At 41.5% G+C, this 576,716-nt stretch overlaps 2 protein-coding genes across 5 annotated transcripts; one reads left to right on the top strand and one right to left on the bottom strand.

Annotated features, from left to right (window-relative positions):
* Nucleotides 1-285,517: 285,517 nt before the first annotated feature.
* On the bottom strand, nt 285,518-428,212 carry mettl15 (methyltransferase 15, mitochondrial 12S rRNA N4-cytidine). 2 transcript variants are annotated; one of them, XM_072592720.1, is made up of 6 exons: nt 427,054-427,201; nt 424,268-424,432; nt 360,820-360,956; nt 314,356-314,547; nt 311,461-311,639; nt 285,518-287,103 (listed from the first exon to the last, which is right to left on the bottom strand). In XM_072592720.1, exons 2-6 carry the CDS (start codon nt 424,376-424,378, stop codon nt 286,667-286,669), a joined length of 1,056 nt encoding a protein of 351 aa, XP_072448821.1. In that variant the 5' UTR covers nt 424,379-424,432; nt 427,054-427,201; the 3' UTR covers nt 285,518-286,666. The 2 variants fall into 2 exon arrangements, with proteins under 2 accessions (XP_072448821.1, XP_072448820.1); XM_072592719.1 differs by lacking the exon at nt 424,268-424,432 and having other exon boundaries at nt 427,054-428,212.
* kif18a (kinesin family member 18A) lies at nt 428,117-531,165 on the top strand. 3 transcript variants are annotated; one of them, XM_072592715.1, is made up of 18 exons: nt 428,117-428,235; nt 435,394-435,765; nt 437,840-437,997; nt 445,353-445,457; nt 448,179-448,289; nt 453,906-454,103; nt 466,726-466,902; nt 469,571-469,645; nt 469,892-470,004; nt 480,494-480,656; nt 484,972-485,136; nt 498,743-498,864; nt 503,206-503,447; nt 505,160-505,249; nt 515,508-516,000; nt 520,697-520,795; nt 525,516-525,622; nt 530,423-531,165. In XM_072592715.1, the coding sequence occupies exons 2-18, from the start codon at nt 435,405-435,407 to the stop codon at nt 530,542-530,544; spliced, it is 2,901 nt and encodes a 966-aa protein (XP_072448816.1). In that variant the 5' UTR covers nt 428,117-428,235; nt 435,394-435,404; the 3' UTR covers nt 530,545-531,165. The 3 variants fall into 3 exon arrangements, with proteins under 3 accessions (XP_072448816.1, XP_072448817.1, XP_072448818.1); XM_072592716.1 differs by lacking the exon at nt 428,117-428,235 and adding an exon at nt 428,308-428,896; XM_072592717.1 differs by lacking the exon at nt 428,117-428,235 and adding an exon at nt 432,418-432,563.
* The last annotated feature ends 45,551 nt before the right edge of the window (nt 531,166-576,716 follow it).

The raw sequence follows: 576,716 nt of genomic DNA, 5'->3' as shown, positions 1-576,716 counted from the left end.
GAGAGCAGGAGATTGAGGAGAGGGTCTGTGAATGCAGGAGATTAAGGAGCGAGACTGTGAGCGCAGTTGAGTGAGGAGGGAGTGTGTGAGAACAGGCGAGTGAGGAATGTGTCTGTGAGAGCAGGCGAGTGAGGAGAGAGTCTATGAGAGCAGGAGAGTGAGGAGGGAATCTGTGAGAGCAGGAGACTGAGAAGAGAATTTATGTGAGCAGGAGAGTGAGGAGGGAGTCTGTGAGAGCAGGAGAGTAAGGAGAGAGTCTGTGAGAGCAGCAGAGTGAGGAGGGAGTCTGTGAAAGCAGGAGAGTGAGGAGAGAGTCTGTGAGAAAAGGAGAGTGAGGAGGGGGTCTGTGAGAGCAGGAGAGTGAGGAGGAAATCTGTGAGAGCAGGACAGTGAGGAAAGTGTCTGTGAGAACAGGAGAGTGAGGAGGGAGTCTGTGAGAACAGGAGAGTGAGGAGGTAGCATGTGAGAGCAGGAGAGTGAGGAGGGGGTCTGTGAGTGCAGAAGAGTGAGGAGGGATTCTGTGAGAGCAGTAGAATGAGGAGAGAGTCTGTGAGAGCAGGAGAGTAAGGAGCGAGACTGTGAGAGCAGGTGAGTGAGGAGAGAGTATGTGAGAGCAGGAGAGTGAGGAGGAAGTCTTTGAAAGCAGGAGAGTGAGGAAAGAGTCTGTGAGAACAGGAGAGTGAGGAGAGAGTCTGTAAGAACAGGAGAATGAGGAGGGAGTCTGTGAGATCAGGAAAGTGAGGAGGGGGTCTGTGAGAGCAGGAGAGTTAGGAGGGAGTCTTTGAAAGCAGGAGAGTGAGGAAAGAGTCTGTGAGAACAGGAGAGTGTGGAGGGAGTCTGTAAGAACAGGAGAATGAGGAGGGAGTCTGTGAGATCAGGAAAGTGAGGAGGGGGTCTGTGAGAGCAGGAGAGTTAGGAGAGAGTCTGTGAGATCAGGAAAGTGAGGAGGGGGTCTGTGAGAGCAGGAGAGTTAGGAGAGAGTCTGTGAGATCAGGAGAGTGAGGAGGAGGTTTGTGAGAACTGGAGAGTGAGGAGAGAGTCTGTGAAAGCAGGAGAGTATGGATGGAGTCTGTGAGAGCAGGAGAGTGAGGACAGAGCCTGTGAGAGCAGGTGAGTGAGGAGCAAGTCTACGACAGCAGGAGAATGGGGAGAGAATTTATGTGAGCAGGAGAGTGAGGAGGGAGTCTGTGAGAGCAGGAGAGATAAGGAGAGAGTCTGTGAGAGCAGGAGAGTGAGGAGAGGGTCTGTGAGAGCAGGAGAGTAAGGAGAGAGTTTGTGAGAGCAGGAGAGTGAGGAGAGGGTCTGTGAGAGCAGGAGAGTGAGGAAAGAGTCTGTGAGAACAGGAGAGTGAGGAGAGAGTCTGTAAGAACAGGAGAATGAGGAGGGAGTCTGTGAGATCAGGAAAGTGAGGAGGGGGTCTGTGAGAGCAGGAGAGTTAGGAGGGAGTCTTTGAAAGCAGGAGAGTGAGGAAAGAGTCTGTGAGAACAGGAGAGTGTGGAGGGAGTCTGTAAGAACAGGAGAATGAGGAGGGAGTCTGTGAGATCAGGAAAGTGAGGAGGGGGTCTGTGAGAGCAGGAGAGTTAGGAGAGAGTCTGTGAGATCAGGAAAGTGAGGAGGGGGTCTGTGAGAGCAGGAGAGTTAGGAGAGAGTCTGTGAGATCAGGAGAGTGAGGAGGAGGTTTGTGAGAACTGGAGAGTGAGGAGAGAGTCTGTGAAAGCAGGAGAGTATGGATGGAGTCTGTGAGAGCAGGAGAGTGAGGACAGAGCCTGTGAGAGCAGGTGAGTGAGGAGCAAGTCTACGACAGCAGGAGAATGGGGAGAGAATTTATGTGAGCAGGAGAGTGAGGAGGGAGTCTGTGAGAGCAGGAGAGATAAGGAGAGAGTCTGTGAGAGCAGGAGAGTGAGGAGAGGGTCTGTGAGAGCAGGAGAGTAAGGAGAGAGTTTGTGAGAGCAGGAGAGTGAGGAGAGGGTCTGTGAGAGCAGGAGAGTAAGGAGAGAGTTTGTGAGAGCAGGAGAGTGAGGAGACGGTCTGTGAGAGCAGGTGAGTGAGGAGAGAGTATGTGAGAGCAGGAGAGTGAGGAGGGACTCTGTGAGAACAGGAGAGTGAGAAGGGATTCTGTGAAAGCAGGAGAGTTCGGAGAGAGTCTGTGAGATGAGAAGAGGCTCTGTGAGAGCAGGACAGTGAGAAGGGAGTCTGTGAGAGCAGGAGAGTGAGGAGAGTGTCTGTAAGATCAGGAGAGTGAGGAGAGTGTCTGTGAGAGCAGGAGAGTTCGGAGAGAGTCTGTGAGAACAGGAGAGTTCGGAGAGAGTCTGTGAGATGAGAAGAGGCTCTGTGAGAGCAGGACAGTGAGAAGGGAGTCTGTGAGAGCAGGAGAGTGAGGAGAGTGTCTGTAAGATCAGGAGAGTGAGGAGAGTGTCTGTGAGAGCAGGAGAGTTCGGAGAGAGTCTGTGAGAACAGGAGAGTGAGGAGGTAGCATGTGAGAGCAGGAGAGTGAGGAGGGAGTCCGTGAGAGCAGAAGAGTGAGGAGGGATTCTGGGAGAGCAGAAGAGTGAGGAGGGAGTCTATGAGAGCAGCAGAGTGAGGAGGGAGTCTATGAGAGCAGCAGAGTGAGGAGGGAGTCTATGAGAGCAGGAGAGTGAGGAGGGAGTCTATGAGAGCAGGAGAGTGAGGAGGGAGTCTATGACAGGAGGAGAGTGGGGAGAGAGTCTGTGAGAGCAGGAGAATGATGAGTGAGTTTATGTGAGGAGAGTGAGGAGGGGGTCTGTGAGAACAGGAGAGTATGGATGGAGTCTGTGAGAGCAGGAGAGTGAGGAGGGAGTCTGAGAGAACAGTGGAGTGAGGAGAGAGTCTGTGAGATCAGGTGAGTGAGGAGAGTGTCTGTGAGAGCAGGAGAGTTTGGACAGAGTCTGTGAGAACAGGAGAGTGAGGAGGTAGCATGTGAGAGCAGGAGAGTGAGGAGGGAATCCGTGAGAACAGGAGAGTGAGGAGAGAGTCTTTAAGAACAGGAGAGTGAGGAGGGAGTTTGAGAGTTCAGGTGAGTGAGGAGAGTGTCTGTTAGAGCAGGAGAGTTCGGAGACAGTCTGTGAGAGCAGGAGAGTGAGGAGAGAGTCTGTTAGAGCAGGAGAGTGAGGAGAGAGTCTGTTAGAGCAGGAGAGTGAGGAGGGAGTCTGTGAGAAAAGGAGAGTGAGGAGGGAGTCTGTGAGAACAGGAGAGTGAGGATTGAATCTGTGAGAGCAGGACTGTGAGGAGTGAGTTTGTGAGTGCAGGAGAATGAGGAGGGAGTCAGTGAGAACAAGAGAGTGAGGAGAGAGTCTGTGAGAGCAGGAGAGTTCGAGAGAGTCTGTGAGTTCAGGAGAGTGAGTAGGGGGTCTGTGAGAACACGAGAGTATGGATGGAGTCTGTGAGAGCAGGAGAGTGAGGACAGTGTCTGTGAGAGCAGGAGAGTTCGGAGAGAGTCTGTGAGATAAGGAGAGTGAGGAGGGGGTCTGTGAGAGCAGGAGAGTGAGGAGGGAGTCGGTGAGCTCAGGTGAGTGAGTAGAGAGTCTGTGAGATCAGGAGAGTAAGGAGAGAGTCTGTGAGAGCTGGAGAGTGAGGAGAGGGTATGGAAAAGCAGGAGAATGAGGAGAGGATCTGTGAGAGCAGGAGAGTGAGGAGTGGGTCGGTAAGACCAGGAGAGTGAGGAGGGAGTCTGTGAGAGCAGGAGAGTGAGGAGGGAGTCTGTGAGAACAGGAGAGTGAGGAGGGAGTCTGTGAGATAAGGAGAGTGAGGAGGGGGTGTGTGAGAGCAGCAGAGTGAGGGGGGGTGCTGTGAGTTCAGGTGAGTGAGGAGGGAGTCTGTGAGATCAGGAGAGTAAGGAGAGAGTCTGTGAGAGCTGGAGAGTGAGGAGAGAATCTGTGAGAGCAGCAGAGTGAGGGGGGGGCTGTGAAACCAGGTGAGTGAGGAGGGAGTCTGTGAGGTCAGGAGAGTGAGGAGGGGTTCTGTGAGAGCAGGAGAGTGAGGAGGGAGTCTGTGAGAGCAGGAGAGTGAGGAGGGAGTCTGTGAGAGCAGGTGAGTGAGGAGGGACTCTGTGTGAGCAGGAGATTGAGGAGGGAGTCTGTGTGAGGAGGGAATTGAGGAGGGAGTCTGTGAAAGCAGAGAGTGAGGAGGGAGTCTGTGAGAGCAGGTGAGTGAGGAGGGACTCTGTGTGAGCAGGAGATTGAGGAGGGAGTCTGTGTGAGGAGGGAATTGAGGAGGGAGTCTGTGAAAGCAGAGAGTGAGGAGGGAGTCTGTGAGAGCAGGAGAGTGAGGAGGGAGTCTGTGCAAGCAGTAGAGTTGGGAGGGAGTCTGTTAGAGCGGGAGACTGAGGAGGGGGTCTGTGAGAGCAGGAGAGTGAGGACAGGGTCTGTAAGAGCAGGAGAGTGAGGAGTCGGTCGGTAAGACCAGGAGAGTGAGGAGGGAGTCTGTGAGAGCAGGAGATTGGGGAGGGAGTCTGTGAGAGCAGGAGTGTGAGGAGGGAGTCTGTGAGAACAGGAGAGTGAGGAGGGAGTCTGTGAGAGCAGGAGATTGGGGAGGGAGTCTGTGAGAGCAGGAGTGTGAGGAGGGAGTCTGTGAGAGCAGGTGAGTGAGGAGGGGGTCTGTGAGAACAGGAGAGTGAGGAGTGGGTCGGTAAGACCAGGAGAGTGAGGAGGGAGTCTGTGAGAGCAGGAGAGTGAGGAGGGAAACTGTGAAAGCAGGAGATTGGGGAGGGAGTCTGTGAGAGCAGGAGTGTGAGGAGGGAGTCTGTGAGAGCAGGAGAGTGAGGAGGGGGTCTGTGAGAACAGGAGAGTGAGGAGTGGGTCGGTAAGACCAGGAGAGTGAGGAGGGAGTCTGTGAGAACAGGAGAGTGAGGAGGGAGTCTGTGAGAGCAGGAGAGTGAGGAGGGAGTCTGTGAGATTAGGAGAGTGAGGAGGGGGTCTGTGAGAACAGGAGAGTGAGGAGGGGGTCTGTGAAAGCAGGAGATTGGGGAGGGAGTCTGTGAGAGCAGGAGTGTGTGGAGAGAGTCTGTGAGAGCAGGAGATTGGGGAGTGAGTCTGTGAGAGCAGGAGAGTGAGGAGGGAGTCTGTGAGAGCAGGAGAGTGAGGAGGGAGTCTGTGAGAACAGGAGAGGAGGGTGTCTGTGAATGCTGGAGATTAAGGAGTGAGTTTGGGAGAGCAGGAGAGTGAGGAGGGGTCTGTGAGAGCAGTAGAGTGAGGAGGGAGTCTGTGAGTGCAGGCGAGTGAGGAGGCTGTCTGTGAGAGGATGGGAGTGTGAGGAGAGTGTCAGTGAGAGGAGAGTGAGGAAGGAGTCTGTGACAGCAGGTGAGCGAGGAGGGAGTCTGTGAGAGCAGGAGAGTGAGGAGGGAGTCTTTGAGAGCAGGAGGGAGTCTGTGAGAACAGGAGAGTGAGGAGGGAGCTTGTCAGATAAGGAGAGTGAGGAGGGGGTCTATGAGAGAAGGAGAGTGAGGAGGGAGTCTGTGAGATCAAGAGAGTGAGGAGAGATTCTGTGAGAGCAGGAGAGTGAGGAGGGGGTCTGTGAGATCAGGAGAATAAGGAGGGAGTCTGTGAGAGCAGGAGAGTGAGGAGAGAGTTTATGAGAACAGGAGAGTGAGAAGGGCGTCTGTGAAAGCAGGAGAGTGAGGACAGAGCCTGTGAGATCAGGAGAGTGAGGAGGGGGTCTGTGAGATAAGGAGAGTGAGGAGAATGTCTGTGAGAGCAGGAGAGTTCGGAGAGAGTCTGTGAGAGAAGTAGAGTGAGGAGGGGGTCTGTGAGAGAAGGAGAGTGAGGAGGGAGTCTGTGAGAACAGGAGAGTGAGGAGAGAGTCTGTGAGAGCAGGAGAGTTCGGAGAGAGTCTGTGTGAACAGGAGACTGAGGAGGTAGGATGTGAGAGCAGGAGAGTGAGGAGGGAGTCTGTGAAAGCAGGTGAGTGAGGAGCGAGTCTGTGAGAGCAGGAGAGAGAGGAGAGAGTCCGTGAGATAAGCAGAGTGAGCGGGGAGTCTGTGAGTGCAGGAGAGTAATGAGCAAGTATGTGAGAGCAGGAGAGTGAGGAGGGATTCTGTGAGAGCAGCAGAATGGGGAGTAAGTCTGTGAGATCAGGAGAATGAGGAGGGAGTCTGTGAGAGCAGGAGAGTGGGGAGAGAGTCTGTGAGAGAAGGAGAGTGAGGAGGGAGTCTGTGAGAGCAGGAGAGTGGGGAGAGAGTCTGTGAGAGCAGGAGAGTGAGGAGGGAGTCTGTGAGAGCAGGAGATTGGAGACGGAGTCTGTGAGAGCAGGAGAGTGAGCAGCGTGTCTGTAAGAGCAGGAGAGTGAGGAGGGAGTCTGTGAGGACAGAATACTGAGGAGGGAGTCTGTGAGAGCAGGAGAGTGAAGAGGGAGTTTGTGAGAGCAAGAGAGTGAGGAGAGTCTGTTAGAGCAGGAGGGTGAGGAGAGAGTCTGTGAGAACAGGAGTGTGACAATAGAGTTTATGAGAACAGGAGAGTGAGGCGGGATTCTGTGTGAGCAGGAGTGTGAGTAGGGGGTTTGTGAGAGCAGGAGAGTGAAGAGGGAGTCTGAGAGAACAGGAGAGTGAGGAGGGATTCTATGACAGCAGGAGAGTGAGGAGGGAGTCTGTGAGAACAGGAGAGTGAGGAGAGGGTCTGTGAGAACAGGAGAGTGAGAAGAGCGTCTGTGAGATCAGGTGAGTGAGGAGAGAGTCTGAGAGAGCAGGAGAGCTCGGAGAGAGTCTGTGAGATCAGGAGAGTGAGGAGGGAATCCGTGCGAACAGGAGAATAAGGAGGGAGTCTGTGAGAGCAGGAGAGTGAGGAGGGATTCTGTGAGAGCAGGAGATTGGAGACGGAGTCTGTGAGAGCAGGAGATTGAGCAGCGTGTCTGTAAGAGCAGGAGAGTGAGGAGGGAGTCTGTGAGGGCAGGAGAGTGGGGAGAGAGTCTGTGAGAGCAGGACAGTGAGGAGAGAGAATATTAGAGCTGTAGTGTGAGGAGGGAGTCTGTGACAGCCAGAAAGTGAGGAGGGAGTTTGTGAGAGCAAGAGAGTGAGGAGAGTCTGTTAGAGCAGGAGAGTTCGGAGAGAATCCGTGAGACCGGGAGAGTGAGGAGGGAGTCTGAGAGAACATGAGTGTGACAAGAGAGTTTATGAGAACAGGAGAGTGAGGCGGGATTCTGTGAGACCGGGAGAGTGAGGAGGGAGTCTGTGAGAGCAGGAGAGTGAGGACAGAGTCTGTGAGAGCAGGAGAGTGAGGAGAGGGTCGGTAAGACCAGGAGAGTGAGGAGGGAGTCTGTGAGAGCTGCAGAGTGAGGAGGGAGTCTGTGAAAGCAGGAGAGTATGGATGGAGTCTGTGAGAGCAGGACAGTGAGAAGGGAATCTGTGAATTCAGGTGAGTGAGGAGAGTGTCTGTGAGAGCAGGAGAGTTCGGAGAGAGTCGGTGAGATAAGGAGAGTGAGGAGGGGGTCTGTGAGAGCAGGAGAGTGAGGAGGGAGTCTGTGAGAGCAGGAGAGTGAGGAGGAGGGCTGTGAAAGCAGGAGAGTATGGATGGAGTCTGTGAGAGCAGGACAGTGAGGAGGGAGTCTGTAAGTTCAGGTGAGTGAGGAGATGTCTGTGAGAGCAGGAGAGTTCGGAGAGAGTCTGTGAGATAAGGAGAGTGAGGAGGGAGTCTGTGAGAGGAGGACAGTGAGGAGGGAGTTTGTGAGTGCAGGAGAATGAGGAGGGAGTCAGTGAGAGCAGGAGAGTTCGAAGAGAGTCTGTGTGATGAGGAGAGTGAGGAGGGGGTCTGTGAGATCAGGACAGTGAGGAGGGAGTCTGTGAGATCAGGAGAGTGAAGAGAATGTCTGTGGGAGCAGGAGAGTTAGGAGGGAGTCTGTGAGAGAAGGGGAGTGAGGAGGGAGTCTGTGAGAACAGTGGAGTGAGGAGGGAGTCTGTGAGTTCAGGAGAGTAAGGAGAGAGTCTGTGAGAGCTGGAGAGTGAGGAGAGGGTCTGGAAAAGCAGGAGAATGAGGAGAGGGTCTGTGAGAGCAGGAGAGTGAGGAGAGGGTCGGTAAGACCAGGAGAGTGAGGAGGGAGTCTGTGAGATAAGGAGAGTGAGGAGGGGGTCTGTGAGAGCAGCAGAGTGAGGGGGGAGGGCTGTGAAAGCAGGTGAGTGAGGAGGGAGTCTGTGAGGTCAGGACAGTGAGGAGGGAGTCTGTAAGTTCAGGTGAGTAAGGAAAGAGTCTGTGAGATCAGGAGAGTAAGGGGAGAGTCTGTGAGAGCTGGAGAGTGAGGAGAGGGTCTGTGAGAGCAGCAGAGTGAGGGGGGGGCTGTGAAGGCAGGTGAGTGAGGAGGGAGTCTGTGAGGTCAGGAGAGTGAGGAAGGGTTCTGTGAGAGCAGGAGATTGGGGAGGGAGTCTGTGAGAGCAGGAGATTGGGGAGTGAGTCTGTGAGAGCAGGAGAGTGAGGAGAGAGTCCTTCAGAGCAGAGAATGAGGAGGGGGTCTCTGAGAAAAGGCGACTGAGGAGGGTGTCTGTGAGAGCAGTAGAGTGAGGAGGGAGTCTGTGTGAGGAGGGAATTGAGGAGGTAGTCTGTGAAAGCAGAGAGTGAGAGGGAGTCTGTGAGAGCAGGAGAGTGAGGAGGGAGTCTGTGAGAGCAGGAGAATGAGGACAGGGTCTGTGAGAACAGGAGAGTGAGGAGTGGGTCGGTAAGACCAGGAGAATGAGGAGGGAGTCTGTGAGAACAGGAGAGTGAGGAGGGAGTCTGTGAGAACAGGAGAGTGAGGAGGGAGTCTGTGAGAATAGGAGAGGAGGGTGTCTGTGAATGCTGGAGATTGAGGAGTGAGTTTGTGAATCCAGGCGAGTGAGGAGGGTGTCTGTGAGAATGGAGGACTGAGGAGAGAGTCTGTGCAAGCAGGAGAGTTGGGAGGGAGTCTGTAAGAGCAGTAGAGTGAGGAGGGAGTTTGTGAGTGCAGGCGAGTGAGGAGGGAGTCTGTGAGAGGATGGGAGTGTGAGGAGAGTGTCAGTGAGAGGAGAGTGAGGAAGGAGTCTGTGACAGCAGGTGAGCGAGGTGGGAGTCTGTGAGAGCAGGAGAGTGAGGAGAGAGTCTGTGAGAGCAGGAGAGTGAAGAGGGAGTCTGTGAGAGCAGGAGAGTTAGGAGGGAGTCTGTGAGAGCAGGAGATTGGGGAGGGAGTCTTTGAGAGGAGGAGACAATAGACAATAGATAATAGGTGCAGGAGTAGGCCATTCTGCCCTTCGAGCCTGCATCACCATTCATTATGATCATGGCTGATCATCCTCAATCAGTATTCTGTTCCTGTTTTATTTCCATAACCCTTGATTCCATTATCCTTGAGAGCTCTATCAAACGCTTTCTTAAATGAATCCAGAGACTGGGCCTCCACTGCCCTCTGGGGAAGAGCATTCCACACAGCCACCACTCTCTGGGTGAAGAAGTTTCTCCTCATCTCTGTCCTAAATGGTCTACCCCCTATTTTTTAAGCTGTGTCCTCTGGTTCAGCACTCACCCATCAGTAGAAACATGTTTCCTGCCTCCAGAGTGTCCAATCCTTTAATAATCTTATACGTCTCAATCACATCCCCTCTCAGTCTTCGAAACTCAAGGGTATACAAGCTCAGTCGTTCCAATCTTTCAGCGTAAGGTAGTCCCGCCATTCCAGGAATTGACCTCGTGAACCTACGCTGCACTCCCTCAATAGCCAGAATGTCTTTCCTCAAATTTGGAGACCAGAACTGCACACAATACTCCAGGTGTGGTCTCACCAGGGCCCTGTACAGCTGCTGAAGAACCTCTTCGCTTCTATGGTCAATCCCTCTTGTTATGAAGGCCAGCATGCTATTAGCTTTCTTCACTACCTGCTGTACCTGCATGCTTACCTTCATTGACTGGTGTACAAGAACATCCAGATCTCTTTGTACTGCCTCTTTACCTAACTTGACTCCATTTAGGTAGTAATCTGCCTTCCTGTTCTTGCCACCAAATTGGATAACCATACATTTATCCACATTAAACTGCATCTGCCATGCATCTGTCCACTCACCTAACCTGTCCAGGTCACCCTGTAATCTCCTAACATCCTCCTCATATTTCATCCTGCCACCCAGCTTTGTATCATCAGCAAATTTGCTAATGTTATTACTAATACCATCTTCTATATCATTAACATATATTGTAAAAAGCTGCGGTCCCAGCACTGAACCCTGCAGTACCCCACTGGTCACCGCCTGCCATTCCGAAAGGGAGCTGTTTATCACTACGCTTTGTTTCCTGTCAGCCAACCAATTTTCTATCCAAGTCAGTACTTTGCCCCCAAAACCATGCGCCCTAATTTTGCTCACTAATCTCCTATGTGGGACTTTATCAAAGGCTTTCTGAAAGTCCAGGTACACTACATCCACTGGATCTCCCTTGTCCATCTTCAGAGTTACATCCTCAAAAACTTCCAGAAGATTTGTCAAGCATAAATCCATGCTGACTCTGACCTATCCTGTTACTGCTATCCAGATGTGGCGTAATTTCATCCTTTATAATTGACTCCAGCATCTTTCCCACCACTGAGGTCAGACTAACTGGTCTATAATTTCCTGCTTTCTCTCTCGCTCCTTTCTTAAAACGTGATACAACATTAGCCACCCTCCAATCCACAGGAACTGATCCTGAATCTATCGAACTCTGGAAGATAATCACCAATGCGTCCACAATTTCTCGAGCCACCTCCTTCAGTACCCTGGGATGTAGACCATCAGGCCCCGGGGACTTATCAACCTTCAGACCTAACAGTCCCTCCAACACCAATTCCTGGCAAATATAAATTCCCTTCAATTCAGGTCCTTCAGCCGCTGTTACCTCAGGGAGATTGCTTGTGTCTTCCCCAGTGAACACAGATCTGAAGTACCAATTCAATTCTTCTGCCATTTCTTTGTTCCCCGTAATATATTCCCCTGTTTCTGTCTTTAAGGGCCCAATTTTAGTCTTAACCATTTTTTTCCCTTTCACATACCTAAAAAAGCTTTTACTATCCTCCTTTATATTTTTGGCCAGTTTACCTTCGTACCTCATTTTTTCTCTGCATATTTCCTGCTTAGTAATCCTCTGTTGTTCTTTAAAAGCTTCCCAGTCCTCCATTTTCCCACTTATCTTTGCTATGTTATACATTTTCTCTTTTGACTTTATATGTTTCTTAACTTCCCTCGTCAGCCACGTCACACATGCCTCTTCCTAGGATCTTTCTTCCTTTTAGGAATGAACTGATCCTGCATCTTCTGCATTTTACCCAGAAATATCTGCCATTTTTCCTCCACTGTCATCCCTGCTAAGGTATTGCACCATTGAACTTTGGCCAGCTCCTCCCTCATAGCTCCATAGTTCCCTTTATTCAACTGAAATATTGTCATGACTGATTGTACCCTCTCCCTTTCAAATTGCAGATTGAAGCTTATTGTGTTGAGAGTAGGGAGGGAGTCTGTGAGAGCAGGAGAGTAGGGATGGACTCTCTCAGACCAACCTTCAAAGAATTACATACCTGAACCCATGGTCTCTCTGTTGCGCATCACTGCTCAGGGCCCTATCATCAATTTTATAAGTCCTACAGATGAAGGTGAAAAGTTACTGAAGCTTCAGCCTTCGAGATTTATAAATTCAGTGGTGGGCAGATTGAATATAATAAGCTTGGTTGAACACACACTTTCCCCATGCAAAGTCACAAATTCATCTGCAGTATCTATTTTTAAATGCATCCTCAGAATAGTACACAGCAGAAAGAGCTTTGATTAATTTCATTCATTCATGGGATGTGGGCATCCTGGCATTTATTGCCCATCACTAATTGCCCTGTAGGCATTTAAGAATCAGTTACATTGCGATGGGTCTGGAGTCACATGTAGGCCAGACCGGCTGAAGACAGCAACTTTGTTCCTGAAAGGACTTTAGTGAACCAGATTGCCTTTCTTTGCCAACCAACAATGGCTTCACAATCATCATCAGGCTGTGAACTCCAGATTCTTTCATGGAATCAAGCTTCACCATCTGCTCTCCACAACATTAGCGCGGGCTTCTGGATTAATGGTCTTGCAATGATACCACTCGATCATCACCTCATTTTATTTAATATTTGAGTATTTCACATTTCATCTCAAATGTTACCCATCGAGTGTGCCCTAAGACGTTGGGGCATGTCCTTCAAGGTATGGTACAGAGGAGCAAGTTACAAGCTGGAGTCACCAGGTACCTGCTCTGAATCTCATGTCAGGAATCTAGTTTCTATCTGGGGGAATGGGAAACGGTATCTCAGTAAGGTGAGATTCAGCAATCAGACATGCAATTGGTGCTTCACCACTCACTAGTGAGATTCCTATCTTTATCCTCTCAGTATCGAGAATCTCAGTAGGCTGCTCTCACCCCACTGCAGTGCAAATAGAGGCCATTTGGCCCATCGGGTCTGCACCGAGCCTCTGAGAGTTATCCTGCATCCCCACACCATCCCCCCCCCCCTCCCCCGCCCCACCCCTCACTCCATCCCCATAATCCAGCATTGAGCATGGGCAACCATCTGACCTGTGTGTATTTGGACTGTGGGAGGAAACCGGAGCACCTGGAGGAAACCCACAGAATCACTGGGAAGAATGTGCAAACAGATAGTCAACCAACTCTGGCACTGTGAGGAAGCAGTACTAAACACCCTGACTCCCCAATGCCAATGTCATTGTTTTAATTTGTGGTAGGTTAATCATGGCCAATATCTCATACTGAGGGGGATGGAGGTGGTGGTGGTGGGTGGGTCTGGGTGAAATATTCTTTGGAAAGTCAGTTCAGATTCAATTGGGCCAAACAGCCTCTTCCTGCACTGTAGGATTTCTATCACTCAATATTAGGAAAACAGTTTGGGAAGGTCAGGGATACAGACTGATTTGTGATGGTACACAGGAATTTAAGATGTGGACACACATAAGCAGACCCATGAGGTGAATGACAAAGATGGCACCCACCAAAGCTATGGTAATGGTTCTCTTTATAACTCGATGTTTAAGCCTGCTTTAGGAGGGATTCCTCAAGGTTTGAATGGTCAAATTATACAGTGACCTTTACTGTATATTTCATTTTCCATAATAAATATGAATTAAACGTCTGGCTTGTAGATTCTCAAAAAACGTAGACTACTATTGAATGAAAAATAGCCAGAGTATGAAACATAGCCAAATAAAAAGGCAAGTTACAGGCAGTAACTCTAACTGCTGCCTACCAAACATGGGCTGGACACGTATGTGTGACTGTTCCTTAATGGTAAGAAATTTCTGACAGTATTCAAATAATAATCATGAAAACACTAGACTAGCTGTGTGGCCCTGATGGCTTCCTCCATACTGTTTAACAATGAGATTTATGAAGTGTTCCATCTGTTCAACAGACAGCCTGAATAGTTTCAAAATCTGACTTCAAACAGGACCAGGTGAAAGCTCCTTTCTGGAATATTCTGAAAGATATATGGTATTCTTTAAAGGATGTGTTTTGGAATTAATTTAAGGTCTGAGCCCTGACCCACAATGCTGCTTTTGCAACAAATGGTATGTACAGATGGATTAGGAGTTGAAGTACCTCCCATCCTACCCTCGAGACTACTCCACCTTTTAATAATATCACTGCTGATCTCATTGCCACCTCGACTTTCATGTCTAGCCCTTGTAACCTTCGACTTCCATGTCAGTCAAGAATCTACTCAACTCAACCCTAAATATTCTCCCAGACTCTGGCTTCACTCATCTCCAGGGGGAGAGAAATTCCAGAGACTGATGTCTGACTGACAGAGCAACTTCCCCTTCATCTCCCTCTTAAATGGGGGAGGTCCCTTATTTTTAAACAAGTTTTATTTTTTACTTGCTCATCTGCACAAGCAGATCATAAGAGCTCATCAATAAAATGGCATGGCTGTTGTTTTCTGCTCAAACAGTTGATTGGATTACTGAGAGTACCTGCATCTTTAATAACTGGTCTTCATGAGATAGAAACCTTACTCAGTCTGAAGGATTGCTGTGACATGTTGAGCTGCTTCAGTTTCATCTAAGTGTATCTCATTGCTATGATCAGATTAGATTGCCTATAGTGTGGAAACAGGCCATTTGGCTCCACCAAACCTTCCAAAGATTAACCCACCCAAACCCATTTCCCTCTGACTAAAACACCTGATGCGATGGGCAATTTAGCACGGCCAATCCACCTGACCTGCACATCATTGAATTGTGGGAGGAAACCAGAGCACCCAGAGGAAACCCACATAGACACAGGGAGAATGTGCAAAGTCCACACAGACAGTCACCCGAGGCTGGAATTGAACCTGGGATCCTGGCTAGTACTGCCACTGAGCCACCGTAAGTGCACTGTGTAACGCCTTTGCTAATTAGCATGGATAACAAAGTGACTATAATCAGCTATGACTGATAACAGTTCCAGTTTATCCAGCAATTTTCCTTTAACGTAGTGGCTCATTGTAACTCATCCTTATATTCAAATGCAATTTTATCATTACTCACAGGGCAGAACTTAAATGGCCAAAGGGGTATAGGTTCACATACAGGTGGGTTGGTTGTGGTAGTAGGAGAGGATTAAAGTTAGACTTTTTCTTTATTCATTTGTGGGATGTGGGTATCTCTGGCTGGCCAACACTATTGTTTGTCCCTAGTTGCCCTTAAGAAAGTGAGTGAGCTGCTTTCTTGAACTGCTGAGCACTACGTGCTGTGGATTGACCCACAATGCCAATAGGGAGGCAATTCCAGGATTTTGACCCAGCGACAGTGAAAGAACGCCAATATATTTCCAAGTCAGGATGGTGAGTGGCTTGGAGGGGAACTTGAAGATGGTGTCCCCATGTATCTGCTGCCCTTCTCCTTCTCAATGGAATTGGGCGTGGGTTTTTGTCTGATGATGCTCCGACTGAGTGTCAGTGGTAGAGGGAGTGGATATGGGGCCAATCAAGCATTAGCTGTGTCCTGGATGATGTCAAGCTTCTTGAGTATTGTTGGAGCTGCACCCATCCAGGCAAGTGAGGAGTATGCCACACACTCCTGACTCGTGCCTTGAGGATGGTGGTGGACAGGCTTTGGGGAGTCAGAGAAGTGGGTTACTCGCTGCAGTATTCCCAGACTGACTGAAGTTGTAAAAAGTGAATTTGGCCATTCACCTTTTAAAAGAGGTTTCAGGGAAATGGAGAATTGGGGAAATGGCAGTCACTACTGCCCCACTGTCAGACTGTCTGGTAAATAAAGTTAACATTGATGAGGCAATTAACTCCTCACTCTGGTTTTCGGAGCCAGCACATATGTTTACTGAGCTCTTGTGGAACGCAACAGAGTCAACCAGATGACAATAAGGCAGGAAGTGCTTCTTCAGTGAAACAGTCAGGTTGGAAAGCCTTCAAATGGTGAAACTGACTTGCTGCAGCCACACCCAGAGGTGAGGCATGCCCTCCCCCCACCCCCCACCCCCCCCAGCTGTGTGCTGTCATTGCTGAATACGTGGTTTCCACCTAATGGGGAGTCAGTCCACCTCTATCAGACCCCACTCACCGTCAGGCCCCAGCTCCCCGCTGTCAGCCTGCACTGCAGCTTTGGGGGTGGCTACTGCACCTCCCCCTTACCCCTCTGATGGGGAACAAGAAGAACATCAACACTAAGCATACCATGGGCAGCAGGAGCACCACCAGCCTTCTCGCACGGTGGCTCAGTGGTTAGCACTGCTGCCTCACAGCGACAGTGACCTGGGTTCAATTCTAGCCTCAGGTGACTGGATGTGTGAAATTTGCACATTCTCCTCATGTCTGTGTGGATTTCCTCTGGGTGCTCCAGTTTCCTCCCACAATCCAAAGATGTTCAATCCAAACCAAAGATGGTGAATCAGCCATGCTAAATTGCCCATAATGTTCAAGGTTGTGTAGGCTAGGTGCATTAGTCAGGGGTAAATGTGAAGTAATAGGGGAATGGGTCTGGGTGGGATACCTTTTGGAGGGTCAGCGTGGACTTGTTGGGCTGAAGGGCCTGTTTCCTTCTGTAGGGAATCTAATTCTAATTCACAGACCACTAGGAGCCAGCACACAGATGCAGCAGGCAATCAGGAAGGCTAATGGACTGTTGGCCCTTATTTCAAGGGGGTTGGTGTATGAGAGCACAGAGGTCTTACTGCAACTGTACAAGGTGCTGGTGAGACCTCATCTGGAGCACTGTGAGCAGTTTTGGTCCATTTATTTAAGGAAAGATATTGTTTCATTGGACACAGTTCGGAGAAGGTTCACGAGGATGGTCCCCAGTATGAAGGGATGGAATTTTAAATAAAGGCTAAACAGATTGGGAATCTACTCACTGGAGTTTAGAAGAATGAAAGGTGATCTCATTGAAACATACAAGATTAAGGAGCTTGACAGGGTCAATGCTGAGAGGGTGTTTCATCTTATGGAAGCAATAGGACAAACGGGCATCGCCTCAGAATAAAGGAGGTGACAATTTAAGACTGAGATAGAGTCTTGGAGTCATGGAGTTATACAGTACTGAAACAGACCTTGGGCCAACTCACCCATGCTGACCAGATACCCCAAACTGATCCAGTCCCATTTGCCTGCATTTAGCCCATATCATTCTAAACCCTTCCTATTCATATACCCATCCTGATGCCTTTTAAATGTTGTAATTGAACCCACCTCCACCACCTCCTCTGGCAGCTCGTTCCATACACATACACAATCTCTGCATGAAAAGGTTACTCCTCAGGTCCCTTTTAAATCTTTCTTCTCTCACTTTAAACCTGTGCCCTTCTAGTTTTGGACACCCCCATCCTCCAAAAAAAGACCTTGGTTATTCACCCTATCCATTGCCCTTGTGACTTTATAAACCTCTGTAAGATCATCCCTCAGCCTGTGACCCTCCAGGGAAAACAGCCCCAGCCTATTCAGCCTCTCCCTCTAGCTCAAACCCTCTAATCCTGGTAACATCCGATAGAATAGCAGAGCAGACTCAAGGGGCAGAATGGCAAAGTCCTGTGCTTATTTCCAATGGTTCTATGGTCTTAATGGATGTCTGAACTCTCAGCCAAGGATACATACAATACAGACAACCATGACTTAATCAGTAATAGAAAGAATCAATTTATAATTCCCAACAAAAAGTAGGGAAGAGGTTAATGATCTTTGCTAGCAGAAAAAAGTCACGCCTATCATCCTCATAACTTAGTCTCTTAATGACTGTAAAAACTTTAGATGTTCTTTCTGATGTAGGAATTTCCTTCAGCTATATTTTGAGAAGATCAAGAGACAATGCCTTCAGCATCCACCATGAACTCAGTTCCCCTGGGGAATATGTCTGAACCTGAACCAGAATATTCACATTAAATATAGTGCCAGACAGCGTGGTGGAAATTCGTGCAGTTGAGGCACTCAAGAGGAAATTGGATTATTACCTAAAAGGGATGAATGTGCAGAGCTATGGGATGAAGATGTGGATGAGACTTTCGGTGAATTGCACTGACAGGGAAGCTGCATGGGGCTGAATGGCCTCATTCTGTGCTGTAATCTGAAAGTCCACCCCAAAGCCACTGCCATCCTGATTTGGATTGTTGTTCCTTCAGCATCACTGGGTCAAACTCTGCAAATCCCTCCCTGACAGGATTGTGGATGTATACAACACCAAATGGATTGCAGCCATTCAAGAAGGCAGCTACCATCATCTTCTCAACAGCAACTAGGGGTGGGCCCAGCCAGCAGCAAACACAATTCATAGTTCTACAATTCTGTGAGAAGCTTGGTGTCCTATTTAACACAAACATTAGCTTCCTAACTCAGATCCATGCCAACAAGAAGCCTATTTTCACCTCTGTAATATACTTCAGTTCTATGATGGAAAGTCTTTGTTAGCAGTCTCCCACAGACTACTTTCTGCAAACCTGAGGTCACTTAAAGCTCTCGGATAAATTCACCCATCATTCCTACCCTCACCCACACTGACTTATGTTAAACAACTGCTCAATTTTAAAATTCTCATCACTTGTTTGCAAACCATTCTGCTATCTCCTCTCTCTCTCTATTCTGTAGCATTCTCTAACCATATTACCCTCAGAGAGAAACCCTAATTGGTGGGCATTGTCAACATAGAATCATAGAATCCCTACAGTGTGGGGGCAGGCCATTCAGCCCATTGGGTCCACATCGATCCTCCAAAGAGCATCCCACCAACACCCAAACCCCTCCCCTATCCCAGTGACCCTGCATTTCCTATGGCTAACCCACCTAGCCTGGGCACTGTGGGAAACTTAGCATGGCCAATCCACTTAACTGCATGTCTTTGGACTGTGAGAGGAAACTGGAGCATCTGAAGGAAACCCACAGAGACACGGGGAGAATATGTGAACTCCACACAGTCACCGAAGACTGGAATCAAACCCAGGTGTTGTGAGGCAACAGTGCTAGCCACTGAGCCACTGTGTCCCCCATTGTTAACCATGCTTCTCTAAATCTCTCCACATCTCTGCCACCTGTAAGAATCTCCTTTAAAAAACTACTTTTTTACTGAAACTTTAGGTCATTTGCACTATTTCTCTTTTGAGGCACTGTGTCAAAATTGGTTTGATAACACTGTTGTGAAGAAACACCTTAAGATGTTTGACTTGGTCCTTTCACAGAATGCCTATAGCTTGGAAGCAGGCTATTCGGCCCATTGAGTCCACACTGGCCCTCCAAAGTGCATCCCATCCAGACCCATCCCCTTGCCTGATCCCTGTAACCCTGCATTCCCCGTGGCTAATCCACCTAACCTGGACATCTTTAGACTATGGGTGGAAACCAGAGCACACCCACACAGACATGAGGAGAATGTGTAAATGCCACTCAGACAGTCGCCCGAGGTTGGAATCGAACCCAGATCCCTGGCACTGTGAGGCAGCAGTGCTAACCACGGAGCCACCGTGCTGCCCCTTCATTAATGCGTTTCAAATCCATCACCTCTGGCATCTAGAAGGTCAAAAGATACATGGGAATACCTCCATCTGCATGTTCCCCTCTAAGTCACTCACCATCCTAACTTGGAAACATATTACCGTTACTTCAGTGTTACTGGAAACCCCTTCCTAATGCACCATATTCTCAAAGATGGACAAGAAATGCTGGTCTTGGCACTTATGCCCATAACCCATGAAAATAAGCAATAAAAAAGGTGCCTTATAACTACAAGTTATTGTTGCACACCGTCCTCTGGAACTGAGCTCAGAATTAATCTGTACAATGATCGCATGGCTTGTAATTCATTGTATCGCAGATCCACCCCAACACCTTATTTCCTTCATTAGGAACGTACAATCAATAATCCCCTGTTTTTAGCATTTATCAATAAACAATTTTGTTTTGTACATATATTTATCATTAACTTGTTTTTCATTACCCATTATCCCACATCCACCTATATTTACTCACATTAAAGTTAATTTGCCATATCTCGCTCCATCTGCTTAACTGAATTAAATCTCTTCAAAGATGGTTAATCTCATTTCTTGTTGTTACTTGGCCACAGGGCTTTGTGTCATCAACAAATTTAATCATATTACAAGGGAGATGGGAGCTGAACATTTCCAGTCACATGCTCAAAAGGGACATGTGTAGATACAGGAAGAATGCTAAGGCAAACTTTAATCTCTAGCATCACAAGTCCTTCTTGGATCAGTCTCTTTTTATCAAGTTCAAGTCTACACCCAGAAGGTGAAGGGAAGCCACCATTGGCGAGCAGATACAGTCATAGAATCCCTACAGTGTAGAACCAGGCCATTTATCCCAACAACTCTCCAAAGAACATCCCACCCAGACTCAATCCCCCCTCCCATCCCATTACCCTGCGTTAAGAACATAATGCTAATCCAACTAACCTACACATACTGGGATATTATGGGCAATTTAATATGGCCAATCCACCTAACCTGCACATCCTTGGATCATGAGAGGAAACCCACACAGACACAGGGAGAATGTGCAAACTCCAAACAGTCACCTGAGGTTGGAATCGAACCTGAGTCCCTCGCACTATGAGGCAGCAGTGCTGACTGCTGAGCCACCATGCTGCCCCAGCCCTGCAGGTTTGTTTTTTTGAATTCTTGCACTGGATGTGGGACTTGTTGCCCATCATGAGTTGCCCTTGGGCTGAATGGTTTTCTACAGCATTTTGGAGGGCTGTGGGTCAGCCAGAATGGGTAAGAATCACAGATTTCATTAGCAAACTAGATGGATTTTAAAGACAATGATCAGTGGTTACAAGATCACCATGAGATTAACTTTTAATTCCAGCTCTCATTCTTCTATTAGTTAATCAACTAGTTATTCACACTAACATGCTACCATCAATGCTTTATTTTATGAAATAGTTGATTATCAAATGCTGTTTGGGAAATTTATCTATATTACATCTATTGGTTCTCCTCTATCTATCTTGCTTGTTATCTTCTCAAAGAACTCTAATAAATTTGTCAGGCATGATTTACCCTTCACAAAGTCATGATGACTCCTAAGAGACTTGTAAATTGAACTGAAATTTCACAATTTGCCAATTAACCCACATTCTCAGAATCTTAGCCTGGGTCTCTGGATTACTAACCCAGTGAAATTACCATAAAGTCACAGTCTCCCCTTAAATGTAAAGAAGTACTGATGCTTAATGGGCCAGGAATGGTTAGTTGTCATTTTGGAAGTCAGTGAATGTAGTTATATAAGGCTGGGAGTTTGACAGAGATTTTGGCGAGGACAGAGGTACGCAATAATTTACACCCAATATTTTCCCCTAACACTGAATCCATCCTAAATCCCAAGGCTAGAGTTACTTAATGTTCAACCTGATGACCATAAGAACTCCAAGGACCACCCTGTATACAGAAGGTCTACCTTCTAGGATTCTCAGGAAGGCCTGGAAATCTATTCTTCTTTGTGTAAGAAATGGCATTATATCAGGGAGCTCACTAGATTCCCATGTCTGCAATCTATAAACCCATTACCCTTTGTAAATCCTCAGAAAGTTTATAATTGTTACATCCAGTTGTACAGAGCAAGGACAGGTGGGCATAACATTAATCAGGTATTTATTTCTTATTCCGTACAGTTTCAACACTGTACATTTTTTTTAGCCAGGTCTTGAGCAGAATGAGCAGTCAGCAGATCGGGGCAATGATAATCCTCATGATAAAGTGACAATGAAGGAGCTCATTTAGAGCATTTCAATACAGACAGTGTTCAATTACATGTTTCATAGGTGGTGATTGTTCTATGCTGGAGCTTCGAGCCTTAGTACAGACGGACCTGGACAGGAAATGTCTTGTCCATAATTAAGCCAGCCCAAACAACTTACCAAATAGTCCTCTTCGTAAATTCCCTGGATGCCAAAAATAAAAACAAAAATCCACATCAGTCTTCAAATCTGAACCCTCAAGGTTGGACTATTCTCACAGTTTTAACTTATCTCAATCCAACACAGTTTCTCGGTAATCCTTAAGTGTTGCTTAGGCTTTTGTGAATGCACGTGCAGGAACCGATATTGGTGGCTTTCATTTCACTGTTCCTTCTGACTGCACACAGAATTATCTCAAACAAGCAGGAGGCTGGCAGAACACAGTAATCCAGGCAGCATCAGGAGGTGGAGTAGTCAACGTTTCAGGTGCAACCCTTCTTCAGGACTGGGGTTTGGTGTGGGGGAGCTGCAGATAAAGGGTTTGACAAGGGTCAGGGTGGTTGAGGGTTGAGGGTACGACCTGGTTGGTCGATGGAGGGAATGAATCCGGTTTGTGGCTGGAAGGAAGAGTCAATGAGAGGAACGGAAGGGAGGGGGAGGGGCTGGGAAGGGAGTCGGGGATGGGAAGGGAGGTTATTTCAAATGGGAGAACTCAATGTTGAGTTCTCTGGGCTGTAGGCTGCCCAGGCGGAAGATGAGGTGTTTTTCCTCCAATTTGCAGTTTGATCCGTTGTAGCAATGGAGGAGGCCAAGAATGGTCAGGTCAGAAAGGGAATGGGAAGGGGCATTAAATTGGGAGGTGACTGGGAGGTCAGGTCAGCACTTACGGGCCCAGATGAGATGCTCGGCAAATCAATCCCTTAGCTTGTGTTTGGTCTACCCAATGTAGTGAAGAACATATCGGGAGCACCAGATACAGTAAACCAGGTTGGAGGAGAGGCAGGACTGTCTCACCTGGAAGGACTGTTTGAGGCTCTGGATGGAGGTGAGGTGGGTGGTGTACTGGTCGGTTTTGCATCTTTTCCGGTTACTGGGGAAGGTACCTGGGAGTTCAGGGGGGTCGGTGGGGAGAGTGGCGCAAACCATGGACTGTCGAAGGGAACAGTTCTTGTGGAAGGCAGAGAGGGGTGGGGAGGGGAAGATGTTCTTGCTGGTGTTGGCAGAGGTATTGTGATGACATGTTGGATGCAGGGATTGGTGGGGGGGTGGGTCGGTGAGGACAAGGGGGACTCTGTCTTTCTTGCATTTGTGGGGGCGGTTTAGAGCAGTGATATAGGGAATGGAGGTGGTGCAGTGGAGGGCTGTTTGGATGACGGGGTAGGGGAAAAGCATGTTGTTCAAAATAGACGGACATCTGGGATGCTTGGGAGTGGAATATCTCCCCAACCGAGCGGATGGGGTGGAGGCGGAGAAATTGGGAGAAAGGAATGGAGTTCTTACAGGATACTGGTTGGGAGGAGGTGTAGTCCAGGTGAGAGTCTGTGGGTTTGTAGTAAACATCAGTCTGGAGACAGTCATCGGAGATGAAAATGGAGAGATGAAGAGAGGGGAGGGAGGTGTCTGAGATGGACCAAGTGAATTTGAGGGCGAGGTGAAAGTTGTGGGCAAAGTCGATGAACTGTTCCAGTTCAACCTGGGTGCAGGATGCTGCACTGATAGAGTCATTGATGTAACGGTGAAAGAGTTGGGGCACAGTGCCTGTGCAGGTACTGAAGAGAGACTGCTCAACATAGCTGACAAAGAGGCAGGTGTAGCTGGGGCCCATCCGAGTGCCCATGGCCACCCCCTGGGTTTGGAGGAAATGGGAGAAGTTAAAGGAAAAGTTATTAAGGGCTAGTTCAGTGAGGCAGAAGAATGTATTGGTGGAGGGGGACTGGATGTGTCCCCATCTCACCACACTGTCCCCCACTCCCTTTATCTGCAGCTCCCTTTACATGCACCCCCAGTCCTGAAGAAGGGTTAAACCCAAAACATTGACTTCTCCACCTCCTGATGCTGCCTGGATTGCTGTGTTCTTCCAACCTCCTGCTTGTCAATCTTGGATTCCAGCATCTGCAATTTTTTTGCCTCAAACAGTGACTTGGCCACCTCAAACCTTGTTGCATCTTCTCTGAGAGTGTGCTTTTTAAACAGATGGACTTTATGTTCCCATTTATGCCAAAAAAAAATTCAAAACACTTCTCAGAAAGGGAGACGGTGCTCAATAGAATTGGTGCACAGCTTAATTTCGTCATGGAATTGGGATGTGTGCTATCCCTTGAAATAACCATTGCTTGTGTCATCTGAGTGCAGACATCAAGCGTTAAGCTGCTGCCAGGGATCCTGAGGCTGTGGAATGAATATGCTAAACAGAGTAAGGGAAAAATAGGAGCATGTTTATGATGAGACTGTAAGGATACCTAGCATTTGGTGATTTAACAAAAAAAATTAATGGAGTAAAGCAAGTGAGGAAAATTTATTCTAGGAAGTAGATAAACCAACTAGGGTTAACCAGGGAGGTTAAGGATGGCATCAAGTTGAAAGAAAAAAGTCATACAACATGGCAGAGATTAGAGGTAAACCAAAAATTGGAAACATTTTCAAAAACCAACAAAAGATGACCAAAAAATTATAAAGAGGGAGAAACTAAACTTTAAGGACAATCTTCCAAGTAATATCAAAATGGACATCAAGAGCTTCCTTAAAATATATAAAAAGAGAAATATCAAGTGAACATAGGCTTTTTAAAGAATGAAAGTAGAGAAAGAATAATTAGTAATGACGAACTGACAGAGAAACTGAACAGAGACATTGCATCAGTGGAAGACACAGACAGCATTCCAAAAATACTGAATATTCAAGGGGCAAATGTGGAGGAGGAAATAATTATATTAACTATCACTAGAGAAAAAAATACTTGTAAAACTTATGAAGCTAACAGAATGCATCATAGGATATTAAAGGCAGTAGCTATAGAGATAGCACTGTCGTAGTCTTCCAAAGGTTCTTAAATACTGTAAAAGTCACAGATGATCAGAAAACTGTCAATTTAACACCTTTATTCAAAAAGGGAAGTAGATTAAAGGATTGATTAACCAGTAGAAAACAGAGAGTTCAGTTAAGTGAGGTATTTTCAGGATGGAGGAGTAACACAGTGAATAATTCTGGGGCCACAATTATTTCCAATAAGTATTACTAATTTGGATGAGAAAGAGAATGTACTAGAATGAAATGTATGGGTGACACACACACATATAGGAAGGCTAGTGGTGAGGATAACACAAAGATCCTCCAGAGGGATACAGATAATTTAAGTAATTGGGAAAAATATAGTAGATGAAATATTAATTTGTGAAAACCAATGTAGGTCCCTTAGTCAGAAATGGGGGCATGCATAATGGGGAACAACAAAATGGTTGAAGAACTAAAGTCATACTTTGCTTCTGTCTTCACAAAAAAAACGCTGGCAATGTATCAGAAATTATGGGACACAGAGTTTAGTGAAAGGGAGGAACTGAGGCATATCTGTATTCGTGGAGAAATTATATTGGAGAAACTAACGTGTTTTAAGACTGATAAATTCTTAGGACCTGATAAATCTAAATCCTAGAGTACGTAAGGAAATGACCCTAGGGACAGTGGATGCATTGATGGACATATTTGCAGATTCCTCAGACTCTATAACAGATCCTCCAGATTGGAGGGAGAACTCACGTAACCACAGTATTTAAAAAGGACAGTAGAGAGAAAACAGGGAAGGATAGACGAGCAGTGTGTAAGGGGCGAGCATCCCTTGTCAAGGATTTTATAGCACAGCAGTTAGAAAACAGTGGTGGAATCAGACACAGTCAACATGGATTTAAAAAAAAGGTAATAATGTTTGACAACACTACTGGAATTCTTTGAGGATGTAACTAGTAGGGTTAATCAGGTGAGCCAGTGGATGTGATTTTATTTGTACTTTCAGAAGACTTTTTAAAAAGTGCCACATAATGTGTAAAAGTAAAGTACTTGGGATTGGGAGGGAGGAGGGGGTGTATTGAGGCAGTTTGAAAATTGGTTAGCAGACAGGAATCAATGAGTAAGTATAAATGGGTCTTTTTCTGAATGGCATGCTACACTAGTGGGGGTACTATAGGAATTTGTTCTAGCAGCCTAACTATTCACAATATATGTAAATGATTAGACAAGGGACCTAATGCAAACCCTTCTATTTAAAAGAGAGTCATAGAGCCATAGAGATGTATAGCACGGCAACAGATTCCTTTGGTCCAACCCGTCCATGCCCACCCAGATATCCCAACCCAATCTAGTCCCATTTGCTAGCACCCAGCCCATATCCCTCCAAACCCTTCCTATTCATTTACCCATCCAAATGCTTTTTAAATATTGCAATTGTACTAGCCTCTACCACTTCCTCTGACAGCTCATTCCATTCACATACCACCCTCTGTGTGAAAATGTTGACCTTAAGGTCCCTTTTATATCATTCCCCTCTCATCCTAAACTTATGCCCTCTCATTCTGGACTCCCCCACCCCAGGGAAAATACTTTTGTCTATTCATCCTATCCATTCCCCTCATGATTTTATAAACTTCTATAACGTCATCCCTCAGCAATCAATGCTCCAGGGAAAACAGCCCCAGCCTATTCAACCTCTCCCCATAGCTCAAATCCTCCAACCCTGGCAAAATCCTTGTAAATCTTTTCTGAACCCTTTCAAGTTTCACAACATATTTCCGATAGGAAGGAGACCAGAACTGCACGCAATATTCCAAAAGTGGCCTAACCAATGTCCTGTACAGCTGCAACATGACCTCCTAACTCTTATACTCAATGCTCTGACCAATAAAAGAAAGCATACTAAACACCTTCTTCACTATCCTATCTACCTCCAACTCTACTTTCAAGGAGCTATCAACCTACACTCCAAGGTCTCTTTGTTCAGCAACACTCCCTAGGACCTGACCATTAAGTGTATAAGTCCTGCTCTGATTTGTTTTTCCAAAATGCAGCACCTTGAATTTATCTACATTAAACTCCATCTACCACTCCTCAGCACATTAGTCCATCTGATCAACATCCCTTTATACTCTGAGGTAACCCCTACTTCACTGTCCACTACACCTCCAATTTTGACATCATCTGCAAACGTACTACCTATGTTCAGAATTTAGAATTTATTGTCATATGTATTTTTACAAGAAAAATACAATGAGAAGAGTTATACGTTGCCCTACCATGGTGCCTATGTCAATGACAGAAGTCATAAATAAAATCATAAATTAAAACGTAAATTTAAGACAAAGTTCATCAAAGTCCATTGAAAGGCTCCTGGTCTTGAAGAAAGCCCATCAAGAGGCAATATGCACAGTGGGAATGAGAACAATATACATGGCAAAAACAACATGCTGGGATGGAAACCAAAATGCTGAGATGCCATTCCACTTGGCAAAAGCCTTCAAAGGAAACCACCACCAAGATTGCCACTTAAAGCACCAGGCCATCGGATTGCTAGGCCGGGGCAAGACTGCCACCCATGGATGAAACCAAATGTGTAGATGCCACAAAGCTGGGTGATAAGAGTGACCTGTGAGGAAAATGCAGAGAAGCCTCAGTGTGATTTGGACAATGCTGAGTGAATGGCAAAATGCAATATAATGTGGATAACTGGAGATTATCCACTTCGGTAGCAGAAAATGAAGGCAGTTTATTACTTGAATGGCTGTAAGTTGAGAGCGGCGAATGTTCAAAGAGACCTGGATGTTCTTGTAAGCCAGTCACTGGGAGTAAGCATGCAGGTGCAGCAGGCAGTGAAGAAGGTGAACAGTCTGTTGGCCTTCAAAAGTGAGAGGATTCAAGTAAAAGAACAAGGATGGCTTGTTGCAGTTACATGGGGCATTGGTGTGGCCACACTTGGAATATTATGTGCAGTTCTGGTCTCCTTACCTGAGGAACGATGTTCTTGTTATTGAGAGAGTGTAGTGACTGCTTACCAAATTGACTCCTAGGATGGCAGGGCTGACTTAAGAGGGGCCATTGAAGTCAATTAAGATTGTACTCACTGGAATTTAAAAGAATGAGGGGGTTTCTTACCGAAACCCATAAGATTCCAATGGGACTGGATGTTCCCGATGATGGGAAGTCCAGAACCAGGGGTCACTGTTTAAGGAAAAAGAGTAAAATGTTTAGGATTGAGAATGGGGAGAAATTTATTCACCCAGAGTTGTGAGTTTGTGGAATTCACTACCAAAGAAAGTATTGAAGCCAAAACATTATGTGTTTTCAAGAAGGCTGTTGATATAGTTTGTGTGCTAAAGGATAAAGGGATACAGGGTGGGGATTGGGATTAGGGCACTGAGTTCAATGGCGGAACCAGCTCAAGGAATCAAATGGCCTACTCCTGTCTTCTCGAATATAACGTGGGAAAAATAGAGGAGCTGACTAGTACTTATAAATGGAAAAAGACTGCAGAAAGCTAAAGCATGCAGGGATTTGTGTGTCTTCATGCATAAATCAAAAGAGCTCCCATACACGTTCAGCAGGTAATAGGGAAGGAAAATGGAATGATAGCCTTCACCACAAAGGGAATGGAGTATAAAACTGGGGAAGGCTTGCTAAACCCACGCAAGCCACTAGTGGGACCACAGCTGGAATACTGTGAACAATTTTGGTCCCCTTCTCTAAGGGAAGACATAGTTACATTGGATTAGTGGTGCTGGAAGAGCACAGCAGTTCAGGCAGCATCCAACGAGCAGCGATTTCGCTGCTCGTTGGATGCTGCCTGAACTGCTGTGCTCTTCCAGCACCACTAATCCAGTATTTGCTTTCCAGCATCTGCAGTCATTGTTTTTACCTCATAGTTACATTGGAGGCAGCCCAGAAAGGTTTCACAAAGCTGATCCTGTGTATAGAAATATTTTCTAATGAGGTGAGGTTGAGTAAGTTGGGCTTGTGCTCATTGGAGTCTAGAAGATTGACAGAGACCTTGTTAATACGGGGCTTGAAGGGTAGATGCAAACATGTTGCTTCCACGTTGGAGAGTTTAGGATCAGATGGCATACACTCAGAATAAGGGGTCACCCATTTAAACACTGACAAGGAGGCATTTTTTTCACCAAGAGGGTAATGAATCTGTGAAGGTATTTACTGCAGAGGGCTGTCAAGGCTGGGTAATCAAGCCTATTCAAGGATAAGATAAACAGATTTTTACTCAGTAAGGGGGTCAAGGTTGTAGTGAAAAGACAGAAAAGTGGAGTTGAAGGTTATCAGGTCAGCCATGGATTTCATTAATGAGGGTGATGAACCAATGGACCAAATGCCCTACTTCTGCTCCTACATCTTATAACCTGAGTTTTTGAAATGTGATGTGTTACGTGCCAAAGAAAAGATTTTTTTTCTTTCATGCAGCGTGAGTATAGCTGATAAGGCCAGCATTTATTGCTTATCCATAATTGCCCTAAATCTCAGTGGTATCAGAGTAAATCACATTCCCATAGGTCTGGAGTCACATGTATGCTAGACCAGATAAGGACAGCAGATTTCCGTCCCTGAAGGACATCAGTGAACCAGATGGGATTTTAACAATGATGACTATTAATGAGAATAACTTTTGAAAATGTTCAGTGGTGATGGGATTTGAATGCGGGTGTCTATAGTATTAGCGAAGGCCTTTGGATTACTAATCCAGTGATATTTCCACTGTACCAACATTTCTGAAACAAGTCAAAAGTACTACTTACCTCTAGTAAGGTCAATAAAACAGTTCATGTCTCCCAAACCAGGGATTGAGATTCCGCGAGTTGACATTGTCTGCTGCTGGAGAATGTGTCTGGCAATCCTCCAATCACTGTTGGGAACAGGAATTCCAGCCTCTCCATCAACACTTCCAAGAACTCCTTTTATCTTCAGTGCTGAGCACCTAAGAACCTGAGCAAACCCCAGGGACTTCAACTTCCCTTGCAGAGAAGCATTCCCATTTTAAGTAGGTCACAGGATGACCTGTCAATAACTGAGGCTAAGAGGGGGATGGCTTCCCTTTCAGTCAGTCAGTGAAATGGGAACCTGCTAGTTGGATCATCTTGGGCTGCAGTGGGTGAGATTGAGGAGGCAGTGATCTTGTAATAATATCACTCGACTAGAACACAGACTCAAAAACTGTGGTGCTGGAAAAGCACAGCCGGTCAGGCTACATCTAAGGAGCAGGAGAGTCGATGTTTCGGGGCTTATGCTCGAAACACTGACTCTCCTGCTCCTTGGATGCTGCCTACCCTGCTGTGCTTTTCCAGCGCCACATGTTTTGACTCTAACCTTCAGCATCTGCAGTCCTCACTTGCTCTTAGAACACAGACTAAAGGCCTAGAAAACATGGCTTCAAATCCTACCAAGGCACATCAAGAAACCTGAATTCAATAAATTGTGTGGAACTATAAAAAGCTAGCCCAAAAGTGCTCATGTAATCACTATCAATTGCCACTTCTTTTTAAAAAAAAGCATCTGGATCATTCATGTCCTTTAGGGAATAAAATCTGCCATCCTTGCCTAGTCTACATGTAACTCCAGACCCACACCAATATAATTGACTCTTGACTGCCCTCCGGGCAATAGATGCAGAAATGGCAAGTGACGGCTATGCGCAATTGAATTGAAAAAAATCCTTGAGTGAAATAAAATCTCATATCTTAAATAACATTGATCTTGCTTTATGCACCTCCTGTGCAGCCATAACCTCACATGCCTCAGCACCCCATGATCTGTACGTCCTTGTATGTTATGATCTGTCCGCAAAACAAAACTTTTCACTGTGCTTAGGTACATGTGACTGCAATAAATCAAATCAACATGGTTAAAAACAGACCCCTGGCTAAAGTTGGAGTCATGCTTTCAGTTTTTACTTTTGATTTCACGAGAGAAAGAAATGCACAGCTTTTAGGGAGTCGATACACGTTTTATCCATAGACGATTAAATGAAGATCGAGTTGTGTCTGTTTCTCACGGCAGATTGCACGGTCTGCATGGGGTTATCTCATCTGTTGACTGACTCAGTATTCATCGCCTCATATAGCTGTACATCCTCCTGAATTCTTTGTGTCAATCTTATCGGGTGTCTTCTACACTGATGAAGATTCCATCACCTTTCCAAGGTTGGTGTAGTTTTAACACGCTAAAAACTCTCACTGAGGTGGATTAAAAGTGATGTTCAGACAGAGGGTTCAAAATACATTTGAAAGCAGCCTGTGAGCTTAATCTTCAGCCAGTTAAAGATTCTGCAACTTAATAACCTTCATCGCAATTAGAATTTACAGGTTGAATAACCAAAGCCATTGCATTGAGCTCCCATGACTCTCTTTAGAATGGTTGCGAAGCGATAATGTAATCCCCAAAAGGGAAGGCAGTTAAGCAGCCATCAGTTGTGACACTCCTGGAATGACTAAGAAAAACAGTTCATAAATCTGAATTTTAGAAAATCTTTTACAGTGCCTTTTACATGTATTTCTGTCTTATTTAGAGCCTCTGGGTGGTTTTATAGAGGTGGGATTGGCATGCAATGTACAAAGGGGAGCTATTATATCCCAGCATTATTAACACCTCATTTAAACAACTACACAGCCAACTCAAGTGATGCTGGAAGATCGACAAACACGTTTACATCCGGCATTTCCAGATAGAGGTGAGAACTGTTTCTCACAAATCTGTAGAGTTTTTTTTTCCCCAGAAAGCACTGGAAGTCAGATCATTGAGACTTCTAAGGCAGAGGTAGATTAATTCTTCAACAACAAAGAAGTCAAAAGGGTATTGGAGCTCAAGTAGAACATATATATTGAATACACAACCCAATCAGTCATGATATTATTGAATTGCAGAGTGGTTTGGAGCCTAAATGGCCTACTCCTGCTCCAAATGCATTTGCTTCCTTTTTTAAAATTAATTCATGGATTGTGGCCATTGCTGGCTGAGTCCTAACTGTCAATGTGAAGGTGAGCTGCCTTCTTGAACCAGTCCATGTGTTGTAGGTTAATCCACAATGCCCTTAGGGAGGGAATTCCGAGATTTTGACACAGTGACAGTGAAGGAACGGTGATATATTTCCAAGTCAGGATGGTGTGCAACTTGGAGGGGAACTTGCAGCTGGTGGTCATCACAGAGGGTGTTTTGAATTGTGCTGTTGTATCACTGATACTTACGAGGAAAAAGGGAGACAAGAAATGAAACAGATCTTTGTATGGATTATGCTTTCCCATGAAATATTAAGAGAAAAATGTTCTGTGCAGAGAGCAGGTCAGATTTTAATCTCAGGATGGGAATTGATGGTAGAGGCTGAGGTGGATGATAAACCATCCTGACTTTGTGGCATGACACCACCGTAATTTGGATTCCAGGATTTATCTGCAAATCACCTTCCAAAACGGGACGGCAGGTAAGAACGGAATGGTGAGACGCACCATCGGGGGCAATGCTGTGTTCCCCGGCAGGCAGGTACATTTTGTGGAGACAATTCTAGTAAGGTCTCATGATTGATGGGGGTGGGATGATGCTCAGACATGGAAAATGTTGACCTGAATTTTCCTGGTGGAGCCTACAGGAGCGAACTTAGAAAGAGAAGAGGGATCAAAACAGCATTGCCAACATTTGCTATGATCAAAATCACACAAATTTACAATGCAACACAGAACAGGAATGGCCTTCTGCCCACAAAACCTGCGCCAACTCCAAATCTTTATCTAAACAAATCAGACGATCAAAAATTATTATATTGCCTGTCCTTAGAAAATAGCCTTTAATTTTCAGATCAATGATCTTGTTTTGAATTTGTGACCACTCGCTGTCTTGACTAGAAATGTCAGGTGATGTGTATAAGACTCAAGAGGCAAATGTGACTGCTCAGTTATATATCCTAAAAAGTTCATAAATATTTGAAATGAGAGTCCCTGATTACAAATCTCAGATTGATTTATACTGCAGCTGGACAAATTACTGTACTGTGTTCCTTTTACACTGCGCAGAGAGCAAATCGTTTATTATATTCTCACATTCAACTCAAGTTAAATGCCTGAGGAGCAGAGACTTTCTCCTCCAAGTATGCACTTTTGTAACAGTTGGGACAGAACCTGTGTGCTTATGTGTCCTGACCCTTCCAATCAGGACAATTAAAGTTCCAGCCAGGAACAAACTAACCAATATTAGGAGCCTTCAGCTGGTCTGAGACTCAAAGCTTAAATGAAAACTTATTTTTTCCTTTCTTGCAAATATTCCAAATAATCTCTAATTTGCTGTAGATTGTCTGGCACAATGCCTTAACCATGAGGACAGGGAGACGATTGGCTCCCAGTACAAATCTTCAGCTGGTTATTAGCAAATATAAGCGAGTGAGATTTATTTCTGTGTCTAAAATTGCAATGTTTCTTTTTCTAATGGCTGTCTAGAGGAATTATAAAGCTAAAAGAAATTAACTCTACCTCAAGGCTTCTATGCATTCATTGACAGCTTTTAAAAAATACATCATTCTGACATTGACTGAAAAATGAAATGTTTTTGTAAGCACAAGTTTAAGCGCATTTGTCACATTCTGATCAAAGTATATTTGAAACAGATGCAATTCAGTTATAACTAAAGGTTTACAAACTCGTGAAGTGAAAGTCATCGTAGTCCCAAAGGATCATAAAAGCTGCTCTTTCATTAGAGAGAGGTAACCGGTGTTGAGTTTAACCTGAGGATCAGGGAAGGTTGGGAAGACAGGTCCTTCATGGTGACCTCAGTCAGCACAGGATTTGAACTTGTACTGTTGGTAGCATTCTGCATCACAAAGCAGGTGTCCACCCCACTGAGCTAACTGACATCAGCCTTCCCTTCAGCAACACAGAATATATAAATCATCACTGTTTACCAGGGAATATTCCAGAGACTAGTTAGCATAACACCAAGGCAGCATCTGCAAAATTACAACTTCTGATAAATGATTAGAATGTAGTTTATGAAGCTTATTGAAAATTTAGTGAATGGTAGGTGGTTTAATTTCATAATTTTGAATATTTAGGCAATGGATGTTACATAACTTACAGAGCGTTTACAGCATAGAAACAAAGCATTTGCCCTAAAGGGTTGATATGGGTGTTTACACTCTCCAGTGTAACATCATCCCAGCTTTCTGTCTGTCAGTACATCCTTTCATTCCTTTTTCCCTCATTCAATTATTCAGAATCTCTTTCAATACAACTGCAGCAGTTGTTCACTGGAATGCACTGCCTGGGAGGGTAGTTATGCAGGAAACCTCACAACCTTTAGAAAGTACTTGGATGAGCACTTGAAATGGCATAATATTCAATGCTACGGCCCAAGTGCAGGAAAGTGGGACAAATGCAAATGTCGAGTAGTTCAGTCAGTGCTTAATCGATGGGCCAAATGGCTTCTTCTGTACTGAAAGATTCTATTCCTTCAATCACTCTTGTACAATCACAAGTTCCACATTCCCTTCATTCCCTGATCTTCATTCAGAAATAAGATAGCCCCCTAATGAACCAATAACTGTTACATGCATATTTAATAACTTTGTAGATCAGAAGTTAAAATAAAGAGGCACAAAGTTGAAGTTTTTCACAAAGTACAAAGTATTGGTTTTGACTTCATGATGTTTTTAATTCATATTTACCCTTTTTTAACCCTTAGTTTCAGAGTCCATCACGAGTGGGCACACCTTCTCTGCACCTATCCTATTGAACCCTTCTGTAATTTTGAATCCTTAATCAATTTGCTCTTTACAGTGCTCCTGCCTGCCATATCCCATGTAACCTCTTGATTACAAATTAAAATGAGCCACAGATTCTGAAAAACGTCAACAGTAAAACTTAGGACTGTACCGAATGAAGTCAGTTCCTTCCAAACGTAGTTTTCTTGCTAATGCCAATAGGCAAAGATGAATTTATAAATCCCCATTACAGATCATAAGTTAAAATAACACTGGTTGAAATAAATAGATAAATACTATCTTACCTCCTGTGGAACAATACTGCAGCTTTCTTTCGAGAGTTTTCAACTGAGGTTTCGGACTTGGACGCCTTCAATCAAAAGGAACACAGACCCTCTGAAAACACAACATTAGGATAATCAGGGCCTGGTCATCTCCTAAGGTGATGCATCAGACATCATTTAGTGATATTTTTAAACCGCCTGTAAGAACACAAATCTGAGGCATTTGGGACTTGAATCCAGACATGCTGGCCTAGAGGTGGGAACACTACCACTGTGCAACAAGAGCCCACCCAAATAGCATTTATATTCTGTGTTCATATGGATAAAACAAAGAAAGTTAAATGCAAAACAAATATTTGGAAAAGACATATTCATTAAAGACGTGCAATGCCGTTTTTTGTGAACTAGGCGAGATATTAACATTGTGATATTCATTCTAAAGTACCTATATTGCATTAATTTGCAGCATCTATTTACAATCGTTGGATGCAGCACTCTGACAATATTTCAATTTATTTCTCTTTGACTCTAGCCATCAGTCCTTTGTTTTCGAATTAAACTTTCAGGAAATACATCTGAAGCTGTCTCAAGCAGCCTGTCACTCAAATTTATATAATGCACACTCCGGGAACAGCGTGAGAGATCCTTTAAATAAAACATAATCATGCTGCAGTGGAGTATATTGAGACGGATGTGAAAGGTGTCGCTGGGATTACCAATGACGTGCTAATGGTTGTCTTTGCCTCTCCTTTTCTGACTCACCGGCTCCCTTTGGGGGCTTCGCCCACGTCATTGAGGGACTGCGGGTCATTCACAGAACATCGACTGCATTCAACATTAACCCTGCCTCCCTCTGGCCGAATCAAAAAGCCTTCCTTTGGTCATTGAAAAAAAACAGCCTTTGAAGATCTGAGAAATCGGACCACTCACTAAAACTAACTCCTTTCCTTTTCTGGGTAATACTGCAAATTATTTTTGTTCCTGTCGCAGCTCTTATTCAGTATTATTTTGGATACATTTTCTCAGTAACCAAGTAATGTAACAACTGTCTTTATAAACGAAAACTTCAGAGCTGGTGTTTATCAAAACAGGAAGATATATTTGAAAATGCATTCTGTGACTTTTATGTTTTTCTTTGAGTCACGGTAACCAAGTAATTTATCAATTGTCTCTTTAAAAAAACGAAAACTTCAGAGCTGGTGTTTAAAACACCATGAAGATGTAGTTGAAAACTGCAGTTACATTTAGTGCTTTTTAATATGTTTTTCCCCTAGTGTCAGTAACCAAGTTTTTTTTTTAAATGACTTTTGACTTTAAAAAACAATAATTTCGGATCAAAGCACCAGGAAGATATATTTGAAAACTGCAGTTACATTTTGTACATTTCCATTTATTCTCCAAGTCTCAGTAACCAAGTTTGTTTTTAAAAAAACGAAATATTCACAATTGGTGTTTAAAACACCAGGAAGATATATTTGAAAACTGCAGACACATTTTGTACCTTTTTCATTTTTTTATCCTAGCCTCAGTAACCAAGTATTTTTTTTAAAAAAACTAAAATTTATAATTGGTGTTTAAAACACCAGGAAGATATATTTGAAAACTGCAGATACATTTTACGTGTCTTTCACTACTTTGCGAAGTACCTGTCTATAAATAATCCTGACTTGATCTATCCGTGTTGATATCTAAACTATTCTGGTTAACCAGTTAGCATACAGCATACTTCATTTCTGCAATGCAACAGTCCGGAATTATCTTACATTTTATTTTGAGTAGTTTGTTTACAGCGATCTGTTATCTAGCAATGGTTCAGCTGAAAGGGTCACATCCGCTGACTCTATTACCAGCTCGCGCTTTTTCTACACGGAATTCAATTGCATTTTGATTGATCCTCTATAAATTGAATCTCGCCAGCACTAGACCGCACTGCCTCTTCAAACCGCTTTGTGCGTCAGATTTGAACTGCAGATTAACATATGCGCTGCAGTAAACCAACCTCGGAACAGATGGCAAACAATGAGGCAAAATGAAATACCCCTTCCCAGCAGCCTGATTCCAATCAATGCACTTTCATTGCTCTCCTGTGGTATTGGCGTCGGAGGATTCACACTACCTACAAAGTCATCCAAAAACGTTTGTAAAATTTGGAATTTGATTAGAGCAAATGAGATTTTCAAATACTCCCAACACTAGTCAATTTAGCCACTGTTCTTACAATTTCCCTCGGATTATCTTCAGTCGGAGATATTTTTTCAACAGTCGGCAGTTGCTAAAGGCAAAACAAAAAAAAATGCGCATCATTTAACAACAATTTGTATTTATTTAGCACCTGGAATCCCGGCATCCCCTGAACGCTGTATGTAACACAAGGATTGTTGCTGCTTAAGAACCCAGCTCATTACCATATTTGGAAAGGTCATTAGGAATGGGCACAAATATAGTTTTGCCCTTTCCAGCCCAACTCAGACCTCATGAACTAACATTTTTTTCAAAAAAACTGGAGCAAGCAACGAGAAAGGCAAACTGTACAGATGCCAATTCAATTCACTTCATGTTACCAAGAAACGGTTGGAGGCACTAAGTACTTATGCCTGAAACATCGACTCTCCTGCTCCTGGGATGCTGCCTGACCTGCTGTGCTTTTCCAGTGCCACACTTTTTGACTCTGATCTCCAGCATCTGCAGTCCTCACTTTCTCTTGACAACATTCCTGCAATACTAGTAAAGACTTGTGCTTCCAGAACTTGCCAAGCTGGTCGAGTCCGGCTACAACATTGGCATTTCCCCAACAATGTGGAAAATTGCCATTGATCAGAATCTAAATTGGACTCATCATACACATACACGGTGTCTATCAGAACAGGTCAGAGGCTGTGAAGAGTAACTCACTTCCTGACTCCCTAAAGCCTGTCCACCATCCTCAATGCACAAGTCAGGAGTGTGATGGAATGCTCCCCACTTGCCCTGGATGGGTGCAGCTCCAACCACCCTCAAGAAGCTTGACACCATCCAGAACAAGGCAGCCCACTTGATTGGCACCACATCCACAAGCATCCACTTCCTCCTCTACTGATGTTCAGTAGCCACAGTGTGTAGTAGCTACAAGGTGTACTGCAGAAATTCACTAAAGATCCTTAGACAGCACCTTCAAAACACATGACCACTTCCACCCTGAAGGACAAGAGCACCACATACGTGGGAACACCACCACCTGCAAGTTCCACTCCAAGTCACTCACTTTTCTGACTTGGAACTATATCGAAGTTTCTTCACTGTTGCTGGGTCAAAGTCCTAGTATTCCCTTCCAAAGGGTATCGTGGATCCAACTGCAGCACATGGGCTGCAGTGGCACAAGAAGGCAGCTCACCACCACCTTATCAAGGGCAAGCAGAATGGGAAATAAATGCCAACCAGTCTGCGCTGCGCACATGCCACAAGTGAATGAACAAAGTATAATTTTCTTGATTTGTTTCACTGTTGAAATATGTGGTGCTGGAAAAGCACAGCCAGTCAGGCAGCATCCGAGGAGCAGGAGGTTTGACATTTCGAGCATAAGCTCTTCATCAGGACAGATTCCCAATGAAGAACTTATACTCAAAAAGTCAATTCTCCTGTTCTTCAGATGCTGCCTGACTGGCTATGCTTTTCCAGCACCACACTTTTGGACTCTGATCTCCAGCATCTGCAGTCTCCACTTTCTCTTAGTTGAGTTGTTTCAATGTCCTACTTCTTATGGACATAGAAAGTGGGATTGAGGATTATCAGATCAGATGTGATCTCACTGAATGGTAAAGCAGGGAAGATGATGGCCTTGTGGTGTTATTGCAAGACTATTAATCCCGCTCTTGAGTAATGTTCCAGGGATTCTGGCATGAACTCTGGCCTGGCAGGAAAATATTATCTGAAATTAAGAGTCTAATGACACCCATGAAACCATGGCCAATTGTTGGGAGGAAAGCCTACCTAGTTCACCAATGTCCTTTAGGAAAGGAAACTGTTGTGATTACCTGATTTAGCCTGTATGTGACTCCAGACCCACAGCAATGTGTTTGAGTCTTAACTACTCCACCAGCTATGCCTACCGCCCTATGAATGTTAATAAAACTTGATGGGCTGAATGGCCTAGATCTACACCTATGCCTTTTAGTCTTATCTAGTGGATATAAGCATTGTTTCAAAATTTAAAGTGGAATTTTCATCCTACAGCTATCATCAGGTAAACAGAGAGTGACCACTTCTAGTTAAATGGAGACATTATTAAATATGTTCTTATATAGGGATCCGTTGCTAACTTTAATGACCCACACCCTATGATATCATAATTATTACTATGATGTAATAATCCAACATTGATTCTGATCATAAATATTCTTAAGCATTTATTAAAAAGTAGTAGCCTCTCATTCAATTCCTTAAGGCCACAAAAATAACTCTAAAACGCTTAAGTTCCATCTGCTGATCTGAGTGACAGTAAACATACTCCATTCTGAGATTATTTTGCGAGTTTGAAAACTTGCTAGAGGGAGAACATCCCTTTATAGGGCTACATCTGTTCTAGCAATGCTGTTTAATATTCTTTCCTAATCTAAAATTTCTCCCAGATGAGGCTTTAGCCTAACAATAAGTTCAACTAGATAGACTCACCTTGCCTGACAGAGTAGAGGGAAGCAGAGCGATGGGGAAAACAGGGTAAAGATATTAGAACTATTAAAAGTCCTCTTGTCAATTCAACTGTGATTAGCACCAGACCGCATTTGTCCCAAGATGGTTGACAAGAGGCATGTAAAATCCAGTAGCCCTGAGGTAAACAGAAACTCATTGCCATTGGCTTTCCCAGAGATGTGAATAGAATTTCCTGTGTCCCTCATCATTTGTGGAAGAATGGGGAGCCATTTGTGTTAATGGCTGAGACTATTAAAAAGTTAATTACCTCAACCAAAGGACAATGGATGAGACTATGCTACGAACCTGGGTGAAGTGAATTCTTAATGTAGAAGTTTGAAATAGCAGCCATTTTGAGTTTTGAACTGTGTAAAGTCCTGCCATTTTGCACAGAGATCTCAGGGGAAACCGTAAAAGCAGCTCCAACCACTGTTTTCAGCTGAAGTAACACTGACCCACATCAAAGAGTTGGGTCTTCTGTCAAACACCAGGATTTAAAGAGGAATTAACATTCCCAGAAACCTTCTTTGGTTTGCTGAAAAAGACAACCATGAGTTTTTAGAACAAGAATCCCTACAGTGTGGAAATAGGCCCTTTAGCCCAACAAGTCCACACCAACCCTCTGAAGAATATCCCACCCAAACCCATTCCCCTACCACATTACTCTAGATTTATCCCTGACTAACGCACCTAAGCTACACATCTCTGAACACCATGGCCAATTTAGCATGGCCAATTCACCTAACATGCACATCTTTGGACTGTGGGAGGAAACCAGAATACCCCAAAGAACCACACAGACACAGGGAGAATATGCAAACTTCACACACACAGTTAACCGAGGCTGGAATCAAACCCGGGTCCCCAGTTGCTGCGAGGCAGCAGTGCTAACCACCGAGCCACTATGCCACCCTGTTTTGAAGCGCCACATTGGCAGATCCAGTGATGAAAAGGGAACTTCACTTGCTCCCAACAGCTGCTTACAGAGTCCATCGCAAAAGCAAAGAGCAATCATGTGACTACAGACACCATTGCAGCTGAAGCAAACAACTCTTCACTTCAGATAACCAACTAATTTTGGTTCTTTTCAAAATGAATCACAAATTAAAGGGAGCTACAGATAACACACACAGCCCATGTACACAAACTCACGCACACATTTACATATGCAAAACATTTTGAGGAGAAGACATTGCCAGACTGATTCCCAGATTGACAGAACTGATGTGTGAAGAGAGACTGGATCGATTAGGACTATATTCACAGTCGTTTAGAAGAATGAGAGAGTCTCAAAGGAACCTGTAAAATTCTAATTGGACCAGACATGGTAAACACAGAAAGGATGACCCTGATCACCAGAGAGGGAAGATCAAGGGGCTCACAGTTCAAGGATCGGGGGAGGCCATTTCGGACTGAGATGAGGGAAAGCTTCTTCACCTAGAGAGTAGCGAGCCTCTGAAACACTCTTGAACAGAAAGAGGTTGAGGCCAAAACATTGAATGTTTTCAAGAAAAGGTTAGATACTGTTCTAAAGGTTAAATGGATCAAAGGGTATGGGGAGAAAACAGGAAAAGGGTACTGAGTTGTATGATCATGGCTGATCTTCCTGAATGGTAGAGCAGGCTCGAAGGGCCAAATGATCTACTCTTGTTCCTACTTTCTATGGAAATGCTTTGCCTGTCACTGGGCTGGTGTCATCTGGTCCATCCAGTTTTATTCTTATTGTTCCTTGTTACTACCCAAAACAACTCTATGGCTTATTAGTCCATTTCAGAGAGTATTTTAGAATCAACTAAATTGCAGTGGATCTGCAGTCCCATGTAGGCCAGGTTAGGTAAGGATGGCAGATTATAAGACACTAGTTATCTAATTGAGTTTTTACAACATCCCAGAGATTTTATGATTGTCATTATAGAAACTGACTATTAGTTCTGGATTTTAGAAATGAAACTGATTTGTAAATTCTCTAGCTATAGCACTGGGATTTAAAGTCACACTGTCTGGGTCATTAGTCGAGAAAGGTAACTGCTGATGTGCCTTGATAGTCAATAACAGCGGGACACTGAGGTATGGGGTCTTGGGAAGTTGAGACTGTAATTACCGATGTAACTCTTTCATAAACAGCCCTGCCCTCCAGGGGCTATCCAGATGCCTTGCAAATTTCAGCAAGTCCAGGCTTCCTCCCTGCTTTATTCACTGAGTTGAATGGATTGAGCAAAGCTGGACTGAGTTGGTCAGTTCACTGGGCCAGGTGCGCAGGATATACAGAGAGAGAGAGCAGTCCTATTGCTCTTTGTTAGGGAGGGATGTCTGTCCAACTCAAAAATCACCACTTAACCATTAAGGACAGGGACAGTTTTAGTGAACCGAAATGAGAAAATGATTTCTGCTGAATGATTGTAACTTCACAATTTGATCAAAAGAACTTAAGTGTCTCTCTTTGGTTCAATGGCCGGTTCTTTCTGCCTGACCTCACTGCTCTCTGCCCTATATTGTCCTTGACCATGAATGGTTTTGCCACTCCTTATCTCTCTAATTCTATCTGTCCATGAACTTTGCATTCATCCAGTTCTGGCATCCCTGATTTCCTTCATTCAATCAAGTTTGGGTCATTCCTTCAGCTGCCCCATCCTTAAATGCTGTGATTTTTCACCCTCCACCTCTCAATCTTGCTATGTCTCTTTAAGATTCCCTTTAAAGCCTTCCTGTAGCTTTGTCCAAGATTTTAATCTCCTGATCCTAGGAATCCTGCTGTCAGCTTTTGGGAGAAAAGCTCCTGTGAAGCCTCTTGGGATACGTTACTGTACCTTGGAGGCATTATATAAATGAAAGTCATTTTTGTTGATAGCCTGTTGATAGCCTTCACCTTCAATCTTAGGTGTGGCAGCAGGAAGCATCTTTGAAGACATGGAATATGCATCTGAACTTGATTTGGAGATGCCGGTGTTGGACTGGGGTGTACAAAGTTAAAAATCACACAACACCAGGTTATAGTCCAACAGGTTAATTGGAAGCACTAGCTTTCGGAGTGCTGCTCCTTCATCAGGGGGTTGTGGAGGACACAATTGTAAGACACAGAATTTATAGCAAAATTTTACAGTGTGATGTAGCTGAAGTTATACATTGAAAAATATCTTGATTGTCTGTTGAGTCTTTCATCTGTTTGAATACCATGATAGTTTCACTTCTTTCATGTGTAAATCACAAAACTTTTTTTAAAAAATTGCATTCTCAGGTTAACTGTAACACCGTCCGACAACTCATCCACTTTATCCTCGATGACAACGTCTTCACCTTTGACAACCAGCTCTTCATCCAGACACATAGAACAGCCATGGGGACCAAATTTTCACCCCAATATGCCAACATCTTCATGCACAGGTTCGAACAAGACTTCTTCTCTATGCAGGATCTCCAACCAACATTGTACACCAGGTACATTGACGACATTTCCTTCCTCTGGACCCATGGCGAGGAGTCACTGATAAAACTACACAGTGATATCAACAAGTTTCATCCCGCCATCAACCTCACCATGGACTACTCTCGACTATCTGTCTCATTCTTGGACACATGCATCTCCATCAAGGATGGACACTTTAGCACCTCACTGTACCGCAAATCCACAGACAAACTCACAATGCTACACTGCTCCAGTTTCCACCCAAAACATATTAAAACAGCTATCCCCTATGGACAAGCCCAATGTGTACACCAGATCTGCTCAGATGAGTAGGAACGGGACAGGCACCTGGACGTACTCAGGGATGCCCTCACAAGAATGGGGTACAATGCTCAACTCATCGACTGCCAGTTCCGACGTGCCACAGCAAGGAACCGTAATGACCTCCTCAGGAGACAGATATGTGGTGCAACCGACAGGGTACCCTTCATTGTTCAGTACTTATCAGGAGCTAAAAAACTACGCCATTTTCTTTGTGACCTGCAACACATCATCAATGAGGATGAGCACCTCGCCAAGATCTTCCCTACACCTCGACCTCTTGCCTTTAAACAACTGCCAAACGTCAAACAGATCATCGTTTGTAGCAAGCTGCCCGGCTTTCAGGACAACTCCATACAACCCTGTCACAGTAGACGCTGCAAGACGTGTCAGAGTGTGGACGTAGATACCACTATTACGTGTGGGGACACCTCCCACCTTGTACATGGCAGGTACTCATGTGACTCAGCCAATGTTGTCTATCTTATACGTTGCAGGCAAGGATGCCCTGAGGCATGGTACATTGGGGAAACCGAGCAAAGGCTATGACAACAGATGAATGGGCACCGCACAACAATCAACAGACAGGAGGGTTCCCTCCCAGTTGGAGAATACTTCAGCAGAACACTTCAGCAGCCCAGGACATTCGACCTCGGACCTTCGGGTGACCATCCTCCAAGGTGGACTTCGGGACAGGCAGCAGAGAAAAGTGGCCGAGCAGAGGCTGATAGCTAAGTTTGATACCCATAGGGAAGGCCTCAAACGGGACCTTGGGTTCATGTCACATTACAGGTGACCACACACACACTCCTATAAACACACATACACACGGACACACACACAGACACAGACACAGACATAGACACAGACACAGACACAGACACAGACACAGACACAGACACAGACACAGACACAGACACTCACTCACACCCTTACAAACACACATACTCCCACACTCACACATGCATCCTCTCAGAGACTTAGACCACTTTATACTCACATACACACACTCACTCTCACACTCACAACCCCCCAACCCAGACAGATAGACAGACAGACACACACACACACACACACACACAAAAAGACGCACATGCACACATACGTTTGTGGGGTGAATTTGTACTGGCAGAGTTACATAGTACTTTGCTCAAAAACTGTATGAATTTATGTAAAACTCTGTTATCTCACTTTTTAGATTAGAATCAATCTAAACATTATGGCACAGACAGAGAACACAGGGGGCTAATACCTTCAACATCTTATCTGGCTAACACCAATTGTTACAGTTAACCTGAGAATGCAACTTTTATAAAAAAGTTTTGTGATTTATACATGAAAGAAGTGAAAGTGTCATGGTATTCAAACAGATGAAAGACTCAACAGACAATCAAGATATTTTTCAATGTATAATTTCAGTTACATCACACTGTAAACTTGTGCTATAAATTCTGTGCCTTACAATTGTGTCCTCCACAACCACCTGATGAAGGAGCATCGCTCCGAAAGCTAGTGCTTCCAATTAACCTGTTGGACTATAACCTGGTGTTGTGTGATTTTTAACTTTCTAAACTTGTTACAGTCTGCAAAGTATCTTTCTCAGCCTGGCAAATGCAGCAAGCACACACTCCTATCAATTTGAACATTGAACCTAGGAAAAGACATACTGATCTTGTAAGGAGCACCATGCAGATTCACCAGAATGTGGGTATGGAAGGTTAGATTATATTGAGAGGCTGAAAATCTAGACTTAATTGAGTTTAAATGGTTGATGAGTAATTTGTCATGTTGCTTTCCTGATATGCTGCATAGAAAGAACATAGGAACATGGGGAAGATTGATTAAACATTATCTTCGGCTCCTGCCCTAAACTCTGTTCCCTGGTCACCAACACTATCTCTGTCCCTGGCAAAAGTCTGAGGCTGAATCAAACTACTCATATCCCCAGCAACCTACCTAACCCCAAGCTTCTGAACTCCTGATCTTTCTGACACTAAGATTGTCTACTTCCAAGTGCACAACATCATCTGGCCTTTTCTGTTTCATTCAATCCACAACAATGTCTCTAAACTGGAATAAACCTGGTCAGTGTCCGAGCTATCATAGAGTCATAAACAGACCAGTCAGTCCAGTCAGTCCATGCTGATCATAATCCCAAACTAAACTAGTCCCATTTGCCTGGGCTTGATCCAAATCCCTCCAATCCTTTCTTATTCATGAAGTTATCTGAATGTCTTTTAAACACTGCACCTGCATCCATCACTTTCTACACATAAACTACTCTCTATTTCCCTTCATGTCTTTTGACATTTTTTCTCCACTCACCTTAAAAGTATGCCCCCATGCCTTGAAATTCCCCTAGCGAGGGAAAGGACACCTGCCAGTCACCTTATCTATGCCCCTTATGATTTTATAAACCTCTGTACGGTCACCTCTCAACCTCCTACGCTCCAGTGAATAAAGTCCCAGCCTCTCCTTATAACTCAAACCTGCCATTCCCGGCAACATCCTGGTAAATCTCTTATGTCTACATCCTAATCGGCACCAAGTACTGAATATTCACATTGAGATTGGCTTCCTGACCAGCATTCTCATCCTTGTGCACATATCTCCAAATGGGGAGAATCCCTGTAACTTTGTTCAGCCCTTCTGAAATACTTGTACACTTGTGGGCAGCACGGTGGCACAGTGGCACAGTGGTTAGCACTACTGCCTCACAGCACCAGAGATCCGGGTTCAATTCCCGCCTCAGGTGACTAACTGTGTGGAGTTTGCACGTTCTCCCTGTGTCTGCGTGGGTTTCCTCCGGGTGCTCCGGTTTCCTCCCACAGTCCAAAGATGTGCAGGTCAGGTGAATTGGCCATGCTAAATTGCCCGTAGTGTTAGGTAAGCGGTAAATGTAGGGGTATGGGTGGGTTGCGCTTCGGCGGGGCGGTGTGGACTTGTTGGGCCGAAGGGCCTGTTTCCACACTGTAAGTAATCTAAACTTCCGATTCTGGCTTCTTGCCTATCCTGGATTTCTTTCACTTCACCTTTTGGTCATTATTGCCACAAGTTCTTAAATTCCAACTCTAAACCATTAACGCCTCTCTTTCTCTCTGCTTGCCTTTCTCTCTCCCTCAACTTTTCCCTCACTCACTTTTCTTCTTTTTTTCTACCTATAAGTTGCTCCTCAAAACCTACATCTTTGGCCCAAGGTTTTGGTTATCATCTCAATGCCTCTTGTTTTGATAATGAATGCTGTTGCCACTGGGTCAAAATCCTGTAACTGTCTCCTTAAGGGCATTGTGGGTCGACCTACAGCACACAGACGGCAGTGGTTCAAGAGGCAGCTCACCACCACCTTCTCCACGCTAACCCAGTCAGCAACATCCACATTCCGTGACTGAATTAAAAACGCTCAGAAACTGCTTCCTCTACTGGAGGATTGGTAGTTTGAGGAGGCATGATCTTAAATTAGAGTTGGGCCAGTCAGAGGAGATCAGGAAACACCTTTTCAAAACGCCACGGGGAAATTAAGACGATGTTTTATGCCTCAGCGACAAAATGTAGGGCTCAAGCCTCATCCCAAGACCCACATCCGAGGCCAAGGAAGGTGACATTTGTAACATCGCCAAACAGTCAACTTGTAAATATTTACAAACACATCAATGGCAGGCAATAAGGGTGGGAGAAATACAATGGAAAGTCTCTTGGAATCCTGATCATCCCTATCCAAAGGTTCACACTGCAATATGCATGTTTCCATAGCAACTGAAACCTTCTGAGTGAACTGTACCACATCAACACGACTGGGTCAATTAAAATATCTGTAAATAAGATACATCGATTTTTGTTTGGTCAGAATATAAAAAAGATATGGAGCAGAGGGAGATACGTGGGGTTTAGTGTACAAACAGGCTTATCAATTTGAATCATGGAATTGGCACAAAAGGCTAATAGTTCATGCCTGTTCCCAAATCAGGAATTGATTGCATAACCATAATACACTTCGAGCAAACCCTCCGGAAAGCAGCAATTGCTCATCTTGTCACAAAATAAGTATTCATAGAATCATAAAGTACAGCCCATCCAGTCTGCACTGCCAAAATATACTATCATCCACATGAGTCCCACTTTCCCACACCAAGCCCACAACCCTCAATATTATGATGTGACAATTGCTCATCCAAGTTTGTTTTAAAGATTGTGAGGTTTCCCATTTCATTTACCCTGCCAAGCAGCACATTCCAGAACTCCACCACCCTCTGGGTAAAAGGAATTTCCTCAAATTCTTTCTGAACCTATCGCCTTTCACTTTAAAATTCTGCTGCCCTTTGTATTGAACCTCTGACTGAGTGGAATAGCTATGATGAAGAAACTCCAGGGGAACTGGCAAACTAATTTGAGCTGTAATTGTTGGAAAAGCTCAGCAGGTCTGGCACCATCTGTGGAGAGAAATCAGTGTTAACATTTCGTGTCGAGTGACCCTTCCTCAGAATTCTGAGGCAGAGTTCTGAGCAAGACTCACTGGACCCGAAACGTTAACTCTGATTTCTCTCCACGTTTGCTGCCAGATCTGCTGAACTTTTCCAGCAATTTCTGTTTTTGTTTCTGACTTACAGCATCCGCAGTTCTGTCATTTTTTACAAGGGGCTGCAATTAGTTAGGCTTATAAATATAAACCCACATAGACTCCAGGTGAGAATTCCACAATCAATGATATCCCTTCAGGTATGTTGACTCAGTGTCAATTTTACAAATCTACAAACCAGGAGTGAGAGAATAAATTATTTGTACTTCACCTCGGCTTATTTCTCCTTGGAAAATATTTGCCATGGCATGAAGAAATGTAATTATATTACCCAGTTAAGCCATTACATCCTGGATCAACCAACTGAAAAGCAGACAAATTACATCTGAAGTCTTACAAAAGAAGAGGCAAGGATTGCAAATGTTACATAATCCCTTTCTGCACAATGAGGATTAATGTACCACCATTATGCTGAAAAATAACTTCTTTCATCTGCCAGATTGATTTCACAATTTTGTTTTATTTTAATTGGCGAGTTCTAACGAGGCCACTGTGCTTTTTATGATAAAGGAGAGAGATGGGGAATTCCATTTAATTCTGATTTAACACTTAGAAAATCCAATCTGGGTATGTATTGAATGCTGGATAGGGGTAAGAAACTCAACATTTGTATCCAGACTAATTTATCACAGATTTAAACGCTTAACTGTTGAAGAGCAATTCCTCAAAATCAGCAAATTTCCCTGCTGGAACCTTGGGATCATTTCTGGGAAATCCAGAACTGATTTGCAGTCTTACCTCAAGCAAACCACTTAGCAATTCTCTTGAGCATCTCTGGTCAGTTTGGGGTGATGCATCAAACGTGACCGTGAATTCTCGTGATTTAAATAGACCAACAGGATTCAGAAGGTAACCGACAATCCTGTTTAGAAATAAAGGGTCTGAGATGGAACTGAAGAGGGATTTGCTGTGAGTCTGAGGGATTATCTTGCCCTGAGAGTAGTGCAGGCGAGGTCATTACATATTTTTTAGTGCAGAGGTAGATTCCTAATTAACAAGACAGTCAATGGGTGACAGAGGTAGAGAGAAAGATTTGAGACCTCAATCATATCAGCCACCGAAAAGTGAGATAGGCTTGAGGAGTCAAATGACCAACTTTTGCTCCTAATTTGGATGTTTGTGTGCAAATCTGCAATCAGTTTGCAAAAGAAGATAGCAGAGAAATATTAAAAAATTAATTAACTCAGAAGTTTATATAAACTAAAAAAGTAACGAAATAGAGATGGCTGGTCAGGTGATGTGCTGTCGCTGTATGATGTGGGAGCTGGCTGATCCCATTGAGAACGGCAGTGACCACATCTACAGCAAGTGTTGATTGTGGGAGGACCTCCAGTTCAGAATCGATGATCTGGAGTCTGAGCTTCAAACACTGCGGCATATCCAGGAGGGGGAGAAGTAACTGGAAGTTTTGTTTCAGGCGGTGGTCACACCTGGTAGATTAAGTAATTCAAATTCAGTCAGTGATCATGGACAGCAGGGTGTGACTGCATGTGAGGCAGGTAGGGGGATTCTGAGTTCAGGAACAGAGGACCCTCAGCCCTTGTGCAACAGGTACGAGGTACTTGCTCCCTGTGAGGATGAGGAAAAGGGCTGCAAGGGAAGATAAACCAGCTGGCCATGGCACCATGGGTGCAGGAGGCCATTCAAGAGGAGGCAGCAAAATGACAAGTGATAGTTATAGTGGTCCTATAATTAGGGGGATAGACAGTATCCTTTGGAAGCCAGATCGGGAGTCTGGCATGGTGTGTTGCCTGCCTGGTGCCAGGGTGCAGGACATCTCTGACTGGCTTGGAAGGATATTGGAGAGGGAGGAAGAAGAACCAGCTGTGGTGGCCCACATTGGGATAAGCAGCATAGGTAAGGGTAGGATGGAGGACCTTTCTGGGGATTATCAAGCACTAGGAGTGAAATTAAGGAACAGGTCCACAAGGGTCACATTCTCCGGATTACTGCCTGAGCTACGTGAAAATTGGCTTAGGGATAAGAAAGTTAAGGAAGCAAACATGTGGCTAAGGGAGTGATGTGGGAAAGAGGGATTCCATTTCATGGGCATCAGTTTTGGAACAGGAGGAATCTGTGCCAATGGGACGGTCTCCACCTGAACCGCTCTGCAACCAGTGTTTGAGCAAAAAGGATAAATAGAGTGGTCACTAGGACTTTAAATGAGTGAGTTGGTAGGGGGAAGGGAAGGGGAAAATAACAGGAAGTGTGGTGGTAACCAGAAAGGAAAGCAAAAGGTTAGCATGTGTGCAGGAGGGTTTAACTACATAATAGACTATGAAAAAAGTGAAAAGGAAGGATAACACAGGAGATATTATTATTGGAGATGTTGGAAGTCACAAAGAGGGTACAAAAACTAGCATAAGGGCACTTTACCTGAATGCTGGTAGCATTCATAGCAAGGTAGATGAGTCACAGCAAGGCACAAATCATCATGAATGAATATGATTTAGTAACCATTACGGAGACGTGGTTACAGGATGGTCATGACTGGGAGTTAAATATCCAGGGATATCAGACTAGTCGGAAGGACAGACAGGAAGTTAAGGGAGGTGGTGTAGCTCTGATACTTAAGGATGACATCAGGGCGGTGCTGAGATGATATAGGTTCTATGGAGAATAAGGTTGAATCCATTTGGGAGAAATTCTAAGAAGAAAAAGTCACTGATAGCATAGTCAAGAGACCACCACATAAGAATACCACATTGGGGCAGGCAATAAACAAAGAAATAACTAATGCCTGTAAAAATGATACAGCAATTATCATGGGGGATTTTAATCTGCATGGCGATTGGTCGAACCAGGTCAGTCAGGGTAGCCTTGAGGAGGAGTTCAATGAATGTATCCACGATAGTTTTCTTGAGCAGTATATAACAGGACCCTGACGAGGAACAAGCTATCCTACATCTGGTCATGTGTAATGAGACAGGAATAATTAATGATGTCATAGTTAGGGATCCTCTTGGAAGGAGTGATCACAGTATGGTTGATTTGAGAATGCAGATGGAGAGTGTGAAGATAAAACCCAATACCAGGGTTCTGTGCTTAAATAAGGAAGACTACAATAGGATGAGGGAGGAGTTGGCTAAAGTAGACTGGAAGCAAAGACTTTGTGGTAGGATAGATGACAAACAGTGGATGACTTACAAAGCAATTTTTCAAAGTGATCAGCAAAAGTATATTCCAGTAAAAAGAAAGGACTGCAGTAAAAGGGGTTATCTGCCACAGATGTCTAAGGAAATAAGGGAGGCTATCTAACTGAAACAGAAGGCATACAAAGTGGCCAAGATCAGTGGGAAACTAAAAGATTGGGAAAGCTTTAAAGATCAACAGAAAGCCACAAAAAGAACGATAAAGGAAGTAAGATAGAACCTGAGAAAAAACTAGCTCAGAATATAAAGACAGATAGCAAAACATTCAGCTAAAGTAAACATTGGTCCTTTAGAGGATAAGAAGGAGGATTTAGTCATGGGATATGATGAAATGGCCGAGGCATTAAACAGGTATTTTGTGTTGGTTTTCACAGTGGAGGACATGACTATCATGCCAGTAATTGACAAAGAGACGAAGGTGGGTGAGGACCTGGAAACAATCATTATCACAAAAGAGGTAGAGTTAGGCAAGCTAATGGAGCTAAGGATAGACAAGTCTCCTGTCCCTGATGGAATGCATCCCAGGATAATAAAAGAGATAGTGGTCCACTTGTGGTAATTTTCCAAAATTCCAAAATTCACTGGACTCTGGGGCAGTTCCAAAAGATTGGAAAACAGCAAATGTGATGCCACTGTTTAAAAAGGGAGGTAGACAAAAGGTGGGGAATTATAGACCAGTTAGCTTAACCCTCTGTAGTAGGGAACATGCTTTAGTCTATTATCAAGGAAGAAATAGCAAGGCATCTCAATAGAAATTGTCCCATTGAGCAGACACAGCATGGGTTCATGAAGGGCAGGTTATGCTTAACTCATCTTTTGGAATTCTATGAAGACATTTCGAACACAGTGGATAACAGGGACCCAGTAGCTGTGGTGTACCTAGATTTCCAAAAGGCCCTTGACAAGGTGCAGCTGCATAAGATAAAGTTGCCTGGCATTACAGGTAAAATATTAGCATGGATGGAGGATTGGTTGACTAACAGGAAGCAAAGAGTGGGGATAAATGAGTGCTATTCTGGATGGCGATCAGTGCCTCATGGATCAGGGTTGGGACCGCAATTATTCACAATTTATAGAGATGATTTGGAGTTGGGGACCACGTGTAGTGTGTCAAAGTTTGCAGATGTCACTAAGATGAGTAGCAGAACAAAGTGTGCAGAGGGCTGTGAAATTTTGCAAAGTGACATAGATAGTTTGAGTGAGTGGGTAAAGGTCTGGCAGATGGGATACAATGTTCATAAGTGTGAAGTCATCCATTTCGGTAGGAGAAACAGCAAAACGGACTATTACTTGAATGGTAAGAGATTGCAACATGCTGCTATGTAGAGGGACCTGGGTGTCTTTGTGCATGAATCACAGAAGATTGGTCTGTAGGTGCAACAAGTAATTAGGAAGGCAAATGGAATGTTGTCCTTCATTGCTAAAGAGGTTAGGTTTAAAAGCAGGGAGGTTATGTTGCAGCTGTATAGGGTGCTGGTGAGGCCACACCTGGAGTACTGCATCCTACTTGAGAAAGGATGTACTGGCACTAGAGGAGGTTCACCAGTTTGATTCGGAGTTGAGGGGGTTGGCTTATGAGGAGAGACTGAGTAGACTGTGATTATAATCATTGGAATTTCGAAGAGTGGTGGGGGGATCTTATAGAAACATATAAAATTATGGATAAGATGGAGGAGAGAGGATGTTTCCCTGGCAACTGAAACTAGGACAAGAGGGCATAGTCTCAAAATGAGGGGAAGCAGATTTAGGACTGAATTGAGAAGGAACTTCTTCACCCAGAGGGTTGCGAATCTATGGAATTCCCTGCCCAATGAACTAGTTGAAGCTTCCTCAATAAATGTTTTTAAAACTAAGATGGATCACTTTTAAAACAGTAAAGAAATTAGGGGTTATGGTGAGAGAGCGGGTAACTGGAGATGAGTCCATGAAATGGTCAGCCATGATCTTAATGAATGGTGGAGCAGGCTCAAAAGGGCCAGGCGGCCTACTCCTGCTCCTCGTTCTTATGTTATGTTCTAAAGGTAACTTGGACAACCCTTGACTTTCTAAATGTCTGCAGCACCAGTGGAGCTGGAAAACCCCACGTCCTCCGAAACGTCCCATAGTTTGTAAAATCAGGCTCCATTTCAGTGACAGGTCAATGGAGGCGTTACTCAGTTCCGGGATTTGGAGCAGGAAGCCCTCCCATCAGATCCAAATGGCTGAGCCCAAGGTCTCAGCACAGGACAAGAGCTGCATTAGTAAAGATGAATGCAGTGAAGGAAAAGGTTGGATGCCCTTCTATGTTTTGCAAGGGTATCGTGGCACTGTCTACTCACTGCACACTAATGCTTGTAGGGATAATACTGAGTCTAGCTGTATCACTGTGCAATAGGGTGATCACCTAAAAGCCTCAGTATGATGGGAACCGAAGGGCTCACATTTACCTTCTCTCAATGTTCTTACTCTTCCTGGGCCTTGCACCCTACATTCACTCACTGGGGAGGACTCAGGACCTGGCAATGGCTATGAATGGCCATTATCCACTAATGTACCCAAGGCCATCACACTCAATCTCTCTTTGCAGGATATGATGGCCCACCACAAACAGGACGGAGATGGTGTGAGCTGGTGGAGGAGGTACTACCCTCTCAATGAAGAAGAGCTGGCAGGAGAAGGCTGTGACTATTCAGGCATTAATTGGAGGTGGGGGGGTGCAGGTAGAGGCTAGATGTAGTGGAATGACAAATAAAACGGAAGATATTTTGATGGCTCATGGGTGGCACTAATGTTTAATGATATCTATAGTCTCTATTTCTGTAATTGTATAATCATAATTTAGAGGAGTCTAGCAGTATTATTGCTGCAATGTTATTTCAGAGACCCAGGTAGTTATCCGAGGACCTGGGTTCAAATCCCACTATGGCAGATTCAATAAAGATCTGGAAATAAGGGTCTAATGATGATCATGAAGCCATTGTTGGAAAATTCCACCTGGGTCGCGATGTCCTTTGAGGAAGGAAACTGCCATCTTTACTTGGTCGAGACTACCCAAGACATCAATTTTCCTGCTCCTCGGATGCTGCCTGACCTGCTGTGCTTTTCCAGCACCACTGTAATCTTGACTCTAACCTCCAGCATCTGCAGTCCTCACTTTTGTCTATGGAGATCCCAGACAGGGGAAGCAACCTTACTTTCCTACACCCTGTTCAGCCTGGCCACACTTCATCAATATTTATATTAACGGACTGTGTAGGGCTTGCAATGCCTCTATCTCATGCCCAGTTTCCTCACTTTGACCTCATTGGACGAGTCGAAGGTGTGGTGCTGGAAAAGCACAGCAGGTCAGACAGCACCCGAGGAGCAGGAGAATCAGGAAAATGATGCCTGAAACATTGGAAAACATTAAGATTGATAGGTCCCCAGGGCCAGACCAGATTTATCCTCGGCTGCTCCAGGAAGCGAGAAAGGAGGTTGCTAAGCCGCTGGCGAGGATATTCGCCTCCTCAGTCTCCACGGGAGTCGTACCAGAGGATTGGAGGGAGGCGAATGTTGTTCCTCTTTTCAAGAAGGGTAATAGGGAAATCGCTGGCAATTACAGACCAGTCAGTCTTACATCTGTGGTCAGCAAAGTTTTGGAAAGAATTCTGAGGAATAGGATTTATGACTATTTGGCAAAGCATGGTGTGATTAAAGGCAGTCAGCATGGCTTTGTGAGGGGCAGGTCATGCCTCACAAATCTTATTGAGTTCTTTGGGAAGGTGTCAAGACAGGTCGATGATGGTCGAGCAGTGGATGTTGTGTATGTGGACTACAGCAAGGCATTTGATAGGGTTCCCCATGGTAGGCTCATTCATGAAGTCAGGAAGTACGGGATACAGGGAGATTTGGCTATCTGGATTCAGAATTGGCTGGTTGACAGAAGGCAGAGAGTGGTTGTAGATGGAAAGTATTCTGCCTGGAGGTCAGTGGTGAGTGGAGTCCCGCAGGGCTCTGTTCTTGGGCCTCTGCTCTTTGTAGTTTTTATAAATGACTTGAATGAGGCGGTTGAGGGGCGGGTTAGTAAATTTGCAGATGACACAAAGGTTGGAGGTGTCGTCGACAGTATAGAGGGCTACTACAGGCTACAGCGTGACATAGACAGAATGCAGAGCTGGGCTGAGAAATGGCAGATGGAATTCAACCCGGATAAATGTGAAGTGATGCATTTTGGAAGGTGGAACTCGAATGCTGAAAATCAGATTAAAGACAGGATTCTTGGCAGTGTGGAGGAACAGAGAGATCTGGGTGTGCAAGTACATAGGTCCCTTCAAGTTGCCACCCAAGTGGATAGAGTTGTTAAGAAAGCATATGGTGTTTTGGCTTTCATTAACAGGGGGATAAAGTTTAAGAGCCATGAGGTTTTGCTGCAGCTCTACAAGACCCTGGTGAGACCACACTTGGAATATTGTGTCCAGTTCTGGTCGCCCTACTATGGGAAAGATACAGAGGCTTTGGAGAGGGTGCAAAGAAGGTTTACCAGGATGTTGCCTGGACTGGAGGGTTTGCCTTATGAAGAAAGGTTGAATAAGCTCGGCCTTTTCTCTCTGAAGAGGAGGAAGAGAGGAGACCTGATCGAAGTGAACAAGATAATGAGAGGAATAGATAGAGTCAATAACCAGAGACTTTTCCCCAGGGCAGGATTGACTGGTACGAGAAGTCATAGTTTGAAGACATTAGGAGGAAGGTATAAAGGAGACCTCAGAGGTAGGTTTTTTTACGCAGAGAGTTGTGAATGCATGGAATGCGTTGCCAGCGGTGGTGGTGGTGGAAGCAGAGTCATTGGGGCCATTTAAGCGACTGCAGGACATGCACATGAATAGCGGTGAGTTGAGGGGTACGTAGGTTGTTACCATATTTTATATTAGGATTAAATCTCTGCACAACATCGTGGGCCAAAGGACCTGTTCTGTGCTGTACTTTTCTATGTTCTATGTTCTGATCTCCAGTATCTGCGGTCCTCACTTTTTCCGCCTGTGATATTTACTAGTATGTGGTACTGGGTAAGCCATGATGTGGAGGTGGACTATAACCCCATGTGATTTTTGACTTCGTACTGGGTAAGGGCTGTTTATTGTACTATGCTGCCACTAATGCATTTTACCCTTGTTTTTCTATGGTCTATCTATTGACTAATGATGCAGTATCATGGAGTATCAACAGAAAAGATACTGTTCTTGACAACAAGATGGTTAATTGCCTGACAGCAATAAATGAAACTCTATTTGGTCAGGTGTAATTACAAAGAACTCAGGGAGCTCTGTTCCCGAGAGTGGGACTCCCTGTCTCTGCCCATAGGCTGTGAATGGCATCAGTGGAATGGGTAGAGCCAAGGTAACACAAATATTAACCCTTTTCAAAACAACTACCTTTTCCAACAGACTGTTCTAAGTTCTCTATCTTTATTCCCAATTTTAGAAAGGTAGTTCAGCTACATCAGATTGATATTAATTCATTGATAGCAGACACCAAACTACATTGAAGTTCCAGTTGATATTAAAATAAAAATGATCAGAAAATCCAGGTCTTTTACTCCAAGCCATGTTCCTCCATTCATTCAGCTGTGATCTCCAATACAACAGAAAGCCTCTCCAGTACTGGACAACAAGAGGAGTGACAGCCACTATCATTAAAATCTTGAGAGAAACATTGCAGCAATTTAGCATGATATCCACAAACTCATCTTGAAGCACTCATCCTGTGTATCTTTTCTTTCTTTGTTCTTTCATGGGTGTGAATGTTGCTTGTGAGATCAGACACTGAGGGGCTTATTAGATCAGTTCACAGAATAGTTAAGAGTCAATCACATTGTCCTGGGACTGGAGTCAGATCTAGGACAGACCAAGTAAGGACGGCAGATTTTCTTCACTAAAAGACTTTAGAATCACAGAGTCCCTACAGTGTGGAAGCAGGCAATTCAGTCCATCAAGTCCACATCGACCCTCTGAAGAGCATTGCACCCAGACTCACCCCCTACCCTATACCTCTAACCCTGCATTTCCCATGGCTAACCCACCTAGCCTGCACATCCCTGAACACTATGGGCAGTTTAGCATGGCCAATCCATCTGCACATGTTTGGACTATGTGACCTAACCGGAGGTAACCCACAGACCCACAGGGAGAATGTGCAAACTCAACAAAGACAGTCTCCCATCGCTGCATTCATACCCTGGGTTCCTGGCACTGGTGCTAACCATTGAGCCACCATGTTGATCGATAAGAAACTTAGATTGTACTGCCACAGGGAGCTTCAGTTGGGGGTATCAGGATTAGCACAGGTTCCTGCATATTTATGAAACATCAGTTACATAATTTATATTTCATACTCACCAGAATGGTTTTCTGCACTACTCCTAGTCTTCATCGTGATATCTGCCATCGCAGTGTTATCCCCACTGAGCTTACCATAATGTCTGTTGTCCTGAATCCCTGTGTATTTCCAAAGAGCAATTCTTTGCTCATCATTCATCATGGTCTCCTAACATTCAGTTGTGCAGTACACAGACCCTATTTGCAGGAAGTGACTTCAACCAGGAGGTGATTGATTCTTAATAAAAAGGATCACAACTGCCTATCACTGAGAGGAATACCTTTCTTGCCAACAGCTAGGTGCACACATCTAGGCATTTAATTGTGCTCAGGTGAAATCATACACAAACAAGACCTAACCACATCATTTTTAATGCATGTTTACCTTAAAACAACTTTGAAAATTAAGTTTGTCTTTTTGTGACTCAATCCAAATGCTTCAATGTATTTTTAATGGAGGCTTGGAGGTCTTTGCTCCGACTCATTCATTGAACCATAATTCCAGCGTTTGATTTCCCTGAAGTGTCCAGCGAAAGATACTGCTGAGGCTTTAATATCACGGTGACATTTTCACTCGCCTCCATTCCTTGATATAACTAATGCTGTGGCGTCATATAACGCACAATGCTAACAAAGCTAAAATAAAAGCAGAACGTTCTAGAAACACACGGCATCTCTAGAGAACGAGGAAGGAAATTTGTGCTTTTTTCATCAGGACCGAGTGAAGTTGGAGATGTAACAACAGGGTCAGGGAGAGAGGTTAAGAGGCAAATGCAAAAAGGCAGGGATTGAATGGGATGGGGGAAAGGTAGGAGAGATTGGGTGACAAGGAAATGATGATGCAAGGCAATGGTGGATGATGATGGGATGAGGGAAGAAAGAGAAGCTGATCTCGGGGAGGGATAGGTCAAAAAAGCAGAATCACCATCAACAACAGCATTCCGAAATAAAGTGGGACCAAATTTAACATCTGATTCTGTTGAATTCAGTATTATATCTGTAAGCTTATAAAATGCCTAATGAAAAGGTAATCAAATCTGCGGTCTACAGTCTTTCTACATTCAGCTGTGCATGGTGGTGGGCAGTGAAACAACTTTTGATGAATGGATGAGTTGGGGGAATGGGGGAGTTGGGGGAATGGGGGAGTTGGGGGAATGGGGGAGCTGGGAGCTATGTCAACCCTAAACGATGGGGGAGTCCAGCACAACAGTGCAAACATTATGGTTAAAGCATTCACATCCATTTTCAATCAAAAGCCCTGAGTGCTGATCCACTGTGACTCTAATTTCCCCATCTCTTGCATTCCTCAAACCTTTCACCACAGCATTGGCAGACAGACTCTCATATGGTACATATGTCAGCTTTGGAATGCACTATCTAACCTCTCCTATTTGAGACTACATCTGAAACAAATACTCTGCTAAACCTCATTATTTCCTTCTTTCCTGGATATAGCTGGACTGTCCAATGTCTCTACATCTCCATTTTCCACTGGTACGGACTGAGGTATCTCCACTTCTTTCCTGGACAATTGGTGCTGATCCACCAGCACTATTACCTTTAGGGTGTAGGTTTGCTCGCTGAGCTGTAGGTTTGATATCCAGACGTTTCGTTACCTGGCTAGGTAACATCATCAGTGGCTAAAAGACACAAAAAAACACGACCCTCTCTCCCTCGTAGCCCTACACACGGATGAAAAAAGCCACCATTTCAACTGGGACAATACATCTATCCTGGGACAGACTAAGCAAAGGCATGCCAGAGAATTCCTAGATGCCTGGCACTCCAACCACAATGCCATAATCAAACACATTGATCTAGATGCCATCTATCAACCCCTCAGAAAACGAACAGGAAATGACATCACCACAAACCCCAGGAACCCCATCCAGGAGAAAGATATAAATAGAAAGCAGGAGACAACAGCTTCGCTTCACTTGGAGGTCGCCACTGATGATGTTACCTAGCCAGGTAATGAAACGTCTGGATATCAAACCTACAGCTCTGCGAGCAAACCTACACCCTAAACCTCAACCTGAGCTACAAACCTTCACAAACCTTGCACTATTATCTTTTCCAACAGACTGTTCTAAGTTCTCTATCTTTATTCCCAATTTTAGAAAGGTAGTTCAGCTACATCGGATTGATATTAATTCATCGATAGCAGACACCAAACTACATTAAAGTTCCAGTTGATATTAAAATAAAAATGATCAGAAAATCCAGGTCTTTTACTCCAAGCCATGTTCCTCCATTCATTCAGCTGTGAGCTCCAATACAACAGAAAGCCTCTCCAGTACTGGACAACAAGAGGAGTGACAGCCACTATCATTAAAACCTTGAGAGAAACATTGCAGCAGTTTAGCATGATATCCACAAACTCATCTTGAAGTACTCATCCTGTGAATCTTTTCTTTCTTTAGCCTGCACATCCCTGAACACTATGGGCAGTTTAGCATGGCCAATCCATCTGCACATTTTGGGACTATGTGACATAACTGGGGGAAACCCACAGAGCCACAGGAAGAATGTGCAAACTCAACACAGACAGTCTCCCATGGCTGCATTCATACCCTGGGTCCCTGGCATTGGGAGGCAATGGTGCTAACCACTGAGCCACCATGTTGCCTCAATAAGAAACTTAGATTGTACTGCTACTGGGGATTCAACACCAGTCGAAACACAAGGTGGTATTATGGATACCCGCATGGGTTTTAGCCATTGCTGTGAAGTGTGTGGAACATTCCTTACTCTGGTCCACTTCAGGGCTGGTCCTCATCTCTTTATCCTGTACATTGATGGCTGTCTCTCTACGGCTCTCATCCTGAACTGGAAAGTTTCATCCATCTTGATTTCAATTGTCACCCCTTTCCCAAATTCACCAGGTCCACATCGGATCCTTTCTTTCCCTTCCTTGAATTCTTTGCTTCCATTTATGTGGCTAAGCAGTCAACTAATATTCCCCACGAGAACATAGACTTCCACAGCTACTGTTACTAAACTTCCTCACGTGCTGCTTTTCATCAGGACTCAATTCAGTCTCTCTGGCTTCTTTGTATCTGCTCTCTCTCTGCCCCCTCTCTCTCTGCCCCCTCTCTCTCTGTCAAGGTTGCCATATTTCAACCTTGCACTGTGAAATTATGTCCTTATCCTCTTGACTGAGAATTCCTGGTCACTCTCTCATCAGCACAGTTTCCATCATTGCACACACTTATAGTGTTAAAGTTAAAGTTAGGGTTAAATGTTGATTAAGTTAAAATAAGATAAAGTGAAGTTAAATGAAGTGATAAAAGCTGAAGTTAAGCTAGATGAAGTGGGATGCAAATGTTGCAATGAATTGTGTTTTATATTAGGTATTGGTACTTAAGGATTACATAAAGAAGGGCTTGATTAATTAAGTCTGACTCGGTTCCCTGACTTTTGTCTGTCACATAAGGGAAGAATACCTGGGTAAAAAGTTCGAGTACTTCTTTTTCAACAATAATCCCAAACTCCTTTTGCTACCCTTGGCCTGCCAAGTGTTCCAATGAAACCCAATATAAGCTCACGAATCAGTAAACCATCTTTCAATTTGACACTGTATGTTTTCTTGAACTTGATACCGAATTCAACAATTTTAGCATGCAGGCTCTGCGTCTGTCTTATTTCACATTTGTGTCTACTCATGTGTTTTCTTTTCCCCTGTTTATTTCCTTATTCATGGCCTCATGATGGGGAATCATGCCTGACAAATTTATCAAAATACTTTGAGAAAGTAACAATAGATAGAGGGGAAGCAGTCACTGTAATATATTTGGACTTTCAGAAGGCATTTGATGAGCTACAATACATTTGTCTGCTTAACACGATAAAAGTGTTGGAGGTAGTGTATTAGCTTGGATAGGGATTGGCTAACTATTGGAAGACAGATCTGTCTCAGGCAGTTCAGAGGAAGGGCTACCAGACCTGAAACGATAACTTTGATTCGGCTTCACAGATGCTGTTAGATCTGCTGAGCTGATCCAGCAGTTCTTGCTTTTGTTTCTGATTTACAGCAACTGCAGTTCTTTTGGTTTTTATTGGAAGACAGAGAGTTGGAAGAGATGGGGCATTTTCTGCATGGTGATCTGTAGCTCATGAAGTGCCACAGGGATCAGTGCTGGGGTCACAACTATTTACTATATACATTAATAACTTGGATGAGGAAAATGGTTGTCCTGTAGCCAGGGTTTGCAGATGACTTATAAATAGGTGGGAAGGCAGTTGGTGAGGATGGCAAAAAGAGACCACAGGGGTATATGATCAGGTTCAGCAAGTGGGCAAGAAATTGCCAGATGGAATATAATGTGGCAAAATGTGAGGTTATGCACTTTGGCAGGAAAATTAGAGGAATTGAATATTATCCAAATGAAGAACAATTCCAGTAAGCTACAGAATAGAGGGATTTAGGAGTGTTCATCAGATGGGCCAATGGGCTGAGAAGTGGCAGATGAAGTTTAATTTAGATAAATGCGAGGTGCTGCATTTTGGGAAAGCAAATCTTAGCAGGACTTGTACACTTAGTGGTAAGGTCCTTGGGAGTGATGCTGAACAAAGAGACCTTTGAGTGCAGGTTCATAGTTCCTTGAAAGTAGATTTGCAGGCAGTTAGGATAGTGAAGAAGGCGTTTGGTATGCTTTCCTTTATTGGTCAGGGTATTGAGTACAGGAGTTGGGATGTCATGTTGCGGCTATACAGGACATTGGTTAGGCCACTGTTGGAATAATGCATGCAATTCTGGTCTCCTTCCTATCGGAAAAATGTTGTGAAACTTGAAACAGTTCAGAAAAGGTTTACAAGGATGTTGCCAGAGTTGGAAAATTTGAACTATAGGGAGAGGCTGAATAGGCCAGGACTGTTTTTTTCCTGGAATGTTGGAGACTGAGGGATGACCCCATAGAGGTTTATAAAATCACAAGGGGCATCGATAGGATAAATAGACAAAGTCTTTTCCCTGGGGTGGGGGAGTCCAGAGCTAGACGGCATAGGTTTAGGATGAGGGGGGAAAGATATAAAAGAGACCTAAGGGTCAGCTTTTTCATGCAGAGGGGATATGTGCATAGAATGAGCTGCCAGAGGAAGTGGTGGAGGCTGGTACAATTGCAACATTTAAAAGGCATCTGAATAAGAAGGGTTTGGAGGAATGGGCCTGGTGCTGGCAGGTGAGACTAGATTGGGCTGGGATGTCTGGTCAGCATGGATGAGTTGGACTGAAGGGTCTGTTTCTGTGCTGTACATCCCCCTTGACACTTTGACTCTATCTATGAATCAGAAAAAGCTAGCATCCAAAATCAGCAGCTAGTAGGGATGTCAAATGGAAAGGTGCCCTTTATTTCAAAGTGAATGGACAGTAAAATAGGAAGGATTTTTTTCAAACTCTGCAAAGTATTAGTCAGACCACAGTTGGAATACTGTGACCAATTAGTGGCTCCTTATTTGCAGAAAGGTATACCACCATTGGCACAGTCCAGAGAAGGCTCACTACCAGTGGGTACCAGGAATGGAGCATTGTCTACTGAGGAGGGGGTGAGTTGATTGAGCTGTACTTATTGGAATTTAGAGGAATGAGAGGTGACCTTATTAAAAACATACAAGATCCCAAGAGAATTGACAGTCTAATACCAGAGACCATGAACTCAGAATAAGGGTCGTACATTTAAGACAGGATGAGAAGGATGAGAATAGTAAATCTGTGGAATTGGTAACCACACAAAGCTGTCGAGGTTGGATCCTGAAGTATATTCAAGGCTGAGGTAGATGGATTTTTACTCAAAAAGGGAATCAGGAGTTATAGGAAAAGGGGTTAGACTCCAAAGATGTGCAAGTCGGATGGATTGGTCATGCTAAGTTACCCATAGCTTTCAGGGATGTGTAGGTTAGGTGAATTAGCCTTGAGAAATGGAGGGTGATAGAGTCAGAGGATGCGTCTGGGTGGGGTGTTCTTTGGAGGGTTGGTATAGATTTGTTGGGTCAAATAGCCTGTTTCCACACTAGGGGATTCTGTGCTATGGAATTCAATGGGCAGGAAGGTGGGGTTGAGGATTATCAAGACTAGCCACAATGTCATTGAGTGGTAGAGTAGACCCAGTGGCATAAATGCTCCTGTATCTTCAGCTCCATTCTTTACTTTATGTTTAGGATGCTCTTACCCTGCCATTCTGAACATTTCTCTGTTCTTCTTACTACACTCAGCCCCATTCCCTCTCGTATTTTGACCATGAAATCTTAATAGTGGTTCAATCATGCTGCCCTCCAGTGTATTGCAGGCTTCCCCTCTCATTCTTCCCCCCCATTCCCTCCTTCACACTCAATCCAGACTTATTACACTTCTCGCAATCCTGCGTACCAATGAAGGATCATCAATTTGAGAGGTTGGGTAGAGTCCTCTACCCCTGGAGGTGGGGGCTTGGAGGAGGAAGGCCATTTATTATGCCATGTTGTTGGTCCACCTTCCCTCCTCCACTGGAATTCTATTTAGAAAGAGACAATCTGTGATCACCCTTTCCCACGCCAAGCCTATTGAAGCCCTGGATTAACTCAGCTTCAAGCAGTCCTGTTGCCAGACAGCAGGGACCTGTCTGGGAAGCTTATCTGTTGTTTTCAGGGGTTTTGGTTTGAGCTTCCCTCAATCAGAGGCAATCGGTGTTTGGTCAAGACATTGGACACTGGGCAGAGGGAACTGTCTGCTGCATATACCCTTATCCCTGAGTCTAGCTGCCATTGCTTCCAAACTCCCTTCTCCGCTCTCTTCACAATCCCCAATACCTGAAAACACTCATTCACTCATTCATCCCACATCCCACCAATGACTTATGGTATAACTCCATTGGTGCTGCTTCCCTCTCATGGGAGAATCTATAACGAGGGGTTATTCTTTAAAAATAATGGTTCCTTGTATAAAGCAAAGCTGAGAAATGTGTTTTATTCCGCTGAGAGGGCTGTGAGTCTTTGGAATTCCTTTCCTCAAAATGGAAGTGGGTGCAGAATCTTTCAACATTTTGAAGGCAGAGGTAGATACATTCTTGATTCCCGAGGTGAATGTAAGATTATGGGGGGGACACAGGAAGGTAGAGTTGAGGTCAAAATCAAATCAGCCATTATCTTTTTGAATGGTAGAGCTGAGTAGCCTAATCCTGTTCCTTGTTTGTATGCCAACCAGAGCCTCTTCTTTGGTGTTCCCACATGGTAGAGCTGCCAGGCTCGCTCTGGCCAGCAGCTGTCATTGGGTGGGAATTCTACCCCGGGGTCCTCTTTCCAGGGTAAGGTATCATTGGTGGCCTTATCAATGCCTGATTGGTATTCGACCCGGAGGGCCTTGCCTTGAAGAGCCGGTATGGGATCATTGCCGACTGTGCAAAAGATTAATGAGACCTACATCAACAAGATTCCACCCACAATCAGTCATTCACCACAGATGTTGAATAAAAACAGCATTCTGGTCTTTGGGTCAAATTTGGCTGCTTACAGTCCTGCAGGTTAAAGCTGCTATATAATGGCTAAGCTCTTTTCTGAAATAACTGTTTTGTTTAAGAATGATCCACAGGCGATCATAGGCCCATTTCCCTCAGTGATCCCATCTCTGTGCTGATGATAAACATTCCTCACTGGTGCTTTTATCCTTTCACCTCATCAAGGAATTTCCACCTCCCTCCCTCCCCCCCCCCCCCCCCCCCCACCCCCAGCCCCCAATCATTACTGTTAATAGAACCCTTGACCACATCATCCATTTTTCCTGCATTCCAAGTCTCACCCCTTCCATTTCCTCCAAGCACCAAAATAGGATCCTCTTCATCCTGGTGATCATTCCTAACAATCCACAATCTAGATTAGATTATATTAGATTACTTACAGTGTGGAAACAGGCCCTTCAGCCCAACAAGTCCACACTGACCCTCCAAAGAGCAACCCACCCAGACCCATTCCCCTACAGTTACCCTTTCACCAAACACTACAGGCAATTTAGCATGGCCAACTCACCTGACCCGCACATCTTTGGACAGTGGGAGGAAACCGGAGCACCCGGAGGAAACCCAAGCAGATACAGGGAGAATGTGCTGGTCTCCCTGTTTGGGATTTCTGTCAGCAGGAAACAAAGTTTGAAATAAAAAGCAATAGCGGAATTCTGCTGTGTCGGGTTCGGCAAAGCCTTCACCTCCTGGGCTTGTACAGATTCCCTTGACAAACCAATGACCCCTGCTCCCACTCAGTAGCTGTCAGAACCATGGCCTTTATTTCAAAACAAAATTGCTACATTGCATGATATTTTGAGCAGTGAGGCAAAGTAGATTTTTCCCAGAAGGTTAAAGCCATTGAGAATGATCCCAGAGCAAAGTTTGTTTTTGGAATTGATTGAGTGCGACATGAAATTTCTGTCGAACCATTTACCGAGCTATTTCACTCAACAGGGCATTGTGGATGAGCTAAGGCAAATCACAGAATACTTCTTCTGATTCTGAAATCCTATTTCCTGGATTGAGAGGTGCTCACGAAACTGATCAAAGTGGGCTTTTTGAGAAAGTCTGCTATCATTATAATATCATTTGACAGTAATAACACAAATGACTGTAGTCATGAGCTGATGTTGACAATTAATAGCTACTAATTCTGCCATTGTGGTTCACTGGGCTAACAAGACCTCATTGTTCCAAAACAGCTGCTTTTTTCAATGTCATTTTGGAAGCAATCCACAGTGTCAGTGGAGATACATAATTATTTCCACTATTTCATGCTTTAAAAATCATAATGTGCTTTATTGGCTTGAAATTAGCTGTGATAAAATGTCAAATGGCTCTACACTTAATCTATTTTACCATTGTTACAGTATCAGTTGCCATCTAAATGTTTTTCAATAGTTCAAATTATAATTGTAGTGATAAAACTATGAAATCATGTAACATAATTAATTCCTTCACGTTTAATTATATGTTTTAATTAATAATGGATCACTGGGCATTCATTGTTAAAGTGGAGCTGTAGTCTGGTGCTTAACTAATGTGTATGACAGAAAAATTACCAACTGGGAAATCGGGATACTGGAATCATCAAGTTACAAAATCGGAATTTAACATAAAGACAGAATGACATTAAGTGTTGTTTAAAACATTGTATTGCTGCTGTTTCAATCATCCTTTTCGACTGACCTACTATAAAGATTAGATTGTTTTTGACAAATATATAAATTGATCCTTCAAAACAACACTTTCTGAATTAACAGTAAGTACTCAAAATAGCCTTGCATGAATATAGTCTCAATAAATGTGCTCTAATAATATGATTACATTTTAACGCATCCCTAAACTAGGGACACTCCCGCCAAGAAAACTCCTTCTTTTTCTGTTTTACTGCAGTTACTGAATGCGTTCACACTTCATAAAAACTAACAGCTGATCTCTAACTCTTCCACTCTCGGACACCTCATATAGTGATGTGGAGGTGCTGGTGTTGAACAGGGTGGACAATGTTAGAAGGTAAAAACAATGACTGCAGATGCTGGGAACCAGATTCTGGATTAGTGGTGCTGGAAGACCACAGCAGTTCAGGCAGCATCCAAGGAGCTTCGAAATCGACGTTTCGGGCAAAAGCCCTTCATCAGGAATAAAACCGAATGGACAATGTTAGAAGTCAGACAACATAGTGGAGCATTTCACCTGACAAAGGGGCAACACTCTGAAAGCTTGTGATTTCAAATAAACCTATTGGACTATAACCTGGTGTTGTCTGACTTCTAACATCTTCACACGGTGGCCCTTCTCACCCACTGCCTCCCAACTTACTCATTCTCCCACTGACCCTCCTGAACCACTGACCCTCCCCACCAACTGACTCCCCTCACTCACTGCCCCTCACTCACTGACCCTGCCACTCATTTACCCTTCACTCACTGATCCCCCCTCACTCACTGACCTTCCCACTCACTGCGTCCCCATTGGATGGAGTCATAGAAATGCAGCAACATGGAAAATAAGTGCAGAAGTAGGCTGTTCAGCACTATAAGCCTGCTCCACCATTTATTATGATTGTGACTGATCATCCAGCTCAATGATCTGTTCCCAGTTTTCCTCCTATCTTTGATTCCTTTCACCCCAAGTGCGATGTCCAACTTCTTTGTGAAATCATACATGTCTTGGCCTTCACTGCTTTCTGTGGTAGTACGTACCGCAGGCTCAATAGTCTATGAATGAAAAGGTTTCTGCTCAGCTCAGTCCAAAATGGTTTGCCCTGTGTCCTCGCTGTAACCACTGGTTTTGGACTCCCGGGGCATTGGGGACCTCCTCCCTACATTGAACATGTCAAGTCCTGTTAGAGTTTTATAGGAAATCACCCATCATTCTTCTGAACTCGAGGGAATATATTAAGGACAAAAGGGTAACTAAGGAGAGAATAGGGTCCTCACCTTCATTCCCCTACGGTCCCGGATTAACGAGTTCAACACGCGGCATGACATCGAACAATTCTTCCGCTGCCTTCACCTCCGCGCCTACTTCTCCAACCAGGACTCTTGCCCACCCTCTGACGACCCCTTCTCCCACCTTCAACACACCCCATCCACCTGGACACCCCATGCTGGCCTCTTACCTGCCCTCGATCTCTTCATAGCCAACTGCCGCCATGACATTAACCGCCTCAACCTCTCCACCCCTCTCACCCACTCCAACCTCTCACCCTCGGAACGTGCAGCCCTCCACTCCCTCTGTTCCAACCCCAACCTCACTATCAAACCAGCATACAAGGATGGCGCGGTAGTAGTTTGGCGCACCGACCTTTACACCGCTGAGGCTAAACGCCAGCTCGCGGACACCTCCTCCTACTGCCCCCTTGACCATGACCCCACCTCCCACCACCAAACCATCATCTCCCAAACCATCCATAACCTCATCACCTCAGGGGATCTCCCATCCACCGCCTCCAACCTCATAGTCCCACAACCCCGCACCGCCCGTTTCTACCTCCTGCCCAAAATCCACAAACCTGCCTGCCCCAGCCGCCCCTTGTCTCAGCCTGCTCCTGCCCAATGAACTCATCTCTGCATACCTCGACACGGTCCTGTCCCCCTTAGTCCAAGAACTCCCCACCTACATTTGGGACACCACCCACGCCCTCCACCTCCTCCATGATTTTCGCTTCCCTGGTCCCCAACGCCTTTATCTTCACTATGGACATCCAGTCCCTGTACACCTCCACCCCCCATCATGAAGGACTCAAAGCTCTCTGCTTCTTCCTTTCCCGCCGTACCAACCAGTACCCTTCCACTGACACCCTCCTTTGACTGACTGAACTGGTCCTCACCCTGAACAACTTCTCTCTCCAATCCTCCCACTTCCTCCAAACCAAAGGAGTAGCCATGGGCACCTGCTTGGGCCCCAGCTATGCCTGCCTCTTCGTAGGATATGTGGAACAGTCCATCTTCCGCAGCTACACTGGCACCACCCTCCACCTTTTCCTCCGCTACATCAATGACTGTATCGGCGCTGCCTCGTGCTCCCACGAGGAGGTTGAACAGTTCATCCACTTTACCAACACCTTCCACCCCAACCTCAAATTTACCTGGACCGTCTCAGACTCCTCCCTCCCCTTCCTAGACCTTTCCATTTCTATCTCGGGCAACCGAATCAACACAGACATTTACTATAAATCGACCGACTCCCATAGCTACCTTGACTACACCTCCTCCCACCCTGCCCCCTGTAAAAATGCCATCCCATATTCCCAATTCCTTCGTCTCCGCCACATCTGCTCCCAGGAGGACCAGTTCCAAAACCGTACCATCCAGATGGCCTCCTTCAAGGACTGCAATTACCCCCAGACGTGGTCGACGATGCCCTCCAATGCATCTCTTCCACTTCCCACTCCTCCGCCCTTGAGCCCCGCCCCTCCAACTGCCACCAGGACAGAACCCCACTGGTCCTCACCTACCATCCCACCAACCTCCATATGCAGCGTATCATCCGCCGTTATTTCCGCCACCTCCAAACGGACCCCACCACCAGGGATATATTTCCCTCCCATCCCCTCCCCTTTCAGCGTTCCAAAAAGACCACTCCCTCAATGACTCCCTCGTCTGGTCCACACCCCCCACCAACCCAACCTCCACTCCCGGCACCTTCCCCTGTAACCGCAAGAAATGCAAAACTTGCACCCACACCTCCCCCCTTACTTCCCTCCAAGGCCCCAAAGGATCCTTCCATATCCGCCACAAATTCACCTGCACCTCCACACACATCATTTACTGCATCCGCTGCACCCGATGTGGCCTCCTCTATATTGGGGAGACAGGCTGCCTACTTGCGGAACGTTTCGGAGAACATCTCTGGGACACCCGGACCAATCAACCCAACCCAACCAGCCCATGGCTCAACACTTCAACTCCCCCTCCCACTCCACCAAGGACATGCAGGTCCTTGGACTCCTCCATCGCCAGACCATAGCAACACGACGATTGGAGGAAGAATGCCTCATCTTCCACCTCGGAACCCTCCAACCACAAGGGATGAACTCAGATTTCTCCAGTTTCCTCATTTCCCCTCCCCCCACCTTGTCTCAGTTAAATCCCTCAAACTCAGCACCGCCTTCCTAACCTGCAATCTTCTTCCTGACCTCTCCGCCCCCACCCCCACTCCAGCCTATCACCCTCACCTTGACCTCCTTCCACCTATCGCATTTCCAACGCCCCTCCCCCAAGTCCCTCCTCCCTACCTTTTATCTTAGCCTGCTGGACACACTTTCCTCATTCCTGAAGAAGGGCTCATGCCCGAAACGTCGATTCTCCTGTTCCTTGGATGCTGCCTGACCTGCTGCGCTTTTCCAGCAACACATTTTCAGCTCCCTCAAAGATCAGCAAGGCAGCATTTGTGTGGATCCACAGAAAATGGGGGAAGTACTAAATGAATATTTTGCATTAGTATTTACTGTAGAAAAGGATATGGAAGATATAGACTGTAGGAAAATAGATGGTGACATCTTGCAAAATGTCCAGATTACAGTGAAGGAAGTGCTGGATGTCTTGAAACGGTTAAAGGTGGATAAATCCCCAGGGCCTGATCAGGTGTACCCTAGAACTCTGTGGGAAGCTAGAGAAGTGATTGCTGGGCCTCTTGCTGAGATATTTGTATCATCGATAGTCACAGGTAAGGTGCCGGAAGACTGGAGGATGGCAAACGTAGTGCTACTGTTTAAGAAGGGCGGTAAGGACAAGCCAGGGAACTATAGACCAATGAGCCTGAACTCTGTGATGGGCAAGTTGTTGGAGGGAATCCTGAGGGACAGGATGTACATGTATTTGGAAAGGCAAGGACTGATTCGGAATAGTCAACATGGCTTTGTGTGTGGGAAATCATGTCTCCCAAACTTGGTTGAGTTTTTTGAAGAAGTAACAAAGAAGATTGATGAGGGCAGAGTAGTAGATGTGATCTATATGGACTTCAGTAAGGCATTCAACAAGGTTCCCCTTGGAGACTGATTAGCAAGGTTGGATCTCATGGAATACAGGGAGAACTAACCATTTGGATACAGAACTGGCTCAAAGGTAGAAGACAGAGGGTGGCGGTGGAGGGTTGTTTTTCAGACTGGAGGCCTGTGACCAGTGGAGTGCCACAAGGATCAGTGCTGGGCCCTCTATGTTTTGTCATTTATGTAAATGATTTGGATGCGAGCAAAGGAGGTACAGTTAATAAGTTTGCAGATGACACCAAAATTGGAGGTGTAGTGGACAGCAAAGAGGGTTACCTCAGATTACAACAGGATCTGGACCAGATGGGCCAATGGGATGAGAAGTGGCAGATGGAGTTTAATTCAGATAAATGTGAGCTGCTGCATTTTATGAAAGCAAATCTTAGCAGGACTTATACACTTAATGGTAAGGTCCTCGGGAGTATTGCTGTACAAAGAGACCTTGGAGTGCAGGTTCATAACTCCTTGAAAGTGGATTCGCAGGAAGATAGAATAGTGAAGAAGGCATTTGGTATGCTTTCCTTTATTGGTCAGAGTATTGAGTCCAGGAGTTGGGAGGTCATGTTGTAGCTGTACAGGACGTTGGTTAGGCCACTGTTGGAATATTGCGTGCAATTCTGGTCTCCTTCCTATCGTAAAGATGTTGTGAAACTTGAAAGGGTTCATCAAAGATTTACAAGGATGTTGCCAGGGTTGGAGGATCTGAGCTACAGGGAGAGGCTGAACAGGCTGGGGCTGTTTTCCCTGGAGCGTCGGAGTCTGAGGGGTGACCTTATAGAGGTTGCCAAAATTGTGAGGGCATGGAGAGGGTAAATAGACAAAGTCTTTTCCCTGGGGTTGGGGAGTCCAGGCATAGGTTTAGGGTGAGAGGGGAATGATATAAAAGAGACTTAGGGCCAACTTTTTCACGCAGAGGGTGGTACATGTATGGAATGAGCTGCCAGAGGATGTGGTGGAGGCTGCTACAATTGCAACATTTAAGAGGCATTTGGATGGGTATATGAATAGGAAGGATTTGGAGGGATATGGGCCGGGTGCTGGCAGGTGGGACTAGATTGGATTGGGATATCTGGTCGGCATGGATGAGTTGGACCAAAGTGTCTCTTTCAATGCTGTACATCTCTATGACTCTCCTCATACATCAGTCCTGCATTCTCTGAAACCAGTCGGGTAAATCTTCACCGACTGCACTCCCTCTTGAGTAAGAACATCATTTCTCAGATAAGTCGACTGAAATTGCACACAATATTCCAAGTGTGATCAGTATCTGTATAATTGCAGCAAGTCATCCCTGCTGCTGTACTCACATCCTCTTACTGTGAAGGCCATTTACCTTCTTGACTACCTGCTGCACCTGAAAAAGGTTTTGCTGGAAATGCACAGCAGGTCAGGCAGCATCAAAGGAGCAGGAGAATCGACGTTTCGGGCATAAGCCCTGCACCTGCTGCACCTGCCTGCTTACCTCCAGTGACTAGTGGCATATTCCCCTCTATCAATTCACAGCCATTGAAAGAATCCATCTGATTTTGGAAACCGTATCATTTGTCTACATTGTACTATAACTGCCAATCACTTGCCCCCTCACTCAACTTGTCCAAATCACACTGAAGCAGCCTCTTCACAGCTGACCTTTCTACATAACTTTGTGTGGTCTGAAAATTTGGAGATATTAAATACACTTCCCTCATCTAAATTGCTAATGTATATTGTCAATAGCTAGGGTCCAGGTACTGATCCTGCAGTATCCACTGGTCACTGCCTACCGTTCAGAAAAGAATCGTTTATTCCAACACTTTGTCTTCTGTCTCCCAGCCAATTCTCAATTCATTTCTGTACATTACTCCACTCCCATATACTTTAATTTTGCACGCTAATTTCTTGTATGGGAGTTTTCTGAAAGCTTTCTGAAAGTCCATATAAATTAAAATATTATGAATTCAGCTGTCCTGGACCTCTTATTAATGGATTTTTTTTCTTAAAGACAAAGAGAGTACTCGTGGTGATTCAGTGCAGCCTTTACAGTGATAGAGTCATAGAGATGTACAGCGCAGAAACAGACCTTTCAGTCCACCTTGTCCATGTCGGCCAGATAACCCAACCCAATCTAGTCCCACCTGCCAGCATCCAGCCTATATCCCTCCAAACCCTTTCTGGATTCCCCCACCTCAGGGAAAGATCTTGCCTAGTTACCCTATCCATGCTCTTCACGATTTTATAAACCTCTATAAGGTCACCCCTCAGCCTCCGACACTCCAGAGAAAACAGACCCAGCCTATTCAACCTCTCCCCAGAGCTCAAATCCTCCAATCCTGGCAAAATCTTTGTAAAGCTTTTATGAACCCTTCCAAGTTTTACAACATCCTTCCAATAGGAAGGAGACCAGAATTGCATGCAATATTCCAAAAGTGGCCTAACCAACATCCTGTAGAGCTTCTAACTCCTCTACTGGTTTTGGTTGTATTTGTAACTTCAACTTTAAACTCAGGTTGATGTATGACTGTTAGGGGAAAATGAAAATTACACACTCATGCCATTGTCATTTTTTCAGCCTTTAGCACCCATGTACTTGCACTAACCAGTCGTCTTGACCAGCTTTTACTGCACATATATTGTTACCATGTGACGGTTTTTATAGTTTAGTGTGTAGAACGTAATCCACAGAGAGTCAGATTTTTTGGTTAGACAGATGCCTTGAAGTTTACATACAATACTAATTATTTACACCATTTCAATATCGCACACAAATATGCACATATTGCCTGGGTTCTGTGCTTACTGACATTACTGGACATTACATGTGCACAATTGGATGGCAACACTGAATGTACGTCACAGAGACTGAAAGTGAGTTAGTATCCTTATAGTGAAATGTCACAAGCCTTTATATCATGGAACTGTCTTAAAGCTACAGGACATTCTAGTCTGTAATTTACATCGTAGTGCAACAGAAGTAACTGACTGTCAGTGAGCAGGTCATTCTTGAGTAAGTGCTACTTGATAGCACAGTCAATAACACCTTCCATCACTTTGCTGATGATTTTGAAAGCAGATTAATGGGACGATAATTGGCTGGGTTAGTTTGTCCTGATTATTTACGTACAGGAGTTACGTGGATAGTTTTTCACATTATTGAGTAAATGCCAGTGTTGTCCCTGTGCCAGAACAGCATGGCTTGGATCACAGTGTGTTTTGGAGTGACAGTCCTTAGTAGGACAGCCAGAATGTTATCACAGCCCAAAGACTTTGTGGAACCCAGTGCCTTCAACCTTTTCTTGATTGCATGTGCAGTGGTATGAACTGGCTGAAGACTGGTATCTGTGATGCTGGGGACCACTGGATGAGGCTGAGTTGGATTATCCACTCAACACTTCTGGTTGAAGATTGCTGCTTCAGTCTTATCTGTGGCACTGATGATACTGAGCTCTTGAGTTATTGACAATGGGGATTTTAGTGGAGTCTTTTCTAATGAGTTGTTTAATTTTCCACCACCATTCACGGTTAGATGTGGCAGGACTGCAGAGCTTAGATTTGATCCTTTGGTTATGATAAAATAATTACTTCAGCATTTACAAGGGTGTTAGACCAAGTTTAACTAACATTAGGAGTTGAGATTAGATATAATGAAGGAAAACAAATCAAACTGAGAGGGGCCATGATGCATTAGATCTGTGTATTTCAAAGAATCTAGGAAAGAAATAATGAGGATATTTTTGTGTATCTTTAATTAATCATTTGAAAATGGTTTGATGCCAATGGGCTGGGAGATATCATTATACTCAGGTTTAAGATGGGTGATTAAACATGTCCAGGAACTATTGATAAATCAGTTTAACATCCATTATAGGAAAATAATTGAATCCCTATTAAATGAAAGCAAATATTTAACAATGAATAGTCAATATGGATTGCAAAAGGAATGTTGGGTGGCATGGTGGCTCAGTGGTTAGCACAACTGCCTCAAAGTGCCAGGGATCTGGCTTTGATTCCACCCTCAGGTTCTGTCTGTGTGGAGTTTGTATGCTCTCCCTGTGTCAGTGTGAGTTTCTTTTGGTGCTCCAGTTACCTCCCACAGTCCAAACATTTGCAGGTTAGGTGGCTTAGCTGTGCTAAACAGTCCAGGGTTAAATAGGTTAGCCATGGGAAAGGTCGAAGGGTGGGGTGCCCTTTGGAAGGTGGGTGTGGACTCGATGGGTGGTAGGGATTCTGTGTTTTACTTAACTCATTGGATTCTTTGTGAAGATAATAGAGATCAGTCATTGCTGGTGAAAGAGGTTTAACATTCCTAGATTTCTTAAAAAATCCCTCAATAAGGTACCACATGGATTTATGAATAAAGTCAGAATGTATAAAATCAATGGATTAAGAGCACAAAACAGGAAACAGGGATAGAACAACTACTCAGAATGGCAGGAATGCACAGGTAGTGCAGGCACCACGACTGTTTAAAATTTATATTAAATATTTGGATTTTGGAATCAAAAACACAATTTTGAAGTTTGCAAACAACACCAAATTGGAAGGGATGATCAACGCCAACAAGGAGTGAAACAAAGTACAAGAGGAAATGACTAAACTTAAAGAATTGGCACTGAATTCCAGCATCATTGAGGTTATATATTTTGGCAAACAAAAACAAATCCAAAGAGTTGAGCATGTACACTAGGCTGGCACACTCCAGTGCAGTTCTAAGGATGTGCTGCACGATTGACTGTGCCATCTTTAGGATACACTTTCAGGTGGGCATTAAAGATGGTATGGCAACGTTTGAAGACGACAAGTAAAATTTTCCAATAATTTCAGCTCGTCTTTATTCCTCAATCAACTGTATTTACCAGATTCGTTGTTTATTTTTTTATGGAACTTGCCTGTGTGTAAGTTGCCTGATTCCTCACCTACAATTCAACAAGGTCTACACCATCATTTGTGAAGTTATGACAATGCTATGGCTTTAACAGATGTTTTATCCTGAATTTGCCTTTGTTTACGAGATGTTACTATAATGGAACAGTTACTGTTTAGTAGTTGAATAATCTATTATTCTGTTAAGTTTTCCAATAGAGTGTAGTTATTCCAATGTCTTCTTTCTTTTCGCATATTTTAAATATAGTGCATGAATAAAGTGTGTTTTGCTCAACATTGAGTGGGTTTGACCAATTGAATTGTATCTGGAACGCAACCTTCAAAATAAGAAAATGCTATGGGCAAGACTACTTTCTGGATATATTTTGAGGAGGTTTGGTCTAGTCCGTAACAAAGTGCTTTGGTACTTTTTCAGGTTTTGGAACAACTTGCATAAATGTACATTCCTTCATTTTTAATTTCCACAGTTACACCCAGCTTGGTTACTCCAAAAGTATCATTCTTCTTTATATGAAAAGCAATTAATTTCAAATGTTAACAACTATTGTTACACAGTATAACTGCATTAGTCAGTTCATCACTTACTGCATTAGGAGAACAGTGTCACACACCATCACTTAATTTCCTTTCCATGAGGAATCAGCTCCAATTGAATTTCTGTGTTACACTGCACATGCACTAACTTTAATGAACACAGCATTTATGACATTTATGCTACTGTTTTGTTCACTTCCACTACAATGAATACTCACTAAATTCACATTTGTATTGAAGACTAATTGGAGAGATAAATACACAGCAGCAATTCTGTATAGAAATCATGCAATGATATTTGAAAAGAAACGTAATTTTTTAAAAATGATATCATTTTCACAACCAATCTCCTAAATGCACAATTGTTATTACAATATATTGCGTATGATGTACTTTCCATTTTTGCTAAAGTCAGAGACACTTCTAGGCCCATTTGACGCTATTTCACAACCATTTCCACCATGTCAACATAAACCCAAGCAAAAAGGTCTGGATACCCTTCAAAACTTAAAGGAAGTGCAATCATCCACAAACTGACTGCACAACAATTTCAGTATAACATACCTTAAATGTGCTGTGCCATGGAGAAAGTGAGGACTGCAAATGCTGGAGATCAGAGTCAAGAGTGTGGTGCTGGAAAAGCACAGCGGGTCAGGCAGCATCCGAGGAGCAGGAGAATCAACGTTTCAGGCATATATGCTGCCTGACCTGCTGTGCTTTTCCAGCACCACACTCTCGACTCTGAACTGTACCATGGTCTAGGAGTATTATCGCTGGACTGTTAATCCAGAGACCCATATAATATCCTGGACACTTGGGTTTGACTCCCATCACTGCACGTGGTGTAATTTGAATTTGATTTTCAAACAAAAACCGGAATGAAGTGTTTAATGAATACACAAATCTATTGTCAATTGTCAGAAGAACCCATTTGGTTCAATAATGTCCCAATCAGGAAGGAAACTGCCTCCTTACCTGGTCTGACCTACATGTGATTCCAGACCCACAGCAATGTGGTTGACTCTTAACCGTCCTCTGGGCAATTAGGGATGGGCAATAAATGCTGGCCTTGCCAGTGACGCCCTCATTCCATGAATGAATAAAAATATTAAATTTAGTTGCATTTCACGAAACAAAAACTCCAGCTTGTTCCATCATCCAAGCTTAATTGAATCCATTCACCCACCTATTCTATATGTTTCATACTCTTCCTAACAAACTATCAGTGATAGCTTTGAATATTTCAGTTGGTTCTGTACTTAGAATGGCTTTGTGTGAGTAATTTCTGGGACAGGTGGGTAGAATTTAATGCTATCTCCTGGAGTGAGTTAGAAGGTGAGGTGTTCATTTCGTTGGTGATGGGGGGGTGATACTGCTGCTAATGGGACTCAGAAAAATCACACCTCTGCATTTATCAGTATTTACTGTGGAAAAGGATATGGAAGATATAGACTGTAGGGAAATAGATGGTGACATCTTGCAAAATGTCCAGATTACAGAGGAGGAAGTGCTGGATGTCTTGAAATGGTTAAAGGTGGATAAATCCCCAGGGCCTGATCTGGTGTACCCCAGAACTCTGTGGGAAGCTAGAGAAGTGATTGCTGGGCCTCTTGATGAGATATTTGTATCATCGATAGTCACAGGTAAGGTGCTGGAAGACTGGAGGTTGGCAAACGTGGTGTCACTGTTTAAGAACGGCAGTAAAGACAAGCCAGGGAACTATAGACAGGTGAGCCTGACCTCAGTGGTGGGCAAGTTGTTGGAGGGAATCCTGAGGGACAGGATGTACATGTATTTGGAAAGGCAAGGACTGATTTGGGATAATCAACATGGCTGTGTGTGGGAAATCATGTCTCACAAACTTGGTTAGGTTTTTTGAAAAAGTAACAAAGAAGATTGATGAGGGCAGAGCAGTAGATGTGATCTATATGGACTTCAGTAAGGCGTTCAACAAGGTTCCCCATGGAAGACTGATTAGGAAGTTTAGATCTCATGGAATACAGGGAGAACTAGCCATTTGGATACAGAACTGGCTCAAAGATAGAAGACAGAGGGTGGTGGTGGAGGGTTGTTTTTCAGACTGGAGGCCTGTGACCAATGGAGTGCCACAAGGATCGGTGCTGGGTCCTATACTTTTTGTCATTTACATAAATGATTTGGATGCGAGCATAAGAGGTACAGTTAGTAAGTTTGCAGATGACACCAAAATTGGAGGTGTAGTGGACAGCGAAGAGGGTTACCTCAGATTACAACAGGATCTGGACCAGATGGGCCAATGGGCTGAGAAGTGGCAGATGGAGTTTAATTCAGATAAATGTGATGTGCTGCATTTTGGGAAAGCAAATCTTAGCAGGACCTATACACTTAATGGTAAGGTCCTAGGGAGTGTTGCTGAACAAAGAGACCTTGGAGTGCAGGTTCATAGCTTCTTGAAAGTGGAGTCGCAGGTAGATAGGATAGTGAAGAAGGCGTTTGGTTTCCTTTATTGGTCAGAGTATTGAGTACAGGAGTTGGGAGGTCATGTTGTAGCTGTACAGGATGTTGGTTAGGCCACTGTTGGAATATTGCTTGCAATTCTGGTATCCTTCCTATCAGAAAGATGTTGTGAAACTTGAAAGGGTTCATAGAAGATTTACAAGGATGTTGCCAGGGTTGGAGGATCTGAGCTACAGGGCAAGGCTGAACAGGCTGGGGCTGTTTTCCCTGGAGTGTCGGAGGCTGAAGGGTGACCTTATAGAGGTTTACAAAATTATGAGGGGCATGGATAGGATAAATAGGCAAAGTCTTTTCCCTGGGGTTGGGGAGTCCAGAGCTAGAGGTCATAGGTTTAGGGTGAGAGGGGAAAGATATAAAAGAGACTTAAGGGGCAACTTTTTCATGCAGAGGGTGGTACATGTATGGAATACTCCCGCGCTCCCTGTGGGAGTGGCAGAGTCAGAATCATTGGCGACCTTTAAGCGGCAATTGGGTAGGTGTATGGATGGGTGCTTAAGCTCGGACAAATGTTCTGCACAACATCTTGGGCCGAAGGGCCTCTTCTGTGCTGTATTGTTCTATGTTCTATGAGCTGCCAGAGGATGTGGTGGAGGCTGGTACAATTGCAACATTTAAGAGGCATCTGGATGGGTATATGAATAGGAAGTGTTTGGAGGGATATGGGCCGGGTGTTGGCAGGTGGGACTAGATTGGGTTGGGATGTCTGGTCAGCATGGACGGGTTGGACTGAAGTGTCTGTTTCCATGCTGTACATCTCTATGACTCTATAACTCTAATTCCTCGATTAGGAGGGCAGGTGGTCAATCTACATGTCATCTTCTGAGGCGATTAAGTGGACAATTCATATCAAGGCCATCATTAGGACTAACACAAAGGCATGTAAAGACTTTGTCCTTTTGGTTTTTTCAAGTGGGGACTGAAATATGTCAACTTTCAGAGTGCCAGCATTGCTGACAGTCCCCTTATTATCGATCTATCAGGGCTCCCTGATTGGACCAGATTAACAGCTCTAATCAGGGAACTCATATTCTATGAGGTCCACTGGCTGACCTCGTTACTATTACTACATCCCTCCCCTCAACAAGTTCGAGGAGATAAGCCTGTCCCTTTTCTTGGAGACCCTTCCAGAGCATTTTAGCACTGGGTTAGGTTCCTCTGACTTGGCATCTGATACATGCAGTGTGTAATACACGAAAGCTTGCCTCTTGCACCAGGAGTGCCTCAGTAGAATTTCACTCTCTTCTTCCAATGATAAAGGCGTCGATCCAGCTGCATCCATCATGTCTATCTCTGATTCTGTGGACCCATCAACACTTTATGGATCGCGTGAACCCACAGGATTCCACCAGCCTTTGACTGTTCAGAGGTTCAGGGCGCATTTTCCTCCCACACCATTTATAAAGCCATGGCTTTCATATTGTTCACATGCTTGTTCAGGACCATTGTGCCTACATCACCGAACCCGATCTTGCATCAACCATGCCTCTTACCCATGCAGGGCAATTTTTGTGATTCTTACACCAAGCTTTGTCCCCTGTATCAAACTGCCTCTCTCATTTGGTGGACTCTCGTGTTTGGCATTGGCCTTTCTAATGCCGTTTCACCCTCCTCCCTTTCCTAGGTCCAGGAAGATCAGACTTAACCTGGCATGGAGTTTTCTTCCCATTAGCAACTCTGCTAGTACTATCCCTGTACTGCATGCGGGTGGTGCTATAATCAAATAAGAACCGGAACAGCTCAGTATCTAGTGAGGCCATAGGCTGTTTCTTAAAGTCAGCCTTCAATGCTTGGACTGTTCTTTCTGCCAGGCCATTGGATGATGATGGTGTGAAGCAATATATGTTGAATCCCATTCGACCTATGAAGAAACCAGAAGATATCTGTGGAATGGGCAGCACTGGTTGTCCTGACTTTGAAGCCTGACGGGTTGTCTTGCCTTTGTGGAGATTTTAAACAAATGATAAACCGCGTTTTTCAGCCATGGGGTCAATAATCTTAGTCATTATTGTACATGCCCACTCAAAGTGGTTGAATGTGCATAGAGTCCATCCATCAAAGAGGGGGATGATGAAAAACTGGGCACATCTTTTGCAAGGACTCTTGGAAGTCCTGGGCATAGATAAGGGGCCATCATTTGCAAGCAGGGAATTTGGGTATTTCCGAAAGTTGAATGGAATTCAACATATATTGCTTCATTCCATCATCATCCAATAGCATGGTAGCAAAACCTCACGGCTCCTAAACTCTATCCCCTTGTTAATGAAAGCCAAAACACCATATGCTTTCTTAACAATCCTATCCACTTGGATGGCAACTTTGAGGGACCTATGTACTTGCACACCCAGATCCCTCTGTTCCTCCACACTGCCAAGAATCCTGTCTTTAATTCTATGTTCAGCATTTGAGTTCGACCTTCCAAAATGCATCACTTCACATTTATCCAGGTTGAACTCCATCTGCCATTTCTCAGCCCAGCTCTGCATCCTGTCTATGTTGTGCTGCAGCCTGCAGTAGCCCTCTATACTATCGACAACACCTCCAACCTTTGTGTCATCTGCAAATTTACTAACCCACCCCTCAACCTCCTCATCCAAGTCATTTATAAAAACTACAAAGAGCAGAGGCCCAAGAACAGAGCCCTGCGGGACCCCATTCAACACTGTCCTCCAGGCAGAATACTTTCCATCTACAACCACTCTCTGCTTTCTGTCAGCCAGCCAATTCTGAATCCATATAGCCAAATCTCCTGTATCCCATACTTCCTGACTTTATAAATAAGCCTACCATGGGGAACCTTATCAAATGCCTTGCTGAAGTCCATATACACCACATCGCCTGCTCGACCTGTCTTGACGCTTCCTCATAGAACTCAATACGATTTGTGAGGCATGACCTGCCCCTCACAAAGCCATGCTGACTGCCTTTAATCACACCATGCTTTGCCAAATAGTCATAAATCCTTTTCCTCAGAATTCTTTCCCAAACTTTGCCGACCACTGACGTAAGACTGACTGGTCTGTAATTGCCAGGGATTTCCCTATTCCCCTTCCTGGAAAGAGGAACAACATTCACCTCCTTCCAATCCTCCGGAATGACTCCCATGGAGAGTGAGGAGGCAAATATCCTCGCCAGCGGCTTAGCAACCTCCTTTCTCACTTCCTGGAGCAGCATAGGCCTCTAGTTGAGCTTTTTTGCTATCTCGAATCCTCATACTGGCAGCAAATACAATGGCTTGCTGCCCCAGATCCTGAAGAAAATTTTAACCATTTTGCCAAAGCTTGGTTTTGATTTGGAGCATTGCTGTGGGCTGACCTACAATCCCTCTGTTCAAGATATGTCCTGAGTGAGATTGTGCAATTACCCTGCACTCAAGTGGTGTTCCCCAAGTTCAGTTGGATTGACAATTGTGTCCACTTCCATTGCAATACTTTTCAAATCATAAGCTTCACTTGCCGCATTTTCCAATGATAATGCCTGTTCTAATGTCTGTGTGAAGTCCATATGGCCTTCAGCCAGTAGGCACTTTTGTATACTTACATCATAAACCCAAATACCAGATGGTCTCTAAGCATCTCATTAAAGGTTAAACCAAAGTCATAGGTTTCTGCCAGTCATCATAACCTAGTCAAAAGTCTGATACTGATTCCTCTGGTGTTTGAATTGCTGAGTAAAAACAATAACATCTCAAAATTAGAGGAGGCTTGGAGTCATAATGTTCCTTAACTCTGTCCATCAATTCTTGAAATGTTTTAGTATCTGGTATCTCAGGGAAAGTTAGACTCCTAATAGCAGAAAAAGCTGTGCCTCCATGGGCTGTCAGGAGACTTACTCGTTGCTTTTCATCTTTTGCCTGGAAAATATAATGCATACTTTGCCCAGAGTGGAACAAGTCAAGCTTCCCAAACAAAGGCATGATGTAGAAAATGCTTGTCCCAACTCAAATGTGACTGTTGCAAGTGAGTTTCTTTAGAATCATACTCTACTTCATCTGACCTGTAATAACTTCACAGAGGCCAGTATCCTGTCAATATGTTCCTCCCTTTATTTACACATGAATGGTTCCCTCCTCTATTACTGTCTCATTCAGAGTCAGGTCTCAGAGTGCCAGTATCTCTGACAATCTCTTTTTATCTGTTAGCCAAGGCTCCCTGATTGGATCAGATGAGCACCCTCAATCAGGGACCTCATATTCTGTTACGCCCAGCTAACTGACCTCATTTCATTCATTGTAATCATGTTTTGGACTCAAACACTTGCTGTGGTAGTGGTGAGCCACAGGCTCATATTCTCTGGGTGAAGAAATTTCTCCTCATCTAGTCCTAATACATTTATCCTTCTCCTTAAACCATGACCTCTGGTTCTGAACTTCCCCACCATCAGGAATATTCTTCCTGTACCTAACCTGTTTAGTCCCGTTAGAATTGTACAGATTTCTATGAGATTCCCCCTCATTCTTCAAATCTCCGGTGAATACAATCCTAATCAACTTGAACTTGCCTCATACCTCAGTCCTACCATCCCAGGAATCAATTTGTTAAACCTTTGCTGTGTTCTGTCTATAGAACTTCCTTCCTAGGATAAGGTGACCAAAACTGCACACATATTCCAGAAGCCCTGTATAATTGCAGCAGGACATCCTTGTTCCTGTACTCGAATCCTCTCGCTATGAAGACCAACACAGAGTTTGCCTTCTTCACCTACACACTTACATTCAGTGACTGGTGCATGAGGACACCCAGATCTCATTGAAAATCCCCCTCTCTCAATTTACAGCCATTCAAGTGATATTCAGCTTTCTGCTGACAGCTCTGCAGTCTGAGAGAGTTGTCACAAAGGGAGTGTGGCCCTACATATCAAAAGGAGGCTTGATTAGAATCTCCTTCAGACATATCTCTCTCCACTTGTAAAAACGAATGGTGGAATAACAATCCGGTGATATTGCCCCCCTCCTCAGAAAATCCGACCCTTGGCTCTGCTCTCCTTTTGTTTATACCCTTCTACACTGTATCAGAAGTTTTGTAACTTGTCCTGAAGGTATGTCCACCTGCAGTGTATATCTTTCAATTAAGTATACAACTGCATATGAATTGATTCATTTGAAATAACAACATATTAAGTTCTCGAGTTTGAGGCCATATGTTGGACTTGACTTCAAATAAATTTTTAAAAACGTGATCAAAGGTATCATGCCTTCTGGAGAATGGAATACTTGGCCAACTTTGCAAGTCAGTATCAGTGTCAAGCACTTCTTGATTCTGTTCTGATTGTCAGAAACTTGCATTCTTCATGGTCCTTAGAGGCATAGATGCACTCACATGAACTTATTCAGTTCTTGCACCACCGTTCCAGTGCTCTCTCTGAATAACATTACTCATTCAATCCAAACTTGTAAGATTTGGATCGAAACTTTCCAAACAATCCTGATGAAAGGTCCTGCTCAAAACCTCGATTTTCCTGCTCCTCTAATGCTGCCTGGCCTGCTGTGCTTTTCCAGCTCCACATTTTATCGACAGCATCTGCAGTCCTCACTACCTCCAACTTCCTAAACACAGCTTCTATCAGATCCATGCAAACCTAAGAAACTTTTCTCCTTGCTGGAGGAATCAATGAGCAGGAGGCATAGCTTTAAGTTAAAGGACAAAGAATTTCATAGAATCCCTATAGTGTGGAAACAGGCCAATCAGACCATCAAGTCCACACCAACGCTCCGAAATGCATACAATCCCATCCCTGTAATTCTGCATTTCCTATGGTCAATTCACCAAACCTGCACATCTTCAGACTGTGGGAGGAAACTGGTGCACCCTGAGGAAACCCATGCAGACATGAGGCGAATGTGCAAACTCACCCGAGTGTGGAATCGAACCTGGGGTCCCTGGTGCTGTGTGGCAACAGTGCTAACCGCTGAGCCACTGTGACACTGAGCCAATGTGAGGGAAAATCTTTTCACCCAAAGGAAAGTGGGAACCTGGAATTCACGCCTGACTAATGGTGTTTACATCCATGAAAACATTCATTTACAACATTCATTGTAAATGATATACATGCAGGTTTGAAAGGAAAAGTGTATATGATGAAACAGGGATTCAAAGAGGGAGAAGGTGCCAGAAGAACAGGGGATAAAGCAAATAATTATTTGCCCAATCTCTGGAACAAGCATTCTCACTACACACATTTTCATAAACAAATGATTTATATGCACAGTCAAAGACAATATTGCTTCAGGGGTTTCCATTTTTATTGTTTACAAAGGAAAATCAGACAGGGTTTCATTTATGCATTGTATTTTAGTGCCTCGTTACCACAAGCTAGCTCTTCCACCTCCCATAGATAGTTAACCCCTTTTATATATTATGCAGTCCTTGTAAAATAACACTGTAAAGTCTGTAATGCATGGATTAGGCTCATTTGTGTTGCCATGGATATTTCTCAAAATAAGCATTATTGTCAGCAAAAGTACAGCAACAATAGAAAGGAAACATTATAGGAATATTAGACTTAGGAGCAGGAAGTAGTAGGCTATTTGGCCCTTTCAGCCTATCCTACCATTCAGTAAGGTCACAGCTAATCATGAGTTAGGGCATTTGGGTTACCCTACATTGATATTGTGACGATGCAGCTCCTTTAACAGGGTTATGTTGTATTTGATATTTTTTCAGAGATCGTAAATGACACAGACTCTGAAAAGTCTGGCATTGAAGGGTTTAGGGCCATTTCTTTATAACTAACAGATACTGCCTCAAGCAAAAGGCTTTCAACTTTAAAAATAACACTTGTAAAATGAAAGGGGAGTAGCCAGTTCTCTAGCTCAGCTTTTCTCTGGTTTGGTTTGGTTTTTAGCAGGAGTGTTGAAAAAGGCTGCTGGACCTAAAGAAGCAGGTCCAGACTGGTACTGCCTTCTCGGACTTCTCTCCTGTAAGACCCAGAGTTTAATTTTACCTTCTGTGCCAAGGGGTGCTTATGGGAATTGTTGCAAGTATTTTGAACAGTATCATTAAGTTGAGATGATCTGTTGGGTTTTTGGATAGGGTATAAGTTATTCAGTATCCTGTTTAGTTTGTGTTTCATTCAGTAATCTTGTAAATAAAGTCCGTTTTGTTTAAAACAAAGTGGTTTGACGAGCAGCATCGGTCCTGGAATACCCACTGTACGCCTACTTAAAACAATGAACAAAGTTAGGGTCTGGGCTACCTTCTTGAAATGTTTTGAGGGAGTCTGGTCTGGTCCATAACACTATCTAAGTTATCTTTAGAATTTTAGCGTTTGAACTAGATGCCAATCTCTCAACAGTATTTGTGCCACAAACTGACTTGTGAGTGATTGGACTATTACATGTGTTGCTTGATCATGAATAGGATTATGGTGTGCTCCAGACTTGTTTTTGTGCACAGAATTTATCTACTTGCAAGCTATCACTCTCTTCAAAACCAAACTTGACCGTATGCACAAAATATCCCTTGAGGAAAGCTATAAAATATCTGTTGCCAATCATGATACAGCAAGTATATTGAACTCTTAAGATCTCTCCAACAAATGGAGGAATAATATTCTCGTGCAACATACATCTATGATTTGGAGGTGCCGGTGTAGGACTGGGATGTACAAAGCTTAAAATCATACAACACCAGGTTATAATCCAACAGGTTTATTTGGAAACACTGGCCGTCAGAGCGCTGCTCCTTTGTCAGAAAGTGCTTCCAAATAAGCCTGTTGGACTAAAACATATAACTAGGTTTAAAAATTACAAGTGTATTGATTAAAAGGTAGAAATAAACAAACAAGATCAAGCCAACAGAATTTGTTCAACTACAATGGAAAACAGGATTCTCTCGGACATATCCCCTCAATGTTCTGGGAACTTGAGTTCAAACCCTGTCCCAGGAGATGGTGGAATTTTGATTTCAGTAATAACAAAAACCTGGAATTAAGAGTCCAATGGTGACCATGAATCCATTGCCGATTGTCGGAAAAACCCATCTGGTTCACTAATGCCCTTTAGCAAAGGAAACTGCCATCCTAACCTGGTCTGGTCTGTATGTGACTGCAGCCCTACAGAATACTGAATGGACTCACACACTCTTAACATTCACCTGTACCTGTGTTTTTGTTCTTGTTGCTGTTTACCTATTATTTACTATCTATGTTATTTAACTCTGTGACTTGCCTGTATTGCGCACAAGACAAAGCTTTTCACTGTGCCTCAGTACACGTGACAATAAATTCAATTCAATTCAATTCCATTCAATTCAATGTGATTGGTACTTAACTGCCCTCTGGGCAATTAGGGATGGGCAATAAATTCTGGTCTAGAATGAATAAAAGAAGTCCTATTAACTTCTTTCAACATTGAAATTATAAACATTTTTTGGAATCATAGGATCACAGAAATTGGAACTTGTAAATACAATCCTCATCACTGAGGAGTTTATGAATTAATAAAATTCCCAAAGTAGTTCCACTAGCCCCAGTTCATTCAACCACTACAATTAGGGATTCCACCAAAAGCCTGGTCTCCTGATAGAGTGATTGTACAATGGTACAGCAGAGAAAATAGATGTCGTTAGTCTACCTTATCTGTGCCAACCCTTCGAAGGAACGATCCAATTAGAGCCACTCTCCAGCCTTTTACAATATCCCTGCAAAGCTTTCTCCTTCAAGTATTTATTCAATTCCCCTTTGAAAACAATTATTGAAACAGTTTCCAACACCTTATTAGACAGTTTATTCCTATGCTCAATATTTTAAGGCTAAAACTGAGCTGAATGGCAGGATCGCTCCCAGTTTGAAATGTAATAACTCTGATTCTTTGTCACAAGGAGCTAAGCTTAAAAAAATGTACCTGGCACCAAATCTAGGCTCAGGTTGCTGAAAAGCAAACCATACAAATCAACACAATTGGAACTGATTAACTACAAGACAAGGGATGTTGTTATGCAACATGTCAGCAGATATTTGGGCTTTTGCAGGTGCTAAGCAAATTAAAATAGATGTTATACTTAACTGCACAATGCTATAAAGAAATAATAAAACAGAGCAGCTGGATTGTGATTAGATTTTTTAACTGAGGCTGTAGCAACAGCAAGTAATGTAATTTATTGCTGTTACTGCCTGATTTATACTGAGTGTCCATCACACATTTTAAAAAATGCTCAAATGTGGCAGATGTTAAGCAAAGTGTGAATGTCCATTTAAAGGACTCAATGCTACCTTAAAAGGAAAGCAGACAGGTCAATCTTTCCTTTTTGTCACCGCCAATGACTGCTTTCACATTATCCGGCCCCAACCACTATTACCTCCACCCATTTCCCCTTCCTGCTATCCTCAAAAGTTACGTGCAATTTTGTTTCCAACTGGGAATACGTTTTTAAATAATACACAGTGCATAAGAAGTGAGAAACTAGAATAATCCAGTTTGATCCCAGAAAATATGTGGAGCGGATGTTTGTTGTCAGTAAACAATTTGAGAGAAGTGCCAACCTGCACAATTTAAACATAAATGTGTTTTGGTGAGTGCTTCCCATGTACGTTTGACTGGTCTGATCACTACCAGGTGATGGGGAGGTAGATGTGCCTGTGTTTACATTGATAGAAACATAGAACCTTAGAAAGCAGGAGGTGATCATTAGGTCCTTTGAGCCTACTCTGCCATTCTATATGACCATGGAGATCATCCTATTCAGTCCCCATTTCCACTTTTACCCTTTAATTGCTCGAACCCTAATACTTAAATCTAACTCCTTGAAAATATTCAATGTCTTGGCCTCAACCACTTTCTGAGGCAGAGAATTCCACAGGGCCCCGCTGTCTGGTGAAGAAAGTTCTCATCTCAGACTGAAACTGTCTGCCCTGTAACTTTAGATTGTGAGTCCAGGTTCCAAACTCTCCAGTCATCAGGAACAATCCTCTCCACATTTACTCTGTCTAGATCTATGAGAATTCTACAGGTTTCTGTGAGATCTCCTCTCATTCTTCAAAGCTTCATTAATTATCGTCCTAACAGATCCCATTTCTCTTCTTGTCATTCCTACTTCTCCAGGAATCAATCCAGTAAATCTTTGTTGCACTCTGCCCACAGCCATAGCATTCTCCCTCACATAGGGATACCAAAACTGTACACAATACTCCAAGTGTGATCTCACCAAGGCTCTGTATAATTGCAACAATACAGCCCAACTCCTACACTCAAGTTCTCCTTCCTATAGAGGCCAACATACCATTTGCCCTCTTCACTGCCTGCTATATCTCCATGGGTGAAAGTGAGGTCTGCAGATGCTGGAAACCAGAGCTTAGATTAGAGTGGTGCTGGAAAAGCACAGCAGGTCAGGCAGCATCTGAGGAGCAGGAAACTCGATGTTTTGGGCAAAAGCCCTTCATCAGGAATGGAGGCAGGGAATCTCCCTCGGGAGCATCGGGAGCAACGGATACAATAAATGGCATTGCTCCTGATGCAGTCTGCTCTACATTGGGTAGACTGGACGCCTCCTAGGAGAGCGCTTTAGGGAACATCTCTGGGACACACGCACCAATCAACCCCACTGCCCCATGGCCCAACATTTCAACTCCCCCTACCACTCTGCTGAGGACATGCAGACCCTGGGCCTCCTCCACCGCCGTTCCCTCACCACCCGACGCCTGGAGGAAGAATGCATCATCTTCCACCTCGGAACACCTCAACCCCAGGGCATCAACGTGGACTTCACCAGTTTCCTCATTTCCCCTTCCCCCACCTTACCCCAGTTCCAACCTTCCAGCTCAGCGCCGTCCTCATGTCCTACCTGCCAATGTCCCTTCCCAACTATCTGCTCCATCCTCTCTTCTGACCTATCACCTTCATCCCCACCCTCGTCAACCCATTGTACTCTTTGCTGCCTTCTCCCCAGCCCCACCCCTACCCCCCGCATTTACCTCTCCACCCTGGAGGCTCCCAGCCTCCATTCCTGATGAAGGGCTTTTGCCCGAAACGTCAATTTTCCTGCTCCTCGACTGCTGCCTGACCTGCTGTGCTTTTCCAGCACCATTCTAATCTAAACACTTCTATATCTCCATGTTTATCTTCAGTGACTGGTGACAGGGGAAATTAAGGTCTCATTGCACTGCTCAGTTTCCCAAACTATTGTCATGTGCCTTCCTGTATTTGCCACCACACACTTATCCACATTATACTTCATCTACCATGTATTTGCCCACTCACTTGAAGTTACAAGGAGAGGCTGAATAGGCTGGAACTTCATTCACTGTAGAGTGGGAAATTGAGAGGTGACCTTGTAGATGTTTATAAAATCATAAGGCATGTAGATAAGGTGAATGGCAGGTGTCTTTTTCCTAGGGTGGGGGATTTCAAGATGAGATGGCATATTTTGTAAGATGAGAGGAGAGAGGGTTTAAAAAGACACGAGGGATAATATTTTTACATAGAGAGTGATTCATATGTGGAATGAACTTCCTGAGGAATGTTTGTACAAATTATAATGTTTAAAAAGCATATGGATAAACACATGAATAAGAAAGGTTTGGAGGGATATGGGCCAGCCTCAGGCAGGTGGGACTAGTTTAGTTTGGGATTATGGTCAGCACGGACAGGTTGGACCAAAGGGTCTGTTTCCTTGCTGCGTGAGTATGCCTGACTCAACCTGTCAGTTTGTAAACACAGCTCACCTTCAGTTGCTGTCTAAGCTGTTTGTCTCTTTCCTAACCAGACATTGAGCTGATCTAACCAACAATATCTGATACAAAATTCTTTGCAATCCTCCAAGTTAATCTGAAAATTTACAAGAAGCAGAGAGAGGAAGTGTTAAACATTTCCACTTTTGTTGAAATTATTTTGAATAGTGGGCATGCCTATAGTATGTGATATTCCACCCATGAATAGGCACCTTACTGCTCAGAGGTCCATGCCAACAAAATTCAAATGCAGGTAAATCCATAAATCTCAATGAGGGCCATGCCAATGTAAAGCAGCCAGCACTCCCACACACTCAATGGGGGCTGTGTAACTGAGTCAAATGCAAATGGTAAAATCTTCTGATTTCTAGTGAGATTCAATTGTTGTGATTTAATGTCCTTGATTGAGCCAATTGTCTCGGAAAACTGTGATGAGTTATTTCAGTAAACATTGCCAAAGACCAAAGAAGTAGAAGAAATATAAACAACTGCTAAAATGCAATTTAGACAACAAAATGTTAACAGTGAAGCTCCACACTACTGGTTGGGCTCACATATAGAGTACATCTGAAGAATCTGATACGGAGTAACAGAAAATTCTGATTTGTATTCAAGTTATTGCCACAATGGACTGTGTTTATGGAAAAGACTGAAGTTTGCATTATTCTGTCCTCTTGGGCCCCTACGACTGCAGGGTCTGGCCTTTCTGTGTCTGTACTTCAGCCTCGAGAATGCCCTACTTATCTAGACTGTCCCTACTCTGTCTTTGCCATTTCTGAAAGTAAGTATTGCCTTTCCTCTAAACACTATTTATGTATAGAATACAACTTATTGTAGTACAGGACTTAATTTTTTTAAAAATTCATTTGTGGGACTTAGGCTTTGCTGACTGGCCAGCATCGATAGCCCATCCCTAGTTGCCCTTGAGAAGGTGGTGGGGAGCTGCCTTTTTGAATCGCTGCAGTCCACTTGCTGTGGGTTGACCCACAATGCCGGTAGGGAAGGAATGCTCGGATATTGACCCAATGACTGTGAAGGAATGGCAGTATATTTCCAAGTCCGGGTAGTGAGTGGCCTGGTTGTGATCCCAAGTACCTGCTGCCCTTGTGCTTCCAGATGGAAATGGTCGTGGGTTTGGAAAGTGTTGTCTGACGATCTTTGCTGAATGTCTGCAGTGCATTTGGTAGATAGTACACACTGCTGCTATTGAGCGCCGTCGGCGGAGGGATTGAATATTTGCAGATGTGATGCCAATCAAGTGGGTTGCTTTGTCCTGGATGGTGTCAAGCTTCTTGAGTGTTATTGGAGCTGCACCCATCCAGGCAAGTGCGGAGTATTCCCTCACACTCCTGACTTGTGCCTTGTAGGTGGTGAATAGACTTTGGGGTGTCAGGTGGCGACAGTATCCAGAGTGTCTGATCTGCTCTTGTAGCCACTGTGTTTATGTGGTGAATCCAGTTGAATTTCTGCTCAATGGTAACCCCAAGGATATTGACAGTGGAAGACTTGGTAATGGTAATATCGTTGAATATCAAGGGGCGGTGGTTAGAGTGTTTCTTATTGGCGATGGTCATTGTCTGGCATTGTGTGGCGTGAATGTTACTTGCCACTTGTCAGTCCAAGTCTGGATATTGCCCAGATCTTGTTGCATTTGAGCACAAACTGCTTCAGTATCTGAGGAGTTGCAAATGATGCTGAACACTGCAATCATTGGCGAACACCCCCACTTCTGACCTTATGACAGAGGGAAGGTCATTAATAAGGCAGCTGAAGATTGTTGGGCCTAGGACACTACCCTGAGAGACTCCTGCAGAGATGTCCTGGAGCTGAGATCACTGACCCTTTACAACCACAGCCATCTTCCTTTGTGCCAGATATGACTCTAACCAGCAGAGAGTGTTTTTTCCCTTATACCTGTTCCAGGGCTCCTTGATGCTATACTCAGTCAAATGTGGCCTTTATGTCAAGGGATGTCACTCTCCCTTCCCCTCTGGAATTCAGCTCTTTAGTCTATGTTTGAACCAAAGCTATAATGAGATCAGGAGCTGATTGACTCTGGTGAAACCCAAACTGGGTGTCACTGAGCAGGTGCTGCTTGATAGCACTGTTGATGACCCCCTTCCATCACTTTACTGATGGTGGAGAGTAGACTGATGGTAATTGGCCGGGTTAGATTCATCCTGCTTTTGTCTGCACAACATACCTGGGCAATTTTCCACATTGTCGGGTAGATGCCAGTGTTATAACTGTACTGGAATAGCTTGGCTAGGGGAGAGGCAAGTTCTGGAGCACGCATCTTCAGTACTATTGCTGGAATGTTATCAGGACCCATTGTTTTTACAGTATCCAGTGCCTCCAGCTGTTTCTTCATATCACATAGAATGAATCGAATTGGCCAAGACTGGTATCTGTGAAGCTGGGGATGACTGGAGGAGCCCAAGACGGGTCATTCACTTGGCACGTCTGACTGAAGATTGTTGCGAATGCATCAGCTTTATCTTTTGCACTGATGTGCTGAGCGCCTCCATCATTGAAGATGGGGATATTTGTGGAGCCTCCTCCTCCAGTGAGTTGGTTAATTGTTCACCACCGTTCACGACCTGATGTGGAAGGACTGCAGAGCTGAGATCTGATCCGTTGGTTGTGGGATCACTTATCTCTGTCTATCACTTGCTGTTTAGGCCGTTTGGCACACAAGTAGTCCTGCTTGATGGTTTCACCAGGTTGCTAAAAAGGAGATATAAAAGCCAAGGCTTTTTGTCCTTCCGTCATCAGGACTGGGATGCAAGAACTCAAGCTTAGAAAGGATACGTCAATTGATAGAGCAGTTGAAGAAGGTGGTGATTGGTTGGACCCTGGTTGACATGGTGATGCAGCAAAACTGTTAACTGTCAATTGAATTCAGACAAGGCAAGTAGGCACTGACTGGGCGGGGCATTGCCATCAGAATACAGTAGAGTTTAATAATCTCTATAAGTCCACTCTCAATGTAAAAGGTGCAGAATACTGGGGACAGCTCTCTTGAACAATTCTTCTAATCCCTCTGTCTTAAGCCTCTCTATAGTGCGTGCCTCTTGGTGTTGGAGTTACATAACCATGAGCATTATTCATTCCCATTATTCTGCAGATCCCTTTTTCAGAAGTCAATAAAATGTCTGTTCTTGAGGCTATCCACCTGGGTTAGAATGTCAAATGTGCGATAAATCATTATCAAACTAGCTCACTGTTTACTTTCGCTTGTATTACCTTATTTATCTGTGCTATCCTAATTTATCTATGCTATCCTAATTTATCTGTGCAAAGTTAACGTCAGTAGTATAACCATAAGCGAACATTAACATTGCTTAATGTAGCAGGAACGTAATTGTAAAATTAATTTTAAGAGAAAATAATGCCATAGTTTAGTCAACTTTTTTTTGCAATCGCATTTCTGCATTTAATGCAAAGGCTTCAAATAAAAAAGTGGAACTCAAGGGGCAATAACAAAATGTATGCAGTGCTGTCTTTGACATCCATATGAAAATCAGCCCACAGTGAGTGGGAAGATTATAATAAGAATGTTTACTGTTCATATTTCCTTTTACTGATAGGAGACCTCTAAACACGATGCGTCATGGCCAAGGCGATGAAATGTCAGTGTTGAAATGAGATATACCGCATCTCAACAACGTTTAAATAGCTAAAGAAGTTGGAGAGAATTTTAAGTTTTACATTGCTCACTGACAGTGTTCTGTTCCATTTAGTCAGGATGATCTAAAGCTCTATTATGTCCTACAGTGCCCTCATTTCCAATTGATAAAAGATGTGGAAGTGTGTACATTCTAAATAGTCTCATCCATCTATATCTCTGGTGGGAGCATTTGCTGTCACACTGTTTTCACTTTATTATGACCACACTCAAACAGTGGGTGGACATAGTGTAATCATATGCATTCATTAAATGTGTTTTGCTGGTTTCCTTACTGATTGACTTGTTAGTTACCATTCGGATTCAAAAACTACCCCGCTGTCATAAATCAGCTAATGAGGAAATCTCTGGAAACATTCAGGAGATAACAAAATTCTATAAAGATAAAACATTTGCTTAATACTGTTTCACTTCTGTTTACTACTTACAGGCAAACTCTTCTTTTGGAGAAGGATAAAAATGAACTGAATTTCCAAATGCTCTTTTGTGTTGTGCACATATTAGGACAGGTGCAAGATGTACTTTCATGCATCACAGGTAAACCTATAAAGGTGAATCCAACTGCGGCATTTTGTGTAGCCTGCTATGATAGTTTCTTTCTCATCTTGTAACTGGGAGTCTCCAGGTCACACTTCAAAAAAAGGATAATTCAGAACATTCAAATTCTCATATGTAATCTCCACTTTCCCCACGGGACCTGCTCTCAGTTTCAAAGGCTTTCAAGCAACATCAGAGAAAGACAAAAATAAAGGAGAAAGGTGAAAACATTGGGCTGAATCTTACTTTTTCGGCTACGTATCACTCGACATGTTTCACCGTGAGGCCTAGTGAATTTCCTTGCTGCATCTCACCAAACCAGCCACATTAAGCAACAGCCCTGCCCCTATGGTGCTGAAGAGGGAGGTGGCACAGGGCAGAGTGACACTAGGCACACGGACACACAAGATGGCCGCGGAGCTATCAGTTGGCCAACTTGACACACAAGATGGCCACTGGATCACAACATGGAAAAAAAACAAAGCAGAAACAGACACTGCTTGAGGCCAGCAGAATGCCAGCACAATGCACTCACAACCCAGTTGATTAGTTTAAGGTGGATGAGGGAGAGAATAAGTATGAGAAATGAACACTGCCCACTGAAGTGTCTGGGTCCAGCCAACACCTTTGATAGAAATGCTAACAGTTTGATACAGACTCAATACGAAATGCTAATAGCGAGGGCTGCAGCAATCATCCTTCTCACGAAGAGCGATTAGCGGCCACTACTATGGCAATGGACTTCCGTGCAGACATTGAAACTGACAATGTCTGCGCTGAAACTGACAATGACCATGCTGAAATTAACAAAGACTGCGCTGGAACTGACAAAGACTGTATCGAAACTATCAATGATTCTGCAATGATTACCATAAACAAACTCAGGCACTATTCCAGACAATAACCCCTGGATTGACCATGCCTCCCCACACTCTCAGGCACTGTTAGAAAGACAATAATCTCATCACTGACCTGTTGTATCACAAGATGTATAAAAGTTTCTTGACATGTGCTCTGGGTCAAGAGAAGATTCACAGCTGACCACTGCGTTGTTGGTGCCTTTCTCTCCCCAGAGCTCCAGTATTTCCTCATGGAATAACCTCTGTCATGGAACCCGATTCTGACTCAGAGACTGGTGTTTTCCCTCACAACAGTGCCCTTTTATTTAATTTTAGAATACCACTTGCCATTCTCTGATGAGTTTGCCACTCACAGGGTATCCCCCAAAAGACCAGAAATCCTTGCACCAACATCGTATACGGAAGGTTGTTGTGCACCCAGACAAGCATTGGCAGTCCAAGGCTACCCCGGTCGGAGGCAGACAGTCATTCTCAAGCTGTCAGAAAGGGGGAAGTGCTGCCCCAATTCTCCGATAGGGATCTGGTGGATGAGGTAGTCCACAGGAGGGCCACTATCTTTCTGATGGACCAGAAGGCCAAACTCCCAGATCCCACCACCCGGTCTGAGCTTGGCATCCGGTTCCTGTCTCAACAATCCACGGGAATGCCTGGCAGTGTGGGAAGGAGGTCAATGTCCTCCTCCATCCTACCAGAGGAAGAGTCACGCTCTGCCCTCTGCCAACTCATACTCACTCTGACTCTGCTACTGCACCCACTTCCCACCATGGCTCATGCTCAGCCAACTCACAATTGCCTACAACATCCCCTCCCTCACATGCTTTTGTTACCGTGCGTCCCCTCGACCTCCTAGACCACTAACTCGGCACACCCTCTGTGCTGTCTACTCACTTACCTGGGACTCCTCGCCAGCTTTTGACCACAAGGTTCAGCATCAACTTCTGGTTAACCCACTCTCTCCCCCCTTATCCCTGAGCCCTGAAGCCAAGGAGCTCTGCCTGTGAATGAAATCACGTGACCTTTCCCATCCATGCTTCTGCATATTCACCCCCTCTCAAAAACAGTTGCCCCCTTCATAATTGTTGAGCCCCTTCTCCTCTGCCTGCAGTCCCCAATCCCCATGAGTAGGTTTCTGAGTCTCCTTGTGCCCCCCACCTTGTCCCCCAAGTTCCTTTTCCTTTAGTTATTTGGCACAGTCCTGACAGACTGACCACCTCGAGACCCATTGCCTTCAGCGACTTAACTGGCTAGCCTTGGATAAGTGCCCAGACCCCTGACTGATAGCTGTACATCGCAATTGTGTTAGTCTTTACCATGAACTGGCCAGTGTGGAGCTACAGGATTTACTGTAACCCATTCCCTGGACTGCAAAGGCACCCTAACTGGCAACATCCTGACTGGATGCCTGACCCTGACCAAGTTCCAGAAATGTTATCTAATTGCTGAGTCCCTCTACCTGATGAGTCGCTGACAAAGAGTCTGCAGAAGTATAGAGTCAGACTAGGTGAGTGTGTAAAAACGTGGCAGATGGAATATAATGTGGCAAAAAAGCATGCACTTTATCAGGAAGTTAACTCAACCAGATAGAGTATTACAAAATAATCCAGGTATAGTATTAGACCCAAAATGGTGGCAAATAAAATTGCCAGAAACAGCAGCAAGCCTAAGGATTGGGAGCATTTTCGAGGACAGCAAAATCAGACAACGGAGAGATCAATTTGGGAAAATAGAATATGGGAGTAAACTTATGGGGAAGGTAGGAACTGACTGTAAAAGCTTGTATAAATACATGAAGAGAAACAGACTGGTGAAGGCAAATTTAAGTCCCTACACTCAGCAGCCAGAACATTACGATGGAGAGAAAAGAAATGGCAGAAGAATTGAACACAAATGTTAGCTTTGTCTTCACAAAAGAGGGCACATATATCCTCCCAAAAATGCTAAGAAACCAAGCATCTGTTGAGAGGGTGGGATTGAAGGAAATCAGTATTAGTTAAAAAAACTGTGCTGGGGAATTTGGTGGTTGACAAGTCATCAGGGTGTGATAATCAATATCTCAGAGTACTGAAGGAAGTGATTGATTTGGTGTTCAACTTCCAAAATTCCACCTACTCTACCTTCTGCATATAACCCTTTTAAGATGGTTTACTTGCAGCATTTGATTTGAATTATAAGGAAAGTTGATCTATCAGAGCTCCCAATTTTCATTGGGAGCTTCGATCGGAAAATCTCATGTACTTGACTTTTGTTCTTTCATCTAGTAGGAAGGTAGAAGGAGAATATTTTGCCCTGTTCGTCATATTCTGAAAATACTCTTATCATTATCACATTCACTAAAGTCACGTTTTTAATATTCTTCAGAATGTTTGTTAAAAAGAATATGTAGATATATGAGGAATTCTGGTGCAGAAACCCTGGCAGGTTATATATTCATCAGTGCATTACTGTGAAACTTGGTATCACACTGAGTTGATGCATTATTCATAACTGACATTCTCAGGTGTATAAATATTGCATTTGCCCATTAATTTGGGCAGTTCTCAGGCAGCAGTAAGTACGTAGATCGTCAGGCCAGCATTATAATCTCCAGGCCCTGTCCCACTAAAAGAGCAAATATCGCATTAACACAAACTCTGAACTAATTGTTTTTCTAGTGATTTTAGGACATAGACATGCATTTGGAAATGTACATAAAAACAGAAGAACAAGGAGCAGGAAAAGGGAATTCTGTTCCTTGAGTCTGCTCCGCTATTTAATATGATCATGGCTGAGCTTATCTCAGCTTCACCTCCACTTTGCTGCCCACTCTCCATAACTCTTTGAGCCTTTAACCCGTTAATAATTGAAAATCTGTCTATCTCCTCCTCAAATGTATGCAACATACCAACAAGGGGAAGCACGGTGGCTCAGTTTAGCACTGCTACCTCACAGTGTGGGACCTGGGTTCAATCCCATTTCGGGCGACTGTCTGTGTGGGGTTTGCACATTCTCCCGGTGTTTGTGCAGGTTTCCTCTGGGTGCTCTGATTTCCTCCCACAGTCCAAAGATGTGCAGTTAGGCAGATTAGGATTCAGTTTCGGGCAAAAGCCCTTCATCATCGATTTTCTTGCTGTTCGGATGCTGCCTGACCTGCTGTGCTTTTCCAACACCACTCTAATTTTGACTGTGATCTCCAGCATCTGCAGTCCTCACTTTCACCTAGTTAGGCAGATTGGCCATGCTAAATTGCCCCATAGTGTCTCCGGATATGTAGATTAAATGGGTTAGCTATAGGAAATGTAGGGTTACAGGGAGAGAGTGGGAGGGGGGTGGTGGGGGGTCTGGCTGGGATATTTGTGGAAGGGTAAGTGAGGACTCAATGGCCTGCCTCCACAATGTAGGGATTCCATGAATTTATGATCCCAGTATCCACCATAGTCTGGGAGAGTGAATCCCACGGATTCATGACCCTTTGAGAGAAGAAATTCCTGCTCATCTGTATTAAATCTGCCACCATGGTTGTATCCTAAGACAATATTCTCCCCCGTGCTCTGACCTGGTGGCAAAAGGAAAACACAACCTTTGTCTTGTTCCTCACCATTTGCCCTCCTCGAACACTGGATGCCAGAATGACCGAGGTGGGCAGAACACAGTTGGTCAAGGCTTTGAGACTGGGTAATCACTAAGCCATTGGAAGATTTTGCTCCATGTTTATGCTAGAATAGTTTATCCAAGGAGACAGGCCAGTGAATGTGGAGAAAGAAAAACAGAGGTAAATGCTTCAAATCCAAATGAGTCTTCTTTGGAACTGGATTCAGAATCAGAGTTCCAAAGTAGAGTCATACCAGACCTGAAATGTTGTTAAGTTGTTTCTGTCTCCACATACACTGGCAAAGCTGATGAGTTTCTCCAGTATTTCAAGTCCCCAGCAGCCTCAGTATTTTACTATAGTTACGGAATTGCTGGCCGTTGAGCATTCATCATTGGATGGCTCCTACACAAAGAATAATTTGCAGCCAATTGTCTGTGGAAGCACCTTAGACCTTTTCTTCAGAGCAAGACCTGTCCAGATTCTCTCCAAATGTTGGGATGCAAAGGCCACATAGTGCAACAATTCCAATTTCAGCTCCAAGTTCCTCTTTTTCCAATTGTTTTGTAGCCCTTCCTTGTTTCCTCTGTCTGTACATTACCCCATTTGGTTTCCTCCTTGTAAATTTGTACCTGTACACTCTGAAATGTCAGACATAAATAATCCATCAGTGCAAAGTGATACCAGGTTTCATGGCACACTGTAGTGAAACAGTGATGAGAGTACAGCTCGCCACTCTTAATGCACCATGTCTCCCCACAGGTTGTGAATTGATGTACAATGAATTTGACAGACATGTTTTGATTTGGTTTATTATTGTCGCATGTACCTAGGTAGAGTGAAACATTTTGTTTTGCATGCAGTACAGGCAGATCATACTATACAAAGTGCATTAGGGTAATAGAACAGAGTGAGGAATACAATATTATAGCTGCAGAGAAGGTGCACAATGAGTGAGATTTGAGATTAAATTTAAAACTTGAGTAGTCTATTCAGAAGTCTAATAATAGCGGGAAGACGCTATTCTTGAATCTGTTGGTATATGTGTTTAAGCTTTTGCATCTTCTGCCTGATGGAAGAGATTGGAAAGGATTATAACTGGGGTGGGAGGGGTCTTAAGTAATGTTGGCTGCCTTCTCGAGGCAACGAGATGGGTAGATGGAGTCAATGGATGGAAGGTTGGCTTGTGAGAGGGACTGGGTTATGTGCACCACTCTCTGTAGTTTCCCATGGCCCTGAGCAGAGCAGTTGCTGTACCAAGCCACAGTGCCTCCAGATCGAATGCTTTCTATGGTGCATCGATAAAAAGTGGTAAGAGTCTTTATATTCAGAAAGATGTTGATGTTCAAACTTTATGTTGAGCACAACTATTCTACAATGGCCAGCAAACACACTTGTCCAACATGTAAATTACTCCAGTGAGCATGGTATTTGGGCATATCCTGGGGCCAGACAAAAATCTTAGTCTGTCTGAGAATCCCTTCAATGCCTGGGACTCTCCAACATCCTCCCTGGTCAGAAAAACAGGGACATGAGTATGAACAAACACAACCAAAATCAAGTAGGTTATTGCTGAGAAAAGTCACTTTTTGTATTGTACTTATCAGAATATTTATCACTAACAGCATGTTATGTTGAGGTTGTACAAGACATTGGTGAGGCCTTTGCAGGAGTACTGTGTCCAGTTCTGATCTCCCTGCTATAGGAAGGACATGATTCAATTGGAGAGGGTTCAGAAAAGATTTACCAAGATGTTGCCATGAATGGAAGGTTTGAGTTATGGAGAGGCTGGATAGGCTGGGTTATTGTTCACTGGAGCGTAGGAGGTTGAGAGGTTTATAAAATACTGAGAGGAATAGATAAAGGTGAATAGCTGGTGTCTTTTCCCGAGGGTGGGGAATTTCTAGACTGTAGGGCAGCAAAGCAGAAAAAGGTGAGAGCAGAAAACTTTTTTAAAAAGACACGAGTGGCAATCTTTTTACTCAGATAGTGTTCTTGTGTGGGATGACCTTCTAGAGGAAGTAGTGGATCTGGGTACAATTACAATGTTTAAAAGACAGTAAGATAAATACGTGAATAAGAAATGTTTGGAGGGATATGGGCCAAGTGCAGCCAGGTGGGACTGAGTTTAGTTTGGGATTATGGTCAGCATGTACAAGTTGGACCAAAGGAACATGTATTTGGAAAGGCAAGGACTGATTCGGAATAGTCAATATGGCTTTGTGCATGGGAAATCATGTCTCACAAACATGATTGAGTTTTTTGAAGAAGTAACAAAGAAGATTGATGAGGGCAGAGCAGTAGATATGATCTATATGGACTTCAGTAAGGCGTCCAACAAGGTTTCCAATGGGAGACTCATTAGCAAGGTTAGATCTCATGGAATACAGGGAGAACTAGCCATTTGGATACAGAACTGGCTCAAAGTAGAAGACAGAGGGTGGTGGTGGAGGGTTGTTTTTCAGACTGGAGGCCTGTGACCAGTGGAGTGCCACAAGGATCGGTGCTGGGCCCTCTATGTTTTGTCATTTACATAAATGATTTGGATGCGAGCATAAGAAATACAGTTAGTAAGGTTGCAGATGACACCAAAATTGGAGGTGTAGTGGACAGCGAAGAGGGTTACCTCAGATTACAACAGGATCTGGACCAGATGGGCCAATGGGCTGAGAAGTGGCAGATGGAGTTTAATTCAGATAAATGCGAAGTGCTGCATTTTGGGAAAGCAAATCTTAGCAGGATTTATACACTTAATGGTAAGGTCCTCGGGAGTGTTGCTGAGCAAAGAGACCTTGGAGTGCAGGTTCATAGCTCCTTGAAAGTGGAGTCGCAGGTAGATAGGATAGTGAAGAAGGCGTTTGGTATGCTTTCCTTTATTGGTCAGAGTATTGAGTACAGGGGTTGGGAGGTCATGTTGCGGCTATCCAGGACATTGCTTAGGCCACTGTTGGAATATTGCGTGCAATTCTGGTCTCCTTCCTATCGGAAAGATGTTGCAAAACTTGAAAGAGTTCAGAAAAGATTTACAAGGATGTTGCCAGGGTTGGAGGATCTGAGCTACAGGGAGAGGCTGAACAGGCTGGGGCTGTTTTCCCTGGAGCATCGGAGGCTGAGGGGCGACCTAATGGAGGTTTACAAAATTATGAGGGGCATGAATAGGATAAATAGGCAAAGTCTTTTCTCTGGGGTCGAGGAGTCCATAACTAGAGGGCATAGGTTTAGGGTGAGTGGGGAAAGATATAAAAGAGACCTAAGGGGCAACCTTTTCACGCAGAGGGTGGTACTTGTATGGAATGAGCTGCCAAAGAATGTGGGGAAGACTGGTACAATTGCAACATTTAAGAGGCATTTGGATGGGTATATGAATAGGAAGGGTTTGGAGGGATATGGGCCGGTGCTGGCAGGTGGGACTAGATTGGGCTGGGATGTCTGGTCGGCATGGACGGGTTGGACCAAACGGTCTGTTTCCATCCTGTACATCTCTATGACTGTTTCCGTGCTCCCTCAATGGCATCAGAATATCAATTCAAGGAGAAAGATAAACATTTGTACTGCATGAAAGGAGAATGCTAATTTATTGACAAGTGAATTCTGCTTCATGGAGGTATTTCCATGGATGATGTATGAGTAAATGATAGCTGACTGTTAATGTCTAAGCTTTGTTTAAATATTAAACCAGGAAGGTTGACTCGAATTGACCAGGATATGAGGAATGATGTAGATTAGATTCCCTTCAGTGTGGAAACAGGCCCTTCAGCCCAACCAGTCCATACCAACCCTCCAAAGAGTAACCCACCTAGACCCATTTTCCTCTGACTAATGCACCTAACACTCTGTGGGCAATTTAGCATGGCCAATTTACCTGACCTGCACATCTTTGGACTGTGGGAGGAAACCAGAGCATCCAGAGAAAACCCACAAAGACACTGGGAGAATGTGCAAACTCTACACAGACAGTCACCCGTGCCTGAAATTGAACCTGGGACCCTGGCGCTGTGAGGCAGCAGTGCTAACCACTGAGCCACCATGCCGCCCAAATGGCTTTCATCTATTTTGTTCAGCTGAAATGGGTACAGTGTGTGTTTGTGTTCTTTCCATCTGCCAAGAAATAGGACCCTCGATGGCAGTATATGTAACTTCCACTACACCCTTGTACGCCTCTCTCTGTGAAAGTGGTGAGGCTTTAAACTGACATGAACTGAAGCCACAAAAGCCAAATTTGGGAAGATCACCAAGGGAAACACTCTATGGGGAAACACGCTACAAAAAAAACAATGAAAATGATAACTAGCCAAAATATAGGAAGAGTCAGTCTCAAGTCTTTACATACTAAGCTATCAAATGAAACTGAAAAAGAGAAAAAGACCTAATCTTCTTTGGTGAGATCAATGATCCTGATTGGTCATTTTAACATGCAGCTATTTAGGCATCTTATGACTTTTAAGTTGCACGTAACATTAAGTGGAACATTCTTGTCAGGCACAGCTTATAATCAAAAGCACTTCAGTTATGCAGTCCAGAAAGAACTAAATTAAACATCAAAGGCTCACTGCAAGCAATTGTCCATCATAGGGGAAACCAGATCAGAGAACTACGTATGCCATACATAATAAAGAATTCTCACTCTTGTACAGATGAGCCTGCATTGACCAGAATCTTATTCAGGAAGTCAAAGATGTTAATCTACAGATGGCCAAGAGTCACTTTTCAAATTTCTCACAAGTTTTGGAAGACTGAATGCACTACCACTTTGAGAAAAGATGCTAACCTATTGGCCTTTAGGCCTAGGAAGTCACCACAGCTGTTAATGAACCAACTAGTGAGGCAATTGGAAGAAATGACAAGAACAGGATTAATTGCCTTTGTCATGCAGCCAGGGAGATGGTGTTCTGGCATGGCGCCTCTGATAAATCCAGTGGTACAATGCATACATGTGTAGATCTAATATGACTCAGTTAGGCAGTAACAAGAAAAATCCATGCTATATCTGGTAGTACAGTTCATGAAAAGTTCACAAAACTGTCCAGGAGCAAAATATTCACAAAACTGGATGTAAATATTGGGTTGTGTTAGATCAGTAATCAAGGTTACTAATGATGTTCACAGTCCATTTGGAAGACTTTACTTCAATCATTTGCCATTCAGCATCCCATATGCTTTCACCTTGCCCACTAAGATGTTATGATGGACAGTGATCTTGTGGCACAATGGTAGTGTCACTACCTCTGAGCCCAGAGGCCTTGGTTCAAGTCCCACCTATTTCAGAGGTGCATAATAATATCTCGGAGCAGGTTGATGAGAAATATCTTGTGAGGGGCATTATCAAAAGAAAACTGAAAACCCAACTTCATATTCCACCTAAGCAATTACTTCCAAGCACACAACCAGAGTGCTATCAGTGAGTTCAACACAAAGGGAAGTTTTACAGAAAGTGAACAACTAGTAGTATCACAAAAGATATCGTACTAGGAAGTTATGAAAGTTGTGGGAAGTTAGAAAGTATGGAGGTGTGATCAAAACACAAGTGTAATTCTCCAGAATGATGAAAATGAATGAACACAACAGAGGGGACTATAAGATGAAATGAAGGGCAGCTTATTTAATAAACCAACCACTTACAGATATTTTAGACAATATGTTATGACACATGTCTGAAGGAGGTGGAACTTGAACTTGTGCCTCTAGCCAAAAGGTACAGACACTACCACTCTCTCACAAGAGACTTGACCACCCACCTCCATGTTGGTATGTACCAACATTAATATTGAGCCTGAAATCCAAGAGGAACAATAAACCTCTGACCTTCAGGGAAACCATCTAATTAAACAATCAATTTCTACAAGAGACTTCTATATTAGAGGAAGCATATGCAAATAGCTGTTATACATAGAAATTTTGGGTCCCTAGACAGCAATTTCTGAGGTGATGAGTGAGCTGGATTTGGATGAGGAGGAGGACAAGTACTCGGAGTGATGGAAAAGTGAGTCAAGGTGTGTCAGGGAGATCAGCTCATTCACAATGCTAAGAGACATTGAAGAGGGGAAAATGTGTTTACTGATGGTCTTGTATCAGATCTGGCAGAAAGGGTGGACGATCATCCATTGAATGCAAAGCTTTGCAAGATGAAAGAGAAGGAAGAGGATCTTAGTTCAATTCTGGTCTGAGAGAAGTGTCAGGGAAGAAGTACAGGAAATAAGCCAAGCTCTTTTAAATCAACTCTAGCAGAGGAAAATCCATGACTGAATTATAAAAGGACATTTAGTACTTATCAACACACAGTGTAGGAGAAAGAGTAGGCCACTTGGCCTCTTCAAATGCTCTGCTACTCAGTAAGACAAGATAATTGGCCATCCGATTGCGCCCTCAACTTTGCTTTCCTGTCCATCTCTGAAACACTTTAACTCCCCCATCAGTCAAGAATCGAGCTACCGCGGTCTTAAAATTATTCAGTTGGTTGACCTCCACTGCCCACTGAGCAGAAGTGTTAAATGACCAACTGAGGGGAAGAAAAATCTCTCCTCATCTTCATCTTAAACAGGACACCCTTCAATGTTAAGCAGTGTGCCTCATTCTAGACTCTTCCACAAACAGAAACATCCTCTTGGCATCCACCTGGTCAACTCTCCTTAGGATTTTGTACTATTGATGTGCAGGGATACAGGAGAATAGCAAGATATTGGCACTAAATAATACAGTCAGAATAGATTATAGAGCTGGAGCTGACACAATGGCTGAATGGACTCCTGTACTAATTCTGTGATTTTGATTCAATAAGATCTGACTCAAGGAAGGATAAGGCTGGGTGTTAGATATCCCTGGATATAAGTTGGTCAGGAAAGATAGAAAGGGAAGGAAAGTAGGAAAAGCAGCAGTATTGATTAAGGAATCAAGGGCTAGAGAAACAGGATATATCAGACTGTTCAAGGACAGAGTCAGTTTGACTACAGCAAAGAAACATACAATTATTCTGCTCAGTGCAGTCTGTAGACCACCAAGCAGTTGAAGGATATTAAAATGGATGATTTCAATTACACAAATATGACTGTAAGAGGCAGCCAAGGTCAAGTTTTCCTAGAATGCTTTCAAGGAAGTTTCCTCCAGCTGTGCCACAAGGAAGGATACACTATTGGTCCTGGTCTTTAGAAATGGGGTGGGCCAAGTGGATCAAGTGTCAGTTAGGGAGCGTTTAGGAGAGAGTGATCATTGTATCATAAGGTTCAGGCTGGTAGTGGGGAACAATGTGCAACAATCCAAAGTGAGAAAAATAATTGGCAGAGAGCTGACTTCAGTGGGGCCAGAGCAGAGCTGGGCAAGATTGACTGGAATGAGACATTCCTGATGAAGGGCTTATGCCAAAAATGTCACCTCTCCTGCTCCTCGGGTGCTGCCTGACCTGCTGTACTTTTCCAGTGCCACACTTTTCAACTGGAATGAGAAGTTTGCTGGAAAATCCATAACCAAACAACTGGCTTCCTTCAAAGAGGAGATGGTTCAGATGTAGTCAAGTTACATTCCCTCAAAAGTAGTCATGATTTGGACCTGTTGGACTATAACCTGGTGTTGTGTGATTTTTAACTTCCCTCAAAAGGAAATGTTGGACCAAAAAATTCGGAGTGTCCATGATGACAGAGGAGGCAGAAATTAAAATTGGGAAACTTATGACTTGTGAAAGGCAGAATACACAATTTAGTACATCAAAAGTTTGATAGAGATGAGAAAAAAGAGAAGGAGAGCAGAATTATGAAAAAACTCTAGCAGCTAATTTAAGGGGAATTCAAACTCTTCAATCACTATAGAAATAGCAAATATGTGGTTAAAGGAAGAGTAGAGCTGATTAGAGACTGAAAAGGGGAACTACACATAGAGGCAGGGGCATGGCAGAGGTGCGAAATGAATATTTTTCAACTGTCCCTATTAAAAAGAAAAATGTTGCGCAGGACATGGTGACAGAGATCATTTGCAAGGTTCAGAATTGAAAAGGAAGGTACTTAACATTGATAAGACACCAGATCCAGATGGAATGCAGCCAAAGAGTTTGAAGGAAGTGAGGGTAGAAATTGTGGAATCACTGACCATAATCTTTCAGTCTTCTCTAGACATAGACTGGAGGTGTCAGAAGACTGGAGAATAGTGAACATTCCGACTGATTCAGGAAAAATTGTAAGGATAATCCTAGAAATTATGGATCAGTCACTTTAATTTCAGTGATGGGGAAGCTTCTAGAAAGAATTATTCAGGATAGAATTGTTAGTTACTGATGAATTGATTAGGAAGAGTCAGCATGGATTCCAATGAGTGACATGGTGTTTGATTAACTTACAGAAGAATTTGGAAAGATACAGGAAGAAGTGATGAGAGGACTTTTGTTCATGTGATAGACATGGATTTCCAGATGGCCTTTGATGCAGTGCCACATAACAGATTTGTGAGGGAGGTTATAGGTCATGGTGTAATAGGGACAGCAACAATGTGGAAATAAATTGGCTGAGTAACAGGAAACAGAGTGCAATGATCAATGGATAATTTTTGGGCTGGAGGAGGGTTTGTCATGGAGTTCCCCATGGATCTCTATTGAGACTTTTGTTTTTCATGATACATATTAATAATCTGGATCTTGGTGTGCAGAGGACAATTTGAAAATTTGCAGATGACACTAAACATGGAATAATTGTAAACTATGAGAAGGACAGTGCGGAATTCTAAAAAGGACATTGACAAGTCAGTGGAATGGGCAGACCACAGGTGAATGAAGCATTGGAATACTTAAAGAGTGAAGTCAGATGAATGTTGAAAGACAATGTAAATATAAGTGAGGATTAATTGAGAGAAGAAGCCTGAAAAGAGATTGCAAAATGTGTGACAAAATCATAAGTGGCTACAGATAGTAGCGAGTAAGAAACTGTTGCTGGTTGTAAAAGAAACAATAACAAGTGGACATTGATTTAGTGATGGACAAAAGAAACAAGCGTAATATGAGAAAATACTTTGTCACTCAGCAAGTATTTAAGATATGGAATGTACTGCACAGAATGGAAATATGGTGGAGGCAGGTTCAATTGAAACGGTGTATAATTATTGGTATAGAAATGATGTGCAAGAGGGTCAGGGAAACACAAGAGATTTGCACTAGATAATGATGCTTGTTTGAAGATCTTGTGTGGGCACAATGGGCCAAATGGCCTTTTTCTTCACAGTAACAATTCTGTGATTTAGAAACAAAAATGCACAATTGACTGACGATCTGCATTTGAAGAATTAGCAAGCAGAGATCTGTTACAGACTGAAGACTATTGCTGTTAAACTTCAATGTGTCTTTATATTGAAGTTACCAATTTCTAGCATCTGCAGTATTTTAGCTTTGGTCCTTTTAACCAAGAACAATATTCTTAAAGAATAAAGTGAATGAAGTGAAGAACTGAGGCAAGGTTAATAAAGAAAAAAAGTAGTAGTTTTGCCCTGTGACATGCATAATGCAGAATGAGCAGTTCATTAAAAGAGAAGTCCAAAATGCAAGTTAACACTATTCAACATTTTTTAATTAAACCTAAATGTAGATTTACATCAAACAGCACAAACCATTAATTCAACAGATGAAAGTTAGAGCTGGATTTTTTTTTTGACTGAAGCCTTTACAAAATGATTAACATCTTTTTTAATCAACATTTTTGGTGTTCTTAATCTGACTTCAAAGAAGAAACACTGCATTGAAATTGGAACTGTTTGAATGAGCAAGTATTAATGTGTTGTTATACAGTTCACAGATGACCTATGATAGACCCAGGCTAAAACCCAGCTCTCTCATTAGTAATTAAGAGTGATTGTTGTTTTTTTTTGAATGGGCTGTATTGAAGATGTGCTATGATCACCAGTTTTCAATGGACTCCATTGAGGGAAAGCAATGGAACATTCCTTCGTCTAATTGACAGTGCCTTATGGGCAAAATCCTTTTGTAATGCTCTAATTGACACAGAACGTGTGGTATTCACGCTACTCATTTTTGTGTCTTTAAAAGGAGGTATCTGAAGGATAAGCGCTTAACCCCTGAGTTGATCCAGATGTTTGAACTTTAAAAAGTTGACATTTTGAAAATATGTATTGGCATCTTATAGTAATTTATAGTTTAAACTTAAACAGACACATTGCGCAAACGAAAGACTTAGAATTGGCAATGCACAAAAGAATGGGAACACAACATGAACTATCCCTTTGCAACTTGGGTTTATACAGGGGGACAAAAAAAGTGTCTACAACATAATTGAACTAATCATCTAGAACTTCCAGTCTCAGGAAAATTGCAGGCCAGACATTCTCTGAAAGAGCCATGTCAGAGACCAAGTGTAAGAGAGTGTGGGTCTCCAGGTGTAAGTCTCAACATTTACTGATGAGTTAGAACACACATTCCAGGTACAGGGCCCTCTGGTATAACGTGATAGTTGCATTCCTCTCCAGCATCATGCTATAGAGAATCACACTACAAGAAAATTGCTATAGAAAATCGCACTGTAGAAGATCGCTTTTGAAAATTGCTCTACACATTCAGTAGAAAGTTCGCATTGTCCAAACAGCATCAATTTGTCAAATGTGTTGTATGCAATTTGTGTTGGTGAAATGCGTGTTATACCAGAATAACCTGCACAAGTGGTGAGGACAACTTAAAAAGTCTAAAGAGGGATGTCAGCAGATTGAGCCAGTTTGCTGATGTAATATAGGGTGGAAAAATGAGAGGTTATGCACCTTGGCAGGAAGATTGAAGCTGAATGTTATTAAATAGAGAAAAACTGTGGAAAACTATAGCACAACTGGATATGTGTGTCCTCACCCGCAAATCACAAACAGCTAACATCCAGGTTCAGTAAGTAATAGGGAAGGCAAATGGAATAATAGCCTTTGTTTCAAAAGGAATGAAGTATAAAAACAAGGAAATCTTGCCAAAACTATCCAAGGGAATAATTAGACCACAGCAGGAATACTGTGAATAGTTCTGATCCTCTTATCCAGAGGACAGATATACTGGTATTTGGAGACAGTCCAGAGAAGATTCACATGGTTGATGTCATCTTTAGAGGAACTGTCTTAAGGGGAGAGCTCCAGTAGGTTGACCCTTTATACATTGACGTTTAAAAGAATGAGGTGATCCAGATTCATAGGGAATGACTTTGGAAGAAATAAGATAAGGAGGTACTCCATAAATGGCAGGACACTAGGAAATTCAGAGGAATAGAGGGATCTTGGGATGCTTGTCCACAGAGCCCTGAAGGCAGGTTAATGAGGTGGTTAAGAAGGCATACCTTCATCAGTCATGGAATAAAGTTTAAGAGCAGGGAGGTCATGTTGGAGCTGCACAGGACTTTGGTTAGGCCACAGCTGGAGTACTGTGTGCAGTCCTGGTCACTGCACTATTGAAAGGATGTGATCACACTGGAAGGGGTGCAGAGAAGATTCATCAGAATGCAGTCTGGGATGGAGCCCTTTAGCTTTGAGAGAGCCTAGGTAATCTAGGGTTGCTTGCTTTGGAGCAGAGAATGTTGTAAGAGAGCTAATAGAGGTGTATAAGATGGTGAGGACCAAAGACTGGGTTAATAGAAAGCTGCTGCTCCTCTTAATCAAAGGATTAATAACAATGGGGCTTAATTTTAAAGTGAAAGACAGGAGGTTTGGAGGGGCTCTTAAAAAACTTTTTAACCCAGAAGATGATGGGCATCTGGGATGCACTTCCCATGAGGGTAGTTGAAGCAAGAAAGCTCATAACATTTAAAACGTACCTGGATGAGCGCTTGAAGTTTCATAACATTCAAATCTATAGGCCTGGTGCTGGTAAGTGGGACTAGTGTAGATTTGGTGGTACAGATTTGATAGCACTGTACTGTATGATCCTCTGGGACTCAACAGGATAGTAGCAGAGAGGTTATTTCCCTGTATCATAGAATCTCTACAGTGTGGAAGCAGGCCATTTGGCCCATCAAGTCCACACCTACAACCACTGACACTCCCACCCAGACTCTATCCCTGTAACCCTGCATTTCTCAAAGCTAACCCACCTAGCCTGCGCATCCCTGGACACTATGGGCAATTTAACATGGCCAATCCACCTAACCTGCAAATCTTTGGACTGTGGGAGGAAACCAGAGCACCCGGAGGAAACTGATGCAGACACTGGGAGAACACGCAATTCCACCCTCAGACAGTCACTTGAAGGTGGAATTGAACCCAGATCCCTGGCACATTGAGGCAGCAGTGCCAACCACTGAACCACTGGGCTGCCCTAATGGGACAGACTAGGGCCAGAGGGTATAACTTCAGTGTAAGAGGTCACCCATTTAAGACAGAAATATGGATGAATTTCTTCTTTCACAGGATGGCAAATCTATGGAATTCTTTATCACTGAGGGGTTTTGAGGTTCAGTCATTAAATATTTCAAAGCTGAGGTAATTGGCTTCTTAATCAGGGTTATAGGGAGAGGGCAGGAGTTGAGGATTATCAAGATCATGCATGACCTCATTGAATGGCAAACCAAATGGCTTACTTCTGTTTCTACGTCTGATGGTTCCAGGGTCTGCAGAATTTACGTTTATCAAAACAAGTGCAAAAGAAATCTTACTTTATAAAATCTGCATTTTTTTTAGTCAATCCACTTTAGGACACCAGATCACACTTTTGGCTGATTATGCACATGTCTCCTTTCTGATCTTTTAACCAAACTAGTCTTTCTCTTTCACTGATTATTAAGAATTGCTGCTTATTGACCCTTACTCACCATTGGCCCTGTTTGTGATCAGAACCATTCTGAACTCTAATTGGCTTGCTAACAATACATGATAAACCATAGATTGGCAAGGTCATGTCTGCTCAAGTCTTGAACTGACAGCATCCACAGAGAGAAAGCAAACTAATGTTTGCATCTGGATGACTCTTCATCAGAGCTGAAGCACCCAATTCCTGATTGGTTTCTTTAAATGTAAAGGCATCACAGTGACATCACTTCCTTCTGTCTCCTAATTCATTCTTTGACTTGTCAATCACTTCTTTTGTAATTTTTGACGCAAAGCAGTGATATCTCATAAATACGCTAACAAATATTTACAAAAAAAAATTAACAATATAAGTTGAATGAAACAGTATATTGGGTGACAGAAATAAACAATTAAATAATGTAGATCCATTATTATGGTTTTGCAATATCAGTTTAATATTGTGCACAGTCAGCAATAATCAGTTGTGCATTGGGGTCAGCAAACAGTTCTTTTCAAAAAAATCTATCAATATCTTTCTGTTGGTCTCGCTCACTCCCGGAGTTGCGTATCCTGAAGTTCGCCTTGGAGGGCGGTGACCTGAAGATCCGAGGCTGAATGTCCCTGACCGCTTGGACAAGGGGTGCATGAGGCTGGTGATCATGGAGTTTGCCCTGAGATGTTGGTGCCTGTTGTTTAACTTGGATGTCATTGGCAGCAAGCAGCCAGCTGAATTTTAGACTACTTACACTTACACTTACAGTGTGGAAACAGGCCCTTTGGCCCAACAAGTCCACACCAACCCACCGAAGCTCAAACCACCCAGACCCATTCCCCTACATTTACCCCTTCACCTAACACTATGGGCAATTTAGCATGGCCAATTCACCGAACCTGCACATTTTTTTTGGATTGTGGGAGGAAACCAGAGCACCCGGAGGAAACCCACACCGACACGGGGAGAATGTGCAAACTCCACACAGAGGAGTGAACTGAACCTGGGTCTCTGGCGCTGTGAGGCAGCAGTGCCGACCACTGTGCCACCCTGCCACCCATGGAACCTGCTCTGGTTCCCATGTCAAGGGTTCTTGCTACTGGATTTCGTGGCAGGTTCAGTAAGATAGAAAGGGGGCACATTGGGTCATGAACAAGGCATTGAACAAGCAATAATCCCCTTTAATTTGCAACTCACTATTGCCAAATGAGAAACTCATCATGTTGTTTAACAAAAGCGATAATGATGCAGCGTGATACTCTTGATGTCAAGATTGGCCTCACTAGACTTCTTGTCTAACCCTGCCACAAAGCTCACCATGGCCCAGGGACCTATATGACTCCACCCCTTAAAACTGTAAACTTATAGCCTTTCTTTTGACCTTGGCCTTATGACTGTTTCTTACAGAAAGTATTTTACAAATAACCACAGTCAAGTAGATTATAATTTAACCGCCCACTAGCTTGATCAAGTCAAAATGATTAACTGTCAGAAAATGGGTCAATTCTATACCAGTACCCCACACGATGATCATCTCCATATGTCTCAATGTTTGGTATTAGTGACCTTCCACACTGTTGCCTATCAGGCTTCCTGCCACTTCACATCTGAGGATCTGCTAACACAGTATGGTGGAGTAAAGCTCTGAAATTCTAACCACCGTCGCAAACCAGTCACAAATCTCCGGCCACACATACGCCCTGATTTTGTCTCCAGGACCTTACATTCCTTAAGGTTAATCTTGATCAAGAGGCCAAGGGTTCACATGCAGCATTTGAGTCCACTTGTCAAAATGAGAGAATTGAACTCTTGGCCCAGATCTGTATAACACATTTTGACATCCATCCGGAATCATAATGCTAACATGAAAATAGGCAGCAGGAGGCTGAGGATCTGAGGTACTGTTGCCAGACCTTGTCAAGTGAGGTTCATCGGATGAGAAGGGAGAAGAAAGTTTGGCATTGTGGGGGCTCAAGTAAGTCCTGGAGGAGTACTGCAACAACTACTGGCTCAGAAGGAAACCTAGAAAATAAATATTTTTATCAAACGCTCGTGTCCTTGCGCCAGCTTGCCATCAACCTTTACATTTACTTGGCCTCTGAACAATCAATTAAAATTGTGAGGAGCTCTGAATGATGTAATTGGATCCTAACATTTAAATATTAAGTAGTTCTTTTTCTTAGCGATTCATGTGTGGTGAGTGTCACTGGCTCGGTCAGTGATTTCCAATTGCTCTCTGCCTGCAGTATAGTTGCCAAAGATTCACAATTAAAATGGCAGTAACCCTGCAGAAAGACCCTGGGTGCCATTTTAGCCATTGATTTGTCCGTTCCAACCCAATGGACAGGGTTAAAAGTGACGCTATGATTTTGTAAACTGATATCAATGCAGCAATGGTAGAAACAGTCTATGATATTAAACCAATGTATCTTTGAAGCCAGTTCTATTTGTCTTATTTATGTACGATACCTAATTTGTGTATTCTTGACAGTCTATGTGTTGTACACATTAGCAGGATTGTGAGAGGGAATGCTTATAGCATTCCAAGTTCAAGACTCTTAACAAGTGTACGTGCATGCATAACAATAAAATAAATCATTCCAATTGAAAGAAGTCCATCCATGTTTTCCTTTTGCACTTTGCTGTATCTGTTATACATATGGGTTATACATGAGTTAATAAACCTACAGGAAATAGGTTAAAGCAATCGCATGTTATTAACTTGCTGTTTACAAAGCACAGCAATTTGTCGTGCTTTGCTGATTAATTATCTCCGAAGTAACACTGCACGTATAAATTGTGAGCAGGTACATAATCTGGACAGTATGTAGGCTAACTATCAATGAATCTTGAGCTTGAAGCATTTCATATTAATTGCATTCTATACAGTTTGTCCTTTTGATCATTTATTAACTAATGGCAAGTTTTATTTTTCACAGAATATCTTAATGGGCTGAAAGACTACATGAGAAAACATTCATGTTTTGGGGCAAAGTGCAACTTAAAAAGATACAAAGCCGTCTACAACTGTTCATGTGTTTCTGAAATTATTTCAAATGTATAACAGGCAAGAGTAGGCAGGCCTAGCACCATCAGGCAAAAAAGGGCAAACATTTATCAGCAGTGCTACAGCTAACAGTTATAAAGATAAAAAATAGATCTTTCTTTGACAAGCATTTAGAAAGGTGCCAGAAAGATCCCTTCTATTGTTTTGAAAAGGGAAATTATACAATTGGAATCACACATGAATGTATATCCTGTCTGTTGTAATAAATATAATTAAGAAAATATACTAGACCTGAGCCCAGGTACTTGTGCCAGTGGATAAACATTTGGTGTTTTAACCTAAAGGAAGATATATCCCACTTAATACAAGGTACAGTAAAGTTACAGCAGCTTGATGTTTACAGTATAAAGTCTGTTCTGAGAGAGACAACTAGGACAGAACAATATTCCCGAAGAGGAGAATAATTGAAGGAATGAGTAGATTAGATTACTTTACAGTATGGAAACAGTCCCTTCGGCCCAACAACTCCACACCGACCCTCCGAAGAGCAAACCACCCAGACCCATTCCCCTACACCTAACACTATGGGCAATTCACCTAACCTGCACGTTTTTGGACTGTGGGAGGAAAATGGAGCACCAGAGAAAACACAGACAAGGGGAGAATGTGCAAACTCCACACAGACAGTTGCCTGATGCAGGAATTGAACCTGGGTCTCTAGCACTGTGAGGCAGCAGTCCTAACCACCGTGCCGCCCATAAAGTAAATAGTAAAGAAGTAATATTTGAGCCAATAAAGGGACTGAAAGTTGACAATTCCCTGCGACATGATGCTCTACATCCCAGAGTGCTTTCACAGGTGGCTATCTGAATGCACTGGTAAACATCTTCCAACATTCAATAGATTCTGAAATGGTCAGAATAGAAGATGGAAAATGTAGCATCACTGGTCAGGGAGAGAGAAAATTGTGATGTCGGAGCTGTTAGCCTGATGTGATTGTAGGGAGAATACAAGAATCTGTTGTAAAGGATATTCTAATGATCAACTGGGCAGAGTTTATGAAAAGGATATGTTTGACCAAGCTGCTACATTGGGTCTACAACGGGTTGTGAAGGAAACAACCAGAAGGAAAAGCATTCTTGACCTCAGCCTCACCAGTCTGCCTGTCACAGATGCACCTAACAATGAAGAGCCATCCTGGTGAAGTTGCAATGCAAGACCACCTGCGTGCCAGAGAGCATAAACAATAAGTGATAGACAAGCTAAGTGATCCCACAACCCACAGACCAGATCTAAGCTCTGCCGTCCTGCCTTATCCAGTCATGAAAGGTGATGGGCAACTAAACAACTCACTGGAGGAGGAGGCTCCACAAATCTCCCCATCCACAATGCTAGGGGAGCTCTGTACATCAGTGCAAAAAATGAGATCGTAGCGTTCGCTTTGATCTTCAGCCAGAAGTGCCGAGTGGATGATCCAACTCGGACTCTTCCAGAAATTCCCAACATCACAGATACCGGTCTTTAGCCAATTCAGTACACTCCATGTGACACCTAGAAATGATGTAGAGGTGCAAGTAGTGGACTGGGGTGAATAAAGTCAGAAATCACTCGTCAGCACATTACCACAATACAATGAAGTCAGCTTCAAACGATGAAGGAAAGCTTGTGATTTCCAACAAAGCTGTTGGACTATGGCCTGGTGTCATGTGACACTTAGAAATGGCTGAAGATTTGGATACTACTAAGGGTATGGGCCCTCACAAAATTCTGGTAACAGTACTACAGTCATGTATTCCAGAACTTGCTCTTAGTCAAGCTGTTCCTGTAATGTTACCACACTGGCATCTACGCAACAATATGGAAAATTGTGTGGGTGTGTCCATTACACAAAAGACTGGAAAAATCTAACCCTGCCAATTACTGCCCCATCAGCCTACTCTCAATCATCAATAAAATGATGGAGAGTGTCATCAACAGTGTTATCAAGCAGCACCTGCTCAGCAATAACCTGTTCAGTGACGCCAAGTTTGGGTTCCACCAGGGCTGCTCAGTTCCTGACCTCAATACAGCCTGGATGTATGTTTGCTCGCTGAGCTGGAAGGTTCATTTTCAGACGTTTTATTACTATACTAAGTAACGTCTTCAGTGAGCCTTTGGCCGAAGCACTACTGATGACTCCTGCTTTCTATTTATACATTTGGATTTCTTTGGGATGGTGATGTAATTTCCTGTGGTGACATCATTTCATATGGTGATGTCATTTCCTGTTCTTTTTCTCAGAGGTGGTAAATGAGTTCCAAGTCAATGTGTTTATTGATAGAGTTCCAGTAGATTACAACATTGTTATCCTACCTGCAGACAAAGGACGGTTGATAGTTATTTTAAATCAAAGAGACTGCATTGAAAAAGCGAACGCACTACTTGCAGATACCAACATTAACCAACAAATGGCTATAGATCCGACCCCACAATAGAGAACTGAATCAGAAAACTGGAGAAATTAATAAGAGCAACTTCCAAAAAATGAAACCAGATGGATCCAACACACCACGCTTCTATGGATTACCCAAAATTCACACACCAGGAGCTCCCCTCAGACCTATAGTCTCACTACCTGGAACACCAACTTACTGATTGGCCAAGGAGCTATACCATAGACTAAAACGCTGAGTAAAAGACTCATGCCACTCCATCCACTCCACCCAAAAATTCCTGAAGACCAGCAAAGACGCTAAGATAGAAGCGGATGAAATAATGGTCTCCTTTGAACGTAACAGCCCTGTTCATATCCATCAACATCAACCTGACCAAGGAAACACTGACTATACTATTAGAAGACCTAAAGACACATACACCAAACACCACTAACTTCATCAGGAAGGACAGTATTGTCAAGTTAGTGCACCTGTGCCTTACTATCCACTTCACCTTCAACAACAAAACCTACAGACAAACCAATGGAACACCCATGGGATCTCCGATATCAGAGTTCGTAGCAGAGATAGTAATGCAGAGACTTCAACAAACAGCTCTGACAACCATCCAAACCAAACTTTGGGTCCTCTATGTGGATGACAACTTTGTCATCACTAAATGAAATAAATAAGAGGAATGCTTCAAAACCATCAATAATCCCCTTACTGGCTTAAAATTCACTAAAGAGGAGGAAAACAAGAACAAACTGCCATTCCTATATGTCACAGTAGAGCAAACAGCCAATGGGGAACCGCGTCTACAGAAAAACAATACACATGGACCAAATATTGAACTACAGAAGAAATCACCCTAACATCCACAAATGAATTTCCATTAGAACATTATTTCAATGAACCACCACAGACTGCAGCACAGAGAAACTACGTAGAGCAGAGGAAAATCACCTATATGTTGTATTCAAAAAGACTGGGTACCCAATGAACACAGTCCGCCAATTTCTCAGCAACAAACTCAAACAAGCAGACAACACACATCAAGAAACCCTAACCACTCTCCCCTACATCAAAGACATCTCGGAAATGACTGCCAAACTACTCAGACCCCCTGGCATCATGGTAGCCCACAAACCCACCAACACACTAAAACGGCAGCCAATGAAGTTGAAAGACTCCATACAGACAACAAGCAAAACTAATGTCATTTACAAAATACCGTGCAAGAATTGTAACAAACACTACATTGGACAAACAGGCAGAAAACTAGCCACCAGGATACATGAATATCAACTAGCCACAAAACAACATGACCCTCTCTCATTAGTATCCTTACACACGGATGAGGAAGGACACCACTGCGACTGGGACAGCACATCCATCTTAGGACAAGCCAAACAGAGACATACATGAGAATTCCTGGAAGCATGGCAGTCCAACCAGAACTTTATCAACAAACACATTGACTTGTACCCCATTTACCACCCCCTGAGAAAAAGAACAAGAAATGACATCACCACAGGAAATGACATCACCGACCCAAAGAATCCAGGCATATAAATAGAAAGCAGGAATCATCAGCAAGTATGTTACCTAGTATGGTGACGAAATGTCTAAAAATGAACCTTCCAGCTCAGTGAGCAAACCTACATCCAGAACCTCAGCCTTAGCTACAAATCTTCTCAAAACCTATCAATACAGCCTTGATTCAAACATGGACAAATGAGCTGAATTCCAGAGGGAAGGTGAGAGTGACAGACCTTGATATCAACAAGGCATTCGACTGAATGAAGCATCATGGAACACTAGCAGCAGTGTGTACTATCTACAAGGTGCACTGCAGAAATTCACCAAAGTTCCTAAACAGCACCTTCCAAACCCATGGCCATTTCGATCTAGAAGGACAAGGGCAACAGATACATATGAACACCACCACCTGCAAGCTCCCATCCACACCACTCACCATTCAGATTTAGAAATACATCACTGTTCCTTCACTGTCACTGAATCAAAATCTTGGAACACCCTCCCTAACTAGACCATAAGGTATAGGAGCAGAAGTAGGGTATTCAGCTCATCAGGTTTGCTCCGCCATGGCTGATCTGAAGATCCTGAACTCTGCATTCCTGCCTTATCCCCATAACCCTTGATCCTCTAACTAATTAAAGAAAGTCTATCTTAATGTTTAATGTCCTTAACAACCCAACCTCAACAGCCCTCTGCAATAATGAATTCCTCAAATTCACTGCCCTATGAGAGAAAAGAATTCCTCCTCATCTCCATCTTAAATGGGCAACCCCTTAACCTGAGATCATGTCAGCTGATCCTTTACTCTCCCACAAATAGAAACAACCTCACTGTGTGTAACCTGTCAAGCCCCCTGTAATCTCAGTGAAGTTTCCTCTCATTCTTCTAACCTTCAATGAGTTTGGCACAACCTGTTCAACTGCTCCTCATAAGAAAATTTCTGCACACCTGGTCTCAACCTAGTGAACCTTTTCTGGACTATTTCCCATGTCAGCCTACGTGCTGAGGAATGTAGCTTGGGACCTCTGCTGCCAAGGCACGGTGGGGAAAGACCATTGTGTAAGGCCCCTTTGCCCTTCAGTAATTGGACCCCGCTGTCACCTCAGCTATAGGCCAAGAGGTTGTCAATAAATATGGTGGACATCAAAGACTTAATTTGCCATCTGAAAGTAAAAAAAGTATCGATGTGAGTGGGTTCATTAACTGACCATGTACCAAAGATTTATTTTCTATGAATAAAATATATTTTTGAAATTAAAGCAAAGAAATTCCCGTGTCAGTATATCTTTCCTTAGATAAAAGGACCAAAACTGCTTACAGTATTCCACATGTGGTCTGTCTTGAGCCTTGCATGGTTTTAGGAAGACTTCCTTATTTTTATTACATCCCCTTCCAAATAAAGGCAAACAGTCCATTACCCACTGAATACATATGTTAGCTTTTTGATAATGACACTACTTGCACCAAAGTACTGCAGCAGTTCAGGATGGGAGCTCACCTGTACCTTGTCAAGGACAGGCAATAAATGTTGGCCCAGCCAGAGATGCCCAAATCCCACAAGTGAATAAAAACAATACTGATTTTCCATTGTACAATTTTTCATTGCGCTCGATTTTCAGAACCACAGAATCACAGAACTGTGGCAATGGGGAAGGCAGAGAAGAGAGCCAAGCTACAACCAAGGGAATGGTCCCTTTGGAATACTGTAAAGAGAAAGTGTGCCTGTTGATGTCCTCAGGCTGGAGTTAGTGGAAGTCATGATTTAGAGATGCCGGTGTTGGATTGGGGTAGACAAAATTAAAAATCACACAACACCAGGTTATAGTCCATCAGGTTTATTTGGAAGCACGAGCTGTCAGAGCGCTGCTCCTTCATCAAGTTGTTACCGGACAGTGCTCCAAAAGCTAATACTTCCAAATAACCTGTTGGACAATAACCTGGTGTTAGTGGAAGTGGAAGTGGACTTATAAAAGGGTGACCCAGTGGCTCAGTGGTTAACATTATTGCCTCACAGCACCAGGGACCCGGGTTTGATTCCAACCTTAGGTTACAGCCTGTGTGAAGTTTGTATATTCTAACTGTGTCTGCGTGGGTTTCCTCTGGGTGCTCTGGTTTCATCTCGCTTTCCAAATATGTGCAGGTCAGGTGGATTGGCTATGCTAAATTGCTCTGTAGTGTCCAGCAATGTACAGGTTAGGTGGGTTAGCTTTGGGAAATGCCGGATTATAGGGATAGGGTGGGATGCTGTTTGGATGGTTGGTGAAGGACTTCTATTCGCACTGTGGGGTTCCATGTTATGGTTCAAAAGGAGGCCTTTCAGTCCATCTTGTCTGCACCAGCTCTTCAAACAAGCATCATTACCTAGGACAGATCTCTTCCTTTTCCTCCATAATTTGCACATTATTTCCATCCAAGTAGTTACCTAAAGCCCTCTTGAATTTGACTCCATCACAATTCCAAACAGTGTATCCTAGGCCCTATGACTTGCTGTCTGAAAAAAGGTTTTCCTCACTTCACTTTTGCCCCTTCCATACATCGCTTTGAAATCTTTGAAGAGTTTCACCCCAAACTTCAGATGGTTGAAACCAAAATCTGGCTTAACCCCAAATATTGACAATGTGGAGAGAAGACCTGGAGAGTTGAGTAAAATACCAGGGAAACCGTTACCAGGGTGACATAACCCTGTGAGTGAATAACACAAACATGATGCGTCAGAGAATGTCAAAGAATTAGAAACAGACATTTGGTCACCATGAATAACAGAAGTAAATCTAACATGAACAACAGGCAGGTATTGATAAACCATAAGGGTTTTAGTGTCTTACCATTCTTGTGTGTAGCCTCATTCACAATGAATGAAAGTTGATGAATTGAGGTTACTATAATGCAGTCTCCAATGCAGGTTTCCTGTGAATACAGTCTCTTATGAGAAATGAAGTATCACCCCAAGTGGACTGTGTAAGAAGGTTCTGCGTACAACTACTCGTGACCTAATGCATACTCAGAATGGAAAGCCTCATGATACATGCAAGGTGCGCTTTAATTTTAAAATGGTCAGTTCTGCTCATATGATAACGAGTGGATCAAGATGCTTTTACAAAATGCAATTCGCATGCAATAAAATTTAAGTACCTTTAATTGTTCTATTAAACAGATTGTGGAATATTTACTTTCTTCTTTGCCAGATCATGACTAATTAATGAAACATTGCTAAAATTGTGCTAAAAGCTGACTTCCTGGCAAGGATTTTATTTTGTCAAGCCGGCTGAAGTTCTTGTGCAAACAAGAAAACCTTTGATCTCCAGTGGGATCAGGCAAGCAAATGATCCCAGGTCCGTATTCCCCAAGAGCAGTGCTCCCTCTAACTCCCTTGTGTGGCAGTGATTCCTGGAACAAGATACTGATTGCCAAGAAGTCACTGTGCCCAGTCATCCAACTTCGAAGGGACCATGAGGTAACAGAGAGGGTTGGTGATGGCAATGCTTAGGATGTGATGCACCTAGACTTCCAATAGACATTCGATACAGTGCAGCACAACACATTTGGGAGCAAGTTATAGCTCATGAAATAAATGGAACAGGAGCAACATCCATGTGAATTTGGCTGAGTGACAGGAAATGGGGAGCGATGATTAATTGATTTTTTTGGGGGGTTGGAGGAAGGTGGTTTGTGCAGATGTCAATGCTGAAACCTTGGTTGTTCCTGATAGATATTAATGACCTAGATCTGACAAATAGGGCACAATTTCAAAATTTGTGGATGATACAGAATTTAGAGACATTGTGAACTTTAAGGAGGGTCTAAACATGGTTGGATTCCACTTGGTGCACTATGAGCAGATCTGGGTACCACACCTTAGGAAGGATATATTGGAGGGAGTACAATATAGGTTTATAAGAATGATTCCTAACATCCCTTGTGAATTGTCTGGCCCTACAATTTAGTCTACGTCCCCAAGTTCTAGAATCTCTGACGAGTGAAAGTAGCTTATCTTTATCTGCCCTGTTTTTGTTCCATTTAATATTTTGATGGCTTTGTTCAGAGCATCCCTGAACTTTCTAAATTCTAGAGAAAACAGATCTAATTTGGATAATTTCTCCTCATAACTTAACCTCTGAGGTTCATGTATCATTCTTATACGCCTCCCTGCAAGGCCAATTTATCATAGAACATAGAAGAGTACAGCACAGATAGGCCCTTAGGCCCACGATGTTGTGCCGAGATTTAATCCTAATGTAAAATATAGTAACTTAACCTCCGCACCCCTCAACTCACTGCTCTCCATGTGCATGTCCAGCAGTCGCTTAAATGTCCCCAATGACTCTGCTTCCACCACCACTGCTGGCAACACATTCCATGCATTCACAACTCTCTGCATAAAGAACCTACCTTTGATGTCTCCTCTATACCTTCCTCCTAATATCTTAAAACTATGACCGCTCATGCTGGTCAATCCTGCCCTGGAGAAAAGTCACTAGCTATTGACTCTATCCATTCCTGTCATTATCTTGTACACCTCGGTCAGATCTCCTCTCTTCCTTCTTCTCCCAGAGAGAAAAGTCTGAGCTTATTCAACCTTTCTTCATAAGGCAAGCCCTCCAGTCCAGGCAGCATCCTGGTAAACCTTCTTTGCACCCTCTCCAAAACCTCTGTATCTTTCCTATAGTAGGGCGACCAGAACTGGACACAATATTGGTTTGTTGCCTCCCTGGTGCCAGGGTCCAAGACGTCTCAGACCGTGTCTTCAGAATCCTTAAGGGGGAGGGTGTGCAGCCAGAAGTCGTGGTGCACATTGGCACCAACGACATAGGTAGGAAGAGGGGTGGGGAGGTCATTCAGGAATTCAGGGAGTTAGGCTGGAAGCTAAAAGCTAGGACGGACAGAGTCGTCATCTCTGGGTTGTTGCTGGTGCCACGTGACAGTGAGGCAAGGAATAGGGAGAGAATGCAGTTGAACACATGGCTGCAAGGATAGTGTAGGAGGGTGGGTTTCAGGTATTTGGACAATTGGACTGCATTGTGGGGAAGCTGGGATCTGTACAAGCAGGACGGGTTGCACCTGAACCAGAAGGGCACCAATATCCTGGGAGGTAGGTTTGCTAGCACTCTTCGGGGGGGTTTAAACTAATTTGGCAGGGGGATGGGATCCGGACTTGTAGTCCAGCAAGGAGGTTAGCTGTTTTTCAGGATGTCCAAGAATGTAGGGAGGCTGTGGAGAAGGTAACACTGACAGGGAATACTTGCGGACACAGAGATGGGTTCAAGTGTGTATACTTCAACGCAAGGAGTATCAGAAATAAGGTGAGTGAACTTAAGGCACTTGGTACTTGGGACTACGATGTTGTGGCCATCACGGAAACGTGGATAGAAGAGGGACAGGAATGGTTGTTGGAGGTTCCTGGTTACAGATGTTTCAGCAAGATTAGTGAGGGTGGTAAAAAAGGAGGGGGGGTGGCGTTGCTAATTAGAAATGGTATAACGGCTGCAGAAAGGCAGTTCGAGGGGGATCTGCCTTTAGAGGTAGTATGGGCTGAAGTCAGAAATAGGAAAGGACCAGTCACCTTGTTGGGTGTTTACTATAGATTTTGGAAAGGTGAAGAAGCCACAGTAGTCATGGGCGATTTCAACTTCCCAAATATTGATTGGAAGCTCTTTAGATCAAGTAGATTGGATGGGGCGGTGTTTGTGCAGTGTGTCCAGGAAGCTTTTCTAACTCAGTATGTAGATTGTCCGACCAGAGGGGAGGCCATATTGGATTTGGTACTTGATAACGAACTGGGACAAGTGATGGGCTTGTTAGTGGGTGAGCATTTTGGTGATGGTGACCACAATTCTGTGACTTTCACCTTGGTTATGGAGAAAGATAGGTGCGTGCGACAGAGCAGGTTTTACAATTGGGGGAAGGGTAAATACGATGCTGCAAGACAGGATCTGAGGAGCATAAATTGGGAGCATAGGCTGTCAGGGAAGGATGTGGTGGAACTTTTTCAAGGAACAAATACGACGTGTCCTTGATATGTATGTACCTGTCAGGCAGGAAAGAGATGGTCATGTGAGGGAACCTTGGTTGATGAGGGAGGTTGAATGTCTTGTAAGGAGGAAGAAGGAGGCTTACATAAGGTTGAGGAAACAAGGTTCAGACAGAGCGTTGGAGGGATACAGGATAGCCAGGAGGGAGCTGAAGAAAGGGATTAGCAGAGCTCAGAGATGGCATGAAAAATCTTTGGCGGGTAGGATCAAGGATAACCCCAAGGCCTTTTATGAGTATGTGAGAAACATGAGAATGACGAGAACGAGGGTAGGTCCGATCAAGGACAGTAGTGGGAGACTGTGTATTGAAATGGAAGAGATAGGAGAGGTCTTGAACAAGTACTTCTCTTCAGTATTTACAAATGAGAGGGACTGTATTGTTGAAGAGGAGAGTATGAAACTGACTGGTAAGCTAGAAGAGATACTTGTTAGGAAGGAAGATGTGTTGGACATTTTGAACAACTTGAGGATAGACAAGTCCCCCGGGCCTGACAGGATATATCCTAGGATTATGTGGGAAGTAAGAGAGGAAATTGCAGAACCATTAGCAATGATCTTTTCGTCTTCACTGTCAATGGGGGTGGTACCAGGGGACTGGAGAGTGGCGAATGTTGTGCCCCTGTTCAAAAAAGGGAATAGGGATAACCCCGGGAATTACAGGCCAGTTAGTCTTACTTCGGTGGTAGGCAAAGTAATGGAAAGGGTACTGAGGGATAGGATTTATGAGTATCTGGAAAGACACTGCTTGATTAGGGACAGCCAGCACGGATTTGTGAAGGGTAGGTCTTGCCTTACAAGTCTTATTGAATTCTTTGAGGAGGTGACCAAGCATGTGGATGAGGGTAGAGCAGTGGATGTAGTGTACATGGATTTTAGTAAGGCATTTGATAAGGTTCCCCATGGTAGGCTTATGCGGAAAGTCAGGAGGCATGGGATAGAGGGAAGTTTGGCCAGTTGGATAGAGAACTGGCTAACCAGTCGAAGTCAGAGAGTGGTGGTAGATGGTAAATATTCAGCCTGGAGCCAAGTTACAAGTGGAGTTCTGCAGGGATCAGTTCAGGGTCCTCTGCTGTTTGTAATTTTTATTAATGACTTGGAAGAGGGAGTCGAAGGGTGGGTCAGTAAATTTGCAGACGAAACGAAGATTGGTGGAGTTGTGGATGGTGAGGAGGGCTGTTGTCGGCTGCAAAGGGACTTAGATATGATGCAGAGCTGGGCTGAGGAGTGGCAGATGGAGTTCAACCCTGTCAAGTGTGAGGTTGTCCATTTTGGAAGGACAAATAAGAATGCGGAATACAGGGTTAACGGTAGGGTTCTTAGTAAGGTGGAGGAGCAGAGGGATCTTGGGGTCTATGTTCATAGATCTTTGAAAGTTGCCACTCAGGTGGATAGAGCTTGTAAGAAGGCCTATGGTGTATTAGCGTTCATTAGCAGAGGGATTGAATTCTAGAGTTGTGAGGTGATGTTGCAGCTGTACAGGACCTTGGTAAGGCCACATTTGGAGTGCTGTGTGCAGTTCTGGTCGCCTCATTTTAGGAAAGATGTGGAAGCTTTGGAGAGGGTGCAGAGGAGATTTACCTGGATGCTCCATGGAATGGAGAATAGGTTGTATGTTAATAGAGTTATAGGTTGAGAATGCTAGGCCTTTTCTCATTGGAACGGAGAAGGATGAGGGGTGACTTGATAGAAGTTTATAAGATGATCAGGGGAATAGAGAGAGTAGACAGTCAGAGACTTTTTCCCAGGGTACAACAGAGTGTTACAAGAGGACATAAATTTAAGGTGAAGGGTGGAAGGTATAGGGGGGATGTCAGGGGTAGGTTCTTTACCCAAAGAGTGGTGGGGTCATGGAATGCGCTGCCTGTGGGAGTGGCAAAGTCAGAATCATTGGTGACCTTTAAGTGGCAATTGGATAGGTACATGGATGGGTGCTTAATCTAGGACAAATGTTCGGCACAACATCGTGGGCTGAAGGGCCTGTTCTGTGCTATATTGTTCTATGTTCTATTCCAAGTGTGGTCTCACCAGGGACTTGTAGAGCTGTAGCAAAAACTCGCAGCTCTTAAACTCGATCCCCCTGTTGATGAAAGCCAAAACACCATATGCTTTTTTAACAACCCTATCCACTTGGGGCAACTTTGAGGGATCTATGTACTTGAAAACCAAGATCCTTCTGTTCCTCCACATTCTGCCAAGAATCCTGTCTTTAATCCTATATTCAGCATTTAAGTTTGATCTTCCAAAATGCATCACTTCACATTTATCCAGGTTGAACTCTATCTGCCATTTCTCAGCCCATCTCTGCATCCTGTCTATGTCGCACTGCAGCCTGTAGTAGCCCTCTATACTATCGACGACCCCTCCAACTTTTGTGTCATCTGCAAATTTACTAACCCACCCCTCAACCGCCTCATCCACATCATTTATAAAAACTACAAAGAGCAGAGGCCCAAGAACAGAGCCCTGCGGGACCCCACTCACCACTGACCTCCAAGCAGAATACTTTCCATCTACAACCACTCTCTGCCTTCTGTCAGCCAACCAATTCTGAATCCAGACAGCCAAATCTCCCTGTATCCCATACTTCCTGACATTATGAATGAGCCTACCATGGGGAACCTTATCAAATGCCTTGCGGCTCGACCATCGTTGATCTGTCTTGTAACCTCCTCAAAGAACTCAATAAGATTTGTGAGGCATGACCTGCCCCTCACAAAGCCATGCTGACTGCCTTTAATCACACCATGCATTTCCAAATAGTCATAAATCCTACCTCTCAGAATTCTTTCCAAACCTTTGCTGACCACAGATGTAAGACTGACTGGTCTGTAATTGCCAGGGATTTCCCTATTATCCTTCTTGAAAAGAGGAACAACATTCACCTCCTTCCAATCCTCCGGTACGACTCCCGTGGACAGTGAGGAGGCAAATGTCCTCGCCAACGGCTCAGCAACCTCCTTTCTCACTTCCCGGACCAGCCTAGGATAAATCTGGTCTGGCCCTGGGGACTTATCAATCTTAATGTTTGCCAAAATTTCCAGCACATCAACGTTATCAATCTTGATCTGGTCAAGCCTGTATCCCAGTTCCTCAATGTTCTCATTCACAACAAGGTCCCTTTCCTTAGTGAAAACCAAGCAAAAAACTCATTTAGGGCTTCCCCTATCTGCTCAGACTCCATGCACAAGTTCCCTACGCTATCCCTGACCGGCCCTACTCGTCTTCAGCTTCCAACTTAACTCTCTGTAGTCACTTTTCAGATCCTCAATCCCTTTCCTGGGTATGTCATTGGTGCCAATATGTACCATGATTTCTGGCTGCTCACCCTTCCCCTTCAGAATCTTGTAAACCCGATCGGCAACATCCCAGACCCTGGCACCAGGGAGGCAACATACCTTCCGGGAGTCCCGTGCCTGACCACAAAATCTCCTGTCAATCTGTCTAACTATTGAGTCCCCTACCACTAGCACTTTTCTATTCTCCCCCCTTCCCTTCTGAGCCACAGTGCCAGAGACCTGACAACTATGGCTTTCCCCTGATAGGCTGTCCCCACAGGCAGTATCCAAAACAGTATACATATTGCTGAGGGGAACGGCCACAGGGGATCCCTACTCTGATCATCGGTTCCCTTTCCTCCCCCTGACAGTAACCCAGCTGTCCTTATCCTGTGTCTGAGGAGTGTCCACCTCCCTGTACATCCTCACAATTTCTCCCTCAGCCTCCCAGATGATCCGTAGCTCATCCAGCTCCAGCTCCAGTTCCTTAACTCGGTTTTCGAGGAGCTGGAGTTGGGTGCACTTCCCACCAATGTAGTCGGCAGAGACACGTGAAGTGTCTCTCACCTGCCACATACTGCAGGAGGAACTCGCAACTGCCCTAACATCCATAGCCTGCTACTCTGAAGGCCCGCGCAGGACTAAACAAAGGAAGAGAAGAAAAAAAATGAGAAAACCTGAAAACTTCCTGAGTTTCCTTCTGAAAGTGGATAAATCATGAGAGAAATAATTCATGTGAATGGTTTCAAGGATGAGGAACTTCAGTTATGATAGATCAAAGAAGTTGGCACTGTTTTCCTTGGAGAAGGGCAATCTATAAAGAAAATCTAAGAAGGGATTAAAAATGATACGGGTTCTGGACAGAATAGAGAGGGAGGAGCTGTTCCCACTCAGGAAAGGAATGAAAACAAAATAATGGTAATTTTGATATGAAAGAAATGCTTTATCACTCAGCGAGTGATCACGGCCTAGAATGTACAGCCTGAGAGTAGGGAGGAGGTAGATTCAATTGAAGCATTCAGTAGGGTTATCTGAAAAGGAAGAATGTGCAGTGTTATGGGGAGAAAACAAGATAATCTATCGAGTGATTTGCTCATTCAGATTGGTCATCAGAGATGTATTGCTGAGGCTGTGTAAGGTTTGGGTCAGACCACATTTGGAATATTGTGAATAGTTTTGTGCCCTGTATCAAAGGAACAACGTGCTGCTGTTAAGGGAGTCCAGAGGTGGTTTGCAAGAATGATCTTTTGGATGAAAGCCCTTGTCCACATGAGGTTGAGGACTCTGAGTCTGTACTTGATAGGGTTTGCAAGAATGAAATTTACAGAATACTGAGAGGTCTGGTTAGGGTGGACATGGAAAAGTTATTTCCACTAGTTAGAGAGACTAGGACATTCCTGATGAAGGGCTTATGCTTGAAATGTCGATTCTCCTGCTCCTCAGATGCTGCCTGACCTGCTGTGCTTTACCAGCACCACACCTTTTCGGACTCTCACCTCTAGGCTTCAATTTCTCTTCAGGGAGACTCGAACCCGGAGCACACCTCAGAGTGCAGGGATTGAGATGAGGGAAATTTCTTCAGCCAAAGGGTGGTGAATCTGTGGAACTCATTGCCACAGAAGGCTTTGGAGGTAAAGTTATCCATCCAGACATAGATAGACTGTTGATTATTAAGGATATCAAGGGTTATGGGGAGAGGGCAGCAGAATGAGGTTGAGATGCACATCAGTCATGATGGAATGGCAGTGCAGACTTGATGGGTTAAATGGCCTGATGCTGCTCCTATATCTTATGGTCTTATGGATAGCCAGAGTATACTGGGTGAATTCTGCGCTCGAAAGATTCTGTGATTCTGTGATACAATGACAATACGTTAGAACACCACAAGGAGTCAAGAATGAGGTCTCTGATAAATGCAGAGACTCTAAAGTGGTAACAATGTCGTGATAATAAAAGCTTTAATTATCATAAGTTAGTCTAATAAAATTAAATATTCCTATCAAAATGGGAGAGGGAGCTAGGGTGGTAAGCCTTGTGTTTTGAAACACTGTCGGCATTATTTCGACTAATGTGATGCATTGCCCAGGGAAAGGGTTGCTCTTCCCAAATATAATTGTTCAGAAATTTTATGTTGATCTTCTGAGTTGATGAGAGAAGTGGAGTTGAATATTGAAATGTGTGCTATTTTCTCATGAATATGGTGTGGACAAGATAAAGTCATACATTTAAATAGAACCATGGTACCCGGATTATAATTATAACATTAATTGGCTCCCTAATGTTCTTCATTCAGACAAGTGAACTTGCCATTTCTGCCCATCTGGTACACACCTGACTCCAGACCTAAAGGTGTAGTTGATTCTTAATATCCTCTGATGAAGTGGAAGAGTGTTTATTTCTTGTTATGGTTAATTCAGAGGGCTGTGGGTCTGGAGTCTAATATAGGCCAGAGTAGATCAGTACAGTAGATGTCCTTCCTGAAAGACCAGCTGGCTAGGATCCTCAATCAACAGCCTTGAGCATGATCCGAGAATAGGTTGAAAGGCAAGTTGCAAGAGAGATGCAAACAGTTTAGAGAGAAAAACAGATTAAGTAAGTAGACAAAAAGGTGGCCAATAGAGTGTAACTTGGGAGAATGTGAAGTTATTCATTTTAGACGGAAGGCAAAAATCAGAATATTATTTAAATGGAGAAAGCTTAATAAAAATGGGACTTGGGGTTACTTTGCATAGGATCATGGAAAGCCAGTGTATGGTTTCAGCAGGTAATCAGGAAGGGTCACAGAATGTTGGCCCTTATTTCAAGGGGGTTGGAGTATAAGAGTACAGAGGTCTTACTGTAGCTGCACAAGGAGATGGCCAGACCACATGTGGAGTACTGTGAGCAGTTTCGATCCCTTCATTTAAGGAAACATATTATTTACGGGAGGCAGTTCAGAGAAAGTTGACTAGGATGATGCCTGTGTTGGAGTGATTGGCTGATGGGCAAAGGTTAAACAGAATTGGGACTCTACGTACTGGAGTATGGAAGAATGAGAAGTGATCTCATTGAAACATATCAGATTGGTAAGAGGCTTGACAGTCACATGCTGAGAAGATGTCTCCCCATATGGGGGAGTCTAGGACCAGAGGGCACCGTCTCAGAATGAAGGGGTGCCGATTTAAAATTAAAGTTAGGAGAAATATTTTTTCTTTCAGAGGGTTGTGAGTCTTTCGAACTTTGCCTTGAAGAGCTGTGGGTGCAGAGTCCTCGTGTCTACTTAAGGCTGAGATAGGTCCATTCTTGATCAGTCGTGGAATCAAAGGTTCTGGGGAAAATACAGGAAAGTAAGGAATGTCAGATCAGCCATGATCCTATCAAATGGCAGAGAAGGCTTGAGGGGTCAAACGGCCGACTCCTGTTCCTATTTCTTATAGTCCCGTGGAGGGGGTGCTGTCCGGAGAGGAATCGGTGGGCCTCGTGATATGGACAACCTTGGAGTTCTCAACATTGATTTGAAAACCTTTAGTTGTAGAACAAACAAGGAGGAAGCCACCTGCTGCTTCAGACCTATCACGTCCCCACTATAAAATTAGTCATCCTTCATGTTAAAAGCCACTGAGAGGAAATGCTAAGGCCACACATTTAAACCTTAGATTTCTGTTCTGATAAAGCAGCAGGACAAGCAGCATGCACCTCGATTAGGTTGATGTTTGTGAAATATTTTTCAATTCTTTGTGTGAAAATGAGTCACCTTCAAGACAAAAAAAAAGAAAAACCTTGATGAATTATTGTGAACACGCCGGAATAGTTTGTTGACTGACATTGTGCTACACATTCAGAACAAAATTCAAGGTCCTCAGCACTTCAATGAAAGTAAGATGCACGGAGGTTCTTGTGGAGTACAAACACTGCCATTGGAAATGTTGAGACGAATGGATTTTTTTTAAAAAATGACTCCTAACCTTCTTTGAGAAGATGGTATGAGCTGTATTCTTGAACTGCTGCAAAAAACCTGCAGCAAAATATATTCTAGGTTTGCGACATGAATGAATCGGTAGTAGCATTATTTATTGATGGTTTCTTTCCAGCACCATCAGGATAAATTGAACCTGGCCAGCAGGCTGATCAAATTCCTCCCAGTTATCAGCAAAGTGACAGAAGTTGTGTTCTATAAGACGCACTGGACAAACACACCGTGGCACCATCAGCAGCACCTTCAAAATCTGTGACTTCTCCCACACAGTAGGGCAGGGCCACAGGTCCATGGGAACAACAGAAGCCTCCATGTCACCCTGAGTTGGAATGCTCCGTTGTATTGTCAATGGTGGACAAAATCCGGAAGTCCATCCTTTGCTAGCAAATGGTAGACGTTCCAATACCACCCAGACAGCAAGAAGGCTGAGTGCAGCATTTTCCCAAAAGAAATCAGGAATGAACAAGAAACATTAGCCTTGACAGCTATGGACATTTTATTTTTATTTTCTTGTGGGCGTCGCTGGCTGACCAGTATTTAATGGCTGTCCCTAGGTGAGCTGCTACCTTGAACTGCAATGGTCTACACCTGAGGCTTGACCCACAATGCCCTTAGGGAATACATTCTAGGATTTTAACCCAGTGACAAAGGGTCAACGATATATTTCCAAGCCAGAATGGTGAGTGTCTTGGAAGGGAACTTGCAAGCAGGTAGTCTCCCCAGGTCTCTGCTGCCCTTGTCCTTTGAGATGGAATTGATCATGGAAGGTGCTGTCTCAGGATCTTTCGTGAATCTTTGTGGTGTATCTTGCAGATAGTGCACACCGCTGCTACTGAGCGAGGGTGGTGGGGGGAGTGAATGCTTGTGAATGTAATGTCAATCAAGGGTGTTCTGTTCTGAAGAACAGTCACTGGACCCAAAATGTTTAACTTTACTTTCTCTCCACAGATACTGCCTGACCTGCTGAGTTTTTCCAGCAATTGCTGATTTTGTTTCTTTTTTCCTGTTTTGTCCTGATGGAATCAGGTTTCTGAGTATTGTTGGAGCTGGACTCATTTGAGCAAGTGGGGAGTAGAACATAGAACATAGAACATAGAACAATACAGCACAGAACAGGCCCTTCGGCCCACGATGTTGTGCCGAACTTCTAACCTAGATTGAGCACCCATCCATGTACCTATCCAAATGCCGCTTAAAGGTCACCAATGATTCTGACTCTACCACTCCCATGGGCAGCGCATTCCATGCCCCCACCACTCTCTGGGTAAAGAACCCACCCCTGACATCTCCCCTATACCTTCCACCCTTCACCTTAAATTTATGTCCCCTTGTAACACTCTGTTGTACCCGGGGAAAAAGTTTCTGACTGTCTACTCTATCTATTCCTCTGATCATCTTATAAACCTCTATCAAGTCACCCCTCATCCTTCGCCGTTCCAACGAGAAAAGGCCGAGAACTCTCAACCTATCCTCGTACGACCTACTCTCCATTCCATGGAACATCCTGGTAAATCTTCTCTGCACCCTCTCCAAAGCTTCCACATCTTTCCTAAAGTGAGGCGACCAGAACTGCACACAGTACTCCAACTGTGGCCTAACCAAAGTCCTGTACAGCTGCAACATCACTTCACGACTCTTGAATTCAATCCCTCTGCTAATGAACGATAATACTCCATAGGCCTTCTTACAAGCTCTATCCACCTGAGTGGCAACCTTCAAAGTATTCCATCACACTCCTGATTTGTGCTTTGTATCAAGGAATGGGGGTTAGATTTTCTCTTACTGATGATCGTCATAGCCTGGCATTTGTGTGGCATGACTGCTACTTGCCACTTGTCAGCCCAAGCCTAGATATTGTCCAGATTTTGTTGCATTTTAACATGGACTGCTTCAGTATCTAAGGAGAAAGTAAGGTCTGCAGATGCTGGAGATCAGAGTCGAGAGAGTTTTGCTGGAAAAGCACAGCAGGTCAGGCAGCCTCTGAGGAGCAGGAGAATCGACTTTTCGGGCCAGAGCCCTTCATCAGGAATGAGGCTGGGAGCTTCGGGGATAGAGAGATAAATGGGAAGGGGGTGGGGCTGGGGAGAAGGTAGCTAAGAGTGCAATAGGCAGATGGAGGTGGGGGTAAAGGTGATAGGTCGGAGAGGAGGGTGGAACGGATAGGTGGGCAGGAAGATTGACAGGTGAGAATGGTGCTGAGCTGGAAGGGTGGAACTGGGGTAAGGTGGGGGGAGGGGAGGGGAAATGAGGAAAATGGTGAAGTACACATTGATGCCCTGGGGTTGAAGGGTCCTGAGGTGGAAGATGAGGCGTTCTTCCTCAGGCATTGGGTGGTGAGGGAGCGGCAATGGAGAAGGACCACGACCTGCATGTCCTTGGCAGAGTGGGAGGGGGAGTTGAAATGTTCAGCCACAGGGCGGTGGGGTTGATTGGTCCGGTTGTGCCAGAGATGTTCCCTAAAATGCACTGTGAGAAGGTGTCCAGTCTCCCCAATGTAGAGGAGACTGCATCAAGAGCAATGGATACAATGAATGACATGTGTGGAAGTGCAGGTGAAACTTTGATGGATGTGGAAGGCTCCTTTGGGGCCTTGGATGGAGGTGAGGGAGGAGGTGTGGGTGCAGGTTTTACAATTCCAGTGGTGGCAAGGGGAGAGTACCAGGAAGGGAGGGTGGGTTGTTGGGGTCGTGGACCTGACTAGGTAGTCACAGAGGGAACGGCCTTTGTGGAAAGCGGAAAGGGGTGGGGAGGGAAATATATCCCTGGTTGTAAGGTCCGTTTGGAGGTGGCGGAAATGTCTGCGGATGATATGGTTTATGTGGAGGCTGGTGGGGTGGAAGGTGAGGACCGGGGAGGTTCTGTCCTTGTTGCAGTTGGAGGGAAGGGGTTCGAGGGTGGGACTTGAATGAGATGCGTTGGAGGGCATCTTCAACCATGTGGGAGGGGAAATTTTGGTCTTTAAAGAAGGAGGCCATCTGGTGTGTTCTGTGGTGGAACTGGTCCTCCTGGGAGCAGATGTGGCAGAGGCGGAGGAATTGGGAATATGGGACAGCATTTTTGCAGGAGGTAGGATGGGAGAAGGTATAATCCAGGTAGCTATGGGAGTCGGTGAGTTTGTAAAAAATGTCAGTATTCAATCAGTCCTCGAGGATGGAGATGGAGAGGTCCAGGAAGAGGAAGGAGGTGTCAAAGATGGTCCAGGAGAATTTGAGATCTGGGTGGAATGTGTTTGTGAAATTGATGAACTGTTCGACCTCCTTGTGGGAGCACGAGGTGACGCTGATGCAGTCATCTATGTAGCGGAGGAAGAGGTGGGGAGTGGTGCCGGTGTAATTCCGGAAGATGGACTATTCTACATAACCGCCAAAGAGACAGGCATAGCTAGGGCCCATGTGGGTCTTTTGTCTGGAGGAAGTGGGAGGATTGGAAGAAGAAATTGTTGAGGGTGAGGACCAGTTCAGCTAAACGAATAAAAGTGTCAGTGGATGGGTACTGGTGGGGACGCAGGGAGCGGACGAAACGGAGGGCTTGGAGGCCCTGGTCATGGCGGATGGAGGTGTTTAGGGATTGGATATCTATGGTGAAATTGAGGCATTGGGGGCTGGGGAAACAGAAGTCTTGGAAGAGGTGGAGGGTGTGGGTGGTGTCCCGAACATATGTAGGGAGTTCCTGGACTAGGGGGGATAGGACCATATCAAGGTAGGTGGAGATGAGTTTGGTGGGGCAGGAGCAGGCTAAGACGATAGGTCGGCCAGGGTAGTCACGCTTGTGGATCTTGAAAAGGAGGTAGAATCAGGCAGTGCAGGGTTCCCAAAATATGAGGTTGGAAACTGTGTGTGGGAGATCCCCCGGGGTGATCACTTGAATGCAGCCCTGATTTCAAGGGTTGTCACTCTCACTCACCTGGATAGAAATATTGTTTTAAAGGATCATTCAACTCAACAGTTCTGTGGCAGAGTTTAGGCTCCCACTTCAGTCCCCGTACAATTTATTCTATCTCACCTGGCTGTTAATTTCACAGAATTACAGAATGATGATTGTGCAGAATGCTTAGCCCATTGAGTTTGTATCAGTTCTTGGAATGAGTAATTCAATTAGTGCCATTCTGCTGCCTCCTCCCTGAAACCTTGCAGGTAATTTCTTTTCCGCTGAGATGTTTGTATCATTGACAGCCACAGCTGAGGTGCCGGAAGATTGGAGGTTGACGAAGGTGGTGCCGCTATTTAAGAAAAGCCAGTGAACTTTAGACCAGTGAGCCTGACATCAGTGGTGCGCAAGTTGTTGGAGGGAATCCTGAGGGACAGGACTTTCATGAAATCTGATGAAGGACTTTTGCCCATAACGCCATTTTTCCTGCTCGTTGGATGCTGCCTGACCTGCTGTGTTTTTCCAGCACCACACTCTCGACTCTGATTAGAGATAGTCAACATGACTTTGTGCATGGGAAATTGTGTCTCACTAACTTGATTGAGGTTTTTGAAGAAGTAACAAAGAGGATTGATGAGGGCGGAGCAGTGGATGTGAACTATATGGATTTCAGGAAGATGTTCGACAAGGGTTCCTCATGGTAAACTGGTCAACAAGGTAAAATCACAATGGAATACAGGGAGAACTAGCCATTTGGCTCAAGGTAGAAGACAGAGGTGGTGATGGAATTGCTTTTCAGACTAGAGGCCTGTGACCAGTGATATACCACAAGGATTGGTGCTGGGTCCACTTCTTTTCATCATTTATATTAATTATATATAAATTTATATAAATGATGTGAACATAGGAGGTATAGTTAGAAAGTTTGCCGATGACGCCAAAATTGGAGGTGTAGTGGACAGCAAAGAAGGTTACCTCAGAGTACAACAGGATCTTGATCAGAAAGGCTAATGGGCTGAAGACTGACAGATGGAGTTCAATTTAGATAGATATGAGGTGCTGCATTTTGGAAAGGCAAATCAGTGCAGGATTTATACTCTTAATGGTAATGTCCTGGGGAGTGTTGCTAAACAAACAGACCTTGGAGTACAAATTCATAGTTTCTTGAAAGTGGAGTCATAGGTAGATAGGATCATGAAGAAGGTGTTTAGTATGCTTTGCTTCACTGGTCAATGCATTGAATATGGGAGTCGGGAGGTCATGTTGTGGCTGTACAGGACATTGGTTAGGCTATTTTTCAAATGTAAAATCAGGAAGGGCATGGGTAGTGTAAATAGACAAGGTCTTTCCCCTGAAGTTGGGGACTAAAAACTGTTGAGGGCATAGGTTTAAGTTAAGAGAGGAAAGAATTTAAAGGGATCTAGGGGTAACCTTTTCATGCAGAGGGTGGTGTGTGCATGAAATGAACTGCCAGTGGATATGGTGGAGACTGGTACAATTACAGCATTTAATAGGCATCTGAATGGATACATGAATAGGAAGGGTTTAGAGGGATATGGGCCAAATGCTGGCAAATGGGACTAGATTATTTTAGGATATCTGGTTGGCATGAACGAGTTCGACTAAAGGGTCTGTTTCTGTGCTATATATTTCTATAACTGTATGACACTACCTAATTTTTGTACAATCCTCAAATTTTGAAACTGTGTCTTGTATACCAAGGTGTAGATCATTATTGTATTTCTGAAAAAGCAAGGGTCACAACATTGGTGTCTGGGAAGCTCCAAGACAAACCTTTTTTTAACGGCTAATTCTTGGCAGTGTGGAGGAACAGAGGGATTTGGGTGTGCAAGTACATAGATCCCTCAAAGTTGCCACCCAAGTGGATAGTGTTGTTAGAAAGCATATGGTGTTTTGGCTTTCATTAACAGGGGGATCGAGTTTAAGAGCTGTGAGGTTTTGCTGCAGCTCTACAAGTCCCTGGTGAGACCACACTTGGAATATTGTGTCCAGTTCTGGTCGCCCTACTATAGGAAAGATACAGAGGCTTTGGAGAGGGTGCAAAGAAGGTTTACCAGGATGCTGCCTGGACTGGGGGGCTTGCCTTATGAAGAAAGGATGAATAAGCTTGGACTTTTCTCCCTGGAGAGAAGGAGGAAGAGAGGAGACCTGATAGAGGTATACAAAATAATGAGAGGAATAGATAGAGTCAATAGCCAGAGACATTTCCCCAGACAGGATTGACTGGTACGAGATGTCATAGTTTGAAGATAATAGGAGGAAGGTATAAAGGACGCGTCAGAGGTAGGTTTTTTCACGCAGAGAGTTGTGAATGCATGGAATGCGTTCCCAGCTATGGTGGTGGAAGCAGAGTCATTGGGGACATTTAAGCGACTGCTGGACATGCACATGGATAGCATTGATTGGGGGGTTGTTACTATATTTTACATTAAGATTAAATCTCTGCACAACATTGTGGGCCAAAGGGCCTGTTCTGTGCTGTACTTTTCTATTCTATGTTCTATGTTCTAAAATCCAATAATGCTAAGGGATGGCATGGTGACTCAGCGGTTAACACTGCTACTTCATAGTGTTGGGGACCTGTGTTCAATTCCAGTTTTGGTTGACTGCGTGGAGTTTGTACATTCTCCCTGTGTCTGTGTGGGTTTTCTCTGAGTGCTCTGGTTTCCACTCACAATCCTAAAATATACAGGTGAGGTAGATTGGCCATAGGAAATGTAGGTAATGAGTCTGGGTGGGATGGTCTTCAGATGGTTGGTGTGGACTAAATGGGTAGAATGGCCTGCTTCCACATTGTAGGAATTCTACTCTCTGATTCTATTTCCATGTTGCTACAGTCTCTTTTATTCCATGAACTATAACTTTGCTTGCAGGTCTGTTGTGTGACACTACAGCAAATGCCTTCTGGACGTCTATGCACATGACATCCACAGCATTTCCACAATTATCCCTCTCTGTTGTTTCTTCAAATGATTGTCGCATTGAGTGAAATACAATTATCCCTTAAGTAAACTAAAGCTGTTTTTCCTTAATTAATTATCATTTGATTGCCCGTGTAACTATTAATTTTGTCACAAAATAATGTTTCTAGAAAATTCCCCACCATTGCAATTAAAGTGACTGACTCATAAATGCGGTGCTTACCTTCATAATTTGTTTTGAACAATTCTCCATTACTTTATTACCACTCCTGAGTTTGAGAAAGGCTGAAAAATGATTTCCAGTGCCTCCAAAGCATCCATTTTCACTTCCCTTAGTACCTTTGGATGAACCTGATCTAATCCCAGCCTCTTACCAAATTTAAGTCCAGGTAGTCAATCTAAATCCTTCTCACCAATCCTTCTGCCCTCTGAATACCTCCTTGTTACCATGCGTACCTGTAGATATCATCTTCTTGCTCGGTAAAAACAGTTGCAAAATATTTATTTAACACATCAGTCATGCCTTCTACCTCCATATGTCAATATCCTTTCTGGTCCCTAATTGGGTCCTACTCTTCATTTGACCACCTCTTTATTATTTATCGGTTGAAAAAAGATTTGGAGCTTTCTCTTATGTTAGCCACCAGTTCTTTCTTCATATTCCTTAGAGTCATAGAGTCATAGAGATGGACAGCATGGAAACCAACCCTTTGGTCCAACCCGTCCATGCTGACCAGATATCCCAACCCAATCTAGTCTCACCTGTCAGCACCCGGCCCATATCCCTCCAAACCCTTCCTATTCATATACCCATCCAAATGCCTTTTAAATGTAGCAATTGTACAGCCTCCACTACTTCCTCTAGCAGCTCATTCCATAATCATACCACCCTCTGTGTGAAAAAGTTGCCCCTTAGGTCTCTTTTATATCTTTCCCCTCTCACCCTAAACCTATGCCCTTTAGTTCTGGACTCTCTGACCCCAGGGAAAAGACCTTGTCTATTTACCCTATCCATGCCCCTCATGATTTGTAAACCTCTATAAGGTCACCCCGCAGCCTCCGACGCTCCAGGGAAAACAGCCCCAGCCTGTTCAGCCTCTCCCTATAGCCTAAATCCTCCAACCCTGGCAACATCTTTGTAAACCTTTTCTGAATCCTTTCAAGTTTCACTACATCTTTCTGATAGGAAGGAGACCAGAATTGCACACAATATTCCAAAAGTGGCTTAACCAATGTCCTGTACAGCCGCAAGATGACCTCCCAACTCCTGTACTCAATACTCTGACCAATAAAGGAAAGCATACTAAACGCCTTCTTCACTATCCTATCTACCTGCGACTCCACTTTCAGGGAGCTATGAACCTGCACTCCAAGGTCTCTTTGTTCAGCAACAGTCCCCAGGACCTTATCATTAAGTGTATAAGTCCTGATAAGATTAGCCTTTCCAAAATGTAGCACCTCACATTTATCTGAATTATACTTCATCTGCCACATCTCAGCCCATTGGCCTATTTAGTCCAGATCCTGTTGTAATCTGAGGTAACCTTCTTCGCTCAAAAATGTGTTGCTGGAAAAGCGCAGCAGGTCAGGCAGCATCAAAGGAGCAGGAAAATCGACGTTTCGGGCATAAGCCCTTCTTCAGGAATGAGGAGGGTGTGCCAAGCAGGCTAAGATAAAAGGTAGGGAGGAGGGACTTGGGGGACGGGTTTGGGAATATACAATAGGTGGAAGAAGGTAAAAGTGAGAGTGATAGGCCGGAGAGGGGGTGGGGGCGGAGAGTTCGGGAAGAAGATTGCAGGTCCAGAAGGCGGTGCTGAGTCTGAGGGTTGGGACTGAGAAAAGGTGGGGGTGGAGGGGAAATGAGAAAGCTAGACATTCTCTGCATTCAACCCTTGTGGTTGGAGGGTTCCTAGGCGGAAGATGAGGTGCGCTTCCTCCAGGCGTCGTGTTGCCATGGTCTGGCGATGGACGAGGCCAAGGACCTGCATGTCCTTGGCGGAGTGGGAGGGGGAGTTAAAGTGTTCAGCCATGGGGTGGTTGGGTTGGTTGGTGTGGGTACACCCGCACGTTTCAGAGAACACCTCTGGGACACCTGCACGTTTCAGAGAACACCTCTGGGACACCCGCACCAACCAACCCAACCGCCCCGTGGCTGAACACTCTAACTCCCCCTCCGAGTCCGCCAAGGACATGTAGGTCCTTGGCCTCCTCCATCGCCAGACCATGGCAACATGACGCCTGGAGGAAGAGCGCCTCATCTTCCGCCTAGGAACCGTCCAACCACAAAGGATGAATGCAGATTTCTCCAGCTTTCTCATTTCCCCTCCCCCCACCTTTTCTCAGTCCCAACCCTCAGACTCAGCACCGCCTTCTTGACCTGCAATCTTCTTCCTGACCTCTCCGCACCCACCCCCTCTCCAGCTTATCACCCTCACCTTAACCTCCTTCCACCTATCGTATTCCCAACGCCCCTCCCCCAAGTCCCTCCTCCCTACTTTTTATCTTAGCCTGCTTGGCACACCCTCCTCATTCCTGAAGAAGGGCTTATGCCCAAAACATCGATTCTCCTGCTCCTTTGATGCTGCCTGACCTGCTGCGCTTTGCCAGCAACACATTTTTAAGCTCTGATCTCCAGCATCTGCAGTCCTCACTTTCTCCTAACCTTCTTTGCTGTCCACTACACCTCCAATTTTGGTGTCATCTGCAAACTTACTAACTGTACCTCTCATGCTCACGTCCAAATCATTTATGTAAATGACAAAACGTAGAGGACCCAGCACCGATCCTTGTGGCACTCCACTGGTCACAGGCCTCCAGTCTGAAAAACAACCTTCCACCACCACCTATCTACCTTTGAGCCAGTTCTGTATACAAATGGGTAGTTCTCCCGGTATTCCATGAGATCAACCTTGCTAACCAGTCTCCCATGGGGAACCTTGTCGAATGCCTTACTGAAGTCTATGTAGATCACATTTACCACGCTGTCCTCATCAATCCTCTTTGTTACTTCTTCAAAAAACTCAATCAAGTTTGTGAGACATGATTCCCCATGCACAAAGCCATGTTCGTTATCCCAAATCAGTCCCCTGCCTTTCCAAATACATGTACATCCTGTCCCTCAGGATTCCCTCCAACAATTTGCCCATCACCGACATCAGGCTCACAGGTCTATAGTTCCCTGGCTTGTCCTTACCACCCTTCTTAAACAGTGGCACCACGTTTGCCAACCTCCAGTCTTCCAGTACCTCACCTGTGACTATCGATGATACAAGAGGCCCAGCAATCACTTCTCTAGCTTCCCACAGAGTTCTAGGGTACACCTGATCAGTCCTGGGGACTTATCCACCTTTATGCATTTCTTTGCTTCTTGTTTTTTATGACCCTTCTGAAACTTCTATACTTAGCCAGGTTTTGAAATGTACCTGACAACTGTCCAAAGCACATTTGTACTTCTTTAAATTAACTGGTGTTCTTTTTGTCAACAGTGAGCACTGAGTTTAGTTCCCTGTTGTGGAAATATACCTGGCCTGTGTCTGAACTCTCTCTTCTTTGAAAACAGTCCATTGCTCAGCTACAGTTTTTGCTGCCAACACTTGACAATTTATTTGACCCTGATCCATTCTTGTTCCCTGGAAGTTGGCTTTCCTCCAATTCATTGTCCTTACTCCAGATTGCTCCTTGCCCTTTTCCACCGTCAGTGTAACCCAAACAATATTTGAATCAATTTTTTTTTGTATTTTCTATTTGTTGTTGTGAAAACTTTGCAAGTTGCCAGTGATCAGTCTATAACTGTATTTTCACATTACTTCATCAATACATTCCATTTGTTATCATGAAGATGATTCATTTTCACACAAATAAATGAAAAATCCTTCACAAACGCAACAGTTAATTTAAGTGAAAGCTGCTTGAACCCAAACTGCTGCTAAACAACCTCCTCATTATAATTTGAAAAGTTCAATGCTAAATACCAGTGCCTGAACCCAGATCAGTAAACATAGAAACATCAGATGTAGGAGCAGGAGTCAACCATTTGGCCAATCAAGCTTGCTCTACCATTGAATAAGGTCATGGTTGATTTAGATGCCACTTTCCCATCTCCATAATCCTTGAACGCCACATCTACTAAACATCTGTCTAGATCACCTTAGAGTAAATTTACAAACCCAGCCTCTGATGTGATCTTGCCTCCAGGAGGGGATTTTACTTAATGTGGCAATATTTATTAATTTCTGTCATAACATAAGAAACTAGACATGGAAATTGTGGTATTGAAGAATCCAACACATATTATAGCTAACTATTATTTATAGATGTTACTTTTCTCATCCACCAGTGCCTTCTAGGATAATATTAATTGAATAGGTTGCAACAGAGGGGCCATTTTCTTATGACCAAATTAAAATGGAGTTTGAGGTACTTGTAACCTCAGTTCACATGCTCTGATACGATCACTATATCATGTACACATCTCTTCAAGGGAATGCACATTGTCATGGAATCCCTACATGTGCAAACAGGTCATTCGGCCCATCAAGTTCCACACCAATCCTCCGAACAGCATCTCATCCTGACCCACACCCCTACCCTTTTCCTGTAACCCTGCATTTCCCACGGCTAACCCACCTTGCTGCACATCCATGAACACAATGGGACAATTTGGCAAGGCCAATCCAACCAACCTGCACAATTTCAGACTGTGGGAGGAAACCGAAGCTCCCGGAGGAAACCTGCACAAACATGGTGAGAATGTGCAAACTCCACACAGACAGTCGCCAGGAGTTGAAATGTACCCGAGTCCCTGGTGCTGTGAAACAACAGTGCTAATCACTGAACCACTGTGCCGACATATTGATCATGAGACAGAATTTTTCTTACCATTTATTTTTTCCTATCTATGCTTTCTGTTATTAATATCAGCACCTTTAGACATATCATATGTTCCTTTATGCTACCATAAAACACTAAATGCTTAATTAACAGTTAATGTAGTCTCCAGCTCCCTTTAACTATTTTAATTTAACCAGTATTGCAGAAAATGACTCCTACTTTGCAATAACCTAATGTCAGTTACTATTCTATTTGACCTCTGTGAAGAGAACTCCATACTGAAATGAACATTTGAAGCAAATAAAATCTCCTCATCGCTGCGTTTAAATGGGAGGAAGCCCTTATTGTTAAATTATACCCCCTGTATTAGATTCCCCATGAGGAAATGCCCAACTTTAAAACCAAAAGAGCTCAGACTTTGCAGAGCCCTTACCAACCCAATCATAAAGAAATGCCAGCTGAGCTGATTTTTCAACATAATAACAATTTGCATAATCAAAATACAATCAGATCATAAGCAAATCAAAAAGAAGAAAATGCAAGTGCATGAATAAAATGCCAGAAAGGTACAGCAGGTGAGCAATGTCTTTAAGATAAAAAGATAAGTTAACATTACACTTCAGTACACCTACAAACCAGAAGTAAAGCAGCTCATTTGGGTGCAGTTATCAATCTTTTGTATTTCCACATTTATCAACGTAAGGAACAGCACGAATCATTCCACAATATAACCTGTGATGATGGATGGACAGGTTTCATACAGGAAACATAAACAGTAACAATCCGACTTAGTAGCTGACTAAGGCCTCTCTTATTTTGACCCTGTCCTCCATTGTCCACCATTTTCCTTCTCCACTTTACAGGACATGCACAGATATCTGTCACTGCCATGCACCAATGGCTTAGCAGATCAAATTCATCGTGCTCGCTGTCCAGAGATAGGGAGAAAGTCACTGTGTGTCAGCATGGTTATGCATTGACAATAATAGAACAATCACATAGGGTGAGTGAAATAACTCCATGGAGGGCTGTATCCTGTCACTAAGTCACTCTTTATTGATATACGCAGAGTACTTGAACTCTGACCAGTAAGCTCAGAGCCAATCCCTAGTTAGAGCGAGGAGAATCCCTGAGATTTCTGTTTGTATCTGTCAGCCTGGGCTCCCTGATTGGCCCAGATAAACACCAATCAGGAAACTCACACTCAATGAGATCCACCTGGCCAACATCATTCCAATCACTACAGCTAGACTTTAAACTAGGCAAAAATGAGAAATGGAAAGGTCATAATGCAAAGGAGGAGTCATCTTCTGCAATACTGGTTAAATGAAAATGGTTAAGGGGAGCTGGAGGCTACATTAACTGTTAATTAAGCAGGTAGCATAAAGGAAAATATGATATGTCTAAAGCCATTGAAAAAAGCAAATTAAATGTGAGTGGTGTGGCACAGTTCAGTCAGGGAGCCTGAGTTGCCGTGGTAACATATACTTTCACATGCATGTTGTAGGGATGGGGTTGAGGCTCATATATTCTTTCCATTATGCCACTGACCAGGAATCTCTCCCACTCTTACTGCCTGCCATCAGCACGTGTCTGAAGGCTTTGTAACTACAGTTTGTTTGGTTTTATGGTGAACACCTTTTCCGTGTGCATGGAATCCTGGGTTGGGATTTGTATCTGCAGCTTGTGGTTCAGAGACAGAGACACTTTACACTGTACCACTAGAAATCCATTGTAATTTAGAAATAACTTTGTTTAAGATTGCATTTCTTCTGTTTACAGCAGAGGAATGGTGCAATTGAGAGAGCTGGACTCAGATTCTGAACACACCATGAAATGGGAAACTATAGATTCAAGCAGTTTACCTGTTGTTGTATTAAGCAATAGCATTTTAAAAGATAGGTCAACAAAATAATCTGACACCTTTACGAGCAGAATTGCTCATTACACAGTGAATTGTTTGGGTTGATTTCTCATTTTAATGCATTCTTCACAAGGTTACTGCCTTATTCATTTCCACACAGACTTCTGGTGCTAATATATCTTGTTCAGTAAGATTGAGGAATTCCTTCGCTTTTAATTACCAGAATAAATGGTAGGCCAGCGAGCAGGAAAAATTAGATCCATGAGGCCATCAGTTCAAGACCGTGACAGATATCTGTACACATACCGAGAGGCAGAGAAGGAAAATGGTGGACAATGGAAGACCGGTTCAAAATAAGAGAGGCCTTAGTCAGCCGATTGAGTCAAATTGTGGCTGCTTATGTTTCCTGTGTGAAAGCAGCTATCCATCCATCAGCATAGGTTATATTGTGGAATGGGTCTTGTTATTCCTTATATTGATAAATGAGAAAATACAAAAGACTGATAACTATATCCAAACAAGCTGCTTTACTTTTCATTGTCAGTGTATTGAAGCATAATGTTAACCTGTCTTTTCATCTTAGATATTTTGGCATGCCTGCTATACATTTCTGACATTCTTTTATTCATTTCTAAATTGAAGCAGCAGAATTTATTTCTTCTTCTGAGGAACAGAAGGAGGCCATTCAGCCTATTAATATGATTATTGCTAATTGATGCTTCCATGCCTTTTACCCCACCCACCCCCCATCCCCATTAACCTTTACATCATTGGTAATCAACTATCTATCAATTCCTACCTATTACATATTCAAAGACTGAGTTTCTATAGTCCTCTGTGTCAATAATTCTAAAGGTTCGCAACACTCTGAGTAAACAAATTCTCTTCACCTCAGACCCAATTTTTTAATGGTGCCCCCACCCCCTGGGTCTATACTCCCCAACCTCAGGGAAACATCCTCATCTTCATCCAGCATGTCTGTAGCTTTAAGTATTTTGTAGATTTCAATGATCACTTCTCATTCTTTCATACTCTGGAGAATACAATCCCAATTTGCCCAATCTGACAGTCCCCCATCTCAGGAATAAGTGTGCTGAACCTTTGTTACACTCTGTTTATTGCAGTAATATCGTTCTTTAAGATAAGGAGACCAAGACAGCACGCTGTACGCCAGGTGTGAGCTAACCTAATTCTTATGCAATTTGTGCAAGATTTCACTAGTCTGTACTCAAATCCTCTTGCAGTAAAGGTTAGCATTCCATTAACCCTCCTAACATCTTGTTCTATCTGCATGTCCAACTGCAGTGATTTGTCAACAAGTACACCTAGGTACCTTTATACAGTTACATTTTCCAAAGTCTTACCATTTTACCTAGACATCAGTTTCGCCTACTAAAGTGGGATAACCTCACATTTTGTCACACTGAATTCCATCGGCCACATTCTTGCCTATTCACTTTGCCTGTCCAAGTTCCTAAAAACTGCTTTACATCTTCCTCAAAACACATATTCACACTTAACTTGCAATCATCCACAAATTTAGAAATATTGTCAGGTCCTCACTTCCAAAGTATGGATATATGCTGAGAACCCAAAAAATCCTTCAGGTGCCCCACTAATCACAACCTATCAATGTGACAACGACCAATTTATTCCTACTCTTGTTTTCTGTCTATTTGCCAACCCATGGGAGACTAGTTAGCAAGATTCGATCTCATGGAATACAGGGAGAACTAGCCATTTGGATAGTGGCTCGAAGGTAGAAGACAGAGGGTGGTGGTGGAGGGTTGTTTTTCAGACTGGAGGCCTGTGACCAGTGGAGTGCCACAAGGATCGGTGCTGGGCCCTCTACTTTTCGTCATTTCCATAAATGATTTGGATACGAGCTTAAGAGGTATAGTTGGTAAGTTTGCAGATGACACCAAAATTGGAGGTGTAGTGGACAGCGAAGAGGGTTACCTCAGATTACAACAGGACTTTGATCAGATGGGCTAATGGGCTGAGAAGTGGCAGATGGAGTTTAATTCAGATAAATGCGAGGTGCTGCATTTTGGGAAAGCAAATCTTAGCAGGAATTATACACTTAATAGTAAGGTCCTGGGGAGTGTTGCTGAACAAAGAGACCTTGGAGTGCAGGTTCATAGCTCCTTGAAAGTGGAGTTGCAAGTAGATAAGATAGTGAAGAAGGTGTTTGGTATGCTTTATTTTATCGGTCAGATTATTGAGTACAGGAGTTGGGAGGTCAGGTTGCGGCTGTACAGGACATTGGTTGGGTCACTGTTGGAATATTGTGTGCAAGTCTGGTCTCCTTCCTATTGGAAGAATGTTGTGAATCTTGAAAGGATTCAGAAAAGATTTACAAGGATGCTGCCTGGATTGGAGGATTTAAGCTACAGGGAGAGGGAGAGGCTGAACAGGCTGGGGCTGTTTTCCCTGGAGCGTCGGAGGCTGAGGGGTGTCCTTATAGAGGTTTACAAAATTATGAGGGCATGGGTAGGATAAATAGGCAAAGTCTTTTCCCTGTGGTGGGAGAGTCCAGAACTAGAGGTTTAGGGTGAGAGATGAAAGATATAAGGGGCAACTTTTTCACACAGAGGGTGGTACGGGTATGGAATGAGCTGCCAGGGGAAGTGGTGGAGGCTGGTACAACTGCGATATTTAAGAGGCATTTGGATGGGTATATGAATAGGAAGGGTTTGGAGGGATATGGGCCGTGTGCTGCCAGGTGGGACTAGATTGTGTTGGGATATCTGGTCGGCATGGACGGGTTGGACCGACAGGTCTGTTTCCATGCTGTACATCTCTATGACTCTATGACTCTATTAATCCATGGCAATTTAATATCACTTATCCCATATACTTTTTTTGATTCTAACCTGTAAGAGGTTTCATCAAAAGCCTGATAAACACCTAAACATCACATATAAAAACCGAAAGAACTGTGAACGTTGTAAATCTGAAACAAAAACAGAAGTTGCTGGAAACACTCAGCAGGTCTGACAGCATCTGTGAAGAGAAATCCAAGTCAACCTTTTGGGTCCAGTGACCCTTTCTCTAAATATACCATGTCCATTGGCTATCCTTCATCAGTTTATTAATGACATCTTCAAACATAACGCCAATAAGTTCATCAAGCATGTTTTCCCATTTACAAATCCATGCTGACTGTGCACAATCAGGTTACTGTCATTTAAATAACTATTTATCCCATTGTTTATAAAAGACTATAACATTAATGATGTAAGACTGTAGACCCTCTCTTCTTAAATAATGGGGTGACATTTGCTTCTTTCCAATCCCCAAGAACCACTCCAGAATCCTTAGACTTTTAGAAAATAATCACAAATACATTGACTATCTTTGCAGTTAACCCCTCAACACTCTGGTTGTAGATCATCAGGTTGTAGGAGTTTACTAATTTATAGCCCCATTAATTTCCGTAATACGATCTTCTTAACTGATCCTAATTTCCTTTTGGAAAGACAAATCAGGGCAGGAGTTATACACTTAATGGCAAGGTGCTGGGAGTGTTGCTGAACAAAGAGACCTTGGAGTGCAGGTTTGTAACTCCTTGAAGGTGACATCACCTGTAGATAGGATAGTGAAGAAGGTGTTTGCTTGCCTTTATTGGTCATAGTTAAAAATCACACAACACCAAGTTATTGTCCAACAGGTTTATTTGGAATTACAAGCTTTCAGAGTGCTGCTCCTCTGTCAGGTAGCCAGTGCAGCAGGATTGTAGGACACAGAATTAATAGTAAAAAATGAAAGTTTCATACTACAGATGTGATGCTGTGAACAAACCCAGATTGCTGTTAAGTCTTAAATCACTTAGAATGGTTTGCAGATTTTGATTCATTAATATGTAATCCCAGAACTTCTTTCAAGTCACATTACCAAGATAACTTGAGGTTTTTAAAAAAAGGTGACATCTCAGCTCAGACAATGCATTAAAGGTATGAAGTGAGAGTCTGTCTGTATTCCAAGCTTGAGGCAGACTGGTCCTATTTCCAAAGTAGGAATTATTGTTCAGTGCTTGAAGTATAGGAGTTGTGAGGTGATTTTGCGGCTGTACAGGACATTGGTTGGGCCACTTTTGGAATATTGCATGCAATTCTGGTCTCCTTCCTATCGGAAGGATGTTGTGAAACTTCAAAGGGTTCAGAAAAGATTTACAAGGATATTGCCAGGGGTGGAGGGTGTGAGCTATAGGGAGAGGCTGAATAGGCTGGGGCTGTTTTCCCTGGAATGTTGGAGGCTGAGGAGTGACCTTATGGAGGTTTATAAAATCATGAGGGGCATGGATAGGGTAGGTTCAATGAAAGCAACACAAAGTGAACAATTTAGCTTCTCTGCCATTCCTCTGTTCCCCATTAGAAATTCTTCCAAGTCTTTCTGTAATAGACACACATTCATTTGAGCCAAACGTTTTCTTTTTAAGTACCTATAAAAACTTTTACAGTCCAATGAAATACTAGCACTCCACTGTTCCTCTTCCACGTTTACATGTATTTGCTGCCCTTGTCCTTTTGGATGGTAATGGCCAAGGGTCTGGAAGGTTCTGTCCAGGGAGCCTTTCTTTATCTCTTCTATTTCTTCTCTAAAGTGTTGACATGCTTCCTAAAATGTGAATTGTGCACAATTTCACCGCTAAGGCCCAGTCACAATTTTATGAAGGTTTTCTGTAGGTTCATTCACTCTGTACCTTTGTAAATAAAGCAAAGTCACCTTTCCATCGTGTCCTGCAATATGTTGTCTTGAGTGTGATGCCAAAGGATCAGAGTAGAATGGAGCATAAAGCCACAGCTGTCAAGGGCATCATTGCTGCAGTCACAAAGCGAGACATGTCGAGGATTTGTTGGTGGAGTGACCACCTAGAGACACGCTCTAATTCGTGAGATCTCACTGTTGTTGAGTATATGCTATTGTTTAGGATGTTTTAAAACTAATAAAGGGTTTCTGCACAATGTGGAAATAGTCTCCAAAGTTTAAAAATTATAGGTCACCCTTTCAGAATAAAGTTAAGGCAGAAACTTTCCTGTCAAAGGGTTAAGTGATTTTGGAATTTCTGCTCAGCAGTCTCTGGATGTGTTGTGAAGACAGTTCACCAGTGGAATTCAGTGGTTTTGGGGTTAGATGGGAATGTGGAATTTGAAACACAAACAGAACAGCCCTAATCTTATTAAATCAGGAAACAGGCTCAAGAGATCAAATGGTCTACTTCTGTTCCTATTTCATATGTTTTGTATGTTTGTTTTATGCCATTGATATCCAGAATGTGACTTGGAAGGAAGTGGGACCCACTGTTTAAGAATCTTACAAGTACAAATAGTAGGTAAAAGTTGGCCTGTCCAATGACACCAATATCCTATGAATTAATTTAAAAAGATGTTTTTGACCAAAAGTGACATTTTCCAGCATTGGATTTCATTGAAGATGTATCTGCCCATTTCTCCAGTCTTTGTGTGCCCTCCTGAAGTTTATTGCTATCCTCATCACTTACTAAGTTTTGAGTTTTGTGCCTTCTGCTAATATTAAAATTAGAGCCAAATCCAGTTTATGAGTATATATCGAAAGAAACAGTGGTCCTAATCCTGATCCCCGAGAAACACCTCCAGTCTAAAATAATGTCAGACAGTACTCTTTACATTCCTTCATTAATATTGTATCTCTGCCTAGTTCTATCCCTTTGATCCCAAAGACTTTAATTCTGAATCCAAGACTCGTCAGGAGTACTTTTTCAGATGCACAGCATCAACCCACATTAATAACCAGTGTTTCGCCATAGAACTATCATATTAATCAGACATTATTTGCCTGTAATGAATCCATTCTGACTTCCATTTAATAGCTCTAACAGAGCATTGTTTTAACTATCACCAATGGCCTGAGAAACAGAGCAGCTGTCTATGTGTGTTTCAGATGCACTACCATCCAATGTGACAGGTGACGTAGCAAGAGGACAAGCAGAAATTCCCTCCTGGGAGGGCCATCATTTATTGGCTGTCTCTAATTGCTCAGAGAAAGTGGTGGAGCCAGCTACCTGAACCATTGCAGCCTATCAGGTGCAGCTACATCCATGGTGCTGTGAGGTATTCATTTTTTAACTTCTCTGTGACACATTGAAAAATTGTGTGGATTGCTAAGCCATTATAGAGGCTACTTCAGAATCAACCATATTGCTGCAGTTCTGAAGTCAAAGGTTGGCCAAACCAGGTAAAGAAGGCAGTGATGATATCCTGGCACTGGAGGGATCATCACATTCCTGATGAAGAGCTTATGTTTGAAACATCGACTCTCCTACTCCTTTGATGCTGCCTGACCGGCTGTGCTTTTCCAGCACCAACTTTTTGGCGTTGGAGGTAGTCCAGAAATGGTCATTGGCTGTGGATACCAGAAATGGAAGGTCTGTCTTATAAGGAGAGGTTGAGTAGGTTGAGTCTGTACTTATTATAACCTAGAATAATGCAAACTGGCCTTACAGAAAGATGCAGAATCTTTAGAGGACTTGGCAAAGGAAAGGTTGTTTCCCCTTGTGGGGTGGTCTGAGTCAGTGGACATCATCTCAGAATAATAAATTGTACGTTTAAAACAGGGGTGAGGAGGAATTTCTTCTCTCAAAGGGTAATAAATCTGTAGAATTCTTTACTGCAGAGGGCTGTCAAAGCTGTATCACTCATAATATTCAAAGTTTTGATAGACATATTTTTAATCAGGAAGGGAATCGAGGGTAACAGTGAAAAGGCAGGAAAGTGGAGTTGAAGATTATCAGATCAGCCATGATCTTACTGAATGGCAGAGCAGACCTGATGACCAAATGGCACTTATTTTGCTCAGCCACCTTATTCAGGGCTGGACAGCTGGTTTGTGGTACAATGGGACATCACCAGCAAGGGTTCAATTCCTGTTCTGACTGAGGGCACCATGAAAGCTCCAGATTCTCAACCGTGCCCATTGCCTGAGGTCTAGTGGACATCACATTAAGCTCACTACTGGTCACCTCTCTCAAAAGAGAGAGGAACTTATGACGAGATTTTTTTAGATTAGATTACTTACAGTGTGGAAACAGGCCCTTTGGGCCAACAAGTCCACACCGCCCCGCCGAAGCGCAACCCACCCATACCCCTACATCTACCCCTTACCTAACACTACAGGCAATTTAGCATGGCCAATTCACCTGATCTGCACATCTTTGGACTGTGGGAGGAAACCCACGCAGACACGGGGAGAATGTGCAAACTCCACACAGTCAGTCGCCTGAGGCGGGAATTGAACCCGGGTCTCTGGCGCTGTGAGGCAGCAGTGCTAACCACTGTGCCACCGTGCCGCCCACAGTAGGCTTACATCAATTGATATTCCATGGCACTTAGGCTAACTTTCAATTTCCAATAATTAAACAATTAAGATTAAAATACACCAACTTTGAAACTGTGTCCCTAGTTGACTGGACTTCTGGATTACTAGTCCAGTGATATCATGATGACTCTTTCTCTTTAAACACTGAAATGAAATCCAGTCTTGTGATCAGTGGATGTATCATCTACAAAGTTGCTTTATTGCATTTCCTCTGGCCTCTACAGTGCTTCAATTCCTGAATGATAATTTATTACAAACATGTTTTGAGATTGCAAGCTGCAAATCTGAGTTATGTCACCCATTAGTACTTTTTTTCAAGTTGCTCACAGAAACATTTTTCACATCTTCAACTTCGATTTTGAAAATGCATTTTGCACTTATTTCTGTGACCTGGAGTTGTTACTGGTTCGATTATTTTAGAACTCTGTAAAAAAAATCAAACAGATGTCCAATGGCCTTACTAATCCCCACACATCTCGGCCACACACCGACTTCTGAATTTCCCTGTATCTGTCCCTGTTTGCTGATTTCCCTTCACCAAACTTTGGAAAATCCTCCAGGAAGTCTTGTCAGTGAAATGAAATTGTTTTAGCTTCTGAAGTCTATTTTTAACCTGACCAGGAAAACTTTTTTAATTTATTCAAAGGATAAGTAAATTGCTGGCCAGGACAGCATTTATTGCCCATTCTTAATTACCCTAAGAGGATTGTTAAGAGACAACTACATTGCTCTGGGTTTAGAGTCATATTTAGGTCTAGGCGAAAGTGAGGACTTTAGATGCTGGAATTCAGAGTCAAGATTAGAGTGGTGCTGGAAAAGTACAGCAGGTCAGGCAGCATCCGAGGAGCAGGAAAATCGACATTTTGGGCAGGAGCCCCTCACCAGAAAGGGCTTTTGCCCGAAACATCGATTTTCCTGCTCCTTGGATGCTGCCTGACCTCATATTTAGGTCTGTCCAGTTATGCAATGGCAGTTTCCTTCCCTAAAGAACATGAGTGAATTGGATGAGTTCTAACATTGCAGGATTCAAACACAGATCCTTGAAACATTGCATGGGTCTCAGAATTAATAATCTAGTGGTAGTACCACTCGGCCATTGTCTCCCCTCATATGACCTGCACTCCCTCGTTAGTAAATTGTTTAAATTTAAAAGGCATCTGAATGGATATATGCACAGGAAGGGTTTAAAGGGATATGGGCCAGATGCAGGCAAATGGGACTAATTTAGGATATCTGGTCGGCATGGACGTGTTGGACCAAAAGGTCTGTTTCTATGCCGTACAGCTCTATGACTCTATGATGTGGTGGTGATGTTTCTGCTGAACCTACACTTTACTAAAAGCATTTAAATAATACTCAAAGCTGAATTGAGCTCAGGCCTTGAGGCCATGTGAACCAGCTCATGTTTTGAGTACTACATTTCTTGCCTTGTGCTGATCAGCAGGGCCGCAAACATTTTTTTTTGGCTGAGGCATTTTCTTTCATTTGAGCTATGACTAAGCCGACAAAAGCGTGTGGAAATGGATATAAGTTTTATTAAATTTGCAAAGATAAAATCATTGCAGATAGCCCATTTGGCAGTCAGGTTTATTCTCTCCTTCACATTTTATTCATTCTTAATGGTTATTGATTGCCATAATCAACATTAAACCAACGCTGACTCCCACCTTCTCAAGGGTACGTCAGGAGAGACAATAAATACTGGCCTTGCCAGCAGTGCCCACATCTCCTGACCAGCTAAGTAAAAAACTGGGATACTGATTGTGCTCACCAACAAAAATAAGTAGAACTAGCTATTCACAACAAAGGAGAAATACACAAAGTTACAGAGTCTCGCGAAGCAGTGGTGGTGTCCCTACCTCTGAACCTGAAGTTCAAGTCCCAACCTGTCCAGAGGTGTGTCATAACATGTCTGAATAAGTTGATTACAATTACCTGGAGTGTTGCTGTCAGCAGAAGTTCATTAGCAAGTTTTAAATTGATGCATCATCAAACCAATGTCAACACATAATAGACCAGAAAGGTTTACCTTGGAAAATTAACTAATGATGAATGTGAATACACGCTTCACTGACTGCTAATAAATATCTGAAATAGATTGACAATGTTGTTACACTCGGTAAAAACAATGACTGCAAATGCTGGAAACCAGATTCTGGATTAGTGGTGCTGGAAGAGCACAGCAGTTCAGGCAACATCCAAGGAGCTTCGAAATCGACGTTCCTGATGAAGGGCTTTTGCCCGAAACATCAATTTCGAAGCTCCTTGGATGCTGCCTGAACTGCTGTGCTCTTCCAGCACCACTAATCCAGAATGTTGTTACACTGTCAAATCTTGCATTTGGATGCACAGTTTAATTAAATTCATCAACAGAAACTGAATAACAGGAACGTTAAAATGAGTTCCCTCTCTACCTCTATATTCCCTGCAGCTTGTTCCCTACTGGGACCAGGTAGGATTCTTGTTATTGGCTGCAAATTCAAGGTCCTGGCTCAATACAATTTCAAGGGAGAAGTAGACGGAGGGTGTACTTCTTTAACGGTTAGCAAATGGAATGAGATTTGCAGGGCCGTAAGCAGGAAGAGCTTGAAAAGAATAATGTGAGCCACTGTTTCCCTCAAGCTGCCTTTTCTCTGTAACCCCACACTCCCCACAGCAATGGGACCTCCTGCCTGCTGGGTCAACTTCCACATTGCTCCATGTTATACTTGCCTAGAGCCGGTGAATGGCAAAGGACACCTGCTTTGGTTATGCAGCTCACTGGCATTAGGATAATCAGGATGTTTGACCCTCACAACATACTCAGCACTGTCTGCCATTTCCAACCCTAGATTAACATCCCCCTAGCCATCATCTTCCTGTGGCTTTCAAGAAACTAGATATTATCAGAACTTGTCAGGTCAATGGTCTTGAAACTTGTGTCACCTATATCCCAGTGTTCTGCTGCCCTTGTCCCTCTAGATCGAATTGGTCATGGGTTTGGAAGCTGCTGTCTAAGAATCTTTGGTGAATTTCTGCAGTGCTTCCTGTAGATAGTATTCTCTGCTGTTACAAATCATCAGTGGTGAAGGAGAGTGGATATTTATGGACGTGGTACCAATCAAGCAGGATTTGAACATAGGAATAGCAGTCCAACTCATGGATCAAACTAGGCTGCCTCTCTGGGCTTCATTCTTGCTCTCCTAGTTCTCTACCATATTATGCCTATCCTTAAACTCACCGGATCTTTGCTATACCTTCTCTGCCTTGCCATGCTTGTTGTCAGCCAGAGCCAAAGGCCCCCAGTGATACCCTCAGTTTTGGGATGCTGTTTAGTGCAAGGCTGCTTATCACACTTGCCAGTAGGAAATTGCCTCAGGATGGATAGGGAGAATCACTTTGTTGTGGAGCACACTGAGACCTAAGTCTAATATCCACAGTATGTGGTAGCCTTGGATGCTGCCTGAACTGCTGTGCTCTTCCAGCACCACTAATCCAGAATCTGGTTTCCAGCATCTGCAGTCATTGTTTTTACCCAGTATGTGTTAGCTGCCTGCACAGCGAATGCAACTACTTTGTTTCTCAAACAGTAACATTCAACTGTTGCTTTTGATTCAAATTTTTGAGTAGGCTGTTTTGCATCACTCTTTCAAATAAAAGAATAAAGGCTAAACATTTCAATCTCATTTTCTTTGCCATCACTCTTTTTAGTTACATTTTCAAAAATTTTATCTAATTCCTGGATTTCCTGTTTCCTGAACTCCTATATTTCCTGTCTAATTCTGAGATCTAGTCACAACACAGTTAGCAAATGACCCAGGATGTGCTTTTTTGTAACATTTAATGTCTGTTGCGTCCATAGATAATTCTGTCACTTTGTAAAACCAATTTTATTGAACCTGCCAGGTCAAAATAAAGTCAATTCCCTCGAAAGGAATGAAAGCAAAATACTGACAATGCTGGAAATTGGAAATAAAAGCAGAATTGTCCAAAGGAAAGTAAAACAAAAAAAGGTGTCTCCTCTAAAGTTGCTTCTTCTAAGCTTTAAAAAAAAACCTAAGTCTGGAAATTTCTAACAGACTTTAAGCATAATGGTTCATCTTGCTACATCTTAAAACATCCTAAATATAGGTAGCACTGCCAAATTATCTGTCACAAACTGTATCAAAAAGAAATCACCATGACCACTGAAATAGTTAGAAGTTAATTACTAACAACAGATACACAGAAGCCCTGGGTGCTACTAAACTTAACTTAAAATAAATTATATAAATAAATAAATATATATTATATATAAAAACACAACTTACCTCACATAACACATTATTCTGCAATTAAATTTAGATTGTGTTCAACTTCGGAAGTAATAGCCTTATTTTTAAAGAATTTTGAGATCTTTGGGAATAATTGGGCTTTAATAAGCAATTTAGAGAAAGTGAAAAATAGCTAGATTTTTATTGTACTTACTCACATTTGTGTTTATTTAAAAAAAGGGCAGTTCTATATCTATAATATATTCCTTCTCTTATTCAATTTTCTTTTGCCCACAGGCAGGTCCAACCCATGGAGCTTCAATTCCACCACGTGAAGGGCAGGAGGCAAGTACCAAATCCATCTCAGCTAAAACAGGGAGCAGACCCTGCGCTACTTAGGCATATCTGATTCACAACAGTCGACTGAGCTAATCAGCCAACCTTGGCAACATACAATGATATCTGCATGTTGCAGTAGAGAGCTGTGGAGCATGATGTTGGAGACTCCAATTTTTTTCTTTCTGATCAGGAACCCCTCTCACATTCACTGTCTAATTGACATACCACAGAAGTAGGTTGCATTGGAAGGATTTGTAGATTGATACTCAATCTGTTTGGTCACATTATGAATGGACCTGATATATTAGATCATAACTAATTTTACTAAAAGTTACTCAGCTGTGATTCCAGACATGGGAATTTCGATGACCACACAACAAACACAAAAGTAGCCATGTACCATTTAACAATTATTAATAACGGGCTTCAAACAACATTAGCAATTAGACAGAGGGCTGTAGGAAATAATTGCAGTCACACTTTTCAGATACTTTTGTGAATTGTGCAAATGTTGGCTCTTAACTGAGCTTCTTATTGTTGCAAGAATGTTGCAATATTGATGATATCATACATAAGCAACAAAACATTGAAAGAAGATAACCTTTTACTTTGATGAAGGCATGTAATCTGCTGCAATTTCAATTTGCCCAAAAAGAATTGAAATTTTCATCTTTCAGTAATTTTGCATGACTTACAAAGTCTTCTTATTATGCGCTATTAATCTACAATTGAAAGTATGAAGCAGGCAAGCAGATGAATATTACAGAAGCTGTGCTTTATTGCCTGTAGAAGGGATCATTCATGGTAAAACCAATTTCTGTGTAATTAAAGTATAATTAAGCCTACATTTTGAGGCATCTTATAGTTATTCATCCAACTGTAGAAAGATCAGACATTACAACAATTCTGCATCAACTGGACATTTTAGTAGGGATCTGAAGCATGCAATACCACACGCAAACAGAGCTAGTGATGCTTCAAAATAATATCTATAAAATTTAATATTAGACTTGCAATCATGGTAATTCTTTGATCTTCACTTCTGAGTCACTGAAATATTACAAACTCTGCGGTTATTTTTCCTTTAAATTACGGATTTGAGTTTACTTGGTTTTGTGAAAGGAATAAATGAAGGGAAAATAATATTCTGTGTATGCATGTATGTGAAAGTTTTTGTATGTGCAGTTAAATATATGCATATCTGTATTTATGTGTGAATGTGATTTTGAGTGCATGTATGTATATAGGCATATGTGTACACCTGTGTATGTGTGTGTATGTTTATGATGACATGTGAGCATGTAAATATGTACATGTATGTGTATGTATCTGCATGTGTATTAATGTGTGTATGTAATGTGTGTATTTCCAATTCAATAGAATATTTAAGAATGATGATATTACTGACCTTATAGAGGTTTACAAAATTATGAGGGGCATGGATAGGATAAATAAACAAAGTCTTTTCCCTGGGGTCGAGGAGTTCAGACCTAGAGGGCATAGGTTTAGGGTGAGAGGAGAAACATATAAAAGAGACCTAAGGGGCAACTTTTTCATGCAGAAGGTGGTACTTGTATGGAATGAGCTGCCAGAGGATGTGGTGGAGGCTGGTACAATTGCAACATTTAAGAGGATGGGTATATGAATAGGAAGGGCTTGGAGGGATATGGGCCGGGTGCTGGCAGGTGGGACTAGATTGGGTTGGGATATCTGGTCAGCATAGACAGGATGGACCGAAGGGTCTGTTTCCATGCTGTACATCTCTATGTATCTATCATTCTCTCAATCTGCTGAATGCCTCTTGTGCAGTGTTAAATCATTTAAACATAAATATATATATACTGTGCTCTACAGATTCAATGTCATGCTGTTTATCAACTTGTTTTAAGCTTGAAGGAAACAAAAATCATCCTCTCCCATCTTCATGAATTAGGAAAGTTTGGAAACTTTTAATAAAGTAACCTTCAACTCTTTTAGTGGCCTTGTCATCAGTATTATAATCACAGGTAACTTTCAGCTTCTCTGCACCCAACTGAATGAATTTTCTTCTCTCAAAAAGAACTTCAAATCTTTAAAATGAAAAGAATCACCATTTTAATCTAATTTAGGCTCACTCCAAGAAAAAGATTTCTATGATTGTGTTTAATAACCATGGAAAATGTATATTCTTCTGCTACAAAAGTGGGTTATTTGTTCACCAGTAGCTTTATTAAATGTTATCAGCTTGAAGTTTCTTTGGATAAAATGTTTCAAAAAGCTGTGCATTGAACTTATTTGTTGCACCCAACGTCTGAGGAAGATAAAGTTTTTATCATTACAGAGATGGTGGTGTAGTGGTGTTGTCCAGAAATGCAGCCTTGTGTTTTTATGATAGGGAAGGGGAGATTCCATTTCTACCACAACAGCTGATGGAATTTAAATTAAGTTGCTTGAAATGTGTGATATTGAGGTGGTCTCACTGATGGTGATGGCAAAACTATCAACAACTATTACAAAGACCCATCGGGTTCATTAATGCCCTTCAGGGAAAAAACATCTGACATGTTTATATAGTCTGGTCAACATGTCATCATAGAATCCCGACAGTGTGGAAACAGGCTTTTCTGCCCATCAAGTCCACACCCACCTTCCGAAGAGTATTACCCCAGACCCACCCTCTTATCTTATCCCTGGAATTCTACATTTTTCATGGCTAATCCACGTAGTCTGTTTTTCCCTGGACACTATTTAGTGTGGCCAGTCCACCTAACCTGCACATCTTTGGACAGTGGGAAGAAACCGGCGCAACCGAAGGACATCCACGCAGACATGAAGACAGTCACCTGAGGGTGGAATCAAAGCTGGGTCCCTGGCGCTGTGAGGCTGCTGTGCTAACCATTGAGCCGCCATGCCACCCACAATAATGTGGTTAACTTTGAACTAGTCTCAAGGACAATTGGGGAAGAGCAACAAATGCAGAGTTTACCAGCAATGCATGTGCCTCATGGACAAATACAGTGAAGGCTGTGATTCACAAAGACAACAGCACACTTATCCACAACAAATCATGACAGAAATCTAAGAGATCCAAATGTCTTGTTTCAACTTCTCATTGGTTCCTTATGTATCTGGTTTGGATCTTGAATCCCAGTCAAAAAATAATTGACTTTTCCTGTGAAGTCCCGACAACCAAATCATGGATTGAAATGCTATAAACTTGATAAGTTGATGGTTGATTGGAATGTATCCAACTGAAACTACTGCAGAATTATAAAGCAAAGTCCTATGGCATTGGAGACCTGAAACAAAAACAGAAATTGTTGGTGAACCCCAACAATTCTGTTGAGTTCTGTTGAAGAGTCGCTGGATTAAAAACATTAACTATAGAGTGAGAGGAAATGGGTTCAAAACTGAGATGAGGAAAAACTACTTCACTCAGAGGGTTGTGAATCTGTGGAACTCACTGCCCAAGAGTGTAGTGGAGGCAGAGTCAATCAATAGATTCCAAAAAGAAATAGATATGTTTCTGGTGAAAAGCATGATAAAGGGCTATGGGGAGCAGGCAGGAAAGTAGTTGAGACCAGGATAGGATCAGCCATGATCATGTTAAATGGAGCTTGAAGGGGTGAATTGCCTACTTGTACCCTAATTCCTACATTCTTCTTCTGCCACAGTTGCTGCCCAACCTGCTGAGTTTCTCCAACAATTTCTGGATTTGTCCTACTTCAGAATTATAGCACTGTCTGTTCCAGAAAGTAACACATTGACTATGGAAGCATGTGTGCCTTTCTCTCTCTCTCTCTCTCTCTCACACACACACACACGCACGCACAAACACACAGACACACACATACTCACTCACTCACTCATTCAGATCTCCATACTCACAGATAAACACACACACTCATTATAAACTTAAATGATATTTCACAGCCATGGATTGTTAACAGAAGCAATTTTTATAAAAACATCAAACAATGCCTGCCTGAGGATGTTCTAACATTGCTCCATGCTTCAAGTGGTCATAGCATATTAGATATGTGAAAAACAAGTCCAGACTACAACAGACAAAGGGAGTTATGGGGATATGCATTTCCTTGGTCTTTCATGCCTGAATGTTTTGTGCGTAGGCTTTTGATAATGAAATTACTATGAACAGTAATTCATTTAATAGACGGTAATTAAGCCCTTAAGAAAATGACTCCATACTTAACATTTTTGTTCCATTCAAGTGAAGGAGTTGTGACTGACTGCACAAGCTACTGAACGATCAATTAGTTGATGAAATAGTGTGCCTGTGAAGTTAATATCTGGTTTTACAGAAGTTGGATAGACATATTGATACAATAGTTTACCAAACAACTGCCAAGGCAGGATAACCCCTGCCTATAATTTGTAAAAATGATAAACCCTTATCACTATACTTCTGCATGAGTATTCTTACAAGCAAATTAATTCATGAAGCACCCCAATGCACAATTAAGAATTACAATTTTGCCACTGCATAGCATGGAATAGGTATATATTCTCTAACCACATATGACCTGCTAGCTAAAAATAAATTTGTTAAAACCACATGTGCATATTAAAAGCAAATTATAATTAATGAAAGTGTCTGTTTGCTTCATCATGAAGAATAGCTCAAGTTGTTCTTTGTACATTATAGTGGCACAAGAAACTAGCCAAAGGCCTGACCTGGCTCAGTTGCATTCAAAACTACAAAATCAAAGACTAAGCTAAGATTCTTGTTTCCTTGTCACAGGCCTGTGCTGTGTTGAAGTTCACTCAAAAAGTTCAGGTTACTATAGAAGCATTCACCATTGAACACTGTAGCTATCAACAACAAGGACAGAGGCTCCAATTTTCTTTCCATCACATGACTGATCAAGAACCTTTGCCACACTTAATACTTGCCATTGACATATGTCAAAGGATCGGTAGGTTGTTGGTCAAGCTGTTTGGAAGCATTATGAACACACCTACCTTAGCCATCAGATCCTATCATGGGATTCAAGTCTAAAATGTCTGGCTTTGAGGCAGATAGTATATCCACGCCCTACTATACTTCAAGGTCAACCCATTGTCCATTTGCATCCCTATCATCTGAAACAAATATGAAATGGTAAAAAGTAACGATTATACCCTAAATCAGAAGCATAAAATATTTAGAGCCACCAAATTTTGCAAATTAAGACCATAAGCCAATTTGGTCCTTTGAGCCTGCTCTGCCATTCAATAGGATTATGGTTAAGATGACTCTCCTCCCATCCATTTTGTCTCATTTTCCCAATAATCCTTCATTCCCCTACAGACTGAGAATCAATCTCAGCCTTAAATTTACACAAAGCCTCTGTCTTCAGTGCTCTCTGGGGCAAAGAGTTCCGAAGGCTCACAACCCTCTGAAAGAAGCAATTCCTCCTCATCTCAGTCTTAAATTGGTGCCCCTTCATTCTGAGACTGTGCCCTCCACAAGACCATGGGAAATAAGAACAGGAGTAGGCTGTTCAGCCCCTCAAGCCTTCTCTGTCATTTGATAGGATCATGGATGATCTGACATTCCTCACTTTCCTGCATTTTCCTCTTAAGTATTGATTCCACAACTGATCAAGAATCAACCTATCGCACCCTTGAATAGACACAAGGACTTTGCATGTTCTGTTCTCTGTGGTAAAATTTGAAAAACTCACAACCCTCTGAGAGAAGAAATTCCTCATCATTTCAGTCTTAAGTCGGCACCTCTTTATTCTGAGAATGCACCTTTTGGTCCTAAACTGTCCTATAAGGGGAAGCATCCTCTCAGCATTTACTCAGTCAAACCCCTTAGGAATCCTACATGTTTCAAAGACATCACCTTTCATCCTTCTAAATGCCAGTGAGTAGTTTAGTTTTTGTTCATAAGACAAGCTCTCCATACTGAGGATCATCCTCGTGAACCTTCATTCAACTGCCTGCAATGATATAATATCTTTTCTTAAATAAAGGAAACAAAACTGATCACAGTACTCCAGATGTGGTCTTACCAGCACCTTATACATTGGAATAAAACTTCCCCTACTCTGACAATGCAACCTGCTTGAAATAAGGGCCAACGTCCCATTAACCTTCCTGATTAGGTGCTACACTAGTTGCTAGCTTTCTGTGTTTTTACAGGATGCGTGCCAATTGAATTATCTCGAGGCAATTAATTCTTCACCAATGTATCCTGTCACAGAGTACCAACCGTTGATGCAAGTCAACATTCGATACTTGAAGCTAAACCTGTCTTTTGCACTGACCATTGTAAATGAGCCTTTTTTCTTCCATTAGTGATTCTTGCTGTTTCTCCCCCAACATTACAGTTACAAATACAACTTCAATAATATCTTCCAAATTCTCTCTTCTTAACATAGAGTTTAATCTCATTTATAATTAATTTCTAGGTGAACTAGGATGCATTGTAATAGACAATTACAAAACCCAATTTATAGAACATAGAACAGTACAGCACAGTACAGACCTATCGGACCTTGCTGTCAAACTGGTTCCAAAAATTGGTTCATATCAATATAGTCGTTAAACTCATGCTGAAAAATACAATAGATTGTGGTTGAACTGTATAAGTAAATGTGTGTATCTGCTTTGACTTTGCAGAATATTGTCACCACTTAGAAATCCTGAATTCATTTTATTGCGAATACCATTTATTTTACACTGAGTGATACAATGCAAGTTACAATTATTGTAAAGAATGAACACATTCATCGCATTCCATTATCCATAGCCTAGTTCAAAATCTAATTTAACCATTTCAATTTTTGGGCCAGTCCTCAAATCCAAGTCCATCTTTTCCCCAATCGAATCAGTAATCGGTTTAATTCCCATCTGAAGCCTGAGTCAAGATTCACTACACTAGGTGGCAGTCTATTCCACAATTGTACAATATTAACATGAAATTAAATTTAGTACAGCGGTACATTAATATTTAATAATTTCATTGAAATTTTAAGTTAATTCTGAATATTAAACTCAGACCGTATCTTAATTATAAAACACATTGAGAAGAGCAATGCTATGAAGGAAACTTGCAATTAGATTAGATTACTTACAGTGTGAAAGCAGGCCCTTCAGTCCAACAAGTACCTCACCAACCCAGACCCATTCCCCTAACACTACAGGCAATTTAACATGGCTGATTCACCTCACCTGCACATTTTTAGACTGTGGGAGGAAACCAGAGGAAACCCATGCAGACAATGTGCAAACACCACACAGACCTGAGGTAGGAATTGAACCTGGGTCGCAAGCACTGTGAGGCAGCAGTGCAAACTGCTGTGCCACCGTGCCACCCAGAGTACCAGAGCTTTCTTCATTCATTTACAGGATAAGGGTGTCATTGGCTGGGCCAGCATTTATTACTCATCTTTAATTGTCTGGGAGAAGGTGGCAGTGAGCTTCCTACTTGAACTGAGCTTCCTACTTGAACTGCTGCACTCTTTGATGGTGTAGGATGACAAAGCGATGCTGTTTGGAAGGGAATCCTAGACTTGGCAATCATGATTTTGAAGAATCCAACAAACATTTGCTGTGACTAACAATGACGTGCAGACATTATATTCCTCAGCCACATAAATTCTTTGGACTTCTATTAATCTGCTGTGTTACAACAGAGGAGTATGCTTCTTGTAGAGTGTCATGCTTCAAGGTTAGATAGAATATGAGACTTCTATACACACAAACCACTTGCTATGAAGCAATTATAATTTCATCAACATGTCTCTTAAATGTATATTGACATAGTGACCATGGAACATTACACAACAGTTTCTTTTTCCACAATCGTATAAGGGATGTGGTGGCTTCATTAGACTATTAACCAGAGAGCCTGGTAATGTTCTGAACCCAGATTTAAATCTTGACACAGCATTTGGCAATAAGTAACTGAAATTAAGAGTCTGATGATGACCATGAAATCATTATCGATTGTCAGGAAAAACCCACCTCGTTCTCTAATATCCTTTAGGGCAGGAAACTACCATCCTTACCTGTCTGGGTGACTCCAGACCCACAGCAATGTGGTTGACTCTTAACTGCCCTCTGGGCAATAAGGGATGGAGAATACACGCTGGTCTGGTCAGTGAGACCCACATCCTGTGAATGAATAAAAATAAAATGAAACATTGTACATAGATATACTGTTAACTTGATAATTAGAAGAGTTTACAAGGCTAACATTTTGAATTTCAAAAGTTATGAATTTTACTGGAAATTGGAAAAGTGACAGTTCTGGTAATGTCCATTGTGGGTTTTTCTCTGTGAACCCTAGTGAGGTTTCTTACACTATGCTCTGCATCTTGCCTCATTAGCTATGCACCATGCCTCTTATAGTGTCCCGCTCAGATTATCTTCCCCTCATGTCTTGGGATCTCCCGGGATTCCTGGCAGTGGCTTGTGCCCCACACTTTTTTTTAAAGGCCAGCCAGGAACTGCCTTTCAAAATGGATATAATAGGATCTGAACAAAAATGATGCTTCTGAGGGCAGATAAGAAATATGCAATAATCTCTGTGTACCTGTGTGTATAAACAGCTGCTTCAATGTTCCACACTGGGCAATTAGGATTAGGATGTCAATCATGGCATTGACTTCCCATCCAGAAAGTCTTGATTATATGTTTATTGAGATCTGTCTCTTGATAACATTTTAAAAATTTAAACCATAAGGACTAAGATAACCTGCAGCACTGTTTTTAAGAGCAAAAGGCTGGTGCTATTTTCTGGGTCTGTAGATTCACTTCTCCCAGCTCACATCTACTGGAACTGGGTGTCAATGAAGATATCTCTGGTCATGTTTAGTCACTGCAGTGCTCTATCATGCTGAAGATGATAATACTCCCACTCAAAACTTTCCTTCTCAGAAGACTGCAGCTGCTCTCCCAGCTCTTCTGCATCCATCACATCCCCAATTTACCAGCTCCAGTTGGCAATGAGCAGCTAGAATTGTGCAAAATATTCTCTGAGGACTGTACTGATAGAGCCCAGACCAATCCATACATTGGAATCTTTTCTTTCGAAGATCTAGCATCCACTCTGCCACAACGCTGGTTGAAGAGCAGACTGCATTGTCTTGACACTTACCCTCAATCAGGATCGACGTATCAAATCATCAGCCATGGTTGCCAGGGTTAGACATTGTCTACCAGTAACACTCATGAAACAAGGCAGGAACATTGGACATATCAAGGATATTGACATGATGGCAACTTCCAGGGTACCTGGCACCAACTTCTAAGGTGTGGTACCAATCATCACAGAAACAAAATCTTTTTATGTTCATATATGGTCTTATGATGTGGCACCGTCAATGCTACATGTGTACGGTCTATCACAGATGGCAAAATATAACATAATTTTTAATTTCATCAATTTTCAGCACCAATCACCTTTTGAGGGAGTTAAACTTAGAATCATAGATTCCTTACAGTGCAGAAAGAGGCCATTTAGCCCATTGAATCTGCACCAACCCACTGAAGAACATCCCACCCAATCCCAGCCTCCTACCCTATCCTTGTAACCCTGCATTTCCCATGGCCAATCCTCCTAACCTGCATATCTTTGGACTAAGGGAGGAAACCGGAGTATGTGGCAGAAATGCATGCAGTTACAAGGAGAATGTGCAAACTTCATACAGGCAGTCACCCCGGGCTGGGATCATATCTCTGTATAATATGAAGTTCATATCTATAAATCATTTTATTGTTATTTTTGGTTCTCTAAGCCATTTCTGCAAATAAAGATAAATCAAACTGTTGTGGGTCAGGAGTCACGTGTAGACCAGACAAAAGACATCAAGTCTCTTTCCCTAAAGACATTAATGAACCAGATGGGTTTTTACAATGGATAATGGTTACACAGCTGCCATTAGACTAGTTTATCATTCCAAATGTTTGTTGAATTCAGATTTCACCATCCTCCATGGTGGAATTTTAACCCATGTCACCAAAACTTTAGCCTGGACCTCTAGAAAACTACCCTAGTGACATTTTCACTATACCACTAGTACACAATTGTCAAAAGAACTTTAAGTACAAGCTTCTGATGAGAATTCCTATCAAATGATGCAAAAACTAAGATATCGAGGGTCTACCATAACTGCCTATGATGTTACATTTTCAAAGATCAAATTTCCTCGTTATTAATTTGCCCTGGTGTTAGCGGTGTAATTATTTACATGGGCCGGCATGGTGGCTCAGTGATTAGCACTGCTGCCTCACAACGCCAGGGACCTGGGTTCGATTCCAGCACGGAGTGACTTTCTGTGTGGAGTCTGCACATTCTCCCTGTGTTTGTGTGGGTTTGCTCCAGTTTACTCCCACAGTCCACAGATGTGCAGGTTGGGGTGACTTGACTGTGCTAAATTGTCCATAGTTTTCAGGGATGTGTAAGTTAGGTGCATTAGTCAGGGATAAATGTAGGGTAGGGGGAATGGGTTTGGGTGGGTTACTCTTCGGAGGGTTGGTGTGCTATTGTTGGGCCGAAGGGCCTGTTTCCACACTGTATGGATTCTAGGGTTCTATGATATTTCACTTCATTAAAATCTTTTGCAGCTGCTTTCCCTCCTTTGCAATTGCTCCCCCAACTGTTCCTGGATGCATGCCATCTACTTTTGTCTCATTCAAGTTCCTAGTTTCCACAAATAGCATATCATTCTTAAACTTTACTTCTTGATAAATTAAGCACATGTCTCATATTTTCAACCAAGGGAAAGGACATCCCACCAAGTTCTCTGATGGGTCATGCTATAGAGGTTAGGTTCAATGCCACATGCTTAAATACATTATCAACTTATACTTATTGCCTATCTTAAACTTTTCTAATGCACATTGTAACCTTTCTGATACAAGGTTCTTGTCACCACTTACAACAAACTGCATAAGGCAGCCATAATTTAAAGTTAAAGCTGAGCGCTGGTTAAATAAAACACATAACATGGAACACTAAGGAACTAAATAAGGTGTTGTTGAGATGATTCTGCTGGTCATTAGTTCTCCAGGGACCCTCCATACCGCCATAAGAAATTAAGGAAATAGAGTAAATCGATCTGAGAGGATAATGTATAATGGGATAGTGACTCAGTACATGGGTTTGCAATCTGCACGTGCAAATTGTCATCTTGTTTTGCACTCTGCATGATTGAACTTGTCACGTACAATTTGTACGCACCTTGAGCAATTCAGAGGCTGATCTTTCACTTGGTGTGAGTGAATCAGGGCCTGATTTGCACTCCCACTAGCAAATTGACAGCCAGGTTCACGTTCCCCACCAATGGCTCAAGCCATGGTTTTGTACTCCGCATAGCAGAGCTGACAGTCACTGACAACTCCATGAATCACTGGCCGATTTGGAATTCCATATGTTTTTCCTTTCCATTGGCTACAATAAAGAAGAAACTCAGAATCATGGAATGCTGACAGTGCAGAAAGAGGCCATTCTGCCCAATATGACTGTTTCGGCTCAGTGTTAATCTCCTGCCTTTTCCCTGTAACTCTGCATATTGTTTCAATTTAAGATCCAATGCCCTTTGAAGGCCACAATTAGACCTGCCTCCACAAGACTTCCAGGCAGTACATTCCAGACCCTGACTACCCATTGGGTGAAAACACTGGTTGTTAATTTGCCATCACTCCTTTGTATTGTCATCTAACTTCTTCCATCCATTTGGCTTTCAATTCAGTGCCTGCATATTAATATCATGGAGATGCATATCCAAATTAGGGCAGCAATATTTAACAATAATATTGGGGCAATAGTAAAATCAATCGCCTTTTTTGAAAGCCCTATCTGATTACTGCCCCAGAGTGGAATCGAAGACTGGCTGGTGTAAAACAGCCTCTCAATTAACCATCAACCATTCTGTACTCTGCCTGAGATTAATTTCACTCTCTCAACACACACAATGCACCTTGCAAGATGAATTCTGGATGTCAGCAAAGATTCATAATTTAATATTGCAATCCTGGCACAACCTTGGTGTCTGCAACTTTCGCAGTGAAACAACGGTTGGGAACATATTAGTGGAGGAGTAATACAGGTGATACGGTGTTAGGGGAAAGCAAAGCTAGGAATGCCAGGAATTCCATAATGCAGTTTTATACTATCACCATGGCAACAAGTTACGCTCACTATATTTTCATTGTATCTTCCCTACATATCCAATGCTTAACCTACATTTTCTGTTCCATTCTCTTTGTTATTGTGGAAATTCGGCTGCAGGTCTTCACCACAGGATGGGGCAGTAAAGACCTGCAGCCCAATTTCCTGGAGAAAGGAATCCTCTTCCTGTTTCCTCAAAATGTTAATGTCAATAGACTGACACAATAGGTTTTAAATGCTCACCAAAATAAAACTGCAGATGCTGGAAATCAGAAACAAAAACAGAAATTGCTGGGAAAGCTCTGAAGAAGGGTCACTGGATGGTTTTGTGCGTGGGAAATCATGGTTCACAAACTTGGTTGAGTTTTTTGAAGAAGTAACAAAGAGGATTGATGAGGGCAGAGCAGTAGATGTGATCTATATGGACTTCAGTAAGGCGTTTGACAAGGTTCCTCACGAGAGATTGATTAGCAAGGTTAGATCTTATGGAATACAGGGAGAACTAGCCATTTGGATACAGAACTGGCTCAAAGGTAGAAGACAGAAGGTTGTGGAAGGTTATTTTTCAGACTGGAGGCCTGTGACCAGTGGAGTGCCACAAGGATCGGCGCTAGGTCCACTGCTTTTCATCATTTATATAAATGATTTGGATGTGAGCATAAGAGGTAATAGTTAGTAAGTTTGCAGATGACACCAAAACTGGAGGTGTAATAGACAGTGAAGAAGGTTACCTTAGAGCACAGCAGGATCTTGATCAGATGGACCAATGGCTGAGAAGTGGCAGATGTAGTTTAATTTAGATAAATGCAAAGTGCTGAATTTTGGGAAAGCAAATCTTAGCAGGACTTATACACTTAATGGTAAGGTCCTAGGGAGTGTTGGTGATAAAAGAGACCTTGGAGTGCAGGTTCATACCTCCTTGAAAGTAGAATCACAGATAGATAAGATTGTGAAGAAGATGTTTGGTATGCTTTCCTTTATTGGTCAGAGTATTGAGTACAAGAGTTGGGAGGTCATGTTGCGGCTGTACAGGACATCGGTTAGGCCACTTTTGGAATATTGCATACAATTCTGGTCTCCTTCCTATCAGAAGGATATTGTGAAACTTGAAAGGGTTCAGAAAAGATTTACAAGTATGTTGCCAGGGTTGGAGGATTTGAGCTATAGGGAGAGGTTGAACAGGCTGGGGCTGTTTTCCCTGGATCATCAGAGGCTGAGGGGTGACCTTATTAGAGGTTTATAAAATCATGATGGGCATGGATAGGATAAATAGACAAAGTCTTTTCCCTGGGGTGGGGGAGTCCAGAACTAGAGGGAATAGGTTTCAAGATATCAAAGAGACCTAAGGGGCAACATTTTCATGCAGAGGGTGGTACATGTATGGAATGACCTGCCAGAGGAAGTGGTGCAGGCTGGTACAGTTGCAACATTTAAAAGGAATATGAATAGGAAGGGTTTGGATGGATATGGGCCGGGTGCTGGCAGGTGGGACTAGATTGGGTTGGGATATCTAGTCAGCATGGACGAGCTGGACCGAAGGGTCTGTTTCCGTGCTGTACATCTCTATGACCCAAGACATTAACTCTGCTTTCTCTCCAATGATGATGCCAGACCTGCTGAGTTTTTCCAGGTACTGAGCATTAATGGCATGTCAGTTAAATACATAAAGTGCTTAAAAAGAGAGACTGCTGGAACAATAGGTCTTTACATAGGATTAGGTCTTATGTAATGCTGCATTCTGTGAACAAATTTATTATCAAGACAAGCATCGGCATCCAGTTTCATATTTCACATTTGACTTAGATAGGACGCGACAGTAAGAGCAGTTACAGATACCTGTGAAGACTTCTCCTGAGTGGTTTCCTCAGAGTCCTTCCTCCATCCAGTCTCGGTTGTTCGGTTCAATCATCACCTGTACAGTACTTCCTCAAAGCTCTCTGAAGGCTTTGGAGCAGATTATAATGATTTCTAAATCATAAATCTCTGGGAAAAATGCAGCAAAATTCACTGAATTGCATAGAGCCTCAAATGGCTAGAGTGCTTTCAAACAAATGTCTCATTCAATGGCTGAATGCATGGTGGTGCGGAGGTGCCGGTGTTGGACTGGGATGGACAAAGTCAGAAGTCACAGTGCAACCTGCTGAAGTGATGGTGATGGCCTAGTGGTATCATCTCTAGCCTATTAATCCAATGACCCAGGCACCTGGGTTCAAATCCTCCTGTGGCAAATAGTGGATAATGATCTGGAATTAAGAGTCTGATGATTGTTGGGGAAAAACCTATCTGCTTCACTAATGTCTCATTAGGGAAAGAAATTTGCCACCTTTACCTGACTTCAGACCCACAGCAATGGGGTTGACTCTTGACTGCCCTCTGGATAGTTAGAGTTGGGCAATGAATGATGGTCCAGCCAGTGATGCCCACATTCAATGAATTAAAAGAAGTGTCAGGTTGTAAGTTTGCTCGCTGAGCTGGTAGATGTTTGTGACAGTTTGGAGGTCGCCCTCAGGATGCTGCCTGTCTTTTACCAGGACCTGATCACTATCTGGAACATGGTTGAATCGCGTCGTGCCTACCCTCCGGCAGGATTAGCGGCTGTCGTCTGGGAGCCGTTGCTCAGGAAACCGCACCTCCATACTTGCGGGTTCAAGTGGCTGTCGGAGGGGAGGGCCATGGCGGCGAGGGTGACCAGGGTCGGGGACGTGCTGGGTGCCGGGGGCTTGGGCTGGACGCTGCCACAGGACATAGCTAGCAGGGCAGCGGTAGACGTCCGGTACGTGGCCACCGCCATCCGACGCCTTAAAACGGCGGTGCTCGGACCCGACGTAGTGCACCGGTTGGAGGACGCTCAGGTGTGCAGTGGGATCCCGTCCGCGCTCACCCCACCCCGGACGGAATTTCACATTGGCCCAAAGGTCCCGTACATCCCACAAGCCTGTGACCCACAACCTGAGCTGCCTCCAGAATTTTAGTTTTGTCCCTTTTAAGGATGTAAAAAGGCGGGCCCTGTATAGACTGCTGCTGCACACCGTCCACCTCTTCTCCCTCATCCACCGTCCGGACACGCCTTGGCGTGCCCATTTGCCACCAGGCGGTGGAGATCCCCAGTGGAGGGCTCTCTACGCGGGAGTCCTCCCCCTTTCTCTCAGGGATCTGGGGTGGAGGGTGCTGCACGCAGCGGTCCCCTGTATCCGCAGATTGTTGTGGTTCACGGACTCCCAGCCCAACTGCTTGTTCTGTGGCGCTGTGGAGTCTGTGGACCATGTATATATTGGGTGTGGGCATCTGCACTCTCTTTTTGATTTTCTTAAAAACCTCCTCCTCTGCTTTTGATTGCACTTCAGTCCTACGCTCCTGATCTTCGGGCACCCGGTACGGAGGAGGGAGGGCAGGTCTGAAGACCTCCTCGTGGGTCTGCTCCTGGGCCTGGCCATCAACAGGTCAAGGCAGCGGGCCGTGGAGGGGGTCGTTAGGGCCGACTGCTTGCCCCTATTCCACGGTTACGTTAGAGCCTGGGTGTCCTTGGAGAAGGAGCACGCGGTGTCCACCAACACCCTGGAGTTGTTCAGGGAGAGGTGGGCACCACAGGGAATGGAATGCATTATTTCCCCCTCCAACTCCACTTTGATTTAATCCCTGCCCTCCCCTTCACTGTTTGATCACACAGCGTTGCCCTTTGATGTGAAGGGCACTGCTTGTTACTGGCCACTCGGGTGTTTCTTTTCTTCCTAGTGTTGGAAATTTGAATAAAGGTTTGTGCACCTTGTGTCTTTCACTGTGTCTCACACCTGCACACACACAACATGGGTGCTGGGGATAAAAAAGCACTACCGCAGTTAGGCAGTAGTGTGAAAAAAGAACCTGTTGGACTATAACCTGGTGTCGTGTGACTTCTGACTTAATGCATCATGATTTGAGCTTGTTCTATTTGTACTTTGACTCATGGAGCTGTCATAGCAGGATAAAACACAGCAGGCCAGGCAGCATCTGAGGAGCAGGAGAGTCGATGTTTCAGGTATAAGCCCTTCATCAAGAATGTTGGGGGGGAGGAGGGGTAAGGGGGACCCTCCTATTCATCTCTCAGCCCCCGTCACCCTCCACATTCCTGATGAAAGTTTTATGCCCGAAATGTTGACTCTCCTGATGCTCGGATACTGCCTGACCTGCTGTGCTTTATCCAGGGCCAGCCTTTTCAACTCAGTTTCATAAAGGAGCCCATCAAAAAAGGCAGCAAATTGATCAGGTGCAGAAACTGGGCAGTCATTGCAATTTTGGATGTGCTACAATCCTATTCCATACTTTCCAAGCAATCCCATTGGTTCCTTTGAGGATGCAACAACATCAGCCACAAGGGGAAATAGTTCACTGAATTGTACATGAAAGAAAAGCTGAGCATATGTAACCAGCCACACTCTGCAGGTCTGCTCTGACGCATTTCGAGAATTGGGGTTTCAGCTCAGAAGCTTCTTCCTTACATTCAAAAGCCAAACTTAGTAATGCTGATCTCAATCCGAACTAAAGACATTGATGCTGGAGGCCAAAAGGGCAACATCCCCATCAGAGAAGCAAACTCCTTTCACTCCACTTGAGAGCTATTCTGAATTAATAATCAAACAACACTGCCATGCCAATAAGCTTTGTGGTAAACAACAGTGAGTGAAAAATCTCTACTTTAATTCAGCCATACATGTAGAATTACACCAGATCTGTTGGGAATTTAGCCACCATAAGGCTCTTTTCATTTCCTTCTAAAATAAAGTTTTTAATTAAAGCATCGTGATTGGCAGAAATCCCAGGAGATTACTCAATTCCTACCCCTGCCTCGATCTTCATTCACAGTGATGTGATTCTTCAGACCGGAGCATCCAGCCATTCAGAAAAAAAAAAAGCACTGCTCACTTTTAAAATCCAAGGGGGGTGTGGAGAGGACTTTGAAGATAAAAAGTTATCTTCATTGAGCTCGCCACTGGGGCAAATTGGATGCTATTGCGTTGTGAGGTCCCTGAAAATGTGGCAAATTCTTGACCATTGTAATGGGTTCTCTGGGCAGATCAATATTGGAGTTAACAAAGTTTAAAAACGAAAACAACTTCACATTTTTGGCAATATTAATGAAGCTAAAGTGACTCACAAAGATAATAAGCTCCCTGTAACCAGTGTCCTTAAACTGAATATCTTGTAAATTAATAGTTGAGCATATTGAATAGAAATTTAAAAACTCCAATTATTTTCAGTCTGTACTCATCATTTATGCATAATAAACTTTAATAGTTTTAGTTATGAATTCTAATGGAGTGAATGCATTTGCACATCCAATATTGCTAGTATGTATCTGTATAATGTCTCAATTGTCAATCAGTAAAACAAGCTCAGAGTGGGGGAAGATCTCTTAAACGTCAGTATGATCAACAAATTATATGAGAGTGAGTTTCTTACCAGTCTTTCACTGTGAAGTTCTGATGAGTAAATTAGTTATTAAAGCTATTTATTCATTTGACAGGGGAGGGCTGTATAGTACATTTGAAATAATTTGAAATCAGTGATTGCATCCTCTTCAAATGGTGTTGTAAACCGCAACAGCTCAACATTCATTCTGACAAAAGACAGAACAGCAGAGAAAATGTACTCCCAGGATCAGATACAACTGTCAACAAATTTGCCCATGCTTGTGCTCACAAAGGTAGATTATAGAGTTCAATACTGGACGTTGCTCACGTGTTATGACAAAAGTGTGACAGAAACTTTCTCCTGACTTTCATTCATTGACAGTTAAGCTAAAGAAAAGCAACTCGTCCATCGGAAGAAGTTATAACCAGTTATGCTGAACAGGGTCACAGAGAATGTAATTCTGTTTCTGTCACTCTTTCATGGGATGTGGACATCACAGGCAAGTTCAGCATTTGTCCTGTCATTTGACTTTCAGAAGCTTGTAAGGGCTTCAAGTGAATGTGCTAGCGTGTTTTGGCATGAAGCTGGTACAAATCCAACTGTCGCTTGAGTAGAGCAGAATGGTCTCCATTGTTCAGTGGGCTTTCAGTTTTGTAGGAAGACTCATTCCTCTTTGCCCACAGACTGATTTTCAGCTACAGTTGTGACTGAAAAGATGCTCAATTATAGAAAGTTGATGCACTTTGGAATCCACTCTTCAGATCATGGTGAATCTTTATACCCACCATTTTCTGAACAATTCCACATATTTTTCCTGCTCGATTTAAACCAGATATAATACCTTTGCCGTCTGAGATATTTCAAACAAAAACCAGGTTTGTAGAGCTTTAAATAGCAAGACGGACAGAATCGTTTGGGAAACATAGGCAGCAAGGATGAGTTGGATCAAAGTGTCTGTTTCCGTGCTGTATGACTCTATATTTACCTGACCTCACTAATATGTGCTCTCCCATTGACCGGGTAGGAACTGATGGATAGACCCAAGGGCACAGCCTTAGAATAAAGGGAAGACCTTTTAGAATGAAGATAAGGAGAAACTTCTTCAGTCAGAGAGTGGTGAATATATGGAATTCATTGCCACAGGAGGCCACATCATTGAGTATATTTGAGACTGAGATAGATAGGTTCTTGATTGTCAAGGGGACCAAGAGTTATGGGGAGAAAGCGGGAGAATGGGGTTGAGAAACTTATCAGCTATGATTGAATAGCAGAGCAGACTTGATGGGCTGAATGGCCTAATTTCTGCTTCGATGTCTTATGGTCTTGTGGTCTTAAACTGGTTGTCAAGTCTTCACAGGGTGGATATCTCGTGGCTGCAGCTCGCCACTTGCTTCTCCAGACCTCTATTTTGGACACCAGGTACCAACATCCCAGGGCACACTCCATGGGCACAACCATCCCATGTTCACGGACATTGGCATCTAACATGTACCACCCTCACCACATCATCATGGCACATCTCCAATCCACTTACAATACTCTTCTGCACTATAATGCCCTCATGCTGGGAGTGCATCAGCATCTTTCATTGTCATGTGCTCACAAGGACATTGCACACAGAGACAGGGACCCAGCTCACAGACTGGGCCAGGTTGCAGATCAGGGCTCCTCACTTGCTGTCTGAGAACTCACTCATTTTGTGCCTACTTTAATGGTTCATAGTAACCCTGCCTTGCCTTGGCTTACTTTGTAGCACTGACACAAATCCAGGCAGCTTGTCACGGTTGCTGGCCGTGATTAGTCAAGGGGTGGGGTAGGCATGTTGCTGTATGGCTGTGATGAAATGGGCCTTCAAGAGAGATTTGTTCTGTCCTGTTTCTCTTGAAGAGGCATGTTGGAAACCTAGTATTTTATGGTGAGAAAAACAGTAGAACAGAGTACATAGCTTCTTTTTCAATTAAATTAGACAAAAGAAGCCTGAGTGTGTGGATTCAGGCTCACACGGACACAGAGTTTTAGTTTTGCTTTCAGTTGTTGAAGTTGGGATTTTGGTTTTGAAACTGCTGGATACAGCTCTCTCTCTGCTGCTGCAGCAAAAAAGCCTGAGTTCTCTCCCTGCTCTCGATTCATTCTGTCAGTGTTGTTTCTCCTGGACTGGAGGAGATAGCAAGTGAGGGAAATCTGTTTTGCTGAAGTTGCCTTTGCCAAGGGTGTGTTTATAGGATGCTACTATACTGGAACAGTTAATGAGCAGTAGTTGAACAATGTATTGCTTTGCTAAGTGTTTCAATAAAGTTAAAGTTGTGCCAATTCTTTTTTTTTGTTCGCATTTTAACTGTGATGTAAGAATAAAGTGTGTTTTGCTTAAAGCTGAGTGGTTGGCCAATTGAGTCATATCTGAAATGCAGCGCCTTTTACTAAGATAAAAGTTAGGGTCTGAACTTTCTCACTGAAATGTTTTGAGGGGCGTTGGTCTAGTCCATAACTTAACACTGTGTTATGTCACTGTGCTAACTGCAGCCTGTGTCAGACACAGATGTAGCAAATACACTGGATGTGCTTCAAGCAAACAGTCATATCGCAGAGGAACAGAAGGAAGCCACTCAGCCCATCAAGCCTGCTCCATGATTTAATACAATCATGGCTCATCAAACACTTCAAAGCCTTTTGTCCACACTATCCAAGTTTAAGGAGAGAAGGCTTCAGTCAAATCCAGGAAGATGCCTTGAGGCAGGAGTTGAGGCAAAGGAAGCCTCCAATAACACACGGCACGATGGCACAGTGGTTAGCACTGCTGCCTCACAGCGCCAGAGACCCGGGTTCAATTCCCGCCTCAGGCGATTGACTGTGTAGAGTTTGCACATTCTCCCCGTGTCTGCGTGGGTTTCCTCCGGGTGCTCTGGTTTCCTCCCACAGTCCAAAGATGTGCAGGCCAGGTGAATTGGCCATGCTAAATTGCCCATAGTGTTAGGTAAGGGGTAGATGTAGGGGTATGGGTGGGTTGCGCTTCGGCGGGGCAGTGTGGACTTGTTGGGCCGAAGGGCCTGTTTCCACACTGTAAGTAATCTAATCTAAACAGTTCAGGGCTTCAGTGTCACTTGGGATGGGCAGGGTCAGGAGATCTGTGTGTCTACAGTCCAGTCATGCACATGGTCCAGGGTAGCCAGTCTGGGGAGTCACAGGAACACAAACAGAGAACTGTACAGATATAAATCAGGGCTCTGGGCACTGATTCTTCTGTCATCTCCAGAGTGAATTAATTTGTTTAATATCAGATAATAGGTACAACGTATCCATGATAAAGAATTGCATTGCTGAAGATAAAATTCAAAATTAAGTAGAAAAGTAGATGAAACAGGAGCAAAAGATGAAATTGGAACAAATCAATCACCAAAATCCACATTTAAAAGCCTCAAAATGGAGGCATACAGCAAGTCCACCATTAGATCCATTTTCAAGATGGCAGCAGAGTAAGGCTACTGAGCCAGGGCTCATCTGCTCCGAATGCTTTTCTGCTCTTTCCTTTCTTCATTTTTTCTCTCTTCTTGTTCTTTCTTTCTTCTTTTTTCCTTTCCTTACCTCTTGCCCTGAGCTCGGATGGCATTGGCGGTGGCAAGGGATCGCAGCGCGAACTCGAATGAACTCTTACTTAATTTTCTGGGGCAAGCAATGGGACCTAGCATCAGAATCAGCGGCTGCTACATCAGCAGGGGGTGATGTCAGCGAGGTAGTCTCAGCGGCGAAAGGTGATGCTTGAGGATTGTCGACTTCATCGTTGGTTGGTTCTGGTGCTGGCACTGGTGAAACAGTGATGGAAGGGCATCATAGCAACATTGAGGTGGGCCCAGTGGCAAGAGAGGTAACTCTGACATTGGCGGGGCTGGCGTAGGCAGTGGTAGAGAAACACCCAGAAAGACAGCACTTGAATTGTGGCAAATTGGGTGTGTCCGGTGTAGATGGCGGAAAGATGGTGGAGGAGGGATTGATGATGAGTTGGCTAAGGACTGATGGACAATCTTTAAGCTATATCTTTCTTTTTTTAATTTTTAAACTATACAAAATGGCGTCGGATCATGGTGACAGTGGAAAAGCTTTTCACTCTATTCTACTGTTTTTCTCACCATAAAATACATGCGACAATAAAATCATTCATTCATTCAAGATCAGTGTCAGCGGTTGCAACTGCAAGAAACATTAAAAGCGATTAAACCTCCTGGAGGAACGCTACGAGATTAAAGTAACATGGTGCAGCAGAGAATAATGAGTAACGTGCGCATAATAAAGTACGCAATGTGCTATCCAGATGCCCCAAGTGAAAAGCCTTCAACACAACTACAAAATCGTGCTGATACATCCTCAAATAAACTCTGCACCAGCACTTAAGAAAAACAAACTTCCCTGATTTTGTATTAACAAAATCAAAGGCAATCCCACATGTGTGACCTGCATTGCCAGAAGCCATGCATGTGAGATGCAGACCGCAACTGAGACGCAAAAATACATAAAAACACAGGGGTCAATGACCCTTAGAACATAAGAACATGGCACCTTTGAAGCAGGAATAGGCTGCACCAGTAATGGTTCTTGACTATTGCTATCATTAGTGGGTAAAACCTAGCACTTGCTCAAGGCAGAAATCCCAAGATTCTTGCCTCTACCTCTGGGTGTGTTGCCCCTTTCCACATATAAGACTCCACTCTGGTGGGGGCAGGGGTGAGGTGGACACCCATTGTTACACCCTGCCCCATTTTGAAATAAAACTTCTGGTAAATCCATGCTGAAGTCTGTCACGGCTCGATAATGCCTCCTTATCTGTGTTACACTCCCCTCACCCTCTGCTCAGGGAAGCAAAAGCTTTTCCTGGTTATTTTCAAGACTGACACTGCTGAAGTTCTGAGGCACATACCCAGAAGTAGCAAAGGGTTGAGGAATAGGATAAAGTCCAGAACTGTTAGGTCTTCTCACTAAACCGCAAGACAGGAGATTCACCTGCCACTGCACTGGCCCAGTTTAGGCAATTGCTATTTTATTTATTCACAGTTAGCTGGCTTAGGAAAGGAAGTGGGACAAGGTATGATGGGCATCAGTCACCAGTTTTCCACAGCTCTTCCTCAGTAGGTAGCCAACCACATGGACTCCCGGACTTTTGATGGGGTAACAGGGTCATTGGTCAGAAATAAATGGCAGGTTCCTAGTCCACCACCCAAATATGAAAATCCCTACCGACAAAGAAGGTGCTCACATACAGGAATGTGACTGAGAGTGGCTCAGTTAGCTCAGTTGACTGGCTGGTTGGTTTGCGATACAAGCACAAAACTCTACATAGGACAAACAAGAAGACAACTAACGATCCGTATCCATGTACGCCAACTAGCCACGAAACGACACGACCAGCTATCCTTAGTAGCCACACACTCAGTTGTCAAGCAACATGAGTTCGACTGGGACAACACTACTATTATAGGACAAGCCCAACAGAGAACAGCCAGGGAATTCCTAGAGGCATGGCACACATCCACAGATTCTATCAACAAGCACATCGACCCGGACTCAATGTACCGGCCACTGCAGCGGACAGCTGGAACTGACAACCGGAAGCAGCAGATTCAAACCACTACAAATGCCGGAGGAAAGATCACAGAAGCACTTCACAGGAGGCTCCCAAGCACTGAGGATGTCACCTAGACAGGGGACAAAACGTCTGCAACACAAATTCCCAGCTCGGCGAACAGAACTACAGCAACGAGCACCCGAGCTACAAATCCTTTCACAAACTTTGATACAAAGTAACATCAATAGCAGGCATTCAATTCCCAGACTAGCTGAGGTCACCAGGTAGATCCCACCTTTTCAATCGTCCCCCTCCACACCCCGCTATCTGAGGCATGGTGATCCTCAGGTTAAATTCACCACCAATTGTCTCTCTTTAATGAGGGTGCAGTCCAAGGTCGTCTGGCAATACATTGACTCTTAATGTGACCAGACTGGAGTAATTCCAATGATTCTATTTTACATTACACTTACCATTGGATTTTTATGTTTAAGGTTAATTTTAAGATTTAGATTTAATGCCACGTGTACTCAAATACAGAGGTACAGGAATACAGTGAAAAGTATGTCGTACATGTCTTGGGTAGAAAGATACCCAGGAGTATGAAAAATGTAGGCACAAAGTAGTAAGAAAAACAGAGTTGATTGTGGGAGGGTGTACCACATTGGTCATATCACTAGGTTAATAACGCACAGCCCCAGGATATTACACCTCTTTTCTGTTTGTTTCACATGCAGAACTGGATTAAACAATCCCTTCATTCTCCTGAAATACATCTCATGCAGAGGACTTGGCCAAACACTTGGGATGTTCCAGCAAACAGCATGGAGTCTTCATCTAGTCAATTAGTTTTAGATTTTTACTGCGTCTAGACCCAAATAGAGCATTTCCTCTACTGCCTGCCAAATGGAGCTGTAACAACGCATCACTGAACACCCTCAGACTTGGTAAAAGTCTGAGGCCTTCTACAGCAGCTTTGAGAATCAGTGCTGTAATAAGATTAAACTACTGACCCACACAACAATCGATTCCAGATGTTCCACTCACTCACCTAAAAATGTTGGTCTGTTAATCAAAAAAACACCTGGGGACAAATAAATTTTGAACTCCATCCTTAACTATATCGAAGTTCATCCCATTCATTTTGTCTGCATAAGTATTACAGATCTACAAGACCTGATTGTGTTATGTTATGAACTTTTCACTCAAATAACTTCCATGACTTGAACACCATTGATGTCGGAATGTGCCGAGTGGATATATTTTATTTGTTGAGAAGTTTTGTTAGGGATGGTTTTTATTTATTCAGCTAAACATCCATAGCTACCCTTCCTTCCTCGTTAATGAGCAGAAAGAAATCAGGAATGAACAATGCTCCACCTCGGTGGGATAATGCCCCAGAAATCAAGCCCCACAAATCCTGCAGTCACAAAAATCAAAGATTTTTTGGTGTATGTAAATTCTAAACTTACCTAATTTTCAGATTGAGGTTGACGTAAAAAAAGCACAGATTGAGTTTCAGTATATCACAATAATTACTAATTATTAAAAATAAATAGACTCTTGCTACAGGTAAACGTTTATGAATAGGACTTAAAGTAATATTTCATTACTTTGACAGACTTATGAGATTCTCAACGACTTCCCAATGTTCGTTATAACATCAACTGCAAGTTCTCCTTCAAGACACACACCGCCTTGGCTTAGAATAGATCATTTTTCATTTACTGTCACAGGGACAAATTCCTGAAAGGGACTTCCGAACAATCATGCAGACATGCCAATACCACATGGACAGTTCAAGAACATTTCTCAAGGGCAACTTGGATGAGCAATAGTTGCTGGTGCCCATATCCCATGAATGAATAATTAAAACATGAAGACTCATGAGCGCTGTTTACAGTGAACTCCGGACAAGTGGTTGTGGGCAAGGAGAGTGAATGGAAGTTGAGGGAGGTATGAGGGCTGGGTGGTGAGTGGGGAGTCTAGGCCTCATGCTCTGCTCATGAACTGGGCCCAAGGTCTCAGGGAACAGTGGCACTGCTGAAACCCAGATTGCCTTGTCATTGACCTATGTTCGCCTGAACTTTGGACCTGTTGCAGGAGGTTCAGTTCCAATCCGTCCTTCTGTCGCCAGCATCAAAATAGCACAAGCTTCAATAGCGACATTAGGAAATCCCACAATTCCTGATCCTCACTTCCTATATGAAAATCCAGCTCAATCCATCCCTTCACAAAGCCCAGAATCCTGTATGTATTTTAAAGTTTTATAAATGTGACATCCTATCTTCAAAGGCTTGGGTTTATGAAAATCCAGATTGTTTTGCTCCTGCATCAACTTCTGAAATTATTGTTTAGAATTAATACTGTGTCTCCTCATGATTCTTCCCAAAATAATTTGCTCTCTATTTCTTTGCAGTCGGGTGTCTATACAATTGCCAAGCTCATGTAAAAATCTTTCAATGACATCTTGTTTTTCTGCCGACCTTGATATTTTTAACAAACTGACAATTTCTGCTCTTCTTACTTCAAACACGATTATTAAAACATGTTGTGCACAGCAATGGCCCAGAAATGGCTTTTTGGTAACTCAGCTGGATACAACTATCCAATTAGATCTCTTGTTATTGACCACTACCCGTACTTTCTCATATAGTCAACATCATTATAAGAGCCATTACTTCACCGATGAGTCTCAAATGACTTTTAGAAGATAAGAATGTGGAACTTTTACAGCAGTGGCATTGTTATGTTAAACTTTCAACGTTTTGTATGCGTTTTTTTAAAGCACAGATTACCTTTATAAAAATCCTGGCTGTTTATTGTGGTTTGATATAGTTGAATTACTCGCTAGTCAATCAAGCTTTGAACTTTTTCCTTGTTTTATTCTTGAAGTTACTGGTCAGCAGTTCCAGGATTCTGTTTCAGATTTCATTTAATAAAACAACGAAGTTTGCTCTTTACCAGGTTATTACTTTAATTTTTGATTGGGAATGGCTTGGAGGCTTCGCCATTAACCAGGATACATACAAGTTGGAATCATTGTAATGGTTTTCTCAGGGCAACTCAATTTCAACATTAACTTCCAAAGGCCAGACAGCCAACTGTGCCAAAAGCCCCACAGCCAATTGTGTCAAAGACCTTTCCAGCTGACAATATCAAATGCTTTTCTCAGATCACCAGTTGCGGTGCAGACAAGATCTACCCTCTGTTCTTGCATTTCTCCCAGTTCCCTATGTTTGTACCACCACATGCTTAGATGCCTTTCATGGTGATTATCCTGCTATTGAGCACAAATATCACATGGATCGGACGCTGTTCAATTTGAGACAGCAGGCAAAGTTAAGATCATAGAATCCCTGCAATGTGGAAGCAGGCCATTCAGCCTACCAATTCTACACTGACCCTCTGAAGAGCATCCCACCCAGACCCAACCACCACCTTACCTCCCTAACCCCACAGTTCCCCAAGGACATAGGAACAGAAATTAAGCCATTCAGCCCATCGATTCTGCTCTGCCATTTAACCATATCGTTTACAGACACTCAACCCCAGTAAAGTATCCTCCAAATTCCATTCTTTAATTTCTTATGCAACTGAAGAGTTGATCACAATCTGTTCATTTTCAGTAACTTTCTGCATAATCACCAGCTGTGATTCTCTCTATTATTGTCTCTCCCAGTGACATGCAGATACACATTAACTCACTAATGTCTTAGAAAAACTGAGAGATATTTTCAGCCCTGTCTCCTTGGATTTCTAAAACAACTGAAGAATTCTTCCTACCTCTGATAGCCCTGAAACTACCAAAACGAAATTGCCCTTCAGCTCAGATAGGTCATTTCTCTCTGAACTTGACCTGCGTGTGACCCCTGTATATTTGTCTCTCTCTCTCTCTCTGGCTCAGTAAAACTCAATGCAGGGAATACTTCAGTCATTATTTCACCGTGCAGCTTATTGAGTCACTTCACTTATGTCACACGATATTTTAAAAACACTATTTTGACTCACAGCTTAAAAAAGACTGTAAAAAAATCAAACCAAAACATTTACCTCTATTTTTGAACCCACATTTCCAAGCGGTAATAATCAACATTGTAATGTGTGAAGAATGCCTCGCATTTATCTACTAAAGAGAAGCTTCTGTCCGGAGCTTGAATTTGGGCTGCATTCAGATAGCTGTGAAACACAGTGCTGCAAGGACACTCAGACGGCCTCACTTTAGGAGCTTTGACATCGACATTCGGTCCTGGAAGAAACTGCCCAGGATCATGACACCAGATAAAAGAGGCCTCCTTTGAAAGTCAGCCCCAAGCAGAAAAATCCCAAAGAAATTCTGACCGAGTAAATCATCCAAAAAACCTTTTGCTGAAACCTTTGAGGCATTGATCAACTTTAGCATTGGTTAGGTCACATTTGGATTAATGCGTGCAATTCTGGTCTCCCTCCTGTAGGAGGTATGTTGTGGAACTTCAAGTAGTTCAGAAAAAAAATTACAATGATGTTGTCAGCATTGGAGGGTTTGAGCTATAGGGAGAGGTTGAATAGGCTGGACGTGTTTTCCCTGGGGAGTCGGAGGTTGAGGGGTGACCTTATAGAGGTTCATGAAATCATGAAAGGCATGGATAGGGTAAATAGACAAGGTCTTTTCCTTGGAGTGGGGGAGGTCAGAACTAGAGGGTGAGACTTAGGGTGAGAGGGGAAAAATTTAAAAGGGACCTAAGAGGCAACCTTTTCATCCAGAGGGTGTTGCGTGTATGGAATGAGCTGCCAGAGGAAATGGTGGAGGCTGGTACAATTACAGCATTTAAAAGGCATATATAAATGCATATATGAGGCATATATAAAGGATATATAAATAGGAAGAGTTTAGAGGGATATGGACCAGGTGCTGGAAAATGGAACAAGATTAGATTAGGATTAGGTCAGCATGGACGGGTTGGACCAAAGGATTTGTTTCCATGTTGTACATCTCTACGACCTACATACTCACAGGGACCCAACCAAACCCTCCACCACTGACACTCAATAACAGCTCTCTGTACTACTGCAAGATGTTCTGCAGAAATTCACCAAAGATGGCACCTTCCAAACCCATGCCCACTTCCAGTTTGAAGGACAAGGACAGCAGATATTTGGGAAAACCGCCATTTGCAAGTTCCCCGTCAAGCCACTCACCATCCTTACTTGGCAAGAAGTCACTGATCCTTCAGTGTTGCTGGGTGAAAATCTGGAATTTTCTGCCTAATGGCATTGTGGGTCAACCTACAGCACTTGGACACAGTGGTTCAAGAAGGCAGCTCACCACCACTGTCTGAAGGGCAACTAAGGTCAGACAATAAATGCTAATCCAGCTAGCAACACCCACATCCCATGAGTAAATTAATGAAAACCTTTTGCCTCAAAGAATGAACAAGGCAGGACCAGAAGAAAGCAAAACGATTCCGTATTTAGGTTTCAAAGCTCAAAACAAGAATAGCTGCAGTGTTCCAAAATGTTTTTGAGACCCTCACGGTGGTTCTACTGAGTTCTGAGTGTTTCGGTCTCCTGCCTTTCATGTCTATTTTTGCTAGAAAGCAGAACTGAAACAAAAAGTGCTGAAAACACCATTAAAATACAAACCTACTTGATGGGTACTTGATGAAACCTACTGTTCCATTAAATTTCCACAAAGGTAAGGTTACATTTTCCTCAGCTTTGCCAGAATGTTTTTAGGATAGGTTTACCTGAAATCAGATTATTTCTCTCTCTCTCTTACACTTATGCAGGTCACAAACTCAACCCTGATGAGATCATAGCGGCAGGTGCAAAAATCTCCATGTTTCTGAATTTTCCAATACTGAATATTACATCAAAGATGAAATTCTTCTCATCAAAGAGTTTCTGAAAAGCAAGAAGTGCATTTTGTGTTGCATTGATTTTGTTTTTGTCCCGATTACAAAGGAATATGTGCTGTTAACGAGGCCAATCACTGCCTTATTTCTAGGCAGAAGTGGGTACTGCAGATGCTGGAGATTAGAGTCTAGATTAGAGTGGTGTTGGAAAAACACAGCAGGTCAGGCAGCATTGGAGGAGCGGGAAAATTGATGTTTTGGGCAAAATCCCTTCATCAGGAGCTGATGAGGGGCTTTTGCCCGAAACATCGATTTTCCTTCTTTTCTGATGCTGCCTGACCTGCTGTGCTTTTCCAACACCACTCTAATCTTGACTGCTTTATTTCTGTCTGGTTCCCTTCTCTACCGGCCAAATAATCACCCCATTGGGTGCATCTCCTGGGCAAGGAGGCATGTAATACAGGTTGGATGGCTAGCCCAGCACCTGCACCTACCCCCTCCCCCCCCCCCCCCCCCCCCGCCCCCCATGCTGACCCTCATAATACAGAGAATAGAATATAATTGAATCACACTGCTGCCTCACAGCGCCAGAGACCCAGGTTCGATTCTAGTCCCATAGTGTTCAGGGATGTGTGGGTTAGATACATTAGTCAGGGGAAAGGCAAAGTAATAGGGTGGGGGAATGGGTCTAGGTCGGTTACTCTTCGGAGGGTTAGTGTGGATTTGTTGGGCTGAAGGGCCTGTTTCCATACTGTAGGGCTTATTTCTATAATAAAAAGAATAGAATAGAATAGAAATTTATTGTTACTTGTATCTTTGGCAAGAGAAATACAGTGAGAAGTGCTTAAGTCACCATGTCATGCACCGATATTAATAATGGAAGACATAGATAAGAGAAAATTTTTAAAAATTAAGACAAAGTCCATCTTTGTCAATTTGTGCTTCCAGATTTGGGAAAAGACAGTACCGCTGCAAGACCTGGCATGGTGGGCGGCTGGAATACCAGGCCAGAAGATTCCGCAGAATCTACCCCAAGGACCGATCTTGTCACCGAAGCCAGGCATTCCCACCAGGTGCTGGAATCTCAGACTGCAAGATTCCACAGAATCATGAAGCCACCACAAGGACCCACCTCACCTCCCCCCAATCCCCGTTCCCAGGCCAGAAGATGCTGCAGGAGCCACCCAAAAGGAATCCCAGGTCGCTGTACGCCAGACCAAAACCACGTCATTGCTGAGGTCACTGCTGCCCTGTCTGGGCAATGATGCTGAAGACACCAAACCAGACCACCACAGGACGAAGCCACAATGGCTATCAGGAACCACCATCGCTGCTGTAGCACTTGCCTGAAACATCCCTTCTCCACTGAATCCTCTAGCAGGATCTGAGATGAATATTGATGCTAAAGCTAGTAAATATATGGAACAATAATTTTTAAAAAAGGATGCAGCAGGCCAGGAAATCAGAGGCAGATGGGCTTAGAAGACCAGACACTTATTCCCCTGTCGCCACAATCTTGTATGGGCAGGTACAGAAATTAAACTGTCCACCACATAAATAAACAACTGAAATTCAATAAGAGCTCAATAGTACCCTGCCCATGCAACAATATGGCTGGAGTGGGCAGCATCTTCATATTTTAAAAATTTTTAAATGACAGGAAGAAAACTGGAGTATTTTTATTGGAGAGTGCTTTGACCTAAGAAGGTAACTCCCCCATTCTTCATGCTTACCCATCATTACTTCAAACCCACCATGGCTCTCTCAATCCAATACATCATTACGGGATCCATTGTGCCCTCTCCACGGGCCTGCCTGCAATCCCAACAATGACCACTGCTGAGCTCTGGCGCTGTCAGGTCTCTTGAAACTACTGGGTGGCATTCTGCAGGCTGGGACATGTTCCTCAGAGAGGGGCCAAAGTCACACCAGGAGCTTGTTTAGCACCCCCTGCAGTACATAGAAGAGAGGAATTAAGAGCAGGAGTAGGCAGTACAGCCCTTCGAACCCGGTCCACCATTTAACACGGTCATGGCTGGTCTGAGCCTGGTCTTAACTCTACTTTCCTGCCCGCTCCCTTTTAATCTGCTTTTCATCAGAAACATATCTTTTTCTTTCTTGAATCTAGTGATTGATTCTGCCTCACTGTGCTCTGGGGCAGTGAGTTCCACAGATTCACAACCCTCTGGGAGAAGTAGCTTCTCCTCATCTCAGTTTTGAACCTACACCCCCCCCCCCCCCCCACCTCTCGTCACCTCTCGTTCAGGACTGTCGCACAAGGGAGAAGATCTGGTCCACATCCACCTTATCAATCCTCTTTCGTATTTGATGTACCTCAATCAGATGTTCCCCCTCATTCATGTTGTGGTTGCCGGACAAGTTACTGTCAAGGTTTGTATGTTTCGCACTGCACCCCTGGAGGAGGTTTGAGTCGGGTGACTCTGAAACACTGGCAGAGGCCTGACCAGTTCTTGAATTAGCACACCTCATGTTTCATACACCTGGTTCACCCAAGTCAGACCTCTAGGGGGACAGCTGCTGTTTGATATGGACAGCTGAACGCAGGAAATGTGCAAGTGTAAAACTCAACTAGTTGCTATGAAAATGGCAGGTTCTGTGTCTGAGATGGGATTTCCAACGCAGAGAGAAAAACGGAAACATAGAACCCCTGCAGTGTAGAAACGGGCCCAACACATCCACACCAACCCTCTGAAGAGTGGCCCATCCATACCCATTCCCCTCCCCTATTACACGAGATTTACCACTGATTAATGCACCTAATCTACACATCCCTGAATACTCTGCGCAACTTAGCATGGTCAATTCACATAACCTGCACATCTTTGAATAGTGGGAGGAAACCCACATAGACACAGAGAGAATGTGCAACCTCCACACAGACAGTCGCCCAAGGCTGGAATCGAACCCAGGTTCCTGGCGCTATGGGGCAGCAGTGTTAATCAGTGAGCCAATGAACACCTTATCATTTTGGAGCTCCATTTTGAAGTGCAGCAGATGGGTCAGATCAGTATAAGACCAGTACCTTTCGGAGCAGAAGTAGGGCATTCAGCTCATCGGGCCTGCTCTGCCATTTAGTGAGATCTAATAATCTCAAACTCACTTTCCTGCCTCTTCCTCCATAGCCATTGACTCCCTTACTGATTAAAAATCTGTCCATTGAATATACTCAATGACCCAACTTCAACAGCTCTCTGTGGTAAAGATTTTTCACAGATTCACAACCCTCTGACAGAAGAAATTCCTGCTCATCTGTGTTGTAAATGTGAAACCACTTACTCCAAGATTATTCCCTCCAGTCCTCGACTCTCCCACACATCTCTATTCTTCCTACCAAAGTACATAACCTCATACTTTCCCACATTGCATTCCAATTGCCAAGTTAGCCCATTTGCCTACACCCCTCTCTGTCTGCACACACTTTGTGACTTCCTCACCAAAGCTCAGATGCAGATTTTACTGCATTTTCCTTCAGTTAAATTTCTGCCTCCATTACTATGGTCAGAGCAAGGGAGAGTCATTGCAGAAATCCAGAACTATGTCTTACATGAGTCTGGGAAAATAAAAACTTGCGAGTTAATCCACTTAAAGAATTTTCATAGCTGAATTGAATGCTTATCCTGATGATTCACATATTGAGTTCTAGCTAGAGTTGCTTAACAGTTCCAAACATTCCACTTAGATTTGCTGCTCACACCCTGAGGATAAATGCAGTACAGTAATTCCCCATCTGGTGACTTTGACCAAATTAATGACTAAGATGGGTGAGTTATTTTGGTTTTTTAATGGAATGTGTGGGTCTGACTCCCCAGTTCAATAGTGAAAGGATTCTGGATGTAAGTGTTCTTGCTGAGCTGGAAGGTTCATTTTCAGATGTTTCGTCATCATACTAGGTAACATCTTCAGTGAGCCTCCGAATGAAGCACTGGTGGTGTAGCCCACTTTCTATTTATTTGTTTGAGTTTCCTTGGGTTGGTGATGTCATTTCATGTGGTGACATCATTTCCTGTGGTGATGTCATTTCCTGTTCTTTTTCTTTGGTAGAAAACTAGCCACCAGGATACATGAACATCAACTGGCCACAAAACAGCATGATCCACCTTCACTAGTATCCTTACATATGGATTAGGAAAGACACCACTCGACTGGGACAACACATCCATCCTAGGACAAGCCAAACAGAGACACGCATGAGAATTCCTACAAGCATGGCATTCCAACCAGAAATCTATCAACAAATGCATTAACTTGGATCCCATTTACCACCCCCCTGAGAAAAAGGACAGGAAATGACATCACCATAGGAAATGACGTCACTGCAGGAAATGACATCACCAACCCAAGGAAACTCAAACATATAAATAGAAAGTGGGCTGCACCACCAGTTCTTCATTCAAAGGCTCACTGAAGATGTTACCTAGCATAGTGATGAAAAATGAACCTTCCAGCTCAGCAAGCAAATCTACATCCAGAACCTCAACCTGAGCTACAAATCTTCTGAAAACTCGCTGGTGAAAAGATTCCTCAGATACTGGGGGACAGGACTCATTCTGAATTATTCCCGGTGAGCAGTGGCCCTTCCAATGCAGCTCAATAGATAGAAACCTGCAAGACAGACTGTCAGGTCACTGTCAGAGAGAGTGGGGTCCAGTCCGGCAGCGTCTCAGACTCTAATTCATTAATGTGGCCTTGTAGACATTTATAAAATCATGAGGGGTGTGGGTGAGGTGTCTTTTCCCTAGGCTGGGGGATTTCAAGACTAGGAAGCATATTTGTCAGAGGGAATTCTAAGAGACAGGATCTACTTGTATTGGAATGATATGACTGAATAAGGATAGTCACCACGGATTTGTGCATTCAAACAAAACCGAAAGAACTGCGGATGCTGTCACTCAGAGACAAAAAACAGAAGTTGCTGGAAAAGCTCAGCAGGTCTAGAAGCATCTGGGAAGCGAAAAGAGTGAACGTTTGGGTCTGCTGACCCTTCCTCAGAACCAGGCCCAAAATGTTAACACTGGTTACATCTCGCTAGAAAATGATCCATTTCTGACTGCTCTGTCTCCTGATCTTGAGCCTGCAGTTGTGTTCAAGTCTCTGCTGCTCAGAATTAAGTGATGGGCAACAGTTGGAGTCATGCAAGGGTGAGGGTTGCGGGGTGTGGGAGGGAGATGCCGTACCAGAAGGAATAGTTGAGAGAGATAAAAGGTTTCACCTATCATTGTGTTGACAAGAGGCAAATCTCGTCACAAACATTGAGAATGTGTTGGGCCGTCTGACTCAAGATCATTGTCAATTTTGCTGTCTTCTCTTCTCAGAAGAGGAAACAATGAACTACACTGTCTCCATCATGAACAATAATGAGCTCTATTCCAAAGATATGAATGAAAAGCCATTTCAAGATTCAGTTGCAGTGATTTATTGAAGAATTCAATCTAAAGCAACTTGCTGGTTTTGACAAGTGGCTAGCAGTTAATTAGAATACGCATACAGCATCAGTGACACCAAATTACAAGATGTCAGAACACTCAAGACTTCATTTCCCCTAGAAATACTGCAATACTGTTCAACAGTTCCAATTGACAGGCACATCAGATGATCAATGTTCATATTAGATTCCTAATAATGTAAGATCAAAGATCTTCCTGCTTTTAAAAATATGCAATATTTTGGTGAAACATTTCATTCGTTTTGGATTTTGAGTATTGAATATTAAAAAAGCAAAATTGAAATTTTAACAAAATGATGATGTTTTTAATTATTCTTTATATATGGGGAAGGGGAAATACTTCTAAAATTATTCTATTTGCAGCAGAAATTCCAGTGACTGTCAGTATATTAGAACTCCCAGCAACAGTGAAACAGTGAACATTTGTTTTATTACAAGCCAAATTAACTACTGCAGCTATGAGTGGTGCATTCAACAGTTCAAGCAGCCAACTGACACAATTAATTGTTTTAAATACCTGTCCCCATCAGGACCAAGTGGGGACACTGCCAATTAATCCCAGGGTGCAGGGTGCCTTGTAAGCTGGTGGGGCTTGGGTGTCCTTATCCATAGCGCACTGCAATAGCAAGAACCACTTCCTAATGCCAACAGCAAATGTTGTATAAGCCCCTCCATCTCTCATCATGAGGAATTCCTGTGTGACTTGGACATAGAGTGGTAGAATGTCACTTTGGAGACACGTTCCCATGATAAAGTCTAGTGGGCGGTATGTTGGGACAGTGGTTAGCACTGCTGCCTCATAGCGCCAGAGACCCGGGTTCAATTCCCGCCTCAGGCGACTCTCTGTGTGGAGTTTGCATATTCTTCCCGTGCCTGCGTGGGTTTCCTCCGGGTGCTCCGATTTCCTAAACTGCCCACAGTGTTAGGTGAAGAAGTAAATGTAGGGGAATGGGTCTGGGTGGGTTGTGCTTCGGCGGGTCTGTGTGGACTTGTTGGGCTGAAGGGCCTGTTTCCACACTGTAAGTAATCTAAAAAAAATGTTTCAGTGGACAGCGGACTGTCAAAAGGCATTTGACAGCCTAAAAACAGTGTTACCCACTGCCCCAGTATTAGCCACACCAAGTTACACAAAGTCTTTCAAGGTGACTATCAATACCACTGATGTGGGTATTGGTGTGATGCTCCTGCAGGAGGATGGCGAGGGAATAGAGAGACCCATCAGGTATTTTCCCAAGATGTTGAACAATCAGCAACTGAAACATTCAATGGTGGAGAAAGAGACTTTAAGCTTAGTGTTGGCATTACAACATTTCAGTATTTATGTTACCAGCAATGCATCTGAGACAAGTGTATACACTGATCACGACCCATTGACATTTGTGTAAAAATTTAAGGACAAAAATGTCAGACTGTTTAGATGGAGCTTGTTGTTGCAGCCATTCAATTTGACAACTGTGCATCTGGCAGGTCACAAAAACATGTTTGTCGATGCGTTATCAAAACAAGAATGAGATTCGGGGGGGGTTCAGTGGTGGGTGTGTCATGGCCTGAATTTGCATGTGGTTGTGCATTTACTTCCCAGTTTATTTCTGCGTGTCTCCCCATGTGATCGCATTAACTCCTTCAGATCATTATAAACATGTAAACATGCACATCATGATTTTCTTGTGGAAGGTAACTCGAAAATGTATCCCAATTTTTAACATCTTCCTCATTGTCCAATTTGATTTGAGGAATGTCTGATTCAGAATCATCTGAACTTGTTTCTTCCTTCTGTTCTCTAGTCATTAACACCTTCTCCTCTTGCTTTCCCTCCCTATCAAAATACCTTTTGAGCATATTCACATGACACACTCTGTGAGATTTCTTCCTGTCTGGAGTCCTTATCAAGTAGTTCACCTCACTCAATTTTTTTCTCGATTTGATAAGGTCCATTAAACCTTGCTTTTAAAGGCTCACCTGTCACTGGAAGTAACACCAGTACCTTATCCCCAATTGCAAAATTGTGAATTTGTGATTTCTTATCTGCTTCCTGTTTCATTGTATGCTGTAATACTTTTAAATGCTGTCTAGTCAACTCTCCAACTCTATTTAATCATTCTCTAAAATTTGACACAGAGACCAAATGGGTGGTCTCTGAATTCTGACTTATCAATTTCTGCATAATCAATTTTAACAGTCCTCTTACTTCATGCCTAAAAATTAATTCAAATTGACTGAGTTTGGTCAATTCATTCGGTGCATCTCTGATTGCAAAAAGTACAAACAGAACTCCCTTATCCCAATCATCTGGGTAATCCTGACCATAAAACCTCAACATGGTCTTCAGTGTTTGATACCATCTCTCTAGTGCTTCTTGCAATTCTGGATGGTACACAGTAGATTTGAATTGTTTTATTCCCAAATTATACACAACCTCCTTGAATAGTTTGGATGTGAAGTTTAATCCTTGATTTGACTGGATCTCTATTGGTATTCCATATCTAGTAAAAAATTTAAGTAATTCTTCTACAACCCTTTTAGCTGTGATATTGAGTAATGGGATTGCCTCTGGAAATCCAGTTGACACATATATTCTTGTTAATAAATACTTATTCCCACTTCTTGTTTGAGGTAGGGGACCAATGCAATCAATCAAGACTCTTGTGAAAGGTTCCTCAAATGCTGGAATAGGTATTAAAGATGCAGGTTTAAGTGCTGCCTGCAGTTTTCTGATTAGCTGATACATATGACATATCTGGCAAAATTCAACTACATCCTTGTGTAGTCCAGGCCAGTAAAAATGTCTTTGTATTTTAGCCTGTGTTTCCCTCACCCCTAAATAACCCCCAAGTGGTAGCTCATGCGCCACTCGCAGCATTTTCTTTCTATACGCTACTGGCAAAACAATTTCATGAATCTCTGCCCATTTCTCATCTGTTTGTATGTGTGATGGTCTCTATTTCCTCATTAAGACACCATTTGTTAAGTAATAACACACAAGAATGCATTCACTCTCCTTCTCTGTAAATATATAACTGCTTTAAGTTCTCATCTTTCTGCTGTAACCCGATCAGCTTAACAGAGCTAAAAATACTTGCATGTTTACTTATTTGCTCCTTCTCTCTTCCACTTATCTGATCTAAAAGGGTCTCATATAAAGCCTCCTTATCTATGCCTTTTGAACTCTCCTGCTTCAACTTGTGCCTCTATGATTTTCTGATCACACAATCAGGGAAAATTCCTAAATAAAGATACTTCATGTCTTCATTTGTCTGCATCTCCACTGGCTTAAGTAGGCGGCATGCCGACCAGTGAATCAGCAATATCATTTGCAAGGAGAAATTGTATTCCTGGATTTGAGAGTTTGCCCAGTACTCCTGCCACAAATTCTCCACACTTCTCTGGTCTCTCTAGCCTCACTTTGCTAATTGAGCGCTTTTTGTCTCACCCTGAATTCCTTTTACCAGAACATTTTCTGGCAATAGTCCCTCAAGAGTACATATCTCCTCATCCTTCAGCATTACAGACTGAGAGGATCCTGTGTCCCTTAATATTTTGTAACGTCCTTACCTACTGCTGCTGGACAGTGTGAATCAACTTTACCCCTGCAGGCATATTTTTTAAGCAGATCTGGCACTTCCTCCTTAATCAACCTCTGATCATCTTGTCCACTCTGAGGCAGTTGTCTAACTTCCCTTGTGCTTTTTGTTACTAATCCAACAAACGCTCAGGCTTGTCTGGTTTTCCGACATCTGGCTTTCTACTAGCCCACCAACTCTGTGATTTTGTGTGGCCCACTTTATTACAATGAAAACACTGGAGATTTTTAACTTCTTTGTCTCCCTCAATGGCTTTTTAGTTAACTCTATGGTAAGTAATGCTTATGATCTTCACTGAGATCTACCTTTCCATGTAAGGATTTCTCTTTGCCCCAATTTCTATCCCTCATGGACTGAAATTGATTCTGGAAGCCAAACCGTGTTTTATGGACCAGCTCAAAATCATCAGCCACTTCAGCTGCTAACCTTGCTATTTTAACTCTCTGCTTTTCCAAATGAGTTTGTATTATATGACAAGAGGTCATTGTCCTCATTGGAACCAACACCATAGGAAGGGAAAAGGTTGAGATTCTAAAGAGAGATTACAGAGAGTTAGACAGGAATTTAAAAAGGAGGTCCTCAAGAGTAGTAATATCTGGATAACTCCTAGTGCTATGAGCTAGTGAGGGCAGGAAGAGAAGGAGAGAGCAGATGAATGGCTAGCCGAGGAGCTGGTGTATGGGAGAAGGATTCACATTTTTGGATCATTGGAATCTCTTTTGGGGTAGAAGTGACCTGTACAAGAAGGACGGATTGCACCTAAATTGGAAGGTGACTAATATACTGGCAGGGAGACTCGCTAGAGCTGCTCAGGAGGATGTAAACTAGTAAGGTGGGGGGTGGAAGGGTGGGACCCAGGGAGATAGTGAGGAAAGAGATCAACCTGAGACTGGGACAGTTGAGAACAGAAGTGAGTCAAACAGTCAGGGCAGGGAGGGACAAGGTAGGACTAATAAATTAAACTGCATTTATTTCAATGCAAGGGGCCTAATAGGGAAGGCAGATGAACCCAGGGCTTGGTTAGGAACATGGGACTGAGATATCATAGCAATTACAGAAATGTGGCTTAGGGGTGAGCAGGACTGGCAACCTAATGTTCCAGGATGAAAATGCAACAGGAGGGATAGAAAGGGAGGCAAGAGAGTAGAGGGAGTGGCATTTTGGATTAGGGATAGCTTTACAGCTGTACTGAGGGAGGGTATTCCCAGAAATACATCCAGGGAATTTATTTGGGTGGAACTGAGAAATAAGAAAGGAATGATCACCTTATTAGGATTGTATTATAGATGCCCTAACAGTCAGAGGGAAATTAAGAAACAAATTTGTGAGGAGATCTCAGCTATTTGTAAGAATTATAGGGTGGTTATGGTAGGAGATTTTAACTTTTCGAACATAGATTGGGACTGCCATAGTGTTAAGGGTTTAGATGGAGATGAATTTGTTAGGAGTGTATCAGAAAATTTTCTGATTTAGTAAATGGATGTATCTACTAGAGAAGGTGGAAAACTTGACCTACTCTTGGGAAATAAGGCAGGGCAGGTGACTGAGGTGTTAGTGGGGGGAGCACTTTGGAGCCAGCGGCCATAATTCTATTAGATTTAAAATAATGATGGAAAACAAGAGACCAGATCTAAAAGTTGATGTTCTAAATTGGAGCAAGGCTAATTTGGATGGTATTAGACAAGAACTTTCAAAAGCTGATTGGGGACAGATATTCGCAGGTAAAGGGACGGCTGGAAAATGAGAAACCTTCAGAAAATGAGATAACAAGAATCCAGAGAAAGTATATTCCTGTTAGGGTGAAAGGAAGGGCTGGTGGGTATAGGGAATGTTGGATGACTAAAGAAGTTGAGGGTTTGGTTACGAGAAAGAAGGAAGCATATGTCAGATATAGACAAGATAGATCAAGACCATAAGACATAGGAGTGGAACTAAGGCCATTTAGCCCATCGAGTCCACTCCATCATTCAATCATGGCTGTTGGGCACTTCAACTCCACTTACCCTCATTCTCCCCGTAGCCCTTAATTCCCCGAGACAACAAGAATCTATCAATCTCTGCCTTGAAGACATTTAGCGTCCCGGCCTCCACTGCACTCTGCGGCAATGAATTCCACAGGCCCACCACTCTCTGGCTGAAGAAATGTCTCCGCATTTCTGTTCTGAATTTACCCCCTCTAATTCTAAGGCTGTGTCCACGGGTCCTAGTCTCCTCACCTAACGGAAACAATTTCCTCGCATCCACCCTTTCCAAGCCATGTATTATCTTGTACGTCTCTATTAAGTCTCCCCTTAATCTTCTAAACTCCAATGAATACAATCCCAGGATCCTCAGCCATTCCTCATATGTTAGACCTACCATTCCAGGGATCATCCGTGTGAATCTCCGCTGGACACATTCCAGTGCCAGTATGTCCTTCCTGAGGTGTGGGGACCAAAACTGGACACAGTACTCCAAATGGGGCCTAACCAGAGCTTTATAAAGTCTCGGTAGCACAATGGTGCTTTTATATTCCAACCCTCTTGAGATAAGTGACAACATTGCATTCGCTTTCTTAATCACAGACTCAACCTACATGTTGACCTTTAGAGAATCCTCAACTAGCACTCCCAGATCCCTTTGTACTTTGGCTTTACGAATTTTCTCACCGTTTAGAAAGTAGTCTGTGCTTTTATTCTTTTTTGCCAAAGTGCAAGACCTCGCATTTGTTTACATTGAATTCCATCAGCCATTTCCTGGACCACTCTCCCAAACTGTCTAGATCCTTCTGCAGCCTCCCCACTTCCTCAGTACCACCTGCCTGTCCACCATCAAGAGAATCCTTCGAAGAGCAGAAAGGCAATAGGAGTATACTTAACAGGGAAATCAGGACGGCAAAAAGGGGACATGAGATACCTTTGACAAATAGAATTAAGGAGAATCCAAAGGGTTTTTACAAATACATTAAGGACAAAAGGGTAACAAGGGAGAGAATACGGCCCCTCAAAGATCAGCAAGGTGGCCTTTGTGTGGAGCCGCAGAAAATGGGGGAGATACTAAATGAGTATTTTGCATCAGTATTTACTTTGGAAAAGGATATGGAAGATATAGAACATAGGGAAATAGATGGTGACATCTTGAAAAATGTCCATATTACAGAGAAAGAAGTGCTGGATGACTTGAAATGCATAAAGGTAGATACATCACCAGGACCTGATCAGGTGTACCCTAGAACCCTGTGGGAAGCTAGGGAAGTGATTGCTGGACCTCTTGCTGAGATATTTGTTTCATCGATAGTCACAGGTGAGGTTGGTGAGGTGAGGCTGGAAGACTGGAGGTTGGTTAATGTGGTACCACTATTAAAGAAAGGTGGTAAGGACAAGTCAGGGAACTATAGACCAGTGAGCCTGAAGTCAGTGGTGGGCAAGTTGTTGGAGGGAAAACTGAGGGACAGGATGTACATGTATTTGGAAAGGCAAGGACTGCTTAAGGATAGTCAACATGACTTTGTATGTAGGAAATCACGTCTCACAAACTTGATTGAGTTTTTTGAAGAAGTAACAAAGAAGATTGATGAGGGCAGAGCAGTAGATGTGATCTATATGGATTTCAGTAAAGCGTTTGACAAGGCTCCCAATGGGAGACTGCTTAGCAAGGTTAGATCTTATGGAATACGGGGAGAACTAGCCATGTGGGTACAGAGCTGGCTCAAAGGTAGAAGACAGAGGGTGGTGGCGTGGGTTGTTTTTCAGACTGGAGGCCTGTGACCAGTGGGGTGCCACATGAAATGGTGTTGGGTCCACTAGTTTTCGTCATTTCTATGAATGATTTTGATGTGAGCATAAGAGGTATAGTTAGTAAGTTTGCAGATGACACCAAAATTGGAGGTGTAGTGGACAGAGAAGAATGTTACCTCAGAAGACAATGGGATCTTGATCAGATGGGCCAATGGGCTAAGAAGTTTAATTTAGATAAATGAGAGGTGCTGCATTTTTGGAAAGCAAGTCTTAGAAGGACTTATACACTTAATGGTAAGGTCCTAGGGGGTGTTGCTGAACAAAGAGACCTTGGAGTGCAGGTTCACAGCTCCTTGAAAGTGGAGTTGAAGGTAGATAGGATAGTGAAGAAGGCGTTTGGTATGCTTTCCTTTATCGGTCAGAGTATTGAGTACAGGAGTTGGGAGGTAATGTTGCGGCTGTACAGGACATTGGTTCGGCCACTGTTGGAATATTGTGTGCAATTCTGGTCTCCTTCCTATTGGAAAGATGTTGTGAAACTTGAAAGAGTTCAGAAAAGATTTACAAGGATGTTGCCAGGGTTGGAGGATCTGAGCTATAGGGAGAAGCTGAACGGGCTGGGGCTGTTTTCCCTGGAGCGTCGGAGGCTGAGGGGTGACATTATAAAGGTTTATAAAATCATGAGGGGCATGGATAGGGTAAATAGACAAAGTCTTTTCCCTGGGTGGGGGAGTCCATAACTAGAGGGCATAGGTTTAGGGTGAAAGGGGAAAGATATAAAAGAGACCTAAGGGGCAACTTTTTCACCCAGAAGGTAGCTTGTATAATTGCAACATTTAAAAGGCATCTGGATGGGTATACGAATAGGAAGGGTTTAAAGGGATATGAGCTGAGTGCTGGCAGGTGGGACTAGATTGGGTTGGGATATCTGGTCGGCATGGACAGGTTGGATGGAAGTGTCTGTTTCCATGCTGTACATCTCTATGACTCTACGACTACCTCCTCGCTAAGGTTACCTTCAGCCTTTATCTCCAGCCTTTTAAGCTGCCTTTCCTCAGTTCCTGAAGTTCAAAAACTCTCTCGTTTTCTTTCTCTGCTCTCTCTTTTTCCCCTCTTCTGTTTTTAATCGTAACTCAAACTGTTTCATTTCTGCTGCCCTTTCCTTATCTCTCGCCTCTAACTCAAGCTGCTTCATTTGCAATTGAATTCGTGCCATCTCGATAGATTCTGATGGTGTTTCCAGCAAGTTCAAATGCTGAGCTACTGCTGTAATTATCTCTCCTTTCCTCACAAAAGCAGGCAGGACCAATCCCAGCTTGTCTGCTAATTCCTGCAGCTTGGTCTTATTCACCTTTTGCAAAACTTTCAAGGTCACCGCATCCACTTCCAGAAAACTTTTAGCAACTGAAAGAGTCATTACTATCCCAAGCTTTGCCTACCCAACCAAGCCAACACCCAAAATAAAGACACTAGCACCTACCACTCACTGTTTAAAATCCTGCAAAGAGCTTCCAATCTCTTATGGACTAGGCCAGACCACTCAAAACATTTTTAAGCAGGCAGCCCCAGACCATAACTTTGCAATTTGTTTGGGTAAGTATACAGTGACAATTACCTGGAGTAAGATAGTGAGGTTGACTATCAGATTTTAAAACAGACAGAAATTAGTTCACAAAATTACACAATGAAACACAAAGAACCCCTGCAGAACTCAGTCTATCCAAACTAGACTTAATTATGCTGTCCCAAATACACACAACAGTCCCAATAAGCAAACCCCCTTAAAAACCAGTTTAAATGGAACAGATGCTTACAGGTTAGAAGGGCAGAAGGAGAGAGAGAGTTTCCACACAGCTCACTGTTCAACTCCCAACTCATTCTGGACTGAAGTGCTCAGCAAGAGAGCTGACCACTCCCCTTTCATTATTCAGGTCACTTCTAAATCATGACCACTTTGTCATGAAGTCTCATCTGTTTACATATAAACTAAAAGGCCTTCAATACCCTTTAGTCTCAGTACCAAACCAGTCCAGTCAGCACTGGGAGTGTTTACAACCCCTCTGAAAATCTGAAGGACATAGTATCCCTGAGAAAAGGAACAGCTTTTCGAAACAAGGAACAAGTTTTGTGACACCATCGTGAAGGGAAATGGACTCCTGCAAGACAAAATGATCATGAAAACTGCAAGGAAACTGGACACAGCCTACAGGATTCTCACTTCCTGTAGTCACAAACCAGAGATAAAGTCATAGAGTGGAAACTACTCATGGATCCTCAGAGTTTGATCCCAAATCACCAGAATACTGTGTGTGCAGTCAATCATTTCCTGGACTCCTGGGAAGTCAGCAGGTTGGGCAATTGTCAGATGTCAATCCATTTGCTTCCAGTTTCTGAATGAAAAATGATGAAATTGTTCCTCCTGTTGAGAAGTGCAGACACAAGCCTCATAAAGCAGTGCACTGCAACTGCTAATGTTATAAGAACAAAATGAATATGAACTGAAATCAGTCATTAGGCCCTTGATTATGGCTAAGTTGATTGTTGGCAATTAAAACAGGAAACCACGCAACCTTTAAAACGTACCTGGATGAGTGCTTGAAGTGCCATAACATTGAAGGTTATGCGGGAAAGTAGGATGAGTGCAGTTAGTCATATATTTTTGGCAGTACAGACTCAATGGGCCGAAGGACCGTTTCCACACTGTATGATTCCATGATTCTATGGTCCTGAGCTTCAAACTGGCATTTCCACCTGCTTCCTATGTCCCTCCATTCCCTGAGACACGAAAAGACTGTACACCAACTGTCACCTGATTCAGGCTGGATCGACTCTGAATCAAAGACATTGTTTTTGACATTCATGTAATGTGGATGTCACTGGAAAGGGTCAGCATTCTTCATCCAACCATAAACAGCCTGAAGGAGATGGCAGTGAGCAGTCCGTGTAAGGCAAGTACATCCACAGTGCTGTTAGGAAGGAAGTTCTAGAATACTAACAAGAGACAGTGAACAAATAGCAATAGATTTCTGAGTTGGAATTTGAGGGAACCTTGCAGGCGTCAGTGTTCCCATGAATCTGCTGCACTTGGCCTTCTAGGTGGTCGAGGTTATGCGTTTGGAAGGTGCTATCAGAAGGCACTAATTGTAATAGCCGTACTCTTCACAGCTCAGCGTTCTGAGCTGAAAGATGAAAAACCTCAATAACATCTGAAAGAACTAGAGATTTTCCCATACACTATCGCCTTTAAACTTTGTACATGTCCACCTCAGCATGTTTTTGAGTGTGAAGACCAAGTCTGCGTGTTTAGGATCAAATCTTTATCATTTTAATTGGGGTTGGGAGGGAATAAACTTGCTCTTCACTGAAAAACATTGTGGCTGACCCCTTATTGATGGAGTAAAAAAATGCTTCAGTACATTTTAAATGGAGAAAGGTGTAGGTTTGTGCTAAAGAGAACTCACATCTTTGCTGGATCTGACTGAGGAGCTTAATAAAGGGCAACTCTTTCACCCCTTTCTCATCTGGTCATGACACATTGATAGCTTAGCATTCCTGTAAATCAGTTAGAGTGAGTTTACACTGAGCATTTAAATCTGAATTCAAAGCCCGACTTGACTCTGTAAAGCTGAAGTGTGAGATATTGTGAAGGGGAAGTCATGTAGGGCTTTAGATTGAATGTAAACCCTGTGCAATGTCAAAGCTTTGTGGTCTAATGTGAAATTTTAATTAATGTTTAGAGAGCATAAAATACTGTGGCCTCAGTTATTCAGGTGCACGTATCTCAGCAAGCACAGCCCTCCCTCCTGAACTTGAATATTGAAAGTTAGGCATCTGCTGAGCTATGTAAACAGGGTTTTCCCTTGTTGGAGCCAGAGCAGTAGTTTCCAGACTGTTAACTCCAACGTAAGTGCACTATAATCTCTAGTAATACAACAAGATTTTCAACCTCCAGTCAGAGTGAAATAATATGTTATTGCTTCCACTTGTACTGTGTGATTATCACAATCATGGGTTCCGAATAATCTCATTTCAGAAGGGTTGAGTCCTGCAGAGAACATTTTAGGTACTGAAGCACAGTCACCAGAGAGATGGAATGTCATGCAGGTCAAATGGGTGAAAGGTTTTCATTTACGAAAAACTAGAGTGGTAGTTTAGTCATTTTCACACTGACATATGGATGAGCAATGTGATGATTACATAGCTGTCAGTGACTACATGCTGGTTCATATTTCAGTCAGAAACTATCACAGTGCCACCAAGGAACATATTTAGTACAATGTGTAATGCTGTTTCATCTTATTGTACTGAATTGTGCTTGAGCTCACATCCCTCTTCAAAGCAACGTGCCTGAGCTTATGCGTGTCTACGGAATAGCTAAGTTTGTTTAAGGTCCTGAATGGATGGGTAAGTCTTCGCCATCATTGAATCTATGACAGCTCATGCATGGATAATCTCATTACTGTGCTTCTTCACAGGATCCCTCGGTGCCGAGCAAACTTGTAACTAGGGAATCAACTCATGCTAAAATCTGTATTGACTTTTCTGGATGATTTTTAAAATTAAAATTGAGGAATCAGCTAAACACTCTGGGTGCAACATAAGGAAACAAAGTAAACTGCAGATCGCATTGCAAAAAAAGCAGTAAGCAGCACTATTGTCATCTTAGAGCAGGCAGGGCAGTTATCCTTTGTCCCACAAAATGGACCAATTTGCATTAGGACAGAAAAAAATCTGTGCTTCGCTTATTTGGATATAATAAATGAACGTTTTAGTGGTTCATTTGAAGTATTCAAGCTTTACAAATATAAGCATCTAAGAATGCCATTTTCATTTGTCATATTGCCCTTGCTATTTCTATTTATTTTTGCAGCTGCTTTACAGACTTAGTGCAATCTAAGCCATGAAAGATAGGTGGAGGTTACTGCAAGATTATATTTCTTTGTAGCTTATGTAGAATATTGTGCATCACACCATGTATTATTTCTCCAGTGCTTCCTAAGGTACAAGTTTGTTAAACTTAAAACTAAGATACAGGCAGTTTCTTATTTATACTCACTGGATGAACACATCAAAACAAATCACATTGGAATGTACTACAGTTTCACCAGGAAAAACTTAAGAACTGATTGAATTTCAATTTGTTGTCATTCTGATTAACACAGTATATAAACAACATTAAATAAATTGTTTCTTGGTAATTCAGAAATTGAGCATTGTTGAGTAAAGGAGATATGGTGTTGGCGTTTTTCATCTTGATCTCATCTGGACAGAATCACAAGAATGCCAAACCTCAAAAGGAGCAATAATCTATTCTACATGAGAGTGCGGTGTTGATTAGTTGGCAAGTCAACTGATTAGTCCAGCTCACCAGACAATTTTGCATAGTTTGTTACATTTCCAGACTGTATACCCCAAATCATTAAGTTCCCAGATGAACTGGGTCCTATTCTACATGTACCTGCCTCCCTTGCTTTTTCTCAACAAAGTTAACTTAATGATCTCTTCTCTTGTGAGTACCTTCCTCCAGAGAAAATGAATGTGTTTTAAGAAGATGCAATTTAACTACACTATCTTGAGCTAATAAAAGGTTATTAGTTAGCCAATCATGTGATGAATTAATAACATGACAAAGGAGAGGAGTAAGAAGTGAGTCCAAAAAAGACATGTTGAAAACAATATATAGAAGTCAATCTCAGAGTTATTTGTGAACAATGCATGCAGCCTTACAACTGTTACAATGGATTTTACCATGAGTTATTTGTTGCTGAAATTCCTTTGTCCTGGTTGCTTTCAATAGTATCTAACTGACAACACTGAAAATGAGAGAGATTATTCCCCTTTCTTTTAGCTGCAGTGCCAATGTGGCTATTCTCAAAACTATAATGTTCACAGCATGCTAGGCTACACACTAGAATGTGGAGGGGGAAGGGGGCTGAGAGATAAATAGGGGAGTGGGAGCACTCCCACACCCCTGTTTATCTCTCAGCCCTCTTCCCCTCCACATTCCTGAAAAGGGCTTATGTCTGAAATGTCATCTCTCCTGCTCCTCAGATGCTGCCTGACCTGCTGTGCTTTTCTAGCGCCACACTTTTCAACTCTGACTCTCCAGTATCAGAAGTCCTCACTTGTTTTTACACAATAGAATGTTAGGTGACTCATACACACAAACCAGGGCTAATGCTTGCTTTTAAATACCATGTGTTTTATATATATATATCCCTAAAAGGGGGAATGCAAACATATCTGCAGCAGATGAGTATTGGTAATCGACAATGACAAGACTATTCTTGTGAAAGTCTCAGCCAATCCTAATCATGTGTCGACCGAACAATTTCTGATCTTGGATTTGGCCTCGAGTCAGAGTTGCAACTCCTGCCTCCACATCAGAAGGTTGTGAATTCCAATTTTTACTTCAGGTAACTGATCACATAATGTGTAAGGGGTGAGTGCTGCACTGGTGAAGGTGTGAGTTTTCTGATGCAATGTTAAATTGAGGCAAGCTGCCCTGGATAAAAGCCAAAAGACCTTTTTAAAGGAGAGAAGATCAAGTCAGTCTAATGTCCTTCTTAAGATTTACTTTGAATCAACATCTTTTATCTATAACTATCTGTGCGAACTAGCTGAGCAATGATAAGCTTTATTTTTGTAGGGGACGTGAGCATCACTGGCTGGACAGCATTCATCACCCATTGGAGTTGTAGCCACTTGGGAGGGAATTCCATGATTTCGACTCAGCAACAGTGAAGAGACCACGATATATTTTCAAGACTGGATGGTTGGAGGGGAACTGCAGGGGCTTGTGTTCCCACATACCTGCTGCCCTTGACCTTTTGGTTTGGAAGGTGCTGTCTAAGGATCTATGGTGAATTTCTGCAGTGCATCTTGCTGATGGTACACTATCTGAGCTACTGAGCAGCGGTGGTGCAGAGAGTGGATGCTTATTGATATGATACTAATTAAGTGGGCTGCTTTGTCCTGGATGGTATCAAACTTCTTGAATGCTGTTAGAGCTGTACTCATTCAGGCAAGTGGGGAGTATTCCATCACACTCTTGACTTGTGCCTTGTACAAGTATTCTGTATTATTGCAGTTTTCCCCCTAGTCTCTGACTTTGTCTTGTAGCCTTTGAGTGTGTGTGGCAAGTCCAGTTGAGTTTCTGGCCAATGGTAATCCCAAGGATGAATATTACTTGCCACTTATCCACCCAGGCCTGGAAATTGTCTAGATCCTGCTGCATTTGAACATGGATAGCTTCAGCATCTGAGGAGTTGCGAATGGCACTGAACAGTGTGCAATCATTAGCAAACTTCCCCATTTCTGACCTTATGATGAAGAGGAGGTCATTGATGAAATAGCTGAAGATTGTTGGGCCTTCCCTGGAGGACATAAGTGAACCAGATGGTCACCAGTAGATCCTTAATTCCATGGTGGGATTTGAACCCAGGTCCTCAGAACATTGGCTGAGTTTCTAGATTAATAGTCTAGTGACTATTAAGGGCGGCACGGTGGCACAGTGGTTAGCACTGCTGCCTCACAGCGCCAGAGACCTGGGTTCAATTCCTGCCTCAGGTGACTGACTGTGTGGAGTTTGCACGTTCTCCCCGTGTCTGTGTGGGTTTCCTCCGGGTGCTCCGGTTTCCTCCCACATCCAAAAATGTGCAGGTTAGGTGAATTGGCCACGCTAAATTGCCTGTAGTGTTAGAAGCAGGGAAATGGGTATGGGTGGGTGCGCTTCGGCGGGTCGGTGTGGACTTGTTGGGCCGAAGGGCCTGTTTCCACACTGTAGGGAATCTAATCTAATCTGATAATACCACTGGGCCATCGCCTCTCCTGCTGCCTTATGTTTCAGAAGTGGTTAATTTTCTGTGTAGCTCTTTGAGAGGTTGTGAAAGCTCCCAGATAAATGCAAGTTCTTTCTTTTCTTCATGAGAGACCAAGGACTGAGCTTTCAATCATCAACATGAGTGGGTCTGAATGAAAATCATGCTCCTGATGTCGACATGACCTGGGAGGGATGGCCTGTGTGGGAGCAACCAAGCTGCACAGCTTCAATGAATTGGAAGGCAAGCTTTCTGAAGAGCTTCTCAATGGACTAGAAAGGGTTTGCTGAATAAAATTTTCAAAGGTCAGAACAGGAATAGTTTGCAACGTGTTCATTCATAGGCAAGAGGAAAGTACATTGGAAAGTCAACATGTATTATTGCCACTGATTTACAATCCTGTAAAAGAAAAGGAAGGGAGTTGAGGCATAACTTTGTCATCACTTGAGCAGAGTGGATTAATTACCCACTGTGTGAATTTGTGGTTTCGAGGACTGCTGCTCCTCTGATCTTCTGCTCAGTGCTTTCTTGGCTGCCATTTACCCTTGAGTCTAGGTAGCACCCAATTAATGTGGCACTGAATTTGCCTCTGGCCCAGTTAAAGCCTTTGCACAACAGTGATGCTATTATGGAGTGGGTTTGGGTGGTTTAACTGCATACACAAAAGACCATTAGACTATAAGATGTAGAAGGAAGGGCTTTTGCCCGAAACGTCGATTTCGCTGCTCGTTGGATGCTGCCTGAACTGCTGTGCTCTTCCAGCACCACTAATCCAGTATAAGATGTAGAAGCATAGTTAAGCTATACAGCCCATTGAGTCTGCTTTGCCTTTTGATAATGATTGATATGTTTCTTAATCCCATTTTCCTGCCCTCTACCCATTACCCTTAATCCACTCAGCAAGCAAGAACCTATCTATCTCTGTCTTTAATACACTCAATGACTTGGCCTTCAGAGCCTGCTGTGGCAAATGAGTTCCACAGAGTCACGACTCTCTGGCTGAAGACATTCTGCCTCATCTCAGTTCTAAAGGGGTGTACCTACACTCTGAGGCTGGACTCTTGTATCCTAATTTCTCTTACGAGTGGAAACATTGAATGTGATGGAATACGCCCCAGTCGCCAATACAGCTCCAACAGCACTCAAGACGCTTGACATCATCCAGGAAAGAGTAGCCCCCTTGATTGGCCCCACAACCACAAATATTTACTCCTTCCACCACCAATGCTCAGTAGCACTGTATACAATCAACAAGATGCACTGCAGAGATTCATCAAAGATCCTTAGACAGCACCTTCCAAACTTACCACCACTTCTATCTAGAAGGACCAAGGGCAGCAGATACATGGGAACACCACCACCTTCAAGTTCCCCTCCAAGCAACTCACCATCCTGAGTTGGAAATATATCACTAGTCCTTCAGCATCTCTGCTGCAAAATCTTGGAATGCCCTTCTGAATGGCATTCAGGGTCAACCCACAGCACATGGAATACAGCGATTCAAGAAGGCAGCTCACCACCACCTTCTCAAGGGCAACTACGGATGGATAATAAATGCTGGCCAGTCATCAATGCCATGTTCATGAATAAACAATGTTAAAAAGAACTTCTTGTAAACCTGCCTTGGATTTCCTCCAACACCAGCACATCCTTCATTAGAAACGGGCCCACAATTGCTCACTATATTCTAAATGTAGTCTGTCTAGAGCCTTAGGTAGATAAGCAGGAAGCTGGATGAACACACCAAGCCTGAAGAAGGGTTACACCCAAAACGTCGACTTCTCCACGTCCTGATGCTATCTGGCTTGCTGTGCTCTTCCAGCCTCCTATTTGTCTGTCCTGGATTCCAGTATCTGCAGTTTTCTTGTCTCTGTCCAGAGCCTTATACAGCCTCAGCAGTACATCCAGCTGTTATATTCCAGTCCTCTTGAAATGAATGTTAACATTGCATTTGTTTTCCTAACTGCCAACCAAGATTAAGGCTATACATGTACACATTGATCGACTGTATATCTTGAGCACATGTGAAGCAGGACGACTGGGAAACAGGCTGTTAGTATCGGTAGAAGGCAGACATATGAATTGCTGTATTCTGTAAATAAACGAACTACCCAGAAAAAGGATTTGTGGCACAATCTGGTTTGGGGATCCAATTACTGTCAGGATGCTGTTTCAAACTGGGTGGTCAAAATCTGAACCCTAGATTGAAATTCCAACCCCAGGAGTGTAAATTGGTTTAATTTTTCTATCCCTACGTCAGAAACTCCAGGGCCTATTCCTGCACAGAGGCATGAGTCTGTCAATTCACACCCAGCACAGAGTCAAATGGATTTATTCTGATCTCAGTGGTGTCATATCAGAGCAGGTGTTTCATTTACCCTCCATGAACCCCAGGACAGCCCTACAGCTCACAGAGGTAACTGTCGTGCTGAACAAGATATATACAGTCACACCACATTAATCAAAATAGGATGTATTTATCTCAAAGCTATGGAGATAAAAGCTGTTGTATAAACACGTGCTATTTCTATTGCTCATCAATCATGAGTGAACATCCTGATGAGCAGAATAAACTTGCTGTTTCCAATGTTGTTCTCTCTTTTGCTAACATTTGCCCTGATCAAAGTGCATGTTTAGGTTTGACCTCGAGTTTCTGGCTGCTAATAGAAGCTCGATGGAAAAATATACAAAGTATATTTAAATCAGTCACGGTAATCCAGCTTTAAAGCCACCCCACGGATGTTCAGTAACAAAATAAACACTGATGCCTACGCTGTCAGATCTCATGGGTCAGCCTCAGGGCACGTTCCTCATTTGCAAATGCCACAAATCTGGGTAGTGATTCATTCACATTCTCCTAAGCAGATTTCCTGTAGCTAAATGTGAAGGTTTCTACTAAAGTTGTCTGGGTTTTATTCACTAAGCAGTCTTTAGCAAGGCTCTATCACGATGTTTTCAGCAAATTGACTGAAGACTGCCCCAACCTGTTCACTGGACCAGCTGAAGTGAGGGGCTCAGCACATTGGACGGTATCTGAAACAATAGCCCTCCTGCCCATACACTATTTTTCATTTGTCTTCCAATCCAGAGGTTTCTCTGTTATAAAGTATTAAACACAGACACACTGCAGTTTGTTAATTCAATAAACTGACCAATTTAGCTGAATAAATGGGATTGTTCTCCTTGGTGAGAAGAGTGTTCTCCTTCTCTCAAACTGTCACGAATCTGAGGAATTCACTACCATACAGTGTGGTGGATGATGTGACATTGAGTAGATTCAAGGAGAAAATAGACACATTTTTGATGGTGAATGGGTTGAAGGGTTCTGAAGAGCAGAGAGAAGAGTGGAGTTGAGGCTGGGATGAGATCAGCGAAGCTCACATTAAATGGTGGAGCAGGCTCAAGGGGCTGAGTTGCCTATTCCTGCTCCTAGAACAAGGCTGCCAGGAGATGTGATAGAGAATCATGAGCAGGCTGGATAGAATGGATTGGGCGAAATTGTTCCCAATCAAAGAAGGAAGAGGAACAAGAGGGCATAGATTCAATGTGATCTGCAAAAAGGAGCAAGGAAAAATATTTTCATGCAATGAGTAGTTTGGGCCTTCCTGGAAATGTGGTGGAGGTAGGTTCTATCGAGGCATTCAGGAGGTCTCTGCTTGAAAACAATGTACAAGAGTATGGGGGAGGAGCAGGAGACCTGAACAAGGTAATGGTGCTCAGTTAAAAAGCCAGTGCGGGCACAATGTGCCAAATTGCCTCCTTCTGTGCCATGACACTTCTGAAATTTTGTCATCCTTCCCACTTTTTTTCCCATTTCGAATCAAATGAACTTGAATAACGTGATGCAATTGTAGTTGACTTTGCTCTCCCCAAAAAAACCTGGGCGACATCGCCTTGTGTGTCTTGATTAATCTGGGTGGAAATGAAGGAGACGAGTGATAGAAAAGGCAAGTTGCATTCCCTCCATTGGTCCCAAGTCTCCTCTTCTGTGTTGCTTGGCCAAATTATGTCATTCCCATGCCATGTGACTGACTGCCAGTTGTAAACTCTCACAGCTGTTGCTAAATTGAATGGCATTTCCTCGTGAAATCAGCTTCAGCTGGGCTGTTAACTCTGGTAAAAAACCTTAAACCAGAATCGCAATCTCTGAACGCCTGACAGACCTCAAGAGAGCTATTGGGGTTATAACAGAACTTGCACATGTGCCATTGAAACTGAAGTTATACATACAGCAATTAGACAAATCACCATGTGCATTGTAATTTATAGAATTAACAATGCTTGCACCCCACAGAAGAACTTGCTATATTTAGTGTCAATAATCAACAAGCTCACAGTTAGATATTAAAAGGTGTACCTTTATAAATTTAACTAGTTTGACAGAATTGACAGTAAGAGGACAATGGCACAGCAGACAGATATCACCATGGGTCTCATTCACTACATCACTTCCAATATAATGGGATGTGCATTAGCAGACAGGAATTAGACCCTTCCCCTGGAAATTTCCATTCTTTCCACTGTCAGCGCAAACAACACAGCCAAATTTCACTCTGGAGGAGGCTGAAATACTTCTCACACTTCAGGCAGACATTTGAACTCAGCCCACTTGGCTACGTAAATGCTTCAGAGTCTTTGTAGCAGGCTACTTCAACTCCAAAGATCCATTGCTAGCGCATGGAAGAAGCAATTTGCCCCAGCAAGCCCATGTCAGACCACCCAACCAATTCACAAATCAGGATTATCATAGATCACTTCACGTTGACATTGGGGGTATGTTGCTTTTCTGAGATCCTGCGGTTCATGCAATGTTGGTAGAACCACACTGCTGTTAACAAGATTCAAATAATTGCACAAAGACTGGTATCCTTTCTCCAAGTCACACTTTATTCACACATGCATAGTACATGACACTGACCCAGCTAGCTCCGAGAGTGAACAGAACCCCTGACACTCCTGTTTATAAATGTCAGCGAGGGCTCCTTTATTGGACCAGATTAACAGCCCCAGTCAAAGAACTCAAATTCTGTGAAATCCACCTGGCTGACTTCGTTATAATCATCGCAAAGGCAGTTCCAAAATGTTGACTCAACAATGTTGCACTTCAAATGTAAAACACTTTGCAATATCACGGTGGGCGGCACGGTGGCACAGTGGTTAGCACTGCTGCCTCACAGCGCCAGAGACCCGGGTTCAATTCCCGCCTCAGGCGACTGACTGTGTGGAGTTTGCACATTCTCCCCGTGTCTGCGTGGGTTTCCTCCGGGTGCTCCGGTTTCCTCCCACAGTCCAAAGATGTGCAGGTCAGGTGAATTGGCCATGCTAAATTGCCCGTAGTGTTAGGTAAGGGGTAGATGTAGGGGTATGGGTGGGTTGCGCTTCGGCGGGGCGGTGTGGACTTGTTGGGCCGAAGGGCCTGTTTCCACACTGTAAGTAATCTAATCTAATCTAATCTAATCACATGTGAGAGGCACCATATTATTGTAAGTGTTTGTACCAGTGGTTACATCATCCAAGATGGAATTATTAGTTAACACTGAAGAATTGAAGGCTACTTCACCTTCACATCTTCCCCTCACTCCCACAGTCTGTACTTTACAGGGATTGATCCTCTGCGACACACTAGTCCATTCCACAACGACCAACACCAACCCCCTGTCCATGGCACCATCTCATGCAACTGCAGAAGGTACAACACCTAGCCCTTCACCTCTTCCCTGTTCACCATCCAAGGGCTAAACAATCTTTCTAGGTGAAGCTGCACTTCACCTGTACCTCCTCCAATCTTGTGCATTGTATTTACTGTCCCTGATTTGGAGAAACCAAATGCAGACTGGTTGACTCTCTTACAGAACACCTTTGGTTGTGTGCATGTATGACCCTGACCTTCCTGTAGCTGGTCATTTTAACACAGTGTCCTGCTCACATACCCATGTGTTTGTCCTTGGCATGCTGCAGTGTTCCAATGAATCACAGCACTAACTGGAGGAACAACATCTCATCGTCAGGCTAGGCATTTTACAACCTTCTGGACTTAATGTTGAGTTCTACACCTTCAAACTTTGAACCATCTCCCATTTCTTTTCGCTTGTTATCATGTCCTCCCCTCCCGCCATTCTACTTAATGTCCTTTCAAGTCTGGCAGGAGACACACCATTATCCTGACATTCTCACATTCTGATCACTTAATCTGAGATATTGATATTATTTCTTCATCAGCACCATACACCAACTACCCTTAACTCGACCCACACTAAAGCATAAATGCTGTCCCCTCCACACTTCAATTCTGATGAAAAGTCATCTAGACTGGAAACGTTAGCTTGCTTCCTCTCCATGGATGCTGCCTAACCTGCTGTGATCTCCAGCATTTATTGTATTCAGTCTTTGATGCTTCACCTTATTTGTTTGATCTTGTATTATGGGTCATTTGGTAAGGGACACCTACATAATGTAGAATAATAGTCATTTGTAGGCCAGACCAGGAAAGCATTGTAATTTGGAAATGTGAACAACATTGTTATGAAATTTATTTTGGATTCAAGCAACAACAACTTTCATAGCAACACTAATTTAGAAACAAAACACCCTGGGGTGTTACACAGAGAAGAAATCTAAAGAAGAGATACCAATCAAAGAAAAACGGCATTGAGACAGGTGAGTCCCAGCTTGGAGAAAATGAGGACTGCAGATGCTGGAGATCAGAGTCAAAGAGTGTGGTGCTGAAAAGCACAGCTGCTCAGTCATGATCCAAGGAGCAAGAGAGTTGACGTTTCAAGCATAAGCTCTTCATCAGGAAGCTCTTGATCACCACATTCCTGATGAAAAGTTTATGCTCAAGATGTTGACTCTCCTGCTCCTCGGATGATGCCTGACCTGCTGTGCTTTCCAGCACCACACACTCTGATCCTGAGTCCAATCTCCAGCACCACACACTCTGATCCTGAGTCCAAACTCTAGCACCACACACTCTGATCCTGAGTCCAATCTCCAGCACCACACACTCTGATCCTGAGTCCAAACTCTAGCACCACACACTCTGATCCTGAGTCCAATCTCCAGCACCACACACTCTGATCCTGAGTCCAAACTCTAGCACCACACACTCTGATCCTGAGTCCAAACTCCAGCACCACACACTCTGATCCTGAGTCCAAACTCCAGCACCACACACTCTGATCCTGAGTCCAAACTCTAGCGCCACACACTTTGATCCTGAGTCCAATCTCCAGCACCACACACTCTGGTCCTGAGTCCAAAGTCTACCACCACACACTCTGATCCTGAGTCCAATCTCCAGCACCACACACTCTGGTCCTGAGTCCAAACTCTAGCACCACACACTCTGATCCTGAGTCCAAGCTTGGTCAAAGAGCTGGCTTTGAAATGAGAGGCAGGTGAAGATGGAGAATGGTCACAATCCAGAATTCCTGACGAAGAGCTTATGCCCGAAACATCAACTTCCCTGCTCCTCAGATGCTGCCTGACCTGCTGTGCTTTTCCAACGCCACACTTTTTGACAATACAGGAAGTGGCCATTCAGCCCAGCATATCTATGCTACCTCTTTGCAAAAACAACTGAGCTAGTCTCCTCTCTTTTCCCTGTGCCCCTGCTGAAGTATAAATTAGGACTGAGAGTAGGCCTTTTAGTCACTGCACTGTCAGTCAGGTCCTAGCTAGGTCAGTTGTGCTTTCAACATTACTTTTCCACTTACCCCTTTCTTTGTTATCCCTTCATGGTGTGTCGGTATCACAGGATAGGCCAGCATTGTTATCTATCCTGAATTGCCCAGATGTTAAGGGTCAACCACACGACTGGGGGTCTGGAATCACACATGGGCCAGACCAGGAAACCAACAGATTTTCTGATCTAAAGGACATTAGGGAATGAATTTTTATGGCAATCTGCCTGACTAGATTTTATTCCAGAATTTTATAGCATTCAAAGTTCACCACCTGCCTTGGTGTGAATGGAATCATTGTCTCCTTGTTAACCAAGAATCAATCTCATCTGCATTAAAAATATTCAATGACTTTGTCTCTACCTCATGTGGAAATAATCCCACAGATTCACTACTGGAAAACAATTGTCCATCTCTTCTTAGAAAGTCTGGAATGAATCTGACTCCGGCTCAAATAAGGGAATGAATTGCAGAGCACAGAGCACAGGGCACAGGCGCCAACACAACAGTGAAGGAGGGGGCTCCACAAGAGGTGATGGGATACGTTTTGGGGCTGGGAGGTTGTAGATCAGAGAAGTGATCTAACTGGGACAATCGGGCACATCCACTTCAGGTGCTGGTACATGAGGAGAGTGCAGGTCACTGACAACAGGAGTGCTCAGTGAGCAGGTCTTGCTGCAGCACAGGACAAAGGCAGACAAGGTTTGGAAGTCTTATGATGTAGAGTTGACGGAAAGCTGAACCAGGGAGTTCGGAAGTGGTCCTGGTGAGAAATGAGAAAAAACACTGTCAGGAGGAAAATAGGGGAGGCCTGATGGTAGTATCGCTAGGTTATTCGAAACCTGACACAGGCAGATGGTGGATTTAAATTCAATAAAAATCTGGAATTAAGAGTCTATTGATGAACATTAATTCATTGCTGGAAAAAAACCGATCTGGTTCATTAATGTCCTTTCAGAAAGGAAACCTGTCATCCTTACCTGGTCTGACTCACAGTAAATGTGGTTACCTCTTAAACTGCTCTTTGGCCATTTAGGGATGGGCAGTAAATGCTGCTGTAGCCAGCGACGCCCTCATCCCGTGAATGAATTAGACGAGTTGAGCAATGATCTCCCAAGCCTTTGAGATTAGGCCACAAAGTGAGAGGCTATCCAGGACTCCAGAACACTAGGGAGACCGTGAAGCCTCGACGTGGATCACTCTCTCTCTCTGTGAGTGATCTGAACAACATGCTGGGAGACCCTCCAGCTTCTAAAGGCTAACCACTTGCTTGTCCACTTTACTTCAGGAAACAAGCAATTAATTGGCCAATTCCGTGAAAATCACCGCTGGGAGTCTATTTATGACACCATGCGGGATCGGACCCACAGCTGGGTCCAGACTACAAATCTCTCCATGTGGTTTCGGTCCACAAATCAACAACCATCCCCTCTCATAATCTGTTGCTTTCCAAGTAGCCTGTTATAATTATAAAAATGATGTTAGGTCCTGAAACAAGCACAGGATTGGAATTGAAATATATTCATTGGGATGCAGTGCCAGAATGAAACCGCAGCCAAGAGTCTCAAATTCTGAAAAAAAATCGTTAAATTTTCAGCTTTACATAATTGAATGATGATAAAGGAGGCAGAAAAAAGATTCTTTAAAATTGACATTTTCATTGTGATGTGACAAAAATATCCTTGTTTTGGTTACACATTAATTATGCAATCCACATCAACGTTTTTACAAAACCTCCTTGCTTAGATATTAAACAAGATCAGAAAGCCTTGATTTCATCCCAACCTCCAGAAACCTCAAGAAACTCACACCGCCAAGCAGCACAATATGGGGCAAAAACACCTGTTGCCCCTTTCTCTTGACCTCTGGCCCTTTTTCAATGACCTCTGACTGTCACATGATCCATTTAGACACTGAGATGACGAACCGCACATTTTTAAGGTAAGAGGAGAGAGATTTAAAAAAGACTTATGAGGCAAATTGTTTACACAGAGGGTAGTTGGCGTGTGGAATGATCTTTCTGAGAAAGTGGTGGATGTGGTACAATTACAATGTTCAAAAGATATTTGATGAATACATGATTAGGAAAGGTTTTGAAGGATATCGGCCAGGAGCAGGCAGGTGGGACTAGTTTAGTTTGGAATAATGTTTGGCAATAGACTGGTTAGACTGAAGAGTCTGTTTCCATGCCGTACAACTCTATGACTTTATAAAAGCAATGTTTTTAATTTTAAAGCAATATCCTTTACAAAAAATAAATTTATTTTCTAAAGTCACGAAAACATTTTTAAAAATCCAAAGATCTGCAAATGCTGGAAATTGGGAAACAAAAAGAGAAATTGTTGGAAAAGTACAGCAATCCAAAGATGTGCAGGTCAGGTGAATTGGCCATTCTAAATTGCCCAAAGTGTTAGGTGCATTAGTCAGAGGGAAATGGCTCTAGGTGGGTTACTCTTCGGAGGGTCGCTGAGGACTTGTTGGGCCGAAGGGCTGCTTTCACATTGTTGGGAATCTAATCTAATCTAGTTTGTGGATGGAAAGCAGAATTAACATTTCAACTCATCTACAGAACTGAAGACGTGAAAATATTCCCTTCTCTCTTCAACACCAGGTAACTCTACATATTTTTGGAGTGTGTGTTTCTTAATTCTACTTGTAAACAGAGGATTGAGTTCAAAGGTATTTGTTTGGGATTTATTTCTGATACGATTAGTGCTCTGTTAAAAAGGAAAGGAGCTTTGGAAAGAGGACGTCAGAAGAGAAAAAGAAGCAGAAATCTGAAAGCTGACTGAAACAACGAACAAAATTAAGCAGGTATTTCATTTTAATTAAAGGGCGATCTCATTCTTAAGAGAGTCAGTGAGGCCCAAAGTAACTATAAGTCTCCACCTCTTCGACTAAGATCGACAATACAGATATGGATGTGACTACTCCACCTGAGCGTGTTACAGACTCCGAAATCCTAGCTGAAGAAAATTGGTACATAAAGTCAAAGGCTTTGACCTTAGTCTCTGGCATGTCATAACTGGGGCTGATAGTCCATTCTAGAAATAGAAAGGTCCCTTAAAAAGTCAGCATTGGAATGGCCCATTTGAAAAATCAAAGCAGTCATTTAGCAAGCAAATCAGAGGTTGTTCAAAGAGATTACTTCATTTAACAAAAATTAATGGTGAACCATGAGTGGCAAGTACGTTTTCCAACAACCTGCTGTGTGACAGTTCAGTCTGCAAACACTTGCCAACATCATCAACAGCTATGGTTTGTGATTGGATTAATGACTGGATTTCAAATCACGAGAGCTCAGAGCAGCATTGAAAAGATTTGCTGACTTTTTTTCTGAGGTAAGTTGTATTCAGGGGTGGATTGACACCTGGGGGAAGAGATGAGAAAAGCACCAAGGGTGACTGGAGGCCTGTACTTGAGGGTGTTGTTGCTGTCGTGTGCACATTTGCAGATCGTGCATTAGTTTCCAGATGAGGCAATGAAAAGGTGCAATGAGGCAATGAGTTCCTGCAGCTTATGAATGAAAAGGTTCGAGAGTCAAATTGGATGAGTTGAGACAAGCAGGATACTTTAGTTTGCCTGGTAATTCTACACTACATGTTATAGTCATAGAGTTATAGAAATGTACAGCATGGAAACAGACCCTTTGGTCCAATTTGTCCATGCTGACCGGATATCTGAACCTGAACTGTCCCTCTAAACCCTTCCTATTCATATACCCAACCAGATGCTTTTTAATGCTGTAATTGTACCAGTCTCCACCACTTCCTCTGGCAGCTCATTCCATACAGACACCATCGGAAAAGGTCCCTTTTAAATTTTTTCTTTCTCAAACTAAACCTGTGCTCTCTAGTTCTGGACTCCCCCACCCAGGGAACAGACCTTGTTCCTACCCACGCCCCTCATGATTTTATAAAACTCTATAAGGTCACCCCTCAGCCTCTGATGCTCCAGGGAAAACAGCCCCAGTCTATTCAGCCTCTCCCTGTAGCTCTAACTCTCTAAACCTGGCAACATCCTTGTAAATCTTTTCTGAACCCTTTCAAGCTTTCACAATATTCCTGACCAAAGAATATGAGACACTGGAGCAGAAACAGTCCATTCAGCCTCTCTAGTCTATTCCACCAATCAATGAGATCAGCCATGATCGTCCTCAACTCCACTTTCATTCCTTTTCCCCATCACTTTTACTGATTAAAAATCTGCCTATCCCAGCCTTGAATATATGTAGCTCACTGATATGTGTTATCAAATGAACACTTCCTAACCTCCCTTGAAATTAGAAAAACACTATGGTCACAATATGCCGAACATTGCACTGATTATCTCAACAAATAGTTGCAAAGCTGACTGCACTAAATGCAAAGAGTGGTTATATGATAATGGAGCAGAAATGACATGAATATATACTGGCATGCAGTAGAAAGCTCTAGAACAAAAATAAGTATTGCATCTCTCCCTCACTCTATCAACAGTAAACTCTTTTTTAACCAGCTCCCATGGGACCCGGAGTGTGCCTATAGGTCAAATGTTCAGGATAATCAAGAGAGTACAAATAACTGCAGTGGACCCTGACATTAAGGGTAGTCATGGGAAGTTGCGTGTGGAGGCTGAAGAGATTGGGGAGGCACTGATTGAATACTTTTCGTCAGTATTCACTCAGGAACAGGACATTGTTGTTGATATGAATACTGAGGCACAAATAAGTAGAATGGATGGCTTTGAGATATGTAGAGAAGAGGTGTTGGAAATTCTGGCAAGGGTGAAAATAGATAAGTCCCCTGGGCCTGATGGCATTTATCCTAGGATTCTCTGGGAAGCAAGGGAGGAGATTGCAGAGCCATTGGCCTTGATTTTTGTGTCCTCTTTGTCTACAGGAGTAGTGCCAGAGGACTGGAGGCTAGCAAACGTGGTTCCCTTGTTCAAGAAGGGGAGTAGGGATAATCCTAGTAACTATAGGCCAGTGAGTCTCACTTCTGTTGTGGGCAAAGTCTTAGAGAGAATTGTAAGGGATAGGATTTATGCACATCTGGATAAGAATAATGTGATCAAGGATAGTCAGCATGGTTTTGTGAAGGGCAGGTCATGCCTCACAAACCTTATTGAATTCTTTGAGAAGGTGACTAAGGAGGTAGATGAGGGGAAAGCGGTAGATGTGGTATATATGGATTTTAGTAAGGCGTTTGATAAGGTCCCCCATGGTAGGCTACTGCAGAAAATACAGAGATATGGCATTGAGGGTGAGTTGGAGGTTTGGATTAGGAATTGGCTGGCTGGAAGAAGACAGAGGGTAGTAGTTGATGGCAAAGGTTCATCTTGGAGTGCCGTCACTAGCGGTGTTCCGCAAGGATCTGTTTTGGGACCATTGCTGTTTGTCATTTTTATAAATGACCTGGAGGAAGGGTTAGAAGGTTGGGTGAGCAAGTTTGCGGATGATACGAAAGTCGGAGGAGTTGTAGACAGTGAGGAAGGATGTGGCAGGTTACAGCGGGATATAGAGAAGCTGCAGAGCTGGGCAGAAAGGTGGCAAATGGAGTTCAATGTAGCTAAGTGTGAGGTGATTCACTTTGGTAAGAGTAACAAAAAGATGGGGTACTGGGCTAATGGTCGGATACTTGGTAGTGTGGAAGAGCAGAGGGATCTTGGTGTCCATGTACACAGATCTCTGAAAGTTGCCACCCAGGTAAATAGTGCAGTGAAGAAGGCATATGGCGTACTGGCTTTTATTGGTAGAGGAATTGAGTTCCGGAGTCCTGAGGTCATGCTGCAGTTGTATTAGACTCTGGTGCGGCCGCATCTGGAATATTGTGTGCAGTTTTGGTCGCCATACTATAGGAAGGATGTGGAGGCACTGGAACGGGTGCAGAGGAAGTTTACCAGGATGTTGCCTGGTATGGTAGGAAGATCCTATGAGGAAAGGCTGAGGCACTTGGGGTTGTTTTCATTGGAGAAAAGAAGGTTTAGGGCTGACTTGATAGAGGTGTACAAGATGATTAGGGGGTTAGATAGGGTTGACAGTGAGAACCTTTTTCCACGTATGGAGTCAGCTATTACAAGGGGGCATGCTTTAAATTAAGGGGTGGTAGATATAGGACTGATGTTAGGGGTAGGTTCTTCACTCAGCGAGTCGTAAGTTCATGGAATGCCCTGCCAGTAGCAGTGGTGGACTCTCCCTCTTTATGGGTATTTAAGCGGGCATTGGATAGGCATATGGAGGATAGTGGGGTAGTGTAGGTTAGGTGGGCTTTGATCGGCGCAACATCGAGGGCCGAAGGGCCTGTACTGCGCTGTATTCTTCTATGTTCTATGTTCTATGTTCTATGTTCTATTAACACATCTCCCCCAAAATATCTTAATCAAAACATCAACACACATCCTAAAATCAACATATAAATAATAAAAACATAGTTCAGGGGGTACACACATTACTTTTAACCTTTATTTATGGCAGCAATGAGGGAAGTGATAAAAGTCCTATAGCATGGGAGCAGGCCATTCGGCCCATCGAGTCCACACCGACCCTCCAAACAGCATCCCACCCAGACCCACACTTGTACCCTATCCCTGCAACCCAGTATTTCCCATGGCTAATCCACCCAGTCTGCACAACTCTGGACACTATGGGTAATTTAGCATGGCCAATCCATCTAACTGGCATACCCTTGTACTGTGGGAGGAAACCCACGCAGACTTGGGGAAAATGTGCAAATGTCACACAGGCAGTAGCCCAAGGATGGGATCAAACCCTGGACCCTGGGGCTGTGAGGCAGCAGTGTTAAGCACTGAGCCCCTGTGCCGCCCACAGTGCAGCAGCACACCTTCAGTGGAAGATCATCTCGAATTGCTACTGTTTCCTGATTAACAGGGTCAAGCAGTTCTGTACCATCAACAAGAATGGCCATGCTACCCTAAACTGTTTGTGACACGAGAGCAAGAACTGGAAGGAACTTTACATGGCTGTCCTTTGACATGAAGGTCCAGAAACCAGACATGGGCAAGAAGAACTGTACTCGGGCTACCAAGAATGGATGAGTTTGTGAAAGGCGGGCATGGCTTATGGTTAAAATAAAGGATGAATTTGTGTACAAAAAGACCTCAGACATTGTGGAAGATCACGATATTTGAGGGATATGATATTTGTCGGTTTAGCAAGCGTGCCAGTTGATAAGGTGCTGGTTAAAAAAACATTTGCTGTGTTTGTATACACTGCTGGACGTTCACTGACTCGTGTTGGCTGGGCTACAGTTGATTGCTGCTTCGATGAAATTGTCTTTTTTGCTGTTGTGCAGCAAATAAACACATCCTTCTGCTCCTCAACAAAACACTACACAGTAACTCGAAACATATGTGGAGCCTGATTTCACTGTCCCAAAACATTTCTCTGACACTCAATGGGAAGCACATTGAAAGGCTACTTCAGCCATAGCTATGAGTCACGATTTAATTAGTGACATCCTTTTTTATTATTCATACATGGAATATGGGTGTCCCTGGCTGTGCCTGGATTTTTGGCCAGCCCATTTTGATTTGGAGAAGGTGGTGCTGAGCTGCGATCTTAAATTACGTAATTCCTACAATGGTTGCAGGAGGTCACTTTCATGGCTGATATAACTGTTAGGTGGTGTTTCCAACTGGTTGTTTTGATGGGTTGAAGGGCCTTGCTCCATACTGTAGACATCAATGACTCTATGGCTATGACCAAAAAGGAATTGTGGACAAAAAAAGCAGTAAGAAAAAATATCTGCACTGAGCATAATGTGAATGGAAAGTGATAAATGTTGAGCTTAATAATGGAGGATATCATCACTGACTTTGCTGTCTAAAACTCAGGGAAGAAAATGTGTTAAATTTGAGACGTAGAATCATAGAGTCATAGAACACAGCAACAGACCCCTCAGTTCAACTCACCTGCGCTAACTAGATATCCCAATCTTAACCAGTCCCATTTGCCAGCAATTGGCCCATATCCCTCTAAATCCTTCCTTTCATATACCCATCGAGATGCCTTTAAAATGTTATAATTGTATCAGCCGCCACCACTTCCTCTGGTAGCTCATCCCATACACACACCACCCTTTGCGTGAAAATGTTGCTGCTCGGGTCCTTTTATTTCTTAACTGTATTACTTCAAATCTAAGGCCCTCTTGTTTTGGACTCCCCTCCCCAGGAAAAAGACTTGGCTATTCACCCTCCCATGCCCCTCATGATTTTATAAACCTCTATATGGCCACCCCTCAGCCTCTGATGCTCTAGGGAAAATGCCCTAGCCTATTCATTCTCTCCCTATAACTCAAACCCTCCAATCTTGGCAAAATGCTTGTCAATCTTTTCTGTATCCTCCTCTCAAGATTAACAATATTAACAATAACAATAACAAGGGGGAGGGCAACCAGGATTGTATGCATTTTTCTAAAAAGGGCCTCACCAATATCCTGTCCAGTTGCAACATGACATCCCAATTCCTATACTCATTGTCCTGACCGTGAAGGAAAGCATCCCAATACCTTCTTCATCACCCTGTCCATCTGTGACTCCACTTTCAAGGAACTCTGCACCTGCACCTCCAGGTCTCTTTGTTCAGCAACACTACCCTATCATTAACTGTAAAATTCCTGCCCTGGTTTGCCTTACCAAAATGCAACATCTTGCACATATTTGTTATGTTCCAGGCCAGACCACTCAAAACATTCTTAAGCAGGCAACCCAGACCATAACGTTTGCAATTTGTGTACCTCAGCAGTCCTCATTTTCTCCCAATTTGTGTACAGTGAAAATTACCCAGAGTAAGTTAGCTAGGTTAACTACGAGGTTTTAAAACAGACAGAAATTTATTCACAAAATTACACAATGAAACACAAATGACAGAATAAAGAACCTCTACAGAACTCAGTCTATACAAACTAGACTTAATTATGCTGTTCTGAATATACACAACAGTCCCACAAAGCAAACCCCCTTAAAACACAGTAAAAGAAATGGAACAGATGCTTACAGGTTGAAGATTGAAGGGTAGAAAGAGAGAGAGCCTGTTCACGCAGTCCACTGCTGAACTCCCAACTAGTTCTTAACTGAACTGCTCAGCTAGAGTGCTAAGCACTCCCCTTCCATTATACAGGTCACTTCTAAAACATGACCACTTTGGCCTGAATCTCATCTGTTTACATATTTAAAAGGGCCTCTCAAAATCCTTTCCAACTCTGTACCAAACTAGCCTAATCAGAATCCGGCCTGTTTACGACCCCTCTGAAAAAAATTAAGGGTACAGTATCCTTGAGAAAAGGAACAGCTTTTAGAAAAAAAAGGCACCAGCTTTGTGGCATATTGCTGCTCCCATTTAGGAAGCCCCGGTCTGTGTAATTGCTCTTGTGTTGATTAAATGCTATAAAATGCACTTATGCTAATTAAGAGGTCATGAAGTATCTACATCTGCAAGCATTCTAAAATGCAAATAGACCTATTCAAGACGTTTGTCTGAAAATGACATTTCAGTATTTGAACATCTGACTGGAATCACAGTCCTAAGGTCCATCATATTATGAGGAAATTCAAGAGCGTCTGATGGAACTGACTGTGAACCCTCTAGCAACTTTCCTCGGAACATTGAACATGACTAAGAAATTATGACCAAAAACATTTTGGGAAAACTATTTGAATATCTTTCCTTTACATTGGGAGGTCAGTCATAAAAGGATCAAAAAGCAGAGGGCCCAGAGTTAAAGTGATTTGTAAAAGGCGCAAAAGTGAGGTAAAAAGTCTTTTCACACAACAAATCACCTGGGTTTGCAATGCGCAGCCTGGAAATGTAGTTAAGGCAGGTTCAACTGAGGCAATCAAGAGGGTATTGGATAATTGCTTGGGGAGGAATAATTTTGAAGAGTATGGGGGAGAAGCAGAAAATTGGCAGGAGGCAATGAAGAGGTGGTGCAGGGACAATGGGGCTAAGTAGCCTCCTTCTGTGCTGCAACACTTCTGTGATTCATGTGGAGCTCCTGCCTCATGAGCAGGATGGTAACCGGTTCAAATCTCACTCCCGGAGTTAGCCACAGATGGAACTCAGAGCAGATTGTTCAGCAGCCTGCAACACTTTTCAACACTCCACGGAATTCTCCAAAAGGGGGGGAAAGGTGTGAACACACTCACCACAAACCAATTTTATGTTGGAGAAAATGTAAAAAGATCTGAAAAGAAAAATCATTGGAAAAACACAGTGAACCCTGAGAAAGCCATTGTATGAGAATAAAAAGCCAAAAGGTAGGGCAGGGTTTAAAAAAGATAGCAATTTTACTAAGTTCACCTTTGAACAATGGAAAAGGTACATTGGGTTGTGGACAAAGTCATGATATCCAATGATTATAACAAGTTAGTATTATTATAGTTTGATCTGTTTCAGAACAAGCTACTGTATGTCTGACTTTCAGGATATGAAAGTAATTCCCCAAGAAATACAAGAAAACATAAATTGACGAAAGCAATGATATTGCACTAAACAAAGATTAAAGAAAGGCTCAAAATCACTGCCTCCACTCACCCTATCTTCTGCACATTTTCCTAGCTACCATCAGTTCTGTGGAATGGTCATTGGACCCGAAACATTAACTCAGATTTCTCTCCACAGACCTGAGGTTTTCCAGCAATATCTGTTTTGTTTCTGATTTGCAGTATCCTCAATTCTTTTGGTTTTTATTTGAAATTTGAAGTGTAAGGTATTCCATTAGTTTTAATCTGCTGCATTCATTACATTGTACAAGGGTTATGTGCAGTTGATTTTTCAATTAACAATTGAAAACAATATTTTACAGAAGGTTGAAGGGGTTCCACTAAATACGAGTCTTTAGTTTGTGCTCCTTGTTTCACTGCAGCCACATGTTGCTATTACAGTCACTAGGCCCCTCATGAACCTCTGATAGACCAGATGCTACTGACCATCAAATGGGACTGCAATAAACAGTTACTTGGAAGCAGATGTGCTTTGTTCGGAAAAACATTGCATCTGTCAAGACCGCCTTTGATGCCGATCCCTGCAGACAATATCAGGGCCCTGTATGTTTGTTGGTAGGGGAGAGTAGGTAGAAAGAGAGTTTTATTCTTTCGGGATAATCTTGCCTGAAACAAGGACTGCAGATACACAAATGAAAGGTTGCTCAATCAAAGCTACAGAACAAAAGCGATGAACAGATTTGGAGAGGAAAGGTTGGTATGTGATTGTCCCATTTTACAGACATGGTACATCAGAATCCATTCTCTGCAAATGAATGGAATATGTTCAAGGTGTGTGCTTCTTTGAATCCCCCAAGAGCCTGAGGAGGCTAAAGTTCCTTGTTGCTTTTTCCATAGCAAAGTCTTGTTTAGTCAATTTGCCTACCATTCAGCCTACCTTGTCTTGTGGTTCTCATTGTTTGAAATTTGGTATTCTTCCATCTACCCTCATGAGTGTAAGCGCAATACTTTGTCAACGTCTCTCTCTCTCTCTCTCTCTCTCTCTCTCTCTGTTTGACCAAGTGACTAGTCAATAGGTCATCCCAATACCAGATTTAGGCCACCACTGCAGTCGGCACATTTCTACCTGGATTGAGATGCTCAGTAGATGTCCTGAGCAATTGCCTGAAAGAGAATGCAGACATTATGCAAATAAGTTATTAAGGGTCCTGCACATGCATTTTGAAGACCTGCTGTCACAGCAGGTCTGATATGTAACGTCATAAACCTGCCCAGCAAATCACTGCAGTAAGATTCAGGGCAGCATTACTTCTCCTAAGGTATCGAAAGAGCTCCTACCATCAATCAAAACAAGGCTGTTATGACTAGAGTTAACGTCTGCCATATACTTGGTGAGATCATTTTCAGAGAGCCTGCACTCTTGCCTAGACCTTGATTTTTCTGAACTGGGAAACATGCATTTGCACTTGAGGCTGCTGATGCAGAAGGAACAGCAACAAAAAGCTACAAAAGCTGCGATAAAAGACAATTGAGAGAAGAGTACCTCAATGTGTCCAGACATTTAGAATCTGAACAACTTAGCAGATGTTCAGAGAAACATCACCAGCTAGAAACTGAAGGTTAAACAGAGAAAGAGACAGACCCAGTTTTGTGCATATTTATATAAGTATAAATCAGTTTACAAAATTGCTGCAACATCATGGGTAATTCACTCACCAAACAATGTATGAATGATGATTGTGAAGCAAACATGGTATTTGACAATTTCAAGTGGATTATTCCACATTTCGAAGAAAGTAATGGGAGACATTCATTCACCATGTGTAGGAAATGCCAGAATAAGTCCAGAAATTCTACATACATTTTATGTATTACATGTTGTTAGTGAATCATCTTTGTGGTTAGAAAATAGGAAATACGTGCAATCTTTAAACTGAATTATGCATTAATCATTGAAATAGTTAATATGGAAGAGACAGGACAGTCATCTTCAGAAACAGATTAAAATCATACTGAAGCATTTAGCAGAAACTTTCAAAATGTTCCATGGATTTCATTTCCTGTAACATGGTATGGATTAAAGATGTTTACGCATTTTGTTACAAATTTATTATTGATCACAAATAAATTCAAAACCATTCAAGTAAAGTAAATACTCTCTGTACATATTTTTATATTAGACTTTCCCCATTTTGATACTGCAAAGTGGACAATGAAAGCAACACTTCAAACTAACAAACCCGTCAATTGATGTTGTTCTTTGCACTTGCTGGTTGTGTACAACTTAAAAGCAGAAACAAAAATATTCCACATTGCAAACTGAAGAAATATATTTCAACATTGAAGAAATACTGGAAATGTTTGATAACATCAGAATCTTGTTGATTGTTTACATCAAGCAAAAGTTCCAATATTCTGAGAAGTTTCATCTAAAAGATCTTCCACTGTCGGTACTTGCATTGATGTAGTTTTAAGTTTAAATGACACTAGCCATGGGTTATATTAATTTCATTTCATACTGCAGGATTGACACACGGACCTGTGATATGGTTAGGGGTAGGGTTAGAGTTAGTTGGACAATAATTCAGATAAATTATTCATAAAATGAAGGTGCTATAAGAAGCAATAAAAGAAAATGTTGATGATTAAGTAAGTAATGAACAGTTTTTTAAAATAACAAATTACTGCACTGTCAAACCCTTAATGGGAATCAGAATGATATGATACCAAATTAAAAGAATAGAATAGAAATTTATTGTCATGTGTACTCTTACGTGAAAACTATGTGAAAAGTTGTATACGTCGCCCCACCACAGTGCCTACAATGACAGGACTCAGACATAAAATAAAAAAGTTGAATTAAGACAAAGTTCATGACAGTTCAGTTAACAGCATCTGTGCGTAGGGAAAACTGATTAAGGAATGATGGGATACCCAGAAGGTGCAGCCAGGATGAGAATGCTATGCCGATGTGAATATCCTGAAGACTGCCGTGCTTGGCTGTTGGAGACCATTCTGCCCATTGCACCACTGCTAGCCTTTTGAAAGAACTACTCCCAATCCTTTGACTCGAAACGATGAATCTGCTCGATCTATTGAGTTTCTCCAGCAATTTCTGTTTTCACTCCCAATCCTCTATCTTTCTCACAAAGCCCAGCATTAGCTCACCTACGCGTGCTCCCAATTCTCACAGTTCCAAAATGTTGGACAATTTATTGAAGCAGAAGCAAAAAAAATCACTGAACAACTGTTAAAGTAGTTGGCATGAAAGGATGAGCTGTCAAAGGAGCGACAGATGCAAAACATTTGTCGGTAATTACAGTTCAAAAATGGTCAAGGACAATAAACAAAGGAACAGTCTCAATACTGTTTGAGACTTGTTGAAATAGAAAGCACACATTTCCTCTTCATTTATTACAGCAGGAGATAAAACAGGCTGGAAACCATCAAAGTTTGTTTTAACTTTCATCATTGAGATGCATAGTAAAAATTGCAACAGCCTAACACTCCCACATACTTTAATTTCATAAAGGACTACAAAAGTTTGCTTCGCATCAAAGGCTCCCTCCGATTAACACGCTAATCTAAAGGTGAAGAAATAAAAACAATGAGAAATGCATTACTTTGGGTTGTACTTCTCTTGAGAACCAAACCAGTACTTTTTATCCAAAGGAGTATTTATGGTGCATCTGTTCCCACGAGGAATCCAACCAAAAATGTAATAGAATAATTATTTCAGGAAAAGATTAAAACAAATACTGAGCACAGTAAATTTGCAATATGTTCATCTTTCATTTTTCACTTTTAAAATTATTGATTCATGAAGATATTTTGTTTTCACAGTTGTAGCACACTATATAAACAAAAGTCATAAGTGATATTTTTGTGACTGTAACCATCTTCTTCAATCACATTATAGCATTTGATATGATCATCCACACTAAACTCCTCCTACATCTCTCCCATTTGTCAGCTCAGTGCGACTGCACTCACTTTGCTCTATGTTTATAGTCTTAATTACTGAAAGTGCACCTCCAGCAGTGGCTGCATTCACTGCCCTCAGGGTGCCTCCAGGTTCCATTGAAGGATCTATCTATAACTCCAATGGCTCTTCATCTTCTGAAGACCTCCAGTTAACGTCCATCTCCACACTAAAAATGTCCAGCTCTATTTTCCCACTGTCTAACTCGAATCCTGTTACATATTTTGAAACTGCTCATTCAGTGTCCATTTCTGGATCAGCCTTCACTTAAATACTAAAGCAACAACCCTATAGTCCATAATCTCAACTGTAACTGAACTGATAACAGCGATGCACCACAAAGTGATACCTAGTCATGTTACCAGCCCATGAGACAGACTTGCTTCTTCCACCTTTATCACACCACTTTTGACCCTTGCTCTAACTTATCTACTGGTGAAATTCTCACCTAGGCTTTTGTAAGCAGCAGAGCTGACAAGTCTAATGAGCATCAGGCCAGCTTTAATTCTCTAACCTCCCGAAGTTTCAGATCACCCAAAGTTCCTCAGGCAGTAACCTGTCCTGCACTAAGCCCTGTTCCAGCCTTAGCTTTGTTGTTGCTGATCAACAGTGATCCCTTGTCCTATCTGGCTCACATTTCACCATATCATTCTTCTGAGTAAATCATGGCCTTGCTTATCCCCACCTCTACACCTTCCTCCATCCCTATGACCATTATTGACTATGTACTTCTAACACTGACCTCTTGGTCTACACATTCTCCACAAATCCTTCCCATCTCTATAGCTGTGCTTTCTGCTGTCTGGACTCTACACATTGGAACTCTTACCTTGGATGACCATTGCTCTACCTTCTTTCTCCTCATTTAAGCTCCTTTCAAAAGATATCTTTTTTTTTACAAAGCCTTTGGTTGCCCTGTAACTATCCCTCAGTTCAATTTGACATCCACTTTTAACCAAGCACCTTGAGACATTCTCTCAGCATTAAATGTGCTCTACAATTGTATAAATTGTTGTTGTAGAGGATAAGATATGTCTGTCCAGACACTTACTTAAAGACCTTCCCTCTGTGACCAGAAAGAAGATTTTTTTCCATTCAATGTAAGGACAGCCAAATATAAAATATATCACAGTCAAAAAGTGTGGTGCTAGAAAAGCACAGCCAGTCAGGCAGCATCTGAAGAGCAGGGGGATCGACGGTTCGAGCATAATATCTTCATCAGGAATGTTTCTGATTCCTGATGAAGAGCTTATACTCAAACCGTGGACTCTCGCACTCTTCAAATGCTGCCTGACCGGCTGTGTTTTTTTTTGACTGATCTCCAGCACCTTTAGTCCTCACTTTCTCCTATAAAATACATCAATCAAATACAGAATCAAATGAGGAAGGTGCTACCTGCCTGATGTTTGTAAATGTTTTACTTCAGAAAGCTCAATAATCTAGCCTCCCAGGAAGTCTGAGGAAGTCCATTAGTTACACAAATTGGAAGAAGTTGTAACTCTTGGTGCAACTTGGGGGAACTAGCTGAAAGCAGAGCAGCAGGATTCCAAAACTACAACCAATGAAGCACCCAGCAGGGAGGAACATGGAGAGACGAGAGTGTCAGAGGCTGTGGGACGACCTGATAGAAGTTGGATAAGTTATAAGCGGCATGGATAGGCTGGGTAATTGAGATCTTTTCTCAGGGCGGAAATGTCAAGAACTGTGGGTAGGGGGGTTGGGGAGGGGGTGTTTAGGTTTAAGCTGAATGGGAAAAGTTTAATGGAGATGTGCGAGGCTAGTTTTTTTACACAGAGAGTGGTAGACACCTGGAACAGGCTGCCAGGACAGGTGGTAGAAGCAGATATGAGAGCATTGTTTAAGAGGCATTTAGACAGACACGTGAACAGGCAGATAAAGGATATGGACTGAGTGCAGGCAGATAGGATAGTTTAGGATGGCATTATGGTTGCACGGACATGTTTGGCTTAAGGCCCTCTTCCTGTCCTGTACTCTTCTACACTCGATGTTCCATGACAGCTAACCTAATCTAGATTAATAACGTACATTTTGGAAACACAAATCAGGTTAGTCAAGCTAACAGGATATTGGCTTGGGGTAGAGCGTGGTGGGGATTACAGTTCACTATAATGAAGCAATCAAAAGTAAAAAATGTAGACAATGTGCAGGATTAGGACCGAGGAAATCATTGTGGCTGATATCACAGTCAATCAATGGTATTCATATAGCTCAAAGAGATTCAATGATCAGAAAGCAATTGTAAGGATAACATGTTGAGTCATTTCAGAGCAGCAATCAGTTGGAAAGTTGTTTCGTGCTCCAGTTGGTCACATCACACCCTGAGTACCACATTCTGCATGGTTACTGAAGCACAAAGGAAGTATTCAAGTCGAGGAACCAAGCAGAGATGGGTGATGAGGTAGATTCCCAATATCAGAGGAATTCACCTAATCTTGATTGAGCAGGGCATGGTTGGGAGGTAGATGGAGGAAAGTGGGGGAAGGTGTGTAGGGAACAGAGACAACATTTTTTGTTCGGTGTCTATTTCGTCTGTGAGATCAGTCTTAGGATAAAGGGATCAAACGGTTTGGTGTGGAATTGGGATGATCATACTGAATTGCACAGCAGGTTCAAAGGGCCAAATGGCCTCCTCCTGATCGTATTCTCTATGTTTCCATAAGAATGAGAGGATTCACAGGGATAGCTTTCTTCTTTATGGAGAGTGTCAACATGAAAATCAATGGATTAGAATGATCCACAAATGATTGTAGAGTACTGGGAATATTCGCCATGCCATTGAGCTCAGCTACTTCAATGTTAAAGAACTAGAAACCTAAATAGGAGAAGGTCTTGTGTTACAGTAGGGAATATTCCTGCTTTCAAGCCAGAGGGTCTGGGTACAAGTCCCACTGTTAGACTTGATGGTCATCGAGGAAGGTGTGTTTATAATGTGGTCAAATAGGTTGAGTATTAACCTGAGCATCCATCCAATGTAGCTTTGGCAGGGGATAAGAAAGGAAAATTCCTTGTTAGCCATGTAATGGGAAAAAGGTTTAACGTCACTATCAGACTGCATAATGTAAAAGTGCATGTTGTCACAGCAAAGCAGACTCACTTAATGCATTCCAATTAACCACCAATATAAATATGACTAACATCAAATATTTCAAGGGCCCCAGTCCCCTGGTCACTTAGAGCTGGTTTAAGCTGGGACCTGAGCTTGGCAGTGACTGAAAGCATGAGCAGTGAAGGAATCATCCCAGAGACAATTTTCCCAGGTGGCTCTGCAACCTCAGAAACCCCATCAGGAAAACTCAGCAAGTGCTGAGGCAGATCAGGGGCCACATGGGGCTTCAGTGTAGAGGGACCTTCATTGACTTACACTGTAGTCATTCAATAAGAAAAATCTTAACCGTAACTCTATAGCAAGTACGCACAGATGGAGGGTAGATGCCTCAGTTGGGCCGGTCTATGCTGTGATTGGGCTTTTGCTCATTCAGCCTGTCATCACGATAGGGGAGCCTGCAGCAACGATGACCCTCCTCCCTGTATGGATTGTCTCCGTTGAAATGAAAGCTTCTAAATGTGAGCTGGGGCATCTCTGCTGGAGGCAAAATATCAAAGAGGCCACACGATCTCCCTAGTTGGTGCCTTAATTATGAAAACTGACTGTCCACCTCCTATACTGTAATCAGCAGCTGACCTGTCTCCTGGGCATCACCTGTGAATGTCCACTGGCGATAGGAACACATCAAGAAACACACCCAACTTGGTTCCCACTATTTTCACCATCTCACGTTCCCCACAGCCTCCACCACCACAGGCGAAATTCAGTACTTAGACTCACAAAATGGCAAGGGCTAATATGTTTATACAGCCAACCCAGGCATAGCTTAATGAACAAATAGAGAGAGAGGTTGGAGAGAAGTCAAAAGGAACTACTGAAGAGTTTCTGTCTATTTAATGCCTATGAATTTGGGTTTTGGACAAGCAACAATCAGTAGAATTTCAGACTCAACAGATTTTGAAAGACAAATGCAACTAAACATTTTGACATTGTTATTCTAATCCACACTGTCACTCGGTAATCAGATTTTCTGTACCATATTTAACTGACAGATAAAACTTGTACTACATTATTCATTCTTCAATCATTCCATTGCTGCGTTCACAATCTCTGTCAGTGTGCTTTCTGAACTGAAAACATGCTGATATGAATACATATTAGGAGGATATGGAATTAGTTCCACTGAAGGGAGGCCCCTGGAAACACAGTGAAAAATTGGCAGCTACACCACACTCGCTCACTCGCTCTTCACTGTGTCCTGAAGCATAACCTGAGACGAAGCAGAACTAAAATGGGCAAAACAATTAGCAGGATCATGAGCTGCATTGCTGACACAGAAAAGATGATGATAATTGCAGGCTCAGAAGCTTCATTCACCTATCTATCATTGCAGTGTTCCTGCTATTTAAAGATGACAATTTACCTCTGTTAATAACACACTTGCACGAACTGCAGAATCTGCAAACTTGACTCAGTGCCAGTGAAACTGCAAATTTACGAAGGTTTGCAGTGTGTTTGGTGCAAGTTGCATGCCTCAGGTTTACATTATGTGAATCAAAATTTGAAGGCACGGTATGTGATGTCTGGGATCTGCCACACTCAGCCAAGGGCAGTCACCCACATTTACCCTCCTGAGTTCCACTCACTTGTTCCTGTTTGAACCGGGGGCCGAGTGGCATTGTGGAACCCAAACTGAACATCAGTAAGCCCGTCATTGTTGAGTAAATGCAACTTGAAAGCACTGTCGAAGATACCTTTCTGATGATTGAAAGTAGACTGATGAGGCAGTAGTTGGCCAGATAGGATTTGTTGAATATACCTGGATGATAATCCACATTGTTGCATAGATTATTTTTCATCATTTATATAAATGATTTGGATGTGAGCATAAGAGGTATAGTTAGTAAGTTTGCAGATGACACCAAAATTGGAGGTGAAGTGGACAGCAAAGAAGGTTACCTCAGATTACAACAGGATCTGGACCAGATGGGCCAATGGGCTGAGAAATGGCAGATGGAGTTTAATTTAGATAAATGCGAGGTGCTGCATTTTGGGAAAGCAAATCTTAGCAGGACTTATACACTTAATTGTAATGTCCTAGTGAGTGTCGCTGTACAAAGAGACCTTGGAGTGCAGGTTCATAGCTCCTTGAAAGTGGAGTCGCCGGTAGATAGGATAGTGAAGAAGGTGTTTGGTATGCTTTCCTTTATTGGTCACAGTATTGAGTACAGGGATTGGGAGGTCATGTTGCGGCTATACAGGACATTGGTTAGGCCACTTTTGGAATATTGCGTGCAATTCTGGTCTACTTCCTATTGGTAGGATGTTGTGAAACTTGAAAGGTGCAGAAAAGATTTACAAGGATGTTCCCAGGGTTGGAGGATTTGAGCTATAGGGAGAGGCTGAATAGGCTGGGGCTGTTTTCCCTGGAGTGTTGGAGGCTGAGGGGTGACCTTATAGAGGTTTACAAAATCATGAGGGGCATAGATAGGATAAATAGACAAGGTCTTTTCCCTGGGGAGGGGAATACCAGAACTAGAGGGCATATGTTTAGGGTGAGAGGGGAAAGATATAAAAGAGACCCAACAGGCAACATTTTCACACAGAACGTGGTGCGTGTGTGGAATGTGCTGCCAGAGGAAGTGGTGGAGACAGTACAATTGCAACATTTAAAAGGCATCTGGATGGTTATATATATGGGAAGTTTTTGGAGGGATATGGGCCGTGTGCTGGCAGGTGGGACTAGATTAAGTTGGGATATCTGGTCGGCATGGATGAGTTGGATCGAAGGGTCTGTTTCCATACTGTACATCTCTGTGACTCTATGACTCTTAGTAAGCCATGACTGATGGATCAGAACCAAGCTTTGCAGTCTTGCTCAAATTTATTTGAGAAGGGAGATGGATAATTAAACAACTCACTGGAGGAGGAGACTCCACAAATGTCCTCCACAACGAGGGGGCAGCCCAGACCATCAGTTCAAGAAACAAGGCTGAAGCATTCACAACAGTCTTCAGTCAGGACGCCTGAGTGGATGATCCATTCTGGCTCCTCCAGTGGCCTCCAGCATCACAGGTAACAGTTTCAGCCAATTTGATGCAGTCCACAAGATATCAAAAAACAGTTGGGGACACCGGACACTGCAAAGATTATGGGGCCTAACAACTGAAGACTTGAGCTGCCAAACTTGCCACACCCCTTGCCAAGCTGCCCAGTACAGCACCAACACTGGCATCTAGAGTCATAGACTGGATTAGTGGTGCTGGAAGAGCTGGAAGGGTGTCTCGGAGATGTTCCCTAAAGTGCTCTGCTAGTTGCTAAAGTTGCTAAATCTGTTCAAAATCTATCCCATTCAGCTCATGGGTAGCACCGTGCAACACAATGGAGAGTATCTTCAATGTGAAGGTAGTCCGCCATCTCCAGATACACCATACCCCCTCTTGATGACCGCTTGGGTGACAAAATGGAGGGCAGAGAGCATGTTCTGAGGTGGTTGAATTCAATGTTGCATTTGGAGGTTGTAAAGTAGCAAAGTATAAATTGAGGCTTGAATGCCTCAAGGATTCAACATTAAATTCAATCATTCCAAAGTCTCTGTCCTCCACTTTAATTACAACCCCTCTTGTTAATGTCTTGTTGGCTATGCACCCAACAGAGTCAGTCTACTTTCTCTTTTGGAACCTCTCATTAATATCCATTTTGCATTAAGATCACTCCTTTACCACCATTAGTGTTGCTTTTCTCTCTCTCTTTCTCTGAGCACCTTCACAATTTCTTCCACTTGTTTCTTCTACCCCTCTGTCAACAGCATAAAAACCTTTCAGTTCTGACGAAGTCACATCAGATTCGAAAAGCTAACTCTGTTTCTGCCTTCACCAGATACCTCCGGACCGACTGATTTCCTCCAGCGTTTTCTGTGATATTTCAGATCTCCAGCATCTGCAGTAGTTTATTTGTATTGTATGGAGCCAAAGGAATTGCATCTTTCAGGAAAGGAAGAGAGTGAAAAATCTTCAAGCGACCTAATTGGTGTTCATCTGTAATATTCCACACAAACAATAACTTAAATCTCAGTGCAGCTTCTGACAAACAGGGTGCAGTATTCTGATGCTCTGTGCCACCCAATGTTAGTCTGCAATGTTGAAAACAGATGTGAATTGCTTTATTTTGCAATAGCTGCCAAGTGAATTTCTTGGATTTGGAGTGCGATTAAATTGTTGTTGGAACACTAAGGCAACATAAATTAAAGCAATAAACACTCACTTGTGAATCTACCTTATAATCCTTAAATCCAATAAAACATATCTCCTTACAATTTATTGAGAAATCATTCTCTTTCATAAAGTTTAACTAAGACATCAAGAAATGCAGGAACTTACTTGTTCCCACTTTGGTTGAACTGTCAAGAACAGCATGAAAATTTCAGTGCAACTTCTCCTTTGTTTTAGAATAACTTTTTGCACCCAGTATCAGCATTAACTATTCTCACTGAAGAATAAGACAAGTTATTTGCATGAAAGAGCATCAACTCTAGTTCGCACGAGCTGTCTTTGTATTACACTCGAGTTTTCCATACTTGCTTTCCTTATAGCTGTCCTGAATTGATATCACTTTGCCATCACAGAGATCCTCCCTAAATTAGATTCATTCCCGTTGTTTACAGTTGATAAGACTTCAGTCTTAATAGGATTGGGTTGAATTGGGCATCATGTTTTTGAACCGAAGATGCCACTTTTTGCTTGAGGAATGTTAATCATGCCATGAAGAGAAATGATTTCAGTTTTCCTCTCTGAGTAAGTTCAATTGTGAATGGCATGGTTAGAGTGGAAAATATGAGGCTTTTTCCCAGGGTGCGGTGGTCATTTACTAGGGGACAGAGGTTGAAGATGCAGGGGGTGTTTAAACAAGATGTGCAAGGCAAGTTTTTCACACAAACGGTGCTGCCAGAGGAGGTGGTGGAAGCAGACACAATAGCAGCAGACAAGAAACACCTGGATTAATTCATGAATAGGAAGGGAATAGAGGGATACAGGTCCTGTAGGTGAAGACAGTTTTAGTAGAGAAGGGCAAAATGTGTCAATGAAGGCTTGGATGGCTGAAGGGTCCATTCTAGGGCTGTACTGTCCTTTATTTTTTGTTTATTTAGAGTTGTTAGTCGGCATTTCTAATCAGCCTGTTCAGAGATGTTACCGCTCACCTGTGGAGCAGGTGGGACTTGAACCCAGGCTTCCTGGCTCAGAGATAAGGGCACTACCATGAGAGTCCCTGGAGTTTCTAGTGAAATTGAGGTCCAAAGTGGCCTTACCTGCATTAATACTTTGTGCTTTTCAAGTAGTTTAAAAGCCCCTTAACTGACAGCTAAAGAAAGAATCATGGAGGACTTTATCACCTCTTTCAGATTTCCTGAAACCTTTACAAGCAATGGATTAATATACTTTAACTCAGCCAAAGGGCACAGGAGTCTTGGGGAACATAACTGCAAACTTATACTGTTCAAAGGATTGACACAGCCATGTCCGTTAGGAAAAGTTACGTTGCTGTTAACTGAGCCACGTTATTTGCTCTCATGAGTGTATCTAACTTCTGAGGTTTGAAATCAGAAACTCAAAGGGTTAACTGCCTGGTTGCATGAAATTGTTTCTCTCCATGATCAGGTAAACCACTGGGAACAAAGAAATATTATGAAGCTGAGGTTATAATTGGAATAGCCAGTTGCCATGATGTGAATCTTATATTTTCGTCTCTTTTTGAAATGATTGTGGCAGTTGCAAACCAGGGAGTATTCAAGATGGTGTCCATTGAGAAGACGATCAAATAATTCACGGTCCATTCGCACAATTTCATCAGGGTGCTTCAGTCAATGATATTCAGCAGAGCATTGGCAAGTCAGAGAATGGGCTACATGCAGAACCCTGACAATGTATACTGGAAAACAGAACGATCAGGTAACTCTGATCATTTGATCTAGTGTGTGCCAATGTAGGCCGTTGACTGGAAATTTTGTGCAGGGTTCCCAGAAGAAAGTAGGATAGAAATCTCTCTATATCAGCCTCAAGTATACCAACCTTGACAGCCACCTGCTAAATAATTTTTAATAAATATATTTACAACCTTCTGAGAGAAGGAATTATTCCTCATCTCTGTCTTAAATGTGCAACACCCTTATTCCGAGGCTATGCCCTTTGGTCCTGGAACTCTGCCACAGACTGATCCATGGCATGTGCCCACTTCAAATGGCCAGTCCTCCCAAGCTGACACATTCCTCTGTTCAGCTCAGTGCTGTTAAAGGAAAGCTCATCATAAACAGCAATGGCTTTTCATTGCACACTCATCGACGCTCTCTTCGTACCTGCAGCGAGCATCACCCCAACAATCCATGCTCCATCTGCCTGGGACTCTGTTACAGGTACAGCCATATTCTCGTTCGTTTCTCCCCAACTGCAGTGTGTTATGGCTGCCACCTCCAATCTAAGGGAGATGAGTGTCTCAGGAGTCTGTGTGAAACAGGGTGAAGTTGGGATCCTTCTGTACAAAGACTTGATTCATAGTCTCTCAATAGAGTCAAGAATCATCCAGGGGCTATGGTCTTGAGTCATTATTTTCCAGTTAAGCAGGTATTCTGCCCTCCTTACATAGCTGGAAAAGTGCAGTGCTGGAAAAACACAGCAGGTCAGGCAGCACCCGAGGAGCAGGACTGCCGATGTTTCAGGCATAAGCCCTTCATCAGAAATATCAGAAGGAATAAGCCTTCTAATGAAGCTGTCAATCATATTCATTCATAATATCAATGTCAAAAGCTTTTCTCCATTTCAGACCTCTTAGTTTTGTATAAAGACACAGCCAGTGCAAAATACTCTTCAAAGAAACAGCAGATTATTACAAGATGATGGAAATATCAGTAAATCAAAGTTATCACTCCCCTCTGCAGCTGTACAAACATTGCCTGCTGAGATCTAAGTGGATTATCCATTCTTCAAGATCAATCAAGTATTCAAAATACTGTCATCTGTTTGTAGTTTCCTTGTTCCTTACCTCAACATATATAATCTCTAGCACATGCAAATGAATCATAAGATTGATAATATTAAATTGGCTTCTGCTATAGTTCTTAGCATGATCATGATTATTTAGTAAATGCTGTCCAATAGTAATACTGTAGGAGAAAGTGAGGACTGCAGATGTTGGCGATCAGAGTCGAGAGTGTGGTGCTGGAAAAGCACAGCAGGTCAGGCAGCATCTGAGGAGCTGGAGAATTGACGTTTCTGGCAAAAGCCCTTCATCAGAAATGAGGCTGTGAGCTGAAGGGGTGGAGAGATAAATGGGAGGGGAGGTGGGGCTGGGGGTAAGGTAGCTGAGAGTGTGATAGGTGGATGGAGGTGGGGGTAATGGTGATAGGTCGGAGAGGAAGATGGAGTGGACAGATGGGAAGGAAGATGGACGTGACCAGTCCGACCTGTCCATCTTCCTTCCCACCTATCCACTCCACAGCCCCCGACCTATCACTATTACCCCCACCTCCATCTCCCTATTGTACTCTCAGTTACCTTCCCCCCAGCTCCATCCCCCTCCCATTTATCTCTCCACGCCCTCGGCTCACAGCCTCACTTCTGATGAAGGGCTTTTGCCTGAAACTTTGATTTTCCTGCTCCTCAGATGCTGCCTGACCTGTTGTGCTTTTCCAGCACCACACTCTTAACTCTAATAGTAGTACCACATCTACTGTAAGCATGGGCTGATTGAGCATGATTGGTATGCTGCCTGCTGGGCACAACCAAAGGGACATACTAGTTGATATGGTCCTCCATATTGTCTGATAAATGAGGAAGGGACGATGGAGTTTGCCAATTGTAGCTATCTTCACCATGGGAATGCCCTGACCAGACTGAGTCTTTCTATCTCTCTGTATTAACGTATCCAGCTAAGATTGACAGTTTACAAGTCTTATGGCATCTCTGTAACGACCATGGGTCCTAGCTACAGAGGGCGGTACAGAGATGTAACGGAGTAGGATTCTGGGAGAAGTCAGTTCACTCACTGGGATCAGGGAGGACTGGGTCCTCAATAGAAGGGAAATAAAAGAAAAAATACCAGAATTTGTAATCGGAAAAAGCCTAGCCAGATGATGAAAATGTCTGGGAAAGCATTTTAAGAACAGTCATCATAATTCTGTTAGATTTAAAATAGTTGAGGATAAGGATAAGACTCATCCTCTTGTAGAAATACTAAATTAGGAGAGGCTAATTACCACAGTATTAGGCAGGAACTGGAGAAATTGGACTGGGGCAGCTTTTTGAGGCTAAATCCTCATCTGACAGGTGGGAGGCTTCTAAAGGCCAGTTGATCAGAATTCAGGACCAGCATGTTCCTGTGAGGATGAAAGATAAGGATGGCAAAATTCGAGAACCCCGGATGATAATATTGAAAGATAAATCAAAAAACAAGGAAGCATATGTAAGGTTTGGGAAACTGGAATCAGATAAGGCCCTTGAGGAATATAAAGGATGCAGGGAAGAACTTAAACAAGGAATTAGGAGGGAGAGCTAAATGGGCTGGGAAAGGTACAAGACAAGTAGGATTAAAGAGAATTCCAAGGCATTCTTTATGCACAATAGGAACAAGAGGGTAGCTCACAAAAGGATAAGTCCACTCAAGGATAAAGGAGGGAAATTGTGCATGGAGCCAAAGAAAGTGGGTGAGGCCCTTAATCTGCATTCAGCAAGGAGAAGGACATGGATGATGGTAAGATTAGGAAGGGGGTAAGTTGATGTTCTACTGCATATCGATATTAAGAAGAACGTGGTGTTGGATATCTTGAAAAACATTAAGGTAGATAAGTATTCAGGCCTTGATGGATCTATCCCAGGATACTGAAAGATGCAAGGGAGGAAAGAGGTTTGAGAGGGGAGAGGTTTAAATAAGATATGCAAGGCAAGTTTTCATGCAGCTGGTAACAGGTACCTGTAACACGCTGCCAGAAGAGGTGGTAGAAGCAGATATATTTTGGAAGCATCCATTTAGCACATGAACAGGCAGGGAATACAGGGATTCAGACATGTGCACATGGATGTGATTAGTTTAGAATGGCAACATGGTTGCATCATGAAGCAGACCAGCCCCCCTTAGAATATATTGAGAAGGTAGTCTGGACCCTAACGTTTTCTTATTTTAAAGGTAAATGTGAGGTGCGATGTTCAATTGGTCAAACTGTTCAATGTTTAGCAAAACACAATTTGCTTTAACACTATAGTTAAAATACAACAAAAGAAAGAGGAACTTGAAATAACTTAACTGAGTTGGAAAAATTAACAGAAAATAGATTATTTTACTACTAAACAGTAACTGTTCCAATATAGTAACATCCCAAAACACACCCTTGGTAAAAGGCAAATTCAGAAAACAGATTGTATCACATGTGACTCTTGTAGTAGGCAGAGAACTCCTAGTTTTTGAGAGAGGGAGAAATGTGCATATACTTCTCCAAGACCACAACAGCAACTGCTGAAAGCTAAACCATTCTTGACCCCACCCATTCAGGCTGCTTCTATTGTTCCAACTTTAAACAATAACCCAAGGCCTCACAAGTTGTTTATATTGTCAGAGACTGCTCACCACCTGACCCCTGATCTCTCTCTAAAAGAAACCAGGACAAAGTAACCTCTTAAAGCCACAGTATCACCAGAGTTGGTGGAGACTTGGTGGACTGAAAGGCTTGTTCCTATACTGTACTGTTCTATGCTTATTAATCAGCACTATGAAGCAGACCAGACCCCCTCAGAATATATATTGATGCCCCCTGTCTAAGTTTGGTTTCTTACATTCCAGTCCTGATGAGTATAACATGGAAATGTTTTGAGTTAATATCTCTTTTCAGTAATCTTTGAGCTCTGTATTACTAAGTAAGTATTTGAAACATATTTTCATAAAATGGATGCACAATGGTGACTTTCCATGCATGCATCACATGATTGAAATTGGAGTCGCAGGTCGATAGGATAGTGAAGAAGGTGTTTAGTATGCTTTCTTTTATTGGTCAGAGTATTGAGTACAGGAGTTGGGAGGTCATGTTGCAGCTGTACAGAACATTGGTTAGGCTGCTGTTGGAATATTGCATGTAATTCTGATCTCCTTCCTATTGGAAAGATGTTGTGAAACTTGAAAGGATTCAGAAAAGATTTAAAGGATGTTGCCAGGGTTGGAGGATTTGAGCTACAGGGAGAGACTGAACGGGCTGGGCTGTTTTCCCTGGAGCATCGGGGGCTGAGGGGTGACCTTATAGAGGTTTACAAAATTATGAGGGGCATGGATAGGATAAATAGGCAAAGTCTTTTCACTCGGGTGGGGGAGTCCAGAACTAGAGGGCGTAGGTTTAGAGTGAGAGGGGAAAGATAGAAAAGAGACCTAAGGGGCAATGTTTTCACACAGAGGGTGGTACGTGTATGGAATAAGCTGCCGGAGGAAGTGGTGGAGGCTGGTACAATTGCAACATTTAAGAGACATTTGGATGGGTGTATGAATAGGAAGGGTTTGGAGGGATATGGGCCGATTGCTGGCAGGTGTGACGAGATTGGTTGGAATATCTTGTCGGCATGGATGAGTTGGACCGAAGGGTCTGTTTCCATGCTGTATATCTCTATGACTCTATGAGTCTATGATATGAGAACAATTACAAGCCTGGAGAACCAGTAATACCTCATGCAGACATGTTTGCATATCAAAATAACACATTATAATCCATTCAAATAGTACTCAAGTATTGTGAGGAAAGCAGGCAAATCATACATGACTCTTGACAGTAAAACAGAAGCTACAGAGACAAGAGTCTTTTCAATCTTTATGTTTTAAGTAAGTTCTCTATCATTCTGCTGTCAAATTTAATTTATATTTTTAGTTCTATGAATCTTCAAAACATTTTCATTTCTTAGGACAAGGCCTAACTGGAAATAAACAATTACTATTAAATAATTAAGAACACATAGATTCAAACTAGTTATTTTCACACATATTTATGCATGTGGAAATATGAGCTCACTGAAGGATCTGGAAGAAGAATAAAATGACACAAAGGACAGTGGATGCTGGAAATCTGATACAGAAACAGAGATGACTGGAGGAACTCAGCAGCATCTGGCAGCATCTGTGGAGGGAAGACGGGTCTGAGAATGGTCACTGGACTTAAAATGTTAACTCTGCTTTCTTTCCACAGATGCTGCCAGGCCTGCTGAGTTCCTCTGGAAGAAGAATACATGTCCAGGCTGCCACAGAATTCAGTTAAGGTGGTCACTAGAATCTGCAGAATATTTCAAGAAAGTACTTAAAAGCATGGGTACTCGATAAACCATCCAATGGTGATAGGATTGATGATTGACAACGATGAATAAACATGAAGAAGCTAACACAGAATTTGTATGTACTCTGCATAAGTGTATAGTACACACTTATCTGGTACATACACAACTCATCCCTTAGTTTAAAGGTCTTAGCGGTAATACACATTCTATTATAACATTCAATGTTGATTGAGTTTGGGTTCCTGCCATACATTTTACATCCTGGTTTGGCAGATGAAGCAAAATGAACTTTCATGTTTTTATTTTTGTGTCCTGATTTGAATCCATCTGAAAGACTCGGGATTCTTTTCAAATACAGCAATAGATCTCTAAATGTAAAACAGAAATTATGTTTTAAAAAATAAATTAGGAGTTTTTCAATTTCTATCAATGGAATACTTCAGCCAACCCAATTCATGTAATGTGATTACTGGCCATCATGTTTATTAAAGTGGATTTTTAAATTTTACTTCATACTTCTGCCATCAGACTTCTAATTTTATACAATCATATAATTAATAAGCTCTAAAGAAATGTTTACATATATTTTCAATGGAAATGTTTCCAATCCAATGCATGAAAAAAGCTATAGATTATAGTCATAGTTGTACAGCACAGAAACAGACTCTTTGATCCAACTCATCCATGCCGACCAGGTGTCCTAAATTATTCTCGTCCCATTTCCCAGCATTCGGCCCATATGCCTCTAAACCCTTCCTATTCATATAACCAGCTAAGTACCTTTTAAATGTTGTAATTGTACCAGCTTCCACCACCTCTTCTGGCAGCTCATTCCATACACATACCACCTTCTGTGTGAAATTATTACCTCTTAGGTCCCTTTGATGTCTTTCCCGTTTTACCTTAAACCAATACCTCTAGTTTTGAGCTCCCTCACACTGGGAAAAAGACTTTATTAGTCTTGCTCCTCATGATTTTATACACCTCTATAAAGTGACCCATCAGCCTCAGACAGTCCAGGGAAATTAAATCCAGCCTATTCAGTCCCTCCATATAGTTTAAACCCTCTAACCCCTGTAACATCCTTGTAAATCTTTTCTGCACCTTTTCAAGTTTAACAGCGTCTTTCCTGCAGATTGATTTGATAATTGATCCATTTATACCAGGAATAGTTAGATTAAATTCAATGTGTTGCAATGCAGGTTCATAGCTCCTTGAAAGTGGAGTTGCAGGTAGATAGGATAGTGAAGAAGGCGTTTGGTATACTTTCCTTTATTGGTCAGAGTATTGAGTACAGGAGTTGGGAGGTCATGTTGCGGCTGTACAGGACATTGGTTAGGCCATTGTTGGAATATTGCGTGCAGTTCTGGTCTCCTTCCTATTGGAAAGATGTTGTGAAACTTGAAAGGGTTCAGAAAAGATTTACAAGGATGTTGCCAGGATTGGAGGATTGGAGATATAGGGAGAGGTTGAATCGGCAAGGCTGTTTTCCCTGTAGCATTGGAGACTGAAGAGTGACCTTCTAGAGGTTTACAAAATCATGGGGGGCATGTATAGGATAAATAGACAAAGTATTTTCTCTGGGGTGGGGGAGGGCAGAGCTAGAGGGCATAGGTTTAGGGTGAGAGGGGAAAGATAGAAAAGAGACCTAAGGGGCAACTTTTTCACACAGAGGGTGGTACGTGTATGGAATGAGCTGCCAGAGGAAGTGGTGGAGGCTGGTACAATTGCAACATTTAAGAGGCATTTGGATGGGTATATGAATAGGAAGGGTTTGGAGGGATATGGGCTGGGTGCTGGCAGGTGGGACTAGATTGGGTTGGGATATCTGGTCGGCATGGACGGGTTGGACCGAAGGGTCTGTTTCCATGCTGTACATCTCTATGACTCCAAGACTCGAAGCAGAAACATGAGCAGAATTTTCCACTCCTCACCAGTGGGTTTCCGTGTAGGGATTATAAACAATTTCCCATCTGGCTTTCCTGTGCCCTTCCAACTGCCCACAATTTTACATGGAGTGGTTGGGGGCTATAAGTGACACACCTACGCTTGCCCCACTTAAGGCCCTCAAGTTGCTTTGGAATGGCAAAATGGTTAGCAATCTGCCAATCCTTTCTTCACATTCTATGGTTCATCTCGTGAAAGTCATGCTTAACTCAGCTATACGTAACAGAAGCTTCCAGTAGGGTTGCTCATGCTCTTGGATTTGAGAAGGGAAAATCAATCAGACTTCCTACTTCTGATCACAATCTAGAAACTTCACTTGGAGAACATTGATTCAGAACACAAAATCAGCTGAGTTATCATGTTACCCCAAGGTACACACGTCTGTTAGCACATTCTGCCGAGATCCACACATTTTGCTGCTAAAACTACCAGAAACCCTTACATGATAGATTTCTTGTATCAGCATCATCAAAGCATTTTGGGCAGTGTGGTATTGAAAATTTAATTAATTTTACCTCACAAATGAAGAGCTGTGTAAAAAGAGAACACAGCTGTGATTTGTCAAGGAGAATATTAGATAGTAGGGGGACCCAAAAGAATGTGGATGGAGCTCACACTGAGTAGAGGCTAATCATTGTACAAACTCTCAGTTGATGCTTTTAAACATGGGAAGTCACATGACACCAGGTTATAGTCCAACATTTGAAATCACAAGCTTTCAGAGTGCGACTCCATCAGGTGACTTCATGACTTTAGCGCTCCAAAAGCTTGTGATTTCAAATCAACCTGTCGGACTATAACCTGGTGTCATGTGACCTCTGATTTTGTCCACTCGAGCCCAACACCGGCACCTTCACATCTTTAAAAACTGGAAACAAATAAAGCTCTTGAATTGGTCCTATCAAAATCATAAGACTTTGGCATTTGGACTATAGAGAGGATAAAACCTGCACTCAAATGTACACTCTACACAGTGGGTGGAATCTTCCCAACCTCTCAGTGAGATGGGAAATGGCAGGAACATTGGGAGAATCATGTGAGATCAGCAGCACAAACATTGCTGACATCCAAAGGAAAAAGCCGCATTTTCTAACCATGTTTTGAAAGATGAGGGGCACTGGGAAAAGGTGTTTTCAATGCCAGAAGGTGGGACACATAAAGTCACAGTGCTGGTCATGAAAGAAAGGCACTATGGGAAAAGATGTGCTAAAAGAAGCTAAGCCAGAGACATTAGTGAAAGTAGTAAAGGAGACCCTGAAAAGAGCGGAGGAACTGTAAGAGAGTGTACAGCCTAGGCAGAGGCTGGGTGTGAAGTTAGTACCTGATCTCTACAAAGAATTTGCCTCTGTGGGTAAAGTTTACTCAAAAATAACAGGGGGAGAAGGACAAGAAGTTATAATTTTTAGAGATACAGAATCTAGCTAGTCGCTGATAGTTAGGGATAAGCAAATATGCATTCTTTCTGATCTGTTACCCAAGGGTGTGGTAGTTTGTGAGACAGATGGACATAAATTTAGTGTTCCCCAATATAAGATCAGATTGGAGTGCCAACTTAAGACTGGGGAAGTTAAAGTGGGAGTGATTGGCAGTGTCAGTTCCAGGAATTCAGTTGTTCTTGGGAATGATTTGGCAGGATCAAAGGTGGGAGTGACACCCACTGTTGTGGAGAAGCCCAAGGAAGACCAAAAAACTGAGGAGTTAAAACAGAAATATCCTGGTTTTTCCCAGACTGTGGTCACCAGATCCCGCTAACATGAGTCACAGCACAAAGTGAAAATAGACAATAGACAATACACAATAGATGCAGGAGCAGGAGTAGGCCATTCTGCCCTTCGAGCCTGCACCACCATTTAATATGATCATGGCTGATCATCCTTAATCAGTATCCTGTTCCTGCCTTATCTCCATAACCCTTGATTCCACTATCCTTGAGAGCTCGATCCAACTCTTTCTTAATGAATCTAGAGACTGGGCCTCCCCTGCCCTCGGAAGAGCATTCCACACAGCCACCACTCTCTGGGTGAAGATGTTTCTCCTCAACTCTGTCCTAAATGGTCTACCCCGTATTTCTAAGCTGCGTCCTCTGGTTCGGCACTCACCCATCAGCGGAAACATGTTTCCTGCCTCCAGAGTGTCCAAACCTTTAATAATCTTATACGTCTCAATCAGATCCCCTCTCAGTCTTCTAACCTCAAGGGTATACAAGCCCAGTCGCTCCAATCTTTCTGTGTAAGGTTATCCCGCCATTCCAAGAATTGACCTCATGAACCTACGCTGCACTCCCTCAATAGCCAGAATGTCTTTCCTCAAATATGGAGACCAGAACTGCACACAGTACTCCAGGTGTGGTCTCACCAGGGCCCTGTACAGCTGCAGAAGAACCTCTTTGCTTCTATACTCAATTCCTCTTGTTATGAAGGCCAGCATGCTATTAGCCTTCTTCACTACCTGCTGTATCTGCATGCTTACCTTCATTGACTGGTGTACAAGAACACCCAGATTTCTCTGTACTGCCCCTTTACCTAAATTGATTCCATTTAGGTAGTAATCTGCCTTCCTGTTCTTGCCACCAAAGTGAATAACCATACAATTATCCACATTAAACTGCATCTGTCATGCATCTGACCACTCACCTAACTTGTCCAGATCACCCTGTAATCTCCTAACATCCTCCTCAAATTTCTCCCAGCTTAGTATCATCAGCAAATTTGCTAATGTTATTACTAATACCATCTTCTATATCATTAACATATATTATGAAAAGCTGCGGTTCTAGTACTGATCCCTGCGGTATCCCACTGGTCACTGCCTGCCTGGAGTGATTGTCCCGAGCAAAGGTTGCTGCTAGAAACTGGCTAGACTCAACCAGGGCTAAACTCCACCTGATGAAGGGCTCTTGCCCGAAACGTTGATTCTTCTGCTACTCGGATGCTGCCTGACCTGATGTACTTTTCCAGCACCACACTCTAGACTCTGATCTTCAGCATCTGCGGTCCACACTTTTTCCTAAACTCTACCAGGGTCATCCAGCGGTTCCCAAAATGAAGGTGTTGGCAAGAAGTTATGTCTGGTGGCCAGGATTGGATAACTGTGTTGATGGGGCAGTGCCCAGAGTGCCAACAAATATAAGGATTACTGCCAACAGCTTCTGCACATTCGTGGGAATGGCTGGGTAAATCCTGGACTTGGTTAGACGTCGACCGTACATTCATGGGCTCAACATTGTTAGAGATTGTTGAAGCCCACTCAAAGTGGTTGGACTTGCATACAGTTCATTTAACAAACACAGGGACAGTAGAAAACCTGGCAAGCATCGTTTGCAATACACGTACTCCTGGAAGTGTTGGTCACAGATAATGGGACATCATTTACCAGTAGGGAATTTGCGCATTTACTAAAATTGAATGGCATTTTGACACCTAAGGACAGCTCCATACCATCCATCACCCAATCATCGGGCAGAAACAGTAGTCCAAACTTTGAAGGTAGGCTTAAAGAAACAGCCTACAGCTTCACTAGACACCAACAGTCACAGTTCCTGTTCGATTACAGGACCACTCCTCATGCAACTCCAGAGCTTGCTCTGGGAGAGTTGTTAATGGGGAGAAGACTCCACACCTGGTTAAATCTGATCTTACCGGAATGGAGGATAATGATGAAATGGCATCAGGAACACCTATGCCAGACACATGACTCCGCTAAGCGAGAGAGACAATTTACCTCAGGGGATGAAGTTTGGTGTAGGGACTGTGGCCCTGCATGGGTAAGAGACATGGTCAGCATGAGGCCAGCTGCAGTGATGGCCAAAGTTCAGGTCAGTGTGATGGTCCTGAACCATCTCATGGACCATATGAAAGCTGCAAACTCACAAATGAGTCCGGAGCAAAACGTGCTTGGCCTCTTGACTGCCTTTCCAAGTGTTCCAGAGCCCATGGGTTCTCCCTGTTTGGGAAGTGTTGAACAAATCTCAGATACTGAGATGGACACAGTAACTGTTGCTGCCTCATTGCCTTTGCCACCTGAGGAAGAGAATGAATTTCTTTCAAGACGCTCCAGATGCAAGAGGTGAGCTACTGTGCATTAAATGCTGTCCATATCTAAGGCAGAGTCAGAGGAGCCTGAGCTGGTGCTAAAATGTCCCAGGAAGAACTACACGATAAAGAACTGGCCAGTGTCCTTGGACTCAGAGGGGGCAGGGTTTACTGATTGTAACAAGGTCAGTTAGATGGACCTCATAGAATATGAGTTCCCTGATTGGGGCTATTAATCTTGTTCAATCCAGGAACCCTGTCTGACAGATAAAAACAGAAGTATCTGACATGCTGACAAGTTGACTCTGACAAGGTTGTACCAGAGTCAAGGATTTTCTGTGTGTAAGTAAAGGATGACTTGATGACTTGATAACTCTGTGGAGTTATTTGACTCATGGTCAGCAGTGTTGGCCAGGGATGGAGTTGCAAACAAACCATTTAAATTAAAGTAATTTTTAAAAACGCAGTTGGCAACAGACAAAAACACTGTAACATGGCAGTTCAGGGTGTTCAGGTCAAACACAGCCATCAAAATAAAAGTGTCACTTACAATATTTGGTAATATGGCTTTAAATGGTGGCAATCTTTACTGAGATTTCTGAACATTGACATGATTTGATTTAATTTATTGTAGTCGCGTGTACAGTGAAAAGCTTTGTTTGCAAGCAGTAGCGGCAGATCATAATAAGCAAGGACATACAGATCATAGGGTGTTTAGACACAGTGAGGCACACAGGTCACACTGCACAGGAGGTGCACAATGCAAGATCACCCCTAGTTTATATGCTCAGTAAATAAGGTGAGGTGCTTTAAAACAGCACAGGCAATATTTAGTGGACCACTTTGCATTAAACAACAGCTTTAAAAAAATCAATGAGGCCTGTAGAAACTCTTTCTTAAATTATTTGAAAACACTTGCTATCCTAGAATGAGATCTATGTCAAGCAGAATGAGGCTTGTTAGCTGATCCTCAAATACACTACCATTGGACAGATAAATGAAGTACCGACATTCAGAACTCAAAAGTACTTGCTAATAACTTGTGTTGTCATGCACATATTTGTAATATAAAAGATGTATAGCAGTTGAGTATTTAACTGTTTGTCTGTGCTTAAATTTAATGTGGTGATGCATTTTAAAAGATGTTCCAGTTAGAAGAGCTTGGTTTCTATATTGAAATGCTTCATTGTTTGTTTAACTTTAAAGCTAGTAATTGCAGTTTTTTAAAATCAAATTTTGCTTTCTTTAATGTACAATTAAGCACAAAATAGAAGGCCATTTTACTCTGCAGCACTATCACCTCATTTCGATGGCCAAGTTTAAAATAACATGTTGGGGTAAAAATTATTAGTGTTTGAAATGTAGTGCTCTGCAAAGGTTCTACATATATGCATGAATTAAAAACAGCAAATACTACTCTTGCTATTACATGGAAGAATTTATTTTGTTACAGCTGCATTTTAAATTGAGCATAATAATTGCACACCAAAACACAATATATATGGTCGATTAATTGTTTGTTTCTCGGCAAGCACTTAGTTTCTTTTCTGTTTGTGTTGAATCTCCGAGGCAGTATTTAAATTTTATTGCGCATTCTGTTGTAGTGAAAATTCATTTTAGTTAATTATCAATAAAGTAACTTCAGTGTAGAATGGTTTGTGTTTGACTTTATTCAGTTCAATGAGTGTGCATTGCCCCCACTTTGATCTTGTAGTACAAAAGAAAAATTGAGTTTGTCAAAGTAGCTTTCGAGTGAGTCTATTATCTTCAGATCACTTCATGACAAGCATAAAAGTGAATCTGTTGTGTCACATTATTATGAACTGCCTCAGAATAAGGGAGGATAAACTGTAAAATCCCACAGTTTATGTTCTGCCTAATCTGCTGATCTGAAAATATCTGTGCAGGAAGAATGCAGTTGTAGGTAAAATTAATTTAAAGTACCTGTACCATGTACTTTTAATTGGTAGCTGATGCGATCACGTTCCATAATCTCACTTTTCACATCCGATAGTTGGTTTTGTTGTTAACCTCAAGAATTGAGTGGAATCACAGGTATTAAACAGTTGGTGAATGATCAAATGCTCTGATTTCAGTATCATTGTGATCTCTACAGCAATTATAATACAATAGGTTAGGCGTAGTAGGGACACCAGGAACAAACTTGAACAGTGTGACAGAATATGACTGGACTGAAAGCACACAATAAGAATGGGTGTGTGTGCTCTCTCTCCTACATGTTAAATTTGGTTAGCATTTGAAATTCATCATGATGTGCATCATTATCATTTTTGAACTGCTTAGTAAGGCATTAGATAGAAAAAGTTGACTGCAGTATGACCCATACCAATAAAATCAGATGTGCATTGTATTTAATTCATAGTCTGTCCGATCTACATATTGCATATTTTAATCATTGCTAAAAATGAGACATGAAGTCAAAGCTCTTCATCTTGCATTCATTAGGACTTTCTTGGGCACAAGAAACCAAACATAGAATGGGGCTGGGGGAGCACCAATTTTAAAGTATGAGATGAAGGTGTTGATTTGATAAACCTTGGCTAACATGGAGATGCAGCAGGAATTGTTAATCTCACTGACTAAACTCAGGTCAGACTGGTGGACTCTGATTAGCCAGGACACTGCCATGGAGAATGCAGCAGGGATTGACAAGATCCACAATGCTTTTCACAGTGAACAAGGTGCGATGGATGGCCTTTGCCTGTCTAAGTTTGTTTAATTTTGTCACAAGTTCTGCTTGATGTGTGTGAGACAAAATGCTTTGATTTTGTGTCACATTGGTAATGTTCTGTGCTACAAAATAATTAATTAATCATATTTTGTTTCCCAAGATGTACCATGTATGGAGACTGTTTGTATTAAACAAACTTTATTTTAACTTTGCTTCAAAAACATGATTTTCTTTTTCTTTTGGCAACCAAAACATTCCAAGCATTGCGAATCTTTGTGAATGATGAATTGAATGAGTTGTATAAAGGACTTAAAACAGCTCAGAAATTCTTGAAACCTCAAGGCCGCTTGGTTGTGTTAACATTTCATTCACTTAAAGACCGCATTGTGAAACGTTTTCTGCATGGTATTGACATATCTGAAAAATCCAACCAAAGTGCAAGGCAAAAGATTAGACAAGGCCTTAGAAAACAGGAAGAGGATGGCTCATCCCACCCTGAACAGACAATCTTGAATTGGTCACACACTCAGAAGAAAGTGTTGACCCCGGGTCCGGAGGAAGTTCATGAAAATCCACGTGGGCATTCTGCAAAGCTTAGAGCTGCCATAAAACTGTGATAGACAAAGTTTATGAACATTTTCTTAATATCCCCAGGCTAACAGAATTTGACATGAACGTGTTTTTGTAACATTCAGTGAAAATGTTGATAAACAAAGATGTCATCTCATTGTTGCTGATATAAAAATATTCAAAATTGGAAGGGAGAGATTTAAATATGCTTAAATGGTATGATTGTTATTTAAGACTCACTGGAACAATGGAGACCTGCCAAAGCAGTGAGTTAAGCATTAGCCTTCCATCTCTAGGACCTGAGTCAAAATCTGCCCAAAACTGATTGGATGAGTCACCCCAAGTGATGAAACTTGATAATCTCCCTGAAGAGTCAGTGGGTTGTGCAGGGAAATGGCGAAGTCAAGCACTGAGGGAGGAGGATACTCTTCTTGGATGTAGGCTCAGATACATTATTGGGCCAGAGAAAAGGGTGTTGCAAGATCCAACCTGATTGGATGCTGTCATTGGAGTCCAAAGAAAGCATGTTCTATTTCTCACACGAACATCCTTAACCGTTTCTTATGCAAAATTTGCTAAGGGAATCAGTAGAATGGGGAGAATTCAAAGATTGAATGCTTATTAAAGATGTGATAAACTTTTATATTCTTGGAAATGATATTGGTCCGTGAACACTAAATTCGTGAAGCGTGGAAGTTTGGCAAAGCATTCCTTTGTATTATCCATCTCTGGGATCTCTCACAGCAGATAGAAAAGACTACATGCGAACAGATTCCTTTGGAGAAAAATGCTAATGAATTCAGAGATTTTCATTGGTTTAAAATATTTGAAATGTAAACTACATCTTAATGCATGCCCCTAATGTTGGTCAGTTATATTAATGCTGTGACTTGTATGTGTAAGATGTTGTGAATGTGCTCCAGGATGTATGGTCACAAGTGTAAAAACTAATAATTGTGAACACCTTGTTGACACTGCACCTACAGAAAGTTCACAGTGTTAATGCACTATTTATTTGGTGTATTGTGCTAGTGTTGTTAGTTTCTCCTCTTTTCCGCATTCTGGATGTTACAACTTGACAGGACAGAAACCTCTTTATAGATGGCTCTTACTATGATATTTTTACTATTTTTGGAAATTCTTGGCCTGTGCTCGACGCATATTTCCCTTTTCGAAATAAAGTTTTGTATATTTTACTTCCAGCAAGTTCCTTGCAGGCCTGTCTATCTCTGCCGGTAAAGTAAAAGATGTGTAATTTCAGGGTTGTGGGTTTGAGCCTCATGTTGGTGCTGTCAGCCGACAGTCTGTAAGGTATAGCGAGGAGGGTTTTTTGAAACTAGAGAAGGGGCCATTCTAGACCTTGTATTGGGGAATGAGCCTGGCTAGGTGATCAGTGTTTCAGTGGGGGAATATTTTGGGAGCAGCAATCATAATTTGATAAGTTTTAGGATAATTGTGGATAAGGATAAGACTGATCCTCAGATGCAACTGCTAAATTGGGGGAAGGCTAATTCAACAGTATTAGACAGGAATGGGAGAAATTAGATTGGGGCAGCTGATTGAGGGTAAATCCATATCTGACTTATGGGTGTCTTTTAAAGGCCAGTTGATCAGAGTCTAGGACCAGCGTGTTCCTCTGAGGATTAAAGATAGGATGGGAACCCTAGATGACAAGAGATCTTGAAAGTTTAATCAAAAAGAAACAGGAAGAATGCATAAGGTTTAGAAAACTGGAATCAGATAAAGCACTTGTGTAAAAAAGGAGGAAAGAACTTAAACAAAGGGTTAAGGCGAAAACGGGAGCAGGAAGGGGGCAAGAAGGCCTAAGGAAAATCCCAAAATCTTTTATTGGAATATAAGGAGCAAGAAGATAGCAAGGGAAAGGATAGTTCCACTCAAGGATGAAGGAGGGAATTTATGCTTCTAATCAGAGGAAGTGGGTAAATTCCTTAATAGCACTTCATATCATTATTTACCAAGGAGAAGAAAGTGATGATGGTAATATTAGGGAGGGATTTGTTGTTAATCTAGGGCATGTCAAAGTAGGTGGTATTGGGCGTCGTGAAAAACATTAAGTTACATATATTTCTAGGGCCAGATGGAATCTATTCCAGGATATTGAGGGAAGCAAGGGGGGAGATGGCACCTTGAGGAGTTAGTAGCTTTCTTCACACGGTATGGGCTACCCCGAGAGATTCAGTCAGACCAAGGGTCAAATTTTACTGCTAGGCTGTTGAAGGAGGTTATGGATAGCTGAGGTATACAGCACTTTCAATCCAGTTCATGTCATCCTGAATCCCAGGGAGCTTTAGAAAGGTGGCATCAGACCCTGAAGACCATGTTAAGAGCATACTGTCAGGATTATCCAAATGTTTGCCATTACAGGTGCCCCAAATGAATTTATTCAGTTCACTCCCTTTGAGTTAATGTTCGGTCATGAAGTGAAAGGCTGTTTGAAATTAATTAAAGAAACATTGACAACACCAAAGTTGGAGATCTAACACTTAGATTATGATTTGGAAGTGAGGGAGAGATTAAATCGAGTAGGTGAGTTCGCTAAACAGCATCTAAAGTGGACACAGTGTAGAATGAAGCAGGTGGCAGATAAAAACTCCGAGATTCAGACGTTTTCCTCAGGCGTTAGTCCTGTTACCAGTGATAGGTGATCCCTTCAAAGCCAGGTTTAGTGATCTCTATCAAATTGAAAAAAAGTTGAGTCAGGTGAACTGTCTAGTAAAGATGCCAGACAGAAAAAAAGACTGAAAATGTGTTGCTGGAAAAGTGCAGCAGGTCAAGCAGCATCCAAGGAGCAGGAGAATCGACGTTTCGGGCATGAGCCCTTCAAACGTCGATTCTCTTTGCTCTTGGATGCTGCCTGACCTGCTGCGCTTTTCCAGCAACACATCTTCAGCTCTGATCTCCAGCATCTGCAGTCCTCACTTTCTCCTAGAAAAAAAAGGCATCAAGTATGTCAATGTGAACATGTTGAAACTGTATTACACTGAAGAGAAAGAACTGGAGAGACAGGTGTTGGTTACTGCCCACAGAGTGAGGAATTAAATCCAGATGATGTGGATTTTGAGGTGCCTCAAAATAAATTAAAAAATGAAGAAGTCCTTGAGGAGTGGGATAGGTTAATAAACTATCTACCTCAGGAGAATAGAACGGAATTGAAAGATTTGTTACTACAGTATAAGGACGTATGTAAGAATCAGATGGGGAGGACTAATGCTATTGTACATGAAGTAGATGTAGGAAATACTACTCCGATAAGACAACACCCCTATCGGCTTAATCCTTTCAAAGCCAGACAGGTCCCGATGGAGGTGGAGACCATGCTCGATGAGGGCATCATCAAACCAAGCCACAGCGAGTGGAGTTCGACGATCATTTAGTTCCCAAACTGGACAGGACTCAACAATTCTGGTTGGATTATCAGAAGGTCAACGCTGTTACAAAATCAGACTCATATCCAATTCCTAGTTTGGAGGACTATATCAAGAAAGTTGGACAAGCCAGTTACATCGCCAAGGTCCCTTTATCAGAGGTGGTGAAAGAAATTTCTGTGTTTGTAACCTCAAATGGGCTATATCAGTTTAAAGTGATACCCGTTGGAATGAAGAACGCACCTGCCACATTCCAAAGTCTCATGAACAGAGTTGTGGCTGGGTTAACAAACTGTGCAGTCTATTTGGATGATGTAGTGCTCTTTAATAAGTCCTGGAAAGATCACATGGTACAGTTGGCAGGGCTCTCTGAATGACGATGAGAAGCAAAACTGGTGATAAACTTAAATAAAGCTGAAAGCAGAGGTGACGTTCTTGGGACATAACATCGGTCATGGAAGGTTGACCCCCACGGAATGCAAAGATGAAGGCCATTGAGGAATTTCCACGACCAACCTCAAAGAAAGAGGTGCTTCGATTCTTAGGACTCCGCGGATTCTATTGGAAGTTTGTTCCAAACTTCAGCAGTATGGCGGCACCGTTGACCGATTTGCTGAAGAAGAACACAACGTTTTGGCGGACAGAACAATGCCAGGAGGCATTCGACCATTTGAAATCAATATTAACCACCAAACCAGCTTTAGCTACACCAAACTTTTCAAAACCTTTTAAAATTACCATCGATGCTAGTGACATTGGAGTTGGAGCTGTACTCCTACAGGAAGATGAGGATGGGATTGAACTGCCAGTTGGTTACTTTTCAAAGAAGGTCAACATTCACCAGACGACATACTACACAATCGAAAAGGAATTATTGGGTTTGGTACTGGCCTTACAACATTTTAGTGAGTCTGTCACGAACAATGTGTCGGAGATGATTGTGTACACTGACCACAATCAGCTTACATTCTTAGAAGGTTTTAAAGATAAGAATATGAGACTATTTCATTGGAGCCTTATGTTACAGAATTTTAATGTAAAAATATACATGTTGTGGTTCAGAAGAATGTAATCACAGACACGTTATATCAGATTTAACTGATAGACTTTAGATGAGATTTGTCTTTATTTAATGTTTTATATATATTATATATAGGTATATGGGAAGCAGTTATGATGAACTTATATGAAAGTTATCGGTACGTTAGGGTAATGTGTTTAAAAGGTAGAAAAAAGAAAAGAAGAAAAAAGACACAGGAAGATCTGAAGTCAAGAATCTCCAGCTGCCTGGTTTTGAGATAAGAAATGTCGTTTTGTAAATCTTAATTGGATGCTTTATTGGACTAGTATTAGAAAAGTGAAGATAAAAGGTAGGTTAGAAAAAGAAATTGTAAATAGTGGTGAGTTAATTATTCTCTGTTATATTTTAAGAAATAAAGTTGTTAATTGTTACTTTACATAGTTCTTGGCCACTCAAACGTTTACAGATTACTGCATAAAATAAGTTTTTTCTGTGTTGCTGGTTTTAAATTAAGCTGGAGAGTTTATCCTGTGTGGTAACACTGAGATCTTCATGATGGGACGATTCACCTCATTGATATGCAGCTTTCCATTCACCTGCCCACTGGATAGGAACAAGGTGGGGATAATTCCTGGGACAGTCAGAACAGTACCCAAGCAACTCCAGCTCGCTGCTCGCTTCTCTCGCCCTCCATCTTGGAAACCAGGCACCAGCATCTCCGGGTATGCTTCAATGGGAACTCTGCACGTACCTGCTATCAACGTACCCACCAACCTACCTTCAGGTCTCAGTGCCAAAGTGGTGTGCCAATTGTTCTTTGTCCAACATGTCTGGAGCAGTTAGCAGGAACTGTGCAGGCCAGCTGCAGATTTAGCCAACTGGTCTTTAAGTCAAAGGCAGGTGACAGGAATCATGGGAAGTCCTGGCAATGACTAATTCTTCTCCCTGTGGCAAGGGGGCAAATATGACAAAATGGGACACCACAGGGATGTGGTGCAATGAGAAGATCACATTTGTGAAAACATGCAAGGAAAGTTGCCAGGAATTGGAGAGAAACTCTCCATGAAACTCCCCCAAACTTCACCGATTTCCGGTAAAATTTGGCCCAATATACTTTCTACATTCTTTCATCTTTGACACTGGTAAATACGCTGAAAAATGAGGCTTCATCTTAATCTATCAGTGACATTGCAAATCACAACCAGCCAACTGAATTACAAATACATTGGGAGGAGAGATAAGATGATTCAGGTCCTACAGGACTCTTCACTGTGTTCACAATTGATCTGGAAGAATGTATTGTTAGCATGCTTTAAATTTATAGATGAACGAAAATAACTAAACAATGCATGCTTAAAGGCAGACTTAGAATATTGGTAAGTTTAATGTAGGCAGTTTTAAGGTGGTTCTGATAGGTTTACAAAGAAAGCAAGGACATTTTGTAATTGAAAAGAAAATAGCAACAAAGGCAAATCAAGAATGGGATCTGGTAAACATAACAGACAAATTACTTAAGATATCGAGTCTGCTGCCTTGCTAGGTATCAAGAAGCCAATAAAATATTTGGTTATACAATAAAGGAAAGAGAGTGCAGATCAAAGGATTCTATTCTCTGGCTGCCTGTTGCATAGCGAAATTGGAAGTGGAGTGTTGTACCTTGATTAGAGTCAATCAGCCTGGTTTAAATTTAAACAAAGCTTGATGGTTAATTAACTGGTGTAATCTCCATGGCAATGCCTTTACCAATCAATGCCAAGCATCATGCTGTTCTCATACAGTATAAAAATCTTGTCCCTCTTTACATCAGTATTCTTTCAAATGGCCTTGATATGTCTTTTGTCAGCAATACTCAAACTTCGTACTATAAAATGATGATAATACAAATGTGGTGTACACAAACAGTGTAGAATTCATTACATTCTGGGGGGGGGGGTTAATGCCACTGTGGACTAGAACGATTTATTAGTCACTTGCTTGACATAACTTCAGACAGTTTATCAATTGACATCTGCAGTTGAAACGTAAAATAACCCAGAAGCATTTAAACTTTAAAGGGTGCTGTTATTTTAACAATCATTGCTCTGCAATGTCTATGGAGGTCTAGTATGGCATATGCATCAGAATTCAGTCAAACATCATTTGTAATCACAGTTTCTGCAGACACTGCTAGTCCAGAAAATGTTTTATTGGAGTGAGTTATAGCTGTGCAAAGAAGAATTTACAAACCTTAGTTGTAGCCATCTGAAGGAGTTAGAAAAGGGAAGTTCCTTCACGCCTCATTACCTGGTTGTATCAAAATTTAGGAAAATTTCCTTGTGCTTACGTGAGTTGGAGAGAAAGGCATAGAGTGTCAGTCATCCTCGTCAGTTCTGGCACACTTCCTGGACTCTAATAAAGAGCAAATTAGACAGAGACTGGAACACAGGGGCATGTCCATTATTCTTTCAGCTTGATGATCCAGTGAGGCACAGCACACTAAACCTTAACAAGATGTACTCATCAAAAACCAGCCACAATAATTATAATTGATGCTTGAGTAATTTTTATGATGGAATAAGAGCTCTCAGGCTAATTAAGTCATTCAATTTGCAATAATATTTTTTTATCCAAACCAAGCTGTTATCAGTTCTCAATTCTAGAGATCTGAAGAAGGACTCAAAATATTAACTCTACTTTCTCTGAATAGATGCTGCCAGACCAGCTAAGTTTCTCCAGCAACATTTGTTTTTTTCACTCACAATCGAAGCGAATGAGGCCAGATATTTAAGATGCTTTCATTATTCAAATCCTGATTTTCTCTAAAAGTGATATGAAAGGATTTTGCAAATATTAAAAATTAGGGGCATGCATTTAAGGTGAGAGGGGCAATGTTCAAAGGAGATGTGAGAGGCAAGGTTATGCTTTACACAGAGAGTTGTAGAAGTCTGGAACACGCTGCGAGAGGTGGTGGTGGAGGCAGCTATGATAGGGGTGTTTAAAAGACTTTTAGATAAGAATATGAATATGCAAGGAATGGAGGGATATGGACCAAGGGCAGGCAGAAGGGATTAGTTTAATTTGGTGTCATATTCGGCACAACATGATGGGCCGAAAGGCTAGCTCCTGTGCTGTACAGTCCTATATTCTATGTAAGTGAAAAGAGAAAGATTACCAATTCTCTGTTCCCTATTCTAGTACAGATGCTGCTGAAGCAATTAACTTTATCTCACTGTTTTTTGCATTAAAAGTTATTATTGTAAATGAAATTGATTTTCTGGATTATATGTAGGGACCTAGATCATTTTGAAATGCAAATTTTACTTATTACATTTTGAGGTAAGCACAACAGCTGTACCAGTCACCACTTGATCAATTACCCTTTTCTGTAGTCATTTATGTGACGTTAATACCACAGGGTACAATACATTATCCACACTATTGAATTCACTTCATTTTTTAGGGAACATGTTTCTCAATACTTACAGTAATCACCTTCAGCTAATTTGTTGTGCTAAATACTGGAAAAGCTAATTAGAACAAGAATGTTCAAAATCATATCATTACATAAGGCTGGGTCTGATTAATAAGATTTCAAAAATTTAAATACTCACTGCAGCCTCAATTTAATGAAAAAAAACACTGCTAGTAGCAGCTAAATACTGAGTAGGAGATATGTTGATTGAATGAAGTGAGGCAATTGTGATACTATTGGCTTTAGAAAAATGTATGTTTCACAGGATGCTGTGTGGTGTTTTGAGCAGTTGCAAGTTTAGCAATGGATTATGCTTGGGGATTCAAATACCTCATGATTCAGCAAAGACAAAGCCTGGAACCTTGATAGATGCCATCTGATCCATAAGATGAAATTAGCATGTTCAACTGTTTTTTGTACAACTAGCAGTAAAATGCAAACAGAGGCGATGACAGTTCCAGTGGATTTGCAGTTATTCTAGCTGAATACTGGGAGGACCATAGCAAAGAAAAATGAACATGCCGCTTGCACTTACATTCCAGTCTCTGTTACATGCTGCTCCACATTTGACTGCAGGACATGTGCCAGAATGGACTGGCATTACTGTCACAAAACTGGTCCTTTTTCTCAATGTTAGTGTCCTTATTTTTTATCAGAGGGGTCATAAAACAGCACAGGCTTCAAAACAGCTGAGTTGGTGCAGAGATAGATGGATTATTGGGGCCCTTTTTGTTTACCCCTAATCAGATGATACCTCAGGCCAAAGGCTTTCATGTTTTAGAAATAACTTGTATAGTGAAAGGGGAGTGGCCAGTCCTGGCACCTGAGGTTTTTTGGTTCAGTTACAGCAGCGGATGTGTGAAATAAGCTGCTGGACTTTTCTCTCTCCTGGCAAACTGAACACCTTTACTTGTTTTTATCTTTTGTGCAAAGAGATGGGACTATTGGGACTGTTGCACGTATTTTCAGAACAGCATCATTAAGTCGGGTTTGGAGAAGATAAGTTCTGGGGTATTCTGTTTCCCGTTCTTTGTGTTTCATTCCATAACTTTGTGAATAAATTTGGTTCGTTTAAAATTTGCACCAGGAATACTCTCTTTAAACTTAACTAAATAAATAGGAAATTTATGGTCTGGGTTACCTGCTTAAAGAGGTTTTGAGAGGTCTGGCCTAGTCCATGACATTACAAAGAATCATGTCACATGGTTGATGCAACAGAAATTGAAAACTAGATCGAAGGTATTTCTCACAGATGGTCAGGGGTGGTACGTGGGGGCAGGGGGGGTGGGGGGGGTGGATGCGAATGGTTCATGGAGGAGGCACAAGGTGCTTCCCTGGGAAGACAGGATATGGATTTGTGTCTGAGGTTTCCCTTAAAGCAATAATTAACAGCTGATCAAGGGTCACTCGGGGTATCAATATTAAATTACAAGAAAATTAAGACATTGTGAGGCAAAATTATTTAGAACTTGCAATAACAATCTAGGCTGGGACTTACTGCTAGTATTCCAGTGGACTGTTGTGCAAATGCATTGCTGTGCAATATGGATGTGTAAAAACATCCATAATTTTGAGGGTGTAGAAAAATATACATTGGTTTCTTGTTCATTTAACTCTGAAGGACATGCCCAACACCCAAAGCTCTCTAGTTTGGGCATGTAAAATAAATCTTAAGTCCCTCAGTTACATATGTAACTGGCCTAATGCCTGTTTTGACGGGGGCAGGGGGTTGACAATTTGGGGTCAGGTGTTTCTCAGGCCTGCTTCTTGGCAGAAGATGCTCAGGCTGTAAAACTACTGAACTTGATCTTGAGTCCAGAAGGCTGCAGGGTTCCCACGCAGAAATTGAGGTGCTGTTCTTCCAGTTTGCATTGATCTTCCCTGGAAGACTGCAGCAAGACTGAGACAGAGATGTTGGCTAGGGAGCAGGGTGGTGTGTTGAAGTGGTAGAACTGGAAGGTCAGGGTTGTTTTTGCAGACAGAATGTAGATGTTCTGCAAAACAATTGCCCAGTCTGCACTTTGTCTACGCAATGGACATCACATCATGAGCAGTGAATGCAATCAACTACATTGGGTGAAGTTCAGGTAAATTGCTGCTTTACCAGGTTAGATGGCTGGTTTGCAATACTAAATGGTATTAGCAGTATGGGTTCAATTCCTACACTGGTAGAGATCACCATGAAGGTCATGCCTTCTCTACCTCATCTGAGGCATAGTGACTCTCAGATTAAAACTGTCCTCCCTGTCTCAAAGGAGAGTTGTACTATAGTGAGTTTACCTTTACTGATGCTATATGTTTTGTGGGCATCTGCCATTTATATGCCTTTCCCCCCACCTGCAGTGGGCTGGTTTACTGCTGCAGTTGCACCTGATGGCCAGCAGGGTGTTCCTTTCAACAGTAATGCATACAAAACACCTACACTCACTGCAATACATCACAGTTCAGTTTAGTGGGACCTGAAATGGCATTTTACTTAGAGACACTACATGTTTTATGATCTCTATGAACAAATATCTGGCTTGGCATTCCCACCACTTTTCCACGGTTTTGCCTACAGTGGAATGTTGAGCAGCAATGAAGCCTGTGAATCCTGGCATGTTGCAGCCACAGGAAATATTGGCACCCCTTGTGTTCACCCCTTCATGATCAGCAACAACAATTTTTAAAAATTTCTTTTCAATGTGCAGTTATCACACTTCAAGAATATGCCTTTGAGGTTGGAGTCCAAGGTCTCTGTAAAGCAGTATGAACATTCAGGAGAGAGGCTCCCACTGTATCTATCCCCAGCAGCTGTCACACAATTCATTGTAGACTGACATCCTGACAGTACAATCATCCACATCACTATTGCACATACAGACACTAATATTCATTTGTAAATGTTGCCTGTAAGGTCCCCCAGTCTCTCCTGTTATAGCAGAGTCAGTGATCACACAGGACCTTTGCACTAAACCTCCTGAACCAAAACCGTTTTCTGTTCCTCGCCTGAGCACGATGTCTCACTTTGTCTTTCCATCAAAATTTGCTCGTCCATGAATCTGTGCTAATGCTTGGCAGAAATGTCGAATGTTGACAAATCATTAAAGGTGTAAGTTTGCTCTCCAAAATTGGACATGACTAGAGTCAAGATTAGAGTGGTGCTGGAAAAGCACAGCAGGTCAGGTAGCATCCGAGGAGCAGGAAAATCGACATTTCGGGCAAAAGCCCTTCATCAAAATGACTAGATCCTGTTCATTTCTGAGAGAAAAGCACAAAATACCAATATTAAAACACACTAAAGGTTCACTCCATTTTAATTTGATGATCATACTTACATTCATTGTGCAACCCATGGTACCATTTGGTAAGAAACACGAAATGAACATTTTTGAACTAGACATGAATGAAGAGAAATCTTTGACTTTGCTGAGCCCTCATCCTCTCTTTGTTTCCTCACAATAACTGGTAATGCAGCTATCTCAACAGGTGAACATTCTTACCCCTGCTGGACTTTTCCAAATGATCAAGAATCATACAACCCTGCAAGTGACAACATCAAGTAGCTATAAAGGCCAAGTGGCAGATTACTTACTTCAAATAAATCGACGTCTCCCTGCTAGACCTGATATGAGAGCTTCATTATGGGAATGCTCGGTGAATTGTTGCTGTGTATTCAGTTTATAAGTACATAATTCCTACACCTTTGTTTCATCCTTATTCACATTAAACATCCATTGTCTTCATTGTCTCCATGTTGGGATTGCACTGGTTGAGGTCTCAATAGTGGAGAATCTGGAAATGATCAGAGGCTTGACTTCAGGCACGTTCATTAATGCCAGCTGCCTGCCAATTAAACTAGTAACACTGATTTATTTTGAACCTTTTATTTCCAAACCTGCTGCGCTCTTGCCAATATCCTGCCAATCCTATGGACTCTTGAGGCAGCGTTACACAACACAGTTTCTGCAGGGAAATCATGGCTAACCAATATATGAACAGGAGCAGCCCTTCCTACTGTGCAATTAGAACAACGATGATTTATATCTTGCCATTTATCTGCCTTGAATCCACACCCTAAATATCAAGGGCCATCAGAAATTGCTGACCTACGAATGTGGGAAAGTTTTAGATTTCTTGATTGTATTAAGAACCAAATCACACACTGTTCTACACTAAGGCATTTCCTTTGCTACTTATGTATTGCCATATGGCAATTTGCTGAGCTAACTGACAGTGGACTAGATGACAGTGCATACCCTATTTAGTGATGTTAACAAGTATTGGACATGATTACCATTCATTCTGCTCTATCAGTTTCCTTGTTACAGCATACACTCAAGCACCGATTAAAAATAAATAAAGTTTTTCGGTTCATGAGTTTGTTTAATTAGTTAGTAGCAACCTTGGCAGCTTTCCAGTTAACTATTTATTGTACAAAGAGTAATTTCTATCCTACCACATTTAAGATATGCAATTAATTCTGCAGCATCTGCAATGATGTGTGAAACAGACAGCTGATTAAAGTTTAACTGGAGCTGCAGTGCTTATTACAAGCACAGTCAGAGGTTAAGAACAAGCAGAACACGTGCTTTATAAAACTTAGGGCTTCACCTTCCTTGTGAAAGTACAAGTTGAGTAAGATTTCAGAAGCCCGGGAATAAGACATTTGTTTAGAATGGAGAGAGAAGGTTAATAGTCCCATTGCCACTAACAGTCATTTCATTACATTATATTTTTAGTCAGCCAGTTGTTAAATCCTCACTTTGGACTGTGTCACACTTAGCAACATGTTTCTTCAGGGAACTCTTACAAAAACATTTATATAACAACTTAAACATAGGAATACACCTAAAGGACCGTCACAAGTATGGAATCAAACCATTCAACATTGAGTCATACAAGGATATACTAAGTTTGTTACAAATGTTTTAATTTTAAATATATATTTTAAATTATATATTAAATCATCCAAAATCTCACATATCTCCAATTTTTGTGGAAGCTAATAGGATTGGTTTCCCAGAGCCATTGAAGATACATTTCAAGTTGCATAACTTGCAGGATCTGTGTATGTTGGATCTTTAGATCTGTTTGTATTACTTGGAAACAGAGGAGGAGGATCAATAAGCTGATCAACAACATCTTGATCAGCAATGTCAATTTTTTTTATTCTCTTGTGGGAAGTCGGTGTTGTTGGCACAGCCAGTATTTAATGCTGGTCCCTATTTGCCCTTGAGAAAGTGGTGGTGAGCTGCCCTCTTGAATCGCTGCAGCCCACCTGCTGTGGGTTGACCCACAATGCCCTTAGTGAGGAAATCCCAGGATTTTCACACAGAAACAGCGAAGGAATGGCGATATATTTCCAAATCAAGAGAGTGAGTTGCTTGCAGGTGATGGTGTTCCTGTGTATCTGCTGCCCTTGTCTTTCTAGATGGATGTGTTTGTTGGTTTGGGAGGTACTGTCTCAGGACTTCTTGTGAATTTCTGCCATGCATCTTGTAGACAGTACACACTGAGTGTCAGTGGTGGACGGAGTGGATGCTTGTGGATGTCGTGCCAATCAGGTGGGCTGCTTTGTACTGGATGGTGTCAAGCTTCTTGAGTGTTGTTGGAGCTGCACCCATCCATGCAAACGGGAAGTATTCCATCACACTCTTGACTTGTGCCTTGTGGATGGTGGACAGGCTTTAGGGAGTCAGTTACTCGTTGCAGGATTCCCCAGCATCTGACCTGCTCCTGTAGCCAACTGTACGTGTACTGTGAGTCCAGTTGAGTTTCCAGTCGATGATCCCCAGAAAGTTGATAGTGGGAGTGATAGTAACAATATTGAACATCTAATCTAATATTGAACAATATTGAACATAGATAATCTAATCTAATCTAACAATATTGAACATCAAGGGGCAGTGGTGAGAATGTCTTTTATGGTCATTGCCTGTCACGTATATGGTGTGAACATTACTTTTCTATGGATAACAACTCCTGGAGTAGGTCTCAAACTCATAATCTCCTGCTCAGTGATGGAATTGCCTCCTCGGAATGACAAGGTCACATTCAGGATCTGTGCACATTCTGCACTGTGTTTGAACTGCCCGATGTTTATGTTCTCAGACTGCTCCTTTCTGATCATTATTTGATTGAGTTACCCACAGTAAGTGGGTGGCAGCCATTAGTGTGTGATTTTAATGCAAGAACATCCACGCGCAGTCAGGATCTTTCTTTAGATTAGATTAGATTACTTACAGTGCGGAAAAAGGCCCTTCGGCCCAACACGTCCACACCGACCCGCCGAAGCGCAACCCACCCATTCCCCTACATTTATCCCTTTTACCTAACACTACGGGCAATTTAGCATGGCCAATTCACCTGACCTGCACATCTTTGGACTGTGTGAGGAAACCCACACAGATACGGGGAGAACGTGCACACTCCACACAGTCAGTCGCCTGGGGCGGGAATTGAACCCAGGTCTCTGGCGCTGTGAGGCAGCAGTGCTAACCACTGTGCCACCGTGCCGCCCACTAACTGACATCTCCCAAGACTCTTGATGCTTCAAATACCCTGCTACAAAATGATAATGATATCCAGCTGGCTGCATCAGGGCTGTATTCCCTTTCCTTCCAGTGCTGGTATTCAAATGATGAGCTGTTTTCTCTAAACTGCCTTCTATTTCTAATCAGGATTCTTCAAGGTAACTGTAATGATTGATAATGATGATGTATTGGTTGGTGTTAGAATTACTGCATCACAAAACTCATTGCTCAAAGAGAATTCAAGTCGATAACAAACATTAAGTTGCTTACTTCCAATCTTGGAGCACGGTATGGCATGGCTTACGAAGAGTGGATGGAAAATTGGCAACTGGAATTTAGTTTGAAGAAGGGCGAAGTTAAGCATTTGGGAAGAGCAAAGCCAGGGAATAGCCAATAAATGGAGAATGCTAAGATTAGATTAGATTCCCTATAGTGTGGAAACAGGCCCTTCAGCCCCAATCAGTCCATACCGACCCTCTGAAGATTACTCGCCTAGACCCATTTCCCTCTGACTAATGCACCTAACACTACGGGCAATTTAGCATGGCCAATTCACCTAACCTGCACATCTTTGGATTGTGGGAGGAAACCAGAGCACCCGGAAGAAACCCACGCAGACACAGGGAGAATGTGTAAACTCCACACAGACAGTCGCCCAATGCTGGAATCAAACCTGGGACCCTGGTGCTGTGAGGCAGCAGTGCTAACCACTGAGCCACCGTACTTACTACTTAAGAGTGGTAGAGGAAGTGAGAGACCTTAGAGTTCATATCTTTAGGTCCCAGAAGGTGGCAGGACTGGTAGATATGGTGGTAGTAAAAGCATTTGGAAAGGTGGTGGCTTGACGGCAATGACACTGAACTGGGAAGGTAGAACGCCAAGCTAATGTTCTCACGAGTTTGAATCCCATCACAAATTATGAAATTTGAATCCAATAAAAATCTGGAATCAAAAGGTAACCTCAAGCTAGCCAGATATAAAAATATATCTATTCCCTAATGTCCTTCAGGGAAGGAAAACTGTTGTCCTTATCTGGTCTGGCCTACATGTGACTCCTAACCAAACTCTGGGCCATTGTGGCTGGGTAATAATGCTGGCCTAGCCAGTAATACCTACGTCCCTTGAATAAATGACAAAACGCAGGACCTGCATAGTCTTTACCTACCGCTACCACAGTTAGGAACCAGGTCCCAGGTTCTTCTGACTGTCTAACTGTCCTGTGCGTCAGGGCAATGACAATTTGGCCCAATGTTTCTGTTCAATGATCTTTTATCAGATCAAAATAACAAACTCATGGCTCTTTACCTTTTATTTTTCAAGCTTTACTTGATTCTAATCATCATTTCATATTGTTTCCTCATTTCATATTGTATTAAATACATTCTTTGTAAAATAAAAAAAGACTACAGAATCAAATCAGAACATTTAATGGAAGAAGATGAAGCTATATAAAACATAATGATAGTGCAAAGGATTGATGAAGCAACATAGTGTTACAGATTCCAAAGTGGTATACTTGATGCAATACCTGCAATATTATGGAAGCTACAGTTGGACAATGGCTGTAGATAGGTTTTTATGTATGGCTAGCATGAGGTTACTTTTGATTCCAGATTTTTATTAGATTCAAATTTCACCATTTGTGATGGAATTCAAATACGTGCCCCACTTAGAAAACAGTCCTGGATTCACCAATTTGAAAATAAATACTAATATATTATTAGCTTTTTACTGAACCACCATTTTTTTATGTTTGCTTGTATAACCTGCAGATGTTGTTACGGAACTAAATGTGATAGTCTCCTTTTCCTGTTTATGTTAGATGTTGAGTCATAAAAGTTGACCTGTCACAGCAGGCACCAAAATTAACACACAGTGGATGTTGTAAACTGTAATTGTTTCAGTAATGAGGCATCAATTCCTGTCGGGAGCTGATTTATATTTGGCTGAATGAAAAAAATGAGTGATCTATTTCTTATTTCTGTTTGTCAGCATGGATTATCAAATTTCATTGTCTGTTGGAAAGTCATCTCTTAATTAAAATTAGTTTATATTAATTTTCTCCACTTAGTGAGGGATAGACATCTTATTGATCAGGAGTTTGTTTTGCAGCCACTGAGAAGCGAATGGTGACTCATGTATTAGCATAGCAGCTCCTGTTCTGCTTCTTCGACATCACAAATGTCAATGCTATCCTTGAAGAAAATAAATAAAACAAGTTTTTCAGCAAAGTTCATTGCAAAACCTTTTGCAAGGAGTCCTGTTGGAGGAAGTGCTTTTTTACTCTCGCTTGCTTTTGATTCACGGATATCACATACCGTGAACCACACATCAATCTGCTCCTTATTGCTCCAATCCTTTGTTCATGTCTAACTACAGGACAGAATTCATTACCGGTCTTTAGTTGCCCTTGAGAGGGTGGTGGTGGTGAGTAGCCTTTTGTGCTGCAGATAGGCTGGCAATGTCCTGAGGGAGGAACTTCTGGGATTTTGACCCAGAGACAGTGAAAGAACAGCGATGTATTTCCAAGTCAGGATGCCAAGTGGTTTGGAGGGGTACTTGTAGGTTGTGATGTTCTCGTGTCTGCTTCCCTTGTCCTTCCAAATGGTTTGGATGTCAGAGCAGTCTTATAGAATTTCTGCAATGCATCTTACAGTGGTATTCTAACTCTTGCTGCTTTTCTCAAGCCTGTGTCTTGTGACAGAATCCTTCCCGCCAGTGAATGATGTGGCCATTGGTGGGAAATTTCTGAAAGTTCTGATTCTGAACACTGAGAGCAAAGAAAATCCCAGTTTACAACCACATTTCGAGCAGCAAGCTGAGATTCTTGCTAGTGACTGATGAGAAACCTATTTACTCTCATTAGTTAACTATACCTCTCTGATCCAGATTTTCCCATTTCTCCACTCACTGCTTAGAAGCCAGACAGTGCCAATTCCCAAAACAAACATCTAAGCAGCTTGTTGGTTGCTCATCCAGGCCCTCATCTTGGACACCAGTCAAAAACATCTCAAGATACACTCTATGACCAGGGTCTGCCTGCATCCCAGGTCCACAGACATTGACATCCAACACTTATCAGTCTCAGTGAATCCTCATGGCCAATCTCTGGTTCACTTACAACATAGTTCTGCACTTCCGCCTTTCACTTCAGTAATCAGTCAGCAGCACAGCCATGGACAATGATCCTAACTCAGCTGCTAATATTTGAGGTTTCAGTATCGCCAGAGGAACTGCCACAGTCATCACCAGCCAATCTCAGGATTCTGTCCTCATAGAGAGCAAGGAGCTGGCTTTTGGGCACCCACCACCCATCCTGGTTCTCTCTACAATCAGAGAATTTTACAGTCCAGAAGGAGGTCATTTGACCCATTGTGTCTGTACTAGCTATCCAGCTAATCCCACTGCCCCGCCCTATCTCCCTCTAACCCTCTAACTTCATCAATGTCTTCTCAGTTTCTCTTGGAATATGACAGAGGGGGTGATTGAGGTTAAAGTGGCTGGCATAGCTGTTAGTGCTGGTCTAGATGGGGAGAAGAAGGGTGAGGTTTCTCGTGTGAAGTAGCAGTGTTGGTGGTGAAATGGGTACATGAGTGCAAGTGAGGGAAGATGTTAGTTTCAATATGAGAATGGTCCACCCTGAGCATTGGAGGGAGGTGAGTGCAAGAGCAGAGTGAGGTAACAGAGAGAAGATGGTGGGGAGGGTCACTGTCGTCCTTCCTGCATTATTGGGAATTTTTCTAGATGGTAGATATCACACTGACTGGAGTGACCATCCTGACAAGGCGAGGAGGGTCTGCTGTCATGGTCTTATCTGCTGGTCTTGGGGGAGAAGGACAGCCCAACTCTGCACTATGCAGTCCACCAGGACCTCCAGCTTCCAACCAGCAGAGAGGGACAACAATTCTCCTTTGTCAGACATCTCCAGGGTAAGTGATAGGAACCGATCAGGAAAGCTCCAGACAGATAGTGCTGAACCATGTGCAAAACTGCATTTTAAATATGGCCGCAGTGCAGGGAATCCCAGCGAGTCTGACAGTGACAAATACTTCTACAAGAAAGTGTGACAAGTGGTCAGCCATAGCAGCAGGTTGCATTGGTAAAGTGTTTGAGAAGATCACTTGAGAAATCTCACTAGGCCTCACAATCAGAAACCTTCCATTAAACTTGCCAAAATTCCACAAGTGTTTACGCAAACTCCTGGAACATCAACTTGGATCGTCTGCAATCTGGGTGGCCACAAACGGTCCCCCCTCCCATGGCCTGCTTTCCCAACTCTCTGTTGGTCAATACTCAACAGCAGGACAAAAAAAATGTTTCAAAGATGCTCTGAAGTTCTCTTCACAGAGCGACAGCATCGCTATTAGTGAGCACCAATTGTTCTAACTGGCAATAACTTGTCTAACAGGCACTATCACACTGGGAGTCAGAGTGCCTGAACAAAGAGGGAGGGCAGTGACAGAGAATGTGATAGTACTGTGCCTTGAAGAGAGACGCGTTTCTCTTGCAGCGGGATACTACCACAGTGGTATTAAAATGTCATCTTCAGACAGGCGGTTGGCAAACAGCCTTTGAGCTCTCCGTGGGTGTGTTTTTAAAAATGAGACAAAAGGATCATGAGTAGGTAGTTTGGCTTTTCAATTAATGAGAAGGTTTTAGTCATCCAACATGGCCCAACTCATCCATACTGACCAGGTTTCCCAAATTAAACTAGTCCCATTTACCTGCATTTGGCCCATATGCTTCTAAACCTTTCCTATTCATCTACCTGTCCAAATGTCTTATAAGTGCTACAACTGTACTTACTACTTCCTCTGGCACTTCATTCCATTTACGCACCACCCTCTGTATGAAAAGGTTGCCTCTCAGGTCCCTTTTGAATCTTTCCCCTCTCAACCTATGCCCTCTAGCTCTGAACTCCTCTACTCTGGAAAATGACCTTTGCTGTTTACCTTATCCACGCATCTCATGATTTTATAAACCTCTATAAGGTCAACCCTGAGCATCCAACGCTCCAGGGACAGAAGTCCCAGCCTATCCAGCCTCTCCTCACAACTCAAAAGCTAAAAGCTTGAATTCTCTGACGCTAGAAGGAAATTTTAGATGAAAGACTTCCTCTTAAAAATCAAAAGTGGCAAATTGTTTCTTTCTTCTGGGCTGGGGAGAGGGAGCATGTCAGAATCATAGCTGTTTTGCTGAATCACATCTGTGCCTCAGCAGGTGTTTATGGGACGCTGCTGATATTGAAACAGTTGATTAGATTTAAAGTTATGCCAATTTTTTTTTTGTATTTTAATTATGTTGGAAGAATAAAATGTGTTTTGATTAAAGTCTCACGATAGACCAATCGGATCACATCTGGAACACAGTACCTACACTTGTCTGTAAATACAATAAAAGTTACGGGCCTTCCGATAATTTAGCTGCAGTGCGGGGTTGGTGGTTTGGTCTGGTTCATAATAAAAGGAAAAAAGGAAGGTGCTTCCTGGATCCTACTGCACGATGGGGCATTCTGCCCAACGTCTGCATGTTGTAAACTGGCCTCTTCTGTCATATGAAGACTATAATTAGAAGCTAAAAGAATGATAAATTGAAGAATGGAGGGACCATTGCTGAATCAAGGCACTACAGATGATGACCACAACTGATTAGAAAGAGCTTTTCAAATCATCTATTCATATTGTGGGACTGGGTAGTCCCACAGAAATCAAAGGAGAAGTAACAAACGGAAATGCGAAAAGGAAAAACATATTGCAAGATAAACTACAACATTCAATTATCACAGAATGCAAAAAGAATGAAATTTTCAACAGACTCATACATAACAAACGATTATCCAGAGGAGGAAGTCAGTCATTCAGGGATGCACACAACAAATCACAGGTACACACTATGACATCACATGTATATTAATTCATTGCTCTTAGTATTGACCAGGGACACTAACTTTGCAAGTACGATATTAGAAAAGAGAACAAAATGTTGGAAAGCCATTTAAGACAGAAAGCAGGAAGGTAATTGATCAATTAATCTAACTTAATAAGAATAAACCCTTGGTCCAGATGCATACTAAAGAAATTTGGGAAGAATTAACACAGGAACTATTGCACATATACAGAAACCATTAGGAAAAGGAACAGTGCTGTATATTGAAGAGTATATATTTAAAAAGGAAGATATAACAATTGCAGGGAAATAACAGACTAGTCTGATGAATGTCAGTGGTTGGAAAGGTAACAGATCCTTTACCCAAAGATGCATTAGAAAACCATTCTGAATGTACAACAAAGTGTAGTCAGTGTAAGTCTCAAATGAAAAGGTCAGGATTGAGTGAGCTTGCTGAAGAAATAACAAAAAACGTAAACAAGAATAATTCAATTGACAAGATATATTTTTCAAAGTTTGTGAGAAGATTTGTAGCTTGGGTGCTCGTTGTTGTGGTTCTGTTCGCCGAGCTGGGAATTTGTGTTGCAGACGTTTCGTCCCCTGTCAAAAGATCACAGAAGCACTTCACAGGAGGCTCCCAAGCACTGAGGATGTCACCTAGACAGGGGACAAAACATCTGCAACACAAATTCCCAGCTCGGCGAACAGAACCACAACAAAAAGATATATTTGGATTTTCCGAAGATTTTCAAAATCTTAGGCATGGCTGACTTGTGACAGGTCAGAACTTATAGAATAAGGGGACAAGTAGCTCCACAAGCTGACTGTAACCAGAAAAACACTCACTAACTAGGGGTTTAAGGTCGCTATTCAGACATGATGTGCTGAAAGTTCTCCTTCTGCATCGTAACAATTGTACAATAGAGAAGATGTGGTGTTTTGCAAGGACATGTGCTAGGGACACTGTTTTTCACATATACTTCCTGAACTTGGGAAACACAAGAAGAATTTCAAAATTCACAGGCCATGCCAAATTGTTGAATATTGTCCATACAGAGAAAGACTGCAACAAATTGCAGGAGGACATGAATAAACTCGGAAGTTTATGTGCAACTGTTAAATTAACTGCAACGTAGGTAATGTTTTAGTAGGATGAATAAGATCACATACTGCTTGGATGCAAATAACTAAATATAATAGGGAAGCAGAGGAATTGGAAGCTCCCAGTACAGCATCATTAAAATTAGTGATCTAGTGTATTAGAATCAATGAAATAACACAAATGAAATAGCATCACACAATTAAGAAGGCAAATGGAATCTTGGCCTTTATTGCGAGGACGGCTGGAGTTTTAAAAATTAGGGATGTCGTATTACCAGCGTGTTGGTGAGGATGCACCTGGAGTACTTTGTCCAGTTTTGGCTCCCTGGTACTTAATAAACCACATACTTGCATTGGAGGCAATTCAAAAGAGATTCAATAGGCTAATTCCGAGAATAAAGAGGTTAACTTTTTAAGATTGACTAAACTTTTATTCAGGCAAATTTAGAAGAACGAGGAGTGATTTTATTGAAACTACAATACAAACTGCCTGATTTGTACATATTTTTAGTATCATTTATTTTAGGTTTTGGTTTTAAATTTTGGGTTAATATCCCATGGGTTTCGTGTGTATGATGTCAATATTTCACTTGCAACTTTTTCTACAGGCATGGTGATTTCTTTTACAATAGTTTGACAGAGGTTATTTGGCAGCCTAATGGGTTTTTGTTAACTTTAGGATTTTACAATCCAGAAAGATAGACAATTGTATGTCAAAAGTTCTGTGAGAAATCTCTGGGCTGAGGGTTATGTTTAAGCTTAGGGAAAAGATCCATTGCTCAAAGGAAGAGTTTTATTTTACTCCTGGCAATTCTGGGAAGTTCTTGCTTGGTGTTGCATGCATACAGTAGTGCTCTGAAGAAGGGGAAGAATATAGTGAAATGACATTTCTTAGGCTAAGGAGATAGTGATAGTCCGAAACCAGGGAGTTGAGATTAAACGCTGAAGAGGTTACTTGCAGCTGAGTACCTTTAAACTCAGGATATCAAAGTGTTAAAATCCCTTTATCTGGTGTGAGTACTATACAAACGGTGCTTTTGCATACAGTACAAAGAATAGTTTTTATTTGGAAATTGTAGGGAACATTTTGAGATTAATGGGACTATACTTTTACTTTGTGCTTATAACTTGTTGAACTTGAGCTTTAAGCAAATAGATTGATTTAATCTACTTTATCTTCACTTCTTTTGCTTAATGAACTCCTGATTTATTGTTAAAACTAAATCTGCAACATTATGTGATTGCATTTTAGTGAGAACCACCATTTAAAACAAAGTATAATCTATCAAGTCAAATTTCAATCTGGGATCTGAGTTGTCCAACAATAGTATCCACTTGTATCATAACAGAGCAATTAACGTTCTGAGGGGAAGTGATAAGGTAGATATCAAGAAGGTGTTTCCACTATTGGGGAATCTCAAACTAGGCAACATTGTTACAGAATAAGAGAACACTCATTTGAAATTGAGATGCGAAGGATTTTTTTTTAGGGAAATGAATGTCTGAAATTCTCTATCACAGAGAAATATGGAAGCTAGATCACTGAAAGTATTTAAAGAGGAGGTTGATAGATTTTTGCAATATCAGAGTGTTGAGGGCTATGATAAGCTCTCATGAATAGAAAATGATTTGGAGATGCCAGTGTTGGACTGGGGTGTACAAAGTTAAAAATCACACAACACCAGGCTGTAGCCTTCAGAACCACCTGATGAAGGAGCGGCACTCCAAAAGCTAGTGTTTCCAAATAACCTGATGTTGTGTGATTTTCATGTGATTTTCAACTACGACTAGAGAAGGTTTGGAAGGATACGAGCCAAACTCAGGCGAATGGGACTAATTTGGTTTGGGAACATCGTTGACGTAGACTAGTTGGACCAAAAGGTCTGTTTCAATGTTGTATGACTCTATTATACCCTTCCTGATGAAGGCCTTTTGCTCGAAATGTCGATTTTCCTGCCAATAAGATGCTGCCTGACCTGCTGTGCTTTTCTCAAGCATTAAAGCAGATGGTATGGCCATTATCTCATTGATGTTTGTGGTTCTTATTCCATGGATTGGCTTTTGCGTTAGTCTGTATTCAACAAGGGACATACTTTACAAGAATTTAATTGACAAAGATGCTTTTTGTTCATCTTCTTCACAGCTGTAACTTTGGCTTCCTTGCTCTGTTCAATCACCCCATGAACTTTGTACCGTATGATCGTCCTGAACTGCACATAAAACAAAACTTTTCACTGTATTTAGGTCTACGTGACTATAATAAATCAAATCAAGAAAGAACTTTGGGACATCCTGGAGGCATAAAAAACAGCTATATAAATTCAGTTTCTTACTTCACTTTCATCAAAAGTAGCTGCCAGAAAAGCAAGTACAGATGTTTTAAATAATTGGTCATTAACATCCAGCATTTTATCATTCAACGTTTTGAAGTCCATGAACAAACATATTGCCCATACTATCTCTCTGTTGCCTCATCAAAACATGAAATCAAGTCAATTAAACACAATTTGCCCTAAATAGATTTGTGCTGGTTTTCCTTAATGAACCAACATTTGCCCAAAGGACAGTTTATTTTGTCTCTAGAAGAGATTTAAATGTCTTTGTGCAGTTCGTACGTGTTTTGAGGATCACAATACTTTTGATTAAAATGTAGTGCAAGTCAATTTTTTTTCTTTAAGATGGCAAAGAACATCAATACCAAACTGCATAAGTAAATCTAGAAAGTTCTGGGAGTCTCAAGGCTGAAAGTTCTTAATTACATCAAAAGTATATAACTTTGTATCACACAGCTCCTAAATACATTGGTTTATTTCTATAAATGCAAAAAAAGATAATTTGGACTACTTCTTAAATGTGATGGGGTGGTGTTGGTGGGGGATGTGGGCACTAAGCTCTGTTAGTAACTGGCACACAATTTTTGCAACACTATTATCATTGGTATTAAAGACTAAAGAGACTTGTGTATGGTTGTTCCCTTGTAAAATTGTTGTGAACTAGTTTTCTTACTGTGCAACATATTTGCTTTATATGGCACAACTTCAGTTTGTCTTTGTCATTGTCTGACTCCTTTTCTGTCGTACGTTTCTGGTCTGTCTTACACTCCTTTTATTTCTTTTTCTGTATGTATGTCACACAGTTTTAGTTCCATGTGTAACACTCTTCCTCTCAGTGTTGCTGCCTGCCTTGTAATTTTATTCTGTTACATTTCTTACATGTGCTCCATTAATGATACCTCCTACCCTTCTGCAATCTGTCAAAGAAGGCAATGCACATCAGGTTTGGCATATGGAAAGGTGCTGTAGAGATGCTACAAAGTGAATTGTGAAAAGAAAAAGCTGTCATTAAGATTAGTAAGGTCTGGGAGCAAGGGTCAGGTCAGGCTAGAATAAACAAGACTGAGCTGAATATTGTATGTAATAGAAAGACCTGTCATAAACGGGGGGTGGGGTGCAGTGGAGAGAAGGATGAAGGTTAATGCAAGTATTGGGTGATCAGAGCTGGGATTTTCAAAAGATTTTAAATGGTAAATTCCAGGCACAGCACCTGAATTTCCAAAAGGTCAGACAAATTAGTGACAGAAACTGGCTCATTGTTTGACTGAGGATGGTGAGCAGTCACCTAAGGTTGGAGGACTAATGGGTAGCCCTTCAGCACTGACATATTCTTAGTGACAAATGACTCCCAAACTAAATAGTGAAGCATGAAGCTAGATGCAATTCCCCTTCTTGCCAGGTGGCTTATTTCTGGAATGCAGCATTACATATATCTGCCTCTTACCCACCAGTATTCTGGCAGACCACCTCGATGCTCTTTAAATAAACAATATTCAAGTTAACAAATTAACTGACAACCCCTTAAAAGTGAAATGCAGCAAAAATAAAACTTTCAAGGAAACTTATCAAATTTAAATATCAATTCTGGGACTTCAGTCCCTGCAGTGCCTATCAGTCATGGAAGGTATCCATGGTACCAGTGAATGCCACGTATTCTCTCGCCATGACAACCAAATGTGAATGTAACTATGGAAAAAGGTCAGGCTGTCAGGCCAAACCATGCCTTCAACTACTCAATGCCCAGATCTGTTGATGGCTATCTTTAGTAATTCTAAGGAACAGGCGAGCATAGAGGTATTCCAATCTGATCAACCCCTCCTCAATGGGTGGCCAAAGATCAAGAGTGAGATGTTGAACATAACCCAAAAGTTGAGGAGCAGCCCCTCCAAATATTAAAAAAAACCCTTAGATCAGCTTTCCTTCAAGTGTGCTGAAGATCTTTCATCAATTATCCACCAGTTTATCTTCAACAACACAATTAACATATTACCACGCAGCTTGACTAGCTGAAATGGCAACTGCAGATTCCACAGGGTGAGAGACAGAGCGAAAGCCTCCACATGGGGATGATCTTTCAAGAAGAAGTTGCCTATTTTTAACCTGCAAAGCTGCTTGGATGTGCCATCATTATCAGTGCCAGCAATCTTTAGATGTGTGAGGGGGAAGGGGTTTCATACTGTCCTTTCCCCAACATCTCCCCTGTATTTCACATCCTGAACTCACTACTGGAGCAGTGAACCTGTGTTTCTGACTGAAGGGTCCAGTTGGTGTAGGGACTGTACCTTATCTGACCCAGAGGCTCCCCCATTGGAAATGGTTTGGAGTTTGGATGGTAGTGGGTGAACTGCACCTCCATTCTCAGTCCTGACCGATTTGAAAATCTGGCTCAGGTTGTTGAGGCACTGTGTTTAGGAAAACTAAGCAGACGTTCCATCCTGATAAAGCTTTTGACAAATGCTTGTGAGATTGGAGCTTTGTGGGGAATGACTGGTGCCTTGAATATGAAGGAGGAGGACTGAGGATTGGAGGCACAAAGGATTATTTTGGAAATGATGGACTCAGAAGGGCTAGGATTTGGGAGAAATAAAACTGCATTCTATGGACAATTAAAAACATTCTCAGGAACCTGATTCTCAGAAACACTAAGTGTGTTAGAGTGTAGGTAATGTTTCAAAAGGAGATTGACTCATCATTTTCACAGAGGCTTACCTTGGTTTATATGCCATTTTGCTGTAAGATTCAACATATCAAGAGAAAGAAAAACAACAAACTCAACTCAGTAAATCAAGCTAAACAGAAGTTTCAAGTTGAACCTCAATATTCCAGACAGTGCTGGATTTCTGAAGCCATGTACCAGGAATATGTACGCATTGAACTTTGTGGGCAATACATTTTACTACGAATTGTTCAAGTTTGAAATCAGTGTCTTTATTACAAATGGTTCACAAAAGAGCATATTTTCAGACAGTTGAAAATACACATGTAAACCAAACTGATTTTTTGGTTAAAATAATGTGATTTCACATCTGAGTCACTCTAGAATTTAACAACTGTGTTTGACACTCCAGTGCACTACTGACAGAATACTCTCAGAGACTCCATACTTAAATGAGATGCTAATCTGAGGGTCTGTTAGATCATGAAGAATCTATGTCACCATATGAATGGCAGAGAAGTTCTCTAATTAGTCATAGCCACATTTATCCATTACTAACACAAATGACCTGATCATTTATCACATTGTTGTTTTTAATTTGGCTATTGTGTACTAGTAATGACTAGGGATCAATTGGTCAGTTGGCTAAATGACTAGAGTGTGATGCAGACTAATGCCTGTTCGAGTAGCATTCATGGAGAGTTGTCTCCTCATGTTACCAATGCTTGAGAAGTGACTACCACCAAGCTATACCTCACTAGTCAACTACCCATGGTGCTTTGTTAACTATGTCTCCTGGTCTTACTTTAGTTGTGAAGCCACATCACATGTACTTCTCTGGCTGTAGGGTGCAGGAACACCCTGTGGTTTGTGAAAGATGCCCTTTAAATGTAACCCCAATCTTCCTTTACCAACTCATTCAAGATTGGTACTTAATGACATCAATGAAATGTTTTTGACTCAATCACATCGGCCACAGAGATACCTGACGAGTACCTGAACACGTCTTTCATTACAGTTACGACATTTTCATGAAGAGCATCCAAGTTATGATGTTCTTCAGGAGTGATATTTCAAACACCAGATTTATAAATAACAATTTTGAAAGCTATAGTCAGTTTATAATTTAGTTAGAGATTGTCAAAATTTTGTTTCAAATAACTTCAGCATTTTTAAGTCATTAAAACGTTTTCAATGACCTCCCCCGCCCTCCCCCGAGTTAAAGACCTAGAGCAGGTTCAGTTTAGTCCAGATGCAGGTCTGTAATGTACTGTGAAGGCTTTAGAAACCCAGGATTCTCGCCCCCAGTCCTGGCACTCACAATGTTCATGCGTGTAGTAAAAAGTCTGATTAAGGAGCCTGCACGCTGGTGCCATCTTCTCAAATGTGATGTCTGCACCCACAATGACCACCTCCAATTTTGATGTGCCCTAATGGATTCCCACTGTTTGATCTTTGGTCATTGGCCATTGCATCTGGCCCTCTAAATGGCATGTCCCTCCTGCCTACCGTTCTCATTTGGATGGCAAATGCAGAAGCAACCAATTAGTAAACACGTGCAGAGAGCCAGGAGGCTGAGAGTTGAAGGCTCAATATCCACAAATGGTACGGGTGTTTGCTGATTCAGTCCTATCTTTTTACCCGGAAATTTTGCACCTGCCAAAATAATTTCTTAGTAATACTCATGATGTAAGGATCCAGTGTTAAGATGAAGTAATTGGCTCTTGGGAAAGAAAGAAACAAGCACAGTATGTAACTCCCTAATCTGGCAGCCTTGGGATTGGTCCTTTGTTGGATCATAGAATTTGCCGGGCTACAGGTGGTCAAGTTTAAAATAAAAGTAAAACTGCCATAGTCTTACCAGAGCATAGGGCTGCTCTTTCATTAGAGACAGACGACAACTGGGGGTTGTTTTACCCAAGGGTCACCATACCTCAGGCGAGGGGAGAGGTTGAGAGGAGTTATTCATGGAAACCCCAACTGATGTAGGAATTGAACCCATGCTACAGGTGCCACTCTGCATTGCAAACATCCACTTCCCTCATCACGAATACAAGAGTCACTGCAGAAATGCACCAAAGATCCATAGACTGTATCTTCCAAACTCATGACCACTTCCATCTAACGGGACAAGAGCAGCAGATACATGGGAACACCACCACCTTCATGTTCCTCTCACCATCCTGATTTGGAAATATATCACTGTTCCTTCAATGTTGCTCGGTCAAAATCATGGAATTCCCTCCCTAAGGTCATTGTGGGTCAACCGACAGCAGGTGGACTGCAGCGGTTCAAGAAAACAGCTCACCACCACCTTCTCAAGGACAACCAAGGAGGAGCAATAAATACTGGCCAGCCGAGACCCACATCCCACAAATGAATATACTTCACTGACCCCAAGTCACGTCTATTCAATGCGCAAGCAATGCAAAGGTAAAGACCTAATCTTGACATGAATCAATCTCATCCCTCAAGAATGAATGGTTTTCCAATTGGGCACCAAAAACGGGATTGAGGGTTTCCAGTCTGGACAAAATTATAAAAAGTAATTATATAAATAAAGATCAATGTAGAGCCCCTACAGAGAAAACCCGACACCTTGTCGGTGACAGAACACAGGTGTTACTGGATCAGGCAGCACAAGTTGTAAAATTTCACATGCACAAACTAACAGCATTCTGCTTTTAACAAAATCATCAGCTCGTCAATTGTTAGTGATACAAGAACAGAAATTCCTGGAAAAACTCGGGAGGTCAGGCAGCATCTGTGAAGAGAAAGCAGCTTTGGGTCCAGTGATCATTCTTCAGAACTCTGAAGGTCAGCTCTAATGATGCAAGGGCCGAAGTGCGTAACTTAAACTCTCTGTGGGTACAATAAAGGAAGTCATTTGGTCAGCGGTCTAGAATATGTAAAAATAGGCTACTTTACTTTCAACTAGTAAGGTATATACCTTATTGAACAGAATTCAGTATGTAGACAGAGTTCAGATGACTCATGAATCAATATCGTGCTCTTTCCTGTTCAGCTCCAGCTACATCAAACAGAATGTAAACAAAATTCAAGACAAACTTGCCACATGTACATTTTGTACATCTTAACAATATTTGGCAAGAAACGAAAAGCACCTTCTGACAACTTTTGTTGATTCAGTTATGTTTGGGCTAGCCTTGGATTTTTTTTAATTGAAGTTAAACGTCCTTTGAATTTCTTTACCTGACGTTGGCAGTAGAGGAGTGTAAAGAAATTCCACTTGTTGTACTAAAACCTCATTGCAAAACAAACATGAAAAAAGGACCATTGTCAGACATGAAACAGCTTCTCCACTTCTGGTTAAAATCGTGCTCCCTTTGTACATTAGATACCATTTGATGCCTCATATTTCAATAGTTCTGTCACTTCACAAACAGAATTAATCTTCTAAAAGTTGAAAAATCATCCAACTCTTGGTACTCATAAGAGACATCTGCAACATTGGTCTGTTTTCATAACTAATCATCACGAAATATAGTCTTGAAGGTTTACGATATTCAACTTACAATAAATTCTAATAAAACTTAACAAAACATATGTTGGCACAAATCATCTACATTCTTGATAGTTGGAGATTGAACATTGCCTGAAAGATCCAAGTCCCAATACACTGACCACATCATAATCATCTGGAAAGATTAAACTTGTGATGGGCACCACCGAAACTGTTCCCAATTCTGAAAATACTGATAAGCCGGTATTTATTGTCCATTCCTAATTGCCCAGAGGGCAGTTAAGAGTCAACCACATCACTTTCAGCCTGGAGTCATATGCAATCCAGACCAGGTAAAGAAAGCGAATCTCCTCCTCTAAACGATATCGGTGAACCATATGGGTTTTCCCCCCCCAATAACAGATTCATGGTCATCATCAGGCGCTTGAAATTCAAGATATTTTATAAATTGAATTAAAATTCTACCTTGGCAGTATTCAAACCCAGGTGTTGGGAACATTGCCTTGGTCTCTGGATTAACAGTTCAGCAATAATACCATTATGCCATCACCTCCACTAATATTCATTATACCCTAGATGAGGCTACCAAAGATCTGACGATAATCTCCATTTTTTTGTTTGCTGTTAAACTGAATATTTTTTTAAAAATCTTTTCTAGCTAACATTTTTAGCTGCATGGTATTTTGTCCATAACTTTGAATATTGATAGAAGTCATTAATTTAGTAAACCTTACATTTCCTTATGGCCTATTGTTGTTTCGCAGCATATCTTTAATGAATCTACATTCTCTGTTGTACTGTTTCTAAATATACTTAACAAAGATTTTGATGTAGCTTTAATCTCATGTTCAAGTTTTGTTTAATATTCCATTTGTGCAATTTTTTTTGTCTCCTCTTGCTTTTTATAATGCAACAAAGCATCTGGGTTCCTCTTATAATTAGGTCAGCTTTTTATTTTTGCATGTCTCTTGCTAATTTGTTGACTGCAGGTGTTGAACTACATAAGTCAGAGCAGGATCTATACACTTAATGGTAAGGTCCTAGGGAGTGTTGCTGAACAAAGAGACCTTGGAGTGCAGGTTCATAGCTCCTTGAAAGTGGAGTTGCAGGTAGATAAGATAGTGAAGAAGGCATTTGTTATGCTTTCCTTTATTGGTCAGAGTATTGAATACAGGAGTTGGGAAGTCACGTTGCTGCTGTACAGGACGTTGGTTAGGCCACTTTTGGAATATTGTGCACAATTCTGCTCTCCTTCCTATTGGAAGGATGTTGCGAAACTTGAAAGAGTTCAGAAAAGATTTCCAAGGATGTTGCCAGGGTTGGAGGATTTGAACTATAGGGCGAGGCTGAACAGGCTGGGGCTGTTTTTCCTAGAGGGTTGGAGGCTTAGGGGTGACCTTATAGAGGTCTATAAAATCATGAGAGGCATGGATAGGGTAAATAGACAAAGTTTGTTCCATGGGTGGGGCAGTCCAGAACTAGAGGGCATAGGTTTAGGATGAGAAGGGCAAGATATAAAAGCGATCTAAGGGGCAACTTTTTCACGCAGAGGTTGGTATTGTGGGTCTGGAGTCACGTGTAGGCCAGATCAGGTAACAATGGCAGATTTCTTTCCCTAAAGGGCATTAGTTAACCAGATGGGTTTTTCCTGATTATCAAGAATGGTTTCATGGTCATCACTAAACTTTTAATTTCAGGTATTTATGAACTTCAAATTCCATCATCTGCCGTGGTATGATTTGAACCCAGGTCCCCAGAACATTATCACTAGACTATTAATCCAGAACCCAGGTAATGCCATTAGGTCATCACCTTACCCTAATATCCAGTAAACCCCTTTTGCACCCTCTCCATATCTTTCCATAAAGCCTCCATATCTTTCCTATAAAGTGGTGACCATAACTGCACACAACATTTCAAAATGTGGCATAACTAAAGTCTTATACAGCTGCAACATGACTTGCCAACTTTTGTACTCAATACCCTGACCGATGAAGGCAAGCATGCTGTATATGTCTTCTTTACTACATCATTCACTTGCGTTGCCACTTTCAGGTAGCTATGGACTTGCAACCCAAAATCCAACATATATCAATACTCTTAATGCTCCTGCTGTTTATAGTATACTTTCCTCTTGTATTTGACCTCCCAAAATGCATTCACCTCACACATATCCGGATCAAACTCCACCTGCCATTTCTCTATCCAACTTTCCAACTGATCTATATCCTGCTGTATCCCTGAACAACTTTCTTCACTATCCAATTTTTGTGTTGTCTGTAAATGTACTAACCAGACCACCTCCATTTTCATCCAAGTCATTTATATATGTTACAAACAACAGAGGTCCCAAAACTGACCCTTGTGGAACACTACTGGTTACACAGCTCTCGTCAGAAAAACAACCCTCCACAACTACCCTCCAGTATACACTTCTATGACCAAGGGGCTCCAATCTATCAACTCACTGTGGATCCCATGTGACTTAATCTTCTGGACCAGCCTACCGTGAGAGACCTTGTCAAATGCTTTAGTCAAGTCCAAATAGACAACATCCACTATCCTACCCTCATTAATCATCTTTGTCACTTCCTGAAAACACTCAATCAAATTTTTGAGACAAAGCTATGCTGACTATCCCAATAAGTCCATTCTTTTCCAAATACAAATACATAGTGTCCTAAAGAATTTTCTCCAATAATTTCCCTAACACTGATGTAAAACTCACCAGCCTATAATTTCCTGGATTATCCCTGTTGTATCCTTAAACAAATGAACAATATTGGTTATTCTTCTAGTCTCTGGGACCTCGCCTGCAGCTAAAGAATAGGACACAATAGAAATTTATTGTCACAGGTACTTTTAAATGAAAAACAGAATGAACATTTTTATAAATCAACCCATCATAGTGCCACATCAATACAAAGAGGACACAAAAATCTCTGTCAAGGTGCCATCTCCCCCCTTGCTTCCCTCAATATCCTGGAATAGATTCCATCTGGCCCTAGAAACATATGTAACTTAATGTTTTTCACGACGCCCAATACCACCTACTTTGACATGCCCTAGATTATCAACAAATCACTCCCTAATATTACCATCATCACTTTCTTCTCCTTGGTAAATAATGATATGAAGTGCTATTAAGGAATTTACCCACTTCCTCTGATTAGAAGCATAAATTCCCTCCTTCATCCTTGAGTGGACCTATCCTTTCCCTTGCTATCTTCTTGCTCCTTATATTCCTATAAAAGATTTTGGGATTTTCCTTAGGCCTTCTCGCCCCCTTCCTGCTCCCGTTTTCGCCTTAACCCTTTGTTTAAGTTCTTTCCTCCTTTTTTACACAAGTGCTTTATCTGATTCCAGTTTTCTAAACCTTATGCATTCTTCCTGTTTCTTTTTGATTAAACTTTCAAGATCTCTTGTCATCTAGGGTTCCCATCCTATCTTTAATCCTCAGAGGAACACGCTGGTCCTAGACTCTGATCAACTGGCCTTTAAAAGACACCCATAAGTCAGATATGGATTTACCCTCAATCAGCTGCCCCAATCTAATTTCTCCCATTCCTGTCTAATACTGTTGAATTAGCCTTCCCCCAATTTAGCAGTTGCATCTGAGGATCAGTCTTATCCTTATCCACAATTATCCTAAAACTTATCAAATTATGATTGCTGCTCCCAAAATATTCCCCCACTGAAACACTGATCACCTAGCCAGGCTCATTCCCCAATACAAGGTCTAGAATGGCCCCTTCTCTAGTTTCAAAAAACCCTCCTCGCTATACCTTACAGACTGTCGGCTGACAGCACCAACATGAGGCTCAAACCCACAACCCTGAAATTACACATCTTATGCTTTACCGGCAGAGCTAGACAGGCCTGCAAGGAACTTGCTGGAAGTAAAATATACAAAACTTTATTTCGAAAAGGGAAATATGCGTCGAGCACAGGCCAAGAATTTCCAAAAATAGTAAAAATATCATAGTAAGAGCCATCTATAAAGAGGTTTCTGTCCTGTCAAGTTGTAACATCCAGAATGCGGAAAAGAGGAGAAACTAACAACACTAGCACAATACACCAAATAAATAGTGCATTAACACTGTGAACTTTCTGTAGGTGCAGTGTCAACAAGGTGTTCACAATTATTAGTTTTTACACTTGTGACCATACATCCTGGAGCACATTCACAACATCTTACACATACAAGTCACAGCATTAATATAACTGACCAACATTAGGGGCATGCATTAAGATGTAGTTTACATTTCAAATATTTTAAACCTATGAAAATCTCTGAATTCATTAGCATTTTTCTCCAAAGGAGTCTGTTCGCATGTAGTCTTTTCTATCTGCTGTGAGAGATCCCAGAGATGCATAATACAAAGGAATGCTTTGCCAAACTTCCATGCTTCACGAATTTAGTGTTCACGGACCAATATCATTTCCAAGAATATAAAGGTTTATCACATCTTTAATAAGCATTTAATCTTTGAATACTCCCCATTCTACTGATTCCCTTAGCAAATTTTGCATAAGAAACGGTTAAGGATGTTCGTGTGAGAAATAGAACATGCTTTCTTTGGACTCCAATGACAGCATCTAATCAGGTTGGATCTTGAAACACCCTTTTCTCTGGCCCAATAATGTATCTGAGCCTACATCCAAGAAGAGTATCCTCCTCCCTCAGTGCTAGACTTCGCCATTTCCCTGCACAACCCACTGACTCTTCAGGGAGATTATCAAATTTCATCAATTGGGGTGACTCATCCAATCAGTTTTGGGCAGATTTTGACTCAGGTCCTAGAGATGGAAGGCTAATGCTTAACTCACTGCTTTGGCAGGTCTCCATTGTTCCAGTGAGTCTTAAATAACAATCATACCATTTAAGCATATTTAAATCTCTCCCTTCCAATTTTGAATATTTTTATATCAGCAACAATGAGATGACATCTTTGTTTATCAACATTTTCACTGAATGTTACAAAAACACGTCCATGTCAAATTCTGTTAGCCTGGGGATATTAAGAAAATGTTCATAAACTTTGTCTATCACAGTTTTATGGCAGCTCTAAGCTTTGCAGAACGCCCACGTGGATTTTCATGAACTTCCTCCGGACCCGGGGTCAACACTTTCTTCTGAGTGTGTGACCAATTCAAGATTGTCTGTTCAGGGTGGGATGAGCCATCCTCTTCCTGTTTTCTAAGGCCTTGTCTAATCTTTTGCCTTGCACTTTGGTTGGATTTCTCAGATATGTCAATACCATGCAGAAAACGTTTCACAATGCGGTCTTCAAGTGAATGAAATGTTAACACAACCAAGCGGCCTTGAGGTTTCAAGAATTTCTGAGCTGTTTTAAGTCCTTTATACAACTCATTCAATTCATCATTCACAAAGATTCGCAATGCTTGGAATGTTTTGGTTGCCACATGTGCAGGTCTCTGAAGCAGGTCTTTACGAGCGTACATTGCTGCTGCTGAAAATGCTCCTGTGATATCCAGAAACAAAAAGAAAAAAAAAATCATGTTTTTGAAGCAAAGTTAAAATAAAGTTTGTTTAATACAAATAGTCTCCATACATGGTACATCTTGGGAAACAAAATATGATTAATTAATTATTTTGTAGCACAGAACATTACCAATGCGACACAAAATCAAAGCATTTTGTCTCACACACATCAAGCAGAACTTGTGACAAAATTAAACAAACTTAGACAGGCAAAGGCCATCCATCGCACCTTGTTCACTGTGAAAAGCATTGTGGATCTTGCTGCATTCTCCATGGCAATGTCCTGGCTAATCAGAGTCCACCAGTCTGATCTGAGTTTAGTCAGTGAGATTTACAATTCCTGCTGCATCTCCATGTTAGCCAAGGTTTATCAAATCAACATCTTCATCTCATACTTAAAAATTGGTGCTCCCTCACCCCCATTCTATGTTTGGTTTCTTGTGCCTAAGAAAGTCCTAATGAATGCAAGATGAAGAGCTTTGACTTCATGTCTCATTTTTAGCAATGATTAAAATATGCAATATGTAGATCGGACATATTATGAATTAAATACAATGCACATCTGATTTTATTGGTATGGGTCATACTGCAGTCAAGGGTTAGGGTTAGGGTTAGGCTTTATTCCTGATGAAGGGCTTTTGCGCGAAACGTTGATTTCGCTGCTCGTTGGATGCTGCCTGAACTGCTGTGCTCTTCCAGCACCACTAATCCAGTATTTGATTTTCAGCATCTGCAGTCATTGTTTTTACCTTTTCTATCTAATGCCTTAGTAAGCAGTTCAAAAATGATAATGATGCACATCATGATGAATTTCAAATGCTAACCAAATTTAACATGTAGGAGAGAGAGCACACACACCCATTCTTATTGTGTGCTTTCAGTCCAGTCATATTCTGTCACACTGTTCAAGTTTGTTCCTGGTGTCCCTACTACGCCTAACGTATTGCATTGTAATTGCTGTAGAGATCTCAATGATACTGAAATCAGAGCATTTGATCATTCACCAACTGTTCAATACCTGTGATTCCACTCAGTTCTTGAGGTTAACAACAAAACCAACTATCGGATATGAAAAGTGAGATTATGGAACTTGATCGCATCAGCTACCAATTAAAAGTACATGGTACAGGTACTTTAAATTAATTTTACCTACAACTGCATTCTTCCTGCACAGATATTTTCAGATCAGCAGATTAGGCAGAACATAAACTGTGGGATTTTACAGTTTATCCTCCCTTATTCTGAGGCAATTCATAATAATGTGACACAACAGATTCACTTTTATGCTTGTCATGAAGGGATCTGAAGATAATAGACTCACTAGAAAGCTACTTTGACAAACTCAATTTTTCTTTTGTACTACAAGATCAAAGTGGGGGCAATGCACACTCATTGAACTGAATAAAGTCAAACACAAACCATTCTACACTGAAGTTACTTTATTGATAATTAACTAAAATGAATTTTCACTACAACAGAATGCGCAATAAAATTTAAATACTGCCTCGGAGATTCAACACAAACAGAAAAGAAACTAAGTGCTTGCCGAGAAACAAACAATTAATCGACCATATATATTGTGTTTTGGTGTGCAATTATTATGCTCAATTTAAAATGCAGCTGTAACAAAATAAATTCTTCCATGTAATAGCAAGAGTAGTATTTGCTGTTTTTAATTCATGCATATATGTAGAACCTTTGCAGAGCACTACATTTCAAACACTAATAATTTTTACCCCAACATGTTATTTTAAACTTGGCCATCGAAATGAGGTGATAGTGCTGCAGAGTAAAATGGCCTTCTATTTTGTGCTTAATTGTACATTAAAGAAAGCAAAATTTGATTTTAAAAAACTGCAATTACTAGCTTTAAAGTTAAACAAACAATGAAGCATTTCAATATAGAAACCAAGCTCTTCTAACTGGAACATCTTTTAAAATGCATCACCACATTAAATTTAAGCACAGACAAACAGTTAAATACTCAACTGCTATACATCTTTTATATTACAAATATGTGCATGACAACACAAGTTATTAGCAAGTACTTTTGAGTTCTGAATGTCGGTACTTCATTTATCTGTCCAATGGTAGTGTATTTGAGGATCAGCTAACAAGCCTCATTCTGCTTGACACAGATCTCATTCTAGGATAGCAAGTGTTTTCAAATAATTTAAGAAAGAGTTTCTACAGGCCTCATTGATTTTTTTAAAGCTGTTGTTTAATGCAAAGTGGTCCACTAAATATTGCCTGTGCTGTTTTAAAGCACCTCACCTTATTTACTGAGCATATAAACTAGGGGTGATCTTGCATTGTGCACCTCCTGTGCAGTGTGACCTGTGTGCCTAACTGTGTCTAAACACCCTATGACCTGTATGTCCTTGCTTATTATGATCTGCCTCTACTGCTTGCAAACAAAGCTTTTCACTGTACACGCGACTACAATAAATTAAATCAAATCATATCAATGTACAGAAATCTCAGTAAAGATTGCCACCATTTAAAGCCATATTACCAAATATTGTAAGTGACACTTTCATTTTGATGGCTGTGTTTGACCTGAACACCCTGAACTGCCATGTCAGAGTGTTTTTGTCTGTTGCCAACTGCGTTTTTAAAAATTACTTTAATTTAAATGGTTTGTTTGCAACTCCATTCCTGGCCAACAATGATGACCATGAGTCAAATAACTCCACAGAGTTATCAAGTCATCAAGTCATCCTTTATTTACACACAGAAAATCCTTGACTCTGGTACAACCTTGTCAGAGTCAACTTGTCAGCATGTCAGATACTTCTGTTTTTATCTGTCAGACAGGGTTCCTGGATTGAACAAGATTAATAGCCCCAATCAGGGAACTCATATTCTATGAGGTCCATCTAACTGACCTTGTTACAATCAGTACACCCTGCCCCCACTGAGTCCAAAGACACTGGCCAGTTCTTTATCGTGTAGTTCTTCCTGGGAAATTTTAGCACCAGCTCAGGCTCCTCTGACTCTGCCTTAGATATGGACAGCATGTAATGCACAGTAGCTCACCTCTTGCATCTGGAGCGTCTTGAAAGAAATTCATTCTCTTCCTCAGGTGGCAAAGACAATGAGGCAGCAACAGTTACTGTGTCCATCTCAGTATCTGAGATTTGTTCAACACTTCCCAAACAGGGAGAACCCATGGGCTCTGGAACACTTGGAAAGGCAGTCAAGAGGCCAAGCACGTTTTGCTCCGGACTCATTTGTGAGTTTGCAGCTTTCATATGGTCCATGAGATGGTTCAGGACCATCACACTGACCTGAACTTTGGCCATCACTGCAGCTGGCCTCATGCTGACCATGTCTCTTACCCATGCAGGGCCACAGTCCCTACACCAAACTTCATCCCCTGAGGTAAATTGTCTCTCTCGCTTAGTGGAGTCATGTGTCTGGCATAGGTGTTCCTGATGCCATTTCATCATTATCCTCCATTCCGGTAAGATCAGATTTAACCAGGTGTGGAGTCTTCTCCCCATTAACAACTCTCCCAGAGCAAGCTCTGTAGTTGCGTGAGGAGTGGTCCTATAATTGAACAGGAACTGTGACTGTTGGTGTCTAGTGAAGCTGGAGGCTGTTTCTTTAAGCCTACCTTCAAAGTTTGGACAACTGTTTCTGCCAGATCATTGGGTGATAGATGGTATGGAGCTGTCCTTAGGTGTCAAAATGCCATTCAATTTTAGTAAATGCGCAAATTCCCTGCTGGTAAATGATGTCCCATTATTTGTGACCAACACTTCCAGGAGTACGTGTATTGCAAACGATGCTTGCCAGGTTTTCTACTGTCCCTGTGTTTGATAAATGCAAGTCCAACCACTTTGAGTGGGCTTTAACAACGTCTAAGAATGTTGAGCCCATGAATGTACGGTCCACATCTAACCAAGTCCAGGATTTACCCAGCCATTCCCACGAATGTGCAGAAGCTGTTGGCAGTAATCCTTATATTTGTTGGCACTCTGGGCACAGCCCCATCAACACAGTTATCCAATCCTGGCCACCAGACATAACTTCTTGCCAACACCTTCATTTTGGGAACCACTGGATGACCCTGGTGGAGTTTAGGAAAAAGTAAGGACTGCAAATGCTGGAGATCAGAATCTAGAGTGTGGTGCTGGAAAAGTACATCAGGTCAGGCAGCATCCGAGTAGCAGAAGAATCAACGTTTTGGGCAAGAGCCCTTCATCAGGTGTAGTTTAGCCCTGGTTGAGTTTAGCCAGTTTCTAGCAGCAACCTTTGTTCGGGACAATCACTCCAGGCAGGCAGTGACCAGTGGGATACCGCAGGGATCAGTACTAGAACCGCAGCTTTTCATAATATATGTTAATGATATAGAAGATGGTCTTAGTAGTAACATTAGCAAATTTGCTGATGATACTAAACTGGGTGGCAGGGTGAAATGTGAGGAGGATGTTCGGAGATTACAGGGTGACCTGGGCAAGTTAGGTGAGTGGTCAGATGCACGACAGATGCAGTTTAATGTGGATAAATGTATGGTTATCCACTTTGGTGGCAAGAACAGGATGGCAGATTACTATCTAAATGGAATCAGTTTAGGTAAAGGGGCAGAGAGATCTGGGTGTTCTTGTACACCAGTCAATGAAGGTAAGCATGCAGATACAGCAGGTAGTGAAGAAGGCTAATAGTATGCTGGCCTTCATAACAAGAGAAATTGAGTATAGAAGCAAAGAGGTTCTTCTGCAGCTGTACAGGGCCCTGGTGAGACCACACCTGGAGTACTGTGTGCAGTTCTGGTCTCCATATTTGAGGAAAGACATTCTGGCTATTGAGGGAGTGCAGCGTAGGTTCACGTGGTCAATTCTTGGAATGGCGGGATTACCTTACACAGAAAGATTGGAGCGACTGGGCTTGTATACCCTTGAGTTTAGAAGACTGAGAGGGGATCTGGTTGAGACATATAAGATTATTAAAGGTTTGGACACTCTGGCGGAAGGAAACATGTTTCCGCTGATGGGTGAGTGCCGAACCAGAGGACACAGCTTAAAAATACGGGGTAGACCATTTAGGACAGAGTTGAGGAGAAACGTCTTCACCCAGAGAGTGGTGGCTGTGTGGAATGCTCTGCCCCAGAGGGCAGTGGAGGCCCAGTCTCTGGATTCATTTAAGAAAGAGTTGAATAGAGCTCTCAAGGATAGTGGAATCAAGGGTTATGGAGATAAGGCAGGAACAGGATACTGATTAAGGATGATCAGCCATGATCATATTGAATGGTGGTGCAGGCTCGAAGGGCAGAATGGCCTACTCTGGCACCTATTGTCTATTGTCTATTATCTGATGTTGCCAGCTGTGCTTCCAGAAAATTCAAAACCATTTCAGACTCTTTTCGTGGTAGTTCCACTGATGGTGTACCTGCCAGTGGGAGGCATCTCAATGCAACCACAGTTGCTACCTAGCCACCCAGATGGTGCTTCAACTTATAATTTAGTGTCATGGTGCAACAAAAACACCCTCTCTCTCAACGCCTGCAAAACTAAAGATCTGGTCATTGACTTTACTAAGAAAGGAGCTACATAAAGCAGCTACATAAACCGAGCAGAGTTTGAGAGGGTTGACAGCATTAAGTTCCTCGGAGTGACATTGACTGACAACCTGTGCTCGTCTTCCCATGTAGTTGTGACAGTCAAGAAGGCACAACAATGCCTCTTCTTCCTCAGGCAGCTCAGAAAATTTGGCCTGTCCATAAGAACCCTCACCAACCTCTACACATGTACAATTGAAAACATACTGACCAGGTGCATAACAGCTTGGTATGGCAACTTCGCTGCCGTAAGAAACTACACAGGGTGGGCATCCACAGACTCCATTTACACAGCTTGCTGCCACAGAAATGCTGTCAACATCATCAAAGACCTTTCACACCCTGGTAATGATCTCCTACAATCTCTTCCATCCTGCAGAAGATACAGAAGACTGAAAACACGCACCAGTGGGTCCAGGGACAGCTTTTTCTCTGCCATTATTAGACTATTGAATGGACTCTCTCGCCTTAAATAATGTTGGTCTTGCTAAGGTTCAACTCTCTTGTACAACCTGTGCAATGTTACTTGTATGTCTCTGTCTAAATCTTTTGCTCTGTACATCCTTGCTTACTCTGATCTCCCAGTATTGCTCATAAACAAAGCTTCTCACTGTACTTCAGCACAAGTGACAATAAATAAATAATTATACGTACTTAGTGTTAGAACACACTGCTGAATTTGGCCTGAAGCTATGGCCTCCTTCTTTAGAGACCACAATTTCCCTTCTCACGTGGTTAAAGATGCCCTCCAACGCATCTCATCCACATCCTGCACCTCTGCCCTCAGACCCCACCCCTCCAACCGTAACAAGGACAGAACCCTTCTGGTGCTCATCTTCCACCCTACCAATCTTCGCATAAACCAAATCATTCGCAGACATTTCCGCCACCTCCAAACGGACCCCACCACCAGGGATATATTTCCCTCCCCACCCCTTTCCGCATTCCGCAAAGACCGTTCCCTCCGTGACTACCTTGTCAGGTCCACGCCCACACTACAACCCACCCTCCCATCCTGGCACCTTCCCCTGCCACCGCAGGAATTGCAAAACCTGTGCCCACACCTCCTCCCTCACCTCTATCAAAGGCCCTAAAGGAGCTTTCCACATCCAAAGTTTTACCTGCACACCCACCAATATCATTTATTGCATCCATTGCTCCCGATGCGGTCTCCTCTACATTGGGGAGACTGGGCGCCTCCTAGCAGAGCACATTAGGGAACATCTCTGGGACACCCGCACCAATCAACCCCACCGCTCTGTGGCCCAACATTTCAACTCTCCCTCCCACTATACCGAGGACATGGAGGTCCTGGGCCTCCTTCACCGCCGCTCCCTTACCATCAGACGCCTGGAGGAAGAACGCCTCATCTTCCGCCTCGGAACACTTCAACCCCAGGGCATGTGAACTTCAACAGTTTCCTCATTTCCCCTTGCCCCACTTCACCCCAGTTCCAAACTTCCAGCTCAGCACTGTCCCCATGACATGTCCTCCCTGCCTATCTTCTTTTCCACCTATCCACTCCACCCTCCCCCTGACCTATCACCTTCATCCCCTCCCCCACTCACCTATTGTACTCTATGCTACTTTCTCCCCACCCCCACCCTCCTCTCATTTATCTCTCCACCCTTCAGACTCTCTCCCTTTATTCCTGATGAAGGGCTTTTGCCCAAAACGTCGATTTTACTGCTCCTCGGATGCTGCCTGAACTGCTGTGCTTTTCCAGCACCACTCTAATCAAGACTCTGGTTTCCAGCATCTGCAGTCATTGTTTTTAACCTATGGGCAACACTGCTTTGTCCTCTTAAACGCAGACCTAGCAAGGGTATGTGGTCCGTTGTTATTACAAATTTATGCCTGTAAAAGGTATTGGTGGAACTTTCTGACTCCAAACATGGGCACCAACGTCCTTCTCTATCTGGGTGTATATACGCTCTGCTTTAGACAAAGTCATGGATGCATATGTTATTGGGGGTTCCTCTCCACTGGGCCAGCTATGAACTAATGCTACCCTGGTGCCATACAGGGAAGCATCGCATATCAATAGCAGATCTCATTTGGGATTATAGTGTGCCAACACCTTTGAGGATAATCATTGTTTCTTCACTTCTTTGAAGCTATGGCTTGGCTATGTGACCATTTCCAAGGCTGACCGTTTTTTTAAAGGTTGATGCAAAGGTGTCAGGATGGAGGCAGATTATGTATGAACTTTCCACAATAATTTGCCAGCCCAAGGAAGGACTTAAGCTTCAGTACAGATGTGACAAACGGGGCACCTTTAATCACTCTCACTTTATCTTCCGACAGGTATAACCCAGTTTTGTTGACTCTGTAGCCCAAGTTTCTTGCAGTGCCTTGAACATACATTTTCCCCTTCTAAGGTGAACACTCATTTGTGGGAAACATCTAAGGTCCATGTCCACGTTCTCTAAGTGCTCTTTACTGATCTCTGTGATGAGCACATCACCTAGATAAATGGTGACCTGGGGTGGACTTTGTAAAATATCCTCCGTTATCCACTGCCAAATTGCAGTCTTGTATATTGGTGCAAAACTTTATGGGTATTAATTATTGCAAACTTCTAGGAATCCTCAGCTGACCACAATTGCAAGTATGCATGGCTCATGGCGAGCTTTGTGAAGGACAGCCTTCTTGCCAGTGCTGCGTATAAATCCTCTTTGCAAGGGCCTGGATATTTATCCAGCTGTAAAAAAGCAATCTACCATTTGTTTAAAATCCCCACAAAGGTGACTCGACCTGTCAGGCTTAACAATTTGTATGACTGGTGCTGCCCATTCCACAAACAGGACTGGTTTGATGAATGCTTTGCTTTCCAGCCTTCTGATTTCAGCCTCTACTTTTGCTGGTAAAGCAAATGGCATTGAGCGAGCCTTGCAGAGTCATGGAATTACATCCTGGTCAACATTCAAGGTGGCCTTGGCTTCTCTGATAGTCTCTAGAACTTCCTAAAAAAAATTCCAGTTATTTAATTTGGACTTCACTCAATTAGTCATTTTCTAATCAAAAAATGTTGAGCCAGTCCAGGTGAATCTTTCTCAACCAATTTTGCCTCATCAAGCTTCAGCTCAAGTCGTTTACTACAATCAGTGGTAATTGAATCAGCTGCCTCTCATAAGAGACCAGAATCAAAGTTGTACCCTTAATCTGTAAAGTTTCCTTGGTATAGATTCTTCGTCTACTGAGGTCTTGTGCAAACGTAAAGATTGGAGTCCAGACTGAATTTTGTTAAAGACTGGTTCTGCGATCACTGATACAGCTGTGTCAGTATCGACCGTCATTAGAACTGGGTGACCATTTAAGCAGATGTTTATTTTGACTGATTCTGATTTGGATGTTGCTAAGCAATTTAACTGTTCCAAACTAGATATAGGTGGACTTCTCAGGGTGTTCACTTCTTTAGATACCAGCCTATGAGTTCTCTTACTGAATTTAGGTCTAGTGGGACTCTTGCTGTCTCGAGTCTGCTTACTGCAGCCACATGGACGGCTTGCCGGCCTGGAGCCCAAAGAAAATTGTAACCATTTGGCTGAGGCTTGGCTTTGTTTTGGGATTTGCTGTGGGCTAACCTACAGTCCCTCTGTTCAGGGTGTGCCCTGAGCGAGGCTATGCAATTGCGTTCACACATATGGTGTTCCCCAAGATCAGTCAGACTGGTGAGGGTGCCCACTGCCACCAGAACACCTTGCAACTCATATGGTACACTTGTCACATTTTCCAATGATAAAGCCAGTTGTAGTGCATGTTTGAAGTCCAGTTTGGCTTCAGCCAGTATGCGCTTTTGACTGGTTGGACCATTAATCCCATATATTCAATGGCCTCTCAACATCTTATTAATAGTTAAACCAAAAAAGCAGGAAAGAACAGTTCTGCCTAGATTCAAGATTGTGGAGAGGCTTCAAGGAGGATGACATGATCAACACTTCAGAAGGTCACAAAAACAAGGAGGGAATGTTTATTCTTGTCAAAGCCACATGACACATTAATTGCGACATTAGTGAAAGCTGCTTCAGTGCTGTGACTGGTGACAATTTCCAGATAATTTCTTTTTTCATTCACTCATAAATCAGGAAGTTAATTTCTCTGACTCCCAGAAAAAGAAAGGATAGTTGGAAAGGCAATTTTCAACTTCTGTTTGGATTTGATACAAATTCACTAACCTCTGGCAAACCTACACCTTCAACAGCCTGCTACATCCAGGTGAAGAGGGAACATTCTGTAGTTTTATCATATTTCAATTAAAATGTAATACGAGTTAAAAAGAAAGAATCTATTTAAAGCTTAGAATTTTATTACTAACTGTGAAAAATAATAAAATGCAAAATCCAACAGACACAAGCACAGATGTAAAGTTTTAAAAAGATTGGGGAGGTAATACAGTAGGAAGAAAAAGAGTTCTGATGAAGAGTCACCAGACTTGAAAGATTAACTCTGCTTTCTTCCCACACTGCTGCTGGGCCTACTGAACTTCTCTAGCAATTTCTGTTTTTGCTTGAGGAACATAAAAAGCATGAGTTTAGAAGGTTTTGGAGTCCTTGAGTTTTTACAATTTAACCTGAGGTCTTGGTAGTTGATGACTTGTATCTCAGGTATAGCAAAATTTGTAGATCCTTCAGTTCCAGTGAACAGCAGTTTCTAGGATTTGTTTTGCCACATTGCCGGCTTTCAAACAGATGAGAAGGAAATAGGGAGGAGTCTTCCAGTCCTTACTGTTACCAATCCATCTTCTTCCTGTCTGCTGCTCTGTCAAGTAGCAACTGAAATGTGACTTAGTTGTGTACTCACAAGTCTAGCTCTATCAGCTTTCCAAGCTGGATTGTTGGAGACAACCCTTTCATGTCCAGTTGGTGCAATTTCTCACAGAAGTGTTGGTTAAAGCAAGAGGTGAGAGCATCTTGACACCTGTCTCTGTTGACTAGTTTCAATATTTTTAGTTAAAACGGTCATTGCAGTTCAGACAGATTGTTTCCTCCACATCGATTTCCTGAATTTGCCTCAATCGGTGGCCATTTCAAGTCCCTGTTATGTACTTCTTGAAAAGTTTTGTAGCAGATGAAGGTTTCAGATGCTAAAGTCAGATTATGGAAGTTGAAAGTTGATATTTCATATGCCAGTCATTATCATTACAAGCTGACATTTCTTAAAAACTGTACTGTCCATGAAAACCCTATTACGAAAGATGTTCCGAAACTTGAACATTCTCAAGCTCCTTAAAAAGGTTTTTCAAAAAATTCCAATTCCAGCTTTGCATTTTTACACAACTACAACCTGTTCATATTTTATTAATTTAAAAATAATAAAAGGACTTGTGAATGTTGGACAGAGTGGAAAATAATAATTGTCAGTACATCGAACAGTGTTGAAACAAGGAGTGTGTTTGTATTCTTATCCAACATCATTTTAAGTGGCTGTATAACCTTTAAACTGAGAACATATTGTTTTGATGCAACATTGGTCAAATAATGCTGTTGCACATAGACTTTAAATGTTTAGCCTCAAATGTAAAAGTACAAAACGTTTTTTTTGATCTTGTATTCCAAAGGATTTTCTCTATTTCTAGTTTAGAACTACAAAACAAGGGTCTAGGGTTCAAAATTCTGTAGGTTTTGAGAGTCACAAATTCAGAAATATGTGCTTCTTGAGCCAACAACAGGAGAATAATTATAAAAAAGAATTTTTAAACAAAAACAATAACTTAATTAAACTTTGAAAAATGACTTCCACCATTTCAAAATATTGAAAGTGCACCTGAATTTTCTCAAACCGTAAAAGGAAGTATTTTAGCATTCCTTAACTGTTCAGTCGGGGCTGTGGCAAATTAAACAGTTAGGTTACAAAATAACATCCATAATATGTTGAACTCTCAAAGTCTGAAGCATTTATATCTCTCGTGTCCTTAAAAACAGTACTTTCTGAAACATTAATTCAGTCCAGGAAGCAATGGGTAAGTAATTTTAAGTTAAATTTATGTAAACCTATGTGCAAAACCTCAGGAATAATCACTATATCTGGGGCAGGCAATAATCTAGTGGCATTATTGCAGGACTATTAATCCAGAGAGTCAAGATTAGAGTGGTGCTGGAAAAGCACAACTTGTCAGGCAGCATCTGAGAAGCAGCAAAATCGACATTTCGGGCAAAAGCCCTTCATCAGGAATATTAATCCAGAGACCCAGGTAATATTCTGGAGACCCAGTTTCGAATTCTGCTGCAACAGATGGTGAAATTTGAATTCCATAAATACCTGGAGTCTAATGGTGACTATGAAACCATTGCCAATTGTTGGTAAAATGCATCTAGTTCACAAACATCGTTTAGGGAGGGAAACTGCTATTGTAACCCAGTCCAGCCTACATGTGACTCCAGACTCTAGCAATGTGGTTACATTTAACTATTCTCTGCGCAATTATGGATGGGCAATAAATGCTTGCCTGGCCAGTGATTTCCACATCCTGTGAATGAATAAAAAAAATCTCTGCTGCAGCTCACTAAGGTATTCCAAGTATAGTGAAAGCAGCAGGGAAATTAATTTTCAGACCAGGTTTTCAGCTGCCTTTGAAATCCATGAAGAATTCCAAAGATCAGCTCTGACATTTGAGCATAAGATAATTAATAAATTAATCATTTTTAAATTTCCCTGAGTGAGTTCAATACTGTTGGTTGTTTTCCAACCCAACTGCAACTGTTTGGATGATAAGAATTCATCAATACCATTAGCAATGAGCTGCTTCTCAAGTTCACTGAATTTCAGTTCAGATTGGAGTGAAAAATATTAAATTGTATATTTGTTTTGAATATTTCTGATTCCTTTCTAAAACATAAACATATTGTGGCTTGTATATTCATTCTATTATTTTCAATCAACAAAACTATGAAATATTCTGCAAGTTATTAGATTAGGTTAGATTACTTAGTGTGGAAACAGGCCCTTCGGTCCAACAAGTCCACACCGACCCGCCGAAGAACAATCCACCCAGACCCATTCCCCTACATTTACCCCTTCACCTAATACTACGGGCAATTTAGTATGGCCAATTCACCTAACCTGCACATTTTTGAACTGTGGGAGGAAACCAGAGCACCCGGAGGAAACCCACAAAGACACGGGGAGAATGTGCAAACTCCACACAGACAGTTGCCTGAGGCAGGAATTGAACCCAGGTCTCTGGCACTGTGAGGCAGCAGTGCTAACCACTGTGCCACCGGTTATGGATGCACAAGTTTTTTTTGTTATATTTATCCACTTTGTCTGTTTTCAATCTATTCTCCTTCAGTCATGAGGGTGCGAAGTTATAGAACATGGGTATTTTCACTGCTTCACTGAACCTGTTTCATAACAGACAACAGGAGGACTGTTTACCAGGACGTTAGTGGCTCTGCTGTTGTTTCCTCATCTCCAAAGCCATTCACACTCTCCCCCTCCTCTCACCACTGCTACAATCCAAAAACACAGAGTTCAGCCATGACAGCAAACAGAAAGCACTCAGCTTTTTGGCCAGTAGAGCAAATATCACATTTTGCCTATTGAGGGCAGTTGAATTACTGAGTCGGGGCTGATAATTGATTGTCTGACTGGGAATCCAGATTCTACTCCTAGTACTGGGAAGAGTTACTAAGACAGCGTTTAGAAGTTACACATCAATAGAGAAATAGTCATAACCACAGCATGCTCCAACTTCAACTGTGCATATTGATTCAATTCCCTCCCACTTACTGGCTCAGTAACTCTCTAGAGCCAGTGATGACGCCATTAGCAGCTTCTGTTTAAGAACAAATAAAAAGACAACAGAAATAAATAAGAGCATGATAACTTTAATCGTGTTTCTTTACAAACCTGTACTCTTGAAAAAGTAGAGACTGATTGTGATACCCACTTCAGGTGACCGAATCATCATTCATCTTACAACAAAAACTTGAAAGTGTTTTCAAGAAAATCAAACAAAAGATTATTTATTATTATGTTGTTAAAATTTGTATTATGATTAACTTGTTAATTTTTCATTTTCTTTCACGGAATGTAGTTGACAAGATCAGCGTTGATTACCTGTTTCACCATTTTAGATGGCAGTTAAGAGTCCATAAGGCCATTATACATAAGAGAGGTAGTAGGCCATTCAGCCTATCAAGTCTGCTCCACTATTCAATTGGATCATGATTGATTCCTGCCTTTTCTCCATAACCCTTGATGCCCTGACTGATTAAAATCTACCTTAGCACTGAACATAGTTAATGGCCCACAGTCTCACAGTCCTATGTGGTACAGAATTTCACAGATCTACTCAACCTCTCCTTGTAAGACAGTTCATCCATGCCTGGCACCACCCTAGTGAACCTTCTTTGCACTGCCTTCAGTGCTTAAGATAAGGGGTCCAAAACTGTTCACAGTATGGCAGCTGTGGTGTGTCGAGTACTTTGCATAGTTTTAGCAAAATTTCCCTTCTTTTATACACCATATTGCTGATTTTGAATATAAATACTTTTCCAAAATTATTTCTACTGGGAAAAGTTTAATAAGTGAATATCTCAATCCTCTAAGAAACACTTGCATTTCTATCGGGTTTTTGACAACCTCCAGCTGTTTCAAAGAATTTTGCAGCCAATTAAGTACTTTGTGAAGTGTAGTCACTATTGTACAGTAGGATACATGCCGACAAGGAAGATTACAGCCTCAAACCATGATGCATGTGGGGTTAGTTGTTCTCAGCTGGGATGCATAGGGCTCCCACGTTTGATATCACCACTCCTGACTCAAGACAAACATGTGAAGAATTGCCATGAACTAGAAAATTGGCAACCAAGGAAACTGATGAGCAGAAATCATCCAAGGTGATTTATGAAATTATCAGAACTGCATTAAAGTTGTAAACATATATTCCTGCCTGACGTTTTAAAAATGATCTCCGTTTGCTTGTAGGGATCAACCATTTGGAAAGCAATTTGAAATTATTAAGTGCATGCAAGGAAAGAATTCCAGATATAGAGGTAAAGAGGATGTGATTAGAACTATTTGGTCATGCATCAGATAAATGGTAACATGAGCAGGTTAGACAGGTTGGTCTATTTCTAAGATATAATGTCTACACATTTTGACGCAAGAGTCTCAACTTTCTTTGACATGTGCAGGTATGTTTATCACTTCAAAGATAAACTAGACAAATAGTTAGCAGTCATGTTGTTTCACTTATTCAAATCATGGATATAAGTATTGTTAGCAAGGCCAGCATTTATTCCTCTTCCTTAATTGTCCTCAAGATGACTACAACCTTAAACTGTTGTCTGTAAAATATATCCACAGTACCAGCAGGAAGTGAATTCCAGGCTGTTAATCCAATAAGTTTAGATCAAAGTAGTGCTGGAAAAGCACAGCAGGTCAGGCAGCATCCGAGGAGCAGGAAAATAGATGTTTCGGGCAAAAGCCTTTCATCAGGAATAGATGATGTTGATCCAGTGAGTGCAAAGATATAGTGATATAATAACTTGGCTGGAAGGAGAATTTGTTTGGAAAGTGTTTTCAAAAGGTGCCTTGGTGAGTTACTGCAGCGCATCAGGTAAATGCTGCACACTCCTACCACTGTGCATCGGCGATAGAGAGAGTGAATGTTTAAGGCATATAGGCAGGGTGTTCATAGATCAGGTTGCTTTGTCTGCATGATGTCCAGCTTCTTGAATGTTTTTGGAATTGGAATCATCCAGGCAAGTGGAATGTAGTTCTGCACACTCCTGACTTGTGTTGCATAGCTTCTGACTTTCAAGAGATACTTGCCTTCAAACGCTGAGCCCCTGACTTGCTCTTCTATGGATGGTCCACTTAAGTCTCTATTCAATGGTAACCTCCAGAATGCTGATGGTGGTGGTGGTGGTGGTGATGAAGGGGTGGGTTCATTGATAATAATTCCAATGAATATCAATGAAGATGGTTAGATTCTGTCTTGCTGAAGATGGTGATTGCTTGGCACTGTGTGGTGTGAACATCACTCACCACTTTTCACCATGAGCCTGCACGCTGTCGGGGCTCTACTGTATTCAGGAATGGACTGCCTCAGTATTTGAGGAGGTTGAATGATTCTGACCAATACAATCATTCGTAAACATACCCACTTATGATGGAAGGGGATTCACTGATGAAGCACTGGTACTTTAGCAGCATGAATCTTACTTGGTGTTGATCAGTCCAAGTGGAGTTGAGAGAGCTTCTTCAAGGTAGGCATTCAATTCCTGACGAAGGGCTGATGCCCGCATCGTCAATTCTCCTGCTCCTCGCATGCTGCCTGTCCTGCTGTGTTTTTCCAGCACCACACTTGACATTTATCAGTCCAAGCCTGGATAGCAACCAGGCACTGCCAAACATGAGCACAGACTATTCAGTATTTGAGGAGCTGCAAATGGTGCTGAACAATGCACAATTATCAGTAAACCCCCCCCCCCCGACTTCTGCCCTCATGATGGAAGGAAGTTCACGATGAAGCAGCTGAAAATGATTGTGCAGAGACCATCACCCTGTAGGGATTCCTACAGCAATATCCTGAAACTGAGATGATTGAACTCCAGCAAGCAAAACCATCTTCCTTTATGACTTCAAACAGCAGAGAGCTTTCCTCCCAACTTCTACTGATCCCAGTTTTGCTCGGACTCTCTGATGCCAAATGTGGCTAGAGTGTCAATAGCGGTTAATCACATTTCACTTCTTTATATCTTTATTTCATCTTTTTTTTGGAATAGTAATTGAACCAAATTCTATCAAAGAATTATGATGGTGCATAAGGAGGTCAGTTGGTCAATCACACCTGCAGCATCTGCTTTTAATTCATTGCAATCTCCTGCCTTTTCCCTGTAACCTGTTTCTATCTGGTTATCAAATGTCCTCCTGATTACCTCAACTGCAGCTGTGAGGTGTGTCCCATACCCTAGTGACTCACTGAGTGAAAAAGATTTTTCTCACCTCACCTTTCCTTCTTTTGCAAAACCCCTTAAAAATATGCCCTCTGTCTCTGTTTATAAGTGGGGCAGATACTGACAAGATTGTTATGAATATAAGGCTTGAGACATCATTGCACCATTATTAAGAGACAAATTACTCCAATCTATTTCCACTGGGGTACAAGTGCTTTTGGAGGTACCTACAAAAATCACATGTTTTCTGCTGCTTTCCAGAATAATCCACTTCGATGACCTTCCCTAATGCCTTGATGACCCTACAAGCTGCACACAAGATATGCGGATCATTGGAAGCGTTTATTCACCATTCTTGGTGCCCTGTTAGGAGGTGATGAATATCAATTTCTTGACCCACTGCAGTTGGTGTGACGCAAATGCTGCCACAGTGCTGTAGAAAGGGTGTTCCAGGATTCTGACTCATTAACGGTGAAGGAATGGTAATAGACAGTCAGTTCTGATATAACTCGATAGATTTGTTCTTGTGCAATCTCGTGTTATAAGAAAATCGCATAATAGCTGCACCATGATCTTGTACGAAAAATTCTTCATCTTATGATCCTCCCCCACTAGCTACCTGACAAAGCAGCTATGCTCTGAAAGCTAGTATTTCCAAATAAGCCTGTTGGACTATGACTTGGTCTTGTGGGATTTTTAATTTTGTCCACTTTAGTCCAACATCGGCATCTCCTCATCATTTTTACAAATCATTGCACACCTCGTCTTTTCCTGGCTAATTTTCCCTAAGTAGCTGTCCTGTATTCCCTCCATTCCAACTTACATACCCCCTTTCAACCTCTCTTAAGAAACTCCCCACTCCACCAATTTAGTTCAGTCATCTCAACAGCCCTAGTTACTCGATTTGCCGGGACACTGTCCTAACATAGTAGTGTCATTCATGCTATACAATGCTTTTGACCCATCTCCTGTGACCCCAACTTTCCATATGGCCTATTGGCCCTCCTATTTGGTTGGTCTTACAGCCTTCACTAATTTAGGCCTATTTCCTTGCATCACTCTATCCCCCAATCATCTACCAAACCAACTCGGCAGTATTCATAAGTACCCATGGACTCAGGTAAAAACCAGAAGTTTATTCATTAAAGTTCTAAAATACAAAGCATTTTGCATTGAGGAGAGCATTTTGACAAGTCGTCTTCACATTGTTGTATGTATTGATAAACAATTAGTGGAATTTGCACACTATAACTGCAGCTACAACAATGAAGTTACAGAGGCTACCCTTCCTTAGCGAGATACCACATTAGAACTTTGTCGAGAATCTCAGTGCCCAGCGTAATGTAATAACTCGCCACTCTTTAATGTAGAAAGCCTTCCAACAGTTGAAAAGAAAACCACAGGAAATATAAAAGAAAAACAAACCAACATAAAACTGCATTTGCTTCTCAGAATTAGCAAGGGCTGTTTACCTTTCAAACAGCAGCAAACTTAATCAAATAAATGATCAATTCACCCAATTCAGATCTGTTGGAAATGGTGCTAATTTAACCTTACCTAGGGAAGACTTTGCAAAGTGGGGAATGGATGATCATAGGTGATGTGTACATTGATGGAATCAAATCCTTTCTGTTGAAGTCTGTCATGTTATGATATAATGCTCTCAACACAACATGCTGCACTTTCTATACAGCCCTGCAACTGGGGGAAGCCAGATATGTTGGCAAAGTTCCTAGCTGGATTGCAGCACTGACCTGGTCAGGGGAAAATGAGATGAAATTGTGATATTTGTCTCGTATTGCATCAGTAACAGCCTTGACACATTTGTGGGTTAAGAACTGAGGGATGCCATGCAATAGTCCCCAATGGATTCCTGAAAGCAGCCAGTTATAGATTGATACCAAATGCAAACATATCCTTTGGTGATTAGTCCATATCGACCAAGTTACCAAACTAAACTCATGCGATTGGCACCTATCCCTCCAAACCTTTCCTGTTTATCTATCTGTCCAAATGTCTTATAAATGTTGTAACTGTACCTGCATCTGCCACTTCCTCGAGTCATAGAGTCATACAGCACAAAAACAGACTCTTCGGTCCAACCAGTCCTAAGCAAACATAATCCCAAACTAATCTAATCCTACGTGCCTGCTCTTGCCCATATCCCTCCAAACCCTTCCTATTCATGCAATTATCAAAATGTATTCCACAAACAAAGCACCCTCAGTGTGAAAAAGTTACCCTCAGGTCCATTTTACATCTCTCTCCTCTCAGCTTAAAAATATGGACCTTAGTTTTGAACTCCCCAGCCTAAGCAAAAAAACTTTTGCTATTCAAGTTATCTAGACCTCTCATGATTTAACAATCCTCTAGGGTCATCTCTCAACTCTTACACTACAGTGAAAAAAATCACAGTCTATCCAGCCTATCCTATATCTCAAACCTCTGAACCCTCTCCAATTTAATAATGCCCTTCCTGTAGCAAGGTGACCATAACTGTACACAGTACTCCAAAAGTAGTCTCATTAGCATCTTATAAAGCTTCAACATGACGTCCCAACTCCTATACTAAATGGTCTGAGCAATGAATGATGCAAATTTCAAAGATCATGTCCCTAAATCTCTAAGTCTCTTTGTTCTATTACACTGCTCAAGGCCCTACTTTTCATTGTATAAGTCTTGCGTTGTTGTTTTTTCCCAAATTTAATCCCTCACATTTATCCAAATTAAACTCCATCTGCCATTCTTTAGCCCATTGACCCAACTGATCATTGTTATCTCAGTGATAATGTCTGTAGGTTTTGAATAGGGTTGCAAAACGCCAAAAATGTTATGAGGTTTCAAGCAGGGACAAAATAGGTGAGTGTTATGAAAGTAAGCAAAGAGTCTTGAGGTGCACTCTGCTCTGATGCATGATGGATGTTAGTCCCAGCATGCAAAGCGATCTGGCAGTAGCATTACATTAAAAGGTGTCTGTGCATTTCAAAAGTGCAGCATGAAGTAGATAAATTTATACTAAGTGGGTCATAGACGTGTCATAATAATTTGGTGAGGCAGGTGCTTGTCCAATGCTGACCTCCGTCAATGGGGGTGGGGGAGGGCAGCAAGTCACTATCTATGGAGTGTGCCCTGCATTTTTGGGGACTGGTCTCCAAGGTGAAAGCCCAAAGGTGCAGGTTGTGAGTTGGAGATGACAGGCACCTACCTGGACTTTTGTGTCAGGAATGTTTTCATCTACTTCCTTTCTACGGCATGGAAGAATAGCAAACTGCATATAAGTGAGGTGAAAATAGGTAACAATAAAATATAAATGCATTCAAAAGCGTCCCACGTCAGTGATTGCCATGTCTCTGTTCAAACCACGGGTGAATGACTGGACTGGTTTCTTGACGTTAATAATCTCATTTTTCTTATAATGCCATTTTCTCCAAACAGACTCATCACTGCTCTTGTATTCGGGGCAGAATTCCTCCTATAGCGATTGCTACCTCCAATTTAGAGGGATTTGTTGTACAGATTTGTGGCAAGTTCTACTATTACTGCTACCAATCTCAGCATTCATGAGGAGGTTGAGGAGCAGGAATATTAAATCAGAGATATGCTGTCTTTATAATTGATACTGTGTGTTGGCTGGGTGACCCTTCATAGCAAAAACATGAATTCATTTTCCAATTTAGCATGTATGTAAAATCACTGTGCTTCAGGTCACTGAGCAAAGCACGTTGTGATAACAGCTACTCTCCCTCAATGTGACAAATAATTGCACAAATATAAATTTGTCCCCAATTTCATGCTACTCTCTAAAGTCTCACAGAATTACTTAATTCTAATTTGAGAATTTGCATGAATTCTTTCACCTTATCGTCTGTAGCTTTATTGATTCATCAACAAAGGATCCAAGATAGAATTTAGAATGCAATAGAAAATCAAAAGCTTTGAAGTGATTTACTGAACAGCACAACAGGGAACCTATCACAAAAACTGATAGCCATTATTTTCTAAATTGAAATCCTGATTTGAGACAGATCTACTGTAATTTGTTTTGCATTTATAGAATTTGAGTACAACAGTGCTAAAGATGAAAATAGAATATATTCTGCCTGGAAATAAAAGTTTAATCCAAATCCATAACCATTGAAAATGTTCTTACGTTTTCAATAAATTTCAATTGGAGTCCATTGGCACGAAATTGGTTAATACAGTACAGTACCTGTTCTTCAAGTGGAAATTGGAGCTGGGAGGGGGTACAAAAGGGTGATTTCATGGCATAATTTCCTATGTACCATCTGCAACAAACTTTACCCTTTTTGCTTATGTTAATATGAATCCTAACAATTGTTAAAGAAATTCTTGCAAAAGGTATTACACCATTTCAACAAAGCTCAAAGCAGAAGTATGATTGTTACAAATTTCAAACTGAAGGTCATGTGATGACAGACTACAGTGGAAACATATATACACTTATGAATATTATAATTAAAACATACTGAATGAATAAATAGTGTAACTTTCCACAGGATTGATACTAAAGACATTTTCCATTTGGTTACTTTCCAGACAACACAGCTGGGGAAAACAATTTCCCAAATTTGACTGGAAAGCATATGGATAACTAAGAACATATTAGTATGAAAGTTACAGTTTAGTGGCTTGAATTAATTTTCAGAGAGTTATGGCGCAGGTTTTTTTTAAATAGATGGCAGTGTCTATCTCTGATTGGAATGTTTTATGATCACCATGAAGTCATCCACCAAAACAGTGATCATAGACTCATGGAATCCCTACAATGTGGGCGGCACGGTGGCACAGTGGTTAGCCCTGCTGCCTCACAGCGCCAGAGACCCTGGTTCAATTCCCACCTCAGGTACATTCTCCCTGTGTCTGTGTGGGTTTGCTCCGGTTTCCTCCCACAGTCCAAAAATGTGCAGGTTAGGTGAGTTGGCCATGCTAAATTGCCCATAGTGTTAGGTCAAGGGGTAAATGTAGGGGAATGGGTTTGGAGGAATGGGTTTGGATGGGTTGCGCTTCAGTGGGTCGGCGTGAACTTGTTGGGCCGAAAGGCTTGTTTCCACACTGTAAGTAATCTAATTTGTAAGTGTGGAAGCAGCCATTCAGCCCATCAAGTCCACACTGACCCTCCAAAGAGCACCCCATGCAGACCCACTCCATACCCTATCCCAGTAACTCTACATCTCCCATGGCAATCCACCTAACCTGCACATCCCTAGATATTTTGAGCAATTTAGCATGGCCAATCCACCTAACCTGTACATCTATGGGCTGCGGAAGGAAATTGGAGCAAACCCATATGGGAAACACATAAGATCTGGGAAACAGTATCCCATATCAGTTGATTCCCCTCAAAAAGCAGATTTGACTTCTGATAAATAGGTAGAGGTTGAAAGATTAGAGACAAAAAAAACTGCAGATGCTGGAATCCAAGATAGACAAGCAGGAGGCAGGCAGAACACAGTAATCCAGGCAGCATCAGGAGGTGGAGAAGTCAACGTTTCAGGTGCAACCCTTCTTCAGGACTGAGTGAAAGGGGAGTTCGAAAAAACATGCCTTCTCTCGCCACAACAAGTAAAGATTTGACACAAACATAAAATGCTTTTGTTCATTAACAGGGGTTTGCTTTTCAAAATAAGCATATAATTTATGTAACAACATACAAATCTCCATTCAATCTTCCTCATCAAAACTTTTGAGGGTGCCATGTATTAAGGAATATTATCATAAATGAGTCCAGTGACCTTTCTTCAAAACTGATAGCTAGGAAAAGGTAGTGTTGATGCTGATGACAGGGGCAGTTGGAGAGGAAAAGGAGTGAGCGGATAGATGATGGCTCTGCATTAACCATTTAGTGGTATGCAACCAGAAGCTCAGAACAGAATGGTGGTGTTTCGCAAAGCTGCCACCCGGACTGCATTACATCTCCCACCTCTCCAGTGTAGAAGAGACCGAGAGGAACATGTCACTTCAACACACCATTACATTCCCATGCCAATGGTTCAGTCTCAGGCTTGCTGCAGCCCTGCCAGTGAGACTCAAATGAACAGCAACACTTCATCTTCCATTTGGGAACATTACAGCCTTCAGGACTCAATATCAAGTTTAATAATTTTAGATCACGAACAACACCTTCCATGCTGATGACCAACTTCCACTTCCCAGGTCTTGTCATGACATGGGTTGCTTTCAACACAGCCAACCCATCTTTACCCACTCATTGTCCCCCATTATCACTTATTTAGCTTCTCTTCTTCTTTAGCTTACTATCAATAATCTTTTTGTCTGCATAACTTTTGCTTTTTAATTTTTCTGAGATCAGTCTCTACTTATCAGCACAGCCTCCCTCCAATCACCACCCCTCCCCCCCCAACACACACAAAATCAGCATTAATACTTTTGTTTCCCAGCTGTTATCATTTCTGAAGAAGTCATACAGAACTCAAAACGTTAACTCTTTTTTTTAACCTCTCCACAGATGCTGGCAGATGTGCAGAACTTCTCCATCAATTCCTATTTTTGTGCATTTCAGATCTTCAGCATCTGTAGTTTTTTGTTTCATTATAATAAATAAGTTGGATTAAAATTTTAAAACAGGTTAAAAGTGACCAAACCATTTGGGAAATAGTAGAATGACTATAATGAGATTTCCTTGGCTGACAAAATAGTACTAAGCAGCCAAGTAGAGATCTACAAACTTACATATTAGTCATACAATTCCTGAACACTTTCAAACTATGATAAAAAAAATCCCTAAAGATTACATTGTCTATAGAGAACCAAACTCAGGGTTGTTGAAATGACAAGAAAAGGAAGCAAGCTGTCAGATGCAGTGACAATCAAGGATATGACTCATATAAAGTCTCCTGGCATAAATACAACCCTCACTTTTTTTAAAAAACTGGTGATTTACTGATGTGACACAATTATTCAATCCATGCTAATCACATCATGATTTTTACCATCTTGATGCAGAACTAATTAAAATTTTAAAATATGATAGTATGATTAGCAGCGTGCAAGCAAAAACAATAAAATTAATCCTGGTAAGATATTTTCCATTCAGAATCAAGATTTCCAATGATTAAGGACATCAGCAGCATCTGATTTTGTAAAAGTTGTTTAAACCTCCACTTATCAAAGTACTTTGACTTCATATTGGAATATTGTCCTTTACAGAGTAGCCATAGTTTGCATTCTGAAGTTAATGGAAATATTCATTTATACTGCATTTAACTTACAATATAAAACTTAGCAACTTCTCAAGAACAAAATAAATGTAAGCAAATTGGTAAAAGCCGCTTTCAAACAAGTCGTTATGGAAAAAAACATTGCTGGATCACTACAGTGGACTTGCAATTACTTGAATCACCTGGGAGATTCAGAATGTGTGGATAATTAAGAGGCTACTTTACAAATACCGCACAGTAAAGGCAGCAATTTTTCCTGGGGGAACAAATTGTTTTTGCAGCATTTTTTGTGTACATCAGCCAATATTAAACCTTAATTTCGTTCGATGACATTTGTTGATTTCTAATTCTACAAAGATTCTAGGGAATGGATTCAATTAAAAATACCCCATCTATTTAAGTCTTAAGTAACACAGACAATTTACACTGCAATAAATTGTCATCCCTACTTAAGAAGAAAATATTACATAATAATCCAGCAGAATAATAATTTCAGAATGTCAATTCTAATTTGTTGATTTCTATTCCTGATTCCAAACTAAAGCTCTGACATCAGAGGCATAATGCACAGGATTAGTACCTGCATGTATACAGTACAAATAGGTCCCATTGGGACTTTTAAGATTAGTATTTTCCTTCCAGACACTGGCTGGAATTAATGAGAATACCTGCAACTATACTGGCGAGCTGCTGAGTGCGAGTGATGGGATAGATGCTGCGTGCCTGTGCGATTGCTGCAGCTATTTTCTTTGCATGCCTTTCTTCTCCGTAGATCCTCAAGATGGACGCAAGTGACTGTTGATCTAAGGCATTCACCACGTCAGCTGCGGTGGGCATGTCGGGGTACCTACGCACAAGAGAAGCCAATTAATTTCTTTGACGTCATTTTCATTGACAGAGGTGAAGCTTCACAGCACAGAGACGGAGCTGAAATGTACATGGCATACAAGAATGTTTGAGGTTCTTTTTGGCAACAGATAGTTTAAAAAAAGATATTTCAAAGCGCATCTTCGCCTTCAAATGAAAACCCAATTAAAACTATTTTTGTTGAAGTCACAGAATATTAATCAGCATTCTAATTTTGACCCATTGCCAGAAAGGCATGAAACTCAATAAATGACAGAAATTTTAGTCTCCTGTTCTTCTAATAAAAATATATGTCATATCTAGTAAAAAGTAACCAAAGTCTAAAATAAGTTTGCTGTGTGAAACAGAGCTCTCTTTTATTGCCTGCGAACAAATTTAGAAGACAGATCAGTCAGTCTTATGTATAATATGGAACAGAAATTTACCTACTCTGATATGGAATAATTCATATGTACAAAATTACTTTGTTTTCACAGAATTTATCATGACAAACAAAAGCTACATAGTTCAACCTTCTGGGGCATTTAAATAAGCAAGATCCATTCCATATAATTTAGGAAACTAATCTGATTAATGATTAATAGGTTATTCTAAGGAACAAGGATTGAAATTCTTTAGTTGTTGGTAATTTCAAGTTGAATTCTTTGTAGAAAAGGCATGTCTAGGCCAACTTCCATCAGTTTCCATCATACAGCTCACATCAACTGAGATGCAAATTATTGATAAGCCCAATCATGCAAATAGAATCTTATTGACACTATGTCATTTTCAACAGTTTACAATTTGCTACTTTGAATCAAATGTAGCATGGTTTAAAATGTATTCCCAATCAGAGGAAGAAAAATTTTATTCTCTATTTGTAAGATGCAAAAACAACGTGCTCTGTATGATTTTTGATCTCCCTACCACAAATCATTTTAGAGACAAACCAGGAACTCTGACACATGTTGCTGGTCATCTCAAATATAAAATGAAAATGTGAGCAGCATCTTGACATTTGAGGGTTATGAGGCAACACACTGATTACATATTGGACAAACACACTGCAAGCCAATTTATGGGAAATGGGATCTATTCCAGTTGATCACAGGACTGACTGACGATGATAATACAACAAAGATCCATGCTCTACTATTTTGACTGGTTTATCTTAGGCTGTATAATATGCTTAACTGAGACCAGTTCAAAACACCACCCTCCCTAAGAAAAACGCTGAAAGTAGCATTCCCTCTGGATTCAAGGCACTGTATATCTGTCCACTTCTGGACCTCAGTGGAGGAAATAATCTGTCCTCTATTGTATCAAGATTCTTCTCTGAACTAAAACTAATTGTGCCACATCTAATTTCAACTCGGTTGGTATTCAGTCTCTAAGTATGGAGAACCGTATGTGCACTCCTGACAGCTTTTGCTAATATTGTACACCTTTCATCTAGAAACTATACAGTTGACTAGTATGACCACCAAGACATAAACAATATGAGTTTCTATAAAACTGACGGCAGCGCAGATCTTTCAAATCTGTCATGACTGAACTGCTGCCTGTTCTAACCCTCAAAACATGTTCAGTTCAGTGCATCAATTTGCAATTACATGAACGTAAAGACCAAACCACAAGTTCTAGAGACTCGCAATTATCTCAGGAACAACAACTTTTTTTTGTTTTGAGTAAGTAGGGAAAATTTAAAGTGTAATTTACAATAATGTAAGCTCATGGTTCCAAATATAGAGATTCAGAATTCCATATATGCTGAGTGACTGAAAACATAAAGAGAAGGGCAGAAGATTTTATTTCAAACTGCTACTAAAACTCAAAATATATTAACACAAGTAGGGCACTGAAACCGATTCAGTCATATTTGAAAAAGGGGTTTGCTAAACACAAAGAAAGATATTCAAGGATATGGAGCAGAGCAAGAAGGTTGGATATCAGTAATTCTGTTCCATTGTGGAACTTTCAGTGACACAGTCATGATGAACTGAAGTGTTGGTCAAGGGGAGGAAGGTTTCCTTCTGTATTTAAATTTTGACGATGGCATGAAAATGATACTCAATTATCAAAACAAAATCATATTTCCTCTATTGTGTCCTCGTTAGTTCTAACCACCCAAAAACTCTGAACTGTACCAAACAATCCTCTGAAAAAGAAATTATCAAGGTTTAGTTTCGTACCAAATGGAAATATTTCAAAATTTTGCTAAGGGAAATCTAATTGGATAAATTTAAATTAAGTGAAATTCAATTACAATTATTCCATAGTAGGAAATATTGGCATGTTTATTAACTACAGAAGATTCTGTTTTGTTAAAGTGCATTAAGTTCAAATTGGATAAGCAATTTTCAGAGCCAATAATATAATAAGTCTGTAGAATCTGTAAAAATTTCTTTTCAAAAAGTGAGGCACAGTATTGTAATCCTGCTGCTTGAAGCGAAGAAACACATATTCACCATTTTCCTTATTGCTAAGAAATTGAATAAGAAAATATCACCACTTTTTATTTGCACTATGCCAGAAAATATCTAGCTTTAAGCTCTTACTGCAGACGCTCTTTTCTGCTTTCACTACCAGATATATGATAGAACCATATTTCCCACAATTACTGCCTACAGAAGGATTAACTGGAGTATTCGTGTTGGCTCTTATCATTCAAATTAAAACAATTTTGCCATGAGGATAACTGCAGTTTTTGTACAAACCTGTCTCCATCCATTCTCATGTCAAGCGGACCATCTTTGCTTAATGCAAACCCACGCCACGGGACATCTAATTGCATAGAGGAGCAGCCTGCGTCTATGACAACTCCATCAAAAGTGTCTGTCTCTACGCCCGATGCCACTAATAAGCTCTCCAGCTGGCTGAATCTTCCAAGAAAAGGTTGAATCCGAGCCCTGAAAGAAAGAAGTCACAATGAGAAAAGAATACTCTTGGCAATACTACTGAGGACAATTATGAGGGCAAATCCTATTTAAGAGCTGTCATCCAAGCTACTGAGAAACCTATACAGGTACAATTTCTCTTTGCCCTACATCAAATGTGCATTTTTCTTTAGAAGGGTCATTCTTCTTCAGAAGAGCACAGACATTGAAGAGTCATAATGGAATCAAAACATTAACTATCTCTCCGTCCAAAGACACTGCAGACCTGCTGAGTTTCTCCAGCATTTCATTTTCATGACTGTTCAGCATTTTTTGATTGTCTAGCCAGATATAGTGATATAATTAACTTGCTCATTATTTAGAGTAATCTTGACCCTACCGCTCCTGTGTTTGCCACTCCATTTCCAAGTGCAGGTATTGACATGGTCATGTAGTATTTCAGATCTATCTTCAGGCATCTGATTACAGAGTCCACTATAACTTCATTCCACTGCTAAGCATATCATCTTGCAGCTAACTGATTTATCTCCCCCAAAGAAGACTGCCACTAGTTGGCAATATGGCAATATGACTTGAGTCAGCATGAGATAAACTGAAGGTGATATTGAATTTTTTTTATATAGAAAACACCACATATTAATTTATATTTAAAAGGATTTCACATCACAAAAGCCGAGAATATGGTCATTACTGCATTGCTGCTTGCAGTCTGCAAATTGGTTTCATGCATTTGCTGCATCATAATGGTGACTTTCCTTCAAAAATTACCTCAGTATCTCTAAAGGACATTGGAATATTCTGAGATGCTATATAATTGCAAATCTTTTTAAGTAGCTACAACATTCTTTGAATCAATTCTATCAAAGAATAGTGACTGCAGATCATTGACAAAGAATTCTTCCAACAGGATCCAAAATGTTTCATTAACTGGCCAGATGTTAAATCTATATCTGTAGTAACAAAGAAAGACAAATGAAAGAAAATCTGAAAAAAATTGCCATGAGTTCTTTACTGTTCCTAACATGCATCAATAGAAAAAAAAACAAAACAGAATAAACAATTCACAGAACAAAACACCAATTTGCCAAGAAATGACTGCTTTCCAGCTTCCAAGCTGTGGTTATTTCCCCATTTCATCAGCTCATTCCTGATGAAGGGCTTATGCCCAAAACATTAACTCTCCTGCTCCTCAGTTGCTGCCTGACCTGCTCCGCTTTTCCAGCACCATGCTCTCAACTCTGATCTGCAGTCCTCACTTTCTCCCTGTGGTTATTTCTCTACCCACTTTCTGGGCTACGTCACAACTTATGCGGGTAGTGCAGTCGAAATCAAATTTCACTGTTCCTGCAGTCACCACAACAGTGAAAAGGTTTAGTCACACAATTCAGTCTTGCCAATTTACCAAACAAACTCAAGTTAATAGGAAATACTCACTAGATATCTGTTCTTAACAAGAAATAACAAAGCAATTGCTTTCAACCAATGGCAATTAGGAAATATGAAATGCTCACTTATAATTTTATATCTTAAACTCAGCACTTTTTAAACTCCTCCTTCACAAACAGACAGACACACAAAGAAAGATGATAAATGGATATTAAAGGTGAACAAAGTAAAAATGATCTTGGAAACACAGTTCCACAGCACCAGTCTGACCACAGGATTCGATGAGGTGCTTTCTTTCTCTTCCTTTCAATTCTTTTACAAATCTTTGCTGTTGATACAAGGCTATTTGCACACCAGCGCTCTTTCATTAATTGGTTGAAATGTTGTCCTTTCACTGTCTTTAAAAGTGTCTTACTCTTTCTTCGACAGGAGATTTGCAGAGAAAGCTAAGTGGAAGACAACTAGCTGTATGTGGAAGCTTTCTGGGACCTCAAACAAGCTCTTTCCAGGCTAAATTCTTCTCTGCCACAAATAGGAGCACCTGGTCAGAAATTACCTCAAACATTACCTTAGTAGCTCTAAAGGACACTGGAATATCCTGAGATGCTGTATAATTGCAATTTTTTTAAAGTTGCTACAACATTCTTTGAATCAATTCAATCAAAGAATAGTGACTGCAGATCATTGACAAAGAATTTTCCCAAAGGGATCCAAAATGTTGTTCGATTAACTGGCTAGATGTTAAATCTATATCAGTAGGATCAAAGAAAGACAAATGAAAGAAAGTCTGCAAAAAATTACCATGTTTTCTTTACTGTTCCTAACATGCATAAATAGAGAATAAAAATCCAAAACAGAATAAATAATTCACAGAACAAAACACCAATTTGCCAAGAAATGATGCTTTCCAGCTTCCAAGCTGTGGTTATTTCTCCATTTCATCAGCTCACTCCTGGTCAGAAGCCAATCAGAACATTATTCTTAAGTAGCTTTCCCTTAATTCAGAGCCCATCAACTCCATGGTGTCTGCTTCTGCTCTCTCTGTTTCAGGAAAAGCGCAACATTTTATACAACTCACAACACGCCCATTATTCATTATTTTAAAAATTACAGCAATCTCTTTGCACAGTCTCCTTGGTTTAAAGCAGTTTCGTTTAGACCATAGTTCAAAAGTAAAGCAATAAAAAGATGTGACATTTTAAACTATCTGATCCTAGCAAAGGCATACAAATCTCATACTTAGCCAGTGGTAATATTGTGAACAATTGAAGGAGTGTGTGCTGCAATTCAAGTCCCAAAGCTTTAAATTTTGTCTGTCCTCAATTATGGTATTAGCTGAAGCTGACCTGTGAAATCTTACACTTTTCATCTTGGTTCTCTGCTTCGTAAATTTTCCAATGAGTGGATCCTGACCTTGCCGCAATTTCAGCTTGACAGGCATAATCCATTTCCTAAGTCTAGACTCAAATCTACAGAATTCCACAACATGAATGTGCTTGGTTCTGTCAGTCATTCTAAACTGTTACCAGTAAATACCACTGAGATGGTTAGAAGTATAGCATTAAACAATGGACCTATTAAGCATGGGAATATTACCATTAACAGAAATAATAGGGTCAGCATAACAATTTACGCACACAGTTGACCTTTCGAACAATTCAAAGGGCAGGGAAGTTCCCTCTAGTTTTCTGGCCCAGATGTATGGCACTCAACTAACATCATTGACAGACCTCACCAAGTTCAACTCCATGGTTCCCAAAATAAGTGATATCTATACATCATATGTACTTCACTGGCAGCAAAGTAATTTGGTATATCGTGGAGTCTCAAAAAAACAAGGTGATTCTTTCATTAATTTCAATATGACAATGGTATTCCAAGGGAAATTTATTCAAATCACCATCTGACAATTCTGGAACATACAAAATAGGAAATAGGAGATACTGAAACTATCCAATGCAAATCTTTGTCAACTTTTCTGCCAAAGTATACAGTGTTATAATTAATTTGGATGTGCCGGATCTCCGCCACTAACACCCTGGAGACGGAACACCCGAGGTTCTGTTTATTGTGACTGGCGACTTCAATCAAGCCAATTTAAGGAAGGCATTGCCCAAGTACCACCAGAACATTACCTGACCCACCAGGGGCCCGAACATTTTAGAAACTGCTACACCACTGTGAAAGATGCCTACTGCTCCATCCCCTGCCCTTACTTCAGGAACTTCAACCACAATGCCATGTTTCTTCTCCCTGCTTACAGGCAAAAGACTCCCCTCGCTGATACAGGTCCATTGCTGGTCGGAGGAGGCAGAGGATCAACTCCGGTGCTGTCTGGAATCGGCTGATTGGGCTATGCTCAAACATTGCGCAGGTACCTTGGACAAGCACGCCACCACTGTCACAGTTTTTATCAACAAGTGTGGAGGACTGTGTACTGAGGAAGTCAATCCGGGTGTTCCCCAACAGGAAACCCTGGATGAATCAGGACTTACAGAACCTGCGAAAAAACCAGGCGTGAGGCCTTCAGATCAGGAGACCCATTCAAATAAGGAATCCAAGAGTGACCTTTGCAGAGCCATTAAGACAGCCAAGGACCAATACTGATCCAAACTAGAGACCCAGACAGACACCTGGCGACAATGGAAAGGACTGAAGTACATCACAGGTTCTAAAAAGAGACAGTGCAAGATAGCAGATGATGACATATCCCTCCCAGATTGTCTCAATACCTTCTATGCTCACTTTGAGCAGAATTTCGGCGGATAGGTAACACCTATTCTGAAAAATCCTGAACAGTCACTGCAACAGAGGTCAGATCAGTTTTCCTTCATTTGAATCCAAAGGGAAGCAATGGGACCAGACGGAGTACCAGACTGTGCACTCAGAGCATGCGCAGATCAACTGGACATCTTCAACCTCTCCCTGCAGCAGGCCACTGTCCCTGCCTGTTTCAAGAGGGCCAACATCACCCCTGTGCCTGAGAAGGCTCATGCAGCATGTCTCAATGACTACCGCCCAGTGGCCTTAACTTCGGTGGTCAGGAAGTGCTTTGAAAGGTTGGTCATAGCATTAATCAACTCCAGCCTCCCCACTACTCTTGACCCACTCCAATTTGCCTATCGGACCAACAGATCCACGTCAAATGCCATTTCATCTCCTCCCTAGAACACCTTGACACCAAGAACAGCTACGTAAGAATCCTACTCATTGACTACAGTTCATCCATCAACACAATTATCCCCTCGAAACTGATTACTAAACTTATTGATCTCAGACTAAGCCCCGCTTTCTGCAACTGGATCCTCAATGTCCTGACCACAGGCCACAATCAATGAAGATTGGGGACAATATTTCATCCTCATTATCACCAACACTGGAGCCCCCTACTGTGCTCACTGTATACCCATGACTGTGTCGCCCAATACCAGACTAAGGCCATTTACAAGATCGCTGATGACACAACCATAGTTGGTCAAATCTCAGATGGTGACAAAACAGGCTATAGACAGGAGGCGGAAGACCTGGAAAAATGGTGCACTGAGAACAACTTAGCTCTCAATGCCAGCAAAACCAAGGAACTCATTACTGACTTTCGGCAGGATGTTACTCATCCCCCCTACACATTAACAGCATAGAGGTGGAACGAGTGGAGAGTGTCAAGCTCCTGGGAGTGGTCATCCACAACAAGTTTTCTTGGACTCATGTGGAAGCACTGGTTGCAAAGGCTCAACAATATCTCTTCTTCCTTAGGCAGCTGAGGAAACTTGGCATGATAGCGAATACTCTTGCCAACCTTTATAGGTGTGCCATACAGTGCATTCTGTCTGGATGTATCACTACTTGGCTTGGCAACTGTACCATTCAAGATTAGAGACTGTTACAGAGACCCGGACAATCACAAAGGCCAACCTCCCATCTATAGAATCCATCTAGCAGGCCTGCTGTCAAGGAAAGGCCGCCAACATTCTCAAAGACCCATCCCACCCTGGCAGTGCTTTTCTACAACCTCTACCATTGGGGAGAGGTACAAAAAGCCTGAACACATGCACCAGCCAGTTTTGGAACATTTTCTACCCCGCTGTTATTAGAATACCGAATGGACTCACATTGGCCTGTACGTGTATTTTGGTTTTTGCCGCTGTTTACCTATTACTTACTATCTACTCCATTTAACTATGTGATCTGCTTGTAGTACTCTCAAGACAAAGCTTTTCACTGAGCCTCGGTATATGTGACAATAAATTCAATTCAATTCAATTCAGAGACAAAAGTAGAGATGCTTTATAGAGTTTTAAAAAAACCTTTTCCAGAAAAATAAGACTTATCAGTGTTACTGATGTACTGTGAAGGTCTGTGCTCATAAGACCTTTTTGTCTTTGACCACCATTTTTAAACTGCAGCAATTTATAGATTTCACACACTGCAGGAATTCTATAATTCTATAAATCAAAAGCATATTTACAAATGTAGTTCATAAATTCTGTTCTGAAAGGCAGATTTTTTTTATTTTAGAAAAAGTCTGATGCTAATTCATTGATGCATGTTGATGACTATAAATTAAATCAGTTTTTGTGATGTCAGTTAGGTCCCAATAGGCAGAATTTCACATCTTCAGAAGAACATTTTAAATCTGCTACAATTAAAACCTAGTTCAAAGAAGATGGAATTATTCAAAAGGGTTGCTTCACAAATTATTTGAGAAATATATGCTGTATTATCTCTTTCAGTCTAGTCCCAAAAAATTTGTCTTCGTTCAGTCTTGTCCACGGTACATCAATTATGATCAGTTATTATTAAGTTGGTTTGAAAATTTCTTCAAAATTGAAACAAAGGTATAATGCCATGAGTTAAGACAGACAAACTAGTTGACTGTGCTGAAAGTGTAATAGTTAAATTTAGCTCATGTATTAAATTCATTATGAGTCAAAATAAAATATCCTAAGTTCCCTTACTTTTGTTCATAGAACATAGAACGTTACAGCGCAGTAAAGGCCCTTCGGCCCTCGATGTTGGGCCAACTGTCATACCAATCTGAAACCCATCTAAGCTACACTATTCCATATGCTTGTCCAATGACAACTTAAATGTACTTAAAGTTGGCGAATCTACTACCATCGCAGGCAAAGCATTCCATACCCTTACTACTCTCTGAGTAAAGAAACTACCTCTGACATCTGTCCTTTATCTATCACCCCTCAATTTAAAGCTATACCCCCTCATGCTTGCCATCACCATACTTGGAAAAGGGCTCTCCCTGTCCACCCTATCTAACCCTCTGATTATCTTATATGTCTCAATTAAGTCACCTAGGAAAAAGTGAGGACTGCAGATGCTGGAGATCAGAGCTGAAAAATGTGTTGCTGGAAAAGCGCAGCAGGTCAGACAGCAAAGGAGCAGGAGAATCGATAATTCCTGAAGGGCTTATGCCCGAAACATCAATTCTCCTGCTCCTTTGATGCTGCCTGACCTGCTGTGCTTTTCCACCAACACATTTTTCAGCTCTATTAAGTCACCTCTCAACCTTCTTCTCTCTAATAAAAACAGCCTCAAGTCCCTCAGCCTTTCCTCGTAAGACCTCTCCTCCATACCAGGCAACATCTGAGTAAATATCCTCTGCACCCTTTCCAAAGCTTCCACATCCTTTTTATAATGCGGTGACCAGAACTGTACACAATACTCCAAGTGCGGCCGCACCAGAGTTTTGTACAGCTGCAGCATAACCTCATGGTTCCGGAACTTGATCCCTCTATTAATAAAAGCTAAAACACTGTCAGCCTTCTTAACAACCCTGTCAACCTGGGTGGCAACTTTCAAGGATCTGTGTACATGGGCACCGAGATCTCTCTGCTCATCTACACTACCAAGAATTTTACCATTAGCCCAGCACTTTGCATTCTGGTTACTCTGACCAAAGTGAAACACCCCACACTCTCTGCATTAAACTCCATTTGCCACCTCTCAGCCCAGCTCTGCAGCTTATCTATGTCTCTGCGTAAACTACAACATCCTTCGTCACTATCCACAACTCCACCGACCTTAGTGTCATCTGCAAATTTACTTTGAGTTTCTAACACACACGTTTATTGTTCACTAATGAGAACTCACTAACTTATCTAGTTGATTTTATTCCAATCAGTGTAAATGTTCTGTGTTATACAGCTTGAACTAAATCACTTTAGAACTCAATTCATTCGAAAGGAGCAGTCTTTTAACACAAGGTCAATGGTGCACCATTCATTCTCATGATCTTTGCAGTAGTTACTGTAAATTCTTGTATCAAGTCCAACAGCTAAAACAATTGAATGCCAAAACTAATACTTACAACATAAATTCTGCAACAAGCTTCTGAATATCACATTTCCACCACTCATGAACAAGAGACTACTTTACAGTAATGCTTTTCATTAAATATCTATCCAATATCCCAAAGCCTATTGGTGCCAAACAATATACATGGAAAGAAATGAAAATATTTTACCACTTACTCTATTTTCTCTATTTTGCATAGTACATATTGCATTCCATAATTCACAGGAAGAACAATCCCTATTCAGTACTACAAGCTAAAGTCAAAATAATTGATCTGAAGAAAGTCACATTAATAAACGTTAACATGACAATAAGAAACAGAGTAGATGTTGGGAAAATGTTTCCATTGGTTGGAGAGACGAGGACCTGAGGGCATAGTCTTAGAGTAAAGGGAAGATCTTTAAGAATGGAGATAAGGAGAAACTTCTTCAGCCAGAGAGTGGTGAATCTATGGAACTCATTGCCACAGAAGGCTGTGGAAGCCAGGTCATTGAGTCTATATAAGATGAAGATAGATAGGTTCTTAAGTATTAAGGGGATTAAGGGTTACAGGCCGAAAGGGGGAGAATAGGGTTGAGCAATTTATTAGCCATAACGGAATGGCAGAGTGCACTCAATGGGCTGAATGCCTAATTTCTGCTTCTATGCATTACGGTCTCATTATTGCCCAGGGTTCCCCTCCCATGTCAGGTGTGCTGAGATGGGAGAAATTCTAGCTGCGTCATCCACGCTTTTAAGACTGGCTACCTGGATATTAGATTTTCAATATAAGGGAGTAGCCTGGAATAGGGATAAGAGTGGCTAACCCAGGAAGAACTGGAGAGATTGCTGGATGATGATGCAGATGGCTGGAAGGCCTGCTCTTTATATCCAGAATTCTGTTTGAAGTTTAAAAATAAATAATAAAGCTTGAAACATGTGTCCAGCTATCATACTCACAGGAATTCCCAACATGTGTGAACCCATGCAACTTCATGCTCCCATGCAGCAACGATGGCTGTGAATACCTTCCTTTGCAACCTTTGTGCCTCCACTCACTGTTAAAGCTATTTACAGTTCTTTTGTCAACTTAGATGGATATAAGGCATAGGTTGGCACTATCACAATGTGTCCTGAGATTGTCCATGCCAACTCACCTTGTACCCACCATGGACAGAATTCAACTTATGCAGAATTGAGAAAAAAATGAAGTTCAACAACAAAATTTAAAGTATGCCTTGTAAAATTCAAACTTTATGATGAAAAAAAACACCAATTCCTAAATAAACATTTATTAAATTTGCATTCCTTCACCTAAATAAAACATTATAATAACAAACATGCATTTCAAAAGCATAAGCCCATGTAACAGCAAGCATTGGAATTCATAGTTCCACTTCGAAGAATCTATAACTTCTAGTAGCTGTGAATCAAACTGTGAATAACTGTGGCTAAAAACAAAGGGTTGTAGAATCAGTCACACAGCATGAATCTAGCAATTGAAATGCTTAGACTTATGTCAATAGAAGGAGTGAAATAACAACAAACTTTTTTTTTGGTTACTTACAGTGTGGAAACAGGCCCTTCGGCCCAACAAGTCCACACCGCCCCGCCGAAGCGCAACCCACCCATGCCCCTACATCTACCCCTTACCTAACACTACGGGCAATTTAGCATGGCCAATTCACCTGACCTGCACATCTTTGGACTGTGGGAGGAAACCGGAGCATCCGGAGGAAACCCACGCAGACACGGGGAGAATGTGCAAACTCCACACAGTCAGTCGCCTGAGGCAGCAATTGAACCCAGGTCTCCGGCGCTGTGAGACAGCAGTGCTAACCACTGTGCCACCGTGCCGCCCATTTTCTTACACACCCCACCATTTTCAAATGTTTAAGGGGCAGAACCTTTAAATTCCTTATGAGGTGCCTGTGGAGGGTTCTTTTGACAGTATAAAGTTGAGAGTAATGAATTTATAGGCACACTTGGTTTGAATTCTTAAGTCTACTTTTAGAAATTTCAAATGTACCTCACCATCACCAAAGGGCACCTCCTCTTCTTTTAAGGTTAGATAGATAAAGGCTTCTTACCTATCTAAAGAGACATTCTGGCTAACAAATGAAATGTATCAAGTTCACACCTGTTCAGACAGGTGTACACAACAAGCTTCATAGAGTATGCTGGGTAGTTCAGAATGGAAGACAGGAAAAAAATGTGGCAGTAAGAGCTGCTCTTTTTTTAAGGTATTTTCAGTGTTGGAGCTGATTTCCTCGAATTCTACGAGCATCATTTTGGAACTTTGGAAAAAAAAAGATCAAAACAATGGGACTTCAAAAAAAGAGGAAGAGAGACAAAGTAGTGAACTATGTGGGAAGTGAACCAAACACAGAAATAAATTTGCACAGCGGTCTAACTCAGCAATGAACCTGCAGAGCTGATTACCTCTGCTAATATCTCTGGACATTGGACTTCCTTCCAAGAAAAATAAGCAAAAGGTGAAATTCACAGCTGACCGTGAAAAAACCTATGTGGGAGAGCTCACAGCAGGGAGCAGCTAAGTGATATTGTTGACTTTTTTGTGTAAAGTTACAATAGTGAGTAGAGCGGCTTTTTTTCATTATATGTTTTATTGAGATCTGTCTCTTGATTAAACTTTAAAAATTAACAAAAATAGGGACTAAGATAGCTTGGAGCAGTGTATTTAGAGCAGTAATATTGTGCTATCTTTTGGGTGTGTAGACTGTTAAGGTGCAAAGATTGCCTTTAGTAGAGTGATGTGCTCTTCCTATTGGATGTGGGAGATTAGGGAGAGTTTTGATGTTACTGATTATGATGTCTGCAGGAAGTGTGTTTGGCTGTGAATCCTATCAGATCACATGGATTGGTTGGCGTGGCAGTTAGAGGCAAAGAGGAATTTGCAGGGCCTAGGGGGTGTGATTGATAGCATTTGCAAGGAGGGGGATAAATCAAAGATACAGTTAGATGGGATACCTCCAGGAAAAGTAGGAGAGGGAGGCACATAGTGTAGGAGTCCCCTGTTGCTATCCCCATCTCAAATAAGTAAACTGTTTTGGAAAATATATGTGGTGAAGGGCTCTCGGGGGGAATGTAGCATGGATAGCCAGGTTTCTGGTACTGGGACTAGCTCTAATGTAATCAGGTTCCAAGGGATGGATTGTGATAGGGAACTCTTTATTCATAGGCACAAACAGATGATTCTGCAGCCAAAAATGAGACATCAGAATGGTGTGTTTCCTCCATGGTGCAGGGTCAAGGATATCTTGGAGAAGGTGCAGAATATTCTCAAAAGGGAGAGGGACCAGCAGGAAGTCATTGTACACATTGGAACTAATGACTTCCAGGAAGAGTAAAGGATGAGATTCTGTGGAGTGAATATAGGAAAGTTAAGCAGGAATTTAAAAAGTAGGCCCTCGAGGGTAGTAGTATCCAGATTACTGCCATGAACTAATGAGATTAGGAATAGGAGAATAGAGCAGATGAATGCATGGCTGAGAAGCAGGGGTGAAGGATTCACATTTTTGGATCATTGGAATCTCTTTTGGTGGCAGAAGGATGGATTGCACTTGAATTGGCAGGGACTTTTGCTAGAACTGCTCGGGAGGATTTAAACCAGTTGGGGGGGTGGAGGAACCAAGGGAGGTACTGAAAATAGAGATCAGTCTGAGACTGGTACAGTTGGGAAAAGGAGCAACTGAAACAGTCAGGGCAGGCAGGAACACAGCAGACAACAAGGTGGGATTAATAAATCAAATGGCATTTATTTCAATGCTGGAGGTCTAACGGGTAAGGTAATTGAACTCGGGGCATTGTTGGGAACATGGGACTGGGATATCATAGCTATTACAGAGGTGTGGTTCCAAAATGGACAGGTTTGGCAGCTCAATATTCCGGGGCATAAATGCTTTTGCAAGGATAGAAATGGGAGGGCAAGAGACGAGGAGAAGTGGCATTTTTCATTAGGGATAACATTATGGCTGTTCTTAGGGAGGATACTCCTGGAAATACATCCAGAGAAATTATTTGGGTGGAACTGAGACATAACAAAGTATTGATGACCTTATTGGGATTGTACAATAGACACCACCCCACCCCCGCCAACAGCTAGCAGGATTTTGAGAAACAAATTTGTAAAGATCTCAGTTATCAATACGAATAATAGGGTGGTTCAGGGATAGGAACTTAACCTTCCAAACATAGACTGGGACTGCCAAAGTGTTAAGGGCTTGCATGGAGAAGTATCTGTTAAGTGTGTACAAGAAAATGTTCTGACTCAGTCTGTGGATGTACCTACTAGAGAAGGAACAAAACCTGAGCCTGCTCCATAGCTACCTGATGAAGGAGCAGCACTCCGAAAGCTAGTACTTCCAAACCTGTTGGACTATAACCTGGTATTGTGTGATTTTTAATTTTGCCCACCCCAGTCCAACACGTTCACAACTTGGGAAATAAAGCAGGGCAAGTGACTGAGGTGTCAGTGAGGAAGTACTTTGGGGCCAGTGACTATAATTCTATAAGATTTAAAATAATGATGGAAAAGGATCTACAAGTTAAAGTAATAAATTGGAGGAAGGTCAATTTTGACAGTATTTTGAATGACAACATTCAAAAGGTGATTGGGGGTGGAAATTTGCATGTAAAGGGATGGCTGGAAATGGACAACCTTCAAAAATGAGATAATGGGAATCTAGAGGCAGTATGTTCCTACTGGATCACTAGAGAAATTGATATTTTGGTCAAGAATAAGAAGGAAGCATACATCAGACATAGACAGCAGGGATCGAGTGAATCCTTAGAAGAGTATAAAGGCAGTAGGAGTATACTTAAGAGGAAAATCAGGAGGGCAAAAAGGGGACACAAGATAGTTTTGACAAATAGGGTTAATAAGAATACAAAGGGATTCCACAAATATGTTAAGGACAAAAGAGTAACTAGGGAGAGAACAGGATCGCTTAAAGATCAGCAAAGCTGTCTATGTGTGGAACCGCAGGACATGAGGGAGATATTAAATTATTATTTTGCATCAGTGTTTACTGTGGAGAAGGATATAGAAGATGGAGAATGTACAGATATAAATAGCAACATCTTGAAAAATGTCCACATTACAGAGCAGGTGGTGCTGGACGTTTTAAAACGCATAAACATGGATAAATCCCGAGGTCCTGGTCAGGTGTATCCTAGAACTCTGTGGGAAGCTAGGGAAGTGATTCCTGGGTCCTTTGTTGAGATATTTGTATCATCAATAGTCACAGGTGAGGTGCCGAAAGACTGGAGGTTGGCTAACGTGGTGCCAATATTTAAGAAAGGTTGTAAAGAAAAGCCAAGAAACGAGAGATCACTGAGCCTGACATCAATGGTAGGCCGGGTGTTGGAGGGGATCCTAAGGGACAGGATTTACGTGTATTTGGAAAGACAAGGAGTGATTAAGGTTAGTCAGCTTAGCTTTGTGTGTGGGAAATCATGTCTCACGAACATGATTGGGTTTTTTGAAGAAGTAACAAAGAGGACTAAGGAAGGCAGGACTGATGAAGGCCGAGCAGTGGATGTGATCTATATAGACTTCAGTAAAGCATTTGACAAGGTTACGCATGGTAGACTGGTTAGCAATCTCATGGCATAAAGGGAGAACTATCCATTTGAATACAGAACTGGCTTGAAGGTAGAAGACAGAGTGTGGTGGTGGAGGGTTACTTTTCAGACCAGAGGCCTGTGACCAGTGGTGTGCCAGAAGGACTGGTGCTGGGTTCACTGCTTTTTGCCATTTATATAAATGATTTGGATGTGAACATAGGTGGTATAGTTAGCAGGTGTGCAGATGACACCAAAATTGGAGGTGTAGTGGATGGCAAAGAAGGCTATCTTAGAGTACAATGGGATCTTCATCAGATGGCCCAACGGGCTGAGGTGTGGCAGATGGAGTTTATTTTAGATAAATGTGAGGTATTGCATTTTGCAAAAGGCAAATCAGGACAGGGTATATATAATTAATGATAAGGTCCTGGGAAGTGTTGCTGAGCAAAGTGACCTGGGAATGCAGGTTGATAGTTCCTTGCAAGTGGAGTTCCAGGTAGACAGGATAGTGAAGAAGGTGCTTGGTATTCTTGCCTTTATTGGTCAGTGCAATGAGTATAGGATTTGGGAGGTCATGTTGTGGCCATACAGAACAATTGGTCAGGCCACTGTTGGGAGTACTGAAGTCAATTCTGGTCTCCCTGCTATAGCAAGGGTGTTGTGAAACTTGAAAGGGTTCAGAAAAGATTTACAAGGATGTTTGCAGGGTTGGAGAATTTGAGCTATTGAGAGAGTCTGAATAGGCTGGAGCTAATTTCCCTGGAGCATTGAAGACTTTGAGGTGACCTTGTAGAGATTTATACAATCATGAGGACCATGGATAGGGTGAATAGCCAAGGTCTTCTCCACAGGGTAGGGGCATCCAAAACAGAGGGTTTAGGTTTACGGTGAGAGAGGAAAGATTTAAAAGGGTCCTAATGGGCATCTTTTTCATGCCGATGAAAAAGCACGTATGAAATGAGCTGCCAGAGGAAGTACGGAAGGCTGGTACAATTACAACATTTAAAAAGCTTCTGGATGAGTATATGAATAGGAAGGGTTTGGTGGGATATGGGCTAAATGCTGGCAAATGAGACTAGATTAACTCACTTTAGCAAGAATTGAAACTTAATTTTCTTTCAGAGCATTGATTCTTTATTAGGATGCAACACGAGATGATGCACTGATTTACTGGAATTCAAATAGATAGTGATCTTCAAAGAATGACTGCTGGGTAGCGATACAATACAAAAACTAATTAATTCTAGCTCAGATTAATTGAAAATATGTGGTTTGAATACACATTCATTTAGTAGAAGCTTTTATCCCACCAGAATTAGCAGAACATATAATTAACCAATTCAATTCACAAATATTATGCACTCCATTCAGTTAAAACATACATTTCCAACATCTAAGATTCTTTACTTGATTTTTTAATCCTGGATAACCAAACTCTGCAATTTCATGACGAGATAAATCTTTTGTAGAAATTGTTCATTTTAAAATCAAGTGGGATGGAAAAAAGGTGGTGACTGGAAAGGAAAAGCAAAATTAATTATGATACAAGGCATGGAGAATGGAGGAGGGGCAATGGCATTAACTAATGTAAAATGTCTTAACTATGTATATAGATTGGTAATTAAAATCAGAGACACGGAAAAGGGTGTTTTGAATGATATCAGCACTTCGGTTCTTGTTTTCCAACAAATTAAAGCTCAAATTTAGGGCTCTATATCTCAATGCTAACTATGAAATGCTTACAAAAGTTAGTCTTTAGAATGAGTTATATTTCTGATCAATCATATTTCACAAACTGCAAAAGAAATAGGGAATTTAAAAAAACTTACCATGATCATTGCGATCACTGTGCAGATTGTAATTACAAAAGGTGTTCAGATTTTTTTTTACAGAAGGAAAACAATGAACAGTTTCTAAATGAATTTTATTATGCACCCTCATTCAATATTTAATTTTACAAATATTTGATATTTCTAGGTCCCATTCAGTAAGTGCAGTCGTTATCATGCAGTAGTTTTTACCATAAATTATAGTTAATTTTCTTCAAGTCAACATATTTATTTGTTCCAAGTAATATACCTTTAAATATTTAAGTTAAGAGGTTAAACACTGAGCTCTTATTAACTAAGAGAGAATGCAAGAACTCACTTAATATGTTTAAAGTATTGGATTGTGTAGACTAAGTTATGCAGTTCATTTTCTCAGACTTTAAAAGCAGAAATGTCGTTTTAATCTGTGATTTATTACAAAGTATTTAATGTTAGCAATATTATTTTCACTGAATATTGTTAATATGAATTTTCTGCAGAGTCTATATTTAGATCTAAAATGAAAAACTTGGAATCTGTCAACCAAGGAACATAAATTCATTCAAGCAAACTTCATAAATTTAATATCAAAGTAACACATTTCCTGACTTGAAACTCTGAAGCTACAGCCTAGTGACTTACAACAAAATAACCTCTACCCTTCTCTTTCAGTATTTAACACCAATAAAGGGCTTTTGATAAGCTAAGTGCAGTAGCATTTAAACTTTCTGTTCAAAAAATATTCAAGTTGCCTATCATATTATAAAAGCGACTTGCAGACATTTAAAGTGACATTACAGTAGACACGTGCTAAAAACAAATAAAAGTAAAATCATTTTGAGTATCAATTGTAGTTACAATATTTTTTGTGGCTTGATATAACGTTTTAGTTGGAAAATGTATAATTGAGTCCTACAACACAAACAAGCCATAAAAATTCCAACTAAGTTTAAACATAATTGTTTGGCTCAATACTTGTTCAACTCTTTGTTAAGAATTTGTGTACAACTATCACTATTTATCCAGTACTGATTTTAGCATTTGTTGCAATGTGTACAAGTATAAAGCTTTCTGGAAACACACTTAGCAGATCAGTTTTTCACAAGTTATGTTTATTTTCGCAACTTAATATGCACCGTTCAATATTTCTTGCTTATATAATTTTACAGATTTTCCCTCAACTGACCAACAAGCCTCTACCTTGTTCAAGAGGATGAAACAGTTCAGAACACTCACATCTTCTTATACGTTGGAGCTGATGCTGTTCCATTACCCTAATACAGAACAGGATGAGGTCCACTGATGACTCAAAGATCAGCAAACTTTCTCCACTGTGGGAATTGTAGGTTTCTTAAGAATAGTTTTCAAGCTATGGTCGTGTACTTAAGTGCCCAACACTTGCAACACAGCTGGAAGGGGGTGGGGCTGGAGCTTTCAATCAGAAATGAATTATAATATATGCTTACCTAAAGGTGTCAAGTTTTTATTTTATAAATTCTAAGATGAACATAAATTCTTTCCCCTTTACATTTTAAAATGTGATTCATGAATTATTTACTGAAAAAGTAAAATAAATATTGAAACACTAAAAGTGTAGCATTTTTTCATAATTACTATATTTCAGTTTAATTACCAATTGACTAACTACATATATTTCCAAAATATACACATGCATTTCAATACTACTATCTGCTTACATTTAAATGGGAGTCATATGGCTGGCATTTGCAAAGGTCTTCAGTAGTTTCAGGACAAGGAGGTGCCAGTGACTGGGGTGGACAAAGTTAAAAATCACATGACACTAGGTTATAGTCCAACAGGTTTATTTGGAAATACAAGCTTTCAGAGCACTGCTCCTTTGTCATGTAACTAACTAACTCCCAAATAAACCTGTTAGACTATAACTTGGTTTTGAATAATTTCAGAACATTTCAAGATAACTGATTAACTGAATCTTGGTTTCATTAAGTAAAAATTACATTTTATAATGTGGGATAAAACTTTAAAATAGCCATATGTAACCAGTAAAGTGATAAATACATTACCAAAACGCATTTTTGAAGTTCAAACTGAACTTTACAAGTATGTTAAAGTTGTAGTGAAGTTTATTTGAGTGAACAAAAGGGTATTCTCTCTATATTTATTTTATTATAATTGCCACGAGATTTAAAGTACAGTATTGCCAAGATTACATAATTGCTAAGTAGTTTCCATTTGGCTACAATTCAACTTCATACTTTCAAAATTACAGACAGCAAAATTCTGCATTGTATTTTGATAAAAATTGCTTGGTGAAAACAAATCCTTCCACCTTAACATCAGTGGCAGTAAGTTTTACAACTTCTCCTGCACAATAATGAATTCATATTTCATGAAAGCTTTTGTGCTGTATAATTAAATGCACCTTGGACTTATATGACATAAAAACAATGCATAACTCATGTATTAAAAGCTTGCTGGGGCCCAGAACGTTCCATCGTGCTGAACTGAAGAAACAAAAATACAACTATTTTTATACTGCATGACCCCAATGGGTCACATCAAATCATCAATTTTTAAAAGCGTGCTTCAGAAAATGAATTGCCGAAACAAACATTCTGTTAATGGTTCCTGATGGCAACACAAAGGTGCTGACGTAATACTTAGTTAAATCTCATGAATTATTCAGTTTTGTTTATAGAGATGTCTTATGCCATAAAATAGTTTATAAAACAGGAATAGACATTTGAAACTTTGCAGAACATTCTAAAACACCTCCTAGTGGTCATATCAGAACAGCATTGGCCAATGACTCTCAACAGGTCATTTTCCTGGTTACAAATTGGAGTGGAGAAAATAAAAGCACATTGTAAAACATTTAGAACAGAATAGCATCTTGATTAATTTGTCTTTGAACATAATATAAAATGAAAAAACATAAGGACAATTTATTCTGCTACTATAGTATACTACAGCAATCTGAAGCAGAAATTGTGAATCACTCCTGGAAGATCACAATATTGCTCAATATAAGATTCCTGGGTCAGTTCATGTTTGATGCATCCACATGCACACACCTTTCAATTTGATGATTTGATAGCTGGGATTTTCATTCACTAACTTAGCAATCCCTCTTCTGCAGGGAACTAATGTATAAATTTATGCAACAGTAAAAATAATTGGAACATTTTCAAGGCAAATTCCACACATTACAGCCAACTTTTAATGCTTTTGTTTAGAATATACCTAACAAAAATATACCCACCCAGCACATGTAACATGGTTCTGAAAAGGGAGTTTGTGCTCACACCACACATTTCTGGTGTGTCTTTCTCTGTCATGAAGAAGCTGTCCTCACCACCTATGACTTGGTAGAGATAGCAACAACATCAGTTGTGCCTGTAGTTACATCACTGCTCAGATGTCAAAGGGAAAGAAAATAAAAGGAAATGACACAGGGGGTTGAGTCAGGGGATTGCACCGATTCAGCATCTGCAAGGGTCTGACTGGCATTCAGTTAGACCACACCTGGAATACTGTATGCAGTTTTGGTTCCAATACTTAAGATAGGATGCGCTAACAATGGAGGCAGCTCAAAAGAGATTCATGAGGCGAATTCCTGGGATGAAGGGGTTGACTTAATAAAGTTAGGTCTTTATTCATTAGAGTTTAGTAGAATAAGCAGTGATCTTACTGAAATGTAGAAGTGATTAATATATGAGCCACATTTCATTTCATGGAGAGCTAGGGTCTACAAAAGCCCAATGATCTCTTACAAGCCCCAAATAATCTAAACATCATGGCATAGACAGAGAACACAGCGGGCTAACACCTTTAACATATTGTCTAGCTAACACCAATTGTTACAGTTAACCTGAGAATGCAACTTTAAAAAAAATGTTGTGTGATTTACACATGAAAGAAGTGAAACCATGGTATTCAAACAGGTGAAAGACTCAACAGACAATCAAGGTATTTTTCAATGTATAATTTCAGTTATATCACACTGTAAATATTTGCTATAAATTCTGTGCCTTACAATTGTGTCCTTCACAACCACCTGATGGAATGGTGCTCGAAAGCTAGTGCTTCCAATTAAACCGGTTGGACTATAACCAGGTGTTGTATGATTTTTAACTTTGCACACCCCAGTCCAACACCTACATCTCCAAATCAAGCCCCAATTAGGTTGAGATCCTGGGCTAGACCAGTGGCCTTTTGTTTTTAGGGTGAAATATGAGATCATAGGCATTTCTAAAGAGAATAAAGTCACAAGATAAATGAAAAAAAAAGCTGATTTTACAAAGTTAGAAAAATAAAACAACTTACGATATGGAAACAACATGTATTCAAACATCCAGAATTAACAAGAGGTAATTATTTGAGTCAATAGACAAATATTGGTTAAATTTACAAGAGCCTACATCAGTAGACGATGTGGTCAAGACTGATCATACAGATTTCTCAGCAATCTATCCAGGGCTTTGTAAAATCTAGGGAGGTAACATCTCAGTTAAAATTAGTTTATTTTACAAGGGATTTCAACTCTTCTCAATTGGCATACTTGTAAATGCTGGCACAATTTCAGTTTTATACAAACACTTAATTTCACTGAGTTTGTGCTGACCCTGAATTCCCTGAGCTCCTAGATCCAGCATTTTGATTTTTCCTAGCTGAAATGACCTACTTTGAAGACTGTGTCCCATTGTTTTGACCAGGCTATACCCCAGCTTCTAAACACAGGCATAATCCCAACTCTTTACTGCACAATGGTTAACAACTACTCAGATCCCAGTTATGCAATCTCTTCTCTAAAGATTGCATCCCACCAGGTTTCACAAGGCTGCACTCCAATGTCTAACCAATGATACAATTCCAGGTCTGAACTGCTCTGAACAAAGTCCTACTCTCCATTGCCAGTCTTTGCCCCTGTTGCATACAGCCAGCTAACAACACTTTGGCACCAGAGTACCTTTTCTGATGCTCCCCTCTTATGATGAGTAAAACTGACCCCAAAACTACTGTTCACTGACCCTTGAACTCATGGAGTCAAACAGCATGGACATAGGTCCTTCGGCCCAACTCGTCCATGACAACCAGGTTTCCTAAACTATTAAGTGTAACCCACTCAAACCCTTACAATAAGAGCAATCATTGTTCCTGCGCAGGATCAAATGAGACACCCATTGCCCTGAATATTACACTATCCACAGGTTGCTGGGTCACACAGCATAAAGGGATACAAAAGTTGGATTTTATCGCAACCAGCACAGAAAATAAATCTCGAGAGGTGTAACCAATTTTCTTCCTACTTTATCAAAAATAAAGATCCAGAGTATAAAGTAGGACATTCAAATTTAATTGCTTGGGACCATCAAAATGAATTCAGGTGTGAGCTAACAGAAGCCACCTTTTCAGAATAAAAAAATGATTTTTGAACTTATTTGGCAATTAGAAAATAGTCAAATTACCAATCGAAATTCATGTATGTGATATGAACTTGGACTGACAGAATGTTCCAGTGAAAATGAGGATAAGCTCCTCTCTGCAAACTGACTTTTCTATCGATATAGGTTTGCGCGCTGAGCTAAAAAGTTCATTTTCAGATTTTTCATCACCATATTAGGTAACGTCTTCAGTGAGCCTCCAAAGGAAGCACTGGTGGTGTAGCTCACTCTCTATTTATATGTTTGAGTTTCCTTGGGTTGGTGATGTCATTTCCTGTGGTGACACCATTTCCTATTCTTTTTCTCAGGGGGTGGTAAACGGGATCCAAGTCAATGTGTTTGTTGATGGAGTTCCAGTTGGAATGCCATGCTTCTAGGAATTCTCATGCATGTCTCTGTTTGGCCTGTCCCAGGATGGATGCGTTGTCCCAGTCTAAGTGGTGTTCTTCCTCATCCATATGTAAGGGTATTAGTGAGGGTGGATCACGTTGTTTTGTGGCTAGTTGATATTCATGTATCCTGGTGGCTAGTTTTCTGCCTGTTTGTCCATTATGATGTTTATTACAGTTCTTGCAAGGTATTTTATAAACAAGATTAGTTTTGCTAGTTGTCTGTATGGGGTCTTTCAAGTTCATTAGCTAGCGTTTTAGTTTGTTGGTGGGTTTGTGGGCTACCATGATGCCAAGGGTCTGAGCAGTCAGGCAGTCATTGCCGAGATGTCTTTGATGTGGCTAGGGTTTCTGGATCATGGTAGCCCACAAACTCAACAACAAAGTAAAACAGCAACTAACGAACTTGAAACAGCCTACACAGAAACAAGCAAAACTAACCTCATTTACAAAATACCTTGCAAGAACTGAAACAAACACTACATTGGACAAACAGGCAGATCACTAGCCACCAGGATATATGAACATCAACTAGCCACAAAACAACATGACCCACTCTCATTAGTATCCTTACACACGGATGAGGAATGACACCACTTCGACTGGGACAACACATCCATCCTAGGAGAAGCCAAACAGAGACACTCACGAGAATTCCTAGAAGCATAGCATTCCAAATGGAACTCTATCAACAAGCACATTGACTTGGATCCCATTTACCACTCTCTGAGAAAAAGAACAGGAAATGACATCACCAACCCTAGAAACTCAAACATATAAGTAGAAAGCAGGCTACACCACCAGTGCTTCATCTGGAAGCTCACTGAAGATGTAACATAATATGGTGGTGAAATGTCTGAAAATGAACCTTCCAGCTCAGCAAGCAAACCTACATCCAGAACATCAACCTGAGCTATTAATCTTCTCAAAACTTGCTGACTTTTTTATGTCAAAATATCTGCAGACACTAACGGTACAATGCTAAATTCTGATTGCACATGCTCATCTTTTATGAAACATAAAGCTATTTTTTAAAAAGTTAAATAAAAACTACTTTATTTAAATAAGGGCATTAAAAAATCTTTTAACACTTTATTTAAATTTAATTCAGTAATTTTGCCACTACTCCAGGCTGTCAGTAGATGTAGCCTTTTCATTATTCATGACTTCAGATTTGGCCACTTCTTACCTTTCTCTACTTTTAATCTGCAATTGCATGCAAGGATAGACTGTATACCGCACGTTTTGGAATCTATATTAATTTTCCAATGTTTTTACCCAGGTCAGTTTCAGAACAATGAACTTGACATCTTGCTTTGTTACAAAATCTTAAGAAGATCTCTCTGATCAGTTCATTAAAACCAGCACCTACATACACTGGCAAGTCAATCTTGCAAATTTTAAATACATCTGTTGCTTTCAAATCAGAAGGAAAAAAAGTATAGGTCATTCTGTTACAATATGTGTTTTGTCAATGTGAATTAGCTGTAATGTGATTGACAAATGGGGGTACTATTTCTAACGTGTGGATTTTTAAAATATGTGTTGTCTATAGCGCAATTGCATCACCAACACTGTGTTATTTGTATTGTGCAATTCTTGTATAGCGTGGGGTCACACAGGAACGCAACTATCGTGCTATAGAAGAAATGACTATACAGCCATTCCATCTCACCTGATTGTAACAACATACTGCATTGATCATCAGATGCTTATTTAATTAGGAGCAACTGTAGCCTTAGCATGGTGTTGCTGAAAACGTTAACACAATGGATTTCTATTAACACTCCACAATAAAACAAAAACATTTAAAATACTACTACATTACCGATGAATAAATACACACAAAACTTTTTTTGAATTACTGCTTATCAATTACAGTAAACTTTCTCAATAAATACGAATAGAAACTAAAATATTTTTGTCGTGAAACTTCAAAATTTGCAGAACAATGAGATTTAAATTTCAAAAGGCACAGGAAGGTTTACAATGATAGTCTGAAAACGTAGAAGGTACAATGTCTGTTCCTAAATGACAAACATGCATTAGACGAGAAGAGTCACAAATGAATGCATTCTATGTTATAATAATATTGAACTAAAAAAGATACTTACCTTCTCAATTGCCTCCTGGCATGTGTGAATGTCTGCTTTTAATGTCCAAAGCTATGCAGGCCTCGTTCTATATCTAACACAAATCCTTTCACATATTCATAGGTCTCAAAATGTATTATTTCTATTTAAAATCTTGTGCAAAAACATTGTTCTGGCAGGTTTTTCCAGATTATTGTAAAATCAAATGGAACTTGGGCTGGTTTTTACTTGACATCATTGTTAGTAGCTATTAACTACTGTTTTCACATAGAGTCATAGAGATGTAAAGCATGGAAACAGGCCCTTTGGTCCAACCTGTCCACGCCGACCAGATATCCCATCCCAATCTAGTCCCACCTGCCAGCACCCGGCCCATATTCCTCCAAACCCTTCCTATTCATAAACCCATCCAAATGCCTCTTAAATGTTGCAATTGTACCAGCCTCCACCACATCCTCTGGCAGTTCATTCCATACACGTACCACCCTCTGCGTGAAAACGTTGCCCCTTAGGTCTCTTTTATATCTTTCCCCTCTCATCCTAAACCTATGCCCTCTAGTTCTGAATTCCCTGATCCCAGGGAAAAGACTTTGTCTATTTATCCTATCCATGCCCCTCATAATTTTGTAAACCTCTATAAGGTCACCCCTCAGCTCCAGGGAAAACAGCCCCAACCTAATCAGCCTCTCCCTATAGCTCAAATCCTCCAAACCTGACAACATCCTTGTAAATCTTTTCTGAACCCGTTCAAGTTTCACAACATCTTTCTGATAGGAAGGAGGCCAGAATTGCACGCAATATTCCAACAGTGGCCTAACCAGTGTCCGGTACAGTCGCAACATGATCTTCCAAGGAAAGCATACCAAACGCCTTCTTCACTATCCTAGCTACCTGTGACTCCACTTTCAAGGAGCTATGAATCTGCACTCCAAGGTCTCCTTGTTCAGCAACACTCCCTAGGACCTTACCATTAAATGTATAAGTCCTGCTAAGATTTGCTTTCCCAAAATGCAGCACCTCGCATTTATCTGAATTAAACTCCATCTGCCACTTCTCAGCCCATTGGCCCATCTGGTCCAGATCCTGCTGTAATCTGAGGTAATCTTCTTCGCTGTCCACTACACCTCCAATTTTGGTGTCATCTGCAAACTTACAAACTGTACCTCTTATGCTCACATCCAAATTATTTATGGAAATGACAAAAAGTAGAGGACCCAGCATCGATCCTTGTGGCACTCCACTGGTAACAGGCCTCCAGTCTGAAAAACAAACCTCCACACCACCTTCTGTCTTCTACTTTTGAGCCAGTTCTGTATCCAAATGGCTAGTTGTCCCTTTATTCCATGAGATCTAACCTTGCCAACCAGTCTCCCATGGGGAACCTTATGACTGTCTTTAATCTTTTCAGTCAACACTTCCATGATAATGTAGGCAGCCAGCATTCCGTCCTGTCACATATGTAGTCACTGGCTGAGGTGTGTGAAGAGATTTTTTTCACAAGATCTGGTCGTGCTGAGATTCTGATGTGTCATACCACAGTTTTCCTCCATCCTCAAGTTCAATCTGGGCAATATTAGTGAGCAATCTATAACCTTCATGTCCACACCCTGTCACAATCCACAGTGGAACATGTGGCAGCTACAATGACATCCTTTGGGGAGCGAGTGGGAGAGATCCAGTGGGCAAGTTTGTGCACCTACTGGCTGCTTCTTCAATATGGCCACCGATGACGGGATGTAACATTTGCTTTGTAGTCTCCTGATTTCAGAACAAATACTGATTGACAGAAAACTACTAACGTTTTAAAAAGAAAATAAGAGGTAATTTTGAGATTAACTAATGATCAGACTTGAAGTTTGTGGAAAGTAAAGATGAATGTTAAACACTGAAAAGTTGTACAGTTTTATTCAAACTGTTAACACTGAGTGTAAGAGTTTGGGATTTAATAGTAAGACCCATCAATCATAGCTATAGACTGAATTGACAGAGCTAACTCAAAGTTCTACTCTTACAAGACCATCCCAGATACAAGCACAAAGATTTCTTATGTTTATCATAAATGCAAAAGAATGATATTCAATCAGGGGACTCAGTTGTTACATGGTAGATTACCAGCTGACAACCCTTGGCTAACTGGATACATATATTTTGGTCTCTTCCACTGACTGAAGTTTTATTTGTGTGCACTCAACTGCTGAGAGTTACAGTTATTCACCCTGCTACCAACTACCATCTGCACTTGAACAAAGGCAATCTGAACTACGAGTGGTTTGGCAACACAACAACAGCACATACTCAATTTCAGATTCACTAGGCAGTATCCACCAAATTGTGCATGCAAAATGAGCCAAGATTGTTAGAGGACTTCACAGGGTAGATGCAGAAATGTTGGTTCCTCTTGTGGGAATCCAGGTCCATAGGCCATGAGTTCAGAACAAGGTGTCACACATTTAAGTTAAAAATCATACAACACCAGGTTATAGTCCAACAGGTTTAATTGGAAGCACATGAGCTTTCGGAGCATCGCTCCTTCATCAGGTGGTGATGAAGGAGCGACGCTCTGAAAGCTAGTGTGCTTCCAATTAAACCTGTTGGACTATAACCTGGTGTTGTAATTTTTAACTTTGTACACCCCAGTCCAACATCAGCATCTCCAAATCATCACGCATTTAAGGCAGGGATGAGGAGGAATTTCTTCTCTCACAGGCTTGTGAATCTGTGGAATTATTTACCACAGACAGTTGGTGAGGCTGGGGTCGTTAAATATATTCAAGACTTAGATTTTTAATCAATAAGAGAATCAAGGGTTATGGGGCAATGATAGGAAAGTGAAGTCAAGGATTATCAGACTAGCCATGATCTCATTGAGTGACAGAACAGACTCTATGGCCTATTTCTGTTCTTAGTAAAAAAGAGTGATGTCAGTTCCTTCGATCTCCTAACTAGTTCCTGGAAATTTAGGGGATCATCAATTTCATTACAGCTTAGTTGACTAACTTCATAGATCGCTACCAAGATAATGAGATACCACTGGAGTAATTTGTTGTTTGCTTAGAGATTATGTACTGTCACCCCCTAAATGATTAATATCATGCTAAAGTTTCAACATGAATTTCTACATGAGTGAGGTGGAGTAGCCCAGAAACATCGATGCTGCCTGACCTGCTGTGCTTTTCCAACATCACACTCTTGACGCTGGAGAAATCAGGACTTACAGAAAATTAACCAAACTAAATTAAACAGCAGCCATGGAGCTATCAGTTACAGAGGATAGTGTCAACCAAAATCTAAGGTTACAAAGGTTCAAGGGGAACCAGTAATAGCCAGCACGAGGGTTGTGTACAGATGAAGTATCGATTAGACATTCTGGCATTTTGACAGGCCGAAGACCACAGAACATTCTGGAAGGTTTGGTGGAGAGGGGGATGGGGATAAACAGAAATCCAGCCCCTCAGTGAAGGCTAAGCAAAGCAGGGAAGATTCACAGTAAGACTCGGGACAAAAAAGACTGCACAACACACCAAGAAGAAGCAGTAGAAGATCTGCTCTGACATGCAAGACCCATCTTCATGGAAGATAGCTAGCCGTAGACCATAAGACCATAAGACATAGGAGTCGAAGAAGGCTATTTGGCCCATCGAGTCCACTCTGCCATTCAATCATGGCTGATAGGCATTTCAGTGCCACTTACCCATGCTCACCCCGTAACCCTTAACTCCTAACTCCTTGTGATTAAGGAATTTATCAATCTCTGGTAAGATTTGATAAGATTTGATCTGATAAGATTCGCAAACAACAGCACTTATGGTAGATATAATCCGCAGTAACCCTTAAACTGTCTTTAAACTCCCATATCTGAGAAGAAGTACATATCACTCTATTAAGGGCCATTTTTGCTCCTTCACAATCTACAGACCCAGAAATAACACTGTCTTGTTCCTCTACAAACACTGCCCCAGGTTAAATTAATAGGTATGGATTATATTTTAAGTTTAGTAAAGAGACACATCTCCAAAAACATATAATCAAGAAAAAACCCAGTCCACTCACTACTGCAGATTCTCTGTAGGCCACACTTAAAACAACGATTAACTTATCTGTTTCTGTGCTGTGAAATTCGCCCAACAGTTCCTCCAAGATTAGTTGTGAATTTCACTGTTTGTTAATTTTCCCAGATGCACTCCGATGTCCAGCAATACATGAATGCAAACAGCAAAGGCAGTAACTGTGCAGGTTTTTTCTCTCCCTCTATTGCAATGACCTCACCATGTGCTTCCTTTGTCTGCTCTTCTCCCTTTTAACACTGCTGTTGTTTAGACTTTTTTTTCCCCAAAGTTCCAAAACAATGCAACAGCATATAAATCAGTAATTGCTGCTCCTGGAATTCAAGGAAATCACCTCCAGTACCTAAAATACCTCAAAAAAGGAGTAGCTGTTACAGCCAGAAATTTTCCCAGTCCTCCATCTTGGATTATCCAGGATCTTGACCAGATGGGCCAATGGGCTGAGAAGAGGCAGATGGATTTAATTCAGATAAATGCGAAGTGCTGCATTTTGGGAAAGCAAATCTTAGCAGGACATGTACACTTAATGGCAAGGTCCTAGGGAGTGTTGCTGAACAAAGAGACCTTGGAGTGCAGGTTCAAAGCTCCTTGAAAGTGGAGTTGTAGATAGATAGGTAGCGAAGAAGGCGTTTGGTATGCTTTCCTTTATTGGTCAGAGTATTGAGTACAGGAGTTGGGAGGTCATGTTGCGGCTGTACAGGACATTGGTTAGGCCACTGTTGGAATATTGCGTGCAATTCTGGTCTCCTTCCTATCGGAAAGATGTTGAAAAACTTGAAATAGTTCAGAAAAGATTTACAAGGATGTTGCCAGGGTTGGAGGATCTGAGCTATAGGGAGATGCTGAACAGGCTTGGGCTATTTGCCCTGGAGCGTCGAAGACTGAGGGATGATCTTATAGAGATTTGCAAAATTATGAGGGGCATGGATTTTTCCCTGGGGTTGGGGAGTCCAGAACTAGACGGAATAGGTTTAGGATGAGAGGGGAAAGATATAAAAGAGACCTAAGGGGCAACGTTTTCATACAGAGGGTGGTATGTGCATGGAATGAGCTGCCAGAGGATGTGGTGGAGGCTGGTACAATTGCAACATTTAAGGGGCATTTGGATGGGTATATGAATAGGAAGGGTTTGGAGGGATATGGGCCGGGTGCTGGCAGGTGGGACTAGATTGGGTTGGGATATCAGGTCGGCATGGACGGGTTGGACCTCCACTGCGCTCCGTGGCAATGAATTCCACAGGCCCATCACACTCTGGTTGAAGAAATGTCTCCTCATTTCCATTTTAAATTGACCCCCTCTATCTCTAAGGCTGTGCCCACGAGTCCTAGTATCACCACCTGATGGAAACAACTTCCCAGTGTCCACCCTTTCTAAGTCTTGTAATTTTCTAGTAGATCTCCCCTCAACCTTCTAAACTCTAATGAATATAATCCCAGGATCCTCAGCCATCCATTGTATGGTAGGCCTGCTATTCCAGGGATCATCCGAGTAAATCTCCACAGGACATGCTCCAGTGCCAGTATGGCCTTCCTGAGGTGTGGGGCCCAAAACTGGACACAGTATTCTAAACGGGGCCTAACTAGAGCCCTACGTTAAAGAGGAAGGAGATTCCAATAGCCCAGCTCAAACATGTAATTATTTCAGGTAATATCCTTTCTCAGATGGATAGAGCCAGATTAACAGCAAATATTGCAGGAATTTGGGAAATGCTGACATAGTGTTTTTAATAAGGAATATTTTGTGAATTAAAACAAGTTGAACCACAACTGAATTCTGTGTACTTTTGTTGGCCTCACTGACAAGAGCAGTTGTGTCATGTGTTTCTAACACACAAAATGGTCGACATGTCCAAAGCATGGCTAACACTTCATGAATACAAAACCTGCTTATTAATGGGCAAATGAACTTCACTGTCAGAGAATTATGCATTATAATTTGTATTCGTACAACAATCCCATACAACTGGGGTCAAAACATAATTGTATGAACATATATTGTGACCGAGGTCAATGCTTTAAGGTGACTGAATAAATCTAATTTACTTTTCCCATGTGCAAGTAAAAAATTTAATTGACTTCAGTTTTGAAGATTCCACTTAACAACTGCCTTTTTTGAAATCAAGCTCCTTGACCAATGATAATCATTGTTAAACCTATTTAGCCACATTAGGCTTCAAAGGAATTGGTCATTTTAAGTCAATGACTCTACACAGTTCTTCTCTGTGAAACAATGTAAATCACATTTAATTTTGTTTCTTATAAACATCCAATTGGTTAATCAATACGAGATGCTTTGAATAAACATAGTCAGAGACCTCAACCACCCCAGTTATACTCTCTTCTGTCAGGCAGAAGATATAAAAGTTTGAATACATGTACAAACAGCTTCTTTGCCACTCTTAAACTTTTGAACAGACCTTTCAAATGTTAATTCTAATCTCTCTCTCCGCATCTTCTCTATGTTTGTAACACTGTATTTTGTTACACTGATGTATGGTACAATCTGCCTGTATAGAACACAAAACAACACTTTTCACTATATCTCAATACATGTGACAATAAATCAATCAACTCTGAATAGATTTAGCATGAGAGGGCTACATGTCACTGGCTAAAGTGTATTCAAACCTAGACAGTCACAATAAGATGGCTGTTCAATTAGTTATGTTTGGCTTAATTTCTCACTTTTCTTTAATGTTATTGTATCACAAATATGTAAGAGAATATACCTACACTGATGTGGTATTTAATCACAAGCCTTGAAATCTCCAAATGTGATCTTTGAACAGGCAAATTAATCTCATTCAGAGTAATAGTGGGATGTTGTAATTAGTTCCAGCTTTGCTAGGTTTGAATCGAGGAAAACAGACAATTATTTAGTGATCGAAGTCCTAACTGCAATTCATGAATTCTTCTGGAAATTGATTTGTTGCACAAATTGAAGATAGGATTATGTTGACCTGTTACTGTTTCCATTTTCTGCCAACATCTACTATCATGAATTAAACTTGAACAACAATCCCTCACATCAGTTACTGACACCTTCCACAACATAGGGTAACATAAGATCTAAGTGGGCTTCAGTTAGCTTGAAATGCAGAGTGATGCCAACAAGCTGCCCACATTATCTGAGGTTACGACAAAGGATTCTCCTCCTCAACCTCTCCCCTTGTCTGAGTCATGGTGATTCACTGATTAATCTACCATCAGTCATCGCTCGGTAGTGAGGGAGCACCTCTTTGGTCCAGTAGAACTGTGGCAACGTTTACCATCGAGAGTATGAAAATTGGGGTTAGTGTTGTTGAGGAGTGGGCAGTCCGAACAAAAACAGCGAGACATTTATTAAAAGTGGATACTCTCACCCTTGTGAAATTCATACTCAATACAAAATATAGGTTGCGAACTGGAACCTTGCCTTTTTAAGGAACCACAACTTGGGAAATAGAATTTATTCCACTGTTACCAAGTCATGAGTCAAACCTCAGTCCCTTACTTGCTTTGCTGTGTAGCCAGTCTCTCAGTTGTATCCACTCAAAAAAACTGGATTTGCCAGTCAGCCTTATTCATGCTGCAATGAAAAAGATTCAAACCTTTACCTGGGGTCCTAGATTGGAAAAGGAAGTTACAAGTCCTGGTTGTGAAGGAAAACCAAGAGAAATTTCAACTATTCAATCCAGCAAATTGATACCTGGTATCAGGAAACTGTTCTTCAACATATGGAATAGGGCTTTGGACAGAGAAATGGCAATGGAAAGCTTGGAATCACTTAATAAAAAAAATTATGTTGCAAGTGAGACACTGTTCTGTCAATTTCGAGGGCTGGAATTAGTTGGGCCAAATGGTCTTCAAACTCCATAACTGATCTGTGACCTTACAAATTCTTAAGTTACTTCTTTATTTAATGAATTACAGCATTAGCATTCTGATGTATCAGCTTTCTGCAGCTAACTAAACTGGAGCACACATCAAATTTACAGAATAAAGAAATAAAGTTTAATGTGATTTTCACAACACTTAGTAGTGAAAACTTAAATGTGGACAGGCCCTGTTTGCTAAAAAAGAAATTTAAATGAGAAAAAACTACATCGCGTGACAGTAGGGAAAACATATCAATCCATGTACAAGGCAACATCTTCATCACAATTCTAATGTTCAAATGCTATTATGCTATCATTTTTAAATTATTCAAACAAAAATACATTGGGGGGAGCTTATTGTTTTTGCTAGAAAATTCAACAAGGCTGCTTTATTATTGTGTCACCATGTGAACCCTTGCTCCATTCTCAAACAATTCAATTAAATAAGATTGATATCAGTAGAATGTAAAGCATACCATGGAGTTTGGCTAGATATAAATATACAGGCAACTACAAAATTAAGTAGTAAACACATTGTTTGATCACAATACAATGAACTATTTCTAATTTTTGTATAGTAATCAAGTTTGAAATTCATTAAAATAAAGAATCCCAATGGTATTATCGCCAGGCTATTATTCAAGAGACCCAAGTAAAGTTCTGAGGACCGGTACCTGGTGCTATGATGTTGTGGCCATAACAGAGAAGTGGGTTTCTCAGGGGCAGGAATGGTTGCTGGATATTCCAGGGTTTAGAACATTTAAAAAGAATAGGGATGGGGGAAAAAAGAAGAGGGTGTGTAGCACTGCTAATCAGAGAGGGTATCACAACTACAGAAGTTACCATTGTCGAGGAGGGTCTGCCTACTGAGTCAGTATGGGTGGAAATTAGGAACAGTAAGGGAGCAGTCACCTCATAAGGGGTTAACTACAGGCCCCCCAGTAGCAGCAGGGAGATTGAAGAAAGCATATGTCGGCAGATTTTGGAAAAGTGTGAATGTAGTAGGGTTGTTGTAATGGGGGACTTTAACTTTCCCAATATTGATTGGAACCTCCTTCCTTCGAGCAGATAGTTTGGAAGGAGTTGTTTTTGTAAGGTGTGTTCAGGAGGGTTTCCTAACTCAGTACATTGACAGGCCGACGAGGGGAGAGACCATTTTGGATTTGGTGCTCGGCAATGAGCCAGGGCAGGTGTCAGACCTTGCGTTGGGAGAGCATTTTGGTGATAGTGACCACAACTGCCTCATATTCTACATAGCTATGGAGAAGGAGAGAAGCAGGCACAATGGGAGGATATTTAGTTGGGGAAATGGAAACTATGATGCTGTCAGACGTGAGTTGGGAAGCATGGATTAGGAGCAATTGTTCCATGGAAAGGGCACTATAGACATGTGGAGACTGTTTAAGGAACAGTTGTTGTGAGTGATGCATAAATGTGTTCCTCTGAGACAGGCAAGAAGGGGTAAGATAAAGGAACCTTGGATGATGAGATCGGAGGAGCTTCTCTTCAAAAGAAAGAAGGCAGCTTACGTAAGATGGAGGAAGCAAGGATCTTGCTCAGCTCTACAGGATTACAGGCAGGCAAGGAAGGAGCTCAAAAATGGTCGGAGGAGAGCCAGGAGGGGGCACGAAAAAGGCTTGGCAGGAAGGATTAGGAAGAATCCAAAGGCATTTTACACATATGTGAGGAATAAGAGGATGATCAAAGAAAGAGTAGGGCCGATCAGGGATAGCATAGGGAACTTGTGTATAGAGTCTGAGGAGGTAGGGGAAGCCCTAAGTGAGTTTTTTGCTTCTGTCTTTACTGAAGAAAAGGACCTTGTAGTGAATGAAACCATTGAGCAGCAGGTGTGCATGCTGGAACGGATAGAGATTGAGGAAGCTGATGTGCTGAAAATTTTGACCAATATTAAGATTGACAAGTCGCCAGGGCCAGACCAGATTTGTCCTCGGCTGCTTTGGGAAACGAGAAATGTGATTGCTTCGCCGCTTGCAAAGATCTTTGCATCCTCGCTCTCCACCGGAGTCGTACTTGAGGACTGGAGGGAGGCAAATGTAATTCCTCTCTTCAAGAAAGGAAATAGGGAAATCCCTGGCAATTAAAGACCAGTCAGTCTCACGTCTGTCATCTGCAAGGTGTTAGAAAGGATTCTGAGGGATAGGATTTATGACCACTGAAAGAGCATGGCTTGATTAAATGCAGTCAGCACGGCTTTGTGAGGGGCAGGTCATGCCTCACAAATCTTATTGAGTTCTTTGAGGATGTTACTAGACAAGTTGATTAGGGTCGAGTGGCAGATGTGGTGTATGTGGACTTCAGCAAGGCATTTGATAAGGTTCCCCATGATAGGCTCGTTCAGAAGGTCAGGAGGAATGGGATACAGGGAAATTTAGCTGTCTGGATACAGAATTGGCTGGTCGACAGAAGACAGCGAGTGGTAATGAAAGGAAAGTATTCTGCCTGGAAGTCAGTGGTTAGCGGTGTTCCACAGGGCTCTGTTCTTGGGCCTCTACTCTTTGTAATTTTTATTAATGACTTGGATGAGGAGATTGAAGGATGGGTTAGCAAGTTTGCAGATGGCACAAAGGTTGGAGGTGTCGTTGACAGTATAGAGGACTGTTGTAGGCTGCAGCGTGACATTGACAGGATGCAGAGATGGGCTGAGAGGTGGCAGATGGAGTTCAACCTGGATAAATGAGAGGTGATGCATTTTGGAAGGTCAAACTTGAAAGTTGAGTACAGGATTAAAGACAGGATTCTTGGTAGTGTGGAGGAACAGCGGGATCTTGGTGTGCAGGTACATAGACCCCTTAAAATTGCCACCCAAGTGGACAGGGTGTTAAGAAAGTATATGGTATTTTGGTTTTCATTAATAGGGGGATTGAGTTTAAGAGCTGTGAGATCTTGTTGCAGCTCTATAACACTTTGGTTAGACCGTATTTGGAATACTGTGTCCAGTTCTGGTCGCCCTATTATAGGAAAGATGTGGATGTTTTGGAGAGGGTTCAGAGGAGGTTTACCAGGATGCTGCCTGGAATGGAGGGCTTATCTTACGAAAAAAGGTTGACTGAGCTTGGATTTTTTCATTGGAAAAAAGAAGGAAGAGAGGGGACCTAATTGAGGTGTACAAGATAATGAGAGGCATAAATAGAGTTGATAGCCAGAGACTTTTTCACAGGGCAGAAATTGTTAACACGAGGGGTCATAGTTTTAAGTAGTTTGGCGGAAAGTATAGAGGGGATGTCAGAGGCGGGTTCTTTACGCAGAGAGTTGTGGGAGCATGGAATGCATTGCCAGCAGCAGTTGGGAAAGCAAGATCATTGGGGATATTTATGAGACTGCTGGACATGCATATGGTCACAGAAATTTGAGAGTTCGTACATTAGGTTTACTTTACATGAGGATCAATGGTCAGCACAACATCGTGGGCTGAAGGGCTTTTCTGTGCTGTACTGTTCTATGTCCTATGACCCGGTTCAAATCCCACCATAGCAGATGGTGGAATTTGAATTCAACAAAAAAACTGGAATCAAGAGTCTAATGGCCATTGTCAAATGTTGGAAAAGCTAATCTGGTAAACAAATGTCCTTCAGGAAGAAAATTATCATCCTTGCCTAGTCTGACATACCTGTGACTCCAGACCTACAGGAATGTAGTTGGTTCTTAACTGCCATCAGGTTTGGGCAACAAATGAAGACCTACCCAGCTACACCTTCATCCCATGAACAATGTTTTAAAAAGTCCTTTATTCTCTCATTTCTTTCTGGAACATACTTCCAATTTTCAATATAGTTCAGTATAAATTCAGAAATATTCTTGGAGTTAGCATTATAGACATTAAATTGAATTTAGATGAGAAAAGATGGAAGGAAGCTGAGTCAGCATTAGTACCAGCATGAACTGTCTGAATCAAATGGCCTATTTTTGTGCTAAATATTCTGCAAAATCCTAATTAATATGTTTTCCCTAGCCTCCACCCCTATAAAAAATATATTTTTAATATTCCAGTATGAAAAGCACTGATACATTTCCTGGTCTCACCTTCAAACTAATTTGACTAGTTCACCTATGAGAGGTGAATTTCAAATCTCTGCCATCGGTGTCACTTGCACTGCAATGACCAACTTCAAAGTCCTTACCTGACCTGTTAGCAAATAATTTAAAGTAAAAACCTGATGCAAGAACTGGTCTGCAATAGTGTACTGTAAATCATTGGCTTTGTGAACAAATAAAAACGCTGCTGTACTTCTAAAATTTTATCATAGGGATAACATAAAAAAACCCAATAGTTTGAGTACATCAATTCATTCTTGGAGTTGTTGTAGAAGTGGTAATTCTCATGAAGTCAATAGGTCAGTGTTGGTTCATGTATAAAACTTCAAAGATTAAAGAAAGTATCAAGCAATGCTCAAGGAAGTACTTAGTCCTTTTTAAACATTTTCAGGAATCATTTTCACCTTGACAAGAACACACTGAAAAAATTATACTCATTATTAAACAGATGGAGTTCTGTAGGAATTTTGGCTATTGGCAGAATTTGAATTCATAGAACGTAGAACAGCACAGCACAGGCGCTTCAGCCCTCGATGTTGTGCTGACCTTTTATCCTACTCTAAGATCAGACTAATCTACAAACCCTTCATTTTAAGGTCTTCTATGTGCCTATCCAAGAATTGCTTCAATGTCCCTAATGCACCTGACTACTACCATTGCTGGCAGTGCATTCCAAGTACCAACCACTCTGTCTAAATAACCAACCTCTTACATCTCTGCTAAACCTTCCTCCAAGCACCTCAAAATTCTGCCCCCTCATAACAGATATTTCTGCCCTGGGAAAAAGTTTCTGGCCATCCAATCTATCTATGCCGTTCAACATCTTGTACACCTCTATCAAGTCACCTCTCATCCTCCTTCACTCCAATGAGAAAAAACCCTTGCTCTCTCAACCTCTCTTCATAAGATATGCCCTCTATTCCAGGAAGCATCCTAATAAGTCTCCTCTGCACCTCTCTAAAGTTTCCACATTTTGCTTATAATGAGGTGACCAGAACGGAACATAATGTTCGAAGTGTGGTTTAACTAGGGTTCTACAGAGCTGCAGCATATCCTCACAGCTCTTAAACTCAATCTCCCTGCAAATGAAAGCCAACACACCATATGCCTTCTTAACAACACTATTAATTGGGGTGGCAACTCAGAGGGATCGCTGGACATGGACTCCAAGGTCCCGGTGTTCCTCCACACTGTCAAGAATCTTGCTTTTAACCTTGTATTCTGCATTAAAATTCGACCTTCCAAAGTGAATCACTTCATACCTTTTCAGGTTGAACTCCATCTGCCAATTATCAGCCCAGTTCTGCATCCTGTTAATGTCCGTTGCAACCTACAGTAGCCCTCCACACTATCCACAACTCCACCAAACTTTGTGTCACTGCCAAACTTATGAACCCACCCTTCCACTTCCTCATCCAAGTCATTTATAAAAATCACAAAAAGCAAAGATCCCAGAACAGATCTATACGAACACCACTGGTCACCAAACTCCAGTCTGAATACCTTCCATCTACCACCACCCTCTGTCTTCTGTGCTCCAGCCAATTCTGTATCCAGACAGCCAGATTTCCCTGTATCCCATGCCTCCTTATTTTCTGATTGAGGAACCTTATTCCTTCTTTTTATTAATATTTCTGAAAGTCTGCACAAGCTGAAGTTAGTTAGAACAGGCAGAAGTTTATATACTCATATCAATGTGACTGCATCAGAATTGCTATAACATTTACCTTACACTATTGTTAAATAATTCAATGTTGTACTGCAAATGCATGTAGACAGTGTGGACAGCATAAGCAATAAGGAGATCATCGGGACCTTGGATTCATGGCACGCTATAGTTGACCCCACTATGCTATACACACTCTCTCATACACACAAGCACACCTACACACACGTTTACATACTACATTCTCATACACATGCTCTCTCAGACACACACACCCCCCAGCCACAACCCTTCTCACAACTTATACTGTTACACTCACGCACACTCTGCCAAGCACGCACACACTCACTCATTCCCTCTCTCTCTTTCTCTTATGCATGCACACACACACATGTCCATGGGGTGAATTTGCATTTGCAGAATTGTAATTGCAGATACATTCTATCTTGTTCAAAAAGCATACAAACTGCAGGCAGTCAATCCATGTCACATTTTATAAATTTCTACTTTGGAAATAGAACCAATCTGGCTCAACATTGGGATACAGACAGACTCTAACCTCACACCTTTAATGCATTGTCTGAGCTGCAACATCACATTTTTAAAATAAAACCTTAAGTTATCTCAAGAATGCGACTTGAAAGAAGATCTGAACTGAAATCTGCAATCCATTCTAAAAGATAAAAGACTTAATAGCAATCTAGGTTTGGTCAAGATATCGTATCAGTTGCATGACACTGATCTTTTGCTACAAATTCTGTGTCTTATGATCCTGCTCCACAACTATCTAGTGGATGAGCAGCGGTCTGAAAGTTAGTACTTCCAAATCAACCTGTTGGACTATAACCTGGTGTCGTGAGAGTTTTAGATTTGTCCACCCCAGTCCAACACCGGCACTTCCACATCATGGATATTATAGCAGTTAGTTTTCACTAAAGAAACGTTTTCAAACTGAATTGTAGATTCCCTAATTCTGAAAAGACAAGATGCTAATAGTTGTACCGTATCAACACTGTTTTCACTGCTTTTCAATATTTTCTTCCAAATTCTCACAGGATGCCCTTGACTTATGCCCTTCTTGTGACTTATAAGATTTAAAAAAATGCCCAGTAGTTTAACACTATGTTTTACATTATTTTTCCAAATGACTTTTTGACATGCATTGGACTTATGCATAAGTCTATACAGTTCTTCAATAACCCAGATAACAGTGAATCTTCAGCATCCTTACAACATCATGATCCTCTGCTGATTGCAGCTTGGAACAGTTTCCCTACACAGTTCAGTAAAACTCCCTGTGGACCAACTGAGTGCATTTTGCACACAGTAACTGTGGGTTTAAGTGCTAACAATGTATTTGAAGCATTAAATAAGAACAGATGAAGAGCAAAGACGCTTGACTCAGATTGTAATAGCAGCAGCCAAAACAAAAGTAACAAGGTGCAATAGTATCTTCTAAAAAAAATTAAAGGTCTTTTGTTTATACAATACGAAATCAGCCCGGGGTCCATTCAAATTCAATTATCAATTGATATACAATTTTCTGCAAATTTCCTCTGTGTTTTTAATTTGTTCTCTCATGGGATGTGGATATCACTAGCAAGACCAGCATTCCTAATTCCCTTTGAACTGAATGACTTGCTACACCATTTCAGAGGACAATTAAGATTTAGCTGTGGAATTGGAGTTGCATGTACACCTGACCAAGGAGGCAGAAAGCAGGTGGAAGGCAAATTTCCCTCCTTAAGGGACCATAGTGAACCAGATAGGTTTTTGATAGTGTCATGGTTACCATTATCAATATCCTTAGAGCAGATAAGACTAAAGGAGGAGCTGATTGAGGAGTATAAAATTATGAGGGGCACAGGCAAGATAGATAGGGAGAAAGCTTTTTCTCTTTTTGAGAGGTTAATAAGCAAGGTGGCACTGTTTCAAAGTAAGGAACAGGAGGTTTAAGAAGGGATTTGAGGTAGAATTGTTTCACCCAGAGAGTGGCAGATATCTGGAACTTATGCCTAAAAGGGTGGTAGAGGAGGGAATGCTTAAACCATTTGAGAAGTATTTAGATGAGTACTTGAAACTCCATAGCATACAAAGCAACAGGCCAAGTACTGGATTTTTGATGGATGTTTGATGATGGGTGTCAACTCAATGGGCTGAAGGACCTCCTCCTATGCTATAAAAACTCGAGAACATTAATGGACTAGTTTCTGATTCCAGATTTCAATAAATGATTTTAAATTCTGTGTGGCTAGAGCATTAACCTAGGTCTCTGGATTACTGGTCCAGTGACATTACATTTGTAGTGCCTTAGCTATAAGTTATTTCAGTTGTTGGAGCTGCACAGCAAAATATTCAAGTCAAAAAAAAAGTAATGAGAAGAACGACAATTTTTCAAACATTTGTCTCCCACAACCCTATTTCAGTGGCGAGGTTTATGGCTAACTGTAGCACAACACCAGGATGCACAGAATCAGATTGCTGGATCCAAATGCACATCACCTGAAACTTAGAACAGGAGCTCAGGTCATGAAAATATGGACAACGGTTGACCTACTCTGTTCACAAAATAAATTTTGTGTCACTTAATCAACTGACTCAAGATTTCACTCCTCAATCCTTGCAACTGGTAAAATACTTTACTGCTCCTTTTGTCCTCTGGGTTCTGAGTTCCTTTCCTCTTGATTCCCAGAACAGTTAGCCACCACTCACCAACACTACACTGTCAGTGGAGGTTCAAGGGTTGAGAGGAAGAAACAAATATGAGACCATGAATCTGAGTTGAGAAATATAGTTAATGAAACAGAATTCGATTGGTGTCATGGAGACCATTAGTGCATGCAACATAAACCTCATATGCGCAAAAGGTTGGGGAATGGGGAGGAGCAATGAGATCTGGGTTTCATTGTACACCATCGCTGAAATTAAGGATACAGGTGCAGCACATGGTGAAGAAGGCAAATGATATACCGTACTTCACAGTGAGAGGATTTGAGTACAAGTACAGGAATGTCTTGCTGCAAATGTATAGGGCCTTGAAAGACCACACCTGTGTGCTGTGTTGGTATCCTTTTCTGAGAAGGATGTTCTAGTGATTGAGGGAGTGCAAAGAATATTTCCCACACTGATCCCGGAGATGGCAGGGCTTGCAATAGGAAGATAAAAAAAATTGGATCGGTTAGGACAATCTTCACGGCAGTTTAGATAAGAAAGAGGGACTCTCATCGAAATCTATAAAATTCTAACAGGACAAGTCTGGTAAATGCGGGAATGATATTCCTGATTACCAGGGAGTGCAGGACCAGGGTTTACAGTCTAACTTTAAGGTTAGGCCATTCCGGACTGATGAGAAACCTCCTCACCAGAGTGGAATTCTCTGTCACAGAAAGTGACTGAGGACATTTCAAGAAGGAGTTTGATATAGTTCTTTGGACTAAAGGGATCAAAGGGTATGGAGAAAAAGCAGGAACAAGGTACTGAGTTGGATGCTCAGTCATGATCCTATTGACAACAGAGCATGCTTAAAAGGGCCGAATGGGCTACGCCTGCTTCTATTTTACTTCTGTTTTTCTGTGTTTTCAGATGGTTCTAGACTGCCATGCATTGGGAAGAAATGCCCAATGTTCTTAAGCATGATACATTTACCATTGCAATAAGTAGGGGACAAGGTTTAGATTTTAGTTCTGTGTTTTTCACAGATCATCATACAATCACTAGAAGAATAAGCTTCTTCAGAGTGAACAGCAAAAATAGTCTTTAGAATGTCCTATCTACTTTTAGATGCAGTCTTTTAACAATAGTATAAGTTATGTTGTTTATTTTTCATATATTCATGGGATGAGGGTGCCACGGCCAAGATCAGCAATTATTGCCAATCCCTAATTGCTTCTGAAAAATTGACCATGTGTCACCTTCTTTGACCACTGCAGTACACCTTGCACAGGTACACTTACAGAGTTGTTAAGGTAAGTGTTCCAGGATAGTGATCCAGTAGCAGGAAAGGAATGTTAATACATTTCGAAGTCAGGATGCAACAGAACTTGGAGGGGATCTTGCATGTAGTAGTATTTCTATTGTTCTTCTATGGGTTAATAGTTTTAGGTTGGAAGGTGAGGACTCTATGACTCTACAAGTCTTTGTTACAGTGCAATTTGCAAAGATACATCCTCATAACACTGTGTGCTGGTAGTGGACAGTGTGAATATACAAGGAGCTGAATGGACACCCAGTCAAATTGGCTGCTTCTTCCTGGTTGACAGAAACATACTTAGAACTGGAGTCATCCAGACTAGTGGGGAATAATCCACTACACTCCTGACATGTACCATGCAAATGATGGACAACATCTAGGAATGCAGGAGGTTATCAATTTATCACAGACCTACCAGCCTCTGATATCTCCTTGGGAGGTACAGCAGTTTTGTGACTAGCTCATTTAAGTTTCCAGAAAATAAAAACCTCGAGAATGTGAAAACCAAAAGAACTGCTGATACTGAAAATCAGAAACAAAAACAGAAATTGTTGGAAAAGCTCTGGCAGTATCTGTGAAGGGAAATCAGTTAACGTTTCAGGTCCAGTGATCCTTCTTCTGAACTGACATTAGCTAGGAAAATGTTGGTTTAAACGCAGAAGTTCAGGTGGGGGGGAAAGGATGTAAGGGGCAAACTAAGGGGCATAAATTAAGATAGAGCCCAAAGAGAGAGAAGAACAGTTGGACAGACAAAGAAGTGGATAACAGTCAGCCTAGTAATGGAAACTGTTAGCAGCTAACAATGGGTTATGTGTGATAGTAGACCACATGCTAACAAGGCCTGGTGTGTGGGGGTTGGGGTAAGAACATGGGGGAAGTTGAAGCTCAAAAGTTGTTGAACTCAATAATGAGTTCAAAAGGCTGTATAGTTTCCAAGTGGAAAGTTGGGTGCTGTTCTTCCAGCTTATGCTGAGCTTCTCTGGAGCACTGCAGCAAGTCTGAGACAGGTCGGGGAACAAGGTGGTGGGTTGAAGTAGCAAGGAACTGGAAGCTGTGTAAAATAAACTTGTCTCTCACATCCTGCTTAAGCTCCCCCCCTTTAGCCTTAATCCTATGTCCCCGAGCAATTGACATTTCTGTCTTGGGAAAAAGACTCCGACTATCCATTCTATCCATGCCTCCCATAATTTTATAGACTTCTCAGGTAAACCCCCACCACCTCCACCATCCTTCGACATTCAAGTGAAAACAAATCAAGATTGTCCAATCTCTCCTCATAGCCAATAACCTTCAAACACTGCAACATCCTGGTGAACCATTTCTGTATCCTCTCTAAAGCCTCCACATCTTCTGGTAGTGTGGCGACCAGAACTGCACATAACATTCCAAATGTGACCTAACTAACATTCTATACAGCTGCAACATGACCAGTTAATTTTTATATTCTATCCCCCAACTGGTGAAGGCAAGCATGCAATATGCCTCCTTGATCACCTTACCCACTGATGCTACTAAGGTCATTCTGTCATTTACAATATACTTGCCTCTTGCATTATGTCTTCCAAAATGCATCGTCTCACATTTGTCTAAATTAAATTCCCTCTGCCATTTCTCTGCCCAAGTCTCCAGCCTTGCTATGTTCTGCTGTATCCTCTGGCAATCCTCCTCACTATCTGCAGCTACCTCTATCTTTGTGTTGGCCCAGAAATTTACGAATCAAATTTATTTCTATACTTCTTTTCCAGCCCTGCTTCATGGTTTCCCTCTCAGCTCCCTGAACTCTATCTGCAGGACTTCATCCTTCTTTCTACCTTTATTATTGGTACGGGATATGGAGCACACCTGCTGTATGTTTGTCCTTCTCCCTCAAAATGATCTGCTCAGTGAGATCCTTGACCCTGGCACCAGGGAGGCAATGCACAATCCTGGATTCATTCTATGCCAGAGAAATGGCATTCTGTCTGCCTGTTGCATTCCCCATATTCCTCATGCCTCCTGTACAACTGAATCACATATGGAATCTTGGAACCGATCCTGATGCTGTCAACACTCCTCAGTTGATTTTTTACTCTCATCAGTATTTTAAGCTAAATGCAGCTGAAGCACTCAGGGGATTTATGCCTAGTCTGCATCAACTGTCAGGCAGACATCCACTGCCTCTACATCCTCAAGCTGCAGGTTAACTATGTCGGGAAACATGCTATCTAATAAACTCACAGCTTTACAGGTGGTCAACTTCCAAAATCTTTGATTCATACTCCTCCAGCTGACAATACTTCTAAGTAGACAGGCAAAAGGCTAAAAAAACACAGCAAGCCAGGCAGCACCAGGTAGTGGACAAGTCGACGTTTTGGATGTAATTCTTCTTCAGGACTGGGGGTGGGTGTAGGGGGAGATTCAGATAAAGGGGGTGGTGGGGACACGGTGGTGAAGTGGGGATAGGTGAACGACCTGGTTGGTCAATGGGAGGAATGAATCCGGTAGGTGGCTGGAAAGTGTGGAAGGGAGGGGGAGGGGCTGGGAAGAGAGTCAGGGGATGGGAAGAGAGATTATTTGAAATTGGAGAACTCAGTGTTGAGTCCTCTAGTCTGTAGGTTGCCCAGGTGGAAGATGAGATGCTGTTCCTCCAATTTGCAGTTTGGTTCGTTGTGACAATGGAAGAGGCCGAGGATGGTCATGTCAGAAAGGGAGTGGGAAGGGGAATTAAAATGGGCGGTGAGGGTGGTGGTAGAGGGTTATTTTTCAGACTGGAGGCCTGTAACCAGTGAAGTACCACAAGGATCGGTACTGGGTCCTCTACTTTTTGTCATTTACATAAATGATTTGGATGCGAGCATAAGAGGTACAGTTAGTACGTTTGCAGATGACACCAAAATTGGAGGTGTAGTGGACAGTGAAGAGGGTTACCTTAGATTACAACTGGATCTGGACCAGCTGGGCCAATGGGCTAAGAAGTGGTAGATGGAGTTTAATTCAGATAAATGTGAGGTGCTGCATTTTGGGAAAGCAAATCTTAGCAGGACTTATACACTTAATGGCAAGGTCCTAGGGAGTGTTGCTGTACAAAGAGACCTTGGAGTGCAGGTTCATAGCTCCTTGAAAGTGGAGTCACAGGTAGATAGGATAGTGAATAAGGCGTTTGGTATGCTTTCCTTTATTGGTCAGAGTATTGAATACAGGAGTTGGGAGGGCATATTGCGGCTGTACAGGACATTGGTTAGGCCACTGTTGGAATATTGCATGCAATTCTGGTCTCCTTCCTATCGGAAAGATATTGGTGTGAAACTTCAAAGGGTTCAGAAAAGATTTACAAGGATGTCGCCAGGGTTGGAGGATTTGAGCTACAGGGAGAGGCTGAACAGGCTGGGGCTGTTTTCCCTGGAGCATCGGAGGCTGAGGGGTGATCTTATAGAGGTTTACAAAATTATGAGGGGCATGGATAGGATAAATAGACAAAGTCTTTTCCCTGAGGTCAGGGAATCCAGAACTAGAGGGCATAGATTTAGGGTGAGAGGGGAAAGATATAAGAAAGACCTAAGGGGCAACCTTTTCACGCAGAGGGTGGTACATGTATGGAATGAGCTGCCAAAGAATGTGGGGAAGACTGGTACAATTGCAACATTTAAGAGGCATTTGGATGGGTATATGAATAGGAAGGGTTTGGAGGGATATGGGCCAGGAGCTGGCAGGTGTGACTAGATTGGGTTGGGATATCTGGTCGGCATGGACAGGTTGGATCGAAGGGTCTGTTTCCATGCTCTACATCTCTTTCTCTATGACACTAAATTAAGTGAAAAGCTACACTGGTCCCAAGTGACTTATTGTGCTATGATGTCACTTTAGGACAGGCCACCATTACTCTAGTTAATCTTGCATCAGATGATTTAATTCAACGAAGATTAGGACCTTTATTGTGACTATGGAAATGAGTACATATATCCAGCAAGCAATTATTTAGGTTAAAATGACATCTCTATTGAATATTGTATTCTGTACACAATTATTCCACATATTTCAGAATCAAGTAAAAGAATCCTAGTGGAACAGCAAATCCAGTATGTTAACCAGTCAGGTATTATACAAGTACTGGTCCTATCTGCAAGAGGAACCAGATTTAAATTAAACTTCAAATCTGTCAAGTACTGCTTTGCTTCTAACAAAAGAGATAGATGATATTGGCACATGTTCTCCATAGTTACATACCATATACAAACTTTGGAATGGTAACACAAAAAAAAGAGTTTGCCTGCTGTGCAACACGGTCTTCAAAAAAAGAGTTCGTAATGTTTACGATATAATCTGAACCATCAAAGCCTTCAAAAAAATTGAACAAACTAGAGCAGATTAGGACAATTTGTAGTCACTAACGCAACATTTAATCTCGCATTATCTTCATTGGATGAAACAAATTTATGATTTATTTTTGTAACATTTGGTAAAAGACCACATGACAATTCATTGGCAAAGTGCTGAAGTAATTCACACCACTACAATCAAAGGAAGATCTTAAAATGAATAAACATCAAAGACTATTGTAAGCTTCAAAATAACCACATTGTAGAGTTAGTTAGCACTATAAATTATCACATTGCTCCTGGCTTCCATTTTTCTCTAGGGCTTTACACTTAGAATCATCAAACAAACTTCACTTATTGCTCATTGTGTAATAAGGGTGGGTGGGTAACTTCTATAAATTCTATTTTTTGTTTTAACTTGGATTTTTGAACTAGTAACATAGCATTAGGGGCTGTGTGTCTGAAGAGGTTTAATGATGGACTTCTAAGTATTTTTGTAGCCAAGGTGATTTCTTTCACAACAGTTTGAGAGAGATAGCCTCCAAGAACAAATGGGTTTTGGATTCCTGGAAACAATTACAAGCAAACAAAGCATTAGACTTTCTGATGGAAGATTTTGGATGCACCTTTTTTAAAGCTTGGGGTAAACACCAAACAGCCTGGATGTTTCAATTTTAGTTTCAGTTTGGGGCAGTTCTGCAGAAGTCTCGGCTGAAGTTGTATGCGTAAAGCAGCTGCTTCTGAGAAAAGGCGAAGATTTGATCAGATCACCTCAAAACAAGTAACTTAGCAATGCTTCCAAACCAGAAGTATTTGGATAAAACCCAAAAGAGCTCGTTGAAGCTGAATGAATGCTCCAGAAAGAAGTAATCTGACCCTCCAGTCTGGAAGTTGTAGTCACAGTTAAATTAAGCCTACAGAGGTAAAGAGAAAGACATTCATTCTGGTGAGAGCACTGTAAAAGGTATTTTTGGAAAAATTAGTATTTTTGGAATCTGTGAAGCGTTGTCTTTGGGATTAATGGGATTATGTTTTTATTGTGCTTCAAAATCTTTAAATTTGTTTAATTTATTCTATTTCTCTTAATTTATTTTGCATAACAAACTTCTGTTTCATCATTGTCTGCAATATTGGATGCTTACGTTCCAGTGAGACACCACTTTGTTAAAACCAACAAAATCAAATCTATCATACCAGATGTCATTCTAAGATCTGACTTATCCAATAACAACATTAGCTGGGAAACATCATGAGGCAGTTTATTAAAAAGTCATTGTAATCCTGCATTTTTCTAAAAAAAAATCTGAGTAAGTTTAGCAATTCTCACCGTTAGAATATGTAGGCAATAATATATAGGTTTTAAAACATTTAATATTAAAACACAAAATGTTACTTACGGATATGTCTGGGAAAGCTGTTTTGCAATTTCATGTGCTATCGGATCTCTGTCCAAGACAAACACTGAGATGTCAGAAGCTTGGGAAAGGATCATTTCTGTGTGGCCTCCAGCCCCAAAAGTCATATCTAAAAATACCTGGAAACAATGGCAAATGATGTCAAATAAATTTGAGTAAGAAAATATTCCACTGAAGCAATACTCCAAACACACTACTTTCCCAACACATTGTAAACACAAAGCATTCTCCAGTTGAAAATAAATCTATTTGTTTAGGTGAACATTCTATTCGTGAGCAGATGGAAGCTTTTTACACAAGTGGGCACCAATGGGCTTCACTTCATCTCTAAATTAGTAAACAGATCCTTCAAACAGTGAAAGGCATCTTTTCTCCATTCTAAGTGTAGCAAAGTGAGTAAAATATTAATTAATGTCTTGTTGAGAAGCAATTTGGGATTTCCACAAATCCACAACGGAACATCCGTTTTTGGCCAGCGATGCAAGAACCTACCTCTATTGGTTATGCTGATTTCTAGATTAATCTGAAATAAAGAATCAACTGACTTGCTTTTTTCCCTTATACCAGAAGGGTTCAGTACATGCGGGACCTCAAATATATCAACATTAGATCCACAGTAACACAAGATTGCTCATCTCAAGGCAAGCTTTCTCATTCATTTCAGTTGAGTATAGGAACAGGAGTAGGCCATTTAGCCCGCTGAGCCAGTTCTGCCATGGATGATCTGTTGCCTAACTCTGTAGACCTATCTTTGGGCCACATTCCTTAATACTTTTACATTAAAAAAATGTCAGATTTAAAACTAACAACTGGTTGAGCATCAACTGCCTTTTGTGAAAGACAGTCCCAAATTTCTATCAACCTCTGTGTGTAGAAATGCTTCCAAACATCTTCCACGAATGATCTGGCTCTAATTTGTAAACTATGGCCAGTGGCTCTACAATCACTAAACAGTGGAAATAGTTTATCTTTAGATTCCGTTATTTCCTGTTAACATCTTGAAGACTTTCATAGCCAACACTTCTATGGACGTTAAGTCCGTAAAGCCTCCTTCCATTTACTTCAGGGAAATTATGGAAGGCCAATGATCGCTGGTCCAATTAGTGATAGCCACATTCCATGATGAATGATTTTTTTTAAAAAAGGACATTTTGAAATGTTTACTAATCTGCAGGAAGATCGATGACTCTTCTTAGTTTGCATCAAAGTAGATCAGAAGTAGAATGTGACACTACAGCTGAGTGTCAGAAGGTAAATTTTTGACCAAATTTAAATCACATCCAATGTATATTGACTTAAAATTGCCCTTCCCGAGGGGGTGATCTCATAAAAGCCTACAAAATTCTAACAGGACTAAGCCAGAGTAAATGCAGGAAGGATGTTCCCACTAACTAGGGAGCCCAGGACCAAGAATCACCCAGTGGCTCACTGGTTAGCACTGCTGCCTCACAGCCCTAGGGACCCGGGTTCAATTCCTACCTCGGCTACTATCTGTGTGGAGTTTGCACATTCACTCAGTGTCTGTGTGGGTTTCCTCCAGGTGCTCCAGTTTCTTCCCACGATCCAAACACGTGCAGGTCAGGTGAATTGGCCATGCTAAACCGCCCATAGTGTTAGTCAGGGTAAATGAAGAGTAGGGGAATGAGTTACTCTTTGGAAGATCGGTGTGGACTTATTGGGCCAAATGGCCTGTTTCCACACTGTAGGGAATCTAATCTAATTTACTAAGGATATGAGGATAGGCCATTTAGGACTGGGGTGAGCAGAGACTGATGACCCTGTGGAATTTCCCTGCTCAGAAAATGCTTGATGCCAAAAGATTGAACATTTTCAAGAAGGAGTTAGAAGTAGTTCTGAGAGCTAACGGGGTCAGTGGTTGCGCAGAAGAGGCAGGTACTGGATAATCAGCCATGATCATTTGGAATGGCAAAGCAGGGTTGAAGGTCTGAATAGCCTACTCTTGCTCCTACTTTCTACGTTTCTAAGCGAATCACTCCATACAGTGAAGGGTTTGGGTATGTGCAACGGGAGAGGAGTTGTGAAATTGGATAAAGGAGTAAAAGTTCAAAAACAAAAGAAATCCAGTTTTTTTTCATGTATACTTCCAACACAGTAACCAATCACAAAATATTGCAGTTAAAGACGGCATCTTCCTCCACAATAAAAATTAGTCATAAAAGACTCATTCAAAAAGCTTCAGCATAAACAACTTAGCACACCCACTGCTGTTTAGTTTTTTGAATCAGCAAGAGGTCAAGCAAGAGTATATACAAGAAAAACTTGTCAAAAAATGACTTCAAGTTTTTTTAAAAATTCATTCACAGGATGTGGACGTCATTGGCTAGGCCAGGATTTATTGCCCATCCCTAATTGTTAAGAGTCTTTACTGTGGATCTGGAATCACATGTAAACCAGACCAGGTAAGGATGGCAGTTTCCTTCCCTAAAGGACATCAGTGAACCAGATAGGTTTCTCATCCAATGATTGGCAATGGTTTCATGGTCACTATTAGACTTTAATTCCAGATTTTTAAAATTGAATTCAATTAAAATTCATCTTCCTTGACTGGGTTCAAACCCAGGTCCTTAGAGCATTACCTGGGTCTCTAGATTAATAGTTTAGCAACTTCATCACGAGACCATTGCCTCCCCAAAATGAGACTGCTAAAATCACTTCGAAAATTAGTAATTCAGGGGATCATCTACATTGAAAATTTTAAAATGATCTAACAAAATAAATGTCATACAGTGTGATTTGTATTCTCCCCATTCAGAATCTTGACCTGGAAACCAGAGGAGTGACTCCAACAAAAACTGTTGGTTATTCTTATTCATTCACAGAATGTGGGCTCACAGTCATTGCTATACATAAGTACCCTTCACTAGGGTTATGGTGAGCTCCCTCAATATAATTGAATGGTTTGCTAGGTGAGTTCAGAAGGCAGTTAAGAATAAACCACATTGCTGGGGAAATGGAGCCAGACAGCAAAATACTTTCTCCAAAAGGCATTAACAAACCAAATGGATTTCAACAATAATCTGGCAATTTCATGGACACCATCATGGAAGCCAGGTTTTAATTCCAGACTGATGTAATTAACTGTATTTAAATTCCATAGTGCATTGTTGGGATTTGAGTTTAATACCAAATAAGAACCTATTATTACATGTTTTTATTATGTAAAATAACTGCTATCTCTTTCTATGAAATCTAGTAAATGGCAGAAGATTTCACTGATCTTCATTCTGGGCTTATCTTGCTTTCTACCTTGACTATTAGCTCCTTCTCGCAATAAATATCAGTTGCATGAAAATTGTCCAGATAAATCAGAACCTAATCTTAAGTTATCTTTATAAAGCACATTTAATGTAGAAAAAAAAACTTCGCAAAGATGCTTCATTATGACCAAGGAAAAGTGTCAGAGGTACTTAATCACTTAATTTCGTAAAACAGTTAATTTGATTTTCCACATCCACCTGGAAGCATAATGTATTTTCAATACAAATAAACACAGTTATTATTTCAGAATAGTTCAGTCAATAGTCAGAAAGTAATTTTACCACCTACACAATTCCGATCAATTACCTTTTAAACAGCTTTACTCGTCACAACAGAATTTCATTAAATGCATGTGCTTTCTTCCAAGAGCAAGGTAATTCTATTTTATATGAAAACTCTTACATAATATTTATTCACCACAATCTCACAAAGGAATTTATTGCACAAGAGTGACAAATTTCTAGAATCTGATACTGCTGAAAAAATATTTTTTAAATGTGAGTCTTGTTTCTAGCATATTCAAGAGATTCACAACCCTTTTGATTGAAGAAATTTCTCCTGATCTTACTCCTAATTCATCAGCCCCTTATTCTAAGTTTATGCCTGACATGTTAGGTTCCTTGTTCAATGGAAACAATCTTGCAGCACGTACCATCAAGCCAATTCAGAAACCTGCAATGAAATCACCTCTCATTCTTCTAAACCCCAGGGAATATAAGCCATAATTACTCTTATTGTAGGAAAAGCCCCTTATTTCAAAGACAATTTAGTGAACTGTGATCAACCACCTCCACTGAAAGCCCTTTCCTCCTCAAATCCACTGTCAATATCTCAGCCGTGGTATTTTGCATGGTCCTTTGACTCCTGTTTGGCAGTTGAGTTTTTTGAGGAAGTGACAAACATAATCGATGATGGTAAGGCAGTGGATGGTGTCTACATGGACTTTACTAAAGCATTTGACAAGGTACCTCATGGTAGGCTAGTCCAGAAGATCAAATCACATGGAATCCATGGTGAATAGGCAAATTGGATACAAAAGTTGCTTGACCATAGAAGACAAAGGGCAGTTTGGAGAGTCATTTTGCTAACTAGAAATCTGTGTTCCACAAGGATCAGTGCTGGGACCTCTGTTGTTTATATATATAATTATGTATATAAATGATTTAGATGAAAACATAGGTGATCTGATTGGTAAGTTTGCACATGACACAAAAATTGGAAAGTCATGAATAATAAGGAAGAATATCAAAGAATGCAGCAAAATATAGATTAGCTGGAAAATTGGGCAGAGAAATGGCAGATGGACTTTAATCCAGACATGTTTGAAGTGATGTATTTGGGAGATCAAATGCAAAAAGAAAGTATGCTATGAATAGCAGGACCCTGAGGAGCTTAGACATACAGAGGGATCTTGGGATTCAAGCCCTTAGCTCTCTGAAAGTGACAACACAAGTAGATAACGTGGTAAAGGAGACGTACGGCATGTATATCTTATCGGTCAGGGCACTGAATAGAAAAGTTCACAAGTCATGTTGCAACTGTATAAGACTTTGATCAGGCCATATTTGGAGTATTGTGCACCATTCTGGTTGCTGTAATATAGGAATAATGTGGAAGCTTTGGAGAGCAGAAGAGGTTTACCAGCATTTTGCCTGGATTGGAGTATATTAATTTTAAGGAGAGGTTGGACAAACTTGGATTGTTTCTGCCAGAGCTTTGGAAGCTGATGGGCAACCTAATAGAACTATATAAAATTATGTGAGACATGGCAAGGTAGATAGCCAGAGTCTCTTTTTCAGGGTGGAAATGTCAAATAGGTTTAAGATGTGCAAGGCAAGTTTTCTTGCACAGAGGGCAGTAGGTGCCTGGAACACACTGCCAGAGGAGATGGTAAAAGCAGATATGATAGATAAGTTTGAGAGGCATTTAGACAGAAAATGGAGGGATGCAGACCAAGTGCAGGCAAACGGGATTAGTTTAGAACAGCATCATGGTCAGCACAGACATGCTCGGCCAATGGGCCTGTTCCTTAGTACTGCTTTATATTCTAAAGGGAAATTATGTTCAACCAATTTACTGGAGTTCTTTGAAGGATGAATACACATTGTTAAAAAGGGACCACTGTGTTGCATTTGGATTTCCAGAATGAATTTGACATGGTGCCACATAAATGGTTACTGGATAGAAAATTGGCTGACTGACAGAAAACAGAATGCGTACATCAATGGGTCTTTTTCACATTGGCAGGATGCAATAAGTGGAGTCCCAGGGTAGTCTGTGTTGGGGCCTCAACTTTTTGTATATTATATCAATGACTTAACTGAGGGGAACGAAGGCAATGGTGAATACATTTGCAGATGACACTAAGATAGGTAGGAAACTGTGTTGTGAAGAGGACAAAAGGAGGTTACACACCAATACAAATAGGTTGAAGAATGAAATTGGGCCGAAGAAAAAAAATGTGGGAAAATGTGCTGAATTTCACATTTGAATGAAAAAGCAGAATATTATCTAAAATGAGAATAACTGCAGAATTCCAAGTTGCAGAGTTATCTCGGTGTTTTAGCGCACATCACAAAAAATTAACAGCAAAAAAATGTACCTACAACAAGCAATCAAAAAGTTAACATGTGCCGACAGCAAGCAATCAAGGCGGCTAATGGAATGCTATTCTTTATGAGGGGGATTAAACAAAAATGTAAATATCAAAAACAGAAATTTCTATAAAAGAAATTTCTATAAAAGTTCAGCAGGTCTGGCAGCATCCATGGAGAGAACTCGGAGTTAACATTTTGGGTCCCTTGCTCATTACTGATGGCTGCTTTTTCTAGCTCTGAAGGGTCACCGGACCCAAAACATTAACTCTAATTTCTCTTCACAGATGCTGCCAGACCTGCTGACTTTTCCAGCAACTTCTATTTTTGTTTCTGATTCACAGCATCTGCAGTTCTTTTAGTTTTTATTTAATATTTTTAAGAAAGTGGTTGGTAGATTTTCTTTTGTTCGACAAAAGAATCCAAGAATATTGGGATGAAATGGGAATGTGGAATTTGAAACACGAACACATCTTATTGAATGGCTGAGCAGGTATGCAGATCCAAATGGCTTACCTCAGTTCTTAATTTGTATGTTCGTGTGCATTCTTCTGCCAGGTTTAAATTACAGAAGTTCAAAAACTACAAACTTTCATCTCTAACATACAGCATTCGTCTGCCCCCACCTTACCCATTTGATCCATACTTTTATCTCATTTTGCCTCAAACATTTCAATGCTCACCTGACTGCTGCCTGATTTCCACTCTTCTGAACTCTCAACCAGTCCCACTAACTTTCAATGCTCAGTTGAAAGGTTAAAATGCATCACAATGAAAAAATATAGGTCTAAAGGTTTCTTTTAAAACATACACTGGAATGACTGTGCAGCAACTTAAGGTGTGGTCAAAAGCAACAAATAGCTCATGAACAATGAACAAAATTTAGAGAAAACATTGTTCACATCACTCCCACTCTTGTTCATCTACATTTGTCCCAATTTCACAGCTGTTAATGTAAAGTTCTCACATTCATTTTAATTCCTATCATTGCTGTCCCTCCTTATGCATGTAATATTCTCCAGCATTCCTACAAACCCTCTTACTTCCAAATTCTTCAGTCCTCTGACTCAGGTTCCCTTTATCTCACCAGCGGTGATTATGCTGATAGTTGTCTCAGCTGCATTCTGAAATTGCTTCCTGAAATCTGTCTATTTTCATTCCTCTCTATAGTTAAGACCATACTTAAATACAACTTCATTAATAAAAGTATTTTTTTCTCCCTCCTTCTGATATCTCCTTCATAGCTTGGCTTGGTGTATTTTTTGGTAATGCCTCTGTGAATGTCTTGGGATTATTTTTGCTATACTAAAGATGTTACTTGAATGCAAGTTCTTATTGATACAATTATCAATGCCTAGCACATGCATGGAAACTAAATCAAGTATAGTAATTCAACAGGCAACAGAATTCAGGTGAAGGAGCTGCAAGATATGATATAAAGCCTCAACAGAGTCTCCGTTACCAGAATTGTCTAACTGCAACTTGACATACTTACATTAAAACTACAGATTATTTAACAATTCTTATTTATAAACTAAAGTTTTAACACCATTGTTACAGCAAATTATTATTTTCAATATCTGTAATTCTTGAAAAGGCAAATCTGGATTTCAGAAACATCTGACAGCATATGATTCATGGAATATGCCAAGGATGAGAGTTTAGCTTTAATTAAGCAACTGAAGCATGAAGATATCAATTACAATAAATGGGAACAGTGGCACAAACCAGAATGTGGTAGTTGCAGTCAGGGTTGAAAGATAATTTAGCATCAAAAAATGGTGAAACTAGTACTTTCTTTTTCAAAAACTCTCTCTCTTTAGTGTGTTCATAAATAGAGAAAGCTAAAATAAAACATGATGTTTCTTCATTATTTGAAAAGTAGGCAAATGAAAGATACTATAGATATTTTTGAATAACGGTTCAGATGCATTAGGAAACGTCTCTGAAACAGGTGGGACTTGAACCCAGGCATTCTGGTCCAGAGGTAGAGACACTACCACTGCACTACAGAGCCCCTTTGAATGATATTGTATGCAGAGTACTTTGGTACAATTCGTGCTCTTACAATTGTTTCTTAAGGTATCTCTTTGAAGTGAATTCATAATTGAACCTAATTTTATTAAGATATAAACTGCTATAATACATATAAAGCAGTCATGCATACTTGATCAACTTTGCAGGAGTGACTAATCAGAATTTTGCTTTTGTGGTCAGCAATATGAAAAAATAACATTGCAACAGACATTCAAGGTTTTATAATGAAAAAGGTTTTATGTTAGAAGTTTTTTTTCTCTTGGAATGTCTGGATGACAGTTTTCCTTCAATGGGATGCAAAATGGCATCTGTTTAAGTTAGTAACATACTGATTGGACGGTAAAATGTAACCCCACTATTTAAGAAGGCAGAGAGAAAACACTGAATTATACATCAGTTAGTTTGACATTGAACATGGGAAAAATGTGAAAGTCCACTATAAAAGATACAACAGCAGAGCATTTGGAAGATAGTGACAAGGCCACACAGAGTCGAATAGATTTATGAAATGCAAGTCATGCTTGACAATTCTGCTGGATTGTTTTTAGGAGGTAAATGGCAGTATAGATAATGGGGAGTCAGTTGAGATGGTTTACTTTGATTGTCTGAAGGTCAACAACAAGGGGGGGGTACATGTTTAAAGTGAAAGGCAGAAGGTTCAGAGGGGATTTGAGGAAACACATTTTCACCCAGAGGGTGGTATAAGTTTGGAATACACTATCTGGAAGGGCAGTTGAGGCAAGAAACCTCACAGCCTTTTACTTGAAAGAGCACTTGAAGTGTCTTAGCATCCAAGGAGCAGGTGACTCAACGTTTTGGGCAAAAGCCCTTCATCAGGAATGTTGGGGTGGCCCCCTGGGCTCACAAGCCTAATTTCTGATGAAGGGCTTTTGCCTGAAATGTCGATTCTGCTGCTGCTCAGATGCTGCCTGACCTGCTGTGCTTTTCCAGCACTACACTCTCGACCTTGTAAACCACTCAATTAGCAATCAGGTCAGCTCATACCCTACTGAGCTGGCATCCTATTTTCATGGTATTCTACCCAGTAACCACTATACTTACCCGACAGCCTGCCTTCAATGTCCTAGAACACTAACCTCACGCTCACTTAGCATTTGACAGCAGCTGTCAAAGTGACTGCCTGTGATTCTGGTCATTGAAGTTCAAGAATATGACAATTGACTGTTCTGAAGAGTAGGGATTATTTGCCTTCCCCTGACAGATTTGCAGTATGAGAGAACTACCAGAATGGAAGGAGCCGTGCATTTCCAAAAGACCCTGATCGTAATCTCCCTCAGAAATGAAGGGTTCTCTCCTTTTGCTTGAGATTGCTACTTCTTGAAAGATGAGGCCCGTTATTTTTCTCTCACTACTCAACAAAAACTTATATAGCGTATCTGAAATTAAATGTAGTGGAACATCCAAGGCACATAATTGGGTAGTTACAAATTGATGTATGACAGCACACTAGACAGGTGATGAAAACTTGGCTGAAGAGGCAGCTTTGAAGGAGCATCATAAACGGGGACAGTAGAAAGACGTTGTGCAAGACTTCCTGAAAATGGGGCCTAAGCAATTGAAGACACCACCAATGGTAGAGAGATTAAAACTATGGATATACAGCAAGTTAGAGTTTACAGGGGAGTGCAGAGACCTCATAGGGTTATAGACCAGCAATTGCAGAAGCAGGGAGAGGTAAGACCACAGAATGAGAATTTTGAAGTCAAAGTAGTGTTTGACTGGCAGCCGAAGAATACAATGACAATTTGTGAGGTAATGCAATAACAAGACTTTTTTGCGGTGATTCCAGCAGTGAGCTCTTCAAGGGTATGTAAACATGGTGGAATGTTGATGTCCAACATATTGGAGCTAGAAGAAATTAAATGGGCAAATAAACTTATATGATGCATTGATTTAGATTTAACTTTCACAATTATCGAGTAGTTGTCTACACTTTATAATATAACAGCCTATATGTCAAAACAAAAATATATCTAAATATTCTAATCAAGGATTGTTCTGGCTTATACCCCTAATGGTTTGATAACATCTTGAGCATTGTGGCCAGCCTTATTCTGAGAAGAGGGCTAATCATGAGCAAAACTTAAGAATATTATCATTGATGAAAGACCAACAGCATTATTCTCCTATCAACAGCAGTTCATATCAGGCTTAATTTCCTATCATTATAACAGATGTAATTCTGCAGCAAAATGACAATAATTATAAATCTTGCTGCTATTCTATTTAGTCAGATGATAAAACAGCAATTTGAATGCAGATATGCAGCAATCCATGGTGTAGTCAAATTTCAACAGCTGCAGAACATTCATTCAATTAATCAACATTAGACTAAAATGGAAAGTTGGGTTCATTTGTTTGGTTAAAGGGAAGCAAGAAAGAAGACAAGGAAATTAGTGACTGAATTCCATATCAACTTTTGTATTATAATTAAGAGAAATGAAAAGTAAGTGTCAATTCTTTCCCATAAACTTAATTATTTTCAAATGCACAAACTATCGTATAGGCAAGCACAGCAGGTAATATTGTTCAGGTAGATTCCATAAACTAAATACAGCATATTCCAAAATATTAAGAGTGCAAAAATAGGTAATTGGGCCAAACAGGTACATGTCAGTGTTTAAACATAATACAACAAATATTTCTCATCTGATCCATCAACATAATCCCTCAATTCGTTGCCTCCCTCTGTATCACTCTCCCTCCTCATGTATTTATCCAGCTTCTCTTCGAAGGCAACTATACCACAAAGGGTAGTTTAATGAATAATAGAGTTCCACTTTCTAGTTATTCTTTAGACAAAACAGTTTCTTCTGAATTCCCTGTGAGATTTCTTAATAACTATTTTATATTTAGGCTCATAGTTCTCGTCTTGCCACAAGTGGAAATATCTTCCCAATGTATACATTATAGAGTCCAATCGTAACCTTAAAGCATTCTCAGACTCACTTCTATCTTGGAGAAAAGATATCTGCTATGTTCAATTCTTCTTGACGGGCATAACCTTTTTGTTTTGCCAAATTTCATGAAAGTTCCACATTTAATATTTTTAAGGACATGACTTTTGAAGAATGGTGGAAAATTAATTCATTTCGAGTTCTGTGGAGACACCATGAGATGTACGAGCAGAAGTACATCAATAGACAGATTCAGTCCATCCAGATATTTTGCCATTCAGTGAGATCATTGCTAATCCCATAATCTTCAACTCTACCTTCCTGCCTCTTCCCTTACTGACTAAAAACTTGTCTCTCACAGCCTCAAATACACTTAGCAACTCAGCCTCTACATCCCTCTGTGGTAAAGAATTCCACAGACACAATATAATCAGAGAAGAAACTCTTCCTCATCTCCTTCTTACATGGGCAACACCTTACTCTGAGATTATGCCATTCAACCCTAGACTCTCCCAAAACAGAAACGACCTCTCTGCACCTATTCTTTCAAGTCCCCAAGATTTTTATTGAAACATAAAAGTCACCTCTCATTCTTCCAATAAGCACAGGCCCTACCTACTCATAATCTCTCCTCATAAGACAGTGCCTTCAAATGTAAAAGTCAACCTAATGAACATTTTCTGAACTACCTCAAATGCCAGTATATCATTCCTCAGGTAAAGGGGCAAAACCTATTCACAGTATTCCAACTTTAGCCTACCTAGTGCCTTGAATAGTTTGAGTAAGATTTTCCCATTTATACTCCTATTCCCTTCAAATCAAAAGCCAAATTTTCATTGGCTTCCCTATTACCTGCTGGACTTTTATGCTAGCTTCTTTGTGATGTATGCACAAAGATTCCTAAATTCCACTGTGCTGTAGTTTGCCACAGATTTTCTGTTTAAATAATAATCAATTCCTCTATTATCTCTGGCAAAGTGTATAGCCTCATACTTTTCCACCATCTGTTTCATCTACTAACTTTTTCCCACTCTCTTAACCTGTCTATTACTTTGCAGACTTTTTGTGTTGCACTCACCACTTGCCTTCCCAATTTTTGTGCTATCAGCAAACTTGGCAATGGTAGATTACAGTTTCTAAGTTATTAAATGTATATTGTTGCATAAGCAGGGATTCTTGTGACACTCCACTGGTTACAGATTGCCATCCTTATCTATCTTCTATTAGTTAGCCAATCCTCTTACCGTGCTAACATATGACCTCCAACACCATGGGCTCTAATAAAAGCAAAATACTGTGAATGCTGGAAATCTGAAACAAAACAGAAAATACTGGAGAAACTCAGCAGATCTCGCACCATCTGTGGGGAGAAAAACAAAGTAAATGTAGAACTTCACTTCTGAAAAAAGGTCAAACTCAAAATGTTCACTTTGTTTCGATCCCCACAGGTGCTGCCAGACAATGGGCTCTCACCTTAGTAAGCAGTGTAACATATAGTACGTTATCTAGTACGTTCTGGAAATCCAAATACATTACAGCCACTGCTTCAACTTAATTTATCCTGTTTGTTATCTCCTCAAGTAATTTGAGTATATTTGTTGAGCCTGATTCCCATTTCGTGAAGCCATGCCTGACTTTAATTAAAGTACATAATGTATTTCTAAATGCTCTGCTAATACATATGAGATGTACGAGCATTTATTGTAGACTCTAACATTTTCCTGAAAATAGATGTTAAGCTAACTTGTCTTATAGTTACCTGCTTTTTGTCTCTTTCCATTTCTTAAAGAAAGTTGTCACACGAGCAGTTTTCCAACCCCCGACACTTTTCCAAAATCCAAGGATTCCTGAAAGATTACTACCAGTGCATCCACTGCTTTTGTAGCTATATCTTTTAATATGACTGATGGGACGCATCAGGTCCAGGGGACTTAAATGATCCTCAGCCCCACAGATTTTCCTCATAACTGCTAAGGTTGGTGACCTGTAACCAGTGGGATTCGACATGGATCATGCTAGGACTGCAATTGTTTACAATATATATTAATGACTTGGAGGAAGGAAGAGAATATACTGTAACCAAATTTACAGATGCCACAAGAAAAGGTGGGAAGCAAATTGTAAAGGGGATACAACCAGCTTCCGGAGAGATATAAACAGGTTATGAGTGTCTCTTTGCCCCATTTACTTTTCTTATCTGCCTTTCTTTGTACCAATTCTTAGCCTTTTGAATTACTTCAAACAACACTCTGAACTTGAACCTTCGTGCAAAAACAAAATTCCTGGGCAACATCAAATATTGTTTGGATCGGCAGTTCAGAAGAGCCAAAAACACATGTGGGTTGTGTTTTCCTGAATTTAGTAGAAAATTTGAACCTCTAATATGGGATTAATTTAATACCCATACAGGAAGGTATAGGTTAACAAAGGAAAACCAGAGCAGCATTGTCAAAGGTAGTCATGCATGAAATTTACACAAGCTCTTTGAAGAAATAACTGTCTAATAAATGGAATGCTGTTTTTGATTTTCAATAATCCTTCAATGTAACACTTAAAGTTATTATCCCTGTTGATGTTAATACTGGACAAGTCAGATTCCAAAGTGAAACATGGCTTGATAGAGCATAAGTTTCAGTTTTGCTATTGTTTACCACAGTGGTCAGTCACTCAAAATATTCACAAGAGGCTGTCAATGTACTTTTAACAAAAGAACAAAGTTCATTATGTGGAAATAAAGAGTAAAAACTTTATAAAACACAAGGAACTACTACTGTTGCACGCGTTATGTTCCCAAACATAAGATATTTAACATTTCTGTAACTTATCCCAAAATCAACTGATATATCCCTTACATTTTAAAATGAGCATTGAGGAAATGAGGAAATGAGTGGACCAATGCCAAAGTTATTATCAATTAAATCCAATAAGAGCTGAGAAGTGGATTAGAAAAATAATGCTGAAATTTGTCCGATAGTCACTGACCATAGGAAATAGCATTTGGCTATCTCAGGATTATGCCCTGTGCCATGTGTTACTGAAGCTAGGAACAGAGACAAACTACAATTGAAGACATGGCTAAAGAGCAGGTGTAGGTGGGAGGGCTTCAATGGATCATTGGTCTTCCTGGGAAGGTGAGATGTGTAAAAGAAGGACAGGTTGCACCTAAACTGGAGAAGTACCAATATCCTGGCAGGGACATTTGATATTGCCAATTGGGAGGGTTTAAACTAGTATGGCAGGGAGGTGGGAAGCAGAGCAGCAGATCTTAAAGTATAAAGACTGGGAAGAGCTTGAATCCAAGGCAAATATAGCTGAGAGGAAGAGCAGTAAGGGACAGGTTGTTGAGCTCAGTGAAACTGAAGGCTTGGACTGTATTTGCTTCTATGCAAGAAGTATAACAGGTAAGACAATGAACATAGAGCCTGGATTAAAGTATGCGGTTATGATGTTGTTGCTATCACAGAGACATGGATGAAAGAGAGACATGATTGGCCGCTTAACATTCTGGGATATGGATGTTTAGACGAGACAGAAGAGGAAGCAAAAGAGGTGGGGGGATTGCATTACAGGTCAGGGAGAATATCACAACTGTGTGGAGGATCTTGCAGCTAGACATGATGGATAGAGCTCAGGAATAGGAAAGGTGCAATCTCAATGCTGGGATTGTACTACAGACCTCCCAGCTGCCAGCAAAAGATAGAGGAAGAGATATGCAATCAGATACTGGAAAGATGTGAAAATAACAGGATTGATGTGGTGGATGATTTTAACTTCTCCCATATTAACTGGGACTCCCTTAGTACCAGGAGTTTGGATGGGGAACAATTTGTTCAGTGTGTCCAGGAGAGTTTTTTGAAACAGTATGTCGATAGTCCAACGAGGGAGAGAGCCATGTGTATTGGGAAATAAGCCAGGTAATCAAAGTTTCAGTGGGGGAACATTTTGAGAATAGTGACAATAATTCCATAGGTTTTTGATACTTATCAATAAGGGCAACAGTGGACCTCGGATGAAGGTGTTAAATTGGGGAAAGGCCAACTATAACCGAATTAGGTAAGAATCGTAGAATGTAGATGGGGAGCGGCTGTTCGAAGTTAAATCCATATCCGAAATGAGGAGGCAGCTGTTTGAGGTTAAATCCACATCTGACATGTGGGAGTCTTTTAAGGACCAGTTGATTAATGTGCTGGACAGGCATGGTCCTGTGAAAATGAAGGATAGAAATGGCAGGATTCAGGACCCTTGGATGACAGAGAAATTGATTAGCTTAGTCAAAACAAAAGCATGGATAAAATCTAGGCAACTAAAAACAGACAAAAATCCTTGAATAACACAGAGAAAGTAGGAAGGAGCTCAAACAGGGAGTTAGGAGAGCTAAATGGGGCTATGAAACGTCCTTGGCTGGCAAGATTAAGGAGAATCCAAAGGCATTTTATACATACATTAAGAACAAGTGGAGAGCTCAGGAAGAGTAAGCTCACTAAAGGATAAAGGAGGGAGGGTGGAGCAAGAGGACATGCACGAGATCCTCAATGAATAATTTACATCCGTGTTCAAAGGGTGGGACATGAGCAGGATAGGTTAAGGAAAGGTCTGTGAATACTCCAGGGAAAGTCAACAGTATTGAGGAGGAATTGTTGGGTGTCTTGAAATACAGTAAGGTAGACAAGTCCCAAAAGCTAGACAGGATATATCCCAAGATGCTGTGGGAGGCAAGAAAAGAAATAGCTGGGCCCTTAACATATATATTTGCATCCTCTTTGGCCTCAGGCAAGGTTCCAGGGGACTGGAGAATGGCCAATGTTTAAGAAGGGAGTCAGAGCTAATCTAGGTAATTACAGGCCAAGGAGCCTACATCAGTGGTGGGGAAGCTGTTGGAGAAAGTACTCAGACAGCATTTATTCACAATTGAAAGCGAATGGACTTGTTAGTGATGGGTTTGTGCCAGGAAAGTCATGACTCATCAACTTGATTGAGGTTTTTGAATGATTGATGAGGGAAAGGCAGTGGATGTTGTATACGTGGATTTTAGTTAGGCATTTGATAAAGTACGTCATGGCAGGCTGGTACAGAAGGTAGAATCTCATGGGATCTGGGTGAGCTGGCTAGATGGATACAAAACTGGCTTGGATGTAGAAGACAAAGAGTTGCGGTGAAACGCTGCTTTTTTAAAATGGAGATTATTAACTAGTGGTGTTCCACACAGATCAGTGCTGGGACCTTTGTTGTTTGTGGCATATATGAATGATCTGGAGGAAAATGTAAGTGATCTGATTAGTAAGTTTGCAGATGACACCAAAATTGGCAGAGTTGCCGATAGAGATGTGGACTGTCAATGATTACAGTGGGATATAGATTGCATATTTGGGCAGGAAAATAGCAGATGGAGTTTAATCCGGACAAATGCAAGGTGATGCATTTTGGAATATCAAATTCAGGTGTGAATTATAAAATAAATGGTGGAACCATTAGGAAGAATGACATACAGAGGGATCTGGGCATACAGGTCCACAGATCCCTAACACTGATATCAGAGGTGCATAAGGTGGTCAAGATGGCATACAGCACACTTGCCTTTATCAGCTGAGGCACTGAATATAAAAGTTGACAAGTTATATTACAGCTGTAAAAAAGTTTAGCTAGACCACATTTGGAATACTGCATGCAGCTCGGGTTGCCACATTATTTTGTTTTGGAGAGGGTGCAGAGAAGGGTTACTGCTTGGTCTGAAGGGTTTTAATTATGAGGAGAGGTTGGATAAACTTGGATTGTTTTCACTGGAAAGACAGGGGCTGAAGGGGGACCTGATAGAATTCTGCAAATTATGAGAGGCATAGGTTTTTTCTCCTAGAGTGGAAAAATCAATTACAAGAGGGCATGGGTTCAAAGTAAGAGGCGGAAAGTTTAAGGGAGAGGTGTGGGGAAACTTTTTCCACACAGAGGGTGGTGGGTGCTTGGAGGTGATGGAAACAGGCAGGTTAGCAATGTTTAAGGCATATCTTAATGGTTACATAACGAGAGGCGAATAGATGGATAGAAACCATGCATAGGCAATAAGTAGTAGGTCTAAATAAGAATAGGAATTCTTGGTGGGCTGATGTACCTATTCCTGTGCTGTACTGTACTGTATTACAGATCTTTTTGTTTGCCTGTTAGATTGAGATTTGGTGAGGTGTTGGAACTATCCTGGAATTGGAATCAAGGTTAAAATACCACTGATCTAGAAAGTCTTTCCTTAACAGATGATCAAGTGTGAGACAATATTAGGAAGCATTAACCAATTCAAATCAATTACTTGTCCTTCAGATGGAGGTTTGTCTGAATTCATAGAACATAGAACATTACAGTGCAGTACAGGCCCTTCGGCCCTCGATGTTGCGCCGCCCTGTCATACTAATCTGAAGCCCATCCCACCTACACTATTCCATGTATGTCCATTTGCTTGTCCAATGACAAGTTAAATGCACTTAAACTTGGCAAATCTACTACCGATGCAGGCAAAGCATTCCATACCCTTCCTACTCTGAGTAAAGAAACTACCTCTGACATCTGTCTTATACCTATCGCCTCTCACTTTAAAGTTGTGTCCCCTCGTGTTTGCCGTCCCCATACTTGGAAAAAGGCTCTCCCTGTCCACCCTATCTAACCCTCTGATTATCTTGTATGTCTCTAGTAAGTTACCTCTCAACTTTGTTCTCTCTAATGAGAACAGCCTCAAGGCCCTCAGCCTTTCCTTGTAAGGCATTCCTTCCATACCAGGTAACATCCATTAAATTCAGTGCTTTATAAATTTGGGAATGGACTACAGCACATAAAATCTATGTATGTCTATTGGTAGGAGACGAAGGGTTGTTTTTTGAACTGGAGGCTTGTGACCAGCGGTGTTCTGCAGGGATCAGTACTGGGTCCACTTTTGTTTATAAATTACATAAACAACTTGGATGAGAAGTTTGTAGATGACACCAAAACTGGTTGTATAGTTGACAGTGAAGAAGGCTATCTAAGCCTATGTCAACACAATAGTTTCAAGGTCACTATTACAGAGACTAATTTATTAAAAATTCCTGATTTATTAATTTAACTTGTATTCTATCAGCTGCTTTATGGGTTTTTAAGGTGTGTCCAGTAACATTACCACAATTCCACAACCCCTATAGCACACTCTCTTTGATGTTACTTAGACAATGGTGTATCCACACTGAAGTGGTCCTTTGTATCCCATGGGTTTTATACCAATAAGGCAAAAGTAAGAACTGCAGATGCTGGGAATCAGAGTCTAGATTAGAGTGGTGCTGGAAAAGCACATCAGGTCAGGCAGCATCCAAGGTGCAGGAAAAAAAAAAATCGACATTTCGGGGAAAAGCCCTTCATCAGGACTGGTCCTACTTGTCTTTTTACCACTGTTTTACGACTTGGATTTTCACCATTCCTGATGAAGGGCTTTTGCCCGAAACGTCGATTTTCATGCTCCTCAGATGCTTTATACCGATAGGCCTGTTACATAGCATATGTCCTTTGGAAGGTAAAAACAATGACTGCAGATGCTGAAAACCAAATACTGGATTAGTGGTGCTGGAAGAGCACAGCAGATCAGGCAGCATCCAACGAGCAGCGAAATCGACGTTTCGGGCAAAAGCCCTTCATCAGGAATAAAGGCAGTGAGCCTGAAGCGTGGAGAGATAAGCTAGAGGAGGGTGGGGGTGGGGAGAGAGTAGCATAGAGTACAATGGGTGAGTGGGGGAGGAGATGAAGGTGATAGGTCAAGGAGGAGAGGGTGGAGTGGATAGGTGGAAAAGAAGATAGGCAGGTCGGACAAGTCCGGACAAGTCAAGGAGACAGTTACTGAGCTGGAAGTTTGAAACTAGGATGAGGTGGGGGAAGGGAAAATGAGGAAGCTGTTGAAGTCCACATTGATGCCCTGGGGTTGAAGTGTTCCGAGGCGGAAGATGAGGCGTTCTTCCTCCAGGCGTCTGGTGGTGAGGGAGCGGCAGTGAAGGAGGCCCAGGACCTCCATGTCCTCGGCAGAGTGGGAGGGGGAGTTGAAATGTTGGGCCACGGGGCGGTTTGGTTGATTGGTTGATCTCCCCAATTGGGCGCCTCCTAGCAGAGCGCTTTAGGGAACATCTCCGAGACACCCGCACCAATCCACCAAACCGCCCCGTGGCCCAACATTTCAACTCCCCCTCCCACTCTGCCGAGGACATGGAGGTCCTGGGCCGCCTTCACCGCCGCTACCTCACCACCAGACGCCTGGAGGAAGGACGCCTCATCTTCCGCCTCGGAACACTTCAACCCCAGGGCATCAATGTGGACTTCAACAGCTTCCTCATTTCCCCTTCCCCCACCTCATCCTAGTTTCAAACTTCCAGCTCAGTAACTGTCTCCTTGACTTGTCCGGACTTGTCCGACCTGCCTATCTTCTTTTCCACCTATCCACTCCACCCTCTCCTCCTTGACCTATCACCTTCATCTCCTCCCCCACTCACCCATTGTACTCTATGCTACTCTCTCCCCATCCCCATCCCCACCCTCCTCTAGCTTATCTCTCCACGCTTCAGGCTCACTGCCTTTATTCCTGATGAAGGGCTTTTGCCCGAAACATCGATTTCGCTGCTCGTTGGATGCTGCCTGAACTGCTGTGCTCTTCCAGCACCACTAATCCAGTATGTCCTTTGGAAGTCCACCCACATCACATTTACTTGATTACTCTCATCAACTCTCGCTTATCTTCGCAAAAAACTAAATAAGCATGATTTTCATTTAACATATTAGTGTTTGGTTTCCTTAATTAATCTTCATTTATCCAAGCAAAAACTTTTTCTAATTTTTCATTTTGAAAAGTACAAAGGGAACACTCACTGGCCCAAAGTTGCTGTTGGAATTCTTACACCCTTCTTTGCATAACAACATAACATTTGTAATTCTCCATTCCTTTCATACCACCTGTCTCACAAGCAAATTGGAAATTTCTAGCCAGCACCTCTGCAATTTCCATCCTTAGATAGTGGTACTTCAATATTGAAGGGGCACCAGTCTAATATGAATGCCTCCTCCTCCTCAATTTTTAACCTGTCCAATATCTCAGATATCACATCTTTCACTCTGACTTTGGCAGCATCTTCTTCCTTGGTAAAGACAGAAACAAAGTACTCATTATATTCTGTACATGAGGAATGACTTTTACCTCCATGCAAAAATCCTCTTTTGGGTCTCTAACTGGCGCAACTTAACTTTTTACCACTGTTTTACGACTTGGATTTTTTAATTCATTTGTGAAGTGTGGGCGTTGCTATTGACCAGCATTTTATTGCCTGCCCTTAGTTGCCCTTGAGAAGGGGTGGTGAGTTGCCTTCTTGAACTGCTGCAGTCCACCTACTGTGGATTAACCCATAATGCCATCAGGGAGGGAATTTCAGGATTTTGACCAGATAACAGGGAAGGAATGGCAATATATTTCCAAGTCAGGATGGTGGGTTGCTTTGAGGGGAGCTTGAAGGTGGTGTTCCCGTATAATCTGCTATCCTTGTTCTTCTACTTGGAAGGGGTTGTGGGTTTAGAAGGTGCTCTCTGAGGATCTTTGGTGAATTTCTGCAGTGCATCTTGTAGATAGTACATACTGCTGCTACTGTGCGATGGTAGAGGAAGTGAATGCTTGTGGATGTTGTGCCTATCAAGCAGACTGCTTTGTCCTGGTGGTGAGAAATTTCTTGAGTGTTGTTGGGCCTGCACCCATCCAGGCAAGAGGGGAGTATTCCATCACACTCCTGACTTGTGCCTTGTAGATGGTGGACAGTCTTTGGAGAGTCAGGAGTTGGGTTACTCACCACATTATTCCTAGCCTCTTACACTGGTCTTGTAGCCACTGTGTTTATGTGGTGCGTCCAGTTGAGTTTTTAGTCAATGACAGTCCAAAGATGTGCAGGTTAGGGGAACTGGCTATGCTAAATTGCCCGGAGTGTTAGGTGCTTTAGTCAGGGGTAAATGTAGGGGAATGGGTTTGGGTGGGTTGCTCTTCGGAGAGTCGGTGTGGGCTTGTTGGGCCAAAGGGCCTGTTTCCACACTGTCGGGAATCTAATCTAAAGGAGAAGTAAAAATCTAACGGTAACACCATTCAATGCCATGGGTTAATAGTTAGCTTGTCTCTTAATCACGATGGTCTGAGCACTTGTGTGGTGCGCAAGTTACTTGCCACTTGTCAGGTTATGCCAGGATATTGTCCAGATACTGCTGCATTTAAACATGGACTGCTTCAGTAACTGAGGAGTCACAAGTAGTGCTGAACGTTGTTCAATCATTGGTGAACATCTCTACTTCTGACATTATGATGAAGTGCAGATCATTGATGAAGCAGCTGAAGACTGTTGGGTCTAGGACACTACCCTGAAGGAACTCCTGCAGGGATGTCTTGGAGCTGAGATAAATGATCTCCAACAACTACGATCATCCTCCTGTGTCAGGTAGGACTCCTACCACTGGAGAGTTTGCTCCGACACCAGTTTTGCTAGGACTCCTTGATGCCACACTCAAATGAATACAGCCTTGATGTCAAGGGCTGTCATTCTTCACCTGACCTCTGGAATTCAGCTCTTTAGTCCACGTATGGTCCAATGTTGTAATGAGGTCCAGAGCTGTGTGGCTCTGGCAGAACCCAAACTGGGCATCACTGAGCAGGTTATTGCTGAGCAGGTGCTGCTTGATAGCACTATTGATGACACCTTCCATCACTTTACTGATGATATAGAGTAGACTGATGGGGTGGTAATTGGCTGGGTTGGATTTGTCCTGCTTTTTATGTACAAGACACACTTGGGCAATTTTCCACATTGTCGGGTAGATACCAGTGTTGTAACTGCACTGGAGCAGCTTGGCTCAGGAAGCGGCAGGTTCTGTAGCTCACATCTTCAGTAGCATTGCTGGAAAGTTGTCAGGGCCCGTAGCCTTTGTAGTATCCAGTGTCTCAAATCATTTCTCGATAGCACGCGGAGTGGTTCGAATTGGTATCTGTAATGCTGGGAACCACTGGAGGAGGCAGAGATGGATCATCCACTTGTTACTTCTGACTGAAGATTGCTGCAAAAGCTTTAGCCTTATCTCTTGCACTGATCTGCTGGGCTCTTCAATCATTGAGGATGGGGAAATTTGTGGAGCCTCCTCCTCCAGTAAGGTGTTTTATTGTCCACCACCATTCAAGATTGCGGAGGACTGCGGAGCTTGGATCTGATCCGTTAGTTGTGGGATCACTTAGCTCTGTCTATCACTTGCTGCTTATGCTGTTTGGGACGCAAGTAACGCTGTTTGGTGGCTTCACCAAGTTTACACCTCATCTTCAGGTAGGCCTGATGCTGGTCCTGGAATGCCCTTTTGTAACTTCCATTGAACAAAGGTTGATTTCTTGGCTTGATGGTAATGGTGGAGTGGGGGATATACCAGGCCATGAGATTACAGATTGTGCTGTAGTACAATTCTGCTGCTGTTGATGGCCCACAGTGCCTCAGTCTTGAGATGCCACCTCTGCTGGGTGCCAGTGAGACAGGACATATCCAGGGATGCTGATGGTGGTGTCTTAGACATTGACTACAGCTGTTGCTTAATTAGTCTGAGACAGCACTCCCAATTTTGGCACTAGCCCCCAGATGTTAGTGAGGAGGTCTTTGCAGGGTTGACAGAGTTGATTCTGCATTGTCTTTTCCAGTGCCTAGGTTGATGCTAGGTTATCAATCCAGCTTCATTTATTTGAGACTTTGTAGTGCTTAGTACAACTAAGCTATTTCAGAGGGCAACTGAAAGTCAACCACATTGTTGTGGGTTTGGAGTTACATGTAGGTCAGATGAGGTGAGGATGGCAGATTTCCTTCCCTGAAAGACATTAGTGAACAAGTTGGGTTTTTCTGACAATCAACAATTTCATCGGTAGATTCATAATTGCAGATTTTTTCTGTTGAATTCAAATTCCACCATCTGCCATGGCGGGATTTGAACCTGGGTCCCCAGAACATTAACTGAGTTGCGGAATTAATAATCTAGCAATAATACACCAGGCCATCACTTACCCATTAAGATATTTGTAGAAAATGTTTGGACTTCTTTTTAGCAGCCTTTTCCATCAGACTCTATCTTTGTTTTTCACGTAATTCTCAACTTTGCATACTCAGCCTGGTGTTCAGTTGTATTTTCAATCTTTCTTGTGTCATATGCACCACTGAACACACTACTGAATCAGCCCAGTGTTTTCTCTGATGGCACACCGGGAAACATACACAGCATGCATCAAATTTGCAAACAGCCCCTGTATTTGGAAATTCAAACCATTAACTTTATTTTCCAAATTATTGTAACATAATATGGTTTTGCAGAAGAAGTCGTTGTTTACGGATTATGTGAACCATTAGTTTAAGTTATTAAATGAAACAGAAACTGTGGAGAAAACAGTTAATAAAAGATCAATAATTTCATTTAAAATTAAATGCTCAAGGCAATAGAGGGAATTATCTATTAAAATACTAAAAGCTCTTCAGCTACAAAGAGGTGCATGCTAGAACTTTATTGATTTAAAACAGATTTCATGTAAATACAATAGTAACCAGACCAGCATGTATTGCTTGTACCTCAATCTGCTTTGAATAACTAACAATCCATGAAGCAGCCAGACATCTCCTAGTTCTTTGTAGATTTAAGTCCCAAATGTCAAAACATAGGAAATAGGGTTTAAAACATGCTTGTTACAGAAAGACAATGGTGAACATCACTTTTTATTGAATGCGAGACCTGAGATTTTTTTTCCTGCAATAAAGGTGCTTTAGAAGGCATCAGTCAGAATCTTTGATCATCATGACGCATATGTAAAATTAAAAATGTATTGCAAATTTACAGGAAATTTATGTCTATTGACTACTCAAAATTAAACCTTATAAGTTTAGGTACTACGTTATTCTACACTCTCAAAGTCCTCAGAAAATAATATAGGAAATCTATATTACATTTCATTAAGTACCAAAATATTCAGCAAAATCCCTCCTTTATTACAGGGACAGGGAGCATATTTAGGTGGATGACAATCTGTGGAGGGAATAGGACACAAATAGAAACATAACATGCATTTGAATAACCTCATCACCTCCCAGTTTCCCACAGTTAGTGATTTATGAAATAGAGCTAATACAAAGCACAAAAAAGTTCTACAAATGGAAGGGAGATAAAACAGCAGTTCATGCTTTTAAAGTTGCTGGCTGACCGGAGATGTGGATGGAAGCATGGGAGAATGCACTGGCCACTTTCAGAGAGGTTTGGGAGGACAGGGAAGGGAAGTGAAGATTACCAGGAATAGAAATTTAGTCCTTCTTCTCATGGTGAATGCTTCCAATTGCTCATAATCTGTCAAACTCAAGAGCATAACATCACCCGCTGCAAGATAATCTTGAAATGGTTCTCCCACTAAAACTCAGCAGAATGAATAAGTTAACCTGTCTGAAATAAAAATCAAAATGGCTGGAGGTTATAAGCAGATCAGGTAGTAATTCTGGAGAAACAAATAACTTGTGCTGAAATGTTTTCAAAACCATGGATCCGCAGATATGCTTCTCCCATTCTGCCCTAAATTTTTGCAGTAAATTCTCCACAACCTCTTACCCACATCCACTTAACATGATTGAGAGAGCAGTCACCAAAGTATTGTTTTTAATAATAGCTTATAACCTAAGCAATAAGCACTTATGGAAGGATCATTTTCAGCACCAATCTCAAATCTGTCCATTAGTTCTGATTTGCAAAGTTTTTAGCAGCTCATCAAAATTCTTAATCATCGTGAATTTATCTGCCAGAAATACCATTTAAAAGGAAGTTTCTTCAAAGCAGTAAATAGTGCTGCAAGTACCATTACAATAACATTAGACATTAGATTCCAAGGAGGATACTGTGCCTGTCAGTGGGTTTTCAATGGATGGGATATTGACTACAAGAAGGATCAGAGTTTGCTTTAGCAACCTCCAGTAACATGCAGCTCTCTGCAGAGTAAATCCCTGCAGAGTCAACTTGCTGGCTTGCCAAACACACCTATTTAGACTGTGATGGTGTCTAGCAGACTGGTACCAGTGCCAATTTGAGTGGTGTCAGACAGACAGGGGAATGCTTGCTCTCTCTTTTGTGATGGTCGCTGTATTTGGGAGCAGCACTGAAGGCTGAGGTGTTGCCTGAACAAAGGCTGCTATAATTGGAGCAGCTCAGGGCTGACACCAGGACCTTGTTTGGAATCTGTAAGAAATATTGTCAGAGTTAATGACTACCTCCCAGAGACGTGATCAGAAGGCTCTTTTGGAAAAGGTGATATGGAGGAGTCAGTCCTGCCTGAGAGAGCATGAAAACTCATAACTACGTTACCTGCAGTGTATTATAAATGGTTCAGGTGACTAGTTTGTGTTTTAGGAAGTGTACTGCAGTTGAAAAACCGTACAATTGGTACTCAAATAATGTAAAGCTATTGTTGAATGTGAATAGTCAGCTCAAATCTCAAGAAAAGGATCTGAAATTTAACCAGGGGAAGGACTCTGGAGCTGGAACACAGTGGAGTGCCTATCAAATCTGAGAGCTCTATCTTTGTTGTAGCAGTAATTTAAATCTAATTTATAGCTAATGTTGACTGCAGTTTATCAGAAAAAAACCTTTTAACTAACATTGAATTACCAGACAAAGTACAAGTTATAAAACTGAAATCGTCCATTAGTTTATCACCAAGGTTATTCAGTAAACCTGGTTTTTTTGGTTTGTTTGTTTCTACAAGGACTAATTCATTTAAGTCTCTTTAATATAGCAAGCCACGTTCAAGAAGTTAGTCCCTCCCTGATTTCTTCCTAATCAAAAGAATCACCAACAAACTTTTGAAAACCACCTCAATGAGCTTCCATCAATCTGACCTGGCAGCTACCATTTGGCTCCCATTTGGTCCAAGGTCTTGAAGGCTGCAGCAAAATCTCACCTGTTAATTCTCTCTCGCTGTCCAGAAATTCTCGTCTGTTTCCAACAATTTCTCGTTTTGATTCTCAATTCAGATATTTAGTATCCACATAATTTTGCATTTTTTTTGCATAAATAATTATTTCTACTCTAATTATTGATGCTGGTCCACTATTTGAACAAATCTGTTCTTTAGGTAACTGTGTAATGATGAAACTCAAAGAGTTAGGTCATCAGGTAAGAGTGAGCTAACAGAAAGCAAGTTCATTTGATGTCTTCCAAAATGGTGTAAAAGCACTGACCAGAAATCCCTAATACTAGTATTGTTTGCCTAATGCATTTGTCTTTCTACGTGCAATTTTGAGAGATTCTTTTTGCATGTTTTTGCATTTTCTGCCCATTCCTCATGCATTTTGACTTTTAAAGTACTTACTTCCACTACAAGAAATTTTCTATATGCACATATGGAATAAATTAATTTTGCGGTAATAATTACACAGAAACTGTCACAATTTCTTGTCATTACTCTTCTAAGAGTAACAGTAACTTCTGGCATTTCCTGCACATGTGCAGTTCAATGCAGAAATCCAGAAGTTGCTGTCACTTATTTAATGCTTCCCTGCTGTGTGCATTTTGTTGAAGTCACCACAGATGGCAATTAATTAGACATTATTGATAAAAGAGAGGATGCCCTTTTATGCTATCAGTCTTACTTTACAACTGTTGAAAATGGGTCTAACTGGGTGTTTAAACAGCATACTAAGTTGGTAATTACAACTGAACTTATTGGGTCCTGTTTGTAGGACGTCAAATTACACTATGATGTAAATATTTTACACACATTTTTAAAAAATCTTTTTATTTTTCAGCTTTGACTTTGACCCTGTGTATTAACTCCAATCATTAATCTTAGTTTTAAAAAATTAACAAAATGAAGAATAATCAGAGCACTGTATTTTCCTGGTTTGCTGTTTTGTTTATTTTTATTCTTTCATGCAATTTGAGCATCTCTGATAAAGGCAGAATTTATTGCCATCCCTCACTGGCCTTGGAGGATGTTTGGTGAACTGCTTTCTTGAATCCACACAGCTGATCTGGTGTCAGTTCACACACACTAGTATGAGGAAGGGAGTTTCAGATTTTTGGCCTGGTAATTTCAATGTGATTGACATTATCATGTTAAAAAACCAATGTTGCTGGACATCTAGAGATCTCCTTGAGTTGAGGCCAATTTCAAACCAACATTATAAAAGGAGAAAACCAATCCACTGAGATGATAACTATATCTTCACAGACAGCTTTGCTTGTGATCAGTGACATTCAGTTATCCATTAATATTAAAACTCAAACTCTTATTTGATGACCCACAATTTAAATACATTATTCAGCTTCAAAAGCTGGGGCTACTGTCTTACTCAATTTATTCACCAGCAAGAACTTCAAACTCATTTAAAAAGTACTATTTAATAGTTTATGCTGCTAATTTTACATTGAACTTAACTGCAAATAATCTAGTAGTCTTAAAAATTGCCAAGACAGAGAAACAATTCAAGCAAAGCTACTGGAATTTTGCAGTCAAACTGCCTACCAATGCTATAACCTATTACCTATCACAGGGCCAGAAATATCAAATTATCTACATCACAAGGCCTTCAATCAAACAACTAGTAAGGGACAGTCTCTTGAGATCCTTTTTAACTTCAGCCCTTCAAATCATTAAGACAGCAGACAATATATTGTAAATAAAACAAGATATTTCTTCACAGTACAATATTAGGCACATGAAAATATAAGGAGAAAGTGAGGACTGCAGATGCCGGAGATCAGAGCTGAAAATGTGTTGCTGGAAAAGCGCAGCAGGTCAGGCAGCATCCAAGGAGCAGGAGAATCGACATTTCGGGCATGAGCCCTTCTTCAGGAATGAAAATATAATCACACCTTACAACCCTTTAATTGAAATGATGAAATTTTTCATGCATAATAACAGATTTAGAAACATAATACTCAATGGCAAGCTATAGAATTTATTCCATTTAGGTAACACAAATTGTGTGACCTTACAGTGCAAGAAATGTTTGTCTCATAAGCTTCTGCATTCAGTCATTATCATTAAAATGTCTATCTAATTCTTGGTCTGTCAATGTTACACTAACATTTTCAAGGTTAGATATGTGAACTCAAGCAGCAGTTTTCAATGTAATCCTCACTGTCATAACAAGCTACCTGAATGCTATGCTCAAAGGAACATTCCCTGGATAGAGAAAAGGTTACAACTTTCAACATGTTTAATGGGAGCTTTACAGGAATGCTATTATTCAACATTTACTAACCTGGAAAATTTATGTCTAAAAGGGTTATCACGTCTGAACCCAAGTGGATTCCTTGTTAAAAGGGAGTGTTTTCATTAGGTTTAATAATTTCTGATTTGGCCAGATGCTGTATCATCTATTGTGATAACGAAAGTATTACGAAAATCAAATAGTTAAATAGTCTTTAAAATAACCCTGTTACAAAGATTGGAATAGAATACTGAAAACAAAATTACTTAAAGTAGTACTCGTGCTTCACATATGGAGCACTGACACCTTAAAAAAAATTTCACTAAGCTGTTTCCCCTCTGTGTCTTCTCAATGTGTCAATGATCAAAGAGATCAATTAGCTTAACAAACAGGCACAAAGAATGCTCTTCAATTGATCTGCGAGGTGGTGGCTTAACTCTGCAAAAGTACTTTATTGTGTTCTTTAGGGTGCTCAGAGACCTAGTCAACAAGGGTAATCTTGATTTGAAAGGCATGTCAATTGTGAATGCCATTTGCTGAACTAAAAATAGTCTGACCCCTGAACCAGAAGGCCTGAGTTTAAGTCCGACCTGCTTCAGGGATGTGAAGCATCTATGAACAGTTCAATTACAAAAATAGGTAAAATTAAAAAAAACTTCGCCATTTATGTTTTTCTCTTCGTTGTTAAATGTGTACTTTTAGACATAACTGAATCACAGAATTGTTTGAGCCATTTGGCCCACCACACTAAATCGTTTGCTTTTGGAAGACCAAACATACAACTCAAGATGCATGCTGAGCCCTGTGGAAATTCTACAGGCCCACATGAGAATTGTCCAGGAAGTTTAAACTTCCTTTGCTCCACAGGATCCTCCATAAATGTCTATGAAAATACCATATCATCTTCTCAACAAAAAGAGCAGGGCAAATCCAAACTGGTCAATTACTGCCCTGTTACCAATCAAGCAAACCTGCTCAGCCAGAAGCCTGCTCACCAATGCCTAGTTCAGATTCTGCCACGACCATTATAATCTTGGTTCTAACATGGATGAAAGAGCGGAATTCCAGAGGTGAGGTGAGAGTGACTGCCCTTGACATCAAAGTTGAATTTGACTACTTAAACATCTTGATGCCACAGTTCAGGGGTAAACTCTCCAGGAGTTGGAATCATGCCTGATAGAAATGAAGATGCCTTTGGTCGTTCAAGATCAATCATCTCAGCCCCAGGACTTTTCTGCAGGAGTTACTCGGCGTAGTGAAGTAGGGCCAACCATCTTAAAGAGCTTTACCAACGACCATTCCTGCTTCACAAGGTGAGAAGCCGGCATGTCCACCAATGTTTGCATAATGTCCAGCACAATTTGTCCATGTCCTAATGCAGCAAGATGTGGACAATATTTGGGTTTGGTCTGAAAGGTGGCAAATAACATTCACACCACACAAATACTAGATACTGACCATCTCCAATACGAAACAGTGTAACCATCATCCCTTGACATTCAATGGCACTATCATCACTGAATTCCTCACTATCTAAGCCTGGGGGAAGCTTGTAGTGAATAACTTAACTGCTGCTCCCCAAAGTCTCTCCACCATCTGCAAGGCACAGTCAATGTGTCTGGAATATTCCCCACTTGCCTGGATGAGTGTTGTTTCAACACTCAAGAAGCTTGACACCATCCAGGTCAAAACAGGCTGCGTGGTTTGCACCACATCCACAATAATGCACTCTTTTCACTGCTGATGCTCAGTAGCAACAGTATGGCCTCATTTACAAGATGCTTGGCAGAAATTCTTCAAAGTTCCTAAAGAACATCTTCCCAACCTGTGAGCACCACCATCTAAAAGACAGAGGGTACCAGATACATGGGAACACCACCACTTTCAAATTCCCCTCCAAGTCACTCATCATCCTGACTTGGAAGTATATGCCCTTCCTTCAGTGTTGCTGGGTCAAAATCCTGGTACTCCCTCGCTAACAGCATTGTGGGTCTACTTACAGCATATGGACTGCAGCAGTTCACAGCAGTAGCTCACCTCCACCTTCTCGAAGGAAAACCACAACAGATAATACATGCTTGCCCAGCAGTGTTCACATCGCATGAATGAATTTTTTAAAAATCCTTTCTCAACTTTTCAATTCTTTACTGAACTGACTATGTCCAGTTTTCATTCTGGAACTGCAGATACCGCTTTACAAATTATGTTCAGTTCTGCTGGCCTGAATTGCTTTTCAGTTTGAATGGCGTAAAATTCATTTCAGTTCTGATGCCTTGACACTGTCAGAAAATACAAACTCTTCAAGCTTGAGACTTCATCTCAATATAAACACTTCTGCTAGGGTGACCACTCTCCTGAACTCTTGGGTCCTTCTGAACTGAAAATTAAGCTAGTGTCCCCAGGTCTATTTTCTCTGTACTGTATATCACAAAACATCCAAAAATAATAAGTCTTATACATTTTTCACAATCACCTTTAGTGCTGTGCACATAGAATGCTTTCAACATAATATCTACTGCTTGCCTTTTCTAAAATTGTTATGTCCACAGAGTTTGAGAAAATTTCAGAAATGGCAGAATTTTGACATTTCTATCTTGCTGTCCTTTATTCACCAGTGTTTCCCTAAGTGACTACTTATCTTATAATAGGATTGTAAAGCTCTATCTATTGTTGATGTTAGGATAACACATTTGCAGTTGCCCAGTTATCCCTTTCTTCCTTCAACAATAATTGGTGACTAATCATTCATCCAATCCAATCTCCATATCCAGGGATTTTTTTAAGTAATATGGACAAAAACTTTGCTATTCTTTCTGATCTTCTAAAATATTCTTGGATGCATGACATTTGGACCTGGTGGTCAAGCACAAAGACATAGTCACATGAAACTGCAGATTTACTCTGACAACTCATGGTTTATGGAATTTTAAAGGAATTTTAAAAAAAGCTACCTAAATGCACAACCCAGTTAGCAAAATCTAAAACATACGGAAAAACAAAGTTTCAACCAGTTTTCTGACACGATCTTTTCCCAACTCATGTCCTAAGAATTTACATCTCAATTAGATGTGTAATTTAGGGTTCTACTTTGCTACCAACTGACATTTTCCTGTCATAAACTATGAGATCAATTCTATGAGTCCTTTTCAAAATCTGTCAATGTGAACTTTTCTAAATTCTTAACTTCATCAGTTCTAATTACCTGCAGATTTCTAACTACACTCTCCTGGCTTGAAATAAGTTTCAGAAAATAAACTCTCCTGCTGAGGTGATTTGTTCCATGTACAACCTTTGAGGCAAATTAACCATCTTTGCCATAACGCCTTTCTCCATGAGGCTTTCTTAGCTTTAAATTTGCCTTCACCTTGCTTTAATTTTTCGATACTTCATGTTCCTAAATAAACATATTGTTATCTGTCCATCTTTACATTATCTTTTAGCCTTGCCTTTTCACTTTTTAAAAATTATAGGTTCAATGTCATGTTACAAGTAAAAGAATTTACCAGGCAAAGAGGTTTATTGCCGCATCGGTGAAAGAAACTGGGAAGGAACTCACTCCTATCCTATGTACTATCCATAGACAGTTAAAGATCTACAGTACCAGCAGTGTCACTGGGAATTGTGGCCAGCAAGAATTTCAAGTGGGTTGTGGGCTAAGGGCTTTCCCTCTCCCCCTCCTTCCCCACATACAAAATCACAGCAGGTAGGGAGGGAGCAGGCAGGTAAGCAGGGTGAATGTCGCCTGCACAATTTTACATTCACCTATCCATTGGTGAAAAACTAGTATAAGAATAAAGGAAAAGGACAGAGCTTATCTTGAAGCAAATGGTCTTGTGTTAGAAGAACAGAGGCCAGCTGACTTTGAAAAGCATGTATTGAACAACTGCTCAAAAATTGTCAGAAAGCTTACATATTCACTAGAAAATGTAATACTATGTGCATTTAAGTATGCAACTCAACCACTAGTCTAACAAAGATGTCAGCATAACAAATGCTTGGCATTTCTAATTGTACAACAATAATGTTTTGTTTTGTTGTAGAAGGCCAAGATTACTCAGGCTTCCAAGAAATCGCAATTCCGTAGCAACCATTTTTCAGCAATTTATCAGATAGCAGCAAAAACTCTGTAAATGTTTACGAATGCAGATATGCATGGCAAGTGAACAGTGATTTGGGAAGGTCAAATGCTGTTAACATGTTACAAAAAGCAAAGGTTCAGGGTGGTATTAGCTTGCATGGTTGATGCAATGAAATTAAGAGCATTAAGATACAGGAGCAGAATTAGGCCCAGAGTCTGCTCTGCCATTCGAGCAAGGATGATGTTTCTCAACCCTATTCTCCTGCTTTCTCCCCCTCTGACTCTTCTTAACTGCCAACTGAACTTGCATGTTAACCTTAAGAGAATCTAGAATTAGGGTTCCAATATCCCCTTTGTGCTTCAGATTTCTGGAGACTTTCCCCATTTATAAAATAGTCTATGCCTCTATTTTTCCTACCAAACTTCACTTTCTAACATTGTATTCCCCATCTGTCATTTCTTTGCCCACTCCCCACTTCCCACTTCCTCAATACTACATGCCCCTCCACCTATCTTAAAGCTGGCATGGTCACATCATTTTAAATTCCTTTACTTTTAGTTTGTTTTGATTCAATTTGATTTATTTATTGTCACATGCATCTAAGTACAGTGAAAAGCTTTGTTTACAAGCAGTACAGGCAGACTGTAGTAGGCAAGGGCACACATCACAGGGTGAAAAAAAATTTAGAGGCATACAGGTTACATCCCCCAGGGCGTGCAGGCACTAAGCAAAATCACCATTAGCAAGACCAACATTATCATTCTAATAATGGCCAGGATGAAGCTGTTCTCGAACCTGCTGGTGTGTGTGTTCAAGCTTCTGTATCTCCTGCCTGATGGAAGATGTTGTAGGAGAGAATACTGGGGTGTGATGGTTCTTTGATGATGTTGACAGTCTTTCTGCAGCAACGAGCCATATAAATGGCGATCATGGGTGTAAGGTTGGCTTCCGTGATGGCCTGGGCTGTGCACACAACCTTCTGTAGTTTCTTACAGTCCTGGGCAAAGCAGTTGCCATATCAGGCCATAGTACTTCCAGACGGTGCTTTCAATGGAGCTTCTGTAAAGGTTGGTGATGGTCCTTATGGATTCGGCAAATTTCCTGAGCTGCCTGAGGAAGAAGAAGCGTCCTTGTGCCTTCATGACCGTCACATCTACATGGGAAGTCCAGGACAGGTTGTCAGTTAACATCACTCCTAGGAACTTGACATTCTCCACCATCTCTACCTCAGCTCTGTTGACGTAAATGGTGGGGAGGGACGGGGGGTCTCCTCCTTTCTTTCTGAAGTTAATGATCAGTTCAAGAGTCATAGAGATGTACGGCACAGAAACAGACCCTTCAGTCCAACTCATTCATGCTGACCAGATACCCCAGCCTAATCTAGTCCCACCTGCCAGCACCTGGCCCCCATCCCTCCAAACCCTTCCTATTCATATACCCATCCAAATGCTTCTTAAAATGTTGCAATTGTACCAGCCTCCACCATTTCCTCTGGCAACTCATTCCATACACGTACCATCCTCTGCATCAAAACATTGCCCCTTAGGTCTCTTTTATATCTTTCCCCTCTCACCCTAAACCTATGCCATCTAGTTCAGGACTCCCCCACCCCAGGGAAAATACTTTGTCTATTTATCATATCCGTACCCCTCATGATTTTGTAAACCTCTATAAGGTCACCCCTGAGTCTCCAACATTCCAGGGAAAACAGCCCTAGCCTATTCAACCTCTCCAATAGCTCAAATCATCCAAACCTGGCAACTTCCTTGTAAAGCTTTTCTGAACCCTTTCAAGTTTCACAACATCTTTCCATTAGGAAGGAGACCAGATTTGCATGCAATATTTCAATAGTGGCCTAACCAATGTCCTATAACCTCCCAATTCCTAGACTCAATGTACTGACCAATAAAGGCAAGTGTACCAAATGCCTTCTTCACTATCTTATCTACCTGCGACTCCACTTTCAAGGAACTATGAAGCTGCACTCCAAGGTCTCTTTGTTCAGCAACATTCTCCAGGACCTTACCATTAGGTGTATAAGTCCTGCTAAGACTTGCTTTCCCAAAATGCACCACCTCACATTTATCTAAATTAAACTCCATCTGCCACATCTCAGCCCATTGGTAAAACTAAAGAAATAAAGATGAGCCAATGTTTAGAGAGAGGTTGTTATCATTGCACCACGTAACCAAGCCCTACACTTCCCTCCATATTCTGGCTCATCATTGTTAGATATTGGTCCTAGCATGGTGGGTCGTCAGCAATCTTGTAGGTGGCGTTCATTCAGAATTTAGCAACACGGTCATGGGTGTACACAGAGTAGAGTAGGGGGCTGAGGACACATCCCTGGATGGGTCCAGTGTTAAGTGTTACCATGAAGGAGGTGCAGTTACCTATCTTCACTGATTGCGATCTGTGGGTCAGAAAGCTGAAAGTCCAGTTGCAGAGGGTCTAGCCGAGCCCACAGTCTTGGAGTTTTGAGATCAGCCTGGAGGGGATAATAGTGTTGAAGGCGGAGGTGTAGTCAGTCAATGAGCAGGAGTCCGACATAGGTGTCCTTCTTGTTCAAATGTTCCAGGGATGAGTGCAGGCTAGGGAAATGGTGTCTGCTGTGGACCTATTGTATCAGTAGGCAAATTGTAATGGATAACAGGAGGCTGAGAGACGAGAGTTGACGTGGGCCATGGCCAGCCTCTTGAAGCACTTCAAAATTATGGAGGGGAGAGCCACTGGGCAGTAGTCGCTAAGGCACAGTGCATGTGCTAACTGGAACGATGATGGTCTTCTTGAAGCAGGTGGGGACTTTGGTTTGTAGGAGGGAGAGGTAGAACATGTCAGTGAATACCTCTGCCAGTTGGTCCACATAGGATCTGAGTGCTCATCGAGCGATTCTGACCTGGCCCTTTGCTTTCCTTGGGTTGACTCCTAGGAAGGCCAATCTAAGGTCTGCAGCAGTGACGGAGGGCACAGGTGCATCTGAGGCTGTTGGGACAGGTGACACCATGCCGCTGGCATTCTGCCCAAACTAAGCATAGAATGCATTGAGTGCATCCAGGAGGGATGTGTCTTTATCCACTATCTTGCTCTGCTTCGTTTTATGTCCTGTAAATGTTGTTTAGGCCTTGCCACAGGCAACGGGAATATGCTTGGTTGGTTTGGGTCTCTAACTTGGTGCACTACTGCTTCCTGGCATCTCAGATGGCTTTACAGAGGTCACATCTGGATCTCCTGTATGGGTCTGGGTTGTCCATACAGTAGGGAGTCTCCAGTAGGGAGTGAATCTCCTGATTCATACAGGGTTTCCGGTTGGGGAACACTCATTGAATTGTTTGGTACACATCCTTCACGCATTTGCTAATCAAGTCCACCATGGTGGTGATGTACTCGTCTAGGTTTTTCACTTGTCCTTGAATACGGTCCAGTTCATTGAATCCAAGCAGTCCCGGAAACGGTCTTCTGCTGCCTCGGACCAACATTTCACTTCTTTTTGTGAAGGGTGCTCTCGTTTCAGTTTCTGCTTGTCAGCTGGGAGGAGCAACACAGTGCTGAGATCTGATTTGTTGAAGTGTGGACAGAGATGGAGCAGTAGGCATCGGAACAAAGGAAGATGCTTGCTGTGCCAATGACATCACCATCCCATGAACAAAAAAATTCAGAGTTGAAAAGTTGAGGCCAATGTCTCTTGCAAGTATAGTTTTAGTCATGAATCTATTTGCTTTAAAAATGGATGAGGGCATGGCCTAACAATAAATTTTATTGCTGAGAACATCATGTCATATGGTGATCTTAAATGTTGGGGTAAAATGTTGTTCAAAACTTGGTGATTTTAAGTGCATCAACTGCAAGTGACAGAATTGTTAAAACCATTGACAGAGCTGATAATATTGTATGTTCCAAGGTTGATGTACTTAACCAAAATTTTCCAAAGATGTAAAAGATACAAAGCTGAGGACTGGTCTGCTGGATAATGAACAAAGCACTGCAAATGTTGGAAAATTGAAATAAAAACAGAAGGGACACAACATGTTCAGCACATCAGACATCATCTAAAGACAGAGAAACAGAGAAAGAGAAAAGCAAAGTTGATGTTTTAAGGCAGTAGCTAATCCAAAATACTGTATTAATTTTGTTTCTCTCTGCACTGCCAGTGTTCATGGGAATTCCGAAACTAGCCTAATAACTCAAAAGTAGTTTTTGGTTCACAATTACAGAATTACTACTGTGAAACAAGCCAGCTAAGCCTTGTCCTTAATAGCAATCAAAACCTTATGTGCACATTTTAATACATATGTCTGTTCTTCTGCTTCATTAAAAATACCATAAATTATAACTACTCATGTAACATAAAAATCACAGTGTGAAGCCTTGCCTTTTGGTGGGAATCTGATGTTTATTAGTTACACCACAATGCAATTCTTTGCATCATAAACAGTTTCACAATATTACAGAAATTATACAACTGATTAAATGTATAGCAATTCATAAATTCACATAGAAAACTAAGTCCAGAATTTTTCAAAACAATACAATGTAGTACATCACATCAATAGAAATGAATTTTTAATTTGAAAAGGCCTGTTTATTTAATTTGAAGAAAATAAACTAAATTTCTATATTATATTCCAGAAACATCTTCGAGCACTATGACAATTAGTTTTTAGGTACAGTGCTACTGAGTAAAACAATGAATGAACTAATGAATGATTTTACTGTCACATACATCTTGAAGATATAGAGAAAAACATTTTGTTGCCACAATCTGGTGCCATTTTGAGACACAAAACGAATAAAAATACTTAAATAACAGGTTCATCTTCTGCTCAAATTGAGTTTCAAGCATGACTGCAGGGCTTCTGCAAGATCTCTGGGAGGTGTTCCAGTCCCACTCTGGGAACAGCAATGACAACGTTGATGCCCCAGAAGACCCCGGCTCTGCTGCTGTCCATCTGCCAAGAGTCCAGGCTCTGGACCTACCGCTGCCAGGACTCCCGGCCAGGGCACTGCCAATGCCAAACGCCCCTGCTCTGAGCACCACCAAGAGTCCAGGTTCTGGTCTAACCATCCCTCGGAGTCTCTGCTTCAGGTCCTGCCACTGCTGGCAGGAGCCCTGATCCATACCATTGACACTGCAGCCATTGCTCAGGCCTTGAAGATGAAGAAAAGACAAAAAGTATATAGAGGAAAGGTATAGCCTGGACTGGATGAGCCAGAACACTACTGGCATTACCATCTTGGATGATACATACAATTTGCATCCTCAGCTATGAAGTAAATGGCAAGACAAATCTTTATTTCTCTGCTTCTATTTCAGATTTCCAGCATTCACAGATCTCTGTTTTTCAATTAGTTTTTGCTGTGATTAGTTGATGGAAAAATGTTAACCGTGGCCTGGAACACTCAATTTCTCCCTCAAATTGATCCCATGGAACCAACATGCAACTGAACATGCAACCTTTGTTTAATATCACTCCCAAAGGGTGGTATTTCTGTCAATGAAGCAGCTCAAAACTGAAATGAGCTGAAGGCCTAGTTTAAAAAAAAAATCAAGTCCCTGAAGTGGGATTCAAACTGACTGACACAACCTCACAGAGAATGTTACTCAGTTCAACTGAAAACAGTATCATGACAAGAAAAATCAAACATTTCAATGCAGGTTATTTAAAAAGCATTAATTATACCAGTTTTTTTTAAAAAAAAATGTCTGGCTCTGTTACAACAATCTAAATTCTAATTACATCAGATTGATGCAAATTCTAACATCCATTAAACAAAGAAATTTAACAGCAAGATAGATGGATGAGTCATGCAAAGTTTAGTTGCAGGACAATAACATAAAAAATGACCCCTGCACTAAGGTAACATATTGAGTTGTATATTTCCAGTTGGACAATATTAGTATCTGAGAAGTAAATGAACAAATTAGTATCAACCAAATGAGAGATACAATTAGGAATTTCTGTCACCAAGTGCAACAAAGCAGTAGACTAGCACTCTTCCAGGATTAAGCAGCAACCTGAAACACCATTGAGATATAGTGACTGCTCAGTAATTTGATTGGATAATACAAAAAAAAATGTTCCAAAATAATTGCACAAGTGTGCAAGGCTGTTTGGGATTAAGTTGAAAGCACAAGAATATTTTCCTTTTGTCGTTTAGCTGTTAGGTTAGGAATGCTTTCCTTGTATATAAAGGTGAAGAAAAATACTACCTCAGCAAGACAAGACTTTACAAACTCAAAGCTAAAAGAAAAAGACACCAGACTGTCTACATACGTAATCACAATTTGGAGATGCCGGTGTTGGACTGGGGTGTACAAAGTTAAAAATCACACAACACCAGGTTATAGTCCAACAGGTTTAATTCACCAATTAAACCTGTTGGACTATAACCTGGTGTTGTGTGAGTTTTAACTATGTAATCACAACTATTTGTCTGTCTCACCATAATTGACAGAAATAGAAACTCACATTTACATGGCAACTTTAACGTAGGAAAGCACTCTAAACACGTCACAGGAGGTCGAAGTCATGGTCACTGATGGTGCAGTGATTAAAATCTGGCATACACAAGAGACCAGAATGGCAGGAAGATACAGAGAAAAGAAAGGATAAGGCAATGGAATGATACAAAAAGAAGAAATAAGAGTTTAAAATTGAGTTTCTTTAGCAAAGAACTAATGAAGGTAAACAAACACATGAATACTGGGTGATACGTTTATAGTTATGAGGAGCCAATTTGAAGTACTTTGCACAGTAAGGCATTGAAATAACCACAGAAAAAAGTCATCACAACAGTATACAGTATGTAAGCATGATCAGCAGTGCCAGCTACAATTTTAAAGCTTGTTCACAGGGTGTGGATATCGCTGGCTAGGCCATCATTTGTTCCCCATACCTACTGAACAAGGGAGCATTTAAGAGTCAAACATATTCCTGTGGGTGTGAAATCGCATGTAGGCCAGGACAGGTAAAGATGACAGATTGGAGATAATGAGGACTGCAGATGCCAGAAAGTCAGAGTCGATAAAGTGTGGAGCTGGAAAAAGTATAGCAGGTCGAGGAGCAGGAGAGTTGACGTTTCAGGTTGGGACCTTCATCAGGACTGGGGAGGGGGAAGGGGGCTGTGAAATAAATAGAGGGAGGGGGATGGGGCTGGAGGAAAAGCAGGTGGGATAGCGATAGATGGATGCAGGTAGGAGGTTATTGGAATTGGTCAGTGGGAAGGATGGAGCAGATAGGTGGGAAGGAAAATGGACATGCTAGGTCAGGTCAGAAGGGCAGGGCTAAGAGGGAGGGCTGGACCTGGGGTGAGGTGGGGGTGGGGAGATTTGGAAGCTGGTAAATTCTATGTTAAGGCTGTATGGCTATAAGCTCCCGAGACAGAAGATGAAACGTTCTTTCTCCAGTTCGCATGAGATCTATTTTGACTGTGGAGGTGGCATAGGGTGAACGCGTCATCAGGGGAGTGGGGGTGGAGGGAGTTGAAATGGCTGGCAATTGGAAGGCGGGGTTAATCGGAGCGAATGGACCATTGATGTTTCCTGAGATCTGAGATTTTTCAACAACAGACAAAGGTTGCATTATCGCCTTTATATCCAGATGTTTTAAAAAAAGTGAATTCAAATTTCACCATTTGACAGAGTCGAATTCAAATCCATGTCCCCAGAACTTTTGTCTTGGATTCTGGATTAAAAGCACAGTGACATTACCATAACATCATCACATTTCCTACTAAATATATCACTAATTATATGATACCTCAGTTGCAATGACCTTGGATCAAAGGCAGACAACAAATAATGTAGGACTCAGAATAATAATTATAAGTAATTACAATTGGAATTTTAAAATGAAAACAGGTAGGAAGACAGCAGGAAAGAAGCTCATTTGCCAACTCAAGCTGCACCACCATTCAACAAGATCATAACTTTATGTCCCAGGTTTCAACAACTTATTCATGCCAGCTTAGCATATTCCTCAACTCCTTGATATATCAAGAATGTATTCCTCTTGCGATGATGCTATGGCTTTAAGAGGCATATTTTGTCCTTGTATTTTTTATTTAAAAAAGGTTGAGACACAGGTTTGTGCCAAGCCAATAAAGTAAACAGGTTGTGCAGCCTTGGTGTTTGTTTGAAGTTGAAACAATAGAAGCAGCCCGAATGGGTGGGGTAAAGCACCCACAGAACCAGGATTTTAGATTAATTTTCAATAGCTGTTAGCATTTGGAAGTTGCTATACATCTCTCCCCGCTACAGCGAAACGCTCGAGTTCTCACTCTCCCTCAGAATTTTCTCAATGTTCTTTCCTCCTGGACGAGAGACACAGTGCATGTAAGACCATCTATTTTACTGAATTTGCTTTTGTCAAGGTTGTATTTATGGGATGTTACTCCATTGAAACAGTTTCTGTTTAGTAGTGAAATAATCTATTATTCTGTTAAGTTTTTGAATACAGTTAACTTATTCCAATTCTTCTTTATTTTGTTTACAGTTAGAGGTATACAGCATGGGAACAGATCCTTCAATCCAACTCATCCATGCTGACCAGATATCCTAAAGTAGTCTAGCCCCATTTGCCAGCATTTGGCCGATATCCCTCTAACCCCTTTGTATCCATCCAGATGCCTTTTGTATTTGTACCAGCCTCCACCCTTCGTGTGAAAAAGTTGCCCCTTTAGGTCCCTTTTAAATCTTTCCCATCTCACCCTAAACCTATGCTCTCTACTTCTGGATTCCCCCAACCCAGAGAAAAGACCTTCTGTATTTACCCTATCCATGCCCCTTATAATCTTATAAACAACTGTAGAGTTAAGAATAAAGTACGTTTCGATTCAAACCTAGTAGTTTGACCAATTGAATTGCATCCAGGAGACAACGCTTTACACTTGCCTTTAAAAATAAGAAAAAAAGTTGGGGTCTAAGCGATCTTATTAGTCATTTAGAGGGGAGTTAGTCTGGTTCATAATAATCCCTCATTAAATACTTTTAGTGACCTAGCCACCACAATTGCCTGTGGTAGATTCCTAATATCACTCTTGTCTGGAAGAAATCCTTTTACACCTCAGTTTTAAATGAGTGTCCACTTGTTTTGTAATCATGTCCCCTAGTTTGAGATTCCTCCACAAGTAGATACATGTTCACAACATTAATCCTGTTCAGCCCTGTCGGAAACTTCTTTGTTTCAGTTTTTCTATACTGTAATAAATAAAGGCTTAATTTGTGTAACCATTCTTGTTAATTCAAACTGGTCATCCCAGGAATCAATTTAATGAATGTCTTTTGAACAGCATCCAATGCCAAGATTTTTTGGTTTTTTTTCAAAAACTACAGGGACCAAAACTGAACATAGTATTCCAAGTGCAGCCTCACCAAAACCCGGTGCAGTGAGAAAGTAGGACAAACAAAAATCTCCAGAGCTCCCTGGATGACAAGAGAGATAAAAATTAAGATAAAGAATAAAAGTATGCTTATTGTTATGGAGCAGACCAGATACCCCCTCACAAAATGTATTAAGAAACTAGCCTCGACTCTAAGTGTTTCTTATTTTAAAAGCAAATGTACAGTGTTGGGTTCTAGATGCAATGCAAGTTGTCAAACTACTTGATGTTAAGCAAAATACAAATTTATTTAAAGACTATAGTTAAAATACAATCAAAGAAAGAGGAATTTAGATTAACTCTACTGGAAAACTTAACAGAATAATAGATACAGTAACTATTACTAATTAACTGTTTCAATCACACAATCATACCCTTTGGCAAAAAGGAAAATTCAGACACAGATTCTCACATGCAGTTCTCCAATCTAGGAGGAAAAATCATCAAGAGAAAATTTAGAGTAGCAGCAGCAGCCAGGAGACATTCACTGAAGCTTCCAACTCTGTTGAGATCCCAACAGCTTATAATGCTCCTGAAAAACCAAAACCCAGAGGGTTGGCCATACTCATTCAGGCCATTAAACAAAATAAAAATTCCTCCCATTACCCCAGAGGTGCTCAGCCTTACGACTTCTCTGAGAAAACCAAGACAAAATACCTTCTTAAAAGCTACAGTATTGTCACATAATGGCAGGTGCCAGGTAGAAAATGGCAGCCAGCCAATTTAGAACTAAACCTTCTGAAGTTATAAGAGAAGGAAACAGGACATATGAGAAAAGACTGGCAGCCAACATAAAGGGATCCCAACATCTTTCATAGGCAGTTAATAGTAGAAGGATAGTAAAAGGACGAATACAGCCAATTAGGATCTCTTGTATCTGCCATCATTGTCCTTCTAAACGTTAGAGGTCATAGCTTTGGTAGCTGCTGAAGAATTGAAAAGTGTGATGCTGGAAAAGCACAGCAGATGAGGCAGCATCTGAGAAGCAGGTCAGTCAATGTAAGCCCTGCATCAGGAATGATGGTGCACAGATTTTGGACAGACAGCATGTGAGTTCCTCACTGCAGAATTCATACTTTCTGACATGAATATGCCACCAAAACATTTGTGATTGGTCCAGATCAGTTACTAAACAATGATAACCCCCCAGGACATTGACAGAGGGGGATTCTGTGGTAATGAGATTGAATGCAAAATAGTGATAGTTAGATTCTCTCCTTTTGAAGATGATATTTGAGAGACATCAATATTACTTGCCACTTGTCCAGGTCCAGCTGTGTTTGTACCTTGACAGCTTCAGTATCTGAGGAGTCAAAAACGGCGTGCAACACTGATCATCAGCAAAACACCCCTACTTAAGACTTTATGACAGAGGAAAGGTCACTGTTGAAGCAGTTGAACGTTGTTTGGTCAAGGTCACTACTTTGAGGAGTACTGCACAGACATCCTGGACTCATATGACTGACTTCCAACAACCATAACCACTTTCCTATGTGCCAGCTACGACTTGAACCAGCAGTGTTTCCCATTGACTCCAGTTTTTCCTGGGGCTCCTTGATGTCACACGTGGTCAAATGCAGCCTTGAATGCAAGAGCAGTCACTCTCACCTCCCTTTTCACACTTAATTGTCCAAATTTTGGACAAGAGAAGTTGATCAGCAATCATTAACAATTTTACCCCACTTCAATGTTTAATTACTTCACTTAATTCTCAATGCAAGTATGACAAACAACTAATGTGCAAATACAATAACTTCTTAAAAAATCATCAGAAGCCTAAGAACAAGATGCTGTGTTCTTGAAAATAATAAGAGCATGGCAAATTATCCAGAATCTTGTGACGATTCTAATTTACACAGTCTTTTTTCTTCAAGTGACTGTCTTCATTGGCACATTAAAACTGATATGCATGGCTCAGTCAGACAACTACTTTGAGAAATATTTAGCCCTCAACTGCTAATTGGTAGTCGGAAGTAAGTTTTAGATAATTTAAATGCTTAACTATCATGCAGTCACAAGACTTATAGCTGAAAGCAAAGATAAATAAGAAAGAGCATCTTATAGTAGAATGGTAATGTCCCCATTTCTACGTAAGAAGGTCCAGGTTCAAGGCCCACCAGCCCTGAACTTGTGTTATAAATATCCAAACAGGTTGAGTGAAAATAATTTAGAAGTTCAGAACAGAATTTAAAACTATTCACTTTGTAAATAACCATACTGTATCAACTCTGCTATAGCCCATTAACATATCTTGGAGGAAAACATTGTCAAACTTCTGAAAAACTCCCTCAAATCCAGCCAAAACCTAGTAAATTTTCCACTTTTTAAAAGGTTAAACTTAAAAATAAGGGCTTTTATTTATTGATGCCATATTTAATGTAAAAGGGTTTCTTTTTATTCTGATTCAGTTCTCTTCTGCAGTAGATGCTGTATCCATAATTGATTCAAAATATGAATCCGATGTGCTATCACAGCAACTTTGAGGCTACAGTCACGTCACTATTTTGGTCATAGATAGGTTATTAACTGAACAGTGCATAATCAAACATTTCATCATTATTCAATGTCATTTAAATTCACAGCACATTAACAACAGAATTATATTAACAATTATCACTTCTTCAAAAGGTATTTTAAATCATGTTTATAATGAGATTCATAGAGATGTATATAGCACGGAAACAGACCCTTCAGTCCAACTCGTCCATGCCGACCAGATATCCTATATTAATCTAGTCCCATTTGCCAGGACTTGGCCCACATCCCTCAAAACCCTTCCTATTTATATATCCATCCAGGTGCCTCTTAAATACTGTAATTATATCAACCTCCACCAGTTCCTCTGACTGCTCACTCCACACACACATACACACCACCCTCTGTGTGAAAAAGTTGTCCTTTAGGTTCCTTTTATATCTTTCCCCTCTCACATTAAACCTAAACCCTCTAGTTCTGGACTCCCCCATCCCCAGGGAAAAGATTTTGTCTATTTATCCTACCCATCCCCCTCATAATTGTATTTACCTCTATAAGGTCACCCCTCAGCCTCCGACGCTACATAGAAAACAGCCCCAGGTTATTCAGCCTCTCCCTATAGCTCAGACCCTCCGACCATGGCAACATACTTGTAACTCTTCTGAACCCTTTCAAGTTTCACAACATCTTTCCGAAAGGAGACCAGAACTGCATGCAATATTCCAAAACTGATCTAACCAATGTCCATTCAGCCGCAACATGACCTCCCAACTCCTATACTCCATGCTCTGACCAATAAAGGAAAGCATACCAAATGCCTTCTTCACAATCGGACCTACCTGAGACTATATTTAAGGAACAATGAACCTGTACTCCAAGGTCTTTGTTCAGCAACATGACCCGGGAGCTTACCATTAAGTATACAAGTCCTACCCTGATTTGCTTTTCCAAAATGTAGCACCTCACATTTACCTAAATTAAACTCCATCTGCCACTCCTCAGCCCACTGGCCCAGCTGATCAGGATCCCAATGTACTCAAAATCACCTTCTTCGCTGTCCACGACACTTCCAATTTTGGTGTCATCTGCAAACTTATTAACGATGTCTCCTGTGTTCATATCCAAATCATTTATTTCAATGACAAAAAGCAGTAGACCCAGCACAGATCCTTGTGGCACAACACTAGTCACAAGCAGGGCTCCCAATTTCAAAATGAAATGTTGTTCTTCCACCTTACACTGAGTTTCGCTGAAGCAGTGCAGCAAGCCTGAGACAGATGTTGGCCAGGGAACACAGTGGTGTGTTGACGTGGCAGGCAACCAGAAGGTTGGACATTTTTGTGGACAGAACGTAGGCGTTCTGCAAAGCAGTCACCCAGTCTGCAGTTCATCTCCCCAGTGCAGAGGAGACCACATTATGAGCAGCGAGTACAGTGGACTAGATTGAGTGAAGTGCAAGTAAATCACTGCTTCACCTGGAAGGTATGTCTGGGGCCTTGGAAAGTGAGGAGGGAGGAAATAACTGGGCAGTTGGCCCAAGTTCTACAGTTGCAGGGGAAGGTGCTGTGAAGGTGTTGAGAGTTAAGGAGGAGTGGACCGAGGTGTCCGCAAGGGAAGAACTCCTGCAGAAGGGAGGGGAGGGGGATATATATATAAATATATGTTGGTTGCATCCCACTGGAGATAGCAGAAATGGTGACTCATGGTCCTGTAGAAGGATTCTGGGTAATCCAAGATGGAGGATGGGAAGAATTTCTGGCTGTGATAGCTGTTCCTTTTTTTGAGGTGTTTTAGGTGTTGGAGGTGATTTCCTTGAATTCCAGGTATAGCAATTACTGTTTTATATGCTGTTGCATTGTTTTGGAACTTTGGAGAAAAAAAAAGTCAAAACAACAGCAGTTTTAAAAAGGGAGAAGAACAAAGGAAGCATATGGTGAGGTCAGTGCAGAAGAGAGAGAGAATAAAAATCCACATTGCTAACTGACAAGAGTTAGCAGTTACTGCCTTTGCTGTTTGAATTCATGTATCTCTGGACATCGGAATATGTCTGGGAAAATTAAAACACAGTGAAATTCACAACTGATTTTGGAAGAACCTGTTTAGGAAAGGTCACCGCACAGAAGCAGATAAGTGGATTTTAAGCGCAGCGTTAAAATAAGTCTGCTGTAGTGAGTATGCTGTTTTGGAAAATGTAGGGGGGTGATGGAAACTCAGGGCCACATAGCATGAACAGCCAAGTTTCTGGTATCGAGACTGGTTCTAACATAATGAGAGGGATGTCGGGTTCCAAGCGATTGATTGTGTAAGGGGACTGTCTACTCTGAGGTACCGACAGACATTTCTGTGGCCAGCAGCAAAAAAAAAATCAGAATGGTGTGTTGCTTCCCTGGTGCCAAGATCAAGGGGATGTCTCAGAGTGGGTGCAGAATGTTCTCAATGGGGAGAGGGGCCAGAAGAAGGAGGTCATTGTACACATTGGAACCAACGATATAGGAAGGCAAAAGGTTGAGATTCTGAAGGAGATTACAGAGAGTCAGGCAGGAATTAAAAATGAGGTCCACGAGAGTAGTAATGTCTGGATTACTCCCAGTGCTATGAGCTAGTGAGGGAAGAAATAGGAGAACAGAACAGATGAATGCATAGCTGAGGAGCTGGTGTACGAGAGAAGGATTCACATTTTTGACTCATTGGAATGTCTTCTGGGGTAGAAGTGATGTGTCCAAGAAGGACGGATTTTACCTGAATTGGAAGGGGATTAATATACTGGCAGGGAGATTTGCTACAGCTGCTCGGGAGGATTTAAACTAGTAAGGTGGAGGGGTGGAACACAGGGAGATAGTGAGAAAAGATTTCAATCTGAGACTGGTACAGTTGAGAATAAGGCGAGTCAAACAGTCAGGGCAGGCAGGGACAAAGCACAGAACAAAGCAGGTATGACTGATAAATTAAATTGCATTTATCACAATGCAAGAGGCCTAACAGGGAAGGCAGATAAACTCAGGGCATGGTTAGGAACATTGGACTGGGATATCATAGCAATTACAGTACCGTGGCTCAAGAATGGGCAGGACCGGCAGCTGATACAAATTCTACAGGAAGGATAGAAAGGGAGGCAAGGGGGGTTGGCGTTTTTGATAAGGGGTAGCATTACAGCTGTGCTGAGGGAGGGTATTTCCAGAAATACATCCAGGGAAGTTATTTGCGTGGAACTGAGAAATAAAGGGATGATCTCCTTCCTGGGATTGTATTATAGACCCTATAACAGTCAGAGGGAAATTGAGAAATAAATTTCTAAGGAGATCTCAGTTATCAGTAAGAATAACAGGGTGGTAATAGATGATTTTAACTTTCCAAACATAATGTTAAGGGTTTAAATGGAGAGGAATTTGTTAAGTGTGTACAAGAAAATTTTCTGATTCAGTATATGCATATACCTATTAGAGAAGGTGCAAAACTTGACCTACTCTTGGGAAATAAGGAAAGGCAGGTGACTGAGGTGTCAGTGGGGGAGCACTTTGGAGCCAGCGACCATAATTCCATTAGTTTTAAAATCGTGATAGAAAAGGATTGACCAGATCTAAAAGTTGAAGTTCTAAATTGGAGAAAGGCCAATTTTGATGTTATTAGGCAAGAGCTTTCAAAAGCTGATTGGGCACAGATATTCACAGGTAAAGCAACGGCTGGAAAATGGGAAGCTTTCAGAAATGAGAGGAAAAAAAGAAAGAGTGCAGAGACAGTATATACCTGTTAGAGTGAAAGGGATGGCTGGTAGGTATAGAGAATGCTATGACAGAAGAAATTGAGGGTTTGGTTAAGAAAAAGAAGGAAGCATATATAGACAGGATAGATTGAGTGAATCCTTAGAAGAGTATAAAGGCAATAGGAGTATACTTAGGAGAGAAATCAGGAGGGCACAAAGGGGACATGAGATAGCTTTGGCAAATAGCGTTAAGGAGAATCCAAAGGGTTTTTACAAATATATTAAGGACAAAAGGATAACTTGGGGGAGAAAAGGGCCCCTCAAAGATCAGCAAGACTGCCTTTGTGTGGAGCAGCAGGAGATGGGGGAGATACTAAACAAGTATTTTGCATCAGTATTTACTGTGGAAAAGGTCATGGAAGATATAGACCGTAGGGAAGTAGATGGTGACATCTTGAAAAGGTGTCCATATTACAGAGGAGGATGTGCTGGATGTCTTGAAATGCATAAACGTGGATAAATCCCCAGGACCTGATCAGGTGTACCCGTGAACTCTGTGGGAAGCTAGGGACATGATTGCTGGGCCTCTTGCTGAGATATTTGTATCATCGATAGTCACAGGGGAGGTGCCGGAAAACTGGAGGTTGGCTAATGTGGTGCCACTATTTAAGAAAGGTGGTAAGGTCAAGCCAGGGAACTACAAACCAGTGAGTCTGACCTCGGTGGTGGGAAAGTTGTTGGAGGGAATCCTGAGGGACAGGATGTACATGTATTTGGAAAGGCAAGGACTGATTAGGGACAGTCAACATGCATGGGAAATCATGTCTCACAAACTTGGTTGGGTATTTTGAAGAAGTAACAAAGAAGATTGATGAGGGCAGAGCAGTAGATGTGATCTACATGGACTTCAGTAATGCATTCACCAAGGTTCCCCATGGGAGACTGGTGAGCAAGGTTAGATCTCATGGAATACAGGGAGAATTAGCCATTTGGATACAGAACTGGCTCAAGGGTAGAAGACAGGGGGTGGTGGTGGAGGTTGTTTTTCAGATTGGAGGCCTGTGACCAGTAGATTGCCACAAGGATCGGTGCTGGGTGCAATAGCTTTCGCCATTTATATCAATAATTTGAATGTGGGCTTAAGATGACACCAAAACGCAAGGTGGTGCATTTTGGTAAAGCAAATATTAGCAAGACTTATGCATTTAATGATCCTCGGGAATGTTGCTGAACAAAGAAACCTTGGAGTGCAGGTTCAAAGCTCCTTGAAAATAGAGTCACAGATAGATAGGATAGTGAAGAAGACATTTGACGTGCTTTCCTTTATTGGTCAGAGTACTGAATACAGATTTGGGAGGTCATGTTGCGGCTGTACAGGACATGGTAAGGTCACTTTTAGAATATTGCATGCAATTCTGGTCTCCTTCCTATCAGAATGGTGTTGTGAAATTTGAAAGGGTTCAAAAAAGATTTACAACAAGGAACCCTGTTACCAGGGTTGGAGGATTTGAGCTATAGGGAGAGGTTGAATAGGTTAGGGCTGTTTTCCCTGGAGCATTGGAGGCTAAGGGGTGATCTTACAGAGGTTTACAAAATTATGAGGGGCATGAATAGGATAAATAGACAAGATCTTTTCTCCGTCTTGGGGGAGTCCAGAACTGGAGGGCATAGGTTTAGGGTGAGAGAGGAATGTACGTGTGTGGAATGAGCTTCCAGAGGAAATGATAGAGGGGAGTACAAATGCAACACTTAAACGGCATCTGGATGGATATACGAATAGGAAGGGTTTGGAGGGATATGGGCTGGGTGCTGGTTGGTGGGACTAGATTGGGTTGGGATTTCAGATCGACTTGGACTGAAGGGTCTGTTTCCATGCTGTACACCTCTATGATTCTATGACTCTCTCTCAGTTTTATCAAGTATCCTTTTTGTTCTGCAAATAAGCTAGAGAAGTGACTGCTGGGCCTCTTGCTGAGATATTTGTATCATCGATAGTCACAGGTGAGTGCCAGAAGACTGGAGGTTGGCAAACATGGTGCCACTGTTTAAGAACGGCAGTAAAGACAAGCCAGGGAACTATAGACCAATGAGTCTGAACTCTGTGGTGGGCAAGTTGTTGGAGGGAATCCTGAGGGACAGGATGTACATGTATTTGGAAAGGCAAGGACTGATTCGGGATAGTCAACATGGCTTTGTGCGTGGGAAATCATGTCTCACAAACTTGATGGAGTTTTTTGAAGAAGTAACAAAGAAGATTGATGAGGGCAGAGCAGTAGATGTGATCTATATGGACTTCAGTAAGGCGTTCGACAAGGTTCCCCATGGGAGACTGATTAGCAAGGTTAGATCTCATGGAACACAGGGAGAATTAGCCATTTGGATACAGATCTGGCTCAAAGGTGATGGTGGAGGGTTGTTTTTCAGACTGGAGGCCTGTGACCAGTGGAGTGCCACAAGGATCGGTGCTGGGCCCTCTACTTTTTGTCATTTACATAAATGATTTGGATACGAGCATAAAAAAGGTACAGTTAGTAAGTTTGCAGATGACACCAAAATTGAAGGTGTAGTGGACAGCGAAGAGGGTTACCTCAGATTACAACAGGATCTGGACCAGTTGGGCCAATGGGCTGAGAAGTGGCAGATGGAGTTTAATTTAGATAAATGCGAGGTGCTGCATTTTGGGAAAGAAAATCGTAGCAGGACTTGTACACTTAATGGTAAGGTCCGAGGGGGTGTTGCTGTACAAAGAGACCTTGGAGTGCAGGTTCATAGCTCCTTGAAAGTGGAGTCACAAGTAGATGGGATAGTGAAGGTGGTGTTTGGTATGCTTTCCTTTATTGGTCAGAGTTGGGAGGTCATGTTGCAGCAGTACAGGACATTGGTTAGGCCGCTGTTGGAATATTACATGCAATTCTGGTCTCCTTCCTATCGGAAAGATGTTGTGAAACTTGAAAGGGTTCAGAAAAGATTTACAAGGGTGTTGCCAGGGTTGGAGGATTTGAGCTATAGGGAGAGGCTGAACAGGCTGGGGCAGTTTTCTCTGGAGCGTCGGAGGCTGACGGGTGACCTTATAGAAGATTACAAAATTATGAGGGGCATGGATAGGATGAATAAACAAAGTCTATTTAGGGAGTCCAGAACTAGAGGGCATTGGTTACGGGGGAGAGGGGAAAGATATAAAAGAGACCTAAGGGGCAACTTTTTCACGCAGAGGGTGGTACATGTATGGAATGAGCTGCCAGAGGATGTGGTGGAGGCTGGTGCAATTACAACATTTAAGAGGCATTTGGATGGGTATATGAATAGGAAGGGTTTGGAGGGATATGGGCCGAGTGATGGCAGGTGTGACTAGATTGGGTTGGGATATCTGGTCGGCGTGGACAGGTTGGACCGAAGCGTCTGTTTCCATGCTGTACATCTCTATGACTCTAACTATATCCCAGAGGTCAAAATTCCCACACTACTGGAAACATCTTTGCAATATTAACCCCATTGTGCTCCATGAGAATTTTCTATGTTTCAATAAGATCATCCCTCATTCTTCTGAAATGTAATGAATAAAGGCATTACCTGCTTTGCAGTTCTTGCTAATTCAACAGCTTAATTGCAGGAATCAGCCTGGTAAATGTCTTTTTTACTGCCTCTAATACCAGTCTATTGGCTTATAAATATGGGAACCAAAACTGTGCAGAGTATTTTTACTTGTCAAAGTTACTTTGACAACACTACCCTCATCTAATCCATTAAGCAAAAATTGCAGCATTGCTGCAGATCTAGAAAGAATACCATCCTCAAATGTCTGCCCCACCTAAGTCACACATCATCAATGACTGGAGATACATAAGTAATGAGCAGGAGTAGGCCATTCCCTCATTTTCATTGGATCAATATCCAGGGATGTCAAGATGCTATGGATGCGTCATTATATTCACTACAGTAACTGAAGGCAGCCTACCAATCAACGTCCCACAGCAAATAGCAATGACGAATTATTATAGCTTTTCTTGCATTATCAACAGCCTAAAGAATAACTTTTTTTTAAAAAGGAAAAAAAGTTAAAACTCCAGGAACCAATGTAATAAATAAAAGCAAACAAAGTCAAAAAGTATTTGCATATTCTTTGGGTCATGATTATCCAAGAGTGATGGAGGCAGTGAGAGGAAGATGATGACAGAATCAGAACTATATGCTCACAGGAGTATCATATTCTAAATTAATGTGAAAAATCTCAGGTTATTCTCGATTCTCTTAATGAATGACTAAGCTGTATGGAGAAATTCTCCTGGCTGCTTGACATTAGAAAGATATAAATTGGAAATAATTTTGCCTTTAGATGATTTTTTTTAATGCAATATTTTTACACACCATGCAATAAACCACATGAAAAAGTATGGATACTTCTCATGCAACAGTCAAAGCTTGGAATTATGCGATCTTTAAAAGACAATCTCCATTCAAGTATATCATTTTGTAGATAACAAATTATTGAACAAACATCTAGGTATAGAACATGGATTCACAAGAACTGTGGTTATTATTTTTTAAAAATCCAAAACATGCCATAGCAGACTAAGTTATCTAAGAACTCAATATTAATTAAGCAGTTTCCAATTAGCTAGTCTAGCGCTCTTCTCTCTGCTGTATTGGCTATGACTCAGTGCGCTGACTCATCCAACCAAACTTCTACCGGAAGAAAAAGTATGTTCCCAGTTTGTTATAAAAAGTGACCTACAACTCAATGAAGTAAAATACTTCATCATGAGGATCTGGGAGTATTACATAAAAACGATGGTTGGCAATCAGTTTATTTTACTTCTGGAAACTTTTTAGAACCATGAAGTCATACAAAGAGGCTGTCAAAACCAATGATTCATGAAATAATTTTATGGGGTTTTAACAAGAACAGAATGCATGGCTCAAGTTTAAAAGGAAAATGCAATAGGAAATACTATGATCCATTTCTGGCAATTTTAGACTATTGCCGGACAGTTATGACATATGTGGTAAAGGGGAATTCTAGGTAATCCATGATGGAGGATTGTGGCTGTAAGAACTACTCCTTTTCTGAGGTATTTTCAGTATTGGAGCTGATTTCCTCGAATTCTAGGAGCAGTAATTACTGTTTGATAAACTGTTGCAATGTTTTGGAACTTTGGGGGAAAGAAATTCAAAACAGCTCTTTAAAAAAGGAGATAGGGACACAAAGGCACTGACCAGGTGGTGTAACGTGTATCAAAGGAGAAAGAAATCTCTATTGCCGTCTTACCCAGTAGTGAACCTTCATAGCTACTGCCTCTGGTGGTTAACTTCAAGAACCTCTGGACATCTGTGTTTGCCTACCTAAAGGAGCTACTTGTTCATGCAGAGGGTGGTGTACGCATGGAATGAGCTGCCAGAGGTTGGCACAATTACAACATTTAAAAGCAATCTCGATGAGTAAATGAATAGGAAAGGTTTAGATTGATATAGGCCAAATGATAGCAAATGGGATTAGATTTATATAAGTTATCTGGTTGGCATGGATGAGTTGGACCAAAGGGTCTGTTTTTGTGCTGTATATCTCGATGACTATATGAATGCCTATGAACCTGTTAAAAAAAAGTCAAAATCTGAAATGTAGGCTGAGAAATTAAATCTAAAGAAACAATGCATTCCGCATATAAATATTCCATTAAGAATGAAATCACATATATTACCCTTAGAACCAAAGCCAGTGATTTTCTCAAAGACAACTGGCACATATTAAATGATACAAAAATATTTACACCCGCAATGCAAAATAACTCAAAGGGAAAATTATTCTTTCTGCAATAAAAACAGAATTATGCTGAAAATACTCAGCAAGTCTGGCAACATCTGTGAAGAGAGGAATGAGGTAATATTTCAAGCCTGCAGCCTTTTGTCAAACTATAAAAATTTATAACGTTTGAACAAATAAAATGGGGAAGGGTGCATAGATGACCAAAAGGGAAATCAGTGACAGAGTGCCAGCTGGACAGATTAAATGACAAAATGTTTCATGATGCAAAGCAAAATGAAGCAAATGGCAATGGGACAAATAGACACCCAAAAGGTGTGCCCAGAGTCTGAATGGCAGAATAGTTACACTCACACCACAAAAATGGTAGCTGTTGTATTCACAATTTGAGTCTTCATTGCCATTTTCGCTCTTCACATATGCAATCCAATCCGCTGGGAATTTTCAGCATTTCCTCTTTCTAGTTTATACTTCCAGCATCCACAGAATTTTGCTGTAGTGTTGTTAAATTTTGATTTATATTGAGGAATGCAAACAGCAGAACCAATGCAGTACCTGAACTAGTCACTTTAATTTAACCTATTTTTCTGATCCACCTGTTCAGAGATGTTATCACACCACTAGAGTAAGTGGGACTTGAACCTGGGCCTCCAACTCTGTGATAGAGACACTAACACTGCACCACAAGAGGAAAATTAATCACTACTTGTTCTTGTGTGCTCAATTTGATTTTACATTATGACATCTCTTAATCAAAGAGAACAGAATACTAATTTAAGGACTATTAACTACAAAAACATTCAAGAAAATGTCACTCAAACAGAGATATTCAAATCTGCAAAAATTAGGAAACATAAGAATTATGCTCATACTTATGACTTTTAGAGAGGTATACGTCTTTGTAAAATAATTTCCTTTCTGCCATTTTATCTGCTCAAATCTCTAATCCTTCATATTGCTAACTCATTTCTTTGATCTCGTAACTATACCTTTAATGCACTTGTCCAAACTGGGTCAGATTAACAAAATATTATCCCTTATTCAATAATTATTCATGTGTTAAAAAATAGAGCATATCACAGTTGAACCAGGTAGAAAACAAATCAAGTGATTCAAGTAAAGTTTGTTTTTAAATAATCCACAAATCCAATTGGCAAATTTAAGTTTGTAACTCTCCACCTTTCAATACTGCTGAAACCACATTAAGGAAAAGAGCAAAATAACAATTTCATTTACAAGTTTTACATCTAGAAATTAACTTATTACAATATTAAATATTGCAAATTCCAAAGAAAAGAGTAACTTTGTAATAAATATTAGAAAAACTGTATTAATACTATTTCATTCCTTTTGTAAAACAGGCAACTATTCTTCCTAAACACTTGTCAGCCATAAGTCTGTTTCCATGCTGTATTGACTACTCAGTCCAACTTGTCCATGCCAACGAAGTTTCGCAAACTAAGCAAGTTACATTTATCTGCGTTTGGCCCATATCGCTCTAAAGCTTTCTTATTCCTATACCTGTCCAAATGTTTTTTAAATGTTGTAACTACACCTGCATTGACCACTTCCTCTGGCAGTTCATTCTACACACAAACCACCCTCAATGTGCAAATGTTTCCCCTCAAGTCACTTTTAAATGTTTACAGTGGAGAAAGAAATGAAAGCTCGGGAACTGAAGGAAATACATATTGATGTCTTGAAGAGTCTGAGTTACAAATGAGAAAGTGCTGGAGATCTTAAAAAAATAAAGGTGACTACAGCTCCAGGACCGGGCTCAAGTATATCCCAAAATGTTGTGAGAAGTTAGGGAAGAAATTGCAGGGCCTCAAAACAGGGATATTTGTGTCATATATGGCAACAGGTGAGGTACCAGAGGACTGAAGAGTGGCTAATGTTATGCGTTTATTTTTAAAAGGCTGTAAGGAAAAGCCTGGAAATTTAGACTCATGGGTCTACACAGTAGTGTTGGGTAAGCTATTGGAAGGTAGTTTGACAGATAAGATTTACATGCATTTGAAAAGGCAAGGACTGATTAGAGTTAGTCGGCATAGCTTGGTGCATAGGAAATTGTGCATCACAAAATCTTGACTCAGTTTTTTTTTTGAAGATGTAACCAAAAAAATTGATGAGGGCAGAGCAGTAGACGTTGCCAACATGGACTTAGTAAAGTCTTTGACAAGATTCTACACGACAGACGAATTAGTTAGATCACATGGGATTCAGAGAAAGCTAGCCAAATGGATACAAAATTGGCCTGACAATCAGAAACAGAAGGCATTGATGGAGGATTGTTTTTCGGACTGGAGGCCTGTGGCTGGAGGTGCTGCTTTCACTTCTGTTTGTAATATTTATAAACATAACATTTAGTTGAGAATTTAGGAGGCATGGTTAATAAGGTTTGCAAATGACACCAAAATTGGTGGTATAGTCGACAGTGAAGAAGGTTATCTAAGATTACAAAGGAATCTTGATCAATTGGGCCAATGGGCTGAGGAGGGGCAGAAGGAGTTTTATTTGGATAAATGCAAGATGTTGCATTTTGTTTAAACAAACAAGAGCAGGACTTATACTGTTAATGGTTAGCCCCTTGGTAATGTTTTCAAACAGAGACCCAGGGTTTCAGGTAGATAATTCTTTGAAAGCATCACAGGTCAACAGGGTTGTTAACAAGGCACTTAGCATGCTTGCCTTCATTGCTCAGACTACTGAGTATAGGAGTTGGGACATCATGTTCAGGCTGTATGGCACATTGGTGAGGCCACTTTTGGAGTATTGCATAGTTATGGTCACCCAGCTAGAGGAAGGATATTATTAAATTGGAGAGTGTTCAGAAAAGATTTACCAGGATGTCGCAGGGACTGGAGGGTTTGACTTAAGGATAGGCTGGGACTTTCTTTTCACTGGAGCAAATGCGATTGAAGGGTATCTTACAGAGGTCTATAAAATCCTGAGAAGCATAGATAAGGTGAATAGCAAGCCATTGGCTTTCAATGGGAATTTTGAATATTTTTGTTTCTCAGTTTGCATATCTCCAAGAGATGCATTTTATGTTCATCCCAACAATTGAGGATGGTGCTGATGAATCACACATTTTTTTCCAAACAGAAGATCATAGGAGTTTTTGATTTCCTTGCGATGAATCCTCTGTACCAACATCTACACAGGACCTTTTCATTCTGATAGTTAGGATACGCAAATGTGAAAATCAGAAAGTGATGGAAGATCAATAATGCATCAATAATATAAGAGCCACACTCAGCTAGTAGGAGGCCTGTTTTCATTTTTTTAAACAACTTGAGATTTAGAGAAAAAGAGGATGAGACAAATTTAAACTTCACATGTATGGCCTTCACCCAATATTATTACCAAAATTATATGCCAGAATGCATAGCATTTAGACAATAGATGCAGGAGTAGGCCATTCAGCCCTTCGAGCCTGCACCGCCATTCAATATGATCATGGCTGATCATTCTCAATCAGTATCCTGTTCCAGCCTTATCTCCATAACCCTTGACTCCACTATCTTTAAGAGCTCTATCCAATTCTTTCTTAAATGAATCCAGAGACTGGGCCTCCACTGCCCTCTGGGGCAAAGCATTCCACACAGCCACCACTCTCTGGGTGAAGTAGTTTCTCCTCATCTCTGTCCTAAATGGTCTACCCCGTATTTTTAAGTTGTGTCCTCTGGTTCGGCACTCCCCCATCAGCGGAAATATGTTTCCTCCTGCCAAAGTGTCCAATCCTTTCATAATCCTAAACGTTTCAATCAGATCCCCTCTCAGTCTTCTAAACTCAAGGGTATACAAGCCCAGTCGCTTCAGTCTTTCCATGTAAGGCAATCCTGCCATTCCAGGAATTGACCTCGTGAACCTACGCTGCACTCCCTCAATAGCCAGAATGTCTTTCCTCAAATTTGGAGACCAGAACTGTACACAGTTATTCCAGGTGTGGTCTCATCAGGGCTCTGTACAGCTGCAGAAGCACCTCTTTGCTTCTATACTCAATTCCTCTTGTTATGAAGGCCAGCATGCTATTAGCCTTCTTCACGACCTGCTGTACCTGCATGCTTGCCTTCATTGACTGGTGGACAAGAACACCCAGATCTCTCTGAACAGCCCCTTTACCTAATTTGATACCATTGAGGTAGTAATCTGCCTTCCTGTTCTTGCCACTTGCCTGTTATAGCCAATTCAAACGGCAACGTCCTACATGTTTGCTTGGAGAGCATATTTGCCCATGAGACTTCAGATCATTGAGGTTCATTTTAGTTTTCTCAAAGTCAGGTAACATGCAGAAAAACTGCATTCTCCTTACTGAGTTAGGAATAACAATAATTCATTGCTGAGACTGTGACCTACCTACTCTTACCAAAGTTAAGATTAATAGGAAGCAAGTTTTATCAGAAATACTGGACTAATTGTTACATGGGAACAATAATTCTAATACAGTCATAATTAATTCTACCATATAAAATCTTATTCACAATACCAAAATAATGGTGTTGAGCAAATGACCACAATGAGTGGATGATGAAATAGCTTAATCAATTTGAACTGAACTACATTACTAATGCACATTGAAATCAACTGCTGAAAATGTGAAAACGGATGTACCAGTACTTTAACTGAAGCACGATACGCGTTGTTTTAGAGTGCTGCTATTCTGATTGCTTTTCAGATATGCAACGTTGAATGATATTGTGAATGCTATTTAACTATGAAACAAGTAAACCAAATAAAACGCACAATATGTATTTTAAAATCCTTCAGTTTACCAAGGAAAATTGCATCAAAACATCTCCCACTGAGCTCTATTTATGGCAAATCCTCAGCAATGGCCTTTACTCTACCAACAATCATACTGCCTCACTCTTTAGCTTAACTTACAAGTTTAATCTTTATGTTAAAGACCTGTTCCAACAGGAACTCCTTTCTCTCCGCATCAAGTTGCTTTGGTCCTATTTGATTTCCAAGAAATGAAACTAGGCACTGCTCAATTATCTTTCCTTGTGACAATAGATTCTAATTGACTTCATGCTGCCTCCAGAATTGCATGAATTGTCTCTGGCTTGGATTCCATTGATCCATAATGCTTCTGCTGCTACTTAAAATCTTACGCGCTTCATGCTTCTCTTCACCTGTTTCTTAAATCATTCTTTTTGTTTATTTTGATTGGATTTAAGTCTTACCCGCACCTAGCAGTCCTGTCTTTACTTTGCTTGTGTTGTTTCTATGTGTTGTTTCACTTTTGCTGATCTGTTACTATGTGACACTAACATCAGAATATCCTGGTAAACTGATTAACATTCTTTTCCTCCACTGGCAAGCTTCATCAGTGATTCAGTTGATATTTTATTCTCTCAAATATCGACTGATCCAACCATTTTCCCAGTTGGAACTTGACCAGTGGCTCCTTCTTGCTCGCTCCACACAGTCTGCCCAATAAATATATTACACAATAGTGTTCTGGTCCATGGATTTTAATTTTCAACTGTTACGTATTGTCTCTGCCCTGCTCATGAAAGAGTCTCACCTAATTTCAGCTCTGACTTCTTAATCCAAATTTATATGCTCATTCTGGTGTTAATTTTAATTGCTGCTCTAGGCCAAGATCCAATGGCTGGGTCTTTCAATTTGCGAATTAGGACTGTGCCGCCCCATGCCCATGTGAAATTTGATTTGATAATGTTGCATTGAAAACCTGATGTCAACACCCTGCTTTCCATTAATATTTTCGGCAGGTGCCAAAAAAATCAATAGCTGCTGCAATTTTAAAGAAATGATAAATAATTGAATTATTAACAAGTCAATTAATTAGAACTTTATGCTTTCCTTGCCACAATATGATTAGTTTGCTTATGCATGTGATAGAATAGTATCCCTGCTTTTTCACCAAGATGGTGCAAAATGGAGGGGGGGGGGGGGGGGGGGGGGGGGGGGGGCAGGGCTTATATACTGTGGTGTGTGCTATGTGTATCTGAGGGATCCTCATGACCTAAGATCATAATCTCCCTTTGTGCATCTTCACATGGCCTCCAAAACCCACAAACAACCCACTTTTAAAATTAATGCGACTAAAAAAAGTTTAAACATTGGTCTTAAAACATTAGAAGAATAACAGAAGGCTTATAGCACAGAAAGAGGCCAATAGTCAATCTTCTGTGCTGATCAGAAAATGACCCACCCGGTCTAATCCCACGTTCCAGCACTTAGACTGAAGCGCTGCATGTTCCAAGACTTCATGTGCACATCTAGACACCTCTTAAATGAGTCAAGGGATTCTGTCTCTACCAACATTTCAAGCAGAGTTCCAAATCCCTGCCACCCTCTGAGTGAAAATCTCCCATCTCCCCTGTAATCTTTCTATTTTAAATTTATGTGATATAAGTCACTGGCCTCTCTGCTCAGTTAAATAGGCATTTCACAAACTTGTACACCTCAATGAAATCGCCACTCATACTTCCCTGATCCAAAAACAACAAACTGCATATGCCCATACAGTCCTGGCAAAATCCTTGTACATTTCCCCTATACCACATGCGGTATATCTTTTCAGCAATGAAGCATATAGAACTGCACACAGTACTCAGGTTGTGGACGGAGTACGGATTTCTACAGTTCTAGCATAACCATCTTGCTCTCATATTCCATACCTTGGCTAAAAAAGAAACAGGACAATAAAAGACTCTTATCCACCTTATCAACAGTCCTGCTACCTTTAAGGATCTGTGGACATTCGCTCCCCTCCAACCATCAGCATAATTTCATTTACTGTAAGCTTCGTTGCCTTGTTTGATGTCTCCAAGTACATCACCTACACTTATTGATTTCCATTTCATATTTTTCTGCCCATTTCACATGTCCACTGATACTCTCCTGCTGTCCACAGTTATCCTCCATGCTATCAACCAAGTAGCAAATTTCTGTGTTGCCCACAAGCTTCTTGATCATATGTTCAGGCTTTTAATATATGTCATAAAAGGTAGGGGGATCTACTACTGAGCTCTGCTGAACCCCAATGGAAACAACCTTCCAAATGTAAAAATAAATCTGTTAACAATGATCATTTGCTTCCTGTCACAGTCAATTTTGCATCCTGCTTTCTACGATCCCTTGAATCCTATCAGCTTTCTCTTTGCCCAAAAAAATGAAATCCAATCTCACTACCTAACTATATTGCTTTGCAAACCAGCATCAGTGGAACCTCTGGTTTCTCTACCTTATGGTGAAGGCATCTTGTCTCAAACTTGTTTCTGTTCATCCCTGGTAGCAGTAAAAACAAACTACAAACAAACAATTGGAGTAAAGATTGGGAAGAAAATAACGAATAATCATAAAATAATTAGAATTTGTTTTCTTGTATATTTATATTAAGATGGCAGGGAGGGATTGATTTAAACAATGACCAACAAGTGTAACTCTGCTCCATTTCAAAAGTATTTCTCTTCTTGTAAATTGGAACAAAATATTAGCATATTATTTAGAGGAGACTATCCCAACTTGATACACTTAAACTGTAATCTCCCACTACTAATACCATGATAGCACTTGCAAGAAAGTACAATTAGTGTGACAAGTTTAAATTTCTCATGATATATTTTATCATATGATTGATTAAAAATAGGCATGGGCATCGATAATTAATAATATTATTGGATTAGATTAGATTCCCTACAGTGTGAAAACAGACCTTTTCGGCCCAACAAGTGCAAACCGACCCTCTGAAGAGTAACCCACCCAGACCCATTTCCCTCTGACTAATGCACCTAACACTATGGGCAATTTAGCATGGCAATCCACCTGACCTGCACAACTTTGGACTGTGGGAAGAAACCGGAGCAAACCCACGCAGACATGGGGAGAATGTCTGTGTGGAGTTTGCACAGTCTGCCAGAGGCTGGAATCAAACCTGGGACCCTGGTGCTGTGAGGCAGCAGTACTAACCACTGAGCTATCATGCCGCCCAAAATTGTATAACTGTAATTTATAACAGATATACTTTACATAATAAACAAATGCTGGAGATCAGTGGGTCAGACAGCATCCATGGAAAGAAATCAAGCTAACGTTTTGAGTCCAGATGACACTTCACCAGACATTAAGTAATACTTGACTAATTGAAATATTGCAAACCAAATCTAATGTTCTTTCGTTAAAAACTGCTGCATGTACAAACCAACATTCCAAAACTCTTTTCTGATGTTGAGCATTGAAACAAATGTAGCTAATAAATTATACGATCTCAATATCTATTCTGAAGTGACCACTGCCTTTGTGGCAGCCTGGGTTCATTCTTCCATCACCATCCCGCAAAACCAATTCCACTTTATCAGAGTCTTCCTAAGTGGAGAAAATGAAACTCTCCCTCCCTTCCCAACTGGAGGCCCAAACACTGCACCTGGCTTCACTGTTTGCAAAGTGGTCTCTGATACATGAGGGAGACCTCACACAGATTGGTTGCTAGCTATGCTGAACACCTCCAGTCAAGCAGCTGGCGCGATGCTGAGCATTCAGTCACTTGGCATTTGACCTTTGTGTCCTTGGCCTTTTTCATTATTTTGGCAATGCTCAACATAAACTTATAGAACACCTCATCTTTTTAACCAAGGACTGAACATTTTTTTTGGCTGGTATATCCTGAAACCACTGCCATTGAAGGAAGTATGATCTAGTGATGCCCTATTAGAACATGCTCAGTGAAGGACGTTCACCCACTTGCTGATGACCTACTTTTCTCAAGCCAACTTGCAGGTCGCAGAGGATTTATTTTCGCCAGCAAATGCTTCATGTTTCTGTTGCTCTCTTCCATTGTGCTGTAAATATTCATAATTTCTCAATGCCTATTTCTAATTTTTTTTAATTTGTGTCCCACTATCTGCTTAGTACCATAATTCATTTTATGGCACAACTCTCCCTGCCTCCACCTCATCAGTTTTTCTGCTAAACACACCACGCTCCTTCCCCTCACAACCCCAACCAAGTCCAAGTTGCTTAAAAATTGTTCCCTCCCTCACATCTCCTGGTTGTTTTGAAAAGTTGTTAACCTGAAAAGCCAGTTATTTTTTCTCTCTATGCACACTACCTAACTTACTGAATGGTTTCTATTAAAATGCAGCCTTTGGAGTTCTTCCACATCTCCAAGTATCTTGTTTGATTTACACCTGTGTGGAATATTATTGCGCTGTAAGAAATGGACTTTGACGAATTAGAAATCATTGCATGTCAATTTTTGAGTGTTAAAAGCATGCATCAACCTCAAGGTTATTGAAGATATTGACTGAGTGACTGTTCTGTGGAGCACCGACATTCTGTCCATAAAGAGGACCTTCAACTTCTAGTTGCCTGACACTTCAACACACCACCATGTTCCCATATCAATATTTCTGTCTCAGGCATGCTACAGTGCTCCACAAGGCTCAACTCAAGCTGGAAGAACAATGTCTCATCTTCCAACTTCGGGACCTTACAACCTTCAGTCCTCAAAATTGAGTTTATTAATAATAATAATAATAATAATAATAATAAAGCATGAGCACTTCTTTTCATGTTTATTTACCAACCCCACACCAGAGGTCCGACCAAGACACAGCACAGCCAACCCATTTGCAACAATGCATAGCTCCCATTATCACTTATTCAGCTTCCTTCTTCCCTGACCGACTATCGACAATCCCTCCTGAAAACAACAAATGTTGGAGATCACAATGGGTCAGACGGCATCCAAGGAGAGACAGCAAGCAAATGTTTCATCTAGACTCGAAATGTTAGCCTGTTTTCTCTCCATGGATGCTGCCTGACGCATTGTGATCTCCAGAATTTGTTATTTTCAGTACAGATTCCAACATCTGCAGTAATTTGCTCCTCTCAACAATCCCCTCTATCCACCTAACGATATTCCTCTCTTAGACTGTCGCCACTTATTCGCTCACTCCGTTCTGCCACCACCCCATCATCAGCATAAACATACCACTTCTTCATACCTACCAGGTCTGAAGAAGTCACTGATAGCCGTTCTTCATGAATCTTATGCCCGAAACTTCGATTCTCCTGCTCCTCGGAGGCTGCCTGGCCTGCTGTGTTTTTCCAGCACCACATTTTTCAACTCTGGTCTCCAGCATCTGCAGGCCTCACTTTCTCCTGAAGAAGTCACTGGAATGGAAACATTAACTCTTTCTCTCTACAAATGTTGCCAGACTTACTGAGTTTCTCCAGCAGCTTCTGTTTGTTATTCAATGTGTTTGAATTTATTTATTGAATTTATTGTTACATGTACCAAGGCATAGTGAAAAGCTTTGCCTTGTGAGCAATACAGACAGACCACATAGTTAAATAGCTGAAAATGTGTTGCTGGAAAAGCGCAGCAGGTCAGGCAGCATCCAAGGAGCAGGAGAATCGACGTTTCGGGCATGAGCCCTTCTTCAGGAATGATTCCTGAAGAAGGGCTCATGCCCGAAACGTCGATTCTCCTGCTCCTTGGATGCTGCCTGACCTGCTGCGCTTTTCCAGCAACACATTTTCAGCTCTGAGCTCCGGCATCTGCAGTCCTCACTTTCTCCACATAGTTAAATAGCATAGATAAGTAAATAATAGGTAAACAGCAGCAAAAACCAAAACACAGGTACAGGCGAATGCCAAGAGTTTGTCAGTCCATTCAGTATTCCAACAACAGTAGGGTAAAAACTGTTCAAAACCGGGTGATGTGTGTGTTCAGGCTTCTGTACCTGCTTCCTGATAGTAGAGGTTGTAGAAAAGCATTGCCAGGGTGGGATGGATCTTTGAGAATGCTGACAGCCTTTCCTTGACAGCGTGCCTATTAGATGGGAGGTTGGACTTTGTGATTGTCCGGGCCAAGTTCACCACTCTGTGTAACTGTCTCCAATCTTGAATGGTACAGTTGCCACACCAAGTAGTGATACATCCAAACAGAATGCTCTCAATGGTGCACCTATAAAAGTTGGCAAGGGCATTCACCGTCATGCCAAATTTTCTCAGCTGCCTGAGGAAAAAAAAAGAGATGTTGTTGGGCCTTTGTAACTCGTGCATCCACACGAAGAGTCCAAGAAAGCTTATATTGACGACCATTGCCAGGAGCTTGACACTCTCCACTTGTTCAACCTCTGTGCTGTTAATGTGTAGGAGGCATGCATAACATCCCACCCAAAGTCAACAATGAGTCCCTTGGTTTTGCCTGCAGTGACAGCTAGGTTGTTGTCAGTGCACCATTTCTCCAGGTCTTCCACCACCGGCCTGTAGTCTGTTTTGTCGCCATCTGAGATTCGACCAACTATGGTGGTGTCATCAGCAATCTTGTAAATGCCATTAGACTGATATTTGGCGATGCAGTCATGGGTATACAGTGAGCACAGTAGGGGGCTGAGTATGCACCCCTGGGGGGCTCCAGTGTTGAGTATTAGTGAGGATGAAATATTGTCCCCAATCTTCACTGATTGAGGCCTGTGGGTCAGGTCATTGAGGATCTCGTTGCAGAGTGTGGGGCTTAGTCTGAGATCAGTAAGTTTAGTTATCAGTCTTGAGGGGATGATAGTGTTGAAGGCTGAACTGTGTTCAATGAGTAGGATTCTTATGCAGCTGTTCTTGATGTCAAGATGTTCTAGGAAGGAGTAAACGGCAAGTGATATGGTATCTGACATGGATCTATTGGTCCGATAGGCAAATTGGAGTGGGTCAAGAGTAGTGGGGAAGCTGGAGTTGATTAATGCCATGACCAGCCTTTCAAAGCACTTCATGACCACCGAAATTAGGGCCACTGGGCGGCAGTCATTGAGACATGCTGCATGAGCTTTCTTAGGAATAGGGATGATGTTGGCCCTCTTGAAACAGGCAGGGACAGTGGCCTGCTGCAGAGAGAGGTTGAAGATGTCAGAGAAGACTCTCCCATGCTCTGAGTGCACGGCCTTTAACTCCATCCGGTCCCATCACTTTCCTTGGATTCACACTAAGGAAAACTGACCTGACCTCTGATGCAGTAAGTGTTGGGATAGGTTCGTCAGGACTTGTTGGAACAGGCATTACCTCTCTGCAGAAATTCTGCTCAAAAGGGAGCATAGAAGGAGTTGAGACGATCTGGTTGTCCATTAATAACTAGAGAATTGCTGGTTAGAAACTAGTTTCCCTCCAAAACAAGCAATACCCTAACTTGGAACTATGTCGCTGTTCCTTAACTGCCACTGGATCAAAATCCTGGACCAGCCTCACATGAAGTGCAAAGGTTCAAATGGTATTCCTCACCACTTTATCAGGGGCTACAAATGTTAGCCTCTGGCTAGCTCACATCCAGTGTACAAATAAATATAAGTTGCTGAAGCTTTTTGTCTTACAATTATCAAGACAAAGACGAAAAATCTGAATTTCAAAATCAGCAACCGTGTGCGACAAACAACTTGGTAAAACGTCTCTCTTTTTCAGCAGTATTCAAATTCTATAACACTGAACAACAAAGTTGCTTGCAGGCAATAAAGTACAAAAATAAACAAAGAACTGCGTGTGCTGAATATCTGACAGGAAAACAGAAATAGCCGGAGAAACTCAGCAGGTCTGGTAGCATCCGTGGTAAGTAGAGGTAACATTTCGGGTTCGGACTCTGGACTCGAAACAATAATTCTGCTTTCTCTCCACAATTGCTGTTAGAGCTGATGAGTTTCTCCAGCCATTTTTGTTATTGAATAAAATACAAAGAACAGATTCATGGACAGGAGAGGGTTGATAAAGCTCAATCATAAATTGTAGGTGACCACAAAGTTCAGACTCACCTGCCCCGGTTTGGGTGACAGAAAATCAATCACCTCCCTAACCATCACAGGTCTGTGCCAGCACGGAGGCGAAAATGAACTTTTCTCCCTTTCTTGCGAGTTGGTGGCCGGGTCCAGACAGGCTGGACCCTCAGTATGGTGACCCTCCCGAAGGGCAGCCGACTGGGAGATGCCCCTTCTGCAGGCCAGAGGCGGCAGATTCCAACACCAGCCGCCCAGGCCTGGATGATTGGCCAGCTGAAATTTACGGTTACCCAGCCAGACTGCAGCAGCTCCGACGGGCCTGCAGCTCATCATGACCCAGGAGGGCATGATATTTACCTGGTGAGGTGAACAATTACCCTTAACAGAGCCAAGTCGGTGTGTTTTTACAACCGAGCCGGAAACACTGCGGTTGAGCAGCGCACATGTTTTCTCCTCCCCGCCCCCTCTCTCATTCTGGAATATTGGACGTAAACGTCACCGCTTAAATTTCGCACCGATCTTGTCATGACCATTAAGAAAATCCGCTTCCTAAAATATCACTGACAGGACAACGTCCGCCCATTTAACATCCCTGAAATCGGATTTGTTTTGAACCCTGTCCAACAATACTATTGCAACCAAGAGGCCTAAAATAGTGGGCCCATATAGTTATGAAAGGCATATTTCATTCTCGACTTGAGAAGAGTTACAACTACTTGCAAAGATAAATTTTAAAATGCAGTATGGGGGAGGAGGGTGAGATCGCCGATGAATTCGCCTCCCAGTGAGGCCTTGGTAGACAGGTAAACATTGTTCACAGAGAATGGTCGCCCGGAGGGTGATGGAGGGGACACCCAAGGCGCCGTGAGACAGTATTGGGGGAGAAGGTGTCCCACTGGGACGGTAATCGAGGGGACATCCATAGTACTGTGAGATGGGGCGCCCAACCCGGACGGTAATTGAGGGTACACTCGCTCGACATTAAGAAGTGGGCTCGTCCCACCCGGACGGTAATCGAGGAAACACCCCAACCGTCCGACGCGACTTGCAGAGGGGTGGAGGCGCTGGGCCGGTGCTGACGTCATGCGCAGTCCCCGACCAATGGGAGGGCGCGCTCGCAGACGGGGACGGTTGGGGTTTGAATTTTTTTTGGCGGGATCCCTCGGAACAGGGGGTCACGGCGGGAGCGACTGAGTGGCGGGTAAAACAGGGAACCCGGTGAGTGTATAAATCATCTCCCTTTCACACACACCCTCTCTACCCCGTTTGCGCGGATCGCAGTCCCGCTCAGTTGTCTCTCTGTAAAAGCGGACGCTGGGACGCCTGAATGTCAGAAGAAGGCTATGTCAAAAATGGGCTCTGGGTGGGTCACTCTTCCACCACCCGCCCCGGGACCTCCATCTTCTTTCCCACACCCAGTAACCGGGAGGGAGTGTGAAGGGACCCGGTCTGCACCCACAGGCTGTGTGTCCGATATAAAGGGACGGTAGAGTCGCCGCCAGAAGACCGTGAGAGCTGTTGTCTCGACTGGTGGTGAAGGTCAGAGGTCACGCGGCACCAGGTTACACCAGGTTAAAATTTTAAACCACCAGCTTTTGGCAGCGCTTGCTGTTTCCTCAGGTGAAGTGCCTGATGGTGGTTTGACCTGAGGGTCACCACGCCTCCTCTGAAAAAAGGGGTTGGGAAGGAGAGTCCTCAGCTGGTGAGGGAGGTGAAACCCCACTCTGTTTATATATATATTATTCCGCATTGCAAACTTGCCTTTTAACTATCTGAGCTAACTCGTGCGTATAAACGTATTCGCCGCTGCACCCAAACACTGTGGGAGATGTGAAATAGCCAAAACGTCGTACTCCGCGAGCGACTGGCTGCATCTGAGGTGAGACAGTTTCACCAATGACCTTGCGAGCTTTAACTGATCTTTTCCACTGATGGTTCACCTCACTTAATTTACAGCCATGCTACCTCAGCTGCCATTGCCCTTCCTGTACCTTCTGCTGTTGGCTTTGTTGGCATCAAGTTCTTGTGTCCCAAGAATGGCCCCATAGCACTTAAATTTGGTAACTTTGTTTCTATCTGAGATGCTCCTCGCAGACCTAATTTTCTCTCCTGCTATTACAGACTGTATCGATGGTATTCAACACTCTTGAATGTAGGCAATGATGTGGCAACCAGATTAAATAGTTGCTTTTTATTTCCTTTTCTGTTGATTTATGGAATTGATACTGGCCAGAAAAAGGTAGCGTAATTCCACTGATTCTCCTTCAAAAGACTTCCATATGGATTAATTTGCATTTAACTGAAAGGGCAAATGGGACCACCCTCAATTTACTGTCTCATCTGAAAGATTAAATGTGACAGCTTGGTGCTTTGTAATAAAAGCAAAAAGGACTGGAGCAGCAGATCAGGCAATGTCTGTGAAGAGAGAAACATTTAACTTTTCAACTCAAATGACTGCTGCATTCTTCTGTACTGCACGGGAGTGTCATTTCTGTTTTATTTTACTGTGCTTATGCCTAGAGTGGAACTTATACCTGAAATCTTAGAGTCATAGAGATGTACAGCATGGAAACACACCCTTCGGTCGAACCCGTCCATGCTGACCAGATATCCCAACCCAATCTAGTCCCACCTGCCAGCACCCGGCCCATATCCCTCCAAACTCTTCCTATTCACATACCCATACAAATGCCTCTTAAATGTTGCAGTTGTACCAGCCTCCACCACTTCCTCTGGCAGCTCATTCCATACACGTACCACACTCTGCGTGAAAAAGTTGCTCCTTGGGTCTTTTATATCTTTCCCCTCTCACCCTAAACCTCACCCTCTAGTTCTGGACTCCCTGACCCCAGGGAAAAGACTTTGCCTATTTACCCTATCCATGCCCCTCCTAATTTTGTAAACTTCTACAAGGTTACCCCTCAGCCTCCGACGCTCCAGGGAAAACAGCCCCAGCCTGTTCAGCCTCTCCCTATAGCTCAAATCCTCCAACCCTGGCAACATTCTTGTAAATCTTTTCTGAACCCTTTCAAGTTTCACAACATCTTCCCGATAAAATCTTGTGCTTAAACTTATTTATTTGTGGGATGTTAGTGTCGCTGCCTGGCCAGCATTTATTGTCTGTCCCTGGTTGCTCTTGAGAAAGTGGTAGTGATAAACTGTCTTTTTTAACCACTGCTGTTGACATGCTCTGGTTTCTCCACAATGCCATTTTAAGAAGGAATTCCAGATATTGACCCAGTGATAGTGGCAATATATTTCAAATCAGGATGCTGAATGGCTCAAAGGGGAACTTGCAGGTCGAGGTGCTGCCAACTTAGCCCTTGTTGATGCTCTCAAGTACCTGTAAATTACCTTCTAAAATAGTATGGATTTTGTATACAATGATTTCTCACAATATTTGATAATTTCTTTCTTTCTCCTTTCCTTCTGTGAAGAGATATAGTTTCCACTTATTGCAAATTATCAATTGTCTCAGTTGTGTTTGGAAGCTAGCAAGCCTTTGTATTTTACAGGGAAATTGGGAAATTCGACATGTGCAAAGTTCCTTTGAATTCGCAATCGGTCTGCATGTTAAATTTCTTCAGAGGATCATCTTCCCTTCATTCTTTGACTGTATTGTTGTGGTTTCATTGTGGGGGATCAGAATGCGCAGTTCATGCAGTTATTGGCATTTTTACAAAGACACTCCTGTTTCTTCAAACAGTGCCATTTGGTGTTTGGACAAGGTATGATCTTGATTGTTGGAGCTCTTCAATGTCCTCTGCGCCTGAGCCACATTTGAGCTGCCTTTTTCTAACATTGGCACATCCAAGTCTCTTGATGCAGGTCTATTCTATGGTTGGATTTCTGTTATGCTTTTTCATAGCCCTACTTCTCTGACGCTTTGTATTTTTTGTATCATAGGAGTGAAAGTTAGGCCATTCGACCCATAGAGTCCCCTCCGCCATTTAATCATGGGCATTTCAAGTCCACTTACCCGCACTATCCCCGTAGCCCTTAATTCTTTGTGAGATCAAGAATTTATCAATCTCTGCCTTGAAAACATTTAACGTCCCATCCTCCACTACACTCCATGGCAATGAATTCCACAGGCCAACCACACTCTGGCTGAAGAAATGTCTCCTCACTTTTATTCTAAATTGCCCCCTTCTAATTCTAAGACTGTACCCAGGGGTCCTTGTCTCCCCACCTAACAGAAACAACTTCCCAGTATCCACTCTTTCTAAGCCATGAATTATCTTGCAAGTTTCTATTAGATCTCCCCTCAACCTTCTAAACTTGAATGAATACAATCCCAGGATCCTCAGCCGTTCATCGTATGTTAGGCCTACCATTCCAGGGATCATCCATGTGAATCCCTGCTGGACATGCTCTCGTGCCAGTATGTCCTTCCTGAGGTGCGGGGCCCAAAATTGGACACAGTATTCTAAATGGGGCCTAACTAGAGTTTTATAAAGTCTCAAAGGAAATCGCTGCTTTTATATTCCAACCCTCTTGAGATAAATGTCAACATTACATTCTCTTTGTTAATCACAGACTTAACCTGCAAGTTAACTTTTAGAGAATCCTGGACTAGCACTCCTAGATCCCTTTGTAGTTTGGCTCTATGAATTTTCTCACCATTTAGAAAATAGATTTCCCCCCCCCCCCCCCCCCCCCACTCCCCATGCCTGTATTCTTTTTTTTTTACAAAGTGCAACACCTCGCATTTGTTCATGCTGAATTTCCTGGACCACTCTCCTCAACTGCCTAAATCTTTTTGCAGCCTCCCCACCACCTCAGTACTATATGCCAGTCCACCTAACTTCATATCATCGGTGAACTTCACCAGAATGCCCGCAGTCCCTTCATCCAGGTCATTAATATATAAAGTGAACAACTACAGCCTCAACACTGAACCCTGCAAGACACCACTTGTCACTGGCTGCCATTCCATAAAAGTACCTTTTATCCCAACTCTCTGCCTTCTGGCAGACAGCCAATCCTCAATTCATGCCAGTTGCCCACATTGAACACCATGGGCTTCACCTTATTCAGCAGCTTCCTGTGAGGCACCTTATCAAAGGCCTTTTGGAAGTCTAGATAGATAACATCCATTGGGTTTCCCTGGTCTAACCTATTTGTTATCTCTTCAAGGAATTCTAACAGGTTTGACACTAATGCATGGAAAAAGGAGGGGAAGTTTGCAGGCTATTGCTCATCTATTGTGAGTGTGGTGCAGAGCCTTTGAGTAGTGTATAGTCTTAGTTGAATAGAGCCATGTGAAAAATTTCTTTCACTCTTGGATTTATTATAATCCTTCCTTTTGGTGAAAACATCTTCTCGACATCCCCTCAATCAAATCCTCTCTCATCCTTCTAAACTGTCTTGATTACAGATCCAGAGTCCTCAATTGCTGCTCCTATGACAAGATATTCATCCTCGGGATCATTGTTATAAACCTTTTCTGGATCTCTTCGAATACCAGTGCATTTTTTCCCTCGGGGCACAAAAGTGGTCTCAGTATTCCACATGCAGTCTGACCAGCGAATTATACAACCTAAGTAAAACATCTTTGCTCTTGCTTTCGAGTCCTCTTGAAACGTATGCTGTGGCTTTGAGGTTATTTTGCCCTGTTTTATTTTGGAGAGGTTGTAAGGTAGAGGTGACAAGCAGTTTACCAAAACCACTGGTGTAAACAGCGTGAGTCCTGGGTTTTTTTAAAGTTAGAACAATAGAAGCTGCATGCATGGGTGTGGCCAGCTCTCTAGACCAGGATTTCTGTTTTGCTTTCATTCATAGGTTTAGCTTTAAGCGCTTGCTGTTGTGGGCTTGAAGTGAAGCTATTTTTCACTCTTGATTACAGCCAAAAGTTAGGTTGCTAGATTGCATGTGAGACAAAATCTGTTTTTTCTGAAATTTGCCTTTTTTGTCAAAGTATGTGTTTATGGTATGTTACTGTATTGGAACAGTTAATTAATTATCATTATTGTATCTATTATTCTGTTAAGTTTTCCAGTAGAGCTAAGTGATCCTAAATTCCTCTTTCTTTGGTCATATTTTAACTATAGTGTTTAAATTATGTTTTGCTTAACATATTTTGACCAGTCGCATAGCATTTGCAACATGGTACTTTACATTAGCCTTAAAAATAACATTTGTTATGGACCAGACCAGACCAGTCCCTCTCCAAATATTTTAAGAAGATAGCCTAGATTCTGCCTTTTCCTTATTTTTTGCGATGTGCGGTGTTCGGTTTCCCCTGAGCCTTCAGAGTTTTGGAATAAGTTGTCAATTAATCTGCTGGTTCTTGGTAGGTAACACTTTATACTTTTAGGATGAGATTAAGGGTATGCTGATTCTCCTGCTTGGTAATGAACATCAATGTTTGTGGGTAGCATATTGTGTTTCTACAATTTCTTTTGCCATGAGATTCATTCTTCTCCTGGGCCTTGCAGTCGGGCTGCAATGAAAGCTGCATGGTAACCTTTCGCAGCTACAAAAGGTCATTTGACAGAAAAATAACAGATGTATCCAAATTAAAGTGTGTGCAATGGTTAACGACAGCAATGTTAGTGCATGATGATTAACCATCATGTATGTGACTTCCCAAAGTGAAACGATAACTGGCTGTAAAAGTTGTTCATTTGTTTTCTCAATATAAGCTTTTTAAATGGAAGCTAACCAATTTGGTGCAATCACGACTTTTAATGTGGTGGGCAAGGCCTTGGACCTGCCTGAGGAGCCTGTTGGTAGTATCTCAAGGAACTTTCAAAATAGTGATTGTCTTTTCAGTAGTCTCCATTTGACATTTTGCTTATTAATTTATATGATGTGGGCATCACTGACTGGGCCAGCATTTATTGTCCATCCTAGTTGCTCTTCAGTTGGTGCTGGTGAGTCTGGTTAAATTACTGCAGTTCATTTGGCATAGTGGATTTGTGATGCTGTTAGGGATCGGTTCCAGGATTTTGACCCAACGACCCCTGAAGAAATAGCAATATATTTCCATGTCCAGGTAGTGAGTGGTTTAGAGGGGACCTTGCATGTGGTGTTGTGCTCGTATAACTGTTGACCTTGTCCTTCTAAGTGTTAATGGTCATAAGTTTCAGAAGTGTTATCTAAGGAAGCTTGGTGAATCTCTGTGGTTCATCTTGTAGATGGTACACACTGATGTTTAGCCAGCGGTTGAGAGTATGGATTTTGACAAGCAAGTGGGCTGCTTTGTCCTGGATGAACTGAAGCTGCTTGGGTATTGTTGACATTGTACTCAGCCACTTAAGTGTGGAATATTTCATCATCCTCCTCACTTGTGCCTTGCAGATGGTTGGCAGCCTTTGGGGAGTGGGGAGGTAAGTTACCATTGCAGGATTCCTAGCATCTGATGTCCTCTTGTAGCCAAAGTATTTATGTTACTTATCCAATTCGGGTGCGATAACTGACCTCCAGTATCCGCAGCTACCTTCCTTTTGTGCTTGACTTGACTCTGTGAAGAGTTTCTACTCTTTGCTTGGGCTGCTTGCTACCACCCAGACAAAAAAGATTAACTCAAGGTGAGAGTGACTCTTCAGTTCAGGACTCTATTTGATCATGTCTGAACCAAGGATGCAAGGAGATCAGGTGCTGACAGGCAGTGGCAGAACCCAAACTGAGACTTCATGAGAAATCTATTGTAAAGTAAGTTATGCTTGTAAGCACTCTTGATGACCTCTAATTTTATTTCTGATGAAGAGTATAGTGGGGTGGCAATTAGTCGAGAGTTTGGTGCTGGAAAAGCACAGCCGGTCAGGAAGCGTCCAAGGAGCAGGAGAATCAATGTTTTTGGAATAAGCCCTTCATGCCCGAAACATCGATTCTCGGGCTCTTTGGATGCTGCCTGACTGGCTGTGCTTTTCCAACAATACACTGTCTCGACTCTGATCTCCAGCATCTGCAGTCCTCACTTTGTCCTGGCAGTTAGGTGAGTTGGATTTGTTCTGTTGTCTTTGTGTAAGACATACCATATTTTCAGGTGGTTGCTGGTGTTATAACTCTACTGGAGCAGCTTGAGTCAGGGTGCAGCAGATTCTGAGGCACAAGCCTTCAGTACTATTACTGGAATGTTGTTAGGGCCAAGAGCCTTCATACGATTGAGCTGTTTCTCTCCCCTTTTTGTAGTCTGTCTGGGGTCATCTTTTGTCTGGAAGGGTTTTCGGGTGCCTATGAAGGCATTGATAATTTCCCCAAGTAAAAGTCCAAGCGTCCCACAGTGCTTTTTATCTTACTTGACACTGGTCTGGTGATTGGGATGGTCATTAAAGTTGATTACCTGTTGTCTACTTGTCTTGCACATAACCTTTAACTGTAAGCAATGCTTTCATAAAATTACCTAAATATGTTTTTTGATTTTTCCAGGAAAGAAGTGTATGAGCTACATTCATAAAGAAGAGTATTTGTGTGCAGTTATGCGTTCCACTGAAAACAATGTGTGTAATCATGTGAAAGTTTTTGTCCGTGTCCGGCCTGAAAACGCAAGAGAGCAGAATGAAAAGCACCATAAAGTTGTACATGTAGTTGATAGGCATATGTTGGTTTTCGATCCCAAAGAGGAGGAAATTAACTATTCTTATGGCTGTAAAGTTCGGCACCGTGACTTAAACAAAAGGAAAAACAAGGACCTACAATTTGTCTTTGATCGAGTTTTTGGTAATGATTCCTCGCAGTTGGATATATTTGAAGAAACAAAATCAATACTGGAGAGTGTTTTCAATGGATACAACTGTACAGGTAAAGTATTAAATAATTCCTATTTTTTAAATTTATCGAGAATGCCTTGATATAAATAGAGCTCAGAAACAAAGGGTAGAAAACACTTGTCAGAAATGTATATATGCTCCCAAAATCCACAAGTTGTGTTGGGCAGAGTGTAAACAAAAAAATTAAATGCATATATAACAATTAAACACCTTAATCATGGGATAGGTGGGACTTGGCTTGGGGGAGAATATGACACAACGCATAATATTTTTATGAAATGTTTCCATGGGAAATCTATTAATTAGGGCTTTTTTTAAAAAAAAGGGAAACCAGCTACCTGCTTATTCCAGCTCTTAATGATAACATTATCAAACCACAAAATGTGAAAAAGTTTGCACTGTTGAACACAATACAATATAAGAGCAAATTACTGCAGGTGCTAGAGTAGGCTACATCGAGTGCAGTGAATACAATACATGACGTTGGCAAGGTAGAAGTGAAATGCTGCCTCACCTGCGGTTACATGTGAAGGGGCCTTGAGAAGGCAGGGTGCTGTTGGTGGCCGTGGAATTGACAAGGGTGTCCTGGAGAGAACAATCCTGGCAAAGTGCTGGTGAGGGGAAGATGTGGCATTCTGATGGAGATGTCTGAAATGGCGGAGAATGATCTTTGAATGCATTGGCTAGTGTGATGAAAAGTGAAGACAAGGAGGACCCAATTATGCTGCTATCAGTGATGGGAAAGGGCCTTCACTACAGCTCATCATACCCCACATTCTGCAAGGACTATCCAATTCTTCCAGTTTCTTCATCTGTCTTTTCTGTTTGGATGATGCCACCTTCCAACACAGTGCTGCTAACATGGCTTGTTTCTTTCATAACCATGGTTTCCCAGCCACTGTGGTTGACAGGGCACTCGACTGCATCTGACCTATCCACCCTTGCCCCTTATCATCACTCTCAACAGTGTGATCGGGTCTCCCGTCTCTTCACTTTTCATCCCACCAGCCTCTGAATTCAAAGGATCATTCTCCATCACTTCAGGCAACTCCAGCAAAATGGCATCACCATGCACATCATTTCATCACTCCCCGTCTGCATTTCACAGGGATTGTTCCCTCCGGGACACCCCCGTCCATTCCGTGACCACGAACACCACCCCACCTCTCCCTCCACATCCCACGGCACCTTCCCATATAACCACAGACCTGCCCTTTCACCACCTCCCTGCTCACCATCCAAGGGCCTTAGCAGTCTTTCCAGTTGAAGTAGTGTTTCACTTGTACTTCCTTCAGACTTGTGCTTTGTATTCACTGCAGCTGATGTTGTCTACTCTACATTGGAGAAACCAAAGGCAGATTGGATGACTGCTTTGCAGAACACCTCTAGTCTGTGTACAAGCATGACTTCAAACTTGCTATAGCCAGTCATTTTAATACAGTGTCCTGCTCACATGGCCACTTGTCTGTCATCTGCATGCTGCAGTGTTGCAGAGAATCAATATGCAAACTGGAGGAACAATATCTCATCTTCAGACTAGGCGCTTTACAGTCTTCAGAACTTCATATTGAGTTCCACATCTTCAAATTGTGAACCAACTCCCATTTCTTCCCTTCCTTTTAGCTTTACTTGTTACATTCTCTGTCACCATGTTATGTCTTCTCTCCCCTCCCCTCCCCTCCCCTCCACCCCAGTGGGACTTCCTTTTTCTTTCAAGTCTGGCAGTTAGACACACCATTGTTCTGCCATTCTCACTTTCTGATTTCTAAATCTGAACTAGCAACATTATTTCTCCACCACCGCTCTGCACCTACTATCCCCACATCACACATATGGCACCCATCCCCTAACTAGAGCATAAATTTTGCCCCTTCCACACTTCACTTCAACTCTGATGAACAGTCATCCAGACTCAAAGTGTTAGCTTGCCCTCTCTCTCCTCGAATGCTGTCTGACCCACTGTGTTCTCCAGCATTTGTTGTTTGTTGAACATGATGCAAAATTGAATAGATTTCAGTTGAATTAAAATTTAGTTTGCAGTTTTAATTAGATTTACCAACTACTGTTGAATACACAGTAACTATATATTTTTTTTAAAAACATAGTCTTTGCATATGGTGCAACAGGATCTGGAAAAACGCACACAATGCTAGGATCAGCAGGACAACCTGGGGTGATGTATCGAACTATGAAGGAATTATACAATCGAATAGAACAGATGAAAGATGAGAAATGTTGTGATGTTGCTGTCTCCTATCTGGAGGTGAGATTTAATTTTTTTTTTAAGGTTTTCTTGCAGGTATTGAATTATACTTGTCACATGCACAAACTCCACGGGATTGCGCTATATTGTAGCACTCTCCATTTCCTATTGTTTGTGTAAAAGCTAACTAAGCAGTTTTTTCCAAAAACCTTCAACCAAAATTGAAGGTTAGTGAGTTTTGAGAAGATTTGGTAGCTCAGGTTGAGGTTCTGGATGTAAGCTTGCTCATTGAACTGGAAAGTTCACTTTCAGACATTTCGTTACCATATTAGGTAACGTCATCAGTGAGCCTCCAGTGAAGCATAGGTGTTAGTGACCCACTATCTTTTGGGTTTTAGAGTTGGTGATGTCATTTTCTGTTCTTTTTCTCAGAGCATGGTAAATGGGGTACAAGTCAATGTGTTTGTTGATAGAGTTCTGGTTGGAATGCCATGCTTCTAGGAATTCTTGTATGTGTCTCTGTTTGGCTTGTCAGAGGATAAATGTGTTGGCCCAATCGAAGTGGTGTCTTTCCTCATCTGTATGTAAGGATACTAGTGAGAGTGAGTCATGTCTTTTTGTGGCTAGTTGATGTTCCTGTATCCTGGTGGCTAGTTTTGTGCCTGCTTGTCCAATGTAGTGTGTGTTACAGTTCTTGCAAGGTATTTTGTAAATGGTATTAGTTTTGCTTGTCTGTATGGGGTCTTTCAAGTTCGTTAGCTGCTGTTTTAGTGTATTGGTGGGTTTGTGGGCTACCATGATGCCAAGAGGTCTGAGTAGTCTGACATTCATTTCTGAGCTGTCTTTGATGTAGGAGAGAGTGACTAGGGTTTCTGGGTATGTTTTGCCTGCTTGTTTGGGTCTGTTGCTGAGAAATTGGCAGACTGTGTTTATTGGGTACCCAGTCTTTTTGAATACACTGTATCAGTGATTTTTCTTTGCTCTGCATAGTTCCTCTGTGCTGCAGTGTGTGGTGGCACATTTGAAATAATGTTCCAATACATCTTCCTTTGTGAATGTTGGGATGATTGCTTCTGTAGTTCAGTATTTGGTCCGTATGTGTTGTTTTCCTGTCGATGCTAGTTTGAAGTTCTTTAGTGGCTATTCACTCTACTATGACATCTAAGAATGGCAGTTTGTTGTTGATGTCCTCTTCAGTGAAATTTATGCCAGTAAGGATAATATTGAAGGTCTTGAAGCATTCCTCTACTTTGTTTCGTTGAGTGATGATAACGATGTCATTCATGTAGCGGACCCATATTTTGGGTTCATTAGTTGGCAGAGTTGTTCAAGTCTCTGCATTACTGCCTCTGCTAAGAACCCTGCTATCGGAGATCCCATGGGTGTTCCATTGGTTTGTGTAGATTTTGTTGTTGCAAGTGAAGTGCGTGGTGAGGCATAGTCCACTAGCTTGACAATGTTTTCCTTGCTGATGAAGTTGGTGTTGTTTGGTGTATGTGTCTTTGATTCTTCTAATAGTGTAGTCAGTTTCCTTAGCCAGGTTGATGTTGGTGAACGTGAGCAGGGCTGTTACATCAAAGGAGACCATATTTCATCCTCTTCTATCTTGGTGCCTTTGGTGTTTAGGAATTCGTGGATGGAGTGGGTTTTAGTCTTTGGTGTAGCTCCTTGGCTAATCTGTACGTTGGTGTTCCAGGTAGCAAGAGGGGGACTCCTGGTTTGTGAATTTTGAGTAATCTGTAGAAGCGTGTTGTGTTGGATCCAACTGATTTAATTTTATGGAAGTCTGCCTGTCTTAATTCTCCAGATTTCTGAAGTTTTTTTTTAGTAGGGCTGTGATTCGGTTCTCTAGTTGTGGGGCTAGGTTTATTGCCACATGTCGGTATCTACAACCTTCTTAATGTAGTCCGTTCGATTTAAAATGACTGTCAAACATCCTTTTGTCTGCAAGTAAGATAACAATATTTTTATCTCTTTTTTTTTTCCAGTCCTTCTAGTGCGTTCTTTTCTTGTTTGTTTCCTTTCTCCTGCTTAATGTTGGTGCGACTGTCTGATGGTTTGCTGGGTGTCTTCTGTGTGCTCGTTGTCTTTCAGAATTGCTTCTAATGCTGCTAAGAAATCTTTCCTGTCTGCATCTGGAAGTTGTAATTTATTCCTCTTACAAATCTTCTCAAATCTCGCGAACACCAATTGGCACAATACGCTAAAACCGGCCTGAAAATGATAAACCAATGCCATCCGACAGAGTGTCACCTGCGATCAGCTATACTTCCTGCACGAATGCCGAAGGAAACAGGTGCTACCTAAATGCACCTTCGGCTTCTTTGAAAAAAATACATTTTGGCAAAGCTTTTTTGCCTTGCATTCATCAAGTCAATTCTAAAGAATATCACTTGAAGGAGTGAGCCAGTCCTTCCACTTAGAGAGAGTGCTGATCGATTGTCAAGTGAACTGATTACTTGGTGGTGTTGTCATGGAGGATATGTCAATTAATGTTAGTGGACACTTAATTTAAACAACGTTTGACTTTTTGAAGCAGGCAGATTGCCCCTGAGAAGTCAGTCAATGCCCTGACTCACAAATCTGTAACTGTTAGCTATTCTGTTAAATTCAAACATGCACAGTGCATATGCATGTTCTTTCTGTTTACATAGAACAGAGCCTTGTGTATTTATGTATGTAGCTTCCTGTACACATGCTTCCCTCGTTTTTAAAGTAGCATGAACTGGACACCACAAAGGTGGGAGGGTTGGAAATGTGAATCGCAAAATTAGCAGCATAATTAGCTGATGTTCGTAGCAAATATAAATCCGAATGGTTTTCACCCAGATTTCAAACTGGAAATGCATATTAAAATCCCCCGTCTAACAATTCTATTAATCCCTATGGGTACAATAATAGAGGATGACATTTCTCACCACCTTAAGTACTGCTGTTATCACTGTTCTGATTTGGGATTCCTGTTTGTGGATGGCAGTTGCCAATATGACAATATTGTAAGGGAAAGTTTGAAGGGAAAGATTATGCTGTGACACTTGAACTGGTATGAGGATTCAGAGTTGAATAGAATAAATTACGCAAATGAGGGTACAGGATTATAACATTACACTAGACTGAAATATGTTTCAAAATCACGATTCTGAAATAGCACATTTAACAGGCAGATAACACAGGACCTATCAATGGGACATTTAAAAACTAGAAATTGATTTCTCATCATTTCAGTAAACTTCATTTATAAACACTCCACAGGAGTTAATTCTTCTCAATCTAATTCATTTATTTTAAGATATAATTGGCATCTTTCTTTAACCTCCTTATATTTGTTTAAACAATGAGATCAAGGTATATAGATCAGTTGTGTGGTTGGTGATCCCTCGATCTCCATAGATGCTCCAGACGTGCTGATTTGTTTTTCCACTTTGTTTGTTTCTTCTTGTCCCTGTTTATATCTAAAGAATTGACACAAAGACCCAAAAAGACACTATGTTCTATGTTCTAATGTCTTTTTAACAGTCATAAGATCCCCACAGAGGTCTACCATTCCAAATGCTTGGGTAGCAATTCAAATGGATCTTCATTCTATATCTAACTCCTCTGTTCTGTGACTATAATTAATACATTTCATGAAACCAGACAGTTTAAAATTCCTTCTGAAGTGTTTTCCTGTTAGCATTCTGACTATCATGTGTCAAAAAATATTGCAAAAGCACAAATACCTATGTACAGAACAATGACATTTCAGATTTGTGTTTTAGAGCTTACTTACACCAGTGAATTGACTATTATTGTGATGTTTGTTATACAAAAATCAAACTATCAAACTCAATGGTAAATTTGACTTCTCATATCATGCCTTATGTCTGATCGTATAGCATTACAGCCATGACTATAGTCACTATCTGCAGCTGAAAGTGACTTGTTTAAGACAGCATTGCAGATTTTTCAATCCGTCAGCATTGCTACCTTGTTGTTGATTCACTTTGAAGTTTCATAACCCTCACCCAATAATTCATTCTCCAATATATTAAGACCAGAGACCTTCATTCCTTCATTTAACCAGAGCCTTGAAATCTTTCTCATCAAAACCGTTTCCTTTTGATGACACCAATAGGACCAGCTAGAGTAACTTCCCCAATCGCAATCATTTTCTCCCATTCTTTGCTCAACAGTAGATGGGAGGAAAGTTGTGATTGGAGAAGTGAAAGCCGTTAATGTGGAAGAGACAGCATCTGCAATTAGTAGAGTTACTCCTTGTAAAATCTGGTTCTTATATGCATTGGTTGAGACTTTTCTCTCATTGGTCATCCAGTCTATTTTGAACACTGACCCCTTGTCTTGCCACTAATCCCCCAGTTTGCAGCCTCTGCTGCCCCTTCACCGTCTCACTGCTTGTTTCCTATCTGCTGCAAGTGGAAACTGTTTTCCTGTCTCTATCGTTCATTTTGAGACCCTTCACTTCACAGCAAGGGAGTCGGGCATTTAATGAAAGGAAGGATTCAGAGTGGGTGGCTTAGGAACTGGCAGAGATGCTGAACCAGAGACTGCAGGAGTGATTTGGAGACACCAGTGTTTGACTGATAGACTAGTTTTCAGAGCACTGCCCATTCATCAGGTGGTTGTGGCGAATAAGATTGTAAGTCTGCAGGAGGTGTGATTTGTGGCAAGTATGAGGTTCTGCAAACTGAAAAGGCAAGGAGGTGGAGTTAATAGAAAGTAAGCACACTATTTTTGTTTTAAGTTATTTCATTTACCAATAAAATAATTTAGCAATGTGACAGTATTTCTTCGTTAAAAGCAAAATACGGAGTATGCTGGTTGGGAATCTGAATTAAACACAAAATGCTGGAAAAACTCAGGTCTGAAAGAATTCATGAAGCGACAGTTACATTTAAACTGGAAATATTATTTCATCTTGCATAAAGGTCCTGGAGAACATAAATCCAGTTTTGACATTGACATTGGTTTTGATGGGGAAAAGCTGATTCACTTAAACTTCTTTCATTTGCAGTTGCATTCCTGAAAAGTGCAACTTTAAGTGATGATGTAATGTACTTGCATTTGAGGTAGTACAGGCAAGTTTCACGTGAATAGTCTTTGGGTTGGAAAATCTGTTCCAAATTGAAAACCGTGTAAATTGTATATGTTCTTTAGAAGAATAAGAGGTGACCTTGCAGCAAGATTCTGAAGGGGCTTAACAATACATTGAGAAGCCAGGCAGGTTTCAAATTTGCCATTCTTGTATCCTCCATAACATTTGGGAGAAAAGAGAGGGCTGCAGATGCTGGAGATCAGAGTTGAAAAATGTGGTGCTGGAAAAACGCAGCAGGCCAGGCAGCATCCCAGAAGCAGGAGAATCGACGTTTCCGGCATAAGCCCTTCTTCTTTGTTGCCATAAGAGACTGATCATTATCTCAAGTAAACTAGAGGCTATCTCAGAAGTCAAGGAGGGTGGCTCCTTGATGTTCTTTCAATAAAACTGTTCTTACTGAGCATGACAGATCTGATGTTATATTAATCTGAATCTCCCTGTCATAGTGTTGTCTTGGCCATTATTCAATAAGTAAGAGTACCCACAAATATCTTCTCATTAACTTTCTTTAGACAATTGTCTAGTTTTACAGACACAAATGAATTCACCTTTGCACCTTCCCTTGGAGACTGTGCCATGCCTAATCACGTCACCCGAACTCATGATTCATCCATTCATGTGTCCTTCAGTACCATTGGACGTTGAAGACTTTGCTTCAATCTGCACCAACTCAGCAAGGGTACCAGTAGTTTGAGCTGACTGGATATGAGGCAATGCCAGAGTACAGGTCAGGTCCCATAGCAGAAGTCCAAATACTGTGTCACCCTGAGAGGACAGTAAGTCTGTGCATCACAGAATGGAAAGTTGTGACATAATTAGAAAATCCTGTATTTGAGGGTGTGAAAGAATATATGAATGTTATTTGAGTCTTGGGCACGATGGGCTCCTGCTTGAGTAATGGTTTAAATATGAGATGTCATGTTAAGATGTGTTAATTGGCATTGCTGTACAACCCCCACAAAGTCTTTAAACTTCATACAGTGTTGCCAGACCTTTGCCTGAAATCTAGTATTGACCTCACCTGCCAGCTAATCTCGAGTGCTTTGTCTTAAGGTCGCCTGACCCTAACTCTGTGAAAAGGCATCACTCCTTCTATCTCAGTAATTCAGCCCTTGGGTGCTGCATCTCTGAATCTGGAAGCTGCCTCCTGCAATTCCTCTGTGTAAAACTGTAGCAAAACATTCAGCAGTCTGCTGCAATTCAGTACAGTTTCTCTGTTTAAGAGGAACAAATTTCCTTTAAAAGTTGGAGGCCTGTTAGAACGTGTGCTGGTATCTTTGATTATTGGACCTGCTTGTATAAATGAGCAGGCAGCATTAAGTTTGCATGCCGCCCGGCTCATCCTGAATTGTCATAGGCAGATCACATTATAACCTCCAAGCAAAAATAGGAACAGGTGTACTTTGAGCTGGCAATGTTTTGATAGTGTAAGAAGCACAGTTTAATTGCTTAGTAAGGCAAATGTGGAGTGGAGTCAATCAGTATTTAATTGTTTTTCAGCATATAATTCAGGACAGATGATAAATTTGCTGGCTTTAGTTTTGAAGTGTGTTTGCTAAGTATTACTTTCCCATCATAAGGTGCAATTATTGCTTTGAGGCTCCTGTTGGAGCTGGAAAAAAAGTTTTTGTGACGTTCAAGGAAGAGAAAATACTTTCGCAAGTGAACCAAAGAGCTAAGAGAAAATGCCCTATAATAAGTCTCCTCTACATCAGTGTAATGCAGTATGCTGATCAGGAAATGTGTTCAATTTTATTGTTTAAAATTGAGTTAATGTATGCCCAGTGTGTTACTTTTCTGAGCATGCTGGTTATTTTTCAGATTCTGTTAAGTTTATTTTCTTCACACTTTGGATTAAATACACAGATCAGCTGTGCTTCTGTGCTTAAAGTGAAGTATCCCATGAGACCTCCTTAATAGCTGAGTATATGCATCCAGAGAACAAAGTTGTATATCTAAGAGCTTCTGTCGTCATTTTTAGTGTCTCTTAAATTAGCTATTTTCCACTGGAACAATAATTTGTGCTACAGTTTCTTTTCGTCCGTATTGAATTCTACATCATTAGCTATTAAGAGTTATCATTGATCATTCCACACTTGATCATTCTGCCATGTCTGTTGCAGATGCATGCATCTGAACTTCATTTGAAGTCACCACTTCGTGATGGAAGTGGGGGAAGTCGGAAATTGGCATGGGAGAGATGGGAATGACCATGATAAATTAAAAATGCATCAGTTTAACAGGTTCTGTTCACATAGTAAGTACAGATATGTGAAGTGAAGCTTACGTGTTGTAATTCTGATAAAGTTTAATTTATTCTAAGGTTTACAACGAGGAAGTCCGGGATCTGTTGACCAATTCTAGATCTCTGGCTGTACGGGAGGATGCTCAAGGTGGAATCATTGTCCAGGGATTAACGCTACACAAGGTAGAATTTTTCAAAAATTATGATCATTTCAATGAACCCAAACTGAGAATCTTTTTGTCCTGACTCGTTTTTGGAATAAACATTTTTGAAACGTAATCTGGCAATTCTCCTTTATCGAGAATAGCATCAAGTTAAAGAAGATAGGCTATGCAGAAGAAAGCCATTTAACCTATTAAGCCTGTGTTGATTTGCTGCAAGAGCACTATTGCTGATCCCACTCCCCAGCACTTTTCTCTAGCCTTATGTTTGTTTGTGTAGCTAATGTTATCAAGTTTTTGTTGTGGTTCTGTTCGCCAAGCTGAGAATTTGTCTTGCAAACGTTTCGTCCCCTGTCTAGGTGACATCCTCAGTGCTTGGGGGCCTCCTGTGAAGCGCTTCTGTGCTGTTTCCTCCAGCATTTATAGTGGCCTGTCTCTGCCGCTTCCGGCAGTTCCAGCTGTCCGCTGCAGTGGCCGGTATATTGGGTCCAGGTCGATGTGCTTATTGATAGTCTGTGGATGAGTGCCATGCCTCTAGGAATTCCCTGGCTGTTCTCTGTTTGGCTTGCCCTGTAATGGTAGTGTTGTTGCTTGTCATCTGTGTGTGTGGCTACTAAGGATAGCTGGTCGTGTCGTTTCGTGGCTAGTTGGTGTTCATGGATACGGATCGTTAGCTGTTTTCCTGTTTGTCCTATGTAGTGTTTTGTGCATGGGATTTTGTACACTACATTGGTTGTGGCGTTGATGATCTGGTGTGTGTACTCTATTTCTGTGTTTTTAATTATTACAAAGGTGTCATCCACATATCTGACCCTCAAAAAGCATCCCAGCCAGACCCTTCTCCCTTCTCCCTCCTCCCTCCTCTTTCCCTGTAATCCCGCATGTCCCGTGGCTAACACACCAAACCTACACATCCTTGAACACTGGGCAATTTAGTATGGCCAGTTCATCTAGCCTACACATCTTTTGGACTGTGGGAGAAAATCTGAGCACTTGGTGAAAACCCACACAGACACAGGGAGAATGTGCAAAATTCACAGACACTCGCCTGAGGTTAGAATCAAACCCAGGTCCCTGGCACTGTGCTGTCCAAACCTTGACTTGAATTTATCCAAATATTGAATACTTTTGTAACTGGAAAGTACTTCAAGCAATTCTTGCACTCTTGACAAAAGCTTGTTTACCTACCTCAGGTGTATTTTTAGATGAAGCAGTAGTGCCATGCTATAATATAGCGTATTGTATACAGCATTAAAAGAGTCAAAACATTTAGCCCATTGAACCTGCTCCTTCATATTTTATGGCCACAGTCAATCAAACACTTCAGTGCCTTATCTCCATAATCATGATAATTGAACGTTCCTCAATTTCTGCTTTAAATGTACTCAAAGACTGAGTTTCCACAGGCCTCTGGGGTAGATAATTCCAAAGATTCCCAACTCTGATTCAAACAATTTCTCCTTATTTCAGTTGTAAGTAACATGCCTTTTTTTTTGTTGTATCTCCTGGTCTTGGACTTCCTATACCAGGGGAAATATCTTTCCTACATCTACTCTTCTAATCTCTGTCACAGCTTTTCTACTGTCTGTTGCCAGTTTGACTCACTTTCAATTTGGGTTTCCCCTCGGACCACCATCCCTTGACAAGCTAATTTAGACAAACTCCAACAGCATGAGCAAATTTCCTAGTGAGGATGTTAGCCCCAGTCCTATTGAGATGTAACCCATCCAGCTTGTGTAAGTCCCATATATACCAGAACTGATCTTAGTGCCTCAGAAATCTGATGCCCTCTGAAACCATTTTTTGAGCCATATGTTCAATCGGCTGATCCTGTTGTTTTGTGCTTACTAGCAGTTTGCACTGGGATGTGTCCTGAGATTACTTCTGTTGAGGGTCTGCTTTTCTCTTCCTAATTTCAATCTCTTCCAAACTCCCTACTTTTTAAAACCTCCTCCCTCTTCCTACCCACGTTGCTGGTACCAATATACTCCAACAAAACAGCAAAGTGTATGGTACGGTATGGTAAAAATATGACAAATTGTTTTGACACCAGAAGCACAGTGTCTTTCCCAAATTAAAACAGCACTTCACCTTTTCAATATTAACTTTAAAATTGTGAAATGTGTTGGGGAAAGGGGATATCTGTGGTGCAGTTATAGTATCATAACATCTGCAGTAATAATAAATAATATAACGTAACAACATCTGAGTAGCTTGATTGGAAAATATTTTTTTAAAATGCATCAGAAAGCTCCCATGTAGGGTCTGATTGAGTACCATTGTAGCACAAACAACTGAAATCATCATTAGTGGGGTAGAACTCTTGTAGCACCAGAATAGTCTTTGAGCCAGGATGCTTGGATTCAACTCTGACCAGCTCCAGAAGTGTGTAATAGCATCTCTGAACAGGCTGTTTAGAAAATGTGAAATGGCTAAGGTGGTCTAGCTTAACCTCCCACCCTTGGTGGGTATAAAGAACATACTTAACAATGTGGGTTTGGGATTTTAATGTTGTTCCTTACCTACCTGTCTTCAAATGTTAATCTTGAATTTTCACATTAGTGGCAAGGCAGAAAAAGATATTGGGACTGAAAGATTAATGTTGTCCGTGGCATGATAATTATTTAATAATACAAGAAAATAAATCTCAAAAATATTGAATATTCTGTTTTAAGATCTCAATGTTTGTAAAAGAACTATTGACTGAAGTTTAATGCCTTTCTGTTGTAACAATCCTTTGTAGCCGACATCATCAAAACAGCTCCTTCAGATGTTGGATTATGGAAATAAAAATAGAACTCAACATCCAACTGATGTCAACTCCAATTCTTCACGTTCTCATGCTGTCTTTCAGGTAATTCTGTGAATAGAAGCTCAATTCATTATTGCTTAATTATAAATAGGTTTTATTGAAACCTAAGATAGTCAAGGACTTTTATCTTTAATCTAGATGTTTTTATCACTTATGTGACTTTTAAATCTGCCAGCATAGATTAAACATTGCATTCGTTGAAAAATAAGCACAATATTGTACAGTGTGACAGACTTCCTATCCCTGCAGGCATGATGTTTAAAAAATCATGGAATAGTTATTAGATCATTTCTTTTGGCCGCTGGTATCATTGTATGTGCATATTTTATGCAGGTTTATTCGATAATCAAACTTTAGTATAACGTAAAGTAGTGTAACTAGTCTTGTTAACTTTTTGGTCATCCGGGATGTGAATCCTGGTGCTTGCTCTGAGAATTAAACAACATGCCTGAGCATAAAGCGGCCCACAAGTTCTATATGGTCATAAGGTATAGGATCGGGACCGAGTTTTGCTCATTGCGTCTACTTTGCCATTTGATCATGGAAGAAGGAGGTAGCAATGGGCACCAAATGAGAATCCATTCTGCAGAGGTTCTCCAGGAAGCAATTCTGATTTCAGTGCTGAACTCTGCACAAAACTTTTTTGGCTCAAAAATGGTGGTTAAGTCTTATTTGCTTCTGTTATAAGTGCATCAGCTGAGCAAAATAAATAGTTTCTCATCACCAAAGCTGTCATATATGTGTTTGTTTCCTTTCAGGCTACCTTTTTAGGAATGCAAGCACAATCTTAAAGCTTGCCACTTACAACGGAGTAGGGAATATTGCTGAGGATCTCTACAGGATAAAAGCACTTTGACTCATTCCTTCCTGCCAGACATGGGCAGGAGGAGCAAACTTGAGATTTTGCACACATAATGGGTAGCCTGATTATCTTTTTTGACTTTGAAGAATGCCATTGACTGCATGCACATAGTGCTCAGCCTATGCAAGACAATGATCTTTTGAGAGATGGGGTGTTAACATAAGCATAGAAACTAGGAGCAGGATATGGCATTTGGCCTTTTGAGCTACCTCTGCCATTTAGGATGATTGCTGATCCTCTATCTTCCAGGCATAAAACTCCCATTGATTTATAACTGCTTGCTTTTGTTGTTGAGTCATTTTGGAACCTACCATCCTCTCTTCCTTGGAGCCCACAAGTTCTATATGATCTTAAGATATAGGATCAGGACCGAGTTTTGCTCACTGTGTCTACTTTGCCATTTGACCATAGCTAATATGTTTCTCAACCATTCTCCTGTCCTCTCCCTGTAACCTCTGTGGCAATGTGTTCCATAGATTCACCACCAAAGAAATTCCTTCTCATCTCAGTTTGAAAGGTGATCATTCTGAATTTGTGCTCTTGAGGCCTAGTCTCTCCTACTAGAGGAAATATCATCCCCCATGTCTGCTGTTTCCAAGCCCCTTATATTCTGTACGTTTCAATCAGATCCCTCTAGCCCCTATCTTTCTAAACGCTATCAATTACAGGCCCGGAGGACTCAACCACTTCTCCTAAGACTAGTCCTTCTTCATTCTTGTTGACCTCCTGTAGACCCCCTCCAAGGCTAGCACATTCTTCCTTCGATATGAGTCCTAATACTGCTCACAATATTCCAAATGCTGTCTGACCAGAGCCTTATGCGATCTCAGTAGTATGTCTTTGCTCTTGTATTTTGGCCATTTTGAAACGAATCTCAGTTAGGAAGGCAAATGTAATATTTGCAATGAATGTCTGCATTTTAACCTTGAGAGAATTCTGAACTTGGACTCCAAATCCTTGTGTCTCCGGTGTTCCTAATTTAGTGACCAACCTTGTCAATCTGTGCTGCAATTTATGCAAACTGCATCTAATAGGTTTCCTCAACTGTTCAATGTCATAATCCTCCAGTATCATAACCCGCATTGAGAGCAGTTTAGAAAAAAGATGACCTTGGTTTCTCTTGGTCCTATCGAATGCATCTCTTCTATCCTGCTGATGTATCCACTTTCTCTTGCAACGGGGTGATTATGAAGGAGTTTCTAACATCATTACTGGTATTACTAGGAAATAACTTAAATTCACTTGCACCCCTCAATTCACCAACAGTTCCAAATTCCACATCTTTCTTTCATCATTGTTACAATGTTCTTGTTCTGTTAACACATTCAATTCCAAATTCATTACATCGCTCATCAAATGAATGCAATATGAAACAAATCAATTTATTGTTTATCCTCCTGGTGCTTTGTTTGAAACAATAGAAGCTGTGACATTGGCCATCAGATGGTTTTTAAAAGTGTGCTGTTGGAGGTGACCAATACCGTGTTAGAAAGGGTAGATCTGAACTTGGTGCACAGCTCTATGCTGAGTTGGGTGGACTCCTCCATATTTATCCATGTTGAGTGCAGGCTTTCCAATGCACCAAAAATGCTGTTGTATATGCCACTCAGCCACCTCTTTATTGCTTGTACTATGAAAATCCTCGTCCAGATCCTCCACAGTGGAATTACTGTGAGATCTTGTCCCCTGGAGTGCTGGCACCTTTTAGTATTGTTATTTTTAAAAATTCACTTTTGGGTCTTACTAGCTGAACAACATTTCTTGCGCATCCAGGCTACCCTTCTGAAGATGGTGGTGAACTGCCGCCTTGAACTGCTGCAATCCACAAGCTGTAGGTTAACTACAATGCCTTTAGGGAGGGAATTCCAGGATTTTGGCACAGAGACACTGAACCAACAGCAATACATTTCTACGTAAGGATGGTGGGTAGTTTGGAGGGGAACTTGCAGGTGGTAGTGTTCCCATGTCTGTCTGGATGGCAGTTGTCATGAGTTTCGAAGAATCTTTGGTGAATTTCTGCAGTGCATCTCATAAATCATCCTACTGCTGCTACTGAGCATTGTTGGTAGAGGGAATGGATGTTTAAAAATGTGGTACCAATCTGAGACAGTCTAACTACCACCACTTGACATTGAATGGTGTTACCATCACTGACTCTCCCATTATCACATACTTGAGCTGACCTTTGACCAGGAGCTCAACTGGACTCATCACATAAACCGAACAGTGGCTGCAACAGCAAGTCAGAGGCTAGGAAAACTGCAGCAAGTACCTGACCAACTAACTCCCCAAAGTCTGCCCACCATCACAAGTGAGGACTGTGATGGAATACTCTCCTCTAGTGCAGGTGGATGTTTTCTGCATCCTCACTGGTGCAATTGCACCCTTCCTCTCGTGCAGTGACCAAAACTGCACAGTACTCCAGCTGTGGTCGAACTGATATTACATACAAATCGATCATCATTTTGCTATTGTTTTCAATGCCCTGACTATTAAAGTTATGTGTCCTTTTTATCTCTTTTAACCAACTTATCTACCTGTCCTCCTGCCTTCAAAAGTCTATGGCCATGCACACTACAGTCTTCCTCTTTCTTCCTTTGTGCTTTTTAGGGTCCTATCATTCAAAGTGTAATTCCTTGTGGTAATGGTCCCTCAAATGCGTCACCTTATTTTTCAGGATTAAATTTCATTTGCTTTAGCCCATGTGCATGTTTGTTTTTTTAATTCATTCATGCAATGTCAGTGTTGCTGGCTAGGGCAGCATTTATTGCTGATCCCTAATTGCACAGGGAGCAGATAAGAGTCAACTATCTTGCTGTCTGTCTAGAGTTATGTAGACCAGAACAGGTAGCAACTGCATATTTCCTTCCTTGAAGGACATTAGTGATAGGCTTTTCTGAGAATTTACACCAGTTTCATAGTCCTCATTTATAGTTTTAATTGAATTCAAATTTCTTCTTCTGCCGTGCCATTTGAACGTGTGACCCCAGTTGGAGTCTCTGGATAAATAGTCGAACAGTAATACCATTAGGCCATTACCTCCAGCTTTTCTTTCCACTGTTTACCACGCACCAATTTGTGTCATCTGTGAGCTTGATGATCATCTGTCCTACATTCATGACTAAATCATTAATACACACTACAAACAGCAAGGCACTAAGTCCTGTGGTGCACCATGAACACCAGCTTCCAATTATGAAAACGCCCTTCAATGATCACCCTTTGCTTCCTGCCACTAAGATATTTTTAGAATTCACTTTACCAAATTGCCTTAATTACCATGGGCTGTGAGCTTTTTAACCTGTCTGCATGCAAGACCTTGTGAAGAATGGAAATTTTTGGTAACTGATAGGGATATAGTGAAGGAAGCAATGGATGAGACTGTATTTGGTACCATATGCTGTTTGGAAAAAAAATCAATGCTCGCACTTTAACCACTCATACCAGATCTTAAAACTTTCTGCAGTGTGACCTGTCCTTGGGGCTGAGATCAACCAGTGCTACTAATTCCTTGAATTGTTGCCAGAACACATCCTGAGGATCTCCTGGGAATAATCAATAGCTTTCCTCTCCACGTTTTATGGCATAACCTCTGCTAACTGTCTGAGAACATTGGTACACACACACTTGTATATTTGGATGTTTTGCAATATGTTGCAGTATTGGAACCATTCACAAACGACATGCTGAAATAATGGAATTCAACATGCAGCGCAAGTTTAACATCTCCATGCCCATAAACATGTGGTTTAATTGCAAATGGTGACCCTTTTTCCATTTTAATTTAACATAAATGATCCCAAGTCATTTGTTTGACTCCCATTAGGATAATCTGACTTCTGGATGTCTAAATATGGAGAATATATCTATAATATCCTGATATAATATGTTGAATACAATCTGTGAGATCCTTATGTTTGAATTCTTTGCTTGGGCCTTTCAAGCTTGAAGATTCATTGTTCTTTCGATTGTCCCACAAAGTGCCTCAACATTTTGTGCCTCAAAGGTGCTTCTATAAACTATGGTCATTCTACAAATAATCAATCTTGTTTAATATTGTCCTTTCTTCTCCTAAATCCAAGGGTGGGGGTTTGCTTTCTGTTTGTTTGTGACCTTTTCTGTTAGGCGTTGAGAACATTTAAGTTATAAAATTCAACAGCCTGGTGTGGCAAATTACTTTGAAATAAATCTCTTGCATTACAACAGCAACTGCAATTCAAAAGTACTTCATTGACTTTAATGCACTTTTAAATATCCTGAGATCATAAAAGGCATTGTATAGACCCAAATCATCATTGTTGACCAATTTGGAGTTAGTACTTGGTCCCTTTGTTTCAAAGCATCTCAATATTTCCAAACCATTTTTTTAAAAGATCTGTATTATTATAATTTCTTACCTGTGACTTACAGATGGACCTATTGCAGGTATTTGAATCTGTTGCCATAAGAATCATAAATGGCTTGCATTTTAAGTGTAAAAAGGTTGTGGTATCTGTTTGAATTGTTTACTTGAAGGAATTAGTAGATTTTTAAACATTTACATATCCAGTTGTGTTTAAACTGCACAGAAGGTTTGAAGTAAATTAAATGAGAGATTGCTCATTCAAACCTGAACTTGATATTTCAAAGTCAAAGCTTTTATATTCAGCTAAGTATATAGTTTGCTTTATTTATTTGTCTGCAACATATTTGCAGAAAAAATGTGCAATAGATGTATATGTTTCATGTTTCAGTTATCATTCTCAAGTCTTTGGTTTGGCCCAGCAGATCTTTCATACTGTTCATTAATATTACAGATTTATTTAAGGCAGCAAGACAGAACAGCAAGCATCCATCAAAACATTAAAATTGCAAAAATGTGCCTTGTTGATTTAGCTGGATCTGAACGTATTAGTGCCATGAACATGAAAGAAGCTCGCTTCAGGGAGGGGGCAAATATTAATAGATCTCTCTTGGCTCTAGGAAATGTCATCAATGCCTTAGCAGATTCCAAGGTAAGAACTAAAGCTTTTGTAGAATATTTAATTCCCTTTTTGTTCTTTTGCAGTTCAGTAAGTATCTCCAATTGGTGATATTATAGTGCTACATTACTCTGGTTAATTTCTCAAATTTACATAAGCATTTGTTTTAAAACTGCTTTCCAGAATTTATGTTGCTGCCACCAGAATAGATTTAAAATTAACCAATAGATTTCTCATAGCATTTCACTTGGAAGGAGTGCCAAATACACCCAAGGATTTGACTTTTGATGTATATCAGAGATGGGAGTTAGAAATTACATTTAAATCTGATTGCATTAGCATGAAGCAAAAAAAAATCTTCAGCCACTATCCAGGAATGATGCACTCTATTGATCCAAGAGTTGCACTATTTTTAAAAAAAGACTATAGAGGAGAATAACAGCTTTTGGGATATGGCTATAATGGAGATGCTCTGAATCAACTGAGTGGACAGAAAGATAAATGGATGGGTTAGATTGACAATATCTCTTCAGGAATCGAGTAGTGTTAAGTACAGTTAGTGAGAGCCAAGTACAAAAGATGATCTTAATAACGAACAAGGTCTGCTTGACTAATTTCAGTGGTCTGAAAGGACTTGTTGGTGTACGTTAGCTGCATTGATTATAATTAGTGCTCAAGAAGAAATAGCATTATGCCAAAAGTTTTTGTTTTCTTCTATGAATTATATTGTTTCCTGCATTGGCACACAGGTGTCAATAGTTATGGTAGAAAACTGATTAGCCATTCATAGTCACATCACGCTGAATCACAACTTACTTCATAAATCCCTCTTCCTTGCCTTCACCACAATTCTAAGTGTATTTTGGAATTGTCAGCAGTTGCCAATCATTAATAAGCCCTGAAAAATGATAGTGAGCTGCCAAGTTGAACCGTGGCAGTCAATGTGGTATAGTTAAACAAAATGCTTTTAGGGAGATGGTTCCATGACTTTGGTTCAGCAACAATGAAGGGATGACTGTACACTCCCAAGACAAAAATGTGTCTGACTGAAGACTAACTTCCAGGTGATCTAGTCCCATTCATCTGTTGACATTGTTCTAAGCAGTGAAAGTTGTAGGTTTTGAAAGTGCATACTTGTGCTACTGTAGAGGAGGAGAAGGGTATAGATCTTTAATGTGGAGGATGCCATTGGCAGGCATTGCTTTGTCCTGGGACATGTTGAGCTCCTCTAGTGTTAGCCATCTACCTGGGTAACTTCAGCTCTAATTTATTGTACGCCTGTTGATATACAACTTTGGTATGTAAGGTCATGAGTTATTTGTCAATAGGTTTCCCATGCTCTGACCTGCTACTGGGGCCACAATATTGGCATAAAATGGTGATGGGTGAGATTAGTGACTGTAAAAGCTGCTCTTTTCTTTTGAGATTTTTTTTCAGTCCTGGAGTTGATTTCGATCATTATCAGCTTTGTTGCTGGATCTTGTCTTGGTAATATGCATATCCTGTTCTATCAGCTTTCAAATAGAAATTAGATGCTGAGAATTCCTGCCATGAAGCAGGTAGCTGGCAATTCCAGCTCACCACTTGCTTCTTCAAATGTCAGCCTCTGACACTTACACCAATGTCTCTGGACATGTTCCCTAGACAGTGGATGCACACCATTGGCCATGGATGCTGGAATCTGACTCACTTCAGCCTCTCCGCACCATCATTGTACATCTCCCATCTAATTATAGAACATTTCTGTCCTTTAATGCTGCACTTTGAAGCTCCCAGCAATTATAAATGGAATGTTGCTGCAAAGATACTTTGCGTGCAGGGAACGATTGAATAAGTGCCTCTCAAAGCTTTTCAGTCGCTTAATGCCTACCTGATTGCTCATAATGCCCTTGCCTTTTAGCACTTTATCCCTTCAACCAGAGCAAAGTGGTGTCCATGTCTCTGTATCTGTGCTAAAAGGCAAATAGAATCAAAAAACCTCTCATGACTGTCAGCAATCATCAATCAAGCAATGAATGTGTTTCTATACAGCACCATGCTACGTCAATCTAACAGTTGCACCGTGAGCCAGCAAGAGTATGTAGAAAACATGTGTTCTTCAAGTAATGTCCCTATCTCAAAGTTTAGGGGTAATAGTCCTCAGTCAAGCCAATGGACACAACCTTCAGTCAGCTTCCAACACAGTAAGTCAAGGCCAACCTCTGACAGGGGCTGAGGCATGCTCATTCAGCCACTTGGGGTAGACTCACCATCTTGACTTGCTTATATCACCATTCCGTCAGTGCCACTGGGTTAAAGTTGTGGAACTCACTCCCTGACAGCATTGTGCATCTACCTACAGTATGTGCACTGTACGAGTTCAAGAAGGTAGCTCAATGCCACCTTCTCAAGCAACTATCAATGGGCAATAAATGCTGTCCCTGCCAGTGACACATATCCCATTTATTGAATGAATAAAAATTATGTTAATCATGCAAGATTCTGAGATCTTGCATTTCCTTGCTCAGAGTAATGCTCCATGAAAACTTGAAAATGACAGCTTTCCAAAAACAAGCTAATTGTCAGCCCACTATGAAGCAGTATGATACTACCTCCAATTCCTACTGTTAATTTTCACCACTTAGGACTCTCAAAGAATTACTACTTTGGGGCGATTATTGTAGAAGCTTTTACCTGTTACATCAGCAGTAAAAGGTCTTAAGGCTATGCCAGACAAACAGGACATTATTCTGGTATCCTTGCTACCATTCCAATTGAGTTTGAAATGAATTCTCCTGCTTCCAATCAAAAGGATTTCCTTACTATTTACACAGTGCTCTTGAACATTTTTTTGAACTTTGAGGTGGTTACTGGCACCTCTTGATGCATTTGAGGTGCTTCCCATGAAAGGCAATTTGACAACTTTAACTTTCCCTTGTGAATCGCAGAAACCTGAGTGATGGGAACAAATCTTTTTATAAAAGATTATAAGGAGCCAAAAATATTGATGCAGAAAAAATATCGATCTCATAAATGAAAAATTAATCCTGAAGTTGTTATCCACTGTTCTTGTTGAAATCCACCCAAGAGGTCAATTCTAATATTGGATCATTAACTAAAATGAGCACATCCTAATTTTGTTCCAAGCCAAGTGGCTATTGCTATACAACTTCAGTGTGCAAATATGTTGATTATATATTCCAACTGGAAAATATATACAAAGTCCCTGCTTAGCATCAGCATTGAGAAATTTTAATTGAGATATTTTGAATACTGACTGTAAATAAGAAAAAAATCATTGTACACACTTGTCATCTTTTAAAATATTAATTTCATGAAATTAACATTTAAGTACTACTTTATTCCATGTTGTTTTGTAAATAGTAGTGAAATAGTTATTACTATTCAAGAGTTCTTTTTTTAATTTCACATATACAACCGTAGCATTAATTTGCTGTCAAACGACACAGGAAGGGAAAAGGAAGAGATTCTAAAAGGAGAATATAGAAAGGTAGGCAAGAATTTAAAAAGGAAGTGCTCAAGGGCAATAATATCTAGATTACTCCTGGTGCTCTGAGCTAGTGAGGGTAGGAATAGGAGGATAGAGCAGATGAATGCACTGCTGAGGAGCTGGTGTAAGGGGAAAGGATCCACATTTTTCGATCATTGGAATCTGTTCTGAGATCAAAGGGACATGTACAAGAAGGATGGATTGCACCTGAATTGAAAGGGGACTAATATACTGCCAGGGAGATTTGCGAGAGCTGTTCAGGAGGATTTAGTAGGGTGGGGGGAGGGGTGGGACACCGGGAGATAGTGAGGAAAAGACCATTGACTTTCTCCTTTTTGCAAACAGTCAGGGACAAAACAGAGAACAAGGTAGGACTGCAAAATTAAACTACACTAATTTCAATTCAAGAGGCCTAAAAGGGAAATCCCTTGAACTCTGGTCATGGTTATGAACATGAGACTGAGATGTCATCGCAATTACAGAAACATGGCTCAGGGAAGGACAAGACTGGTAGCTTAATTTTCAGGATACAAATGCTATAGGAACGATAGAATTGCAGGGAAGAGAGGAGAGGGAATGGCATTTTTGATAAGGGATAGCATTACAACTGTACTTAGGGAGGATATTTCTGGAAATACATCCAGGGAAGTTATTTGGGTGGAACTGAGAAATAAGAAATGGATGGTCACCTTATTGGAATTGTATTATTCACTACCTAATAGTCAGTGGGAAATTGAGAAACCAGTTTGTAAGGAGATTTCAGTTATCTGTAAGAATAATGTGTGGTTATGGTAGGGGATTTTAACTTTCCAAACATAGACTGGGACTGCCATAGTGTTAAGGGTTTAGATGGAGAGGAATTTGTTAAGTGTATACAAGAAAATTTTCTGATTCAGTATGTGGATGTAACTACTTAGAGAAGGTGCGAAACTTGACCTACTTTTGGGAAATGAGGCAGGGCAGGTTACTGAGGTGTCAGTGAGGGAGCACTTTGAGGCCAGTGACCATCATTCTATTAGTTTTAAAATAGTGATGGAAAAGAATAGACCAGATCTAAAAGTTGAAGTTCTAAATGTGATAGCATTAGGCAAGAACTTTCAAAAGCTTTATGGGAGCAGAAGTTTGCAAGTAAAGGGACGGCTGGAAAATGGGAGGCCTTCAGAAATGAGATAACGAGAGTCCAGAGAAAGTATATTACCATTAGGATGAAAGGAAAGGCTGGTAGGTGCAGGGAATGCTGGATGATGAGAAATTGGGGTGTGATTATGAAAAAGAAGGAAGTTTATGTCAGGTGTAGACAGAAGAGATCGAGAAAATCGCTACAAGTGTATAATGGCAGTTGGAGTATACTTGAGGGAGAAATCAGGAAGGCAAAAAGGGGATATTAGATAGCTTTGCCAAAGCTGAGTTAAAGAGAATCCAAAGGGTTTTTACAAATACATTTATGGACAAAAGGGTAACTAGGGCAAGAATACGGCTCCTCAAAGGTCAGCCAGGCAGCCTTTGTGTGGAGCCGCAGCGGGGGGGGGGGGGGGGAAGATTGTAAATAAGTATTTTGCATCAGTGTTTCCTGTGGAGGAGGATATAAAAGATATAGAATGTGGGGAAACAGATGGTGACATCTTGAAAAACGTCCATATTAGAAGAGGAGCTGCTGGATGCCTTGAAATGTATAATGGTGGACAAATCCCCAGGACCTGATCAAGTGCACCCAAGAAATTTGTGGGAAGCTTGGGAAGTGATTGCTGGGCCCCTTGCTGAGATATTTGTATCATAGATGGTCACAGGTGAGGTGCCAAAAGACTGGAGGTTGGCTAATGTGTTACCATTATTTAAGAAAGGTGGTAAGGACATGCCAGGGAACTATTGACCGGTGATCCTGGTAAGCAAGTGGTTGGAGGGAATGCTGAGGGATGGGATTAACACGTATATAGAAAGGCAAGGATTGATTCGGGATAGTCAACATGGCTTTGTGTGTAGGAAATCATGTCTCACAAACTTGATTGAGTTTTTTGAAAAAGTAACAGAGGATTGTTGAGGGCAGAGCGGTGGACATGATCTATATGGACTTCAGTAAGGTGTTCAGCAAGCTTCCCCTTGGGAGACTGGTTAGCAGGGTTAGATCTCATGGAATACAGGGAGAACTAGCCATTTGGATACAGAATTGGCTCGAAGGTAGAAGAGGGTGGTGGTGGAGGGTTGTTTTTCAGACTGGAGGCCTGTGACCAGTGGAGTGCAACAAGGACCAGTGCTGGGTGCAATAGCTTTTGCCATTTTTATCAATAGTTTGAATGTGAGCTTAAGAGGTATAGTTAGTAAGTTTGCAGATGACACCAAAATTAAAAGTGTAGTGGACAGCGAAGGTTACCTCCGATTACAACAGCATCTTGATCAGATGGGCTGAGGAGTGGCAGGATGGAGTTTAATTTAGATAAATGCAAGGAGCTGCATTTTGGAAAGGCAAGTCGGGACAGGACCTATACACTTAATGGTAATTCCTGGGGCATGATGCTGAACTAAGAGACCTTGGAATGCAGGTTCATAGCTCCTTGAAAGTGGACTTGCAGGTAGATAGGATAGTGAAGAACGTGTTTAATGTGCTTTCGTTTATTGGTCAGAACATTTGAGTACAGGGGTTGGGTGGTCATGTTGCGGCTGTACAGGTCATTATTGGAGTGGAGTCCAGAACTAGAGAGCCTAGATTTAGGGTGGGGGGGAAGAGAACTAAAGGGCAACTTTTCCATGCAGAGAGTGGTGTGTATATGACACGACTGTCAGAGTAAGTGGTGGCGGCTGGCACAATTTAAACATTTAAAAGGCATCTGAATGGGTATATGAAAAGGAAGGGCTTAGACTCATATGGGCCTAGTGCTAGCAAATGGGACTAGATTAATTTAGCATGGTTGAGTTGCACCAAAGGGTCTGTTTCCACGCTGTACATCTCTATGACTCTAAGTTGTACTTCAGTTATGCAGGACATTGGTGAAATCATATCTGGAGTGCTGTGTACAGAATTGTTTAAGGTTTGTGTAAAGATTTGTAGCTCGAGTGCCGGTTGTAGTGGTTGTGGGTATGTTCGCAGAGCTGGGAAGTTGATTTGTAGGCGTTTCATCCCCTGCCTAGGTGACATCTTCAGTGCTTTGACACCTTCTGTGAAGCACTATTGTACTGCCTCTTCTGGAATTTATTTGGTTCCGTTTCTGCTGGTTCCAGTTGTTCATTGGAGTGGCCAGTATATTGGGTCAAGGTCAATATGCTTGTTGATGAAGTCTGTGGCTGAGTTCCATGCTTCTAGAAATTTTCTGGCTGTCCCACATTCAGCCATCATATGCAAAGTTAACATGATTTACAGGATTTCATGCAAAGACTGCACGAAACACTATATATGGCAAACAGACAAGCAACCCGCGATCCATATCCATGAACACCAACTCGCCACTAAACGCCACGACCAGCTGTCCCGAGTAGCCATACACACGGCTGATAAGGACCACAAATTTGACTGTGACAACACCGTGATCGTAGGACAAGCCGAACAGGGGATAGCCAGATAATTTCTCGCAGCATGGCACTCATGCAAGGATTTCATCAACAAGCACATTGACCTTGACCCAATATATAGGCCACTACAACAAGCAAACAAAAGCAGCAGAAATGGAACCAAATAAATCCTCGAAGACACAGTACAGCAGCACTTCACAGGAGACTCCAAAGCATCGAAGATGTCACTGAGACAGGGGACGAAACATCTGTAAATCAATTTCGCAGCTCGGCGGACATACCCACAACCACAATAGAAGTTGTTGCCAGACTTGCAGAGAATGTTAATGAATTGGAAGCAGTTCAGTGAGGGTTTACTGGACTAATACCTGGAATAAGTGGATTGCCTGATGAGGAGAGGCTGGACAGGCTAGGGCGATGGCTTCCAAACCTCAGAAGATAATGTAATCGAAGCATATAAAGTCCTAAGGGCAGTTGACAAGATGGATGTCGAAAGGGTATTTCCTCTTGGGAAGACTCGAACTCTGGGTCATAGTTTAAAGATAAAGGATGACTAAGGTTAGTATTGTTCCTTGTGCAGTCACTTCACGGTTCCATGCATGGTAAAAAAATGGTGCTTGCACATCAATCATGACATTGGATTTCAGTCTTCAACCTTGAAGGCTCGAAAGGTGGGAAAGAAATTTTAAAAGGAATACTGATGCAGAAACTTTTTTTTTCTCAGAGTTGACCCTTTGGAATTCCTTTCATCACATGTGGTGGTTATAGAATTGTTAAATATTTCTAAAACAAAGATAAATTTTTGATCACCAAGGAGATGAAAGATTATAGGGGATATGAGGATTGTGTGGTTCAGGTTAAAATCCGGCTTGAGGGGCCAAGTGACTTACTGTCGTATGGAGGTGATGGCCTAATGGTAATGTCACTGGACTGTTAATCGAGTGACCTAGATAATGTTCTGGGGGCCTGCCACAAATTCAATAAATACTTGAAATTAAGGATCTAATGATGACCACGAATCCATTATCTATTGTCGGGAAAAGCTCATCTGGCTCACTAACTTCCTTTGCGGAAGGAAACTACCATCTTTACCTGGTCTGGCCCACAAGTGACTCCAGACCCACAGCAATGTAGTTGACTCTTAACTGCCCTCTGGGCAATTACGGATAGGTAATAAGTGCTGGTCTAGCCAGCAATGCCCTCATCCTGTGAATGAATAAAACAAAAGTCACACTACTTAACCGGGAAGTTACTAAAGTAACTCTTAAGTGACATATGAACGTTAAATTAAAATCTTAATGAAAGGAAATACGCTTCCTCACGTCTATCATCAATGGGCAGTTAACTAAATTCTTAAATTCAAGTTCAGTGAGAATCGGATGTTTGCACTGTTATGATGAAAAGTAAAATGAAGAAGCTTGAAACAATGCAATGTAAAATGTCTCATTCACAAGATTATTTTAATAAAGACATTATATTGCATTACTAGCACAAGATTAAAAGAATTAGAACCAAAATGTCAAAAGAGCATAATAGAATTTGTGTACCATTAGTCCACCAACGTTGTCTTTAAAAAATTGTCAACAAGAAAATTCAGGTTGACTTCTGAATCACTAAAATTTGAAAATGGACAATTGTAACAGTGGGAAAACAGTAAGAAATTGAGCTGTCGTATTCCTTCAATTCTCTTGCAGGTAAGATTATCGACAGTGGCCAAAAACCTGTAACTTCCTTCAGTACTTTGATTGTTTTGAATTTTTTGCTTTTGGTTATGGAGAAGATTAGATATGTCTGCTATGCCAAACCAATGAACGTTTAAGCTAAAAGCTTGCAGGCTCTTGAGTAAGAAACGATATCATAGGTTATTTTCAGATGACTGAATTTTAAGTTGAAAGTAACAGTGAGGTTGTCAGTGCTCACCATTATTACAATGAAAATCAGGAAGCAAATTTAAGCAACTTCTCATGCACAGTTAAGGGCTGAAGTAATTTGCTGTCCATTTTCATAGCCTCTATTTGTACTGTAGGGATTCTATTTGGCCCATCGAGTCTGCACTGACCTCCTGAAGAGGGTACCACTTAGACGCACACCCTATCCCTGTAACCTACTCGTTAATCCACCTAACCTGCACACGACAGGGCAGTTTTTAAGTACATCTAATCAACCTAACCTGCACATCTTTGGACTGTCAGAGGAAATCTGAGTACCCAGTAGAAACCCACATAGACACAGGGAGAGCATGCCAACTGTAAAATAGCAGTGCTAACGACTGCCATGATGCTGTCCACTCTTCCAATGGCTACACCATACCACTAATAGTTTCAACATTGAAACACTTGGTACAGCTTTTCATTGCCATGAACATATCTACTAAACTTGAGATAAAGTTAGTGTCCCTTTTTCTGGTGCAAATTTTTTGATGCATGATGAGTTTAAATGTAGCCAAACTACTTCTCTGGCATTAAATTAAATGCAGTGTCTTTTCTCTTCAACTGTTAATTGTTTTCTTTTTTTTTGTTTCTTTCCTCAATTCTATTTTTCTTTCTCAATTTTGTTTCCTGTACAGTACTTGGCAATAAATTAAATTCTCTAACTTACACTTCCTGATTTAGACTCTTCTATCATTAGCTATTCTGCAATCTGATCAGTTCTGAAAGATCACAATTGTTGATTCTATTGTTGATCTTTTCATCCAGATCTGAGACCAGAAGCCCCATCCCTGCTCTGACTCTCGCAAAGGATTATTGTCTCCCACCTCCCCCAAACAGAATCATGGGAAACAGTAGTTCTCTTGTGCATTCTCTGCAGTAACATCTTGCTGAGTTGCTGTCAGACTGCCTGCTGAGCAGCACCCTTTCCTCATGTGGTATAAATTGGTGCTTCATTTGAAATTAGGCATTCTTGTGCATGCTGTGATGAGTGAAAGATAAAAAGCTTTGGCAATTTTTTTTCTCTCTGAAATATTCCAACACTGTTCTACAAAGTAAAACTTTAATCAGTTTAGGTAAAAGAACTTTTGATTTTTGGATTCGATGACATTTGGTTATGAGCAATGTACACTTGCATAATGACTTTCTCTCAAGTTCAAGAGTGTTGACACAGGTATTGAAAGAAGGAAAGCTTTATTATTGAATTGGGCGTTAAATAAGTTTCATAGGTCAAGAAGGTGACATTGGTTAGACAGAGCTCAGATCTATCCAGCTGAAGGATAACTACCAACGATGAGGCTTACATGCTGGGGCTGTGCCTTGGGTGTAGGCACAAACAGTTGAGAACTTTTGCCATTTATTGCTGCTTATCTGATTAAGAACGTGGTGTTTTTGTAACTTTTTAATACCAATTTCTGTATAAAGATAGCTTGTTTGCAATAATAACAGGAGTAGCCTGAGAGAGCTCTTGGGAGCTACTCTGCTAAACTCTAGTATATTTTAGAACCTTAGCTCAGGCCTTGCTTGTAGGTATCTATGTTATAGTGTAACATTGATGCCATTGGTAAAGAAAGGTAATGATTTAAACTAAACTGTCTGTACGAGTTTATATTCCAGATTACCATCGAGTACAATCTCTGGACGAACCAAGAGAGGCTACAGGTCAAATCCACCAGGGATTCCCTGAGCCGTCTCGAATAGGTACTTTAGCATAGTTAACTGTGAACGCTGCATTTCTGATTTGTGCTTCAGAGGCTTTAAGGTGTGAAGAAGTGAGTCACTGATCAAGTATTTTGTCTGCTTTTGTGGATGTGTGGTTAAACTCTGTTTTCAGGTTTTGGTCAGTGGTATTCAGTGATGCTTTTGTGTTTTCTGCTGTTGATGATCATTGCCTAACTTTTCAATAATCCAAGTTTTGCCTGCCATTTGTTAGTTCATCCTGGATGTTATCCTGAACATAGTCGGCTGGTATGAACTGTTTGGTAAGCATTGCAAATATAGCTGAACTCCAGTATATTTTAGTAGCCTCCTTCCTGGCTTTACCATTGAAAGAAGGTCATTCATGAAGTAACTTAAAATGGCTCAGTCAAGCATGGCTCCTTGAGTAATTTCTGCAGCAATTTTCTTGGGTGACAATGATTGGCCTCCAATAACCTCAAACAATATTTTGATGAGAAGTTTTGCGTAGAGGCGTTGATGGCTCCTTCCATCGCTTTCCTGATGACTTCAAAACAAGCATCTTTGCAATGAGCTAAATCAAAACTTGGCATGTTTTTTCTAGATTGGCCATGAATAAGCTATCTTTCGTATTTTTGCGTATGTTGTCATTCTTCATACCATGCCGCATACACCTGTGCTGTAAAACACAGTATTTCTGTCAGAAGCTTTCCACAACATTTGAGGGTAGTCAACCATGTTGTGCAACACGTCATATTTCTGTAGGTGTATGGCATCCCTAAACAAATCTTATGAATTTAATGAATTAGTTTTTATATTGTAGTCACTGTTATCTGTAACAGAAATTATATCTGATGCTGTTGGTTGGAAACATGAATGTTAATCAAGGAGCTGTGAGAGTCACTGACTTCTCATCAAATAATCTCTTACGATCCTGTAAATTTTCTGCAACATCAGACAGAGACTCTGTGAAGCAAAGAACAGTGCAGCACAGTAACTGGCCCCTTTGCCCACAGGACTGTGCTGACTCATTATGCCTTTTCTCACCTAAAATCATTTTACCTCCATACAGTCCATATCCCTCTGTTCCCCACCAATCTGTGTAAGTCAAGGTGCCTCTTAAATGTTGCTATGGTATCTGCTTCTACAACATCCTCTGGCAGCATATTCCAAGCGGTTACCAGCCTCTGTGTTTTTAAAAGAAAACTTATTTAAAGTTATCCCTTTATCCCATAGTAATTGACATTTCCAGTCTGGGAAAAAGGTTCCGTCTATATGTTCTATCCATAATCCCTCTAGTTTGTAAACCTCAATCAGGTTGTCCCTTAACGTCTGATGTTCCAAGTGAAAATGAATTTGTCTTATTTCTCCTCATAGCTAATACCTTCCATATGAGGCAACATGGTAAACCTTTTCTGTGCCCCCTCCAAAGCCTCCACATTGTTCTGGTGGTGTGGAGACCAGAACTCTATGCAGTATTCCAGATGTGGCCAAACTAAATACTTCATTCTAAATCACTTGCTCAATAAATACGAAGAATGGCAACTTACATTATTTGTCCAAGTTATGTAGTACATTTGAGCCTATACCCTATTATTGAGGGCCAAAAGTTCCATTCACTACCCTGTTTTAACTATTCTCTCTAAAATGCAATTGTTATATCCTTGCCAAGTTGCAGTTGCAGTTCCAGCACATCAAATTTGTTTAAAAAAAAAATTGTTACTGCCTGGTGAACACCAGTTGCATTTTAATCCCATTACAACTACCTATGTCAAAGGAAAAAAATCGATTCCTCTTTAACTCAATACTTCAAATTTAAAGGTACTTTTTAAAGCTCCAGGTTAGTCTCAGACTCTCCCAAGTAATACTTGTTGCTGTTTACTTTGCAGACTTGTCAATTTTAATTTCACCAGGTTCTATAAAGTTCAAAAATTTTGACAAAATATTGACAGATTTAAGCTGCTAATATTTTCATGTGGAATTAGCTGTATTTTCAGCAAAAGGCTATGTTTAATATGAATAGAAATTTTTGTTAAGTGACTTTGTTTTTATCTTCCAGAGGAAAACCCAGCACATTCCCTACAGAAACAGTAAGCTAACACGCCTGTTGAAGGATTCCCTGGGTGGAAATTGCCAGACAATTATGATAGCTGCTGTCAGCCCATCCTCTTTGTCTTATGATGACACATATAACACCCTGAAGTATGCCAATAGAGCAAAATACATCAAATCTTCAGTAGGTTTTTATTTTGTATGTTTAAATATTTATTGGTTGATCTCCAATAGCATAGCACATGATTAAAAGCCACTGTATTCATGTGAAGCTCAATTATGAAAAAGAGAAACCTAGATCAAGATTTTGATACAGTACTGTTTTAAAGTTGCACTTTGTCATTCCTTATATTTTGTCCGTGTGTGTGTGTTTTTTTAAGCTATAAGAACATTTTAAAATGGTTTGAAATGACGTGGGAGTGGAAAATTTACAAGGATGCTGCCAGGACAAGAGAGCTTGAATTATATGGAGGCTGGATAGACACTTGTTTCCCTGGAGCGAGGAAGCTGAGGGGGTGACCTTTTAGAATTTTATAAAATTATGAAGAGCATAGATAAGCTGAATAGCCAAAGTGTTTTTTGCGAGGGTATGGGAATCCAAAATTAGAGGGCATAGGTTTAAAAGGGACCTGAGGGGCAACATGTTCACATGGAGGATGGTGAGTGTATGCAATGCACTCCCAAAGGAAATGGTTGAGGTGGATACAATTATAACATATAAAAGACATTTGGACCAGTTTATTGATAGGAAAACTTTAGAGAGATTTAGGCCAAATGCAGACAAATGGGACTAGTTCAGTTTAGGAAACTTGACTGGCATGGACGACTTGGACCGAAAGGTCTGCTGCCATGATATATTTCTATTGTAGAGGCTGAGGAGCTAGGAAATACAAAACTGGGGAGTTAGAGAACCATCACTGGCAGGAGAATTTAATGTGTGAATGTTTATGGCATTACAAATGCGGCCTATAAAACCATTAGAAATGAAAAGTTGAAACAAAACTACAAAGGAATGCTTTGGAGATGCCAGTGTTGGACTGGGATGTACAATATTAAAAATCACACAACACCAGATTATAGTCCAACAGGTTTAATTGGAAGCACCAGCTTTCGGAGCAGTGCTCCTTCATCAGGTGGTTGTGGACTACCACCTGATGAAGGAGCGACACTCCGAAAGCTAGTCCAACACCGGCATCTCCAAATCATGACTACTATCGACACCACTAACTGCCGTCTTAAGTGGAGAGGATCTCCAAGAAGATCATACGTATCGACACAGACATCAAGTTGCTACAGAAATGCAGGCAAGCAGGAAAGATCCCAAAAGGATTACGGATCATGAACCCACTCTAGTCAACCTGCAACACAGACTACGCAGAGAGACTTTGCCACCGCACCTCTCGCAAACTCTTCAGTCATCTCGTGCACCAACTCTACAGCAGGTGCCACAACCTTGAAATTCAGATGGAGTCCACACTCTCATCCTGCGCTCAGGATACAGCAGGACAATTACATGACATTGCCAAACAGACAAGGCGACAAAACTACACCACTTACATGCACACCAAAAACAAATAACTGGAGAAACTTGGAATTCTCACCAGTAATAGCAAAGCCCACCCTGGCACCACAGTAAATAACATTATCACTGCAGGGAAGTCTATTATCAACTTATCAGACCACACCCTTCAACCAGAAGAGATTGAAGTCCTGGGCAAGGGTCGCAACTTCTGCCCCACCACCAAATTGGTTCTTGCAGTAGACACTGAGGAGTTCATCAGACGAATGAGACTCCGGGAATTCTTTCAAGGTGCCAGCGGTGATCCCAATGAACCCACTGATGAACTGGAACAGTCATCACCGGGATCTGTAGAGGAGCGACCGAAGGAGGTGTCAACTTGGACCCCACCGGAGGGCCGCTGCCCTGGGCTTGGCATGTATGCTCAAACCGTCAGGAAATATATAAATTAATATATTCATCATGAATATATATATTCATCAGCCGTACCCACAAGGTAGTGCAAAATATCACCCATTCACAACGCAACGCCATCCAGGCTCTCAAAACCAGTCACGACATTGGCTCCTCCTTTATCTGCTGGTTTGATGACATTGTCATTCAGAATAGAACAGACTACTGCAAGGAAGTATACCGACAACTGAACAACCAGGAACACTACAAGCAACTACTGGCTGATCTGACCCAAGAACACACCCGTGAATTAAACACCTTGATCAGGACTTTGGAAGCACAACCACCTGATGAAGGAGCGGCGCTCCAAAAGCTAGTGCTTTCAATTAAATCTGTTGGACTATAACCTAGTGTTCTTTGATTTTTAACAAAGGAATGTGTATTTTTGCTGTAAGATAGGTCCAAATAAATTTGGCTGTCGACTATCTTGTTTGGATTTTATTGGTATAATTTCAATCTTTTCATATGTTTGATTCATGTGTATGTGCACTATGCTGTGTATTTTGCCACATTAAATTAAAATACTTATAATTCCACTTAACTTTTTAAAATTTAATACAAAAATTTATTGTAATTTAGTTAAGCATGCTGTGTAAGTGAAATGCAAGACTTTACCTTGTGTATTCCTATGAATCATTTTCAATCTGGTCATAATTGAAGGTGTACCGTACTATTTTATATGTCGTAGGGATGTAAAACCAAGCAGAAGATTCTCAGATTCCAGGACTGCCATCTTTCTTTGTCTCTGCAGACATTGCTAACTAGAAATTGTCATTTGTAAAATATGAACAAATTTTTTTATATCTGATATTTTACATGGCATAAGTTTTGTATTAATTTGTTTTGTTGTAATTATCCTACTTTCTTGTCACTTCTGCAGGTAAAGAGTAATATTTTGAATCTGAATAACCATGTGGGAAAATATGCAAAGATTTGTGAGGAGCAAAGGAAAGAGGTAAATAGTCACTATGTTAGAACAACAAACATTTGTCTACCACTATAGCAAAACACTCGTCAAAATATGTTTTATGGAGATAAAATATATTTTTATAATACTGGAAAACTTGTTTACTTCACTATGTTTCAGTTAAAGAGGGCTTTGGAGAAGTCAAGTCCTAAGTCAACAAAGGTATGGACAGCTTATTCAAAATGATAATTTAGTTCAGGAACTCAGATCTGTCTTGCTTTTTCTATTCCACAGATTATGGAGCTCAAAGAGAAGTTGAAAGCTTATGAGAGTGAAAAGATGTTGTTTCTTAACCATGGAAGAAACGTTAATTTTGTTCCAAATTCAAAGGAAAATGAAATAATAAGGTAAATCCTAAAAACTGATTTTTTTTTTGTTTCAGAACCAAAGGCACATTTTTTTGGAGAAATTGCTTTTTTTTTAACTCTTCGTGCAGAATAGTGGAATAATATTTTATTTGCAGAAGTGATACATGATTTATGTTGCTGTAAGGTGCTTAATTATTGGTTGACAGACTTCTTCTCCATGTCCTTTTTGTCTTTGATCTTTTTGTCCCTGTACAGCTGTAACAGTTAAAATCAATGGCTTCAGAGTTTGTTTAGCTATCAAATTCAATGTTAAAATAATAATGGCTGTCTTTTCTACTGTGAAAGCTTGTTTTATCTTGCTATTATATCAATAGTTTGTATTTTCAAAATTATATTGTTTATACTTGAGTTAAAATTTAACAAATGTGTTGAATTAGATTTCAGTTATGTCAAGAATAGCCAATGAAACTGAATAAGACAGGTAAAGATGATATACCATGGGGCATTATGCTTGTCATCAGAATAATGTTCATCTGACCTCTCCTCACTCATTAATAACTTGTTCATTAGTTAAAGGAATAATTGCTGCATGGGCATGCCTATTTTCTGTGAACAGAGAATAAGCCAATCTCCACCCCCAAGATCTCACCCTGGCTTTCAGAATAAACTCCCAGGGGAGAGTGCAAGCCATATGTCTTGTGACCCTGTAATACCCAGGCTCAAAGAGGTTCCAGAAATTAGTGGCACTTCCAAAATCTCCACAGAAGCCAAGCAGATGCTTAGCAGTGATGGAAAAACATCCCTAAGAAAAATAGGAATCCTTTTATTTTACCCTAGCACCATGACATGAAATTGCTTCTTCTCCTATGTCAAAAGCATAAAAAAAAATCAAGTGGAACAAGTAGTGAGGGTGCCCAGAGCAAAAGACAAGGAAGTCATGATATTTGCACACTGTAAACACATTGTTTAATTTACAATCCAGTTTACAACTCTTGTCTGTCCTTTACCACTATGAGCACTCCCTTGTCATCTTTAGTTATTTGGTTCCTTATTTACCAAGCTACTACTTTGTTCAAACATAAAGTGGGGTTGAACTCAAAAAGCCATCTTGTGTTATGTCTTGCCCCGTGCTAATCTTTGGTGAAAGACTATCCGATATGTACATTTCCTAACTTATAACAAGATATCAGTACCTGACGGTGTGTGAGCTGCTGAGTATTGTAGCTCACTTTGTTTGAAGTGTTGCCCCTAGTGAATGTTACAGAAGCAATACCACTATAGTGTTAGTAGTGCTACCTTGATAGCTGCAATCAAGTGATAGACATTGGTTCCAGATAAGGTATCTGATTGATTTGTCTGACCTCCAACCTTACGAGTAATGTTTTGCGATGCTAATTCTCATTTATAGGGGCAGGAAGTAATAAATCAACAATGCTACCCTGACAAAATAAGCAGATCACTTGTTTTTGTATAGTACTCGAGCCAGACTTTCTAAGGCCATCCATGGGCACTGACCTCCACAACCACTTCTGCCTAGGCTGCTTTTGACAGTTGAGATGGCTTCTTGTTCCCATCTTTAGGGGAAAAAGTTCCCTTCTCTCCTGGACAACCTTCAGGACAACCTCCAAAGAGGCATTTCTAAAATGTAGTGCCACCTTTTGTCTGATCTGTGATACATTTAAAATGAATGAGAATGATGAGGAGAGGTTAATTGACGCACCTGTGTGAGTAAGAGTGCAATGCTGCCTGGTTGTACTTTTAATATGGTGTTGGAACCCAGAAGAGATTCTGGCAGGTTTTAGAATGTCTTAATAAAATTTGTCATTTTACATGCATGAATATATAATTATGGTCAAACATTTGACACTTTCCTGACCAGAAGTCCTTCCCACTTTTATTCCCCACTCCATATTTGTTCTTAGGAAAAGAAATTGCCACCCGATGGCACCATTTTGAATAAAGTACAAAATTCCCCTATTTTCCTGATCAATATTTAATATGGGGAAAAAAATCCCCAAACAAAATTGCCCTAGTAATTGTCACATTTCTGTTGATGAGACTGCACACTGCACAAGTTGGTCAATGTGTTTCCTGTATTAAAACATTGATTAGACATCATAATTAATTACACTTTTGTACACGGTGGCCTTGAGAAATCTGGAATAGAACTTGTACAAAATATTCAGCTTCTGACCATCCCTTTTAGCCATGTGCCTAGTCAGTCTCTTTTCAGTTGGGACCCCAGAATATTGGTGGTGATAGATTTGGTGATAAAGACTTCAGATATTTTGTGTTAGTGATACATATATACAAGTTGTTTTGAAAATCAAAGGCAGATGGTGATAGTGAGATTGTTTTTGAAGGTGGTTATTGCCTCGCACTTCGATCGCATTTCAATTCAATGCTTGATGTTGACCTAGTCAATTTGTAAGTGGGCACAGTCTGCTTCCTTAACCAAGGAATCTCGATTAGAGCTAAACATTGCAATTGTCAGCCCTACATCTGACTTTTTAATTATTTTCCCTGTAAAAATCAAACCAACAATAGCTACATCATCTGAATGTGCATTTAGTTAGACAAATATTCTTTCCTAATAACTTGTTTTAGGAGCAATGATTTAGGTTAGATTATAGTTTGGATGTTTTTCAGTGTATTTTTGATGGACACGTCTAGCAAATATTGTCAACTGCATTGTTGAGTGTATATATAGCATCTTATTTAAAACTGTTCTATATTGCATGTCAAAATAGCTGTAAGAACTCTGAAATTGTGGCAGTACAATGCAATTTTATAATTTGTCAAAACATTCTCTTGCTCATATTGTACAACAAAATTAGGTTTGTGAATTTCAGTAATTGATATATTATGGTAAAAGTCTAAGCAGACTAAGAAAATTCCTTTTTGTTGGTGAATAATAAACAGATTGATGTGGAATTGTTTAAAGCAACATAATTTTTATATGCAAACTTGTAAATAATTTATGGTAATTTGCTGCCAGTAAACGAAGTCCTGAACTGTTTTTAAAAAAACAGTATAGCTTTGGCAGCAACAGTAGAAAATTTGAAGTATTTATGGGTCTTCTCAGAAGTCTCTTACATCAGTAGTTGGAACACACAGTAGTTCTGAGATGTAAATGTCTCTTGTGTATCAATATTTTAAGAGTCTACAACAGGCCATGTACGTCAGTGTGAGATTCCAGAGTATAGTCACGTCTTTAACTTTTTTAAACAGTTGATGCTATTTTATGTGCCAAACATCAGAATAAATCTGTGTCAGACAGGTCAAAAGCACAAAAAAGGCCCTTCAGCTCATGTCTGCATATCTGCACCTGTTTTTAAAAAAAAAACAAGCACCAAAGTATTCTAATACTATTTTCCAGCACTTGGCCAATAGCCTTGTATGCCTTGGCAAAGCAAGTGCACATCTAAATACTCCTTAAATGTTATAAGGGTTGCTCTCTTTACCACCTTTATAGGCAGTTAGCTTTTACTCCGAGTGGAAAAAGAAATCCTCGTACCTCTAAACATGCTGTCTCCTGGTCATAGATCCTTCCACGAAGGTAAAGTACCTCCGTGTCTAGTCTATTCATGCCCCTTTATAATTTTATGCATCTCGACCATGTACCCACTCCGTCTTCTCTCTTCCTAAGAAGATAACCTCAGTCTATCCAAGGTCTCTTCATAACTAAAACTTCCAACCCAGGCAATATCCTGGTAAATCTTCTCTGGTACCTCCTCCCAGTGCAATGACATTTCTCCTATAATGTGAATTCCAGAGCTGCACACAGTATTCTAACCAATGTTGCTTAACCGATGTTTTATACTGTCCCAGCATAACCTCCCTGCTACTAAAATCTCCGTCTTGGCTAACAAAGGCAAGTATCCCATTTGCTGCCTTAATTACTTATCTTCCCATTTCCCCTACCTTAAGGGACCAGTCAACATGCACGCCAAGACTGCTCTGATTCTTGATACTACATAGGGTCCTACTGTTCCATCATGTATTCTCTTATCTTGTTTGTTCTGTCCAAGTGCATTACTTGGCATATTGCATTCTATTTGCCACTGATCAGCCCATCTGACTCCTCTATATCCTCCTGTAATAAAGGACTGTCCTCTTCAGTATTTATCACTCCACCAATTTTTGAATAATCCATGAGCTTATTGATCAACCTTCTGACAATCGGGTCCTTATCATTTATATATTACACAAATAGTGAGGACCTCAACACTGATGCATGCAGAGCCCCACTGGACACTGTCTTCCAGTCACACAAATATCCCTTGACCATCACTCTCTGCTTCCTGCCAATAATTCAATTCTGGATCCAAATAGCCAAATTTCCATTTAATTCCATGTGCTCTTACCTTCTGTATTGGTCTCCCATGCAAGACCCTGTCAAAAACCTTGAAGTCCAAAACAACTACGTCAATTTAAAGTAAAATGTCTTCATATTTTGGTCTTCCAGGTGAAGTTAATACAAAGTTTGTGAGAAGATTTGTAGCTCGGGTGCTTGTTGTTATGGTTCTGTTCGCCGAGCTGGGAATTTGTGTTGCAGACGTTTCGTCCCCTGTCTAGGTGACATCCTCAGTGCTTGGGAGCCTCCTGTGAAGCGCTTCTATGATCTTTCCTCCGGCATTTGTAGTGGTTTGAATCTGCCGCCTTCTGGTTGTTAGTTTCGTGGCCACGACCAGCTATCCTTAGTAGCCACACACGCAGATGACAAGCAACATGAATTCGACTGGGACAACACTACTATTATAGGACAAGCCAAACAGAGAACAGCCAGGGAATTCCTAAAGGCATGGCACTCATCCACAGATTCAATCAATAAGCACATCGACCTGGACCCAATATACCGACCACTGCAGCGGACAGCTGGAACTGACAACTGGAAGCAGCAGATTCAAACCACTACAAATGGCCGAGGAAAGATCACAGAAGCGCTTCAAAGGAGGCTCCCAAGCACTGAGGATGTCACCAAGACAGGGGACGAAACGTCTGCAACGCAAATTCCCAGCTCGGCGAACAGAACCACAACAACGAAGTTAATACAAAATTGGTTTTAACCATGTTTTAGTTGAAGACAAGCATGGTGGGTAACCCTTAAGCTATTCAACGAATTTATATTCAGTCCCTTTGCAACATACTCAGTCTGGACACAGAATTTCCTTTTCGCCTTTGTTCACACAATGTGTTTACTAACTCCGTGCAGAAGTAAGTGCCAGAATTTAATGTAATGATATGGCAAATCTCTTAAAATGAATTCCCCTATCACTCAACATGTGAATGTTCAGCAAATGAAAGAAATTCTAAAATTCAATTAAAAACTTAAAATTGAGAAAAACTACTTTTCAGTCCAGGTTGTCATCTTGTGTGACATTATATTAGATCTTGATTTGCATAATTGATTGCAAATATTGCAGGTAGTCATAGAGGTATACAACACAGAAAGAGATCCTTTCGACCAACTCATTCACGCTAACTAGCCATTTCAAATAAATCTAGTCCCATTTGCCAGCATTTGGTCCATATTTCTCTAAACTCATCGTATTCATATATACATCCAGATGCTCCTTAAATGTCGGAATTGGATCAGCTTCCACCACTTCCTCTGGCAGTTTATTCCATATATGCACCATTGTCTGCTTGAAAATGTTGTCCCTTTTTAAATCATTCCCCTCTCATCTTAAACTAATACCCCTCATGATTTTATAAACATCAATAAGGTCACCCCTCAGCCTCTGATGCTCCAGGGAAAATAGTCCCAGCCTATTCAGCCTCTCCATGTAGGTCAAACCCTCCAACCCAGACTACATCCTTGTAAATCTTTCTTGAACCCTTTCAAGTTTCACAACACCCTTCCTATAGCAGGAGACCAGAATTGCATGCAGTATGCCAATAGTGGCCGAACCAATGTCCTGTACAGGCGCCACATGACCTCCCAATTCATACTCTATGCACTGACCAAAAAAGGCAAGAATACCAAAAGTTATCTTCACTATCCTCTCTACCTGTGACTTTGCTTTCAAGGACCTATAAACATGCACTTCAAGGTCTCATTGTTCAGTAACACTCCCCAGCTCCTTACCATTAAGAAAGTCCTGCCCTGATTTGCCTTTCCAAAATGCAGCACGTCACATCAATCTCAATTAACCTCCATCTGCCACTCCTCAGCCTCTGGCTGATCTGATCAAGATCCCGTTGTACTCTGAGGTAACCTTCACTGTCCACGACACCTCCAATTTTCATGATGTATGCAAACTTGTTAGCCATGTCTCCTATGTTCACATTCAAATCATTTATATAAAAGACAAAAATTAGTAGAGCCAGAACGAATGCTTATGGCACACCGCTAGTCACAGGCCTCCATTCTGAAACGCAACCTTCCACCAACACCATCTGTCTTCTACCTTCGAGCCAGTTGTGTATCCAAATAGCTACTTCTCTCTATATTCCCTGTGATCTAACCTTGCTAACCAATCTATCTTGAGGAACCTTTGTTGATAGCCTTACTGAAGTCCATGTAGATCACGTCCGCCATTCTTCCCTCATCAATACTTCAAAAAAAATTCAGTCAAGGTTGTGAGACATGATTTCCTATGCCCAAAGCCATGTTGACTCTCCCTCATCAGCCCTTGCCTTTCCAAATTTGTGTCAATCCTGTCCCTCAGGATTCCTTCCAACAACTTCCCCATCACAAATATCAGGCTTACTGGTCTATAGTTCCCTGGTTTTGCCTTACCACTTTTCCTTAAATAATGGCATCACATTAGGCAACCTCCACTCTTCTGGCACCTTGCCTGTGGTTACCGATGATACAAGTATGTTATGACAAAGGGTAAATCCCTCTGTTAATTTAAACCAGACACACAGAAAAGCTCACCTTGCACCGTAATCTAATCTATAAAAATTTTGAGTGGCAAAGAACTATCGGAAATATCACTATTTACAGAAAAATTTAACAGTTTTATTCTCAAAGTCCAAAAGAGAACATTCGATAACTCTTTACAACTCGTTTCTCTTAAACCTATCTTTTACCTCCCACTCCAAAATACTGGTCCAATAAAGTACATCTTAAATTTACGGCAAATCAATTTCAAAACCAGCTATCATCTTCAGATGTCAAACTTTCTCTGTAGATTTTTTTTTATAGGTCGGCTTTGGGGTTCTGCTGCACAAATTTCTTTTGGACAGGTAAATTTCAGAGAGCTATTCTGCTGGCAGTTGTTCCTTGGTTGGCTGCTCACTGGTCCAATAAAAACCATGGTTCAGATTTACAAAAAAAAATCACATCTTAAAGTCAGCCAGCTGTGTCCATTCTCCTTCGTAGATTTTCCTGGGTTGTCTTTTCTTCAGTCTTCTGCCGCACATTTTATTTATAGACAGATACCTTTCAAAGAGCTTGGCAGTTGTTGCTTGCTTGGCTATTCTTTGCTGTTCTCCCCCTAACTCTTCAAAGCATCCATTTTTATCCGCCAAAACATCAGATTATTTCATTGGTTTGATGTCATACAAAACAGTAAAATTCAATTTCAATTGAACTTTGCTATCTGGGGCATAATTTAAACTTGCCAAATTTGAATTTTTGTACAATGGCAATGCAGCTGCAGCTATTTGTTTCAACAAATGTTACATTTTTAAATTTTTCAGTACACTGTGCCTCTCAAGGGCCGTGCCAGCTCCCACAATCCCAATAACATAATCACCCCTTTCTTATTTTTCAGTTCCACCCAAACAGCTTCCCTGGATGTATTCCCAGAAATATCTTTTCCCCCCCGCCCCCCCCAAACACAGCCATATTGTTATGCCTAATCGAAAATGCTAGTCCCCCTCCTCTCTCGTCCCCCTTTTTGATTCTTCGTGATAGCATCGATACCCCGAAACCTTAAGCTGCCAGTCCTGTCCATCCCTTAGCCACATCTTTGTTGTGATAGCAATCCTACCTCATTCTCTACCTCGTTCCTGCCTGCCCGATCTGTTTGACTTACTCTTTTTCCTGACTGTACCAATTTCAAACTGATCACTTTCCTCACTATCTCCCTGCATCCCACCACCACCACCACCCCGCACCCCCCTCCCCTTTACAGGTTTAAATCCTCACAAGCAGCTCTGGCAAATCTCCCCACCAGTATGTTGTTCCCCTTCCATTTCAGGTGCAATCCATCCTTCTTACACAGGTCACTTCTACCCCAGAAGATATTCCAATGATCCTGCTCCTCAGCCACACAATCATCTGCTCTATCCTCCTATTCCTACCCTTACTAGCTGAAGACACTGGGAGTAAGAGAGATTATTATCCTTGAGGACCTACTTCTTAAATTTCTGTCTAACTTCCTGTGTTCTCTCCTCAGAGTCTCATCCTTTTCCCTCCTTACAACGACCTCCTGCTAGGCCTGCTTCCCTGTAAGAATATAATGTACTATCTCAGAGTTATCTTTGATCCTGGCTTTAGGGAGGCAACACACTGTTCTGATGTCCCGTTGTCAGCTGCAGAATTGTCTGGGCCTCCAACTAAAGAGTCCTCTATCACAATCAATTGCTTGGGACCTGGCATTCCCCTTGTTTCACTTCAGCCAATCTTAGTACCAGAATCTTGTACTACATGCCTTGAACTCCTGTACTACATGCCTCCCTCTCCTCCCTTTCCTGGACGTTACGCATCTACTTGACTGTATATTCAGTTTGTCTCCTTCCCTGCAACTGCTATCCATCACAACCTCAGCTCCTGTAAATTCCTCATTGCTTCTAACTGCCACTCTAACCAATCCATGCAATCCCATAAGTTTCGCAACCAAACACACTTCCTGCCGACATAATCATCAGTAACCTGGAAACTCTCCCTAATGTCCAGCATCAACAGGAAAAGCATATCACATCTTTGCACCTTAACAATCTACAGGTGCAGCAAATAGCACAATCTTACTGCTCTAAAAACACTGTTCCAGGGCTAGCTTAGTACCTATGTTTAATATTTTTAAAGTTTAATCAAGAGACAGGTCACAATAACAACATATAATCAAAAACTCCTCTCTCTTCTCGCTATTGTAGATTCACAAAAGAAAACCAATAAGGTTGTACTTTAAAAGCCACTTAACTGCTCTCTCGCTGTGAGCTCCCACACACCGGTTTCTCCAAGGTCAGCTGTGAATTTCGTGGTGGTTTATTTTCTTAGAACGAACTCTGATGTCCAGAGATACTTTGAAAATAGGCAGCAGTTGTGTATGTTACTGGTGGGTCAGACAGCAGTTTAGGTTTTTTCTGTTTTGAATCACTGTCTACATGGTCACTGCCCTTTGTCTGTCTTCCTCCCTTTTTTAAAGTGCTGTTGTTTTGATTTTTTTTCCCCCAAAATGCCAAAAAATGTAGCAGCATATTAAACACTAATCGCTGCTCTTGGAATTCAAGTAAATCGACTCCAATACTGGAAATACCTTAAAGGGAACAGCTCTTACAACCTCAGCTTTTTCCCGTGCTCCATCTGAAGTCAACTTTGGAGGATGGATGGAACACTGACTGTGCTTATTCTGAAGTCACTTGTTTCTCCTCTCCTCAAATGTTGAAATTATTTGATGACAGAAACTTCTCCAGTGGAGAAAAGTAAATCTCCTACGAGCCATAAATTTTAGTCTTTGATGCCGTGCAACTTTTGCAAAAATGAAACTTCTCAAATATTGTAATAAAAACAGAAAATGCTAAAGGATCTCCTTAGCTCTGGCAGCATCTGTGGAGAGACCAACAGTACTCACGTTTTAAGTCCAATATGACTCTCCCTCTGTTTCAAACATGAATTCTGTTTTTCTCCCTCCAAAGATGTTGCCAGGCTTGCTGAGTTTCTCCAGCACTTTGTTTCTTTTATTTCAGATTTTCATCGTCTGCATTGTTTTGCTTTTATTTTTTAATGATTTAATTTTATTTGTTGTTGAAGTAAATTTGGTTATGTGCTCTTGTTATTACTGAAATCATATTTCTGTGATTTTAAGTGTTGTATCTAAGCAAGCTCCCTGTCAACTTTCCACCTAAACTTTTCTATATTTAGAGTGGAAACTGCCTTTCAAAACCTGTTGCTCTATAAACATGCTGTCCCCCTAGTGGAAGTGGAGCAGCACTACTGATTGTAATAGTTTGTAATTCCAAAGTAACAACTCTCCAGACAACAACAGCTCTTTATATTCTAAATATCATCTAATTATCCCACATCATCACTTTTATTTACACACAACACTGTCTTGACTCACCATTTTGTGTTCTTTGTATGGTTGATGTTAGGATAGAGCATTGACATGCAAGTTGAAATCTCTTTCTTCACATTTTGTAACTTATAAGAATTGCTGCAAGTATTTCAGGCAAATTCTGAAAATGAGCATCATTGGACATAATATGTAAAGTCTTGATAAAGAACTTGGTGTACTTGGGAATAAATTAGTTGCAGAATTCAACTGATCCTTTACTTCAAATCCTCAGTGAAACAATTAAAAAGAACAAATGGCAGCATGATGTCGTACATGGTTGTCTTTTTATTTTCCAGGTTTGAAGGTATCCTTGAAAATATCTTCAGCAAACGACAGAAAATCAGAGTAACCTGCTTAGATTTAGAGCTGAGACTGAAAGAGTTGGAACTAAAAATATATTATTATAAACGGCACCAGCAATATGCCAAACTGTTTTCCTATGACCATGCAATGGAAAAGGTAATTTCTTGGTAGTTAACTTTTCATGGGTTGGAAAATTGACTGACCGGCTTGCTGCCTTGTTTCTGTAGTTATTTTAAACCAATTCTGTACTTGAGTTACTCATTGTTCCCTGAAAAACACTTCCTTATTGCTACTGACTGACTATGGTTCAGTGAAAAGCACTTTTGCCTCTGTCAAGAGGTTGTGTGTTCACTCTACTTCAGGACATGAACTCAATTGCATAAACTGACAGTCCAGTTTTTTGAGTATTGAGGAAACGTTGCACCTCCAGAGATTCAGTCTTTCAAAAGAATCATTAATGTGAGGATCTGTCTGTTCTCTCGGGTGAACGTGAAAAAACTCTGGCGCTATTTCAAAGAGGAGCAGGGAAATGATTCCCAGTTTTCTCGCCAATATCAGTCAACATCAGCTCTTGATTAACCAGTTGTTTTCACACTTCTGTTTATGGGAGCTTACTGTATGTCAACTTTTTCCATGTTGCATTAGTAATAAAAGTTTAAAACTACTTCATTGACTGTAAAGTGATTTGGGATGTACAGTCACTATGAAGCTTGATGTTTAAATCCAAGTTTTTCTTCTAGCGTTTATTAAAATGACATCAAAGGATGATCCAGACCTTACATGTAATGTTTTCTATGCACACAATGCTTGTTTGCACCCGTAACTCCAGAAAAAAGTAAGGGTGTTGCAAAAGCAAAATATTTTGCGAGTGAATGTGTTAGACCACAGTAACGCTATGATCACTGTATTGAAATACAGCAGAATGGATTTAAATTTGTGAAACCTTGCAATTAAGTTGGAAAAGAACAAATTTCAGTTTTGATATGGTTAAGTACATAGTGTAACAGGCTACACAAATCTTGTTTTATCCAGCTGTAATATAATAGTCTATTTTAGTCCTTTTATATTGATTATCATTAATTAAAGTTGTTTTGTGAAGTAGGTAGAAGCTGCTTTCTTTGTTTTGACGTGTCCCTGTTTACTTTTTTATACTTTCCACTGCATGCATCAGATGCAAATATTATTTTGATTTTCATATGTTCTTGTTGGAGTTAAGGACTTTAAAACCTTTTTTATCTCTTACTAATATGTTTTTAGTTTTGCACATCGAATGGCTACAATGACAAAGTAACTATGTAATAAGACTGAACCATGGTGCTTCTCTTGCATCCAGTACAGCTCAAACTGGATCTTTAATAATAAGCACCTTGGCGCAGCATGTTTTTGAAGACACAAACTGCTTCTCCCATCCTTTTGTGTCACCAGTGGAAGGATTATTTGTATGGCTGAGGGAGCCATTTATGAAGTGAATGATCTCCGAGATAACAGGTTATATTAAAGGGCCCCACCTTTATTTATGAAGAATATACCAATTCCAGGATGCTTTGGTGGAGGCTTGTTTGTTTATACTTCCCACTCCAATTGTTTCTCCCCTTACACTGACTTTATGTCTACACATCTAAGGTGTTTTTTTTTAAAGAGATCAAATAAAAGCAAGATTAGATTGTTCCATAAGGGTGCTGTAACTTGGATAATAATTTTAAAGGAGCCTTATTAAAATCAAAACAAAATGCTATTCAATCGGTTAAAAGTACGCTCCAGCCCCTATGGTATACATATATAAGTAATTATTTTTAATCCACCTGTTTAAACTCGTTATTGACATACCTGAATCAGGTGAGACTTGAACCCAGACTTTCTGGTTCTGAGATGGGACACTACCATAGCACCACAAGATTCTTGTATACCTAAGTTGTTTTCACAGAATAGAATCCCTACAGTGTCTGGAAGCAGCCCATTGAGTCCACAATGCCCCTCTTAAAAAGTATCCAACCCAGATGCACCCACTAACCTATCCCTGTAACTTTGCATTTCTTGGTTATTCCACCAAGCCTTCATACCTCCTTGGGATACTATAGGCAATTTAGCATGGCAAATCAATCAGACCTGCACATCTTTGTCTGTGGAGGGAATGAACCAGAGCACCTAAATGAAACCCATGCAGACACCAGGAGAATGTGCAAACTCCGTACAAACAGTCATCCAAGGCTGAAATCAAACCCAAGTCCCTGGCATTGTGAGGCAGCAAAGCTAACCACTGAGCCATTGTGCTACCCATTTAATCATCCTGTTCAAATATGTTCTGACACATCTCCTGCACAGGTTGGAATTGAACACTACTGCAACCATTGTTGCATATGTTTTCTAATCAGACTGTTCAGGGATGTCATTACACACCTCCAGAGCAGGTGGGACTTGAACCAAGGTTCTCTTATCCAGAGACACTACCACAGTGTCACAGAAACCCATAACAACCAAAGCACAGGTATTTTTTGCTTAACCTGATCAGAGATGTTATTACATACCTCTAAAGCAAGTGGGACATGAGCCCAGGTTTCTGGCTCAAAGGTAAGGAAATAACCACTGTACCAAAAGAGCCTCCTGACAAGCACTGTGCACTTTTTTGTCTGAAATAGCTCTGTCTTATTTAAATAGGTTAAGGAGAAAATCCCAGTTGCAGACACCTTGGGTTAAGATGTAAATTCAGCACAGTGTGCAGATATGATTAGATTAGGTTCCCTACACTATAGAAACAGGCCCTTCAGCCCAACAAGTCCACACTGACTTTCCGGAGAGTAACCCACCCATTTCCCTCTGACTAATGCACCTCACACTATGGGCAATTTAGCCTGGCCAATTCACCGACCTGCACATCTTTTTGGATTGTGGGAGCACCCAGAGGAAACCCACGCAGACACCGAGGGAATGTCCAAACTTTGCACATTCGGTGATCCGAGGCTGGAATTGAACTTGGGTCCCTGGTGCTGTGAGGCTGCAGTGCTAACCACTGAGCTTCCGTGCTGCTCAGTCAATATCTGCCTGTCAATGCACAACACCAGTTGACTTTATTGCCTTTGATTGTTAAACAGGTAACATCCATCAGCAGGATCTATTAGATACCAACCAGTTGTGGAGAAAGGTTTTTTTTTGCTCCAGTATTTACACATTGCAACTGGGTGTGGTATTACTCTTCTGTAGTGTGGAAATCAAATTTGAAAATATAAAAATGTGAAGTGTAAAGAAACAAGGTTAGAAATATTTGGTAGGACAGGGAGCATTTAAGGAAGAACAATTGATGTAACAAAAATTTAAGAAAAGATATTTCATTGTCTTTTGGCAGTTCAGAGAAGGTTCAGTAGGATGATCCCCCTCATGTGGAGGGATTGTCATAAGAACAAAGATTAAACAGGTTGAGACTATTAATTAGAATTTAGCAGAATGAGAGGTGATCTCATTGAAACTAGGACTCTTTAGAGGCCTCCCAAGGTAAATGCTAAGAGGATGTTTCTTCTCATGGGATAGTCTAGGATAAGAGTAACGACTCTCAGAATAATGGGGCAACAGTTCAAGACTGAGATGATGGGGAAATTAATCCCTCAGATGGCTGAGAGTTTTTGAAACTACTCACCACAAAAGATGTGGAGCTAGTCCTTGTGTATATTTGAGGCTGCAATTGATTCTTAATCAGGAGGGGAATTGAGGGTAATGGAGAAAGAACAGGACAGTGGATGCAAGGAATGTTGGATCAACCTTGATCCTGTTGAATGGCAGAGCAGGCTGAAGGGGCTCAAGAGGGCTGAAGAGGTAAAAACAATGACTGCAGATGCTGGAAACCAGATTCTGGATTAGTGGTGCTGGAAGAGCACAGCAATTCAGGCAGCATCCAAGTCGCTTCAAAATCGACATTTCGGGCAAAAGCCCTTCATATTCCTGATGAAGGGCTTTTGCCCGAAACGTCGATTTCGAAGCTACTTGGATGTTGCCTGAACTACTGTGCTCTTCCAGCACCACTAATCCAGAATGAAGGGGCTCAACAGCCTACTTTTGTTTCAATTTCATATGGTCTTTGAAGTTTCCTTGCCAGGTGGAAGCGGGATTTGTTGTGTATAACGTGAGAAGGCCAGGAATGGACATCTAATTCGAATCCTGACATCATCCAGTCATCATCTGGCTTTGTTCCAAACCCTTTGTTCTGGCTGTACTCTTGAACAAAGTTAGCACCTGTTGAGCGTGCACACCATTATAACCAAACCATGGATTAAATGTACTTCATCTTGTGATTTTGCAATGTGACCCTTGCTGAAAACAAAAAAACTTAATCTGGTGTTTATATTGTTTTAAAATCTGAAGTTTTTCTTCTGAATTCTTTTCAAGTTAATGAATTTTTATAGTACAGGTAATTCTTTTAAAGTGAGTTACATCTTTAACAGCTATTTAATTTAACTTGGCAATCTACCTATTGGATCTTTAGGCATCTTGCAAGCATGAACGTAGGCTGGCATCATTAATTACACAACACAATCATATTCAACAAAAGCTGAAAATTACAGAGAAAATGCTTGAAGAAAACAGTAACTGGTTGCATCGTGTGGAAAATGAAATGAGTTTATTCGGCCAAGATGGAAAGATGCCTCAGGTAGCACTAAAATAATTGATTCTTTGTATTGTGCAGTATACAATGTTTTAATCTGTTACATGTAAGGCTCTTTGAGACTATATTTTGTTCCATGATCTCCTCACTGGAGATCTTGTCCCCACGGCTCCCCACTCTTTTTATTTCCCTAACCTCAAACAGCCGCTTACAATCTCTTTCCAAACATCCACAAATAGAATCATCCTGGCAGGTGCATTGTTTGATTCAACTGGTTCCTGTCTCACTGAACTTATGTCTTTCTATCTCAATTTTGTTTTTCTGCATTTTGGGCTCTTTCCAACTACTTTCAACATTGTTCTGATGACCTAACCACTTTCTCTTCACTTGGGTGTGCAGTCTCTCTGCATTTCTGTCCAGTGTCAGAATAGTCTGAGGGCTGACTGTTTGTTTCTTCTTTGAAGAATGTCTGAACAGCCCCCATCCACCACTACTCTTCTTCATCTGTGGAGCTCATTCTCAATTGATCACTTTCTCCACTAAATTGTCTTGGTTTCTCCAAACATCACTAGTGGATGTCTGAAAGTGGGAAATGTGGCATATACCATGTTCCAGTCCAACTTGGGAGCACCATCCAACAACTCTTCCTTTGGTACGTTGATAGCTGTCCCAGTGCTGCTTCCTGTTCTGTCTGGAGCTGGAAAATTTAGTCCAGTTTGCTTCCAATTTTCATCCTCTCCACAGCTTTACCTGGTCCATTTCTGACATTTCTCTCCCCTTACTTTACTTTATTTCCATTTCCAGGGATAGTCAGCTTACTGATTTTTATTTAGAAACCCACTAACTTCTGCAGCTACTATGACTTTGCTTCCACATGACCTGCTTTCTGTAAGGACTCCATTCCATTCTCCCTTTTTTTTCTCTGTTACATATGTTCTGATGCTAGCTTCCACAATGGTGTTTTTAACATGACTTCTTTCTTCCTCACTAAAATTGACAGGGCCATCAGCTGTGTGCAATTTATTTCCCTAATCTGCCCTCACCCATTGCAATCCCTCCAGGCTCATTGATAGGGTTCCACTTATCCAAGCTTTCCAACCAACCAACCCTTGCCATTCAGCCCGAGCATGCCAAACACCTATTCCCTCTCGTCCCTTCTCGGTTCCATAACGACCATTCCCTGCACTGATCCATTTCTCCATCACCCTGATATCTCTCATCTTCAGCATTGCACTCTGCACTCTGACCCTCCTCCCTGCCCCACCTTTCCATGCAATCACGAATGGTGCAACATTTGACCCTTTACTTTCTCGTTGTGCTCCCAGTTATCACAACAAGTTATTTGTACTTGCTTCAGTGTAGTCCACTACATTCGCTACCCATAATGCAATCTCCAAACATAGCGGGGCCAAACATAGGCTGGGTGACTGCTTTGGAGAACAGCTCTGCTCAGTCTACAAGCATAACTCTTACAGTTTCAATACACCCTCCTGTTCTCCCACACTCATTTCTGACCTAGATTTATCACTTTTTTTTTTCTCCAACAAAATCCAACACAGCTGAAAGAATAACACCTTATTTTCCATTTAGGTGCTTCTGAATCAACCACTTCAAACTATGAACTCTGGTTTCCATTTGATCTCTAACCCCAGTGTCTGTGGTTTGTTTTTCATGATTTTGCTTTCAGTCTTTAGAACCTGCAATAGACTTATGTCATGCCTTCATCACAACAATTACCATTTCCTTTGTCTCTTGTTCGATAGCACCTTTGATTCCCCTCCCTGACCTGCCTTTCTGTTCCATTTGACCCTCCTGCTTCTCACAACATAAAACCCAGAACTTTTCTACATGTTAGTTTATAAGAAATGTTATTCAACTTGAAACTGGTTTTCTCTCCACAGATGCTGCCTGACCTGCTGAGTTTCTCCAGCACTTTATTTTTACTTCACATCTCCAGCACCTGCTATGTTTTGCTGTTATTATGTTCCATGTGCTTGAAAATAATTACTTGCTGAAGCTTAGTTAGGTTCAGATTTTCTTTTTCCTTCATTTAAAATGTAATTCCAACAATTGAGCTGAACTGACATTTTGACTTTGAATATTCAAGGAAAGGATTATTTCATTAATTGCAAAGAATTGATACCTTAATACTTGTTATATTGTTAATGGGATGCAGGTATGTCCTCCGCGCGGTTAGGAAAGGAGTTCAAGAATTTGTGGCACCATTATTACAAATCAAAGGTTTGGAGGTGGACTTGTGTTCTGTGCTTCTGGTCCCTTTATCCTTCTAGAAGGTAGAGGTCATTTATTGGCAAAGTGTTGTCAAAGGAGCCTGTGGGTGAGTTACTGTATTCAAACATGAAAATGGCACACAGCTGCCACTGCATATTGGTGATGGAAGGATTGACTTAAAGGTGATGGATGGAGTGCTAATCAAGCAGGTTGCTTTGTCTTAGATTATTCAAAACTTGCATGGATTGTGGGCTTCTGAGGCAAAGCCAGTATTTGTTGCCATTCCCTAATTGCCCTTCCATTGAAAAGCTAGAAATTTATCTATGTTGTTGTCCAGAGGTACAGCAAAGATTGCAGGCTTCCTTCTGTTTTCTGGATTTAAGAAGAGAACCCTTAATTTTAAGATGTACCCCTGGTTCTTGATGAGTCTACAAAGGGAAACATCCTTTTAGCATCTATCCTGTCATCTCCTCCTCTCCCGTCACCCCACCATATCCCATATCTAACCCTCCAACTTGGCGTCACCCTCTTGAACTGTCCTACCTGCCGTCTTCCTTCCCACCTTTCCACTCCACTCTCCCCTGCAATCTATCACCATCGCACCCCACCTCCATCTACCGATTGCAATCCCAGTTACCTACCCCCAGCCCCACACCCCCATGTATCTCTCAGCACCACCACCCCCATTCCTAATGAAGAGCTTATGCTGGAAACATTAACTTTTGTGCTCCTCTGCTGCCTGACCAGCTGTGCTTTTCCAACGCCACACCTTTTGACTCTGATCTCCAGAATCTGCAGTTCTCACTTTCTCCTATGTTACGTTGACCCTTGGCAGGCTGCATTTGTCTTTTTTTTAATTGGGTGATTTAGTAGTGGATTATTAAAATAAAACAAACATGGTCTTTCCCACTGGGTAGTCGGCTTCTGGACAGGTAGAGGATCCAAAAAAAGGGACAAACTGGTGTTTGTGCTAATCTGTGGATTTATAATAAAACCCGTGTAAATCTTTTTGAAAATCTTTGGTTGCATAATTTGACATATGGATGTCAATGTGTTAGTCATGGTAGGAGAGGATTAACCTTGATCTCTAAGTGGGAAGATGAAGAAAGCAGAAGGTAATTCCCTTCTCCTGACTGTTACAAAGCTTGTGGTGACTACTTAAAGTGAAATGACCGAGTTATGCTGAAGGATTATGAATTATGATTATCCACCAAAGTTTTTGTATTAGAACTAAAATGAGCATTTGAAAACTGGTTTTGGTGATATTGCCTCAACTCACGTCACTAGCCAAGAAGAAACAAGGTGTGGCTTTTTAGATTTTTTTAGATTAGATTAGATTACTTAGTGTGGAAACAGGCCCTTCGGCCCAACAAGTCCACACCGCCCCGCCGAAGCGTAACCCACCCATACCCCTACATCTACATCTACATCTACATCTACCCCTTACCTAACACTACGGGCAATTTAGCATGGCCAATTCACCTGACCAGCACATCTTTGGACTGTGGGAGGAAACCGGAGCACCCGGAGGAAACCCACGCAGACACGGGGAGAACATGCAAACTCCACACAGTCAATCGCCTGAGGCGGGAATTGAACCTGGGTCTCTGGCGCTGTGAGGCAGCAGTGCTAACCACTGTGCCACCGTGCCGCTTTGATTTATTCCTTACCAGGAAGGAGTAAAATTAGAAATACAGGGTATAACCTTTTCGGAACCAAATACGACTGAGCTGGATACTGAGGTGGGATTGCAGATACTAATTTATGAACAACATTTACAAAGAGCGTGATAGCAAGTCTACAGGATTTGGTCAATAATTGATAAACTTAAGGAGTTGGATGTTTAATCCAAAATACTGTATAATAAAGTTTGCGAAGTTATATAAAAGCTTACAGAAATCCACTCGAGAAATTCCAGAGTCATTGCTGGTATTTAAACTATCAGAATGCACACATATCTCAGGCAAGGAGAGACTTTTGACTTTGTTAGGTGTTCAACTTTGTAGTGATAACTCTCTTTCTTTAAACCGATGATTGCAGCTGTACAAAACTATTTAAGGTAGACAAATGATTTTCAGCTTCATTTGCAAAATGTTTTAGGAGTTGAGAGAATGCAAGACTCTATAATTACTGACTTTCAACGTTAAAGGGGATCCAGTTACAGGCACTTGTTTAAGATGGCATTGCTGAAAGATGTTTTGAGAGTGTTTTAAAATATATCATTGAATAAAGAAAAAATGCAGGATTAAGATCACTAATAACGAATATCTGATAGCATGGGGAATAATTAATATTTACTTCCTGTATGATTTTAAATTTTGCTGTGAGGAATTGCCCAAGAATCATTGGTCTATTATTTTGAACATAAAATAGTAACGCACAGGAACAGCTCCTTTAGCTCACATTGTCTGTGTCGACCATGGTGCTATTCTAACCTATTCCTATCTCCCTGCACATGATCTTTTTCTCTTTATTCATGGCCTGTTCATATGTCTGATTAAATGCCTCTTGAGGGTAGTAGAAGCAGATACAACCTCCCCCACAGGACGTTCCAGAATGCTCCTACCCATTGTGTTTTTAAAAAAAAATTCCTTACACATTTCTTATTTACATTTCCCCGTCTCCACCTTTTAAACCTATCCTATTCATATTTGGCATTTTCACCTTGGACAAGAGACTGGCTATCCACCCTATCCATGTTCCTCATAATTTTATACACTTCTATCAAGTTGATCATCAATCTCCGACAACCTAGCAAAAATTAACCAAGTTTGTCCAACCTGTCCTTATAGCTAATCCACTCTAGTCCAGGTAATTTGCTGATGAATCTCTTCTGCATCCTATCCAAAGTCTCCACATCCTCCTCCTAGTGCAGCAACCAGAATTATGTACAGTACTTTAAATGTGGCCTGATCAAAGTCTTATGCATTTGCAAATGGCTCAAAGCTCATCTGCCTTATCTGTTATACTCCTTGCATTAAAATAAATACCCTCCATGTACATTACGCTGTTATTCCTACGAGACTTGCTTGATTTAGCCCCTCTCTTCAAACCTTCCACAAGCTGACCTACTGTTTTGATTTTCATCCCATTGCTATGCAAGTTTAAATCCTCCTGAGTGGCACTAGCAAACTGCCCTGCAAGGATATTGGAGCCTCTCCAGTTTAGGTGCAACCCATCTTTCTTGTACAGATCCCAATTGCCCTGGAAGAGATCCCAATGATCAATGTATCTAAATCCTTCCTTCCTACACCAGGTCTTTAGCCATGTATTACACAGTATTATCGTCCTATTTCTGGCTTCACTAGCACTTGGCATTGAGAATATTCCTGAGATTATAACCTTCGAGGTCCTGTTTTTCAACTTCCTAAGTAACTCCCTTCGTTCCCTTTCCAGGACCTCATCACTCTTTCTGCTTATGTCGCTGGTACCAATATAGATCTCATCTTCTACCTGCTCACCCACCCCCTTTAGAATATCTTATGCACGCTCAAAGGTACGTTTGACCTTGGAACCAGGGAGGCAACACACCATCCTGGAGTCTTGCTCATGGTCTCAGAAATACCTATGTGTGCCTCTGACTATAGAAGCCCCTACCAGAAATGCTCACCTGCACCTCCAGTCTCCCTGATGCACAACCGAGCCAGTCGTGGTGCAATCAACCTGGCAGTTGCTCTTGCTTTCCCCTGAGAGGCCATGTCCACACTTAATAGTCTTTATGCTGGTCACACAACTCTCTCCTGTCTGTGTAGCCCCTGCTAGTGGTGAAACCAGCCTATTAAACACACTGTCCACAGTGTTTTCAGCCTCATGGGTGCTCTGTAGTGAGTCCATCTGCAACTCTACACATTTCCATGAGGCAAATTAGGAGCTGCAGCTAAACATACTTCCCATGTATATGGACACACATTTGACACAGCCCATGAAGCAAATTGTTCTGAATGTTGGCTATGACATAGATAAACAACAAGAAATTGTTTTGTGGCTGAAGATTTAAATCGAGCATTGAATGTCCTAGTTGCTAATTTATTCAATTATACCATACTGGATGGTGGTGGTACCTCAATATCAATTGGCTGAACAGTTATTTAAAAACCCTGGACAAAGAAGACTAAAATAGGATTGAAAAACATGAGTATTTCAAACCTTCAAAGAGAGTGATTCTACCCTGTGAAATTAAAGAGCTGCACATTTCATAAGCTCTGCTGTCATCCAAAGTGACATAATATTGTTGCTGATTAAGTTTCAGTTAAAAAGATGCAAACTCTCCATGTTTGGACATGGAGAATGAGAAAAAGTTTGTATGTGGTAAAATGGGATTCAGAATTACTGTATTCCATTGAAGAAGCTGGGAGTTGCTTGTCAAGAGGTCAAAGGAGGCCAGTGGATGAAGAATATGAATCTCTTGTAAAACAGATGAAATTGATTTGTGGTATATTTACTATGTATTGAAAGGAACAAACACGCCCAATGTAAGTGTTCTTTTAGCCTGAGAATTTAATGAAATACAAGTCAGAAAGCCTTTATCGGAAAGCTTCAGGGCCACCAGATTTTTCAGACAAAGATTATTCTTAGTTTTCAAATATGCCAGCTGTTCCAAGTCTGTTTGGGCCTGAATTGATTAAAGCCAAAGTTGTTTTTTCCCAAAGGGCTTGAACTCAGTGTGTCGAAAGGTCCAGTTGGCACAGCTTTCAAAAGTTCCAGTTTTTGACTATGCAGGTAAAGGATTTTCAACCTGTAGTAGCTATGAAAAGATCTGGGACAAAGGTCAGACGTCTGTCTATTCCATATTTAGATATGGTGACCAGGTTTAGCGTATCCATGGTGATCAACAAGAGGATTGTCCCAACTGATGTTATTACTGGACAGACATATCTAGCTTGATGGATCATTGTTTTGGTTTGGACAAGAAAGTCTCTCACTGAACCATAAGCATGCACTGTTGTAGATTTTATATGAGCAATAAAACAGAAGTTTATTAATGAAAAGAAGTGACAAGAAAATAGAATGAACCAATCTAGATGTAAGTCAAAAAGTGTGGTGCTGAAAAAGTGCATCCGAGGAGCAGGAGAGTGTGTTTCAAGCACAGGTTCTTCATCAGAAATTATGCTCAAAACGTTGACTCCTTCTCCTCAGATGCTGTCTGACCAGCTGTACTTTTCCAGCACCACACCTTTTAACTGTGACTTCCAGTATCTGTAGTCCTCGCTTTCTCCTTTTTTTTTCCAATCTAGATGTGTTTCAAACTCGTTACATTTGTTACAAGGTAAAAGTATTATTCCATTAATCCCGCCTTTGCAGACCCCAAAATCTTCACTTGTGTAGTACTAAAAATCACTTCTTGTCGGTGCTGACGCCAAAGAAAAATGTTGCATCAGACCGTCCAGAAGATGAAATCTGGTGACATGATTTTCATAAAATACAGAAGGATGCAGGAAATGGAAAGGGGCAGAAAAGGTTATTGCACATGACAAGAAAACTTTCATTATACAACACCAGTATTAGGAATTTTGAGTTTAAAGCAAGTGTTGATGATGAAGCACCATGTATTTTGCATGCCTATGAATTCTACAGTTTGGAACCAGAAGGGAGGACATAACAGATCAGTAAATACATATAAATACACATACCAATCAAACAGTTTGAAAAAGTAATCTCCATGGGCCCAGTGTAGGTTCATGGGCAGGTTAGTAATCAACAATTATATCATGAGAGGATGACCACAATAGCGAGATAGCTAGAAAAGTTTACTAAAAACTATAACTTGGCTAAGTGTCCAAGCTGACAGCTGAGAAGTGAGGGCCATGGATTGGCAGTAGGGAATGAGTGTGGAGAACTGAAAAACTCAGTTCCACTACTGACTCGGGAGATACACTTAGGAGGAAAAGGCCATGTACAATTAGGATTTCTAGCAGATATCCCAATTGCAAATCTTAAAGCCCTTTCTATAACCTTAGATACACAATTCACTGGGACATTGATTCCAGTATGGTTCAAAGGAACCTCATGGAACAGCTTTTTCCCCAATACTATGTGCCCCAGGAGTCAAAACCCATTTCTTCCAACCTAATCTTTGAACCATGCATTTATTACTCTAATGTTATGTACCCCACATCACCTGCACATGGCTTGGGTAGTAGATTAGATTACTTAGTGTGGAAACAGGCCCTTCAGCCCAAGTCCACACCGACCCTCCGAAGAGCAACCCACCCAGACCCATTCCACTACATTTACCCTTTCACCTAACACTACAGGCAATTTAGCATGGCCAATTCACCTAACCTGCATATCTTTGGACTGTGGGAGGGAACCAGAGCACCCAGAGGAAACCCACGCAGACACTGGGAGAATGTGCAAACTCCACACACAGTTGCCCGGGGCGGGAATTGAACCCGGGTCTCTGGCGCTGTGAGGCAGCAGTGCTAACCACTGTGCCACCGCTCCATAATTCAGAGATTATTGCTTTTGTGGTTCTACTTTTTAATTTGTCCCCCGAGCTGCTTGCAATCCCTCAGCAGAGCCTTTTTCCTAATCGGACCAATGTTATTGGCCCCAGCACAGACCACAACAACTGGATTTTTCCCTTCCCACTCTTAAGTTACTTTTCATCCAAGAGAGGTCATGGATGTTGAGTAGAAAGTAAGTCTTTGTGGAATAATGTACATTCAACAAAAATTGTAATTGACAAAGGCTTAGGATACATGTAACCTGTTTAAAACCGATGCTGGAGAGAAATTATATAGCTTCAGTGAGTAGATACTCGTCATCAGCTATCAGATCGTTTCACCAAGAACAATGCATCATCAGAAAAATATGTTGAAGATTGTAAAAGAAGGATGTCTCATTATGTAAGTGAGAAATTTGATGTTTTAAATTCATATCTGTCTATCTTCGTTTTTGTTCTTAAGAATGACTGACTTTCATTAATTTTGTCTGATAATGTTCCTGTGAACCACTTCGGGGTGTTTTACTGTGTTTGAAAACACTGTGTAAGTACAAGTTGTTGCCATGACTGAACACTTGTTTGACTCTGGTGATTCAATCCCCATATCTTCTCCTTCTAGCTGACACCAATGGTTTTGTGACCTGCTTTGTTTCTCTGTTTGGCTGACAATTTTGGCTGTTTTGCTAACAATTTGAATCTCACTGTCCAATCTTAATTCACCCCATTTATCTTGTATCTCTGCTTGTCAATTCCCCAAAGCTTCTTTAAATGTCTTCCCATCACCTTGGGCTACCCTGAAGTATTACTGAGTTCATTAAAGCAAATAAAAATGTAAGTATCTAATCAGAAAACAAGTGTTCCAAAGAATAAATTAATACTTTCTTTCACCAGTGAACAAATCAATAGATAAATAGTAATAAAGGCCAAATACTGCAGATATTGGAAATCTTAATGAGTACAGCAAATGTTGGGGAAACTCTGGTCTGTTGTCTGTCAGACAACAGTCCTAAACAAGTCATAAGAAAAAGAAGGATCTGGCCCAATGGGCCAAGGAGTGGCAGATAGCGTTTAATTGAGTTAATGTGAAGTGCTTCCTTTTGGAAAGACAAATCAGGGCAGGGCTTATACATTTAATGGTAAGGTCCTGGGAAGTATTGCTGAATAAAGAGACCTTGGAGTAGAGGTACATAGTTCCTTGAAAGTGGAATCCTGGGTAGACAGGTTAGTGAAGAAGGCATTTAGTATGCTTGCCTTTATTGGTCAGTGCATTGAGTTGGGAGGTTATGTTGCAGCTGTACTGGATATTGGTTAGAATACTGCATGAATTCTGGTTTCCCTCCTATAGGAAGGGTTTAGTGAAACTTGAAAGGGTTCAGAAAACATTAAAAGGATGTTGCCAGGGTTGGAAGGTTTGAGTCGAGAGTGTAATGCTGGAAAAGCACAGCAGGTCAGGCAGCATCCGAGGAGCAGGAGAATCGACATTTTGAGCATAAGCCCCTCATCTTTCCTGATGAAGGGCTTATGCCCTAAACGTCAATTCCCCTGCTCCTCAGATGCCACCTGACCTGTGCTTTTCCAGCACTACACTCTCTACTCTGATCTCCAGCATTTGCAGTAATCACTATCTTCTTGGAGGGTTTGAACTATATTTGAATAGACTGGGGCTATTTTCCCTGGAGCATCAGAGGCTGAGGGTTGACCTTGTAGAGGTTTACAAAATCATGAGGAACATGGATAAGGTAAATAGCCACGGTCTTTCTCCCAGGATTGGGGAGTCCAAACTCTAGGGCATAGGTTTAAGGCAAGAGGGGAAAGATTTAAAAGGGAACTAACGGGCAACCTTTTCACACAGAGGGTGATGTATGTATGAAACGGGCTGTCTGAGGAAGTGGGGAATAGAAAGGATTGAGACGGATATGGGCCAGATGCTGACAAATGGGACCAGATTTATTTAGGATATCTGGTTGCCAGATTGGATCGAAGGGTCTGTTTCCGTGCTGTGCATCTCTATGGCTCTAGTCATGACAGGGCTGCAATTAAGAAATGGATACATACCCAAGGCTGGTTGGCCAAGAAGGCAGAGGTCGTACTCAAGGAGCTCTCTATTTCAAACCCACTTGTGTTAAAGGGTTTGAAATCTTCAGAAGTGAATAGTGCAATAACAATTGCAGGGATAACACATCTTGGCAATGCTGTTGAGTGAGTGAAGGCTGAAAGCAAAAACCACGATGAGAGAAGTGAATTGGCATGTGGCCTGGCAAATCAGGCAAATTGGCTGATAGGTAGCCAAAGAGGGCAAACAGATTATTCTCAAGGCATGCTAAAAAGGTGTTAGAAGTAAGCACAAAGGGGCCTCTGCTTTTATTTTGAATGTGGAATACTTCATCAAGGGAAATACACCTGGAATTTGGAGGTGCAGCAACACCATCTAGTGTTAGGAAGGCTAGTGAAGTCCCCATGTGTACAGTAAGACATAAGATTTAGGAGCTTTATACACTGTAATAATACACAATGCATTATTCACGTAACATGAAACTGTGTATCCGGAGTGCAGAGGTCACCAAACTGGGAGATATGAAAAGTTGTTGGAGGGGCACACAGAGGGTGAACTGAGCTGAACTAGTAAGTTTTGAAATGCTAACTCAACTAGGCAAAGGAGCATTGTGAAATATTTCTTCATTACTTTCCATTCCCTATGTTTGGAATACAGCATCTTTTTTCTCTCCTTTATTATAACAAATGAATTGAGAACACGGTTGAAACAAAATGTTTTCTGGGAGGTCTTTGGAAATTTTGAAGGATGCTGGTAAAGCAGAGGAAAAGAGAATTCCAGAAAGCAGTGACATAGCTGACTGGAACGGATATAATTTGTTAAAAAGTCTAATAATGGGATGAGTAGAAAGATATAAGGATACTAAGGTAGCAAATAAATAAGAGACACAGCTGGGAAATTTGATGCAACATTCAGCTATTCAGACTTTTCAGTCTGCAACCTGTTTGACTGGAGCACCATTGCTGTAAACTAACTACTTGAGCATCTTCTGATGAAAGTACATCACACTCCATTTCTAATAGAAATAGCAGTCTTTGTTGGTGTAAATACTTAAATTCAATTTGAATTTTAAAGTTTCTAACTAAATTATCAAAACTATAAAAGCTGCATTTACTGTAAATGTGTTGCCTCATCTGTAAAAGAACAATTTTTAAGTTAGTAAATTTTGCAAAAATTGCAAAAAATATTTAGGCAGAACAGTTATTGGAAATATGTCAAATTAACGCAGAAAAATGGTGCATAATAACAAGAATTTTACTTAGCGGTGCAACATATTCCCCCACCCACCACATGTTAAATCTTCTCCCTCCTTCTTATTAATACAGTCACGGTTAAGATGTAGTTCCATTGATACCAGCTAGCCAACTAATCATTCAATAAATGTAAATCTAGATTCCAAGTGCTGGTAGGCTGTTCACTGCAAAGACACCACTAGCATGCAAAATTATGCTGTCAGCTGACAGACTTAGTTTTCCAAAAGAGGATCATTAAATAGCAATCAGAAGTGGAAATCCTGAGTCCATTTCCTGCTGCCTGGCCAGCAATAGCCCACTGTTGCACTAGCTTTAATTAGTTATTCATAGACCAGAAATCATGTCTGTGTGTACTATATCAAAAAATGCATTGTCCACTGAGAAGTTGCAGTATGCCTTTTTAAAATACAGTCAAGTTGTCAATGTTAACACATCTGAGGAACAATGAATCATCATAGAAACCCATTATCCCTGCAAGACCTGTTAATATATAAGGACTGAAAAAACTATGTAGGGGTGATGCACCCCTAGCAAAGGGGCTCATAACAAGGGGGTTACAGTCTCAAAGTATGTGACAGGCCATTTGGGATGGAGGTGTGGAGAAATTGTTTCATTCAAAGGGTGCTGAACTTTTGAAATTCTCCATATCAGAAGGATGTGAAGGCCAAGTCACTGAACATACAAACAAAGAAATAGATTTCTTGAAGTTAAACATCTCAAGGAGTATAAGGAGAGTATGGGACTATGGCATTGAGATAGAAGGTCAGCTGTGATCATGTTGAAAGGTGAAGTGGATTTGGGTCAAATGGTCTACACTTGTTCATATTTATCATGTTTCTCTGTAATAACAAACTCAGGAATGTAGCATCAATCCCAGCTGAAGTGAACTTGCATTGAATCAACAGCAGGAAGGAACTCCGAATGATCCTAAGTATTACCTTATGTAACATGGGACAATTAACACAGGACTCAATGATTCAAATCAGTGCTTGAAACAAAGCTATTTCAATGGTGCCTTTACTGGTATCTGGGGTTGCTGTCAGGGCAGGTGTGCTGCTAGTTAAAAGATTGATTGAGTTATTGAATGGTTGATGTTCTTAAAGCAGCAACCTTCATTATTTTAGATACAAATGAGCCATTGCACCATGATGCAAACAAGCAGGGACAATAAATAAGCCAGTTGTGTCAAAGAATAAGTATGTGTAAGAGAGGTAATACCTGGATCGCTATAACCGTGCTCAATAAAAGGCCATATAAAAGGAGGTATTATTGTGCAGTGGTAGCATCCCTAATTCTGAGCAAGGCAGCATGGGTTCAAGTCCCATCTGCTCCAAAGGTATTTAATAGCATTTCTGAACATGTTGATTAGAAAATATCTAGGAATACTAGCAAATTGGCTTTGCATGTGATTGGTGGCTTATGTGTACAATAAGTACTGTGGTTTGTTAATCCTAATAAATAGAATCTATTCTTTCTAACTTTGGACTATATTTGCTGAATGTATGTGGGTAATTCTTTTACCTTAGTATATGCTCAAACAGGGATTCTCAAATTCTTGAAGTGTTTTCTAGTTAACCCTGCCCTGTGTTTCTACCTCTAACTTTTGATTGATGTGGGGTGTAGTCAGCAAATTTGCCCTTTCCAATTTTTTTTTATTGTTGTTGACAGGTCCTTAATCAAGATCTACAGCACAGTCATTTAAAGATGGAAGTAATGGACTTAAAACGACAAATTCAACATATGAAACAGCTACTGTCTCTCCAAACACCAGAGAACAGAAGAACAGAAAAGTACAGTAGTTTTGAACTTGTGCTAATATCTTGATTTCCAGGAAAATATTCAGCCAGACATTTAGAATTTAATATTAATTTGTAATTAAAATGCAGCATGCTTAAGTGCTATTGTACTTTATTTAAGGAATTAGATTTTGTTTAAACTTTTGGAAAGTTGCATTCAAATCACTAGATGCAAAAGGAGCATTGAAAGAGAAAATCCTCCTTTTTATAATCATGAATACTCTTAATTCCAGTGATATTAATTTAATGTATTGTAATTATCCAGAATTTTCAGCAACTTTCTAGCTGAGATTTTGAAAAATTGAATTAATGTTTCGAGTCCAGTGACTTTTCTTCTGAAAAGGCTTTTTCTTGCTGCTCCTAGTTCTGAGGAAAGGTAACTGAACTCAAAACTTTAACACTTTTTGTTTTACTCCACAGATGTTGCCAGACCTGAGTTTTTCCATAAGTTTCACTTTTTGTTTATTTATGATCTCCAGCAACAGCAGTTCTTTGGTTTATTTTAAAAGATTATTGCCATATATTTTTTTGTTTAATTCCATTTTTGATCTGACTTTGCATCCACCTTACAAGGCTTCTATTGATTCATGATCAAGTATCAAATCAATTTCCTGTCATGACCAACATGGGCCTTTTCATGTTCTCACCTCCAAATGGACCTCACCACCAGGGATATATTTCCCTCCCCTCCCCTATCAGCATTCCGAAAAGACCACTCCCTCTGTGACTCCCTCGTCAGGTCCACACCCCCCCACCAACCCAACCTCCACTCCTGGCACCTTCCCCTGCAACCACAAGAAATGCAAAACTTGTGCCCACATCTCCCCCCTTCCCTCCAAGGCCCCAAGGAATCCTTCCATATCCATCACACATTCACCTGTACCTCCACGCACATCATTTACTACATCCGCTGTAGCCGATGTGGCCTCCTGTATATTGGGGAGACAGGCCACCTACTTGCGGAACATTTCAGAGAACACCTCTGGGACACCCGGACCAACCAACCCAACCATCCCGTGGCTCAACACTTCAACTCCCCCTCCCACTCCACCAAGGACATGCAGGTCCTTGGACTCCTCCATCGCCAGACCATAGCAACACGACGGCTGGAGGAAAAGCGCCTCATCTTCCGCCTAGGAACCCTCCAACCACAAGGGATGAACTCAGATTTCTCCAGTTTCCTCATTTCCCCTCCCCCCACCTTGTCTCAGTCCCAACCCTCGAACTCAGCACCACCTTTCTAACCTGCAATCTTCTGTTACGCCATTCAGTCTGATCATGGCTGATCATCAAACTCCGTACTCTGTCCTTGCTTTCTCCCCATACCTTTAGATCTCTTTCACTTTAAGAATGATATCAGATGACTCTTGAAAACATTTAGTGTTTTATCTTCAACCGCTTTCTGTGGCAGAGAATTCCATAAACTCACTGTACTCTAGGTGAAGGAATTTCCCCTTATCTCAGTCCTAAATGTTCTTCTCCATTTCCTGAGACTGTGATCCTTGGTTCTGGGCTCCCAGTCATCAGGAACATACTTCCTTCATTCACCTGTAGTCCTGTTAGAATTTTGAAGATTTTTGAGATTCCACCACCTCCCCCCACCCCCCAACTTGCCTTAGTGCTCTAAACTCCAGTGAAAAGAGTCCTAATTTATCTAGTCTCTCCTCATACATAAGTCACAAAATGTAAGACTGGTGGACAAATCTTTCATGATCAAATTTGGAAGAGCTCGCCATTAAATAGAAACAAAAACGCTGAAAGGAAAAGCCAGGGAACTATCGACCACATCAGTGGTAGGGAGGTTGTTGGAGGGGATTCTGAGGGACAGGATCTGCGTACATTTGGAAAGACAAGGACCGATTAGGGATAGTCAGCATGGCTTTGTGCTTGGGCAATCATATCTCAAATTTAATTGAATTTTTTGAAGAGGTCACCACAAAGATTGATTAAGGCAGAACTATAGACATTGTCTCATGGAGTTGATGAAGGCCTTCAACGAGGTCCTGTATGGTAGACTGGTCAATAAGTTTAGATCACATGGTATCCAGGGAGCGAGAGAGCCAATTAGCTTGATAGGAAACAGAGAGTGGGGCAAGACTGTTGTTATTCGGACTGGAGGCCAGTGACTAGTAATGTGCCACAAGAATCAGTTCTAGGTCCACTGTTGTTTCTCATCCAAATTTTTGATGACAATATAGGAAGTTTGCAGATTACATCAAAATTAGTGGTATAGTGGACTGTGAAGGATGTTATCTACGATCTTGATCAAATGGATCAAGAAGTGGTAGATAAAGTTTAATTTAGATAAATGAGATGTTGCATTTTAGTTAGGCAAGCCAGGGTAGCGCTTATGCAGTTAATGTTAAGGCCATGGGGAGTTTTGTTGAGCAGAGGGACCAAAGGGTGTAAGATCCATAATGCCTTGAAATTGGTAGTGCAAGTAGATAGGGTGGTGAAGTAGACAAAAAAACTGCAGATGCTGAAATCCAAAGTAGACAAGCAGGAGGCCGGAAGAAAACAGCAAGCCACGCAGTATCAGGAAGCGGAGAAGTCGACGTTTCAGGTGTAACCCTCCTAAGGGTTACACCCAAAGCATCGACTTCTCCACCTCCTGATGCTACCTGGCTTGCTGTGTTCTTCCGGCCTCCGGCCTGTCTGCTGGGATGGTGAAGAAGGCATTTGACGTGCTTACCTTAATTGATCAGAGCATTGACTATGGGGGTTGGGACATCATGTTGAATTCCCTTCCCACGTGGTTAAAGATGTCCTCCTACGCATCTCGTCTACATCCCACACCTCCATCCTCAGACCCCACCCCTCCAACCGTAACAAGGACAGAACGCCCCTGGTGCTCACCTTCCACCCTACCAACCTTCACATAAACCAAATCATCTGCGGACATTTCCGCCACCTCCAAACAGACCCCACCAGGGATATATTTCCCTCCCCATCCCTTTCCACCTTCGACAAAGACCGTTCCCTCCGTGACTACCTGGCCAGGTCCACACCCCCCACAACCCACCCTCCCATCCTGGCACTTTAACCTGTCACCGCAGGAACTGTAAAACCTGCGCCCACACCTCCTCCCTCACCTCTATCCAAGGCTGTAAAAGAGCCTTCCACATCCATCAAAGTTTTACTTGCACATCCACTAATATCATTTTATTGTATCCGTTGCTCCCGATGCGGTCTCCTCTACAATGGGGAGACTGGACGCCTCCTAGCAGAACGCTTTAGGGAACATCTCCGGGACACCCGCACCAATCAACCACCACGCCCGTGACCCAACATTTCAACTCCCCCTCCCACTCTGCCGAGGACATGGAGGTCCTGGGCCTCCTTCACCGCCGCTCCCTCACCACCAGACGCCTGGAGGAAGAACGCCTCATCTTCTGTCTCGGAACACTTCAACCCCAGGGCATCAATATGGGCTTCAACAGTTTCCTCATTTCCCCTTCCCCCACCTCACCCCAGTTCTAAACTTCCAGCTCAGCACTGTCCCCCATGACTCGTCCGGACTTGTCCTACCTGCCTATCTCCTTTTCCACCTATCCACTCCACCCTCTCCTCCCTGGCCCATCACCTTCATCCCCTCCCCACTCACCCATTGTACTCTATGCTACTTTCTCCCCACCCCCACCCTCCTCTCATTTATCTCTCCACGCTTCAGGCTCACTGCCTTTATTCCTGATGAAGGGCTTTTGCCCGAAACATTGATTTCGAAGCTCCTTGGATGCTGCCTGAACTGCTGTGCTCTTCCAGCACCATTAATCCAGAATCTGGTTTCCAGTATCTGCAGTCATTGTTTTTACATCATGTTGAAGCTGTACAGAACATTGGTGAGGCCACTTTTAGAATACTGCATGCAATTCTGATCATCATGCCATAAAAAGGATGTTGTTCAACTATAAAAGGTCAAGGAAGAATTTACAAGGATGTTGTTGGGACTAGAGAGTTCAAAGCTATCAGGAGAAGGTGGGACTTTTTTTCCCTGAAGCATTGGAGACTGAGGGGTGACCTTATCGAAGTTTATAAGATCATGAGAGGCACAGATGAGGTGAATAGCTAAAGTCTTTTTCCAAGTGTAGGGGAGTCCAGAACTAAAGGGCATAGATTGAAGGTGAGAGGGGAAAGATTTAGAAGGGACCAAAGGGCCTGTGTCCATGCTGTATGACTCTATGGCACTAACAAGAATTTGTTACATGAAGAAAGGAAAATTCCTCTTGGTAATTTAAGGCAAAAAGAAAAATGTGTACGTTTGTGTGACTATAATTTTATATGATTTGTGTAGTTAGTCCTGACACAATAATTATTTGTTATGCTTTCTCTTCACAGACTTATAAAGAATTTACTTCCTGCATTCTGCCAACTGTATCAAACTTCGAAAGAAGCTGGACTTGCTTCAGCAGCTACCATGGGTGTATTTGTGGAAATGGAACAATTAATTCATCAGGAGAAAGGAATTGCATGGGAAGATCAGATTATGGAATTACCAGAAACTATACCTGATGAGCAGCTAAACATTTTCTCCATCATGAATTACTCCCAGCTCACCTATTGCCAGGCTACACCATGCAGTATGTAAACTTGTGCAGTGTATTTCACTCAGCTGGAAAGATGAACGATTGCATAATTGCAGATGGTGCATTTTCTACAGATGCAGAAAAATGCTTTTACACAAAGATCAGAATAGTACTAACAGATATGATTTTTTTTTTCTCAATCTAGTCTAACTGGGCTATATCCAAAAAGGTTTAGTCTTACTATTTCTGAATTTGTGGCCAAGACAATTCTATTATAGGAACAGAGAGGAATAAGGAGCAGGGCTAGGTGATTTTACCCTTCAAGCCTTCTCCACCATTCAATAAGAATGTGGCTGATCTTGGTTTAGGTCTCATTTCCATTTTCCTTTCTGCCCTTAGACATTAGATCAGGTCCCAGAGATTAATCCACCTTTATTATTTTCTCTAAAATCTCCCAAACTTCCTCTTCTGTAATGTGAACTGTTTTTTTTAAATATCAATGTTTATTTCTCTGCATTCTCTGAACTTCATTTCTTTCTCTATAGTAAAAACTGAGGCAAAATTTTGTCAAATGTCTCTAATCAATTAGTTGCACACGATTTTCCTATCACAGAGCAATGCTGCCTATGCTTGATTAAATCATGGTCATAATGTACTCTCGCACCTTCCCTACTGAAGGTCCTTAGGCTGACTGGCCCATAGTTTCCTTCTTTCTGCCACCTTCCTTTCTTGAATAATGGGGATACGCTTTTTATTCTCCAATCCACTGGATCATTCCAGAATATAAACAACTTTAGAGGAATATAACCATTGCATTGACTATCTGTACAGCCACTTCTTTTAAGACCATAGGATACAGGCTCTCTGGTTCTGGGGACTGTCAGGCTTTAGGTTCAATAGTTTTTCTAATGCCTTTTCTTGATGATAGTGATTACATTGTGTTCCCCTCTCCATTATTCTCTTGCGTTTCTATTATCTCTGGGAAGTTTTCTAAGACTTCACCACATGGACAAAAAGAAAATTGCTTAAAGCTTCCTCTATTTTCTTTGTTTTCCACTATCCGATCCCCAGACCGACTTGAGAGGCCCAGTGCTCACTGTAGTTACTCTTTTCCTAATCAAATACTTTTAGAAACTCTTACTTTCTGTTTTATATTAATAGCTAACTTTCTCACTTACCATGCTTTCTGCCTTTATTATCTTTGTATTCATTATTTGCTGCTTCTAAAAGTCTGCTCAATCCTAATTTACTTCAATTGAATACCATTCTGCTTCTATATAATGCCATTCATAATTTTCTTGTTTAGCCACAGATGATGCAGCCTCCACTGGGATAATTGTGGTTTAGAGTTACTAAGAATCTAATTAAAAGGCTGCCACTGCAGCTCGACTCTCCTAGTTCTTTTGTCCAAAACATGGATTTTCCTGGTCCTTGGATGCTGCCTGACCTGCTGTTCTTTTCCAACACCACTCTAATCTTGTCCTAGTTCTTAACCTAGCGTACCTTAGCTAGCTCTCCCTATACTGTCAAGATTACCTTTCATTACAGACCAGTCTGGACCCCCTCAAAACATTTCAGGAAAGTAGCCAGACTAAAAGAACCTTATTTGATAAAGTTGTATATTCAACGGGATTTCACTATTCCGGTTAATGTGAAAGGTCAAAAGTGTGTGTGGCTTCTCATCTATAAACGTCATTTTATGTACATTAATTATATCAATCAGTCATGTCCTACCTCCATGTCATTTTGTTTCTGAATATATTTAGGTTCAGAAGGAAGTCCTTCCAGACGTTTACAGGTAACAGCTGAAAAAGTCAAAAATGGCAAGTCTCCTGATCAATTGACATCATCACAAGGTAAGTGGAACATTTACCAAAGCATTCAAGAGTGCACATTGTTAATGTGCCAACATATCATATCAATGTGATTCAAATAAGCTTTCTGTTTGCATTAGCTATATTTCAGTCTGCTTATAGTTGATAATTTAATGATGAATCTGCTCATAGTTTAAGAAAATCAAAATTGGGTTTGTTCAATTTTCATCATGTGCAATGGATTTTTAAACTCTAAGTCAGCATACCTGGCATTGCCCTGTGCCCTGGGTCATTTCCAATGACACACTGTGGCTGTTGTTTGGATTAGCTGTGTAGTAATCTGGAGTTGCTCAACTCTAAAATAACCAACTGTTGAGTTCAGCTGGTAATAGTTTTTTTTTGCTGTTAATCAGCTCATAATCAGTTTTAAAGCTGGGCCAGAACAGAAGTTCCATTCAACAAATGGAGCTATTCAGGTGCACAGATACAAGAGTTTCTTTCTACTAAGTTTTTTTCTGTACACTTGTGGGACGTAGGCATCACTGGCTGGCCAGTGTTTATTGTCCTTAAGAAGGTAGTGGTGAGCAGTCTTCTTGAACTGCTGCAGTCCACATTCTGTGGGTAGACCTGTAGTGCCCTTCAGGAGAGAATTCCAGGATTTTGAGCTCACAACAATGAAGAAATGGCAATATATTCCTGGATGGTGAGTGGCTTGGAGGGGAACTTGAAGGTGGTAGTGTTCCTGTGTACCTCTGCTCTTATCCTTCTAGATGGAAGTGGTCATGGATTTGGAAGGTGCTGTATAAGGATTTTTCATTAATTTCTGTAGTCCATCTTGTAGATGGTACACGCTGCTGCTGCTGCTGCTGAGTGTTGATGGTGGAGGGAGTGGATGCTTATACATGTTTTCTCCTGGATAAAGTATTCTCCTGGGAAGTATTCTATCACACTTATAACTTGTGCCTTGTAGATGGTAGACAGGTTTTAGGGAGTCAGGAGGTGTTACTCAACACAGTATGCCGATGTCCTTACCTGCTCTTGTAGTGACTATATTTCTATGGCAAGTTGAGTTTATTGTTATTCTATTTGTTTTCATCATCACTTGTTAGACCTGCATATAAGCAATGTGTGATTCTTGTACAAGGGCACTGTGATCCCTCTGTACCACCAAGTTCTACAGCCTTGCTCCACTTAAATCACATGCTGCTTTTCCTTTTATTCCTGCCAAAAGGACAAATTTAAATTAATCCCCATTCACCAAAATTGGCTTAACCCCTCTATGTCCCTTTGCAGACTCTCCACCTCCTCTGTCAACTTGCATTCCTACCCATCTTGGTGTCATCAGCAAATACAGCTATCCTTTATTTATACAATTGATACAATTGGTACATAGTTGACTAGCATTGATCTCTGTGCTACTACATTGGTTATAGTTTGTCAACCTGAAAATGACGGATGTATCCCTGCTGTCTGCTTTCTGTCAGTTATCCACGTATTATTGCATGCATCCATTGAGGCAAGTAGGGGGATTGAGTTCAGGAGTAGCGGAGCCTCGGCTTTTAACCTTATCCATTAGGTATGAGATTCTTGCTCCCTGTGTGGATGAGGAAAAGGGCTGCGGGGTGGATGAGACAACCGACCATGGCACCATGGTGCGGAAGGCCATTCAAGAGGGGTGAGCAAAAAGACAAGTGGTAGTTATAGGGGGCCCGATCATTAGGGGACAGAGTGTTTGCAAGCCGGATAGGGAGTCCCACATGGTGTGTTGCCTTCCCAGTGCCAGGGTACTGACCGGCTTGAAAGGATACTGGAATGGGAGGGTGAGGATCCAGGTGTTGTGGTCCAAGTTGGGATTGACAACATTGACAAGAGTAGGATAGAGGACCTGTTTGGGGATTACCAAGCACTGGGAGCGAAATTAAGGAACAGGTTCTCAAGGATCATAATCTCCGGATTACTGCCTGAGCCAAATTCAAATTGGCTTAGATTCAAGAAAATTAGGGAAGCCAATGCGTGGCTAAAGGAATGGAGTGGGACAGAGGGGTTCCATTTCATGGGGCATTGGCATCCGTTTTGGAAAAGGAGAGTCTGTACCAATGGGACGGTCTCCACCTTAACCGATCTGGAGTGTTTGAGCGAAAAAGATAAATAGGGTGATCATTTCAAGATACTCAAAAATACCCAATTGTGCAATTTCTCTTTGCTCAATCTTTGTTCCTGAGAGAGTCTCCTCTTTTCCCCCCCCCTCCCCACCCCACGTCACCTTCCATCCCAGGGACAAGTCTCATGAACTTTCTTTACACTCCCCCTCTGGCAATAAAATCTTTGCTGAGAGAGAGAGAAGGTGAGACCAAACTTCTACCAGGTGCGGTCTAACCAAGTTCCTGTGCCTTTTGAAATAAGACTTCATGACTCTTGTACGGAAATCTTTTTGCAGTAAAAGCTAATGTTCCATTCGCCTTCCTAATAGCTTGCTACATATTGGCTTTCAGTGACTTATCAACAAGGACACCTAAGTCCCTTTGTACATCTAGGCTTTCCAACCTCTTACCATTTAAGAAATACTCTGCCAATCTGTTTCTCCTCACAAAGTGGTAATCTCACATATTTCCCTCTTAAATTCCATCTGCCAAGTTCTGGCCTAATTATTAAGCCTGCTCAATTTTTTTAAAAATGTTTTATATCTTCCTCACAACACACATTCTCAGTTAGCTTTTAATCATCTGCAAATTTGTACATATCCTATTTAGTCCTAAACAAAAATAGAAATAGGTCTGGCAGCAGCAATGGAGAGAAATCAGAGTTAATGTTTTGGGTCAAGTGACACTTGTATTTAGTCCTGACCTCCAAATCATTGATATATATTTGATTTAATTTATTATTTTCACAAATACCTAGGTACAGTAAAAAGTTGTGTTTTGTGTGTAGTACAGACAGATCACAACATACAAAGAGCAGAGGGTGATTGAACAGAACAACGTATACAAAGTTATGGTGGCAAAGACAGCTGGGACCCTTGTACTCCACGAGTGACAAATATCCAGCATGAGAACAATCCATTTGTTCCTATTGTTTTCTGTCTGTTAGCCAATCCTTAATCAATGACAATAAATTGCCTGCCTCCTGTGTAGTTTAATTCTTCTAATTAGCCTCCTGCCAAATACTAGCAAAGGACTTCTGAAAATTTAAGTGTACTACCTCCATTGGCTCTCCTTGATCAACGTTGTTGGTACATTTTTAAAGAAAATCCAAGTTTCCATTTCACAAAACCATGCTATAACATGTCCTATCAGATCGTTAGCAACCAGGTCTCTTTTTATCCCATGTTTTATATTAGATTCTAACGTTTTCCTTGCTGCTGATGTGAGACTAACTGGTCTACAATTCTCTGTATTCTCACTTGCCCACTTTTAGGATTTTAAAAAGAAATTTGGAAAACCAGCCTTTTTCGTATTTCACTCATGGGATGTGGGCATACCTCGCCAGGCAAGGATTTATTTGGCCGTCCTTAATTGTTAAGATTCAACTACATTGCTGTGAGTCTAGAGTCAAATGTTGGGCAAGCCAGGCTAGGAAAGGATCGCAGTTGTCCTTCCATAAGAGACATTAAGGGACACTTTTTTTTTCCCCCCCTCTCAGTTGTTTCATGGTCACCATTAGACTCTTAATTACAGATTGTTGTTAAATTCAAATTCCACCATCTGTTGTGGAGGGATTCAAACCCTGTCCCCAGCACATTACTTGGGTCTCGGGATTAACAGTCCAGCGATAATACCGCTAGGCCATCACCTCCCATAATTTTGGACCAGCAAGTGCCTGCCGGTGCTCTCCTTTTAAATTAGAAAACTTTTCATTCCACGTGTCCACATTGTTTCCAGTATCTATTCATCTTATCTATTCCCCTCCGACTCCCTTTCCAACTCATTTACAAACATTGGCAAGGTATATCCCTCAGGATTTCCTCCAACAACTTGCCCACCACAAATGTCCTGGGTGGGAGATTTGCTCGTGTGGTTCGGGAGGGTTTAAACTAGTTTGGCAGTGGGGAGGTAACCAGAGCTACATATCTGGAGAGGGGGATAGTTAGATATGGGGCATTGACAGGATGTAGTGAATCTATCAGGAAGGTCATTCATGCGATGGAACAAAGGAATCGGTTAAAGTGTGTCTGCTTTAATGCAAGGAGTGTCAGGAATAAGAGTGCTGAACTTAGAGCACGGATCAGTACTTGGGACTATAATATTGTGGCCATAATGAAGACGTGGGTTTCACAGGGGCAGGGATGGTTGCTAGATGTTCGAGGGTTTAGAATGTTTAGAAAGTACAGGGAGTTTGGAGAAAGAGGAGGGGGTATAGCATTGCTAATCAGACAGTGCATCACAGCTACAAAAACAAAGGTTGTCAAGGCAGATTTGTCCACTGAGTCAGTACGGATGAAAGTTAGGAACAGCAAGGGAGCATCCACCTCTTTGGGGGGTTTCTACAGACCCTCTAATAGTAGAGAGATTGAAGAACTCCTTGGCAGGCAGATTTTGAAAAAATGCAGATATAGCAAGGTTGTTGTTATGGGTGACTTCAACTTTCCCAATATCGACAATATTAATTACTCCTTAATGCAGATGGTTTGGATGGAGCCGTTTTTGTCAGGTGTGTTCAGGAGGGTTTCCTTACTCAGTATGTAGACAGGCCAACAAGGGGAGAGGCCATTTTGGATTTGGTGCTCTGCAATGAGCCAGGACAGGTCTCCGATCTCGCGGTGGGCAAACACTTTGACAGTGACCACAACTGCCTCACATTTACCATAACCTTGGAGAGGAAAATGAGCAGTTATCAAGGGAAGATATTTAACTGGGGAAAAGGAAGTTATGATACTATCAAATGAGTTAGGAAGTACAGCTTGGGAACAATTGTTCCACAGAAGGGGCACAACAGATATGTGAAGACCAGTTTAAGGAGCAGTTGTTGCGAGTGATGCAAAACTTTGTTCCTCTGAGACAGGCAAGAAGGGGTAAGATTAAGGAGCCTTGGATGACGAGCACAGAGGAGCTTCTCATCAAAAGGAAGAAGGGAGCTTACGTAAGGTGGAGGAAGCAAGGATCTAGCACAACTTCAGGTGAAAGTGAGGACTGCAGATGCTGAAAACCAGAGTTTAGATTAGAGTGGTGCTGGAAAAGCACAGCAGGTCAGACAGCATCCGAGGAGCAGGAAAATCAACGTTTTGGGCAAAAACCCTTCATCTAGCACAACTTTAGATGATTACAGGCTTACGAGAAAGGAGCTCAGAAATGGACTGAGGAGAGGGCACGAGAAAGGCTCGGCAGGAAGGATTAGAGAGAACCCAAAGGCATTTTGCACATACATGAGGAATAAGGAAATGATCAGGGAGAAGCCAATCAGGGATAGCATAGAGAACTTGTGTCTAGAGCCTGAGAAGATAGGGGAAGCCCTAAATGAGTTTTTTACTTCAGTTTTCACTAAGGAAAGGGACCTTGTTGTGAATGAGAACTTTGATGAGCTGGGAAACCGACTTGAACAGATCAAGATTGATGACGTTGATATGCTGAAAATTCTGGCAAACATTAAGATTGATAAGTCCCTAGGGCCAGACCAGATTTATCCTAGGCTGCTCCAGGAAGCAAGAAAGGAGATTGCTAAGCCGCTGGTGAAGATCTTTGCTTCTTCACACTCCACAGGAGTTGTAAGAGGATTGGAGGGAGGCGAATGTTGTTCCTCTTTTCAAGAAGGGGAGCAGGGAAGTACTGGCAATTGCAGACCAGTTAGTCTTATGTCTATGGTCAGCAAAGTTTTGGAAAGAAGTCTGAGGGATCGGATTTATGACTATTTGGAAAAGCATCGTGTGATTAAAGGCCGTCAGCATGGCTTTGTGAGGGGCAGGTCATGTCTCACATCTTATTGAGTTCTTTGAGGAGGTGATGAAACAGGTCGGCAAAGGTCAAGCAGTGGATGTAGTGTATATGGACTTCAGCAAGGCATTTAATAAGGTTTCTCATGGTATGCTCATTCATAAAGTTAGGACGTATGGGATACAGGGAGGATTTGGCTGTCTGGATTCAGAATTGGTTGGCTGACAGAAGGCAGAGAGTGGTTGTAGATGGAAAGTATTCTTCCTGGGGGTCAGTGGTGAGTGGGGTCCCACAGGGATCTGTACATGGGCCTCTGCTCTTTGTAGTTTTTATAAATGACATGGATGAGGAGGCTGAGGTGTGGGTTAGTAAATTTACCGATGACAAAGGTTGGAGGTGCAGTTGATAGTATCAAGAGTTATTGCAGGCTGCAGCACGACATAGACAGGATGCAGAGCTGGGCTGAGAAATGGCAGATGGAGTTCAACCTGGATAAATGTGAAGTGATACATTTTGGAAGGTCGAACTTGAATGCTTGAATATATGAATAAATACAGGATTCTTGGCAGTGTGGAGGTACGGAAGGATCTTGGTGTGCAATGCATAAATCCCTCAAAGTTGCCACCCAAGTGGATCGGGTTGTTAAGAAAGCATATAGTGTTTTGGCTTTCATTAACAAGGGCATCAAGTTTAAGAGCAGCGAGGTTTTGCTGCAGCTCTACAAGACCACACTTGGAATATTGTATCCATTTCTGGTCACCCTATTACAGGAAAGATACGCAGACTTTGGAGAGGGTGCAAAGAAGGTTTACCAGGATGTTGCCTGGACTGGAGGACTTGTCTTACGAAGAGAGGTTGACTAAGCTCGGACTTTTCTTTCTGGAGAGAAGGAGGAGGAGAGCTGACCTGATCGAGGTATGCAAGATAATGAGAGGCATGGATCGAGTCAACAGCCAGAGACTTTTCCCCAGGGCAGGATTGACTGGCATGAGGGGTCTTGGTTTTGAGATATTAGGAGGAAGGTATAGAGGAGATGTCAGAGGTAGGTTCTTTACACAGAGTTGTGAATGTATGGAATACGTTGCCAGTAGTGGTGGTGGAAGCAGAGTCATTAGGGATGGTTAAGCAACTACTGGACATGCACATAGACAGCAGTGAATTGAGGGATGTGTAGGTTAGGTTAGGTTATTTTGTTTTAGATTAGGAATAATCCTCGGCACAGCATCATGGGCTGAAGGGCCTGTTATGTGCTGTACCTTTGTGTTGTATGTTCCATACCCACCTATTCTTACAGATAACTGAGATCGCCTTCCAAATTTGTTTCTCAATTTCCCGCTGACTAATAGGGGGTCTATAATGTAATCCCAATAAGGTAATCATCCCTTTCTTATTTCTCAGCTCCACCCAAATAGTGTCCCTGGACATATTCCCAGGAGTATCCTCTCTAAATACAGCCATAATGCTATGCCTTATCAAAACGCCAATCCCCCTCCTCTCTTGCCCCCCCCTTTCTATAGCATTTGTTTCCTGCAACATTAAGCCGTCAATCCTATCGATCCCTGAGTCACGTCTCTGTAATTGCTGGGATATCCCAGTTCCATGTTCCTAAACATGCCTTCAGTTCAACTGCCTTCCTTGTTCGGCTTTGAAATAAATACAGTCCTGCCTTGTTCTCTTCCTGCCCTGACTCTTTGACTCGCTCCTTTTCCCAACTGTACCAGTCTCTGATTGATCTTTCCTCACTATGTCCCTCGGTCCCATCCCCCATCTTATTAGTGTAAATCCTCCCAAGCAACTCTAGCAAATCTCCCTGTGGGTATATTCATCCCCTTCCAATTCAGATATGAATCTTTTGAGGGAAAATGTTGTGTGCGATAACGTAAGTGGTAGACTATAAGTCTTGTTGGGAAGTAGGTGCGATGATAGAGTTAATGTGGCAGCAAAGAGAAAATGGCCGCACATGCCCTTGTTGGGTGCAGATGGTCATTCACCGTCTTGCAGCACTACTGCACATCTTCCAAATCATGGGCTCTTCACTGACTTGGGTGGCAACCTCACACCAGGCTGTGACAGCACTTGTACATAGTTTGAGTTTAAATCTGGTGCATGCCATGAACTTAATAAGGCCCTGTTTACCTCGTCAATTGCAAGATATGCAAGAGTAATGCTTTGGAGATGGAGTGTATAAGTTAATGAGGTGAGTAATGCAAATTTGCATGGCCAAGTCTCTTTGGCTGAATGAACCTCCTCAAAGTTGATGCAGCCAAATTTTGGGAAAATGTAATCCTTTCATTTAATTGTTATAATGTTACTTTTTATTTTGGCATTAAGATTTACTTTTGTGGAAAAAGAAGCCCTCAAATTAGTGTTAGTGTAGATTTTGACAAATTAAATGCTATGTCTCTTTCTCCTTCCCTCTCTTCTTCCCATCCCAATTCGGGCAGCCATTTCTTCTAATCAGGTTCACTTGAGTCCAGTAAGTTGAATTCATGGAATTATACTGATTTTCTCAAAAGGATATTAGAGCCATTCCTGGGGATTCAGGCCTCACAAGACCCTCATTATCTGAATGCTTTCTTTAAATTCAATCGCGTTGATTCAATTTTTCTTTAAGTTAATTTGAATCTCTCACTATTAACAGGATCTCTGGACATTCAACAGCATGATGTTAAAAATCATCTTCAACCAATCTCTGCTGTCATCTTAATCTCACCTCTGACACTTAAGTGGGAGGAGCTCATGGACATTTTTGACCAGACCATTTATTCACCTATTTCTGCTGAATATCTCTTTCCCTTGACCTTTGAGGCAACTGCAAAGGTTTCCCCCAGCTTTAATCCTGATCTCATGCCTCCCCCTCTCGGTGCTATTCTATCTCCTGTAATGCTCTTTGTCATCTTGTCTTAATGATGAGACATACTTTAATCTTATGCCAAGCAAACTGTCATTTCAGCTACAGTTGTTCCTGCTCTGACCCCTCCGACTCACCATAGCAACATTCTTTAAAATTTGTTTGTCCCTTCTTCAAAGAATTCCTTCAAATTTGCAATCTAGCATCCTATTTTGAACTTCTGTTATGTCCCCAAAGTCCCTGAATGTCTTTTGTTGCCTCCAAATTTGTGTGCATCTTTCCCACAATTACAGGTTTTCTACCATTTTTCAAACAAGGAGCAAGAGAAGGCTATTCTTCCCCGATGTCTGTTCTGCTATTTAATATCATAAATGATCTGATTATAATCTCAAATCCACATCAATATTCCCATCTGCCTTAAAAATCTTCAAGGCTTGTGCTCACACCATCTTTTCAGGAAGAGTTCCAAAGGCTCACTCTAATTGCCTAATCTCCTTAATATGTGATTATCAATTTAGTTGCTTCTACTTCATTCAACAAAGTGTAACATTTCTAAGGATTTTCACAGCAAGATTAATAACATTTAAAGTTGACGGTCTCATCGGTTCAGTGTCTTCAACAACACCCTATGAAGAAGAGTTGCAACTTCTTAATTTTCCCAATTAACCGCACTTGTGTGGACTCCAGAACTTGCTATCAATTTCAGAGGAATAATGATGGCAGTGCCAATGGTTTCAACATTATTACAAATATAAAGTTCATTGCATCTAATACAGACATCATATTTATAAGGTAATTAGAACATAGAACATAGAAAACATAGAAAAATACAGCGCAGTACAGGCCCTTTGGCCCTCGATGTTGCACCAATCCAAGCCCACCTAACCTACACTAGCCCACTATCCTCCATATGTCTATCCAATGCCCGTTTAAATGCCCGTAAAGATGGAGAGTCCACCACTGCTACTGACAGGACATTCTCAAATCATCAGTCACAACCCCAGTTTCAACCACACAGATGGTCAATGGGGTCACGGCTTCTCCCCTACCCCATCCCACATAGGCAACGAGTCCATCCCTCTCCCTGTTTATCTCCGTTTTCCCTTTTTCCCAGTCAGTGACATAAGTTCTGTCCAGTGCCAATACAATGAATGTTTGGTTCATGCATTAAATTTCTGCTTAAATTTCCTTTGGTTAAAACTTACTGTTTAAAATGTACTTTAAAAATGCAGATTTTCAAATTTGTATGATGTGAATTTATCTATAATATGCAATCGTCATTATAAACTGAATGTTACTTTGTTATTTTGCTTTTGTAAGTTCTGGGCCTACAGTAATTTGTGTTGAAATTGGAAAGAATCCTGGGAAGCACTGAATTATAGAGATTGAGTGTGACTTGATATTTCCAGGAGTCTTTTCAGTGATGTTTCCAAATACACTGTTCAACAAAGTATTGAATTTGAAATCTTTTTGTTAGGAAAATTTGTAGTGCAACAAGTGAATTTATTATATTATTATCTAAGATTTTGACAGTATTTATTTTATCTGTGACAATTCTATTTCTTGACATTTTGCCTTGCCATAGAATCTAAGGAAAACCAACCACCAATGGGAAAAGAAGGCAGAGTATCTACTCATAAATCCTCCAGACGGCAGCTACAGCCAGCACTGTTAACTTGCAGCGATCCAGATAAATATGCTACACAAAGCTCCAGCTTTAATCAGCTAGATGATAGCTTCTCCAAAGAAGGCTTTGCATTTATAGACTATACACCAGAGACCTTAACGTCACAGATTGTGCAGGTTCAGTGTCAGCTGCCTACCTCAAAGCTAGAACTCCAAAAGGCAGATTGTCATAGAAAAGATAAGAGCAATAATTTAAGTGGCACAGAAGATGCTGTTTCTGGAGTGAGTGAGAATCCAGTAAATATTACATACAATATAGAAGATCATGGCCAATCTGTCACACAATCAAGAACTCAGCACTCATTTGTGAATAAAACCAATTGTAACAAGACAGTCAGTGGTTACAGTGCATCATTCAAGCCCTCCAAGAATCAAAGAACCATCCTGCAAAGGTTTGTTTTATAGTCTAAGTTTTGGTTCAAATTTTTCCTATTGCTACCATACACTCTATTCCCATGATTCTAGTATTAATTGAGTTAAGTAAAAGAAATGCCAACTATAGTATTTTATTCATAACATGTTTAAGCTGCATTTATTTCACGATCTATTAGACCAGTCTGTACATTTGAAGTACAGTAAATTCTGTGCACGAGTGCTGTCTTTAATGTTTCATTAATGCAATAAGCACTAAATCCTCCAGAATAATTTTGTAAATACTGAAAACTTTGATTACAGTTCAGTATTTTAATCTAATTAATTCATTTTGTGCCGAAAGTATTGTCAGAAAATACTAACAACTTTAATTGTTATTATTCTGTGAAAAATTCTATTCAATTTCAGGTTTTAAGGCTTATGCTGGGATTAATTAAATTAGCAATAGCCCAAACACACGAGGTACCTCGACCCACCAATACATTAAAACTATATTTAAGAACAATTATTTTTCTAAGACTCTAACCTGATTAGAATAGCTAGTTTTGAAGCAATGTTTTTTTTATATATATGTTTCATCACTTGGACTTGTTTATTGGACTTTAACAGGGAAATTCCTTCAAGTGGATTTGTGTACATTACCATGTAATAATTAATTTTGCAACTAACTAAATGATTAGGTTCCAGCCTTGGGTGACTGCCTGTGTGCAGTTTGCACGTTTTCCCCGTGTCTGCGTGCGTTTCCTCCAGGTGTTCTGATTTCCTCCAGAATCCAAAGGCGTGCAGGTCAGGTAAATTGGCCGTGCAAAAATTGTTCATAGTGTAGGGGAGGGGAATGGTCTGGATAGTTATTCTTCAAAGGATCAGTGTGGACTTGTTGGGCTGAAGTGCCTGTTTCCATACTGTAATGAATCTAATCAAGTCAAATAACAGAGTCTAAAATTGTGTATGGTGACCAAGCAGAAATGCTATAGCCCTAACGTATTTTGTTGATGTGTAAGATTATCAATTTTTTGATAATTGAAGCTAAAATGCAAATTACCTATAGTAAAATTATTGGTAATTTATGTCAACTTTAAATTTAATGTGAAGATTACTGGAAGACTGTTGAAAATGAGGCAGTTTTCTGAAGAAAGTTATCAGTGCACATTTGTGGCTTTGTATATATGTAAAGGACAGTCAGAAAATTGATCTTGAATGTAGTGCCTTTTGTTTTAAGAACCAGATTGTGAAAATCACCTTATTCTACTACTGCAGTGTAGTTGAACTAGGAGAGCAAGATAGGTATTAATGTTTTTGTGGTATAATATTTTGTAACTTGCTGCAATACACTGCCTCTTTGCTTTCTACTGATTCGAAGGTTCTGTTTCCGTGCTGTTTGCCTCTGACTATATCAATGATTCTGCATATCTGAAATTGGCCCCAGATCTAATTTTATTTTCTCTATATTGACTTATCTGGTCTAATTGTGCAGTCCTTTGTGGTAGATAGGAAAGTTTTATATTGAAGCGGTATCTGTTTCTTTGTTATCTACAGGAGTGCACATCCCTATTCCCTGAGGATAACAAGGGTTTGGTATATCGGATAAGACCCCTAAAGATGCTTTAATTGGCTATAATATAAGACCATAAGACATAGGAGTGGAAGTAAGGCCATTCAGCCCATCGAGTCCACTCTGCCATTCAATCATGGCTGGGCATTTCAACCCCACTTACCCGCATTCTCCCCGTAGCCCTTAATTCCTCTATCAATCTATCAATCTCTGCCTTGAAGACATTTAGCGTCCCAGCATCCATTGCACTCTGCGGCAATGAATTCCACAGGCCCACCACTCTCTGGCTGAAGAAATGTCTCCACATTTCTGTTCTGAATTGACCCTCTCTAATTCTAAGGCTGTGTCCACGGGTCCTAGTCTCCTCACCTAACGGAAACAATTTCCTAGCATCCACCCTTTCCAAGCCATGTATTATCTTGTACGTCTCTAAGTCTCCCCTTAATCTTCTAAACTCCAATGAATACAATCCCAGGATCCTCAGCCATTCCTCATATGTTAGACCTACCATTCCAGGGATCATCCGTGTGAATCTCTGCTGGACACGCTCCAGTGCCAGTATGTCCCTCCTGAGGTGTGGGGACCAAACCTGGACACAGTACTCCAAATGGGGCCTAACCAGAGCTTTATAAAGTCTCAGTAGCACAATGGTGCTTTTATCTCAAGAGGGTTGGAATATAAGTGACAACATTGCATTCGCTTTCTTAATCACAGACTCAACCTGCATGTTGACCTTTAGAGAATCCTCGACTAGCACTCCCAGATCCCTTTGTACTTTGGCTTTACGAATTTTCTCTCCGTTTAGAAAGTAGTCTGTGCTTTTATTCTTTTTGCCAAAGTGCAAGACCTCGCATTTGTTCACGTTGAATTCCATCAGCCATTTCCTGGACCACTCTCCCTAATGATGATTGAATGGCGGAGTGGACTCGATGGGCCGAATGGCCTTACTTCCACTCCTATGTCTTATGGTCTCCCAAACTGTCTAGATCCTTCTGCAGCCTCCCCACTTCCTCAGTACTACCTGCCTGTCCACCTAACTTCGTATCATCTGCAAACTTCGCTAGAATGCCCCCAGTCCCTTCATCCAGATCATTAACATATAATGCGAACAGCTGTGGCCCCAACACTGAACCCTGCGGGACACCGGTCGTCACCGGCTGCCATTCTGAAAAAGAACCTTTTATCCCAACTCTCTGCCTTCTGTCAGACAGCCGATCCTCAATCCATACCAGTAGCTCACCTCTAACACCATGGGCCCTCACCTTGCTCAGCAGCCTCCTGTGTGGCACCTTATCAAAGGCCTTTTGGAAGTCTAGATAGACCACATCCACTGAGTTTCCCTGGTCTAACCTACTTGTCACCTCTTCAAAGAATACCAGGTTTGTCAGGCATGACCTCCCCTTTACTAAATCCATGTTGACTTGTTCTAATCAGACTCTGCTCTTCTAAGAATTTTGAAACCTCATCCTTAATGATGGATTCTAGGATTTTACCAACAACTGAGGTTAGGCTAATTGGCCTATAATTTTCCATGTTTTGTCTTGTTCCTTTCTTGAACAATGGGGTTACAACAGCGATCTTCCAATCATTCGGGACTTTCCCTGACTCCAGTGACTCTTGAAAGATCTCAACCAACGCCTCCACTATTTCCTCAGTCACATCTCTCAGAACTCTAGAATGTATCCCATCAGGGCCAGGAGATTTATCAATTTTAAGACTTTTTAGCTTTTCTAGCACTATCTCATTTGTAATGGCAACCATACTCAACTCAGCCCCCTGACTCCCTTTAATTGTTGGGATATTACTCATGTCTTCCACTGTGAAAACTGACGCAAAGTACTTGTTAAGTTCTCCTGCTATTTCCTTATCTCCCATCACTAGGCTTCCAACATCAGTTTGAAGTGGCCCAATGTCTACTTTTGTCTGTCGTTTGTTTCTTATGTATTGAAAGAAACTTTTACTATCACTTCTAATATTACTGGCTAGCCTATCTTCATATTTGATCCTCTCCTTTCTTATTACTCTCTTTGTTATCCTCTGTTTGTTTTTGTAGCCTTCCCAATCTTCTGATTTCCCAGTGTTCTTGGCCACTTTATAGGATCTCTCTTTTTTTTCTTGAATACATTTCCTGACTTCCTTTGTCAGCCATGGCTGTCTAATCCCTCCCTGGATAATCTATCTTTTCTTGGGGATGAACCTCTGTACAGTGTCCTCAATTATACCCACAAACTCCTGCCATTTTTGCTCTACTGTCTTCCCCGCGAGCCTTTGTTTCCAGTCTATTTTTGTCAGTTCCGCTCTCATGCCCTCATAATTACCTTTATTTAACTGTAACACCATTACATCAGATTTTGCCTTCTCTCTTTCAAACTCCAGACTGAACTCTACCTTATTATGATCGCTGCTTCCTAAGGGTTCCCTTACTTTAAGATCTTTTATAAAGTCTGGTTCATTGCAAAGCACTAGGTCCAGAATAGCCTGCTCCCATGTGGGCTCCATGACAAGCTGTTCCAAAAAGCCATCCTGTAAGCATTCCATGAATTCCCTTTCTTTGGATCTACTGGCAACATTATTTACCCAGTGCACCTGCATATTGAAGTCATTGTTTCTTGAGGAATAAAATGTGAGAAGTACTGGAAGACATTACATATGTTCATTTGATTTTCATAAAACTCTGCTCTTTTTGACTTTCATAAGAAGGCCAAGCTGCAGGGATATGTTTGTTTAAAGACCTAATTTAAAAGTAAATTATGAGGCTGCACAAATGAATCTTTATTTATTTTGATATCTGTACTGATAGTAGCAGATAGGCATGCAGTTATATATTTAAACTGATCTGTTAAAAGCATAAACTGATTTCAGATTATATATTATCCCTTCAAGGAAACAAATCATATTTGAACATTGCAATGCGACTGTACTGATATAGTGGAAAAATTATGTTTAACGGCTTTTGTTTTAAGCAATTAAATTAAGCAGATTATTTTTTGTTTCCTGTTAAAATTAATTTGTGTTTTTGGTTACTTTTGTAACTGGTTGTTCTTGACTTTTAGAAAAAGTACATGATGTACTTAAGAATAAAATGCTTTGGCTTTATTTGCTTTAATGCAAGTTCATCTTTATTTCTATTTATTATATAATTGCTTATACAATTATTGCTGCAGGTTGGGTCTCCCATCATTGCTATCTTCAAATGGAACAAACAACAAGCCTTCTTATATGGCTTTAACATCTGCTGCCAGGAGGAAAAGGAGATCTGAAAGGTAAAAACAGGCACTTTGTTCGGAGTTTTCATGTTAGCTTGAACACACACTCCGGTATTTTTGAATTTGAGTAGACTGTAGGAAATTCTTGGCAATTGGCGTTCGCGTGAATATCTTGACTGTGCACAGATGATGAACTCCTTCCAAAGGATGAGTAAATCTGTACTTAAGGTAGGTAATCCAGTATCTCCCACAGTTTGATTTGTGCAATCTATGTTAAATTTTCCATTCTGTGCAAGGTCTAGAAATTTGTGCTCCGATTTAGATAGCGCTAGTAAAGTATTCATTGTGTTTTTAATAGATGTATAATGCAAAAATTGTGAGCATTGCTATAAATTGAACCTGATTGTGGACAAGAAGAAGGTATTTTGTACTGCATCTCAAAAGATATTACTTGCTACTAAGGAGAGAACAGTTTTGGAATATACTGATTTTTCACCAATATGCTTGTTGCTATGTTCAGAACCTTCCTAGTAACCTGGTTGTCATTTAGAAAACCTATGGAAAAGAAAATGCATTAGGTTGCCACAGAGAGTAGAATAATTATTCATTTCATTAGGTTTTCTTGGCTGTTATGTGTATACCAGATTGTTTATCTAAACTGTGTCCACTGCAATTCTGACATATGCAAGATTCTGACCAGCTTCCTCTGCTGCATAGGCACTAATAGCAATGAAGAATTTATTTTGGTTCTGTTCGCCGAGCTGGGAATTTGTGTTGCAGATGTTTCTTCCCCTGTCTAGGTGACATCCTCAGTGCTTGGGAGCCTCCTGTGAAGCGTTTCTGTAATCTTTCCTCCGCCATTTGTAGTGGTTTGAATCTGCTGCTTCCGGTTGTCAGTTCCAACTGTCCGTTTCAGTGGTCAGTATATTGGGTCCAGGTCGATGTGCTTATTGATTGAATCTGTGGATGAGTGCCATGCCTCTAGGAATTCCTGGCTGTTCTCTGTTTGGCTTGTCCTATAATAGTAGTGTTGTCCCAGTCGAATTCATATTGCTTGTCATCTGCGTGTGTGGCTACTAAAGATAGCTGGTCGTTTCGTGGCTAGTTGGTGTTCATGGATGCGGATCATTAGCTGTCTTCCTGTATGTCCTATGTAGTGTTTTGTGCAGTCCTTGCATGGGATTTTGTACACTACATTGGTTTTGCATGTGCTGGGTATCGGGTCCTTTGTTCTGGTGAGTTGTTGTCTGAGAGTGGCTGTTGGTTTGTGTGCTGTTATGAGTCCTAGTGGTTGCAGTAGTCTAGCTGTCAGTTCGGAAATGCTCTTGATGTACGGCCAGACTACTGCGAACACTAGGACTCATAACAGCACACAGATCAACAGCCACTCTCAGACAACAACTCACCAGAACGAAGGACCCGATACCTAGCATGAGCAAAACCAATGTAGTGTACAAAATCCCATGCAAGGACTGCACAAAACACTACATCGGGCAAACAGGAAGACAGCTAACGATCCGCATCCATGAACACCAACGAGCCACGAAACAACACGACCAGCTATCCTTAGTAGCCACACACGCAGATGACAAGCAACATGAATTCGACTGGGACAACACTACTATTATAGGACAAACCAAACAAAGAACAGCTAGGGAATTCCTAGAGGCATAGCACTCATCCACAGATTCAATCAATAAGCACATCGACCTGGACCCAATATACCGACCACTGCAGCGGACAGCTGGAACTGACAACCGGAAGCGGCAGATTCAAACCACTACAAATGGCGGAGGAAAGATCACAGAAGCACTTCACAGGAGGCTCCCAAGCACTGAGGATGTCACCTAGACAGGGTACGAAACGTCTGCAACACAAATTCCCAGCTCGGCAAACAGAACCACAACAACGAGCTCCCGAGCTACAAATCTTCTATCAAACTTTGAATGAAGAATTTACTTTGTTACATGATGTAGGTCTATGGGAACACTGCACTGATCCCCAAATTTCCAAACTGTTTCAATTTCTTAGTACTCCAGAAAAGGCAACTGGAGAATCTCTCCTTTTTGAAGATCCTCTCCAGAGGACACACTCAAAACATTTTAGATGAGGACAGTATCTATCCCAAAGACACAAGCCCAATTTTTGGCTTTGCCTGGAACAAATAAATATGCATCTTGTAAATTAAAGATAATATAAAAGTCTTTACTCTACCCATCAAGATAAACTGTGCAGTTAAGATTGTATGGAAATTATCTACATCAAACGAAAGCTATGTTTCAACTTGCAGCATTCACCAAACCTCTTGGTTGATGTCAGCTGAAGATGATCAATACTTCATCACGGCTTTGATATGCTCCATGCTAGCCTATAAAGACAACTCCTCAGAGATTTACCCTTACTTTTCTTTTACTTCCTTATTCCATATGGAAGTTGAGTTTGAATGAAAAATAGTAAATTACTTGCTAGGGTTGATCATCTCATTATTTAATAGTTTTTCATTTTCATGCACAAGTGTCCCCCAATACCCATCATATCCCCTTTTTTTTAAATCAGTTACAACTTGAAATTACTTCATATTTCACTTTTTGGCTACTGTGAAAATATTTCTATTTATCTCTTATTACTCATGCTGTTATTTTTATGGAAATGTGATTTCCCCCAAACCTGCCTGGTCATTCAGTAGGTTCATCGACATCAATTCCACTTTCTCTGCAATGACAAAATCCAGGCCAATATTGGCTATTTGTTGGAGTTGCTCTGAACGGTTTTCAGAAAATGCTAGAAAATAAAGGGTTTAAGAAAATGAAAACTATGAGAAGAGAGAAAACCTGGAAGGTCATTTGAAAAGCTGAAACAGGAAATTTACTAAGAAGAAAGCATACAGTGTAATGTAAGTTTGAAAATCCCTAGAAGTCATTGAAAATTCATTGTTAAGCAACAGATATTAGGAGCTATGTGACATTCGTGTGAAGCTTGCAGCAGTGCTGATTGTGAGTGAAGTGTAGCTATGAATGTTGGGTATGGCTCACCTTTGACAGAGGATTAGTGATGGAGATGTCTTCCATTAGGTCAGGCAGCATCCGAGGAGCAGGAAATTCGACATTTCTGGCAGGAGCCCTTCATCAGGAATCCTGATGATGCCTGACCTGCTATGCTTTTTCCATAATCTCCAGCATCTGCAGTCCTCACTTTCGCCTGTGGCTTACATTGAGACCAGTAATATAATTGGTGGGATACGGCATTTGGACATATTTTCTGACAATGGCCACCCTTTTTAGACCATTGAACTTTTTGAGACATTGTATCCAGGATACTTGAGGTTAGACTCAAGTGCCAAATCTCTGGTCCCACTATTGCTGCCAGGTTTATAATCTCCCTCCATGTGCATCTCCTTTCAAATAGGAAAAGCTGCCATTAAAGTATGTTTGCATCCAACCTCGTCTCTCACTATCTTTAACACTGTAAAGACAATATCATTGTATTTTTGGAATTTTTGATTGTGGTCAAAAATGGAAAAGCTTTAAAGACCAAGCACTCTGGAAGAAATTACTGCACTTCTCAACACAACTTTCTGAAATTCATTGTGTGGTATTTATGCTTCATTTTCAAACATTATGGGGTAAGATGATTATGGACATTTCGACACCAGGGTATGTATGCAGCATGAGATTTGGCTAGCAACAGGAATTTGATTTTGGTTTGTGCATTTCTGATCAATTGTGTATGCTATCGGTCAGCAGCCTGACGATAACGCTCTGATTAGTTCCTGACAGCTGAACAACTTGTGAATATGAGCAACACAGGGAGAAGCCTTTGGACTATCGAAGGGCAGAATGAGTGTCTCCTTCTGCAATAAAAATACTTGAAGCCTGATGAAAGCCAATTATTTCCTCCCAATGAATGCTGTATGCTGTTGCCCTTTAACCAATAACTGAGAAACTTTGTAGCTAGTGTACCAACCACTCTAAGCCTCCTGCAAAAAGCCTGGAGAAGGGAAATTGAAGAACGAAAAGTCCTGACAGGCAAAAGAACTATCTCAATGAACCTTATAGATGAGCACTATTGATTGTGTTTACTTGTATTTTTCCTTCCGACAATAAAACTATTTTTTTCTCTGTCAATTCCGTTGTGTGTGTCTGTCAGGGTTTTAAAAAAGATTAGTATCTTAATTAGTAGAGCCCTATGTTAATAGTTCAAAACTGTTTCCATTTGATTAGAATTTATTTGTAACAGTTAGTAGTTTTTTGGTAAATGTAGGAACCTGGTTAGTGTTTTCTGTTAACTTGATTCTATCAGGTAGGCAAATCAACAATTTTACGTTCTTTGATTAAGTCATTACCTTTTGTAGTTTGTAATGCAGTAGGATTTGAAACTGAGTGCACTTTGCAATTGTTGCCATCAATTGGCAGTCATCTAAGTGAACAGACAGCACAAGGTTTTAGTGCTGATAACTTTGGGATCAATGGGTACTTAATAGCCACTCATTGCCAAGCTAGTTTTTGGGGCCCTATACAAGTTTGCATCCTAAGTGTTTTAAGTTAATGAACTGGGTTATAGTTAAAACAAAATGTTTCATGTGCCCAATTGTAATGTTGCAAATCAAAATAACTAAGCTTTGACCTCATTTCAATTGTAATTGAATTCAGATTGTAATTCAATCTGTAATTGAAATGAGGTCAAAGTTTAGTTATTTTGATTTTGATTTGTGTTTTTCTTGTATGGGTTTCTTTACGGAGTTGTGCATTAAAATATTACAAATCTTCTCTTCATTTAGTTTCACGGGTAAGGAAGAGGACAATGTGGAACCTCTTGCAAAAAAGCATTTACGTCAGGATTTGCTACCTTATATGGGCAATAAACCTACACGATTGCTATTACCAGGTATGTAGTAACGCAATTTTTTGTTTCATTTATTCATTTTTAGGATGTGGCATAGTTGGGTAGACCAGGATATATTGCTAATTGCCTGTAAGAAGGTAGTGGTGAGTTACCTTCTCGAAAAGCTGCAATCCTTAGGATGTAGGAAGACGTATGGTGCTATAAGTCAAGATGTTCCAGTATTCCAGCGCTGTGACAGTGATGAAATAGGAATATTGTCCCAAGTCAGGATACTGATGTCTTGGAAGTGAGCCTGTAGGTGGCAGTGTTCCCATACATCTGCTGCCCTTATCCCTTTTTGGTGGTAGAGGTCACAGGTGTGAAGGGTGTTGTCTAAGGAGTCTTGGTGAGTTACTGCAGTGCATCTTGCAGATGGTACGCACTATTACCATTGTGTATCAGTGGTAGAGAGAGCAAATATTTAAGGCACCAAATAGGGTTTCAATCAAGCAGGTTGCTTTGTCCTAGATGGTATCAGTCTTCAGAAAAGTAAAATTGATTATAAGAATAAATTGGCTCAGAATATAACAAGAGATAGCAAACATTTTTATAAATATATTAAACAAAGAGTGGCTAAAATAAAGATTGGTCCTTTAGACGATGACAAGGGGGATTTAGTCATGGAAATGGTCAAGGCATTGGACAGGTATTTTGTGTCTGTCTTCAAAATGGAAGACATGAATAACATTGTAGTAATTGACAAAGTGATGAATGTAGGTGAGGACCTGAAAACAATCATTATCACAAAAGAGGTAGTGTTAGGCAGGCTAATGGAGCTAAGGGTAAACAAGTCTCCTGGCCCTGATGGAATGAATCCCAGGTACTAAAATAGATGACTGGAGAAATCGCAAATGCGCTTGTACTTTTCCAAAGTTCACTGGGCTCTGGTGCAGTTCCAGCAGACTGGAACACAACAAATGTAATGCCACTGCTCTTTTTTTAAAAAAAAAAGAGGTAGGCAAAAGATGGTGAATTATAGACCAGTTAGCTTAAATTCTGTAGTGGGGGAAAGTGCTTGAGTCTATTATCAAGGAAGAAATAGCAAGGCATCTAGTTAGAAATTGTTCCCTTTGGCAGGTGCACCATGGGTTCATGAAGGGCAGGTTATGTTTAACCAATCTTTTGGAATTCTATGAAGACATTACAGGCACAGTGGACAACAGGGACCCAGTAGATGTGAATGTATCTAGATTTACAAAAGGCATTTGACCAGGTGCTGCACAAAAGGCTCCTGTATTAGATAAAATGCAAAACGTCAACTAACAGGAAGCTAAGAGTAGAGATAAATGAGTGCTTTTCTGGTTGGCAGTCAGTGATTGCCTTGGATCAGTTTGGGGACTGCATAGATTACATAATAATTTGGAGTTTGGGACTGCATCTAGTGTGTCAAAGTTTGCAGATGACTCTAAGATAAATTATAGAGCAAAGTGTTCAGAGAACTGTGAAACTTTGCAAAGTTTGAGTGAGTGAGCAATGGTCTGGCAGCTGGAATACAATGTTAATGAATGTGAAGCCATCCATTTTGGTAGGAATAACAATAAAAAGGACTATTACTTGTAAGGAATTGCAGCACGCTGCTGTGTATTGGGACCTGGGTGTCCTCGACCGTGCATCACAGAAGGTTGGTCTGCAGGCACAACAGATAATTAAGAAGACAAATGGAATTTTGTCCTTTTGTAGCTAAAGGGGTTGGATTTAAAAGGAGGGAGGTTATGTTGCAGCTGGTGAGGCCATACCTGGAGTACTGCATGCAGTTTGGTCTCCTTATTTGAGAAAAGATTTACTGGCACTAGGGGGAGTGCAGAGGAGGTTCACTAGGTGGATTCTGGAGTTGTCGGGGGTTGGCTTAAGAGGAGACACTGAGTAGACTGGGATTATATTCATTGGAATATAGAAGAGTGAGGAGGGAATCTTATAGAAACATATAAAGTTATGAAGGGAATAGACAGGATAGAAGTAGAGAGAATGTTTCCATTGGTGGGTGAAGCTAGGATAAAAGGGCATAACCTCAAAATTAGGGACAGTAGATTTAGACTGAATTGAGAACTTCTTCACCCAGAGGGTTGTGAATCTATGGAATTCCTTACCCAGTGAAGTAATTTAGGCTTCCTCGGTAAATGTTTTTAAAGCTAAGAGAGATTATCTTTTGAACAGTAAAGGCATTAAGGATTATGGTGAGAGGGCAAGTAAGTGGAGTTGAGGCCACTAAGATCAGCCATAATCTTATTGAATGGCAGGGAAGACTCAAAGGGCCGACTCCAGCTCCTAGTTCTTATGAGTGCTGTTGGATCTGTGATCAACCAGGCAACTGGTGAATATTCCAGCATAATTATGATTTGTGTTGTGGTTACTGGACAGGCTTTGGGGAGTGAGGAGGTGAGTTATTTGCTGCAGTGTCCCAAGCTTGTGACTTCCGTTTTATGTTTTTTATATAATTAAAGCCAGACACTGCTGCCTTTAAAAGTGAACATTCAATGTATAAAATTACAAACTTGTAACCTTTTACCCAGATTTTTCTTCCTCTGTACCAGACAGAAACATGAGGAGTGTGACAATACTATGTCTTTAAGAGATATATTTTGTCCTTTTTATTCCGAAGAAAAGCTGAGACAGAGGTGTCAAGTAGTCTATTGAAAGCCAATTAAGCTTGAGGCTCTGGGTTTTTATTTTAAAGTTGGGAAAATAGAAGCAGCCTGAATGAGTGGGGTGAAGCTCACACAGAACCAGGAGTTTTAGTTTTTAGCTTTCTGCTGTTGCTGGGATCTTGAAGCTGGATGTGGAAGCTCTTTTTACTCCCTGCTGCAGCTAAAAACTGGGGTTCTCTTCCTGCTGCTAGAATTGCATATAAGGCTGTCTATTTTACTGAATTTGCCTTATGGGATGTTACCAAGTTGAACAGTCAGTTAGTAGTAGTAAATATTTTTACTGTTACATTAAGCATTTCAATAGAGTTACAGTTAAGGCTTTTTTTTATTTTGGTATTTAACTGTACTGTAAAAATAGTGTTTTGTTTAAAGTCAAGTAATTTGCTGATCAAATTACATCTGGAATGCACTTACATTTAAAATAAGAAAAGGTTAGGGTCTAGATTATCATCTCAATATGTTTTGAGGGGTTTGGTCTGGTCCATAACAGGAGCTCCAAGATTTCTGTTGCTTTAAAGGCATTTTCTGTTGTAAAGCTATTCATAAGACAGAGACTTGAGTTGCTGCCACGGCTTGTGGGTGATTTCAATATTCAGAAATAAAAAATTTTATTTTGCCTTGCATTGCTTTGAAAATTACTGAAATCAGCAGTGCTTTTAGCTTTCAATTTTCCAGTCTAACTCATTTGTATAATTCTTCAGATCTCCATGGACAAATTCTGATGGGTCTGGGAATTATACCATTAGTTAGGGAGGAAATTAATATGCATGTCAAATTTGCAAGATGGGACATTAACATTTATGGGCATAAATTCACAAAAAGAGGGACAAAAGCTTAGCAAGTCACTGATCAACACTAAAATGCAAATTTGCCAAGAATGAATGGACAAGTAGTAATAAGTGGCAAGCCTAGATGATATGAAGTTTAGCTCTAAGAACAGGCATTAGTGTGCAGCACTTCGAGAGGAAATTAAAGGTGAGTTGATTGTCAGACAATAGTTGATTGTTTGAATCCCTGCGCGTGTGCAGTCTCTTTCTGCATCATAGCTGCCGTTATGCTTAGCAGCTCACCCTGTACACATGCTAACCCTGAGAAAGTAGATTACTATAGTGATTCCTGAGAGGCCCACAGATTCTCTTGCGGCATTATGGCAGGTACTTCCAAACAGGAAGTGCTTTAGACCAGAGTATACAAAGCCAACTCCAGTCCTATTCGTGACAGAGGATAGGGCCTTAAATGAGACACAATCTGACCAACTGATTTCCACATGAATTCAGTATTGTCTATAAGTTTCTATTCAAGCCATGTACTGTCCTGTCTTAGAACAGACAATGGGACAAAATCCTGAAACTCCCGTCCTAACGGCCCTGTGGATGCATCCACACCGTTGGATTACAGCATTTCAAGAAGGCAGCTCATCACAACCTTCTCGAAAGCAACTAGGAATAAGCAAAACAGTGCTGGTCTCACCAGTAACAACTGCATCTTGTGAAAGAAAGAGTGGGGTACACTCTGCTGTACCCCAAATTGATAAATCATATCTTCTGAAATATTATTTACATTTATTATATTTATATCTGTTCTTTTCTTAACATGACCACAGAACCATAAATCTTTGCTCAGATCACTTTTCCATCTGAGGATGATTGCATGATGCTAGATCGGCCTTTTTTAAAAAAAAACCTTTTTGAGTTAATGACTAATATAGTTTGAAAGGAAGGGATACGTTACTCACAAAAAATATCTTGTTATTTATAACAGCTGATCAGAACTACCAATTCTGGTACGTGGTCTTCCTTTTAAATTTATAGAAAATTCTGCTATGCCCATACAAATTGCCTATTTCGTTTATCGCTTTGCTATGTTTCTTGGGTTCTATCAGAGGTAGCCTTAATTATGATGTTTATTTTAAATTTGGATATTTGGGAGTAGAAGTTCATTTTAGGCATTGGGAGCAGATTGGTTACCCATGTGTAGCAACTGCTAGATTGGAATAGAACTAAATAACATGCTACACGTAACAGGCGCCTATAACATTACTGGCGATATTACACCATTGCCCAACACTTATTTCTACCCCTTATTCTTCTGATTTTTAAAGTGAAACGGAATGTGAAATGTATTTACTAATACTAATTTCACAATCTTATGTTTACAGGAAGATCACAGAGCCGTAGAGAGGCCAAAAAGAAACACTTTTTAAGAGGAGACTCCACTTACAAAGGTCTGTCAAGTAATAAGGGCAAAGGAAGACCTTTGAAATCTACGCAGCTTATCTAAGTACCTGCAGATTACAAAAATGGCATTCAGGCACTTGATAAAACAAACCTTGGATATTGCTGAAAAGAGACTTGTTGCCTAAGCTTTGCATCTTATCCTCAATGGGGGGACAAATGCAGGATTGCCAAATTTTAGATGATCGCCACAACTTGTACTCCAGGAGAAAAAGGTTGCTGATTGAACTTCAAATTGACTGTGATTAGCTGAACAGTTTCCAGTGAGAAATAGCAGGGAGCAAATGTCTCTCCATGCTTCTGCATAATTTAGGAAATACCCAAGGAATTTAGCATTCTTGCCTTCATCCTGAAGTAAAACTTCAATACTATGTTTCTCATCTCAGCAATAGATTGTCTACCATGGCTAAACTTTTAAAACCAACATAGTAATTATATTTTCAGACTGAATGATGTGGAATGGGCCTTATTCTTGATCTTTGGAAAACCTGGTGCTGGAATTCCGCTCCTTTTAAAAGCCACCTTAGTTCACTTCACTTCAAAACTTGTGATCAGTCAAGCAACCGTCATTTGAAGTAGTTCTACTCCGTCATCTGTGTTCATAGAGAAGAAATTGTTTCATGTAAAACAGTGATACGTTTCCAATCAATAAAAGACTTCTATCATACCTTTGAAATACATAAGCCCTTAACATGTTCCTCAAGTATACTCTTTCTCATTTGGTCAACAGAATATTTAAATTTATCTATCCTTATTTTAATAAGCCTTACACAAAGGGTGCACTTTTTAATCAAACTTTTGTCTTTATCTTAATTTTGTTGCTCCTGTCATAATTTTACCTCGCATGAGCAACATCCAGAAGTAAACTGTGGTATTGTTAGGTTTAGAAGTGTTGCTAAATTGAGGATATACTTGTTCTATTATTATTTTGGCGCTGGAAGCACCTAATGTTGAATAACATAACTCTAAACCTTGTGGCTTAGTTTGGTATGTGATTGGCTCTGAGGTATCATTTGCACTATTTAATTGAATTAAAGCATAAAGTTAAAATGGAATAAAACATTCAATTATTTGATCTATTCAGTAAATATCTAAGTATCTGGTCATAGCTAATGTCCCCTACACACATCTGTGCTGTCTGTAGCTCTCCACTAATTTATACCCCCCTCAGTTTGTCAATATCACTGCTTTCAGGCAAGTCTTACTATCCACTCTCTAACTGCTTGTCTTTTACTTGATACTTCCCTCACCTTTAATTGTCTTGTCATTTTGCTCTGTCTTATGCACACCTATACTGACCAATGTAAGACCCTGGTGTGAGGATTTTTTTTATGATTCATTCTTGAAATTTGAGAAACTGCACAAAAGGTACGTTCCATAAATAGGATTTTGTTGTATCTTTGAGAAAGATTCTAAACCACTGCTGCCATAATCTGAAGTTAGTTATTTTAAACAGTCCAACCAGTAATGTTACATGAGCAATACATACTAACAACCACCAACAGACAGTCCAAGATGACTAGCTAAATCATCCTGTTATAGCTGCAAAAATAATTATTCTTCTTGCAACATCCATTATACTCTTTATCATGGAATGGACTTGGGTTATTTTGACACAGCCTTTGTCTTACAAAAGTCATCTTAATTCAAAATATCCAAATGAGACATTGAGTTCCTTATTGGAACCAAAGAGAGAATCCCTGCCCTGACGTAATCTCCCTTTTGCATGTTTCTGCGATCATGATAAATCTGGGTTCTCCTGATCTCATTTTGTACCATCTTCCATTACTAATTTTTATTATTCCGTTAAAGCATCCCCATTTTTGCCTTAAAGCAGACTTCCAGACAAGAGTTTCTTTGTTCATTTCATTATGTCATCCGCTATTCTCATCTGGAGCTGTTTGTCATGTTTATTTAGTCCAGCCATTCTTATCTCTCGTCAAACTATTGAAATATGTTTGTTCACCAAGGCCTCCATATTGTATTTCAGCAACCCTTTCTTAATTAGACTTGGTTTAACTGAAATACTTATTACAGCTTAGAAGTGTGATTGCTGTGTTTAGCTCTCTCTTTTAATGATGATGAGCTTCAGGCTAAACATTCCATGGCCTTGAAAGTGTCATTTCCTGTCTCAAGATAGTAGTTCTTTAATGAAATGTGAAATTTTAGCAGATTACTTAAAAATTTCATGGTCTCCCAAAGCATGCTGGTAAATTTTGTTGAACTTCGAGTTTTGGGGCAAATTAGAACAATCTGTACAGCGAATTAATTAACAGAAGATTATTAAAGGTAGTGTAATGAACGTATTCTACTTCCAAAGAGTGTTTGATAAAGAGACATGTAACAGGCTTTTCAGCAAAATTGATATCCACAGAATAAAAGGAACAGTGATGGCATGGAAAACAAAAAGTAATGCTGAACAGTTGCTAGACTGTAGGTAAGTACTGAGATGAGAACTTTCTTCACACAAACAGTGATCAGTCTATGGAATTCTGTCACAGAAAGGAATTGAGGCCTAAATATTGAATGTTTTCAAGATGGAGATGAATATAATTATTTGAATATAGTTATTATGGTATGGGTCAAAAGCAAGAGCATGGTACTGTGCTGGGTGATCAGCTATGATTATATTGATGGCAGAACAAGCTTGAAGGGCTGAATGACCTATTGCTGTTTCTATTTTCTATTGATGGAATTCACCAATGATAGGTATGCTTGAGAAAATGGCTTATAAAGTATACAGGATCCTGGACTTTGGAAGTAAGGGCATAGAGTACAACAGTTAGAAGCTGATGAGTTGATGTAAAAGACTTGTTGGGCTTCATCTAGAATATTGGGCACCATTGTTTAGAAAGGATATGACAGCAGTGACACAGTACAACAAAGATTTATGAGAATAGCTATGGGAGCGAGACCTCTAAATAATGAAAAATGATTTGCAAGGCTGAAGATCCTTTCTTTAAAGGATAGAAGATTGAGGGGAGATTAACATCGATGTTTAAAACAATGAGGGTCTAAACAGAATAGATAGATAAATTGCTCCTTTAGTTGGAAGGTTTGAGAACCAGAAGACACTAATTTAAAATGACTGGCAAAAGAATCAATCACAACATGAGAATAAACCAATTTTTAATATGGTGGAGGACATTGGTTAGACCGCATTCAGAAAAGATTTACAAGCATGCTGCCAAAATTGGAAAGTTTGAGCTATGGGGAAAGATTGAATAGGCTGGGGCTTTTATCCCTGGAGCAACATAGGCTGAGAGGTGTTCTTATCAAGGTTTACAAAATTGAGGGGCATGGATTGGATGAATAGGTCAAGTCTTTTTCGCAGGGTAGGGGGCAGTCCAAAGCTGGAGGGCATAAGTTTAAGGTGAGAGGGGAAAGCTTTAAAAGAAACCTAGAGGCAGTGTTTTCACGCAGAGGGTGTTGTGTGTACGGAACAAGCTGCCAGAGGAAGTGGTGGAACCAGGTATCATTGCAACATTTAAGAGTTAAAAATCTCACAACACCAGGTGTAGTCCAACAGGTTTAATTGGAAGCACACTAGCTTTTGGATCGATGCTCTGAAAGCTAGTGTGCTTCCAATTAAACCTGTAGGACTAAACCTGGTGTTGTGATTTTTAACTATGTACACCCCAGTCCAACACCGGTATCTCCAAATCATAACATTTAAGAGGCATCTGGATGGGTACGTGAAAAGGAAGAGATTAGAGGGATATGGGTCAAATGCAGTGCAAGTTGGTCTAGTTTGATTTGGGAACATGGTTGGCTTGGGCTGGTTGGACAGAAAGGTCTGTTTCCATTCCGTATGACTGACTGTCAGCACAGGCAAACAAAACTATGAATAATCAACATATGACTGCTAGCTGAAAGTCTGAACCCTTTTTTAAAACCCCTACACACATATTGACAGACATACAAGCAAACAAACATTGACGTTATGACTAAAGAAAGTACTGGGAAGTGATTCAGTAGCATGGGGAAATGATTCAATGGCACAAGTCAACAGGATTCGATGAGGCATCCCTTTGTTTTTCAAATCCTTCAAATGTCCAAGTTGTTGCTGCTTTATTTCCAAATTCTTTATTGCAGACGTTTTGCAGTAAATGTTCAGTCTTTCAGTCACAGGTTAAAGGTAACAGTTTATAGCTGATCAGAGAATAGATAGTTATTTTCCAAGTTTCGATCTCTTCACTGTAAAGAGAGAAACAAACAGATATGGAATGTGAAAGAGAGAACTTAAAAAAGGAAATTAGGAAAAGGAGGCATGAAAGAATAACTAGGGATTGAGTAGGGCCCATGCATGACTGCAATAGTAATTTGTCCCATAACATTCAAGACTGTGGGCCAACTGCTTCAAAGTGGGACCTGGGTAGATTTTGAATAGTTTTCTATTGGTGCAGAGTCAATGGGCCAAAAGGCCTCTTCTGTGTAGGATTTTATTTGGTCCTCTTTGTTTGAATCAAAAAAATTACCTTTGTCACAAACAGTGACATTACAGGCACTGCAATTGTATGGATGCTGTTAGTGCACCCTTTACAGCTGCAGTAGTGGCAAAGGTATCTCAATAATGAAGACCATGGAGTTATCATCCTGTATCTCCAGTCTCATGGCAACGTAGTTGATTCTCAACTCCCCGAATGAAGTGATTCATTGTGGCTCAGTGGTTAGCGCTGCTGTCTCACAGCACCGGGGACCCATTTTCAATTCCACCCTTGGGTGACTGAGTGCAGTTTGTGAATTCTTAGTTTCTGCTGGGTACTCCGGTTTCATTCCACAGTCCAAAGCTGCGAAGGTTAAGTTGCTTGGCTGTGCTAAATTGCCTGTAGTGTCCACAGATAAGTCTGCTAGATATATTAGCCCTGGTAAATATGGGGATAGTGTAGGGGTCTGGGTGGGATGTTCTTCAGAGGGTTGGTTTTAGACTCTGGCTGAATGACCTCTTTCCATGCTGTAGGGATTCTATGATCTAGTAACCCACTAAGTTCAAGGGCAATTTTGGGTGGACAACAACTGTTGATCTTGCCAGAGATGTCACAATCTATCTGATAAACCAATTTAACAATTCTTTCTTGTCCATATCAGATATGATTGTTCATGGAGTTGTGATGCCCCACAAACTACACAACCAATTATCTCTGGTAGTCATTTGAAATAAGGATGACACTAACTCATGGCAAGAACCAGTTTTTGGAGTCTAACTTGGGGAGACATTATATTGTAACAACTGCATGGTTCTGCTTGACCAAGAAATTTTTCCCACTTAGCAACTGGCATAGGCACATCAGAAGTAGTCATAGATGGACACGCTGTTTGGCCACATTATGACATATTTATTTATCCATCAAGCCCTAAGGTGGGACTTGAACCTGGCGTGCTGGCCCAGAAGTAAGCTTGCTACCACGGTCCCCCAAGATCTTCAGTGTGTTTCTTTCATCCTAATGGAGTCAGATGTCTGTGGTCCTTCATGGTACTGTGGGGATTGACCATTAATGTCTGGCCTCATCTCACAACGATATTTCAGACTTTCACTGCAAAGGTAGAAATGTGTATAATTTCATGTACAAAAGAAGCAATACCCAGTTCAGATCTCTGGATGCTCATCTGTTTGCCATTACAGAACGTTCTTGATAATCCAAACATCAATTATCCGAATTTCGGATTATCCAAACAAGATCTTGAGGTCCCTTTTTAAAGAAAACACTATCCATTATCCGAACTCTGTTATCTGAACAAAATACTCCCCACCCATCTCATTCAGATAATCAAGGTTGTTCTGTATATGCCTTGGTAATCTATTATGAAATTACATACTGAAACATGGGCAAATTGATAAACATATGACCAGCATTATTGCTTTATGCGAGGCAGCCACCAGAATTAATAATTCAAATGTAAATGACATGCTAGTGTTCTAATTTTTATCAGTGCCATACCTTTCTATCCAGAGCGTGATAATTATGTTAAAGTTTTGTTGTCTAGGAAAAACAACTCCACCCAGCTCTCCAGCACTTTACCAACTTTCATACTTGAGGTCTGCTAGTGAATTATCAGCAAGTCATTTTACCACAAGGACTAGGCTCGGTGGGAATGCAGGTTTGTCAGAATACGGAAAAGAGACATAACTTTTCCTAATACTCATCCAACTTATTCGTTATCCCCAAGTTAAGGCCATACCGCCTGAGGAAAAGGTTTTTTTTTGCAGCATGCTTGCCGGTAAATTTTTTTAGTGAACAAGGGCGCATAATCACTAAGAAGTTTGATATTTTTTTCACAGAAAGGGACATTGCAACACAAGCAGACACTACAAAATAAGTATTTTTATTGAATTGGATAAAGATGGAAGGTTACAGAGAAAGCAAAAGGAAATCACATTAGACAGTTCCAGCCAAACTGCAGTACAGAATAGTCTTCTGTACTCAAGTGATTCTATGACCTGTTTTTGCACATCGATGCAACAAATTGATTGCCTTTTCAGTCAAGTGATTGAAGCTGATTAAGGCTTTTGTTTTGCTTTTATTAACCATTCTTTATCCTGTGCATCTGGGCAGAAAGTGTGCATTGCAAATAATTCTGACCAATTTTTCTTTGGGCATAACAGAACATGTTGCATGTTTAAATTCCCAACAGCTGTTTTCTCTAACTGCTTGGTGTACTATAGACTGGTAAACATTAAAGTTTCCCTTCGTATTTCCTTGGCAACCAGATTGCAGTCAATGATCAGGAAGAACCTTGAACAGATTAGATAAATATTTTTGATACTCTCAATTTTTGGTGCTGTTTTTGAAATGGTGTTATGCTTATACTGTTCACATTTCTGCATTTGCTGTAAATGTTCCCATTTTACTTGTATTTTCTGAAGTCTATTAAGCTACAAAAATGTGTATTTTTCTTTGTTATTTAAAATGAAGATAAATGCTTCTCATTTTCACCACTAGACAGACCTGAAGATCTCCATTTGATTTCACCACCTTCCTGGCAATGACTGGATTTTTTTTTAAAGATTAGATCACTTACAGTGTGGAAACGGGCCCTTTGGCCCAACAAGACCCTCCGAAGAGCGACCCACCCAACCCCATTCACCTAACACTATGGGCAATTTAGCATGGCCAAATCACCTAACCCACGCAGACACTGGGAGAATGTGCAAACTCCTCACTGACAGCAAGGCGGGAATTGAACCTGGGTCTCTGGCGCTGAGGCAGCAGTGCTAACCACTGTGCCGCCCACGGATTTGGAGATGCCAGTGTTGGACTGGAGTGTATAAAATTAAAAATCACATGATACCAGGTTATAGTCCAACAGGTTTAATTGGAAGCACTAGCTTTTGGAGCGCTGCTCCTTCAGGTGACGAACCAGCAGCGCCCCAAAAGCTAGTGCTTCCAGTTCAACCTGTTGGACTGTAACATGGTGTTGTGTGATTTTTAATTTAGGATTTTTCTCTTACAACAGAATTTTGAGGCTGATAGGATGGGACTTAAGGACCCATTTTTCAGTAAGGCAAGGATGGCTTTGTATATCATGTTTCCGTAGTCGTCACTTCATTAATGTTAGACATAGATCATTCCTGATACAAAAACTTGCATTTAAATAGTACCAATACATAATAAAGCATCTTCAGGTATTCCACCAGATCCTTTCCAGACCAAACTGACACCAGATTGTACTAGCGCAGCAGGTCAGGCAGCATCCAAGGAGCAGGAGAAGCGACGTTTCGGGCATAAGCAGGATTCCTGAAGAAGGGCTTATGCCCGAAACATCGATTCTCCTGCTCCTTGGATGCTGCCTGACCTGTGCTTTTCCAGCAATACATTTTTCAGCTCTGATCTCCAACATCTGCAGCCTTAACTTTCTCCTACCAGATTGTATTACACCAAACCAAATTACGGTTCTGCGTTGCATACTAAAGTTGAGAGGTGGGGGGGGCTGCGATTACGCGGGTTGGGGGGATGTGATGGCACGTGCAACATTGGCAACATAAGATTGGGGAATATTCCTGAACTTCAGGCTTAGATACATGCAGGTTTAGCTTTCAAGTTAAGGTGAGAGAACTCAGTAATGCAGAAGAGGTGAATATTTGAGGATCAATGATCTTATCTATTCATGGAACCACAAGAGATGGTGAGATATTGAGTGAATATTTCACATGACTGTGGAGAAAGACATGGAAGTGAGAGAACTGGGGGAAACAAATATTGACATCTTGAAAAGAGCTGAAAATGTGTTGCTGGAAAAGCGCAGCAGGTCAGGCAGTATCCAAGGAACAGGAGAATCAATGTTTCGGGCATCAGCCCTTCTTCAGGAATGAAAAGAGTCCACATTACAGAAGAGGAAGTGCTGGAAGTCTTAAAATGTATAAAGGTAGATAAATCCCTGGGACCAGATCAAATATATCCCAGGACATTGTGGGAAGCTAGGGAAGAAGTTGTGGGGCCCCTAGCAGAGATATTTGTAACATCTGCAGCCACGGGTGAGGTGCCAGAAGACAGGAGGGTTGCTAATATGCGCTTATTTAAGAAAGGTTGCAAGGAAAAGCCAGGGTACTATAGACTGGTGAGCCTGATATCAGTGGTGGGTAAATTGTTGGACAGGATTCTAAGAGGATTTACATGCATTTGGGGAGGCAAGGACTGATTAGGGATAGTCAGCATAGCTTTGTGTGCGTGAAATCGTGTCTCACAAATTTAATTCAGTGGTTTGAAAATACATGAAAACAGAATGGTAGGCATTGTCTGCATGGAGTTTAGCAAGGCATTTGACAAGGTCCCGCATGGTAGACTAGTTAGTAAGGTTAGATCACATGGGATCCAGAGAGAGATAGCCAATTGGACATAAAACTAGCTTGTCGGTAGGAGACAGATGGGAGTGGTGGAGGGTTGTTTTTAGGACTGGGGTCCTATGACCATTGGTTTTCTGAAAGAATTGGTGCTGGATCGACTTGTTTGTCATTTATATAAACAATTTAGATGAGAATATAAGAAGCGCAGTTAGTACGTTTGCAGATGACACCAAAATTGGTGGTATAGTCCACAGTGAAGTAGTTATCAAGGTGTACAACAGGATCACAATCAGCTGGGCCCATGGGCTGAGGATTGGCAGATGGAGTTTAATTTAAATAAATGTGAGGTGCTGCATCTTTGGTAAGACAAACCAGGACAGAAATTACACAGTTAATGGTAGGACCCTCAGGCGTGTTGTCCAACAGAGGGACCTAGGAGTTCAGGTACAGGTAGTTCTTTAATAACAAGTGTTTTGGCAGTACGATTTGGCAATAATATCACTGAAGAATTGGGGAAAGTATTTTGGAGAAGGTTTACCTCAGTTGGCAAGAGCATGACTTCAACGGGCATTGGTTCGCACGCTTCATTCTACAGATGCATCAATATCTCTGTGCCATTCTCTGCATGCGCTGGTGTTTTTGCCGATCTGCGTGTGCGCCGGTGGTACTGGTCACAGTGTTGTTCTGCACATGCATGGAGGTCTACGTAACATCCTGCACGTTTGTGTTATGAACTCAGTTTTTCATGTTGTTCTGCCCATGCACCCATGTCAACTGCCAACAGGGCAGCTTTCTGTGAGAGGTACTGTACAGAGAGCAGTTTTCTTACATTGTTTAAATGTATTGTGTTAAATTTACTTTTGTTAATAAATATGATTTCAACCTTCATTCAGGCTGTGCTGTATGTTGCTTTAGATGTTTGGTGATTTTTGAGCAATCATGAGTGATATGTTTTGCTGGTTGGCCCCTATCTCCACTTTACCCAAAGGCCCCATTATTTCTATTAAGCAAGATTTCGCTGGAACGCAGCTATGATGTTAGAGGAGGCTCTGTTTCAGGGAATGTATAGAGTTCCTTGAAAGTGGTGTCACACGTAGACAGGGTGGTGAAGGCAGCATTTGGCATGCTTGCCTTCATTGATCAGAGCTGAATATGGGAGTTGGGACGTCACATTGCGATTGTACAGGACATTGTTGAAGCCACTTTTGAAGTACTGTGTACAGTTCTAGTTGTCCTGCTATAGGAAGGTTGTTATTAAATTGGAAAGAGTGCAGATAAGGTTTACAAAGAACTTGGGCGGCACGGTGGCACAGTGGTTAACACTGCTGCCTCACAGCGTCAGAGACCTGGGTTCAATTCCCGCCTCAGACGACTGACTGTGTGGAGTTTGTACGTTCTCCCCGTGTCTGCGTGGGTTTCCTCCGGGTGCTCCGGTTTCCTCCCACAGTCCAAAGATGTGCAGGTCAGGTGAATTGGCCATGCTAAATTGCCCGTTGTGTTAGGTAAGGGGTAGATGTAGGGGTATGGGTGGGTTGCGCTTCGGCGGGGCGGTGTGGACTTGTTGGGCCGAAGGGCCTGTTTCCACACTGTAAGTAATCTAATCTAATCTAATCTAAACTTTAAGGAATTGGAGAGTTTGAGTTCTAAGGATAGGCTGAGACTTTTTTTTTTCTAGAGTGTCGTAGGCTGAGGAGTGACCTTATGAACATTACAAAATCATGAGGTGCATAGATCTGGTGAATAAAAAAGGTCTTTTTCCCTGGGTAGGGACATTCAAAACGACAGGACACAGGTTTCAAGTGAGAGGAGAAAGATTTAAAAGGGACCTGAAGGGCAACTTTTTCACACAGAGGCTGGTGCACATATGGTATGAACTACCAGAGCAAATAGTAGATGCAGATACAGTTACAACATTTAAAAGACATTTGGACAGGTACATGAATAGGAAAGGTTTAAAGTGACATTGGCCAAATGCAGGAAAATGGGGCCAGTTTAGTTTGGGAAACCTGGTTGGCATGGAGGAGTTGGACTAAAGGGTCTATTTCCGTGCTGTATAATTCTATGACTCTACAAGTGAAGGAGTTTACAAAGCTACTGAGGGGCAAAGCCATGGAGTGATTTCAACACAGCAGTATGAATTTGAAAATTAGGTTGGTGGACCAGGAGCCAGCGTTGGACAATGAGCACAGAGGTGTCAATGAATGGAACCTGGTATAAGTTAGGATACAAACAGAAAATGTTTGGATGATCAAGCATTCCAGTGTTCATAGATTCAAGTGGACATGGATTTAAGTGATGCAGCTGATGTTAGATTAATTCTGTGGACGGCAACCATAGCTGTGGCTAATGACAGTACCTTCTACTTTCTTCCTATTAAGGGGCTCTGTTTCATGGAATGTGTTTAATGATTGCCATGAACTAAAGTGAAAGGAAGTACAGCAGGGGTAGAGGTCACCACTAAGGTAAGCCAGCTAATATACTGTTATTCTTTTCATTCATGAAGGAAGACATAGCTGGCTAGGCCAGCATTTATTGTCCATCTTAAAAGCCAAGCACATTGCTGTGGAGCTGGAGTCACAGGTAGGCCAGACCAGGTAAGTATGGCAGTTTCCTTCCCTAAAGGGCATTAGCGAATGAAATGTTTTTGCTTCCCTGACAATGACAAATGGACATTGTTAGACTCTTAATGAATTTAAGTTGCACCATCCACCATGGCAGGATTCAAACCCAGGTCCCCAAAACAGGGGTCATGAATCTTGAGTCTCTGGATTAATAGTCGAACAATAATACCACTAGGTCATAACCTTCCCATGTACAGATGTACTTCTCCAAGCTGCCCCTTCTCATAAAAGATTTTTCTTTTTAAAAAAGCATGCACGATCATTTGTGTTGTAAGCTATCCAATGTAGATGGTCAACATAGAAAAGCCAACATTCACAAACAAAATTGTGATCATTCAGGTGTCCTAATTTCATCAGTCTCTAACCATTACCTATACGTTGAAGGCCTCTTAATGACATGCATGAAAGTTGCTGGTATCTGTTTGTCAGTATCTGCTCATTCCTGGGGTAATGTTCCTTCGACAGGGAGTACAATTTCAATTGTGAATGTTCAATGGGAACATGACAAGTGTCTTCCAGATTCAGTGTATCTGCTGGATTGATGACTTCCAAAGCATGCCATGCTTGTTTTTGGATTCAAGTGAAATCTGTTTCTTGTTCTGTACTTAATACTGCTTTAAATTTTTCTCCGTGAGTTTGTGTAGAGATTCATACTCTGATGGAGTTTCATTTAGATAAATGTGAGTTATTAAAGGCAAGATCTTTGCCAGATAGTTCACAAACCCGACACATTGTTGCATTGTTGTCCTATTGGTTGGTCCCTCCGTCCGAGAGCTCTCACCTTATCAGGATCCAGGCAAAGTCTTCTAACAATCTCTGGACATGGCTTTAGACATCTTGAATTGCTTCTGTTTCTTCTCATTCTCCTCTTTTCCCTTATCACACGTTTCCCTTTGTTGTTCAGTGATGACTGCCCTTTCCAGTTTCACTTCACTTGCTTCTTGTCAGCTGCCAGCTCTTCAAATAATTAATCCTTGATCTTCTAATCTTTCTGTCCACATTTTAGGACCACCAGGGTCATGTGCACTTTCTGTTCCTCTACCTTGTTATTTTAAACTGGACATGAGGGCACTTGAAACCCTCCTCAGCAGATATCGAGTTGTACCTCACACTCTCTTCCATTTTGAAGACATTTGAGACCTGTAAAAACATCTTTGTTACATTCTATGATTTATTCAATGGCTTGATGGTCTGTGAGATGTAGCAAATGTCTTGTGGTACATGTAGGGATACCAGTCTAAACTTTAGACTTGCATCAAGTCAGCTGGGATGAGTGGATTTTGCTTAATATCCATAATCTGGAACTTCTGTACTTTATTCTTCCCATTCTCTTGAGCTCTCAGCATCATTTGTCCTCCTGGGATGGGTATAATTGCATCATATAGTCTCAACCTTACCTTTAATGGCTTAATTATGGATCACTGTCTTCGCACAGGTCTACAAAGCTTGTGATGTTGCATGAAACACTAGTTTCTATCAGCTATCATGTTTTCTTGATGTTCTTATGCAGCGGTCACTTAAAACAAAATCACAAGCCATTTTCACCTTTAGGCCTGGTGGCACCAGTTGTATAGTCAGAATCAGCAGCTGATGTTGAGCCAACAGTTATATTCATAGGCATAAATAAAATCAAAGAGCTGCAGAATTACAGCAGGTCTGGCAGCATTTGTGAAAGAGAAAAAAATTCTGACTGTAACAGGCTGCTCCTTTTTTGAGGTATTTAGGTGCTGGAGGTGATTTCCTCAAATTCCGGCAACAGCAATTACTCTTTTATGTGCCATTGCACTGTTTTGGAATATTGGAGGGAAAAAAATGTCAAAATGACAGCACTTTTAAAAGGGAGAAGGACAGACAATGGCAGCACGTGGTCAGTGCAGGAAGAAAAAAAAACCCACAATGCTAACTGACACAGCAGTGTACATGCTCAGGTACTGCCTTTGCTGTTTGAATTCACTGGACATTGGAGTGCATCTGGGAAAATCAACAAGTGAAATTCACAACTGATCTTGGAGGAACCTACCTGGGAGTGGTCACAGCACAGAAACAGATGACTGAATAGTTTTAAGTGAGGCCTTACAGTAAGTCTGCAATAGTGGGTTCTTTCTTGATTATATGTTTTATTGAAATATGTCTCTTGATTAAACTTAAAAATATAAACTATAGCTATTAAGTTAGCCTGGAGCAGTGTTTCGTAGAGGAATACGACAATGCTATTTTCTGGGTCTGTAGATTGAAAGAAACAAAAATGGCCTTTAGTAGAGTGATATGCTGTTCTTGTCAGATCTGGGAATTTAGAGAAAGTTTGCGTGTTACTGAGGATTATATCTGCAATAAATGGCGTTGGTTGTGAATCCTATCAGAATGAATGGATCGTTGAAGAGACAGTGAGAGGCAATGAGGTGTGATGGATGGCAGTTATAGGAAGGGAGAAAAGTTGCAGATACAGTCACATAGATGGGTTACTCCAGGAAAGGTAAGAGAGATAGGCAGGTAGTGCAGGAGTCTTCTGTGGCTATCCCCATTTCAAACAAGTATGCTGTTTTGGAAAATGTAGGGGGTGGTGGATTCTCAGGGGAATGTAGGATGAAACGCCAAGTTTCTGGTATCGAGACTGGCTCTAATGCAATGAGGGATACGTCGGGTTCCAAGAGATCAATTGTGTTAGGGGACTCTCTAGTCCAAGGCAGAGACAGACGTTTTTTGTGGCAGTACCAAGGACATCTCAGACAAGGTGCAGAATGTTCTCAAGGGTGAGAGGGCCCAGCATGAGATCATTGTATACGTTGGAATTAATGACATAGGAAGGGAAAAGGATGAGACTCTGAAGGGAAAATCTAGGGAGTTAGGCAGGAATTTAAAAAGAAGATCCTTGAGAATAGTAATATTTGGATTACTCCCGGTGCAATGGGCTAGTGAGGATATGAATAGGAGGATAGATCTGATGAATGCATGGCTGAGGAACTGGTATATGAGAGAATTCACATTTTTGGCTCATTGGAATCTCATCTGCGGAAGAAGTGACCTGTACAAGAAGGACAGATTGTGCTTGAATTGGAAGGGGACTAATATACTGGCAGGGAGATTTGCTGGAGCTGCTTGGGAGGTTTTAAGCTTGTAAGAGGTTGGGGGGTGCAGTGAGGAGGTGACGGTTTGAACACAGGGAAATAGTGAGGAAAGAGATCAATCTGAGACTGGGACAGTTGAGAAAAGAAGCGAGTCAAACAGTCAGGGCAGGCTTGGACAAAGCAGAGAGAACAAGATATGACTGATAAATTAAACTGCATTTATTTCAATGCAAGAGGCATGACAGGGAAGGCAGATAAACTCAGGGCATGGGACTGGGATACCACAGCAATTACAGAAATGTGGCTCAGGGGTGGACAGAACTGGCAGCTTAATGTTCCAGGATACAAATGCTACAAGAAGGACAGAAAGGGAGGCAAGAGAGGAGGGGGAGTGGCATTTTTGATAAGGGATAGCATTACAGCTGTACTGAGGGAGGGTATTCCTGGAAATACATCTAGGGAAGTTATTTAGGTTGAACTGAGAAATAAGAAAGGGATGACCTTATTGGGATTGTATTATAAATCCTTTAATAGTCAGAGGAAAATTGAGAAACAGATTTCTAAGGAGATCTCAGTTGTCTGTAAGAATAAAAGGGGGGTTATGGTCAGGGATTTTAACCTTCCAAACATAGACTGGGACTGCCATAGTGTTAGGGTTTAGATGGAGAGGAATTTGTTCAGTGTGTACAAGAAAATTTCCTGATTCACTATGTAGGTGTATCTCCTAGAGAAGGTGCAAAACTTGACCTACTCTTGGGAAATAAGGCAGGGCAGGTGACTGAGGTGACAGTGGGGGAGCACTTCAGGACCAGCAACCATAATCCTATTAGTTTTAAAACAGTGATGGAAAAGGAAAGATCAGATCTAAAAGTTGAAGTTCTAAATTGGAGGAAGACTAATTTTGATGGTATTAGGCAAGAACTTTCAAAAGCTGATTGGGGGCAGATGTTCACAGGTAAAGGGACGGTTGGAAAATGGGAAGCCTTCAGAAATGAGATAACGAGAGTTCCAAGATAGTATACTCCTAATAGGGTGAAAGAAAAGGCTGGTAGGTATGGGGATTGCTGGATGACTAAAGACATTGAGGATTTGGTTAAGACAAAGAAGGAAGCATATGTAAGGTATAGACAAATAGATCAAGTGAATCCCTTGAAGAGTATAAAGGTAGTAGGAGTATACTTAAGAGGGAGATCAGGAGGGCATAAAGGGACATAAGACAGCTTTGGCAAACAGTTAAGGAGAATCCAAAGGGTTTTTACAAATACATTAAGGACAAAAGGGTAACTAGGAAGAGAATATGACCCTTCAAAGATCAGCAAGGCGGCCTTTGTGTGGAGTCACAGGAGATGGGGGAGATACTAAATGAGTATTTTGCATCAGTGTTTACTGTGGAAAAGGACGTGGAAGATATAGAATGTAGGGAAATGATGGTGACATCTTGGAAAATGTCCATATTACAGAGGAGGAAGTGCTGGATGTTTTGTAACACATAAAAGTGGATAACTCCCCAGGACCTGATCAGGTGTACCTGAGAACGCTGTGGGAAGCTAGGGAAGTGATTGCTGGGCCTCTTGCTGAGATATTGATATCATCAATAGTCACAGGTGAGGTGCTGGAAGACTGGAGGTTAGCTAATGTGGTACCATTATTTAGGAAAAGTGGTAAGGACAAGCCAAGGAACTATAGACCAGTGAGCCTGACATTGGTGGTGGGCAAGTTGTTGGAGGAAATCCTGAGAGACAGGATGTACATGTATTTGGGAAGGTAAGGACTGATTAGGGATAATCAACATGGCTTTATGCGTGGGAAATCATGTCTCACAAACGTGATTGAGTTCTTTGAAGGCGTAACAAAGAGGATTGATGAGGGCAGAGCAGTGGACATCATCTATATGGACTTAGTAAGGGTTTGATAGGTTCCCCATGGGAAACAATTTACAAAGGATAGATCTTATGGAATACAGGGAGAACTAGCCATTTGGATACAGAACTGGCTCAAAGGCAAAAGACAGAGGGTGGTGGTGGAGGGTTGTTTTTTAGATTGGAGGCCTGTAACCAATGGAGTGCCATAAGGATCTGTGCTGGGTCCACTACTTTTCATCATTTATATAAATGATTTGGATGTGAGCATAAGAGGTATAGTTAGTAAGTTTGCAGATGACACAAAAATTGGAGGTGTAGTGGACAATGAAGAAGGTTACCTCAGATTACAACAGGATCTTGACCAGATTGGTCAATAGGCTGAGGAGTGGCAGATGGAGTTTAATTCAGATAAATGCGAGATGCTGCATTTTGGGAAAGCAAATCATAGCAGGATGTATACACTTAATGGTAAGGTCCTAGGGAGTGTTGTTGAACAAAGAGCCCTTGGAGTGCAGGTTCATAGCACCTTGAAAGTAGAGTAGCAGGTAGATAGGGTAGTGAAGAAGGCATTTGGTATGCTTTCCTTTATTGCTCAGGGTATTGAGTACAGGAATTGGGAGGTCATGTTGCAGCTGCACAGTATACTAATTAGGCCACTTTTGGAATGTTGCTTGCAATTCTGGTCTCCTTCATATTGGAAAGATGTTGTGAAACTTGAAAGGGTTCACAAAAGTTTTACAAGGATGTTGCCAGGATTGGAGGATTTGAGCTTTCAGGAGAGGTTGAATAGACTGGGACTGTTTTCCCTGGAGCATCGGAGGCTGAGGGGTGACCTTTTAGAGGTTTATAAATCATGAGGGACATAGTCATAGAGCCATAGAGATGTACAGCATGGAAACAGACCCTTCAGTCTAACCCATCCATGCCGACCAGATATCCCAATGGATAGGGTGAACAGGCAAGATCTCTTTCCTGGTGTGTGGGAGTCCAGAACTAGAGGGTATAGGTTTAGGGTGGGAGGAGAAAAGACATAAAAGAGACCTATGGGGCAACATTTTCACAGAGGCTGGCACATGTATGAAATGAGCTGGCAATGGAAGTGGTGGTGGCTGGTACAATTGCAACATTTAAAAGACATCTGGATGGGTATATGAATTGGAAAGGTTTGGAGGGATATGGGCCAGATACTGGCAAGTAGGACTAGATTGGGTTGGGTTATCTGGTCAGCATGGATGAGTTGGACCAAAGGGTCTGTTTCCGTGCTGTACATCACTATAACTCTATGACTATGATTCCAGTGCAGCTTATTCAGAACTGAGTGTTTACCAGCTTGCTTTGCTTCTTTCTTGTGAAAAACTTGCATGCAAAGAGATTCATCTCCTTATAGTTAAAGTACTGTTTTCCCCACACTTGGACATATTACCTTTTCTTTTGTGTGATGTCATCCACAATATTTACCTTCTCACCTTGGCCTTTCTGCTGGCTCTTCGGGAAATATATTTTCCAATGTGTGGTTCTCACTTGGACTGGAACATCTCTCAGCATAATGCAAAGCCTATCTGTTCTTCCATTAACATATACTCCAGCTGATGATTGCACATGCCAGTCGTTTTCTGGAGAGTAAGTCTCAGTTTCCTCATAAGACCTGCTCTAATGACAGAATCTCTAATGGCCAAGACAATCCTGTCTTTAATAAGATCACCTTTTAGTTGTCCAGACTCTCAGGATTCTACTAGCTCTATCAATACCATTACTCTCCCTACGTTCTGATGTCAAATGTTCAGAAGTAACATTATAAGAGAGTTCAAAGTACATCTTCAAAGCCTTCAGGATTTCTCTTGTCTGAGTTCTTTATTCCTGAGTGAGATTCAGGTATATGGATTGTAGCACTCTTGAAAACAAGGTTGCAACTTATTCTGCTCAGTCTTTATTCCATCCATAGCTATTTTGTAGTTATGGTAATGAGACTTGAACAAATGTCAATTCTGTTTCATAGCTCCTTTCATTTCCACAACACCAGGGATTGGAACATCTACAGTTATTCTAATTCACCCAGCACTTCAAAGGTGCTGACTGTAGTTTTAATTCTTCCTTGCTGTGCGTTTTTAAGGTAATTCACTTTCCGATAGTTCTGAAAATTAACTCAATTTCAGTTTCTTGTTTCTGATATTATGTTTAATATAATATGCTTAAATGCTGCCTCAAACTAAAATATGAACCTGTTTGGAGAAATACATTTGTACACCAGCGGGTTTGCTATAGTCTTGAGACAACAGAGGGAGAGGTTTCAAGACTACAGCAAGCTCGCTGGTGTACAAATGTATTTCTCCAAACAGGCTCATATTTTAACTCCAAATGTCAATGCAACTGTTTCACAATAAATTAAACTATTGAATGTTTGCATTTTTTTACAGTAAGAGGGACAGAGATTGACGAATTGGTCTCCCATGTCTGCACTCAACTATATTCAGACCAAGTTGTTCTAATTTCCATCTAACACACAGGCAGTGATTGCAAAGGTGGGGAATGACCAGGACAAGTCATCAAAGAGTTATACAACTTGATGAACCTAAACTGGAATTAACTTCCATTGTAGAACTCACATCATCAGTGGGTGTGAAGGTCACAATTGTCTTCTCAGCTGCCTCTGACTTAATCAATGAGCAAGAAAGAATCACTTGCCTTTAAGTTGTACCTTTTACAACTTCAGGGACTTCCCAAAGCACTTCAAAGCCAATGAATTACTTTTGACAGTGTAATCATTGTTGTAATGTAGGAAAAGTGGCAGGCAATTTTTGCACTACAAAATCCTACAAAGAGAATTGTGATGATGATCAAACAATCTGCTTCTAATGTTGCTGACAGAGGGTTAAATATTAACCAGGACTCCAGGGAGAACTCCCTGCTACTCTTTAAAATACCCTCGTGAGTTCTTTTACTTACATCTCAGACAAAAGATAAAGTCTTGTTTTAAGATCTTAAGGTGTCAGTGCTTGTTCATCAGTTCCCCCATCACCAGGACTGGATTTCATCCTTTGCCAAATTTGTTTGCAACCGGCAATGTCTCATATTGAAAATGAATGCTTGAGTTCCTGCCAAAATGCTTTCATTTTGAAATGCAGCCCACTCAGACTCCTCTGATCACTAAGTAAAACTGATCTCTTGATAACTGCTTACTACCAACAGTCATGGACAGTGAATCATGGTGCAAATTTCCCAGGGTATTAGCTGACTGCCACAATAACAAGGTCAGCTGTCAATCAGAGCCATCATGGAGTCGTAGAGCTGTACAACATGGAAATGACCCTTCAGTCCAACTCGCCCATACCGACCAGATATCCTAACCTAATCTAGTCCCATTTGCCAGCATTTGGCCCATATCCCTCTAAACCTTTCCAGACACCTTTTAAATATTCTAATTGTATCTACCTCCATCACGTCCTCTGGCAGCTCATTCCATACAGCCACCACTCTCTGCATTAATAAGTTGCCCCTTGGGTGCCTTTTAAATCTTTCCCCTCTCACCTTAAATGTATACCCTCTGATTTTGGACTCCACTTACCCCTGGGAAAAGACCTTGGCTATTTATCCTATCCATGTTCCTCATGATTTTATAAACCTCTATAGGGTCACCCCTCAGCCTCCAATACTCCATGGAAAATGGCCCCAGCCTATTCAGACTCTCCCTATAGCTCAAACCTCCAACCCTGGTAACATCCTTGTACATCTTTTCTAAATGCTTTCAAGTTTTACAACATCCTTCCTATAGCAGGGTGACCAGCGTGTTGTCATTTGAAGATATAGTTTGGGTACCTGGATCAATGCAGTGTAATGAAGTTGGGTTCTAATGCATTGTGGTGCAGTATAGGGTGCATTATTTTGCGTTTTGAAAGCCACCCTTTGAATTCTCAAGGGAAAACAAATGCAAGTACAACAAGCAGACTAATATAGCACCTTAACCTGTTCCAACTTTTGCAAAAGTTGAACAGTCAGTAACAAAGGGTCATAGTTATATGGTAAAGGGAAGGACGTTTAAAGGTGATTTGAGGGATCTGGCATACACTGCCTGGGAGGACAATAGCAGTGGAAACCGAACAACTTTGAAAAGTATGTGGAAGAGCATTTAAAATGTCAAAGCATTCAGAGGTTTGGGAAAAGTGCTGGAAAGCAGGATTAATGTAGATTGGTCAGTGCAGACTCAACAGGCCAAAGGCATCTTCTGTACTATGAGTTTTATCAAACAAACTTTGAAACTGGGGTGATATTTTTTGAGATCACTATAAGGTCTAATTTTCCACTTTATTAAATCCCGTGTTTCTGGATAATCAGGGGACTCTATACTTGGCATTTCCACCCTTTTCCTTTGTGGGGAACCTATCTAACCTGAGCCCTTGCCTTCTCACTTTTGACTACCTCTCATTGATTTGCCACTTAACCTTCAAGTAGCTGGACCCAGACCACTTCCGCTGGATCATCTCTTAGCTTTGTTGAGTTTGCCTCCCCTCAATTTATTTCTGTCCTACCTTTATTCCTTTTCATAATAATCCTAAAACTAACAGTCTTTGACCGTTTTGGAGACGGTGGTCATCTCCTGCTGCTTCATCTGCCTGCTCGGCTTCATTTCTAAAGTCACAATCTAGACTATTGTCCTCTCTTGATGGCTTGTTATGTTCTGGCTTAAAAAAAGTTGTCTTGAATGCAGTTCAAGAATTTTGTAGCCCAGCTAATATTTGGGTGATTGAAGTCTCTGGTTATTATTGCCTTAAGAAAGCATATATGGTGTGTTGGCATTTATTGGTAGAGGGATTGAGTGTTGGAGCCAGAAGGTCGTGCTTCAGCTGTACAAGACACTGGTAAGGCTGCAGCTGGAGTATTACATGCAGTTCTGGTCACCGTATTATAGGAAGGATGTGGAAGCTTTGGAAAGGGTTCAGAGGAGATTTACCAGGATGTTGCCTGGTCTGGAGGGAAGGCCTTATGAGGAAAGGCTGAGGGAACTGTTTTTGTTGGAGCGAAGAAGGTTGAGAGCTAACTTAATCGACATGTAAAAGATAATCAGAGGGTTAGGTAGGATGGACAGTGAGAGTTTTTTCCTCAGATGGTGAAGGCTAACATGAGGGACATAGCTTTAAATTGAGGGGTGATAGATTTAGGACAGATATCAAGGGTAGCTTCTTTACTCGGAGTAGTAGGGGCGTGGAACGGCCTGCCTGCAATAGTGGTTGACTTGCCGATGTTAAGGGCATTTAAATAGTCATTGGACAGACCTATAGGTTATAATGAACAGTATAGGTTAGATGGACATCAGATTAATTTCACACGTCGGCACAACATTGATGGCCAAAGGCCTGTACTATGCTGTCATGTTCTATGTTTTATGTTCTATTGTTTTTGCACTCAGGATTTGCTTACATATTTGCTCCTATAATCCTCTCCCCCTATTTGGGGGTCTGTAATACATACATGGTTGTACGGCTGCCCCTTTTTGTTTCTGAGCTCAACACATTCGGCTTCATCGGATGTTTCATCTCTCCTCCCAGCTGTGGTTGACACTTTAAACTATCATGCCACACCCCCACCTTTTTCAACCCCCTCCTGAAATTTCTATACCTGAGAATGTTGTCTATCTTTAAGCCAAGTTTCCAATATCACAATGATATCACCGCACCATGTGTCTATATGCCCTTACCTCTATTCGCTGTCCTGTTTTTATTTACGTTTACACCTTTTAATACCTTCCAATTTTCTATGCTGTATATGTTTTTAATCTATATTTCCTCTGTCTTTCAAAGTCACTTGTGAAATTTCTGCCCCATAGTCTCTGCTCTGTATATTTCCTCAAGTTCTCATCACTACCAACCTTGATTAACCCTTCTTCGACAGCACTAGCAATTACCCTGCAAGGATATTTACCCAGGTCTTGTTCAGATGTAGGTCATCTGGCCTCCAGAGGTTCCATCTTCCCCAATGTCCCAGAAATCCAATTAGATCAGCTTTCCAGCCACATGTTCAATTGCTCGATTTACCAATTTCTATGCTTAACAGCAAGTCAGCTGTTATTCTGTAATTAAACTTTGGGGGTCCTGCCTTTAAATCTCTTAACTAGCTCCCTGAAATCTGCTTTCAGGACCTCATTGCTATTCCCAACTAAGTCAGTGAACCTGAGCAGTGTCTCAGTCACTGTTGTACATTTGTGAGACTATGTGGATGGCATGTTTCAGGAGGTGGTCTCACTGCAGCTTAGAAGTGTGCTGGGAATGCATGGCTGCCAGGCAGTTTAATGAAGCAGGCTGGAACTGAAGGGGTCCCCTGAGTCTACTGTGCTTGCTAATTGGTATTGCTTTTTTTTTAGTGAAGGCAAAGCTTCCTCAGGAAAGTCTAGCCAAGTTGGTGGCATCATGCGTGGCTCAGCTGTATGGGGAGGAAGAAGATGCAAGAACAATAGTGACAGGGGACTCAGAGGGGTATTTCAGATGCTTTAAATGTGAGTCCATGTATGTTGCCTCCCTGGTGCTAAGGGAAGAAATGTTAGGTAATGGCTGCAGGCCATTCTTCTGGGAGAGGGTCATCAGCCAGAGTGGCAACTACATCTGAGCTAGTGGTTCTGAAGGAGAGGGTTTGTATAATGTTTTGGCCTTAAGAGCAATCACAAAAGAAATGATAATTATTTCTTTTCCTCAGCAACTTGTTACTGTTTTATAAATAAGTAGAAGATGATTTCAGGTGGGTTATTCTGAAATAAAACATGCATGTGTTCAGTAGGAATGACATGGTGGAGTTTACTGGCCAACTATGTGATGCACGATATTGGGAGAAGAAAGGGCAGCAGAAGAACTTATCGGCTGTCCTCTAACCTCCCCAGGTCTGACCTCTTTGCTGTCTTCCTGTTCAAGACCTTTAATGTTTTCTGCTCACTATGAAAAGTTAGAGATCAAACATCTGCAGCCAGTCTCTCTCTCTCTCTCTCTATCATAAACACACACATTCATACACAGATAATCTGCTTCAAAAAGAACAGAAAAAGTGCTAAGAGATGTAGTCAAGCTCAGACATCAAGAGGCTAATCACAATGGAGGTGGTGACAGGTGTATGAAAAGAGAATTTCAATATTATCCAAGGCTTTGAGTGAGGATCGTGCATGTACACATAATGTACACATAAAAATGGGCTTGAGAATTGCAGTGATGAACAAAGATTGGATAGGCTGAGGTAGTCTTCCTTAGAACAGAGGAGGCCACGGTATGACTGAATGAGGGGCTGAGATAGAGTGGAGAGGCAAATGCTGATAATGCTCACGGAGTGTCATTTACGAGAAAGCATACCTGGTACAAGGATCAGTAAGGGACACAAGGAAAATCTGTTGTTCACCCAGAGATTGTGGCAGGAACCTGGATCAGCATCTGACCGGCTGTTACTTGCATGGCTAAAAGATCAGGTGCTGGAAAGTGAGAATGAAGTGGGCACAAAGTCCTTTTTGGGTCATTAATGACATAACGTGGTGAATGGCCATTCTCTATGTCATACGCCTTTCAAGGTTTCAGTGGTTCCTCAGCCTGTGGGTTGTATTTGAAGACTAGGAATGTGAAGAGCACAGTGAAACATTCTGAATATGAATGGTGAGCTCTTGCAAGATAACAATGCAGTGCCTACAGAATGACTGTGATTGAGAAATGACCTTTCCTGACGGGTAAAATTATCAAACATTCTGAAATACTGAGCAACTGCATGTGGGACAGTGCAGTTGGTACTGTTTCCTTTGGCTTGGTCTCCACATCCTAAACAAGACCCCTACCTTATTTGGACCGGCAGTACTTCCATTGAAACCCCAGAAAGTGTGGGTACAGTGCCATGCAACAGACATAGAACGTAGAACATTACAGTGTAGTGCAGGCCCCTTGGCCCTCAATGTTGCAGCAACCTGTGCAACCAATCTGAAGCCCATCTATCCTACACTATTCCATTTTCATCCATATGTTTATCCAATGACCATTTAAATGCCCTTAAAGTTGGCGAGTCTACTACAATTGCAGGCAGGGCATTCCACACCCCTACTACTCTAAGTAAAGAAATACATCTGACATCTGTCCCAAATCTATCACCCCTCAATTTAAAGCTATGTCCCTTCGTGCTAGCCATCTCCATCTCACTACCTACCCTATCTAACTCTCTGATTATTTTATATGTCACAATTAATTCAGCTCTCAACCTTCTGTCTAACAAAAACAGCCTTATGTCCCTCAGCCTTTCCTCGTAAGACCTTTCCACCATACCAGGCAACATCCTAGTAAATCTCCTCTGAAACTTTTTCCAGAGCTTCCATATCCTTTCTATAATGAGGTGACTAGAACTGTATGTAATACTCCATGTGCAGTCATACCAGAATTTTGTACAGCTGCAACATGATCTCATGGCTCCTAAACTCCTAAACTAATCCCCCTACAGATAAAGCTAACACACCGTATGACTTCTTAACAACCCTATCAACCTGGGTGGCAACTTTCAGGGATCTATGTACATGGACACCTCGATCTCTCTACTCATCTACACTATGAAGAATCTTGCCAATAGCCCAGTACTCTTTACTCCTGTTGTTCCTTCCAAGGTGAATCACCTCATACTTTTCAAAATTAAAGTCCATTTGGCACCTCTCAGCCCAGCTCCGCAGCTTATCCATGGCCCTCTGTAATCTGCAACATCCTTCGGGACTATCCACAACTCCACCGACCGTAGTGTCCTCTGCAAATTTACTATCCCAACCTTCTACACCCTCATCCAGGGGCAAATGACAAATAGCAGTGGCCAAAAACACATCCTTGTGGTACACTACTAATAACTGAACACCAGGAAGAACATTTCCCATCAACACCCTCTGACTTCTTTCAGTTAGATAATTTCTGATCCAAACTGCCAAATCACCCTCAATCCCATGCCTCCGTATTTTCTGCAATAGAACCTTATCAAACACCTTACTGAAATCCATATAAACCACATGAACCTCTTTACCCTCATCCACCTGTTTGGTCACCTTCTCAAAGAACTCAATAAGGTTTGTGAGGCATGACCTACCCTTCACAAAACCATGTAGACTATCCCTAATCAACTTATTGCTTTATAGATGATTATAAATCCTATCTCTTATAACCGTTTCCAACACTTTTACCCAAAACCAAACTAAGGCTCACTGGTCTATAATTATCAGAGTTGTCTCTACTCCCCTTATTGAACAAGGGACAACATTTGCTGTCCTCCAGTCTTCTGGCACTATTCCTGTTGATAATGACAACATAAAGATCAAAGCCAAAGGCTCTGCAATCTCTTCCCTGGCTTCCCAGAGAATCTTAGGATAAATCCCATCCGGCCCAGGGAACTTATCTATTTTCACACTTTCCAGAATTGATAACACCTCCCCCTTGTGAACTTCAATCCCATCTAGCCTAGAAGCCTGTATTCAGTATTCTCCTCAACAACATTGTCTTTTTCCAACGTGAATACTGATGAAAAATATTCATCACCTATCTCCTCGGACTCCACAAACAACTTCTCACTCATATCCTTGATTGGCCCTCATATTTCTCTGGAAAAGCGCAGCAGGTCAGGCAGCATCCAAGGAGCAGGAGAATTGACATTTCGGGCATAAGCCCTTCTTCAGGCTTATGCCCGAAACATCAATTCTCCTGCTCCTTGGATGCTGCCTGACCTGCTGCGCTTTTCCAGCAATACATTTTCAGCTTTGATCTCCAGCATCTGTAGTCCTCACTTTCTCCCCTAATATTTTTTAGTCATTCTTTTATTCCTGATATACCTAGAGAATGCCTTAGGGTTTTCCTTGATTCTATCTGTCAACAATTTCTCATGTCCTCTCCTGGTTCTTCTTAGCTTTCTCTTTAGGTATTTCCTGGCTAACTTGTAACTCTCAAGTGCCCTAACTGAGCTTTCACGTCTCATCCTAACATAAGCTGCTTTCTTCCTCTTGACAAGAGATTCAACTTCTTTAGTAATCCATGGCTCCCTCGCTTGACCACTTCCTCCCTGCCTGACAGGGACATACTTATCAAGGACACGCAGTAACTGTTCCTCGAATAAGCTCCACATTTCAAGTGTGTCCATCTCCTGCAGTTTCCTTCCCCACCCTATGCATTCACATATTTTATAACTATCTCGAGTTTGGTTTGATGCAACTAGCCCTATAAGCTGCTTCAAGTATTTAAATCCCATAACAATATTCCCTGCCCGACTGTCAAATGGGAAGTTCCCAATCAAAGGCATTTACAACAATTGGGACACCATCCAGGATAGATTGACCCTGTCAGTTCAATCACAGAAATTTGGCACACCATAATTTCATTAGTAATTCCCACCAATTATAATGTATAATTTACATGAGGGTCTGAGAAGTGAATAACAGTTCTGTGGTAAGACAAGAGGAGTTATGTTGCTAACAGTCAGACACATTTTCTTGAATCATTTAATCTTGCACTAATCAAGATATTCAGAAGAATTACCAATGTTAAGAGGAATAACATTTTATTCTGTATGAGAAGAGAGGACTGATTGGTTGGCAGGTGGGCACAGATTGGCAGAAGTATGGATAATGTTCCATTTGATGATAATTGATAGTTAACTGTCAAGTTTTGTTTAAATTTAAACCAGGCAATTCTGTTGTGTATGGAAACATTACAATGATAAAGGAACATTGCCGAACATTCAAACTTTTGAGTGCTTTATTAAATATAACAAAATAATTTCTTTGGTAGTAGTTAAAACTCATAAATGACCGATATTCACAGCTTATAGGTTTATGGGAACTTATATTATGCTGTTGGTGATAAAATACCCTTTAAACATGTTAAAAGTAGTGCATCAATGCAACATTTTGCAATACAGTGCCTAAACTGTGATTCTTTGTTCAGTACCTGGTTTGGTGTGTGAAATAGACTTTTGTTAAAGAGGATCATTGAACTTTTAAGCCTTATTCTATTTATTTTAAGGTAAGTATAAAATGTATTTGCTTTATCTATATGGATGTAACAAAAGTTTTTTTAAATAAAAAGCTACAAAGTTCGGTAAGTCTCACCATCCATTTTTATAAAGAACCGCTGTTGATAGACTTTCCCATTGGTTGATATTTTGAAAACCCAAAATTCCAAACAACAATGTACCTTTCAACAGTGAAAGCTTTTTTTTTCGCTTTCACTCTTGAGAAATTTATAGTTAACTTGTGTTTACTTTAAATTACTCTCTTCTTTTAGAATATCTTCTTGAAGTTTGCAGAAGCTTTGTTGTATATTCGTTTGATAGCTTTATTTGTTGATTAACTGTCTTTGTAACAAGTCAATTTGGGCTATATCCAAAGTACACAAATCTTGCAGATGGTCTCTGGAGCATGATCTCAAGTTTTACTTGAGGGAACGACAAAGAAATTATTTTAACTGTTTGTTTGAATTCTGGATTACCAACACATGTTTCTGGATTAAGACATAATTTAAGATTTCACAGAATTTTTACAGAGCAGAAGGAGATCATTCAGCCCAATGTGTCTATTAGCTCTCTGAATGAGTGCCATCCTCCTGCCCCAAACCCAACCCCCACTCCATAACATTGTGTATTGTTTATTTTTACATACCTGTTTGATTCCCTTTGAATAGCTCAATTGAATCTACCTCCACCACACACTCTGGCAGTGTACTCTAGACCCTGGGCAGCATGGTGGCACAGTGGTCAGCACTGCTGCCTCACAGCGCCAGAGACCCGGGTTCAATTCCTGCCTCAGGTGACTGTCTGAGTGGAGTTTGCACATTCTCCCTGTGTCTGTGTGGGTTTCCTCCGGGTGCTCTGGTTTTCTCCCACATTCCAAAGATGTGCAGGTCAGGTGAATTGGCCATGGTAAATTGCCTGTAGTGTTGGGGGAAGGGGTAAATGTGGGGGAATGGATCTGGGTGGGTTGCGCTTCAGCGGGTCGGTGTGGACTTGTTGGGCTGAAGGGCCTATTTCCACACTGTAAGTAATCTAATCAGTTGTTAATTTTAAACCTGAGAGCAATCATTTTTTGTTAAGCAAAGGCATTAAGGGAAATGGGTCAAAAGCAGGTCTATGGAGTTAAGTCACAGATCAGCCATGATCTCATTGAATGGTGGAATAGGTTTGAGGGGCTGAATGGCCTACTCCTGTTCCAATGTTCCTATGTTGCCACCTGCTGTTTGGAAATGAACAGTGTATTACTTTTCAATCTCCATGGGACATAATCCATATATTGCAGAATTTTCTTGATTCTACCATTTGCTGGACATAAAGACAATAGGTGCATCTTTATTTCTGGTCTACCCTCAGTCCAATTTCATTAGTTTAACTTTTAAACTTGCAATTCACATCCTGTATTATACTTGTGTCCCAACTAGTAAATTGTTTAAGTGCAGCATTTGCACTTGTTCTGTACTCATCATTTCTCTTTATTAAATCCTTGTTTGAAACCTTAGTGGCTTATCCTAGTATTTATAAAGATTTATGTATCAGAATCCCTCATTCTCTCTTCTATTCTTGGAAGCTTATTGTAAATGGGCTCCTCTAAACCTAAACCTTTTCTCCAGAAAATTAATGCAATAATATGAGATATCTCATAAGCAAAGAATAATTGAACTTAATTAACTCAGTGGGCATTAAATGACATGGAAAAATTGCACTGAAATGTCACTAGATAAGAAATAGATTTCCCTGATATGCCAACTTGGGATTGTAATATCAGCATACGCTGCACAAACAACAGAAGACTTTCCACAAGTAAAAGTGGTATGGTAGGAAAATTTCCTGCCCTTTTCATGAGAATTAACCATATCTTAAGAGGCGTTTCCAATAAATCTTATGTTCTTGTCAACAAGCAGGTAGTTTACACATCATATGTCTTGAATTATAGTCAATCTGGTCACATCTGTTTAACATTGCACAAGAAACATACCGGGAGGGAATTGACGCCAGGAAGTTGCTGGTGTTGTGGTAACATCACTGGACTGTTAATCAAGATATTCAGGTCAATACATAACAGGCTGTCTTGTCATGTAGTGGTAGTGTCCTTACCCCTGGATTGGGAGATGCAGGTCCAAGTACCACCTTCTCCAGAAGTGAATAACAATATCTCTGAACAGATTGATTAGGATAAAGCAGATGCAGAGGGGGGTCTGTATAACAGTCTGTCCCTGCCTGGGACTAGCCTATGTACACCATGAGTCATAGCTCTATTTTGGTGTTCAACAATAAGTAATGTTCCTTTCCAATCAGGCCTCCTGAGTTATTACACCCACCATGGTATTTGAATCAAATATTCAAATTTGCAATAAGAAAGCTATTTTGGATCATATGGTTGTCATAAAAAAATCAATTTGGGTCACTGTTGGCCTTCAGAGAAGGCAATTTGCCATCCCATAGCCCACGTACAGACCCCTGTGAGGGCTGCAGATTGTACAGGCAGCTTGGGAGTCTGTAAACCAACTCAACCAACTACTGCATGACAATAATTGTGGAACACTCTCCATACCAAATCCCTGATGGTAATGTGGAAAGTTCACACAGAAAGGGTCCACCTCTCGAAGGCAGTTTGGAATGCAATAGCATATCCAGATGATTGACAATGCGGAGGACATGCAACCATATGGGAAAAACCTCAGTGCTGAACAGAATGGCATGAGGGAACTTCTGCAAGACAGCATGTGCAGGTCCCTGAGAGAGGGTTTGGGGCCAAAGTAATATGGAGAAAGTGAGGACTCAGATGCTGGAAATCAGAGTCAATAAGTGTGGTGTTGGTAAAGCACAGCAGGTCAGGCAGCATCCAAGGAGTAGAGAGTCGATGTTTTGGGTATAAGCCAAATGAAGGGCTTATGCCTGAACATCGATTCTCCTGCTCTTCAAATACTGCCTGACTTGCTGTGCTTTTCCAGTGCCACACTTTTTAATGGCCAAAGTAATATACCATCCAAATAAGAATACGTTCAGATGGGAGTCCATCAATGTTTGACACTCCCGGACACCACGAGTCTCATTAGTGCTGTAGTTTTTCCATATACAAAGTCAAGTAATCACTTCTTCGGTGCTCTCCACGTTTATATACTGAATCTTCATTTGTACAATGAACAAGTTCAACATCTTATCCAAAGGTTGATGCCTCCACTATTACAGCACCTACTCAGATCATTCACTCTTGTCTCAGAATGGGAGCTTGGACCCATACTCTCCTGAATCGGAGATGGGAGTCACTGATTTGCCAGTTAAACTGGACTTGAACCTTCTTACCAATAGTACTGTGTGGTAAATTCATAAAGAGCTTTAACGGTACGTTGGTTTGAATGTATTGCAATTAATAAAGCTACAATTCCAATTTGATTTCATCAACAACTGTGTAGGTCTCTTTCACATACAACTACAAAGAGATGAAATTCTATTTTCATATTTTTCTCCCTTCCTATTTCAAGGATACTCAAGGCTACTTTTCTCTCTGCATCGACATAAGTGGAAAATTTCACTGTTCATTAAAATAGAGTCATACAGTTATAGAGCTGTACAGCACAGAAGCAGATACTTTCGTCCAATGCATCCACGCTGACCAGCTGTCCTAAATATGTCTAGTCACATTTGGCCCATACACAATGTTAATAAGTGCAAAGTCATTCATTTTAGTAGGAGTAACAGTAAAAAGGAATATTATTTGAGTAGTAAGAAATTGCAGCACGCTGCTATGTAGTGGGATCTTGGTGTCCTTGTGCAAGGTTGGTCTGCAGGTACAGCAAGTAATTAAAAAGGCAAATGGAATTTTGTCCTTCATTGCTAAAAGGATTGTGTTTAAAAGCAGGGAGGTTATGTTGCAGCTGTATTGGGTGCTGGTGAGGCCACACCTGGAGTGCTGTGTGTAGTTTTGGTCTCCTTTCTTGAGAAAGGATATAGGTGGCACTCGAGGGGGTGCAGAGAAGGTTCACTAAATTGATTCTTGTGGCTTCTGAGGAGAGATTGAGTAGATTAGGATAATATTCATTGGAATTTAGAAGAATGACGGGGGGATCTTATAGGAACATATAAAATTATGAAGGGAATGGATAAGATAGAGTGGAGAGGATGTGAAACTAGGAAAAGAGGGCATAGCCTCAAAATTAGGGGGAGCAGATGTCTGACTGAACTGAGAAGGAACTTCTTCACCCAGAGGGTTGTGAATCCATGGAATTCCCTACCCAGTGAAGTAGTTGATGCTACTTCAGTAAATGTTTTTAGAGCTAAGATTGACTTTTATATCAAAAAACGGAATTAAGGATTATGGTGAGAGGGCGGGTAAGTGGAGCTGAGGCCACAAAAAGATCAGCCATGATTTGAGTGAATGGTGGAGCAGGCTCGAGGGGCCAGACAGCCTACTCCTGCTCCTAGTTCTTATGTTCTATGTATCCCTCCAAATCCTTCCTATTCACATACCCATCTAGATGCCTTTTAAATGTTGTCATCATTCCAACCTCCACCACTTCCTTGGCAGCTCATTACATACACAAACCATCTTCTGCATGAAAAAGTTGCCCCTTGTATCCATTTTAAAACTTTCCCTTCTCACCCTAAACCTATGCCCTCTAGTTTTGGACTCCCCCACCCCAGGGAAAAGTCCTTGTCTATTTACCCTATCCATGCCCCTCATGATTTTTATAAACCTCTGTAAGGTCACCCCTCAGCCTCTGATGCTTCAGGGAAAATAGACCCAGCCTAGTCAGCCTCTCCCTATAGCTCAAATCCTCCAGCCCTGGCAACATCCTTGAAAGTCTTTCAGAACCCTTTCAAGTTTTGCAACGTCCTTCCTATAGCAGGGAGACCAGAATTGCACACAGTATACCAATAGTGGCCTAACCAATGTCCTGTACAGATGCAACAAGACCTCCCAACTCCTATACACAATGCACTGACCAATAAAGGCAGTCATACAAAATGCCTTCTTCACTATCCTATCTACCTGGGATTCCACTTTCAAAGGACTATGAACCTGCACTCCAAGGTGTCTTTATTCAGTAACACTTGCCAGGATCTTACCATTAAGTGGAAAACTCCTGCCCTGGTTTGCCTTTCCAAAATGCAGTACCTCACATTGATCTGAATTAAACTCCATTTGACACTCCTCGACCCATTAGTCTATCTGATCAAGATTCTGTTGTGCTCTAAGTTAATCTTCTTTGCTGACCACCACACCTCCAATCTTGCTGTCATCTGCAAACTTACTAAACATATCTCCGATGTTCACATCCAAATCATTTATGTAAATGACAAAAAGGAGTGGACCCAGCACTGATCTTTGTGGTACACCACTGTCAGAAAAATGAAAGTAAACTTGCACAATCAAAACTAAAAGTCACACAACACCAGGTTATAGTCCAACAGGTTTATTTGGAAGCACTAGGTTTCAAGGCACTGCCTCTTCATCTGGTGTTTGTGGAATATGACCATACAACACAGAATTTATAGCAAAAGGGTTAGTGTCATGGAGTTGTAATGTAATATTAAACAACATCACACAACAACATATTTAACTAAAGTTGTTTAATATATCATTACAACTCCATGACACTCTAACCCTTTTGCTTTAAATTCTGTGTTGTATGGTCATATTCAACTAACACCTGATGAAGAGGCAGTGCCTCAAAAGCTAGTGCTTCCAAATAAACCTGTTGGACTATAACCTGGTGTTGTGTGATTGTTAGCTTTGTCCACCCCAGTCCAACACTGGCACCTCCACATCAAGCTGGAAAAGCGCAGCAGGTCAGGCAGCATCCAAGGAGCAGGAGAATCGACCTTTCGGGCATAAGCCCTTCTTCAGGATTCCTGAAGAAGGGTTTATGCCAGAAACACCGATTCTCCTGCTCCTTGGATGCTGCCTGACCCTGCTGCGCTTTTCCAGCAACACATTTTCAGCTCTGATCTCCAGCATCTGCAGTCCTCACTTTCTCCACCTTCACATCATGACTTGCACAATCAAAGCATTGTGAAAATATACTGATCAGTTCTGGTTGGCTTGCAATCACGTTTTCCCATTGTAATAACATGTTTTTGTAAGATGCTGGAGGGGAAGATTTGTTTCACAGGATAAGATATTTAACTTTATTTATTTATTTGACTCATGGAATGAAGAAAGGTGCAAGGAGATACACACAAGATTCTCAGCAGGCTCGACAGGATGGATGTCGTGAAGATGTTTCCAATAATTGGGGAATCTCGAACAAGAAGACCCAGGAGACAAGAAGACAAAATAAGGTGACACTCACTTAAATGAAGTACCCAGGAATTTCTTCTCCCAGATGGTAGGGAGTGTCTATCCCCTCAAGAGTTGTGGAGGCTAGATTACTGAATGCTTTTAAAGAAGCGATCGACAGATTTTTGACACATTGGAGAGTTGAGGAGATGGCACATCAGAGGAGTTGTGGTCTGGGGTAGATCAACCATGACCTTAATAGGTCACGGGGTAAGTGTGAGAGGTTAATAGCGTACTCCTGCTCCTATTTCTTATGAGATAATTGGCAAAGAGGCACGTTTATCATGTCTGGTGATATAGATCTATCTGTGGTAATTATTTCATTTACAAAAATTACCACTTACACTTGTGGATCATGCAGAGCTGTATCAGCATCTGTTGTAGCTTAAAGGTGTCACAATGGCTTCAACATAGCAGTTCAGTAGCAACACATTTAAAGGCAGACTTTCAAAAACAGACTATTTCGAAAGCCGCTGTTCAGGCTGTAATTGCAGAATTGTTCAAAGGCTGAGCGCTCGTGAATCAAAAAGGTTAAAAATTTGCACAAAAAGAAAGTAAAAGCTCAATTTATGTATTGAAGCATTTTGTCTACAGTATTTAATCTTTAAAAGGAGATAATTCCTTCTCTAACCTCCCTCACCTCACACAGAATGCATCCAGTTCACCTAGAAAATTATATTCTGTGTAACTGCATGGATCATAAGAGTCATTCTATTCCAAAATACACTCATAACTGAACCATATCGTAAAAGGGAGAAGCCTACCCATTGTAATCCACCCTCTGGCTGAATGTTGCACAGTGCAGTAATGTGTTTCTAAATGGAAGACACATTGAGAGTAACTGGGTATCTTAACAACATGAACCTTTAGACAGCCTTTACTCAGTTTCTATTGAGTTTCTAAGATTTGATTTTTCTTTTGCTGTCTTGAACTAGAGCATACCCCAATGTGAGCAATATCATTACAAGATTTAAAAAATTTTAAATGAATCGCCAAATGTGTAAATGTGCAGTAGGTTCAGGCCATAGGTAAACAACACTGGAGATGGACCAGAAATGAGTCCAGCTATCTTCATGGAAGAGAAGATCATGACATTTTCTTTTACAGATGGTAGATCTGTCCTGCTGCAGACTGCCAACTTGAATAAGCATGCTCTTGGGAGCATGGTGACCCTATATGTTGGAGCTTCAACAGTTTATGCTGCAGAGTGAAAGCAAACATGCTCACACCTGTAGATACTTTTCATCAACCTGTTCAGAGATGTTATGACACACCTCTAGAGCTGGTGGGACTTGAAATCCAGGTCTCCTAATTCTGAGGTAGGGACACTACCGTTGTGCCATCGAAGCCTATGATGGTACTATAAATCAGTTGTACACTTTTGGATAATTGGGAGAAAAATAAATATGTTTGTACCCCAAGAATACACTGAAACTCAGCCAAAACTGCAATTAACCTAGAGGCAGAAGGTTTGAGAACCTCATTACATGGGAGCATTGATTTTTATTCATTCGTCGGCTGCAGGCATTATTGGTTTAGCCAGAGTTTAGATCAGAGTGGTGCTGGAAAAGCACAGCAGGTCAGGCAGCATCCTAGGAGCAGGAAAATTGACATTTCAGGCAAAAGCCCCTCCAGCACCACTCTGATCTAATCACTGAAGAAGTTACCTGATATGGTGACGAAACGTCTGAAAACGAACCTTCCAACTCAGCGAGCAAATCTACATCCAAACATATACCCACTAGGCATGAAGGAAGGAGTTCTGAGATTTTGACTGAGCAACAGCAAAGGTACAGTGATTTATTTCCAAGTCAGAATAGTGTGCGTCTTGGAGAGGAACTTGAAAATGGTGGTGCTCTCATGCAACTGCTGCCCTTGTCTTTCCATGTGATGGAGGTCAGGTGATATGGATGAGAATTTTTACAAACATCATAAATATCTAAAGAAACAAGTTTGTATGACCTGAAGGATTCAGTCTGAAGCTATTATCTCAAGTCATAATTCTACAGTTCTAAATTATTGCTCATGTCACAACATCCCAACGTAAATGTGATTGTATAAATTGGGGTTTTAACTCTAAGTGACTTGTCTGCTGTGTGATAACAAAATTGCTGTAAGGAGACTACCCTGAATGGAATGGACAGGAGTAGAATACTTGGCAGGGTGGTCTCCACGGTAACACTTGAAATACTGTAAAGTTGCTTGGCCTGAGAAAAATGTGGGGATGGTAATGGACGATGTGTTAACTTTGTCAGCACAAACAACATTATAAATTAGGGTACAGCAAGAGAAATGGAAAGTAAATTCAAGATTGTGCATTTATTCCTCCAGAGTATTTTAAAAGGAGAGCACTCCATGACAGTCTGTCACACTCTATGCTCAATAATCCTCAAGCATCACTTTATCAGAAAGACTTCTTACACCTGTCCAGCTTATTTTCATTTCAAAATTCCATTACAGAATTTGTTTTAAAATAACTTTGTCTAATGGAGAGGACGTTGGTCTGGGTCCGTTCACATGCCCTATAATCAAATGTTTTTGTTGAGTGTAACTTACTTCATGTTAGCTCTTGTTTAATAAACATTTTATCTTTTTTGTTCCAGATGCACTGACCAACTCTTGTGAATGTGTTCAGTAACTGACTTCCATGGTTTAAAAACAACAAAGTTAGGGTCATTGAAGCCAGCTATCAATCTGGCCAACAAGTCAGAAAAAATGTATTCAGATTTGATGAAAATTATTCTTCACCCTCATCAGCATCCATAATGCAAAATGCCAGGCTATTCTGGTCTTCATGTAAGACACCTCTTTCAAATGGAGGCATTACTTTTGGGTCATCTGCCTCTCTGTGAGTGGCCTGTTGTTCAGAAATGACTGATTCTGGTTAATGTTAATACTATACAAGTCAATGGCCAGAGTGATAGCTGGCTTCATTGACCCTAACTTTGTTTTTTTTAACCATGGAAGTCAGTTACTGAACACATTCACAAGAGTTGGTCAGTGCATCCGGAACAAAAAAGATAAAATGTTTATTAAACAAGAACTAACATGAAGTAAGTTACACTTAACAAAAACATTTGAAATATTTCCATTATAAACAACACAAATTGATCATTTTATCCCAATAATATTTTTACAAACTCTAGGGCTTCAGAGAAGATTCATTGCCATTTCCACTCCATGGCTTCAGGCTACACACAAGTGCATTTGTTTTCCTTCTGGCAAATTTTTATGCATTTACCTGATATTTAGTCTACAGTTGGCATCTCTCCCTGGCAGACCTAACATAAACTCCAAGCTAAACTCCCCATTACTCTACTTCCAGAGCCAAATGCATGAGGTTCCGAAATGCCAGTTACTATCAGTCTTGCAAATGTTTTCACTAGACAGTTCAAAACCGTCACCTCCACTCTCTGACAGACATGCTAACTCCATTCTGGAATTTTCTGTGTCTCCATGTGTCCCTAGACCCTTGTCACTAAGTATCAGTGCAGATTTGTTCATGCTTTTGTTAATGAACTAAACTACCAACATCTATCTCTCCATTTCAAGGATTATAATTTTGTTACAACACAGCATATTTTAAGTGCCCCCTCAAATGGCTAACTGAGGATGCGCAGAAAATGCTGGTCCACCAAGTGATACTCACATCCAGAATAGAAATGAAAAGCTGATGGTAGGCTTTGTCTTTAAGATTCTAATGTCTCTTTCATGGTTTTAGGCTCCCCAAGTCATCAAAGCCTCAGGCTATGCAATTTCCTTTCTAAAGCGCTCTAACACCTTCTCTTCCTCAAGATCGTCCTTAAAACCTATTTCTTTGACGAAGCTTTTGGTTATCTGCCTGAATATCTCCTTTGCCCAGTGTATGAATTTGTTTGGTGATGCTCCTAAGGGATGCCTTGGAATGTTTTACTTGGTTAAGATGTATAAATCTGCTGTTGCTGCATATAAATGCTGTAACCTATTACGAAAGAAGTTGCCTAATTTTGGATCGTACATTGAGCTGAACTGTCAAATGTGATGCGGGGTGCCATTAGTAACTAGAAAATCTTCCATGCTGTGTGATCACTGAAGGCATCCAAAGAGCATTTATAGAAGCCAAATTTGCATCCAATTTGTGTGCATCCAATCAGCAATTATAATTCCACTTGGCAAGGTTCAGAAGGTGCAAAATTGGAATCATTGTTGACCGTGGTTTTATACCATTACCTGGAACATGTATAATGAAAAGCAAATTGCATGACAGCTTATGCCAAATAACATTGTTAGAAAGGGAAAAGATCTATACATAACAATCTTTCAATGATTCTTTTTGAAAGTACTGTTGGAAATTGAATGAGGTGAAGTGGAGTCGGATAATTAAGTAACACCTACATGATCTTTCAAGAATCAGAAATAAGTTACACACAAATGAAATGAAATGATTTTCTTTTTGTGGGGAAGAAGTGTGTTTCTGTGAAGGTGGCTGTAATTCTATGTGTATGCCATCTATTAAGCACAAAATGCTGGCACTGGCAGCAATGTTATAAAACATTTGCGTATATTTGTCTTTAATTTGCATTTCAGCAAAACTATATGGGGAGCCAATATTCTGTTTGGTGTAGTTACTGATTGGATATTGTTGAGTGATTTTATTCATACCCCAGCAGTTTCCCAAGCTACTTACATTTGTGACGATTTGGAGATGCCAGTCAACTATGAACATGAATGTCACAAATGTACAAAGTTAAAAATCACACATCACCAGGTTATAGTCCAACAGGTTTAATTGGAAGCTTCCAATGAAACTGTTGGACTATAACCTGGTGATGTGTGATTTTTAACTTTGTACATTTGTGACAGTCATGTTCATAGTTGTTAGCATGATGAAACTAATACAATGGACAGGTCTCAAAATTTAAACCAGCAGAAATGACATTTGAATCATTTATGACAAGGGAACATTTTGACTGGTGTATTTCACAGATTACTCAATTAATGACAAGTTACTCATCTATCCACATTCCCTAACTTCAGAATGAATTATTAACATCGGAGAAGTGACGTTCTCTTAACGGGCACTTTTATTATTAAAAATTCTGACTTATATCAAGAAATCAGCCTCAATAAGTTTAGTTAAAACTATTCAATGGTTGAAGTTTTTTAACATAAGAAAACATATTAACCATGACATTTAATTTGTCCAAGAAGCAAATAGAAATTTTAATTTTTAAAATTAGGAAAAGCTTACTATTATCTGAATCATCTTCAATACCGGTTTTGTACAGCTGGTAGTTAGTCAGAAACTGGCAATGCAAGAGGAAGATTTCCTTAGGCCTATACTTGCTCAGAACAGAATGGATATAACAGGAAGACTTCCTCTGATTGCTTTTTCTCACAGTCATTCAGATTGCTTTTAGGGCGTAGCTGGATGTAATTTAAAGCTTATTTCCTTTATATTTACGAAGCACAGAAAGACTAAGTCATTCCCCTGATGACAGAAGTACAGTAATGAAGAATAATTTTAAGAATTTTAACACAGTATGGCTTGTTGCTAAGAGATGACAACTTTAAGCAATCCAATTGTAACCTTAGAAATCCTATATCTTTTTATTTGTGAAATTACTTTTAAGGCTCAAACTACATTGGTTCTTTTCAGATCAGGAAAGGTAATAAATATTAAATACAATGACTTTGTGACAGTAACACTCCAATATATCAAAGCTGAATGGACCTGAGATATTCCAAATGTATATGTTGACCTTTGTAAGCCACTGGAAAATAAAGCAATGCTTTGGAGTGAGACAACTGATGCTCACAAGCCTCAACAATCACAGACTTTATCCAGGTTGATCTCAGTTTAAATTAATTTGAACTGTTCACCAGCTTTCTCCTTCTTGGGTTTTCCCTAGCTATTTCCATCTGTTGAGCCTGTCCATTCATAGAATTTACAATTCAGGAACTGATCATTCAGCCTGACTAGACTAAGATAATACTTCATCCAGATGACCTATTCTGCTAAAACATTTTCCCCCTTGAGAAAGCCTAATGTTAGGCAGCACGCTTTCTTGCAAGCAACTACTCGTGAGATTCCAGTACCTGCCTCAGTTCGTCACGTCTGCACACTGGCACAGGCATCGGAGCTAGGTTGATGTACCTGTATAAAATTTTGAATGGACAAATAAATATTGTGCTCTGTTTTGTGCTCTTCCAGCACTGCTGTGCTCTTCCAGCACCACTAATCCAGTAATCCAAATAAATATTGTTGTACATTGAGCACAATATTGAGGAAGATAGGCTGGGAATTGTTCCTTGGAGCGTAGGAAGCTGAGGGGTCATAGAGTCATAGAAATGTACAGCACAGAAACACACCCTTTGATCCAACACATCCATGCCAACCATCTATCCTAACCTAATCTAGTCCTATTTGCCAGCACTTGGCCCATGTCCCTCTAAACGCTTCCTATTTGTATACCCATCCAGATGCCTTTTAAATGGCGCAATTGTACCTGCCTCTACCACTTCCTCTGGCAGCTCATTCCATACACGCATCACCCTCTGCTTGAAAAAGGTGTCTGTAATGTCCCTTTTAAATCTTTCCCCTCTCATCCTAAACATATGCCCTCTAGTTTTAGACTCTCCTAGCCCAGGGAAAACACCTTGTCTATTCACCCTATCCCATGCCCCTCATGATTTTATAAACCTCTATAAGGTAACTCCACACCCTCCGACGTTCCAGGAAAAACACCATGCCCAGTGGGTGACCCTATGGAGGTTTATAAAATCATGAGATGCACAGATAAGGTGAAGAGCAAATGTCTTTTCACTAGGATAGGTGAGTTCAAAACTAGACGGCATAGGTTTAAGGTGAGAGGGGTAAGATTTATTAGAGATCTCATGGGTAACTTTCTCACCCAGAGGGTGGTGCATAAATGGAATGAACTGCGAGAGGAAGTGATAGACGCAGGTACTGTTACAACATTTAAAAGCCATTTGGCCAGTTACATGAAGAGGGAAGGTTTAGAGGGATATGTAACAATTGCAGACAAATCAGAATAGTTTGGAAAACTGGTCGGCATGGATGAGTTGCTCTGAAGGATCTGTTTCTGTGCTGTATGACTCCAGGACTTGATGACTTTATGAGTTTATAACCTGCACACCAACCAACCTGAACGTGCCAGCTTTGTTGACTGCTTTATCCCCAAGAACTACTAAGAACTGAAATAATTACCCACAAGCCATAACCTTCACTCCCTCTAAGCACTCATTTAAGGAAAATCTGTTAAACTTTGTTAAATTGTGACAGATCATAGAACCATTACAGTGTGGAAACAGGCCATTAGGCACAAAAAGTCCACACTGAGCCTCTGAAGAATATCCCACCCAGATCCATTCCCTTACCCTATTACTCTACATTTCCCCTAATCTACACATCCCTGAACACTATGAGCAATTTAGCGTGGCAATTCACCTAATTTGCATATCTTTGGACTTTGGGAAGAAACCCACCCAGACACAGGGAGAACGTGCAAACTTCACACAGACAGTTGCCCAAGGCTGGAATCGAAGCCAGGTCCCTGGCACTGTGTAAAAGCAGCACTGAGCCACCATGCCACCCACGAGATTGTGTATACACAGTCTGCCTTCTTCAACTCAACAAAATGAGCGACAGCATTCACTGGGTCATTCCAGTCAGAGTGAATTTGTCTGATTTAAAACTTTGCTTTTTCAGTGAGTGAAGAAAATCTGCTATTGGAAGGCAGTGAGTGCACTTGACAACCTGAATATGTTCTGATTAAAAAAAATCAAATATTTTGGCATTGTAATACATCCCATGATTAATTTACCATTGTGACCAGAGGACAGGTAATAACAAAGGTTTAATTAATTTCCCATGATCTTTGAAGGTCTTATGTAACAACAAAGCTATGGTAGTGCATTACTGTTGAAACTGAATCTAGTATAACTCGGGGAAATTTCTGATGTGAGCATTACTACGGCTTATCTAATTATAATCATTGAAAACCTGCATTTGTTAGGGTGTGAATCTGGAATTGGTAAGCTTTCATTTCTTACTTGAAACTAGGATATTTCTCTGATTCTGGATTAGTGGTGCTGGAAGAGCATAACTGTTCAGGCAGCATCCAAGGAGCTTCGAAATCGACATTTCGGGCAAAAGCCCTTCATCAGGAATAAAGGCAGTGAGCCTGAAGCGTGGAGAGATAAGCTAGAGGAGGGTGGGGGTGGGGAGAGAGTAGCATAGAGTACAATGGGTGAGTGGGGGAGGGGATGAAGGTGATAGGTCAGGGAGGAGAGGGTGGAGTGGATAGGTGGAAAAGGAGATAAAAACAATGACTGCAGATGCTGGAAACCAGATTCTGGATTAGTGGTGCTGGAAGAGCACAGCAGTTCAGGCATCATCCAAGGAGTTCCTTGGATGCTGCCTGAACTGCTGTGCTCTTCCAGCACCACTAATCTAGGAAAAGGAGATAGGCAGGCAGGACAAGTCCGGACAAGTCATGGGAACAGTGCTGAGCTGGAAGTTTGGAACTAGGGTGAGGTGGGGGAAGGGGAAATGAGGAAACTGTTAACCACTTGTGGACATACTTATTTCGTGCTCCTATCCAAGCAAGAACATTTCAAAAAAAAGGTTTGGGGTAGAGATTTCATTGAGTACATGTAAAACCACAGTATTAAATCATATTGAGATAAAAATTAATGTTTTTACTTGGTTGAATAGAAGGTGACTTACGACATGAACGTAAAGTCACTATATGTATTATAGGAACATAGGAATAAGAGGAGACCATTCAGTCACTTAAGCCTATTCTACCATTCAATAAGATCATGGCTGATCTGTAGCCGAACTCCATATGCCTGCCTTTGGCCCATATCCCTTACTGCCTTTGTTTAACACAACATTATCTATCTCAAATTTAAATTAACAACTGATGTAGCATCAATTGTCATTTGTGGAAATAAGTTCCAAAGCTCTAAGTCCTTTGTATGTAGAAATGCTCGCTAACATTTCTCCTGAATAGTCTGGCTCTAAATTTTGGACTCTGCCCATTTAAGCAGTTTAATAGGGAACCTACTGATATTTTAAAAATTAATTAGTAAGTTATTGGAGAAAGATAGTTATGACAAGCAGTTGGCAAAGAAAGACTATTATATTTCCAAGCCTCTTCAATTTGGACTATTCTTTTGTATTGTAAACAATTCAAAACAAGAACTTGGTTTACAAAATTAAATAAATTCAAGTGATATTATTTATCATCACCCGGAAGGCCATAAAATATCCAAATTTACTGAAAACCACAAAATTTAGAAATAACTGACAAGATTCCATTTTTTAGTACCTTTCCTTTTAAAGAATCTTTGTAAATCAAATATGAATTGATAGGCAAATTGCTAGACAGTATGAATTACATGGAATAGCTGATATAACAAAGATGATCTTTGTTCCTTTATCTGTTCCTCTTCCTGACTGGCATATGCTCACACCAAATGTGCAGAGAATTAGAAATGATTTTGTCTTCCCTCAGCACAGTTTAATGGACTTTATCGGGGAAAAAAAATAATTTCAGACATTGAATTTTCTACATTTAGGAAGACTCTCCCAATGGACAGACTGTCCCTTTGTTTCAAAGCTTGATGAGACTGAAAGCTGAATTAGGGTCATCAGCAGAACACTTCTAATTGACAGCTAACATTTGTGTTTCATTGCAAAACCAGACATCATAATTTCATGAGTGAAAATACACATGGAATTGATTCACTGGGGCTGAACCTCCTTCACCTTTTGCATGTTAACAACTGTTAGGTGACAATTAGGCACATAAGATGAATTTAATATGTTTTCTTTTTTTAAAGAAAGATAGAGAATAATAAATCATGAAAAGCACATTGCAGCCATAAAACCTGAAGATTTAGAATTTTGTGCATTGTAATGATAGAAACTGTCTCTAAAGTTAGATGAAAGAAGGTTATTTTCCACTCTTTCATAGGATTTGGGCATTGCTGGCTAGACCTATTACCCATTCCTATTTGCTTTTGAGAAGGTGGTGATCTGATGCCTCCTTGAACATCTGCAGTCCATGTGGTGTTGGGACACCAACAATGCCGTTAGGGAAGGACTTACAGGAGTTTGAAGCACTGACAGTGAAGAAATAATGATATATTTCCAGTCTGGATGGTATGAGGCTTGGAAGGGAACAATCAAGTTGTAGTGTTCCACATGTATCTGCTATCCTGGACTTTTATTCGGTCTCAGGTTTGGAATGTGCTATTGAAGGAACTTTGGCGAATTTCTGCAGTGCATCTTGTAGGTAGTACACACTGCTGCTACTGAGCATCAGTGATGGAGGGGATGAATGTTGAAGTTCGAGGTGCCAGTGAAGTAGCTGCATTGGTATAATTGGATAATACCAAGCTTCTTGAGTGTTGTTGGAGCTGCAGCCATCCAGGCAAGTGGAGAGTATTCTGTCACATTCCTGACTTGAAGTTGATGGACAGGTTATATGGAGTCAGGCGGTGAGTTACTCATCACAGATTTCACAATCTCTGGGGCTGCTTTCATAGCCATTGTATTTATGTGCTTCAGTTCAGTTTCTGATTAATGGTAATACTCAGGATATTGAAAATGGGCAATCTGGTGATGGTAATGCTGTTGAACATTAAAAGGAAGTGGTGGCTTCTCTCTAGTTGGAGATGATGATTGCTTGGCACTTGTGTGGCATGAATGTTCCTTTCCATAATTCAGCCCAAGCCTGAATGTTGTCCACGTATTGCTGTAATTAGACATGGAATGCTTCAATATCTGAGGAGATGTGAATGGTGCTGAACATTGTGTAATACTCAGTGAACATCCTTACTTCTGATCTTATGATGGAGGCAAGGTCAATGATGAAGCAGCTGGGAATGATTAGTACGTATTTACTTCTTCACAGTGAGTTAACAATAATGAGAACATCTGCACTTAAATGGTGTCTTTCATAACCTCAGACCATCTCAAAGTGTTTTTCAACCAATAAAGTACTTTTGAAATATAGTCACTGTTTATAATGATGGTTTATGAAAAGCACTTTTTAAAACTTTGTTCAAAGTAAAGTGATACTCAGTTCTACAATTGTTGGTAAAGATTATTTATTAGATGATGTCTTAATCAACAGAGATACTTTATTGTCCATTTCTTCATTCCCTCAAGAAGCACTGCATTGCATGTACCGTGTCGATTATATGCTGATTTACACCCTCAGGTGGTGTTTCATAAACATGCCTATCCTGAAAGTATATTTAGATAAATTGGAATCATAAGAATGAGGAGTTTGGAAATAAATTGAAAGTACAGTTAGAAACTTGGCTGGAACCTTGGCAAGACTTTAGCATTTGCACAAGTCCCTTCTCTGCCCTTACAGTTTTGAAATTTCTGCTTAAAAAAACTACAAGTTTAAAAAATAATTTCCTTTCCAAACAAAGATAATCCTAAAGAGGGTGAACTTAAATCACATTTGTTTTAGGAGACACTAAGGCTTTGAAAATCTCAATCATAATAATTGCTCTTTGCCTTGCCTTATTTGATAAAGCCTCTTCAAACATTCCTGTAGATACAGGAGCCCTTGGCTTGCCGCTGATCAAAATAAAGAGAACCCTCTTGTGTAGGCAATAAGCATATCTAGAGGCTTTATTGGAAACGTAGAATGGAAAAGTCAAGGCATTGAAGGGAGAACATAAATTTCTCAACAATTCACCAATCCAATTCTTCAGGATCACCTATCCAACAAGTTCAAGGGTCATGCATTAGATTTACCAACCAATCAAATTAAAGTGGAAGTAAATCATCCTCAATCCTGAGGCATTGTCTCAGAAGAAGGATTGGCCAAAAACACACAACAATGTAACTATGGCATTTATCCAGGCAACTGTACAAGGCAATAATCTCTTTTTGTGGTGAAAAAGGGAAGTCTAGTTATCCAAGTGACATTTTTGGGGAGCTGCTGAAGGTGCAATAGGACAGATATTTCAGATTCTGGATTAGTGGTGCTGGAAGAGCACAGCAGTTCAGGCAGCATCTAAGGAGCTTCAAAATCGACATTTCGGGCAAAAGCCCTTCATCAGGATGCTGCCTGAACTGCTGTGCTCTTCCAGCACCACTAATCTAGAATCTGGTTTCCAGCATCTGAGTCATTGTTTTTACCTCAGATATTTCAGATGTCAATTTCATAGTCAGCTAGCTCTCCGACAAATTGTAATGCCTCAAGTTCACAGCTTTGGAAGCTAACTTCTGCTGTAAATATAGCAGGTATTAAGTTGTCGATTTGCTCACTGAGCTGGTGGATTTGTTTTCAGTTGGTTTGTCACCATACTGGGTAAAATCATCGGTGAGCCTCCGGTGAAGTGCTGTGGCAGGTATTTGCTGGAATAAGGAAGAATGAAGGAAGATTTGGTTATTCTAGGTCTGGATATAAAGGCCACAGAAAGGGCTGGAGCCTCTGCCAACTCCATGCAAGACAATTAACAGGAGACAAATGGGACAAAGTTTGTGGGGGGGTGGGCGGATTTGGGAGTAATGGTAATCTTCGGTTGCGATTTCAGGACGGCTGGAGTTCCACCGCCTGGAATGATATCTCTATGTCTGCCCCCTTCCTCCTTCTTT

This window comes from Chiloscyllium punctatum, chromosome 22 (genome assembly GCF_047496795.1).
Source record: "Chiloscyllium punctatum isolate Juve2018m chromosome 22, sChiPun1.3, whole genome shotgun sequence".
NCBI lineage: Eukaryota > Metazoa > Chordata > Chondrichthyes > Orectolobiformes > Hemiscylliidae > Chiloscyllium > Chiloscyllium punctatum.
This window is presented reverse-complemented; position numbering and strand designations above follow the sequence as displayed.

What these genes read in the sequence shown, in the direction of transcription:
- mettl15 (XM_072592719.1), bottom strand. Translation starts at nt 427,365, where the DNA reads ATGCCCTCCTGGGTCATGATGAGCTGCAGGCCCGTCGGAGCTGCTGCA. An exon ending in TGTCACCCAAACCGGGGCAG is followed by an intron (nt 360,957 to 427,053) that starts GTGAGTCTGAAC and finishes CATTGTTTCCAG; the next exon opens with GTATTTTTAGATATGACTTT. An exon ending in GCTCGCCAGTATAGTTGCAG is followed by an intron (nt 287,104 to 311,460) that starts GTATTCTCATTA and finishes TGGATATCACAG; the next exon opens with GAGCATTTTCAGCAGCAGCA.
- kif18a (XM_072592715.1), top strand. Translation starts at nt 435,405, where the DNA reads ATGAGCTACATTCATAAAGAAGAGTATTTGTGTGCAGTTATGCGTTCC. An exon ending in GTTCTCATGCTGTCTTTCAG is followed by an intron (nt 448,290 to 453,905) that starts GTAATTCTGTGA and finishes TTAATATTACAG; the next exon opens with ATTTATTTAAGGCAGCAAGA. An exon ending in TTGCCAGGCTACACCATGCA is followed by an intron (nt 503,448 to 505,159) that starts GTATGTAAACTT and finishes GAATATATTTAG; the next exon opens with GTTCAGAAGGAAGTCCTTCC.